The 476,714-nt window shown below is 41.0% G+C and overlaps 2 protein-coding genes and 4 pseudogenes across 5 annotated transcripts; 3 read left to right on the top strand and 3 right to left on the bottom strand.

The window, feature by feature from the left end:
* The first annotated feature begins 10,815 nt into the window (after positions 1-10,815).
* Positions 10,816-83,380, top strand: EDEM3 (ER degradation enhancing alpha-mannosidase like protein 3). 2 transcript variants are annotated; one of them, XM_061160923.1, is made up of 20 exons: positions 10,816-11,189; positions 19,277-19,322; positions 36,537-36,637; positions 37,176-37,215; positions 41,472-41,584; positions 42,682-42,835; positions 46,204-46,338; positions 48,606-48,711; positions 54,242-54,339; positions 55,555-55,680; positions 55,888-55,971; positions 57,010-57,093; positions 57,634-57,758; positions 62,221-62,386; positions 62,630-62,784; positions 63,674-63,830; positions 65,978-66,169; positions 67,467-67,632; positions 72,466-72,651; positions 79,322-83,380. In XM_061160923.1, exons 1-20 carry the CDS (start codon positions 11,029-11,031, stop codon positions 79,720-79,722), a joined length of 2,796 nt encoding a protein of 931 aa, XP_061016906.1. In that variant the 5' UTR covers positions 10,816-11,028; the 3' UTR covers positions 79,723-83,380. The 2 variants fall into 2 exon arrangements, with proteins under 2 accessions (XP_061016906.1, XP_061016907.1); XM_061160924.1 differs by having other exon boundaries at positions 10,817-11,189; positions 63,677-63,830.
* Positions 83,381-94,313: 10,933 nt separating this feature from the next.
* Positions 94,314-94,407, bottom strand: LOC133069764 (small nucleolar RNA U3; annotated as a pseudogene).
* A 12,693-nt stretch (positions 94,408-107,100) lies between these two features.
* On the top strand, positions 107,101-125,389 carry LOC133068885 (serine/threonine-protein kinase PLK1-like; annotated as a pseudogene).
* Positions 125,390-142,365: 16,976 nt separating this feature from the next.
* Positions 142,366-376,632, bottom strand: C14H1orf21 (chromosome 14 C1orf21 homolog). 3 transcript variants are annotated; one of them, XM_061160913.1, is made up of 7 exons: positions 376,289-376,632; positions 368,254-368,330; positions 291,004-291,222; positions 252,562-252,656; positions 171,636-171,712; positions 163,924-163,984; positions 142,366-143,157 (listed from the first exon to the last, which is right to left on the bottom strand). In XM_061160913.1, the coding sequence occupies exons 3-7, from the start codon at positions 291,095-291,097 to the stop codon at positions 143,119-143,121; spliced, it is 366 nt and encodes a 121-aa protein (XP_061016896.1). In that variant the 5' UTR covers positions 291,098-291,222; positions 368,254-368,330; positions 376,289-376,632; the 3' UTR covers positions 142,366-143,118. The 3 variants fall into 3 exon arrangements, with proteins under 3 accessions (XP_061016896.1, XP_061016895.1, XP_061016897.1); XM_061160912.1 differs by lacking the exon at positions 368,254-368,330; XM_061160914.1 differs by lacking the exons at positions 368,254-368,330; positions 376,289-376,632 and adding an exon at positions 358,800-358,932.
* Positions 365,377-365,506, top strand: LOC133069755 (small nucleolar RNA U13; annotated as a pseudogene).
* Positions 376,633-439,274: 62,642 nt separating the features above from the next.
* LOC133069665 (cyclin-dependent kinase 4-like) lies at positions 439,275-440,132 on the bottom strand (annotated as a pseudogene).
* Positions 440,133-476,714: the final 36,582 nt, after the last annotated feature.

Raw genomic sequence — 476,714 nt, 5'->3', positions numbered from 1 at the left:
TTAGGTTTTTCCTCTCACTCCCAGCCCCTCCCAAAGACTGTACATACTCAATTGTGTGCCTTATATCTGAAAGCGGAACATTAATTTTTTTTTTTAACTTTTTAAGCTGTATTGGGGTATAGCCAATTAATAATGTTGTGATAGCTTCAGGTAAAGAACAGTAAATATTTTATATCTGGAAGGGGAACAGTAAATATTGTCAATGAATGTTTTTCAATATCAACAATCCCATTTAAAGATAGTATCAAATGTCCTATAAATCAAGGAAATTGTTACAACAATTGGTTATATTTATAGAGTTTGTCATGTTTCCCAATATGAAAGCTGCATACCAAACAATTAAGCAAGTTACAGATGTTTTAGTACTTCAAGGCAGCAAGGAACATGCTAACCCATTTTAGAAAGTCATTCATGAGGCAAGGTATTGGCTGGTTAAATGCTGCCTCCGGGGGCAGACTGTGTGTTGGTTGGCAGGTTGAGGGACTCTTGGTGTCTCACTCTCCTCATCTGGAAAATGAGAATTGTAATAATACTCCACAGAATTGTTAAAAGGATAAAAAATAATGTATACACACAATGCACACAGAATGGTGGTTGAATTCATTGGACACTAGCCATCATTTTCTTATAATCCCAACAAGAAGAAGGGGGGGGGTGTGATCATGATCATTTATTAAATTAGGAAAGAATGAGATTTTCTTCTTCAGAAAATACGATGTGGACAACATCTCTCCTATCTTCCCAGCTCAAAACATTCCCAGGACCCCCAACTTAACCATGACATCACAAATGCCTAGACGGTATGTTGCAGGGAAGAGTCAACTCTGACTCCACCTTGGATCTGTTTTTTTGACTTTAACCTTTGCTTTTCATTTCTTTGTTATTATAATTATACATAAAGACCTGTCTTCGGGAGCCCTGGCCCTCTGCCCGAAGAGATTAACACATCCCCTCCCTGATGTTGGCCATTCCAGGAGATATTTGCAAGATAATGGTCTTTACTTCCCCAGCTCCTCCCCTTCTCTGTCCTATAAAAGAACCCAGCATCCCAGACCCCTTAAGAAGATGGTTATTTTGAGATATTAGTCTGTCATCTTCTCAGTCTTCTGGCTTTCTGAATAAAGTTGTATTCCTTGCCTCAACACCTCCTCCCTTGGTTAAGTGGCCTGTCATGCGGTGAGAAGACAGAGTTTGGACTTGGTAACAGGTATTTTTAAGATGTAGGTAAGAGTTGAAACACATTGTATTTTAAATTAAATAGGTATAGATTCCACACAAACCATGTTCTATCCTTTTTAGCATTCCCTACTCAAACAACGTATTTCCCTTCCCAAACCAAGATAACAGATTTTACTGTGTGGTTGTTCTCGTCTCTAATCCTCCCCACTCTTCACCCAAAAAAGCTTCCAAGAATTTAAAGAAAGGCACTGTATCTAACCAAATCTAGGGCACTATGTAAAGAATTAATCAGGGAATTCCAGGCTGGCTAGTTGACCTTGCTGGCCTCCTGCGACGTTCTCAATCTGCCATTACTGTCAGCCCACTATTGGCAAGGCTTCAGGCAAGGTCAGAAGAGGTGAGCAGAGGGTGTGGCCCCAGCTTAAAATTGCAGAAGAAGCTACAAAGAATAGTACACTTCAGAGAGGGGACCGTGAGACACAATGAAACAATAGCCTCTGATAGTCAACCCAGTCATGGGATGATGAGTGACAGAGGGCTGCCTCTGCCTCATACAAGAGCACTTCTTATAAGGTTCTGGAGGCTTCACAGGGAGATGTGTCTGCCATGGGGAACCCACAGATAAGCAAAGGCCAGCATTCCTCAACCCATATACATCCACAGACACTATATTTAACATTGTTTAAAAAGGTCATGGCAGGGTAAAGGATTTTAGCACTGCTTAGAGAAGGAATGTTTTCTGAGCAAATTTTCAAAGAACCCTAGAGAACTGCTTTATAATTCCTACAATTGACTGGTAAATCTAACATCTAATTCTCTACCAAAGACACGTGTGTTGAGGGGTGGGGTTGAGGTACAATTGACACATGGCATTATACTAGTTTCAGGTGATAACATAATGCTTCAATATTTGTGTGTATTACAAAATGATTACCACAATAAATCTAGTTAACATCCATTACCACACGGTTAAAAAAATTTTTCCCTGTGTTGAAAACTTTTAAGATCTACTCTCTTAGTAACTTTCAAATATGAAATAGTGTTATTAACTATGGTCTCCATGTTGAACATTATATCCCCATGACATTTATTTTATAGCTTGTAACCAAAAGTGTGATTTTTATATTACACCTAAAGTGGTAAAAATTGGGTGCAATTTTTTTCTCTCTTTGTAAGGACAAATGGAAACAGACAAAAAAAAAAAAAAAAAAAGACACCAAATTTATCAATATGAATGTTTCTGGGCAAACACTGTTGAAAATACAGCTTAACTTAAAAAATTCTTCTTCCCATAATTTTTACCGTGTTTTACAATCAGTTACCGCAGTCTGCCCAATTTCTTGGTGACTCATTATTACATCTTTCTTAGCAAAGGAGAAGACCTGTATTTCCTGTTAGCAGGATTTTCCTTTCCTGAATTTGTGCAATTTAATTATACTGTTTTTTTTTTTTCTCCATTTTATTCAAAATAACATGATGGGGAAAGAAAAAGCCAGGCCAGGAGCACTAACTGTTGTGTGTTCATATGATCTGAGACAATCTTATAGAGCTGGGGGAAGGAGATCCCTGGACTTCAGAGACCATGTAATAGAGTTTGTGTGATTACATAAGTTTTTATTTAAATTGGGACAGTTTTGAAAATGAAAGAGGACACTAATCAGATAAGATAATAGGACAATGCTGTAAATCAAGAGGCAAATGAGAATTTATGGTCATCCTAATATGGTGGAAATGGTCTGGACTTATAACCAAATCACGACCATACCATTTCCTTGCTTTTGACCAGTGCAAAGTGATAAAACCTCTGTGAACTTCATCTTCTACATTAGTAAAACAGGGATAATAATTCTCACATGTTAAGAGAGGGGAGAGGGACCTGGCATAGTATATATCCTTTGTAAGTATTATCCTGATGATGTCTGCATGTGTATCTAAAGTTCTTCACCATAGACAGCACGATATTATGAATGGATTAGGTTAAACTGCATTTGAGGTGCAATCAGTTGCCTCATCACAAATCCCTACTCCAGGATGGCAGCTGGAGAGGTCATCAGGAAGATTCCTATAGAGGTAGAGACTCCCTATTAGAGGTAGGTATAGATTTCCCTGGTGGCTCAGTCTGTAAAGAATCTGTCTGCAATGCAGGAGACCCAGGTTCCATCCCTGGGTCAGGAAGATCTCCTGGAGAAGTCAATGGTGACCCACTCCAGTATTCTTGCCTGGAGAATCACATGGACAGAGGAGCCTGATGGGCTACAGATCATGGGATTGCAGAGTCGGATATGACTGAGTGACTAACACACACTACAAGTACATTTCTAAAGATCATTCTATTTAACATTTGTAGTTCAGTTTCTAAGGCATGTCTGACTCTTTGTAACCCCATGGACTGCAGCACACCAGACTTCCCTGTCCTCCACTACCTCCTGGAGTTTGCTCAAGTTGTTTAATTTAACAAGTGTCAAAAGTGAATTTTCATTGTTTAAATTAGTGGTTAGTCATCATAATGGATGTTAGAAATAGTTCTCATTGGTAGAAATTGTGATTTCCTGTTGGGGTGCTTTAATGGACCGGAACCTGGGTGGTCCAGAGTCAACGATGAGAAAGTGAAAGAAGGAAAGAGGCTAATGTTCCCTGGGTTATGCAGCCGGCCTTCGCGCTCCAGGGAATCAGTCAGAAATAGAGAGAGAGAGAAAAAGAAAGACACGGGGACCCAAGCTCTGATGGAACAAGGGTGCTTTATTGAATTCTGTAAGAGTAAATATACTTGTAGCTTCTTCAGATAAAGATCAAGAGACTAGACTTTACAAGTTACCAAGGAAGCAAGGAGCAATAAAGACCATAAGGCCAAAAGGCGATCCACATCAAAAGAGGGTCGAAAGTAGTTACTTTTCACCATACTTTTAGTGTGGAAAAACTAACGAAGGAAATGCATGCATTCCTCACTCCCGGGAGAGGCTTGCCTCTCCTCTTAATTCCTGAATATCCAGGAATTAATAAGGAACAGAGGATTCATGACAGATCCAAAACAGCACACAGGAAGCCTCCTGTTAAATGCTTCCTGACAATTTCCAAGATAGATGGACTAGCTGAAACATATTAAAGGCACTCCACTCCAGCATGAACAAGTTGTAAAAAGCTGAACCATCAGAAATGGTGTGTGGGAAGGAGGGCTTCCAGTGGGTTAATGCTTACTAAAAGGGTGATAGAATCCTGGCTCTGGAATATTGTTCATATGTCTCCAGCAAATCTTCCATGTAAGGTCATGACTGCAGAATCCAAAAGGACCAAGACCTGGTACTTCATCAGACTCCCAGAACAGGTGCTATATGTTACTGTGTCTGCTTGCTAAACAAATGTTTGTTTAACAAATATCTGTATGACAGAAACTGGTCTAAGACTTGGTTTAATTATAAACTGGTTATGAGGTTGTTGGAGAATAGTCAATTTTCATCCCAATTCCTAAAGTTTGGCCGCTATCACTACAAAAATAAGCCAGCAGTCTTGCATAATTAAATTATTTGCAAGTTAGCTGCTGCTTCTTAACCACTGATCAGTAATGTAATTCCACATCTAGAACTTCAGCCCATCTTTGGGGGCCATATGGGATGAAAAAAAAAAAATGAAAAACTGAGGCTTAAATAAAGTGACTTGCATAGAATGGTAAATGGTAGATCCAGGTTGAGAGCTCAAGACATGTGATTTGAAGCTCAATGCTTGGCAGTGGGCACAAATCAAATGTGTGTGTATGCGTGCGTGTGTGTGCATGCGTGCACACACACATCCACGTCAGATGGAGAGGAGGAATGGGAAGAAAAGGGAAGCAATGTGAGGGGACATGGAGAAAAACCAGATAAAAGTTAGACATTAGAATACAGTGCCCTGGGAACCTAAAGAAGTACTAAAATTAAGTGTAGACCCCTAAAGAAGGAATAAAAAAGCTCGGAAGATATTTGCTCAAGAGCTAGCTCTAGTTCTGAAAATAATAGTAAAATAATAGTTCTATAAATAACAACAAAGTCTGTTAGAAAACAAACTTATGGTAACCAAAAGGGTGGGGGAGGGCTAAATTGGGAGTTTGGGATTAACATATACACACTACTACACATAAAAAAGATAATCAGTAAGGATCTGCTGTATGGCACAGGGAACTCTACTCAATACTCTGTGATAACCTGTAATGGGAAAGAATCTGAAAAAGAATAGATACATGTATATGTACACCTGAATCACTTTGTTGTACACCTGAAACTAACAATACTGTATATCAACTATACTGCAATATAAAATAAAAATTAAAAAAATAACAAAGTCCATTAATCTTTAGCAGTGGACTAAGAATAGTACATTTGTACCCTTGAATCCTACTCTCAAAAAGGGGAAATTTTCTCTTCTGCTCTTCATAATAATATCAATGGCTATTATTTACTGAGCTCTTTTAGGTAGTGCTAAATATCTTACACACATCATCTTATCACCTTCACAACACCTCTATAATGAAGGTATTACAACAATTAAACAATTTGACCCTCCAAAAAAAAAAAAACAAAACACTGGGATAGGTCCTATCGGTTGACCAAAGAGTTCCTTCGGGTCTTTTCCATATGATGTTACAGAAAAACCTCACACAAATGAGCAAACTTTTTGGCCAACTCAATATTATTCCCATTTTACAAATGAGAAAACGAAGGCACACAAACGTTCTGTAATTTCCCTAAGATCACATGGCTAATAAGCAGCACCGTTGGCTCAGAGTCACTGTTCTTGGCCATTAAGCTACCTACGCAAGCTGTGCAGAATGTTGTTGAACGGTGCTGACTTCAACCCTTGTGGCCAGCCTAACATGTGAAGTAGAAGCTATGTTGGTAGTACAAAATGTGGCTTTAGGAGAGAGGGGCCAGAGGCAAGATGCACTCAATTGTGAAGAGCCATGTGACTTGGAGTAGTTGCTGATACATAAAGCAAATGACAAATGGCAAGTGAACTCGAGACCCAACCACAAGGGTGAGCTCAACATGAAACATGACAGGAGCAAAGCCTCTTCCCTGACAGCGCTGGTGCGGGTGCCGCAGAGAGAAGTGAGATTATAATCTGAAGTTGAAGTGATATTTAAGATCTCAACTCTGACTGAGAGGTGGAAAAAGCCCTGGGGACATCTCTGCGGGGTACTGAATCATTCAAATTTCCCATTCTCTTTCTTGGAATTTGGAAACCTCAGTTCGAGAGCCAAGCACGGAGTCAGTCCACACCATTCACCAAGTAACGTTTCCATGAAGTATTCTTTGTAGGGCCCTCAAAGTCCCTACCTGTAAACGTAGAATAAGTACTGTCTTTATTTATTTAATGTTTGCAAGATTGGGTTCTCAGGAAGAAAAATGCTCTGCAAATTCCACACATTCTCAAACAATAGGAAAAGTGATCTGAAGAATGACAAAATCACTACTCCCAAATTCTACACTACGGTTTGAGGAGAAATTAGATCTGTCATACTCAAGAATTCAAGTCATTTAGAGGCAACTGCTGCTGTAGGTCAGTCTCACACAGCTGGTCACAGCCTCCTGGGACAAGTTCTGAGCCCTCATATTAAAGTGGAGACTCTCCTTTATGTTTGTGACTCCATATGATTCCAACCAGGGCTCCAACCCCTCCCTACTTTCTGATTCATCCACGTAAGCAAGTAAGAACACCGGGTGAGCATACATATTTATTTACATAAGCTGCAAGGCTGTGCAAACAAACCCTCACCTGGGTAAAGGGCAGTATATCAATGGCTCTTCTTACCATTTTTAATGGGCTTTACACATCTAAAATCTCTTCCTTAGTCTTTTAAAAGTCCTTATCCCTGTTCTCTTCGCACCAGTGTTTTTCCTCCTGTACAACAGAAAAGGTCCCTCTCATTTAACTCTTGGTGGTGGTGGTTTAGTTGCTAAGTTGCATCTGACTCCTGCAACCCCATGGACTGTAGCCTGCTAGGCTCCTCTGTCATGGAATTCTCCAAGAAAGAATATTGGAGTGGGTTGCCATTTCTTTCTCCAGGGGATCTTCCTAAGCCAGGAACTGAACCCTGGTCTCCTGCACTGCAGGCAAATTCTTTACCGACTGGGCTATGAGAGAAGCCCTATTTAACTCATATCCTTTTTATTACTAAGTATATAAGTTCTAAAATAATGTGTGTGGGTTTTGAAATAATGAATATCAAAATTTCCGTGTGTTCACAAATTGCTAATTAGCTAAGAATTTCTATTATTTCCAGTACGGGGTTGAAATGGGTTCTTTTTTGTGAATATATTTTTCTTTCACTTCCATGGGCTCCACTTTAGATCTGTTAGGTTACATTGCTTTTCAGGCCACAGCTTTTAGCCTTATGGTTTTGCAGAGATTAGAGAAAAATGGACTCAACGATTGGCTAGAAATGGAATTTCAGTAAGGGAGAAAAAGTTGCTTACTATTTAGCAAGTCAACAAAGATATGTTCTATGTTCTCATTATACACTTTTAAAATGCAATGTTAGCTTAAGAATAAATAAGCCAAGGGGAAAAAACAAACAAACAGAAAACGCTACACGTTAAAAGCCGGTACTTCTCCTTCCTGAGGACACCGCTCTCAGTGGTCAGTCAGTTCAGTCGCTCAGTCGTGTCTGACTGATTGCGACCCCATGGGCAGAGCACGCCAGGCTTTCCTGTCCATCACCAACTCCTGGAGCTTGCTCAAATTCATGTCCATGGAATCGGTGATGCCATCCAACCATCTCGTCCTCTGTTGTCCCCTTCTCCTCCCGCCTTCAATCTTTCCCAGCATCAGGGTCTTTTCTAATGAGTCAGTTCTCAGTGACAGTTTTGACTTCTTATAAATGCTTGGAACATCAGGAAGGCAAAGAAAACTGAGTTACTTCCAATAATTCACTACAAATAACTGACCTGACCACATTTCAAAATAACTGAAGGTCACTGACTATTTTTCCATTTCCTTTGTTCTAGTTTTCAAATTCTGAATGATTGGTCTTGACCTTTAGCTTGCCATGTTCTCTGTGTCAGAGCCAAGAACAATTCCCAGGTATTATTTACTCAGCTAACTTCATCACTAAAGCTGCCAAAGAGGATCCAGGATGGAACTAACATAGGGGTTGCAGGTCTGTACAAAGGATAAAATTAAATATTGCACAGAAATGACCTCATGTGTTTTCACAGCCTCCAAGTAAGTAGATAAAAACTGTATTATTACCACTTGATAGATACGGAAACTAAAGGGATAAGGAAACAAATAAAGACATCCGACATTTACTGAGAATCTGTAATAGGAGAGGCACAGTGTTGAGTTCTGGAACATACACATGAATAAGCTGAAGTCAACACCCTCCAAGTAGTCACAATCTAGTGGACATGGCTGACTGTGAAAAAACAACAATGATACAGACACAGAATACAATGGGAGGATGACATCTGATAGCTGGAAGGTTTTGGAAGGATTTTGTGGTGATGAAATCTGAGCTGAGACTTAATGGTTAGGCAGTATTCTACAGACAAAGATGGTGGGACGGCAGAGGGGCCAGTTAAGATCAAAGGCATAGAAAGGATATAACACGAGACTCTCAGTTATCTCACAGGACTTGAGTGCAGGGCAGGGACAGAAGGGAGATAATGTGTTCAGAGGGTTTGTAGATATCCTTGAATGCCAACTCTGGTAGCAACATAGAGAAAAGTTAGGGTGGCAAGGAAATAATTTAGTCTGCCACTGTGATGGTCCAGGAAAGAAGTAATGGAGGCTTGAACTGAGCAGAAGTAGCACTATAAAGAAAAGTAGTGATAGCAAAAGTAGACTCTATATAGTTAGCAAGTGATTGGACACAGATTGTGAAGGAGGACGATGAGTTGAAGATGATTCTGACAGATTAATTTGAATCACTGAACACATTACATTTGAGTTTACCCTTGGACTAGACAGAAGGGGATTTCTATTAGGGAGGTCTAGAGATCAGGATGGGCTTCCCTGGTGGCTCAGATGGTAAAGAATCTGCCTGCACTGTGGGAGACCTGGGTTCGATCCTTGGGTTGGGAAGATGCCCTGGAGGAGGGCATGGCAACCCACTCCAATATTCTTGCCTGAAGGATCCCCATGGACAGAGGAGCCTGCGGGCTACAGTCCATGGGTTGGCAAAGAGTCAGACACGACTGACTAAACACACACATACACAGATCAGGACAGCTAGTGAGTTACAAATCAACCACAGCGATATGATGGCTGAATTCACAAGAGGGGAAGAAATCACCAAGGAATAGAGTACAAAGAGAAAACCGACAGAGTTTTATAGAATACAAAATAGAGTACAAAAAGAAAACCTTAAGATGCAGGAAACACCTGCATTTTAAGACAGAGATTAAAAAAAAAAAAAAAAAAAAAAGACAGAGATGGACAGTGAAAGCGGAAGAGTCATGAGTGTCACCTGAACAGACGGTCTGAGAGGGAAGCTGATGATGCAAGGGATAGAAATCAAGGACGAAGGGTTGAGCTGCTGAGGGTAGGACTAACTGATTTCTTGTGGTCACACAGGTCATGCCCTTCCTCCTAAGCTCCGCACCTACCTACTGATTATCACACAAGAAAAACAATGGGGTTTATCAAGAGGAACTTTCTCCTCTCATTTTGCCAATGGTTAACCTGGGACTTGGTCATCAAAATAAATTGCAAGTTCTAATCTTCATTAAACTTTTTTCGCAGCTCACACTAGTTTCCTGACGTTGAGCTTTTCAGATGACTATTATTAATCAAGTACCAGGCCTCCCGTGCCCTCCTTCACTCTGGTTACACATTAAGGCTTCCGAGTCACAGAGGCTGGTTGGAATCTAACTAAGCAGCCTGGAGAGACTTGTAGCCTAATTTCTCCGAGCTCGGTTTCCTGGGGGCGGTGGTACTTACCTCGTCAAGCTGAGAAGAGTGCCTGAGAGAATGCAAGTAAAAACTCTCAGCACATTGCCGTCAAAGGCTCAATTCATTTTTGCTCTTAACGGTATTGAAATTTCCCTGAAGAAGAGGCCTGGTCTCCTGCATTGCAGGCAGATTCTTGACCATCTGAGCTACCAGGGAAGCCCCCAAAGAGACTATCATTCCCTAAGGCGTGCAGCACTGACCTGAGGCCGTGTGAGCCTCATTCCTGCCAGCCCGCAGCGAAACGTATTCGCAGGAAGATGGATAAAGAGCTGACGGGTTTTCCCGTGGACTCTGCAGACCACGGAGAGGGCCGCTGGCTGCCTGGCACCTGGGCAAGCGGGATAGCAGGAAGCACTCCAGCCCCTCGGAGGACCACACGTCCCAGGGTGCAGCGCGCCCACCAAGGGTGGCAATTTGGCCCGGGTGGGGTCGGACTGCGAGCGAGCCGGGGAGGAAGCGGTGCACGCTGGGACCGGTAGTTTTCGGGTCTCAAGTGCACCGGTCGGAGGACGGCCGAGCGGAGAGGTCCCTCCCCAGTCCCGCCTTTTGTCCACGTCTCACTTCTGCCGACCAACGTTCTCTCCGGTTCCCGGGAGCCAGCCCTTCTCCGATCCAGTCCCCATTGGTCCTGAGGCGCAGCGTGCCCGGGCTCTACCCGGAAGTAGCGTTTGGGAAGGCGGTTTCCTAGACTACGACACCGGAAAGCTGGGGGAGGTGCTCCGGGCTGCTGAGGGCTGAGGGCGGTGGCAGCGCTGGCGCTGGGGACCGGCTTGGTGCCTTCGGGAAACTGCTCGGCGACGGCGGCCGCTCGCGTCCCTCCGCATCCCGCCCTCAGCACGGCTCGCAGCCCCTTCGCCACCGGCGTCCGGCAATGTGTCCCACCGGCAGGGCGTAGCAGCTGCGCGTGCGCGGAACCGCGGGGCCATGAGCGAAGCCGGCGGCGGCCGGGGCTCTGGGTCCTCGGTCCCCCAGCGAGCGCCATGGAGCCTGGTGGCGGCGACGGCCGCGCTGTGCCTGGTGTCGGCCACGTCCGTGTGGACGGCGGGGGCCGCGCCCATGAGTCGCGAGGAGAAGCAGAAGCTTGGGTAAGGGTGCTTGACAGCCTGGGGGTGGGTTGCCTCGTGAGGCTGACCACCGGCAAGGGTGCTTGTCATTGCGACCCGGGCGCGCAGTGGCCTCTCCTGTCGCGATTGGGGACGGCTGTTTCCTCGAGAGGACCCTGGCGGGGTGGACAGGGTGCGGGAAGACGGGGGCCCGCCGGCCCGCGAGGCGACCTCGGGGGCCTGTCTCGGGCTGTCGCCCGGGCTGTTTGTGACCTGTGCAGGTTCCTCAAGACCAGCCGCGGTGTGTCAACGCAGCTGCCATGTCAGTGGCCCGGGAAGGGGGCTCCGGCCGGGGTCCCTGCGCGCCAGAGTTATGCGGTCGCGCTCCATTCAGAGACGTGGTTAGATTTCTCGCAGCAGTGAGCTCCCAGGTGGGAATAATGCGGCTGATCTCCCTAGTTAAGGAAATCATGTTTACACCTGTTACGGAATGGGGGCGTTCATTGGAACTTGAACTTGACGCATTTTACCATTTCCTTTGCAGTGTTTTCTTGCACTCATCTTCATAGTCGAACAATATTGGATGGTAGTGTTTCGTAGCCCAGATTAAGTATACCTATTCACTTTACTCAGAGTAGTTTTATCAGTCTTGAAAGGCATAAAATCATCAAGCTGTATGTATAGCATTTCATTTGGAGTGAGTATTCCTAATATAGGCCAGGTCCCACAGATGAATAAAGGAAAAGCCAGGAACCGGTAGAAAATGGGCAAAGGGCGTGAAGAGTTAATTCACACAAGAGGAAATGCAAATGCTTAATAAACATGAAGCTACTCAACCTCCTAAATGTGAGAGATGCAGATTAAAACAATGAAATAGCCGGTTTTTTGCCATCGGGTTAGTAAATACAAAGCAGAGTGCGTGAATAGAGTACTGCCTGGATAGTTGAGGTGTGAGAAGAAACTTTCTGGGAGTGTAAATTGCTGCACTTTACTTACAGTCTCCAGAAATTTAAATTGTCTGCGTTCGCTGATTCATTAATCCCATCTCAGGGAATCTATCCTACAGACATAAAAGCACTGTTAAAGTAGAGATAGGTGTACAAGGATGTGCATTGTGAAATAGCAGAGCTGTCCCTCGGACCATTCATATTATGGAATAAAACTCAGTTGTCAAAGAAGAGTTAGGCCATCAGAAGGCTGCCCAGAATATATTCTGAAGACAAAAAAGGTGTAAGTTATAGAATAATATCTGTGATACTATCCCCCCCACCTTTTTTTAAAGAATAAATTGTCTAAGCTCAGAAAAACATGGAAAGATGATTACCTCCTGGAGTTATGATGGAGATGACGTGAAACCATCAGGATTTGTTTTAGATACAGACTTCCACTGTACTGAAATTGTTGCTAAGTCTTGTATTAGTTTTTAATAAAAATAGCAGGAAAAGACACTTGTTGGAAAAAAAGTATCAGCTATCCAAACAAAATTGACTAATAAACTCTAATAAGGGTCTTAAATTTTCTCTTTATAGATTTAATGTAACACTGATAACTGCTTTACTGAATACTCAGTGTTCAGTGCCAGGTACTTTACATATACTGTCTCTGTAATCCTGTTTTTTAATGAGGTGAATGCAATCCCCGTATTGCAGATGAGGAAATTGAAACTCAAGGTTGATGTGTTCGAAGTTACAGAGCTAAGTAAACGGTGGAGCCAGTATTCAAACCAAGTGCTCCCACATGCTTCAGAGCCTGTGCTCCCCGCACTTTGCTGTAGTTAGTTCCATAAGCCTTGGAAAGAGATGCTTCAAGTCTGTTAAGGAGAGCAAGTATTTTTATTTGACCATCGCTCCCTTCCACCCACCCCCCTTTTTAAAAAAATTTCTATTCTCTTATTTATTTCTTTCTTTTGCCACACTGCACAACATGGGGGATCTTAGTTTCTAGACCAAGGACGGAATTTGTGCCCCTTACAGTGGAGGTGCAGATACTTAACCACTGGACTGCTAGGGAAATTCCTTCCCTTTTTTATTAAAAATTTGTGTTAAGAAAAGTCATTTGAATAACTTATTTTTGACCAAGACAAAGTTTTAACTAGAACGGGCCAACCAAGTTGCATTGAGATTTCAGCTCAGGTTTTGAGATCGTTTATGAAAGTGGTTACAATTATTTAGGCTTGTTAATTTAGATTGCCTTATGCTAGGATAAGATTATAATAAGAGTCTATAGCTACAAATCACAAATACACATTGCTTGACTGTTTTCCCTCTGGGAGTTTTCAGGAGACTGAACTTTGATTTGTTAGGTTTACCTGTACAATTTTTTTCAAAAATCCAAATAATGATTTATGATAAAAAGCAGAAAATGCCCCATCCCTCACCCTCTCCCCCAGACTAAACTGATGATAAAAACTGAAATGGAAAAAAAAACAAAAAAAAAAAACTGAAATGATTAAGATTAGTAAAAAACTGCTTGGTTACTTGCAGTTTATAGTTTTTGGAATAATTTAGCTTGTAGTCTTATACTTTATGGAAATCATTTATTGTTTTTGTGTTTTAAATGTTGCAGCAGTTGTTAATGTTTTTACTTTAAAAATGAAGTGTAAAACAGTTCAATGTCTGTAGCATATTGGCAAGCAATGTAACTTTAGAAAAAGCTGACTTACAGACATTATTTACAGTGAAGAAAGAGTGGACCTGATTTCCAATACATTTTTATTCTGTTAAAGATATAAAACACAATAGAAAATTGTGTTTCTGTATAATACAGTAGTTATTCTACCATTCTTTATTTAAATATGATTGTTAGGACTTATATGTGTAATTAAGAAAGTGAGAGAGCTCAACTGGGTGGTAAATACCTCCAGTATGAAGTATGATTGGTGAAATTTGGTGATCATGGCATGGTCATATGCTTCATAAATGTAAGAATTGGAAAATAATGTGTCATTTGCAAACATGATTTATTCATCATCTTGAAGCTAGAAGGCAAAATTGGGTTAACAAGTTAATGCTAATGTTATCTGTGGTATATATGTCTAGGCACTACTATTACCAGTTACAGGAATTTGTCTTAACAGTAATTTTTTATTAATTCTATTTCAGGGGAAGGAAAAAGGAATTTCCATATTCCATTTATCGATATCAGTGCTTAAAGGGAAAATTGAGCTCTTTTTTATGTTTTGTTTATTAGCTAATTTGAGAGCTCTTTGTCACCTACAATATAATAAAAAAAATGTCCATAATTTTCTGAGATAACTTGATCCATATTCTATCATACATATAAACATATAAGGAATTAGTGTTTTAGCAAAGTGGCTTATCACCTTGTTTTCCCTGAGCTACCAGGGAAGCCCCTTTTAATGATTAGGTGTTTTTAAATAATCATTATTTATAAAAAGTTGGTAGGACTTAGCTTGTTCAGCTCATAAGGTTGCGTGTACTTGATTTTGCTGATTATTATAGCAGGTTCTGGAAATTAGTCCTTTTGTGTCTTCTGGCTTTACTGTTACCAGTATTTCATCATCCATGATTACAGCTTTTACAATGCCAGTTGCAATACAACAGGAGGTAAAAGAAAAATAGATCCAGCCATTTTCTTTAAGACTCTTAATTCTTGACATTAATGATTGAATATTTGGGAATAATAGTAAGGATTAATACAAGACTGTTACTGATAAAATGTTTTTCTTTTGTTAATTATCGGGAGACTTGGCCTTGCCTCGTCATAACATTGACTTTTGTAGTTTTTCCTATAAGCCTCACTCCCGCAAATTTAAGAGTGTTTAATTGAAAGACTGATTTCTTGGTCTCAATCTTGCAGATTTTGACTTAGTAAGTCTGGTGTTTGTTGTTGTTTGTTTTAGTTGCTAAGTCCTGTCCAACTGTTTTGCGACCCCACGGACTGTAGCCTGCTAGGCTCCTCTGTCCAAGGGATCTCCCAGGCAAGAATACTGAAGTGGGTTGCCATTTCCTTCTCTAGAAGATCCTCCCTACCCAGGGATGGAACCTGCATATCCAGTGTTGGCAGATGGATTCCTTGCCACTGAGCCACTTCAGTACTTACTCTTAAAAAATGGAGACCTTGTTACTTATCTGATGCTTTCATGGATTATTTTGGGTAATCCTTTCAACTGAAGTAGATGCATTAATCTCATTTTTCAGTTGATGAGACAGGATTTTAGAGTTAGGATGTGCCCTGAGGACACAGGATTCAGTTCAGTGCCTCAGGCTCTGCTTACTCTGGGTAAGAACTCTAGGTAGAAAAGGAGCCTTGCTATAGGGATTCAATCTGATAGAGTGCCTGAAGAACTATGGAGAGGTTCCTAACAATGTACAGGAGGCAGTGATCAAAACCATCCCCAAGAAAAGAAATGCAAAAAGGCAAAATGGTTATCTAAGGAGGCCTTACAAATAGCTGAGAAAAGAAGAGAAGGGAAAGGCAAGGAGAAAAGGAGAGAGGTACCCATCTGAATGCAGAGTTCCAAATAGTAGGGAGAGATAAGAAAGCCTTCCTAAGTGAACAGTGCAGAGAAGCAGAGGAAAACAATAGAATGGGAGAGACTAGAGATCTCTTCAAGAAAATTAGAGATACAAAGGGAACATTTCATACAAAGATGGGCACAGTAAAGGGCAGAAATAGTATGGACCTAACAGAAGCAGAAGCTATTAGGAAGAGGTGGCAAAGAGACACATGCATCCCAATGTTCATCACAGCACTGTTTATAATAGCCAGGACATGGAAGCAACCTAGATGCCCATCAGCAGACGAATGGATAAGGAAGCTATGGTACATATACACAATGGAATATTACTCAGCCATTAAAAAGAATTCATTTGAAGCAGTTCTAATGAGATGGATGAAACTGGAGCCCATTATACAGAGTGAAGTAAGCCAGAAAGATAAAAGACCAATACAGTATACTAACGCATATATATGGAATTTAAAAAGATGGTAACGATAACCCTATATGCAAAACAGAAAAAGAAACACAGATGTACAGAACAGACTTTGGGACTCTGTGGGAGAAGGCGAGGGTGGGATGCTCTGAGAGAATGGCATTGAAACTATCAAGGTATACTATCAAGGGTGAAACAGATCACCAGCCCAGGTTGGACGCATGAGACAAGTGCTCAGGGCTGGTGCACTGGGAAGACCCAGAGGGATGGGATGGGGAGGGAGGTGGGAGGGGGGTTCAGGACGAGGAACACATGTAAATCCATGGCTGATTCATGTCAATGTATGGCAAAACCCACCACAATATTGTAAAGTAATTAGCCTCCAACTAATAAAAATAAATGGAAAAATAAATAAAAAAATAAACTATACCCCAATAAAAATTAAAAACAGATAAAAAAAAAAGGAGGTGGCTAGAAAAAAAAAGAGGTAGCAAGAATACACAGAAGAAAAAAAAAGAATTTGAAATATATAATAATATAAAAATATCTTAATGACCCAGATAGCCACAATGGTGTAATCACTCACTTAGAGCCAGACATTTTGGAGTGCGAAGTCAAGTGGGCCTTAGGAAGCATCACTACGGGCAAAGCTAGTGTAGGTAATGGAGTTACTCCTGAACTCTTTCAAATCCTAAAAGATGATGCTGTGAAAGTGCTGCACTCAGTATGTCAGCAAATTTGGAAAACTCAGCAGTGGCCACAGGACTGAAAAAGGTCAATTTTCATTCCAGTCCCAACAAAGGGCAAAGCCAAAGAATGTTCAAGCTACTGCCCAATTACACTCACTTCATATAGTAGCAAAATAATGTCCAAAATTCTCCAAGCTAGACTTCAACAGCATGTGAATCGAAAACTCCCAGATGTTCAAGCTGGATTTAGAAAGGCAGAGGAACCACAGTCAAATTGCCAACATCCTGTTGGATCATAGAAAAAGCAAGAGAATTCCAGAAAAAATTTTCTTCTGTTTCATTGATTATGCTAAAACCTTTGACTGTGTGGATGACAACAAGCTGTGGAAAATTCTTCAGGAGATGGGAATACGAGACCACCTTACCTGCCTCCTGAGAAATCTGTATGCAGGTCAAGAAACAACAGTTAGAACTGGACATGAAACAGTGGACTTGTTTCCATGTTCCAGATTGGGAAAGGAGTACGTCAAGGCTGTATATTGTCACCCTGCTTATTTAACTTCTATGCAGAGTACATCATGGGAAATGCTGGGCTGGATGAGGCACAGGTTGGAATGAAGATTGCTGGGAGAAATGGCAAATACCTCAGATATGCAGATGACACCATGCTTATGGCAGAAAGGGAAGAGGAATTAAAGAGCCTCTTGATGAAGATGAAAGAGGAAAGTAGAAAAGGTGGGTTAAAGCTCAATATTCAAAAAACAGAGATCATGGCATGCGGTCCCATCACTTCATGGCAAATAGATGGGGAAACAATGGAAACAGTGACAGACTTTATTTTGTTGGGCTCCAAAATCACTGCAGACCATGACTGCAGCCATGAAGTTAAAAGATGTTTTCTCCTTGGAAGAAAAGTTATGACCAATCTAGACAGTGTATTAAAAAGCTGAGACATTACTTTGCCAACAAAGGTCCATCTAGTCAAGGCTATGGTTTTTCCAGTAATCATGTATGGATGTGAGAGTTGAACTAAAAGAAGGCTGAACGCCGAAGAATTGATGCTTTTGAACTGTGGTGTTGGAGAAGACTCTTGAGAGTCCCTTGGACTGCACGGGACCAACCAGTTCATCCTAAAGGAGATCAGTCCTGAATATTCATTGGAAGGACTGATCCTGAAGCTGAAGCTCCAATACTTGGGCCACCTGATGTGAAGAACTGACTCATTGGAAAAGACCCTGATGCTGGGAAAGATTGAAGGCAGGAGGGGAAGGGGACAGACAGAGGATGAGATGGTTGGATAGTATCACTGACTCAATGGACTTGAGTTTGAGCAAATCCTGGGAGATGGTGAAGGACAGGGAAGCCTGGCGTGCTGCAGTCCATGGGGTTGCAGAGTTGGACATGACTGAGTGACTGAACAAACAACACAGGGAGTTGACTCCTGGCCTTGCCATTTTCAGTCAAGGCAGGATGACCTTGTCTAAGTCACTTAACTTCTTGGTTTCTCATGTTCCACATCTGTAATATAGTAATACCATTACATAAGGATTGTTGTAATAATTAAATGAGTTAATATATGGAAGGCGTTTAAAACAGTGACCAGCATATATTAAATATTACAAAGTAAATATCATTATTGCTTATCCAATATTCTGACAGTGCCGTGGTTTGTCCTGTTATATGTCAGTGAAATGAGTTTCTGAGCAGTTCTGTCATGCTCTGAGAGCCAAAACTGCCAGTGTATTTCCTGCTTATTAGGGGACAGCCTACATAATTAACCAGGTTGTGAATGACAAAGGCAAAATCTGGTGTGGGGGTCGGAAATCTCCACCTTAAACAGTCATTTTGGAGTTTTGAGAAACAGAGTTCGCCAAATACACAAATCTCTTTTTAAGGATTAGTTTTCTTACTTCAGGAATGAATACTGTTTATTGACTTTTGACAGTTTTTTAAAGGAACAAAAGGGACACAGTAGAATCATAAAATATAGCTTTTGGAAATGTGACCAACATATTAACAATTATATGTTAAACTAGGCACTAGTGATCTTATTTAAGGGGAAAGGCAGAGGCTTGATAGGGTATTGTTATTTTATAGTAATACACGTTCCCACCTCTTTTTTTTTTTTGGTCGAATGTTTAGTATAAGCAATAAATGTTAACAATAATTATTTCTTTGGGGGCTCTTTATTGTTTTCCCCTTTCGAGACATTTATATTAAGTAATTTTGTTACAAGGTAACTGTTTTTCATGGTCAGATTTTCTTCTCTCTGCATGGCATGCATCCTTCAACAGTTTTTTTAGGAAAGAGGATAAGATGAATTTTATATGAATTTCTGGAATAGTGAAAGTTTGGCCTAGCTATGTGTGATTCATGAAAGCTTGTCTGCTAACACTGGTCTATTTCCTGATTATCTTTATGTTCCTTCCTAACTAAATATTTCTTTTGTTTTTTTGTTTGTATATGTTTATGAAGGAGCATTAACTTTTTGAAAGACATTAAGTAGAATATATTTAACTTTTTCCCATTTCTGCTCTTTTAATAGGAATCAAGTACTGGAAATGTTTGATCATGCTTATGGCAACTATATGGTAAGTAGAAAACTTACCTTTATATACCATTTATGTCAGCTGATTATTATGTGAGCACAGTCAACTGGGAATTTTACAACTTGAATTAATAAATTTAATTTCCTTTAAAAATTCATTTTTAAAGGAAGTTTTAAAAAATAGTGTGAACATAGGGTAACAGGGTGTTCCTGATAGTGGTTCTTAGAAAACCAATATATTGAATAGGTAAGAATAAATTTAATTAGATTATGAAACTGTATTTAAATAGTTTCTTTTGATGCTATCAATGGTGTGTATTAAATAGTTTGTATAGTTAGATATGGTAAATATAAACATGAGTAAAATGTTATCTTTGCCTTAAGGGAAATGCTTCTCTTAACAAAAAAGTATTTACAAAATTACTTTATTCACTTTATGAAGAAAACCATTGCTTTAAGAGCATCACACCGTCACCTACTTTCTGTCCAAATGATATCCTCACAGTGGGCCTTGATTTGAATATATTTTGCTTTCTAGATATGCTGGTCCATATTATTTTAAAATGCCTTAGTGCTCACTTGAGATGAAATAACAAGTTTAGTTTTGCAAAGCAAAACATGTTCTGGAGACCTATTGCACAATAGTGAATATACTTAATGTTGCTAAACTTACACTTAAAAATGGTAAAGTTTATGTTCCATGATTTCTACCACAATTGAAATTTTAATTTTAATTAAATAGTACAGAGCTAGGAGATGGGGAAGGGCATTTGTAGCTGCCCCCCCACCCCAGTGACCTCTTGCCCCCCGCCAGTAAAATGATCTTAATATGCAAAAAAAAAAGAATCATAATTTTAAAAGATAACTAGCCAGCAAATTTTAGAGGTCGAAAGATAATTTTACCAGTAAATTTGTGTAATTTTGATAAGGTTAGTCAGATTATTCTGAGAATTACTTCTTATGAAGTAATTGTTATGTCAACATATCTTCTATGATTAAGGCCTGTAAATGTAGTTGGGGAAAGTTCGGCAAAGAACTAAGTTTAATTGATTCTGCTGTGTTTTTCAACTGATTCTGAATCCATTTTTCTGTTACCCAAATATCTTCATTTGTTTACATTATCTTTATGAACATGTAAGTACATACGCTTTTATACATTAAAAAAATTTTTTAAGCTTGTCTTACATTTGATAATTCTTATTCCCTTCTGTATTGTACAGCTTTTAAGAGTACATACTGAGTTCTTAAATGTTTTTAGGATATAATGGTGATGAAGTTCTGTGTGTTTTTAACCATGTTGAAAACACAGTTTTGAATTCATTTCTCAAGACTCGGCCATTCCCTTAACATTTCTTTCAAAATCATTTATCCCTGGTTAATTCAGTTTGGGCAAAGCATAATTTTCTCTAAGCTAATAGTTTTGGGGTGGCCAAGTGGATCTAGGTTACACCTTCAAACCAAAGCCATGTCGTAAAGGCATGCTTTTGGTTCCAAAGTTGAATAAGATGTTATACAGCTGGATTAATTCAATACATCTCACTGTGAATAGGGTCTTCTTTTGTGAAGCACAGTATCTTTAACATTTTGTTCCTTATTAGGTAAACAGCTGAAAGTTGTATCAGTACATTTTTTCCTACTGTAGAAATGAGTTTCTGACAGAGCAGCTACCAATGGCAGCCCTCAGAAGACTTCCTGGTCCAGTTCTTATTTATGGACCCTAACTGGGTAACTTTTATTACAGTCATCTGCCTGCAAGATCTAAAGGAGAGGGATTTCATTTCCAAAGACCAGAAACTCTTGGAATTAACACCCCCTGCCCTCCATTTTTCCAGTGGCGTCACACCCATCTGCAGTCCGCTGCAATATGTATTTTAAAACGTTCAACTCTTTTACGACATGAGTGACTCTGGCAGTGTACTTGTGCTGGGCTCAAACTGTGTGACGTTTGTAACCCAAGGTTTAGTCTAGAATTCACACTTCCCCTTTTCAGGTTCTCAGCTAACGTGAAACAGTTCTAGAATGTTAAACAGAGACCAGGTACCCTGGACTTGTTATATGAAGTCAGTTGCAATTTTTTTCTAGTTCCTATACTCAGAAACACTACTAGCTTGTTATAGAGTAAAAGTATATATAGATATTGGAGTTAGATGGCTTTGAGTTCAAATCCTATGTCAGTTATTTAGCTTGGACCTTAAACAGCTCATTTAACCCCCTTGAGCAGTGTCTTCCTGTGAAAAATGGGGATGAGTACAAAGGATTATTGTAGAGTATAAGATTTTTGAGATCACAGGGCCATTTTCTTTACTTTTTAATAAATTCATCTTCTATATGTCCTATATTTAACTAGCATCATGAAAAAATGAAGTGAAAATGTTAGTCGCTTAGTTGTGTCTGACTCTTTGCGACCCTATGGACTGTAGCACGCCAGCCTCCTCTGTCTGTGGAATTCTCCAGGCAGAAATACTTGAGTGGGTAGCCATTCTCTTCTCTAAGGATTTTCCCAACCCAGGGATCAAACTCAGGTCTGTTGCATTGCAGGCAGGGCTACCAGGGAAGCCCAGCTAGCATCATACCTGCTACATTAATGGTTTTTTTGTTCTTGAAAGCACTGACTTGAATTCTTATGAAGGTATAATCAAGTGATTTTTTTTTGCATTTGATTATTGTGATATATCTTTACCTTTTAAAATCAGAAATTGTGTAATAAATGTTATCAAAAGTATACGTTAATGGTAAATTTGGGGGTGTACAAATCTGTTTGCTGTAGTCAGTTGCCTTCTGTGCTAAGTGAAGTTGCTCAGTCATGTCTGACTCTTTGTGACCCCATGGACTGTAGCCTACGAGGCTCCTCCATCCATGGAATTTTCCAAGCAAGAGTACTGGAGTGGGTTGCCATTTCCTTCTCCAGGGGATCTTCCCAACTCAGAGATTGAACCCAGATCTCCCTTATTGCAGGCAGACGCTTTACCCTCTGAGCCACCAGGGAAGCCCTTTCTGTGCTAAAATGGCTTTTAATAAATGTTGAAAACTTTTCATTTCTTACTAGATTTTAAAAATATTACTCTCCAGTCTAGTACACAATTACAGCAATTCTTTTAACTTTCTTGGTTCTGGGAAAACAATGTTATTTTCCAAAGACAAGCAAAATAATATTGAAAGCAAAAACTCTGGAAATGGAGGAGGACACCCTGCGGTAGCTCTGCCACCTACCAGCTGGGTTACAAGGGAAAGTTACCTCATCTCCCTGAACCTATTTCTTCATCTCTCTAAAATGGTTTGCCTGCCTCACAGTGTTTTAAAGATTAAGCAAGTTAACATTATTAAAGTACTTGGAATTTGTGTCCAGCAGATAGGAAGCACTGTGTGTTTACTGCTGCCAGCTACTGCTGCTATCATCACGGCTGCTAGCCGAGTCATTGTCTACCTGAGACTGAAATGGCCCTCCTAAAATTTATCTAGGCTTTAACTCAGAACTCCTTCCCTAGATGGTACACAGAGCTTTCTTCAGACACACTCATTCTGTCCTGTTTGAGGCATGCCGTCTTTGAACTTTGTTTTTCTTTATGATTCCCCAGGTTCTAGTAATGCTATTTTTCAATAACAATGCCCTGCCAGCCTTAGGTAGATTACTAAATCTTTGCCATCTCTTGGTGTTACATCCAAGAATTTTCTGATTTTATCAATTGGTAGCTCAGCTGGTAAAGAATCTTCTGCAACGCAGAAGACCCTGGTTCAGTTTCCTGACTCAGGACGATCCCTTGGAGCAGGGATAGGCTACCTACTCCAGTATTCTTGGACTTCCCTGGTGACCCAGATGGTAAAGAATCCACAATGCAGGACACCTGGGTTTGATCCCTCGGTTGAGAAGATCCTGTGAAGGAGGGCATGGCAGCCCATTCCAGTATTCTTGCCTTGAGAATCCTGTGGACAGAGAGGAGCCTGGCAGGCTACAGTCCATAAGGTCAAAAAGAGACACGACTCGAGAGGCTTAGAACATGTGCATTCTCTCAACTAAGAATATTATTTGGGGCTGTCTGGAAAAGGAAGTGGCAACCCCCTCCAGTATTCTTGGCTGGAGAATTCCATGGACAGAGAAGCCTGGTGGGCTGCAGTCCGTGTGGTCACAAAGTAGGACACAACTGAGCGACTAAGCACACAATAGCATAAATACCAACAACTATAACTAAAAAGCCTCTTGATGAAGGTGAAAGAGGAGAGTGACAAAGTTGGCTTAAAGCTCAACATTCAGAAAACTGAGATCATGGCATCCAGTCCTACCACTTCATGGGAAATAGATGGGGAAACAGTGTCAGATTTTATTTTTCTGGACTCCAGAACCCCTGCAGGTGGTGATTACAGCCATGAAATTAAAAGACGCTTAATCCTTGGAAGGAAAATTATGACCAACCTAGATAGGATATTAAAAAGCAGAGACATTACTTTGCCAACAAAGGTTTGTCTCATCAAGGCTATGGTTTTTCCAGTGGTCATGCATGGATGTGAGAGTTGGACTGTGAAGAAAGCGGAGCACCAAAGAATTGATGCTTTTGAACTGTGGTGTTGGAGAAGACTCTTGAGAGTCCCTTGGACTGCAAGGAGATCCAACTAGTCCATCCTAAAGGAGATCAGTCCTGGGTGTTCATTGGAAGGACTGATGATGAAGCTGAAACTCCCAATACTTTGGCCACTTCATGCGAAGAGTTGACTCATTGGAAAAGACCCTGATGCTGGGAGGGATTGGGGGCAGGAGGAGAAGGGGACGACAGAGGATGAGATGGCTGGATGGCATCACCAACTCGATGGACATGGTTTGAGTAAACTCCGGGAGTTGGTGATGGACAGGGAGGCCTGGCATGCTGCAGTTCATGGGGTCGCAAAGAGTCGGACACGACTGAGCAACTGAACTGAACTGATAACGAATGTACTTGACATCTCTAGTCTCAATCAGACTGGTTTATCCACAGTGAATTGCACAGATGACTTTCTTTTTTCCCCAAATAAAATGAAATTAGATGTGTTATTTGGCAGTTTTTGCGTGACCTTATTTAACCTTAGACCACAGCCACTTTAGGGCTTCTGTTAGCTTGTTTTTAGTATCTGTCCTGAGGCCAGTCTGCAGACTAAATTAGATGACAAAATACATGTATTTATTTAGGCCACCAAATACAGAATTGTTTTGGATCTGAGCTCCCTGATCTGATGATCTCTGTCTTCTAATGTTTTTCCTGTTGACTATAGATAACTCCGTTATCAATTATTGTAAGTAGAAACTACCTTGGTAGAGACCTAAACATTATAAATAAATTCTGAAAGAGTTGGTAAGCACAGTAGCACAGTTTCCTTTAGCTAGAAGCATCATACCTATTCACTTTTAAGCTTGCTTTCGTGAGTGCACAGGCTGCCCTGATGACTCAGACGGTAAAGCATCTGCCTACAATGCGGGAGACCCAGGTTCAGTCCCTAGGTTAGGAAGATCTTCTGGAGAAGGAAATAGCATCCCACTCCAGTACTCTTGACTGGAATATCCCATGGATGGAGGAGCCTGGTAGGCTACAGTCCATGGGATCGCAAAGAGTCAGACATGACTAAGCGACTTCACTTTACTTCATCTTCCTGAGTGCACAGTTCAAAGAAAAATCTGTATTTATCCTTTAAACAAAAGGAACTTTTAAAATGTAACTTTTGTGTGGATTTCCAGATTTGTGTAAGTTTTCTTAGAATTATTTTTTCCTGATTTTTAAAAAACATTTTTCGTTGTGGTAAAATTATACATAAAATTTTACCATTTAAACCCTTTTTAAGTGTATGGCATTAATTATGTTCACATTGTTGTGCAAATGTCACCATCCATCTTTAGAACTTTTTCATATTTTCATTTGAAACTGTACTTAATGTTTCTTTTTGATAGTTTCTTAATCAAAAAGTAATTCTATAAATAAATAAGTTTAAAAGTGGTATTAAGGATCAGGAGTAGGGAAGATACAAATACATGTGTATGTGCAATTTTTATGTGTAAACGATTGTAGGACTACCTTTTATTAATCATTGTTCCTTGACCTCTACTTTTAGAACATTCTAAAAAACTGCCAAAGTGACTTAAATTCTGTAGTGTCTTCTCGTCGGTTTTTTTGTTTGTTTTGTTTCTTAAATCATACTGTGATACTCTGTGTAGGATTTTGACTCAGTAGAACCACATCTTCCTATATATTTAGGTAGAATTTACAGAGAAAAGAATTTCCGATTTCAAATGCATGGTTCTGTGTTGTACAGTTGTACCCAGTTGTTTAATTACCACCACGTTTATGACACAGAACATTTCCATTTCCCCCTAGAAGCTTTCCCATGCTCCTGTGCAGTCAGTTCCTTTTCTCCACCTCTGACCTCTAGCAACCATTGTGATCTGGTCTTTGCCACTAGTTTTCCCTTTTCTAGAACTCCGTATTAGTGGCATCTTAGAATATGTATGTAGTATTTTGGTTCACGTAGTGTGATGCTTTTGAGATTTGTCCATGTTGTTGGAGATATTATAGTTCCTACTTATTGCTCAGTAGTATTTGTTGATTTGGTAAAACACCATTCACCAGTTGATAAATATTTCCAATGTTTCTAGTCTTTGGATCTTATTAAAAGACTGCTGTGAATTTGAGAAGGCAGATTTTTATGTGGACATTCATTTTCATACTTAGGAATGGGATTGCTGGATCATATGGGAAGGGTAAATTTAACTTTTTATAAGAAACTGCCAGACTTTTCTAAAGTGGCTGTAACATATTGCATTCCTCATGAGCAATTTAAGAGTTTTAGTTACTCCACATCTTCTCCAACACTTGATATTTTCAGTCTTTTTAATTTTAGCTATTTTAGTGGGTGTGTAGTGGTATTTTGTTGTGATTTTAGTTTTATTTTTCCTGATGACTAATGATGTTGAAAATCTTTCCATGTGCTTAGTATATCTTTTTTTGGTGAAACATCTGTTCAAATCTCTTGCTATTTTAAAATCAGGTCATTTGTCCTGTTATAACTGAGTCATAAGAGATATATTATATTCTGGATATTAGTCCTTTATCATATGTATGTTTTACAGATATTTTCTTCCTGTCTGTACTTTGCCTTTTAATTTTCTTAATGTCTTTTGAAGTATAAATGTTTTAACTTGTGACCAAGTCCAATTTATTCTTTTTCTTTTATGACTTATGTCTTTTATACCCTACCTAAAAAATTATTTGCCTAGCCCAGAGTTACAAAGATTTTCCTGTTTTCTTCTAGGTGTTTTAATGATTTTAGCTTTTTCAGTGAGATCTATTATAACTCATTCTGAGTTAATGTTTGTATATATGGTATGAGGTAAAGCTTTGTTTATATTTTTTTCTTTGTGGATATCCAATTATTCTAGCATGGTTTGTTGAAAGGAGTATCCTTGTCCCATGGAATTACTTTAGCACCTTTGTAAAATCAGTTAACTGTATATGATTGGGTCCATTCTAGACTCTGTATCTTTTTTCCCACTGATCTAAATATCTATTAGTCCATCCGTATCAGTCTTGAATTAAGTGATATTAAGTCCTGAAGTCAGGCAGTATAAGTCTTTCAGCTTTGTTCTTTTTCAAAATTGTTTTGAATATTTTAGATATTTTGCATTTCCATGTGAATTTCAGAATCATGTTGTCAATTTCTAAAAAAAAAAATAGCCTATGGAGATACTGATTGGGATTATGTTGAAATCTATACATCAGTTTGGAGAGTTTGACTTCTTAATAGTATCAAGTCTTTTAATCCATCAAGATTGTGTCTCTGTACATTTATTTAGTTCTTAATGTTAGCAGTGTTTTGTACTTGGCAGTGTACAAGTCTTGCACATTTCTTGTTAAATTTATTCATAAGTATTTCATATTTTTAATGCTCTTGTAAATTATAGTCTTTCAAATTTTAATTCCCAGTTGTCCATTAATGTCATACAGAAATACAGCTTTTTCTGATAACTTGAGATCCTTGCTAAATTCACATATGATTTCTAGTAGCTTTTTTGGTAAATTCTGTAAGGTTTCCTACATGGTCGGTCATGTGATCTGCAAAAAAAGATTTTTCCTTCTTCCTCCAAACTATGTACCTTTTATTTTTTCTGAGAGCAGTAGCTAGGACTTCTTGTATGATGTTGAAAAGAAGTGTGAGATCCTTGTCTCACTCCTAATCTTGTGACAAAAGCAGTTAGCCTTTCCCTGTTAAGTATGATATTAGCTGTGGGTTTTTAATAGATGCTCTATATTCAGTTCCTTTCTATTTTTAGCTTGCTGAGAATTTTCATCATCACAGGGTATTTATTAAATTTTGTCAAATACTTTTCCTGCATTATTGATAATAATCTTGCTAAAAATATCTGTTGGTAGCAGGACTTTATTACATTATTATTTATTATCATTTATTCCATGTAATATTATTTCATAAGTTCATTTTATCATTGATCAAACCAAATTGATTAACATATTGACGAATTTGGAAACTTTTGTTCTTGAGTACAGACTTCTAAAGCTTGCCAGCATTCTGCTGTGTGCTTAATTTAAAATCTTATCAGATAATTGCAGTTTTGTTACTTTTTTCTCCTCAGTGCTGAGAAACATTTCATAAAATATAGTAGTCAAAGGACTATATGTTAAGGGTAGAAGTATTAATAATTTAATAGTTTAGATAAATGGAATCCTAAACATCTGAAACATGGCTTAATGTAAGTAGTGAACAAAAGGGAAAAGGAATATTTGATTTGGGGTGAAAAGAGAACTGAAAAATTATGTAAGTTCAGTCAGTAACTAGCATGTGCTATCTGTATATAATAGTTTATTAGATATCATTTAGTTTTTGTTTTAGGAAGGAATATCTTACCTGCTTCAAGAAGGGAGGTGAGGTGTTTAACACTAAGGATCTGTAATAAAACATTTAAAATGTATATAATTTTATGGGGAATTAAATAGATTTGGTGTCTTCAGTAGCTCACTATTATAAGTAAACAGTACTTCTGTCTTATTGTTGGTTTTAGTAGAATAAAGTCTCTTCCCTTTGGCTAGTTTTTGGAATGGGCTTTATGGAAAAGTCAGTTTTGGATGCTGCTTTGATTTGAGGGGTTTTTTTTTAAATTATGTATTTATTTATGGCTGTGCGGGGTCTTTGTTGCTGTGCAGGCTGTCTCTGGTTGCAGTGAGTGGGGCTAGTCTTCATTTCAGTCTGAGGGCTTCTCATTCTGGTGGCTTCTCTTGTTGCAGAGCACAGGCTCTAGGGCACGGGCTCCGTAGTTGCAGCACATGGGCTTAGTAGTTGTGGCGCATGGCCTTAGTTGTCCTGAGGCATGTGGAATCTCCCCAGAGCAGGGATCGAACCCACGTCCCCTGCATTGGCAGGCAGATTCTCAACCACTCGACCAGCAGAGAAGTCCTGATTTGAGTGTGTTAAAATTTTGTGTTTGTTTATTTTTTCACTGCACTGGGTCTTTGTTGCTGCTCGGGCGTCTCTAGTTGTGAAGAGCAGGGGCTACACTCTCGTTGTGGTGCTCAGGCTTCTCACTGCAGCGGCTGCTCTTGTTGTGGAGCACAGGCTCTAGGGCTCGAGGGCTTCAGTAGTTGTCATTTCCGGGCTCTAGCTCGATAGTGGTGGCCTACAGGCTGAATTGCTCTGTGGGATGTGGGATCTTTCCCAGATCAGGGATTGAACACATGCCTCCTGCGTTGACAGGTGGATTCTTTACCACTGAGCCACAAAGGAAGTCCCTGATTGAGGTGTTTTGAAGCTGTTGTATCAAAATGCTAGTAAATTTAGAATTTGATGTGGAGAGTCTACTGTGTTTTGTTTTATGCTTTTGCTCTTGCTTTTAGCTAAGCACATGTTCTATCAATACTTAATTGATATAGGACTTTTATCGCCTGAGTTTTATTTTTAGTGATAATTTTTAAAGTTTTCTTTTTTCTGGCTGTTTTTGAAAGTATGAGAATTCTTATCCTTTGTTCTGGCAATACTTTGAAGAGAAAGAATTACGGTAACCTCAGTTAGCCAGAATGTTTGATGTGTAATGCATGTATGCTGTTTATTTGCCATGTATGCACTGCTGTGAAATTATGCAAATCAACTGTAGTTTGCTTTATGATTCCCTGGTGGCTCAGGTGGTAAAGAATCCGCCTGCAATTGGGGAGACCTGGGTTTGATCCCTGGGTTGGGAAGATCCCCTGGCGGAGGGCATAGCAGCCCACTCCAGTGTTCTTGCCTGGAGAGTCCTCTGGACAGAGGAGCCCGGCAGGGTGGCAAAGAGCCGGACATGACTGGGTGTCTGAGCGCGCATGTGTGTTGCTCTGAAATTATGCAAACCAACTGTAGTTTGCGTTGTGGTTAACCGAAAGAAAAGGTTGTGGTTTCGTTTCTGTCCTTAATGTTGAAACAGGGGGACATAAAGTAGTTTTACACCTGGTTCAAAGCTCTCTTATTTGATTATTCTGGTTTTCAGTTGCTAATAATATTTTTCTTACCTGGATAAGCTTAGGGTTTGAGTTTCATATTTAATTTCAGATAAAGGTGATTGTGTAGGTGTTTTGCAAAACCCTAAAAATAGTATTATTAAGCTTTCTAAGCAACCATTTACGAAGAGCTCTTTACAATCAAGTTAACATTTGAATGATATATAGTATCTTTCAAAATACATAAGCAAGTTTTAAAAAATGTTACTTGAGTTACTTCTAAGTGTTTTTTATACGTGTTAAATATAAAACTTTATAGTTTTATATTTAAATGCTTTATAGCATTAAAAATATTGTGCATTCTGGTAAATCATGGTTCTGTTGAAATGAACTGAAAAAGTAGTTAGAGAAACTTGACATCTCAAAGCCACATGCAAAAGTAATTAGGAATTTTACTAAAATATATATATAATATTAAAATTATAAAATGTTGAATTTAGAATTTGGTAGCTGCATGTGGATTCTAATTATATCAAAGCATTTGTTACCTGGAATCCTTTCCTCAGGAAATGAATCATTGTAGAACACTGAAGTTTTTAAAATAACCTGAAGGATTGCAGGCTGCAAGTCTTTTTGTATTTAGTCTAATTTTTTTGTTTTGGTCTTTCCTTTTGTGTGACCATCTGTGTAGTGTTCCTGACCCCCCCCCCCCTTTTTTTTTTTTTTTTGCTGTAAACATGGTAATGAGTTTGGAATCTAGATAACTGAGTTAAGTGAGAGGCAGGAGGATAGAGTTGGACATTGGGAGTCAGGAATATTTTTGCTGAATTTTTAGAATGAAGAATCATATGGGCATACAGGTATACGAGGAACAAGTCATATTCAAGGTACAAAGGATCAGAGTAGTCTTAGAAACTTTGCCATGGTGATATTTCATGAATGCAAGAAGAGCGGAATAGTATTTTCAAACTTCTAAAGGAGAGAAAATATGTTTCAGGCATTTTATAATCATTCAGATTGTTCTTGAAGTGTAAGACAAGAGCCAGCCTAACCCAGAAATAACAGTACTGATGACGCTATTTTAAAGTAAACGAAAATAACTTACCTGAGGACAAAGTCCAGGCACTCAAGAGATAAAACTCAGGAATGGAGACGCCAAAGAAAAGTGGTGTGCGTTGACTCCAGTTAAGTAGAATTCTAACACTAGCAACTGGGGAAATTATGATTCCAGACCAGACTATAAATGTTATGAACCTTTAAAAAAATCTTTGTCAAAGCATTTAAAACTTTCTGATAGTTATAAATGTACAGAGAAATTTTTGAAATAGCTAAAACTAATATTTAGTGTACTGTTATTCAAAATATTAGAGATTTTGGAATTGAAGTATTATTTCTTTGTAAAAACCTCACTAAGGGAAGTTAGAATAGGACTAGCCTTGCTTGCCTTCTTCTTGTTGTATGACTTAAGATACGACATAAATCTGTGCTATACCTGGTGTGATAGATACAGAAATTTAAAGTTTGGACCCACTTCAAAAATTTTATCCTTTTCCCTCTGTGTCATGAAATTTCTGCAGGCATTATTATGCCACAACCACTTTTTTCATCTACGTGGATAATTTGGTCTTTACTGAATTCCTCTGACTGCATATCTAGATAATGCTTCAGTGACAGCAGTATCAACATTCCATGGTCAGCTGTTTCTTCTGTTATATCTTTTATGTTCAATGTGAATTTCACTTTCAGTGTTTCCACTTTTCATTTCTTTGTGAGCTTTCATCCTCATTGGTTAATTTCCTCTTCTGATTATTTCTATAAACTGTCAAACTGTCATGTAGGATTGTCACTAGGTGACAAGGAGACATGTAACTTCATGCTTGCTGTCTGAACTAAAAAATACACAGTGATCAATCACTAGTTCCACCTTGAAAGAAGTGATGTGATTGATCGCTGATCACAGGAAGCATCTGGTATTTACCTAGTGATTTGTGGATGGAAGAACTGGGCACTTCAGTTTGCATTCTGTGCGATTATTTAAAAATACAGTGGTACTTGGAATTTGAACCATGTTGCTGAAAGTTTAAATTGTGAATCTCAATTTGTGTGTGTTTAGTGAAAACAGGCAAAGTGAAAACTATTTGTAACAATATAATTGACAAAAATCCCAAGTTGAATTAGGGAAAAGGGTGAGTATATTAATCCTGCTATCCTTGTCAGGTAGTCAGTAAGTATTATCTAATATTGAAATATGTAATACAGTGATTCTAGCTTCTAAATGTTCTTATAGTCACATTTTATTAATTTTGGGGGACTCTTTTAGGGACAGTCCCCTGGTTAAAGAGAATATAAAGTTTAGCAGGCTTTTCTTGTTTCTCTCCTTTTCTAAGATGTACAGCCAAGTAATTGGAGATGTTCTAGTCCAATTTCATTAACGCAGCTATTCAACTTAAAGAACCTACTTCATTGGCTATGGCCATGCATGGAGGGCCAACAACATCTCCCGACACTTTGGGTGTTAACATTTTTCCCTTTAAAGCCTGTCTTTATTCCTAATGCCCATGTTGTGGTCAATGCAGCTTCATCTTCTCACTCCACTGTTCAGTTTTGGTATTGGAAAATTTCTTATTTTCAAGCTTAGCTATGTATTAAAAATAATTTTAAAAAATTATACAACATTTCACTGTGTAGTAGACAAGAGGGAGGATTCTTGTGTGTGCTTCATTATCATTTAGACTAGACATACGCTGTCATGGTTGTTTATCAAAAAAACAATCTACTCAAGCTATAAATATGCCAAGCTATAAAATGCCTATTAGTTGAGTCATTGTGTTGTACACCCGAAACTAACATAATTTGTACATCAACCTATTTCAGTAAAAAGTACCTATTAATATTAAGAAATATATGAGACCTGTGGTGGAAACTGAATTCATAAAAGAAGATTTGAGCTAGTATATTGATAAAGTAGTCCTAGATGAGAAGATTCAGTTGGTCAAAAAATATCAATTCTCCCCAATTTAGACTCTTTCAATTAAAATTTCAATGGAATTTTAAGGAAATTTTAAAGTTATCCAGAAGAGTAAACTTGAAAAACTTATTAAGAAAATTTAGAACAAAATAATGAGGGGAGTGAATTGCTTAACCAAGTAGCAAGGCGTGTTGCAAAGACTGATTGATTAACACAATGGTTTTGAAGCAGGAAGTAGGTTTGTAAAACAAATAGGTCTGTAGGGCAATAGGAGTAGGAACTAGGTCTGTAGAACAAAGTAGAGGCTATACAAACGTGTGTTCATGTAGACACTTTATAAGCTATATTTCAAGCAGTTAGGGAAAGGATGAATTGTTTAAAAAGTGGTATTTAGGAAATTGGCTGCTTGGGAGAGAAAATACAAGTACATTCCCACTTCACATCATAAGCAAAATTAGATTCCAGATGGAGTAAATATCTAGACGTATAAAAAATAAAATTATAAGAGTGCAGTTTTCAGAGACCCAAGATAGCCTTGTTAACCATGCCCCAAATTTAGAAACCATGAAGAGACTAATAGATTTAACTACGTATTTAAAGATTAAAGTAAAAGGTACTGTAAACAAAGTTGAAAGCCAAAGGAAAGATAGGAGAAAAAATGTTTACATAACAATGTATAAGGAGTCAGACAACCAATGGAAAATAAACAAAGGGTATAAATAGACATTTCTAAAAAGAAATAGCAGTGGCTAATGCAAAAATGGGAAAGAATGGGAAATGCAAGAATGAGAAAGACTAGAGATCTCTGCAAGAAAATTAGAGATACCAAAGGAACATTTCATGCAAAGGTGGGTTCGATAAAGGACAGAAATGGTATGGACCTAACAGAAGCAGAAGATATTAAGAAGAGGTGGCAAGAATACACAGAAGAACTGTACAAAAAAGATCTTCACGACCCAGATAATCACAGTGGTGTGATCACTCACCTAGAGCCAGACATCCTGGAATGTGAAGTCAAGTGGGCCTTAGGAAGCATCACTGCAAACACAGCTAGTGGAGGTGATGGAATTCCAGTGGAACTATTTCAAATCCTATAAGATGATGCTGTGAATGTGCGGCACTCAGTATGCCAGCAAATTTGGAAAACTCAGCAGTGGCCACAGGACTGGAAAAGCTCAGTTTTCATTCCAATCCCAAAGAAAGGCAATGCCAAAGAATGCTCAAACTACTGCACAATTGCACTCATCTCACATGCTAGTAAAGTAATGCTCAAAATTCTCCAAGCCAGGCTTCAGCAGTACGAGAACCGTGAACTTCCAAATGTTGAAGCTGGTTTTAGAAAAGGCAGAAGAACCAGAGATCAAATTGCCAACATCCGCTGGATCATCGAAAAGCAAGAGAGTTCCAGAAAAACATCTACTTCTGCTTTATTGACTATGTCAAAGCCTTTGACTGTGTGGGTCACAATAAACTGTGGAAAATTCTGAAAGAGATGGGAATACCAGACCACCTGACCTGCCTCTTGAGAAACCTGTATGCAGGTCAGGAAGCAACAGTTAGAACTGGATATGGAACAACAGACTGGTTCCAAATAGGAAAAGGAGTACGTCAAGGCTGTATATTGTCACCCTACTTACTTAACTTACACGCACATTGTGAGAAACGCTGGGCTGGATGAAGCACGAGCTGGAATCAAGATTGCCGGGAAAAATATTGATAACCTCAGATATGCAGATGATACCACTCTTATGGCAGAAAGTGAAGAGGAACTAAAGAGCCTCTTGATGAAGGTGAAAGAGGAGAGTGACAAAGTTGGCTTAAAACTCAACATTCAGAAAACTAAGATCATGGCATCTGGTCCCATCACTTCATGGGAAATAGATGGGGCAACAGTGTCAGAATTTATTTTTTGGGGCTCCAAAATCACTGCAGATGGTGACTGCAGCCATGAAATTAAAAGACACTTACTCCTTGGAAGGAAAGTTATGACCAACCTAGACAGCATATTAAAAAGCAGAGACATTACTTTGCCAACAAAGGTCCGTCTCATCAAGGCTATGGTTTTTCCAGTGGTCATGTATGGATGTGAGAGTTGGACTGTGAAGAAAGCTGAGCGCTGAAGAATTGATGCTTTTGAACTGTGGTGTTGGAGAAGACTCTTGAGAGTCCCTTGGACTGCAAGGAGATCCAACCAATCCATCCTAAAGGAGATCAGTCCTGGGTGTTCATTGGAAGGACTGATGCTGAAGCTGAAACTCCCAATACTTTGGCCACCTCATGCGAAGAGTTGACTCATTGGAAAAGACCCTGATGCTGGGAGGGATTGGGGGCAGGAGGAGAAGGGGACGACAGAGGATGAGATGGCTGGATGGCATCACCAACTCGATGGACATGAGTTTGAGTAATCTCCGGGAGTTTGTGATACACAGGGAGGCCTGGCATGCTGAGATTCATGGGGTCACAAAGAATCGGACACGACTGAGTGACTGAACTGAATGCAAAAAGATATTTATCCTCGTTTGTAATGAAACTTGAGATACCATTTTTTATCCAGGACATTGGCAAAATGTGAACTGTTCACCATTGCCTGAGAGTGTTGTTAAGATTGTATATCTTTGTCTTCAGTTTGATATAGTAGCTAGCATATATGAAGGGGCTTCCCTGGTACCTCAGCTGATAAAGAATCTGCCTGCAATGCAGGAGACCCCAGTATGGTTTCCTGGGTTGGGAAGATCCCCCGGAAGAGGGAGAGGCTACCCACTCTGTTGTTCTTTGCCTTCCCTGGTGGCTCAGACGGTAAAGAATCTGCCTGCAGTGTGGGTGCCCTGGTTCAGTCCCTGGGTTGGGAAGAGCCCATGGAGGAGGGCATGGCAACGCACTCCAGTATTCTTGCCTGGAGAATCCCCACGGACAGAGGAGCCTGGTGGGCTACAGTCCATGGGGTCGAAAAGAGTTGGATATGACTGATCAGTTGGATAAACACAGCACAGAAAAAATGAAATACCCATATCTTTGACCCAGTGGGTCTGGTTTTAGAGATTTAATCCATAGAATACAAGCATATGTACAAGAGATATGGACATATAGCTGTTTATTGAAGCATTGTTTATACAGCAAAAAATTGAGTTCAACCTACATGTCCATCAGTACCCATACTTTGAAATAACGTAAGGAGCAGGTCCTATGAAGTGTGTGGGCTCTGGAATCAGGTTGCCACGTTTGCATTTTTGGATCCATCATTTACTGGTTGCATGACATAGGCTTACTTAATTTCTCTGGCCCTCAGTTTTCTCATCTATAAAACAGAAATAATGGAATTTGTTTAATGTGATAAATAAACTAAAATATATAGAACAGTGCTTAGAACATAAGTACTCAATAATATTAGTTAATATTAAACTATCACTATGCAGTTATTAAAAAGAATAAAATACATCTGTAGAATTGCAGCATGAAAAACCCCACAGTGATTTAAGTGAACACATTTTAGGACAGTGTGTGCATATGGTATGAGTACCTATTTGTAAATGAAATGTTTAAATGATGTATGTGCATGTATTTCTATGTGTGTGGATAGGTCTGGAATGATAAATGCCAGTTCTAACAGCAGTTATCTCTCTGGGAAGTGAAATTGGGTGGAGGGGAAACGGATTGTTATTAGAGTTTTAAGGAAATATTGTCTTGTATTTTACAAGTACATATTTGTAGCTAAAAAGTTTTCTTTTAAGGTTTCATGGACTGTAAGAATAGTAAAACTTTTGATTAATTTTTGTTAAAAAAACTGAAAAGTTATGTTCTCTAAAAGATGTGCACTTTCCTCTTACTTTCCTTAGTGACTCACTAAAGACTTTCCTTGCAGGAACATGCTTACCCAGCGGATGAACTCATGCCTTTGACCTGCAGAGGTCGGGTTAGAGGCCAGGAGCCAAGTCGGGGTGATGTTGATGATGCCTTGGGAAAGTGAGTATTAAAGGGTATAACATGGCATCTCAAAGTTCTCAAGTCTTAAGGCATCTTAGAGGCAGTGTGTAATTGTGTATCTGGGAATTGGTTAAATTTCAAAGACTGCTTTAAGTATTACATTAAATTCCTTTATTCCTTTCTGTTATCTTTTGTGCAATATTAATCAGTTTACCTCTTAGATCAGTGAAAAGTTGAGTCGTTAAGATGAATGTGACTTTTAGAATGTATATAGTTGTTGACACTTAAAAGGTGTTGATGCGTTGGTATTTTTTATTTGCTTTTAAAAGAGCTAATGAATATTTCTGTTCACTTTGAAAGATTTGTAGTTATGCCTAATGTAAATGTGGTGTTAAGGCTTTTCAGGTTCTTTTAGTGTTTTATAGGTTACATGGTGCTGTAGATGCATGAAAGTGCTAGTTAATGAAATAATGGAAACTGCCAGTCAGTCAGTAGGATGCAGATAATGTCTTATATGTTCATGGATACAAATATTCAGAATTCTAATGTTTTGCATCTCACTATTCTTGTTTCATAGGTTTTCCCTGACACTGATTGATTCTTTGGACACTCTTGTGGTAGGTTTGATTCTTCTTAAATTATTTTATAAATTTTATGTGTGCTTAAGTACTATGAATATAATTGTAGTACTGTAAGTCTGAAATAGAAGCTTTCAGAATTTAAGATAATTTGATTCTTTGCTTCAAAATAAATCTTTCATACTGTTGAGTTGATAATGTCATGTGAATGTCAAGTGAAATTATGTAGAATCATGGAGATACTTAAAATTTATAGGTATGTTAGCTTACATGATGGCCCCTTAATCAGAAAAGTTGTTTCCTTTTGGACAAGTAGGTTGAAGCTATTGGAAGAAAGTAATTCTAAAAAATGCTCTTGATATTCTTGTTCCAGAAAGACATGCTGCAATGATACTGAAATTGTTAAATTGAAATTTTTATATATTAGGTCCATTAAAAATTTACTTCTTTCTCAAAAGTGATTTTTAATACCAAGTGATCACTACTTGCACTCCTTTTAAACCTGATGGGAGGCAAAGTTATTTAAATTAATTCTCGTTGGGTGTGGTTTGTGATGGCAGAGGGGAATGGCTCAGTTCCAGCTGTCATGATTTCTGAATGTAGTATCTTTCTAGCTTTTTACTCTCAGATCATTTATGGTTTAAAAATAGGCTTGTTTCAGAATTTTCCTTAAGGCATAATTCTCAAAGTTGAGTTAATGTCTAAAGTATTGATTAATATTTTAAAAAACACAACAAAAAATCTTTGTGGTGGCAGAAACTTTTCAGAGCCTGGCTTTTCTTCCCAGTACTGTTTCTACATTTTTATTTCACTGGGTGATTCTTTTCTCTTTTTCTTTTCTTTTTTAATCAGAGACTCTCAACTATATCAGCACCTTAGGAATATTACTTACAAAGTTTAAAAAAATATCCTTCTCTCCCAAGTTATTCTGATTTAATTTTCCTGAAGTGGGACCCAGCATTATTATGTATTTCTCTAAAACTTCTTTTTGTTTATAAAATTTAGCCATAGTTGAGATATTTTTTGTTGAGAAGTCCATGATTGTTCAGACCTTTTTAGCTGTATCAGAGTTTTGAAAGTTGTGATTTCATTTTTCAGAAATAAAAGGAATGTGTGAACCACATTATAATGACTGTAAGAGACTATTGTGTACCTTATTTTTGGTTTAGTAGTCCTATGTGTTCTGCTATGATAGGAGAAGAGAAAAAGATAAATAGGTATCCCAGGAGACACAAATTGCCACCCTGGAAGAAGCTAAGTGGTGTTATTTATTTATAAGTATAGCTGGATGATACACCTCATGTATCTTGAGGTGTCTTGATACGGGGGAGTGAGTGAGGGGCAGAAGCTGTGTATTAGGAAAGACCATAGGTGGATGTACATTTGTTTCTCATTCTGTCATCTTGGCTTTATCCTTATATAGTGGAAGCTCTCCATCATCTCTCTCTAAGCTCTTAGTGATTTTTATGAACCTCGACCTCAGATATTCTATGTGTTTTAAAATTTTTTTTATCGGAAATGAAGGAGAAAATGTATTTCTAGGCTGCATAACTTCCCTATATTTAGAAATCTACTGGTCTCTCATTGAGCAGCCATTATTATGAATAGGTTCTATTCCGCTTTGAAATTAAACCACTTTGGCATTGGTTCTCAAAGTATGATTCCAGCACCACCAGCATCAGCATCACCTGGCAACTCGTTAGAGATGCAGATTGTAGCGCCTCATCCCAGGCCTGTTGAATCAGAAAGTCTGGGAATAATGCCCAGGAGTGTTTTTTTTTTTTTTTTTAATAAGCTTCCAGATGATTCTAATATATGCTAAAGTTTGAGAACCACGTGTAATGATGCAGTGCTTTTTAAACTTGTTTGCTACATATCACCTGGGGATCTCGCTAAAATAAAATGCAGATTGTGATGGAGTAGACTGAAGGCAGGCCCAAAGCGATGTTTTTCTAGCAAACTGCCACTTGGTGGTGCTGTTGGTCAGCAGACCACACTTAAGAGTACTGGTGTAACCTGAGTTCTTGCTCCTTGTGGCAGGGAGTACCAGGAAGTGATCGTATAATATTAATATGTGATGTTGGCCAAATTATTTAGCTTCTCTGGATCCCTGTTTTCACTTCAGAAGGGCTTAGATTGGATATCTAAGGTACCTATTAATATCTATTTAAACAGAAGAATTAAAAGAAATTAGTTTGAAAGTTTTTCCTACATTTAGAAGGAATGTTGTACATTTTATCAATACAAGTATTTAATATTTCTAATTTACTCTGTGATCATTTTTTGATTTGTGGTTTCTTTATTTGAAAATATTAGAGGACATATCACTTGGGACAGGATGCAACCTTGTTGTTTTTATTTTGGTCTTACCATAATATGTTAAGTAGAACTTCTGTTGTCAGAGTTTGATCTTTCAATTTAAACTCTTGTTCATAATTCTAGACGTCTAGTTTCTATTGATTGTAATGAAATCAAACACTAAAACTTTAAATTTACACTAAAGTCAACATTACCATGAAATCTACAGCGAGAAAGATACTGAACAAATTAAAGGGGGAAAGGAAGAGACCTGAATTTGTTCTTTGTTATCAGTTAGGAGCTTAAGAAACCCGTCAACTAATGGAGCTGTTAGAATGAATTTTTAGCTAATTATGGACAAAACTCTTCTCAATTTTATTCTTCTTTGAAACAGATAGTGTAGGTACTATTCTTGGGAGCAATTCTCAGGAGATAGACTTTGAAAGAATAATTATATTAAAAAGATGTGTGTGTGCGCGGAGTGAGTAGAACAGTTGTGTCTCCCAGAAGTGATACAGGTCTTTGTGCATTCGCATTTGTGGCTTCAGAATTTACATGGACTTTGAGACTGAGAAAGAAAAGCGCTCAATTTAAAATCAGGTTTTATATTGTACTATACTCAAGGCTTACCCTAAATTTTACTTAAATTTTAGTCAGACTCTTATGTTTTATGCCTAAATTAGAATTTTTAAAATTTTTATTCCCTTTTGGCTGTGCTAGGTCTTCATTGCTGTGCATGAGTTTTCTCTACTTTAGTTGCGGCGAGTCAGGGCTACTCTTTGTTACGGGGCACAGACTTCTCATTGCCGTGCCTTCTCTTACTGCAGAGTGCAGACTTTTAAGCGCTTGGGCTTCAGTAGTTACGGGGAAAACAGCTCATTAGTTGCGGCTCCTGGACACTAGAGCATTGGCTTAGTAGTTGGGGGTGCATCGATTTAGTTGTTCCTTGCCATGTGGGATCTTCCCAGACCAAGGAGCAACCCTACATTCGCAGGCAGATTCTTAACCTCTGGACCACCAGGGAAGTCCCCAAATTAGAATTTTTAGTGAAGTATCAGATCAGATGAGAAAGCACTATAAAATATTATCAAACAAAAAGATTAAACAGCCAGGTAAAGGAAGACTTACTTTTAATGGACCTGAGATCTAAATAACATCTACTTGTGCAACCTTGATTTAGACTGAAAAATGGACACAACCTGTGTAATGACAGTGACCCTCTTCTGGAGCTCATTGCAGGCATCCCGAGTTCTTAGCTTGTCAGGATTGTAGACCCTCATGGTAGTAACGGTCATAATAGATAGTAATGGTGTCAAACACTTACTAAGTCAGGTGCTTCAGGTGCTCTACTAAAAGTAGGTTGCATGCATTACCTCATTTAGGAAAACAGACCTCTGAGGATAGGTATCTCCTCTTTTTGTAGATGAAAGAACAGGCTCAGAGATGAGACTAAGGAACCAGAATTCAAATCAGAGCTTGTTCTTTAGCCCAACATTGCACTGCCTCCTCAGTTAGGGGCCATGATGTCCATGGGGTGAAGATGGCAAGCGTTGTATGGTTTAGGATCAATTGATCATTCCCTGGAGGATGTGCTTTCTTTGGAGACTAAGCAAGTTTTAAAATGATACTTGACGAATAGGGTGGGTTTTGTTTTGTTTGACTTGGGAACCAAATCCCAGTAGAGTTCACCTCTTGGAGCTCTAGGTCATGGGTTATACACACCAGCTGACAGTTCTGATGATGATTGTTTTAAAGTCCTAATGATTTTTCAGTGTGCCTAAAAAAAGGTATATAAAGATTCCTTGGAATATAAATAGGCATTTAATCTTTTTCAGTTTTAGATAGTATCACATTTTTATAATATGCTTAAGGGAAACATTTTTTTTCTGTGTTATTTTTTATAATCTTAAGGTATTAACTTGCTATTAGTAGCTCATTCTGAGGATATTTTTCTGTGTCTTGGTTGAAAATTACTTTCAATAATTTTCTTCTCCTAGGTATTAAATAAAACTAAAGAATTTGAAGATGCAGTGAGAAAAGTTTTAAGAGATGTTAACTTAGATAATGATGTAGTTGTATCAGTCTTTGAAACAAACATCAGAGTTCTTGGGTAAGTATGTGAGATACTAAACTCTAATTTTAATAACAGAGGAATAAGGGTATGCTCTTTATTTCTTGGTGGTAGTAAAGCAAGAAATTTCTTATGTTTAAAAAATAAAAGGTGGGATACTGTAAAACAGAGACTGCGGAATGACCCTGCTATATGTGAGGCACAGTCAGCAACAAGCTTTGGAAATAGTTGCAGACTCAAATCAAAGGTTATCTTGTATGTTGTTAAAAAAGGACTGACAACAGGTCAAGTATTTGCATATTAGCTACATCCCAGTTTTTTTTGCCAGCTTATCTATTTTACTAACCTTAGCACTTCTTCAAGCCAAACTGAATTTATAGGATTACCTTTGAACTAACAGTTTGAAATATTCTTGGAACACAGGAAGTGCAGGATTTATTAATTCACATTTCAACATTATTACATTTTTATATTTAATGGTTATTTTTGTGTTACTGTAACCCATTTCCTTTTGTCGCACAAAGTAAGTCTATTAATCAGTTAAATTAAAAAAATAGTTTTTTAGCTTTTCACAGAGTTTATTAATCTATTACATTTAATAAAGAGTGGGGAATTTTTGTTAATGTTATACTAGAAGTCAAGAGATTTCATGGTGCTATAATTAAATTTAAAATTTGTTAAAATCAAATGTGTTAGAATAGGTTGTTTTTTATTTTAAGAAAATGTAAGGTATTTAAGAATGCCAAACCCTTTTGTTGTTGTTGTTTAGTTGCTCAGACGTGTCTTGACTGTTTTGCTACTTCCATGGACTGTAGCCCACCAGGCTCCTTTCTCCATGGGATTTTCCAGGCAAGAATACTGGAGTGGGTTGCCATTGTCTTCTCCAGGGGCCAAACCTTTTACAACAGTTAAAACATTTTATTCTTTTTTTTTTTTTTTCATACTGGCCATGGTTTAATAATGGTTTTTATAATGGTTTGCCACAAACTGAGTAGCCAGAGTTAGGTAGGAAATTATGTTCTGTGATTGTTCCTTATGTACTCTAAATTGTTGGTAGCAAGATACCCACATCTGTTTAGGTGATGATGTGTAGGTATGTGTACAATGTGACTAATGTTTCATCTCTCTGGTTGTAGGGGTCTTTTGGGTGGACACTCACTGGCAATCATGTTGAAAGAAAAAGGCGAGTACATGCAGTGGTACAATGATGAACTTCTCCAAATGGCAAAGCAATTGGGTTACAAACTTTTACCAGCTTTCAATACTACCAGTGGCCTTCCTTATCCAAGAGTAAGTAATTCTGAAAAATGTGGCAGCCTTTGTATACTTTGCTGTTTTGAAAGAATCAATTTTTGTGATCCAGTCATCATTCCTTACCTGCTTAAGGCTGGAAAAAAATTGCTTCAAGCTCTATAACAAATTTATATGACCATTTTGGTTAATTTGCATCTGAATGGTTTGGTAATTTAGATTTGTTAAAACTTTTTGTGTCATTGCATAAGGTTATGCTGCAGAAGGAAGAAACAAAATGCCAGACTAGAACTTGGGCCCAGAATTATTTGTGCAGACGATGTGGTGGAAGCAGTAGAGTAGGTGTTCATTCTCCAGAGGAGAGAATATTGAGGGAATACAGGACAGAGGGGAATGAGGAAGAAGTACAGCAGTGAAAAGGAGATTGTTCGGAGACTTAGGAGGAGAACCACAACGTGGTGTATGGTATTAAAAATACTAAAAAAAGAGTTTGAGAAGGAGATGTTCCAGCAAACATTAGGATAATTAGGGGTAAACAGAGCCTTGAAGGATGTAATGTGGCAGAATAAAGGGGAAGAAGGATTCAACGTAGGTGAAAGTATAGGGACATTCATTGTAAGATTTCCTCTGTTAGTAGTTAAGAAGAGTTGGCAGCACAAGCACAGTCAGTTGAGGGAGTTTTTATTGTTATTATTATTTATTTGGCTGCGTTGGGTCTTTCATTGCTGTTCACGGGCTCTTCGGCGTGGCAGGTCGGCTTCTCTGTAGTTGTGGCAGGTGGACTCAGTAGTTACAGCTTGCAGGCTTAGTTGCCCCGCAGCATGGGTTCCTCAGCCACGGACTGAACTCTTGTTCCCTGCATTGCAATTGCAATTCTTAACCACTGGACTACCAGGCAAGTCCTAGGAGTTATCCCCGCCTCCCCACCTGCCCAAGAAAATTTTATATTTAAGGTAGAGGGAAAGGAGCTATTGAAGATGGGAAGAACTCTCTACTGATATATTTCATTATTAGTAACAGTATTACTCTTTCCTTCTTACCTGGGCCAGATACCTCAACCTATTAAATGCTTTATTTGTTTCTTTGTTTTCTTTATTGTTGAAACTAATATAATTGTATTCATAAACTATTACAAATGTGTATTTTACTCTTTTCTCTCTAGTTTTTGCTTCAGAGACTTAAAAATTAATCTTACTAAAGCATGGTTTTTATCAAATTGCCCTCAGAAATTTACTGACTCTGCCTTTTGCAGTGAATGTCCTTTAACTTCCAGGTTTCTTTCTGGTTTGGCAATCGACTTCCATTCTGAGGTTCTCTCATACCCCTACCCCAATGAAATGCATGTTCTGTTTCAGACAAAATAATCTGTTTGTGTTTTTCAAAACACCTAGGGAGTTTTTGGTTTTGTTTTTCATTTCCAAACCTTTAGGCTTGCCATAATAACTTCTCTGCCAAGATAAATAAGACTTATTTCCTCCATCAAGAAATCTCTGACTGGAGATCCAGCGCAATATTATATGCTTTTCAAACTGGAGGTCGCAGCCCATTCGTTTACCCTTTGATTTAGTGGATCATGAAAACATCTTTTTTGTTGTTGTTGTTTAAGAAACAGACTAGTATTAAATTCTTATTTAAATTTCTATCTATTCTATGATATTTTTAAATAGCTTGTCTGTGAATATCTTTCTACACATCTTTTTTACTTATTTCTTCCTTAGGATAAATTACTAGCAGGGAAAAAAGCCGTAAAATAGGGAATGCTTTTTAAGGCTTTGTGTGCTTATTGACCAGTTGCTCTTCAGAAAGGTTCTACTTTATACTTCTATGTTATGTAAAAGTGCATGGGTCATACTGCTGCCCACACTGTGTATTATCTCTCTTCAGCCAATTTGGGCTTCCCTGATAGCTCAGCTGGTAAAGAATCCTCCTGCAATGCAGGAGATCCCAGTTGGATTCCTGGGTCAGGAAGATCCGCTGGAGAAAGGATAGGCTACCCACTCCAGTATTCTTAGGCTTCCCTTGTGGCTCAGCTGGTAAAGAATCCGCCTGCAATGTGGGAGACGGGGTTCAATCGCTGGGTTGGGAAGATCCCCTGGAGGAGGGAATGGCATGGCAACCCACTCCAGTATTCTTGACTGAAGAATTTCATGGACTGTATAGTCCATGGTGTTGGAAAGAGTTGGATGTGACTTTCACTTTTAGCCAATTTAATGAGGAAAAAATGGAAACATGTTCTTTCTAATTTGAAATTTCTTTTGCTTGTGTGGTTTAAAATTTGAAATCTCTTTGCTTATTAGTGTGGCTTAAACTTTCTTGTTACTCTTTTTGTTTCCTTAGCATATTAAAATTGAAATCAAAATTATTTTAAACCATCTAAATGTTTAGTTAATTGAATTTACTTTTAGTAAATATTTTTAGTTTTTATTATAAATGGAGGTCCTGAATTTTGAAGAATCTAGCAGTTCTTCACTTTTGTCATAACATGAGAAGCAGATAAGAAATTGAAACAGAAGCTACTAAGGTCATTATCGTAAAACAAAGTCATATTACTTACTTATCCTCAGAAGTATCAATATAATTTTTAAAATTATTTTTTTAGAAGAGGACTACAGGTAGAAAATAACTACCTCCCCATCCTTCTTAAATATACTTAGTAAATACTGCTTTTGCTCATGAAAATTGGTACAATCAACCTCCCTTGGATATGAGTACATAATTGATAATATTTGCAATAATGGTTTTAACACAGAAGTATTTGCTGGACAGAAATGCTATTGAACAGTTAATGGTTATTTTTTTATGCCCACATAAAACCCTAGAGCTCATTTCTGGTCAGCTTGGTTCAAGTTTATATTGTGGTGTTATTTGGCTCATTGAAACATTTTTCTTTGTGTTATTTGTTAGTCTGTCAGCAGGTAACATACTCTATATTTCAGAATTTTAAAACCTGTGAATAAAATTTTAATCTTCTTTTAAATATATACTGTAATTAATTTTTTCTCTATGAAAAACTAATACAGTACTGCTTTTTCACAGATTCTTAGTTAAACCTCAGTTTGTTTTAGGACTGGTATAGTTTCCTATTTTGGTACTGACTAGTTCAAACTGTCCAGAGAACACGATTATTATAGCAGGTATTTGTTTTGTATAATTATTATATTGATACTGAATTTTGATATCCTTGAAGAAGAAGCTAAATGAAAACTTACTCATCCCATGAATAGTATGTGCTTAGAATGTACTTTCCTAGATGCTAATCGGAAAGTCACAAAGGTCAGCAGATAAAATTTCAGTGTTATTTTATCAGTTGTTTTCATGATTTGATTAGTCTCAATTGAAAAATAATTCTTATCCAGAAATCACTGTCTCTTGATAATCACCAAGGATGATCTTCTGGTTTTATTTAGATCAATTTGAAGTTTGGTATCAGAAAACCAGAAGCCCGGACAGGCACTGAGACTGACACCTGTACGGCTTGTGCGGGCACCTTGATCCTCGAGTTTGCTGCCCTAAGTCGGTTCACAGGAGCAACGATATTTGAGGTTTGCTTTTCATAGTTTGGTCTCCTGGGTATTGGGCATAAATAACTACTTTATAGCTTCTCTTCATTGATCAAGTATTAAGAGAATCAATTGGATTTCTGTTATCTTAGTGAACATTTTGTCTAAATTTCAGCATATAGTTTTTAATTGTCAAAAGCATAGTATATTAAGTACAACTTTGCATTTTGTTCACAAATTGTAACTTTTTAGTTTTATTCTTAGAAAATGCTGTAGCTGTATTACTTATATGAAATTTGATGTCACAGATGTCTTGTATGAAATACTGTGTCGCTTTGTTTTATTGTTAGACTTCTGTGTGGTCTATTGCATTTCTGAAAACTTCACTAATCTTCTAAAATATAGTGAAATTTTTGCACTTCCTTCAGTGAGAGTCTTATCTGTAAGTTTGTTTACTCCAGGGGTAATATCATTCGTTATCCAAAGACTTAATATCCTCCAAATAGTTTGTTGTTAACTAGCTATGTCTCACACTTTTTTATTTTAGCTACTTGTTTAACCATGTCATTGTAGTGCAATAGTAACAGTCTATGTTCAAACGTATGACTTAGAATTGTTTCAGATTCAGCAAATGGTGCACATAGAATGAGCAGAAATAGAGACTGTATAATACTAGCATTTAGAGACATTGGGGCTGAGTATACATAAAACAAGTTTAATGGTCTTTGGGTGGGTGTATGTTCAAAGTATCTTAAGAATGGGTTAATCTTATTTTGTTTAATTTTTATTCTTTAACTTGCTGGCTAATATTTTTCCTTCATTTAAAAAAAATGTCATTCTTTACATCCTTTCTAATTTAATTTGACCTATAAACTCTGAGGTGCATTTGCACTTGAGGAAAGTGAGGCTCAGAGATGCTTGACTAGTGGGTGAAGGAGTGGAACCAGAGTTAGAATCCACGACTTTCTGAATTCAAAGCCCAGCCTCTTTCCACTGGGTTATTTTATATTTTAAAACCATGCTTTTTCTTTAACTTGTTGAATGTGATTTATTATGGAAGAAGCAACCTCATACAGTTGACAGAGACTCAAACTAATACACGACTGGTAAACTACAGTCGAAGGCCAAATCAAGACACTGACTGTTTTTCTAAACAAAGTTTTATTGTAACACAGCCAGCTCATTTATTGATTTTTGTCTATGGCTATATTTGTGCTGCAGTGACTGAGTTGAGTAATTGTGACAATGATTGTCTAACCCATAATGCCTAAAATACTGATTGTCTGGCCCCTGTCAGAAAAAGTTTGTTGACCTTTGGTCTGGTATATATGAAGAGATCTGAATTCTCATATCATTAATAGCTGTCCTGTAGTCTGGTTTTAAACTTTGGTTAAATTGTTGATTTCCCTGGTCCTGTTTCTTTAGCTTTAAGATAGGAACAGGGAAATGTAATCTTTATGAAATTTTTTCAGATCTGAAATTACACGATTAAGTAAAGTTGCAATCTGTTTTGTTTTATAAATTCAGCATAAATAGATTGAGTCAAGAATGAAAACTATTTTATACCCTGTTCTTAAATCTGCAGAGTGACAAATTGGTTTAATGATTTCTTTTATAGAAGTACTTCTGCAATGCTGAGTAGATTCATGCTCTGAAATTAATTTTAACTTAATTATTTTGTACATGTCCTTTGCTTTTGTTTTTTTAACATCTTTTCATTCAAAGCCAAGAATTTAATCAGAAAATTTAATGTCCAAGGGATAAAAATAAATGAAAAAAGAAGAGAAAAATGTTATTATAAGGTTATAATTTTGGTACTGTTAAATGAATGCTAGTTGCTTTACTTACTCTTCACTAACGAAGTTGCCTGCTATTTAAAATGTAGGATTTGAAATGCCTGTACTGTTTCAGAGATGGCCTGCTAACTTTGAAATTCTCTCTCAGTTGTGTGAATGAGCGTATCTAAGGAGATTTTCACTTTGCATGAAAAGATAGAAATTATTTTAATATATGCCAACTGTTTTTATTTCAATAATTCCTGTGTGTAAATGTGGACCTATACTACAAGAGTAGATGGGCAAGGATGGTCTCAAAGTGAGATCATTGGCACTAAATGGCATTTTTAGAGTCATTCTTTCTAACTGGACTCATTTGGCTGAAAGAGCCAGTATTTTTTACTTGTAAGGAAATTTAATGTATAAGTGATCATCTATGGAATTTTACTTAATCCTAAAAGTATACTATGGGCCCGTGACTTTTGTTTGGCAAAGATATGCAGTTCCTCAGTATGCTTTTCTTTTTTATTACAGGAATATGCAAGAAAAGCTCTTGATTTCCTCTGGGAGAAAAGACAGAGAAGCAGTAACTTGGTGGGCGTGACCATAAACATCCACACCGGGGACTGGGTGCGGAAAGGTGCGCAAGTTGGGCTTTTCAAATTAAGCCTTCACATTCTAAAACTGGTTGGGAGATACAGGGTTTTTATTTGTTGAAATAGTCTCTATGACAGTATAAAGCATAATTTCTCACAAGATTGCTAAAATTTTAACAAATGTAGCCAGATTTTCTTCCTTGGTGCCTAATAATAGCACCCTTATTCCAGATGGCTTAATATCCTATTTCATACCTTATAGCATTATAGATGAAACAATAGAACTAATTTCTTTGAGAACCAGAGGAACAGAATACCTTAACCATCTCACATTAAAGTGTGATTAAGTGGAAATCTATATTTAATAGTACTATCACCAATCTTTTTTTTTTTTTCCTACCACCAGAAATTGTGTATAGCATGGTAACTAAGAGCATAGACCCCAGAGCCATATTTTTGGAATTCAAGTCGTGTGATCTTGGGCAAAATATTAAACCTTTGTGTGCCTCTGTATCTGTGAAAATGAGAATAATAGTACTTACTTCATAGAGTTATTATGACTTTGTTGTGTTGATTTTTGTTTTTTGTGTTTTTTTATAATTTTTATTGGAGCAAAATTTTTATCATATAGTTGATTTACAGTGTTGTGTTTCTGCAGTGCAGCAGTCAGTCAGAGTTATTATGATTAAATGAGTTAAAATCTCGGGAAGATCCCCTGGAGTAGGAGTAGCAGCCCACTTCAGTGTTCTTGCCTGGTAAATCCCATGGACAGAGGAGCCTGCCGGGCTGCAGGCCATAGGGTCGCAGAGTCGGTCACAACTGAGTGCAGACACACACACGCGGCACAAGCACTCGGAACAGTGCCTGGCGTGTGCGATGCTTGCTGTGAAATAAATGCTCACCAATGTGACTTTAATTCCTTTAATCAAAAATTTCACTTTTGGGAATCTAGCCTGAAGAAACAGTATAAAAGGTAGAAAATCATTTGTTCCCAAAGATGTTTATCACACAAAATTATTTGTGGTGGTGGAAAACTTGGAAACAGTCCAAGTGATCATCAGTAAAGAGTAACATCAATGTTTGAGAATTATTTTACATCAGTGTTGGAGTAGTAAGTTATTAAATTGAATTGGATCAGGGGACAAAACATATAACAATGTTTTATGAATAAACAGGATGTAGAATCATATAAAAATGTGATCTTTATAAGACAACCCTATAAAACAGGCATAAACAAATGGAAATACACTAGACTATTACTAATGAGATTTGTTTATCTTATTTATACATTTCTCTGTTTCTAAAGGCTTATGTATAAAATAAAAAATAACTGCCCATATTTAAATAAATGAAATTATGTAAATATTAATTTGAACATATTAAAATTATTGCCTCTATTCACTACTGTCTGAAAATTTTCAAAGTGTTATCTAAATGGTCCTTTCCTGAAGCTGATCTGAATCCTGGCTTCAGAATTTTGCAGTTTCTTTTCTTAATTCACTCTCATCATTGGTCCATGCATGGCTCATTTTATTTAGTTCATTTTTAATAATATATTAAGTACTCACAGACCGACCATCCATTACAAAAACAGCTAACTTGACAATATACTACTTCTGCTTATGGTCCTGATTCTCCATACCTCTGTAATCTCATGCTTCTGTAATCCCATATCTCTGTAATCCCATACGTCTGCCTCTAACTGAAATACCCATCATTCTGATCTGTATTGGTCAATCCCTTGCTTTCCTTTTATAAATTTTTATGCATCCATATGTATTCCTTAATGTACATATTTTTATTTTTAACTTACAAAAGGATATCATGTCATATGAGACCTTTTGAGACTTTTCACCTAAAATTATATTACTAAAATTCTTGCACTTTGTTGTATGATGTAGTTCATTCTGTTTTGACTGCTGCATAATACTTTATTGTGTGAATAAACCATGAATTTATAAGCATTTAGGTTGTTTCTAGGATTTTACTCTTGTGAACCCTAGTGCTGTGAGTATTTTTGTGTTTCTTCTGTAGTACATATATAAAAGTTTCTCTTGTCTATATATCTAGGTAGAATTTTTAGATCATAGGCTAACTTAAAGTTCAATGATAGGAGATATGTCAGATTGTTTGCTAAAGTTGTTGTCACTTTATACCACTTTATACTTTCACCAGCAACATAGAAGAGAGCCTGTGGATCAGCATCCTCTCTAGCACTTTATATTGTCACACTCAGATTTGCCAATCAAATGAGTGTATAGATGATTTCCCATGGTGACTCAATTTGTATTTCTTTGAGCACTGATGATTTGAACACATCTTCACATATATTGGCTATGTGTTTCTTTTTTTCAAAAAAAAGGGGAAATTCTTACATTTTTGTCCATTTTCTACTGAGTTACTTGTTCTTTTAAAGAATTAATATTGATACTTATATGATACTTATGATCTGTGTGGTACCTGCTGCTGCTAAGTCACTTCAGTCGTGTCTGACTCTGTGCGACCCCATAGACGGCAGCCCAGCAGGCTCCCGCGTCCCTGGGATTCTCCAGGCAAGAACACTGGAGTCGGTTGCCATTTCCTTCCCCAGTGCATGAAAGTGAAAAGTGAAAGTGAAGTCGTTCAGTCGTGTTCGACTCTTCACGACCCCACGGACTGCAGCCTACCAGGCTCCTCCGTCCATGGGATTTTCCAGGCAAGAGTACTAGAATGGGTTGCCATCGCCTTCTCCGGTGTGGTACCTATCCTTTGAAATTTATTAAGGTTTTCTTTTGGCCTAGAACATGGTCAGCTTTCACTTGTGCTTAAGAAAAAATGTGTATTTTCTAATTGTTGGATATAGAGTTCTATATGTGTCAATTTCTCAGTGAATAATGTTGTGCAGTTCCTTGCTAATTTTTTTTCGCTTGGTGTATTAAGGAAGGTTGATAAAATTTCTGACAATGATTGTGCACCTATTAGTATCTCCCTGTAGTTGTATTTTTGCTTTATATATTTTGTTGGCTGCATTAATTTGAAATTGCTATCTCTTCATAGTTGAACGTGTCATCATTATGTAGTGATCATCACTAATAATACTCTGTTAAAGTCTATTTAGTCTGTTAGTAATACAGCTAAGTCAGCTTTATTTTGCTTAGTATTTCCTTGATAGGTCTTTTTCTGCTCTTGCAGATGCTCATGCTATTTCCTGTAAAATTTATAGATTTAAAAAATCCTTTTGTCAGTCTTTGTCTTTTAATTAGTGACTTTATTTATTGGCATTTTTAATATATTGGATTTATTTATACTATCTTAATTATTATTTCAGTGTGTCTCACCTTTTTTGTTTCCTTTTAATCCTTTTGTTTTTAATTGAAACCTGTATTTACCTTCTAGTGAGACATGAGCTTCAGCCTGCTCTGCCATTTTCTCCCCCTCTGTTCCAACCCTCATCCACTGTTAGTATCCTATAGATATTTAGTTCTTTTTAGTTATGAACGTTTTCTCTTTTTTCTTTTGATTTTAGTGCTGCCCCTCCTCCCTCTTTCATTAAAAGTATTCAACTCTAAAGAGGTATTTTGTCACCTGTACTTTGTATATTTCTTGCAATATCTCTTAGTTTTGCCTTTCTTCTTGTATAAATATTTATCGCAACCGATTTTCAGTAGCTTTTAATAGCTTCTGAGGCCGTAGATGCCCAACAATAATTTTATTATGCTTTCATATTTGAGAAAGTTTGGCTGTAAATAATCTTCTGTTCAAGTTCTTTCTTTTCAAATCTTTGAAAGTACAACTCTGTTGTCTTCTTGTTGTTTAGTCGCTAAGTCTTGTCGAGCTCTCTTTCAACCCCCTGGACTGTAGCCTACCCGGCTGCTCTGTCCGTAGGATTTCCCAGGCAAGAACACTGAGTGGGTTGCCATACCCTTCCCCAGTGGGTTTCCTTGGCCCGGGGATCAGATGCGTGCCTCCTGCATTGGCAAGCCGGTTCCCTGAGCCGCCAGGGAAGCCATTGTCTTGTTAAATTTCTTTTTAAAAACCTGCTGTTCTGATTTTTATGTTCTTATTTGTGATCTGCTTTTTCTCCAGAAAAGAATGTCAAAGCAGAGAAGTTTCTGAAAATGTGACAATAATTTTAGGTGTTGAATTTTCTTTATTTCTCCTTTTGGTATTCTGTGGGTCCTTTCAATTTAAAATCTGTGTTTTTCATTGCTGAAAGTTGATTTTTTTTTTTTTTAAGATATTTTATCTCTTTCATTTTTATCTCTTTTTGCAATTCCTGCTATTACATGTAGTCTTCTGGGTTTGCTGATTTGTTCCTCAGCTATATCTTAGATGCTGTGTATCCTATCCATTATGGGATTTTCTTATGTTTTTATTCCATAATTTCTTCTCGGTTAAAAATTTCTTCTTTTGTATTGCTAATCTCTTTTTTGTCTCTTTAGTGTGTTTATTAGACTAATTTTAAATCTTGGTTTGCTTGTTGTAATATTTTGTACCTCAGATAAACTCTTACTCCAGTACTTTCTTATTTTTAAAAAGTCATGCATCTTAAATGTTTTTGTTCTATAAGTTCATGTTGACTTGTCACCTACTTTGTGGGAAAGATTCCAATTCCTGTCAGCCCCAGTTATCATAGGGATGGATTCTAAGAAGTTTTTAAAAATACTAGTGCCTGGACTCCTAGAGATAATGATTTGACTGGCCTGGAGTATACCCTGGATATAGGGATTTCTAAGATTGTAATTATAGCTTAGATTGTCATTCATTAGCTTTAAGAGTTTGAAGGAGAAAAGGTTGGGAAGAGAGTATCTAAAATTAGTTCCCATCTCTTTTTGATTTCAGTTCCTTACATAGGACTTCTGTGCTGCTCTGATTTTATTCCTGAGGCTGCCTAGAACGTATGTCTGAGTTGTAGCAGGGGTGGGAGGAGACGTGGTTATCTTAAGGCAGTGGTAGGAGAGAAACCAGAGCAAAATTCCAGCAGGTTTTCTGCTGTTTGATCCTTCCATAGCTATGCTTGGCTGCCTTCTGCTCCAGAACTAAATCCCTCCCCTCCCCATCCCCCACCAAGTTCATACAGTTTTCTTGTTATTTTCCTTCTTTGGTCTTCTGTGATGATCTTGGAGGAAAAAGCCAGCCGTTATGCTAGCTTCAGCAATGGAACTGTCACCTCTAAATAGCAGCAGTGTTGTTTCCATATCTGTTATAACTGAAGATTGATGGCTAACTGATAAAGGATCCAGTAATTACATAATAATTGCATAATAATAACCTCTAGTGCTTCTGCTTTGAAGTTCCTCATTAGAAAAGCAGCTTTAAAAAAATTCTTAAAACTAGTATCTCTGGCTTTTAAATAAGACTTCTGTAGCCAGTTTTACAAAGCAAGAATTTTTTTTAAACATATAAACTATTATCAGTAAAGGAACCTATTGGTCATATAGTAGGGTTAATGTTTCTATAAATGTATAATTTTTACTTTTGACAGTTTCATATTTAGACTAATTTTTCATTCTTAGTGTGTTAGTACCTTATACTCTGTAAAGAATTTTTAAGACTTGTTTAATAAAAAATCACATTTATATGTATTTTCCATAGATAGTGGAGTTGGAGCAGGGATTGATTCGTATTATGAATATCTATTGAAAGCCTATGTCTTGCTTGGAGATGACAGCTTTCTGGAAAGATTTAATACAGTAAGTTGTTCCAATTTTGTATTAATTTTAGAGCCAATTCATAATTTGCCAGATTTTGGTAGAAATTCAGTCATTTGAGTGATATTTTGAAAAATTATTTAAAAATATATAGTAGTTTTTTGATCAGTATTCTCTGATGTTGGACAGGGACAGGGTAAAAAGCTACATACATTTCAAAAACTAGTTTGCAAAGTAGTTTTTATTTTCTTCTATCATCAGAAGTTTTCAAGATTTTCCAGTAAGTAATAAAATATGTAGATACGAGTTTTACCTAATCTTTTATACAAGGAAGAGAATTTATTGAAATTAGTTACTAGTTAGCTTTCTCCTTTGTATTCTAATTCTTTTTGGAATAGTTAGGAAGTTTGACTTGGTCCTTGACCATACCAAGTATCGGGGCTTTAGAGACTTGAACAAACTAGTGAGTATTTGTTTCAAAAGCAGGTCTGTACATCTTTAGGTCTGGATCAGACTCATAGGCATATTTTTAGGAGTGAAGGAGGAGATTATTGAACCTAATTGGATTGCCTTTGTCTGTAATTAAATCAAACTGAAATTAATTAGAATAAACTCATCAACTGTGTCACCACATTCTTTTCAAAATAATTTACCATTTCTTTGCCCTCTCATGAGTTTACTCACGTTATTGTGGCATAGTGCAATATAGTGGTTGAAAGTATGGGAGCTGTCCTGTCTGGGTTTAAATCCTGGTTGTACCACTGGTTTTGTGATTTTGGGCAAGTAACTTAGATATTTTCCTCTATTCCTTATCCACAGAATGAGAATTATTTATTAGTAAAAGTCTTAATAAGTCATCAGTTGAATACTTTTAGAAACACTATTACATATATCATTTATTAGATTATAACAAGATTTTCTTGAGGTACATGGGGACAGATACTATTTTTTTTGTTGGTTTGTTATCATTCATTGACTCTGACAGCTCAACCTATTGTTGTCAAGGCTGAGAAATGTCTCGGAGAAGATGAAAGAAGGGGAGAAAAAATTTTAAGAACATAAAAGACAGAGGTAGTGGACCATAAGAGTGATAGCACTGATGAGATGCGTTAGTTTAGGTAACAATTCCTTAGTAAATTTATTCATATGTAAATTCAGGTTTCATTTCTTCACAGTGCTATTTAATGATATGCTGTATTTAGAACAGTACATCTTTTCTCATCGACTTTCATGAACACATATTGTGACCTTTTTTAGCACTATGATGCCATAATGAGGTACATAAGCCAGCCACCTCTTCTACTTGATGTTCATATCCACAAGCCAATGCTGAATGCTCGGACTTGGATGGATGCTTTGCTTGCCTTTTTTCCAGGTTTGCAGGTAAAAAAAAAAAAACAACAAAACCTCATAATTCTCTTAATACTGAAGTAGAATGATTAAGTGTATTTGTGATCTCCAAAATTGAATTATCAAAACAGAGTCACACTCAAATTTCTGTTAACCTGGATTTTTCTGTGTATATAATGATTGCAAATAACATCAACTCATGCTTTACTAGGTTATTTTGTTGTTATTGTTGGTTTTTAGGTCTTAAAGGGAGATATTAGACCTGCTATTGAAACTCATGAAATGTTATATCAGGTGATTAAAAAACACAATTTTCTACCAGAGGTAAGCAGATCATCTTTAGAATTCTACTTCAATCTATAGATTAATAATTTAAAGGTAGAAAAATGTCATTTTCAAGATTGGTTCTTCTTTATTTTTCCTGGTTAAATAGTTTATTCAATTAATATATTTTGGGCTTACACAGTATATGTTTTTCCTTTTCCTTATGTATTAAGAGAAGTCTAGTTTAGGATAATGCTGACAGTTTATTAATTTAATATTAAAAAATATTCCAGATTGGTATTTCTCAACCTTTTCTAATCCATACCATTGCATGTTGTCTCATTCTAGCTTTGACACATACCTGCCAGCTAGGGAGACTTTTGTACTTTTCATTTTCTAAAGTGTATTTTATGAAAACTACATACATTGAATATGCTTTGCTGATCACATGTGCTCCCTGGATATTTGGAAATGTTAGCTCTTCATGCTGTTTAAAAATTATGCTCCCTGGTTTTTACATGTTAGTAACAAACATTCTTGCTAGCTTGATGCTGCAGGATTTTAATAGCATGCCTTTTGGCTTTCCAGAAATGTACCATAAAAATTTTCCAAATTTGTATATGACCATACTCTTTGTGAGATATCTAAGCATCTCACCAATACAGAAGGCTTCCTGAAGTATTTGTTTCAAGCCACAGAGGATTTGAGATTCTTATTTAAAAAAGGAAAAAGAGTGCATATGCTAAAATAGAAATAGGAGGGTGAGGGACTTAATAATTATGAGAAAAAAGTGGCAATAAGGAAAAAGGAAAGAAAACACAATGATGTAGGCCATCAGGACGTGTAGTGGCATTACTGAGTCATAATTTTTCCTAAGCTTCCTAATAGCCAAAGTGATCATTTAAAGAAGCAATCCCATTTAATTGATAAAAATAACAGCCTCACAAAAGTGAATTGTGATTTTAAGCAATGCAATTTTCATTTCATAGATTGTTATCAATATTTTAACTATTTTTACTTGTCTGTGATCTGATTTACATATTACAGAACTATTTGTTTAAAGCACTTTTGTGAATATTTGTATGTTGTTTTGTCTAGGCATTTACCACAGATTTCAGGGTACATTGGGCTCAACATCCTTTAAGGCCAGAATTTGCAGAAAGTACCTACTTCTTGTATAAAGTAAGCTAATTTAACTCTCTTTTTGCTATTTAGCCTTCATTCTCTGTTGGATAACTCACTATCTTATAATAATTAATATTGGGTTTTCAAAGTCCTTGTTTAATGTTATAATGGTTGGATATATCATGATTCTTATTCATCTAGTTCATAGAGTATTGAAAGATGCAAGAATTGACATCTAAGCTTTATGCCTTTTCAAAACATTTGTTAAGCATTGCATTAAAGAGAAATTTTATATTCTAGAACTGCTTTCTAAAGCATGTCTCTTGCCTTTTTTCAGTCAGGCATCCCTTCTGGGCATTAGAAATTTCATTTAAAGCCTAAGATGTACAGTTGTGCTGCTTTGCAGTTGTGTATTCAAGAAATTCATAAAGCAGATTCATGGCTTATTTGCAGAACTAGGTTCCATGTAACATGTGTTCCAGTGCCTGATACAATGCCTGGCACCCTGTAGGTGCTCAATAAATATTTGATAAATGAATGGTTTTATGGTACTATATAAGCTATGTATATGTATACATATATTCTCCTTTTTAATAGGCTACAGGAGATCCTTACTACCTTGAAGTAGGGAAAACACTTATTGAAAATTTAAATAAATATGCTAGAGTGCCTTGCGGATTTGCTGCCATGAAGGATGTTCGTACTGGAAGTCATGAGGACAGGTAAAACAATTCCTAACCTCCGCTTTCCTCAGGGTAACTCTGAAACAACACAAAATACGATTCTTAGTCAGCTTTCAGATATGCTAAATGCTTTTACAAGGGTATTTGAAGATGTAAATCTTAGTTCATTGTGCTTTTTTTGTTTTTTAACTCTTAAATAGGCTTATTTTAAATTGTTTGAAAGTTTGTATTTTTGCCATAGTGACTGGCATATAGTAAGTGCTCAAATGATTTTTAAACAGATGAATAAATGATTGTTAAACATCAGAAGCTTGGTCTTTGGAGTATTAGGAAAGTTGGAATTTTCTTCTTTGTTAGTAGTTTTTTCTGCTATGTAAAATGTTAGAAATCATCAAGGTGATGATAAATGATCTGGATAATAATTCCTGTTCAGTCAAAAACAGTGTGGTGGTTACTGTGTATATTCTTATTCTGTTATTGATTTGGAGGGCTATGGAGGATTGTTGGCAAGTTATATTTTGGATACTGGATAGATGTAGATGACATGGAGCATTCAAGATACAAAAAGCATGCTTTGGTTAATGTGAAAGTCAGTAAAATTCCAGTTGTTCCAGGATCATTCGATTTGGTTGTTTTAACTGTTCAGAACATAGCAACACATGTCTAAATGAACATTAAAATTTGTTCATTTGGTTAGCAAGTGTTCATTCCACAAATATTTACTAAAATGTCTTACGTGCCAGAGTTACACTAGTTTTTGAAGATTACAGATATAAAGACCTGTCCTTTCTATCTTTGAATCACTGGGGTAGGCAGATAAACAGGCTTGAAAGTATTGTATTCGTGCTATGGATCATATTAAAGGGATGTGAAATGCAGAGTGGGATGTGATATTCACTTAAAGGTTTCTAGAGCATCTTGTGTCCTGAAGGATCAGGACTAGAAAAACGAAAGTGGTAAAAGGAGTTTCCAGCAGAGGAACTAGAGACAGGGGAAACACAACACTCACAGAGCTGTCCCTCAGTCCTTCTCTCAGAGTATTCAGGTAATAGTTGATTAGACTTGAGATCTTCTTCCTTGACTATAACTGATAAGAAATGGATAGGTTTCTGGAAGCAGGCATACAGAAAACACCAAGAAATGAAAGCAGATGGCTTGTGTATTTATCTGTAACATTTATTGGCTGCTTCCTACATTCCATGCACTCTTCTAATTAAACACTTTCTATGTTTAATTCCTTTGATCCTTACAACAGCCCTCTGAAGTATAATTTCTGTTATGATCTTCATTTTACAGATGAAGAAACCAAGGCACAGAGAGATTAGGGAACTTGTCCGAGGTCACAGAATTAGTTAGATTAATTCTAAATCAAGGCAGATAGGCTTTTGACTATATGCTATGCTGGCAACTCATTGAAGGAACAGTAATTAACTGCCTACAGTATACCAGATGCTACTCTTAGGTAAGAGGATGAGAAGATCAATTAGAATTAGTCCCTGCCCTCCTGTGACTTGTAGTAAGTGAGGAAGGTGGGTATAAAAGAATCCCAAGTCACTCAGTTGTGTCCAGCTTTATGTGAACCTGTGTAGCCTACCAGGCTCCTCTCCATAGGGTTTCGCAGGCAACAATACTGAAGTGGGTTGCCATTTCCTCCTCCAGGGAATCTTCCTGGCCCAGAGATCAAACCCACATCTCCTGCAAGTCTCCTGTGTTGCAGGCAGATTCTTTACTGTTGAGCCCTAGGAAGCCTGATGTGTGCTAGAGTAGAAAGAAAAGTAGCAGGTGGAGGAATTACAGAGGGGAAAACATGATTTACTATGCCTGGAGAGTTCCATTTTTTCTGAATTTAGCATCCTTTTTTTCCTCCTGCTGAATATTCTTTACATTACATTTCTGGATCTCTTATTGTTGCCTTTGTCCCATTCTGATTGTATTCCAGTATATAGAGTGTCTCTTAAAATGTCGTGTCCAGAAGGAGCGGTACTTGAGGTGTGCTTGGCCGCGCAGCACTATTACCATCTGGGCTCAGCCACAGGATGGGTCATTTTCTGAGGGGCTGATGGGCTTGCTCCCTCTGTCCACTGTTCCTTATGGTAGCATTGTATCTCTTGGATGCATTTGGTCCAACTACTAATCTTCGTCATGCCATGTTATTAGATGTGCTTTAGATTTTCTCAGCAGCTTTGCTATGTTCAACACACAGTGAACTTGGGACCAGTTGACCTCAGATACTTAACAATGACTTGCTTACAAATGGGTGTTCTCTATTCTGCTCTTAAGCTGACTTTTTTTTTTTTTTTTGAAGTGTAAACTTGAGACTTAATACTTATTCCAGCAAAATTTCATTTTGTTGGGGGTTTTTTTTGTGTGTGTATCTAGACCAAAAAGAAGGCTTAAATATCATCTCAGTCATCTAAAAATATATTAGCTAAACAACTACTTTCAGTGATTTTGGGTTTAGATAAGTATGCTATAAAAATTTCCATCTAATACTCTGCATTTGGTTGCTTATTCCCCTACAGATCTACCTTATTGTCTAGCTCACCTATGTCTCCCCTCCCTGCCCTCCCTCCCAGTTTTCAAAGTAGAAATATCTGCATCTTTCTAATAACGATCACTTAAAGAATTTAAGTGACAAAAAAGAATATGAAAAATTTCCTGCAATACTTTCCCTACTTGCCATCCTAAGATTATCACTGTTGGCAGTATTATAAACAGTCTTCCAGACAATTTTAATGGCTGTGTGTTTGCATTTATGTATATAGTTAACGGTTTTTAAGTACAAAATAGATTATGTGATATAATACTCAAACTCGATAGCTTTACCTAACTCATCCTGCAGTGATCTTATCATGTCTATTCTTTTCTGAGTGTTTACAAATCATCTGTTCCATAATCATCTGTGGAATTTGCCAAAAATCAACATCTTGCCATATATACACTGTCATGTGTAAAATAGATAGTGTAAAATAGATAGTGGGAAGTTGCTAAATAACCTAGGGAGCCTAGCCCTGTGCTCTGTGATGACCTAGAGGGATGAGATGGGAGGTGGGGATGGAAAGGAGATATATATATATATATATATATATATATGTATATATATATATATATATAGTTATGACTGATTCACATTGTTTTATGGCAGAAACCAACACAAAATTGTAATTTCCCACCAATTAAAAAATAAATAAAAATTTTAAAAATCAACATCTTGCACATTAGTTTACAGTTCTCAAACTAGCATTTGCTCATGATAGTAACGATCAGCCCTCCAGAAAAACTTAAATTACTGTAAGTGTATTGCAGGTTGACAGGAAAGTATTTTATCTATTCTATAATGATTAACATCCAAAATGTTCAAAAAAGTTTTGAAACATTATAGGTGAGTTCTAAAATAAAACATCATTTATGTATGGGAAAAATTATGATAGTTCTGTTTTTGAGCTCATGTGCATGCCAAGTGCTATGCTAAATAGTTGATATTATTGAATCTCATTTAGTTTTTACACCACTATAAGCATATATTATGTCCTTTCAGAATAAACTGGAGCTCATGGTCCTTATGTAGTATCCCCTTGGTGTCATAGCTAGCCTTTAGAAGGTATTTTCTATTCCGAAAGCCTCAGATCCTTACCACTCCGTCCAGCTTCCTCTCCATTTCATTCTTTTGTAATGCTGTTTAAACTTGCATTTGAAAACATTTATTGAGTGCCTACTGTATGCCAGGAATTGTGCTTGCCCAGATTTATGAAACTGTGCAGCTTGTCTAGCAACTGCTAAAAGCTCAAATGCTTTGGAATGTAGCACATTTACTTAAATTCCTTGTTACTGTAACTCCATATAACTATGCTCTTTTTTCTACCACTTTTTACTAAAGCTTTTCTTTAAAATGTTTATTTAAACATTATAACATTAAATCATTTGTAAAGTCACATGTTTTTAATTTCCTGTATTCATATTCCCTTCTTGAGAACTATTTCGATATTTACAAAGTTATGATCATAGTCCATATGATTTTGTGTTGTACTTTTCTCATGTAACTTTTCATAAATGATTACTTTTAAAGCCTTCTTGTTTATCACTTAAATGGCTGTGTAATGAGCTGCATCAAAATTGCATTACTTTATCCAGTTCAATGAATATTAATTGAAGATTCCTATAAGGTTCTCAGTAGTAAAGTTCATCTGCATTACCTCCCTGATGTTGGTTCTCTGTAGAAGAAATGCCAAACTCTTTTCTCAGAAGGCCCATAGGAAAATATTGTCTGCATTATTGACAAGATTTAGTGTACTTGTGTGGTAGGCAGCCCCTGGTCTTTTTTACTTCCTTGGAATATGCTTGGAGTCAAGGCCGTTACCACTGGGGAGTAGATACGTTCTGTAGTTCTTTGGATGTCTGTACTGGTGTAGACACGCTTATTGACCTTGATTCTGCAGCTTTCAGATAGCTGGCATTTGGATATTTTTACGTACTTAGATTTGTCTGTAACCTTTTATTTTAGAATGGATTCCTTCTTCTTGGCGGAAATGTTTAAATATCTTTACCTGTTATTCGCGGATAAAGAAGACATTATTTTTGACATAGAAGATTACATTTTTACAACAGAAGCTCACCTGTTACCTCTTTGGCTCTCCACTACAAATCAAAGAGTCTCTAAGAAGAACACAGTAGGTTATGTTTTTGAATTAAATATCTTGTTCTTTTTTACTCCTGTTTGTTTTGTTTTTCTAAGTGAAAAGTAATCCATGACTACAATTCAATAAATATAGTGTGGTTGAAGAATACCTTTGACGTTTTCTTATATTGCGTCCTGTGTATACTTACATTCCACTTAATATTTCCTTTGCACAAACTATAGTATTAAGTAAAATAATTATTTGTACTTACATAACATTCTTTTCTCTTTTTAGACTTCAGAATATACAGAACTGGATGACAGTAACTTTGACTGGACTTGTCCAAACACTCAGATACTCTTCCCTAATGATCCACTATATGCCCAGAGCATCCGTGAACCCTTGAAAAATGTGGTGGACAAGAGCTGTCCTAGAGGCATCATCAGAGTGTAAGATGTCTTATTTTATATTTATTAGTACCAAAATTAATTCTTAGTAAATGATAGAGAATGTAAGGAGTAGCCAAGAATACATTCACTAGGAACCAAAATATTGAGAAGGTATGTATGTTAATGGATTAAAATTAAAATTATTGGTGAATAAAGTTAGATAGCAAAGTTTATTCAGCAGTAATATATTTATTATTATGGAAATTTCTGTATATCTTTTGATTAATGAACCAAGTAATTTTGGCAGCATATAATAGTTTGTAACTTCCACAGCACATTTTTACACAGGATAGTTTCCTCAAATATTTCCACATCTTGTTTATGTAGAAAATGTTTTTCCTTTTATCTGTAGTTTCTGTATAAGAAAAATAGCAGTGTTTTGATTTGATTTTTTGATGAGATACTTATTCTTGGTTACTGAATAAAAATTTTTACCTTAATGAGTTCGTTTTCGTCTAAATAGTTAATTAGAAAAGCTATCACTAGAAAATTAAAAGAAAATTTAAGTGAATGTTATTCAGTGATATAATCATTGTTCTGCTTTTCAAATATTGAGAGAAATGTCTGGATTTTTTTTGAGGGAGAAATAAATAGTAATAAATCCCCAAGCCAAGCTGTTCTGTACCTTCAGATGGTTATAATGCTGTTAATACTGCCTTACAGATAATATACAAGCTTTTGATAACTGTATAACTGTAAAATACATTTGAAAGCTATAACACTTACTAAAAACCTAAGTTGTATGTAGGTAAATAACAGTTTCTATTCCATTTTTCACTAGTTTAAAACTAGCAATTCTGCAAATATCTAACATTATTTTTATTTTGCCTTATGTTTTTTCCCAATTCTGATTTGTAGTTTTTTAAGCCTTGCCTATAATTACTTTTAGCAGAGAGGAGAGTTTGAGGAGTGGAGCTAAACCCCCTCTGAGAGCCAGAGATTTCATGGCCACTAACCCTGAGCATTTAGAAATCTTGAAGAAGATGGGGGTGAGTTTGATTCACCTCAAAGATGGGAGAGTCCAGTTGGTTCAACATGCAATCCAAGTAAGACATTGCTGCACTAATTAGCTATGGTCTCTATCCTGTTTGGTCTCATTAGCTTTAATAATATAATGACACTTGGCTTTTTAAAAACCTCAAATGTATGGCTTAAAGTAAGAGGATCAGAATTTTAGTACTTGGAAGTATCTTGGAAAGCCATCTTAATTCAACCTGATTTATAGTATAGATCTGTTAAATCACAAATAGGTTGCTGGTTTGCCTGTGTTGATAAGGTCAAACACCGACTCAAATCTAAGTTTTCTGTTTCTCATTCTCTTGTCTTTCCACTATTTAGGACATAGTCTTAAAAGCTAATAATTAGTTTTACTATTTATATCTCTATTTTACACTGTTTTAGTTTCCAAGGAGTATTAAATATTTCATTCATTAATCAAAATTTGCATTTATTTACCTATGCCTAGGCAACATAACATGTGTCTTTGGGAAATTTTTGTAGATTTTTGATTTAAAAGTTTTCATAATCTGAGATCTTTAAATTATCCACCTTATTCCTACCTTAATTCTGAGAGAAGTACAATTTGAGAAATAATTTCAACGAAGTAGAATCATACTCAGATATCCCTTAATCTCTAATTCAACCTTCTCACTACCTCATCTTCCCCTTGGGTTTCTGTCTCATCTCTATTCTTGCCACATCCGTCCGTCCTTAAAGAATCTTCTGTCTGCTTCCTTATGTTTCACTCGTCCCAGCAGAGGGAGTGACATCTCTAATGACACTGCTTTCACTTGGGTCACCAGTGACATAGTTGCCAGCTAGTGGCCCCTTCATCCTCATATGATTGAACTTTTTTGTAACTATTGACTGGCCTCTTTTTAGAACATACCCCTTTCTTGTCTTCCAGGGCATCCCAACATCTTTGCAAACACTCTGTTCAATATTTTGTAGATTCCTTTGCAACTCTGCTTTCTTGGCACAGCCACTCAGTGTAGGCACTGTCAAAGAATCTGCACCATATTTTTTTTCTTTCTGTACTCTTCTTCAATAGTATCATCTATTTCTACAAGCTCCACCATCATCTTTGTACGTGTGATTTCTTAGATATATGTGTATGCGTGCATGCTCAGTCATGTCCAACTCTTTGCAACCCCGTGAACTGTAGCCCGCCAGGCTCCTCTGTCCATGGGATTTCTCAGGCACGAATACTGGAGTGGGCTGCTACTTCTTTCTCCAATGGGTCATCTGTATGTAATCCTGATTGTGAACTTTACTTCTTAAACCCAGCTTTAATCTACCTGTCATACATTTTTGCATCTCAGATCTCAGTCTGTCCAAATCTGAATTAATTCTCTCTCCCTGCTTCCACCACAGTCTGTCTCTCTCTTCATTTTTGTTCTCTATCTTAGTCAGCCCTGACGTTATCCTGTAAGTCACCAAAACTAGAAATCTCAGGATAGGCTTGAATTTCTGCCTGCCAGCTCCTCTCTGTTCTCCTTTATCTCCTACCAAGTTCCATTGACTTTTTCTGTAAAGTGTTAGAAATTCATCTTTTTCCTACTATAGTCAGGCACTCTTCAACTTTTCCTCTGTTAAGATGCAGTTTGAGTCATTCCAAATACTTCCCAGATACACACTGACAAAATCAGTCATTCATTCCCTTGTCTATGTTCCTAGTCTACTTTCCCTCTTGAGAAATTTTATTGTAGCTAATTTTACATCTCTTCTCTAGATACACACTTTTTTTAAAGTAAAAGACTATGTCCCCAGTGCCTAGTCAAGGTCTAGGATGTAATAGGTGACTGATACTTATGCCTTGAATATAATCTGGTTGTTGGTTCATAATTTCAAAGAAGGGGAGTATAGGTCAGGTATGAGGTTTTATTTCTTAAAAGGGCAACCAGGGGAGAAAACAAGCAAAGTGAGCATTTGAGCCTTTGGTTGGAAGTCCAGTTCTCAATTTGTATCAAAAGTAGTTTATAGAACAGTGAAAGAGACATTAATAAAAATTTCAGATGTTATATTCAGAAAATATTTCCAGAAGCAATATTTATGAGAAGAAATAAGACCATAAATATTTGGTAGAGACCAAAACTGAAAGGAGAAATTTTGGAATAAATTTGCAGAAGTATTTAAGAAATAAAAAAGTTGAAAGTTTCCAGAAAGGATAAAATTAATCTTGTTTCTTTCCTAGGCTGCTAGTTCGATTGATGCAGAAGATGGATTGAGGTTTATGCAGGAGATGATTGAATTGTCAAGTCAACAACAAAAAGAACAGCAGCTCCCTCCACGAGCTGTACAGATTATTTCCCACCCATTTTTTGGCCGGGTAGTATTAACTGCTGGTCCAGCACAGTTTGGGCCAGACCTGTCTAAACATAAAGAGGTGTGTGCACTTATAATATTGTCGAGGTTGAACTTGGATAGTACTTAAGTGTTGTTAATTTCTTAATCTCTTTTCTATTTTAGTACTTTTAACTTACTTAAAACACCTAAATATTTAGTCTCCTAGATTAAAAGAGATTAAATTTAAAAGCATATCTTGAAAATATTGTCATAATGTATGTTTGCAATATGTCTGTAGAATTTTACTTAAAATGTTGTTCAGATACTGTTCTCTTAATTCAAAGCCTTTAGCTTATCTAAAAATGGTTTTCAAGCTTTTAAACTACTGGAACCCTTCTTTGAACAAAAATCTAACTCAGAGGCTTGATGTAGAGAACAGCTAAAGCCAAAGTGCTCTGGACAAGTGGCTGTGAAGAGCCTCAGATGCTGAGGTTCCACTGAGCAAACTTGGAAGGTCACTAAGCTAGTTTACCCTGTTAGTTTAGTTTAACATAGGAAACGGAGCTCACGAGTTCAGCTATCTGACTGACTGGTAGCAAAGCTAGCGAGCTACTAGACCGGAACCTAAGTATCCTGATCATCTAAAACCAGAGTCTTTGAACTCTATTACCACTAATTTAAACTTTTTCTAGTATATACTTTAAAGCTATTTAGGTTTATAATTGATTGACTTGTTCAACAACTCTTACTCTAGGCACTATTTTAGATTTTTACTGTATGTCATGTTTATAAAAACCAGTGAAGGTTCATGAAGTTTACATTCTAGGAGCGAGAAGGATCTTAAAACATCTTTACACTCACACCTTTAAAATCAGTTCTCTGGTGGATTTAATTTTTCTAGGAAGAAGAATTGCTTGCCGATTTATGTACACTAAATCCATTTTTTTCCCCTCTTTCAAAAATTTTTCTGGTTACCAGTGATGGTTTAAAAATGGTTCCCAGCTGTTGAAGTATGGGTTTGGATATATAGTAAGTCTGCCAACAGGCTCCAACTTTACCACTTTCTAACATTGTGACCTTGAGCAAATTATGAAAGCTGAATCTCAGTTCCCCATATGTAAAATGTATATGTTATCTGTATTTAACTCAGAGCCATTATAAAGATCAGGTTTAGTAATTTATGTAAAAATGCTTTTATAAACTGCAAAGTACAGTAGAAATATTGGTTGGGGACTACGATATGCAAAATGTCGAAAGCAAAAATTTATGCTAAATGTGTATTGGATGTGTTATTGTTAGAAAAGAAAGATCTCCTTAAAGCTCTAGATAGTGAATTTTAATGACATGGTAGTGATTTGAGAAGATAAGTTATTCAAATAACTTTTTATTTCTGACAGACAAGAGGATTTGTTGCAAGCAGTAAACCATACAATGGTTGTTCAGAACTTACTAACCCTGAAGCAGTGATGGGAAAAATTGCTTTGATACAAAGAGGGCAGTGCATGTTTGCAGAAAAGGCACGCAACATACAGAATGCTGGAGCCATTGGTGGCATCGTTATTGGTAAGTAATCCTCCATGTCATTGTATTAATAACTAAAACATAATTTTTAAGGTTTTTCCTTTCATTTTCCAAAATTTTATCAGAGTTTGTCATATTGTTTTTACTTCACTAGCCAGCATATTGGATAGGTAATCCAATGATTCTGTTAATAATTTGTATATGTCTCATACCTTGTTTGAACATCTAAATCTGAGTTTCTGTATATTAATGCCAATAAATGTACTTGAGTCAGATGTGAAGGTGCAGCAGGAGTGATGGTTAAAAACACCTGATATCATGGATCAGAAAATGTGCCCATGAGATCCCAAACCCCTAGGGGCAAGAATTATACCTGCCACCTCCAGTGGAAAGTCACTGAAAATAGCCATTCCTCCACACAGATGCAGTCTTTGGAGTCAGATACATGGGGGTGCAGTTCCTGGCTCTTCCACAAAATCATGCTGTAACCTTTAGATTGTTTACCTGTTTTTTCAGTAGAATTTTTTTTAGCTCCAGTGAAAATGGTAATAAACATCTTTTAGGTGGTTGTGAGGTTTGAAGATAATGGAAATAAAATTTCCTAAAATTACTGACATGGGTAAAAATAGTAGGATTTATTTCATTGAAAAAATATTTACTATTCCTTTTGCTTATCCTGTATGGGCACTACATTGTTGATTTAATGAATGCATGAACTTCATAGTTAAATATTAACATTAGGAGAAGTTCTGCTTAATAACTTAAATTAGTGGTTAGCGAACTATAGCCTGCAAGCCAAGTTTGGCTCACTGCTTTTTTGTAAGTAAAAGTTTTATTAGAACACAGCTCGTCAGTTTGTTTACCTATCTTCTATAACTGCTTTCAAGAACAGTGCTGGAGCTGAGTGGTGGTAACAGTAACAAAGCCTAAACTATTCTCTATCTGACCAGTTACAGAGGGTTTGCTGATGCCAGACTTAAATCACCTCTTAATCCTTGGTTTTTTTCCACTCTGAGATTACTTTTATTAAAGAATTTAATAGCTTGCCACTACTGTTATTTTAGACTTCTCACTGAGTTTTAAAAAATATGAAAAAATAAAGTTGGGAACATATGTGGAGTATTTTAGATTTTCCCCATTTTTTTGGTAAAGTCTAATTTTCATGGCATTCTGTACTCTGCAAGGTTTGTCAAATCAAATGCTTTCATTAGTAGCTATTAGTTATAGAATGCTATCTTGAGATCTGTAAGTAAATAATTAAAAGAAATGGTCCTTAATTTTTAAAAAAATTAATGTCTAAGTGGAAACTTTCTTAGGTTGTAACTCCTTTCCCTGAAGTTATTTTTTTGTTTCTGGTGAAGCATTTTGTTTAGTTTCTAATAGTTTTCAGTTCAGTTCAGTTTGCTCAGTTATGTCCGACTCTTTGCAACCCCATGGACTGCAGCACACCAGGCTTCCCTGTCCTTAACCATTTCCCGGAGCTTGCTCAAATTCATGTCCATCCAGTCGGTGATGCCATCCAACCATCTCATCTTCTGTTGTCTCCTCCTCCACCTACCTTCAATCTTTCCCAGCATCAGGCTCTTTTCCAATGAGTCAGTTCTTTGCATCTGGTGGCCAAAGTATTGGAGTTTGAGCTTCAGCATCAGCCCTTCATATGAATAAAGTGAAGTCGCTCAGTCATGTTCGACTCTTTGCGTCCCCATGAACGGTAGCCTACCAGGCTCCTCCCTCCGTGGGAGTCTCCAGGAAATATGAATATTCAGGACAAATTTTCTTTAGGATTGACTTCTTTGATCTCCTTGCTGTCCAAGGAACTCTCAAGAGTTTTCTCCAACACCACAGTTGAAAAGCATCAATTCTTTCTTTCTTGTCCAACTCTCACATGACTACTGAAAAAACCAAGTCCCATACATGACTACTGGAAAAACCATAGCTTTGACTATACGGACCTTTGTCAGCAAAGTAATGTCTCTGCTTTTTAATATGTTGTCTAGATTTGTCATAGCTTTCCTTCCAAGGAGCAAGTGTCTTTTAATTTCCTGGCTGCAGTCACCATCTACAGTGGTTTTCAGTTCAGTTCAGTCACTCAGTCGTGTCCAACTCTTTGCGACCCCGTGAACCTCAGCACGCCAGGCCTCCCTGTCCATCATCAACTCCCGGAGTTTACGCAAACTCATGTCCATTGAGTCAGTGATGCCATCCAATCATCTCATCCTTTTTGTCCCCTTCTCCTCCTGCCTTCAATCTTTCCAACATCAAGGTCTTTTCAAATGAGTCAGCTCTTCGCATCAGGTGGCCAAAACATTGGAGTTTCAGCTTCAACATCAGTCATGCCAATGAACACCCAGGACTGATTTCCTTTAGGATGGACTGGTTGGATCTCCTTGTAGTCCAAGGGACTCTCAAGAGTCTTCTCCAACACCACAGTTCAAAGGCATCAACTCTTCTGTGCTCAGCTTTCTTTATAGTCCAACTCTCACATCCATCCATGACTAGTGGAAAAACCATAGCCTTGACTAGACAGACCTTTGTTGGCAAAGTAATGTCTCTGCTATTTAATACGCTGTCTAGGTTGGTCATAACTTTCATTCCAAGGAGTAAGCATTTTTTAATTTCATGGCTGCAGTCACCATCTGCAGTAATTTTGGAACCCCCAAAAATAAAGTCAGCCATTGTTTCCACTGTTTCCCCATCTGTTTGCCATGAAATGATGGGGCCGGATGCCATGATCTTAGTTTTCTGAATGTTGAGCTTTAAGCCAACTTTTTCAGTCTCATCTTTCACCTTCATCAAGAGGCTCTTTAGTTTTTCTTCACTTTCTGCCATAAGGGTGGTGTCATCTGCATATCTGAGGTTATTGATATTTTTCCCGGCAATCTTGATTCCAGCTTCATCCAGTCCAGCATTTCTCATGATGGACATATAAATTAAATAAGTAGGGTGACAATATATAGCCTTGACGTACTCCTTTTCCTATTTGGAACCAGTCTGTTGTTCCATGTCCAGTTCTAACTGTTGCTTCCTGACCTGCATACAGGTTTCTCAAGAGGCAGGTCAGGTGGTCTGGTATTCCCATCTCTTTCAGAATTTTCCACAGTTTATTGTGATCCACACAGTCAAAGGCTTTGGCATAGTCAGTAAAGCAGAAATAGACATTTTTCTGGAACTCTCTTGCTTTTTCGATGATCCAGCGGATGTTGGCAATTTGATCTCTGGTTCTTCTGCCTTTTCTAAAACCAGCTTGAACATCTGAAAGTTCACGGTTCACGTATTGCTAAAGCCTGGCTTGGAGGATTTTTAGCATTGCTTTACTAGCATGTGAGATGAGTGCAATTGTGCAGTAGTTTGAGCATTCTTTGGCATTGCCTTTCTTTGGGATTGGAATGAAAACTGACCTTTTCCAGTCCTGTGGCCACTGCTGAGTTTTCCAATTTGCTGATATATTGAGTGCAACTCTTTCACAGCATCATCTTTTAGGATTTGAAATACCTCAACTGGAATTCCATCACCTCCACTAGCTTTGTTCGTAGTGATATTTCCTAAGGCTCACTTGACTTCACATTCCAGGATGTCTGGCTCTAGGTGAGTGATCACACCATCATGATTATCTGGGTCATGAGTGGTTTTAATTGTATATAAATGAGCAAATTAGGACTTGGTTGTTTTTTATCCCAAATACCAGAAGTATAGATTATCTTAAAAATCATTTGCCTGGAAGAGACAGTTTATTTAGTGTAAGGGAGGTTTGTTTACTATATGCAAATGGATTATTTTTGTTGAACCCAAGAGTAAGAAATACAACTGAGTGCTCTAAGGAATTAGAAGTGGAAACTAAAAATCATCAGGAACCATGATGGCTAGCATTTTTCTTGTCTCTAACTGTGGGTCCTCCTGGACTCTTCTCTGCAGCTCTTTGCTATTCTGCTTCATTCTGCAGTTTCTCACCAGCCTGCTCTCTTTTTACCTAGCAGTTCCAAAATGGCCTTTTCCAAAATTACAACCTAAGCCATCAGTCTGTGTCACTTAACTGGACTTCTGCCCACTGCTAACCGAAAGTCTTTCTTTTTTGAAAGTGTGCCACTTCAAATATCCCAGAGACACTGGGGGTCAGGTAGCCATCCTTTGTCTGGTCAGTTATTGTTGAAGGGGGTGATTCTGCATGGTATTCTCCACTTAGCAGGGCCTGTCTGTGCAAGCTCTCTGAGAGGTGACAGACAGGTTCTCCAGGGAGACTGGCATGTGAGATTAGGACTGGACATAACTGACATCCCCAGTAGAGTAGTAATTAGCAGCCCTACTATTATTTTTTAACCACTGTAAAGTCAGATTAGTGTTTCATTCAACTTACAGAGGAAAACAACAGTCTAGTTGTAATTATTCCTTGTGAAGAGTGTTTTTAAAATATAATGCCACTAGAGGAAATTGTAAATAACAATAAAATTTTCATTATTCTATCATTGTAATTCAAGTCTCTGAATTTTTCCCTTTTTAGGCTTTTTCATAAGCATCTGAAATTTTTATAGTCACAATCATAGAACTTTGAACTTTTACTTTTTTATGTAATAATAACATTTTGTTTTTCTGTGTGTTCCCTCAGGTAGTTCATTATAATTTACTTACAGTTTACAGTTGTTGACAAGTATAAAGCACTCCAGTAAACTTTTTCAGGCATTGATCATTTCGCTTCTTTTGAATTATTTCCTCAGGATAAATTTCTAGGAGTAGAATTAGCGGGCCCCACAGGTATGAGTGTTTTTGTGGTTCTTAATGCAGGAAATTAATGTCAACAGGTGAAAAACAGTAAAGATTGGTAGCTGGACCTTTCTCATGGACAAACATTTTGATGTTTGCTTTTATTCATTCTCTGGCTAGATGACAATGAGGGGAGCAGTAGTGATACTGCCCCTCTGTTCCAGATGGCGGGGGATGGAAAGGACACAGATGACATTAAGATCCCCATGCTGTTTCTATTCAGTAAAGAAGGAAGCATCATACTGGATGCCATCCGGGAGTATGAGGAGGTAGAGGTGCTCCTTTCTGACAAAGCAAAAGATCGAGGTAAGGGTGAAAAATCCTTTGTTTTCTGCTTCACATTAATTTTTCTAACTTGACAAAAATGAGTTACAAAATGATTATTTATGGTTCACTGGTAAAAGAAGTAAAAATTTTTAGGAGGTGATTTCAAAATATGTTTTTCTTTTGGAAAGTTGAATAATGAAATGTTTATTTTGCTTTGTTTGCTGATTTAGGATGTCATTAGAATTACATTTTTATATGTAATTTATAATTTTTGCTATGATTCTGCAAGTGATAAAAACACAAGAGATTACATTAAGAGTCATTTTTAACATTCACAGAGTCATTTTAACATCCACCATTCAATTTCACAGATACTGTATCCTCTGGGTTTTTTTTAGAATAAGAAGTAAAAAGAGATTATATGGAACGGTGTTATATACGATATAATAGTAATTGGGTTTCACCAGGCCACCTGTAATAAAATAACCTGTGTCTTGGTGAAGGCGGTAGAGATCTAGCAGCTTCTCTTCACTGAGATCTAATTTCATCATATAGATACTTACAAGTTACAAGAGTTACACATGACTAGCTAGTGCCTGAATAACAAGATGGCATGCTTTAATTCATGAGAGTATATATATATATATATCCCTCTCTGGGCCAAGATTTTTGTTAGTAAATTGAAAGCTCTTTGGAACCCAAATTACTGTATAAATGCAAGGTCTCACTAGTATTCTTTTACAATTTCACATCTAGGGATAGAGAGCAAATGAGGGAAAGTGAACCATCAGATGTAGTCTGTAATCCTGCTTTTAATAGCCGCTTTCTTAGCCACTGGAGACTCCTATAGGGAGAGCACTAGTCCTCCTGCCTCGCCTTCAACAGATAAAGTTGTGTAATTGTACACGGTTGTTGATGTTTGGGATATTTGTTTGGCAGATATGTAGGAAACTTACTCAATTCAGTATAACCTCCAAGTGGACCAATTAAAAAAAAAAGTTTAGCAATAATCTAGTGCTAGCCAAATCAGTGTTTTGTGTTGTCTTCTTGTATTGCTTTATTCTTTGAGGTTCATTCAGTTGTTAACTATTTAAGCAGTATGGAGTGAGTAGGGTGTATGTACTTAAGGATGTACAAATAGAACAGAATAGAGAGGATTCCTAATCTTCTTAAATCCTCCTATGTGCCTGTTTTTTTTTTTTCTTCTTGAGCCCTTTTTTCAGTTAGATCTTTATATGCATTTTGGCACATCAAACACAGGCAAATTATTATTCCATGTAACTCTTTAATGCCTTTGCTTTTTCCCCCCTATTTTGTGCTACCATTGGAATTTCAGCAGCAATATTAAAAGGTAAAATGATTCCAAGCTACATTATTAATAGTAGTAAGTATCTTTAATAAGCCTTAAATTATATATATGTATATGCATGTGTATATATGTATATACATGTATATACACACATGCGTGTGCATATGTATATTGTTTCAGTGGCTACCATGATAATACATCATTTAAAGTAATTAGATTATTTTCATGTCTAGTCAGCTGTCCCATGATGACGATTCTTTATTGATCCTGTCATAACAAATTCTATAAATTAAATAATAGGTGAATTCACTAGTCCATATCCATGCAAGAGTTACTCTTAATGAAGACATTGTTGTATAGCATGTATTACTTTTGATCACTTTTTATTGGAATGCAGTATAAACTATTTAAAGTATCAACTTATTTTTAAAACCCATATATCTGTAGGAAATGTGTGAGGGTTAGGACTATGAGATTGTGGTGTAGAGCATGTGCTTCCTATACCAGAGAAAGCATATGCAAAGAGATCAGTTATGCTATTTAAAAAAAAAAAAGTCTGAACAGCATAGTAGTATTCCCTTAAGGACCTTGCAGTGAAAGGGCTTTATTTAAATTATATGTTTTTTAAAGTTTTGATAGTCTGTCCATTTTTTGACCGAGATTCTGTTGTAGTGTGATATTTTGACAAAAAGCCTTGAAAAATTCCTTTTTGTATAGCTTTTTGAAGAACTATAGGGCATTATTAACTGTCAGCAATGAGTTATAGTATAATTGTTAATATTTATCGGTGTAACAAAAGTCAGTGATAATAGTTTTATTAAATCAACTGCTTTATTTACTTAGGAAAACATTCTAAGTTAACATCTGTAGTGGGTACCATTAATCTGTCTTGTGCTGTTGCTGCATGCATTGTTTCTCTTCTGCTTCAGAATTAGCTGATGTAGTAGTTAAAAGTGTAGATTCCTAAGACCTACTCCAGAGTATTGAATCAGACTCTCTGAAAGCAGGGGATCAGAATCTGAAATTTTAAACAAGTATTCCAGTTCATTGTACTCAGCTATACTTTGAGAAGCACTGAATAAGGCCACGAAGGCACCCCTCCTTTAAAAAAAAAAAAATCTCCCAGCTCTGTATCTGGCCTTATTGTGCCATCAAGGGTACTCAGACATGACTGAGGCAACTTAGCACACAACACACATATGGGTACTAGGTAAGATTCTATAAGTACACCAAATAATAGCAGCCATAAAATCTGAATGATTTAAAATGTCCTCCAGATTGTTTTCTCTAAAGATCTCATTCCGCAGATACATATTTCCCTTAAAAAGTCAGTTTTGATGGAGCCAGTCTTCCCACATATCAATACAGAAAATAGAGACTCCAGAACAAGCCCCCACTCCCACCTTCTAATTCTGATAAACTCCAGCCATTGATAAGAGAAATATCTGCAACAGTCCTATATCCTAGCAAAAATGTCCAGATAATTATTATACATTCTTTTTCAGAATAAAGCATTAGTAATTTATCAAATAGAAATGCTGTTTTCTCAGGTTAAACCAGTCACACTTCTAAAAGTTAAGTTATCCACAGAAGTGTTAATATTGTGCCCGTCATGTATCCGGTTCCAGAATTTCTAGAATTTGTAAAGGTGCTGAATAATAATTCCCACCCTGTGCCTGCAAACAAAAGACACTGTTACCTCAAGATGCAAATTGAAACAATTTACAGTTAAGATTCAGTTGACTTTTCTCAGTAATATTTCTCAAGAGGGGGGAAAAAAATCAGCATTTAAAAGTTTGAATATACGTTATCATTTTGTAGTTTATAGTGTAGGCTTCTAGTGCATTAAGAGCTGTGCTCATTTAGTTTTGGCTGTGCTGGGTCTTTGTTGCTCTGCACAGGCATTCTCTCGGGAGGACAGACAGGGTCTACTCTGCTCGTGGTGCTGTGAGCTTCTCATTGTCATGGCTTCTCTTCTTACAGAGCACAGCGTTTGGAGCGTGGAGTTAGTGGTTGTGGCACACAGGCTTAGTTGCTAGATCTTCCTAGACCAGCGATTGAATCTGTGTCCCCTGCATTGGCAAGTAGATTCTTAACCACTGGACCACCAGGGAAAATCCCAACATCTTAATATAGTTGTACTTTTGACATTTGTATTACATTGTACTTCTTTACCTGCATCTCAGCTCTGTATTTCTTCCTGTCAGCAAATGCTGGTTGCATGGGTGAATGAATGATTGTAGAACATCCAGTCTCTTTGCCAAGTTTCTTCGTCCTTTCATTATTAAAACTTTTTTCTTTTCTTTCTCTCTTTCTCTTATTTTGTTTTTGTATTTTGAGATTTTCTTCATTCTTTTTTGCTTCCGCAAGTCTGATTGACCATCCCTGAATTTAATGATGTAGTCATTAGTACTATGATACTCCATACGATGACAACAGGCCCCTTAGAATGAAGGTTTTATAGTGGTGTGGTAGATTCTTTCTTCCTTTTTGTACTTCTCCAACTGTCATTTTTATTTAACTGATTGTTGCCACTTTGCTATGTATCACATATTCTCATATATTTGATCTGTTTTTGGGTGACTTGCTCTTCTTTTACATTAATCTATTTGCTCATTCCAGTGCCAATAATAGAATAGTTTGCTATTTTGAATACATTTTAATATCTCTCAAGGCAGCTCCCCTCTCACTAATTCTTTTCAGAATTTCTTGACTTCTCTATGATGTACATTCTTCCATAGGAATTTAAAAATAATCCTATCCAGTCCGAAAAGTAAAGCAGTAGAATTGGGATTCATTTTGGAATTGTATAACTGCGTGTGTTACATATAAACAGGAAAATTTTGTTAAATATTGACTTTCCATCCAGGTACATACAGGTACTTACCTGTAAATTGAATCAGATCTTATTTTTTCATTGGGATTTTATAATATTAAGCAATAATATTTCATAATAAATTTAATTCTATGTCTTGTAGATTCTGTTTTTAATTATAAAAAGGATACTTAGTTTATTTCTAACCAGTTTTTGCTACTACACAGGGGTTATTTGTATTTGCCTACTTACCTTATTTTTACCCTCTGTCAAATTCTTTTATCATCTTGATAGTGCTGTTAAAAGTTGAGCTACTTTGAGTTTAAGTGTAAAACAGAATCTGAAAATACAGACAACTTGATCTTTCCTTTTTCTGTATTTACACTATTCATTTTAGTTGAAGAACAGTTGATGTACAGTGTTGTATAAATGTCTGTTGTACCGAAAAGTGATTCAGTTATATTCCTTTCCATTATGGTTTATCACGGCATACTGAATATAGTTCCCCGTCTTAAACAGTAGGACCTTGTTTATCCATCCTGTGTATACTGGTTTGCATTTGTTAAGCCACCGAGGCAGTGACTGAGGTGTGCTATCCTGGAGCCTGCATAGGCAGAGGCTGGCAGTGGAGAAAGGGGCTCCCTTTGTGCCACTTAACAATGGCGCTTGACTTCTGTGGTGGCCTGGGTGCTTCTGCAGGCACCCCCAGTTGCGGCCATAGCACACTGCAGCCCCCTTCAGGCCTTGTCCACACAGCCAGCAGCAGTCCTCTTCTGGGACTGCGCGCTCAGCCCTGCGTTTCAGGCCCTGCCGTACCAGCGGACACGTCTCAGGCCGGGGCGCGCAGGGTAGCAGCACTCCAGTCTGTGCAGGGGTCTTCTGCCTGCCACAGATGGGGGTTGTGCTCTCCTCCGAGCCTCTGAAGCTCCCTTTCTGTCCCCGCTGATCTGAGGGGGCTTCCCAGGATGCGGGAACCCCTCCTCTTTTTAGTTCCCTCCCAGGGGCGCACGTCCCGTCCCTCCATCCTCTTTTTTTTCCTTCAGCCTACCTAATGACTTAGAGATTTTTCTTGTCCTCTCAGCTGTTTGATGTCTCCTGCTCGTGTTCAGTAGGTGTTCTGTGAGGTTCGTTCTGTTTGTAGATGTATCTTTCCTGTTATTTGTGGGAGGCGGGGAGTTCCTCGTCCTTCTACTCCACATCTTAATTGGAGACTACAGCATTCTGTTTCCTTATCCTTAGCTAGGTTTCCAAAATATTATGATGTAACATGTAACCCTAGAGTGATTCTTTGTCAAAAGCACAGTCTTTATTACTCAATAAAATAGCCCCACACCTTTTCCTAAGCTAGATTAATGCAGTCTAGAAACGAAGGTTCTTTTTGTTTTCGCTCGAACGTAGGGTAGCCTAGCATAAATGAGCTCCAAGCTGCCAGACTGCTTTCTGTTCTTTAGTTTCCCTAAATGTCAAATTAAAATGTACCTTTTCTACAACTGAGAGAATGTGTGGGAACTCCTCCCCCTTGCCCACCTTCCCCCTGACACACCCCCACCATGAGCTATCTTAAGCTTCCCATGTCAGGTAATCCTGCCAGGTCAGGGTGTATGCATAGTATCCTTCTGTCCCTCCCTGTGTGCCTTTATTTCCTTCCATTTTTCTGGTTTTATAATAAGTTCATCTTCTCTTTCTTCTTTGACTAATTCTGCTTATCTTTGAATTCTCAGTTCAAGTGTCACATTCTGAAAGAAGTCCTCAAATCTCATTATTCTTTCCTAACACCATCGCATGCATCACAGAGTTTTCTGTTTATTTGTGTGATGATTATAGCTGGACTATAAGATTCAGAAGGGCAGGTTAGGTGTTTGTTTTCACCTAGTTTTATCCCTAGCACCTTGCACGGTGCCTGCCACACAGTAAGACGCTCAGGAGATCTTTACCGACTGATTGCAGAATCTGAGAATTGTGCGGCCCGTGATTATAGATGTTGCTACCTAAGCACTTTCTTGTAGGAACCCTAAATAAAATGCCTCTAGTGGTTTTACTGTATATTCATTACCAGAGGTTTAGCCTGCTTTTCAGCCTTCCAGTGGATTTTATGATTATATCTTATAATTCATAGACTTCCAATAATGCAGTTTTATAAATAATCTGTTTCTGTATTTATGGAGATATTTAATCAATCACATTGATATCCATGAATCATTTAATTTTGTATTATCTGCATTTTCATGGTTTACTGAGTGGGAATTTCACTTTTCAAAGAATATTAAAATTACAGCAGTGGCATGCACTGTTTAAATTTTATTTGGTTTAATATGTTCTCATGTATGGGCTTTCCTGAATTTAGATGTTTAATAAATTTGAGACATAAATTTAAATGCATTTTAATAGTATTATTGTTTAGTGTATTTCTTGGCATTTATTGACACCCGTTGATGGCAGTCTTATTAGAATCATCCTGCATTAACATGGTTTTCTTTCAACTCTCAGTTTTTTGCTTTAATACTAAAACCAGTATGGTTTTGAGAATATGATAGTACATGTTTTGAGGAGGAAAGTAGCATGAAGTTTGTTTCTTTTATGTACAGATCCTGAGATGGAAAATGAAGAACAACCATCCTCCGAAAATGACTCTCAGAGTGCTGCACAGATTGCATCAAGGTCTCAGGAGATTGATCTGGTTGATCAAGAGTCTCCTGAGGAGAGTTCTGTGAACTCTCAGCCAGAATCTTTATCTCCAGTAGATACAGACAGTGCTGCAAGCGTTTCTTCTTCTGAACAGGATTCTAACCCCACGGAAAACCATGAGACTACAAGTCTTGATGGTGAATGTACAGATTTAGATAACCAGCTTCAAGAACAGTCTGAAACTGAGGAGGATTCCAATCCTAATGTTTGGGATAAAAAGGTCCAGCCTATAGACTCCATATTAGCAGACTGGAATGAAGACATAGAAGCATTTGAAATGATGGATAAGGATGAGCTCTGACTCACGAAAGTCTACCTGGTGGTAGGTATTTCAAAAGAAAAGGTAAACTGTGGTTAATAGACACCCTGATACTAAGCAGGCTCTCTTCATGGGAGGCTTTAAGTATGGTGATAAGCAACCACGTTCTGACTGGGAGAGTTAGTTATCATAGGAATCTGGAACATGCTGTGTTAGAACTGACCTTGTTTAAAACTGTCCCATCAAAAATGCAAACTCACAGTCCTCCCCCGCCCCCCAGGTGACAGGATTGTACTAGCCTGCTGCATACTTTGGGCCAGGAAAAGATTACTGGGCATTCCTTGGAACCAGATTTCTGCAGTCTCTGGATAGTAGCTAAGAAACATTCAGTTAACTATGAGGTGGGGAATACAGATTTGTACAGCTTTCTAATTAAAGGAAGCTCAGTTTTCTTGGTTTGGGGGTTAGAGGTTCTTTGGGGAAAACACATAGGAGTTTTGTGGACATTCTGGTTATGCTGCCTTCACGGAAACACTCAAAGTGACCTAAGTGGTTGTGAAGCAAATGCATTCATGGTGAAAACAGTCTTTGCTCATCATTTTCACTTGCTTCATTGTGTAACATGATCAAAATGACTTGAGTTTTTTCCCTCTTAACGATGTCCTTTTCATTTAAACCAAAGGTGAAGCCAGTGTACTTTCTCAGTGAGTTCTTTGCATAAAGACTAATCATTGGGACCAGGTAAAAAGGTCATATAATGTGGAAATTGGTTACTTAATAGTCTTGAAAAATGGAGCAAGGGAGAAACTATAATGTTGCAATATGAACTTGCCATTGGGCCTTCCATAGGGAAAGCTGTGACTACTCTGAAATGGAACTTAAGGTTATATCTTTGTAGGGTAAATTATAAATCTTTTCCAGTTCATTTCTTTGGAGGTGATTACCTCTAGCCATCAGCCTTACTTCATCCCATGTGTAGTATGCATTTTGAGCCACAAGACCTGTGTCGCCAATAGCTGAATACATTTTGTTCCATTTTTCTGTCTTAGCCATGATAAAACTGTGGTAGTGATCTAAAAATTCTGGAGTAACTACTATTTTTTCCTCCTTTGAAACTGTAGTTGCTAAAGTTGCACCTAAGGAATCTGTCACATTTTCTGTTGAATCATGGTTTTTAAATTGTTGGGTTTTTTTTTTAATGAGTATTCCTTCCAATATGGACTTGAAAATTAGTCTATGGTAGCCTGTGTAAAAAAACACAGTAGCAACTAACATATAGCCATATAGCTTAATGGAACCTTTTTCCCTATTTGTGTGTGTGTGTGTGTGTGTGTGTGGCAGTCTGGTGCTGGCCACATTTAAGTTTTTAAAACTTTTTTGTTGATATCTGTAGACAGCCCTGTAATTGAAATCATGGTGTTACTCTATTTATTTTTTTAAACATACGTGAATCAGTTCTAAAGGAATATTTGAGAATTTTCTTTTTCTTTACCATGTCATTATATAATAACTTTTTTTTTTTTCTTAAAACACAGTTTTGGAGGTACCGATGAACTTAAACTGTATATGGAGCTGTTAAAAGAACAGCAGTGCTGTATTGTAGTTATGTATATTCATGTACAGTGTGTCTTAGATCCCAGGTAAACGTATTCTAAGTGGATAAATAGCTGCTTTCAAAAATTCCAGCTAAAGTTAATTGGGTCAGTGAGTAATAAATCTAATAGAGAATTCACTTTGAGGGGGGAAAGAAAGAGTAGCATACAAGACTTTTATTGGCCCTTAATTAAACCTGACACCAAAATGGATATTTTTAGTTTCTCTGCATGTGAAATTTGGTGTAAGAAGATAGAACTATAATACATATAGTATATGGAAAGATAGACATAGTGCTTTGTTCATTTTGATTGCAAAGCTGCCAAAATAGCTGAAGCGTAATTACTTGACTTGCCTTGATTTAATAGGACTGGGGCTTGGAGAAAAGGAGCAGATGTTCCTTTAAGACTTGGATTACAGAAGCCTTATATACGTTGATTTGGTTTTCTTTTTGTAGCTCAAAGCCATTGTTGTCTAAATCTAGCTTTTCTAATTTATCAAAACATAATTTTGTTTCCAGCAGAGATCTTGTGGCATACACAGAAAAGCCAGCTTACTGCCACTTACCCTTTCTTTGGCCATTAGAGGGAGTTGTTGCCATTCATTGAGGTCTAGAAGCAATTTGTTGGAGAAGGAAATGGCAACCCACTCCAGTATTCTTGCCTGGAGAATCCCATGGACAGAGGAGCCTGGCAGGCTAGAGTCTATGAGGTCACAAGAGTCAGACACAACTTAGTGACTAAACCACCAGCTTGTTTAGAAAAATGAATCCTTTAAAAAAAGAAAAAAATTCAACTATAAAATTAGCAAACTATAAAAATTAATAGCAGAAGGTATTATAGTTGATGTTTCCCTAGCTAAGAAAAGAAAGTATAATGTTCAGCTTCAAAACTCCAACATTGTCACTGACTCTCCATTCTTAATTGACATACTGCCATGAAGTTGTTTTTGAGTTCATTGAAAAGTTTCAACAGCATTAGGCATTTTTTAAAATGTTTTGTTTTTTAAGTACCTTTTATAGCATTTTATTTACTTCCTAAAGATTCAGGGGTTTCTGTGTGACCCTGAAATTTAGAAACATCTGGTCTACCTCAGTTAGATGTTGACTGCATAGAGATAGAGCTGAAGTGATCACCACAGCCATAAAATTGATTGACTAAGAAGGATTTATACAATGTTTACAAACCTGGAATCAAGTATGGGTTTTATCTGAAAGTTAAAAGATATTAGAGAAAGTATTTAATTCAGGTATTTTCAAGTTTTAAAACTTCACTTGTTTACCTACTAAAAATAGTTCTAGTTTTTTCTGCTTAGGAAAGTCCATTAAAATGATATACCCTAATTTGCAGTGCTTTTCTCATAAAGTTTTAGGTGTGAAAGAATTGTAACTTACTAGATATGTTTGGGATGGGATGTTTTGTTGGGTAGGTTTTCTTTTTTCTTTTTAACTTTTAATAGGCTTCCAACAAGAATACAGTTGTTTCAGAACAAATTTTTTTTTAACATTATACTTTACCCTTTTTCTTCACGTGTTTAGAGAGTAAAATGAAAAACTGTGCACTCTGTGATTTTAACTTCTCTAATATACTCTTGAAATTTTTATTTTAATTTAAATTACCATCACACGGCCCTTTCAATAGTAAAACCAGCATTTGTTCCCTCACCAAACCCCATGCCAAATTCATCATAAAGAAAGCTCAGCATCCATAATTCCAATAGTGCTTATCAATTTAGAGGAGGGGGCATTTAGTAAATATTCCAACTGGTCGTTTTATGCACAAGGCTTCAGTCAGAACATAGAAAAAAAAAACATTCTGTGAATGAAATATTGTATGTTCAGATTTTATAAAAGACATTTTTAAAAGCCCAATTTACAGCCGTATATTTTCTTATGATGTAATTTATGAAAAAGATGTCTGTACTAACAGGTGCTGTAACACTACTGTTGTTGGATTTTATTGTTTGGTGATAAATGTATACAATAATTCTAAGGGAAACTACGTACTGTGATGTAAAAGTCTGGGCAAAATGTATATAATCCTTGTATATAGTTGTGTATTTGATTATAATTACTGATTGTAAAGATTTAATAAAATATGTAAATATCCTGGTCTAGTTTTATTTTTTTTTTTTTCTTTTTTCATTTTTATTGGTATATAGTTTACAGTATTGCATTAGCTTCAGGTGTAAAGTGCATCAGTTATATACATATGTATCTCCATTGTTTTTCAGATTCTTTTCCCATATAGGCCATTACAGTTTGAGTAGAGTTCCCTGTGCTATACCATAGATCCTTTTAGTTATCTATTTTGTATATAGGAATGTGTGTATCAGTCCCAGTCTTCCAATTTATCCCTCCCACTGCTTTCCCCTGGTCACCAAACATTTGTTTTCCACATCTGTGACTCTATTTCTGTTTTGGAAGTAAGCGCATTTGTACCATTTTTTAAATTCCACATAAAAGTAATATCAAACAGCATTTGTCTCTTCCTTCACTATGACAATCTCCAGGTCCACCCATGTTGCTGCAAATACTGTTATTTCATCCTTTTTATGGCTGAATAATATTCCATTGTATATATGTACCATATCTTCTTTATCCATTCCTCTGTTGATGGACATTTACATTCTATCCATGTCCTGGCTATTGTAAATAGTGCTGCAATAAATGCTGGGGAGCACATTATCTTTTCAAATTATGGTTTTCTCTGGACATATGCCCAGAGTGGGATTGTTGGATCACATGGTAGCTCTATTTTTAGTTTTTAAAGAACTTCCGTACTCCATACTGGCCGTACCAGTTTATATTCCCACAGTAGTGTAAGAGGGTTTCCTTTTCTCCACACCCTCTCCAGCATTTCTTATTTGTAGATTTTTTTGACGATGGCCATTCTGACCAGGGTGAGGTGATACCTCGTGGTAGTTTTGATTTGCATCTAATTACTGATGTTGAGAATCTTTTCATGTGCTTTTTGACCATCTGTATGTCTTTGGAGAAATGGCTACTTAGATCTTCTGCCCATTTTTTCATTGGGTTGTGTGCCTTTTTGATACTGAGCTGCATGTGCCATTTATATAGAGATTAATCCTTTGTAGATTGCTTTGTTTGCAAATATTTTCTCCCATTCTGAGGGTTTTCTTTATGGTTTCCTTTGCTCTGCAAATGCTTTTAAGTTTAATTAGATCCCATTTACTTATTTTTGCTTTTATTCACCAGCCCTGTTCTGCCAGGTCCTTCTAAACCGCCGAATCTCCATCTGCCATGGTGGCCTGCCCTGACAGCATCCTGGTCTAATTTTAATTTTTAGCATACTTTGCATACCTTTATACTTTGATATCTCTAAATTTTTTTTCACCACTGTCTTCCCTTTCATTTTACCCTAGAAGAGTAGATTTGGGGGATGGCTTAGAATATAGACATGCAAACATACATTGAACAGTTCCCACAACTCAACTAGTATCCTCAGGGTAGAGCTAGAGTTATTAATTTACAATGTCAATATTGGTAGCATGTGTGTTTTGAGTTTCGTTATGTGGTTGTTTTGTCATTAAGTCGTGTCTGACTCTTTTGAGACCCCATGAACTGTAGCCCACCAGGCTCCTCTCCCTAAGGAATTTCCCAGGGCATGAATATTGGAGTGGATTGCCATTCCCTTCTGTAGGTGATCTTCCTGATTCAGGGGTTGAACTGGCATCTCCTGCATTGGCAGGAGGGTCCTTTAACAATGAGCCACCAGGGAAGCCCATATGTTTTGAGTTTCCTAATATTTAATAAAATCAGTTGTCCTTTTAATATTGTCATAAAAGGTAATACTGACCTCTCCTGTTAATTCCATTGAGACCATTTGTTTAACAGCCACTCTCAGATACTGTGATACTATGCTTTTCATCCTTAGTGTTCTAGGGTTTCTGAACACAAGATACCTTGAAAGATCTGATAATATCACTATTTGTTGATATTAATAATCACTTTCTTTAAAGATAAGCAAACTCAAAGTTGAACAAGTTCTAAGCATCTTATGCTTTGATGCCTGGTTCATAGAATGGGAGCCTTGGTTTATTTCCAGAGCTTATGAATTCATAAGAGAATGGACTCATCATCCCAGATGACTGTGGGAGAAATAGGTTAGAAGTCCTGTGGTGTGTTAGAGCACATTTCTACCCTTGTTTCAGCCCCAGCTGTCTAAGAAGTGGTGCTGTCTTGAGACATAGCAGCTACAGGTAATACTGAAAAAATACTTTAGATGTAACAGTGGGATGGAATTTCATAGAGATTGAAAACCTTCCTCCGAGGGTTAAGGAGAGAACCAAAGTCCTTAAATAGACTCGTCAGAGACAGAGGAACCTCACACCAGGGGCCTGGCTGCTCCCCTCCTACCACCGTCACCACCACCCTACTGCTGGAGTTGCAGCAATTGGAGGCAGAGCTTACACAGCAAACCCCTGCTTTATCTTTTCCAAATTTCTGGGAAAAGCCGTTGATCTTGGGTCAAGAGGTGGTCTGAGTCTGACAAACACTGCAAGCTAGCTTGTCCTAAACACCCGTTCCCCCATCTCCCATCCAGCTTTCTCCTTGTAGAGTAGGTGGAGTTCTCAAGGCAATCCCAGAGAGCTGCTATCTTTAGAAGAACTGATCTATTTAGTCAGCCACTCTCTTGTCTTACCTGAGGTCTTATGCCAACTGAAGCCCAGCTTTAATTGCCTTATTATATTAAAAAAATATGTAAATATTTTTAAAGCCCTATTATTTCAGTCTCCAATCATTACTTTTAACTCACTCTTGTCCATTCACTTGGGTAATTCTTCAGGACCTCCAATCCATTGGTCCTTCTACTTTCTCAGAATCCATCACCCCTCCCCATGGCCTCACTTCCAATTTACCCACCATTAGTCTCTTGCTCTTTTGAGCAAACTTGGCAAAACTTTAAATCTTATTAAGCCCTAGAACTACTCATTGATTTAGCACCTAAGTGTAAGTAGTTATTGGAACGGGGTGAAATCACACCACCAGTGCTGACTGGCACTTTAAATCCCTTCTCCTAGGAAGGGAGAAAATGGAGAGAAGAGCCTGGAACTGGGCTATGGCGGATTCTGAGGATTCAAAGATGAGGATTGTGTGTCTTTTCAAAGACTCACAGCTTGCAGGATTTAGTAAGGATTTTAGACTTTGTTCTAAGGATAATGAGAAATCACTGCTGCTGCTAAGTCGCTTCAGTCGTGTCTGACTCTATGTGACCCTATAGACGGCAGAGCCTGGTGGGCTCTGGGTTCGTCCCTGGGATTCTCCAGGCAAGAACACTGGAATGGGTTGCCATTTCCTTCTCCAATGCATGAAAGTGAAAAGTCAAGGTGAAGTCGCTCAGTCAAGTCCGATTCTTAGTGACCCCATGGACTGCAGCCTACCAGGCTCCTCCGTCCATGGGATTTTCCAGGCAAGAGTACTGGAGTGGGGTGCCATTGCCTTCTCCGGCCTATAACCCTAACAGGCCCCTAACCCAGCTCCCCTCCTGACTACCTGAAGCCATAACAAACCCACCTCCTTGCCCAACCCTGGCCAAGTTCTCCAGCATGACTCCGAGTCAGGAGGCCCCCTTCTGAAGGTGAGAGACAGGACCCTCAGAATAGGCCACTGAGGAAGGCAAGGGGAGGGGTCCTTCCACTAAAGGGTTTTAAATTAGCATAATGAAATGTAATGCTAAATGAATAAAGATCTAGAACTGTATATGAAGTATGACCTCAGCCCTATTCTATAATAATAATAATAAAAAAAAAACACTCATTTATTCAACACAAACTTACTGAGCATCTCCTGTGTGCCAGGCATTATAGGGCCTGGAGGTTGCAACACTGGGTCAAACATAAGTAAAGAAGATAGAAAATAAAACAGAATTAATAAATACAATAATAAGCTTATGAAGGAAAAGAACTTATAATGAGAGGAAAGTGATGGATATCAACAGAGAATTCTACTTTAAGTAACCAAACATTAACAATCATTATCTCTGGATTACAGGCAATTTCTATTTATTTGTGTTTGGGTACATTTCCAAAATGGACATTATGATTTTAAAAATAAAAACAGCCTAGGTCAAAGGAGGTGAAAGACATGCTGAAAACTATAGAACATTAATAAAGGAAATGATGAGTCAAAGAAATGGAAAGATAGCCTCTTAGATTGAAAAGAGTAATATTGTTAAAATGGCAATACCACCCAAAGCAATCTACATATTTCATGCAGTCCTTATCAAATTACCCATGGCATTTTTTTCACAGAACTAGAACAAATAGTCCTGAAATTTATATGGAATTGTAAAAGACCCAGAATTGCCAGTGCAATCTTGAGGAAAAAGAACAAAGCAGGAGGTATATCCCTCCCAGACTTCAGACAATACTAGAAAGCTACAATTATCAAAACAGCATGGTAAATAAACATATGGACCAATGGAGCAGAATAAAGAGCCCAGAAATAAACCACTCATGTATGGTCAATTAATCTTCCACAAAGGAGGCAAGGAGATACAATGGAGAAAAGACAGTGCACCAGCAGCAAGTGGTGTGAGGAAACGTAGACAGCCACACGTAAATCAATGTCAGAGCACACTCTCATGCCACAGGCAAAAATAACTCAAAATGGCTTAAGACATAACAGCATAAAACTCCTTGAAGAGAATATTCAAAAAGCATAAATTGGCATAAATCATACCAATATTTTAAGTCGATTTCCCAAGGCAATAGAAATAAAAGCAAAAATAAATGAGATCTAATCAAACATACGAGGTTTTGTTCAGCAAAGGAAACCACAGCAAAAAGAAATGACAGCTAACAGAATGGGAGAAAATATTGGCAAATGAAGCAACTACAAGGAATCAATTTCCAAAATGTACAAACAACTCATACAACTCAATAACAACAATAAACAACCCAATCAAAAATGGGCAGAAGACATAAATAGATCTACCTCCAAAGAAGACATACAGATGACTGATAGGCACATGAAAAGATGCTCATCATCACTATTAGAGAAATGAAAACCAAAACTATAATGAGGTGGAAGATATTAAGAAGAGGTGATAAGAATACACAGAACTATACAAAAAGACCTCAATGACCCAGGTAACCACGACAGTGTGATCACTAACCTAGAGCCAGACATCCTGGAATGTAAAGTCAAGTGGGCCTTAAAAAGTGAAAGAGGAGAGTAAAAAAGTTGGCTTAAAACTCAACATTCAGAAAACTAAGATCATGGCATCTGGTCCCATCACTTCATGGCAAATAGATGGGGTAACAGTGGAAACAGTGAGAGACTTTATCTTGGAGGGCTCCAAAATCACTGCAGATGGTGACTGCAGCCATGAAATTAAAAGACACTTGCTCCTTGGAAGAAAAGATATGACCAACCTAGACAGCATACTGAAAAGCAGAGACATTACTTTGCCAACAAAGGTCTATCTAGTCAAAGCTATGGTTTTTCCAGTAGTCATGTATGGATGTGAGAGTTGGACTATAAAGAAAGCCGAGCACCAAAGAATTGATGCTTTAGAACTGTGGTGTTGGAGAAGACTCTTGAGAGTCCCTCGGACTGCAAGATCCAACCAGTCCATCCTAAATAAGATCAGTCCTGTATTTTCACTGGAAGGACTGATGTTGAAGCTGAAACTCCAATACTTTGGCCACCTGATTTGAAGAACTGACTCACTGGAAAAGACCCTGATGCTGGGAGGGATTGGGGGCAGGAGGAGAAGGGGATGACAGAGGATGAGATGGTTGGATGGCATCACTGACTCGATGGGCATGAGTTTGAGTAATCTCTGGGAGTTGGTGAAGGACAGGGAGGCCTGGCATGCTACAGTCCATGGGGTTGCAAAGATTCGGACACGACTGAGTGACTGAACTGAAATGAACTGGACTATATTGTCCATGGAATTCTCCAGGCCAAAATACTGGAGTGGGTAGCCTTTCCTTTCTCCAGGGAATCTTCCCAACCCAGGGATCAAACTCAGGTCTCCCACATTGCAGGCAGATTCTTTACCAGCTGAGCCACAAGGGATGCCCATATTTTAAGCGAAAGTCACTCAGAAAATTGCCTGGACATATATCCAGAATCCAGACAAAACTATAGTTTAAAAAGATACATGTACTCCTATGTTCATAGCTGCACTATTCATAATAGCCAAGAAGACACGAAAGTGAAAGTGAAGTCGCTCAGTCACGTCTGACTCTTTGTGACCCCGTGAACTGTACTTGCCAGGCTCCTCCATCCATGGGATTTTCCAGGCAAGATTACTAGAGTGGGTTGCCATTTCCTTCTCCAAGTGATCTTCCCAACCCAGGGATCAAACCCTGGTCTCCTGCATTGTAGGCAGACTCTTTACCATCTGAGCCACAAGGGGGCTTCACAAGACATGGACACAACCTAAATGATACACACACACACACACACACACACACACACAATGAATTCCAGTCAGTCATAAAAATGAATAAAATAATGCCATTTGCAGCAACATGGATGGACCTAGAGATTATCATACTAAGTATGTCTGAAAGACAAAGACAAATGCCGTATGTTACTTATATGTGGATTCTAAAATGCAACACAGATTACCATCAAAACAGAAACAGGTTCACAGACACAGAGAACAGACTTATTGCCAAAGGGGAGGAGGGGTGAGAAAGAGTTGGATTAGAAATTTGGTATTAGCAGATGTAAACTATTACATATAGAATGGATAAACAACAACGTTCTCCTATTGTATGGCCCAGGAAACGATATTAAATATCTTGTGATAAACCATAATGGAAAGGAACACAAAAAAGAATGTACATGTATATATAACTGAATCACCTTGCTATACGGCAGAAATTAAATACAACATTGTAAATCAACTATAATTCAATAATTTTTTTTAAAAAACAATCTAGGTCAATTAAACGATGAAAGGGAAAAAGAAGACAACATACCGGAATCCTCCTATCGTGTGCTTCTGCACAATTCAACAAGTCCTCTGTGCGCCACACTTTACCACGACCATCAACAGTGAAGGGGAACAAAATATGCCACCCCCAAACAGGCTGCACATTGATTATTTTGAATTAAAGTTACTTAAGATACAGTCAGGACTTCCCTGGTGGTCTAGTGGATTAGAATCCACCTGCCAATGCCTGGGACACAGGTTCGATCCCTGGTTGGGGAAGATTCCACATGCCACGGAGCAACTAAGCCTAAACCACGACCAGTGAGCCCGCATGCTACAACTCCTGGAGCCCGTGGACCTAGAGCCTATGCCCCACAACCAGAGAAACCACGGCAATGAGAAGCCTGTGCACTGCAATGAAGAGCAGGCCCTGCTCCCCGCAACTCAAGAAAGACTGCACGCAGCAGTGAAGACCTAGTGCAACCAAGAATAAATTAATTAACTTAAAAAAAAGTCAGTGCAAGAACACCCTGACTCTCCTTTGTCCTCCTGAAAGTAGGAAATCAATCTCCCATGTCAAAGGTACCCTCCCTGTACCAGGAGGCTACAGGGCATCCTTATCACCAGAGACAGGCAATTTAGGGACATGAAAGGCTATATAAACAAACCTTGTTACTTCGCCACCAATTTGTTAACCCCAAGCGCAAACTCCTTTGTCTTGTCAATTCTTCACAAATTTGTTGTTTCCTTGTCTAAAGGTATAAAAGCTGTCTACTTTGGTAACTCTTTTGAGTCTCACATTTTTATGAGTTCCTGTCCATATGAAATTAAATTTGTTTTCTTTCCTGTTAATTTTTCTTGTGTCAATTTAATTAATAGACTAGCTAAAGAATCTAGAAGGGAAGAAGGGACAAGTTTTCCTTGCCTGTAGCATCATATAGCTGGATTCAAAACCTTGGGAGGAGATGAGGTTTATTAAGAAAAGCATGTGGGGTACTTCCCTGGTGGTCCAGTGGTTAACACTCTGTGCTTCCTCAGCAGGGGGTGACGGGTTTGATCCCTGGTCCGGGAACTAAGATCCCACAAGACACGTGGCATAGCCAAAAAATTTTAAAAAGAAAGAAAGAAAGAAAAGAACAGGGACTGGGGAAAAGAGAAGAGGATGGAAAACAGAGCCCTGAGTTTACTGACATGTGAGGGTTGGCAGAGGAGGAAGGGACTGATGGAATGGAAAAGCAGTTGAAGAGGACAGAGGAAGATGAGGACTGAGCAGTGTTATAAAAACAACAAGAAATATCATTTCAAGGAAGGAGTTGTGAATAACCCGAAATCCCTAAAGAGCTGGTGTCAGCGTACCATTTTATATCAGAATGCAGGTTAGGTATTTCTAACATTTGAGAAAAGTCAGAAATTCTGGTGAAATCTCATTTTAAACATGGTTCAAGTCAAAAAAGGATCAGTCCTGGGTGTTCATTGGAAGGACTGATGATGAAGCTGGAACTCCAGTACTTTGGCCACCTCATGCGAAGAGTTGACTCATTGGAAAAGACCTTGATGCTGGGAGAGATTGGGGGCAGGAGGAGAAGGGGACAACAGAGGATGAAATGGCTGGATGGCATCACCGACTTGATGGGCATGAGTTTGAGTAAACTCCGGGAGTTGGTGATGGACAGGGAGGCCTGGTGTGCTGCGATTCATGGGGTCGCAAAGAGTCGGACACAACTGAGTGACTGAACTGAACTGAAGTCAAAAAAGATATGACAACAAAAGTTTCCAGTTTGCAGCCTCAGAGCTGGCGGACTGTCACCTCCACATGTGGAGGTGGAAAGAAGACCCCTTCATTTTCAAGGGACCATTTGCCAGTATTCAAGACCTATTACAGGCACCTAAGGCAGTTGGTAATGAATAGGGAGGCCTGGCGTGCTGCAATTCACGGGGTCACAAAGAGTCGGACATGACTGAGCGACTGAACTGAAGGCCTCCTCCAACTGTTGAGATTTTCTGATGGCTTAACACCTCAGATGGTGATTATGTGGCTTTCCAAATAAATATCCTTGGCTTAATCAAGTAGGTCAATGGAAAAACATGCCTCATCCATTCACCTTCCTACAGTTCTAATGTCACCAGGAGACACCAGGTCAGACCTTGCCTCCGTCAACTGCTTTGGTCAGACTGCTGACTCAGTTCCACAACGTCTTCCTTCTGTGGTTCCTGGCAACTTGCTCTCTCCAAGAAGCCCTATCAGAGCCACACACCACTTAGGATACATTTATAAGCCTCTGCTCAGCTCAGTGGTGATTCCTTCAAGTTTTAGCAACCCTCCAAGAGGACTAGTCCAGGTCAGTTTTCCTCTCATAGGTAGTGTGATAACTCATGCCCTCTTTGCAGTGAAAGTGTGAAGTCAGTCAGTCATGTCCAACTCTTTGCAACCTCATGGACTGTAGCCCGCCAGGCTCCTCTGTCCATGAGTTCCTCCAGGCAAGAATACTGGAGGGGGTTGCCATTTCCTTCTCCAGAGGTCTTCCCGACCCAGAGATTGAACCTGGATCTCCCATACTTCAGGCAGACTCTTTACCATCTGGGGCTCCTCTTTGCAGACCTGCTAATAAAAAGAACTGCCACTTTTTGAATCATCACTGGGTATTAACATATACTGGGAACTCTATATAGGTGATTCCTTATCCATTTGGCAAAATTGTGAAATGTCTGTAATTTCATTTTATAGATAAGGAAATATATATTTCAACAAAGTTGAGGGACTTGCCCGAAGTCCCAAAGCCAGTTAGATGGATCTGGGACTTGGGCCTAAATGAATCAGATTTCTACTACACAAGCAGCCTTTCCTGTCTACGTAGTTATCAGTTTAGGCCAAGTGTAATATGGCTGCCAAACAAAGCTGATTTAGAGATCCTAGTAAATAAGGTTTTACTGCCAACTGGCCAGCCACCAAAGGGATCTGGGAATTGAAGGTAATTTGCACACAGTCTGCTTATAGATTCAGGCCTTATGGCCTCTGAGCTAGAGGATATTTATCAGAAACCTAAAAAATGGTAGACATGTGTCAGAGAAATAGGTCTCCCTCTTTCTAGGGCAACTACTAGTTTTTCTAATCACTGGGTCAAACATTTTATCTTCTCCAGCTAGAATGGCCAGAACTAGGTGACATCTATGAAGCACAAAAGAAGTTCATACAAGTATGTTTTACCAGCTCAAGGGACTGAGAGCCCCTTGAGAAAACAGAAAAGTTTGGCCTATTCATCTTTGTCTCCCCTACACCAGTACCTGACTCTTGAAAGGCACTCACTAAACACTTATGGAGAACTAAATGAAATACCTTGTCAATGAAAAACTAATTAGCTGATCTAAGAAAGAAATGGAATTTTTTTTTTCAGCCAAATTGAAGATCATCTAAGCCAGGAACAGCATCTCAGAAAGCTTGGAGAATTGTTCTGCCCATTAGAAGTCAAGCACAGTCACCCAAGTTTTTTGAGACAGAGGGCTATACCTTACGTGATGTATTATTGACAGCTTACACAATCCAGCAGGCAGTGGGTCAGGGGTCATTGTGGCTCCTTACAAGATTAAGAAGGAATGTTACCTTTTAAGGAGTTGTCTTGCTGATGCTGGGAAAATTTTGCTCTCTATAGTTGAGCAGGTATTTCTGCCAGTGAGGAGGTTTGGTTGATGCACAAAAACAGTACCCAGTGCACAGTGTGGGGAGAGAGGAGGCCAAGGGCAGAGAAATTTTTTAAAAAATATTTATTTATTTGGCTTCTCTGGATCTTAGTCATGGGCATGGGAGATATAGTTCCCTGACCAGGGCTTGAACCCAGGCCCCCTGCATTGGGAGCCCAGTCTTATCCACTGGACTACCAGGGAAGTCCCCAGAGAAATTTTTTTTTTCTCTTTTTTTTTCATTTATTTTTATTAGTTGGGGGCTAATTACTTTACAATATTGTAGTGGGTTTTGCCCAGAGAAATTTTTTATGTTTAATTTTTTCTTGCTATAAAATATGAATTTCATTTCACAATCTGGATCTGAGCTAGGGGATGTTTTTGTTTGTTCACTTTTGTTTTTGTTAGGTCCAAAAATCACATTTATCTAGAGAGAGTTACGATGTGCAATCACTGAGAAACATCAAAGAAATGATGAAACTGAAGCCGTATAAAGATAATTCTAGTAACAAACTATAGAAATGATCCCTGAAAGTATAGTCTTTAAAACTATCTTCTGTTTAAAGTTGTCATTGAAGAGAACAAGAGGTGGTCTCAGAGCTTTAGAGCTGAAAGATTTTTGTGATCATCACAGCCCTGAATCTTCTCACTGGACAGAACAGAAGCCAGAAATGGGAAGTGACTTAACCAAGGTCACACATGTCTGGTATCGATTATGCCCTGGGGATGCAGGAAGGTTCTGTTTCTTCTATTTCAAAGACATTCCACCCACTTTATGGCCTCAGTATATTCATTCCTTTGCAAGTTAACATTCAGCTGTTAAGATAATTACTAACTCCAGCACTGCCCCTGAGGTGCATTTACAAAACTCCAGGGCTCCACTGAACACAGTTTGAAAACTACCGACTTAGATAATTTATTGCTTGTTATTTAAACTTTCAGCACATTCAAGCAAAAATGTCTTTTAATTCCCTGAAAACTGGCTATTCTCATCGGCAGCATTTATTCTCCTCTTCTTTTCCTGATGAATAAACCCATTAATGAAAGAATGTGCTGTGTACTTTCCTTGGTGATTTTATTCATCTGAATGAACATGTGCGTGGGCAGAGCTCAAGTGGTGAGACTGAGATCTGTGCTGGGCGGGCCCTCTTCTGGGTCTCAAACCCAAGGGTGCCCAAGCTTGCTTTGTGATTATGGTAGGAATGGTGCTCTTAAGAGCTGAAATTGCTGAAACGGAAGTTTCTAAGTGTGAAATTCTGAGTAAGATAGGGAACTGCAGAAAAGAATGATAAACAACCTGCTTACTCTATACTGGTAGAGCAATGATGGAGAATTCTAGAATAAGGAGGCCAGATGCATCTCATTTTAAGCCAGTACTTTCTAAACCTCTGTAAAACTTCCTAATAGCTTGTAATAATAAGGATCATTTATTGGGTATTTACCCCTTGCTTAGAACATACATAATCATATGAGACAACTACCATCATTATTCCCATTTTACTGATGAGAAAACTGAGGCTTAGCCGTAGGGGTTCTTAACTGAAAGAAACACCCTCTGGCCAAATAAAGCAGAGTTGGGATGGGCAGATACTGTAGAGGAGAGATCTCTTAAAGGGTTTTAGTGGAGACGCCAAGGGGAGCTGAGGGAGGGAAGATTTTCTCAATCTTTATTATGTAGGATGTGGAAGTTGAGTACCGACTCTGGAACCAGGCTGCTGAGATTAGAATTCTGGCTCCACCCCTTCTCTAAGTGACCTTGCACTGGGTCTCTTGGTTTGCCCATCTTTAAAGTGGGGATATTAATAGAACCTATCTCAAAGAACAGCTGTGTTTAAAAACAGCTCAGTGCCATAATCAAGGTGGGATCTCAGTACAATATCTATCATTAGCTAACGTATAAAGGGGTATATGTGGCACTAGTGGTAAAGAATCCACCTGCCAATGCAGGAGACATAAGAGATGTGGGTTTGATCCCCGAGTCAGGAAGATCCTCTGAAGGAGGAAATGGCAACCTAATCCAGCTTTCTTGCCTGAAGAATCCCATGGACAGAGGAGCTTGGCAGGCTCTAGTCCATTAGGGTCGCAAAGAGTCAGACACAACTGAACCGACTTAGCGTACACACGTGGATGTGGATGGCTGATTGATTTTGCTGTACAGTAGAAATGAACACAGCATTGTAAAGCAACTATATGCCAATAAAAGTTAATTTTTAAGAAAGATCATTAAATAAAGTGCTATGTAGATGTGCTTTCAAGTCCTCTCCTTGTGTGCCTCTCTTTCATCAAATTGGTGTCTTTGATTTTCACCTAGAAACTCTAACTGAATGAATCAGTTCTGGTCATCATTAGTGCCAGCTATGGTTCAGTTATATGCCCTTCAACCTCTTACTGGTCCAGTCTGAGATGCAGGGAGAGTATCCCACCAATGGAGACGGACCTAATCATTTCAATCTCTCAAAAAACAGCAGAAAAGATCCCATGAAATCATAAGGAGTTTTCAAAAGCCAAGTATTGGAGGAGAAACAATAAGGAATGACCTGGATTGTTTTAAAAGATCTTGTGTGACTGGAGACCAGGGTGGGTAATAAACTGAATCCCAGAATGAAAGTACGCAACAGGGAGGGCTTTTGTTCTCTGGGGCTTCCCAGGTGGCACAGTGGTAAAGAATCCACCTGCCAATGCAGGAGATGCAAGAGATGTGGGTTCAGTCCCTGGGTCAAGAAGATCCCCTGGAGGAGGAAATGGCAACCCACTCCAGTATTCCTGTCTGAAAAATCCCATGGACAGAGGAGCCTGACAGAGTATAGTCCGTAGGGTCACAAAGAATCCGACACGACTGAACAACCTAGCGTGTAGTTACTACACCCAGAATCCCCAGGAGCAGGCCTGTCCAATGGGGATACTCACTACCTCTCGAATGCATTCCCTAAAGCTGCCTCCCGATAAGGCTGGCAGAGAGAAACAGGGTGACAGACCCAGACACACACATTGTAGGCAAGAACCTCCACCACGGGTGCTATGCCCACTGCCAGAGGGTCTGTGCTACGGAGTGCCAGCCTCTTTACACAGATTCTAAAACCAGAGAAAGAGCCCAGATTTGTCAGAGAGCTACACGGGAACAGAGGAAGAAGAGATTTTTTAAAAATAGGTCATTGTTCCAAAAAAGCATAAGCTTTATAAGGGAAGAAAACAAAAATACTTTCCTGGGAATTCTAATCTCACCATCAAATAAGGATTTTGCACAATTCATATTTCTGGAAAAGGTGGGGGAAGTCATTTCCCTGGCGTAGCCTCAGGCCTTACAGACTCAGACTGGGACATCACTTTTCCTTGATTCATGAGAACTGCCTTTTTGCTTTTGCTCCTTTTAATAAAAAAAAATCTTATTTATTTGGTCGCGCTGGGTCTTCGTTGCTGCACTCAGATTTCTCTCTCATGAGAAGGGGTTATTTTCTAGCTGGGGCCAGCAGGGGTTACTCTCTATTGGGATGCACAGGTTTCTTATTGTGGTGGCGTCTGTTGTGAATCATGGGCTCGAGGGCACGTGGGCTTAGCTGCTCCACGGAATGTGGGATCTTCCTGAACCAGGGATCAAATCCATGTCCCGTGCATTGGTAGGTAGACTCCTAACCACTGAACCACCAGGGAAGTCCTATTTTTGTTCCTTTTGTGCTTCCACCACCAATATTTCATCATTACATGTGATGTTAGCTATATGTTTTTAAGAGAGGCCCTTTTTCAGGTTGAGTAATTTCTCTCTATTCCTAATTTGCTGAGAATTGTGAATAGCTGTTGAATTTTGTCAAATGCTTGTAATGCCCTTGAAATGATCACATGGATTTTTTTTCATATATTATTAATGGTGAATTACATTAATTGGTTTTCCAATATTAAACCAATCTTGTATACCTGGGTTAAACCTGATATGATAAAGATGTATTATTCTTTTTCAATTTGACTTACTAATATTTTGGTAAGAATTTTTGTGTCACTATTCATGAGAGATATGTTTTATTCTCTTTTTTGTATTTATCAAGCTTTTGTATTAGGATATTTTGGGCCTCAGAAAAGTTAGGAATATTTTCCCTCTTCTATTTTTGGAAAGAGTTGAAGATTAGTGTTATGTCTTCCTTAAATATTTGATAGAATTTACTAGTGAAATCATTTGGACCTGGAATCCTTTTTGTGGAAAAGTTTTGATAACAAATTCAGTTAAAATAACAGATACATGGATATTCAGTTTCCATTTTTTTCTCTTTTCATTTTTGGTGAGATGTTTTTCAATGAATTTGTGCATTTTAAGTTGTTGAGTTTATTGACAGTTGTTCACAATAATCCCCAGAGAAGGCAATGGCAACCCACTCTAGTACTTTTGCCTGGAAAATCCCACGGATGGAGGAACCTGGTGGGCTGCAGTCCACGGGGTCGCTAAGAGTTGGACATGACTGAGTGATTTCACTTTCACTTTTCAGTTTCATGCATTGGAGAAGGAAATGGCAACCCACTCCAGTGTTCTTGCCTGGAGAATCCCAGGGACGGGGAAGCCTGGTGGACTGCCGCCTATGGGATTGCAGAGTTAGACACGACTGAAGCGACTTGGCAGTAGCACAATAATCCCTTCTTTCTTCTTGTCTGTAAGATCTGTAATGATGCTCCCTCTTTCACTCCCAGTATGAAAAATTGCTTTTTTCCCCTTATTAGTCTAGCTAGGGGCTTAGCCATTTTATTTTTTCAATAAAACAAATTTTGGGTTTTGTTAAATTTTTCTACAGCCTGTTTTCTGTTCCACTGATTTCTGTTCTTATTTTGGTCTCCTCTCTTCTACATCTCGTGAGTTTAATTTATTTTTCTAGTTCCTTAAGGTGGAAACTTAGGTTATTGGTTTTAACCATTTCCCTTTCAGTTTCTGCCTGCTTTTAGTTTTTCTCTGGAACCTTTAAAACAGCTATTGTCCATCGTTTATAAGTGTTATCTGCAGGACAATCATTTAGTATAAGCCCTTCCACCACTGCTGAGACTAGGACTCAGTTTTAAGTTTCAGAATCTCGGGTAAGTATAGTAACCCAAGTGTCAACTTCCGTATCTGTAAAGTAGAGGTAATTTAACGTATCTTAGAAGACTGTAATGGAAAGCAAATGAGATTATGCATATGAAAACATTTTTGAAAGAACAAGCATGGCATATAAATTATATTTAGTATCATTAATGCAACATAAAGTTAATATAATTATATACTCCTATGTCATGTACTTGTACTGATATTTCCACCAAAACTTAAGATGCAATTCTAAGTCATCTAATTATCATAGCCTGGTAGATGAGAAAGATATTCCTTTATCCTTTTCCAATGTATTCTAGCTAACCTTATAATTATATGCGACTTCATAGTCAACTGATACTGAATGTCTATCATGTATATATTAGGCATTTTTATGTGCAGTATTTTATTCACTTCATTTCTCACATGATAGTGCCCTCCAATTTAGCAATACGTAACAATAACTAAAATAATTTTCCCACCTTGATTCTCTTAAAAATCTTAATGAAATCAGAGAAAGCACCCAGATATGTGCTAATTGTTTATTTCAGTCTAACCCACAACAAAAAAAAGTGAAACCAAAATAAATGTGTATAAAGGATTTGTTAAATTATGATGCATACATATAATGTAATACTATTCAGCTGCTAAAAACATTCAGACTGTTTAAACATCATGATTACAATTTTGTTCAAAATAGGAATCAGAAAAAGTAGCTGTCAGGAAATACACCTGAATGATCATCTCTAGAGTGATACAGTTAGGGATGGTTGTTTCTTCACATACTTTGTCTGAAGCTCTAAATTGTTCACAATGAATGCATGATTTTTGCTTTCAGTTTCTTGTTTGGATCCAGAGACACTCTGAACTGGGTTGATCTTAATTAAGTAAATAGTCACTTTATTAGTCCATGCATAGCCATTATTTATTAATCTGTTTATTAGAATGTAGTAAGTACTCATACACCCAAGGCTCAATATAAAAGCTCAGATTAAAATAAAAATTTGCATTTAGGCATGAATCCTCTCCTGTCCCACTGACCACTTTTCTTTACTCAAGATAACCACCTTCCCAAATCTCATAAATCCCTTCTTCTCCTTTTAATAACGTTGTATGTAATTGATATGTGCTTTCATAAAGCTATTTGAACTATATATTTTTATCTTGGTGGCTTCAAATTTGTTAAGAAGGTAGTATGCTATAAATTGTCTTCTAGGACTTCATTCACTTAATATTGCTTAGATTCATCTCTATTGATGCGTAGGCCATGGGATCTTATTTTTATTACTATATAATATTCTATTGTGTGACCATATTACTGTTCATTCTGTATTTTAGGCTATTTCCAGACATTTCCTGTTAAGAACAGTACTATAAATATTCTGGTACATGAATTCCCATTGTCCCTATATACCAATTTGGATATAAACCTGGGAGTGGAAATGCTTGTCATAGGGTGAGTGAAAGTTTAAACAGCAGTGCGGAACTGTTTTTCCAAACTGTTTTTACCGCAGTCTATACATATTCCCACCAGCAGTGTATGAGATTCTGTGAATCTGTATCTGTACTAGCATTTGGTATTGCCAGATATATTGCTCTTTTCTTTTTAAATAATTTTATTTATTTATTTTGGTTTGGCTGAGTCTTCAGGGCTGCATGGGCATGTCTCTAATTGCAGTGAGCAGGGGTTACTCTTCGTTGCAGTGTGGGGGCTTCTCCCTGCAGTGACTTCTTATTGCGGAGCAGGGGCTCTAGAACGTGTGGGCTTCGGGAGCTGCAGTTTGGGGGTTCAGCAGTTGTGGCTCCCAGGCTCTAGCGCACAGCCTCAGTGGTTGTGGAGCATGGCCTTAGTTGCTCCACCACATGTGGGATCTTCCTGACCCAAGGACTGAACCCAGGCCTCCTGCATTAGCAGGCAAATACTTTACCACTGAGCCACCAGGGAAGCCTGATGTATCGCTTTGATACTCGGGGAAAAGAAGAATGTTTGTAAAACAAACCAAGAACAGAAACAAAACTTCCTTGCCCTCCTTTCCCCCAGACTCCAGGAAAGATTCAGGGCACAGGTGGTGATACATAAAACTATTCCTCCCCCAGCAGCTTTTCAAAATCTTCTAGCTCTAGAAACCCTCTTCCAGCAATGAATTGGGAACAGTGCGGGGGTGTGAGAAGAAGGAACCTGCTGAATTGTGTGTCATGGGGACTCTTTCCAGCAGATGGTGAAATTATTCTGTAGGTTTGAACTAGAAATCTCGTATTCTTTTTCTCTCTGTCTCTTCCTGCCTCTTCTCTCTCTCCTGAGATACAAACACTGGACCAGATACATCATTTTTTTATTCTCTGCACTATGTTCCTAAAATACTTTCCTTGACATTCTCTTTGCAAATATCAGAGAACTGACCTGCTTATTGAGTGCTTTCTTTTTTCTTGACTTGAGTAAGAACCTGCCAGTTATACTCAGTGGGGTGAGGGGTTCCCTCAAGAAGCAATGCAGAGAATGAGAAATTCAAAACCATAACAATTGGAGGGTGTGACTGGAGGGTGGGAGGGAGGCTCAAGAGGGAGGGGATACACACACACACACACACACACACACACACAGAGTTATGGCTGATTCGTGTTGTTATACACCAGAAACCAACACAACTTTGTAAAGCAATTATCCTCCAATTATAAAAAAAAGAATTGGACAGCCTGTTTCAACAGTGGCACCCTGGTTGCCTCTCCTTTCAAAACCGAGTCCTAGTTTCTATCACTGTCACTTTGCAGTAACCTGTGTCATGATACAGAACACCAGACAGATGTGAGAATCTGTGATTTTGCACCTACAATAAATTAGCTTCTTCTCACTTACGGGTTCAAGGCTATACTCAGAGCACTTATCCAAAATGCAACTCAGAGAACTTTTTAGAGATAGCTGAAATATCCCCCATTTTTTAAGAGACAGAAACGCAAACAAGACTCAGTGCACACAAATACCAGTATCCAAAGAAATGAACGAGTTCACAAATCAGGTGAAAGTCCAATAGCTCTTTCCTCTCTCCAACAGAGTACCTCACTCAAATACAAAACAAACTGGCTTATTCTGAAGCAAAAGCCCCAAACAGAGAGAAAATAAAGTTTCCAGCCGTACACGCTGGAGTGACTTACCCTTCTGTGTGGAGCACGTTGGTTCCCAAATGTTGGTTCTTTGATCCAACTGCCAAGTACTGGGGCAGGGGGTGCCACTTTGGGGAAATTTGAACGGTAGGTCCTCAGGACAAGTGGTCCTGACAGCTGCTGAAAAGTTACCCGAAAATTCTCCAAGTGGGGTCACATTTTGGGGTCACCAAAAATTGTTACTGAGTCCAAGCTCATACTGCTCACCATACTACGTGCCAATAAATCGAGAGGCAGCTTGTTGGGGCAAGGAATAGCCAGCAGACCAAAAAGATGATGACCTCATGTCCCAGAGAACCATCTTGCCTGAGTCAGAACTCAAGTTTCTTTAATACAAAATGGGAGGGAGTAAAGTCAAACACTTCCTGGTTCCCAGCAGCCTTTGGGGAGGATGTGTTAATTTCTTTCTGCCTGCAGTCATTCACAGGTGGGCCTTGTCAGGATGTTTTCTGTGAGCTAAATGGAGGTATTTCAGCTTAATGTTCATTACCTGGGAGGTAGAGTTCCCAGAGATGGGCCATTTATGCATGACTTAAACTTACAGGCAACATCACTTTAGTGAGTAACTTGTAATAGAGTTGAAAGATTTTTCCCTATGACAAAACAAACCTGCAAGAAATTGAATGAACTCACCTGATATCTGGAATTGTAAATAGATAAATCGTGTTTCTAAGAACATATGCCAAAAAATGATTTGGACTAAGCAGTGATTGATACTAAGCCATTCTTTCTTTTAAAAATTAATTAATTAACTTTTGGCTGTGCTGGGTCTACGTTGCTGCCCAGGTTTTCTCTAGTTGCGGCGAGCAGGGGCTATTCTTCATCGTGCTATGCAGGCATTTCATCGTGCTGGCTCCTCTTGTGGGACACAGGGTCTAGGGTGTGTGGGCATCAGTGGTTGTGGCACGGGGGCTCTGTAGCTGCACTGTCCAGGCTCTAGAGCACAATAGTTGTGGTGCACAGGCCCAATTGCTCCTTGGCATGTGGGATCCTCCCAGACCAGGAATTGAACCTGTGTCTCCTGCATTGGCAGGCGGATTCTTTTACCACTGAGCCACCAGGGAAGCCCGATGCTAAGCCATTCTATCAGAAAATAGAGAAGTAGAAGCTGCAGTTGGTTCCTGACCATTATCTGAAATCACCAGTGCACAAAGCAGTATTCTCGTTTCTGCTCTCAACAGCAGGTGGGAATGCAGGGATCCTTTGCCAGGATCAAAAAGGGGCCATAAATCACATATTTTTAACAAAGGGCATAAAACAAAATGTTGCTCTATTTGGCAATGCTCTTTGACTAAAAAAAGAAAATTGTGTGTATTTTCCAGAAACCACACTTAACTGACTCCAACTCTGAAGGCGGTATAACATGCTGCTTCTTTATAAGGATCAGTTATCAAGCTTCTATTTTGAGTTCAAAAAAGTAAAGCCCAAAATTGATTTCACGCTACAGAATGAAAGGTTGAGAAAAGTTCAACTTGGAGACAACAGACCGTCCTACTATTGTTCACTGAGAGATTCCTGCACAAGTTGGTCAAGAAGGTATCAATTCTCCATGGACCTGGCATCAGGCCAAGCAGCCTTGGAAATTCCAGCTGACTCTCACCAGGAAGGAAACAAGCACAGCGTTTGGGTAACATGTTCAGCCAACTGATAGGGCACTAATTAGGTGGCAATAAACTCCCTTTGTTGTACCAGCCATGGGTTCAGATCTGTAAGGAGGTGGCCTTGAACCCTACCCATCTGAGAAGACCACAGTCTCAGGGGAAAATCTTTGATTTTCTTTCTTTTTTTTTTTTTTTTTTGAGGCTTTAAATAAACTAAATTCTATGAGAAGACATGCTCAAAATTCAACCAGAGAGGTGCCTGTAATCCACAAATTTTCAGACATTTGTGCTGAGGTCGAAATGCTGCAAAAAAGAAAGGTGTCAGTCTCGATTTGAGCTTCCGTGTTTGTAAACTCAGCCAGTTCACGCCTGGTTGGTAATGTCCTCAGGTCTTCCCTCATTCGTGGTGGTAACTGCCAAATCCTGGGCATCCCACAAAGATGTGAGGCTTCTGGAGGCCGTAATACATTTATATAAGATTTGAAGTTGATAAATCCTTACGTGACCTCTTCTAAATTCTCTTCATCCACAATCTCAGCAGTTTAGCCAAAGTTTTGCTGTCGTTTCCCTCATGCCAACAAACCAGGAATATGTAGGCACAAACTGCATCCCTTACCTACTTGAAACAGAACTTCTCATTCACTTCATACCTAATGATCAGTCCCTAGTCTGTCTCAGGTCTCTTCTAGGTCCTGGGGAAGCAACAGTGAACAAACTGAGGCTTTAACCCCCATGGAGCTTCCCTTCGAGTTTTAGTCAACAATTCACTATGGAGACCAGAGAGAAGCAGAACATGTATTGAGGGACTAGACATAGTTTTAAAACACCAGAGATGACGTTTAAATGACCTTCCTTCAGCAAAAAGTCACCTAGAAGATAAGATCTTTCTCTAAGGACTTTCAGAAAGCCTCTTTCTGCATCTTGTTCTTCTTAACAAGTTCAATTATTGGCCCAGATAGGTCCCAGTGCAGCTTGCAAAGGCAAACCAGAGGAAGACATTATATTTATTCTGACCCCAAATCTTCATTCTTAAGTTAAATAAGTAGAGATGGATTCATGATAATATAATGCTCAGACCAACTGTGTGATTAAAATTTTCCCTCAGAGAACCCCCATTTTCAGGTTCTCTTCATTAATAGATTTTCTACAGAGGAGGAATTTTAGCTGCAGAAGTTGCCAATAAGCAAGACATTTCCCAGGGAGAGTTTTACATGCTCCTTATAAACACCAGGACTTGTTGACGGGTAGGTCATGAGAAATCAGAATCGGAGTATCAACAGGCCAGAGAAAAGTTTCCAGCTAGTTAGTGCCTATCCATGCGAGTGGAGGAGAGAGATCAGATAAGATAAAACATGGAAAACACTTATTGGACTTTGCCCAGAAGTTCACTTATGACATAGGGAAGAACAGTTTCAGCCAAGAGGTGGAGAAAAGGCCTAGATGCCGTGAGTGGAGGGGGAAACTGATAATGTGGCAGCCGGAGTGGGAGTAGATTCCACAAAGCATGATGGCATTCACCTCCTAATTTACTTCCTTGCTTCTCCTCCATCCTGCGCACCTACACACTTGCTTCTAAAATGTACACAGTCAGGCCCATAATCCTTCAATAGCACCCTTCTAACCTGCACAATAAATGTCAAACTTAGCATAGTCACCCCATCCTAGCCTAAACCTGTCTTACAGTTATTTACATAACTGCCGATCTTTGTCACTGGGTTATTCTCTAACAGACTTGCCCCTTAAAGGAATGCACCATCTCTTATTTGGCATTTTATGTCTCCCTGCCTCTACCCGTTATGAAACAGCACTAAACTCACATGGTTGAATGAATGGAAAAATAACTAAGAGATGGAATGAATGAATGAATGATAGCAGCCCTGACTGTAAGAGGGTCTGTGTGTCCCAGTATGGCAGGTGAAGATAATCTTTGTGAAATGATTGTCTTCCCCTTGGAGAACGTCTTGATGAGCTGGAAATAAAAATCTCTATAAATCCAACATCCTGCTGTTGCTCAGTCATTGTCAGAGTGTTTTAATTGGGTGATTGGAGTTACCTTGATGTCTCCTTATTATAACTAGACAAGTTCAACTGACATGAAGATCTCTGATTGGAATAGGATTCTCTCGGCAATACGACAAGTGTGTCTGGAAGCCCTACCATTTAGCCTGACACCGAGACGCAGCACATGCCCGGTTCTGTCAGACCTCCAAGTCGTGCATGTGGAATCAATGGAATCACCGGGATGATAATCGACTTTGCTCTGTGATTCCCCTGTTGGCACATTTATTTTAGCTCCGCCGGCAGAGAGGGAGACTCGCTCTACTAATTCACCGTGACGTTGTTTTCTAATTAGGTGTCTTGACACAGCAGGTATTCCACTCTTGAACATTTCTTTTGTTTCTTTAATGTGCCAGCAAGCTGTCTGACTTTTAGCTGCCTGATCTTTCAGAAAGGTTACCTGCAGTGTAAAATGAGACACCAGACGTAAGGCACCTTGCCCAGTGTTTGGCACCCGAGGGGTCTCTGAGAAAGTTCATTACGTCTCCCTGTTCATCTTTGCCTTCTGTCCTTCTGCTGCTTTTAGTTAACCTCGGAGATGAAATGTTAGCTGGGTAAGGCTTAAACAATTTTCTCCATCCCAGAAGAGAGTCCAGTAAATCTATAAACCGAGACCTCATGGATTCTGTAAATAAAATGGCCACAATTTATTGAGTGCTTCTATGTGACAAGTGTTGCACATTTCATTACTTTTCATCCTCACAGTAACGCTAAGGGGGTGGACATTTTTCTTCTGTCTGCTTTTTAGGGGGAAGAAACCTTAACAGAGAAGCCAAGTAGCTGAGGTTCCAGGGAGGGTCAGTGAGGGAGGTGGGAGGACAGCGCCCGTCTGCCTCCCTCCCCGTCTTCGTCCTCAACCACTGCACACGCGGCCCTCCACCTTCGTGACCTGAGTGGTCAGGACAATCTCGAGGACTCTGCAGGACACAGAGATGGAGAAGCCACAGCCCTGGAGGGTCTTACAGGCCTTCTTCCTGGCTGAACAGATACGTGACCGCCCCGGGTGTGAGTGTTAACACCCCTCCCCTTCCCCTTGGAGCCCCCCAGTGGGATGGGAGGAAGAACTTCCTGACCCCCCCTCCCCACAACTTTTCCCCCTTCGACCCCACCCCCCGCACCAGCCCTGAGTGGAGAGAATAGCAGGTGCTCTTACCGCCCGCCCTCAGGTGTCCTGGGAGCCCTTGTCTGGTTTGGTTCAGCCTGGCGCACTTCCCTTCCAGCCCCTGGCGTGTGGGCAGAGTACAAGCTAATTGGCAAGGGCCGCTCCAGAGACTACAGAACTCGGGAGCTGCCGGCTCGCCAGCGGGAGGGCCGTGTTCCCAGCCAGCGCGCTGACATTTTCTGGTGCCCAGCAGCGGCCACCTGCCTGAGGAAGGTGTAAATGGGGAAGGGTAAACACGGAAACTCAGGTCCTGACGACTCTGCAGAGACTCCCCCAGAGAAAGAGACGCAGCTGAAGCCAGCTGCTCAAGATGCTTGGTCAGCAAGGAGGAGACTCAGCCTGGGGAGCGAACACAGTTCCTACCAGGAGAGAGAAAGATGGTCCTCACCTCCATGCACCTGTCAGAGTGAGAGAGCCTGGGAACCAGCTTCCTGGGAGACCACTGGGCTGAAGAGAAGGCAGCTCCTTGCCCCCAGGCCCCCCGTTCCCAGCCCCCAGTCCTCAGCTCCTGGCCCCTGACCCCAGCTTCCCAGCTCCAAGCCCCCAGCTCCCAGCTCTCAAACCCTAGCCCCCAGCCCCAGTCCCCCAGTCTCTCAGCTCCCCCGCCCCAAGCTCCCCAGCAACACCTTACCTTACACAGACAAAATTGGAGCCTGGTGACCGTTGGGGGCGCTGCCCTGGAACTGAAGGCAGAGTTCCTTGAGCTGAAAGGAATAAAGGAAACCCTCACAGAGGAGTGGGCTTCCCTAGTGGCTCAGCTGGTAAAGAATCCGCCTGGTAATGTGGGAGATGTGGGTTCAATTCCTGGGTTGGGAAGATCCCCTGGAGAAGGGAAAGGCTACCCACTCCAGTACTCTGGCCTGGAGAATTCCATGCACTATACAGTTGCAAAGAGTTGGACACAACTGAGCGACTTTCCCTCACTCGCAGAGGAGTCCTGGTGGAGAAAAGAAGTTTTGCAGAGTAGAGACAGTGTGAACTTTGTGACCAGATAGATCTGTGTTTCAACCTCAGCGCTGCGGCAGCCTGTAGCTAACCTAGCTAAGCATCACGTAAGGGCTTTGAACGGTAGGCATTTAATACTCACAACAACCCTTTAAGGGAAATTGTCTTTTTATTTTATGAGAAATAGAACCTTAGATCAACTCCTTGCCCTAGGAGATGTACCCGAGAGGACCACAGCTGTGCTTATAACTTGATGCTGCCCAGAGGGAGGCCACGCTCTTCACCATGCTCTTAGACTCCCACACAAAGATGCTTTCCATGGGGACATGATATTTGAGACACCTGCCCTCATCGGGAATTAGTTTTTTAGTTTCATCTCCTCTAACTTGGAATTAACAATATGCATTTTTCAGGGTTTTTGTGAAAAGTAGAGATACTATAAAAAGGCACATGGTAGGGTTCCTTGAAGATTATATCTCCCTGGACAGAGAACTGCAGAGCCCATGTTTATTACTGATATTGCTTTTAAATTCAATCTCTTTAAAAAAAAAAAAATCACCTCAAATCAGAATGGAACACTTTTCAAGTCAGAATAGAACAACTGTGGAGTCTGAATTCATTCCATTTTTATATTTTCCCAAATTAAAATCACACGTATTATAGTTTTCTCATTAAAGCTGTAATACATGTTATGCATTAATTATGGGAAAACAGAAACAGTAAAAAAAAGTAGAAATATCTTTATTTCCCACTGCTCAGAGATGACTACTGTTAAAGCACTTTTTCTTTTTTTCCATTATTTCCAGTATTTCCTTAATATATATATATATTTATTTTTTTTTAAATAGAGTTGGTGTCATATTGCATGTTACTGTACTATATACCACATTTAAAACACAATGTATCGTGGACACTTTGCTGCTTCTCAAAGTGGTGGAGTCCTGCAGAAAATGCTTCTGACGTCTTGTGTAGCCTTCGTCGATTCTGCAAAAATGGAAACTGATGAGCAGGGGCTGAGATCCTGGTCTGATTTCTCCTGCTTTAACTGGAAAAAGGAATAGGGAAATAGAAGCAATGCAGAACCAAAGGGGCAAACAAGAGTTTTATTTGTGCTCCTAAAACAGAAATAACTGGATTAGAGTGCAGGAGATGGGGACACTTGTCACCTGGAGTGACTAGGACCTTTTAGTGGAAGTGGATAAGAAATGCACAGTTGGAGAGAAATCCTTGCTCAAGGAGAAGGCTGTGGGAAGGAGTTGAAGAATGGATGCACACAGCAGGCTCGCTTCCAACATGTCACCAGGATCAGAGGCATAGGGTCTGGGTGCTGCAAGGGTTCACAGACTACTGGCTCCCCTCTAACCTCCTCGAGGAGACAGGGGCTGGGAATTGAATTAATCACTAATGGCCAATGATGTAATCAAGTGTGCATAAGTAATAAAACTTCCATAAAAATTCTAAACAATGGAGTCCAGGGGAATTCCCTGGCAGTCCAGTGATTAGGATTAGATTTTCACTACAGGGGTCATGGGTTCAATCTATGGTTGGGGAACTAAGATCCCACAAACTGCATGGCACAGCAAAAACAAAAAACTGGGATTCAGAGAGCTTCTGGGTTGGAGACTGCATCCATATGTCAGGAGGGTGGTATACTGCAAACTCCATGGGGTCAGAAGCTCCTGTATTCTGGACACTTCCAGAACTTGCCTTCTATATCTCTTCATTTGGATGTTCATTTGTATCCTTTATAGTAAACAGGTAATAGTAAGTAAAACATTCCGCTGAATTCTGAGAACCATTTATTGATGGTAAATTTTCAAACCTGAGAAGGAAGGGGTCATGGGAACCTGTGATTTGTAGTCAAGTCAGACAGAAGTGTGGGTAACCTGGGGACATACTAGTTGTGAGGCATTTAAGTGGGGGTACGGGGAGTCCTGGGGGACTGAGCCCTTAAACTCTGGGGTCTGTACTCACTCCAGGTAGTTAGTGTCAGAATTGAAGTAGATTGCAGGATACCTGTTTGGTTTCCACAGAGAACTGGAGAATTGCCTGGTGGGGAAAACCCTCACGTTTGGTGTCAGAGTGTTATGTACGGAAACAGATCCTCGTAGCATGAATGCTATTATTCACATATTAATATATGTGTACATATGTACATATATGTGTGTATTATACATGTATATTACATAATATGATAAAGCTAGTTTCATTTGGGAAGGGAAATCCCAGCAAAAGCTCACACTGAATGTTTGTTGTGCCAGAAAAGTTCTGACAGAAAAATCAGAAGTTGCTGAGAAGTGATAGCTGTTATTACCTAAATAATAATATGAATTTGAATAAATTTGAATAAATAAATATATAATTTGAATAAATCTATTTCATGTCTCTGGGCTCCAATTTCTCACATAAAGTAGTGTTCTCTGCAAATGATCTCTGGGTTTCCTTTCTGTTCCAGAATTCAGTGTTCCTGAATTGTTAGCCATGAGAGTCAGCATGAGGTACGGAGGGAGGACACAGGTCCTAGAATCAGACAGCTCTGGGCTCAATACCAAGGCTGTTGTTACCATACAGCTTTGGGCTAAAGAGTTAAACTCTCTAAAAACGAGGTTCCTCATTTGAGAAATGGGAAAATAAAAATGATATAAGAAAAACATAAGAATTGATTGGAAAATAGACTAAAGGACTAAGCATACATACTAGCATATTTTTTTGATCTGATACTAATTAAGAGACAAGCTCTTTTAATACACAAAATAACATACTCCACATTAATTTCAAAGCTCTGCTTCGTCATCTTAAGGTGAAACTGTTTAAAAATAGGATATGAAACTCAATGGGGTAAAATTAGCAGATGATGAAACAACAGACTCTTTGCAGTTTTTTTTTTTTTTTTTTTTTCAGAGCTCATTTTTGAACAGTTTACTATGGGAACTATTTTATTTTGGAGAGATTTGTCTAAGTTCTTGCAAACAGCTTCTGCTGAATGAAATATTTCTGGGTTCAGCAAAACTGAGAGGTTATATTTTCTCCCCTATGCTAATGCATCACATTTTTCATAAAATGGAAAAAAAAATTTGTGAGCAGAATTTTATCAACCAGAACATTTTAGAAATGCAGAATCTGGGCTTTTGATTTTATACCATAAATCGAGTAAAATGTAGGAAACCATCTTTTCTAAATGCTCCTGCCATCATTTTCTACCTGCAAGTACACATCTTGGCCTGGGAGGAGTGTGTGTGCGCTAAGTCACTTCAATCGTGTCTGACTCTTTGCGACCCCATGGACTGCAGTCCGCCAGGCTCTTCTGTTCATGGGGATTCTCCAGGCAGGAGTACTGGAGTGGGTTGTCATGCCCTCCTCCAGGGGATCTTTCTGACCCAGGGATCAAATCCTCGTCAATTTTGTCTCCTGCATTGGCAGGTGGGTTCTTTACCACTAATGTCACCTGGGAAACCCCTGGGAGGAGAGCTACTTCATTTCCTAACAATCATAACGATTTCTCTGAGGAATCCCAGCTGCTGCTGAGAACCAGCCTGTCTGAGAATATCCTTCAATGTGAAGTCAGTGACTCAGTCAGAACCTGAAATATTCTTACAGAAAAAAATCAGTTAGAAAGTTGCATTGTGCAGACTCGATATTGGATCTTCAGCTTCATTGTATCATTAAAGAGACAATTTAAAAAAAACTAAAAACAGGGTACAAATAGAAGGTACTATTTTAAATTGGCCAAAAGTCAACGTCTGAGTAAAGACCAAGAAGGAAAATAAACAAACAAGGTAGAAGGATTTGGGATGTGATTATTTTCATGGCATAACTGTATATTATTTATTATGTGCAGAAAACAGTGTTGTTTGGACCAGGAAGACTTTTTCACCAAGCACCAGCATGAGGTGTGAAAAAGCAACATTCTTTCTAACTGGGAAGAGATGTTCAGGAAGGCAGGATGATTTTTTTTCCCCCTGAAGAATTGTGTCTTAGAGCGGTCTGTACGGGATTTGCTGTGGTGGAATTTGGCTCTCTGCAGTGAATTTCTTCACCATCAGAGTCTCCCTTGTCTTGCACTGTTTTTAATTTGACCACCAGCCTTTGGTACTGAATGAAAGCCAAACTCATTCAGCCAGAGGCTCGCTGCGTAGAAAAAAATCATGTGTTTGTTTTTAATGTATTTCCTTTCCCAGTCCAAATACTAAATTGAAATGACACTGAAAGTATCGATCTGAAAGAGAAAGAAGTCAAGGGATTTGCGTTATTTAAAAAATGTGTCTATAGAGCAGGCAGGGCTGTGGGAAACCAGTTCCCAGCAAATGACTAGGAGATAAAAGATTTTTCAGGTTCAAATTATAATTTTGTTTTGTTCTTAATTTATACTAGTAATAGCTAATATGAGTATACCATGTCCAGTTTATAAATTGCTTTAGTGTACATTGGTTTCCTAATTTGATCCTCAAAGCAGCATAATGATACAGATGCTATTATCATCCCCATTTCACAGATAAGGACTGAGGCTCTGAGACACTGACTTCATCTAGCTTTTTCAGTTAACGAGAGGCAATGTTTGAAACTAAGCTTACCTGTTCTGACTTCAAATTCCTTGTTCCTGCCATGGCCTTTTGAAGATCTAAAACCATGGGATTCTCGAGCTGAAAGGGAACTTAGAGATCTGCTGGGCCAGCTTTTGCCTGATTCTGAAGGATGTTAACGGATTTCCACAAAACAACATTTAGGAAGTGCCAAATTAAAGGTTATGTGGATTTCTTGACCACAGAATGTCCCATAGCTTTTATTTTGCTAACTAATCTTGATGCTTTTTCTGACTTATTTGGCGATGAATTTATCTTGGGGTCCATCTACCTAAGAACTGTATCATGTCAGATGATCTGGTATGAGCTGCCCTCTCTGCTTCTTTATAGAAATAAATCCTCACTTGTTCTGGACTTTTCTTGGAGTCACTCCTATTCCACCTCAAGTTGACCTGGAAGGAAGTGGAAGAATTGAACTTTTAATTGTTATTCAACTGATTTACCATTGGAAACAGGAAGTAGTAATGAAGTGGCAGATTTCTGCCCTCCTGATTCTTTGCGCAAACATTTATTAGCTGTGCTCCAGATTCCGGGGACTGGCTGGGGATCTGTGTGGAAAGACGTCTTAAGAGGGCAGTTCCTGCCCTCAGTGTGTTGTTCCCTCATTCTCCAGTGTGTGTTAGTCGCTCAGTCGTGTCTGACTCTGCGACCCCATGAGCTGTAGCCAGTCAGGCTCCTCTGTCCGTGGGATTCTTCAGGCAAGAATACTGGAGTGGGTTGCCATTCCCTTCTCTCATGCTCTAGAACAAGGTGCAAACTAATCTAGCAAATAATGGCAAACATCTGATGAAAGGGGGAACTCAATGGAAGCCCAGAGAGGGGGCAGCTCATCCTGGTGAAGATGGATGCAGGGGGCAGGTTTGTGCTCAGGTGCCTGCTCTTCCTCTTGGAGGGACAAAGGTCATATCAGCCCCTTCAGCTGCCCCAGGCGAGGAGGGTGGAGACTGTGTACCCAGCTGACAGAAGGTGTGGATGCCTCCTGGGACCCACCCCAGCCCCAGGGCATTGGCGTCTGGACTCCACAGCTTTCCTGACAGAAAAAAAAAAAAAGATTGAAAACGTCTGAGTTCCACATGTCCTATTTTTAATTGATTTTTGCACAGACTCTTCAATCAGGGTATGAATATTTAATTGTCCTGTCAGGTCAGATCCCTCCTGGTCAGACAGTTAAAAATGACTTTGGACAGGGGAGGAAATGAGGTGGTGGAATGGCATGAAATGAGGAAAGGGCGGCATTTGCCACAGGGGATCAGATCTAAGGACCAAGGAAGGTCCTGAGAGGAAGGGCACCTTGCGCTCTTTGTCTCTGTCCCTCCTCGGCACACACGTCGGTAGCACTGCAGCCTTTGTGCAGAGGCCACAGGGAGTCTTGTAAGAGCTTAGACAACACTGAGGCCTGAGGAGAAAGTAGGCGGTTTTCTTCAATGAGGAGAAGACAAGAGGGTGGTCCCTGGGGAAGGGTCCAGAGGACCAAGCGTTCATGCCCCTGGTTTTCTAAGTTTGTGAGGAGCTGATTGGGTTTTGACTCCAGGCTTCGCCCCAACCCGGGTGGAACCTGGCCACACACACCTTTCTTTGAGAGATGGTGTCTCTCTTGGCTGCCCAGCGTCACAGAAGCTGAGAAAAATGGCCCAGGAACTATTTCAGGTGAACACACTCTCACAGGCAATGAATAAACGTCTCAATGTGACTTGTTCCAAGAGACTATTAATAGGCAGGAGATGAGAGGGATGGGAGAACTGAATTTCATTCAGTTTTGGACTCTCGCTTTATGCATACCTCTTTTTCAAACACAGAAGTGAAGTCCAGAGGCAGAAGGTGGCCACCTCCCTCTCCCCTCCCAGCGGCGCACTCACCGAGGGTCCCATCACAGTCCTTTCTGACCACCACTCAGGCCTTTGCTGAACACAAGCCTCCCAGGTCCAGACAGTCACAGAACAGCAAGAGGAGGCGACGCCTTGAGTCATATTCCTATTCGCTTCGACATCGCCATTGCCTCTCTGTGCATCTGCGTGGTTTGAAGAAGGGATTCTCATGCAGGAAACACCTGCTGAAAGGAAGGCTTTGGAAATGCCCAGGTGTGTTTGATTGTCTTAGCAGTGGGCTGGGCGTGATCTCAGAGTTTATTGGGGAAAGGACAGAGATGCTAAACAGATTGAAATTCTCTGGCTGGTGTCCCCAACCAAGAACTGCCCCTGAGCTGCATGACTGCTGGGGGCCCTCTGTGTATTCTCTATGGAGGACGTATTTGGAATGGTCTCAGAGTACATCTGAACTCCATTTTTCTCATCAGCATAAAGTATTTGTTTCAAGTTTTCAAACTTGAAGCATGACGTTTTCCAGGAAAACTTGATTTTTTAAAAATAAGGCTTTTTATATTTACTCAGATGTCTTTTATATTTACCATTTCCAATGCTCTTTAAAAAATTTATTTGGCTGTGTCGGGTCTTAATTGCTGCTCATGTGATCTTTAGTTGCGGCAGGTGGGATCTAGTTCTCTGATCAGGGATTGAATCCAGGCCTCCTGTATTAGGAGCACAGAGTCCTAGCCACTGGATCACCAGGGGAGTCCCCAGGAAAACTTGATTTTAACAGTTGTGGAAAATCAAGGAAAGAGAGAATTTTGTTTTGTTTGGGGCTTTACCAAGAATTGTTCACCTTTACCAAGAGTTGTTCACCTCGTTTTGGAATCAGATCCCTGATGGCAGTCACACTTGTGGTATTTGTTACCAAAACCACATACTTGTGTCTGTCTGCATCTGCAGCTGTCAGATTTCCCCCACCAGAGGATCTGAGTACTTCCTGTTGGCTCCTAATGGAGTTGCACCAAACCTCTAAGTACTAAAACACATATGATGTTATTCTAAGCGACTTTGGTTTTGTTTTCCTTTATATTCCATTAGGGCATTATACTGATTTTTAAAATGGTGTGTAGTATTAGTTTAATTAATATCAAATTTGATTATTAGTTTTTATTTATCACTTATTAATTAGTTGATTACTATTTAATTTAATATTAGTTTAATTCCAGGAATGTAGAGGGGATATTGTAGAATATTTGTTGTGGGGAAGACATTGGGTCTGCTCCAGGTCCTAAACCTGGGGTAAAATGTCTGATTTAGGCTTTAAAACTGGACAGACTTCTGAGAGACGAGCCAGGCAGATGGATCATCAGCCATGGGACTTCCTGAATCTTGTGTTCTGTTTGGAGGCTAAAATGTTTCTGCAGACGAAAGTGCCTGCAAGGATCAGGCAGTTCTGGGAAAGAGTAAAGAAGCAGAAAAGCAAGAGTTGGAGGGCTTTGGCAGGGGCATTTGCTCCTGGCCTTGCTGGTCACTGGGGGTCTGTGCCTACTGACTGTGGCTCCACAGGGTTGCAGGCATAGCGTTGCTCGATTTTCCATGTTTGCAGTGGAAGCTAGAAATCTGACGTGCTGGCCATCATATTAAGGCTATTGGAAGGACTGATACTGAAGCTGAAACTCCAATACTTTGGCCACCTCATGCGAAGAGTTGACTTACTGGAAAAAACCCTGATGCTGGGAAAGATTGAGGGCAGGAGAAGGAGATGACAGAGGATGAGATGGCTGGATGGCATCACCGACTCGATGGACATGAGTTTGAGTAAACCCCAGGAGTTGGTGATGGGCATGGAGGCCTGGCGTGCTGCGATTCATGGGGTTGCAAAGAGTCGGACACGACTGAGTGACTGAACTGAGCTGAACTGAAGGATGGGTTGCTCTAACAAAGAGAGCCAACAACACAATGGCTTAAGGGACCTGGATGTGGATTTCTTCCACAGGTCATGATCAAAGCAGAGCGACAGCCTCATGTGGCCAGGAGCAGAGGTACAAGGGTGTGGAGGAGAGTATGAGCAGCAACATGAAGGCCCAGATCTGGAAGGCCCAACGCCTCCTTTGTTCCACATTTATGTGACCTTTGCTTGGTGGGGAAATGTCATTTTTAGCTGGGCAGCGATTGCATTGCTGTTCCACTGATCATCTCTGCCAGCATAATTGCCCCAGACACTTAAAGTACGACACATAGATCAGTCCCCTGCAGACCAGGATGCTGAACTTGACTCGAAGATTGCCAGTCCAGCCCTGCTGGAATTCACTGTTTAGTTGTAGATTTAAGTTAAACAGCTGGAGAAACCATTCAGACTAGAGGAGGAAGGAGGAAGACAGGTGGGCCAAAGTGTTGAAGTTGGTGGAGAAGTGGCATCCTCAGAGCAGACACGCATAGTAGGGACAGCTTCGAGGACAGAAGCCCACAGACCTTGAATGCAGGCAAGGGAGGTTTCATTCAGGTTATCTGTCTTACCTCCACTTGCCTGACAAATGCCTCTCAGGCCAGCCTAAGTGTTCCTCTTCTACGTGCCTGGCACAACACCGATCGCATGCATTATTTTCCTTGTCTATTTTTGTCTTCCCATCTAGACTGCAATTCTGTTTTGCTCACTTTTATATCCCCAGTGTCTTGCAGACTAATTATTAATAGTAGAGTAGGTGCTTAACAAATCCTTGATAAAAGACTGAAAAAAATCCTGTGATCAGTGGATAATTGATGCATCCTTCCGAGTCAGTGCTAGGAACCGTCATGGTGCTTTGATAAGAAGATTAATCTGGCCCTGGAGGAAGGTATGGCAACCCACTCCAGTATCCTTGCCTGGAAAATTCCAGGAACAGAGGAGCCTGGTGGGCTAGAGTTCACAGGTTCGCAAAGGAGTCAGACATGACTTAGGGACTAAACAACAACAACAACAAGAGGACTAATCTGGGACTTCCCTGGCGGTTCAGTGGTTAAGACTTCATTCCTCCACTCCAGAGGGGCACAGGTTTGATCCCTGGTCCCCCAGTTGGAGATGTTCCCCATGCTGCCCTGCAGTGCAGCCAAAGAGAAAAAGCAGACTAATCTTGTTACCATGTTCAGAAGGCCAGAAACAGCAGGCCAAAGAGAGCCTGGGTTTCATGGGGAAGTACTCTGTGATGGAGGGCAGAGATGTTCTGTGGGAAGGGATGGGCTTCAGAAGGCTGATGGGTTGGAGGTGCCTGCCCGGGGAGTGGAGAATTGGAAACTCTGCTGCCAGATTTCTCTTATGTCCTAGTCTAGTGTTAACAGGCTTAGCTGAGGTGCCAGTCACTAAGGCAGGGCCTGAGCGGAGGAGACAGCAGTGAGCAGCAAACCCTTCAAGGTTCCGTGTCCTATGAAATTGAATTAAAATAGAAATTCTAGGGGAGGCTTCCTGGATGAGGGAGCATTTAAGATGGGCTTTGAGATATGCAGAAAATGAAGGTTCTGAAAATGCATGTGAGCTTTGTTAATTTGCCAGGAACCTGGCAAGAGTCTAATAAATATTTTTATGAACGAAGAAAATAAATGGGCAGATAGCAATGGCTTGTACTAGTCTTTTCTGGAAGAATGACTGGGGGTTCCTCTCAAGTTGGGAAGCTTTTGTTGCTGTATCAGGCCTTGGCCACTCAAGCCCATTGAAGAAAGCCCATTGATCTTTGAGGAATAAGGTTCTGTTGTGTCGTGTAGTCTGTGCATGGGCTGGAAACGAATTTCCAGACATGAAGCAGAACGAGAGGAGAATAGAGTTTATTAGAGTGGGAGACACTGCTAGAATGCTGGGCCAGCTCAAAGGAGAGCCTTCCCCTCTTGAGGCCTAGTAGCCAATTTTTATAGCCTCATGACAGAAAATTCCTACTGGAAAGGTGGCATTAGGTGATTGGTAAGGATGCTATAGGGTGGGTAATAGGGCAGGTATTTTACTTAATATAGGGTGGGGGAACAGGCTGGTTTAGATCAGGAAGTTCATGGTAATAGTTGCTATGGGGCTTGGTTAGTTCCAGAGATTTTTGTCCTGTGACCTTGTTGTAAGTTTCCACACCTGTGACCTTGGTGTAAGGCTCCACACCTGTGACCTGGTTCTAAGGCTCCACACCTGTGACCTTGGTACAGGGCTCTACATGCTGGATATGAGGGGTGGGGGTTCCAGGAGAAGTCAAGTCACCCCTTCCCTGGACCAGTGATCAAGAAAACACCAAGCAGGTGGCGCCCCGTGGCCCAGGAATGACCTGGCTGCTGACCTTGCCAGTGACCCTGGCCAGCCTGGGGAGGCTCCCGCATCCGCTGACACATCCCCAGGGCTGGGAAAGAAAGACAGGTCTTCCACTGTGTGCAGGGGAGCAGGGCTGTGGGCGGGGAGCCTCAGATAGAGCATGTTGCGGGGGGTGGTAGGCTCCCCAAGGAAACAAAGGCTCGGCTGTTAGAGCATCCCTCGAGGAGTCAGGCATTTGGATTGTGAGGCTTGGGTTAAGGAAAGGGCTTTCTCTGCAAACACAACAGATGCCTGGAAGTGAGGAGCCCGCTCCAGATGCTTGTGGGAGGCAAGACTGAAAGGCCCAGCGTGGCTGGTGGTCAGGGTCACGGCACTACCAAGCAGGTCTTGGGCGCTGGGGGTGAGGAAGGGTTGGGCTTGGTTTCAGGGCTTAGAGAAGGAGGCTCTGAAGGTGGCTGGAGGTGAAGGAGACACAGTGGAAGACCATGTTGAAGGAGAACTAGAGGGGAGCTCAGCTCTGTCCTCTGTGATGACCTGGGGGTGAGATGGTAGGAGTGGGAGGGAGGGTTCTATGTATACATACAGCTGATTCACGTTGTCGTACAACAGAAATGAATACAACGTTGTAAAGCAATTATTCTCCAATTTAAAAAAAATGCAAGTTTTACCATCTAGTCCTTAACCTAGCCTAAGACATTTCCTTCTTTGTGCCCTCTTTTCTGCACCTGTGCTGCCCTGGCCCAGGGTGGGTGGGGGTGGGGGTGGGACAGCTGGCCGTGCTTCAAGAGGCACAGAGTCCCACACCCCCTGAATGGCTAAGGTGTCAGTGATTCTGATTTCCTTGCACCTCATAAGTATATCATGGACACTCAACAAACACAGCACAGTAACAATTTCTGGCTCAGAGATTCTCCCCTTCTGGAATACTATTCTCTACTGAGGTCAGGGGGTCCCCAAATAACCTAAGGGAGCAATGATTTTCCTTCCCACAGCTTCTAGGATCAATTAGAAATAATAAAAGTCTTGGGCCTAAGAATTAAAAATTGGGATGGATCTAAAATACTTTGCTCCCAAATATCTTATTCTTTCAAATATACGGTTCCAGTAATTCAGATTTTAAATGAGACTGAAAAATGCTCAATGGGAAGAATACAAGATTTCTTTGCAGAACAATAGATTAAGTGTTTTTAAAATGAATAACAGCCAAAAAGTTAAAAATTCCAAAACTACCTCCTGAATTAATCAACCAAGGAAGCTGACATTTTCATTATTCTGATGTTAGCAAGACTTTTAAGCGTGAATATCTCATAAATACTAGAATATCATATTTTCAAGGAACTTTTTTCCTTTTTTGGTCAAGACATAAGCCTTGTGGGATCTTAGTTCCCTGACCAGAGATTGAACCCATGCCCTCAGCAGTGAAAAGGCAGAGTTCTGACCACTGGACTACCAGGGAATTCACACAAGATACTTTTAAAGGTGAACTTAGCCCAACATACACACTTGACAGGTGAAGAAACCAAATCCCAGATGAGAGGCTACAGTAAGACACGAAAAATGTGTATTCAAAGTATACCTTCTCCTGTGCTCATTGAAAATGTGATGTCACCATGTCCATACCTGGCATCTGACTGCCTGGGACACCTGCAAGGCTGCCGTGGGGGTAATGTGTGGTTTGATTTTCCTCTGCATCTCTTTCTTTGGGAGGACACTCCTCTTCTTCTAGATCTGGCAGTCAAGGTGCTGTTCATCATGCGAGGGCTCTTGACTCAGGCTAGTCAGTAGTGACAGAGTTTGTGCTGGAGTGGGCATGTGATCCAAAGCAGAACTCATAAAAGTCTTTTCTTGGGATTTTTATATGGATGGACCCAAAGCTGCAGAGGCCATGTAAGCGTGCTTCCCTGACTGCAAAGAGGAGGTATATGAAGTAGGAGAGAACAAGGTTACCCTGGGAAGAAGAAAACCTAAAATTAGATAGACAGATGATTGACAGATGATAGATACATACATTTGTGTATATATACACACACACAGAAACCTAGAAAGAACTAGTTCCTGCACTTGATAGTTCTTTTGCTTGAGCTAGTGTGTTATTATTGTTGTTATTTATTTTGGCCGTGCTACCTGGTTTGCAGGACCTTAGTTCCCAGACCAGGGACAGAACCTGTACCCCCTGTAGTGAAAGCACAGAGTCCTAACCACTGGACCACAGGGGAATTCCCTACTTGAGCTAGTTTCCATTAAGCTTCTGTCACATGCAAACAAAAAAACCTTGTAATCAATACAACACACAGCCCTGTGACTTTTTGAAAAAATTTATTTTTTAATTGAAGGATAATTTTACAGAATTTACAGAATAATACAGAATTTTGTTTTTTCTGTCAAACATCAGCATGAATCAGCTGGCCCTGTGACTCCATCTCCTCCTCTGTCATCCCCTTCTCCTCCTACCTTCAGTCTTTCCCAGCATTAGGGCCTTTTCCAATGAGTTGGCCCTTCACATCAGGTGGCTAAAGTATTGGAGCGTCAGTTTCAGCATCAGTCCTTCCAGTGAATATTCAGGGCTAATTTCCTTTAGGATTGACTGGTTTGATCTCCTTGTGGATTAAGGGACTCTCAAGAGTCTTCTCCAACACCACAGTTCGAAAGCATCAGTTCTTCAGTACTCAACCTTCTTTGTCCAACTCTCACATTCATACATGACTTTGACTAGATGGACCTTTGTTGGCAAAGTAATGTCTCTGCTTTTTAACACGCTACCCAGGTTTGTCATAGTTTTTCTTCCAAGGAGCAAGTGTCTTTTAATTTTATGGCTACAGTCACCATCCACAGTGATTTTGAAGCCCAAGAAAATAAAGAAATGTAAATAGAATCCCTTTCCTTACCTACAATATCTTCCCTGGAACTTGGCACTAGGAGAAGACTGGGGGCCTTTACTGTTGACCACATCCTTCTTTTGTCTATTTAAAAACATTGACAAGACAATCTATTAAAAATATATAAGCATTTTGAAAAGTTACAGCATCCAGCAGCCAAATGCAACTGTTGATTTGGCCACAAGACAGTGATGACGCACAGGCTTTATTGAGTTCTGCAGCTCACTTTATGCATTATTTAGAAACACACAAAAAATGGCCATCTTCATTGTGGTAATGGCTGTATAACACTCCTCCATGTTATATGGCAGTTTATTAAATGTTCAACATTAAAAAAAAAGAATACCTAGGTGGTCTTCTGCTTTTTTGTTGTTTAGTTGCTAAGTAGTGTCGACTCTTTGAGACATTGTGGACAGTAGCCTTCCAGGCTCCTCTGTCCATGAGATTCTCCATGGCAAGTATATTGGAGTGGGTTGCCATTTCCTTTTCCAGGGGATCTTCCCGACCCAAGGATCAAAGCTGCATCTCCTCCACTGGTAGGTGGATTCTTTACCACTGAGCCACAAGCGAAGCCATCTTCTGCTACTTTTCTGCAAAATTTTGTTTAAATTTATTTTCAGGTAAAATGTTGGGCTACTTCCAACAAGTTCCCTGAAAACTGCACAACTGTGCTTGCCTTTGTAAATGTCATCCTTTCTGCCCTTGGAATCTTCTGCCCCTTTCCTTTTCAGTCCTTTTTTGGTCAACTCGTTTATACTTTAAAGCCCTGCTCTGACACCCTCTTACTCATCTGTTCTTTTATCAAGAATTTACTGAACCAAGTGCTATGCTGGGAGCTGGGGCTATGACAAGGAAGATGACATTCATTCATTCATTCACCCAACAGGTATTTCTTGAAGGTCTAGGATCTGCCAGTGGCAGTGTTAGGTACAGGAAACCCAGTGGTGAGTAAGACGAGGTCCCTGCCCTTGTGGAGCTTAGATCCTATTGGGAGATAAAAGGCAGAACTCATTAAGGAGTGGGAAGTGTTCTCCAGTCATTTATTTCCATCCTTCTCAATAGCTCTTTCTTACCTGTGTTTCCGACTAGACTGAGGAATGTGAGGAGAGAGGTTGTGTCCTTCTGGGACAGCTGGGCAGTGCTGTGCTACTCTGGGCACCTCTGGTGACAAAAAAAACCCCAAAGTGTGTTTTGTCCTTTAGAGGAAACGCAGTTTCCTCCTTCAGGAGAACCGTGTCTGTGTCTGTGAGAGCTAAAAACCTCACAACTCAAACCCAAGAGAAGCTGTTTCAGGTATTCCCAAATAGTCACTTTTCTGTCCTTCGTCAAGAGCAAAGCTCATCTGATTTAGGAAAAGTGGTCTCATTCACAGCCCAAGCACCCCACAGGCCCCAGGAGGAGCATGTTTGGGGAAGGGCCCAGAAAAAGCCAGGGGGAGGCTTTCTGGAAGCACTGCCCCCACTCGTAGGGGGTCTTCTAGACGGAATATCCAGAGCGGGGGCCACCGCTGCCGGGCAGCCAGCTTCCCTGGACCACCCTTAGAACACCAGCCCAACAGCAGTCAATTTGTGGCCTTTTCTTTACACTGTGAATTGTTAGCAGTTTCTAAATAGGCCGTTCATTTTTCCTTTTAGCACAGAAGGGTCTCAGAACTCCGAATACCATGAGGGGCCTGAATGTTTCAACTCAAAACATTCCCCAAACCGCAGCCCTCGGGTGAGATGCGGAGCTGGCGAAGGGTTTGGAGGAAAAACAACCTCCCACCAGCCTGGAAACCAGTGGGTACACACACAGCTGGGTCGGCTTGCTCACAGAGACTGGAAGACAGCGTTTTTACTGGTCAGAGTTAATCTGATAAAACCACCTTTCCTTGACTTCCCCTCTGCTGGAGGAAATAAACCCAGTCTGGGGGCTGGATGCTGAGTGTGTGGGGCGTGGGGCGTGGGACCAGGCTGCCCAGGGTACCTGGAAAACCCAAGCCACTGCTACCTCACTTCTTCCTCCCCGATTGTGGGAGGAAAAAAAAAAAGGAGAGAGAGAAAGAGTGAGAAGAGATTTTGTAACATTCTCACAGCAGCATTTGATTCAGGGAGAAGCCTAATAGCACCAAACCGCAGCTCAGACCCTGCGTGGTCGGAGGAGCAGCTCCCAAGAACACGAGAGAGGTGGCCCTGTAGCGAGGCTGGCTCCCCACCCGGGAAAGATCAGATCCTTGGAGTTGAGGCTCCCAAGGCCCCTACGGACATCCAGCGGGCAGAAGAGATCCCAGAAGGCCTAGTGGACCCATGCAGTGGGCCGCGCGGTCTCCCAGGCCGCTTTCTGGGGGAAGAACGGCTTCGCCAGGGGCTTTAACATCTCTGTCTTGATGAAGACCCTAAGGAGGCATTTGCAAGCAAGGTCTACCTAAGTCGCTGCAACTCAGGCCACACCAGAGGGTGACGAAGACCTGGGAGAGGTCTATTCACTGCCCCTTTGCCTGCCAGCATGTAGCCTGAGGCTTCCACAGCTTTTTCGAGGATGTGAACTTCATGTTGGTCGTGTGGGGGCTCTGCTGCTGGAGATCTCTCTTGGAGCCGCATCACGGGAGGAAATTCATGAGCCAGAACGAGACCCGCTGCTACCTGCTGGCAGATGGCCCTTGGCTGCATCCAAACCGGCTTGCTCACCAGGACCTCAAGCTGGGCAGAGTCTTCCTGAATGAGGATCTAGAGGTGAAAATAGGAGATTTGGACTGGCAACCAAAGATGAATATGTTGGGGAGCAGAAGACCCTATCTAAATACAAAATGCTTCCCAGGTGGCTCAGTGGTAAAGAATTTGCCTGCCAATGCAGGAGACCGGGGTTTGATCCCCGGGTTGGGCAGATCCCCAAGAAGAAAATGGAAACCCACTCCAGTATTCTTCCCTGGGAAACCCAATGGACAGAGGAGCCGAAGAGTCAGATGCTACTTAGCGACTAAACAACAACAAACCATTCCTGAAGTGTTAAGCAAGAAAAGGCAGCATTTCCAGGTGGTCGTGGGGTCCACTGGGTGCATCATGTTAGTAAGGGCAGCTCACCTTTGAGATCTCTTGCCTAAACCTTACTGACTTCTGGATCAAGAAGAATGAATGCAGTGTTCCCAAGCACATAACTGCCTCTTCCAGGAGATGCTGTAGACAGACCCCACTGCCCACCTGGCCGTTCATGAGCAGCTCAAGACCAGTTCTTCTGGCTACATCCCAGCCCATTCCCCATTACCTGCCCCACCATTCCACCAAGATTTTCTTTCAATCGCTCCCATAAGACTGGACCCCAGGAACAGGAAGCCTCTTACAGTCCTCAATAAAGGCCTGGAGAACCCTATGCCCAAGACTCCCTGGGAGAAAGAGGAACCAGTGGTCCAAGAGACCAGAGAAGTGGTCAAGTGCCACCTTGGTGACATGTTGTATTGGCCGCGTAGCGTGAAGTCCTCCGAGCCCTCTGAGAGGGGGATGGTGAGGCAGGAGGAGGCTGAGGATTCTGCCAGCATCTCCATCTTCTGAGTCATCAAAGCGGGGGGAACTACTTGGACAAGTGCAGCCTTGGGAATCAGCCGTGTGACCGAGTGTGGGGGTGCTCTCCATTGACTGGACTCATCTCGTTCTCTAGCCTGTTGGTGTCTGTCTGCGATACATAGAGTGTGATGGCACAGTGTTCCACCTCACTGTGAGTTCCCATCCCAACTGCTCCATGAAGATCACACTCCACGTATTTCCAAAACTCCATGAGTGGACACTTGCTGACGGTGGGCACCTGTGGGAAGGTGTTGGACTAGCCCAGCAACCCATGTACCTGATTTTGCACACGCAGCACCGTCATCCTGCACTCAGTAATGGCTGGGTGCAGATTGGTATCTCCCAGGACTGTAGCAAACTCATCCTGTGTCCAGCGTGGCAGCTGTCACTACGGCAACTAGAAGCTGGGTTTCCCAAGAACTGCCAGAACCTTCTGGAGGAGCGCAGCTGCTCCAAGGGTCTGACCGGTCAGCCCCACCATGTCCTTCCGTGGTGGACAAGCTGCTGAGCCCTAGCTTGGCCTCTAACCACCTCAGGACCGCCTCACAGCTCCTCCCCTGGGACTCGTGCCCCTCCTCGCCCCCACCTGCACCTTGGGCCCCTATGGGTTAGCTCCCATTATGCTGGTTGTGTGTGTGTACGTGATATTCCCCCAGTCCCCAAACCTGGCAGCTACAAAGAGGGCTATGTCATCCTTATAAGTGGGGTTTGCTATATAGATCATTTTTGTACATGTTGAGATGTAGGTTCTATGGCTAGATGAATTGTACAGAATACTGCTATAGAATTCAGGACTGTTTTTCTTTGGCTTTATACATGTTAAACACATGTGAATCTTTCCAAAAAGCTATGGGGAGTGCTGATTGGCTACTAGCTTTCACGTGCGCACAGCAGTGGCCTGGCTCAGCCAATCGGCAGCAAGGATTGAATACTCCTGAGATGCCCCGTGGAGGTGGCTGTGTGGGTAGATGGGATGGCCCCCTTCGCTGGGTCTCAGCCCAGTATGTCAAGTAACAGTGGTAAACAAATTCAGTGACAACACATTATTAACAAGTCCTTTGTAAAGTGCCTTTGACAAAAGGCAGTCTTCTGCTGAGAGCGGTGGGGCCCCCTCTGCTGGTAGGGCCCTGAGAATGCTGAGCTGACCCTGTCATGAGGACAGGTCTCTCAGGACTGGTCTTGAGGGAAGATTATGGAACTTCTGCAACCTCCTTTGAATGATCTGCTGACTCCAGATGATCTAGCTGGCATGCAGAAAAGCTGGGAAGGTAAGCGGAAACCTTGGGAAGGCAGAGAGGGGGAGAGGGAGACAGGGAGAGAGAGGGAGGGGGAGAGAAGAAAGGAGGAAGGAGAGAAGAAAAGTAAGGAACCCCAGGGGTAAGTGCTGTGCGGGAAGGGCTGCCTGGGGTTCCTTCCACGTGCTCACAGCGGCCTGTGTTCACTGTGAGGAGTACTTGGTGGGTTTGGTTGAGGAGGGACACATTTAGGGGAAGTGTTTCAACTGGAGGAAGGGAAGGGGAGAAGGAAGGAAGGAAGGATGAGAATACTGGAGGGAAGCTGGAGAAGGTGGCTCAGTGGTGGCCCAGGCAAAGAATGTGATCAAGCAGAGACGACGTGGCGTGCTGACCCAAGGCACATGTGTGAGTGGCAGTAAGGCTGAGTGGTTACAAGCTAGGTCTCTGGGTCAGATGACCTGATGCTAGTTCTCCCATGTATGCAGTTTGGGCAAGTTACTCAATTTCTCTGCGGCTCAGTTTCCCCAACTATAAAGCTTCCTAGGGATTATGTGAGAGAACATTTAGTCTCTGTTCGGTATGTGGCAGTGACTGTTATGAGGATGGATCAGTTGGGGACCAGTTGATGGCCTTGATGTCACACTGCCCCCCAGTGATGTGGATTTTGTCAGTGTTTGGTAGACTCGGCTTCTGCTAAGAAGTCCATTTCACCTGGGACCTGAGGATGGGAATCAGCTCTGACCATGACCAAGTTTCAGTGTGTGAAGAGACTTCACTTTACCTGAATCTTCCTACTTAAAAGCAATGACCCCATTTACTTATAGTTTGGAAAAGCCTCAAGCTTTTTCCTTCCAATTTTGTGTGGGGGAGGAGGGGTGGGAATGAGGAGATGTTTGTGGCCCCTGGCAGCAGTCAGAGGGGGCCCCAGGGCAGCAGAATTCCACTGAGTCCCTAGGAGCACAAATCTTGAAGATTATGTCAAGGATAAAAGAGGGTTTAGGGTGACGATTTAAAGCTTCCCTTTCTCTTTTTTCAGGCAAGGGCCTGGGAAGGGGTGGGAGCTGAAAACAGACAGAGCCTTGTTAGTGACTTGAATTTTCACATGTAGAATGACGGAGTTTCGGAAGGGAGTTTCTGCTCCGCGTGGCCCGCTCATCCCACGCCATCTAACCTGATCTTTAAATCGGCAACTCCATTTGTATTCCAGTCTGATCATGGGAGACTCATATCCCTGTGGGCCCCAGCCTTGGTTTGTAGCTGATGAGAAGTGTTCAGGGGAGGCTTCAGCCAACACAAAAGGGCTGTGGGGAAACCAGCCAGCCCCAGGCTCACCCCACAGCTGGGGCCCTGGGAAGCAGGGAGGTGGCAGACCAGTCTTTACAACTGCTTTTTATAGGATCCTGTCTGTGTTGGTTGTATTCAAGGCTCTCAGTCCCAGATAGGAGAGCAAACCATGAGAACCCAGTGTCAGGTCAATGACCAAGTGCCGAGCATACCAATGACCACAACTCCGGGAACAATTGCAGCAAGTGCTTGAAATTCCAGCCGTGAGCCTGGCTGCCCCACGTCGGGGGATGCTTATGTCTCGGGTAACATCCCAGCTGACAATTCCCAAACTCACCAGGATTTCAACCACGGCAGCCCCAATTATAACCACTATAACCCCACCCCACACTTCGGCTCTGCCCCACACAAGGTCCTGTTCTGAGTGTTTACTTGAGAGATGCTGCAGAGAAGATGAGCAGCCACTGCTCCCAGCCCCCTTGCAAAGGGGACCCGGCTCTCCTGGGGGTGGGAGCTGCCTTCCCTGAGGTTTGTCAATTTGAGGGGAAGGGCCTTCTTCCCGAGATTCTGTGTATTAGCCTGAACACATCTCCCAGAGCCAGGGGCGTCCTGAGAGCTGAGGAGCAGTGGGGTGAGGAACACTGCTGGCAGGAGCAGACTTAGGCTGCAGCTTGAGGTCAGAAATAACCTGGGGTCAGTGATGAGGGGTAAGTCTCCCATCCAGCATGGGGGAGTTCACGAAATTCTCTTCCTTCAGAATGGCTTAAGCAAAATCCTGCCTGGACACCCGATGAACCCTTGAGACCTTTCCCTAGCCTGAGCTCTTCATCTTCTGGAGGTCGATTCATTCTTTTGTCCACCACCAAGAGGGACTTGCCTTTGTGTGTCCCCTGGAGTCCTCCTCATTCCTCACCTTTCCCGGGTCATTCTCATCATCATGATAGGTAGCAGAGTTGGGTGCTTCCTTTTCCAGGCTCTCACAGCCCCTTGGAGTGTGTGGATGGACCAGCACACACTACAATTCCATAGCTCCCTGGGGGCAGGGTTCATTCTGTCCATCTTTGTTTGCTGGTGACCATCTCAGTGGCATACTGGGTGTACAAGTGGCCTGGGGACCCTTCCTGTGCCTCACAGTGGCCTGGGGAGATACCTAAAAATACCCAGCCCTCCTCCCAGAAATCCTGACTTGAGTGACCTGAGGTCTGGACATTGGTTGTGGTCTGAAAACCTCCCCAGGTGACCTAACCTGCAGCCATGCTTGAGAACCATTCCCCCAGAGTAGACCGTTAATGAAAGCTTGTCTTAGGATGAACGAACAATCTTTGCCCAAGTGACACCTTCTCTTTTTTTGTGTGTTTGTATGTGTGTGATTCTCAAGCCCTACTCACCCCTAGCATTTATTCACTGTTAATGACATTAGTTTGAGCCATAGAACTCTTGGCATTGGTGTGTTTATACAGTGCTGTGTGTAGAATGGATGACTAGTGGGAAGCTGCTGTATAGCACAGGGAGCCCAGCTCAGGGCTCTGAGATGACCTAGAGGTGGTGGGAGGGAAGCTCAAGAGGGAGGGGTATGTTTCTACATAAACTGATTCATTTCATTGCGTAGCAGAAACTAACACAATATTGTGAAGCAATTGTGCTCCAATTAAAAAAAAAAAAAAGTTCTGGAAGGAGAGCTCCTGGCAGGCATTTCAACTCTGATGTTTGAAACAGCACTGAGCAGCTCACAGTCTTAGGAAATTCCTGCTCTAGCATGAGGAATTCTCTCTCATTCTCCAGCATCGCTCCACATCTGCCAAGCCTCTTCCTCACTGCTCTCTAGACAGGAGACCACGTTTCTGAGCCTTGTGGGAAGTAGTCGCGGGCAGGTCTGAGGGGCCGCGTGTGAGCCCCCAAGTGGGTTGAGCAGCCTGCAGGGAGCTGCATGTGGACAGGGTGTGTTATGCCAAATGGGAATACACATGAGGTGATTGTATGAGTTTCACTCACAGCAAAAATGAGAGAAGTCAGATCACAAAACATTTGCTGAAATACCATGTGATATTGCTTACATGTGGAATCTAAAAGACCACACAAATGAGCCTATCTATGCAAGAGAATCAGACTCACAGACTTAGAGAATAGACTTGTGTTTGTCAAGGGGTGGGGGGTGGGGGAGGGAAGGATTGGGCATTTGGGGTTAGCAGATGCAAACTATTACATACAGGATGGATAAACAACAAAGTCCTACTGTATATAACAGGGAACTAAATCCAATATCCTGTGATAAGCCCTAATGGAAAAGAATATGAAAAAGAATGCATATACATATAACTGAATCATTTTGCTGTAACAGCAGATATTAACACAACATTCACTAAATGAAAAAAAAAGTTTGCTGAGTCTAGTTCTGTGCAGCTCACTGCTAAGGGCTGTGGGACTTCAGAGTACCTGTCCGTTGCGTGGGAAAGCTAGAGAAGAGGCCCTCAAAATATGAGACAAAGCACAGATTTCCAAAGCTCCAAGAGGAGTGACGGCCATTCCCTGTCAGAGCTTTGGTGTCTCAGCTGTGGCTGACGGCAGCCCCTGAGCCTAAATCAGCTGCAGCTGGTCCCTGGCACGAGGTTTCTTTTTGGATACACAAAAAAGAATAGAGGGGATATTTTCCAAATTCACAGGTACCATGTTTCTCATATTTGCTCCAGTTACTTTAAAAATTTTTTTTTTTTTTTTACTATGTGTCAGATCTTGGTTGCAGCACGCAGGCTCTCTAGTTGTGGGGCGCAGGCTTAGTTGCTCTGCAGAGGCAATGTGGGATCTTAGTTCCCTGACCAGGAATTGAACTGCGTTCCCCCCTGCATTGAAAGTGTGAGTCTTAACCACTGGACTGCCAGGGACGTCCCTGCTCCAGTTAATTTTTTTAAACACTGAAACATTGTTAACTCACCCCTGTGCCATTTCCTCTCCCCCTCTCCTTACTTAAGAATGAGCTTCTATAATTTCCATCTTATGTATGCCTAATCATTTTTTAAAATTCACTCTTAATATTTAGTTTTATTTATTTGGCTGCACAGGATCTTAGTTGCAGCATGCAAATTCTTAGTTACAGCATGTGGAATCTAGTTCCCCGATCAGAACTGAACCTGGGGTGCCCTGCATTGGGAGTGCATCGTCTCCACCACTGTACCACCAGGGAAGTCCCCCTCCCTCCTTTCTTGAATTTGGTATTTGTCTTTCTCATGTATGTTTTCCTATGCATATTACTACATACATGGGCATCCACCCACAATATATGATATGGTATTACCAGCTTTCAAACTTTATATAAATGGCATCATACTGCATCTTCTGCACATTTTTCACTCACTTCCCTGTTTTTGAGGTTTATCCATGCTGACCCAGGATTAAGGAAACTATTTATTCATCCATTCTCTTTTTGATGGGCTTTAAGAGTGATTTCCATTTTTCCTGGTTAGAAATAATGCTACAACCTTGCTTGTAATGTGTATTTTGGCACACATCCGTTTCTTTCTTTCTTCTTCCCTACCTTCCTTCCTTCTCTTCCTTTTGAAGTATAGTTGATTCACAATATTATATTAGTTTCAGGTGTATAGCATAGTGATTCCGTATTTTTGCAGATTATACTCCATTGTAGGTTATCACAAGATAATGGGCATAATTCCCCATGCTGCACACTGTCTTCTTGTTGCTTATTTATCTCACGCCTCTCCTTGCACATAGATGCTTCGCTCTCTCCTTAAATGCTGCCTCCATGACCATCACAGCTTTCAGACCTGCGAGCAGCCTGCACAGGGCTGTGCCGTGGGCTCAGTCTTCTTCAGTACCAGCAACTTGGCCCTTAGACTCTGAACTTGACCTGGTTTCTGGCCTCCACCTTGCACTTGGAGACCTAGACTTGACACTGGACTCTGTGCCTCAAGCCTCTCAGGGCTTCTGCCCCCTACCTGGCCCCTGCTGAAAGGGATGTTCTTTGGCAGGAAAGCTTGGCATATCTTGGGTCTTAAGAGGAGATCTCACACACGTGGTCAGTTTTAACTGGACCTTAAAGGAAGTGCAATTTTCTGTAATAAGAAGAAAAGGGAGCATCTTCCTGAGGGCAATCAGGAGCCGGAGAAGGAAAATAAACATGGCAGAGTAGTACAGGGTGTGCGTGCATGCATGCTCAGACCCTTCAGTTATGTCCGACTCTTTGTGACCCTGTGGACTGTGGCCCTCTAGGCTCCTCCGTCCATGGGATTCTCCAGGCAAGAATACTGGAGTGGGTTGTTGTGTCCTCCTCCAGGGGATCTTCCTGACTCAGGGGTCGAACCCATGTCTCTTATGTCTCCTGTACTGGCAGGTGGGTTCTTGACCACTAGGGCCACCTGGGAAGTATAGGGTGAAGCCTGGGCTAAGAGCAGTGGCTGATGGAAGCTGGGTTCTGTCAGAGAGTGGGTAACATGACATGAATCTAGAAAGTTAAAGCTTCATGCTCCCCACCAGTTGACTTCGAGCTTTAGGGATGGGAAGGGTGAGTGGGCAGTGGCAGGTGACTGTGGCCGGGAGACCACATCATGAGGAGGAACTTTATCCCCTAGGGCCATCCCCGGGCCAGGCTGAGGGCGCAGTGCTCACAGCTGGGACCCGTGGTCTCATTTCCCTCCAATTTGCTGAGCGCTGAGATGCTATCAAATCAGTCTTCCTCTTCCCTCCACCACTCACGTGGCACTTCCCTCCACTCCTGCTTCCAAGTAGGAGAACTCTAGGCAAACCACGCACAGGCTTCAGTCCCGCTGTGATGGGTGGGCCGGACCCTGATGTCACCCACAAGAGCTCAGGGGAGCAGACACGAGCGGTGGTCTAGCATCTTCTCTGCAGCTTGACGCCTCTGTGACTCGAGCTTATGGGAAGCTCCCAAAGTTCCCTATCGGGGGTACCGGGAACCAGCGGGTGTATGTGTATGGGGCGCAGTGGGGACTGGGATGAGGTTAGGAAGCCCCTCAAGCTTGGAAAAGACCTTGATGCTGGGAAAGATTGAGGGCAGGAGGAAAAGGGGGGTGACAGAGGATGAGACGGTTGAGATGGGAGAGAAAGGCTGATTGTTTTTGAAAGAACAAGCTTGGGTCCCAGGCTTACTCTGGGCAGACACTTGGGCTTTTGTGGTGTCTGACAGCCCATAAAACTCAGCAGTGAATGTGAGCTCCCAGCCCCACTTGCTGTCAGGAGAAAGTCTGGTATGGTTATCAACTCCTTCCCCTGGGCTGGCAGACCCCCGCTCCCTCTCCCTTCACCATTCCCACCCTTATTCTCACCACAAAACCATCAGGAAATCATGAAGAAAATGTTTTCTAGAGCCAGGGAGAAGCGTGGAGAGAGGCTGGTGGGGCTGGCTGACCAGATCAATGCTTGTCAGGGGTGAACAGGTTGATGCCACAGGGAGGACAGAGCCAAGAAAATTTGCTTGTGGCTTCACACTCTGAGATTGTGTGTACATGTGCACTTCTCTCTGGTAGATCCTGGAAGGTGAGCGTGTGGGAGAGTCAATTGTTTTTGGCCTCCAGAATGTGTTAGATAGTCATGGAGTTTGAGAGTGGGGCATGAGAGAGACTCACACCTCATGAGGTACATACCTCATTTTCATACTGTTCCTTAAATCTTCCCACCCCTGTTCCTCTTCTTGGGAGACCCCAGAGCCTGGCATCCATCATGTAAATAGCAGATGTCAACTGAATGGAGTACCTTGGGAAAGTGAGTGGTTGTTTACTAAGCATTTACTATGGGATCTTCTCAGATCAAACCTTTGAGAAAAGTGTAAGGTAAGCAGGTTCAGGAAGGTTAAGTAACTTGTCCAAGGTCTCACATCTAGGAGTGTGTGTGTGTGTGGTGGAGGGGGAGGGATGCACAAAAGATTTGAAAGGCTCAGGGCATCATTTTTTATCATTGTTCATTTTTTCAGCTTCATCAAATCTATGACATTCTGAATTTGCAGAGGGGACAGCAAGGCTCTGAATTTGTAGACGCTGACTGTCCCTGAAAGCTGAAAGCGATGGAAACAAGGTTGGGGGCTTTCCAAGTGGGTGCTCGGCATGGCACATTCCCTGTAAACACAGAAGGACCTGAACGTCTGTACATACAATCGGGAAGAGGACAAAAGAGTGGAGGGACAGGAAGACCCCAAGATCTTTTGTAGACCACAGCCTCATCCCTGAGACCCAGGAAAACAGAAAGGCACAGAAAAGAACCGAGTCAGGTCAACTGTTAAAAATTATTTAATAGAAAGTCCAATGTCAAAATGTAACAATAAACAAAAATACACATGTATAAATATGTATATATAATTAGACCTGTACACTTTCTCAGACCCTTTTCAAATGAAACAGAAGCATCATCACATCTGGGTGGTCAAATAAAAAATAATATTCAAGCGACGTGGACCCACTGGTGCTGTGGGGAATCATAGTACTGCTGAAGCACTTGGAGGGGTCAAAGAATGTCAGTCGAGCGAGTTGGGGATATTGCCAAATGTCCTTTTCTGGAGGCCCAGAGAGGGAAGATGAGCAACCCCACTGCTCTGTACAGTGTATCTGATCTTCTCTTAGCACCTACAGCCACTACTGTCTAGGAACAGTTCTCCTATTGGATGGGATTTTGAACTCTCGAAGCTTCTGTGGTTTGAGAGCTTGCTTGCCCTATCTCCCAGACTAGAAGCTCCTGGGCGGGTTTGCTTCAAGACCTTCCTATTCTGCAGGTCTGTGAGTGCCAACACAGGGTTTGGGAAAGCGTGCCATCAAGGTGTGCTGATTTGCTCTTAAAATAGTGGTGTCCACAGTGGCTGTGCACCCAGGAGGGGGCACCCAAACCCTCAGGGGTTCAGAGAGAAAAGACTAGAACCTCTTGTCTATAATATTTTTTATCTTATTCTTTAAAAATTTCTATGCTGTGTACTTAAAAAAATGTGCCTAATATATTAGTAGAGGAGTATATGAATATATACTTTAAATAAATTAATAAACATACGGGGGGGGGTGCATCTTGCAAGGTTTTTGCTGATAGGCATGTGTGGTCCAAAGAGATGGGCACCCACTGCTTTACAGAATCCGTGTGCACGGGGAGCCTGGGGAGGCTGCCCTGCTGGGCGCTCATGCCCCTCTGAGAAGCTTTTGCAGGTGCCCACAAAAGCAAAGCCTCAAGATTATCTCCCAGACCTGAATAAGAGCTGAGGTCTCCTGGTCCCGCTGCTCGATTTTCCTTAAATGTTAAGGCCTTATCCTCAAGAAAACGCACACGCCCCTGGGAAGGGCACAGACAGAGCCTTTGACCCTGGCAAGGAAGCCTTTTGATCTCTGCCCGGTGATGGAGAGGGCACTGGACCAGGGCAGACAATGGGCAGAGGATGCCCGAAGGCAGACCTGGCCAGATTCCATGACCACACCCCCGCTCAGGGGACCTTCTAGGCCTTCACTTTAAAGCAGGTGTATTTGAGGCCAAACGCTCTGTCAGTTTCCAGCATCGTGATGACCACAGGCTGAATTCTCATCAAAATGCCTAGGCGGCTGTGAAATTTGCGTGGGAACCACAAGACACAGAATTAGAAAATTCCTCTGCAAGGAGCCAGAGGAATATCTGGGAAAAGAGTAGGTGTGTGAGCTACAGTCTCTCTGAGAGTCCAGAAGGCTGGTGAACATGCCAGCCTGCAGCCAGGACAGCAGCTGTGGGGTTTGTGCTAAGAAGGTGAGTCCCAAGCAGCCCTCGGGGCTCTTGGGGATCCCCGGGTAGAAGACCTAAGCCACTTAGCTAGGAAAACTGCCTTCAGCCCCCAACACCTTCAGCTTCTCAAGGAAATGATGCTACCTGCTGTGGCCTTTTCTTGAGTTTCTAGAAACCATGCTCTCCCACAGCTAGTGTTTTGATGCATCTACTTCTTTTTCTTCTTCTAACAATTTGTCTGGGGGGCAAGGGGAAGAGAAATCCAATGCTCTGAGCTCTGAAGAGGTTCTTTGGAAAGCCTAAAAGGCACCTGCAGTTGTCTGCACAGAGAGATCCTGCTGTCTCCGAGCCCCCGGGGGGGCCTCTCTGCCCCCACGAGGCTCACGGCTGCTGTTCGGGCTGGCAGGTATTTTCCACGTGCATACAGTCCATCTGTGCTCTTGTGTCTTGTTTGAATTTCCCTTTCTTTGGCAGGACACAGGTGCGCACCGCAGACACAGCGGAGGCCTGGCCACCAGGTGGGACCCAACCCAGGGAAAGGCTGTCCCAGGGAGCCTGCCTGCGGGTAGAATGAATGAAGGCCTCATGCCCAGGGTGGGGAAATCCTTGGCGGCTTCCCACGTATTTATCTTTGGGTGTACCCTCATCCTGAGCTCTAGGCCAGCCAGTTCCCAGGAGGTATTTTTAGTCTGGGTGGCTCTACAAGACAGGTCAGGATGACCTAGAGCTGTCCCCTGTATGTCTCTAAATCCAGCCCGGGGTAAAGCCCTTGAGAGCAAACAGCTCTGGGGGAGAGGACCAGGAGCTGGGGCAGGGATGGAGGATACACGGGAATAAATCGTCTCAGGAAGCATCTGTGCCCTTCCATGCTGAGGACGGGACTCCTGGTCCTGATCGGGACCACACTTACCTCTCTGGTGGCCTCAGAAGTGGGCTTCAGAGAGCCAAGCACCACCCACAGCCGCCTTATGCCCCCAAGGCGGGGTCCCTGGCTGCCTTGCCTGCGTCTCTTCTCCGTCCTCAGCTCCCACTCCAGCTGCTTCTGTGCCTGTGGCCCTGACCACCCACGCTGGCCGGTCTTTCGCCTGTGTCCCATGCTGTCCCCTCAGCCTGAAGGCCCTCTGCGGTGCTTTCCCTCAGGCCTCTGACACACTCAGGCTTTGAAGTCCCTTCTTTTGGGACGCCCCCGGCTTGCAAAGCTGGGCGGATGCCCCTCTGAGATGCTCCCTCGGCACCCCGTAGGAATTTCCTGCAGCACCGCCTCCCACACTGTCTTCCCCACTAATGATGGGCTCCTCGCGGGCGGGAGCTGGGTTTGGGTCATCCGTGTACTGCTGGCGATTAGCTCAGTGCCTGGAGCTAATAATGAGATGCTCCAAATGATCTGTTAAATAACTGAGTCCTCGACACTGGGGAGTGAGTGAGTGAAAGTCGCTTAGTCGTGTCCGACTCTTTGCGACCCCACGGACTATACAGTCCATGGAATTCTCTAGGCCAGAATACTGGAGTGGGCAGCCTTTCCCTTCTCCAGAGGATCTTCCTAACCCAGGGATCGAACCCAGGTCTCCCACATTACAGGAGGATTCTTTACCAGTTGAGCCACCAGGGAAACTCACCAGGGAAGGCAATGCCAAAAATGCTACATCTGGGCCAACCTGGATGAAGGGGCCCAACCCCACTCCCCGTGCTGTCGTGTCCCAGTAGAGCTGGTGACATGCTGCAGTTGGGGCCACGCTGGCTGAGTGGGAGAGTGGGAGAAGCGCTGGGGGATTCTCCTGGGCCTGGCCCGTGTGCCGTATTGCCCAAAGTTGGAAAGACTGCTAATCAGAGTCCAGGTGGGGGAGCCCAGGTGAGTGAAAGATGCTAATGGCAGGCGTCAGGGCACAGAGGGGGCGCAAGGCCAGACACCAGCAGACTTCCATCCTCCTATTTGGGTCTCACTCAGACTTTGGAGAGTGTGATCCCTAGCTTTTCCTAGTTTGGTATTATTATAATTATACTCATGATTTCTTAGACGTTATCTTACAGATTATACAAAGCCAAATGCAGCTCTTCTTGAAGTACTTAAATGATAAAGTATGTATTTTTTCTCCATGTATCTTTCTGTGGCGTGTATATGAGTATGTGAGGAAATTGATCCAAATTTAGAGTCCTAATAAAGCAGCTGCCTGATTCTGGTCCAGGAAAATCGATACAAAAATTCAAAAATGAATTTGCGTCTCGTTCTGGATCGAAAAGCTGGCTTGTAATCAAAACTTCCCTTGCTCATTTGACTGTCAAGGGAGAAGGCTGTCTGAAGATCTGGACTGAAAAGGCAGAAATCAGGGGCTGTTCAATCACTTCTGGGTCCAAGCCCAGCGGTCTCCAACGTTCTAGAGCTATTTTTCAACCCGAGGGACCCTAAGGCAGTTTCGGCCGAGTTCGAGTTTGTGGTGTTCATGTTTACTGCCTCTAAGTCTTACTCAATCAGATGCATAAGCCTTGGGCTAAAAATAACCCCTGAAAAGGAAAGAAGGGAGCGTTCAGAGAAGATAGGGAAGACAGTATTAGAATAGGGCCTTTGGTTTAGGGGTGAGTCTTGCTAAATTAAAGCGATTTTTCTCTGGCTTCCAAGAGATAAGAGTCAGTTCCGACACCATCTTAAAGGATTTTGACAGCTACCATGTTAGAAAGAGGCAGGAATCTTGGGGACAGTTTTCATGAGAAAACAGGACATAGCATCCCCTTGACATAAGGAAACTCTTTTGATTCTTTCAAGCTAAGAAAGTGAGGGTGGAGGCAGGTCCCCTCTAGGCAGCACCTTTAACAGTTGCTATGGAGACATGAATCATCTTCTTCAGAGGTTGTTGTGCCTTTAGAAGCAAGGAGAGGAACTCCAGGGAATTCTCAGACTCTCCTGACCTTGGAACAAATTATTTAAATGCCTATCCAAGTCACTACATGACCATCTAAAACATTTAAGGTCTTGAAAGAGATTCACATCTAGTTTCAATGCTTACACCAGCCTGGGAAACACAGAGCTCCTAGTCCAAAGATCAAAAAGAGACGTCAAACCCTAGCCCACAAGAAAGAATTTCAAGTTAATGGTCTAGGCATTGCCCTTCCTCCACCTTTGGAGATCAGTTTCTCTTAAACTTCTCAGAAGGTTAAGGCTTTTTACTTTCTTCAAAGGACGCATTCTGGGATGAAACAAGACTTGGGACCCAGGAAAGAAATCAGAGCACTCAAAAGCCTGTTCTGGCCACATCGGATGCCTAACTGTAGACAACAGCCTTCTTTTCCAGATGCTGAAAGTATTCCAAGGAGAGAGAGAGATGTGTCTAAAACCCCAAAGCCTTTTCCTTCCAGGCACAAACACCCTGCTAGCCTCTCCTGGTTTGTTGTCGCTCATCAGATATGGGAAGGCCGAGAAAACACTCCCCCAGGGGAAACCATGCTGGTGATGAGCCCAGGAAAGACTCTGGAAGAGGGAGATGCCCCCAAAGGGTTGTTTTCACAGTGTTACGTTGCAAAGGGCATAATAATAATAAAATTTTTGGAAAAGCACTTGAATGACATCTTTCCTTCTTTCAACATGGGCATTTATGTTGGATAGATGCATTCCACACTTAAGATACACTACTCAGAACATGGGGGTAACTGATTCACTTCCCAGGATTATTGTGACAAGACAGTTATAAAAATGCCTAGCACAGTATCTGGCACAGAGTGAATTTAAATAATAAATGTTAGTTCCTTTTCCTCTTTCCCTAAGATTAGATTAGATCCCAGGTAAGGTACAAGAGTCTTCTGAAAAGCATGGCATAAGTAGTGAGCCCATCCTAAGGTTTCTCACAAAAGTAAATCTATTTACCCACAAACCTCATGTTCTTCCATGGCATTTCACTCTCTTCCAGAGACAAACAAAAAAGTGACTGAAGTCAAGGCCATTTTCTCCCCTTGGAAAAACATGTCCATTCATTGGCAAAGGCAATTCATAGAACTTATCCATGAAATTCCAAAGGTCGATGGCAGGGACCTGGGCTGTGTGGAAGCTGACTGCCTCACCCGGCTTCACACAAGCGCCTGGGGTGGAGAGAGGGGCAGGGAGGGGTGTCCAGTGATCCCCCTGTGTCACTGAGAAGCCGCCTTCCAGCTTCGAGCCACCTTTTCATTATCTCCTCTCTCCCTGACCAGGTCTTATTCTTCTACTAGGGTTTTAAGCAACTTAGCAAAAAGTTTAATTTCTGAGAGGTACAAAGAAATAAAGCTCTGAGCACATCTTCCAGGGGAAAACAGATTTTATGTAAAATTATACAGTGTAATCTGATATTTGTTTTTTTTTTTTTTTTTTTAAATGATGGAGTTGGGAGGAAGGAGAGAGCCAATTGTTTTGCCTGTCATAAAAAATACATGAGTCCCAGAGTCCAAGAATCAGAGTCAGTATTTTCCTAGATTAAGAATTTGATAATTTTTCTTCCCATCAAACTGACATATTTAACTGAGTTTCTTTTCTAAAACCAGTAGACATGGAAACGCTCTTTTAAATTCTTGCCGATGTCTAAGCAGGGCTTGTCATCAATATGCCAAGGGGCCTCATAGGCTACTGAGGTAAACTGCATAAGAGGTATAATTTCTGCTCTTAGCAGGCTTAGGGGAGAAGCTGGCCCTTAAGAGAGAAGTCTCAATGAAACTGGGAGGACACAGTTGTACGTCAAACTGGGACCGAGAGGGGGCGCCATCATCCCTGGGCCCGCTCCTGGGGGCTGGGCTTGTGAGCCTGCGGGAGCCCCGACACGGAGGTGGAGGAGGCTGGCACGCACAGAGGCTAAAGAACCGAGGTTGCTCCTCAGTCTGGGCATCAGAGCCCGCCTCAGACCCTGGGCGCTGCAGACTCGGAGAGGGAGACCTGTCTCCCAGCAGGCCGGGGGGGCGGCCGCTGCTGTGTCTGAGGGCTGACCTAGTTTTCTGTCCCCAGACTTTGTACCTTCTTTGTCCCTAAATAGACCATAACACCGCCCTGTGCTCCAGCCCGGGGCTCGCAGGCATCACTGAGGTTTAAAAGCCTCTTTTTAAGCTCCTCAGCCAGTAACAAACACGCATTCAATTATGACAGCAGTACTCCGTGATCCCGAATCTCCGCCAACCAAAAGAAAGCTACACACAGACTCCTGAACTTTTACAATTGGACAGCTCAGAGCACAGAGGGCGTGAGTAATCCCGCAGTAAATCTTGCCGACAGTCCGCCCTGCCCACTGGCCGCTAAACAGCTGGATCCTGCGTCGCGCCCGGCCCACGCCATTCCCTCGACCTGCTCTGTCCTAAATGCTCCTGGGTCCATCTCTCATCCTTTTTCTACCTCCCTCCCTCCCAGAGGCCTCAGAGATAACAGCCAGCAGAAGCACTAGCTTTCAGATTATTCTTTCATTGTATCTGAGACAATGTGCTTAACAGGTTCAGATACACAGGGGGGTGTGGGGGGCGGGGGGAAGAAAGGCAACAGGTTTTTGCGTTAGACCTTTTCAGAAGGCATTAAAAAATCAAATACAAACACAGATCACTTGACAATTTTATGATTAAAACCGACAAATGGAAAACAGACAGTTTTGAGTGTTGCTAACATAATCAAGCATTTCATGCCAACCGGCTCAGCTGCCCCGTTTCTCAGATCTAATTGCACCACGCGTGTCTGCAGGTGAAATCACTTTTGCACATCAGCGAGGTAGCCAGTGTTAAACCTGGAGGACAGAACCCAGGTGAAAAACCACTGGTTCACGGAAACAACACTTGAAACCCTCAAAAATTAGATTCCAAGGGACACGTGGTTCTGTGTATGTGTGTATCATGTCAAAATGTTAAACGTGACCAGAAGAAAAATGATGTGAGCATGTTTTATCTCGGTTGAAGGTGGTGGTTTTCTGGGAAGACGCTATCCGAGACACCAAATGGAAGGCGTTCAGTGTCTGCTTCACTCTTGCTTGATAAGAGCAAGGGATCTCGGGGAAAAGGTCATTCTCGGAATAGTGAGCAAGTCTCCGGTGCACAAGTTTGAGGTGGGGCTCAGCAGTTCCTTTACAGTTGAGGAAAACTATTTTAGTCACTTGGCCAAAAAAACCATACAAAGGGAGGGGATGCAAAACCCTAGGCGACTTGAACTCTCCCTGCATTTTTTTCTGCTTGAAGCAGGATAAAAAGCCTGAAATTTTGGCTGCGTCTCTATTTATGTAACAACCACAGCTGCTCCCCAAAATAGCTGCCGCTGCCGGCGGAAAGAAGGAAGGGCTTTTGTTGCTAACGTTTCAGTCCGTTTTCTCTAGTGCCTGACTGAGTTTCCTTCCCCTCATGTTTGGTGTGTGCTGCTGGGTCCAAAAGGAGATAAGGAATTTCTCCCTGGACACATTAGTGGTGCCATCAGCGATATGGATGGATTTTCAAGTCAAGGCTCATCTTTGCAGCGAGATGACACTAAGCTTCCTAGTCTACTAGGTGGCAGGTAATCTCTTGACCACCCAGAACGTATTAACTACCCAGCTTCGGAGGGCAGTACAGTGGCTGATAGTGAGGCCTTCTGTGTTCATAACTCCACAAAGAGAAACATACAGTGCTTTTTCTGTGTTTTATTTGTGTGTGTGTGTGTGTGTGTGGGTGGAACAAATCCAAACCTGGACTGCTGGCGTGGCATTGAACAGGGTGCCCTCCCCCAAAAGTAACAAAGAGAACTCTCGTCAAAGCTATCGGACATGTTAAAAAAATACAAAAGTTATTTTCTCCTTTTGATTGCTATTTACTTGTGACAACATGTGTTAAAAATATTACTTCTGTCTTTGAGAAGAGATCATTCTCTTCATAGAATATGGAAAAATAAACTCTACCAAACCCACAGTTCATGTTCCCCACTACGGCCCGGGGCTTTGGCTTTCGCATCTCTGAAAATCATCACCAGTGTCAATGGGATACTACGTTTTCCAGGCGGCAAAGGCTTTTCACTGCACCATCCAGCGCTGCCAACAAGAGAATAGCAGTGGCAAGGCCCACGTGACATCTCGAAGGGAGAGGATTAGGAAGTAGGGTGGTCTATTTGCTGACAAAGTGAAAGGTAACGGGGTGGTTTCAGGCCCTCCTAACAAGCCGCGGGGTGTCCCCTCATCACCTCTGACCACTGCCAGCACTGCGCTCGCGTGGTGGGTGGTACATGGGATGGTAGGGAGCCATCAAGGGGCCATTGCTAGGAGGACTCAGCTTCCGCACCCAGGATCATCATAAAACATTGAGCTGGATGAATGGGAGAAGACAAGGATACATAAAAACAGTAAAATGTTTATTTTCTTAGAAAAAAAAGTGGGCAAGAGGGATTCAAAATGATTGTGATCACACTTCCGTCTGCATCTGAGCAAAACTGATGTTGCAAGCTTGATCTTTGATTAAGAGACCCAGGAAATGAAACCACCTGCTGCCCGCTCCTATGTCACTTCCAGGAGTCATGTCACGACATGCTTTGAATTGATAATAGCGTCTCTACTTCTTAGCAGAGAAACTAGGCTTGCCATAGCAACCATCCCATCTCCAAAGCGCAACAATGCCAGTGAGAAGCAAGGCTCTGGACTGCTGGGGGAGGCAGGGAGGAGGGAGGGGGGAAGGAGGTGCTTGTCTTAGAAGCAGAACCAGTCTAGAACAGAAGTTGGATATCTGAGTTCACCACTACCTCATCTTTTAGAAAATAGGTTGGAGAGCATCTGTAAAACCAACAGTATCTTTAAGGTGAAATTGCAGAATTTTGCTGCAGACCTGGACACTGAGAGAAGTGAAAAGTTGCAACAAGTTTTAACTAGCAGCAACAAAGAAAGTTCGATAACAGTTTTTGTTTGTTTTTAGCAATATTCCTTTGCAAGTTCATTAAGAAACACTGTAATTTAATGGGGCATACGATACGGAACGATCTTCTTTTGCTATAGTGCTGTTCGCTGAAGAGAACCGACCTTTGCAAAGATTTCAACTGGGGTGTAACCTATTTACACAGTAGTAGCTCCCGGTTTGAGTGGTAGGATTGGTGCTATGTGATATCTTCTTCTTCCGAACAGTAATCTCGACCCTTGAGAGGAAAAGAAAAGAATAAGATGTGAATGAGAAGTTCAAAGCAGAGCTTGAGATAGTTACCTGCAATTCATCTTCTCAGTTTATGTCTCTCTGCAGTGAAACCCAGGCTTCTTCAGTGACTGCTGGGCACCAGGTAACTACACCAGGTAAATACACAAAAGTCATAAATACACATTGGCTAACTTGTAAACTGTATATACCTCATTGCTTTCAAGTTTTAGTAAGCTTCTAATAAGCCTTTGTTTTGTATTGGTAGGGCTTCCCTGATAGCTCGGTTGGTAAAGAATCCACCTGCAATGCAGGAGACCCTGGTTCTTGATTCCTGGGTTGGGAAGATCCCCCAGAGAAGGGATAGGCTACCCACTCCAGTATTCCTGGGCTTCCCTTGTGGCTCAGCTGGTAAAGAATCTGTCTGCAATGCAGATTCGATCCCTGGGTTGGGAAGATCCCCTGGAGAAGGGAAAGGCTACCCACTCTGGTATTCTGGCCTAGAGAATTCCACAGACTATATAAGTCCATGGTCGCAAAGAGTCAGACACGACTGAGTGACTTTCACTTTCACTCTTCACTTTGTATTGGTAAGGATTTATATTACACTAGGCACAGCCAAGACTCGCCTTTCACCACATAATCACCAAATGGATGATCCATTCAGGAGACCAGTTTGCCATGAACAGGAGAAAACAAAATGAACAGTGAACAAGACCCTTTCTCCTAGGGCCAGGGCTGCTAGCATTCCACAGCTGCATCTCCAGGCCCAGAACTTAGACAAAACAGGTTACTTGAAGGCTTAAGAACTACATCCAGTTGTTACTTTTGAACACATATTGTCACCTCCCCAGCATGGTATATACTCTACGAAGGCACAGTTAGGTCTGGGATTTAAGTTCCACATGTCCCGTCACTGACTGTCTTGGTCAAAGCACACAGGTCTGTGATCTGTAATCCCTCACAGAGCATGGGAACAAGTCTCTGCCCTGCCTGTCTCACAGATAAGGATTTTGTATAAAGTCACGTATCTATACTATTTATATCTTTGACCACTTCCTTTCTTTCTTTTAAGGGAAAAAAAAAAGAGGAATGTATTGGAAAGATACAAGGGTAGCCCAAAGAACAAGAGGCTCAGTAACCAAGGTTGGGAGGGATACATGTGGGATGACATGGACGTTGCCTCCTGAGAGAGGCTATTAATGTGACCGAGTTCCAGTTACTTTCAGCCTGTGTCTCTGTTTGTTGTTTCCGATTTCCTGGAGTGACAATCATACTGACTCAACAGGACTTAGCCCTTGACCCCTGGATCACAGCGGTGTAAACAGCTAACATCATGCGATGCTCAAATTTGGTGAGTACATGTTGGGTACCATATTTAGCACTTTTCAAGTACCAATGTGGTGGCTTATTCTGCCACCACAGCCCTAGGTCTTATGTACCGTCCCCCCTCCCATTTCTCAGATGAGAACAACAAAGCCCAGAGATGCCCAGAAGTTTTCCAAAGTCATAAAGCTTTTACCCAACATCCAGTCTCTGGCAGGTCATGCATACATCTTTAACTTTCTTATAGGTGGTAGTTGGGGTTTGATCTCTGCAAACATCCTGTGCTAATATCTTAGGGTTTTGTATAAGTGATCATAGGCCACGTCTTCTTTTCAACAGAAGTGGGAGCCATGTCCTGACTGTCTAAAGTGCTTCTCATCCAAGCCTCCCCGTGACCTAGACAAGGATGGGAGAAACATGTGGGGAGGGTCTTGACCATGGCTAGGGGCTAGGGCTTAGCAGCAGTGGGGAGAGACGGAGCTCTTTCATTTAATTAAATTATTAGTATTATTTTGGCTGTACTGTGTGGTATATAGGATCTTAGTTCCCTAACTAGGGATCGAACCCATGCCCCCTGCATTGGGAACTCAGAATCTTAACCACTGGACCACCAGGGAAGTCCCAACCTCTTTCTTTTAAAATACATTTTTCAATTTGTGAGGGAAACAAGTTCCTTTAAAAATGAAACTTTCTAAATACCTACAAAATAAAAATTTCTAAATTATCTAATAATTAGAAAAATTTCTAGATTTTCTAAATGATTATTTCTAAATAAGTCTAAATAAATAGACTTATTCCTAAACATATCTCAAACATAAAGAAAATAATAAGTTTGCATACAACTATTTCTCAAATGCATGGTTTGTTTCTTGTCACAACATCTGTTTGGAAGTAGCTCACATTCTCTTAATATTTCAGCATCATCATAGTGCACAACTGTACCACTTGGCTGGGTGGTCATCCTGGCTTTGTGACACTAGCTCTGGGATCCTGATCACATTATCTCCCCACATCTCACTTTCCTCCTTTGTGAAACAAAGATAACAACGGTACCAACTTCACCTGGCTTCTGAAGATTAAATGAGTTAATAATAGAGTGATTCGGTCCTGCCTGGTACATAATTTTATACATGTGGTATGTGTCGCACACAAATACACGCGTGTTTGATAAATAAGGAAGTGTTCCCACATGACGAAGTCTTCAGGGCCCATGAATGCATGAGGGTGGCCTGTCCCCATGCTAACTGGCCCCAGATGGCTTATTCTCTTTGGATGATTCACCAGTGAGCAGATTTTTGGTTTCTTCTATTACACTACCAATTCTCACCCTTGCTCCTGGCAGAGTTTTTGAACCTGGTGTCATCTCTAGGCTTGTTCTACTCGCTGTATAAAAACGTCTCCTGGGCAAGGGGACCAATCCCAACAAAAGAAGTGTGCACTCGGCAGTCTTCTTCCCGACCCCTCCCTGGTGACACTGTCCCAGCAGATGCCAGCTGCTGTCTTGGCCCCAACCACCCTGGAGACACTCCCTGAGACACACGATGGGGAGCTACGGAGTCCTCATGGACCCTGAACGTGGGGGGTTTATTCTCCATTGTGGGAAGTGGGACACACCCACATCAATCAGAAACAACTCACCGGGCTCAAAGAGTAGACCTGTGGGTGGGTGCTGGGTGGGTGGAGGGGAAATGTGGGCTTGTGGCGTTTCCATGGAGGTTTTATTAGGGAAGGAAAGATGACTTTCCCTGTGTATATGTGGACACATACACTGCTATGTGACACTGGGCACATCACTGGGCTTCGACACCCTGGGGATAATCATGGTCTCTGTCTCACTGGGTTGTGATCAGGATCAAATGGGAAAAATATAGTACCTAGCAGGTGGTCAGTAACTGTCAGCTGCTTCTATTACTACTACTGTGGCTGCTGAACCCCGTGTTTGTTCAGGCCATGGCAGGATATCAGGGACCACCTTCCTTGTGACTGATGGGGGGTGTGAACTGTTGTCACAAATGGTAATCTGCCAGGTGTCGGGGAACCCTTCCTCCCACCTCAGTCTTATACCCCAGATGGACCAGAACTCCAATAAAGCTTCTATGGCAGACACCTAGGTCCCGTCCCTTCTTACAAAGCCTTAGAGCAAAGGCCCAGCCGGCCAATGTGGGGTTCAGAGGGCACCTCATCCACAAGGAAGGACTTGGATGCAATGATAGACAGACAGACAGACAGACATACAGACACACACACACACACACACACACACATGAACTAGTGTACTCAACGATAAAGCAGTCTCCAACTCTGTAGAGTTACAGGGTTATGCAGAGGGAATGTTTCAGACCCTCCAGGATTACTGTTACCATAAGAAAGTGCCCTCTTTTAAGGGGTAGGAGGAAAAAAGGATTATTATACGATTACATGAAATCATATATGTGAAATTTTGAAAATTGTAAAGCACTTGAGAATTGAAAGAATCTAACATTCTATACTTAGGTTGGCTTAAAGCTTAACATTCAGAAAACTAAGATCATGGCATCTGGTCCCATCACCTCATGGGAAATAGATGGGGAAACAGTGGAAACAGTGTCAGACTTTATTTTTTTGGGCTCCAAAATCACTGCAGATGGTGACTGCAACCATGAAATTAAAAGACACTTACTTCTTGGAAGGAAAGTTATGACCAACCTAGATAGCATATTAAAAAGCAGAGACATTACTTTGCCAACAAAGGTCCATCTGGTCAAGGCTATGGTTTTTACAGTGGTCATGTATGGATGTGAGAGTTGGACTGTGAAGAAAGTTGAGCGCCGAAAAATTAATGCTTTTGAACTGTGGTGTTGGAGAAGACTCTTGAGAGTCCCTTGGCCTGCAAGGAGATCCAACCAGTCCATCCTAAAGGAGATCAGTCCTGGGTGTTCATTGGAAGGACTGATGCTGAAGCTGAAACTCCAATACTTTGGCCACCTCATGTGAAGAGTTGACTCATTGAAAAAGACCCTGATGCTGGGAGGGATTGGGGGCAGGAGGAGAAGGGGACGACAGAGGATGAGATGGTTGGATGGTGTCACCAACGCGATGGGCATGAGTTTGAGTAAACTCCGGGAGTTGGTGATGGACAGGGAGGCCTGGCGTGCTGTGATTCATGGGGTCGCAAAGAGTTGGACATGACTGAGTGACTGAACTGAACTGAACATTCTATACAAAAAAGAATGTGCCCCCTTTTGAGGGACAAATCTCTGTAAACCCTCTGTGTCAACCCCGAACAGCAACTTTCATTTTCCAAGCATTTGCTTCTCTGAAATTATTATTATGACTGTGAGAAGGAGAAAAAAAATTGCATCAGCCGCCTTACAGACACTATTTCATTGGTGATTCACACCAACCCTGCAAAGTAGGTAGGAGTCCCATGCCTGTTACTTGTGGGAAAATCTCAGCGAAGACCAGAACAGGGCTAATCCTTGCCTCTTTTGTTAATGATTATAGTGAACGGATGATTAAATTCAAATCAGCTTTATTTTTGTTATTTTCACCTGTCAGCAGTTCTGAGAACCAATTATTTTATGAATAGAAAACTTGAAAATCAAAAATGTGGAGAGTAAGCGTTCCCATATGGCCAAGTGTCATTTTAAGGGGAACCTGAGAAAACTTATGGAGGCAGCCCCATCTCAGCATCACGTGGGACCCCACCTACCCACTGGCTCTACCGGGCAAAATAGGGAGGCTTGTTACTGTAACGTGACTTCACGTCTCACTTGAAGTTTGAAGTTTTAAAGAACTGTGCTAAAGCGGGAACCTTAAAACCTTCAGCCGTGGAAGGCAGGAAGCAGGAGTGAGCTGGGTGTGGGAGCTTCACAGCAATTCTCTCAGCCTGAAGCATGCCCTTTCCCCTCAAAGGGACGACAAAATGGAAGTCTTTGTAGAGATGCTTTATGCAGCCAGAATTAGGGGCTGTTAGACACAATTCCTCCCTTGTGCAAAGGACACACAGAAAGCTACAGAGAGCCAGGTCCCCACGAGGCCCCCACAAGCGTGAAGAATGGAAACTCACGATGATGCTGACAGGGAGGGGCTGTTTGAAGAAGCAGAGGGGCACTGTGGTGCAGACTCAAAAAAATCTTAGGAGGTTTTGCCTACCGTGGCTCAGATGGTAAAGAATCTGCCTTCAGTGCAGGAGACCCAGGTTCGATCCCTGGGTCGGGAGGACCCTGTGGAGAAGGGAATGGCTACCCACTCCAGTATTCTTGCCTGGAGAATTCCATGGACAGAGGAGCCTGGTGGGCTACAGTCCATGGGGTTGCAAAGAGTCAGACACGGCTGAGCGACTAACACTTTCCCTGACCACACCCTTACTCCGTGTAGTTTCCATGTCCTCTTCAATTGTATGCATGATTTTCTTGGAAACTGGAAGTTTATGTCAACTCCTACATTTCTAAGGTTCTAGGATAAGGATTTTCTACTTGTTGAAAGGTCTAGACTTACAATTAACAATACTGCAGTGCAGTGAAGGAAAGGGCATTGCCATGATGTTATATTCTGCTAGTTTAAAGAGGACCAGCTCAGAGAGCAACTTCAAATAAAGGAATTATTCCTCCTAAGTGCCTACTGTACTTTTTCTCTTCAAGTTAAGTAGGCAAATAGGCTAGGGCTGGCAGTCAAGTTTCCGGTGTGAGTTTATCACAGAAGTCTCTAGTGCTTCTCTATAGACATGTGCGCATTGGCCTAATCTGTATGCACTGAGCATGTAACAGACAGCTGTGAACTGAGTATTTCCCCAGTGGGGCAGTCTGGACCGAGATGAACGTTCCTGAGAAGAAGCAGTGAGCGTGTTTTCCCATCTGTAAAATGGGGACAGGAGGACCTAGCTTGCAGTGCTGTTGTGAGACTTAGTAGTCATTACACACAGGTGATCAGCAAAGCTTGGCACATGGGAATTAATAAATTATAGCTCTTATGATGATACTGAAAAATGAGATCAACAGATCCAACTGTTAATAAACTGACTATGTGAGAAATTGGGCTCACCGCTGGATCACTTCTCTGCATTCAGGGCCTCACACAAGTGATGCCTCTGGGCCTGGGTGCTTGTCCTTCCTTCCCCTTCCTGGCTGACTCCTCCTGCCCTCAGCCCTCACCCCATCCATTACTTTGCATTGTCTAGACCTCTGCTCAAATGTCACCTCATTGTCTTCACTGAGCTTGTAATATAAAACAGCTCTTCTTACTCTGCTTCATTTTTACTTACCAGTTCAGTTCAGTCGCTCAGTTGTGTCCGACTCTTTGAGACCCCATGGACCACAGCACTCCAGGCCTCCCTATCCATCACTAACTCCTGGAGTCTACTCAAACTCATCTCCATTGAGTCAGCGATGCCATCCAACCATCTCATCCTCTGTCATCCCCTTCTCCTCCTGCCCTCAATCTTTCCCAGCATCAGGGTCTTTTCAAATGAGTCAGCTCTTCGCATCACGTGCCCAGAGTATTGGAGTTTCAGCTTCAACATCAGTCCTTCCAATGAACACCCAGGACTGATCTCCTTTAGGATGGACTGGTTGGATCTCCTTGCAGTCCAAGGGACCCTCAAGAGTCTTCTCCAACACCACAGTTCAAAAGCATCAATTGATGAATTGATTTTTACTTATATTACCTATCTTTACCTGACATTATAAATATATGAATTTGTTTCTTTACTGACTGTCTTCCCCTTGAATAGAAGTATACAGTGGCAGAAACTGTTTTCTGCACTGCTGCATCCCCAGAGCTTAGACGAGCGCCACTGACATATTAAATGCTCAATAAAATTTGTTGAATAAATGAAAGCAAGCACAGTATCTAGAGAGATCTGAGATTCTGGAGTTGGAAGGGGACCTGGAGGTCTTCCTCTCTGAACTGGCACCTAACACGGAACAGACCTCCAGTGACCATATTATGGGCGGGGAGCCTCCTCTTTTTCACTAGAATATGTCAGATACTTTCCGAAGCTGCCCATGAAAGTGCTCAAGAGCTGAGTCCAAACGCTGCCTCCCTGTAACTCCCACAGAAAGGCGTACTCGGGGCCTTAGCAACAGGAGGCTAGGTCCACCCAGACTGAGAGCATCCCCTGGTCCATTACCTGCGAGTAACAAGGTTTCCTCCCAGGTCTCCCTCTCTTGCATATGTGTCAGTTTCCTCATTCTCTAAGTGCACCCATCAAAAAAATCACTGGCACAGAACCAGATAACCTTGTAATATGGCCTAAAATAGGTAAGAATTAAGTATTTGACAAAGGAGGTCACCAGAAGTGACAGATTCCAAGAGAAATGATGTGTTAATTCTTAGCAAGACAAAACAGAACATAAAACTGAACTTCTGTCAAAGCTCTTGAGAGGGAAATAACTCTTAGCCTCAAAGGCATGGACAAAGATCACAAAGAAAAATAAAAAGATGGACATATTTGATCATGTAAAAATGAACCTTTGCATATATCAAAAAAAGAATAAAATAAAAAGGCAAACCTCAGTGGGGAAAATACCAGCAGCATATAATATGTAAATGACAAGTTATATGAGAAGCTCATACCAATAAAAAATTAACTTAAGAGGATCTCAGTAAGAGGGAAGAACACAAAGTGGAAATTCATTCAGAACAAATAAAATCTGTAAACACACAAATAAAAAAATGGTCTGTTTCAGTCATCAAAAAATACAAAGGAAAACAATTAGATATTATTTAAAAATTCTTGAGAGTGCACAATGAAATGCAACTCTACAGCCTTGTAAAATGGTATGGCTGCTTTGGAAAATAGTTTGTAATATGTATAATGAGTCATAAAATTGTTCACACTCTTATTACAGCAATCATTGCTATTGTTAATTAATAGCAATGATAAAATCCTAGATACATGTTTTTAAAAATATACAGATTGGTTTCCCTGGGGCTGGAGGTCAGAAAGGGGACTGGCTGTAAGCAGGCAGGAGGGATCTTACTGATGTGATGGAAATGTTCTAAAAGTGAGTTGTACTGATAGTCATACAGTTTGGTAAACTTACTAAAAATCAAAGGGCTTCCCTGGCGGCTCAGACTGTAAAGAGTCTGCCTGCAGTTTGGGAGACCCGGGTTTGATCCCTCGGTTGGGAAGATCCCCTGGAAGAGGGCATGGCAACCCACTCCAGTATTCTTGTCTCGAGAATCCCCATGGACGGAGAAGCCTGATGGGCTACAGTCCATGTGGTCGCAGAGTCGGACACGGCTGAGCAACTAAACACAGCCCAGCAAGAGAAGGCGGAGGAGGAGGGAGTCTGAGAGCGGAGCCCCCGCCTTCACTTAGGAGCTACTGAGTCTTACGATCATGTTCCGACATCACCAAGAGCTTTAAGGAGACTTGGTCTTTTCCCCTCTCGGTGGTCCTTCCATCCCACCACCATGCCTTATAGAAACTGTAGCCCAAATGTTTGTTTCCCTTACTACAGGGTGCAGAACAGAGCATGTCTCTTATTCATCTTTGGTTTTTGTCTTGCTGATAAAGTGAAAGACTTTACTGGGAAGGGACACCTGGGGAGAGCAGCAGAGTAAGGGAACCTAGGAGGACTGCACTCTCATCTTTGTCTTTTTGAACAGTTAATGGAATCCTTGCGCAGGTCAGAGAAGTTTGCTTTAACAAGACTAATTTTTGTATGGAAGCACACATTGTTAGGGCTTCCCTGGTAGCTCCTATGGTAAAGAATCTGCCTGCAGAGCAGGACACCCTGGTTTGATTCTTGGGTTGGGAAGACCCTCTGGAGGAGGGCATGGCAACCCACTCCAGTATTCTTGCCTGGAGAATCCCATGGACAGAGAAGCCTGGCGGGCTACAGTCCAAGGGGTCACAGAGAGTTGGATGTGATTGTAGCGACTTGGCATAGCATAGCCCATGCGTTGTTAAGCTCATCATAAAGCAGGCTACCTGACAAATGAAGAATTCCTCATCCTCTCCCCATACCTCTCTGAAGGACACTGGGAACCTCTGTAGGTTTCCAGCCTGTGCATTATGTTAACTCTCTTACCTCCTGCCTGCTTCCTTTACATGATTCATCTTCCTCCTCTCTCTTCCTAATCGTGGGCTTACTGAGTTTCTGTTTCTTGACTCAGTCATCCTTCTTAAGAAGCCTTCTACCCTGCACGGGGGGATGGTCTGGCTTTCTGGGCACTAAAGAACGTCTTGATTAACGAAACACAATTGCCCCAGCTGTATACTGGTGCAGAATTTAATGGGCCATCCTGATTCTCTGTCCATCAAACACCTCTTCCCACCAACATTTTCCCATGTATCACCATCTAGCAGCAACTTTGATTCTAAGTTTCTATGGGAATCTTGACATTTAAGCTCCGTCCTTGAACCAAGAATACAGGGCCATGAAAGCTGCATTCCACAGCTTGAGCATCTGTGAACTACCAGCCAGAATCCAGAACAAAGATGATGCAGAGGAGACGGGAAAACGGCGGAAAAGTGAAATGAAGGACACCTCCAGGGGCTGCTGTTCCCTCCTCCTCCTATAGGGCTGTGGGCCAGGAGTAAATGCCTCACCCCCATCTCTTCCTTGGGGCTGCAAGTGTCAGAGCCTCTTCAACCAGGGAGTGTTTCAGCAGCATTTTCGTTTACAGCCTAACAGCAATTTATAACAAGTTTTGAGGTAATGCTGGAGAAAAGCAGACATAATTAGCTGCGCTGTTGAGGTCTCCTCCCCCGGCTTATTTCATTAGAAAAATCAATCGAGGCATTAATGGCCATGCCTGTTTCTAATGAGCTTTATTCTAATTAGACTCACGCATTGTTGTTATTTCAGTTGGAAAAAGATCTCGTTAGTAATGAATGGGAGGAGTATGACAGCCTCTGACTGTTTCTTTGACCATATATAGGAATGATTACCATGATAACAAGCACAGTGACAAGAATCCTAGTAGACTGACCTTTTCATTTCCAAGAGAGAATGTATTAACTAAACAGCTTTAAAACCCCCATAAAGTATTTATTGGGCTTCCCAGGAGGCTCAGTGGTAAAGCAACCACCTGCCAATGCAGAAGACTCAGAGACTCGGGTTTGATCCCTGGGTCAGGAAGATCCCCTGAAATGGCAACGCACTCCAGTATTCCTGTCTGGGAAATCCTAAGATCAGAGGAGCCTGGTGGGTTACAGTCCATGGGTCACAAAGAGTTGGACATGACTCTTTGGAGCGATTGAGCAAGCACGCATGAAGTGTTTCTTAAACCCGGATCTTCATTCTACTGGCAAAAAGAAGATTTTAGAAGCTGTAAGGGACCTATTTCTCAAGTTTTGTTGGATGTTGGCACTCAGGTGACTTCAATGATGTTCCTTTCCCCATGAGGAGGTGAGCGGGACTAAGGACAGAAAAGCAAGGATACAGAACTTGGGATGCCATGTCCCTGGGCCATGTCTTAAACCAGGGTTTCTGTGAAGGGCCAAACAGTAAATACTCTAGGCTTTGCATTCCAAAGGGTCTCTGATGCAACTCTACTGCAGCTATAAGCATGAAGGCAGCCATAAATGTAAAAGAAGATAAAAGTAAAAGAAAGAGCATGGTTGTGTTCCAATAAAACTTTATTTGTTAGACACTGAAGTTGAAATTTCACATAATGTTTCACATATTGGAAAATATTATTCTGCATTTTGTTTCCCTCAACCATTTAAACACATAAAAACCATGCTTGTCTGGCAGGCTAGATTTGGCTCATGGGCTGCATTCTGCCCACTCTTGTCACAGAAAATACAATTATCATCAGTGGGTTCAGAGGCCCTCTTCCTAAGAGCTCAAACAGCAGATATGATTTTCATGCTCTGGCCTGGTGCACTGGGAAGACCCAGAGGAATCGGGTGGAGAGGGAGGTGGGAGGGGGGATCGGGATTGGGAATACATGTAAATCCATGGCTGATTCATATCAATGTATGACAAAACCCACTGGGAAAAAAAAAAAAATAATAATAAGAATGATTTCTCTCCAGATGGGGCCAGACTTCTCCAAAAGGCCATTTTATAAAATTGTTCTTATTTTATAAGTAAGAAAACCATCAATCAAAATTGAAATTGAAATTAAAAAAATTTCTTGGAACCTCATCTTCCTAATAAATCAGAACGCTTTCAAGTTTCACTTAAATCTCTGACCATATGTGTGCCATTTTTATATAGTTTCAGTCCTATGATAGACACAATTAAAAATTTTTTTCACTTAATATTATAAAAATTTCCCCTGTTATACCTGATTCCTCACAATGATAAAATAAAACACTATAAAAGTTTGTGGTATTTTTGCAGAAGATTTCCAGGTGACTTGATGGATTTAATTCAAAGAGATGTCTTCAATTAGTCTATTCTCAGGTAATAAAAAAAGTTAAGATTTCAATACCACCCCCTTGCCCCTCGCCAGGAGAATGTACTTGGTGGACTGGAGCCTCATGGGTTCCCCCTGGGATTCACTTCCTGTAGGACACTTAAGACTCACTTCCTTCAGGACAATGGCTTTAGTAAGTCTGGGATTTCAACCCATATGCCTTAAAATTTTTTGTTTTATTTATTTATTTATTTGACTGTACTGGGTCTTAGCTGCAGCACACGGGGTCTTTTATCTCTGTTGAGGCATGCAGAATCTTTAGTTGTGGTATGGCACGTGGAATCTAGTTCCTGACCAGGGATAGAACCTCCCTGCATTGGGAGCAGAGCCTTAGCCATTGGGCCCCTATATGCCTCTTGAAAAAGATGTGCCTTCCAGACAAACTTTAGAGCTCTTTGTTCTGAAAAAATTGCTCATAGCCTAGAATTTGTTTTGAATATGGCTAGAGGTTTGGGGAGCTACGCACACACCTCCTTTCCTTACAGTTTTTAACTGAGAGCAGCTGGTCAATGAGAATCAGAGTTCTTGATGGATTAGAGGACCCAGCAACCTCTCCTCATCCCCTCGCCTACCTCTGGTTCCCCACCGAGGCCTAACGGATGGTGACTGGCCCACCCAGTCACAGATGGAGAGAGTGGACAATGTGGGGTTTGCCCCTCTTCCTGCTCCATGGGCTAGCCAACCAGAGACAGGAGAGTGGGACAAGCTGGTTCCTTTCCTTCCTCCTGATAAAGGTGAGGAAAGGCATAGGAGGCAGAATTGCTTTCAGAATAGGAAGCACATGCATTTGGCCAGGAAAAGGGCTGCAGCTACGGATGGGCGGTCCCCACCCGCAGAAGGCACCGGGCAGTGAATGAGCCAGCTGTGAAGAAAGAAGGCCCGGAGCGCAGTGAGGAGCGGGTGTCCCGGGCCCGCGGCTGGGGAGAACATGTTCTAACCCAGGCCTTCTGCTAGGTTCGAGGGAAACAAACACGAACAAGATCCAGTGTTCATCCTTAGGGTGCCGTCTATGTAATGCTTCAAGTCCTTTTCGAGATTCTTAAATAAAACATGAGCAGTTACAGAGGTTGGCACTCTCCTCTCTGTGTCCCCGAGTGTTCTCTGCAAGGCTAAAGCAATGTCCCTGGCTGCTAAAGGCGAAGAGTGGAAAAGCCATGGGGAGGAAGGGAAACGGACAGCCGAGGAAGAGGATGGGAAGGAGAAGCCAGAAGGGAACAAGGCAAGAAAGTGACTTGAGCCTGAGTCACTGTCTCCCTGCTGAGTGGCTTCTCGGGCTGTCTTCCCTTGCACGCCCAGCAAAATGGCACCGTTCACCAGCTGTGCCCCATGTTGCCACTGAGTTCAGAGCACTGTCAGCCTCCCCGCATTCATAAAAACAGCATGGTTTTGTCTGCATTCTTGTATTCCCTTGTTTTGGAACCTGCACTCTTCGCTCCTTTGCTACTCCCTCAGGTGCCAGGCCGATAGAACCTCGAGAATTCTCTGAAAATCAAGCCCTCCAGAGAAAAAGAAAGTGAGCGGAGACTGGTTGTGCTGTATTTCTTCTAAGCTTGCCGCCTGCTTTATTTTCCTTGGCTGCATCCCCCATGACTAGTAGCTACCTGGGATGCTGGGGGACGCGGGGATCCTCAAAGCCCACGGTGTGCATACACATCACCAGTGGTTCCTGCATGATGTTACCATCGCTACTAAGCAGGTGGCGCTAGTGGTAAAGAACCCGCTTGCCAATGCAGGAGATGTAAGAGATGCAGGTTCGATCCCTGGGTGGGGAAGATCCCCTGGAGAAGGAAATGGCAACCCACTCCTGCACACTTGTCTGGAGAATCCCACGGACAGAGGAGTCTGATGGGCTACAGTCCATGGGGTTGCAAAGAGTTGGACATAACTGAAGTGACAGCTTGCATGCACGTACGCAGTACATTTCAACGTGAATTCAATTAAGAAGTCACCTGCATAAAGCCATGCAGTAGGGAGAGAAACAAACAGGGCTGAGTCACGTCCTTACCATTGTGATTACAGCTTTAATTTGGCTGATGAATGAGGCAAGATGCATACAGGGGAGAGAGTAGGCGAGGCGGGGGATGAGGGGGAAGGAGACACGGGAAAGGTTTGGTTATTAGCAAAAGCAGGTCCCTGTGGTGTTTCCTGTGGAGCAAGGAATAATGCAATGAGATTGGCAGCCCAGCCCACTTCCAAAATACTCAGGCCGCCAAGAGCATCTCCTCGTCAGTGCTGCAGGTCCGAGTTGTTACCAAGATTGGCAAGCTGGGTGGGAGGGACAAGCTATGACTTCATCTGTACACATGGGCAGGCTGGGTGACATTGTTCAGGATTTGATAAAACAGTCCCATGTTTCTCATCACTGGTGGGCACTGAGGAAACCTTTAAATGCACCACCTGAAAGTAAAACCTATCATCACCTGCAGGTGCCAAACATTATCTTCAATTCTATAGCAGCTCTGAGGTCAAACTCTCTCCTACAGGAAGAGTTTATACAGAGAACCCCAAATCACAGTTCATAATTACACACAAGTCAGTCTCTTCACCAGATGGAAAGCAAACACCTTTTGATATGTGACATACTGATTCATAACGGAGTTCTGACATAATATTAAGAAAAGGAGCCCTTGAAATAAATTTAGGAATGCAGACTTATCATGATCTTTCTCACCAACTACTTCTGGGGCCAAGGAACTCCGGCCATTTCAGGAACCCAAACGTTTTCTGAGTGTAAATGATTTTGCAATAGATGTAGAGGTCTACAGATAAGCATCTTTAAAAATCAGCTGATTTAAAATCCACACGCTGCTCTTTCTCAGACATTTCCTCAAAATGTCACATTGAATAATTCCGGTCAACAGAGGCAGACTCTTAAAACTGTACAGAATATGTGAAGTACAGCGGCATGCTGATGGCTCAGCCATGGGCGGGGGTGGTGAAGTACTATGAGCTATTTTCAAAGAGGAGAAGGGAGATGAGAAAGCAAGCAGACAGGGTTGTGTTGGAATTAATCTGTGCTTGGTTTCCAAATTTTCTTTTAAGTCAGAGATACACATGAATAAGACGAGACGCTGGTGAGACTCGTGTGTGCTCGTGGGTGTCATCGGGCCCTGGATCTGAGCAAAGCATACCAGTGAAATGCACAGGTTCTTTGCCTGGGGATCAAGGACGGGCTCTGCAGAGTTATAAACTCTGAAGTTTTACTTCAGAATGTTGTCTATATGATAGCATGTGCCTTTTTATAGGGAGTGTTTTTATAACTTTAACAAAATTCCAAAAAGATGCCCATGATGCAAAGCTTAAGATGCCTTGCATGAGGAGAACTAACGAGATGCAAATAGCTCTGTGCCGAGACATTCTTTATTTAATATTCAGGGTTCTCTTTGAGAAGGCAAAAGATTTCCCAGTCATTGGCTGTTCTTAAATCTTCCTAAAGCAAACTATAAATCCCTGTGTTTGCCTGGAAAAGATACTCTTAAGGCAGATACTTTAAAAATGTATTTACTTTTTCTTTTTCTTACAAGTAAATTTAAATGTATTGTAGAAAGCGTATATTAAAATCTGATGTAATCTGTCTTTGGTATCATATTCAAAAACTCCTCCACAGGGCCACGTTTTAATAATCTAGATCTCTTCTTTCTCTTCTGATTATACTGAAAGACAAGTTTAAAATCATTATCTTCCTCTGCAGTGAACTGTCATTTTCTTTAAGATGCAAAACTAGGCAAATGTCATCACTTTACATAACATTCAAGAGCCTGTGAATTGTCAGGCACAACTACAGACTGTCATAGAATAACAGGTAGGTACTTGAGTAAAAAATAATGAGGTAAAGATAAATGAGGTGCTCTCATCGTTTCACAGGATTTTTACTTTCTGAAAGGAAAAGGAAATGTAGATCAGAGGTTATAATGCTCTTTTGAACTCTCATTGCTCTCCTGATAAAACTCTCTCCCATGGTCATCTTCAGATGCAGCTCACTGTCTTCGCTTTCCTCATGCCAGCACAGTGAAATGGTGTCAAGTGGCCAGATGTCCCAACTGCCTGGTTCATAGACCTCAAGTTTCAGCACTTGACTCCTGAAACATCTGTATTCAATAAAGGAACACCTGACTCATGGTGATAATGGAGGTAGGGGTGCTGGATGAAGGACTCCTCCATGGTTAAAATAATTACCTTTTCAAAGAAGTCTGCTTTTAGAACTGAGCTCCTCAAGGCAAGGGACTGTTTCCTACTTATTTTGTATCCCCCATTTTCTGTTTTTCTATCCTGAGTCATCGCATAATGCCTGGTTCTCATAAATGCTAAATAATTAATTCATTTTTGCTACTTGCTTTTCTTTGCCACCGATAACTCCTTACAACACTGCTTGCCCAGTTGTGGGCAAAAGTAAACTGCTGCTCGACACCATGATTATTTCTGAAGTAGCATGTGTGTGTGCGACCCCACATAGCCCGCCAGGGTCCTCGTCCACGGGATTTTCCAGGCAAGAATACTGGCGTGGGTTGCCATTTCCTCCTCCAGGGGATCTTCCTGATCCGTGTCTCTTGCGTCTCCTGCATTGGCGGGTGGATTCTTTACCACTATGCCACTTGGGAAGTAGAGTTGTCCATACTAAATTTCACAATAAATATTAAATAATCCAGTCATCTTTGTTTCCTTGTATCAATGGTACTTTTGCACATACCTTGAGGAGACAGACCAGAGATTTCTTTTGGTATGGAGAGGACAGCTGAAAGGTATCATGCCCTGGAGACATTCACTAAATACAAAGGATGAATCAAGGAAGGGCAGGTTTAAATCACTACAGATTCACTTGGCTTTGCTTCTTAACAATTTAAGGAAGAAAAAAGGAATCCAGAGAAAAATTAAATCTCAAAAATCAAGCCTTTTCAGAAAGACTCCAATTTTCAGCATGAAGCTCTGAGTTTAATTTTTTAAGTCAACCCTGTAAAACAAACAAATGTAGTGCTAGTGCAAATGATGGAATTCCAGGTGAACTATTTAAAATCCTAAAAGATGATGTGGTTAAAGTGCTACACTCAATATGTCAGCAAATTTGGAAAACTCAGCAGGGACCACAGGACTGGAAAAGGTCAGTTTTCATTCCAATCTCAAAGAAGGGCAATGCCAAAGAATGTTTAGACTATTGGACAATTGCACTCATTTCTCATGCTAGTAAGGTTATGCTCAAAATCCTTCAAGCTAGGCTTCAATAGTATGTGAACTGAGAACTCCCAGAGCACAAGCTGGATTTAGAAAAGGCAGAGGAACCAAACATCAAATTGCCAACATTTATTGGATCATAGAGAAAGCAAGGGAATTCCAGAAATACATTTACTTCTGCTTCATTGACTACGCTAAAGTCTTTGACTATGTAGATCACAACAAACTGTGGAAAATTCTTAAAGTGATGGGAATACTAGACCACCTTACCTGTCTCCTGAGAAACCTGTATGTGCATCAAGAAGCAACAGTTAGAGCTGGACATGGAACAACTGACTGGTTCAAAACTGGGAAAGGAGTACGTCAAGTTGGTATATTGTCACCCTGCTTATTTAACTTCTATGCAGAGTACATCATGTGAAATGCTAGGCTGGATGAATCACAAGCTGGAATCAAGATTGCTGGGAGAAATATCAACAACCTCAGATATGCAGATGACACCACTCTAATCACAGAAAGTGAAGAGGAACTGAAGAACACCTTGATGAGGGTGAAAGAGGCGAGTGAAAAAGCCAGCTAGAAACTCAACATTCAAAAAACTAAGATCATGGCATTTGGTCCCACCACTTCTGGGCAAATAAATTTGGAAAAAGTGGAAGCAATGACAAGTTGTATTTTCTTGGGCTCCAAAATCACCATGGATGGAGACTGCAGACTTCAAATTAAAAGACACTTGCTCCTTGGAAGAAAAGCCATGACAAACCTAGATAATGTGTTAAAAAGCAGAGACATTACTTTGCTGATAAAGGTCCATCTAGTCAAAGCTATGGTTTTTCCACTAGTCATGTATGGATGTGAGAGTTGTACCATAAAGAAGACTGAGTGTGGAAGAGTTGATACTTTTGAACTGTGGTGCTGGAGAAGAGTCTTTTTTTTTTTTTCCATTTATTTTTATTAGTTGGAGGCTAATTACTTTACAATATTGTAGTGGTTTTTGTCATACATTGACATGAATCAGCCATGGATTTACATGTGTTCCCCATCCCGATCCCCCCTCCCACCTCCCTCTCTACCCGATCCCTCTGGGTCTTCCCAGTGCACCAGGCCCGAGCACTTGTCTCATGCATCCAACCTGGGCTGGTGATCTGTTTCACCCTAGATAATATACATGTTTCGATGCTGTTCTCACGAAACATCCCACCCTCGCCTTCTCCCACAGAGTCCAAAAGTCTGTTCTGTACATCTGTGTCTCTTTTTCTGTTTTGCATATAGGGTTATCGTTACCATCTTTCTAAATTCCATATATATGCATTAGTATACTGTATTGGTCTTTATCTTTCTGGCTTACTTCACTCTGTATAATAGGCTCCAGTTTAATCCATCTCATTAGAACTGATTCAATGGAGAAGACTCTTTAGTGTCCCTTGGACTGCAAGGAGATCAAACCAGTCAATCCTAAAGGAAATCAACCCTGGATATTTATTAGAAGGACTGTGGCTACAGCTAGCCGAAGCTCCAATACTTTGGCCATCTCATGAGAGGAGCTGACTTATTGAAAAAGAGCCTGATGCTGGGAAAGATTCAAGGCAAAAGGAGAAGGGAGTGACAGAGGATGAGATGGTTGGATGGCATCACCGACTCAATGGACATGAGTCTGAGCAAATGCTGGGAGATAGTGAAGGACAGGGAAGCAGAAGTTCATGGGGTCGCAAAGAACTGAATACAACTTAGCGACTGAACAACAACACAAAACCTAAAGAATAGTTTTGATTGCATTTATGGTTGTCCACATGCTAGTTTGAGCAAAGAAATATTCAGCAATGGTAAAAAGTCAGGAAAATAGTTCACAAGAATCCAACTTCCAATTTTGGTTATATAAACCATTGTGAAGATTATATTAAGCCAAACATATACATTACGATGAAATATTTTAATTTGAGGGAGGCTTAATGTTTAGATGATACAAAGGATAGCATATTCACAAAATTCAGAAGGATGAACTTTAGGTAAGGGAGGAGAAACAGGAAAGTTGGCTCAGAGTTGATAGAAAATTCCCTTAGAGACCTGTAACTGGGCAATTATCACAGATTATATAACTGCTCCTTTTTTGACTATGAATGTGTTCAATATATAGTGGGAACACTGTTTATATTGAATCTACAAATGCTCCTTTGTCCAAGGAAAGTTCCACCAAACAAATGATCAAGTTATAAACTTCGCTTTTGTTGCACTACACACATTGTCTACACTTTAGATGCAAAGTAAGACAGGAAACTGAATTCCAGATGAGGACAATGAATTTCAGTTTTGAGTAACAAGAGGTAGAATTTCAATTATGGAAACACTGGAAAGAGATTATATCATTTTAAACACCTTGTCAGGGTTTGTAAATGTTGCTTAAAAAGATAACTCACAATTCAGGTTTCAATTTTTGCTGATTATTTCTAACTAATAAGTATATATTTTTATTGCCAAAATGTTAGTGCAGGAGAAATAATCCAAACAGAGAAAAAAAATCTTCACTATTAGAGTGGGAACAAAATATTTCTATTTAGGTTTCTCTTTACTGAAAAAAAAATGTTATTGGCAAGTTAGTCAGCTTTTGAATCAATATGTGAAAATTGCTAATTATTCTTAGATGATGTTTTCAATCTAAAAAGTCATGCATAAGCTAAAAAATTTCACTGAAAGTAAAAAAGAAAAATATATATTCAAATGAGTATGTGAGCACAGCCGATGAACACTATAGATTAAATTATTATTTTAATTCATTACCCATTTCTATTTTTTACATTGGTAATATATGCTGGTCTTTTAATGGTGCATTAGAAAATTTTGTAATGATCCTTTTGGGACAGGGGTCTACCTCAGAGTGGAGTCTGCTACTGAAATACAGATGAATTTAAGACCTTCTTCACTATCTTCCACTGATTGATACATACATAACCTAGGAATTCACGAAGAAATACTCAAGGACCACAAACCATAAAAGAGAAATAAAAATTAAAATGGAAAACATTTCAAGGGTAAACTTGGTCTGTGATGCCTTGACCATAGTTGCGATATGTTCTGAATTTAGAATTTAACTCTTCTTTAGAATAAGGCTTCAAATTACAGCTCTCAGATGTATAACTTTAGCATTTAAAATTCACTCCCTGCTGTAATAAATTGAAATTCTATGAGCATGCAAATCTCTAATGATTACCATATTCTACTCTTCCTTCAATTGATTTGCATGTGGCATTCTGAGAGCATAAATATGGGTTAAATTTCCACATGGATCAACTTTGAATCTTCCCGTCATTATAAAATTCACACCCGTATGGAGAAGTGACTTGGAGGTTCTGCTTTGGAGTCAGAGAGACATGGGCTGGAATTTTAACTCTACTGCTATTAGCTTTGCAAACCTGGCTAAGTTATACTCAGGCATTCTAAGCCTCACTTTCTTTGTAAAATGCACATGTTACCTGTCTCATGGCCAGCTCCCTTAAGCAGGTATTGACTGCCACATGTTTGTGATGTTTGTAAAGAAGTCAGAGAAGCACTGGGCGGGTACTAAGTAAGTACCTGGGCAGGTACTAAGTAAGCAGGTACTAAGGACCTCCTTGCCTGCAGCCTGAGAGCGGAGCAGGGGATCAGGTGTGGACAACACACAATGATAGCAACACTTTTTAGGCAAAGGCTCTCACCAGTCTCACTCTGAGTTTCCAGGCTTCAGTGAAAGATCAGCCCAGGATCCTGGGAAGCTCAGTCATACGTTAAACCTCACAGCCACCTTCTGAATTGTGTGTGGCGGGTAACTGCTGTTAATTCTAACCACCCCCTTGCAAGAACAGCTTTGTACCACAGATACCAGAATATTGTTACTCTTAACGCATGAGGCAACATTCCCCTTGAAATATGCAGTTACTTTACTTCTTACCTTTTCAATTTTTTCATCCAGCATTCTGAAGAATTCTTGTTGGCTTTCAGAGATGTGCATGCTGAAAAACAAAGAGTAGTTAAATGCATATTTTCAATGTTTCCCAGTTCCCTCAGGTGAAAAATGCTGAGGGTCTAAACTTTGAGGCTGTCCTTTATTTCTTGCAGACTTTTCCACTGAAGTGCTCTGAAGTCATACTAAGGCTGAATGTCATGAGAGTAATCCTACAAGTGTGTTTCATAATAGCCTATCAGTTTCTACAACTTAAGGAACACGATTTCCTTTCAATGTACATATTATTTATGTTGGTGTTACTGGGAGGTATGTGCCCATTTTTTTCTTCAGATACACATCTATAATTAAAACAAAAAGCACAGATAAGCAGCACATGGCGTATTTCAACGCTGTGTGTAAGTATAACAAGAAAATATATCCTGGGACTTCACTGGCATTCCAGTGGTTAAGAATCCACCTTCCAATGCCATAGACGCAGGTTCAATCCCTGGTCGGGGAACAAAGATCCCATATGCCATGGGGCAACTAAGTCTGTGCTCCGCAATGAAGAGCCCACGTGCCACAACTAAGACCCAGTGCAGCAAAAAATAAAATAAATAAATATTTTTTAAAAAAGATTCGTTAAAAAACATATCCTAATTATGATATTAAAACGTGTATTTTACCAGAGGCGTGAGCACGGTATTCAGCTGACCGTATGGCTGTGTGCTGGCTGCAGACAAGCCAAGAACTTGACCTTGCCCCTAAACATTTTTGATACTGGTGACAGCAAATGTGCCTCTTTGGAACTGAAATTCTGCTGTAATGGGGAGTAAGTGAGGAGGCATGTCTGAGCAGCCCTCGCCCTGATTCCCTGTTCTTTGCTATGTAACAGCATCCTCAATGAGATGGGCGTGGTTGGTGGGGACAAAACCAAGAAGGTAAGGAGAGCAGAGATCACAGATGGGAGGGGAAGGGCCTTGGGGGCAATGAGGTCTTAATGACAGCAGTTTCTACCTGGCAGAGAGTTGTGGGTGTTCCAAGGCGGTTCAGGATGCTGGGGTAAGAGACACATGGTCCAGTATTTCTTTCACTTGCCATTAATGCCTACTGGTTTAGCGGCTGGGGGCGTGGGGAGGAGAGGCTCTGGAAGAGCCTCTTCCCCTCCTGTCTAGGTGTGGCAGGCAACCTACTTGACATCCCCTGCAGCGGCCACGTAGAGGGGCACGAGTGACTGGAAACCCTTCAGGCCTCCCATGACAGATAATAAGGCTTAAAGGAGGCTTCCCCTGTGTGTCAGATCTAGATCTGATATAAAAGAAAAAGAATGAAGGTATCTGATACCAGCATCAACTTTCACAGTTCTAAAGCACTTTCATGTATATAATCTAATTTTTGCCATCCTTTCCAGTAGTCATGTATGGATGTGAGAGTTGGACCATAAAGTAGGCTGAACGGCGAATTGATGCTTTTGAACTGTGGTGTTAGAGAAGATACTTGAGAGTTCCTCGGAACTGCAAGGAGATCCAACCAGTCCATCTTAAAGGAAATCAGTCCTCAATATTCATTGGAAGGGCTGATGCTGAAGCTGAAGCTCCAATACTTTGGCCACCTGATATGCAGAGCTGACTCACTAGAAAAGACTGATGCTGGGAAAAATTGAAGGCAGGAAGAGAAGGGGATGATCGAGGATGAGATGGTTGGATGGCATCACCGATTCAATGGACATGAGTTTGAGCAAGCTCCAGGAGATGGTGAAAGACAGGGAAGTATGGCGTGCTGCAGCCCATGGAGTTGCAGGGAGTCGGACACTACTGAATAACAACAAATATGATCATTCAAATAAGGTAGACGTCCTGTTTCAGAAACAGGTCCTCTTTCACTGCATTTTACACAGGCAGGACAGAATCTTGGATGATGAGAGCGATTAAACAGTCTCCTCTCTTTCTCTGGCTGGACAGAAAAGCCATTTTGCAAAGTTGAGTTTCCCCAGATTTCCTTCTTTAAGTGCCAAAACGTTGTTCATTTGAGCCACTCTGGATGCAAGTCTTCTAAACTGTATACTCTTGAATAGCCATCTATCTCAAACATTACTTAGCTTTCACTTGACGACTGGCAGCCACCCTCCTCAACCTTAAATCACAACGCTCTTCTGTAATACTGGGATAGCCCTGAAGCCTCTAAGATGGCTCAAGCTGGCTCTCTTTAAGCAAAAGGACCTTAGACTCCAGGCTTTTGTTCTCTGCCTGCTTTTGAGCTTTTCCTTTCATCGCTCCTTGTCAGAGAAGGTATCGGTCCTCTTTCCATTTTCTTCTCAGTTTCTGCTTTGACTCCATGCTTAGAAGCAGTGCAGGCAAACTTGTTCGAGTTGTATCTAAAGTTAGCATAAACAGGCACCAAAGGAGAGCCTGGGGGAATTCTTGTTAGTGGGAAACATGAATATTCTGGTACCCACTGTGGCTGCTCAGACACTTTTGGGGGCATCCTTCCTATTCTTAGCCAAGCTCTCAGCAGATGACTTTGTTGACCAGCTCTGGGTCCCAGACAGGAAAGGCATGAAGATATTTATATATAAATCTTAGACCCAGGTTTGATCCTTGGGTTGGGAAGATCCCCTGGAGAAAGGAAAGGCTATTCACTCCAGTATTCTTGCCTGGATGATCTCATGGACAGAGGAGCCTGGTGGGCTACAACCCAGAGTCACACAGAGGGTCATAGGGGTCACACAGAGTCGGACATGACTGAGCGACCAATACATTTATGTATCTTAATATAAATGCCTGCCTGCTTGCTAAGTCACTTTAGTTGTGTCTGACTCTTTGTGACCCTACGGACTGTAGCCCACCAGTCTCCTCTGTCCATTGGATTCTCCAGGGAAGAATACTGGAGTGGGTTGCCATTTCCTCCTCCAGGGGATCTTCCCGACCCAGGGATGGAACCCCTATCTCTTATGTCTCCTGCATTGGTAGGTGGGTTCTTTATAATCAGCGCCATTAGTTTCCCTAGGAAACGCCAAGATGCTTCATAAAGATGGCGCTTTTAGGGTTCTGTGTTCCCTGTGGAAATTTTTGGGTTAGAGTTTTTAGTATTTATCGCCTTGGATACAACAGCAGGGTAATGACTATTTAACTAGTTAATTGAGTGGTCTCTATTTAAATTCATGTGATTTGCGATCCTCACAGAGACAGCACCATTTGTTAGCATGGGTGAGGCGCAGGCCTCAGATTCCTCATTTTAAAACAGCGAACAGGTCTCTGAGGTCCTTTTGGCACTAATGTTCTGTGATGTTACTAACTTCCATTAACTCCATTATTGTAAATATCAAAGCATGGAAATGGGGATGTCTGGTTAGTACTCAGACATATGCACATTGCACGGACAAGGGAAGAGTTCTCTAGTAAAAGCGACTCTGCAAATATGTCTGCCATCCCTGAGAAGGGCACACAGGCTCAGGGGTCCTATCATGTGCTTGAGATCAGAGGTGAAGGACCTCAGACTGTCTATATGTAAAGCAAGCACGAAACCTCAGGGAACTGGGGCAATCCCAGCCCTCACAGCAGGACACACCGTTGCTAGTAGTTCATGGCTTGCATTTCTTCAGTTGATTATTTTTTTAAAAAAATAGTATAATAAGTACCCATGAAACCAAAACAAAGAAAACAAAGCTAGGATCTTAACAACAACCTAGAGCTTACTCACTCCCCACTCATGCATGCGTTTCTCCACCTCAACCCTCATGTCCCCGCTTTCCTATACTCCATCTCTCCATGTGCTTAAAAAGCAGATAATTTATTTTAGATTTTTAAAAAACATTTATTTATCTATTTGGCTGTGTCAGGCCTCAGCTGCAGCACGTGGGCTGTGATGCACAGGTTCTAGAGCATGTGCACTCAGTAGTTGCGGCGTGCAGGATCTCAGTTCCCCGACTAGGGATCGAACCTGTGTCCCTTGCATTGGAAGGCAGATTCTTAACCATGGGACCCCCAGAGAAGTCCCTATTTTGTTTGTTGTTAACTTTATAGTGTGTATCATGCTCCATGTGATGTTTCAGGACTTACTCTTTGCTCTAGCTGCTAGAACTAGCTATGCTGCCAGGGGGCATCCAGCATGGTGTATTGCTGCAGTGCATTTGTTTTGACTGCTCATACGCCACTGTGTGAATACAGTGCAGTTCATTTACCCAATTTCTTGTCAAAGGGCATTTTTGGGGTTGTTTCTAATTGCTAAGGCGTTCTTACCAAGTGTCAGATATCATGATAAGCACCAGGCATACATTATTTCATTTAAACCCCAGTCCTATAAGATAGGATTTTTCACCTCTATTTTTCTTGGAGAAAACTAAAGCTCCAAGACATTAGTTCACTGGACTGAGATTACAAAGGCAATAAGGATACACTCTATGTGGCGCATCAAACGAAGGTATGAGCACTATTCACCTTCATTCTTAATAAATCTGCTGTTAGCAGGTATGGGATTGTCCCTCCACTCAAGGGGGAAACAAACTCATTTTATACAACTGCATGTGCTGTGCTTCAGCGCTTAGTAGTGTCCAACTCTTTGTGACCCCATGGACTGCAGCCCACCAGGATCCTCTGTCCATAAGGATTCTCTAGGCAAGAATACTGGAGTGGGTTGCTATATCTTCCTCCAGGGGATCTTCCCAACCCAGGGATCGAACCCAGGTCCCCAACATTGCAGGTGGATTCTTTACTCTTTGAGCCACCAGGGAAGCCCATACAACTGCATAATAAATGATAATTTCCTGAATCCTATGTAGGGAAAGTAAATCCTTCTCTCAGACCTCCAGAAAGATTTCTTAGTTGAATTCTGGAAACCCAATGATCTGACTCAGTTTAAAACACACACACACACACACACACACACAGGCATTATGCTGTGTGAAAAACAGGGGATTCTCTTCATAATTTTAGTGTAAACACATGAGCCAATTTAATCAACTTCTCTGAAAGCTTTAGCATACGCCAGACTGCAAAGCATGCTACTTCAGTGTGTGAAAATTAAGTAAATAAGTCTTTACTCTAAAGGAAAAAAGAAACTCTCCTTAGTTCTCCTTAATAGAGTATTTCCTTTAGAACTCAGAGATAAGAGAAGCATTTAAAAATAGCACACATATAACAGCTTGATGAAAAGATGATTCGATAGTGTCTTCAGATACCTGTTGTCCCCAGAGGCAGATAAAATTAGTGTAGATAAAAGTGGTTACTAGTGAAGTTGATTAGGGAGGTTGTGATTATAGCATAACTCTTACCTGAGGGTGAAAAAATTGGCTCTCCCATTATTGGGAAAAAAAATGGCTGACATTGTAAATGATAAATGAATTTTAAAATGTCCAGTTTTCATTGGAAGTAAGAAATGAAGTCCCTGAGCTGATGGACTGCCCCCTGAGTCCTAACCACCACCTCACAGTGGCCATCGCTGCAGCAGCTCTACAGACACCCAGGTTAAAGGGATGATGTTACTTTTGTCTCACCTTCCCAGGAAGAATCAGAGAACTTTTTCCACTTATGATGTTTATACATATATGTCCTCATTAAATTTATTGGGGGTGGGAGTGACTGTATCAGATTCATTCGTGTGATCAGCACCCTTATGGAATTTGTTCATAGTTAGGCAGAACAGCACAAAAGAGATTTGCAGCCTTTGGGATAATAGCCTTTTTGAAGAAAGGACAGGCAGCTTCCAAGTCACACAAAGTGCATTTTATCACCAGTGACAGACTCAGCTTCAGAATAATATAGAAAACTACTCATTATTCTCTAACATTTTAATTGTGAAATACTTAACACACGGAAAAGGAAACATAATGCTATTTGGACATTTTTAAATAATAATAATTAAAGGAACATGCATGTAACCACAACTTGGATTAAGAGATAGAACCTCTGGTTCCACTGTCTTCTATCCAGGAGAAAGGAGCACTATCCTGAATTTAATGCATTTTCATTTCCTTGCTTGTTTTTATTGTTTTATCATATGTGCTTAATCGCTCATCATGTCCGACTCTTTGTGACCCCATGGACTGCAGCCCGCCAGGCTCCTCTGTCCATGGGGATTCTCCAGGCAAGAATACTGGAGTGGGTTGCCATGCCCTCCTCCAGGGGATATTCCAGCTCAGGGATTGAACCCAGATCTCCCGCATTGAAGGCAGATGATTCTTTACCAACTGAGCCACTCTTTCTTTACTGACTGAGCAATATGTGTATATATAGATGTATAATATATGTATATACAAATATTTCTTAGTTCTGCCTGTTTTTGAATTTTTATATGCATGAAACTGTACATAGGCAGGTACTGCTACTTACTTTACTGGCACAGTCTGACATTTCATAGATCCCTCTATCTTGATCTATGTAGCTAAAGGTCATTTATTTTCACTGATATGTAGTATTTCCATCATAAGACTATACCACAATTTTGTTATTCATTATACGTTTGATGGACATTTGGGTTTTATCTCTAAGGTTCTTTTTTTTGGGGGGGGCTGTGCTGCATGGCATGTGGGATCTTAATTCCTCCACCAGGGATCAAACCTATGTCTGCTGCAGTGGACATGCAAAGTCTTAACCACTGGGACACCAGGAAGTCCCATCCTTTCAAGAACTTTAAGAGTTCATATAAACAGTGCTGCTATGGATATTTCAAAATATGCCTACTGGCACACCTTCATCAGAGTTTCTTTAGGGTATACACCTGAGGGTGGAGGCGCTAGGCAGCCAGGTATGCCCAGGTACAATTTTACTAGATAAGGAGAAGTGTTTTCCAAAGTAATTATACCAGTTTATATTCCCACCTCCAGGAGTTAGGCGTGCTGGTTGTCCCACATCCTGGTGAACTTTGTCTATCAGCAGACTACTATATTTTTGCCATTCTTGTGGTATGACATGGTAGTTTTTCCTGACACATCAGCTATTCATTTCCCTCTTCAGTCAAGTGGTTGTTTATGTCTTTAGCCTATTTTTCTGTAAGTTCTATCTTTTACTTATTGATTAGTTAATTTACATATCCTGGAAATCTAACTGGGCTTCCCTGATAGCTCAGTTGGTAAAGAATCCGCTTGCAATGCAGGAGACCCTGGTTTGATTCCTGGGTGGGGAAGATCTGCTGGAGAAGGGATAGGCTACCAACTCTAGTATTCTTGGGCTTTCCTGGTGGTTCAGTCAGTAAAGAACTGGCCTGCAATGCAGGAGACCTGGGTTCAATCCCTGAGTTGGGAAGATCTCCTGGAGGAGGGCATGACAACCCACTCCAGTACTCCTGGGCTTCCCTTGTGGCTCAGCTGGAAAAGAATCCACTATTGCTAATTATATGTATTATAAATATAGTCCAACATTTTGTGGCCTTTTACTCTCCTATGCTATATTTTGAGAAGTAGAAGTTCTTAATTTTACCATAGTCATAAAAATTAATCATTTTTCTTACAATTTGTATCCTTTGTGACTTATTCAAAGTTCTTCACTACCCCATGGTCATGAAGACACTGCCCGTCATTGTCTCCTACCTGATGGGAAGTGTCAGCTCGGTCATATACTGCGGGTCTGCCTTGGGTCTCTGTTATGTTCCATTAGACTAAATCATGTGTCTCAATCACTGAGGCTGTTTCTTAAGTCTTGGTTATCCAGTAGGCAAAATGGAGCTCACACTAAAAACGTTTTTATCTCTCAAAACAAAATAGGCAAACAGGAACTGGAACTTACTTTGCTCTGGGTTGATGAACTAATCCTGGAATCTCTTTATTGGTTTTAAGTCTTACATTTGAACTGGCACTTTTTTCCTGAAACACATAAACACACATGGAAAAGACAAGGTAAGAATCAGCAATCAAACAGGAGCATGAATTTTCATTACCAAAATGCGAAATTTGTTTGGGAACCTTTACAGCTGGTTACCTCATACAGACAAAAGTCCTTAAAGATGTCACATAGAACAGGTGAAACTGCCAGATATTTTAACAGGGAACACTATTGTGAAAAGAAGAATGAACTTTTATAACAGCTATAAAATGGCTCCTTTTAGAAAATTACATGTGAGTAGTATTTGATTTTTAGGTGGAGTTGCTAAAAATAGTAAGAGAATCAAAGATCAGAAGACCCTAGTGTGGAAAAAAGCAACGGTACGGTAGTATAATCACAGTCAGTGGTTGCTTGCTCAGGATAAGTAATTTTGTGCATTTTGTTTGTGAAAGACAACTGAAGTTACTGAGTTTGCACAAGGCCCTTGCAGCGACAGGGATATGACTAAAAATAGCGAATATTTTCCATGAACGATGAATATTGAGACTGAATTCAATTAAATTAATAAAACCCAATCTAGCCTGTATTCTGGAAGTACTTTGACTTTTAGCCTGATCTGAACTCTTATTCCCCATCAACCAGCCACATAGGAAAGGAATACTTTCAAATCTGAAAATACAGATATTATCAGCAAGCACACTATCTCAATAATACTACTGCTCTGCAGCGATGTGGACGAACCTCAAGCCTGTTGTACAGAGTGAAGTAAGCTAGAAAGAGGAAAACAAATGTTGTGTACACTGCCATGAGTAAAACGGATAGCTAGTGGGAGCTGCTATATACACAGCAAGCTCGGCTGGGGGCTCTGTGAGGACTGAGATGAGTGAGATGGTGGGGCTGGGAGGGAGACTCAGGAGGGAGGGGAGAGATACATACATATAAGGCTGATTCACATTGTTATACACAGCATTGTAAAGCAGTTATCGTCCAGTAAAAATTTTTTAAGGCTTTAAAATTTGCTCTCTAAATATACCTACCAAAATGAAATGCTAAACCCATTTAACGGGTGACTACACACACTCAAGCAACCTGAGGTGTGGCAATAATTAAAAGACCTGGGCTAGGGCAAGAAGTAAAAAGTTCTGTGGGCCAACCCAACATTCTCACCAGAGGCAGAGTGATGTGGGAGGACACGCAGAACAGATGGTCCTCAAATGAGCTCTTTCAAGAGTTCATACTTCCCCTAGGATAGCAGAAGTCATGCAAGAAAAACTACATGTGACATGCAGAATCAGAGAAACTACAGTGACTTGCATGCTAGGTTGTTTGCTATTTTCCATCAAACACGAGCATATTGTATAATGTCAGTCCTCCAAAATATAGGGTAATTCTGTCTGTGATCCTCCAGGAGAAGAAAAAATCATTACAATCCTTTTGCAGTCTAGCTTACCTTCTCTACCTCACATTAAACTTGAAACTGTTTTCATGAACATTTGAAAAGTATAAAATATATACTATTCCCTTTGCTGATACAGTCAGAGAACAACAAATGAACTATCTTATTTTTTAACAGAGAAGGTGGGAGAACAATTAGGAAACTTGAATGCACTACCTCCAGGAGGGCGGGACCCACAACTCTTCTTTATGGGCCTGGTTAGGAGACTGGCACTTCATAGGAGGCATTCATCAAATATTGGTAGAACAAATGAATGATGTCAGCACATAATCAACTTTTTTAAACAGTTAAGAGATAAAAATAGCTCAACTGTAGTCTCTCTGCAGGACTGAAGATGGAAGTTCCCTCCAAATGAGTCATTTTCTCCCTAAACTTTATGTCTGCTTGGATTAAGCATTGAAAATGGATTTTTTCTGTTTGAAAAAATATCTACTTGATATGACAGAACCTTATACTTTTTCTCTATTCATATAATCTCCTAAAGTCTTTGAACTTAAATGAGGCATCATAATTTTTTTTTTTTTTGATGCATCATAATTTTAAACACTGCTAAGGCAGGAAAGAGACTTCTAAGAATGACATATACTTGTATCCTATTTCTATTCAGTTTATTAGACTACCCTCCATAATTATACTGTCTCACCAAATCTTCCTTGAAAATGTATTGTGTAGTTGCTAAAAAGAAGGATCCCCCATCAAATATAACAGAGACTTAATAGATGGGAAAGATACTTTAGGATATCAGGTACAGACATGCCTTCCCAGGAAGTGAGAGGACCAAAGGTGAGGCAGAAGCAAGGGCGAGGGGCAAAGCAGCTGGAGATTTCCCAGTTAACAAATATATATATATAATTACATACAGATTTATATCTATTTTGTATTTATAATGTATTCGTTTTTTTTACAAGTTACCACTCACCAAGAAATCAATAACAAATCATGGAGCATCTACTGTAAGTCAGGTCCTAACTGGTTCGCATGCATCAACTCATTTTGATGTTCATAAGTATACACATATTAATTCATTTGTATGCCCACACACCTCTCTGAGATATGTACTGTTATTATCTCCATTTTTTAGATGAGGAAGCTGAGATATGGAGGGGTGAAGCACTTACTGGGATTCTTTAAGTAACAAGTAATAGCACTGGGATTTGAATCTATGCAGAATGGGCCCAGGGTTTACGCTATTAGTCACTAGGTTGGTAGTCCTCAACCTTTTGGGTACCGAGACCCCTTACCTATATTCTCCAAATTTTGATACATTTCATTATACAACATGAAAAAAAAAATCACATTTGTTAAAATCAGCATCAATCTCACAAGAAAATTCTTGACAAAAGCTGTCAGGCTTATGGTGGTGGACACAAGTTCTCCAAACTTCTAGTTCTGGTTTAACATTTGAATTTTATAAGCAGCAATGATAACTGACAATTGTTTTCTTTGGAGAAATAGGCTCTCTTCATTCGTTTCTGAGAAAACATTTGCCAAATACCCAAGTCTGAATATACGGTATTCTACAGTAGAGATGGTGACTCAAAAAAACAACTGCTAGTCCAGCTTGCAGCTCAGTCAACTGCAGAAGTGCTTTTCCTGAGATAACCATCTTATTTATTAAAAAATAGAAAGATTTATTAAAAAAATAGAAAGATACGCATCTAAGGCATAATAGTAAATAAAATTAATTTCTACTGAGTCATTTCTAAAAGAAATGAAATATGGTCATTTGGAGAGATATGGATGGACCTAGGGGACGACAGAGGATGAGATGGCTGGATGGCATCACCGACTCGATAGACATGTGTTTGAGTAAACTCCGGGAGTTTGTGATGGACAGGGAAGCCTGGTGTGCTGCGATTCATGGGGTCACAAAGAGTAGGACACAACTGAGCGACTGAACTGAACTGAACTGAGAGTCTGTCATACAGAGTGAAGTCAGTCAGCAACAGAAAAACAAATATCACATTTTAACATATACATGTGGAATCTGAGAAAAATAGTACAGATGAACCTACTTGCAGGGCATGACAGAAATGCAAATGCAGAGAATGGACATGTGGATGTAGGAGGGGAAGGGGGTGGGATGAATGGGGAGATGAGGACTGACATATATACTCCACCATGTAAAACAGATAGGGGAAGCTGCTCTATGTATAGCACAGGGAGCCCAGCTCTGTGCTCTGTGCTGACCTAAAGGGGCGGCAGGGAGGGTGGCGAGAGGGAGGTTCAAGAGAGAGGGGATATATGTATGCATATAGCTAATTCACTTCATTGTACAGCAGAAACCAACACAACAGTATAAAGCAATTATACCCATAATAATAGCACTACTATGATTACTAATAAGATGTGCCTGGATTTGTGCTAAAGCACAAGCAGTTTTGCCCATCACTGCTTTTGCCCCATCAGTGCAAATGTCAACAGAGTGGAAAATGGCAAATAGCTTCTTTATAATTAGGAAAACGACCTTGAAGTCTCCCTGAGAATGTCTCAGGAACCTCCAGGGGCCTGCAGGCCACACTTGAACTATAGGGTCTTTTTACTTCTTTTGTATAGCAAAGAATTGTCGATTATTTAATTGTGGTATATACTTTAAGAAAAAAAACATTTACCTGCCTTATTGAGATAAAATCTATAGTCAATAAAATTTCCCCGTTATAAAAGTATGATTAAATGATTTAGTGGGGGCCTCCCTGGTGGCTGAGATGGTAAAGAATCTGCCTGCAATGCAGGAGACCTGGGTTCAATCCCTGTGTCAGGAAGATTCCCTGGAGAATGGAACGGCTACCTACTCCAGTATTCTTGCCTGGAGAATTCCATGGACAAAGAAGCTTGGTTGGCTATAGCCCATGGGGTTGCAAAGAGTCGGACACGACTGAGTGATTAACATCTTCACTTTAAATAATTTAGTAAATTTATAGAGGTGTGTAATTATCACCACAATTCCGTTTTAGAACAGTTCTATCAGCCCCCAAAGTTTCATCATACATCTATGCTCTCAGCAACCCCAGATCTGCTTTCTATCTCTACAAATTTGCTTTGTCTAGATTCATATAAAAGGAATCATATAATATATAGGCTTTTGCATGTGGCATTATCACTTAATGTAATGTTTGAGGTTCATTTATACTTTAGCATATTTCAGTATATCATTTACTTTAATTGCTAAGTAATATTCCAACATATGGATATACTGTGTTTTGTTTAAGCATGCAAAATTAATGAACATATGGATTGGTTCCAGTTTGTGGCTATTATGAGTAATGCTGCTATGAACATTCATATACAAGTCTTTGTGTGGACATATATTTTCATTTCTCTTGGGTAGATTTCAAGGAGTGGAATTGCTAGATTATACGGTAAGTTTATATTTGATAATTTAAGATATCAGCAAACTGTTTTCCAAAATGACTGCACCGTTTTTACATTTCCACAGTACATGATGGTTCCAGTTTCTCCACCTCCCCACCAACACTTGGTATTGCCTTTGATTATAGTCATTCAAGTGGGTGTTTCATTGTGGGCTTTATTTATTTTACAAATGTGACTTATTTGGATTTGTTCTTGGTTTCTTTGTATCTATCAGAACACCTACACCTTGCTACATTTATGGGCTTACAAGTTCGCTGTTATTTACATCAAAAATCTGTTTTAGGGCTTCCCTGGTAGTCTAGGAGTGAAGAATCTGCCTGCCAATGCAGGAGACACCGGTTCCACTCCTGGTCCGGGAGGATCTCATACGCGTCAGAGCAGCGGAGCCTGTGTAAAGCAGCTACTGAAGCCTGTGTGCCTAGAGCCCATTCTCCGCAAGAAGAGAAACGACCGCAGTGAGAAGCCTGCGCACCACAACTAGAAAGTAGCCCCTGCTTGCCACAAAGACAGAAAGCCCACAGATGGCAATGGAGACCCAGGACAGCCAAAACATAAATAAATACAGCTTTTAAAAAGTCCATTTTATATTTGCACTTACCTTCTACTTCGGGTTTGTTTGTTGGAGGAGAAGTTTAAAGGGATCTGCTTTGAGAAAAGAAACAAGCAAACAAAACCAAGAACGGCTGGAGGAAGGCTGAGGCTCAGAGAGTCTCAGGTGGACCAGATCCGACAGGGAGGGCTGAGAGCCAGGCCACCTCGGGGCTGCTCCAGGAATAAGGACAGTTAAACTGGGAGATGACGGAAGAGGTAACTAAGATATTACTTCCCGTGGCAAGAATTTTAATGGCATTTTAATGGCATTTGACATTCATAAACTAAGTACCTAAAATAAACTGGGACCAAGTGGGATTAAGATGAAGCCATTAAAGGGGCCCTCGGCTGGCAAGTCGCTCAGTCGTGTCCGACTCTTGGCGACCCCAGGGACCGTAGCCCACCGGGCTCCTCCATCCATGGGATTTTCCAGGCAAGAGTACTGGAGCGGGTTGCCATTTCCTTCTCCAGGGGAATCTTCCCGACCCAGGGATCGAACCCGGGTCTCCCACATTGCGGGCAGACGCTTTACCGTCTGAGCCACCAGGGAATCCCTTTCTTTTCTTTCTTTCCTTTCAGCAGGCAGTTGGTAGAGCTGTGTTTTTATGATCTATTGATTCTGGTATCAGAATCATCTGGGATGCTTGTTAAAGTACAGATTGCCAGGCCCTATGCACTACCTCCTGAGTGTGCCTCTCTGGGATTGTACCCAGGAATTTGCATTTTAAACAAGAATCCTAGATAATTGTTAGCTCAAAAAGTTGGAGGACTTGTATTTCAGAGAAAAGAAACTTCTGAGCTTAGAATTCCCCCTCTTGGTCTTCCACAGAGCAGTTGTCAAACTGGGCCTTGGGTTTCTGCAGGGTTGCCTCAGGGGTCAATAGCAAGGCCTCCCAGAGCAACAATCCTTTGAACTCTACATTTGGGGGCTTTTGACTGATGTTGCAAAAAAGCATCCATTTCTCAAAAATGCTTGCAAACTAACATCAGGTAGTGACAGGTTTATTTAAACAGCAAATCAAACAACTTCTCCTTTGCTTTGAATAATTTTACTTCTTTATGAACAGAACACACTTGTCAGTGTCTAGGTAAACTTATCATTCTCTTCTTAGCTTCTCACATTGTATGCAGGCATGCTCATCTATGTCTGACTCTGTGACTCTATGGGCTATAGCCCTCCAGGCTCCTCTGTCCGTGGAATTCTCCAGCGAGAATACTGGAGTGGGTTGCCATTTCCTTCTCCAAGGGACCTTTTTGACCCAGGAATCGAACTCATGTGTCCTGCATCTCCTGCATTGGCAGATTCTTTACCACTGTGCCACCTAGGAAGCCCTACTTGGAGACCGTCAAACAGAAATATGGACTGCAAAGAGATCCAACCAGTCCATCCTAAAGGAGATCAGTCCTGAGTGTTCTTTGGAAGGACTGATGTTGAAGCTGAAACTCCAATACTTTGGCTACCTGATGCGAAGAGCTGACTCATCTGAAAAGACCCTGATGCTGGTAAAGACTGAAGGCAGGAGGAGAAAGGGACGACAGAGGATGAGATGGTTTGATGGCATCACCGAATCAATGGACATGAGTTTGAGTAAACTCCGGGAGTTGGTGGTGGACAGGGAGGCCTGGCCTGCTTTGGTCCATGGGGTTGCAAAGAGTTGGACACAACTGAGTGACTGAACTGAACTGAACCGAAACCGAAATATATTTATCCTGTTGCTCCCAACCCCTGGGGGGTATCTCCCAAAGGGAAAGCCAGAATACCGAGAGAAACGGACAGCTTCTTTATAAAATCCTCTCGACCTTTAGCTCCTTAATTCTAAAGAAGGCAGCACAGTGCCTTTGGGCAGTGGAAGACAGCACCCCGCTTCCTGCTGGTGAGGGAAGGAGCTTCTTTTCTTTTGTCACTTCTTTGCCTGAGTCATCCCTCTGAGTCTGAGCGCAGGGATGTTTCCAGAGTTGGTCTGGGTTGGAAGTGTGAGGAGGGATTTCATTTTCTTTTTTCTGGGCCCAACAGCAGGAAATTCTGTCTTATAAAGAAATCCCAGGGGCCTGATAGATGGAGGAAGCTGAAGGGCCGGAGAAAAATAATGGGAGGTTGGAGTACTAGCTTCTGGGACTGCTAATGAGGGACCGCTACAGAGAAAAGATACAAAAGCACTATATATGAACTCTCAGTGGGTTTCTCTCTCTACACAGACTCAGTATGTGAATACATTTCAACCACTGCATTTCGGAAAGTACCTGAAAACTAGAAAAGGTAAATATTGGGTTAGCCAAAAAGCTCGTTCGGGTTTGTCCATAGGACGGTACAGAAAACTATGGATGAACTTTTTGGCCAACCCAACACATTAACAAGAATTCAGAGGGTTGTTTTTGTTTTTTTTTTTTTTTTGGAGGGGGAACACACCTACATTTTAAAAATGAGAACATGTTCAACTGTGAATAATGAAGAATCATCCCAGCTTTGGGGGAGTATCCTGTAGGATATATTCTTTGAGGAAAGGACCTCATTTGACGTTTTATGTGTGATTTCTTCAGTGATATTAGCATGAGACAGGACACCACCTCCTTCAACTACAGAGGAATTTTATCTTCCGTCTTAGTGATGGTGATCAGCTGAGCCACACTGATTCCAATAGAATTTCTGGATGTGAGCAAACGACAAGGCCCAGGTGAACCAATGCAACTGTTGGCATGGGCCCACCTGTATCATAATTACGTGAGGCGTTGGAGAAGGAAATGGCAACCCACTCCAGTGCTCTTGCCTGGAGAATCCCAGGGATGGGGTCGCACAGAGTCGGACACGACTGAAGTGACTTAGCAGCAGTAGCAGCAATGTAATAGATTATCTGTCCATGGAGATTATTGGAGTTATTAGTATTTTGTTAGAATTACTTAGTACTGATAAAATTGGCATGGCCAAGTCTCAGCTTTATGGAAATTCTTTTTCTATAAATAAAAATATTACCATGGACTTCATTTTATATCAAATAAATGTTAAGTGCAGCAAATCAGTTTTAAAGCACTTAATATGTTTCATGTAGTTGCTTTACAAGGTATATGGAAGCATTTAAAATAATCTTTAAAAAGTAAACAGAGTTGAAAGAAATTGTTTCGATTTCATTGTTTACCAACAAACCTAGAATCAAGTCACTAAATTACTATTTTGTTGTTCATTCACTAAGTCTTGTCTTACTCTTTGTGAAACCATGGATGGCAGCATGCAAGGCTTCCCTGTCCTTCATTATCTTCCAGAGTTTGCTCAAACTCATGTCCATTGAGTTGGTGATGCTATCCAACCATCTTATCCTCTGCCACCCCCTTTTCCTTGTGCCTTCAATCTTTCCCAGCATGAGGGTATTTTCCAATGAGTTGACTCTTCACATCAGTTACTATGTCAGGAATTAAAAGAAACAAGCTATAATGTTGTTATAAATCACACTGAGAATTATAAGTTAAGGATGTTTTCAACAAGATGATGTATCTCCAGGTTTTTCTAATTTGGGGGGGAACCATATTTAGTTTTTGACCTAGATGCTTGTTTCAGTTAGGACAGGGTAGCTTTTGCTGCAATAAAAAAAAAAACACCTCCTTGTATCAGTAGTTTAATAATATTACAGGTTTATGAATTACACTTGCTGCACATCCAGTGCAAGCTGCCAGAGGGGCTCAGCTCATTCTAATCACTCAGGGACTCAGGCTAGGGGAGGCCCCATGTCAACATGTGCTCTCATAATCCACACGACGGGGGAGGGGAGAACAAAGGTGAACAACAGGTAAGTGTTCATATTTACTCCACCAAAGCATGTCACAGGACCACACTGAAATTCCAGAGACTGGAGAATGTACAATCCTGCCATGTGCTTGGAGGGAGAAGAAGCGGGATGTTGTGAAGTCAGAGAAGCAAATAGCGTATATTAATGCACGTATATCTAGAATCTAGAAAAATGGTACTGATGAACCGATCAGCAGGGCAGGAATACAGACACAGACACAGGGAATAGGCAAGTGGACACGGAGGGGAGTGGAGGGTGAGATGAACTGCGAGAGGAGCGTTGACATAAATACACTACCATGTGTAAAATAGAGAGCTAGCGGGAAGCTGCTGTAGCACACGGAAGCTCAGCGTGGCGCTCTGTAAAGACCTAGAGGGGTGGGATGGGGGCGGGAGGGAGGTCCAGGAGAGATGGGATATACAGCAGAAACTAACACAACATTGTAAAGCAATTATATTCCAATAAAATTAAAAAAAAAATAGCCCTAATGATGACCATAATGCTAATTTTTTTAAAAAGTTACTTTGTTGTTTTTTTTAATCAAGAACTACCTAACATTAATCACTGTGATCTTCCTTTCCAGACAGTCTGATGGGTGAATCCATCAAATATCTTATTTTTATTAAACATGAAAAAAAAGTTATTGGAAGTTTAAATTGGTCCAAAATGCTGGAGTTTAGATTTCAAAACAAAGCTGAAACTATTTGGTTAGCTGACATTAGTATATTATGTTAAATTAGTATATTATGCCACTTGGACACAGTAAGACAGAATAAAGGCAAAAATATGTGGTTTATTCCCCACTCGGAAAACTGCACCCACATCCATACCTACACACCCCTTAATTTTTCTATTTTCACTTCTCCTTTCCAATCATCAAATACAACAAAACACATAGGGATATGAATCATAGCCATTGTGATCCATAATAAAAAGACCAAAGATTTTAAGAATCCAACTATTAATGAACTATGGTCCCTAAAAGATGATACTTAGCTGAGTAGCCACAAATAAACATCTTTTTTTCTAGATTTTTGTGGTGGGTAAAAAAGCAGGCAAAAAATTCAAAGTATATTTCATCAAAGTTAATAAAATATTAGAACAAAGAAACATATCATCCGTCACATCTTTAATATTTTAACAAATAAAAAACCACCATTTGTGCAGAATTGCTAAACTTTGCCTGTGATGAACCAAAATCTTGACAGGTTTTCCTCACTAAGTTAAGAAACTGTAAATGTCAAAGCTAAAAACAAAAACTTAAATGATCTAGTTTTTCTTAGAGGCATGATCTTTTTTCTCGCATTCACTGTGGTGTATAAGCCAGCCAAAAATCAGACTCCAGCATTCCTGATCTAGCTGACATACCCACAGCTCTCTTTAATTCCAAATTTGTCAGTGTCCAGAAAATCTGGTGCATTAATTCCCTATTGCTGCTATAGCAAATGAACACAAATTAGTGACTTAAAAGAACACAAATTTATTATCTTACATTTCTGGAGGGCAGAAGTCTAAAAACAGTCTAGAGGGCTGCCTTCCTTCCTCGGCTCTAGGATAGAACCTGTTCCCTTTGCTTTTCCAGCTTCTAGATTTCACCTACATTCCTTGGTTCATGGTCACTCCCTCCATCTTCAAAGCAGCAGTCTAGCATCTTCTCTCCTCTCCCACCTCCACTTCTTAAACCTTCTTTTTCTAACTCAGATTCTCCTTCCTCACCCTTACAAGGATCCTTGTAATTATATCATACCCACTCACACAATTCAAGATAATTTTTCCAGGTCAAGATTCTTAATTCAATCCTCTTTCCCATGAAGGCAACATATTTACAGGTTCCATGGATTAGGATGTAGACATCTTTGTAGGGAGCCTTTCTTTAGCCTACCACAGTGTCCCTCTGGCCCCCAAAGATTTACACCTATCCCACATGCAAAATACCTGCACTTCATCCCTTGGTGCCTAAATCTCAACTCTCTACAGTATCAATTCAAGTCTCAAGTCTTATTTAAATTTCATCAGCTTCAAAGTTCCATTATGTAATTATCTTACTACCTAAATGATCTAAATTACATCTGAATGAGGCTCTGGGTATAATCTATGCTATGGCAGAATTCCTTTCCATCTGTGAACCTCTGGAACTAGAAACAAGTTATATAAAATACATGATAGTATAGACAGAAAATAACAGCTATAGGTGATCCCATTTGAAAAAGGAGAAAATGGAAGGGAAAAGGGAGTTATCAGTCCCAAGCAATTTCAAAATCTAACTGTGCAAACTTCATTAGGTTTTAAGGTACTGGAATCATCCTCTGTGGTTTAAGACTTTGCCCTCTGGGCCTGTGGCTCCAAGCTTGTAGTCTTCCTTCCTTTTTTCTTGAAGGGAGCACAGAGTTGCAGCTGAGTTTTTCTTATCAGATTGTTTCCTGCCTAATAGAAGGTTGGGAGTGCAACAGCCTTCTTTCAGTTCACTCTCTGTTCATTTTAGTTCAAAGAAGCAGTATTTCTGTTGGTATAACTTCCTTGAGAGCCTCATGGGTCTCCTGTGTATATCATGGTATTCACTCCATAATGCAGGATGTCCCTGCACAGATCTTTCCTGGATAATCTCACCTCTATTCCTGGCTTCGGCTGAGATGGCTGAGGGGATTCATGTCTAAATCACATGCCAAGTCTATGCAAAGAGACATCTGTGTGATTAAATACTCTGACTTTTTAATCCCTTCCAGAAACGAGCACAATATTGTTCAGTTACATTCTTGGCTTTCTTTCCAGAGCATGCTTTCCTGGTGGTGAGTCTCCAAGTTTTAGTATCTTTGGCAATATGGATAGGCTGAGAATTTCCCAAATCATCAAATCTTGGTTCCTTTTTGATTAAGGAACAGCTTTCCCCTCAATTTATCTCTTTTCTTTTGCATTTTACTATAAGCAGCAAGAATAAAGCAGGCTGTGACTTCAACACTCTGCTTGGAAGTCTTCTCAGCTAAATAATCAAGTTCACTGTTTACAAATTCTGCTTGCCACATTCCTGTAGGACACAATTCAGCTAAGCCTTTTGCTACTATATAACAGTGGTTTCCTTTTCTCCAGTTTCAAATAACATGTACCTTATTTCCTTCTGAACTCTCACTAGCGGTCTTTATTTATTTATTTATTTATTTTATTAGTTGGAGGCTAATTACTTCACAACATTTCAGTGGGTTTTGTCATACATTGATATGAATCAGCCATAGATTTACACGTATTCCCCATCCCGATCCCCCCTCCCACCTCCCTCTCCACCCGATTCCCCTGGGTCTTCCCAGTGCACCAGGCCGGAGCACTTGTCTCATGCATCCCACCTGGGCTGGTGATCTGTTTCACCATAGATAGTATACATGCTGTTCTTTTGAAATATCCCACCCTCACCTTCTCCCACAGAGTTCAAAAGTCTGTTCTGTATTTCTGTGTCTCTTTTTCTGTTTTGCATATAGGGTTATCGTTGCCATCTTTCTAAATTCCATATATATGTGTTAGTATGCTGTAATGTTCTTTATCTTTCTGGCTTACTTCACTCTGTATAAGGGGCTCCAGTTTCATCCATCTCATTAAGACTGATTCAAATGAATTCTTTTTAACGGCTGAGTAATATTCCATGGTGTATATGTACCACAGCTTCCTTATCCATTCATCTGCTGATGGGCATCTAGGTTGCTTCCGTGTCCTGGCTATTATAAACAGTGCCGTGATGAACATTGGGGTGCACGTGTCTCAATACCATTCACCATTGCAACAAAAAGAATAAAATACTTAGGAGTATATCTACCTAAAGAAACAAAAGACCTATACATAGAAAACTATAAAACACTGATGAAAGAAATCAAAGAGGGCACAAACAGATGGAGAAACATACCGTGTTCATGGATTGGAAGAATCAATATTGTCAAAATGGCTATTCTACCCAAAGCAGTCTATAGATTCAATGCAATCCCTATCAAGCTACCAACAGTATTTTTCACAGAACTAGACCAAAGAATTTCACAATTTGTATGGAAATACAAAAAACCTCGAATAGCCAAAGTAATCTTGAGAAAGAAGAATGGAACTGGAGGAATCAACCTGCCTGACTTCAGACTCTACTACAAAGCCACAGTCATCAAGACAGTATGGTACTGGCACAAAGACAGAAATATAGATCAATGGAACAGAACGGAAAGCCCAGAGATAAATCCACGAACCTATGGACACCTTATCTTTGACAAAGGAGGCAAGGATATACAATGGAAAAAAGACAACCTCTTTAACAAGTGGTGCTGGGAAAACTGGTCAACCACTTGTAAAAGAATGAAACTAGAACACTTTCTAACTCCATACACAAAAATAAACTCAAAATGGATTAAAGATCTAAATGTAAGACCAGAAACTATAAAACTCCTAGAGGAGAACATAGGCAAAACACTCTCCGACATAAATCACAGCAAGATCCTCTATGACCCACCTCCCAGAATATTGGAAATAAAAGCAAAACTAAACAAATGGGACCTAATGAAACTTAAAAGCTTTTGCACTACAAAGGAAACTATAAGTAAGGTGAAAAGACAGCCCTCAGATTGGGAGAAAATAATAGCAAATGAAGAAACAGACAAAGGATTAATCTCAAAAATACACAAGCAACTCCTGCAGCTCAATTCCAGAAAAATAAATGACCCAATCAAAAAATGGGCCAAAGAACTAAACTAGCAGTCTTTAATATCCATACTTCTGCTAGCTGTTCAAGGCAATGTAGGCTTTTTCTATTATGCTCTTCAAAATTCTTCTAGTCGCTGTCCACTTCCCAACTTCAAAGTTACTTCCACATTTTTAGGTATTTATTACAGCCCTGCCATGTTTCAAGGTACCAAAATATATATAGATTTCCTACCACTGCTTAACAAATTACCACAGACCTATTCAATAAAATATAAATTTGGAGGTCAAAGTCTAAAATTGGTGTTTGAGTCTTTTTTCCTTCTGGAGGGTACAGGAGAGAATTTGCTTTCCAGCTTCTGGAGGCTGCTTTTGTTGACTCATGCCCCCTTTATCCATTTTCAAAGTCAGCCCCTTAGCATCTCTCTTTTCTGACCTCTGCTTCCTTCTTTATATCTTCTTTTTCTAATTCTTATCCTCCTGCATCCCTTTTGTAAGGATCCTTGTGATCATCCAGAATAATCTCTCCATGTCAAGATCCTTAATTTAATCAAAGTTACTTCCTTTTTTCCATGTAAAGGAACATATTCACAGGTTCTAGGAATTAGGATGTAGACAAACTGGGAGGTGGGGGGGTCCATTACTCAACATATCACATGTGTAAAACTCCATCAACTGAGGTCAAACCAATATCAAAACGCAGATACACGGCTCATCATGAATAGTCACATAGGGAGAGAAACATGAACTAAAAAGTACTAGTAGAAAACCATCGCAGAGAAACCCAATGGCCCATTCTTCACTAAATCGCTATTTCATGGTACTTCTGTGGCAGGCTGTGCTAGGGAATCAAAGATATGATTCCTATCCACCAACAACAAAAAGAAGAGACTTAAAAAAAAAAAGATAGATGTATGTGTGGTTCAAGCACCTGCAATGACACAATTCCGAGGAGGGATCAGGGAAGTTTCCTGGAGAAGGAAAGGCAAAGTTGGGTCTTGAAGGGGAAGAATGTATACCTAGTAGGGAAAGAAGAGAACCAGGTGTGGAGAGCTATATGGAGCCTGGCAGATCCAGAAAGAGCATGGTGTACCGGGAGGGGGTGCGAAAGATAAGGCGGTGAGGTGGGCAAGGGCTGGCCTATGAAGGGATCATGTTGGGCATTTAGATTTTGAAACAAGATGGAACTACTGAAGGGGTTTATGAAGCTTCTGTCATGTCTGAATTGTGTTTCAAAGATGGAATCAGAGAAGCTGGGTGCGGGGGGGCGACGGTGGCAAAACAGGGGAAGTGGATTAAGAGGTACAAATGACTAGGTATAAAATAAATAAGATATAAGGGTGTAAGGTACAGCACAGGGAATATAGCCAATATTTTTATAAATGTTTTACATGGAGTATAACCTATAAAAATATTGAATCACTATGTCATATACCTGAAACTAATATAACATAGTAAAACAGTAATACTCCAATTAAAAAAAAAAGATGGGATCAGAGAGCTGGTCAGGAAGCTGTACCAGCAAATTAGAAGAGATTCTCTGAGAAGCTAACAAGACAAGAGGGGACAGCCCAGCAGATAACAAGAGTACGGGTTCTGGAGTCTTACTGCCTCTCCACTTTCTACTTGGGTCACCTTGAACAGATTATGTAACCACCATGCTTCAGCTTCCTAACTTATGAAATGGGGGTAAAAGTTGCACCTACTTCCCTGGGTTGCCTGTTGTACAGGAAGTACGTAGCACATGCCAGCTTGTATTGATAAGATAACAAATTACTCTGGGAGTTAGAGACAAGGGAACAGATTTGAAAGTTGTCAAGAAAATCACTAAGCGTCTACTAGGTACTAGGCACCTTGCTAGGCTTTGAGAGTAACAGTAAGAAAAGATCATTGAGATTCCTGGCCTCAGGGAGCAACTGCAAATATGTGAGGAAAAACTCCAAATGCAAAATGATAATATAAGAATAGAAAAGATGTGAGGTCAACTGAGTGCATACAGGAGATGGAAAAGTATTGTGAAGGATGACAGCCAGATCTTTGGCTTAGCTGACAGTAGGAAATGGTGGTGACTAAATGGAAAATAAAGGAGGTTTAGGGTTACTAATTAAAAGGATGGAATATGGGTATAAATAAGTGCTTTTACTTTCTTGCTACAAATAATGGATGGGTTGACATTCCAAATAAAACTATCTTTCTCCGCAAGCAAAGGAAAGCTGACATGGCTAGTAATGCAGAAATGGGGTAGGCAGTGGTGCACTTTTCTTGAAGGGAATGAAACTGAAACTTGAGAGCTTGGACCGTGATGTCCTAAAGAATCATAATAAATTAGGAGAAAATGTGTTTCTGAATGGATATAGTAGAATGCAATTATTTTTTAGACATATCCTTTACTTATTACACAGTCTAAACATGGATTTTAAAAAGTGCTTGCTCCTTGGAAGAAATGACAAGCCTAGACAGCATATTAAAAAGCAGAGACAGCACTTTGCTGACAAAAGGTCCGTCTAGTCAAAGCTATGGTTTTTCCAGTAGTCAGGTATGGATGCGAGAGTTGGACCATAAAGAAGGCTAAGCACCAAAGAATTGATGCTTTTGAACTGTGGTGCTGGAGGTGACTCTTGAGAGTCCCCTGGACTGCAAAAAGATCAAACCAGTCAATCCTAAAGGAAATCAACCCTGAATATTCATTGGAAGGACTGATGCTGAAGCTGAAGCTCAATACTTTGGCCATCTGATGCAAAGAGCCATCTCATTGGAAAAGACCCTGATGCTGGGAAAAATTGAGGACAGGAGGAGAAGGGGATGACAGAGGATGAGATGGTTGGATGGCCTCATCGACTCAATGGACATGAGTTTAAGCAAATTTCGGGAGATAGTGAAGGACAGGGAAGCCTGGTGTGCTGCAGTCCACGGGGTCGCAAAGAGTCGGACACGACTGAGTGACTGAACAACAATCCGTGTGAAGCCCAACCAACGTTCATGCAGGAGCGAGGCAGTGAGACGGAGGTCCCTTGTGTCAGAAGGATGGCAGGACCGCAATACCGATAGAGAGAACAGCTGTCTGAAGGCCCAGCATTTACTGGCTTACCTCACAGGAGTGAATCAGATCTTGGGCCAAAGGGATTGAGGTGGTCAAGCAATGGCCCCTCTCTCCCTGGCTCTCATATATGCTTATCATCTTGATTTCATTTTTCAAGACCCTGTGGCACTCTGTAATGACCTATATGGGAAAAGAATCTAAAAAGAGTGGATATATGCATAACTGATTCACTTTGCACTACAGCAGAAACTAACACAACATTGAAAATCAGGGAGCTTGCTGGTGGAAGAGAAGTAAGAGCGACCACAACATCTTTTATTCTCCTGCCTATGAACTCCTCATATGAAAAAATTTTCTATCACTATACATATTTTTATAAAAAAAAATTCTATTGCATTTATTATAAAATTTTAAAGTGTGCTTAAAAATCTCTTTATGTTTTCCCATATAGGAGCTTTTAAGTTGATGACTGGTGGAAAAGAAGTGACTTTTTTTTTTATTTATTATCTCTTCCTTCATTTCTACAATGAATCCTAGCTAATTCTAAATTTAGCTCCCAACCCTTATGCTCTCTCCTATACTCTTCTGTAACCTCTTCCCACCAGAAGTCAGAGTAAATCAGGGGAAGCTGCTGTTTTAATAGTTAACCCCCAGGCTGTCTAGTTAATACAAGCATTAGTTTTGTCATGGTACAATTATTTTTCAATGTGGACTCAGTCACTAGATTTTTATACACAGACTTGACAGTCAATAATCAAATCTGGTGTTGTTCCATTATTGATGTCCTTTTCGCCCAGGGCGAGGAAAGTTGGTTTGTTGCAGCTAGCATTCAGGTTGAACAATCTCTTTAAAATTGAAATATGGCACTTAGGGCAATAGAGTAAGCACATCTTTTTTTTTTATCCCCTCCTTTTGGAGAAATGTGCTGCTAGAAATATCTTCATTCTAAACGTCACACATAGAATGGACCCTGAAATGTTTTAAAGGGGTGTGTTTGACCACGACTGTCTTTCTTTATCTCCTCAGTCTTTTGGAAGCTTTCTAGAAAAGCCTTCTTTCTGATCTTTCTGTCCACTGTGACCCTCAACTTGGGTGTCCATTCAATCCAAGAGACATGCAAGCTGAGCACTTGCTGATGTGGGACCATGATGGGACTGGACTGGGCCCCCTTCGGCAGTGTCACCAAGCTGGGGAGAAAAGGTAAGAACAAGTGAACTATGTCCCCAGCTCTTGTCATTTCTTATCTATTCAAGTTTCCTTTATAAGGGGGCTTCCTGTGTCGCTCAGTTGGTAAAGCATCTGCCTGCAGTGTGGGAGAGACCTGGGTTCAATACCTGGGTCAGGAAGTTCCCCTGGAGAAGGAAATGGCAACCCACTTCAGTATTCTTGACTGGAGAATCCCAAGGACAGAGGAGCCTGGTAGGCTACAGTTCATGAGATTCCAAGAGTCAAACACGACTTATCTTTGGAGGCTTTCAGATTAGGGGCTTCCCAGGTGGCTTAGTGGTAAAGAATCCACTTGCCAATGTAGGAGACGTGGGTTCAGTCCCTGGGTTGGGAAGATCCTAGGGAGGCGGAAATGGCAACCTGTTCCAGTATTCCTGCCTGGGAAATCCCATGGACAAAGGAGCCTGGTGGGCTACAATCCATGGGGTCGCAACAAGTTGGACAGGACTTAGTGACTAAACAGCAGCAAACAACAGCAGTGGTGTAATAAGCTTTAGTGCACAGAGTCACTAACTTTTGGAGTGTTCTTATGTTTCCATCTTCACTTCTAATTTGTTTGAAACAGAATGCATTTTGAATTTTTGTATGTAGTTGTCTTGGTGGCTCAGATGGTAAAGAATCTGCCTGCGATGTGGGAGACCTGGGTTTGATCGCTGGGTCAGGAAGATCCTCTGGAGAAGGGAATGACTACCCACTCCAGTATTCTTGCCTGGAGAATTCCATGGACAGAGGAGTCTGGCAGGCTATAGTCCATGGGGTTGCAAAGAGTCGGACACAACTGAATGACTAATATTCACATGTATGCTGCGCAAATAATGCACATATCCAGTGATATGCTGAAGCTGGCTCTTACTAGGGTGAGTCAATTGTTATTCAGGAATTCTGTGAGTGAACTGCTGGAGACTTAAAATCAGTTTTTGTGGGAGTAGTTACACTATGGAAATTGGCAAATGGTATAAATCAGGACTTTTCACCCCAGAGACCTGGTTTATTAACCCTCTGTGTGTATGTACGTATGTATGCATGTGCGTGTACATGATTCTGTGTGTGTATCCTCCCTCAAAAAAAATACTCTTTATATGTGGTCGAGAAGAAACCACAGTCCAAGAAAATACTTTGGATGAACCAGACTGGAGTATCATCATGATACTTACAAAATTTGGGTTAAGGGGACCTAGATTCTTGGCTTTCCTCTTCTTCGGTCCTTGGACGATGCTGAGGACCTAAGCTATGCCTCTCCACAGCATAGCAACCTCTTTCTGTACCGATGCCAGTGAGATCCTTCTCCATCCTTAACTCACTGTTCTGTCCCCTTGGGTCCCCATCTTCAGATTACCACCTAGCCAAGACCCATTTCTAGCATCCTTATGTCTTGTAGAAAGCTCTAGTTTTCCTCCTCTAAATCCGGCGGCTGTCTATTTAGGAATGTTCTTTGAAAGAACACTGTAACCTGGATACGAATGTGTTTCCTTGTTTAGCCTTCAGAAGAAAAGTTAAACCTCCAACAAAATGTGAGGCCAATAACAACTTAGCTAGTGTGTGTACAACAGGACTTTCAACTCTGCTCTGGAAAATTCTTACACTTCCATTCAGTGACTGGAAGATGGAAATGTGAGACAAGTGGCAATGGGAACTGCTGCTTCCCTGTCCAAATGAATGAACCGCCAGCTGCTCTTTAGCGTCCGTGTCTTCCTGCACTGGGAAAAACTACACATCCTATTAACAGTCTAGCTATGCGGGAACTTTTACACTGTCTTATGTCACACAGGCAGAATACATTAAATGCCCTTGGACTTTGGGAACTCAGTACAAACTAACTTTGTGAAAAGCCAGTAGGTCTTGGTTTGCTTATGACTCCAATGCCAATCAGCTTTACAGGGAAAAATATAATTTTCCAGTGGAAGGATATAAAGCCAGACTGAAAACTGACAGCAGCTGAGAGGAAACTAGAATGAGTATAATGATTTTACTGGGGAACAACCAGAGTTCAGAAAAGAGGTGCGTGGTGAGGTCTAGAGAACTGGGGCTCTAGACATGGCCAGATCTTCAAAAATCAGACTCTGCCATTTAGTGTCCATAAATTTTGCACACGAAAATTCTCAGAGTCTCAGCTACTTTCTCTACAAAATGATGGTAACAGAATGTCTTTCATAAAGTACTAGATAAATTTTGCACATGAAAATTCTCAGAGCCTCAGTTACTTTCTCTACAAAATGATGGTAACAGAATGTCTTTCATAAGGTACTAGTAGCTCATGAAATGAGATTAAATATGATGATGCAAGCATCTGAAAGATGGTAGACATTTAATCATTCTTAGATATTATTATTACTTATCTTCATGATATGAGTTATTTGTTACTATGATTACATTTTTCATGATTATAGTAGTATGTATGTACACTTCTGAAAAGTAACCAGGTCAACCTCAAAGACTTGGTCTTTTTTTTTTTTTTACATACTATACCATACAATTTACTCATTTAAAGTATGCAACTCAGTGATTTTTAGTATTTTCACAGATATGTGCAAACATCCCAATAATCAACCTTAGAACATTTTCTATTATCCCCAAATAAACCTCTGTACTCATTAGCACTTACTCCTATTCTCCCCTAAACCTTCCTGCCCCTTGGCAACCAGTAATCTATTCTCCATCTCTGTGGATTTGCCCGTTATGGGCATTTTATTCACATGAAATCTTCCAACATGCAGCCTCAAAGACTTATTCAGAAACACTTTCTGTTGGGATGTTTTGGGGTATTCTGGAGCAAGGAAGCCATCTCTAAAGACAGTCTAGTTTCTCCCCTTGACATCAGTATTAACTACTGTCTAGAGAGATCAGAGGATGTGGTGAATGTCACACTGTAAGAGGCATAATTAAAAACCTATCCTTGTTGAGGTTTGACAGAAAACAACGAAGTTCTGTAAAGCAATTATCCTTCAATAAATTTTAAAAACATTAAAAAAAACAAAACAAAACAAAACTAGCCTTTAATCCAGGGCTTCCTCCTCTCTGCTGTAGAACTTTCACAAGTGGCAGAGTTATAAAAGCAGCTGAATGTTTAAACTGCATTTTCTACTTCCGGAAGTAGGTGAACCATGGAGAAGGTGACTTGCTCTGTCCTGAGATGGTTGAATGAGTGATGATGCCAGCACCTAGAGTGCCAGCTAGGTGCCAGATATGTTGTTGTTGTTGTTCAGTCGCCCAGTCACGTCCAACTCTTTGCGACCCCATGGACTGCAGCACACTAGGCCTCCCTGTCCCTCACCATCTCCTGAAGCTTGCCCAAGTTCATGTTCACTGTACTGGTAATGCCATCCAACCATCTCATCCTCTGATGCCCTCTTCTCCTTCTGTCCCCAGTCTTTCTCAGACTGAGGGACGTTTCCAATGAGCTGGCTGTTCGCATCAGATGACCAAAATACTGGAGATTCAGCATCACTCCTTCCAATGAGGATTCAGGATTGATTTCCCTTAAGGTTGACTGGTTTGATCTATACCTGAGGACAAATCCAGGGGTATGTTTGGAACATGCTAGCATTGAATTGGGCTTTCCTGATAGCTCAGTTGGTAAAGAATCCACCTGCAATGCAGGAGACCCAACGAATGGATCCCAAACTTTAACAAACGGACCTAAGAGGCCTGAAGAGCACGAGCAAATGATCTGGTTCATGTGCACCCCACTGTGATACGCCCTCAGGGAACCACGGTCTGGGATCCCTGGCTGTCTGTCCTAATGAAGCGTGGGACACTAGGCACCCGACTGGAAGCTCCGTGCACACAGGATGGGTGTGTGGACCGCGGGCTTCAGGGATGCAACAGGGCTTTTTAGTTCAATAACTTTCAAGGGCAGCACACTTGGATCTGTTTACTTGGGCTAGTAGGGATCCCAGAGAAAGGCGCATGTCATCTCATCTTGAGAGTTCAATCCTCCTTGTCAGCACTCTGGGAGCCAGACAGGGAAAAGCAACAATGCCAGGGACCTTGGCATTCAGGATGCAGACTTTCACTTAAAAGCCCTGAGTTCATCTTGGCATGCTAGCCCTCAACAGTGCCCAGCTGGAAAGAGCGTAGAAGGAGGCCTAAGAGTCTGATTTTCACACCGACTTGCAATGAATCCTCTTGTTTTCAGCTCCACTTTTTCCTCCATTTCCAGAGACATCTGTGCTAGCAATTCCTGTTGCTCATTCTGCAGTGTAACTGGCTTTCTTGGGTTTGCTAAGTCAATGTCCACTATCCTTTTCTGTTCTTAGTCATAGAGGATTATTATTACTGCTCTGCAGAGTCTTTAACTGTTTTTTTAAATCAGTGTTTCAGAAGAAATAAAAGATAACAGCTATGATCCACCTGTCCTACCCTGTCTAATCTAAGCATCTTGCATACATTGTCTAATTAGACAATGCTATGCAGTAGTCCTTATTGTTATTCCCATTTAAAGAGTTTCAGCAAGTTGCCCATGGTTTCTCAGAGGATTTGAACTCAGGAATTTCTGATGTCAGATCCCAAACTATAGAACATGACCACATCCAAGCAATCACAGTGAAATAATGATAACGATGAACATCGATCATCACTGGGCATTCATTATGTGCTGTTTCCAAGATGCTTGCATTAACTGTGACAGTTCCCTGACACAGATGCTATAACTTAACCAGTTTTACAGAAAAGAAGACTAAGTCACAGGGCGGTTAAGGGCCTGCCCAAGATCACAAAGCTCATAGAGTCTGGCTTCAGAGGCTGTGTTCTTAACATGTACCAAAGGCAGTTAAACATACTATGTCCACTTTGTGGATTTCTACAACCCCCAGCTGTGCTTTTCCTCTTTCCTAGATGACTTACTCTAAAAGAAAACAAAAATCCCTTTAAACTAGCCAACTAAAGCATAGACAATGAATAGAAGACAGCCACAGTTAGAGTAAAATCATTTCAAAAATATTTGCACAAGAAATTATTCCGCTAGAATAACCTGTGTGCTTGCCTGTGCTTAGACATTCAGTCGTGTCTGACTCTTTGCGACCCCGTGGACTGTAGCCCACCAGTCTCCTCTGTCCATAGGATGGTTTTTTTCAGGCAAGAATACCGGAGTGGGTTGCCGTTTCCTCCTCCAGGGGATCTTCCTGACCCAGGGATCGAACACAAGTCTCTAGTGTCTCCTGCATTGCAGGAGGATTCTTTACCCACTGAGCCATCAGGAAAGCCCACTAGATTATCCTATCCCCTGTTTATAGTTACCTTCAGACATTCAAGTCAGGAATAACATGATGAATGTGCCAATATAACTAGACATGTGAAAAACATATACTTTTTAGACAGGAAATGAGAACTAGAATTTGCTTCCTAGTCTGAAAGCCTAAAGTTATGTATGCTAGGGGGTGCTATTGAACAATTTTAGGGTTTGCTTCATTTTGGTGTTAGATTTGCACGTGGCAATGCTATGGGCTTGTAGTTTTCAATTAAAGTCTGTTTAACCTCAGTCTGGTAACTGTTAACCAACACAATATTTCACTGCAGAAGAAACTGAAGAATAAGTTATATTCATTATAGGTACAGTTAGTTCTTACTCATGACGGAAGCATTAATCACCCATTATTTTCTTTTCCACTTGCATGTCCGAGAACTCAGTTAAAAGATAATGAGGTGTAGGTGTTAAACCCAAAGAAGGTGGAAATGTCTCTAGAGCATTATTGATGGTGTAAAGACTTGTGTCCTGGGGTAGTGAATGGAAATTGTGTGCTAAAGTACAAAATCAAATTAGTGGAACCAAAATATTAGCAATCAGGAAATCTTAGTTCTAACTCCCTAGCTCCACAATTAAGCTAAATTAGCTAAATACTTGTTAAATAAATCATGATGCAGGAAATACATAAGATTAGGATGGTGAGAAAGCATAGCAGTGCTTATGCTGAACTGACACAATTTTGGCCACATGAGCTCAGTCCAAAATAGAAAGTGTGATATACTTAAAACACATGAAAGGCCAAACAACATGCAGAACCACCCCTAGAGGCCACCCAATCAGGAATTAAGCATTTGTATAAACAGATATCCTTCTCTGAACTTTCAATGGTCGTCTAAAACATTATTTATTCTGAAACTGTTCCTAGTTCTACATAAAATAATTTTAGTAGTGGATGTTTAAATTTTTTTAAATGAATAAAAATTATCTTTTAACTTCAGCATTTATAAGTTTGTGGCATTTTAATATTTGCTTTTTAAAAGGAAATGAAGAAAAATCGCCTGTGTATGCCAAAAGCTACAATGTGATGAATGACAATTTAACCAATTTATGACCATGTGACCTTGATTATTCTCTTATTGCTTCAGCTACTGCTCTCCCACATAGACTTGCTCTGATATTTTATGCAGCTGATAGTGCAGTGCTAGGCAAACACTTGCTGCTGGACAAAGTGAATGGACAGCAGTGTGCGCTCGTTCCTATGGAGCTTATCCGGGTTGATGGGCCCATTCTTAGAGTTCGGGGAGAGCCATTAGTCTATCCCTGCAGTTTAAAGGTGGCAGTGAACAGCCGAACACCACTCTGCTAAAAGAACCACCTATTTACCTTCTTGGAAATGACTAAATCAAATATAATTTTTCTCCTTTCAGTTCGCAAGTCCAAGGAAATGACTGCTCACAATCAGAACACCTGACAGCTTCTAAGGACTGAGGTCAAATGGCTTTTCCTGCTAAATCCACGTGACATACTCCGTGTACCAGTTTTCTAAACCTATTTAGTGTGTGCTTGGAAATAGCTTGCAGCAACATACACAACAAACATGTAGGTCCTTTTTCAGTTGGCAACTCTGAAGCTACTATTCTGAGATACAGACTAAAAAAAGAAAACTCTAAAAGCCTTGCAGTGGGTGAAAACTGATTCTAAGATCATTCTTTTAAAAAAGAAACTGGGTGAAAATTCCCAAAGTGTATTATCTAAAAACATCCTAAAAATATATCTATTAATTGGCAATGTCAGACTTTTGGAACCCAAAGTTACTTTTTCAGGGAGCAATTTCAAGGATTTAGGAGAGAACACACTTTGAATATGATATCGGAGCTGAGGCAAGTAATCAGCTTATGTCCTGTAACTAACACATCTGTTGATCCCAACATGCCAAACTGTGGTTTCATCTTGTCACTGAATGCATGATGTTACCTGGGTAATATCTACCTGATTTTATCAAGCCAAGGGCCTCTAGCCCCACTCAAGGTGGTCTGCCAAGGCTCACCAGGTGTCTGCACCCCCAATACCTGCTGCCATGGAAATTGGGGGGCATACTTGTGTATCACTGAAGAGGGCAGAGGGTTGGGTGAGGGAACCAGCTCTGAATTTCATGAAAATGCCTTCATGTTCTGCACTGGTAAATTCTCCTTGGACTAGGCAAACCCACTGCCCTGCAATTTATTCTAAATATGGTAAATGCTCTTGTCAAGATGATCTCCACTAAAACTGAATTAGTCTACAAAGGCTGGAAATGATCTCTACTTAAAAGATTTCTCATAGAGAACACAAATAGCATTGCAAACAAGTGATGTTTAACAAAATTAAGAAAATAATCACTTTGCAAAAGACCCTTAAGCACATCAGTGGGCATCGTTTACATATAGACAACTGAAGCACTAATTAAAAATAAGTCCCATCTAGTCATTAAACTGGCAATGTAAAAACTGCTATTAGTCACCATCTCTTTAATCTGTAATCAAAGATCATTCAAGGTAAAGAGAAGAATTAATGTCATGGAGGTCTCTGCCAGGAACTGGCTCCTTTCAGAGGTGGTGAGCCAGGGATCATCCTGTTTATAGTTGAGGATTCTGGAGAGTCTGCCCCTGGGGGTCATGACTTGCTGGTCTGGGACGTCTGGAGTTGATGGGGGAGGAGACTTGGGAGGGTTGGAAAAGAGGCTGGTAGCCCCAGCTTTGTGTGTGTGTATTAGTCGCTCAGTCATATCTGACTCTGCGACCCCATGGACTGTAGTCCACTAGGCTCCTCTGTCCATGGGATTCCCCAGGCGAGAATACTGGAGTGGGCTGTCATGTCCTTCTCCAGGAGATCTTCCCGACCCCGGGATCGAACCCAGGTCTCCTGCATTGCAGGCAGATTCTTTACTGTCTAAGCCAGCAGGGAAGCCTGGTAGCCTCCGTTAGGAGCTCCTTTCCTGCAGAAAAGACACCTAACAAAGACTCTTGCAGCTTGAGTCTCCATGAAATGGCTCAGATGAACCAGGATAGTTTTGCTAGCATTGAAGAGAAACCTTACTAGAAATTCTGAGTTTATACACATCAGAGAACGTTATACACTCTAGTATGTTAATGTAAAAGGCTTTTCATTTCTAGGTTTGCAAATATCTATCATGCCTTTTCTTTGGTGCTTAGAAGCTCCAAAGCTGAATTTCTCTTCAATTTCATCTTTACTCCCCTTTGAGTAAAATAACCCAATATCTAGTAGGCACTAATGTGACAAGCACAGTGCTATATTGTCTCCTAAGGCAAGGCAAACAGAACGTTCTCTTTTGACCTCTTCAGCCAAGCAGGAAATGTGATTAATCATGATTGTTTAATGCATGTCTACTCTGTATCGGGCGACTTACATGAATTCTCACTAACCCTTTAAATCACTTGGCATTTTACTGACTGCCTGCAACAGCAAGTACATACAGGCGACTCCTTATCCAAATGTTACACAGAAGGAAATGGAAGCTCAGAATGTATCAAGCACGTTCACAGAGCTAGGTGCTGGCAGAGTCTGAACTCTGACCAGTCAGCCTGAATCTCATCCATCCTCTCTCTGCTCCTCCCGGGTTCCAGCTACAGAGGCGGCATTACCCAGGAGCAGTGAGTCCCCCTCCACTTAGCTCTTGCCAGGCATTGTCCATAATTTTTATGTGTATCAGGGCCTTCTCTGATGGCTCAGTGGGTAAAGAAACTGCCTGCAAGGCAGGAGATGTAAGTTTGATCCCCGGGTCGGGAAGATCCCCTGGAGGAGGGCATGGCAACCCAGGCCAGTATTCTTGTCTGAAAAATCCCACGGACTGAGAAGCCTGACGGGCTACAGTCCAGGGGGTCGCAAAGAGTCAGACACGACTGAGCACAAGCACCTTTGGGTGTATTAACTGATCTGACACTCTCAACAATTCTATGAGGAAGTACTGCTATTACCACAGTCACCATTTCCCATGAAGAAACAAGAGAGCATAAGACTCTGACCTCCGCTCACAAAAAGCGTCTGCCAAGCCAACAACCAGGGGCGGTGGTGGGGGGTGGCATCCTGGTGACTGGGACTTTCCTCCCCTCACCAGGGGTGGCAGCTGGCTGCCAAGGACACTGAGTTGGAGGTACTGGAAAGACGTCCCTATACTGGAGTAGATGGTTGCCCTTGACCTCAGACCCTCTTCTAGCTAGAAATTCCTAGATGCTTTTGCTTACAATCTAATGGTTTATGTATAGTTTGACTTTGGAATTCCTGGCATAGAAAATGGATGTTAAAAAAAAGAAATCCTAACGATTATCCCAGGAAATAAATGAAAAAAGAAAACGCACAATTTGTCACCTTGCCAAGATTGAGAGAGCCCGAGTGAAATTAACAGTCATCACTCACAAGTCAGGCCCACAGAAGTCAACTACAAATGACCATTAAAGATAGTATGTTCGGTGATACAGGTGCTGGAAGCTTCTTATTAGTGAGTGTTGGGGAAGATGTGAAAAGTGGTAGCTGAAGAGGAAAGCAGAAAGCTAAGGGAAAACAGTAACTAAGTTTCCCCTTTAATGGCTGCTCATGAATTAGTGAGAAGGGAAGGAAGAGGAGACCAAAAATGGGCTGCAGTGACCAGTCCTGAGAGAGTTGTATCCGGGCACTGTAGCCAGCAGCCCTAAACTCTTTGCATTCTGAAAACCAAGCAGGTAAAGCAGGACACATATTAGGCTTTGTATATAGACTTGAGCCTGAATTCACTTAACAAATGGACTTATCCTGATGTCCTTTAGGGCAACTGCATGCTGGTGAAGTCCCACTGGAATCCCCACTTCGTGAGTGAATGGCTGTGCCCAGATCACAGTGGGGTTATTGAACACATAAGGGCCCATCAGCTACAGTCTGTGGTAGTACTACCAAGCTACTGGTGGTGGTTTTTTAAAGTTGAAACAAAATTACTTAAAAACAATCCAAACTAACATATAATCAAAGAGCACCTTAATGATGTGTAATCAAAGAGAACCAGAATGACTCTAAATGCTTCCTAAATGGAAATTAAAACTGTATGGGAATGATGTTGTCAATGGGGCATCTCAGGCTAACTCAATACTACAAGAACAATGTTGGATCAATTCATGACCCCCACACTGGTATTCTTGAGAATCAGGAGGCCACGGCATATACAGTTAAGAATTCCAATTGGATAGTGCAAAAGTCAAACCAGTCAATCCTAAAGGAAATCAACCTTGAATATTCATTGGAAGAATTGATGCTGAAGCTGAAGCTCCAATTCTCTGGCCACCTGATAAGAAGAGCTGACTCACTGGAAAAGCTGATGCTGGGAAAGATTGAGGGCAAAAGGAGAAGGGGGGTGGCAGAGGATGAGATGGTTGGATGGCATCACTGACTCAATGGACATGAGTTTGAGCAAACTCCGGGAGACAGGGAAGCCTGGTGTGCTGCAGTCCATAGGGTTGCAAAGAGTCAACACGACTGAGCGACTGAACAACAAGGTACAAAGACAGGAGCAGAGGGCAGATCATGTGCATGCAAAAAAGAAAAAAAAATCAGTGACAATTCATAAATAGATGGAACGTTTGCCAACAAAGAAAAACTCTTTACTGTTTGAAGCAAGAGAAAAGCTGATAGAACAAAAACACGAGCATTTTTGGGAACAGAGTGGGAGGGGAGATGACATAAAGGTTACAAGTCTTGTGACGCTCAGGCCACTTTTATCACAGTGACTCAGTTGGACAAAAAATAGAAATGGATTTCCTAAGCCAAGACAGTCCTCCATTCATCTTCTCCTCTCTAATATTACAGCCAGCCTTCCTAACAGGAAGGACCATGTTTTGCAAAGCGTGGAGTATGGCTCTCCCCCACAGGAAAGGGTGACCGTGCCCTGTCACTAAGCAGACATCACTTGCCCAGGATTTCTGAGGCGGGTTCTGTTTTCCCTTCCTTTGTCTTCTTCAACATACTAGATTGTTTCAAAATAAAACACACTATCCTTTTCTGGTTAAGAACATTAGGAAGCAAAGCAAGTGAAAGTGTTAGTGGCTCAGTCATGTCTGATACTTTACAACCCCATGGACTGTAGCCTGAGAGGTTTCTCTGTCCGTGGAATTCTCCAGGCAAGAATACTGGGAGTGGGTTGCCATTTCCTTTTCCTTGGGACCTTTCTGGCTCAGGGATTGAACCTGAGTCTCCTGCATCGCAGGCAGGTTCTTTACCAGCTGAGCCACTGGGGAAGCCCAGAAACATTATATGAGTACACGAACCTGAAAAAATAGTGAGCAATGGTCACAGTGGTAGTGGTGATGGAAGGTTCCTTCCTTCTTGTTTTTTTTTTTTTTATAGATCAATAGGGGGCAGCCCCACGATTCCCTGTCTTTGGGTTGGCCTGACCTCTGGCAGAAGCCCCTTGCCCCTCTTCTCTGACCAGACCCATGAGAGGCATGGGCCTTCTTAGGACAAGGCCTCTGTTAGCAGCAGAGGCTCTGTGACTGCCCTGGAAGCCAGAACAGGTTTCTGGATGTGCTTCGTTAAGTTGCATGAAGCGTACACGGTACAAGGCCCCGCATGTCAACAGGCACTGCTCATTCCTTTTCTCAGGCTGACATACCCCACGGCTCACCCAGCTCTCATCTGCCTCGGTTTATTTGTCCAAGAAGCCAAATAAAACTCTGTCAGAATATAGACTGTGCTGGTGAACACTGTGAATCCTCTTTTGTGTGTGTGTGTGGTGTGTGTGTGTGTGTGTGTGTGTGTGTATGTGTGTGTGTGTGTGTGGAGTGAGCCATTACTAATTAGGATACCATTTCTTACAGATATCTTTTTAGAATACAGTCCAATACAAAGCAGAAAGGAAACAGCTAAGCTTTATCTCCGGCTAGCAGCCATCCCAGCCTGGGGCTAAAGTGAGTTCATCTTAGGGGTCCATGGTATCCAGATGGCCTGGAGGGCCAGCAGGGTGCTCCCCACCGTGACCGTGACCGTCTGCAGGAGGTACCAGGTTGCCCGCAGGGAAGTTATTCTTCCTGGAGGAAGCATTGTTAGCTAATGATTCAGTGCTGACATGGAGCTGTGATGCATTTTTCTTCACTCTGAACGTCTGATTTACCCAACCCTCCCACCCCACCTCACAACCATCCCTTAGTCAATCCCTGATTTAGGGGTAAAAATAGAAAGGAGGGTTCCCCCCAAAACCCGAGAAGAATGTGAGAGCGCAAGGCAGCCCTGGCCCAGAAAGGTGACAGGTGTCTCTGCACGTGGGCGGGAGAGCCTGTGTGTTCATCCCGCATGGGCAGAGAGGACTCGGAGACGCGGAGCACAGGTCCATGAAATGGTGGACTCCAGTAGGATTCTTCCATAACTAAAACAGCAGGCTCTGGCCATGGACATCAGCGCCCTCGGCTTGGGCTTGGAGGGGCTGTGTACGTGCGGCAGCGGCAGCAGCAGCAGCTCGTGGGGGCTCTGCCTGGCACCAAGGACTTTCTGGGTGTAGGGCTGCAATGGCAGGAAGTCAGAGCTGGGTGAGGCGTCAGGGGAATGTGCCGCTTGGTAGGTTTGGGACAAGTCATGCATCAGGTATCTCCTGGAAAGCCCAGGAATAGCTTAGGAACCTCAAAAATGGTGGGGGGGGGGGTGGTCTCTGCTCCCACATAGCAGATAGAGGTACAGAAACATATTCAACCATCAGTTCATTCATTCTGCATAAATGGAACTGAGGAGTAGTTCTGAGGAGGGGGAAAAAATAGACAAAAAAACCATGTGGCCTAATAGAGCTTTTGAGAGTCCTTTGGAGAGCAATGAGACCAAACCAGTCAATCCTAAAGGAAATCAACTCTGAATATTATTTGGAAGGACTGATGCTGAAATTGAAGATCCAATACTTTGGTCACCTGATGTGAATAAATGACTCATTGAAAAAGACCCTGATGCTGGGAGAGATTGAGGGCGGGAGAAGGGGGTGACAGAGGATGAGATGGTTGGATGGCATCATTGACGCAATGGACATGAGCTCGAGCAAGCTCCGGGAGACGGTGAAGGACAGGGAAACCTGGCGTGCTGCAGTCCATGGGGTCACAAAGAGTTGGACACGACTGAATGACTGAACAACAATAGAACTTTCATTGTAAAGCAAAGAGCAATAAAAACAAGCAAATACACTGATAATATCAAGTCAGGTAGTGAGAAGCAGTAAGAAGACAATTTTAATACAACTGGATAATAGAGAGTGGGGGCGGGTGGAAAAGACTACTCTATAGCTAGAGGTCAAGGTCTGCAGAATTAGAAAAATGTTTATGTTGTTGCTAGACACACAGGCCTATCTATATTTTTGAAATTTACAGTAAACAATAAAAAAGCTTCTTTTTGTTTCCATTTCCAAAGATCACAATTAAAAGAAACCTATTATAGGCCAATTTAGGTTACAAGGAATTTTTAAGGGACTGCTCACAGTTTTTTATTGTCCTTAGATTTTATTTTATAAATTGATACAAAGGAAGTGGATCATAAATTTTACAAAATCTTTGCTGTACATAGACTTCCTTAAGTTGATGTGTTTTACCCATTGAATGAGTGAATAAATGAATGAATGAATGAGGCATGATAGCTTGGTTAAGCAGATTTAAAGTCATCGCTTATTAACTTGATTTTGAAGCTTTTATTTCTGTAAAATGGGAGTAAAAACCATAAGCATAGACTTGTGAGGATAAGACAGTGATTTCAGAGTGTGTAGTACAGAGCTAGGCAAAGAGTAAACAGGCATTGACATTTTTTGGTTTAAGAATAAACAGCAAGATGTAATTTTTGTGAATTCTGAGCTAGAAATTTAAATAAAAAGGCTTCCCAGGTGGCACAGTGCTAAAGAGTCTGCCTGACAATGAAGAAGATGAAAGAAACGTCAGGTTCGATCCTTGGGTCAGGAAGATCCCTTGGAGTAGAAAACATCAACCCATTCCAGTATTCTTGCCTGGAAAATTCCATGGATAGAGGAGCCTGCTGGGCAAAAGTCCAAGGGTCGCAAAGAATTGGATGTGACTAAGTACGCACACACACCAAAAGACAGATGGTGAAAAAACTACTGAGTCTAGGATTATTGATAGAAATCCAGCAGATACTCTCAAAAAAAAAAAAAAAAAAAAGGAATTAGTTTATTTCTCCTGGATTTATTAATAGAGTTTAAATCTGTTTTTTCCCAATCTAAAATAATAAAATACATCTTCTTTCATCCTGGTACCTGTAAAAAGTGACAACCAGACTGCATGAAGAATCAAGGATATATACACAGTAGGGTTTAAATCCTCTGCACACGTACAAATAGAGATTTGAGATCTGAATGTACAGTGGACGTTTACTAGGTACTATGATGAGCAGCAGGTATGAACCAAGATCCTTAGAGATGGATTTCTGAATTTAATCCTTTTAAACAATATGCAGAAATATATGGAAACAGCTCTCCTGGACAAGTATGTCCCTTCTCTAGATAAAAATGTCTATTTTACTTTGATACAGATATCAAATATGTCACTGCTGTTGTTTTTCTGATAACCAAAGTAATATTTTCATTGTAGAAAATAAATATATTGTCCTACCAAGTGCCATTAACAGTTTAGAATATTTTTTGTTAGTTTTACATATCTTTGTTTCTCTCTTTTTTCTCTCTCTCTCTGCTGTTTACTTACAAAACTGGAATTATGTAAATAAATATTCTTGGAACAAATGATTCTTAATGGCTTGCACTATTTCATTTATTTCATATATAGATAAATATTAAGTAACAATTAGGTAATATTGGAGATTTAGGTTATTTTCAGATTTCTACCATTACACATAATGCTCCAAAGCTATCTTTATACTTATCTTTGACTGCTTTGTTCTTAGAAAAATTACTTGATCAATTTGAACATGAGCATCTATCTTCATGGCTCAAAATATTTTCATCCAGAAAGGTTGTAACAATTTGAACGTCAGCAGAAGGATATGGTTGTCTAACCCACTCTACCCTTGCCAGAAATGACAGTATGATTTTGAAAACACACAAAAAAGGCAATAAATGTCAGTTTCTTAGACCAAAAAATGTATCTTATTGTTTTCTCAAATTTGTCCCCGCTTTTGCTACTAATAAGGTTAATCTTCTTTTTCTGTTTTTGCAAACTGTCTATTCATGTCCTCCGTCTATTTGAAAAACTGGGTTGTTCGGGATATCCTTATTATCTGACAAACCCTTTTCCATGTTAAGGATATTAAATCTTTTGGAGTAATATTTGTTGCAATTTTTTTTAACTGGGTGGTATTTACCTTTTAAATGTTTACTGTCTTTTTGTTCTAAGGAGTTTCAAATTTGCATATATTAGTCATGAATCATGCCTGCCCTGCCCTTTTCTGTCCAACTCATCTCCTCTTCTCAGAGAACTTGCTTCTGTCCAGAGAAATTGGCCTTCCTGGTGGTGTGGTAAAGAATCCACCTGCAATGCAGATGTGGAGATGCAGGTTCAATCCCTGGGTTGGGAAGATCCCTTGTAGAAGAAAATGGCAACCCGCTCTAGTATCCTTGCCTGGAGAATTCCTTGGACTGAGGAGCCTGGCGGGCTACAATCCATGGGGTTGCAAAGAGTTGGATAGGACTTATCAACTAAACACAAAAAAAATAAGAGATGGCAGTGGGTCCTCTCTCCTACTAATCAAGGCCAGCTGGTTCAGGGTGAAACAACTTGACAGAAAGAAGCAATGGCAATAGGTTGTGTAACAGAACTCAGGTCCAGTGCTCAGATCCCTGGTCCTTTCAGAAGCTAAAGTAGCTTCTCTATCTTAGCCTCAGGAAGGCCCATCCCAATTACAATCCTTGGGGGTTGTGGATTAATCCAAGATCCCTTTCCAGTAAACCCTCCATTTATTTGTGATATTTTAAGTTGGTTTAGTTCCTCACTATCCTATCTTTAATAAAACAATGGTGAAGTAAAGTAATTCTTTCCTTTGTGGTTTCTTACACTGCTTTTAAATTTCAAAATCCTTTCTCATTCCAGTATTGGTTAGTCACCTACTTTTTTCTCCTAGATTAAAAAAAAATTTTTTTTAAATCCCACGTAATTCCCTGGTTCCCTAGAGTATATTTTGGTATGTGGTTTTCTGAATAATCCATTTCTTCCCCTACTGGTTTGCTGTGTTCCACGTGATCATAAATGCATGTGAGTGTGTGTGTGTGTGTGTGTGTGTGTGTATTTCAGGGCTATTCATTTTGTTGCATTAATTCTTATGCCTGCAAAACATTGTTTTATTTATCATAGACTTATTAAATGTTTTGATACTTGAGATACTAAATTCTTCTTCATCACTTTTTAAAATTTTTTTATAGCAACCATATCCTAAACTATTTTGTTACCAGAAGATATTTTGAGAGGAGGGGCTGTAGGATGGGGAGGGTGGGGAGATGTTGGTCAAGGGGACGAATTCTAGTTATAAGATGAATAAGTTCTGGGAATCTACTGTTCAGCATGGTGACTACAGTGAATAATACTGTATTGTATACTTGAAATTTGCTAAGAGAAAAGTTCCTAAGTGCTCCCACTACAAAAATAAGGTAACTGTGAAGTGATGGATGTGTTAATTAACTTGACTGTGGTATTTCACAATGTATACATACATGAGGGCTTCCCAGGTGGCACAGTGGTAAAGAATCTGTCTGCCAATGCAGGAGACTCAAGAGACTGGGGTTTAATCCCTGGGTTGGGAAGATCCCCCTGGAAGAGGAAATGGGAACCCACTCCAGTATTCTTGCCTGGGAAATCCCATGAACAGAAGAGCTTGGTAGGCTACAGTCCATGGGGTCACAAAGAGTTGGACACAACTGAGAGATTGAGCACATACATCTATCAAATCAGTTTGTATACTTGAGTATAGACACATTTTATCAAATACACCTCAATAGAGCTGAAAAGACCTATTAAAAATAGATGTTCTTGTCTTTCATCATGTCACTAACTGGACTATCTCAAGCTCTCAACAGCCAGTTATGTTTTCACCAAGTCCATCTTCACAAAACTAGAAGACACCTGACTTCTGAGTGACCTGATTTACTGCCACGAATTCTGTTCATCAGCCCTTCTGCAAATCCAGAAGGTAGCTAAGGGAAATTCAGCAAACATGCTGTGGGTGGCATGATAATTTGCCTCTTTCTAAAAAACTGAGTGAAGAAAATTGGGTGGTCCACACAATTAAAACAAATTAATATGAAGGGAAAATGTTAGCCACTCAATCATGTCTGAATCTTTGTGACCCAAGGACTGCAGCCCGCCAGGCTCCCCTGTCCATGGGATTCTCCAGGCAAGAATACTGGAGTGGGTTGCCATTCCCTTCTCCAGGGGATCTTCTTGACCCAGGGATGGAACCCAGGTCTCCCGCACTGCAGGCAGATTTCTTCACCATCTGAGCCACCAGGGAAGCCTGCACAGTTAAAACAAATTAATGTACTTTCTCTCAAATGGCTTTTAAAAATAGACATTAACAAGTCTTACAATCTGATCTAGCACTGTATGCTCTCCTTGATATTAAATCTTTTTAATATTTAAACATCTATTTATATTATTTATTTTTACATAACAATATACAATTGGTACTAGAACCTTAGGGAAAAATAACCATTAACATCTCTAATCACCTAATAGATTTTGTTTTTTAACCATCATTCTAAAAGCACTCTCTCTATATATTAATAATTAGCTTTCTCAATGCAGTATAGGAATACAGAAAAATAAATAGAATAATATGGAGACTTCACTGATTAATTTTTCATTAGAAAGGAAAATGATGGACTAGGGAAAAAAACACCTGCCAGGAATGTCCCAGAACTGCCTCATTGGCAGTACTTTCCCTACAGCTCCTCAACTGAATCTTTATACATCACAAAAGCAACCAAACAAAAAGGCCAACAAAGATTATCTCACATGCAGAGAATGGGTGGGGAACGCAATGCTATTCCCTTAACAGAGAGACAACCTAAAATATTTTACAATGCAACAACTAAAAAGGTAAAAATGTTAGGGTATATAATACTTTCCCTGACTGTATATATTTAACACTGTACTTAAACATATTTATCATATTTTAAAAGGCTGTTGTTAACAAGAAACAAAAAGCAAAGAAGACAAAGTTGAGGGTTGTATAAGTGATTTCTTAATGATTCTACGTTTTATCAATTTACAAGCACTCTAAAGAAGACCTCACATTTGTTAGTATAACAAGAGGGAAAAGAAAAAGTCTTTTCCTTAACTAAGATGTTCATCTGCTTCATCACTATCATTAAACCATTTTGCAGATGATGAAACAGAGGCTCAGAAGTTACTATTCTAAGGTTGTGCAGCCAGGGGACTGAGCAGGATTTGAGCCTAGAGCTCAAGTGCTTTCCAGCCCAAGGAGTTCAGAATCTTTTTGTGTCGGGAACCCCACTAGTAGTCTGGAAAAGCCAATGTACCTTTTCTCAGAACTGTGTTTTAACATTCTTAAATAAACACATGGAGTTATAAAGCACAAAAATTATAACAAAACAAGTTATCAAAATATTTTTAGGAAAAAAATGTGTGATATAGCAATGTATATTCTCTATTAAGTACTAAATAAGGAGATATACTATAGGTTCTGATAACTATAGTAATTTTGAAGCAGTGAAGAGCACTAATATTTCAACAACTTTAACAAAACATCTACAATGACTTAGCCATACTATAAAAACATCTGATTTCTACTGTTGGAAAGTCACAGGTACCACTACTGGTTTGTATGCCACATTCATAATTATTGTATTCTTTTCCTAGACACCTTATTTCCTTCTCTGAAGGAAAGTATCCTACATACTTGTCTTGTTCAGAAGTCTGAATTTTAGTTCAAGTTTAGTGAAAATAAAGGTGTTAATTTTTTTTCTTGGTCAAGTTCATAGACACCCTGAACTCTGTCTGCAGTTGTTGTCATTCAGTCACTAAGTTGTGTTTGATTCTTTGCCGACGCCACGGACTACAGCACACCAGGCTTCCCTGTCCTTCACTATCTCTCAGAGTTGCTCAAACTCATGCCCATTGAGTCGATGACGCCATCCAACCATCTCATCCTCTGTCACCCATTTCTCCTCTTGCCCTCAATCTATCCCAGCGTCAGGGTCTTTTCCAATGAGTGAACTCTTGGCATTAGGTGGCCAAAGTATCGGCGCTTCAGAATTCTGTCTATAGACCCCTCAGGGACTGGTTAAGTACTGACCTGGTAGATTCCATGCATACACTGAGTAGACTCCTACAGTGAAACTGTGATGAAGGTGAGTCAAACAAATGAACAAATGGAAGTTCACTGAGCAGAGTCAGGTACTATAGGTTGATGGTTTACTTCTTCCAGACCCATTTTAACCAGCCTCCCCTTGCCAAATAGTGTGGGCTTGTGCATGTACATGTGTGTCTATGTGTATATGTATGTGCGCATGCCTGCCTATATGTTTGTGTGTATGTGTGTTGGAGCATTGAAAATGGGAAATGTGAATGGCCACACTTGCGAAAGGCACTTTCATTATCCTACCTGGCCAATATCTGATACCTGCTGACTCTCCTTCAGAGCATGCAGCTAAGGTACCACTAGGAGGGGTCAGCAGGTCTTTGGGAAACACACCTGGAGGAGGAGAAGAAGAAGGAGAAGGAGGCGAGACTCAGCAGAGAGTACCAGCCTTCACAGGGCTGCAGCAACCTCCCAGCCGTGACAGCTGGTTATGAGGGGCAGGAGCCAGCAGACTGGGTGCTGACGAGGCAGCAGGGGGCAGGTGTGTTTCTAACCACCTGACTTGCCTATCCTGCATCTGCACGATCTGATGCCCTAGGTCAACATCTCACATGGTTGTGAAAGTCAAACAATGTCTGATATTCATCCACACCATCTTCCCAGAGAACAGCATATTCATTTTGATTGTTCTCCTCATCACTGATGGGATATGTTCACTTCATGTATTCAAGTTTAATTAAGATGTTAGCTAAAAACTTAAATATGTGAAATGCTGCCAGAGTGAAACACTTGGCTTCCTTTTCTTGACGTGATACGTGATAGAGAACATTCCTGTGGTTGTGTGCAAGTGTGTATATGTGTGTGGGTGCTGGTGACAGGGAAGGGCACAGAGTTTTCTTATGATTTCCTTTGATTTCCTCCATGTGGTTCTCAGAAACCATGTACCCAGAAGCAAGCCCAAGAACTTGCCTTGAACATGCCTGCCATTTGCAGTTCTTTAAGAGAGGGAGAAATAAGTACTTATGTACCTTCCAGTGGCAAGGAAAGAAGATGATAAACAAACTTAAACCAGAAAAGAATGATTATACTTAAAGACAAAAGGGAAGCAGAATAATTCAGACCCTCCATAAATAAAAGAATCATGCTCCAGTTCAAACTCCTTAGCTCAGCATTTGAGGCCACCCTCAACTGGGACCTGCTGACTGGTCTAGGAAGACCCTGACCTGTGTGGTCTGGCCTTTTCTGGTTGTTTCGGCTTCATCTCAGTCTACCTGCCGGTCCACTCTTCTTCTCTAGTTTCTGTTCCTGGAATATCCTAGACTGTTTCGTACTTTGGGGACCTCAGCATGCAATTCTCTCTGCCTGGAAGGCTCTTGATCATCTTCCTCATCATCCTCTCCCCACCCCCACCCCACCTCCATCATCTGGTTAACTTAGCCTTTAGGTTTATCCAGTCCTCCAGATCAGCCAGCTCCCCTTGGGTTGGGCAGACTGTGCTTGAAACAGGGGCTCTAATCAAGGTGGGCAGGGGGAAGGCTGCTGCACTGGCCAAGTCACACACCCTGACGCTGGGCTCTACCTGCCTGGAAAAGGTGATCCCTTTCTGTGAACTAAAAAAAAGGCTCCATCTGTTGCCAAACTCTGTGCCTACAGGTTTGCATATCCCTGGAGGGGTTGCCTTTTAATTTGTCCACAGAGAGGGGATGGCTGTTTCTAACTTGCACAGACACAATGTATATCCTATCATTGGCCCTGCAAGCCTGCCTGCTTGACATATGCATCTGGGTTTCTCATTTGTAGCACTTGTTGGTCTATAGGCAATTATTCGTACACTTAGTTAGGTATAATAGTATCAGTCATTCGAACTAGACAGTAAGGTCTGTAAGGGGAGGGGCCGAGGGGCCGTGACTTTCTGTTTACAGTTCTCTCTCCAGCCCCTAACACTGTGTCTGGCGTCGAGTCGAGGTTAACTGCATACTCATGGAATGAATTAATAAACAGGAGGGTCATGGAGATGGGTAGTGGAAGAAATAACCAGACCCAGGACAGGATGGAAGTATCTAGCAAATTTACTTCTTCTTACTGAGTAAAAGAGGATTCGAAAGACAGCAAGAAGCAGAAGCTGGCAGACCAAGAGACTCATTTCATAACTTCACAACTGAAAGCAGAATTTTCACTGAAGCATTTCACCCCAGGGCTAGAAAGGAACAAGCTACTTCTAGAAGAAAGCAGAGTCAGGCTAGTTGTGCCTCAAGAGACCGCCACGGAAGAAAAGGAGTTTTAAGACAAGACAGCCAGCTGGGAGGAAACCTCAGTGAGACAGAAATCTAATGATTCATGAGATTCCAGGTAGACCAGGCATCTTGGAACTTGCAAAACTTGTTCAAACAATAATTCTTGCCCAGCTGGCTGAAGACACTGAAGCAGAAAGCATCTACGTGTCACCCAGTCCGTGCACCACAGTAAAGCGGGCTGCAGATGAACAGCTGAGGCCAGTGTAGGAACAGTCACAGCCCAGCAGCTCCCGCAGTCCTCGGGCACTTGGAAAAGAAAGATCAGAGCGGGGAGGGCTGCGGAGCTGATGGTGAACGGGCAGGACAACAGGAGCGTCAGTGCAGGCATCCGTGCCCCGATTCCAAATTTTAAAAAATTACTCATTGGGGAAATGGAGAGAAGGGAAAAGATGAAAAATCCATCACTGGCAACAGGTTTTCATTCTAGAAAAAAAAAAAAGGATGCTCTACCAAAGGGATCCCCACGCCTTGTTAGGAATTGGGCTGCACAGGAGGTGGTGAGCAGTGGGTGAACTCCCCATCACTCTCATTACTGAGCTTCACCTCCTGTCAGATCGGCGGTGGCCTTAGATTCTCATAGGAGCATGATCCCTAACCCTAAAGTCAAGGTGGAGTAGCCTGAGATTGCCATGAAACAGAAATCAACAGAAATAAAGTGCGCAATAAACATAGTGCACTTAAATCGTCTCTAAACCATCCACCCTTCTCCCCTACCCTGGTCTGGGAAAAGTTATCTTCCATGAAACTGGTCCCTGGTGCCAAAAAGGTTGGGGATTACATGTATACTTTGAAAATATTTATAGAAAACATATCATCCTACACAGCCTTCTCTACTAGAATTCCTTATTTACCTAATAGAGTATTTTAAAGGTTTTTATATCTACACATCTTTTTCCTACAGATCTTTTTCCTTTGTTAACAGCTGCAACACATTCCACAGTACGATGTATACTGTAATTTATATAACATAGAGGTGGGCATTCAGGCTGGTGTTATAGTTCAGGTTTTTGTCTGTTTTAAAGTAGCCACATGTGCTTGGCAGCTTCCAAGGAAAGGGGCAAGAATCTCCCCTTCCTGCTTTTCATACCTTGGGCTTTCCCCTCCCACATGGTACCAGTGTTGGTCTATGTGACCCAGTGTCTATGGCAGAAATGACAATCTGTCACTTCCAAGGCTAGGTTTAAAAAAATGGTGGCCTTCCTCTTGGGTTTCTCTCACATGCTCACCCTGTCTCTCTTGGTTCATATGTTCTGGAGGAAGCCAGCAGCTATGGTATGAAGACACTCAGGCAGCCTGTAGGGAGGCGGCCCATGTGGTGAGGAACCAAGGCCTCCAACACCCTGGGAAGTGAACGTGGAGAGGAACTCTCCAGCCCAGGGGACCCCTGCTGACAGTTTGATGGAAGCCTCACAAGAGACCCTGAGCCATAACCACACAACTAAATTGTCCTCAGTTCCTGAACTCTGAAACTATGTGAGGTATTTGTTTTAACCTGCTAGATTTTGAGGTAATTTGTTATGCAGTAACCTGGGCTTCTCAGGTGGCTCAGTGGTAAAGAATCTGCCTGCCAATGCAGGAGACCCAGGTTTGATCCCTGGGTCAGGAAGATCCCCTGGAGAAGGAAACGGCAATCCACTCCAGTACTCTTGCCTGGAGAATCCCATGGACAGGAGCCTGGAGGGCTACAGTCCACGTGGTCTCAGAGGGGTGGGCATGACTGAGTGACTAAACAACAATAGATGACTAATACACCACATACAGTAAAGTCCTAGCCATGGACTATTTAGAACAAAGGTAAATGCTTTCAAAAACTTGAAAGCTATTGCCAAACTGTCTCCCAAAGAGTGGTGGCAATTTGTAATCATGCCAACAAAGCACAAGAGTGTTGGTTTCTTCACACCTCGACAGCTCCAGGTATGATCAAACTCAAAACAATTTTACTAAATTAATGGGCAGCACATGGCATCTGGTTGCTTTGATTTGTTTCTTGAATTTCAATTTTTTCTGGACACATGCCATGCATCATCAGAAATGAAAAGCAAAAGATGTATTGCAGAGTTCTAAATGATTTAAAAAATGACAGAGTGAGCTGCCATGCCTCAAGCTCTAAGCCACTACCTTATCATGTAAAGTTTCTATTAAATTATTGATTTTTTAAAATAACCACTGAAATTTGAGTCTGGCAGGATAAGTCAACATCTTGTTTTGACTGTTTTCTAAAAAATGCTCAGAACATTAAGTGATTTCAATAAGAGGCATCACTTTGAACTTTAAAGCTATCATCCCTAAATTAGAAGTGATGTAAATTTAAATATTAATTCCTTTTAATGTTGCTGAACCTGAACCAGAAGCTTATAAACAAGAATAGAGTGAGTGATTGGGATCAGATGGGAACTAAATGTCTATATTTTCCAAAACTACGTAAAAGAAACATCATAATTGTCTCAAAACAAATATGAACTCAACTAATTCCTTATTAGGCTTCAATTCCTGGGGAGAATAAATGGTTCTGGAAAAAACTTCTTATCTTTTATAAAAACCTATAAAGAGGACTGGAACTCAGTGATGTTTGAGATAAGTAAAAATAATGTTTCTTACCAGGGAAAAAAGCATCTGAAATCACTACAGGTCTCCCACCACCAGAACACTTTGAGTTTCAAGAAAATGTAACGAATGTGTATATTTAGTTATCTTTTAAAATAAATATTATTCTTGATGACATTTCATCAAATTATTAAATACATCTATCTGTTTCTACCACCAGAAATCATAAAAAACAGTTTTAGAAAAAAAAAAATCTGCTGGTCAACAATACAGTAGACATACTGTACAAGGGAAACTCCTGAAAGCCTTCCTAAATATTCAGGTGTCTAAGAGTGGAAAACCAAGATAAACCGGCTGCAGATCAAACGATCTCTTTAAATGTGCAACTCAGAAGGTCCTGAATGGTTATTAAACCAACCAGTTGACTCCTCACCTAGTACATGACAAATACGTGACAACAGAATTTAATTATCATTGCTACTTCTCAGGCTACACTGCTCTGAAGAAGCAAAACCAAAGCATGGGGGCAAAACATGGTTTCGTCTCAGGAGAGGCTCTGGGGCCTGCAGGACTCCCCCCAGTTCTCCTGGTAGGGAAACCCAGGGTGGGTATTAGGGTGCCAAGGATGTCTTGCTGCCCTGCCCTGCCCCAGAGTCACCTGTAATGGGCAGCCACCTTCCCAGTTGGCCCTGACTTGGGTCAGCTTAGCTGTGCCTGACATGGTCCTGGGCTCCTATGACAGGCTCCAGCCCTCTCTCCATACACAACCTCCTCTGTCAGCACTCAAGTATGTTCTTCCTGAGGCAAGTGGGGGCTCCCTCCCCAGCAGCAGGCCACTGCCCGATGGGACCTTGCTCTTTCAGTGACCCTCCGCTCTCCTCTTTGGCTCCCATACCAAGGCAGATACCATGCTCTCAGCCCTCCATAGTTTGGGTGGGAGAACATTCTAGTCATAATACAGTGTCATCCTTAAAGCATTCCTCCCTGATCACAGTCTAAGAGAGTTTCAAATAAGACTACAGAACTGCAGCTCTTTCTTCTCTCTCAGGAAATTGAAGCCATGGAGCTAGCAGTCTGAGCTCTTCAGGCACTCGGGGTCCATCTCAGCAGACTTGACTCCTTCTCCCCAAAGCTCTGCTGGATCCTCGGGCAAACACGAAGAACTATCACTCCTGTCCTGTCATTGCTACGTGATCCACAGACATGTACTCTGTAGAGATTTTCTAATGGCCTCTCTCTGTATAAGCACTATCTGTTACTATACCACAAACTCCATGACTCTGCATGGAGAGCAGATAAAAGCTTCTCCTATGTGAAATGATCTTATCCAATAGCAGTTCAGAATCCTGACCTGCTTTTCAGGTAATCATTTACAACTTTTTGCTGATTAAAAGCTACATGTTTTGCTAAAATACTTCCTTCCTCTGCATTACTATCTATCTATCATTTACGGTTGTACTGGGCCTTCATTTTTTAGTTTGAGCTTTCTCTAGTTGCAGCTAGCGGGAGCTCCTCTTCGTGGTGCACAGGTCTCTCATTGCAGTGGCTTCTCTTGTTGTGGAGCGTGAGCTTCAGTAGCTGAGGCATGTGGGCTCAATAGCTGCAGTTCCCGGGCTTTAGAGCACAGGCTCAATTGTTGTGGCCCATGGGCTTAGATGCCCTGCAGCACGTGGGATCTTCCTAGACTGGGGATCGAACCCATGTCCCCTGCGTTGGTAGGCAGATTCTTAACCACTGGACCATGAGGGAAGTCCCCCTCTGCATCACTATTGATCCAGTACTTTCCCATTGTCTAGTGAATGCTTCTGTGAGCTGTGATTGGGTCATTTCAGCTACTAGAGCCAGACTTTCTGGGTTTGAATCCAGGTCTGAATTTTACTGGTTACCCGACCCAAGGCAAGTTACCTAAGTGCTTAAAATCCTCTTATTTGTAAAGAAGAGCTATTAAAAGACTCTTCTCCATAGTTTGTTGTTGCTAAAAAATGAGTGAAGGCATGTCAAGTGTCTAGAACTGGGCCTGGCACACAGTGTTTGCTCTTGGCATTACTATATGAATCACCCTGTCCTGTACACACTTCAGCATCCCCACATCTGGGGAGATCTGCAGGTGAGATCCTGCAGAAGGGCTGGGGTTCTCACTCTATCACTTGCCTAGCTCTAAGTGGCTAAGCGGATGAGCCTCCCAACATGTTGTGACAATAACATGCTGACAGACTAAGGATGACTGCACCCGGTATGGAGAAGGAATTTGCCTGAAAGCAAAAACAAGAGCACAGTTCAGGCAATTAATCACCCTCATTCCTTTTCCCCCAGAACATTCAACTTCAGCAAATTCAGCAATTTCTGCAATTAAGAAACTGTAAAGATAGCTGGCCATGCAGACACGCCATGCCTGATAGTCGCCACGTGGAGTGCTGTTACCTTCCTGCTTGAGCTCTGACGGTTCTGACTTAGTAGCTCTGCACACCACCTGTGACCCCTCCCTGGCTTCCAGATCATTAAACGGAGACGCTCTCCTTGACACACCTTTCTCAAAGAGCTCAACCAAGATCATGCACTTCTCATCTGGACTGCCAAGTCTGCTCTGCTTACCACACAAAAGAAGGAAGCGAGGCCCCTGCTTTTAAAGTTTTAACTGGAGAATGCCGTGAGTGGTTTAGGCTCCCTGCATCTGCAGCATCATCAGAGGACCATGATGAGATCTCGAAGTAAAATAAAAAGGATCTGATATTTTCTTTCTATTATTTCTGCTAGGGTCTGAAAATAAGATCCTTCTTAAAAAATAATTTATTTTTGCTTATGTTCTTCGTTTCTGCTCACAGGCTTTCCTTAGTTGCGGTGAGCGAGGGCTACCCTTCGTCCTGGCGCACGGGCTTCTCGTTGGTTTCTCTTGTTGCAGAGCACTGGCTTTAGGTGCAAGGGCTCAGTAGTTGTGGGGTAAGGGCTCAGCTTCTCCGTGGCATGTGGAATCTTCCCAGACGAGGGGTCGAACCTGTGTCGTCTGCATTGGCAGGTGGATTCTTATTCACTGTACCACCAGGTAAATCCTGAACATAAGATTGACATCCTTACTGTCACCTGATGATATCCAGGCAGGCCACCTGTAAATGTCCTAGTCCAGGGCCTAAGGGAGTGAAGTCATGATTCTATCTGCTGGGATGGGAAGAGTTGGCCATGTGGACAGTAGATCACCAGGTCAGGGCTTATTCCAGGGATGATGCAAGCATGTTCACTTAGGATGCTGCTGCAAGCCAGCCCTTTAGAGAGCTATATTTAAGTAAACAAAAGCCAAACAAATAAAACTAGTATTTCTGGGAGGTGGGGGGTGGAGATCATATACTAGTTGCAACTGGAAAATGAGGAAAGAGGTGTAATCTTTCATCTGCCCTGCTTCTTACACAGGTGGGCAAAGTCAACAATAGACAGGAGGGCTTGGGGACCCCCAACACCCCACCCCCAAGGAGGCAGGATGGGACCAGGATATAAATAGAGTTTCAGGAGGGCAAACAACATGGGTTTAAACCAATTCTTTCACTCACAACTACTCACAACATGGGCTTCAGTAAATCTCTTAGGTTTTCTGTGCCTCAATTTTCTCCTGTGCAAGAGGACTGTTACAAAGATTTAATGACATAATTTATGGATCACTTAGCATACCTGGTGAATAGTAAGCATACAATGAATGTTAGCTATTACTGTTTTTGGAGTTGGTTTTCAAATAAACGAAGTCCTCTTTTTAAAGTTACTTGAAAACTTACAAGTTTACTTTGATACTTCTTTTAAATGGTTAAAAAATGATAAATATTTGGGGAGGAAACTGGTATGATGGCATTTACATTGTTCGTGGCAACACCATTCACAATTTATGGATCAAAAAGTCACTATTTCTTCTCCAAATTATAGGACTTCAGAACTACAAAACATAACTTTATAGCATAATAAATTTTTTCCAAGACTAGATTATGAGTTTTTATAACTTATAATACTGAAAACTGCCAGACACAAGGATATGCTATAAGTTTGTCAATTTCTTTTAAAACTGTGGTATATGTTATACCCTGAAAATTATATTAAGATGAGAGTTTAGGAACTGGAATTTACTTAAAATATTCTTATTATTATGAAAAGACAACTAAGTTAACAATACTTTGAGCACTACTTATGAGTATTTGGGTAAAAGCTTTTATAAGAAACAAAAAGATGTGTGCATTATATACTGAATTTCTTTGGCACTTATTAACAATGAGGCATTTCTGTTTAATGACTTTCATGAATAGAGCTGTAACTGACCCCCACTCCCATTGCTTGTCATCCATAGGCGGGGCATTTTTATTTCTGTTTGTATTAGTCAAGAGGCTGTGTTGTAGTAACAAACATCCCCTAAACTCAGCGGCTTTTAAACAAAGTTTCTTTCCTGCTCATGCTACATGCCCATCACAGGTCACCTGGGAAGCTGTTCCATGTTACCACGTCAGGTCTTCACTCAGGGATACAAAGAGATCAGCATCAAGAGATCAGGATCAAGAACCTTCCTGGTCACCATGGCAGGCAGAATGAAATATGTAGAATTCTACACTGGATTTTAAGGTAGTCCCTTAAACATGATACAAGGCTTATCTATTCATATTCCATCAGGAAAAGCAAGTCACATTATCTCATGGGCAAAGAAGTGCCCCATGGACTCAGAGTGGGTAGATTTAGTGAACATCCTCAGTGTTAAATATACACACTGTGAAATGGAGCTTTGCAGGATCCTTCCACTTTTAAAGGTTAAGCACGCAGTTGGGGCTAATTCAAACATCAGTCATAACATATGTCAGCTTTTTTGCAATGCCACCTTGCTCTACAGAGCCATATCCTGGGCTGTGCAGGGGAGGGAATTAATAATTTGTATCCAACAAAAACTAACTTGATTCTGCCTTCTAAATGGAAACAAAACTTGGATATGAAAACAGTAAGAAGAAATTAAGATCTTGGTTAATTTGCTCCTTGTTAAGTGATAAGGTAAGTATTAGTTGTTTAATCACTAAGTTGTGTCCAATTCTTTTGCAATCCCATGGACTGTATCCCACCAGGCTCCTCTGTCCATGGGACTTCCCAGGCAAGCATACTGGAGTGGGTTGCCATTTCCTTCCCCAGGACATCTTCCTGACCCAGGGATTGGACCAAGGTCTCTTGCATTGGCAGGCAGATTCTTTACCACTGAGCAACCACGGGAGCCCAAGGTAAGTATAGAGAGGAACAAATATATGTCTTACTGCTTTCCATTTTGAGGGAAAGTAATTTTTTTTCCACACAAAGAATGTGCTCCATCAGGCTACTCTCCAAGGGCTTTACACTGTCACCCTATGCTGGGCTCTTTTCTACCTGCCTCCTCTGTCACCCGCACTTTCTTTTTTTTTTTTTTTTAATTTTTTTATTAGTTGGAGGCTAATTACTTCACAACATTTCAGTGGGTTTTGTCATACATTGATATGAATCAGCCATGGATTTACACGTCTTCCCCATCCCAATCCCCGCTCCCACCTCCCTCTCCACCCGATTCCTCTCGAAACATCCCACCCTCGCCTTCTCCCACAGAGTTCAAAAGTCTGTTCTGTATTTCTGTGTCTCTTTTTCTGTTTTGCATATAGGGTTATCGTTACCATCTTTCTAAATTCCATATATATGTGTTAGTATGCTGTAATGTTCTTTGTCTTTCTGGCTTACTTCACTCTGTATAAGGGGCTCCAGCTTCATCCATCTCATTAGGACTGGTTCAAATGAATTCTTTTTAATGGCGGAGTAATATTCCATGGTGTATATGTACCACAGCTTCCTTATCCATTCATCTGCTGATGGGCATCTAGGTTGCTTCCATGTCCTGGCTATTATAAACAGTGCTGCAATGAACATTGGTCACCCGCACTTTCAAACAGGCACATGCTGGAGACAGATATGGTCTGAATTTTTTTCACATGCAGATGAGTAATTAGACCTGGAATCTGCACTGGTTATCATGTATTTTAAAACTGGAAAGGATCTCAGATGTCATGACAGGAGACCTCTAGTTGTCCTCAGACATCTGCATCTCCTCCTCCTGCCCGAACAGTGGAGATGACAACTATATGATCTGACAGCCACCTCACACCTCTCACAGCTAGCTGTGACCACATGACTAGCTGGCTGTCTGAATGGAAGTTGTGTGTTACTTTTAGATCATGCCTTTTAAGGAATGGATGCGTCTTTCCCTTGACCCTTTCCTGTCTCTCATTGGCTGGTATGTGGGCAAGATGCCAGGCTCTAAGGCAGCATTTTTAAGCACCAAATGGAAGCTTTGTGTTGAACAGAGGACAGCAACAGGATAGAGGGAATCTGGGTTCCTGAAACTAAGAAGCTTCCATGGCAGCCCTGGAGGGCTTTTGCAAGGACTGTGTGTAAGGGAAATACATGTTTATAATACAAGCTCATACAGTTAAAAACCAAGTTTAAAAAAAAAAAAAGTGTCAACTATTTTCATGTCAACTGGTTCAAATCTCAACTTCTGATGAGCAAACTAAGGCCAGAGAGACTAAAAGATGTGTCTGTCCATGATCATATAGCTACCTGCTCTGTAGACTGTACATTAAAATGATGGAAAATTACTCATCTTTCATGTTAATGGGCACGAGAGTAAAGTTTCTTACAACTTCTTTCTTATGATTTAATGTCATACTCAGCTGAAGGAACAATAGAACTCAATGCTAACAACTACATCACTCCAAGTTTCCTAGGATAATCAACATGTCCTATTAATAGAAATTATTTCACTTAATGCAGATTGCCAGGGTTCCAATCCAATGGCAAATTCTGAAGGTTTTGATTGAGGAAGCAGTCAAACTCTTGGAAGATATTCTTGAAATACATTTCCCAGAATCTACATGGAGACAATCAGTGGGTTGTATTGTATTTGTATTTCTTTCTCAGAAGGAACAGTAAGCCTTCAGATGCGACTGAAATTTGGCCCTGATGGGGTAAGCACCCAACTTCCAGTACACATGTAAGAAACCACAAGCTTAAATAAGTAAAATGAAGTCCACCCATTGAACCACACATGCTTTCAGTTAACTTTTTCATAGGAAAGGAGGAAAGAAACAATTCTCAATTCTCCACTTTCTTGACATCCTCATTTGCTGTGTTCATGTGCCATTCAACAGGAATTAAACTGTTTGACGTGGTTTGAGCATCTGATGCTGTAAAGAGTTGTGAAATGGCTGGGAACTGTTTCAAAGAGCAAAAACATCTGACCTTGTTGGTTTAAGCTTTGGGTAGTTTATGGAAAACGAGAATTCTTTCTCTCCTTTGGAATATGCTTTGGAAACATTTATTTTAGTTGTCCTTGTGTTTGGATGGCTGATAGCAAGGCCTAACATCAGAACCAAGACCTCAGGGGACCAGCCGTCAGAATGCAAGGCCACTATTTTATCCACCCCTCTTTCCGATTCCCCCCCACAGCTGTCCTGAGTCGTTTTCACTGTCAGCAGAAATGACAGGTTGTGTCAGTGGGGCTCACTTGTCCACAACAAATTATTGCTTTACTTCACTTCTAGCTTTCAAAATCTCTAATTTGGAACTCAGAATTGCTAGAAGGGAGCACATTAATATCAGTGTCACCCTATGCTGGGCTTAAAGTTATATTTTTAAATCTGATGTCACATACCTGCTTCAGGTAATCCCTGTTGCCTAGAGAGTGCCCGAGCTTTACCATCAAAAGACATTCAAGTCTACCCATCTTGCCTCTCAAGCCCTATCTTCTCCTATTGCTCCTCTTTGTGACAATTATCTTGGACTATTCTCCACATTAAGAACCCATCCTTCTGCACTTTCTGCCTGGGGTAATCTCTTCTGCCCCCACCCCCTCCATTTTTTTTTTTTTTAAGTTATTTTTTTTGCTTGGCCTCTCTCCTAGTTTTTCCTACCTCTACAATATCACTGGTTTAACTCTATTTTAATTATTTATGTATCCACAACCCCTGCTAAGTTGTGAGAATCTCAAAGAGAGGAATCATATCCTAAGTTTTTTTTTTTCCCCATATCCTAAGTTTACTCTGAACATCTGGTACAGTTCTTAGCACACAGAAGATATTCAATATATGCTTGCTGAATCAATAGATCAATAGTGGCAATCAATAGTGGCAATAAAAGAAAAAAGAAAGGATCCTAAACTGTAGAGTCTAAGTCATTAAAATAAAAACTAATTGTGTAAAAGAAATTATAAATTATAATTTATAATAGTGTCTCTTTATCCCATCTTTTATGTTTAGATAGAAAGAGGCAAAACATTTATGGAGCAGAAAAGCTGCATGAGAGGCAATGGATATCTTTATCCTAGGAATTAGAAGACCCAGATTTGAATTTCAGCTTTGAGCTTTCTGCCTCCTTAACTCTAGGCAGTTTACATTCATAAAATTAAAATCTAAATCCCACCTCACTCCAAAGTAAGTCTCAGGCAATTGTTGGCAAGGAATACTCCTCTGAGGTTTTCTTTTCCTTTTAAAAATCAGTTTAGAATGGAGATGAAAATACCTGCTGTACCTTCCATGTAGTGAGATTCCAATGAGTTGGGTGGCCATGAAAGTGTTCTATAAACTACAGAATGACATGTAAATGAAAGGTGAGAAATGGAGTATTTCCTGTCATGTCAGTAAACAATGGTGTCACAGTCATCAGTGAGTCTAGCCCTCCTGGACTCTCAGGAAGGAGAAAAAGACTTGAGGGATCTGGTAGCCATCAGGCTGCAGCCACTCCCTATGGTGAGCACTGAGGAACTCAGGATGTGAGAAATCACAGGACAGTGGTCCCAGGTAGCTGAGATGCATATGAAAGGAATGATTTCAGTGAGCCCAGACTCTTGCCATCTCCCCATACATAGAAAAACATTAAATTCCTTAACTTGGGATACATGGTTTTCTCTAATACACAAAATACTTTTGATGCTCAGACTACCTGCCTTTTGTTGAAAACTTCTATATACAGGGACTCAGGACTGCTCTGGCAGGTAATCCCCCAGAGCACTGCTCTCAGATGGACTCACTCTGCAACCAGTTCAGTTCCCATGGGTCTGAGTATCATGGTCTGAGGGCAGGTCTGGATATAGCAAAGCAACAGATGCACTTCCAAGGCCAAGACAGACTCCAAATACAGAAGAAAAGGCTCAACCATTAACCACCACCAAGCATCCTCCCTTCCCAATGTGACTGGATATAGCAGAGCTGCTCGCTTCTTACTGGAAACGACTGCAACAGAATTTAATTTTGCATCTTTCTTATGTGAAAGAACAAACAGCTGTAAATATCCTGCTAGAACATTTATTTTTAAAATTGTTTCAGAAGCAGTCATTCTTCCTGTGCATCCAACGTAAAAAATCAAAGCCTGTACCTCTTTTATCATTATGTTCAAGATGATGTTCATTCATTTATTCATTCACTCATCCTACCAATCTTTATTTAGCTCTGTGACATGGTAGGCAGTAAGTCAGGTACTGGGGAAACAGCCATGAACAAGCAGAGGTGACCTGCAGCAAATATTACACAAGTAACTTTAATTGCCATTGTGATAAGGGAGACAAAGGAGCAGAAGAGGGTTTCAAGCTACAGTGAAAACTGTATGGAGCAAGGAAGGATGGTGGAGGGGTGAGAGAATGCGTTGCTGAGGCAAGGACCTCAGGACTGATAGAAGGGTAGGTGGAGCTGGTCAAGGGGAAGAGGAGGGAGAGAAAGCAGTCAAGGGGGTGGTGGGGGGAAGTGGAACTGAAGGAATGCAGGTTCCATGCAGGAAGGACCTGGGCCAGGCTATACAGGTTGGTGGGTGGGAAGGAGCCCAGAAAGGCAGTGGTGAGGGGGGATCAACCCCTCCTTGGGTCAAAACCCAAGAGCAACACAAAGTCATCGTAGGAAGAGCTTTTAAACAGAGGAGTAATATGATCAGATATGCAGTAAAAAGCAAAAATAAAAGGCAACTTTAATGCTTCGGACAGTGGTAAGAAGCACAGAGAATTTGGACAGAGGCGGGAGTGGGGAGCCATCATGGTCGCAGGATTCCTTCATTTTATGGATAAAGACAACGCCTCAAACGTGAAGTCACTTGATCAAGAACACAGACAGAGTGATAGTGGTAGAACCTCCTTTTCATGACTCTTGGTCCAGTGGGGTTTTTCTTTGTTTTGGTCTATAAGAGCAACCTCCACCCTTTACCTGTGAATCTGGAGTCACAGCTTTCCCACCTTAAGATTCACAACTATGTAATGACAGAACTGACTGTTTTCTCGCCTTTAAACTTCAACTACTACTACTAACAGCAACAGTTGTTTATTAGAAACCTGCCACGTGCCAGGCAACCTGTTAGGCACTTCCCATATTTAATCTTCACAACAATCTTGCAAGGTAGGTATGACTTTTTACTGCTTCACCTGAAAAAAACTAAACTTGAGGCTCAGAAATATTTTTTAAATTGCCAAGGTCACACAGGTAGTTAAGTGTGATGATGACCCATGTCTATTTTTCTCTGGCTTGCCAGAGATGCCACATGGGCTCTAGACTTTATCATTATCAAATGCCCAATTCTGGTCTTCTGGGAAAAATCGGAATGGGAAGGAAAAGCTTTCCTGCTATAAATTAAAAAAAAACACTATATAAAATATTCTGCAAAGTTAACTAAATAAATGCATAAATAAATCAAATCTATACAGCCACAAGGAGTAGTAAGAACTGAAAAACTTCGGAAGAAAAATTTTAATTTACCACATCAATGGCACAACGTTTTTAAAATGCTCCACCAGCCTGTTTCAGGAGATACTTATTGGTCATAACCATTTGGGATGGAACAAGATGAAACCAGACCCTTCAAATGGTCAGATCTACAACCTCAACTAGAAGAACTGCAGCGCTGCTTACTGAAAGGGTGGGATAGTGGAGGAAAAAAGAGCATCGCTGATGGGCTTGATTCCAACCTCCCAACAGGTAGAAATAGAATTTAAAGTCAATTTCCTTAAACACTCCAAAAATCAAAGAGGAAGTATAAGAAAACAGAAAAAAAGTCTGGCCCTAACAAGAAAGTTATGTACCCAGAAGAAAAATGAAAAACTAGGAAAGTCTTAGAAGCAATTATCACCCCTCCTGAAATAAGATCTGCACACCACGTTAGACATTTTTGGGAAACAGCTGTTATTGGTTCTCAGGGAAAGAAAAAGAAATATCCTCATAAAGAAACAGGAACAGCAGGATCCACTCACTTATGGCAGAAGCAATAAGGTCGTCATTACATAGAGTAAATATTAAAATCAATGCTGCAGAAAATTGGGTTAGTCCATTAGAAACTGACACAAGAGACATATATGGAGGGTTGAAAAATAATTAGATGTTGAAAAATAAGGGAAGAGAAGAGGGCATAAAAGAGGGCATTCCATTAGGTGACAATTCATTTCAAAAAAATATAAATAATCAAAACATGCAAAAGGATAAAATGGCCGTGGGGTATCATTTTTTATTCTTAATTAAATTTGCAAGAGTTTAAAAATATTAAACACTCATTGCTAGAGAGGCTATCAATTCTGCCCCTTTATCGTGGTATTAAAATTGGCAGTCTCCACACACTGCTAGTGGAAGATACCAGGCCATGTATGTCAAAAACAAGAAAACTATGAATAACAGTCAACTCAATATTCCTGGAAACGGATGTAAGGAAATAAAGCAACAGAAGAAAATGGCTGTATTTGGGGATATGCTTACAGTGCCATCAAGTACCACTTAATAATGAAAAACAGGAAATAGACTAATACCCAACATCAGGATTAAAGCTAAGGAAAATCAATCTAAAGTACTTCTGTGTGTCCTTAGTCACTCAGTCATGTCTGACTCTTTGTGATCTCATGGACTGTAGCCTTCCAGGCTCCTTGTCTGTGGGAATTCTCCAGGAAAGAATACTGGAGTGGGTTGCCATGCCCTCCTTCAGGGGATCTTCCCAACCCAGGGATTGAATACAGGTCTCCTAACCCAGGGATCGAACACAGGTCTCCTGCATTGGAGGCAGATTCTTTACTGTCTGAGCCACCAGGAAGCCCATGAATACTGGAGTGGATACCCAACCCCTTCTCCAGGGGATCTTCCCAACTCAAGAATTGAACTGGGGTCTCCTGCATTGCAGGCAGATTCTTTACCAACTGAGGTACCAGGGAAGCCCAAAGTACTTTTACACATCCATTAAAATTTAACATGATGACTACAAAGAAAAATGGAAAATGATATGATGCTAAGAAAAAATTGGAATGCAAAGTTACACGTGGCTATGACTCCTGCTCTGTAAAAAACTGTTACTTGTACCTGAGCAAAGACAGAAGGCATCTGACAAGAATTCACAAAAATAAAAAATGTGTTGTGACGGTTGGACTTTATATCTTTTTCAATCAAATTATAAGATGCAACCACTATAACATGAAACAAAACATGGGTTGAATATGAAATGAAACACAGCTTCCCCACTCTATCAGCTGTACTACCTTAGGCAAGAAACTGAACTTCCCTGAAATTAGCTTACTCATCTATAAAATGAGAAAACCATCTTTCTATCCCTTAGGAGATTAAATTAAATTACGTGATAAACACTTAAATAGCACTCACTATGTATCTGGCACTCTTCTAACCACTTTACAAAAACTACCTTGTTTAATCATCAAAATATTTAAAGATGAAGGAAAAAAAGAGGTTCTGTAATCTACAGTGACGACAGCAAGTAACAATAATTTTCAATAACTTTCCAATGTCCACAGGATCAAATCTAGCACTAAAAGCCACTGCTAACATTTATTGTTTGCCAACATGGCAGGCACTGTGCTAACTGCTTTCCTTGCTTAATCTTCTGTAGCCCTTACAACAATCCTTTGTGTGTGTGCTCGGTTGCTTTAGTTGGGTCCAACCGCCAGGTTCCTCTGCCCATGGGATTCTCCAGGCAATACTGGAGAGGGTTGCCATGTCCTCCTCCAGGGGATCTTCCTGACCCAGGGATCTAACTGCATCTCCTACATTGCAGGTGAATTCTTTACCACTGAGCGACCTAGGAAGCCCACAACAATCCCTTAGGTAGGTACTATAATTGTGGCCTTAGGATATGCAGGCTCAGAGAGGCTGTGTAACATGCTTGTGAGGGAGACAGTCAAGATTTGAACATGGGTCTGTCAGAGTTCAGAGCCAGGGGCTCTGTTACCACAGGACAGTTTGTCCCATTTTGTTAGGATGGTGCACACAGCCTTTCAAACCTTGAACCCTGACATACTCGCCTCACTCCAGATCTGGGAGAATTCTGAGTTGACACCAAGACCTTCTAAGCCACAGGCCTCTGCCCCTGCCGTTCCTCAAATGGTCCTCCTCACAACTCACTCATCCCTCCAGGCTCCACCTTCCCATACCTCCAGAGGCACAATTAATTGTTCCCATATCTGCTGCTCTTTTAGTTAGGAATTTGTGCTTATAAGTCACCGTGTACCATATTGTTTTTACATGTCTTTACCAGCTTGTTTCTCACAAATAATGTTTCACAACAACAAAGACCATGTTTTATACAGTTTTGTATATGGTGTATTCCTGGCTCTTAGAACAATTTCCAGGACATGACAAGGATCGAATAACCACTTGCTAACACACACTTGCAGCAAGAGGATATTCCCAAGAATCACTTGTTACATCAAAGCATCATTTGCTAGGTACAAAGGATGGAGACTCAAGAGCCCATATTTCTCTTTTTCACAGAACTTTGACATTAAAGGTAGTTTAGTTAAATGGGAACATACAAGGGATCACTCTATGAGGAAAACTTCCTGGATGCAGTGAGTTTGGGTTAAGTGTGTCTAGAACCATGTGTTTATCCATTAGGCCTGTGAGCCTACACATTGGAAATTTCTGCTCACTGGCTTACTGAATCCTTCTAAACAGTAAGCTCCTTGAGCATAGAAATTCAGGTATGCCTCATAAACTTCAAAACCAAGGGCAGTAAGTGTCATGTAACTGATTAAGGAATATTTGTTGAGTGATTGATTGAATGAATGGGGTTGAGACATTTTCTTTCCTTACAGTCTTGACAAGATATTTCAACTTGTAGCATGCTCTAATATAGTGCAAGACAAAAAAGAAACTTTCAATTTCATGGCACTTCTAGAATTTTATGAAAAACAAATGAGCAACTAAAAAGGATAAATTCCTTGTCCATCTATGTTGAATTTTTTCCGTACTCTCTTCAATAATCACTGTGAGTGCTAACTCTATAAAGGATTTATTTTTTCTCTGAAAACAGAATCTTCTGAGAAAGTAAAAATGCTCCCACTTAAGTCTTCTTTAAAAACACACAAAATAAAAAGATTCATTTCATGGACATGTTCACTCCTTATCCTGAGATCAGTTCAGTGCTGAGGAGCTATTATTAGAAAGCTCCCAGTTGCAGAAGAGGCCTTCAAGAAGGGAAATAAGATGTGGGATACTCTGTGTTCAAAGCTAATTTTAATTAGACTGGCTACTAGGGTTACTGAGATATGCCAAACATTTAGCTAATTAGCAGGCTCTTGAGACAAGAGAGCTGCCTAGAGATAGACAGTTTTTCCTCATTATGAGTGAGGACAAATTCTAGTTAAACACCCATTATAAATTTGCTTTTTTTGTCCTTTTCTAAATTCCAATAACATGAGCTAATTTAAACTTGAAAATCAGACATGAAGACTAAAATGGAGACCTTTCACTTTAAACACAATGATCTAACATCAGCCGCTACATTGGAAACACTTTTAGGAAAGTAAAAAATTATTAATGTCGATTTTGATACTATGAAAAAACATGAAATTTAAGTTAGAAAACTCCATTAAAAATTCTATGGATGACGTTCAACAAAATAGTGAAACCTAAGTTAGTAAACACAGAAGCACCTGGAACTCTCTAGTAGCTGGCTTTGGCATATGAGACAGATAGAAATTAAGAAAATAAAGAGGAAAACAAACTATCTTTCACTAAGTACTAAGTATGTGCTGCAGTACACTAGGTGTTTTATAAAAATCATCTAATTCCTCAAATTAGGGGAAGTAGAATTATTATTATTATTCCTACTTTATAGAGGAGAGATCAAGGCCATGGTCTATGACCAAGAGTAAGGTGATCCAGTTAGAAAGTAGTTCAGCTAGGTTTAATGCCAAAGACAGCTTTTTGTAGGCTCATTTAGATGTCATCCTATCTGAGAAGACTTATGAATAACATAATTAGAGCCATTGAGCCTTCTGGGTATCTGGTACTTACAGAAGTGTTTTGTTCAGGATATAAGCATGAGGTAGTTGTGTTTCTCTGTCCATTTTTCTTTTAAAATTGAAAATTAGATCCCAGGACACAATCTAGGTTTCCGAAGTCAGCAGGATTGCCCACAAAGCTTTTCACGTAAAGTGGTCCCTACCCGCCCTAACATTTGAACAGGCTGGTTGCAGAAGCAGGCTGTGGTCCCCAAAGATGGTCGTGCTGGTATCTCCCATCCCCTGAGCTGTGTGAGTAACCTTGCTGCTCCCCCATCAAGAGGAAGAGCCTATATTTTCATGCCCTCAAATCTGGGCATGATATTTTCATGCCCTTGAATCTGTGACTGCCCTGACAAACAGAATTAGAAGAAAATCTCTTTCTCTAGGAAGCCAGCTGTCAGGTGAGAGGCTGACTACCCTCAGACCTCCATGCTGTGAGAAGCCCAAGCCCTGTGGAAGAGTCAGACGTAGGTACTTGTGGATAGTCCCAGCTGACCTCATGGCCAAAACTGCCAGCCATCAACTATTTAGCTAAACCCAGTTGATCCACAGAACCATGAGAGAATAATAACTTGCTATTGTACAGTGCTACATTTTGCCCCAGAGTTTATTATACAACATCAACAGATAATCAGAATAGTGGTGGTGGTGGTTTTCTTCAGTGGGGTGAAGCAACTATTTCTTTCAAGCAACTGGGAGTAGATAGTTTGGGGGGATACATTGAAATACTATATATCCCTGACATGGCAGTAAGCAAATTTACTTTTGCAGGGTTATTCCTTTAAAGAACTGAGAGACTATGAAAATGTACCTATATAAACATTCTAAAATATCTATACTATAAACATTGAAAATATCTGATACCAGCACCAACTTTCACAGTTCTAAGGCACTTTCACATATATCATATAATTTTTGCCATCCTTTCCAGTAGTCATGTATGGATGTGAGAGTTGGACCATAAAGAAAGCTGAGTGCTGAAAATTGATGCTTTTCAACTGTGGTGTTGGAGAAGACTCTTGGGAGTCCCTAGGACTGCAAGATCAAACCATCAATCCTAAAAGAAATCAGTCCTGAATATTCATTGAAAGGACTGATGCTGAAGCTGAAACTACAATACTTTGGCCACCTGATGTGAAGAACTGACTTCTTAGAAAAGACCCTGCTGCTGGGAAAGATTGAAGGCAGGAAGAGAAGGGGATGACAGAGGATGAGATGGTTGGATGGCATCACTGACTCAATGGACATGAGTTTGAGCAAGCTCCAGGAGCTGATGATGGACAGGGAAGACTGATGTGCTGCAGTCCATGGGGTTGCAAAGAGTCGGACACAACTGAGTGACTGAACTGACTGAAACATTCTAAAATAGAGTGGGTTCTCAGCAGAATGATTAGATATATTTGGAGCTAGTTTGTCATAAGGCTGTCAAACAATTTTTATTTTTAAAAATATTTATTCACTTATTTGGCTATGCAAGCTCTTAGTTGCGGCACTTGCAATCTTCCATCTTCACTGCAGCATGTGGGATCTTCTTAGTTGCAGCAATGTGGGATCTAATTCCCTGATCCAGGGCTGAACTCGGGCCCCCTACATTGGGAGCATGGAGTCTTGGCCACTGGACCACCAGGGTATCTCCAATTCTCATTTTCTAAAGCAGTAACCAAACACAATTTAGTTTCTGCACAGCTTCAGAATGCTGATAAACTGATTCATGTTTGCATTACCTGCCAGACTCCACCTGAGCAAAGAGAGAATTCAGCACCAACAATCCTAAAGTAAAAAAAAATAAAATGTTGGAAACTGAAGGATACTCCAAAAGTACTTGTAGGTTAAGTACAGGAGAAAATAATGTTTAGATAAAAAATAAACTTTTCTAGGAGATGTCAGAAGGCTAGCCCAGATTTCAGCCAAACCCCTCAGCTTTTGGATCTTTTGTTTAGTTTTCAGTGTTTTGAACAATGACCTCAAGGCCAGGCAAGACAGTGAATCACATAAGAAAAATTTACTAATGCTCAAAATCTTGTACTTAGTAACAAAAAGAGGGCAAATAAAATATATTTCAAAAACCTTTCAATAACAAGGCAAGAATAAAAGAACGACGGTGCTTGATCAATATATTCCATATCCTGGGCAATTTGGTTAACTCAGATTTTCTGTCATTAACTCCAATAATAAGAATTTTAAATTACTGCCACTTTGCTAAATAATGGGAATAGTTTCACAACAGTACCTTCATTGTATCTTTTAAAGAACTCCTAAAAAGCAAGGCAATCTGTCCACATGGCGAATGTTTTTATTTTCCTAGTTTACAAAGCCCTGAAAAGTAACTGGGCTGCATTCATTCATTTACCTCACTGCCTACAGCAGAATGAAGTTTCCCCTGGTTCTCAACTGAGATGGACATTCAGGGAATAGTCCTTTTCCCTCCTCTCGGAGATGTGCATTTCCTGAAAAAAAGCAACTAATATTTGGGGTAGCACTGATATTGCTGTTTAAAACACATAAAGCCTTGTGTTTTAAATACTTTTTGTAGAATCTCCTTTCCCCAAAAATATTCATTAAGGAGGAAAACACGTTAAATGCAGAAAGGAATTTTTAAGAAAGAATAATAATCTTCTGTAACCCTGCAACACAGAGATACCCTGCCACCATAACTCTTTTTTGGGAGGGAGGGAGGTTCAGTTAACACTAGCAGATTTCTCTTGTGGATTTTTTAAATGCATTTCATGATCTGATCACAAAATTCCTGTGTATGTCACAGCATTGATATGACTTCTGCTTACACAATCAGGACCCTACGCCCATCTTTCTTAATGCTGATATGATTTTTTGGTTTACAAAAATCCACAAAACCAATGATAGAATAGAAAGATGCCATGAAACAAAGGGATAAAATTAAAACGAATAGCTAAAACTGGAAGCTTATGATTCAGTCATACTGAAATAAAGTAGGAAGAGTACAGTGTATACATTTTATGATAATTTGATGACAAATTAAGATGTTACAACTGAAAGTTAATTTTCCATGGAAACCAATGATATGAAAATAATTATTATAATAACCATAATTTATACAAAAATAAGACCAAGGAGGTGTTAATAGCTAATGTTAAGTTTAATAAAAGCTATTTTTTTTTCCATTTATCCTGGTAGGTCTGTTTATCTTTGCCTTAATATAAAGCAAAATATCACTGTACTACAGAAATGTAGATGCAGAAGAGTCTAACTATTTAAGGAGTAAAAAATGTTCACCATGGTTCCAACTCAGAAAATACTGGTTTTGTTAGTAGGTAATCTTAATGCACTCCCCAGATTGATAGATACTTTAAGAAGTAACTTCTGAGAACACTTCCTATGACAAAAAAGTGGGACCAGTAATATCAACTTCAAAGCGTTTCATCTCAGTTCAGTTATCTCATCATCCTGAGATTAAAGCAGGAATCACGAAAGTTTGGATGTTCTCAGTCCACAACACAGGGTTAAGAGTGTTCTTCTCCAGGAGTCTGAAACCTATTAAATGACCTAAATCTCCCAGCAGCCAGTGAAGAGATGCTGCTCAACCATATTTATATCTTTAATTGAGCACTGTTGGAAGAACCGATGAATACTTCAAAACTGTTTAAAAAATATTGCTATCCCAATTCTTTATCCTAATTAACTGGAAAGAGGCACAGATGGATGGGTGGGTGACTGACTAGTAATCTGGGATTAATTTCACCTAATGTTCTGATTCCTCAAAGGTCACAATTCTTCCCATCTTATGCAATGTTCTTGTGGGCCAATACCTTGGGTCAAATTCAAATCTGGTGTAATAAAGGATGGGCCAACTTATCTGACTAAGATCCAAGGAGGCCATTACTTAGGAATTCCTCATGAAGATATCCAGTTTTATAGTCTTATATTCATGCATGAGAATAAAATTAACAAATTCTTTTGTCCTGCTTTTTCTCCCGCTAGGATCCAAGGAAAAGTGAAAGTGAAAGTCGCTCAGTCATGTCCAACTCTTTGTGACCTCATGGACTATACAGTCCAGACTATACTCCAGGCCAGAATACTGGAGTGAGCAGCCTTTCCCTTCTCCAGGGGATCTTCCCAACCCAGGCATCGAACATAGGTCTCCCGCATTGCAGGCAGATTCTTCACCCGCTGAGCCACAAGGGAAGCCCACAAATACTGGAGTGGGTAGCCTATCCCTTCTCTGGGGGATCTTCCCAACCCAGGAATAGAACTGGGGTCTCCTGCATTGCAGGTGGATTCTTTACCAACTGAGCTATGAGGGAAGCCCCAAGAGAAGGAGAATATCAAATTCTGGGAAAAATGAAGCATATTAAATATGATTTATTCATTAAATATTTATTAGTATTATTAGTGTTAGGTCCTGAATAAAACAAACAGGATCTCGTCTTGTGGACCTTACATTCTAAGGTATAAACACATTTTTAAAAGTGTAAACTCATTAGTACTAATAACAAAAACAAAAGATACACAGTAGCAGCAACTAAAACTTATAAAGCTCCCCATGTGGTAAAGGGTCAAGAGAAATGGACAACCATACTTTGGTGGTGAGAGGGTAAGTTGGCGAAAGATCTTTTTCTGGAGATAGGGTAATTTGGTGTACATATATATTTAAAAAAAAAAATCTCTCTCAGTAATCCAACACATAGGATTATGTGTAGAAAATGATTAGAGATACCAAGTATTAGGAAAAATTATTCACTAAAGTATTAGTTAAATTATGGCATATTCAAATGGTACATTCACAGTGTGTCTAGGACAGGTTCAGTTTTCATACTTAAATTTGATGATGGAGAATGCTGTAACACTTACAGACAAGTGCTGAGAACAGTTAAGTGTTCCCTTATGCCCTACATTTGGTTTCCTCTATCAGTAACATCTTACATTAGGACAATTCATTTTTCACAATTAATGACCCAACACTGACATGATATTCAGATTTCCGTTTTTACTTCGTATCCTTTTCCTGTTCCAGGAGTGCAGCCAGGACACTACATTTAGTTGTCACGTCTCCTTAGGCTCCTCTTGGCTGTTTCTCTTTGGTTTTGATGACCCTGAGCCTTTTGAGGAGTACTGGTAATTTGTAGACTGTCCCTCCACTGGGATTTGTTTGATTTTTTTTCTCATGCTAATACTGAGGTTGTGGGTTTTGAGGAAGAAGACCACAGAGGTCATTTTCATCACATCATATCAAGGGTAAATGTTACGAACATAAACTTAAAACTGTGGATGTTAATTTTGATCACCTGGCTAGGGCAGTGCTTGTCAGTTTTCTCCAGAGTAATGTTACCTTTCTTCCTCCATATCCATAATGTATTCTCTCTAAAGAAGTCACTAAGCCCACACTTAGGAAGTAGGAAGTTATGCTCTGCCTCCTTAAGGGCAGAGTAATACATAAATGATTTGGAATTATTCGGCATATGAGATTTATCAACTCTTCTCCATTTATTTATTCAATTACTTATATATGTTAGTATGAACTCATGGATATTTATTTTTATAATTTGTATACAGTAAATGCATTGAGGACTACTCCAGATTAATAGCACAGTCTAAAACTACATGATTAATTTTGTTGCTTAAATTGCTTCAGCTTTGGCCATTGGGAACTCTTTTAGTTGGCTCCTGTGTCCCTTTGACACACCCACCATCATGTGTATATATTGTTAGCACTTCCGGATTTGGGTACTACAAAATGCTCCAGGATCATCTTACACATTGCCCAGCCCTATAATCAAACATTTGTTCAAAAAGTCTTGGTTTCTTTTTCTGGAGAACGGTGCTCGAAATAAGATCAGGACACTGGCTGTGATTGTTGCAAATGGATTGTCATTGTCTTTGTCTCCTCAGCTAAGAGAGCAAGAAAATTGTGTGTGTGTGTGTGTGTGTGTGTGTGTACACATGCATATCTATACCTGCACATACATATATATCAATAATACATGTATATACATAATGTATACAAATACATGCATATCCATACAATGTATGTGTATGTTTTTAAGTGAGTATACACATATCTTGGAGGAGGGCATGGCAACCCACTCCAATGTTCTTGCCTGGAGAATCCCATGGACAGAGAAGCTTGGTAGGCTACAGTCCATGGGGTTGCAAAGAGCTGGACACGACTGAAGCAAAGTAGCATGCACGCATACACATATCTCTTAATATTTCCACATGCATCAATCTAAATCTATATTTGGCTAAATGTTAATTCACACTGATGTCTCCAGTTCTAATCCAGGGCCATTGGATGCTTCTAGCCACCTCCCTTCTAGCACCTCTCACTCCAATAGTGAGAAACCTGTCTCTACCACCCAGCATCCATGGATTCACTAATAACGGTGTTTGCAGAATTGTTAGTTCTTTGCTCCACTACAAAAAAAAAAAAAAAGAGTACTGTGCTTACATAAAGTTTCTTTTACTTTTAGTCCTACAGTCTCCGTCCATCTTTCCCACAGTTACTTAGGTCAGCCCATCCTTTCCACCCTTCAGTGAGGTTATTTCATATACTTAGGATACTGTTAGACTCTTTTGTCAATCTATATTCCATCGTGGGGTCCCCTGACAACTTAAAATTTTTTTTTTTTAATTTGCAAACATTAAAAGTTCACTTTTTTTGTTGTAAAGTTCTATGAGTTTTAATAAAGGCACAATGTCATGTATCTATTACCATTACATTATCACACAGCATAGTTTCACTCCCCTTAAAACCCCCTTGTGTTTCACCTACCCAGCCCTCCTTTTCCCTCAAACCCATGGAAACCACTGATTTAATGCTTTAGCCTTTTTCAGATGTCATATAAATAGAATGATATCATATGTATTGTACCTTTTGGACTATATTCTTTCACTGAGCAATGTATACTTAAGACTCATGTATGTTTTTCATGGCGTAGTAGCTCATTTCTTTTTCTCACTAAATAATACCTTATTGTGTAGATGTACTATGGGTTGTTCACTCACCAGTGAAGGGCATCTTACATGCTTCCAGTTTTTTGGTGATTCTGAACAAAGCTACTATCAACACTCACATGAAGATTTTTGTGGGATCATAGTTTTTCAAATATCCTAGAAGCATGGGTGTTGCACATATGGTAAGACTATGTATAGCTTTGTAAGAAATTCAGGTCCATTTTTGTTCAGAAGACTATACTTCTACGTATTTAGCATAAAACAAACAGTTGTGATAGGATTTATGACCAATTTTATTTATGTTTTTAGTCATTTTTATATTTTTTCCAAGATGTTTTGAAGTAATTCAAGCGAGCAATACATTTCTAATCAGGGAAAAATTCATTTAAAAAGTACAATTAAGTAAGAGAGTAACAGGAGGGAACCAAATGCAATGGCTCCATGTTGTTTCATCTTGTTTCACGAGACCCCCAGCTCCTGGCCAGCGGGGATGCTCTGATGTGAGCGTACATACTGTGAGTGTTAAGGCACCACACGGACTGTAAGGCATTTCACTGTAATGAGATTCTCTATTCTTTGCCTACAGCTGGTGTTTCCTGCCTTTCATTTCAGGCTCTACGTAACTCAGACTCTGGAGAAGGAAAGGAACCCTGGTAAGCATTTGGGAGACTTAGATTCCCAGCACTGTGCCTGCACTCCACTTCTAATAAGGAACTTTCTGTCTTGTTTCTATTTTTATTTATTTACTTATTTTTAATTTTTTAAAATTGAAATGTAGTTGATTTATAATGTTTTGTTAGTTTTAGTATATGGCAAAGTTATTCAGATATATTAATATATATGTGTACATATAAATTTAAAGTTCACTTTTTTTGTTGTAAAGTTCTATGAGTTTTAATAAATGCATAGTGTCAGGTATCTATTACCATTACATTATCACACAGCATAGTTTCACTCCCCTTAAAACTCCCTTGTGTTTCACCTACCCAGCCCTCCTTTTCCCTCAAACCCGTGGAAACCACTGATTTAATGCTTTAACCTTTTTCAGATGTCATATAAATAGACTGATATCATATGTATTGTACCTTTTGTACATATTATGTGCACATATATATGAGAAGTGAAGTTACTCAGTCATGTATAACTCTTTGCAATCCCATTGACTGTAGCCTACCAGGCTCCTCTGTCCATGGCATTTTCCAGGCAAGAATATTAGAGTGGGTTGCCATTTCCTTCTCCAGGGGACCTTCCCAACCTGGGGATCGAATCCAGGTCTCCCACATTGCGGGCAGACGCTTGACCCTCTGAGCCACCAGGGAAGCCCCCGCCCCCCATAAATATATACCTTTTTAGATTCTTTTCCTTTATGGTTGTTCTGAGACACTGAATATAGTTCTCTGTGCTATGCAGTAGGCCCTTGTTTCTTATCTATTTTGCATATAGTAGTGTGTATATTTTAATCCCAAATCCTAATTTATCCCCCCCCACTCCCCCCTTTAGTAACTGTAGGTTTGTTTTCTATGTCTGTGAGTCTGTGTTTCCATTTTGTAAATAAGCTCATTTGTATCATGTTTTTAGATTCCACACATAGGCGATGTTGAGTGATATTTGTCTTTCTTCTGCCTTGTTTCTGAGACCAACCTTTAAACCTCATCTTCCAGTTTTAGTCACCAGATTCCTGTCTTGTTTCTGGTTGAAGTGCCCTCAACTACACAAATCCAAAACGTATTACAAAAAAAAAGGTTTGCCTCCAATCAAGCATGCCCTCAAATGATCTAGTTATGAGCAGAAGTTTGTCAGTAAATGGAAATCTGCACTATAACATCACACTCTGACATGAACAAAAAAAAAATGAAGCCAGCTCATTGAGTTTTAGAAAATATATCTGTCATTACCAGTTGTTTTAATTTTCAAAGGAGGAGGAAATTTGGCATCCATTATCATACAGAGTAAATAAATTAGATGCATTGTGAACATGAAGCAGGCAGTAACAATGGCATCGTCATATATCTATTATAATGTTGACAAGCTAAACAATGCATTCTCTCCTTTCCAAAGAAGGTGCATGAATTTTTTATTTCTGGTTGTTTATTTCTATCTTTTCTGAACGACAGGTATAGAATCCACTGTCAAAATACCAAGAAAGAACCTTTTAGAAACAAATCTAAAGGCCGGTGAGTCCTCCATCTCTGTTAATATTAAGCATTAATTACAAAGTCTATCAGAAGAGACACTACTCAAAGCCCAGGCTCCTGGAGACATTATCACAGTTTCTTTTGATACTCTCACCTCTAGGGCATAAATTATTAATTTTGGGTGAAGTTATCTCACTGAGTTTGCCAACCGAGGAGTGAAACTTATATGCTTTGGTTTTATTTTTAGCATCACAGGGGAGATAAGAAAGAAATACAAATAACCTGCAGAAAAGACACATGCCTGTGTTATTATTGTTCCAGATACTGTCATTGGTGTCAGCTGGAGGGAGTCCTCTCACCTGTCACTCATTTCCTCCTACCCCACTATTGTATCTGGACCCTTTGAGTAAAAAATGCCCATTCTAAAACAGTGAGACAAATAAATCCAATGTCTAAAAATGACCATGTGGATTCAACAGAATCAGGGTTTGAAGAGGGCATCTTTCCATTCTGTATTTAAATATCATGGTATGGTTCTTGGAAAAGAGGCCCAAATTTTAAATAGAAAAGTACAGTATGTTGTACTTCCCAAAGTTAAACAAGGAAGGTTTTAAAGGATAAATCAGAAGCTATGCTTTACTGGGCAGAGAAGGTCAAGACAACATTTTGCATCTAAGGAAGGCATATTTAAAAACGATCACACTTTGCAACAATGCTGGGAAAAGGGAAGTTATTATCAACAACCTCAATCTTCAAATCAGGTGAGCAGAGGTCTGTTTTATTTATTCTGTAGCTGCAAACTGGCTAAAGAATGTGGCTATCTGTAAACCAGAAATTAAGGTGCTGGTTTATTTAAAAAACAGCTAACGCACATTAACCACCCAATAAACACTTCACACTGTGCTCCATCAGCCTCCTAATCCACTCACTAATCAGGTCACGTCCCTCTGCTTGGCTCATACGATTCCTTCTGCTCGAAGTCCCTTTCCCCTCCTCATATACCAATGAAAACTGCTTTCATTCAAGACCCTGCTGCAATGCCAGCTCTCTGTGAATCTCCTCAGATCTCCCAATCAGGGTCCACTGTTCCACTCCCATTTCCCCAAAAGACTTCATTAGGGCCTCTATTAGAGACAGACAAGGTGTCTGTCGCCCCTTGAGCTTCCCAAGTTATATCAGTACCTCATTAATTCTTTTTTCCATCAGTGCCCAGATAATATATAGCTGACAGTAAGAACTGAGTACACTGAAATAGGAATTTATTCAAGAGATATGCTGTAAAAAACTAAAAATAGAGTTAACTAAAAATAGTTAAGATCCTATAATCCCACTCCTGGGCATATACCCGAACAAAACTATAATTCAAAAAGATACATGCATGCCAATGTTTTTAGCAGCACTATTCACAATAGCCAGGTCATGGAAGTAACCTAAATGTCCAATGACAGATGAATGGGTAAAGATGTGGCACATATATACAGTGGAATATGACTGAGCCATAAAAAGGAATGAAATGATGCCATTTGCAGCAATGTGGATGGACCCAGAGAAAATAATACTAAGTGAAGAAAACCAGAGAGAGACAAAGATCATATGATATCACTTCCATGTGAATTAAAAAAAAACATGATACAAATGAACTTATTTACAGAACGAAAATAGACTTACAGGCATAGAAAACAATTGTATGGGGTGCCAAAGGAAAGGGAAGGAGGGGAATAAATCTGATGTCTGGGATTAATGTATACACACTACTATTTATAAAACAGATAAACAATAAGGGCCTACTGTACATACAGTACAGGGAGATATATTCAATATCTTATAATAACTTATAATGCAATAAAGTCTGAAAAAAATATACGTCTGTATAACTGAATCACTTTTCTGTACACTTGAAATTAACACAACATTGTAAATGAACTATATTTCAATTTAAAAACTGGTTATAAAAAAAACAATATGTTGTACCAGACCCCTAACACCATCTTCACCTGCCTATGGTCAGGTCAGTGTATTAGTATGGAAAGAAGAAAAGCTATTTGAAAGAGGGTTTCAGCCATGCTCTGCTATGCTTAGCTGTTGGAATGACAATAGTAGGTGCTCCAGAATCCACCTTCAATTCATGGGTTTCTACATCTCATGGGTACAGGGATCCCTTGCTTTCTCAAAGTTTGCTTTATACCACTTTGCCTTTACAAAAGAACTATGTTAGTATCTGTTTTGGATGCTGAAAGAAATCTAAAGAGGATTTTTGTTGTTCGGGGAAAAGGCGAAAATAGGAAAAGAATATTCAGCATTTGTTGCGCTCGAGCCGTGAGAAAGGCAGTGGGTGCCCCGCACAGGGAGAGTGGCGCCACCAGGCTCCTTTCCCGGGGACCACGCTCAGCATCTCAGAATGAAGCTGCTGTGGTTCTCAACTGTGTTTGTGAGCATCTGTGCTGTATCTCAATTTATTGTGTGCCTCCATTAGCAAGATGTGTCCTAAGGTAACTGCTTTTTCACTTTACACCATTCCAGCTTACAGGCTTCATAGCAGCACTACTTTCAGATAGCAGGGGAAACTGTACACTTGAACACTGTCCTTTCTCTGTGAGAGAACAAAGTCTGCTATGATGATATAGGGCTTCCCTGGTGGCTCAGACGGTAAAAAATCCGCCTGCAATGCAGGAGACCCAGCTTCAGTCCCTGGGTAGGGAAGATCCCCTGAAGAAGGGAGTGGCTACCACCCCAGTATTCTTGCCTGGAGAATTCCTTGGACAGAGGAGCCTAGCGGGCTACAGTCCATGGGGTCACAAGCAGTCAGACACTACTGAGCAACCAACACACACACACACACAGACACACAGACACACACACACACACACACTCGATAATATGTCTTTCTTCAAGGGGAATAGGTATTAACTCTTACTTGGACCCAGAAGAATGCTGTTTGTTAACTTTGTTTCCACCTGAAGTAGCAACTAATCTCAGAAACAAATCCAGGTGTCCTTTTAAGTAGGGACAACAATAATCACTATAATTTGTGTTGGACTTTATGTTTACAAAGCACTTTGTGGGCCTTTCTTTGTTCTCATAATATTCTGTTCCTGAATCAGGAACTTTGCTTCTGTTCAACACTTAAATCTTAGAAGGCCTATTCAACAAATCCCTCATCCTTTCTACTCCCATTCTACTCTAAAGTAAATTAACCACAGGGCCAGGAGAATCTTTAAGACCCTGTATGTGCCTGGCTCAAGTAACACAAAAATACTAGTTGGACGAAGGATGATTTCCAAGATCAGCGAAGAGACAGCATTCTTCCTTCCTGTTCCCTCTGTGTCACAACACATTTAAGAGGATGGAATCCCCAAAACTAAAGCTCACGTGGAGGTTATTCCCTTCAGATACTGAAAGGCTCTGGTTAAGGTAGATCCCGTCTGAGGTCCCGATGCTGTCTCTTGTTATCTGGAGGAACATGAGGCTGGTGTCAATGTCACAGGCATGAGAGAACAGGAAGGGAGAATGAGACCACTCACTGAGCTAGAAGCTGGGACTCTCTGGGGATGAGTCTTGTGCTAAAGTGACACTTATGAAGCTGCTCGAGGGTGAGGTCTCTCTCGTCTAAATCAGATGCTCTTAGGACCACCCCTATCTTCACTCTGGTTTGGGAACCAGGACTCCTTCAAGTTCAATGCCCCACCTTCACAATTCATTCCAGCCCCAGACTAGCGCAAATCCGATCGGCACCCTGAAGGAAGGAGAGGGGAGGGGAGGGAGGGGAGGGGAAGACAGGTGCCTTGTCAAGCTTGACTCTATGTAATACTAGCTTGACTCTTGTCAGTTTACTTTGCCTTATTCTCAAGAGTGCTAGGAATGTTTAAAGGACTTGGGAGATTGGTTCAATTCAAAGTCATGGTCTTTAGCATTATTTGGTTTCCAAAAATAATTACTTGACCTTCCATTTGAGACAGCACTCAAAAGATAAACAGTTATTCCTACGATCACCAAGAAAAACCTTTAAACAGAAAAGTCAGTTTGCTATTATATTAGCTGCTCTACAGTCATGGGCTAAGTAAACATGGTTGTATTTGTTTAAAAGACGACTTTAAATCAACTCTTTGAGGGTTCCTAATTATGAGAGTGTCTAGATGAGAATTATATATTTTATTTGGCTTCTCAGGTGGCTCAGTGGTAAAGAATTTGCCTGCCAATGCAGGAGATGCAAGACACACGTGGGTTCGATCCCCTGGTTGGGAAGATCCCCTGGAGAAGGAAATGGCAACACACTCCAGCATTCTTGCCTGGAAAATGCCATGGACAGAGGAGCCTGGTGGGCTACCATCCATGGGGTCACAAAATGAGCATAGCACAGCACATGTATCTTATTAGAATAAACATCCTTGAGTCAAAGTTTACAATGTTCATTCACATGCCTTTTGTTCCTCATAGGCTTATGGTGATGGTGGTCTTGAGCACTTAAGTTTTCCTGTTGACCTACAGGTACTGAAGAAACTGCAGGCTGCTCTGGTTTGTTTCAGCACTGTCAATCAATCCAATGCTTTGGAGAACACCAGTCCTCCAGGGGACTGCTTCAACCATGGCATATTCTGTGGGTCAGCGCCACTTCCCAATGCTCACCAGCTGAATGCCACTGCTCCAAAGAAAGCTCTGGTAGGTTTAGAACATATCCTCTCATCAAAGATGTCTCCTAACCTCTAGGTCTTCATTCCTGCCACCGGATGTCCTGACGTTTACTGGAAATGTAATGCACTGGAGACAGGTACAGAAGCTCTAACAAACTCAACAGGGAGGAAGAGGGCACGCCTAAAACTTGATTCCATTCTCCTTTTCCACTAAAGCCTATTAGAATGCTCTGTTTCTTATCTTGTCACTTGATTGCACTCAGGAATTGGTGACTTAGAAAAGCATGTTTCAACTCAGTCTTTAATTCTATAGATAAGACTGAAATCAAAAGTTTACCCACTGATGACATGTGTCACTTGATAGAAAAGTCTTCTTATTTATACAAAGATATCTGGAAATAGTGAGTCCAAAGCTGTTATACATATAAATCTAGGAAATACATACCAAGACTCCAAACCCAACCTCCGCACCCCCAAAAAACCCCCCAAAACCAGCATCAAATGATTGAATGCAGAGTTCAAAAGAATAGCAAGGAGAGATAAGAAAGCCTTCCTCAAAGATCAATGCAAAGAAATAGAGGAAAACAATACAATGGGAAAGACTACAGATATTTTCAAGAAAATTAGAGATACCAGTGGAACATTTCATGCAAAGATGAGCACGATAAAGGACTGAAATGGTATGGACCTAACAGAAGCAGAAGATACTAAGAAGAAGTGGAAAGAATAAACAGAAGAACTATACAAAAAAGATCTTCATGACCCAGATAACCACGATGGTGTGATCCTTCACCTAGAGCCAGACATTCTAAAGTGCGAAGTCAAGTGGGCCTTAGGAAGTGTCACTACGAACAAAGCTAGAGAAAGTGATGGAATTCCAGTTGAGCTATTGCAAATCCTAAAAGATGATGCTGTGAAAGTGCTGCATGCAATATGCTAGCACATTTGGGAAACTCAGCAGTTGCCATAGGACTGGAAAAGGTCAGTTTTCATTTCAATCCTAAAGAAAGGCTATGACAAAGAATGTTCAAACTACTGCACAACTGCACTCATTTCACATGCTAGCAAAGTAACACTCAAAATTCTCCAAGCCAGGTTTCAATAGTATGTGAACTGTGAACTTCCAGATATTCAAGCTGGTTTTAGAAAAGGCAGAGGAACCAGAGATCAAATTGCCGATATCCGTTGGATCACTGAAAAAGCAAAAGAGTTCCAGAAAAACATCTACTTCTGCTTTATTGACTATGCCAAAGCCTTTGACTGTGTGGATCACAATAAACTGTGGAAAATTCTGAAACAGATGGGAATACAAGACCACCTAACCTGCATCCTGAGAAATCTGTATGCAGGTCCGGAAGCAACAGTTAGAACTGGACATGGAACAATGGACTGGTTCCAAATCAGGAAAGGAGTACATCAAGGCTGTATATTATCATCCTGCTTATTTAACTTATATGTGAAATGCCAGGATGGATGAAGCACAAGCTGGAATCAAGATTGCCAGAAGAAATGTCAATAACCTCAGATATGCAGATGACACCACCTATATGCCAGAAAGTGAAGAGGAAGTAAAGAGCCTCTTGATGAAAGTGAAAGAGGAGAGTGAAAAAGTTGGCTTAAAACTCAACATTCAGAAAACTAAGATCATGGCATCTGGTCCCATCACTTTAGGGCAAATAAATGGGTAAACAATGGAAACAGTGACAGACTTCATTTTTGGGGCTCCAAAATCCCTGCAGATGGTTACTGCAGCTATGAAATTAAAAGACACTTGCTCCTTGGGAGAAAAGTCATGACCAACCTAGGCAGCATATTAAAAAGCAAAGACATTACTTTGCCAACAAAGGTCAGTCTAGTCAAAGCTACGGTTTTTCCAGTAGTCATGTATGGATGTGAGAGTTGTACTATAAAGAAACCTGAGCACCAAAGAACTGATGCTTTCAAACCATGGTGTTGGAGAAGACTCTTGAGAGTCCCTTGGACTGCAAGGAGATCCAACCAGTCCATCCTAAAGGAAATCAGTCCTGAATATTCACTGAAAAGACTGATGCTGAAGTTGAAACTCCAATACTTTGGCCACCTGATGCAAAGAACTGACCCATTTAAAAAGACCCTGATGCTGGGAAAGATTGAAGGCTGGAGGAGAAAGGGACGACAGAGGATGAGATAGTTGGATGGCATCACCAACTCAATGGACATGAGTTTGAGTAAGCTCTGGGAGTTGGTGATGGACCGGGAAGCCTAGCATGCTGCAGTCCATGGGGTCGCAAAGAGTCGGACACGACTGAGCAACTGAATTGAACTGAAGGGAGAACAGCTCAAGAATGACAAATGTTAATCAAGGAAAATATGAGCATGTTTTAGTATACAGTGAGAGAGAAATCCTCAAAACCATAACTAGAATGTCTTTTGTCTTTAGAGATGCAAGGGGACTGAATACTGTCAAGACTGGCATAATTTACTCTTAAATTATTTATATGCAAAACTATTAACCTACATAAAAGGAAACTGGATAGTCCTTGAGTTTCCTTGAGCTCTTTGAGCTTATCTGCTATTAATCAGATATGGTAAAAAATTGAGGATATTTAAGATAGTGAGAAAATGACATAATCCTACTTACATTACAGATTCCCAAGTATCCAAATAGTTACTGAAGTTTTGTTATTATTATCCCCTTTAAAATAAATTTCAAATCACACAAATAATATACTCATATTTTCTTTTATGAGCTGAAACTGAAGCTCCAATACTTTGGATGTGAAAAGCCCACTCATTAGAAAAGACCCTGATGCTGGGAAAGATTGGAGGCAGGAGGAGAAGGGGACAATAGAGGATGAGATGGTTGGATGGCATCACTAACTCAATGGACATGAGTTTGAGCAAGCTCCAGGAGATGGTGAAGGACAGGGAAGCTTGGTGTGCTGCAGTCCTTGGGGTGACAGAGTCAGACATGACTGAGTGACTGAACAACAACAACAATCTTCTTTTAAAAATTAAAATATTAAATAGAAAAATTTAAAAAACCCCTTTTCCAACATGCCCAATCCTTTCTTATTCTTCCCACCTAATCCAACTCCACTGTTGATAACAACCAACAATGGTGTTTTCTATGCCAGAAACTGCACTAAGAGATTAATGGAATATCTTACTTAATTTTAACAACTTCCTGCTCAAGTGGGTTCATTTATTATCCCCATTTTGCAGAGGAGAAAACTGAGCCTGGCCATACTTATGTCCCCTATTAACTCAGGGGCCTACTAATAGTAAGGGACATATCCATGCAGGTTTTTCTATGAATCCCTATACATTTATGAGCACTTACAGAAAATGTAGAGTGTTGCTATTGTACTTCACTTAAAAAAAAAAGTGAACGGTACCATATTATACATATCCAAATTACCATTTTTATTTCTCCCTGACAGTTCATAAGTTCTAACTCATTCTTTTAAATTGCTGTCTAATGTACTACAGCTTTGGGCTTCCCAGGTGGCACAGTGGTAAAGAATCTACCTTTTAATACAGGAGATGCAATAGACGCAGGTTCGATCCCTGGGTTGGGAAGATCCCCTGGAGAAGGAAATGGCAACCCATTCCAGTATTCTTGCCTGGAAAATCTCATGGACAGAGGAGCCTGGTGGGCTACAGTCCATGGGGTCACAAAGAGTAGGACATGACTAAGCACGAGTGAACATGTACTACGACTGCAGTGTTCTTCTAGTGATAGCATGAAAGTTATTTTCAATTTTCCACTAATAACAATGATGCAGTGAAAGTCTTGTGCAAGCTTTCTCATTCACAAGGGCAGCTTGGGTGGATATCAAGATATGGAAGTGCTGGGTGATGCTGAGTGCATGTTTAAGTTTGAATAGGTACTGCTAAATGATCTTCTAAGATGTTTACCACTAGTATGTGAATAAATATTTTCCTACAGCCATGCCAAAATCTGATATTATCAATCTCAAAGTTTTTCCAAGCTAAGGAATCATGTTTTAGTATGCATTCCTCTCATTACAATACAAATTGTATTAGGCAATACCATCTGGACTGGTAATTAAATGATAAAGTGAGCTAAAGTAGGGCAATATAAAAAAATGTATATATATATACATGTGTGTATATATATATATATATTAGGCATACTCTTTGTTTTAAAATACACAGTTGTGCATTTCTCCTTCCAACTTCTGATAAAGGAACAATGCTTCTCAGATAAGGGATCACTGTCAGGGGCTATACATAAACTTTCTGCATTAGCCACACCCTTAGAATGTACATCAAAGACTCCATGGTTTGGTTTCTTAAGTGAAGTGAGAATGTAAAAGCCTTGTGAAATACTCTGAGTGCAGAATTTTTAATTTAGCCACAAGTTTTTAGTAATGTACCTTCATTAAGATTTTCTAAAGCATTTAGTTTTTACAAAAAGAGTTTTCTTTCCACACTTGTGTTTCATTGGTTTACATATTACTTAACTGAATAACATAATTACAATGACTTTCAACCAGTATAAACAGTTTTGGGAAGCATCACATTGGCTCTTGGAAAGCACATATTTAACTCAGAGAACAAAAGCACAGAGGTGTCCTAGAGAGTAGCCAACCAGCCATCCAGTGAGCCCACTCTGGATTGAAGTCAGCATTTTTCAGAATCTTCTAAGGCAGCAAGTTGGGTAAGGACGTAAGTAGTCTCTCTACTAGTGATGTGGAACATCTTTTCATATGTTATTATTGCCCAATATCCACTACTGTGAACCATCTGTTCATTTCATTTACCTATTTTTCTAGTGGATTATCTTTTTCTTAATTATTTACAAGTGTTCTTTACTTAATTTTGATCTAATGAAATAAACTATTTTTCTTTCTTCATAGCTTTTACTTTCTATGTTTTAAGAAAGCCCCCTATTCTAAACATATACTCCTATGTTCTCTTCTAATACTTCAATAATTTCATAACTCCCAGATTCCAGATGAGGAACTTGAAGTTCAGAAGACTCAGATATTTGACCAAAATTCTAAAGCTAGAAATAAGCTAAGATCCATATTGATATATGTTTATACATAATCTCCAAAGCCAATGTTACTACTTTATACCACCTTCCTGAAGAAGGAATTAAAATCTGAGAGAACTAAAGTGAAATACATGGGTGCTCAACAATGGTGAAAATTGCATGAATGCACATCTTTGTACCGATTACATAAATGACTGAGAAATAAATGATTCATCATCAGCTACAGAAAACTTGCATGATCTCTGCCATCCATAGAAAATGTGGTCAAAGTGCCCGAGTGACCTGGAAATCTAAATACTATTGAGCAACTACTAGGTACAAACTAATAGTTGGACCTAGAGGTCCAATGACTCTTATTCATATATTCCTCCACCCACTGAAGCAAACAAAAACATACTGAACATGTCCCTGGCGACAAGCTGCACACACTCATGGGTGTGGACTTTGCTAGACTCGCTTGCATGGATATTCCGAAAGTTCCTAAATCTTTGCTAGCTCAAAACCAACCTCTACATTTGCAATGTACCTTGAGTTGTGGTCACTGAGGTCACAGGCCTTCTATCTGCTACCAGAAAGTGAGTTCCTCAGGGTGAGATTCACATCGTGGTGCCTCTGCAGCCCCCAAAGCACACAGCTGGTAAGACCCTGGTAGCAGGTACAGGTGCTCTGTGACTGCACTTATTACGGTGTCCTGTGTGTGGAGGCTTCACTTTCTGCCTTGTGGACCACATCTGATCTTCCAAGGCTGAGCAAGAATGAGTAATGAATAATGAAAGAATGAACACTTGGTATTTTCATCGAACACAGTCTTCCTAGTAATTTTATCACTTCCTGGAGGTCACTGTCGTTTCCTTGAGGTGGTTATTCTCACCACCACTGGTCATCTTTCCAGACGTCACAGTCTTGTTATTATCATTATCTCCTGACTCTTCTGCCTTCTTTTAATGCTGGCAATGAGCTGTCAAATCCTGTTGCTTCTATTACAACCTTGTTAAATCTTTTCTATCCTCCCTGCCACCACCTTGGTTCAGGCACATTATCTCTTGCAAAAACTATTACGAATGATCTCCCACCCAGGCTCCACACACTGATCCATATTATACCTGCTAAAGTCACATAACTTTCCTGAATCATAATCTCATGTGGCCAATCTCTTTCTTCAAACCTTCAAAGGCTCCCATGAATCCACTGAATTATTCTGGATCTCTTCACTGGACATCAAAGCTTTATGTATGACCACATCTACATTTTGATTCTAATTTACCATTGCTCATCTACTGATGCCTTCTCCTGCCTCTTCCCACTCCACAGTCAAATAGGACGATGTACTTTGTATTAAATACATCTTGCATTTTCCATCTCTGTTACTTCCACCTGAGGCATTCTTTCTCATTCTATCCTTTGAGGCCCATTTTAAAGGCCAGCTCTTTCATTAAGTAGGTCCTGACACCACACAGACAAGATAGCTGCCTTCTTTGATATCAGCAGGTCTTTGTGTTGCCGTTTTGGAGCCAGTCTTGTTTTTATTTATCTAACCCTGCTTTATTTATACTGATTTGGTACTTACCTTGTTTATTGCAGTACAAGGTCCTTGTGGTGAGGGTCAGTGGTTTCCCTATTTCTGTGATTGTTTGCAGAGTTTGGTACAGAGCATTGTACACAGAGGCACTCAATAAGCTACTGGTTGACCTAAACATCCCTCTCAACTTCACTGTAATCTCCTTAAGAACAAAGACCTTAAGGACACAATGTCTCTCAATACATGTAAGGGCCTTATGCATAACAGATACTCAAAACTTAATTCATTTAAGTAATTTCATAGTTCCAGATTAAGAGATTTCAAAACACACAGAACACTAGCATTAACCTAAAATATTCACTAAATCACCTCTTACCTGTCCCAGACACTGCACTCAAAGTTTTATAACAATCATCTTGTGTAATTCTGCCAAGAACACCGTGAAGCACTGTCTTTTCCCTCAATGGATGGGCAGAGATTTACAGAAGTGAAGTGACTGGATTCTGCAACGAGTCAGTGGCAGAGCTGAAATTTGAACCCAAGCAATTTCTGCTTCCAGAGCCCACAGTTGTCACCATCATGCCATATGCCTTGGTTATGTTTGCCAACTCCCCTTAGTTTCAACAGTTTGGGTAAACAAAAAATCTTAAAAAAAAACTTCAAGCTACATCTTAAAATCATTCTTTGAAACATAAGAACATCTTGACTTTCAGATTATTTTAATGGGTGTAAAAATAAAGAATTGCTAAGTCTTTCTTATTCACTTTCCAATGTAAGCTTCAAATTTAGGAGGCTATTTGTTTTCTCAAATGATACGCATGGTTAGTACTTAATTATGGATCCCCCAACATGGAGGTGATAAGGGTAATATACCTCCAGATAACTGAAAATCATCTAATTTTGTGAAGCAGTCTAGAAATCTCAGAATTAAAAACAACCATTTAGTTCCCCATTTCCTTCTAAATCTTTAGATACCTGAAAACTCCTCTTATTGGCCTGGACTCTGATTGAAGGGCAGAGTAAAAAGGTGTGGGGTTGACATAGATAATCCATGAATAAATAAGACCAGAGATTTCTCTTTGTCTGAACCTCCCCATTCAGTCTGCATGAGAAGCACTAGCACCAACTTTGGTCATGGTGCTGAAAAAGAATACTAGCCTCAAGGAGTCTATAGATTATGGAACTGGGAGAAAAAGGAAGAAAGTTGTATTGGCCCTAACAACACTGAGGAAGAACTCACAAGCTGTAAGATAAAAGTCATTGCTTTCTTTAGGATTTCAGAGATACAAACACGGAAAGTAGACAGTTACATCTAAGAAACAGTTACTGGCTAACTGGTCACCAGTGTCTCTTTAGCATTCAACGTAAATATTATTACCCAAGATGAGATTTATAACTTAAGATGAAATTATATCAAGCAAGGACAAACTCTGACTTTCAGTAAAACAGAGTAGAAAAATGACCATTGATGCTTCAACTACTCAAATATTCTATGTATCTATTCAAAGCACAACAATTTCTATATAAAAAGCCTGATAATATTAATTTTACTGTTCAGTCATAGTTACTTTTTTCTGGATTTAAGTTCAGTTCAGTTCGGCTCAGTCGCTCAGTCACGTCCGACTCTTTGCGACCCCGTGAACCACAGCACGCCATGCCTCCCTGTGCATCACCAACTGCCGGAGTCCACCCAAACCCATGTCCATTGAGTTGGTGATGGCATCCAACCATCTCATCCTCTGTCGTCCCCTTCTCCTCCTGCCCTCAATCTTTTCCAGCATCAGGGTCTTTTCAAATGAGTCCGCTCTTTGTATCAGGTGTCCAAAGTACTGGAGTTTCAGCTTCAACATCAGTCCTTCCAATGAACACCCAGGACTCATTTAAGTGTTGATGTTAAAACATAAGGTATGATGAACCTCTGTGACTTGAAGGATACCTTAAAATCCAAATCCCATTTATGAAGTAAAATTTTATTAAAGTATGTTGGCTCCTTTAAAATGACCTAAAATATTCAGTTGTTGATACTTGAGTACTGCAAGTCATAGGTTATATATTGAGAAAAGAATAGAGGAAAAAGAATGAGCCTGTTACATTCATTAGTGTATCATGGAAAATGACAGCCTTAAATACTCATGAGCACTGGTTAACTTTCTGCCAACTCCCTTTGCTGTAGCAGAAATCATAAAAACAAAAACAAAGCACAACATGGAAAGGAGTTTAAGTCAAGTGAAAATATTTATGACATTGCAAGCTTCTTAAAAATGTATTCACTGAAACATGAAAAAATAGCAGTAATTAATCCCAAAATAAAAGAGAAGAACAATGTTGCTCTAACACAACTGAATAAATGAATATTCTTAACAATCTGTAATCTCTTAAGAAGTCAGCTAATCTGATAATTTACTAAATGTTTTTCAGAGATAAAATATTAAGGTGGAACATGTTGATTGATTTGTTTTAGAGGAAGAAAGAGGTTTCTAACTATCAGATCATTAGAATTCTCACATTAACTCAAAACCCGCAATACCTCAACACTGTGAATGTGAAGGACTATTTGATAAAGACCTACCTTCTAAGTACCTTATTTTCCTTTGAAAGGCAACTTTCTTAAAACACTACATATCAATAATAACTAAACTTAGCCATTCACTCTGATCAGCATTAAGAGATAAAGGATGAAAAGAAAAAAAAAGGTCCTCCCCCCATAAAAGTCAATCCTACTTCATGATTTTTCCTTTAAATTTAATCATTTTGAAACATTAAAAATTTTGCTGTTTCTCCTGGAGAAATCTCTATCAAAATTAAAGAAGGGTTCGTCTGAAAACAAACAGGATCCAGAAGTAAATGGTGCAGCTTCCAGGCAAGCTATAAATAGCAACGGCATTTTCAAGAAAATCTTGCGCTGGTGTGTTAAGTTGCAGTTTAAACATGCAGTGCAGATTTTATTATAAAGTTGTCACCAAAATTCATTGTTATACAAGAAATGCAGTTCTTACCAAGTTTTCTTGGTTCCTGGCTGCTATTTTCTGCTCCTCTTCTGCCCCATTTTTCATGTATTTGACCTCTTCCACTGGTTTGATCCTATACTCATCTGAGTGCCAAAAAAAGAAAAGACATTTTATAACTTTTTTTATAATGGTAGAAAGTGTCAGTGAGAAAAGCCCAACAGCACAATTTGTTAGAGCCTTTTTCCCTGTGGCTTTTATATATGGTTCATTTGAAACAATCTGGAAGACGCTTAACTAGCCTTTTTATGAAGTGCTCTCCTCTGTCCACTGGGAAAAGTTCAGCATCATGAAGGCAGCTAACGAAAGTGCCACTGCCTGGTCCTTTTACAGACAGCAGATGGTGTCAGTGGAAACGGAGGTTGTTCCATCTCCAAAGACTATTTGGAATTTATACGTAATAGGGCATATCACATAATGATCCAAGGAGATTTTCCTCCATGAGAATATTAGTTCACAATACCTGTGGCAGCAGTGTTATACAGTACATTCACACCTAAATTTTTCTCTTTTGAAAAAACAAAGTAAAAGCAATGAGCTTGACTAATCAATAAATAGATGTAAACAATTGGAAGTTGAAATTTTCCTATTGATGATTCACATATTAAATGTGCAACAATCTGCAACAATTTCATATGGTATATACAGACTTTTTCTTAAGCTCTCTGTAAAGTCATGCACGAGAGGAACATGGCTCTAACTGGTAGGTGTATCACTCAGGGATAGACAGTAGACCAGGCCATGGACAGGACCTGGACTTTGCCACAGCCAGAGGAAGACAGTACAACAAATTCCAACATCGAAGCACAGCAAAGGTCAAACTTGGGAAAACTTGCAATAAAAGTCCTTCTCCAGGATAGAGGTTTGGTGATGACAATGCTGACACTTTCACCAGATTTCTGTCACCAGGAAATGACTTGGGTACACTAAGGTCAAAAACAGGCGTGACTTTGAGTCATCTTTAGCATGGGGGGAGAAAAATCACAGACATTATGGAACTAGAAAATTTCATCAACCAATGATGATTGCCTAGCAAAGGGCATGGAATAATGTATATAACAGACTACCTAATAGATATCTATCACTAGGAAGTTGCAATATAGTTTCTTATTGTCTGCAGTTAATTTGCTACAATGTCTATATCCTTACATAATTTCTTATCTTATTATTTATAATACCATTTCCAAAATAGTTTCAGGCTTCCTCATACTATCCCTCAATATGCTACACCCCAAAGATGTTTGTTATGGTAGTATTTCTTTAGTAATTATGCTGTTCTGATGTTTCTCAAATTTATCCTCCTTATGAAAGTAACATATTTGCATATTTCTGAATCAAGACTCCCTATTCAGAGGCCAATTGTTTTTTCCTTCTGACAATTCAAGGTAGTTATTGATCCTCCTTCTTTCTAAAGAAATTAGAAAGAGTGGTACAAGTTTACACTAATGAGTCCTTTAGGAATATCACATCCTAAATGTATCAACAAGTTAATCAGTAGGTTCTGATCCACAATTACAATGTGTAAGAATTTCACATTTCAATTTGGTATGCAGAAGAGAAAAAAAATGAAAATAAATCAATAAAATTGGTGCATTTAATTAGGAATTATTTACTCAGAGTTGGAAAAGCACTTGTTAACTGAAAAGACACTGACTAATTATGCCTCCAGTACAATTATATAGAGATAAAAATAAAAGGAAAAAAATAGCTAAAGAGGGATTCCCTAACTTCAGTTTGGAACATTAATATTTATAAATGATAGTTCCCTGGGATAATTACTAACACTTAACTAAATTATGATGTTAATGACTTACGGTGAGTCTCTGATTACTTAAATTACACATACATACCTAGTTTTTTAAAACACAGTTCCAGCAGACTCTATGATTTTGTCTAGAGGACACACAACCTCATGTGATAAGATGGGGAAAGCACGTTTTAGGTCCTAAGCAGAACCTTCTGAAAGAGCCTTCCAAAAGATGGCCCTTTGCCGGCAGCACAGAAAAAGGTCTCTCCTAGAGCGAACCTGCCCTGGCCTTGCCAGCTGTCCCTTCCTATACCAAGCAATAGCTCATAGCAGACACTCTCTAAACAGGGGAGTGGTATTCAATCTTCATTCTCTTTTTATCCATCCAAGAAACAAAACTGAATTGAAAGTAGTAGACAAACTATTAATATTTTTCTACTTCTTTTCAATGAAGAAAAGCTGCTGGCTACATGACTTTCAAGGCAGCATTATCCCACATACAGACTTTCTATAACATCACCAGTTTAGAAAGAGGATAGGTTTTAGTGTGTTATTAACAAACACAGCTAGCCAATGCCAATTTCATGGAACACGCTATGACTGGCTAAAAAGAAAGAAAAAAACAAACAGCCACGTCTGCAAAGCCAGACCTATCATTATTACTTACACAACACACTGCACAAAATCCATCACAGTGTGAAAGAAAAAAGCCAGCAAGGCCCTTAGATAAACCACAGTCTGTACAAAGCCAAGACTTAAAAATGGTCTGTCAAATCTCTCAAAGGCTCATGCTGGGAATGAAGATGCCCATCTGGAAATAGACAACTTGTCAACCAACGTGTCACACATTTCCATGGTAATGCCGCCTTCACAAATGACACTCTGGGTGGATGAACAGAGTGTTTCAGGCTATGGCCGTGACATGACCACCACAGAAATCCACTTTTCCTTTTATTAGGGCACAGGGGAATCCGTGGGGGATTTTAGGCCCCCTTCATCAGATCCCACACTGGAGGGAATTAGCAGAGCCACTGTTAACAGCCAGAGAGTCCTGGTGAAAGAACAATGTGCCAACTTGATTAAGAGGAGTGAAAAGCAGACTGTCTTCCTCCAGCTCCCTCACACCTGTTCACGATTTTTCTTTTCTTCTTGTTGATCTTGTCAGGTGGCTTATTAAAATGCACGTCAGGAACAGTAGGCTAACACCCCATTTCAAACCCACTCCCCCTTCTCTCTGTGTAAATAGTTGCAGGCTGTGCCAGTCAAAATATATCTGGGATAGAAGCACTGCTGTGGTGATAGTATCTTATTCCTCAGATCACAGCAGAGAGGGGCAGCTCCATCAAACTAAAGACAACTGTTTCCCACCAAATCTTTGGACCTCACTTTTGACATAAAATGCAAGGAGATCAAATCAATTAATCCTTAAGGAAATCAACCCTGAATATTCACTGGAAGGACTAAAGCTGAAGCTGAAGCTCCAGTATTTTGGCCACCTGATGCGAAGAGCTGACTCACTGGAAAAGACCCTAATGCTGGGGAAGATTGAAGGCAGGGGAAGGGGACGACAGAAGATGAGATGGTTGGATGGCATCATCAATTCAATGGACATGAATCTGAACAAACTCTGGGAGACAGTGAAGGATGGGGAAGCCTGGGGTGCTGCAGTCCATGGGGTCACAAAGAGTCAGACACAACTTAGCGACTGAACAACAACAAATATACATATAGAACCAAGTTTTTAGAGCTAGAAGGGAATAAAATGGTTTGACTTGGTTTTAGATGGTACGGAATCATCACCACTTTCTAGATCCTATCAATTCTTCCATTGTTAACAACTCACCGGCCCCTAACTGGTTCTCTCAAGCTTTGCAGACAAAGATCTGCTACAAATTTACATTTATAATCAAGGGAACTGACTTTAACATGAGGCACTTAGATGGAGGTGAGTGCTGGAGTGAGTTTATAATGCCAAAATCATTCAACAGTTAACATTTCTCTTAAAAGTACATATTAGGTAAGAAAGAAGAAAGGCAAGAGTTCTAGAAATTCTGCTCTTTGAGGTATAAGAGTGGATCTTCCAGCTGTTTCCTAGAATGGTGAAATTTGCATCTACTTTCACACCTTCTTACTCCGTCTTCTCAGCAATGACATATGTACCAAAATAAACCACATCTTTTCCAGGACTGTTTCAATTTCAAAAACTCTGTGCTAAAGTCCTCATATCAAAATCTAACATTTGTCTGGGCATCTTCTCTGAATGCTCTGGACTGCTTCTTCATTCAGAATTTGCCTGAAGATTCTCTAGTATACTAATTATTATTATATGCTCAGGAAACCATGAGGACTTAGGAAAAGAGGTAAAAGAAATATTTATAAAAATAAACAAACCAATTAAAAGACTAAACTGTTCTGCTTTTTAATATAAACTCACTCCCCCTAGGTTTCTCCCACTGAGCATCCTGTCTACCAAACTAAGTTCAAGTTGCCAAATCCTGGCACAACTTCAGATTCTTCCCTAAGATCTTTTTCAAAAAACTTAAAAAAATAGTTCCTTTTTCCAGCTTACACTTCTTGATATCTATAGGCCCCTTCTGGTGTAGTCGAAAAACTGGTCAACCACTTGTAAAAGAATGAAACTAGAACACTTTCTAACACCATACACAAAAATAAACTCAAAATGGATTAAAGATCTAAATGTAAGACCAGAAACTATAAAACTCCTAGAGGAGAATATAGGCAAAACACTCTCCCACATAAATCACAGCAAGATCCTCTATGACCCACCTCCCAGAATAGTAGAAATAAAAGCAAAACTAAACAAATGGGACCTAATTAAACTTAAAAGCTTTTGCACAACAAAGGAAACTATAAGCAAGGTGAAAAGACAGCCTTAAGAATGGGAGAAAATAATAGCAAATGAAGAAAAAGGCAAAGGATTAATCTCAAAAATATACAAGCAACTCCTGCAGCTCAATTCCAGAAAAACAAATCACCCAATCAAAAAATGGGCCAAAGATCTAAACAGACATTTCTCCAAAGAAGACATACAGATGGCTAACAAACACATGAAAAGATGCTCAACATCACTCATTATCAGAGAAATGCAAATCAAAACCTCAGTGAGGTACCATTACACGCCAGTCAGGACATGGAAGCAACCTAGATGCCCATCAGCAGACGAATGGATAAGAAAGCTGTGGTAGAATACACAATGGAATATTACTCAGCCATTAAAAAAATACATTTGAATCAGTTCTAATGAGATGGATAAAACTGGAGTCCATTATACAGAGTGAAGTAAGCCAGAAAGATAAATACCAATACAGTATACTAACGCATATATATGGAATTTAGAAAGATGGTAATGATAACCCTATATGCAAGACAGAAAAAGAGACACAGATGTATAGAACAGACTTTTGGACTCTATGGGAGAAGGCGAGGGTGGGATGATCTGAGAGAACAGCATCAAAACATGTATATTATCAACAGATCGCCAGTCCAGGTTGGATGTATGAGACAAGTGCTTGGGGCTGGTGCACTGGGATGACCCAGAGGGATGGGATGGGGAGGGAGGTGGGAGGGGGGATCGGGATGGGGAACACATGTAAATCCATGGCTGATTCATGTCAATGTATGGCAAAAACCACTACAACACTGTAAAGTAATTAGCCTCCAACTAATAAAAATAAATGGAAAAAAAAAAAACTTAAAAAAAATTTTTATTGGAGTATAACTGCTTTGCAATGTTGTGTTAATTTCTGCTGTACAATGAAGTGAATCGGCTGTATTTACATATATCCCCTCCCCCTTGAGCCTCCTTCCCACTCCCGCCCCATCCCCCTCATTCTACCCATCTGGGTCATCATAGAGCATCATTTCAGAGGCCAGAATGACTGGCCATATCATCTTGGGCAACTTCCTCATGCTTTCTGTGCTTTGGTTTTTTCATCGGTTTTTTCACTTGTGAAATGGGAATATTTACAGTATGTAATCTCACACATGGAGTCACGTGAATTAACACATGAATACACTTAAAACAGTGCCTAGCCCATAACAAGTGCTCAAAAAATATTGGCTGCTGCTTTAGAAAAACTCAGCTGGTTCTGCAGGGAATACTATTTCTAATGCACAAAATCCATCAGAGACGGCAACCCACTCCAGTATCCTTGCCTGGAGAATCCCATGGACAAAGGAGTCTGGTGTGTTACAGTCCATAGCATCACAAAGAGTCAGACACAACCAAAGCAACTTAGCACACAGCACATAAAAACAAAAAGCATCATGTAAACATTAATAATTTATTTAATAAAAATGGTGACTTAACTATGTTGACAAATAAGAGAGGAAGTGATAAGGGGGTATAATTGTCCATGATAAGCCTTCAGTATTTTCTTTAACTATGTACATATGGTGCTTTAATTAAAATACAACATGATTTTCAAAGAACAATAACTTTCATGATAGGAAAAAGAAGAGTGATGATTATTTGAGTGAAATCCAGGTTACAATAAAATAATGCTCCTCTATCTTTCTGTATATCCTAACTCAATTATTGCCATTGGCACAGCTCCTCGTCTCAGCCTTCCTCAAGGGAACAAGAGGGAACGGGTGAGGTTCCAATTCAGAACAGGCAGGATGATTGTTTTTTAAAGAAAGAAAGACAGAGGTTGCTTTAAAAAAAAAAGCCACTCTGGAAGGAAAACCCTTTTCTGGAAGGACAAGAAGGCAGAAGTCTATGGCACTAAAGCCATAGAAAGATGGATGGTGAGCTGGGTCAATTACACCAGGAAATGTGGCCTCCTACTTTGGAGGACTCCACCCATCAACTGTTCATGCCTCCATCTGCATATTCATTCCACACTCACCTAATGTCTGCTGTGTCTAAGCGGTGGTCTTTCTCAGGGGCTCACTGGATGCTGTCTGGGTGGATGAGGTATCTGTTTTTTTCACTCAAAGTGTCTGGCACACTGGTGTTTAATAAAACCTTTTTTTTTTTTTTTTAAAGAGATAAAACCTAGAGACCTGACTTCAGTTCACAGATGAATAAAATTTCCCCCAATCCGTGCTTCAATCCTTTTGTTTGTTTCCCCTTGCTGGATTCTCCAATGAAGAAAAAAAACATCTAATGAAAAAAAAAAACAAACCCAATGCCATTCTTTACATTTTTGCAAACAAGTGCAATGGGTGTGAAACTGCTATTTCACCTTGACCTTTTCGCTGTGATGTCCTCAGTGTGGAAGTCTTGGCTGACTTATATGTAGGCTTTTGAGCTAAAACTTGTATTATTCCCCTATCTAGAATTTCTTTCCTAGTCTCTCAGTTGATTCAAAGACCATTTGAGTCCAAGTTTCATTATCTTTATGAAATCTTCAATCTCTTTGGACTACAACTATCTCTTTTGACTTCAAATTTCTAAGTTCTTACTTTTCACTTTTAAAACTTGCCCCAAATACCCTTAGTGTTATTTCCTTCACATGTGAAGTGATTTCATGTAATTGTAAACTTCTCCAAGCGAAGAGATGATTTCATTTCCAGGCTACTCCATGGAAAACCCAGTTAATTTCATGTAGCTGAACCATTCATTATAGGCACCAGCAACCTCAGTAGTAAGGTCTTGGAAGAAGGTGGTCATGTGGTCCAAGGAGGTGAAGAAGGAGAAAGGAAACACTTTCTTTTCTTTGATGTAAAGCTTGACTTGAACCAAAGCTTTAAATGGGCAGTTTGTCTTTGATGTCAAAGAACCTCCTCTTCTGAACCCAACTTGCATCCCCATGTAAACCTCTCCCCAAGCCTCCCCATTCTGCAGTTTTCTCAGTCCTACTGCCTGTCCCCACTTCTCCTGTAGTATTCCACTAAGGCATGTATTAAAGCCTATTTTTCAAACTTACACCTTAGCCTTTTTTTTTTTTTGGTGCCCCAATAAAGATGATTTGTGTTAAATCAGGAATCACTAATTGGTGTACTTCTAAGACATTCAACATAAAGGAAAAAATTCGAGGCTTGACACGTGTTCTGGCTGGGAGTCGGGTGAGGGGCCATAGTTTCATAATAGAGTAGGAAAGTCACTGCTGGCAATCCAGTCTCATCCATCCTTTATCTTTTTTGGAGCTGCTGAGCTTTTGAATCTGTGGGTTGCTGCTGTTGATCATATTTGGGAATTTTTCAGCTAATATTCTCCATGCCTCCCTTCCTGTCTTTACACAGCTTGTAAATGGGGAGCTGCCTGACTTCGGAACCCACTGTTCACTATGATATCATTGGGATATGCTTTGGAACTTATCTCACCTCTCCCACCATCCTAATCTCCAAGATATAGCTTTGCGGTTCTTAGTTTTGCAACAACAGGTCAGTGCCCAATAGCTGTTGGATCGAAGAGAATTTTGTCTCAGAAGCATTAAAGGCTTTGATGCCCACAGTATATCTAACCCTGATTCACTTCTAAACCCTCCTCACCTGGAAAGCTCTTATTCAGGACAGTCTGAAAACTTACTCTGGGCTGGCTCTGAGCTGAGCGATGGCAGGCGGTGTTGAAGGGAGGGAACAGAAGAGGCTAGGAAACAGTGTCCAAGAGAAACCACTGTCCTGGGAGAAGGCTTGTGCTCTGGGAAACTTTCTACTACCTAGAGCGTATTCCTCAGGTTAGACTGACCCTAGACTGACCACATAACTAGGCTGACCATATTCCACTTGGCTACAGTCCACCAGGATGGACTAAATCTGGAAAACCTTGTACACAAAGCAGAGACTCAACTGAAGGACCTCACAGATCACTAGCAATTCTGAGTCAGGCAGTCCCTTCACGATCATTACTATACCCTCACTTGCAGAAAATGCTTTTGCCTTTTCTAATGTAATAGTTATCATTCAGCAATTTCTAGGATAATTATGAAGTACCCACTCTAAACGTTTTGAACATTTCTAAAATAAGGTTTTGGTGCATTTAATACTAAATGCTCTTGGTTCTTTTCAAAGTGTGTCTCAAATCAACCTAATAAAGGAAAATTAACTTCAAAATAAGATTGTTTGATACATTAAGTGCTCACGGTCTAAGAATATAAGCTGTTAAAAAATTACAAACAGGGAAATTATGTTTTCAGACTTCATATTTATGGAAGATTAAACCCTGGCCATTGGGTTTCCACTAGGGGAATTAGGCAGATTGTATATATTTGTACCCCATGGACCGTAGCCTTCCAGGCTCCTCTGTCCATGGGATTCTCCAAGCAAGGATACTGGAGTGGATTGCCATTTCCTTATCCAGGGTATCTTCCCGACCCAGGATTGAACCTGGGTCTCCTGAATTGCAGGCAGATTCTTTACCAATTGAGCTACAAAGGAAGCCCATATATTTGTACACATCCCCCTTTATGATATCTCATAATTGAAAACTGTTAATGTCACTCAGAGAGCAAGTCTTACATGCCTACTGTATTCTTACTCACTAGTGAAACCTAACACTGAGACATGTTTGAAACCCAGAGATAGATAAAAGATATAGTCTTGCTTCAGTCTTATAAAACTCATTTCAGCACACCCTCACGAATAAAGGGTGCTATCCTTTTTAAAAAATATGCAATCAATTGAGGGGTGAAAACAGTATCTAGTTTTCATTTTAGTTTGATGTTTCAAAATTTACAAGTGATACTGAATACTTTTTCCCTGTTTGGATCATTCAGTTCATGCGTACGCCCTTCTTTCTGATATCCTTTTCCCTTTTTCTCTAGTTGGAGTTGTAGCATTTTTCTTATTGACTGCTATGAGTTCTCTGAACACTATAACAATTTATGGATATACTTCTGGCCCCAAAAGTTCTGTGCAAAGGCACCTTTTGAGTTTCATTCAGACATGAGGAGGCAGAAGGAACTAACCGCTTTCCGTTCTTCAGTCAAATGCTGGGTATCACCTACACTATCTTTCTTTACGTCAGTGACATTCACTGATCACCTACTACATGCTAGAGAATGGAGTACTCAGTCCTGGGGGTAGACGCTGTTCTCAAGGAGCTCACAGCCAGTGAGAGAAGATTTAAGAAAATGAGCAAATGAGAGGGCAGACCATCTGCAGCCATAAAGCACAAGTGTGGGGCTTCCCCAGTGGCTCAGCAATGCAGGAGTGACAGGAGACATAGGTTTGATCCCTGGGTCAGGAAAATCCCCTGGAGACGGGCATAGCAACACACTCCAGTATTCCTGCCTGGAGAACCCCATGGACAGAGGAGCTTGGCGGGCTATCGTCCACCAGGTAGCAAAGAGTTGCAGACAACTGAAGAGGCTTAGTATGAACACAGAGTGGTTGTAATAGGAACAGAAAGGAGGGACCCCTTCAGAAAGGTTGAGCAGAGTCTTGGGGGAGGTGACAAAACTCAGAGGAGTACTCAGGAACACTAAGGTGTGTGGGAAGGACAGGTCTAGGTAAGGGGGCAGTGAGTTCAACAGCCACAGAGAACATGGCCAACAGGAACAACAGCAAGAGTTCTAGTAGAGCCAACAAGCAGAATTCAGGGAGGGGGCAGGAGGGGGTTGCTGCCTAGAGAGATGTACAGAAAAGAGGCTGTAGGGCAAATGCACGAAGAATTGGGATGCAAATCCCACTAGAGTCAGGCTCCATGCCAAGGGTGTATTGATTCCCCCACCAGGTACCAGACTGAAGCTGCCATTACAGCCTAAGCTTCTGTCCTCAGCCATCTCCTCTCGAGAGACCCCAACCATTGTAATCCAAGGCTTTCTGCCTCTCTGAAAGAAGACTCAGTGAAGGTGGAACACACTCGGACCAGTGGAGGTGGACAAGTCAGATGAGGAAGGTGAGGAAGAACAATACCTGGAGGAGAAGACTGGCCAAGAGCCAGAGAGTGTGGCCACGAGGAATCTCAGGAGGGTGGAGTCTTTACCTGGAGTCAGCTGGTCGGGCTGGAGCTTAAGTACAACATCTGCCAGGACCTGTCTCCTGCTTCCTGGAGAGTTATGCCTTCACCTGGGGATGGGGAGGGATCAAAGCTTGCAGAACAGGGAGTGCTTGGGATGGGTTGTGATCTATCCTGGGGCAAAGGAGCTGCCAGTGGACCTGGCCGCAGCTGCTTTCCCTTTGGCGGGACAGCAGTGAATCAGAAGGGACAGAGCACCAGCTCAAAGTGCCCTTCTCTTCTGGACCTGGTGTGGTGACTTCCCAGCTGTGTGTCGTGGAGGCAGGGGACAGAGTGAGCTGAGTGTGTTGAGATGTGTGTGCATGGGTGCTATGGCCTCTCAGCATTCTTAGGGTCTTGTTCACATCTTTGAAGGTGCCCACAGCTGCAAGGATGCAAGAGTGGTAAAGCTTCCTCCACTATAACGCCTTTAATAATTAAGACTGGTCCTGAAGGTCCCATTCCTGAATCATTTCATCATTTCAGAGGCCAGACAGCACATCTCCTCCATTCATTTGGGGCTTGTTATTCAGTGATGGAGCTTCCCAGGTAGTGCTAGTGGTAAAATATCTGCCTGCCAATTCAGGAGATGCAAGAGACTGGTATTCAATCCCTGCATTGGGAAGATCCCCTGGGGAAGGGAATGTCAATCTACTCCAGTATCCTTGCCTGTAAAATCCTATGGACAGAGGAGCCTGGCTGGCTACTGTCCATGGGGTCACAAAGAGTCAGACATGACTGAGCAACTGAGCACACATTCAATGACCAGGGAATTATTAACCAGTCATTAAAGGTTCCAGAACATTCATCTTGTGACATACTCTGACTAAAGACATACAACAGGTCCAAATCCAGCCTGGGTTCCTTTAGGAAAGCATAAGCAAACCAAGGCTTTCCAATGGAGAGGGGGTTTAATTTAATAACATATGATAATAATTCCCAACCAAGAAAGAGTGGCGAGTCCCTCGCAGAGAGGAAAGGCAGGCATGGGGGTTCTGAGAGACATTCACTCAGCTTCTCAAGAGCCCTAGGGCTCTGTCTCTTCAGGAGTGCTGGGTCTCCACCGACCACGGAAAAGCTGGAGACCAGCTAAGTCCTCTCTGCTCTTCTTGGCAGGGTTCCTGTTATTCTTGATAACCATTCAAGAGAATGCCTGTCCAGTCATCTCTCCTCTTCCCTAATCCTCATGCCAGTCTGATGAGGCTGGTTACTATAAGCCCATTTCCACAGTTGCAGAGATAAGTCCTTGATTGGCTGGTGAAGTCGCTATGCTGGTTCTAACCCAGGTTGGTTGGAATATATATATGGGCCAGACTCCTAACCACTAAGCCAGTTCTTTTTTTAAAACCACAAAGCACAGCAAACAATCACTTTGGGAAATGATACAGGCATAAAGTATGAATGGACTCAGAAAGGATCTGAACACATCTGTAAATCACAGTGATATAAACAAAAGCTATACAGATATCTAACTAAAAGTTCATGGGTAACATCAGGGAAACTAGCAGAGCCTCCCTCATCAGGTGTCGGGAGTCTTTGTCGGTGGAAGATATTATCCCTGTGTTCCTTAAGTTAAGAATCAACATGCCATCCAAAGTAAGGGTTGTGAGACCTTACATTACAATGGCGATTTGACCGCCACTGCATCCAGTGGATGAAAACCGAAGCTCTTCTCCAATACGCAGTAAATACTGCAGTGTCTTTGCAAAAAACATTGTATTTTGAAAGATAACTTCATTTTAAGGCTTCTGTTATACACTATGACTATGATATATGATCTTAGCAATAAGATCAAGCAAGGATCTCTTCCTTCATTGGAGTGAGGAGGAGGAGAAGGGACTGAAGACAGAAGAGGTGGGGAGGAAGAGGAGTGAGAGAAGAAGGATGAGAGCTATCGTTTACCGAGTCCCAGATGGAGTTTGGAAAATCTGTTCTATCACAACCCATTTAATACTCCCAGGGCTCTAAGAAAGAGAACCATGTCTCCATCACAAGGAAATGTTCACTCATCCAGCTGTACCATCGAATATGTGGTGGGACTGGAGCCAGCCCTTGAACCCAGGCAGTCTGACTCAGACACCCCATGTTCTTATTCAACTTTCCCACAAATGTGTCGTAAAGTGAATTTCTGATAAAAATGAAAATTCTCTTTGCTGGTCTCTGTTCCAGAACGATTACAACATGTTATCACAATGTGCATCCTCTTTCTGAGTGCAAATCATCTTTAAGATAAACTTTTTCAAGTCAGACATTAAAATATATATTATGATAAAATAAGACCTAAAATAAATGCAAACAATGATTTTCTTTTTAGGTAACAGCAAATGCTGGTGGCTCAGTGGTAAAGAATTCACTTGCCAAGGCAGGAGACAGGGGTTCCATCCCTGGGCTGAGAAGATCCCCTGGAGAGAGTAATGGCAACCCACTCCAGTGTTCTTGCCTCGGAAATCACATGGACGGAGGAGCTTGGCAGGCTACAGTCCATGAGGTCTCAAAAGAGTTGGACATGACTTAGCAACTAAATAACAACAACAAATACAAACAAATACTAACAGAATGGCTCATATGCCTCCCTTTGGACACAGAGTTCATAAAATTCCACTGTCATCAAGAGTTGCTTTTCTAAAACTGGTAATAAATTTCTGCTGATCATCCATAGTAAGTCCTTCACTATTGTCCAGGGTCAATGGTTGTGAACTTGCTGGATAGCTGGTCAGACTGAGGAAATTCATGACCATTCCAGGAATTCTTCCCCATTTAGTGTGGCTGCCATAGAGTCATCTGAAACACGGAAGTTTGACCAATGGCACACTCGTGCACCTGTGTGTGTTTGTGTGTGTTAGAAGAAGGACATCCTAATGTTGATTGGATTTAATTCCTTTAATTGGGCTCTGACTTAAGTGGATTTCTATTAAAGAAAAGATTCTTAGATTATAATCCAGAATCTTAAGCATCCCAGTCCCCTCCTTCTCTCTCCAGCAGGCCTGGCTTGTGCTCTTTGTGATGCAGTCTGGCAGTGGGGAAACTGCAGCAACCTGAATTTACACCAGAAAGAGCAGGGCTGAAGAGATGAATTGGGCTGGAAAGGAAAGTTTTGCAGAAGATTAGAGAGACACAGCGGGTAGATTTTTCAGGTAGTCCAAAGAAAGGCAGACAGAAAGTCACCAGAGTGGCAGAGAGCTCTATTCATGGGAACAGATTTCAGTACATGGTGAAGTAGGTTTAATAATGAGATGCTCCTTTGGGAGTTTTCGAGGTTATTCAGTAAAAATTTAAATCGCTTTTCAGTGATCTTTGGTGATTCTTTTACTATGCCTCTGGACTGAAGCTAGCTTCTGTGTTCTACAACCATTAGAAATAATTTAGTGGCTGTGAAATCATTAGCAAGAATAGGAAAGAACTAGATAGAGCTGTTTTCATTTGAAGCAATTCCCAAAGCTACAAGCACTGCCACTGAATTTTTTAAATGGAAAAACACAGCTAAAATACAATTTGTAATAAAAGAGTACAGCTTCCCCACTTATGAAAAATATTCATGACTTGACTTTCACTGCGGATGTCATGAAGAAAGGTCCTGGAAAGGGAGGCGAGAGAGCTCACTCACATGTGTATGTGAGGGGTGAAGAGGGCTCTCACACATTCTCTCTCCTTCTGACAAGTCTGTACCTCTTCTCACAAGAGCTTCTTTCACATAAAGCAAAAGATCATTTCTACTTGCAATGAATCACCAAGTCATCTTCCCCTGAGAGACTAAAGTGTGCTCTGAGAGCGACAACGAATAGCTCTTTAGGAATAAAGTGTCTGGGTGAGTTGAGGCAACAGCATGTTCGATGACAGTTTAATGTTCGATGACAGTTGTTCGGTGAGCAGCATGGTAAGTAAGAACACATCATCCTCCACAACCTGGTCAGTCTGAATGAGCCTATTTTAGTAACACATTTTGTTCAATTTGTTTGCAAGAGATGGGAGCTTTTTGGCATTATCATCTTTTGGGGGAGGATTCATAAGGGCGATTGAATGGCTTGATTAGATTCAAATTGAGTGGTATAGCAATTGTGAGATAGGCTCAGTAGTGAGAGCCTGAGGGAGGACACAGATGATGGGAAAGTGGTCCTCAGTGACTCTCACCCCACATCCCTGCAGATGGTAAGTGCAGCCATGAAATTAAAAGATGCCTGCCCCTTGGGAGAAAAGTTATAATCAACCTAGACAGCATATTAAAAAGCAGAGACATTACTTTGCCAACAAAGGTCCATCTAGTCAAAGCTATGTTTTTTCCAGCAGTCATGTATGGATGTGAGAGTTGGACTATAAAGAAAGTTGAGAGCCAAAGAATTGATGCTTTTGAACTGTGGTGTTGGAGAAGACTTTTGAGAGTCCCTTGAACTACAAGGAGATCCAACCAGTCCATCCCAAAGGAAGTCAGTCCTGAATATTCATTGGAAGGACTGATGCTGAAGTTGAAACTCCAATACTTTGGCTACCTGATGTGAAGAACTGACTCACTAGAAAAGACCCTGATGCTGGGAAAGATTGAAGGCAGGAAAAGAAGGGGATGACAGAGGACGAGATGGTTGGATGGCATCACCGACTTGATGGACATGAGTTTGAGTAAGCTCTGGGAGTTGGTGATGGACAGGGAAGCCTGGCGTGCTGCAGTCCATGGGGTCACAGTCAGACACAACTGAGCGACTGAACTGAACTGAAAGACAGTGAATGTTCTTAAGGGTCCATTTTGCTTCCTCAAGAGAGATGTACAGGGGCTTCCTTGGTGGCTGAGACTATTGACTCTGTACTACCAGTGCAGGTGGCCTGGGTTCAATCCCTGGTCAGGGAACTAGATCCCACATGCCGCAACCAAGAGTTTGAAGGCTGCAACTAAAGATCCTGCATGCTGCAACTAAGACCTGATGCAGCCAAAGAAGTAAATATCTTAAAAGAGGGATGTATAGTAGAAAAAAGTACTGCTAAATCATTTCACACCTGTTAGAATGGCTATCACCAAAAAGACAAGAGATTAGACGTGCACAAAGATGTAGAGCAAAGGGGACCCTCCTGCACTGTTGGTGGGACTGTAAATTAACACAGTCACTATGGAAAACAGGATGGTGGGTCCTCAAAAAATTAAAAACAGAACTACCATATATATGATCCAGCAATCCCACTTCTGGGTATACACCCGAAAAAAATGCTATTAGGATCTCAAAGATTTATTTGCACTCCCACACTCTCACTAATTCAGAAGAGCCAAAGTACAGAAATGACCTAACTGTCCATTGATGGAGTTATGAATAAAGAAAATGTGATATATATACCCAATGGAATAGTATTTCGCCATGAGAAAGAAGGAATTCTGCCATTTGTGACAGTGTGGATGGATTTTGAGGGCTCTGTGATTTAAGTGAAATAAGTCAGAGAAAGAGAAACAATGTATATTACTTATATACAGAATCTAAGAAAGTTAAATTCACAGAAAGAGTGTAGAATGGTGGTTGCCAGCAGCTGTAGGGTGAGAGACTATGAGGAGATGCTGGTCAAAGACTAGAAACTTCCAGCTATGACTTAAGTTCTGGGGATGTAATGTACAGCATAGTGACTACAGATAACACTACTGTATTATGTACTTGAAAGTTGCTAACAGAGTAAATCTTAAATGTTCTCAACACACACATATACACACACACATATACATGGTCATTATGTGCAGTGATGTGTTAGCTGATCTTATTCTTATTGTGATAATCATTTTGCAATGTATATCAAATCACCATACGGTACGCCTTAAATTTATACCTTATATAAAAAAGAGCTGCTGTAATTTCTGAGATTTTGAATGAGTTAAATCAGACATTTTCAACATACAGCAAAGTATGAACAGCCCACACAATTCTATACACACAGACCAAAGGAGAATTTGGGAGGATGGTTCATACAGAGACACAGAACAGCCATAATTCCTTGGCACATCTTTTGTACTGTTTTCTCTTAGTTCCTTTTCAGAGATGCTGCTTGCACTCAAAGGCCCGAGTTATATAAAATATCAAGAGTTCAAAAATCTTCAAGTATAATGCATGACCTGGACATGTTCCAAAGTTTTTTTCACATGGTGTAAAGATGCCTTTCACCTGATCAAGGTCATGGGTGATAAGGTTCCAAACTGCTCCTGCAGGGTCTGGCAGAGGTACACCCAAGGTCTGGGGTCTTGGCAGTGCATATCCAGAGAAATATCTGCCAAACCAGAAGGGCACGAATTGCAGGCTCACCCCTCTTATACCACCACCATGTCGGTTTCCAGAAACAGCCACCATCACCTGTTCCCCACGTAGTAAGCCACGTCACCCACTCCAAGGTGTGGGTTTCAGATCTCAAAGTCCTTCGGACCACTCCTTAACTGGGGAGGGCATAGAGATGACTCACCCGACTCCTTTGGGACGCTCTGTGGGTGGACCTGGCCTTGGCTTACCAAACCCCACTCTGCTCACCCCGCTACCTGTTCCCTTTTCTATCTCTTTCAGCCATTTGACTCTCTTTATAACTTCATCTTCCATATTGTCAATTTCTCTTCTCACCACCATCTCTGGAGGCAAATCAAACCTGCCGAAGCCCAACTGTCTACAAAACGCAAAGGTACCTGTCAAAAAGGTTACACATTTACCGTAACTTTTCACAGATGATTTCTTCCTCTGTAAGAGTCTACTGAGCACAAAAGAAACTCATTGGGGCAGCATCCTGGAGAATACCTACGCGTTCACACGGTGGAGGAGGGAGTGAGGGGAGGGCAGGAAGGTGAGTAAGCGTGACGCTATTTTTTCCTTAAAAGTTAACAATGAAAACTGGAATAGAAATTCATCATGGGAAATTTTCTGGGACTGCCCCCACAGAAATCTGGGTCTGCCCCCACAGAAATCTGGGTTTTATTTGTGTATCGGTTGTTGCATCTCATAGCACATGGCTCCTATTCTGGGAAGATGTAAAAGGTAACTGAAGTGGGGTGGTGGTAAGGTCTGAAGCAGAGGGCCCAAAGCTCAGAGAAGGTCAGGGAAAGAAAAAACGAGCCCAGAGCTCTATGAGGAACAAAGAGTGCTGGAATGAGAAGAGTCTGGGTTGGGGGAAGGGAAGAGCCTCGTGAAAGGGGAGCTGTGGTTATCAGGGGAAGGGAGAGGGGGGACCAGAAATGTGCCTTCAGGCCCCCCAGCCTTCCACCAACGTGCTACAAAATGAAAACAAGTCATGTCTGAAGATCCCTTTTTACTCAGGTTGAGTGAAATGAAACAGTGGTTTCTATTTGAGCAGAGGAAATGCTGAACTGATGCACTTCAGCCCAGAAGGTTCTGGAGCCCTGAAGTGACTCCTTTCACAGGGGCCACGCCCCATGAACTGCAAGCTAGAGTCAGAACACTGCTCCCTGCATCCCAGCTTGCATCAATGAATATGCCACTAGGAGGTTAAAACAAAGAAAACAACAACAACAACAAGGTAAAACTCGTTACTGTAAAATTTGAACCCTGTTAATCCCTACATCGCCATCTGAGAAAGTCTTTACTTTCACAATACTTGTTTCTCTTTCCACCCCACGGTGCTAAGCCTCAAAGCACGGTCTGGTTTCAGAACCTGAAAACCACTAACAAGGAGAAGCCTCTGTTGGTATAAAATTCCACTCACTTCACCGCTCCCAGTGCCTCACTAAGAAGCTCGAGGATAAGATGTGCTCTCAGGAAGCTCACATTTAACCACCCCCTGAACCTGACCACATCTCTCTTTACTGCTAGCCCCTCAGTCCAGGCCCCTGTCATCTCCTGTCTCCACCAGCTTCTAACTGGCCACCTGCTTCTACTCTTGCGTCTTAGAGCCTATTCCCTATGTAGCAGCCAGCGTCGGCCTTTAAATTAAAACCAAAATCAGTCTGGTTTTTAATCACTCCCCAAGTCCTCTTCTGGCTTCTGTTACATTTAGAACAGAATCCAGAGTCTATGCTTGAGCTACAGGACAACATGCAGTCTAAGCCCAGGCTGCCTCTGAGTTCATCACCCACCACTCTCCCAACCTAAGGGTCTTTTCCGGGGAATTCGGGCCCGGTGTTCCTCTGCCTGAAAGACTGTTACTGGTTGTTCTCTTGGCCTGCTCCTTCTTTCAGGTCTCTGCTCCAAAAGGTCAACTGCTCAGGCAGACCTTCTCTGACCTGCGAGTCTAAAATAGCCACTGCGTCACTCTCTCTCCTGTTGGTTACTTTTCTCACTGTGCTCATTGCCACCTGACAATGTATTACATGTCTCTCGGTTAACTTGGGTCCCTCCCTAGGATGTAAACAAAACAAGGGTGATCATTGTCTTTTTACCTGTTGCATCCTCTAGTAAAAGCCAGTTTCTTGCAATTGCTCAATAAATACTTCTTGAAAGAATAATTGTGATTTTCAGAGTTCTGTCTGAGCTAAAAGCATATTGTTTTTCATTTTAACATTTGGCAAGTGAACAACTGCATTAGCGGAAACAAGACAAGAACAAAGGAGGAAATTCAGGGTCAAAATTCAAAATCTAAATATTTCTATTTTTTTTTAACTTTGTATTTTGTATTGGGGTAAAGCCAATTAACAAACAATGTTGTCATAGTTTCAGGTGGACAGTGAAGGGACTCAGCCATACATATACACATACCATTCTCCCCAGACTCCCCTCCCATCCGGGCTGCTACGTAACATTGAGCAGAGCTCCCTGTGCTATCCAGGAGGTCCTCGTTGATTATCCATTTTAAACATAGAGACATTTTTGGAGTGAAAGAAGGCAATGGGAATAAAAGATTAATGAAAAAATATTGTGTTCAACAATATTGCTGACACAATACAGACCAAAACGCTGGGTGCAACATTAAAAATAAAATCTTATTTCATATATAATTTGATCACTTTATGTCTTCTTTGGTTATAGATCAAAATCAACAGTGACATTTATACAGTGAAGCATGGGTGCTTGTAGCTAGGAGGAAATTTAAACGCAATTTAGCTTGTCTTGAGTGTGGTGTTCAAAATGGAAATGAAACATAATCTAAATAGAGATTTGTACCAGTTTGGCTTTGTTTTACAATCTGAAAGAATTCATTAGTTTCACAGATAGGTATTTTAGCACCATGCTTTTTCACTTCACCCCAATCATTTACTTTCAATTCTTAATAGCCATGCACATAGCTTTTGAAAATACATTTTAAGTGAAAATATAAAATCTATTTACATTAAGACTTAAGCGTGGACTATTACTTTTAAGGAGGTGAACTGCATACCTTTGTCCCTCCTGGACTTCTCTCTCTACCAACTACCTTTCCCAGCAATGGCCTGTTTTTTCTTAAAAAAAATTTAATTAGTATGTTCTAAAAACCATTAATAGAGAAAGAATCTGAAAATATTTATATGTTATCTGAATCACCATGCTATACACCTGAAACTAACACAATATTGTAAATCACCTGTACTTCAATAAAAAATTTAATTATTCAATCTTTCTAAACCAAAGGCCATTTTCATTCACTATTTAAAACTGTATTGTTAATTATATGTTAGTAGAATAGTATTTACATATAGATTTAATACAACAGCCATGAGATGCTTATCTCTCTGTTATTCCTCAGAATCTGACTTTAAGTTGTGACTTTTTCTTGCTCTTTTAGAATTTGGCAGGGCCAACACATTATAGCTACCAGAAGTCAATCAAAAAAAAAAAAAAAATCACACTCTGAAAGTGACCAGGTTAGAGTATAGTACAGTATAAAGTCACCAATCTGGACAATTAAATGTTTCCTTTTTGTCTAAATTTTGTTTAAAACTATGTCTTATCATGCATTTTATTATCCTTTTCAAATAACAGAACTAACATATCCGACTACCACTTCTAACAAAACTTTAAAACAGAAAGTCAGCAACACAAATCTCACACTTTCAGCAACTAAACTGCACCAATTCAAGCACTGATACATGAAAGATAAACTGAAAAGCAGCCAGCCGAGATGGAATGAGGGGTGGTAACCCCCACACTTCCACCTGTCTTGTCTTCTACTCCTGTAATCCTGGAGAAGGAAATGGCTACCCACTCCAATATTCTAGCCTGGAGAATCCCCACGGACAGAGGAGCCTGAAGGCCACAGTCCATGGGGTCGCCAAGAGTCAGACACGACTGAGCGACTCAGCACACTCCCGTAATGCTTTGAAGCGACAGAAGATGTTGGGGATACTTTTAACTTTTTAGAAGAAAAAAAGTATAAAGCAATTAACACTTGTTGACCACTACCACCACCATCATTTTTCTTAAAAAAAAAAAAAAAAAATCCTCAAATACTATTATGTATAATCTTTCCAATGGCCCCGTGGCGAGAGAAACCACGGTCTCTCTGGAGATCAGAGAGTCATGTGAACTGTCCACAGGCTGGGAAACAGGTAAAGGAGAACCTTTGAACATGAGTGTTCAATACTCTCCAACAGGGATCACCTAAGTTCAACCCACTTGCTCCCAAGATGTGGAACTGAGGATGACAGCGATGGCCTTGTAGCAGCTGCTCTGCAACAAAACCCAAACACACCCAGGATCTCCAGCCAGTGAGGCTTCTCTATACACTGGGCTTTCTGGGCCACAGTCATTTGTTTAATAAAACCTTATGAGGTATGTAGCCCCCGGCTAAGAGAGTAACTTCTGCAAATAATTACTTAGAGTAGAAAATGTGAGAGGAAGTGAGACTGAGACTCAAATCACAAAGGATGAAGATGGCTCGAATTCGCATTAGTGATCTGTCAACCCCCACACGATGTCTCCTCTTTATGTTTTGAAATGAAGAGCAAGACAAGGCCCATTAGCTAAAAATAGACTTCAGGGAGGGAATGATATCATAGTTCGCTGCAGTGGAAGCGTGGAGTTGTAACCACTGACCGCCAGGGAAGTCTGTCATCATAGTGTGCTTTGAAAAAAAATTTTATTTAATTTTTTAAAAAACTTCTTTTAGAAGAAAAGAAGATGTAGATATTCGGAAATACAACAGCAATACAAAGCACCACCTAGAGGTCCTTATTCACCCTTCCTGGTAAATACCCAGAGGCTTGTTTTCAGTCCACGCACATTACATATTTCGTCATCTGATAAATGGCATTCTATATATACAAGTGTCACAACCAGTTTTTTTTCCCCCATTTAATATCAGAGCATCTTAACACAATGAAACAAACAAATAGAAATATCCAAACAAGGAAGTGTGACATCAACTATCATAAACTCTGTAGTCTTCCTATCCCCAAATTAGAGAGTTGAGGACTATTTGATACACTTAGGTTTTCATTTGGTTCAAGGAACGGCAGAGTCAGCCATGCAGATGAGTTCTCAGCCTCTAAAACAGAGGTGCCCTTGACTGTCCTTTGGCTCAGACGTGTTTCCCAGACCCTAGTCAACAGGCGCTGGCTCAGGAGCAGGGTGCAGTAGGAGGGGCTGTTTCCTAAACTCAGTGATTGTTTGCCAACAACAACGAAGAGAAACTCAGTGCACAACGCGGCCCATCGCATCTGTGGGCTCTTCCTACGGAAGCCCAAACTTCACTGTCACGGGAAGATCATGGAGGTGAAGACGGCCCTGAGAGGACTGGGCCAGAGGACTGCCATCAGATCACAGGGTGGGGGCAGGACCAAAGGGCCCCAAGTGTGTGAGGGCTCCATCAACCAGTGCCTGATGGATGAACAGCCCGGCTGAGAAAGGAAGAGGCAGGTGATTTACGGCTTTGTTCTTCCATTAGACTGAACGTTCCTGGAACAGAGGCACTGTATTTTGTACACTTAAAAAAATCCCTTTGTATGCCTAACAGAGTGCCTCCCTTGCTTCCCCTTCCTAAAGCACACATTTGTTCCCTTAAGTTCTGAAACCAGACACAGCCAAGTTCCCTAAGATAACCTGTGTAAACTTAGGGAAATTGCTTAACGTCTCATGCTGGTCTCCAACCCCTCACCTATAAAAGGGCATAACAGCCTCTGATAAATGACAGCTATCATTAATATCAGTTCATTATTATTGAATAACTTACATATTGGACACTATGTTATGTTAGGCAAGTGTGTTGTATAACTAAATGATAAGCATAATCTTCAAGGAGCTCAAAGTCAAAGATCGTAAAATAATAACGATTTACTGGAGTGACTAGACTCTTCTCCAAGAGGGAAAGGGGGAAAAGTCTTCATTTTCCCATCTCATTTCACTCTTCTCTCTACCCCTAATGCTGGCCTACATTAATTTTTCCCATTACCCATGGTATTGCGAATACCAGGGCATTCTCTGCCAACAGACACTCAGGGTAGCACTTTGCTACACATTTTCAAGTTTCTTTTTCTTGCTGAATTTTTCCCATACATAAATGGTGTCCTTTCTAAAATAAGGTAAACTCTTTGATGGCAAGGTCACCTGATTTTGTTTCTTGTGTCTCCATCACCCAGGAGTACACAGGGCCTGTTTATAAACATTGATTTGACTGGAACCATTCTGACCTTGGAACTGCCTATCAACAACCACTGAATGAGGATTACTACCTTGTGAGTACTTAATAGGATGAAGCAATTTTCCTCACTGTTTAGAATGTGTTATCAGAAACACAATTAAACTGTGACACTGATTTGTGATCACAAACTACTCAACTGGAAATATTTCACAGCTGAATGCTTAGGAAGATCTGGTGGCTGAACAAATGGTACACCTAATTCTGCTCTGTCTCATGGGGATGGACCTGCCATTGCTACTTACCACCATGTCCCAATCTTCTTCTCTAATAAAATCTGGGGCAAAGACTCAGGACTCATGTGCCACAATGACATCCTACATGTCTCTCAAGGCAGTAACTATCGCCATCATTTTGTCTTTCTTATTTCCCCAGATATGAAGTTCAATTTACACAAGACATATGATGCCTATATATGCATATATGTTGGGCTTCTTGGGTAGCTCATATGGTAAAGAAACTGCCTGCAAAGCGGGAGCCCTGGGTTTGATCCCTGGGTCAGGAAGATCCCCTGGAGAAGGAAATGGCAGCCCACTCTAATACTCTTGCCTGGAGAATCCCATGGACAGAGGAGCGGTGGACTACAGTCCATGGGGTCACAAAGAGTCAGAAGGACTGAGAGACTAACACTTTCACTTTTCACTTATGATGCATATAAAATCAACTTTTGGAGACATCACCAGTGCAACAACAAATAACTATCATGTTCTGATCCCCATATGGGACAAAGACTATACCATCATACTATGTTTTGGCCAGTTCTATGATGCTTTAATGATAATACAGTCTTAACATGTATGCAAGGCCACATACTAGCATTAGTATCTCAAGGCCTATAATTATCTAACCTGAGGTGAGGCTGACCATTTCAGCAGCTTAAGGAATTTCTGTCAAGTCTGCTGCACTATCTGTCCAGTGTTTTCTAAACATTCAGTCAATTTCCAGGTAACATAATGATGACTCCTATACTGCCTGTGTGAGCATTTTGTTGTTTCGAAAAAAAATTACAGTTAAAATATTTCCAGTATTCAAGATACTTGCCCTAATATGATATTTTATAAAGTAATTTCCCCACTGGTTTGGTAAAGCAGTCCAGTCTCCCCTTGACATGCCTAATGCATCATGTATCTCTGAGCCTTTTCGCTGTCTCTCAGCCTGAAACTCCTGCCACATCTTTGTCTGTCTTTCATCTCGTAAGACTCAGCTGATGCCTTAATCGTCTTATTTATGAGTCTCTTCCTACTCCTAGGATAAGAATGTTCTGCATTATCATCATAGGATACTAATACTTTTGCTGAGATGCTCATCTGTCACATCAGTATCAGTTCCTAAAAGGCAGGGACCACGATTAATCCATCTTTATAGACTCAGTGCCTAGCACGGTGCCTAAGCCACGTGAGATAGTGCACACTTAGTAGACTGAACGAACTGCTAGGTTTTAAATGAAACCAAATAGAACCACTGATCAGACTCCATCTGTTTACCTGGACAAACAAGTCTATCAGACGAATCCCTGTTGCCCTGGGTCTATTTCCAGTGACAGAACTTTCTCCTCTGGGACAGATTTCACATTACCCTTAAAGCACAACTGAAGGCCTTCAGAAGATGGAAACATAAAATTCTATTTATCAAAATAAATGGTTGTATTGAATGATAAATGTTAACCAATAAAAGATTTAAGTCATACAGGAAAAAAGAAAAAAAGTAACTACTAATCACCTGAAATTCCACAATAGAGAGTCTGCCATTGTTAAGGCTTTGGTGAATAGTCATTCAAAGATTCTTTTATGTACTTGCACAGAATTTTACATATATTTTAAACATGCAAAATTTATAAATAAGGTATGCTGTATAAAACCCTTTATCAATATGTTGTGAACTTCCTTCCATCTCAATAAATATAGAGTGCCATGACCAACCTAGAGAGCATATTAAAAAGCAGAGACATTACTTTGCCAACAAAGGTCCATCTAGTCAAGGCTATGGTTTTTCCAGTGGTCATGTATGGATGTGAGAGTTGGACTATAGAGAAAGCTGAGTGCCAAAGAATTGATGCTTTTGAACCGTGGTGTTGGAGAAGACTCTTGAAAGTCCCTTGGACTGCAAGGAGATCCAACCAGTCCATCCTAAAGGAAACCAGTCCTGGGTGTTCATTGGAAGGACTGATGTTGAAACTGAAACTCCAATACTCTGCCACCTGATGTGAAGAGCTGACTCATTTGAAAAGACCCTGATGCTGGGAGGGATTGGGGGCAGAAGGAGAAGGGGACGACAGAGGATGAGATGGCTGGATGGCATCACCGACTCAACGGACATGAGTTTGGGTAAACTCCGGGAGTTGGTGATGGACAGGGAGGCCTGGCGTGCTGCGGTTCATGGGGTCACAAAGAGTGGGACACAACTGAGGGACTGAACTGAACTGAACTGATATTACCACTTGGTGCCCCAGAAAAATTGTTCTGGCTTGACATTCCCAGTTGTGGCATAAGACAGATGCCTGTTCCTGCCAATTTGAGTGGTGACAAACGTCTTGTTTTGTTTTAGGTTTTTGGTGTGGTTTATTTGATTTCTAAGTTGAATATCTTTCTGCATGTTTATTGGCCTTTTGAATTTTTGCCTTTTCAGTTGCCTGGTCACAAGCATCATCCATTTTTCAATTGGAGTATTAGTTCTTTCTTTATAGATTTTAAGAAAAATTTTTAAATAAGTTTTAGTCTATTTATACTAGTCATTTTAACCCTATTTGTATTGCAAATATTAGTCTCACTCACTTTGTCACTTGTCTTTTAACTTAGTTCACGGCAGTTGGTGTGTTTGTTGCAAAGCTCAGAGATTTAAAATTTTTATGTAGTCAACTTTTTCTTTTAGGGCGCTGATTGTGTGCCATTACAAAGAAGACATTTTACAACCTAAGATTATAAAAATATCCATATTTTCTATAATACTTCTATGGTTTCATATTTCACAGTTTGCTCTTTAGATTCATGTGGAAAACTCTAGTATGAAGGGATGAGTTAGAAATTCAATGTAATATTATACTTATGAATATAATTTCATATAAATTCCATAAAACGATTCATATTTTAAAGAATAAAATAGAATTGAATATGGATAAAGAATAAAATATGAATTGAAATAGTATCTAGTTTGTGCATTTTTTTAGTTCTGTCAGCTCTGGATGCGTATGTCCAATTATAATCTGTGTTTTTTGCCTCTTGGCTTCTCTATAGTGCTTCACAAAGAAATGTCCTTCCTTCTGTAAACATCCTCACTGTATGTGATAAATCCAAGAGTCGGAAAATGCTGGATTACATCACACACACAAACATAACACACACAGATTTATGTTTAATAAATGAAAATATATTTGCTAACAATCCTGAATATTCATTAGAAGGACTGACGCTGAAACTGAAGCTCCAATACTCTAGTCACCTGATGCAAAGAGATGACGGATTAGAAAAGACCCTGATGCTCGGAAAAATTGGAGGCAGGAGGAGAAGGGGATGATAGAGGACGAGATGGTTGGATGGCATCACTGACTCGATGGACATGAGTTTGAGCAAGCTCTGGGAGATGGTGAAGGACAGGGAAGCCTGGTGTGCTGCAAACCATGGGGTCACAAAGAGTCAGACACAACTGAGCGACTGAACAACAACAACAACTTATAGCAATAGTCATAACATTATATTCACGACTCTTAAATCATACAGTCTTTTGATGTAAAGACACACTCTCATATGTTATACAGAGCAGAAGCTAGTCTAGGTCAAAACAGAGAAAGAACAAATCATAGGAATACAAATATCCTAAAATACAAGGTAAAGAGCTAAGTATCGTGTAGAAAATCATGATTAATTGATCTGCACTAAACTCATTCTTCTTTCCCCCAGCATAGTCAAGGGAAACAAAGACTGCTCAGATGATGATGGTAATAAACGGGCTTCCCTCAGAGCATATCACGTGGCAAGCCCTAATCTAAGGGTTTCCATACTTTGATACATTTAAGCCCTCTGAAGGCAGGTAAGTACTAGCACTGTATTCTCTATACTATGCAGGTGGAGAAACTGAGGCAAGGAGAGCCTCAGTGATTTGCTAAGGCTACATGTTAGTGAGTAACTGAGCCAGGCTTTGAAACCAATTAGCCAGGTTTCAAGCCTGTGCACGGTGAACTTCAAGTCCATTGAAAATAGCCTTAATAACGACCACAGACTCTCCTGATATCCTCTTGTGAAAAAAAAAAACAACAAAAACCCACGGAGACTGAGCTCAGGCAGCCAGTTAACAATCACTTCACAAAGACTCTTGAGCAAAAGTGGGTTCAGATTTAAGGACAAAGACGATACACTGTTCCTGAGAGGGAATCACCCTTTGTCAAGAGCCGGCATCCTCAATTCTAAGCCACAGTCCTACTTCTTTACTTAAGTGAACTGGCTGGGCTCTTCAGTTTTCCTTTTGTATCAGGTAGGGATTACAATAATAACTGCTGCGAAAAGGTCTTCTAAACTGTAAAGTGTGAGTCGGTGCTTTGATGCCAAGTAACAATTCAGGGGCAAAGGAAACAGCCACCTGTAAGACTCCAGGTGCAGAAGTAGGTACCATGCGGCTCCGTAAGTGAGGGCTAAGCCCCAGACAGGGATGGCCAGGCGTGCCCTGCAGGTAGCCGCTGCCGGGCAGGTGCTGCTAGGTAAGTGCTACCTGGCAGATGCTGATGGCAAAACAGGTCCTTTCTGCCACATCAGCCAGGATTCCAGGAAGAGGCTATTGTTTTGAATTTCTGAATTCCGTGATGTCATTCGGGAGAAAATAACTTCGAGAAGTGCTATGGGTACAGAAAGCCTCCCACCTTCTCTCTGTGGCTGAGTCACTGTTTTAGAACTTCCCCCGGCAGAGAACAAGCCTCGCCGACAGCTCTGGTCCTCTGTGCTTCCGCTGGATGGTACCAGGAGGCCGAGAGGCACCGGGCAGCGTGTCCACATCCAGGGACACATCCAGGGGCCACATCCAGTCTTATTTCCACCCCGAGGAAGGGCTCCCGGCAGTTACAGACAAGACCAGGACGGGCAAGCGAGCAACTGAAGGAAACCCTCCAGACGCTAAACTGAAGGGACGCCTCCAAGGGCCCTGCCAGCACGTCCCTGCTGAAGGCACCTGAGAACTCAGAGGCTCCCTCATCTTGCAATCAGGCTGCTTCGTAGCAATAAGTGACAAACGGTCCGACTTGTCCGCTTACCTCTATTTCTAATATTACAAGAACGGGCTCATGATGTGGTTGGCAAGGGAAGGAAAAATAGCACTTGGATTTTTCTTTTTTTAAATATAGAAAGTATAAGCACATTTCGAGACTTTCTGTCACAAAAATTTTTTTCCAAGCAGAAATTCAGACTGTTCTTCAGCTAGATTAAATTCTGCATCATGTGGCATTCCAGTGCGGTCTGTTCCGAGGTGGGCGAGGGGCCAAAGTGAAGAGGCTGGATCAGTCTACTCCTGTGTACAACCAAGGCTGGACTGCTAATGATGCCTGGCGTCTTTCTAAGAGCTTCCCGTCGTTAACTCGGTAGCTCCTCCACACAACTCCGAGTGGAGGACACCACTGCCACCTCTACACTGTAGACGAGGAAACTCAGACACTGAGGGGGCTCCTTGTCAAAGACAACACTTTGGAAGTGGGGTAGCTGGAAGAAACCCGGCTGGCAGGCGGGAACTCACAATCCTTTACATGTTCAAGGTTTGGGCTTGTCTCCTCTCTCCTGTCAAAGTGATAAACACCTATCAGAAGGGCCCAGAAACAGCAGAAAATGAAACTAAGCTACTTTGAGACCTTCTCTGAGTCAGACACTGGCCTAAGCTCTTTCCCTTTGGAAGTGTGAGGTGGAAACTCCCGGCTGAGGTGGGCTGACTTCTAGCATTTCACAAGTCGCCAGGTGCACTGAACGCCTTTAGGACCTTTCTGAGGCTCAGCACAAGACATTCTGGAATCTTCAACGGCTAAAGCCAGGATCAGGTTCCTTGCTTTCCTGACTTAAATTTTTTTCTTTTTTTTTTTTTTAGCTTTTATGACTGTGACCTAGCTCTAGCATACATTCATCAAACACTTTTGTTTTTAAGGTTCTTTACCCATTCACTGAAAAAAAAAAAAAGTGAGTGTGTGTTGAGGGGAAGATGTCCTGTATGATCTTTGAGAAATAACTTCAGAAGGCAAAAGAAGCTTCTGTAGGCCAGCAGCAAAGTGTCAGGGGATGCAGCTAAAGATGACCACAACTGAGCATTGAGAGATGAGCAAGTTTGAATTTGCTCTTCTTCATCTGCCAGGCTGGTTCCCAGTCCTGTCTCTCTGATTTTCCTGGGCCCTCACCTGTGTGTATCTCCCATCTGGAGAGTCAAAGCAGAAAATGAGTGCTGCTTCCTCAGTCGAACCCCTTTCCTCTTCGATTCAATGATAAATCAACTCCAAAACTGAAACTTGAATGGGAAGGAAACTGTAAACACCAACACTACCTTCTAGTGACTTAAACTAGCACTATCCAATAGAAATAATGTGAGTCATGTCAGTGAGTTAAACATTGCCAGCAGCCACATTAAATAAGTAAAAAGAAAACAGTGGCATTAATTTTAATAATAAATTTTGTTTAACTCTGTATATTATCATTTCAACATGTAATCCAAGGAAAATTGGTGAGCTATTTTATCCTTTTTTTTCGTACTAAGTCCTCAAAATCTCATGTGTAATTCATATTTATCAGTTCAGTTCAGTTGCTCAGTTGTGTCCAACTCTTTGTGACTCCATTGACTGCAGCACGCCAGGCTTCCCAGTCCATCACCAACTCCCAATTCATACTTATAGTATATCTCAATTAGGACTAACCTTATTTAACATGCTTAATTATCACATGTGGCCAGTGGCTATTATATTAGATGGCACAGACTTAAAACATGATTTTTTCCATTTCTGTCTCACAAACAAACACAGATCAATTAATCCTTAATTAATTTTCACTTCATGCAACCAGAAATTATTACAGGAAGAAACACTGAATTATTATCTGCTTCAAACTGCTTTGAATTTCTACAAAAATCTATTTCCTCATTTAATCTTCACCATAACCTGTGAAGTTGGACCCAATAGTATTTTAGATAGGAAACAGATTGGCATAACAGGGTTGCCCTTTCTCTCTCTCTCTCGCACATACAGATACACATATGCACACACACATACACCTGTTATATGTTCTCAATTTATGTGGCCAAAGACCAGACCAGAACTGAGGCCACACAGCAGTATAGAGACCATGTGAAAGAAAACAGCTAGATTCTTGCTTTATTGATGCTCTTTTATATACCACCATTCCAGAATAATTTACTCTTATAATCTAAGCACTTTCACTTAAGGGAACATATATAATAATCAGGACCATCTTGGCCCTTAATCAGTTAAGGCCACCTTATCATAAGGAGGGAGCTGGCACGGTCAGGGCCCACCCAGTTCCTGAACAGTCTCTCTGCCTCCAGCTTCTGGCATTCTGGAACCCCACATCCTCTCAAGGTCAAACAGTCCTTGCCTCCAGGGGCTCATAAGAGAGAAGCTTATAAGAGAGAAGACACATATACACAAATAATGAGATTAGACATATAAACAAGTAAACCACATACATAAGCAAATAAAATGTATTCTGGGATGGCAGGAAAGGGATTCTTTCCGAAGGTACCAGAAAAGCTTCATGGAAGTTTGGAAAAAGAGCAGGATTTAAACAGATGAAAGTGGGCAAAGGGCTCATGCCAAGCAGAGATCACAGCGTACTTGACCTGGGGCACAGAGGTATGCAAAGTGGTTACAGGGTGAGCTGTCCCCTCTGGCTGTAGAACATGAGGGACAAAGTATGGAACAAGTTTGCCAAAGTGAGTGAGAGGGTAAAGGCCATCTTCAGAGGTCTTGAATGTTCACTAAGGTTTTAGGATTTTACAGTCTAAGAACTTAGTGCAACAGAAAGTTCTAGAGTGGGAGAGTTAAACAAGGACAAAGGACTACTTTAGAAAAATCTGGTACAGTCAGACAATTTACAGGTGCAAAAAAAAAAAAAAAAAAAATGGAGAGTTAAAAACAAAGCAAAGAAGCAGGCAAACAAAGAGGGCTAATGGAGCATAAGTTCAGAGAACCTTGCACTATTCTGGGTTATGGATTACAACAACCTAAATGATGCTGGTGGTAGGAAAAGTGCTGTTAGGAGAATGAGATTTACAGATCTGGAACTGGAAGAGACAAGGGCCTCAAGTTTAAAGCCTTTTCAAGATTAAAGCCTACATTACTGGAAGAATGATGGCAACCTTCACGCAAATAGGAAAGTCAATATAACTAAACAGCTTTCCCCATGGAGGGTGGGCTTTGGAAGAGATAATGATCTCAAGTTTAACATGTAAACTTCCCTAATAAGGCCTGAATCTTTTCTGTGCACCTACTTTAATAGTTTAAGTGAATGACGGTTGAAAGAAATCCAATAAGCACTTGGCTTTCCTCAGAACTTGCTTAACTAGTTTCTGATAACTTGAGCCTGCTGGTCACTTGCTTTCTGCAAGCTGGTCTTGGCAATATGCTCAGCTGTCCTCTGAATGACCTCAGAAGATCTGCTGACCATTCTTCATATCTGACCCAACCACTGAGGGAAGGAAATTTCCGATCTGGACATGGAACTTCCTGGTCTGGATGTTACTTCTGAAAGGGCCATGGTGCTGAGATACAACTTTAGATTTAAAACTTGGTGGAACAGTGGTTAAGAATCACCTGCCAATGCAGAAGATGCAAGACATGGGTTTGATCCCTGGGTCAGGAAGATCCCCTGGAACAGGAAATGGCAACCCACTCTCTAGTATTCTTGCCTGGAAAATTCCATGGACAGAGGAGCCTGACAGGCTACAGTCCATGGGGTCACAAAAAGTTGGACACTACTTAGCATGGATGCAAGCACATACCTCTATATTTAAAGTGAAGGAAAGTCTATAGGTATATGTCAGTAATAAAGTTCTTTGTCAACAAACTCCTATGAAATCTACAAGGCAAGATGCCCATTCATCACTTGATCCTCGATGGTGGAATATTCTATAGCTATTCTGTCCCATACATTTGGAGTGGTCGATCTCCTAATAACCAAAATATCACAGAGAGCAAAGAGCTTCACATAAATGGAAATTACAAAGTTGGCTTAAAACTCAACAATCAGACAACTAAGATCATGGCATCCAGTCCCATCATTTCATGGCAAATAGATGGGGAAACAGTGGAAACAGTGACAGACTTTACTTTTGGGGGCTCCAAAATCACTGCAGATGGTGACTGCAGCCATGAAATTAAAAGACACTTACTCCTTGGAAGAAAAGTTATGACCAACCTAGACAGCATATTAAAAAGCAGAGACATTACTTTGCCAACAAAGGTCCATCTAGTCAAAGCTATGGCTTTTCCAGTAGTCATGTATGGATGTGAGAGTCATGTATAAAGAAAGCTGAGCACCAAAGAACTGATGCTTTTGAAGTGTGGTGTTGGAGAAGACTCTTGAGAGTCCCTTGGACTGCAAGGAGGTCCAACCAGTCCATACTAAAGGAAATCAGTCCTGAATATTCATTGGAAGGGCTGATGCTGAAGTTGAAACTCCAATATTTTGGCCACCTCATGTGAAGAATTGACTCATTTGAAAAGATCATGATGCTGGGAAAGACTGAAGGCGGGAGGAGAAGGGGAGGAGAAGGGGGCAACAGAGGATGAGATGGTTTGATGGCTGACTCAGTGGACATGAGTTTGAGTAAACTCCAGGAGTTGGTGGCGGACAGGGAGGCCTGACGTGCTGCAGTCCATGGGATCACAAAGAGTCAGACACGACTGAGCGACTGAACTGAATCATATGTAAAAAACACATGGCTTATCAATGCTCCCCAGTATGTCCTTAGAGGCTATAAAATTCAATTAACACTTTTAGGAAAAGGATCGAATGTGTGTGTGTACACATACTTCAGAGCCATCCCCAAATATGCCACCTTTCACAGACTTTGTCAAATCTCCCACAACATGTGGTAATAATATTTTCAAACATTTTAAAACATTAAGCTTTTAAAAAGTGGATGAGGCCTCTTTATTCAGTGGAAAATAGAGGCATGATTTAGAAAGCAGAATGTAACTGTCCAGGATGGAATACAGCCCAGTCATGAGTTCTCATGGCCTCTGGTAATGGGTGTGGTATCTGGTCTCCAAAGATGGCTCTCAACAGTTCTTCCCTTGCCTATAGGGTCAGACTCAAGAAATGGAGAGCCTTTGTGCTCCCTTGATTGAGTCTGGGTTGGTCTTGTGACTTGCTTTTGCTCAACAGAACACAGCACAATCAACATTCTTGGACTTTCAAGCCCAGGCCTTAAGAGAGCTAGCAGCTTCTACTTCTTCTCCGGGCAGTTAGCCACCTCATGAAAATGTGACTACCTGATGGAAAGAGAAATCTGAAGCCATCATGGTCAGCTGAGCCCAGCTGAGCTCCCAGCTGAATGCAACTGCATGACTGAAAGTGTTAGTCGCTCAGTCGTGTCTGACTCTTTGTGAGCCCGTGGACTGTAGACTGCCAGACTCCTCTGTCCATGAGATTTTCCAGGCAAGAATACTGGAGTGGGCAGCCACTCCCTTCTCCACGGGATCTTCCCAACCCAGGGATTGAACCTGGGTCTCCTGCATTGCAGGCAGATTCTTTACCACCTGGGGCACAAGGGAAGCATGATTGGAGCCCTGGCAGAAAAACAGCAGATGAACCCCAGCCACCCCACAGAATCAGGAGAAATAATAAATCAGTGCTGCTAAGTTTGGGGTCCTTTGTAGGTGATAGCAGATTACTAAAACAATGGGTGACAAAAGATATCAAGTGGCTGAAAGTGAGTCTGATCTACCATTCACCTGTGACCATCTGTGATTCTACTGGGATTCTGTAGACTTCTGCTTGCAAGCTAATTCAAGTGGAGAAACAGATAGGACCTTCTCTTGTCATATTCAGACTCTAGCATTCAGTAACATCTAAGATACCGGTACTGATGTTCACACTGGATTCTGACAATTCTACTCCCAGAACCCGGAAGGACTAGGAAAACCGTTTCCCTTGACTGGAACACAAAGCTCTCTCTCTCCTTGTGTTCTTTTTTTTATGTAACACCATGCCACAAACTTACAAATGTTGACATCAAAAAGAGTAATAAGATGATGAATGCTGGAGTGAATAAAACATCACTGTGAGTACTGGGGGGATAAAGAGAAGCTGGCATAGACCTTAAATGCACTTGGTGGTGTGGACTGTGTGGAGTCACACAGACAGCAATGACTAGGCAGGCATGGGGTAGACTGAATTACTAGCCCCAATTCTTGACCCTTTTCTACAACCATACCCTTACTATCAATGTGCTATGGTCAGATGAACTTCTTTGCCCTCTGTCTTTGAACCCTCTTATGTGACTCAATTTGGCTAATAAAACGTGGGTGCAAACAACAGTGTGCCAAGTCCAAGTTCAAGCTTAAGAGGCATCATGTGTATTGCTTGCACGTCTACCCTTCTGAAAACGAAGAGCACGTTCCCCTCGGCTCCTGGATCCCAGGAGGAAGTTGAGACATGGAGCAGAGCCACCCCAGCTGACCAACTGCCTTGTAATCAAGAAAGATACGCTTATTGTTGAATGCTACTGAGATCCTGAGGCGGTCTATGACCCAGCAATAGTTGACTAATACAAGGCTCCTTTATTAGAGGCCAATATTTGCAAACTACACACGATACTTTAGAACAACAGAAAGTCTTCTTGGTTATAAAAGTTGTAACCATATTAGCAAATGAATGGTCAGATGGTTTCACTGCCAAGCAAAATAAAATACAATATATTGAGTGTCACCAAATGAACTTACAAAACAGAAAGAGACTCACAGGCTGAGAGAACAAACTTATGGCTGCTGGGAGGAGGGGTAAAGGATAGTTAGGGAGTTTGGAACTGACATGTACACACTGCTCTATTTAAAATGGAAAAGCAACAAAGACCTACTGTATAGCACATGGAACTCTGCTCAATGTCATGCGGCAGCCTGGATGGGAGGGGAATTGGGGGGAGAATGGATACACATAGATGTATGGCTGCGTCCCTTTGCTGATCACCTGAAGCTACACAACCTTGTTTGTTAATTGGTTATGCCCCAATACAAAATAAAAAGGTTTATATATATATATATATATATATATATATATATATAGACTATGGTTAAATTATATTATTAAATCTTAAATAAGTCCAAGATTATCTTTCTATAGGTTGTGATTTGGTATTCAAAGTTCTCCATAATATAATCCTAACTTAGTTTTCTAGTCAATTTCCTCTCACTTATATTTTATATTCCATTCAAACTGTATCACTTGAGGGGGTGGGGGGAGGCTCAAGAGGGAGGGGATATACACATACACACATACGGCTGATGCATTTTGCTCTACAGCAGAAACATACAATCGTGTAAAGCAATTATACTTCAATTAAAAAAAAAACTAGATTACTTGATTTTGTAATTTTTGGGGGATTACTTGTAATTTTTGAATATGTCACATCACCTTTAGCCTTTCCTCATCCAGTTTCTCCCTACACTCTTTATCCAACAGATTTAGGTTCTCCATCCTTTAAGGCCAGTTTCAGCTGTCACCTCTGTAAGAAATCTGTTCTGATTCCATCTTTTAAGGTAGTCTCTCCATCCCTCTGACTCTTATCATGATATGTATGTCTTTTCCTCTTCTGGTATTTGGCTTATTCTGCCTCATAACACTTCCTCACCCTCTTATAAAGTCCTAGAAAGCAAGGTTTATCTCTGTATCCTCCATGGCATTTAGCAAAGGGCCTGACACATCATGTACCAGCTAGCCAATAAATTTTCACATTAAACAATGGAAGATGGATAGGAAGTAGCCACGACACTGAGAAGGGTTCGTGGACTTTGGAGTCAGAGACATCTGATTGTATTACTTAGTAGCTGAGCAGCTTTGGACCGGTTAGTCTCACTGTGCTCCAGCTCCCAAATCTCTAAAATTGGGATGGCACAGATTTCACAGGATTGTTGTGAAAATTCAACATGAAACTGAATGCAAATGCTTCTCACTGTCTGACATATGGTGGAGGCTCCATAAGTGGTAGCTCTAATTACAAAAATGACAATGACACAGAATCTCACATAGAAGTTGGTTTAAACAAATCCCTGATACTCAATTATTTCCTCTTAAAAGTTCAATTTTGAGAGTGACAGTAGTAACTCTAATTCCTATTAGCTGTTTTCCCAGAAGGTGTGGTTTCAAAGATCTGGATTCTAGTTTTACTAACTCATTATTGACCAGGAGATTTTTGCAGAAACTAACACTGCAGCTGGCGTGTTTTTTTTGGGGGGGGTGGGGAGCGATGGTCGAAATTTTTTCTCACTAACACTTCACAGGTTATTTCATTCAATAGTTAGAACGGACACACCTGTAAAGTCTTCTAATTTTTGTGAAATGTTGTCTTCACTCCACTCTTCTGTAGATGCAAAGGAACATTCTCTAGCACCATGGGTTTCATTTTTCACTTTCTGTATCAGAATGAATCACCAAGTATTTTTTGTCGTTTTGTTGGCCTAATATTTACATCATTTGAATCAGAACCATATTCTGAAAACCATGATCTTCTGAGACACTTAGTATATATGTCACTCAGATAATCAGAGAAAGTATCTGCATAAAATTCACCGAAAAATCCTCTTCACTCAAAATTTTTCAATGTGTCATTTTTGAAAATTCTATGTTTATGATATACACAAGGTTGGAACAAAAACGTAATGGAGCAATATGTGAATGATAATGACAGTCAAGTTGTATAAAGAACACTTGGTCAATTTTAAGCTCTAACAGTTTTGCACAGTGATGTTTATTTTATCATCGTCTAAAAATGCAGTGATGTCTCCAGTCAATAATGTGTTAAGATGCTCATATATCACTCCACAGTTCTCGGTTCTATAGGTAGGGACCACTAGAAGCAAGTTTGTTCTAGGCAACAAATATATCTCCTTAAAACAAACCAAAGGGAATCTGTCTTCCTCCATATACACGAGTTTACTTGTAGTAGAGCATTATCCCTTCCACAGTGTTCCCAATTCTTCCCCAGGGAACTGAAGCAACCGTTGCAATGGATCAAAAGCTAGAGACTAAAATGCCATAGAAGCTCTTGACAGAGACTGAATAGTGCAACTTGAGTTGTTTACATGTAAACATTATTTCAATAAGATTCTTTAACGAATAAGAGATGAAGAAGTGCTCTTATGAATAAAAGTGCCATACAAATGTCAATGGGTATTATTGTTATAGTAATTCAGCAAAAATGGTTTCATCTTCTTTGACTAACTGGAACCTGGTACAAACACATAGCTACTCTTCATCAGGGTAATCACTGATCTTGACAAACTTAAGATTAGGCAAACTCAAAACCTGTGAATGGCAAGGCATGGAACATCGGCGAGTGAACAGGGCTTGCTGTGCGTTCACAGGGAAAGCTTAGTGGTTTACTGGAGACATTGTCTGACTGAGTGGGCAACTTCTACCCCACCCCGCCAACTGTTGCCTCAGGAAATGGAAAATCTGTGTTGCCAAATCTTCTCAAGAAATCTGGGGTTCTGTGTGAAACATCCTGATTTTTAAAGGCTGTCTTTCTTTTTATTTTAAAAATTCTCTGGGGGCCAAAGAAAATCCAGATGTGGCCATGGGTTGGCACTTTGTGATCTTTGCACTGCATAGTCTCACTCACTATGAATCATCAGAGATGGTTAAAAGATGATTTCTAAATTCACTGCAATTGTATTTTTGGATCCGAGGATTTAAAATTCACATAAACTTACAATAAACTTCAAGAAACACCACTTTCGCTCAGTTTTAAATCTTCACCCATTTTTGGACCTTCACATTTCAGTCCCACAATTCTGGACCAGAACACCTGTGGCCACTGTCCAATGCACCTAAGTCCTACGAGTTCTGCAAAGCTTGATTTAAATGTGAGCTCTGTATAAAACCTCCATGGTCCTCCTCAAAGTCTTCCAGGTATAAATTATGATGAAACCGTCCAGTGTAAAAAGATCTGCATCAATTTTTATCATATCGCATCGGCCCTTTACCCGCTCCCCCATCACATGGAACAACACCGTGACACTGCAGTTACTCACTCCTGCGAACACAAAAGGCCTAGATCGAGGGGGCCGAGAATGAAGCTCAGTGGCACTTACCGCCAAACACATCTCCGTTCTGGTAGTTCTTCCCTTTCTGGGCTTCCTCTTCATTTTGAACAGTGGCAACATGCTTGGCGGAGGCACAGCCCATAGTCTCATTCGGTCAGCTTCAGCCGGGCTGAACTGCAAATCATCTCTACAGACACGGGGACATGTTTTTTTCTTTAGACACAGGGAAAATCCACCTTCTTGCTGAGTCGGTCAAGATGGGTGCACCTGGAAGAAGAGAGCGCTAGGTCAGAGGGCATAACATGAAGCCCGTGTCTCCATGTCCCCAGTGTTTCTTGCCTGAGTCCACTGGATGGGGTGTGATCAGGCACCGAAGAAGAAACACGACGTGGGTCATTCTCATCTCACCCTTTGCTCGGAAAGCAGGGTTGAAAGGCCTGTGCCCTGCACAACACGTGGTTGGACATTTTGAGCACATAAAACATTTCTCTTTATTTATTCTAATAAATACTTGAGCGCTCCTACTTGCCGCATACAAACGTGAAGGGCCATCTAGGTTTGCTAATGTTCTGGAATCTCAGAAACCTTCAGAGGAAGGTGAGCGCATGGATGCAATCCACCGAGTTCGGAAGGCTGGGGAAAGTCCTCCATCTTTCTCATCTGGCCCTGTAGCCAGCTCTTTCCAGCAACTCCAGTTTTGCTGGGAGGGACTGAGCTGGAACATGGGCTAGTTTATGCATTTCTGGTAGGTTCTATAAAATGATTCAATATTTTGTCACCGAGGCGACACTGTTTGGGAAGGAAGGAGATGGGAGAGATGTACTGACATTTTAAAAAACTCCTATACAGTACAGTGTATTAAGTACCATGATAAACATATCACAGGAATCTATGGCAATGCAGATTTCAAAAAAATAGATTAAATTGTGATTGGGCAAAGGCAGGAATTAAAAGAGGAAGTGATATTTTGTAGTGTCTTAAAGTTTGGTAGAAACTTGCCAGGCTTGAAAGGGTAGTAACATCATCCAAATGTGAATAACTGCCTGAGCTAAGACACCGGAATGTGGAAGAGCACAGAGTGTGTGTGTGGGGGGGTGTGTGTGCGCGCACATGTGTGTTCAGAGGGGTCTAGTGGGGGTGGGGCAGGGAAGAGGACTGCACTGCTGAGGCTTGTGAAGGGCCTGGAGGAAGCCTTCCTAACTTTACCCAACTTAATAAACTATAAGATGTCGCAAGATAGAGGAAGTCCATTTGATCCAAATCTGAGAAGACTTTGAGAGATACTGAATTAGTAGCATTCGAATCCACTCTGTCAACCTACTTCAGTTTAAAGAAACAGTACTGAAATACAAGACAAGAAGAAGCGGAGACAGGACTCGGCTCCACAGGCAGAAGGGAGAAGACTCCTTCCAAGCAGGCGGCGGCCAAGGGCTGCGGCTTTGCCCTACCCGGCAGCACTTTTCAGGGTCCACCTCCCCCTCACTCTGCATCATCAGGTAAGGCGACAGGGTGGGTTCCCAGAATGAATTCCTTACTTTCCAAAGCGGAATGTGGGAAAACAACTTCACACATACACAGGAGAGCAACCTGAAGTGGAGAGGAAACCTCATCTGTTGCCGCCTCCTGGTAACAAAGTGAAAACAGGAAGCAGAGTGGGAAACCCTAGCGAAATCCTGAAGGACAATAGGAATTCAGAGACAGTTTACAAAAACCCTCCTCTCTGGGAGTCCTCTTGCTTTTCTTTTCCTCATTCCTATTTTGTGTGGACAGTTTCACAAGCTACCCAAGAAATTAATGTAAGAATCTGAGATGTGAATTATTCTTTGCTTCTCCCCAAAAGCATTGTGCGCTATTTCTTCTGTCTTAAAAGCTATGTTTGTAGCGACAAATCTTACTTGAATTTGAAACATTGAAGTCACATGAAAATCACATTGCAGAGGGCAAACAAAAATAAAACCTGTTTAAAAACTTGTCAAAGGACTTCTCTGTTACTCAGGCATGGAAGCGAGGGGCATGTTAACAAGCAGATTAGATATGATTCTAATTAGACACTTAAAATTCAAGTGATGACTTGGGAAGTCTTCATTTAATTGTATTTTTTAAAAAGCACGATCAGTCAAAATGAGTTCTCTCCAAATCACAGTTAGGTGCAGATTTGTTTTTGAAACACACACACTAGGTATTTTATTTGCAGTAATTTAATTTTAAGAGTGAAGTTTTCCAATTTTACAACTTCATCAGGAATATGTTTTAATATTTTGTCCATTTCAAAGGAGATAATTATGAAATTATCTGAGAGGCAGAAGAACTACAATTCTCAAAATGAATCATGGAGTACTGGGGAAAGTTTTTTACTATGTCATCAGGACTCCGCACAAAACCATTGTGCATTCATTCATTCAATAGATATTTACTGAAAAATACTAAGTGACAGACACGTTTTTGGAAGACCCTGTGTGTAGAAACATAAACAGGACCAGTCTCCTCCCTGTCCCTATAGGAACATGAACACTCAGAGAAAGCAGATCATGAGAAAGACCAGTTTCACAATGTGGTACAGTCAACTGCCAGTCATATAGGATGACAGGGGAATTCACCCCACAGGTACCTGATTCAGCCTTGAAATCAGGAATGTCAAGAAAAGTTGGATTTGAGATCTGACCACAGCTGAATAAACATCACTAAACCGACCCCCCTCCCCTACAAACGACATTTCTTTCATAGTCTGATGTAATGTTCAAGGTTTCATTTCTACTGAAAATTCTCTTACTTATGTGAATCCAACTGCAACCTTAAATTGAGGAGACCTTCAGAAATGAACCCCTACCGATTGCCACCATCGTCTGCTCAAAGTTTCCCTGGGGCTTCCCTTGTGGTCCAGGGATAAGAATCCACCTGTGCATGCAGGAGACGTGGGTTCCATCCCTGGTCTGGGCAGATCCCATGTGCCATGGAGCAGCCACGGCTGTATGCCACAACCACCCAGCCTGTGCTCAAGAGCCCAGGAATTGCAACTACTGAAGCCCGCGCACCCTACAGCCTGTGCTCGGTCACAAGAGGAGCCACTGCAAAGAGAAGCCCGTGAACCGCAACTGGAGAGCAAAACGAGAGCAGCCCCCAGTCACCTGAACTAGAGAAAGCCGGCGGGCAGCAAACAAGACCCGGTGCAACCAAAACTAAATAAATAAATTTTTTTTTAAATAAAAGAAAGCTTCCCTTCAGTTTGTACTTACTACCTTTCACATAAATCCAAGCATATTTTTTTAGTTTCCACTTTTCCATGCGTTTTCTTCATCCCAGCTCCCATATCATCTATGCATTCACGCCCCTGAAATTACCCCACTTAGGGAAGGCTTAGGGTGCAAATGAGCGTGGAGAGACCCGAGCACCGAGCAGACAGTCTCGTTCTCACATATTGTCATTAACAGCATGTTATTTACTTCTGAAGTCACAGATCATAGGCTGAGAATTCAACTGAAGCATCTCTTTGATGGGGTCTTCTAATACCAAGTCTCACTGAGGATGGTTTTTTAAAAACTAAATAATCTGTTTGTAAGATCAACAAAGGTCCGTCTGGTGAAGGCTATGGTTTTTCCAGTGATCATGTATGGATGTGAGAGTTGGACTGTGAAGAAAGCTGAGTGCCGAAAAATTGATGCTTTTGAACTATGGTGTTGGAGAAGACTCTTGAGAGTCCCTTGGACTGCAAGGAGATCCAACCAGTCCATCCTAAAGGAGATGAGTCCTGGGTGTTCATTGGAAGGACTGATGCTGAAGCTGAAACTCCAATACTTTGGCCACCTCATGCAAAGAGTTGACTCATTGGAAAAGACCATGATGCTGGGAGGGATCGGGGGCAGGAGGAGAAGGGGACGACAGAGGATGAGATGGCTGGATGGCATCACCGACTCAATGGGCATGAGTTTGAGTAAACTCCGGGAGTTGGTGATGGACAAGGAGGCCTGGTGTGCTGTGATTCATGGGGTCGCAAAGAGTCGGACACAACAGAGCGACTGAACTGAAGATCATCAGTTCAGTTCAGTTCAGTCGCTCAGTCATGTCTGACTCTTTGTGACCCCATCGACTGCAGCCTGCCAGGCCTCCCTGTCCATCACCAACTCCCGGAGCTTAGTCAAACTTGTGTCCATCGAGTCGGTGATGCCATCCAACCATCTCATCCTCTGTTGTCCCCTTCTCCTCCTGCCTTTCAGGAGATGTAGATCATCAGGCAGCTCAAATACATGGGGTTCAATTAATAGCACACATGTGTGTGTGTTAGTTGCTCAGTTGTGAATGACTCTTTGTAACCTCATGGACTGTAGCCCACCAGGCCCCTCTGTCCATGGAATTCTCTAGGCAAAAGCTTTGTGTAAACATCTCCCCAAGTGGCTGAGTGGCTATATTATCCTATATCATGAAATTAGAAGCTGCAAATCCCTATCCACTATGTTATGTACTAAATTAATATCACACCATCTTTTTATTTATTTTTCTTTATTTTTTGGCTGTGCTGGGTCTTCCTTGCTGCACGGGCTTTTCTCTAGTTGCAGTGAGCAGGGGCTACTCTTTAGACATGATGTGAGGGCTTCTGATTGTGGTGGCTTCTCTTATTTCCAAGCACAGGCTCTAGAGCTCGTGGGTTTCAGTAGTTGCGGTGCCTGGGCTCTGTAATTGCGGTTCAGTGGATCCAGAAAACAGGCTCAATAGTTGTGGCACATAGGATTAGCTGCTCCTTGGCACGTGGGATCTTCCCAGACCAGGGATTGAACCTGTGCCTCCAGCTTTGGCAGGCAGATTCTTTACCACCGAGCCACCACGGAAGCCCTCTCACCATCTTCACAGGATATTTTTCATGCTTTGATAAAACACATTGACAAATTTGTAAATCCAATTCAGAATTTTTCAAAAGAACTCACAAATCTGTATTCATGCATGTTTACCCCCCTCCTCCTTACACCATGCCTCAAGGCTCCTCAGGTGCTATTTTACATATCCACAAGGGAATTATTGTTCCAGGACACTTCACATTGTAACATGAGGAAGTTCTTTCCTGTACATAAGTCCTTACTTTTTTATGCACTTTTTTAATGTGATACATTTGCCCTTTTATAAGAAAAGATTATGGATTTATGATAACTTTTTTCTTTTTTTCAATGCAGATGATATCTCTATTTTAAAAAATTTTTTCCAGCTTTATGGCAGAACAACTGACAAAACTACAATTTACCGAAAGCATTCAAGGGAATACTTCAATATACTATATACACTGTGAAGGGATTCCCACCAAGTTAATTAACACGTTTATCACTTCATATATTTACTCTTTTAAAATGAGAACACAGTTCTACTCTCTCAGCAACTTCCAATCATACAATATGGTGTTATCAACTACGGTCACCATGTTATACCCTAGACCTTATTCATCTTATGACTGAAAGTTTGTACCCTTTTACCAGTCTCAACGTATTTCTCCCAGCCTCTGGCAACCACAATTTTACCCTCTGTATGAGTTTGACTTTTTAAATTTTAAGATTCTATGCAGGCTTCCCTGGCTCAGTGGTAAAGAATCTGCCTGCCAGTGCAGGAGACACGGGTTCAATCCCTGGTCTGGGAAGATCCCATAAGCCGCGGAGCAACTAAGCCTGTCCACCACAACTATTGAGACTGTGCTCTAGAGCTTGGGAGCCACAGCTACCGAGCCTATGAGCCACAATTACTGGAGCCTGCATTCCCTAGAGCTCATGATCTGTGACAAGAGAAGCCACCACAGTGAGAAGCCTGCACACCGCAATAAACAGCGGCCCCTGCTCACCACAACTCGAGAAAAACCTGCACAGCAAGGAGGATCCAGCACAGCCAAAATAAATAGATTAAAAAAAAAAAGATCCTACGCAAAAGCAATACCATGCAGTATCTGTCTTTCTCTGTCTGGCTTACTTCACTTAACATAATTTCTTCCAGGTTCATCCATATAGTTGCAAATGGTAGGATTTCCTTCATAATCAGGCTGAATCATATTCCTCTGTGTGTGTGTGTGTGTTGTGTGTGTGACATTTTCTTGATTCATTCACTGAAGGACACTTAGGTTGTTTCCACACCTTGATTATTGTGAATAATGCTGCAATAAGTGGAAGTGCAGATATCCCTTCAAGACAATAATTTCACTTCCTTTGAACATATATATCCAGAATTGTGACTGTGGATGGCTTTTTTCTTTACCTTAACTTTATCAACTGGAAGCATAACTTTATCAGAAAAAAACCTACTTCCATAAAATTGGGAAGGAATAAAATATGCAAAATTTGTTTTAAGAAAAATCAAAGAAACATCTGACCTTTTTTTAAACAAAGGTTATGCAAAATATTTCTGCTTACATAATATTATGGATCATTTCACTTTTTACCAATTAATCATGGATTTTTTTCATTTTGGAGGGAAAAGTCAAAAATATTGCAGACAGTTCTCTTGTTAAAAGAGACACTTCTAAAAAATGAATTAAAAAATTATAAAACTCCATAAAGAAATCCTAGGCCAGAAAGAACGCGAAGGCACCACATGGAGCTTGGAGGATTGGAGAAAAATTGAATTCTGATTGCAATGGGCACGCAGAGAGCTATAAAGCCAGCAGTTAAGAGAAAGATAATAGGCACATTATTAATAGATCAGGAGCAACGTATCCCCCCTTTCTTCCTTTGATTAAAAAGGGAAATCAAGACAAAGCCACATCTAAAAACTCCTTTCTTTTATTGAAGAAAGAGCCAACATCCAAGCTCCACAAAGAAAAAAATATATATATAAATAACTAATCAGTCTGCGTGCCCATCTGTTCTGCTTCGCGGTAATGAGTGTTAATACAGCAACCCACTGGGGGGAAGAAGAAAGACTGCTAAAAGGGATTTCTCATTTTGAAGCTCTGGTATCCTTGGGCTACTGTTAACACCATTTCACATTTCATTGTGCATGTTAAAGATAATACACAAAGAGATGCCACATTTGACATGCGGATAGTCTGGAAAAGTCAAACCTCCCTATTACCCAGGGTTTGCTGGCATCACAAAAGATATTCATTCCTTGCCTCACACTCATTTGGTGACATGGCAATTGACAACGTGCTATTAATGCCAAAGAAATAGGAATATCTGCTTCTGTTTTCTCTATGGGAAAACTCTCATTTTTTCAAATAATAATTGTACAGAGATATCTCTCAAAAACACAACAATGGTAAGTTCTATGTAAGATGATACATTTCTGACGGATTTCTGCAGTGGGGGATTGGGACAAGGAGGCAAGGTGACAAGTGGAAAGAGAATTAGAGGGGGAGTGAGGATGCTGAGCTCTGGTCTCAGGCATCACACACCTGTCTCAGTACCAAGGCTCGGCTTCCTCTCTCTGAGTCTTTTCCTTTGATTCTATGATCTACCTGAACATATATCCAAGTGATGCAGAAGAATGAAATTACCACTTATAAAAAGGCCACTTCTTACCTAGAATCAATATTCACAAACTTTGTTTCAACACTTACCCAGTTAAGATATACTTACAATTTTTTTTCCCCAAATATTTCAGAAAGCCCTTTGAGGTCTAAATATTATTGCCAATTATGTTTTGGCCCAAGGGTGTTGATTTCAATTGCGTATCCAGTGAAAAAATGAACAAGGCTTGGCCACCTTATTTTCTCTTTTCTATTCTGCCTTTCATAGGTAAAAATAATTTTTTAAAACGTTTCTTACAGAGAGTTGAATGGAAAAAGCTTGTGGTATCACTGTTCTTCAGCTAAGGAATTTAGAGTTTGGTGCCTTTACCCTGTAGCTAAAAACTCTATTCCTGATTGACTATATGTGTTCACACAAGTTCATGCATGGCTGACACTATTTCTGGGAAGGCATGAGAGGAACACACCTGATCCTGATAAAGGCTCCCCATCCACACCAGGGTGAACCTATGCAGAAGAATCACGCTGTTCCTAGATTTGTTCCTCTGTGATCAAGGCCAATGACAGATATTCCTGGACTTTGAATTCTACTTTTTCCCTCTTCTTTGTGTGTGCTCAGTTGTGTCTGACCCTTTGCAACCCCATGGATTGCAGCCCATCAGGCTCCTCTGTCCGTGGAATTTTCCAGGCAAGAACACCAGAGCAGGATGCCATGTTCTACTCCAAGGGATCTTCCCGACCCAGGGATCGAACCCACGTCTCTTGAGTCTCCTGTATTGGCAGGCAGGTTCTTTACCACTGTGCCATCTGGGAAGCCCTTTCCCACTTTCAGGACTTGGAATACCAAAGGGATTTCCAGGAAGTTGACAACCTGTGTCAGTGAGGAACGCTCTATACCAAGACACCCATGAATGGCATCTTTCGCCAGCTGTGCTCCGGCTCATCATGTCACTTGGGACAAATCTATGTGACTTCTTTGTCAGTATCTTAATAATATCAGATGTTCTCCCTCTTTTATGGATTTTTTTGGAAATCTAGGTAGATTATAACATGCTTTGCAAGGCACTTATAAATGCAAGGTAATCTTCTGTTGTGTGCACTCTGCTCTGCCACGTGCCTGCCATTACTTCTCAGCCTCATGGCTTTTCAGGAGCTTTGGGGGCAGTCAGTTTGCCCAGAGGGATCCCAGATGTGGCCCTGGAGAAACTGAGAGAAAAACAGATGGAAAGGAAAGAATAAAGATCAAAAAATGACTAGAACATGTAAGTTCTAAGTACAAAGTACTAAAAGGGCAAATCTGATTTTAATCTAAGCACAAAAAAATCATGATTCTTCCCAAATGGCCAGTGAAGGACGAACTGGGTGACCTGTGTGTTGAGACATATTGTAGAAGAACAGACATGATTCCTGCCTTTGAAGGGCTAGCATTCAGACAGGGCTAACAGATCATAAACATAATAAAGTAAAATAAAATTCCAACTACTAATGTACACTGCAGGGGAAGAAATGATGGGCGATATTCTTTGAAGTCATAGCATATTTCAAGCTAATTAAATTAGTGCTTGTCTCAGCTATTTATCTATTTTTGGCTGCGCTGGGTCTTTGTTACTGGGTGTGGGCTTTCTCTAGTGGCAGCCAGCAGGGGCTACTCTCTAGTTGTGGTGTGTGGGCTTCTCATCGCAGTGGCTTCTCTTGTTGTGGAGCATGGGCTCTAGGCCATGTGGGCTTGGTAGCTGAGGCTCTCTCACGCTTATTTGCACTCCAGCATGTGGGATCTTCCCAGACTACAGATTGAACCCAGGGTCTCCTGGACCACCAGTGAAGTTCTCAGCTTTGTTTAATGCAACAAGAGATGTAGAAACACCCAACATAATGTGCTGCCCTTAGCAGACCCTGGGTGAGAGACCCTCATTTACTGATGAAGAGGACAGTGAAACACATGTTGTGAGCTGCTGATCCTCTAACACCAAAAGCTACAACAGAGCTGCAGCTGGATTGTGTAATAGTCGCTCAGTCGTGTCCTACTCTTTGTGATGCCATGGACTGCAGCCGGCCAGACTCCTCTGTCCATGGAATTCTTCAGGCAAGGATACTGGAGTGGGTTGCTGTTCCCTTCTCCAGGGGATCTTCCCGACCTAGGGATTGAACCTGGGTCTTCCACATTGCAAGCAGATCCTTTACCAGCTGAGCCACTAGGGAAACATTCCTTGGAAATCTCAGTCTTACTTCTGTGGTGCTGAAGACAAGAGTTGAATGCCACTGTTCTTTGATGCACATACTGGGAAAGCACACAGGGTGTTTTCCACACTGAGTTACAAAGACAACTTTTATACAAGGCTAGTGTGTTCTACGTTTCTGATTCAATTTAATCTCCAAACGTCAGCCTTAAACACATTACTGTGGTAGATGAAAAAGAAATATGACCAACCAACACATAAGATATGAATTACCTAAACTAACCATTAGCAGAAAATGTGAGAATCATTTAAAAATAAAAAAGCCAGCTGATATTTCATTTGTGGATTTTGGTTCTAATATTTGAGTATGTGTATGTTTCATATCCTCAGAACTATAAAAACTTTCAGCAAAGTAATGTAACAACACTTTGATAAGATCTGAACGCTAGAAATGGAAAAAGTATTTCTCTCAAAATCTAAAGGCACATCCCTCTTTCCTCCCACAACAACCTTTTCCCTCCCTGCCACAATAAGTGAACCCATCCATCAGAGACCACTACAAACTCTGGCCTACGATCTCTTTCCTTGTGCTTTGCCTCAGGCCACACAATCCCAGGTCTGAGAAGAAGCCAGCAATGATCTAGTGATTGAGTAAATCCATCACTTTCCTGCTGGGCAGACGGCTATTCACTGAAATAAGTGTCCCTAAGAGAAAGCTTTGGCTGCCTGCTAGAACCTTCAAGTTCTATCCAGAATAGCTCCATTTCTGGATATGCCCTGAAAACCTAGAGAAGGCAAATAGATAAAAACTTTTTGTTGGTGAAGGGCTCAATTTCTCTCTTATACATGCACAATAAAAATTCTAGTGGGGAACACGTGTAAATCTATGGCTGATTCATATCAATGTATGACAAATCCCACTGAAATGTTGTGAAGTAATTAGCCTCCAACTAATGAAAAAAAAAAAAAAATTCTAGTGATGCAAAGATCACCTCCAGTAGTTTGTGATTTTGTAAAGGAAAGGAGTAAGGGTGGCTTGGGGCAAGTTATTGACTTCAGAGGGCCTTGAGATCTCATTTATAAGATGGATAAGACCACATAAATTTTGAGGGGGTAGATGAGATGATATAAGTAAACTGCTCAGCACAGCATCTGGCAATCAGTAAGTAATCAATACATGAGAGTCACTGTCACTCTCACCGCCATCACCGTGACTGTGATGGTGACGAACTTTGCAAAGAACGGGGTAGGGGCAAAAGAGACTAGAAAGAAGAGAGATGAGAAGTCAGCTGCGGCAGCTTAGCTCTTCTTAGGAACAAAAGCAAAGATAAGCAGGCAGACAGAATACAGACGGAAACCAAGGGACAGCGGCTCTGCAGCAGGAGAGGCTCGTGGTCTCCCTGCAGCTCCGTGTCTCTGCAGCGCTGGGGGTGGGCAGGCCAGCCCCCGTGGGGACATCCCGGGGCTCTGAAGGCAGAGGCCGCTGTATGCGGACGAGCTGAAGGTCAGTGAGCTTCCCTAAGCCTGGCCACAGCTGGCTGCCTGCCACTCCCATCTTCCCTTCTTATATGTTTATATGCCTCTCTCCTTCACCAGCCAGGCTTCCAAGGTCACGACCATGTCCTAATTATTCCTCTCTGTATTCCTTCCAGCACAGGTCAGGCACACAGTCTGCAATAGATGTTGAGCAGACGAATTCTCTTGGAAATCTCTTTTCACAAAGAGACACGGGGGACTTTTAAGGAAGGGAGCTCTCCTCCGCCCCAGGTCCTAGGTCACCTGCATGGACAGTGACGTCCTTAGCATGTATTGCCAATAGCTAGAGTTAAAAGTGTTCATCTGAGCTATTATAGACCACTTAAAATTATGTTCAGTATCTGCTCTCTAAAAAGACAGAGACTTATATATAACACTTACTAGTAGAATGGGATTCTGGAAGCATTTGGTGTTTGTATAGTTGTTCCTGGGCTTCCCTGGTAGCTCAGCTGGTAAAGACTCCTTCTGCAAAGCAGGAGATCCCAGTTTGATTCCTGGGTTGGGAGGAGGGCATGGCAGCCACTCCAGTATTCTTGTCTGGAGAATCCCCAAGGACAGAGGGGCCTGGTGGGCTACAGTCCATGGGGTCACAAAGAGTCAGACATGACTGAGTGACTAAGCACACACACCCACAGTTGTCCCTAATCCACCCCAGAAAATTGGGCTGCTTATTTATTTCAACAATCTTTTTTTTTTTTTTTTTGTAACTTGTTTAGTTCTCAACATTTCACTAGGGACCGGAGATTCCAAAATGGATAAGTCAGCCAGACCTTGATGTGCATTTCTTGACTGTCAATTAGAATCCAAAGATGTTGAGCAGCGCTTCTAAAACTCAACCATCTGAAAAATCAGAGGTTTGTTTTTGCTTTTGCCGTAATTTAAATCTCTGCTGAGCTTTCCATGACAAAGAACTATTTACAGAAGATGTCCTCAGAGGGCCAAACAAATTGAAAGTATAAATACCATTTCAGGTAGCACAAATCAATGCCCCTTTAGCCTACTGAGTTAAAAAACAAACAAGCAAAAAAAAGCACTTCAGTTCTCATGCTGCTCTCAAGAAAGGCACAAGACTTTGGGAACTTCATCAATTGTGTAGAGCTTGGCGAAAAAATACGTTCCGTGTGATCATCTACTTAAAGAAAACAAAAGGTAAGAAGCTGAGAGAACAGACCCAGGAGGACAAAAAGTCATGGGAGAAACAGCCACTGCTTCCTGATGTACCAGCGGATGCCATTCTCTGGCTCCTGACTCTGCACTGGGGGGTCTTTCTATGCACCTCCCATCATTTCAGTGATGGTTAGGGGGTCTGAGACCACGAACACATAAACAGAGGACAAGGAGCTCTTCCCTAGCCTAGACACTCATCTTCAGTCACTGAGAAGCTATTAAGGAACATCTAGGGTTACAGGTTACAAGCTATGATGACCTTGCAAATGTTACCCAAATTTGCAGTCTACTTAAAAAATTATTTGACATCAGCCCATTTGAAGTAGCATAATTAGTGAACATGATGTTCCTTCCCACTTATCTGGAAAAATGAACTTAAAAAAAGAGACCAGAGCTACAAGCTCAGTAGGACCAGACAACACAGGAGCCACCAAACTGGGGCCTGCCCACAGGAGACCAAGGCTCAGCATCCAGTTGCCCCAGCCAGCACCTCTGGGCACTAACGCTCTCCAGAGATCCACCTCCGGTTCCAGCCTGACACATGAGGGTTTCAAGTCTTCATCTGAATAAAAAACTAAATGCGTGGTTTGATGATAAACACTTCTACTGGAGAGAGATATGGCAGAAAGATTAATTTAGAACCTGACTACATTCTATTCTAACAAGGCCTTTACTCAGCTGTCATCTCTAGGGATGGTCAGGCTGGGATCTCTAGGGGGGTCCAGGCTGAGGGGGTTTTGGTCCTGGATATGACAAAGGCATATCAGATAGGCTGTCTGATATCCCTGTGTCGGGGAAGATGTCACCCCCACATCACCTATATTACATCACTGCCATTACCACCCCAGGAACGGTGCTACAAAAATGTGTGTGCATGCTAAGTCGCTTCAGTGGTGTCCGGCTCCTTGTGACGCTATGGACTATAGCCCGCCAGGCTCCTCTGTCCATGGGATTCTGTAGGCAAAAATACTGACGTGTGTAAAAGACATCAATTTTCTCATTCCAAGATTTCCCGGAAATTTTCAAGAATTTTTAGGATTCAAACTCAAATTTGTATTTGTAAACCATGTTCTGGACTCAGCTTCTCACTACCCACCAGCATTTTCGAGGCCCTAGTTTTTGTTTGTGTCTTTGCTGCTCAAGGGCATCCCTGTGGCTCAGCTGGTAAAGAAGCCGCCTGCAATGAGGGAGACCTGGGTTTGATCCCTGGGCTGGGAAGATCCCCTGGAGAAGGGAAAGGCTACCCCCTCCAGTATTCTGGCCTAGAGAATCCCATGGACTACATAGTTGCAGAGTCGGACACGACTGAGCGACTTGCACTTCACTTCACTTGCTGTTCTGAGAAAGGAAAAAATTTAAAAAGCCATGTCCAAGGGACATTAGGATGGTCCTATTGGCAGTTTTAAAAACATCAGAACATGATTAAAAATTTAAGTAAAAAAACTTATACTTCTCATAAGTTAGTAATTATCCATTAATTAGTTTTCTACAACAAAGACAAATTAAGATTCTTAGTGCACTGAGTCCATCGAGTCCTTCCCCTGGCCCCAAACCCTCCAAGACTCATTAATGCCTCTGGGGTAAAGCCTGAGATACTTGGACTTTCAAGCTAGATACTGAGGTCAAGGTTCTGAACTTTGCAGATGAGAGGACTGGAGACTGAGGAGTTTAGGTGACTAACCCAGGGTCCCTTGGGACCCAGATGCATTGACTGTTTCCTCTTCCTGCTGCTCCAAGGTGACATCCTCTTCATCACATCAGGTGGGTCTCACAGACCACCCTTCTCCTTCAACACTCTGCTCCCAAGCCCGCCTCTCTACTTCTGCTTAAGCCTTTACTTTTCCAGGAAGAAGCTTCATACCATCACACACCTTCCATCAATTTTCTCTTTCCTAAACTCTTACTCATAGAGTCAACTATTCCGCATTTCTCAGGCCTCTCTCTCTAAATAGACACTAAGTGCTTTGAGGCAGAAACCACCTTCTGTATTTGTCTCCCCTGTTATGTTGAAAGCCCGGCTAGACACAGAGTCGGAACTCAATAAACCCTCTTCAAAACAGTGACCAGCAGGCTGGCTTCGTCTCCCCATCTCTGTGCTGGCTATCCTCTGCCTAGAAGGTTCTCTCTGCTCACCTTTGTCTGGCTAAATTCTGGTTTGCATGAGCTGTCACTCCCCAGAGGTCTCAGAAGACCTGATAGCCCCCTTCATAGCTGTCATAAAGGGCAGAATATTCTTAATTCCTAACTGTCTGTCTATTGGTCCCATAAGTCTAGAGCATAAACTCCTTGGGGGATACAGATGATGGGTTTCTTGCTTCCTACTGTATCCCTAGCTTCCAACAGCGCTTAGCTGAGGATATGTGCTCAGGCAATAAATAAGGAATGGAGCTGTCCTCCAGAAGAAAGTTTGAACTCCTCATGGAAATCAAGGCTTTCCATCCACATCTCCAATCTCATCCAGCCACCTTCCTAGCCAATCTAGTCTCTAGCTACTAAGCCCTGAACATATTTTCATATTCTAACCCGAAATGCCTCTGCTCATAGGCTCACCTTAGATAGAAAGCTCTCCTGTTATTCATCTCCACCTGTTATTCAAATTCTACCCATCCTTCAAGGTCCAGAAAAAGTCTTACCGCCTCTAAGAAACCTTGCTCCAGGCCACACAGATCTGCTCTAAATTCCTCAGCAAGTGTCCACATGGCCTATTCATCACCTGTCTATGTTCCTACGAGTCCACAGTTATCTTTCCATCCTAGTGTAACCCGGCCTCGGGGAATCCCCTTTCTTCCAAAGTCAGCACTTACCTCTCCTCTTAGGACATAATTACGTACATGGTCTTGGGACATCTCCTGCGCTGCTATTTTATATTGCTAACTTTTGTGCATTTTTGTCTTGGCATCCTATCCCACTTATAAATTTTTCAAGGCAAGTCATGCTTTCCGTGTCAATGATCCAATGCAATTATTTACACAAAGTAGGAGATTAATAAATATTTGTTACTTGACGTGTTAGCTAAGAAGCAAAAGTATATAGAAGGAGAGAATTACAGGAATTACAAAAAACAACTTTTGCCAAAAGTGCAGTTGAAATTTCTGAATATTAGAGGCTGTTTAAAAAGGTCAAATGGTGATAGTATAATTACACCATAATTTGGTAAAATTACTCTCTGAATAAAGGTTATTTTTAAATAGAAACTTTTGCCCAAAAGATTAAAAAAAAAAGTATGAATAGGAGGGAAAACTTAACAGAAAAGGAATAAAAAAGCAAAGAAAGAAAAACATATAACCAAGATTGACGTCCCCCATCCCCACCCCTAGATCAGGAGGGCTGGCTGCAGCTTCCACAATGGCATCCGTTGATGTTTATTACAAGGTCTAGTTCATGACTGAGTTATCATCACGGCCTTCTATAAGTGCTTACCCAGAAACTCCCTGACATGAACAAAATAGCTCTTCCAGTGTTGCAGGGGGAGGAGGGAGGAGTAGCAATCTCTCTTCTCTAGTTTGCCACAAATATTTCCTCACAGTAATTATTTTTTGATGGACTGTGTCTAACTATTCATTTTATCTCACTCTGGCCCACCCCACCTCCCCCACCAGTGTGTACAGCTGCTCCTTCAACCACAAACAGCAATTTCAGAACACAGACACTGTGTTGAGGGATCAGTAATTCAGGGTTCAGTAACCTAGCAACAGGATGTCAAGACCTCCTAATCTGTACCCTCAACTGCTAAATATCCACACACCCTCAAGAGAGGGTCTGCAAACCCACTGTCCAAACCAGGTCTGGCTGAACACAGATAGTGGCCAGCAATGGAAATATCACAAAACAGAGGCACCTTTTTGTGGGGCTCCAAAAGCCAGAGAATAAAGGAATAAAAGGGCTTCCCAGGTGGCACTAGTGGGAAAGAACCTGCCTGCCAATGCAGGAGACCTAAGAGACACGGGTTCACTCCTGGCTCCGGAAGATCCCCTGGAGGAGGACACGGCAACCCACTCCAGTATTCTTGCCTGGAGAATCCCATGGACAGAGGGGCCTGGCAGGCTACAGTCTATGGGGTCACAAAGAGTCAGACAAGACTGCAGTAACGTAGCACACATGCAAAGGAATATAAACAGAAAACAAACACACTACTAGGAAACAGAGGCCACAGAATTGCCAGTTAGTACTGGTTCTGGGAAAAATCCAAGTTAGTCAGCATCTAGAACCCTCTAAGAACCCACACCTCCCATGTGTTTTATATGCCAAAGACTGAACCACATCAAGACAATGAATTTTAGTTCCATTACCAGGAATGTTTTCCTAGATGAAGACAAGAAGAAGAGAAAGAGATACTTTAATTTTTTTCAATAAATTAATGAAAACTGAATCCTCATCTCTGAGACATATTACCAGAAAGAAAATGAAGACTCATGCCCTCCTCACTGCTGTTTAGTTTGGTTTTGTCATCACCTCACCTCTCTCGCTTTTATGGACCTGGATTTATAAGGGCATCTGTAGTGAATTGTCCTCCATTTCTTAAAAAAATATACATATTTTGTTGGTTTCCTTTTCCTATCCAGTAGTGAAGGTCATGATACAGAAAAGTGGCATAACAACATGGCTTTTTTTTTTTTAATCAACCATTCCAGCAGTGGCAAAAATAAATGAAACGTGGGAGGCTGTTTATTTGTATGTCAAAGAGAAAGCGAAATTCTCCATAGGGTGACATGATCATTTGTTTTCCCCAATGAAGCAAACAAATCAAACAGGAATAAAACAGGAGCCTACCCTTCATCATTCATGGTGTAATGAGTTCTTGCTAGATTAACCATTCTCCTTCCTTGTTACACTCACTCCCAAACAAACAGATGTACAATGACATCAGCAAAATAGCCAAAGAACATCAATCCAAAGAGACAGGAAATGCAGCAGCCAGACTTGTATCCTTTTTAAACATTAGCTGACGGGGCCTCTGGGTCTGCTGTGCAGGAAACGGGCTCACGGGTAAGACACGTCTCTGGGTAGTAGCAATAATCAGGAGGATTTAATGGCACCAGGGGCCGAGGACAGGGAGACCCAAACCTGCCAAGGTTCTCGACACCAGGTGGCTGCCCGTGCTGTGTTGTTGCTCTTGTTTCGTTGCTAAGTCACGTCTGACTCTCTGCGACTCCATGGACTGTAGCCTGCCGGACTCCTCTGTCCATGGGATTTCCCAGGCAAGAATACTGGTGTGGGTTGCCATTTCTTTCTCCAGGGCATCTCCTTGTCCCAAGGACAGAACCTACATCTCCTGTGGCTCCTGCCTTGGCAAGTGGGTTCTTTACCACAGAGCCATCTGGGAAGCCTGCCTGTGCTGTGTGCTTAAGGCCAAAAATCTGAGACTCACTGGATCCAAGAAGGAGTACTCAGTGGGGGCTTTTCTCCCCTCCAACTCTACCACCTGTTACTAGAAGGTGGACACCAAGAACATTCTGTCAAGAAGACCAGAGTATGTTAGCCACGGGGGAGACCTGTCCACTAGCATTCTGACAGCTGGTTAGATGAACAAGGCCATCACGGCGGCATACAAAGAACACCAATTCAAGCCTTGATTAACTGAGAGCTCTGAGGTCCTAAGCAAGAGGTCTGGTCAACAGAATGGGTGATGTGAGTGCTCCTGGGTCATGGGAGTAGGGTGATGTGCCAATGTTGAAAATGCTACCTCTAGCAGTGATGCTCAGATGACAGCAGGCATGCAAGCATCAACATTTTCTGGGGAGAAAATGAAGACAAAGAAGACAAGTACAGTGGTCCAGCAGTTAAGACTCTGTCCTCCCAATGAAGAGGACCTGGGGTCGATCCCTGGGCAGGGAACTAGACCCCACATGCTGCAGAGACCCTGTGCAATGCAACCAAAGATCCCATGTGTTGCAATAAAGAATTGGTACAGTCAAATAAATAATTTTCTTTCTTTTTTTTTTTTTTTTCAGAAAAGACAAGGAAAATGTAGATAAGCTGGCGACAGGAAGGAAACTCCTCTTCAATGTCAAACAGTGACGGAGAACTACGGAATTCAGGGCCTTTCCTGGCATCACAGATGCAAAAACAACTGATGCTCATATACCTCGTCACCATTTGTGAAGCCTTTCACACACTGACTGGGCTCTGTCAATCTGCCAGGGTCTTCGGTAGATGATTTGGAAGACTCTGACAACACACCTCAAGATGTCAGTAAGGTGAATCCAGGTTTGGGCACATCTGGAGAGGTGAAGAAGGGGGCATGCTCCTTCAGACAAAGTGATAGTCACCCCACTTTTATTTCCTCTGCTTAAGAGTAATAGGGTTTTAGTGAAGAAAAAAAAAATCAATAAGGGCATCAGAGCATATCCAATGGCATTTATAGCATCACTGACCTTATTACCACTTGCTGGCACCTCCACAACTCAATTTCTATTGAATGTCTACTGAAGCTGTGTTTTACTGGGGATGTAAACACCCAGAAAGGAGCCTGCTTCTCCTGACAATGGTATCAGCCTCCTGAAGGAGTAGAGTGAACACTGGGATTGGGGGGGTCACACTGAGTGACTTCCCTCCACGGCTTGCCAGTTCCCCACCCCTAATCTATTTTTATCACTACCTTACCAAGATGATCTGGAATGAAAGGTGTGGCTAAGACATCTAGAGAAAAGCAGTGACAGCTTTCAGCATCACAAGAGAGGAAACGCGTGGTCCTCTCCTGCGCCCTCGCGCGTTCTGCTCTCCCTGTTGTGGACGGAGCTGCTTGGGGAGTCCCAGTGTGGAAAAGTCCTGAAGAATTGCCAAAAGAGCTGGAGAGAAATGGGGTACAAGGAACAGACAGGCTGAGCAGCTGTGGGGGTGGAGGAGACTGGCGGCGGCCAGAGGAGAAGGGAAAAGTAAAAAGGAAAGAGAAGGGGAAGGATGCGAAAGTTTTAATGACCGCTTTTCTTGCAAGAGCCACTCAATCTCTGGACTCCGCCGGGGTGTCCAGTTCCTAGGGAGCCTCTGTGATCCCTGCCCACATGCTCTCTCAGCAGTTCCGGTGCTTCCCATATCATGCCGGCGCTGCCTGCTATGTTGGTCTCCCCAGCTATCCACAAGGGACTCATTCACTAAGAAGGAAACCTCTCCTCAGGTCCCAGCCCAGGAACTAAGGCATAGAAGGTGTCCCACACATGTTTGCCAAGTAGCAAGAACCTTAAAAATGGAGAAGATGTAAATAATGGCTGTAACAATCCTAGAGCAGCTTTGGGACCTTAGACCTACACAGAGCACAACGAACAGTAATAAAACCCTCTGATGAGAAAGGAAAGTCATTCAGCTGCTGGGAAATAAACAAGGAAAGCTATGTGCAGTTTCTCTAGTATTCCACAGTCCAAATGAGGCATTTTTATAACTGGCATCAATTCTCTACGGGTACAGGTTTCACGTGTTGTACTCTTTGACCTAAAAGTGTTAAGGCAAACCTTGAAAGAGTCTGACTTGCCCTTCACTTGCTCCAGGAACAACTCATTTGTTGAAAAAATATGGCCCATTCTGTTAAGGGAATGAATTTCTTAAATGTCAAGCTATGCACTAAAACAAATTACTCCCCAGTCCACTTCCTGATCTACCCTTCTAATGAAGATGGTCTAAGCTGGCAGGAAAAATTTAGGACCCTGGAAAAGTCTATCATGTCAACATTCCCCTAAAAGGTATCCAGATACTGAAACAGAAGTATTTCATAACAACCAACACAATGTAACAGCTATAGAATGCTGTCAAATAATGTTTAAGTAGATATGATTATTAATAAGATCCCCTGGGTTTTTTTCAAACATATACTTAACTTTATTTAAGGAATGGCAAAATCTTTGATAGAATTCTCCTCTAAAACAGAGAAACTTAATAAAAATACAAATACTACTCTAACACTTTTTTAAAGATTTCTTTTTTTGGTGTGGACTATTTTTCAAGTATTTATTGAATCTGTTACAATATTTCTCCTGTTTTAAGTTTTGGTTTTTTTGGCGAGGCCTATGGGGTCTTAGCTCCCCAACCATGGATCAGACTCATACCTCCTGCACTGGAAGGCAAAGTCTTAACCACTGAAGCACTAGCGAAGTCTGGCCTCTTATTTATTTAAATTTGATGCAGACTCATTTATGCAAGAGTTAATTTCTCACTCTTTCTGAAGTTCCAAAATTCTATCATCATTTTGTTTCCTGACACAAACTTTAAGGCCCTTTAAATTCTGAATTAGTCTAATTTGGGTTCTTTTAAAATTCTCTTCATGGCATATATTTAGTCATGAATTAAAATTAATTCTGCTATGAGAAATTTCCAATCTCTTGTGATAACTGGCAACAAGCCAGATTGTTGTAAAAGCCAGAGTTGGTGTAAATAAATGAAGATGTTAAACTGGAATACTTGGAGTTGTTTCAAATTACAGCAGAGTCAAACCATATCCATTTAGTATTCAGTGTACACGTGCAAAGCATACTATATAGTTTTTTATTGCTTCAAACAATCTAGATCTAGCAGTATATATGTTAACTCCTTGAGAGAAAATTCCTTTTGTCTCTTTGCCCGGTGGGACCAAAGCAGATGAATGAGTGATTAGAAGGTTGTAACAAACCCTTTTCCCCTATCAATCTTTGGGTAAATTCCCAAAGAGAAGCAAATATTAGCAGAAGACGGACAAAAGGACAAACACCACTGGAACAATCTGATTTGTAAATGGATATGGTTTTGACTCTGCTGTAATTACCACAAAATAGTAATAGTTCCTCTGCTGGGATCAGTTATCTAGGCTTCAAATACTTTGAAAATGAAAGTATTAGTTGCTTAGTCGAGTCTGACTATTTGTGACCCCACTGACTGTAGTCCTTCAGGCTCCTCTATGCATGGAATTCTCCAGGCACGAATACTGGAATGGGTTGTCATTCCCTGCCCTCTGGGATCTTCCCAACCCAGATATCGAACGTGGGTCTCCTGCATTGCAGGCAAATTCTTAACCATATGAATCACCATACTTTGGTCCCCAGTCAAAGCTCCATGAGGGCAGATCCCTGAGTCTCCAACTATTCCCCTCACCTAGCACAGGACACTCAATTCCACCAGAGGCAGGATGGAGCAGTTAAAAGAACCTATGCTTTGGAGTCAGACAGATTAGGAAACAAAGAGGATCTGCTATTTACCAGCTATGGGACCCAGGGAAAGTTAATTAACCTCTTAAATTTCAGTCTCCTCTTCTATAAAATGAATATAAACACCATCTACCTTGTAGGGTAGCTCTGAACATTCAAAGCAATGTCTGCAAAGCAACCACCATGTTACCAATCACTCACTAGAAGATAACTCTCATTATAAATAAGGGAATACGTATCAGGAAGTATACATGCCATTTTAATAAACATGGCTATGACTGCCTAAAGAATATTTACACTAAGCTTCACTCCCATAAAATTGCTTCAGGACACTCAAAACTGATGCAATCCCACTTTCCCTTTATCTGTTATAGCCCACAACAAATCAGACTGAAGATGGGGAAGTAAGTACACTGACAGTTGGCACGATTCCCATCCAAGAGGCACAAAAGAACTATGAGCAGATGCAAGAGTCCAGAAGAGTCTGAGCAACGCAGAACAGGGACAGCAGCTTTCAGGTGACTGAGCCCCCGAATCAGTGTTCACGTGGACGATCAGAGAGAGGCCAGACTGCCTGTGCCGTATCGATCCCACCTCAGAAAGCAAGAGAGATGGAATCGAAGTCAAAACATATCTCTGTTCTACTGTTGGCCTCTGCTCCCTGCAGCTGGAATCCATGTCTTTTTTTGGGTTCTTGCAGCATTTTGCTTGCTTCTCCAACACAGAGCCCCTTACAGCCTATTTGGTGTTAGTCTCCACGGCACGAGAGCATAAGCTTCTCAAAAGCAGGTAAGCAGTGTTATTCACCTTTGCTCAGTAAGTGTTTGCTGAATGTGCCAATTTTCCTCTCCAGATGACAGATACAATTTTAGTCACTTCTGTGTCCCCAACAGGTTTTTTCCTATGAGTAAGAATTAAATTCAGAACACACTGTAAATATCTGCAGCTTACTGATTTATACAGCAACCCCATTTTCTTGTGGAGTATTTACTTAACAACTCTAACATACTGGCAGCAATGTTATCATAACAATAAGGAAAGGGATAGCATTAAACCAAATGATCATCATCACCTTCTACAGAAAGTTGTCCCAGACAGTTTCTGCTTGGTTTAGTCTTCTCTCTCTTTCCGAACACTGTGACCATTCATTCAATTTTTCAATCAACATTTACTGCTGCTGTGGGCTAGCACCAGATTGGGCACATCTGGATAAAAGTATTTGTCTCCAATGGAGTGACTGTTAGAGAATAATAGATGCATAAGAAACTGCGATACTATAAGCTGGTTGATATGGCTAGCATTAAACCAACTTACAAAGGAAGTCTGTTTGGGTTCAAGGAAGACTATGCAGAAGGTGGGATCTGAGTGCATACTTGAAGAATTTTAACATAAAAAAAATCAAATCTGGGACTTGTGTTATCATCATCATTTCTAAAGGAGAAGAGTGGGAATATTTTACCATGGTGGTGATGACTAGTTTAGTCACTCAGTCATGTCTGACTGACTGCAACCCCATGCAGTCTGGTAGCCTGCCAGACTCCTCTGTCCATGGGATTCCCAGGCAAGAATACTGGAGTGGGTTACCATTTCCTTCTCTGGGGCATCTTCCTGACCCAGGGATTGAACCTCTGTCTCCTGCATTGTACGCAGCCTCCTGAGTTACAGGCAGATTCTTTACTGACTGAACCACTGGGGAAGCCCCATATTTTATTATGAAAAAGTATAAACATATCATAACCTTTCTGAAGATCATCAAGTTTCTATTGCAGAAGTAAACTCCTGATATTGCCTTCAAGTTGTTAGCTATGATAATGAAATTACCTGTGTTAACAAAAGAGGAAGTTAATTTAAGCAGGAAGCTATGAAAAGAGATCAGGTGTCAACTTGACAACTCACTGCAAGTAAGAACCAAGTTCCAGTGTATGTACACACACACACACACACACACACACACACACACACCCTCTAGCATATACACACAGAATTATGTAGCTGCTTTTTTTTGGTTATCACCAGAAAGTTTATTGGAAACTCAGCATAAAGGGTTTCTTATGCTCTGACCTCATCGTGTACAAGCCATAGTACTGTCGTATTTGTGACATGGTATTATCAGTTCCACTGATCAAAATACAAATGATATGATGAACGTATAAACAGAGAAAAAACAGAACAAAATGAAAAGGCTCAGAGTTTTGGGAAGGTTGATAAAATAAGTCTTCTTCAATCTGTAAGGATAAAGAGCCAAAGAGGACAGAAGGTTGTAAAAGAGGGAAAGAGAACTTGAGTGACTAAACACACTACACACATCAGAGAATGACACAGCTTCTTGATGTGTTCCCAGGGTCTAGTGAAAATCTGACAGTGAAAATCCAAAACGAAGAGTATTCATAATATCCCCAAATCTGATTGTTATGCATTCAATGAATGATGACTTCATTCAGTGGATATTTATTCAAGGCCCATCTTTTGGGTCAGGAGTCATTCTAGGTGCTTAAGATCTGATGGGAACAAGAATGGCATGGAGCTTTAAGTGGTCACCGTGAAAAAGAGTTTATGGTAAATCTTAATATTAGCAATCCCAAACGGTAACCATTTATAGTTGTATTTTCATTGCCTTCTCCAAAGAGGGAAAATATAGGAGCCAACAAAACATCATAGGCAGAATGCATAAAAGAATATATATATATATGTAACCAAATCACTTTGCTATACATCTGAAACTAACACAATATTGTAAACCAACTATACTTCAATATAAATAAATAAATAAAGTTTTCAATTTGGGGGTTGGGGAGGGAAGCTGGCCACCTCACAGCTACTTTCTAAGACTTTGTTTCTCAAAATGTGATCTAGGGACCAACAGGACTGGGATCCACTGGGGATCTTTTCAGGAAAACAGAATCTCAGGCTCCACTCTGGATCTCAGTATGTGCAGTTCTAACAAGATCCCTAGTGACTCCTATGCACATAGAAGTTTCAGAAGTGCTAGTCTAACACATATTACTTAGAAGCTGAATTACAAGACAGGTCGCCTTGTATTTGTGGCTGAATGTTACTTACAGGTTGTTCTTTCCAAATTTTGAGACAATACAACGACACTGACATCAAGGAGAGGGCTCTCTTGGTCTTTTAAAATGTCAGCTTAAAAAAAAAAATGTCAACTTAGGGGCAAACCTACAAATACTCATATGAACTTTAACAATGGAACTTTGAGGAATTCAAAATTCAGATCACAGGACAGAGTAATAGACATACACAATATATCACACTCCATTAAATTATAATTCCCACTTTTAGATGCTAGACTGTTTTGAAATAAGGATGTAACTAACTAATTAAAAAGAGCCTATATAAAAGAAATATATTTGGCACCCCATAATTCCTTCAAAGAATGCAAGTTTCTGAAGACAGTTTGCACCTGCTTGGGATCAGTAATTTATAATTCTAAGGAACTTAGAGAAAACACACCATGATACCAGACCACTTTGAGAAATCCTGTCTCTTTCACATGGGTTATGCTGCCCACTGCTGTTGGACTTACCATTAAATTGACCTCTAAGTATCTGTGACTGTAGTTACTGATTAGATTTACATCAACTCTGATAATAGATTATCTCACTGGAAGGACTGATACTGAAGCTGAAGCTCCAATACTTTGGCCACCTGATGCAAAGAGCTGGCTCATTGGAAAAGACCCTAATGCTGGGAAAGAATGAAGGCAGGAGGAGAAGGGGGTGACAGAGGATGAGATGGTTGGATGGCATCATCGACTCAATGGACATGCGTTTCAGCAAACTTTGGGAGATAGTGAAGGACAGGGGAGTCTGGCGTGCTACAGTCCATGGGGTCACAATGAGTCACACATGACTTAGCGACTGAACAACAACAATACAAAACTGAAAGCTTCTAATCTACTCAAGCATATCTTACTGAATGAAGAGTATCAAATACATCAAAACTTGAAGTATTCCTAGTCTTTTCTTTGATTCTCAGCTTCAATGACTGGATAAGGATTGAGTTTTAAATACTTGCTATTCCCCACTTACTGTCTTTCCAAGCATAACTAAAATGAAAGAAACTCACCCTATACACAATTTTTAGAGTTTTCCTCATGGATCTGCTGCTCATGGTATATTATTTAGTTTAAAGCACTTGGAGTACTGACATGATGCATCTTAACCTTCTATCCATACAACACTGTTTCTTGTTTTCAAGTTTCAAAAGAAATTCAGTCCTTCTCCAACTGCCAGAAAGAAAGACTAAATATAATCTCTCTTCTCTTTCAGAGTTGAGACTTTTCAAAATTGCAATTTAAAAGCACATTCTGGGGAAACTAGGAGAGCGGCTTCCTTAAAGTCTAACTTAGGTAGACAAAAACTGTAGAATACCTGGCACTCGCTGTCCCTTAATCCCTGAAGTTTTACACATAAAACGAACAGCTATTTCTTGAAGAGCAAGTCAAACACTGCAGTTACGAACAAATAACCTAATAAAAAACCAGTTTGGGCTGAGATTTCTTCAGAGATTAAAAACTAAACTAGGTGGCAATGTCAAGAAATGTCAAGACTTTGGAACAAAAGGGGATATTAACAAAGGTTCAGCAAACGAAGGAAAAGACAAAAACACTGGAAGGCGGACCCATGTTTACCCTGGGTTGTTTCCTTTAGGAAAACGAAACACTAGCTTTCTGAAAAAGGCAGATCTAGCAAAAATGTGTTACTGAACTATAAGTCAATACTTTAAAATCTTACGGAAAGCAAAGAAAGAATCGCACAACCAAAGCAAAACACAGGCAGAAGCGTGGCTTCTACCTGCACTCCAGACAATGCTGTGTTTACCTGGGGCTCCACAAGCGCAAATGTCAGTTAATACAAAGTTCTCACCTCTGCTAGTAGAATTGCTGGAAGCCTGAATGGGGCTCAGTTCTTCTAGATGAATTTGGCTACAACACAACTCGGGCTTCTTCGCCCCAAAGTGATGTGGGCTGTGGTCCTCACCACTTAAGAAACATTTCAGAGTACATTTCCCAGTGCTAAGATTTTTCTAGAAACAGGCTGTGGCTCCTAATGCAGCTGATTTACCATTGAGGAGGGAAATGATCCTAGCTGAGTAGGGACCAGTGGCCCCTGGAACACAGCAATCCTCTCAGCAAAGGGCTCTATGCTTCCTTTTAACTGAAAGTTTTCCACTCATGAGGTCGTGGAAAGCTTTTAAGGCACAAACAATAGAGGTGAGGCAAAGCTACTAAATGTTTTAAAGGCCTGCAAAATTGCTCATCAGCTAGAGCAGTTTGTAATAAAACTGTTCTGGGTCACAAGAAAGACAGAGAGAGCTCAAGAAAGGACAGGCAGAATCAAAAAGCAAGATACAGATTTTGCTCCTACCTTGTATAACTTGAGTAATCCCACCGATCCTGTGTGACACCATAAATAAAGTGACTCACAGAACTTCTCATGTATTATTTAGCTACAAAAAGGCCAACCAAAGTTTGTTCTGAGCCATCAGCTATACCACAGACGTGACCATGAAAAGGTACACAAATCACAGCCTGCCTATGTGCCAACAACACATGTGGTGGGCACACCCTCTCCTGCCACCTGGCTATGCTGGGGTCAGACTAAGAATACACAAGGCAAATATGATCTGATTTCACAAGCAGAAAACCACAGAACTTACTTTGGGGGCAACCCTTAATTTTGCTGCTTGGACAAATACAATGTTATCTAATGACCCACACCTGACGGTGACCTCACCAATGACGTGAGAAGTGCGTTCTCCCTTTGAACTGCTAAGACAGCTGGTCTCACTCCCACAATTGCAAAGAGGGGGAATTTTGCTCTGCACTAGGCTTTGGGGAGTCCAGAAACTAAAATCTTTTCAGAGGGAAAGAGCCTTTCATAGGAGATAGTGTCAGGAAGCTCGCCTTGAGGAGGGCATGGCAACCTACTCCAGTGTTCTTGCCTGGAGAATCCCATGGATAGAGGATCCTGGCAGGCTACAGTCCACGGGGTCACAAAGAGTTGGACACGCCTGAAGCAACTAAGCACGCACGCATGGAGACATAGTGGTGATACCATCACTCTTGCCAACCAAACCGTCTATCTTGTTATTGAGAAATAAGCTCCATCCAAGAAGCATTCCATAACATTTTCATCAGGAACACTTGCATCACACACACACATTTAGGAGTTTAAGATGTATTCTGTGCACTAACCAGAGGGAAATTTCATATAAGGAGTTGGCTTCAACTTCTGATGTCAATGTCACAAAATATTTCACCTTCTGAGGACAGCCAAAGATCACGTGGGGATTGGTTGGTGCTTTTATTCATCTCCAATAACAGACTAACATTAACATTTATTTATAAAACCAAAATTATTTATAAAGCATGAAATCACTCAATAGAGCATTTTGCTCATAAAGTTTATAATCATGGAAAACTTTAGCTTTCAGATGCTTATCATCTGCTAATGCCCTTTTGGTGAACTTGGAGCAGAATAGGCCTCCAGTGTGCAAGAACTTGAAGGTAAATACAGCTGCTAACTTTTAATTCATTTGTTTCTGAATATACTGTGTATCCATGCCTAAGTTTTTTTTGTGCATGTATAGAGTTTTTAGAGCCACAGAGCACAATATTACAACTCTGGATGAGCAGATTGAGATGAAAACCAGAGTTCCAAAATTGGGTAAAAATATACAATTTTAAAAAGAAAAGGGCATAGTGATTATTTTTGTGTAATTCTTTTTTTTCAAATAAGAGCTTTAACAAGCAATTCTTATGCTGGTGAATTCAGATATCAACTGACACTTCTTTTCTCTTCATCCTCAATTCTCATTTTAAAGAATAAAAGAACTCATTAGCACAGAAAACTCAGTTAGGTTTTCTTCCTGACCTTTATAAAGCCTTTCATCCAGATGAAATTTAATTAAGTTTAATATTGATATGGACATAGCAGAGGACAGGAAAGTTAAAGCAAAAGGACAGGCAATTTGGTTGTATGTTTATTTTGGTAACCTTTATCTAGCTCTGTGTGTCTGTGTGTGTCTATACACCTTTTGAGCATATCCCAAAATACAAGGTGGGTACCTCACTGGGAATATCACCTCTGCTGCTTATCACCATTAAACCCCAGATTTCTCATCCATTGCATTAAAGCATTGTTTTGTTTTAATCTTTTTAAGTTAATTAATCTATTTGGCTACACTGGGCCTCAGTTGCAGCATGTGGGATTTAGTTCCCTAACCAGGGATCAAACCTGGGACCCCTGCATTGGTAATGCAGGGTCTGAGTCACTGAACCACCAGGGAAGGCCCTAAAGCACTGCTGACAACCACTAAATGCACATATTCTTCTGGACAAACAACATACTCTACCATTATTAATACCCTTCCCTGATTTAGTGTTCCATGTTACCTGGCTAGAGGAGACCTAGCAAGTTCTGTTTGGGATCAGGGGGAACCCAGGAAAGGGCAGTGATGAGCACCCTGCCTGGAGGAGCACTGGTCTTGGAGGGCGCCGGAGAGGCCTGCACGCGGTGTAGACTGTGCTCTCCATTTCACTGACCCCAGGGAATCGAGTAAAGGGGTGCTTCTCTGATGGAACCCTGAGTGATACGCCTTCCATGAAACCTCTCTGCACTATCTTCTCCAGGACTGTACCTGGTACCCACCTACAGCCTCACTGCACAATTGACTCACACGCCTGGAATGAAGCCCCCACACACCCCAATTCCACCATAAAGATGATCTCCCTCCATCTTGTGTTCTCCCTTTCCCTACGCCCTGCACACCAGACAGGAAGATTTTTCTGTGATGCCGCAAATCCCACGGAAGCCTTGCTTTCCTGTTTTCATGTCTAAGGGCTAGAAGACCCTGCCTTTTCCACCATGGACCTGGCAGGATGAGGTTACTAAACACTGGAGGAAGACTGTATGGAGAGTCACAGTTAGATACAAACTCACAGCAGCTAAAACGTGGGTTTATAAATACATTAGCAATAGAAATCTTAATTTTGAGATGATGCTGTGGTCACTGCAAATTTTTCTGACTAAAACTGTTTTCAGAAGATTCAAATAATAATTTTCTCTGAAAAAGGCTCCATTATCAGGCTTCCCTGCTGGCTCAGATGATAAATAATCTGCCTGCAATCCAGGGGACTTGGGTTCAATCTCTGGGTCAGGAAGATCCCCTGGAGAAGGGAATGGCAATCCACTCCAGTATTCTTGCCTGGAGAATTCCATGGACAGAGGAGCCTGGTGGGCTACAGTCATGGGGTCTCAAAGAGTCAAACACGACTGAGCGACTCACACTGACACACACATACACCCCAATATTGAGTTCAGTGGCTCCTGGTAGTAAGAGAATTAAACCCTAAAAACACTACCAAATAGGTTAAAAGTAAAATTCAATCACCTTAATTCATTTAAAAAATACATACACATAGGTAAGAAGTTTAGGAAGAGGGTAGTCTTATTTTGGAGAAGGCAATGGCACCCCACTCCAGTACTCTTGCCTGGAAAATCCCATGGATGGATGAGCCTGGTAGGCTGCAGTCCATGGGGTGGCGAAGAGTCAGACACGACTGAGCGACTTCACTTTCACTTTTCACTTTCCTGCATTGGAGAAGGAAATGGCAACCCACTCCAGTGTTCTTGCCTGGAGAATCCCAGGGATGGGGGAGCCTGGTGGCTGCCGTCTATGGGGTCACACAGAGTCGGACACGACTGAAGTGACTTAGCAGCAGCGGCAGCAGCAGTCTTATTTCAGACCCAATGGTCACATATTTTAAAGGGGTCACTAAGAAATGGGAAAGAACAGAAGTAGGGCCAATATATTACAACAACTATTACTGGAGCATAACTTTAAGAACTGTCAATCATTACATGGTACATCTACAACATGTAATGTTGTCCATCAACTACACTTCAGTTTTGTTTTGTTTTTTTCTTTTAAAAAGGAGACAAGAAGTGGGAGGGAACAGAATAACCTACAAAGAGAGAGAAATAATCAAGTCACCAAAGAAAAACTTCTCCTTGTAAAGTTTACCCCTCCCAGTGGCTACTCAGGACACCTCTCTCTTCAGGAAATGGGATCCAAGAGGAAAGGAGCCCTGAGCTTTCCCTGTCGAAGTCTCAAAAGAGCTCGAGGTGGTAGCATGTGAGTGGAAGGTCGTCTCTGGAGACCCGGGTCAGCACATATTCAGCAAGCACTTCTTCAACACTCATGCCCAGGATTGGGCAAAAGCTATAGGGTATCTAATACAGAGTGAGGTTAAGTCAGAAAGAGAAAAACAAACATGGTATTTTAACATGTGTATGTGGAATCTAGAAAAATGGTATGGATCAACCTATTTCCAAGGCAGAAATAGAGACACAGATGCAGGAGACGGACATGTGGACATAGCGGAGGTGGGGTGGGGGCTGGAAGAATTGGGAGATGGGGCGTCACATACACACCATACCGTGTGTTATCAGAGAGCGAGTGGAAGCTACTGCAGAGTGCTGGGCGCTCAGCTCAGGGCCCTGTGATGACCTAGAGGGTGCGGTGGGGGAGGAGGGAGGTCCAGGAGAGATGGGCTATATGTACACAGACAGCTGATTCACCTCATTATACAGCGGAAAGGAACACAGCATTGTAAACCAATCGTATTCCTAAAAATAGATGCTATGAAGGTACTAAAAGCTTAGCTTATACCCTGTAAGCAATTAAAAAGCAACTAAAAACAACACCACTTAATGGCAGTTTGTGCAAACGGCAGAGTGAGCATTTGAGACGAAGGTCCCGAGTACTCTAAGAGGACCATCCAGGACACCTCTCAGAGACGAGTCCCTCTAAGGACTTGAAGGGTAAAGCAGCATTTCTCATGTTGACAAGATGAACAAGGTAAGGTGGTGGAAGGCGTGCTGACCTCCACGCAGAGTGAAGATATGAGCAAAGTTTAGGAGATTTGACAAGGATGTCATGCTCTAAATAAATAGGTCTGAGGAGGGAGTGTCAGGAAATGAGACTGCTTAGGGAGACAGGGGCTGGATAATGAAGGGCCTTGCCAAGACTCTGTAAACCACTGATGTCAACACAGGGGTGAAATGATCAGATTTTTGTGTTGGTAATGTCATTTCTGGGAACAGAAGGGGCTGGGCTAAGGGCAAGGAGGTTGGTATGAAGGATTCCAGTGGTAGTCTAATAGCTAGATGAGAGATGGTGAGCATCCCCATCCAAACACTGAACCAAGTAAGAAAAGGACACAAAAAATATCATTTAGGAGGCAAAATAATAGGAGCTTGATGACTATTTATGTGCAGATGTTCATTCAGGAAGAAAGTGAAATCTAGGCTAATTGAGAGGTATTTGGCATGAAGAGCAACTGGGCGAATGGTAAAACCATCACCCAAATGTTATCTTTGAGGTTAGTGGAGAAAAAGAGGAGACAAATGAATGGACAGGACTGAAGCACAGGACAGCTTCAGAGAACAGACACAAGCCAGGAAATATGCAAGTAGAAGAAACTGCCATGAATGTGACTATTGAGCAAAGCAGACAGTGTTTGACCTTCTACAATCATGGACCCTTAAAATGCTGATCAATGCCATGAACCTAATCCCTAAAAAGGCACATTTGCAAATACAGAAAAGGCATGATTTAGAGGACGTTCATCTGTGAACTCACAAATTAAGTGTTCCTAGTATAAAGTAAGAAGAGAAGAGGGCTTAGGAAGGAAATAATTACCAAATAGGGTCCAAAAGAAACTGCAAGAGCTGCCAAGAAAAACTATGCCTCCACAGTGACTGCATATCACTTCTTCTATAAATGTATATGAAATAGTGAGTAGTATAGATCGATAGCACTGGGCTACAAAGCAGAGTTCTAGTTTGGTGGCTTTTTTTTTTTTTTAATTTTATGGACAATTTCTAACATATTCAAAGTAGAGGGAACAGTAGAGTCCCTTGTATCCTGTGTCTAAACCTCAAGAATTGTCAACTCATATAATTTCACTTCACTCCTAAATATCAGTGTCTACCCATGAAAGGACCATACTAAAAAAAACATAGCCATGACAGCATCATCACATCTTAAAAAATAATAATATTTTATTTATATTTATAAATATTTATAAAAAATATCCTTAAAATCATCAAGTATCCAGTTAATATTCAACCTGCCCCAATTGCCTCACATTTTTTCATTTTATTTTCAGTCCAGTTAAATCAGGATCCAAACAAGGTGCACACATTGTCCTGGCTGGTGAGCCTCTACAGTCTCTTAATCTACAGGTTCCCCTTGCATGTCTGTCTTTTTTCTTTTTTAAACTCCCTTACTTATTTATTCTGTAAAATTGTTTCATTTTGTTTAATTTTGCTGACTGCATCCTTGAAGTATCATTTAAAAGTTATTTTATTCCTCTGCATCCTGTATCTTGGTACTTGGATGTAGAGATTCGATTAGATTCAGGGTCAATATTTTAGAAAGAATACTTCCTAGGGAGTGTTGATTCCATCAGTAGACATACAGTAGAGTTTTGTAAAAGATGGGGCTGACAAATCATGCTTATGTGCTGTGGAAAAGAAGTCAGTGGAAAAAGGCAAGGTTGAGGAACAGGAAAAAAAGCATGGCATAAAAGACACTGGATGATGAAAAATGAAACAGAAAAATATAAAAACCAACCATTTCCTCTACTCATAAACCACCACACTCTTGGACCATTTCAAGTAACCCTGAGCATCTCTCCAGAGCATTCGAGGTAGTAACTGACACCCATCACAATAATCCTAAAGGCATCAAGAAGAAAAGACTAAATTATTTTGCATTTACTTTGATCAAAAGTGTGAAGCATTTCCTGATTTTTGAAGTGTCTATTATTAGAATGTTCAGAATTAGAAGCTTCTGTGCTTAAAGAATTAATCTCCCAAGAAAATTCATTGCAGAGGGGTCTCTATCACATAACTCATGAGTAACTATTTTGTCTATAAACACAAAGTCTATATAATCATATCCTTCAACCCTACAAGGGAAATATTTAGCCAATAGTATAACATTGACATAAAACAGTAATAAAAAGGGAGATCTAAGGTTATGTATGCCCTTTGAATTAATTTTTGCCATTTTCCTGACATGACATTTTTTCTAAGGACCAGAACATTTTACAAAATGCAACTGTAAGAAAGAGAGTCCATTAACCAATGCCCCCTAAGGGACACATTCCTTCTGTCAACCTGCCCTCTGGAAAAATCTGTCTCATTGTCTGTGACTTTTCTCCTGTCCCTGCCTCAAAAGAACAAATTCTATTTCAACATCTACAGCAAGTATGTTCCGATTCACTGAGTGTTCCCGTGTACTATAATTACCCTGCCATTAGGAATAAACGCCAGCCCTAAAAACAAAGCAGGGCTTAATTTAAAGTGCTGTAGTATCAGGTTTTTCAAAAAGGGCTCAGATAAATTAGAAGGCTTTTCATTATAAAATTTTATATTCTGAAAACCCTCATCTAAAAACAAGCCTGCTAAAAAACATCTATAAACACACTAGTGAGGTGAGTTTATGAGGATGAATGAACAAGTTAAAAATCAAAGAGTGTTTCTCAGATGCCAGTCTGTCGACCAGGGACAGCCCACTGTGAAATGCAAAAAAAAAAAAAAAAGAAAAACAAACGCAGGCAACATATTAAATTTTTCATAAAACTTTACTCATCCATTATGGTCCAACTCAAACATTATCTCTGTAAGGAGGTCTTTCCGCATTTATTATAGATGTACTCATCCACCATCTTTCTACTGTCGCCTATGGAGTCACATATAACGTTACACACAAAACTCACTACACGTGACCACTGAACAAATACTGTATCCACACTAGGTATCCACACATATCAAATACTGTATCCACACATAACAAATACTGTATCCGCACATATCAAATACTGTATCCACACATATCAAATACTGTATCCGCACATATCAAATACTGTATCCGCACATAACAAATACTGTATCCGCACATATCAAATACTGTATCCGCACATATCAAATACTGTATCCGCACATAACAAATACTGTATCCGCACATATCAAATACTGTATCCGCACATATCAAATACTGTATCCGCACATATCAAATACTGTATCCGCACATATCAAATACTGTATCCGCACATAACAAATACTGTATCCGCACATAACAAATACTGTATCCGCACATATCAAATACTGTATCCACACATAACAAATACTGTATCCATACATATCCACACACTGAGATTACGACAGGTGAGACAGAATCTTCTTTGCTTGGAAGACTGCTTTCTTGATCTTCCTAGGATAGGGGACCACATCGTGTCTTTGTCCTAGCATAAGTCCTTCTTGGGGTTTGTTCTGTGTTTGTCAAATGCTTAGAAGAAGCACTAGTCTCAATTTCCTCATAACGACCTGGCGAGGTGGATAGTAGGAATACTACATATTCATTTTCATGTGAGGAAACCAGGTTCAAAGTGCTGTGACTTCCCTAAAGTCTCACAGCTAGTAAGTGGATACCTGGAACCCAGTCCATTTTGAGAGTAGGTAAGTAAGCAGACATATGGGTGGAGGTGAAAGATATAGAATCCTCCTTTGCAGAGATTGTGACAACTGGGCGCTGGCATCTCTTTCTAGGGCTCTCCTCATTGAGAGGCAGAGCCCTCCAAAGAGACACAAGTTAAACAAAGTGGGATAGTAGGCTGTACACTCCAAACTGTTGGAGGCTGTAATTCCCTGCACCCACCTCAGAGCAGTAGCCATTTTTTTTTAATTTTGACAATGTTGTGTTGGTTTCTGCCATACACTTTCAGAGCAGCACCATTTACAATAGCTAGGACATGGAAAGAACCTAGATGACCATTGACAGATGAATGGATAAAGATGTGGCACACACACATACAATGGAGTATTACTCAGCCATAAAAAAGAATGAATTTGAGTCAGTTCTAGTGAGATGAATGAACCTAGAGCCTGTTAGACAGAATGAAGTAAGTCAGAAAGAGAAAAGCAGTATTTTTATAATTGAAAGAATTTTTGATTACCAGCTCATCCGAGAAGGCTGTGACTTATATCTGATCACTATGGGAAATGCTGCCTACTTCTCAGGACTGAGCCTTGTCCCCTCCTACCCAAAGCCTCTGAACACAGTGGAACCCTGGCCCTTCAGGTTCTAACTGGATTTCTGGGCCTGATACCCTTGTTTCAGGGACTCCAGACCAATGGGAACCCACCCCTGCCTTACCATCCCTTCTGCAGCTCTGGAAAAGGGGGCCAGTTAAAGGGACTGAATGGAATAATAATCAAGTAGCAGGGACTTAAGTACTGCTCCTCCACAGAAACATGGGGTTTGGCAAGGAGAGATGTGGACCCCAGAGGAGTCAACTGTGTCATTAGCCGAGAAAAGAACTCAAGGTAAAACGCTTTCCCAATGCTCCTGAAAGAACACCAGGCAGGCAAACTCTCTTTAACAGGCACAGTGTTTATAAAGGAAATCTTGTTTCGAGGGCTCCAGGAGTCCACCCTTGGGCATATGCCCATGGTGATCACTACTGGAGACGAAGTCTCCTTCTGAGAGAGAGGGAAGGAAAGTTAATGTGGTATTTATAGACTTGTAAGCTGGTGGAATATAAAATCTGGCATCCAGTGGCGAACACAACTTTGGATGTTAAAACCAGGTGACTATTCACATCAGAACAGCTACTGCACTCTCAGTTCCAAAACACTGAAAAGCAGGTTAGGTAAGATCTAGCATTACATGTAATAATCTCACCCAGAGCTATTTATGCAGGGCACACAGGAACGGCCCACAGAAATCAAATAACTCTGCATGTAAGGAGTATAGAAACGCTAAGTATATGATTAAGGGATTTTGCACCTAAACCGCAGGGAAGACCCTGCAGGAAGGGGCCCTCCCTTCAGGAACATGCTTTATTCAGCTGCTTTATTCATGTTGTCTTCACATTTAAAGCCCACCATAATACTACTGTTATTTACTGACTTCGAACTGTAGTGTTTCACAGGAAGGTAGACAGAAAGGGGGAATGGAGGAGAGACCAAATCAATTAAGATGTCACACTTAGCATTAAATTCTTTAAAACGCTGATCTCTATATTAAATTCCGAATCACTGGCAACACGCACACAGAGCACTGACCCATCCAATCCACTGACAAGGCTGCCTGTCACATTCCTCTGGTTTAGAACTTTTTTTTCATGTACACAAATATTTTTGTTCAGCACAGAATGTATCCAGGAAGATGGAGATAAAGATCAACTGCAGAAGAATAAGAATTTTAATCTTAACAATCAAGCAAGTAGGCTAGGGTCCTAACAATATTTCTAGATCTAATCAAAATCATGACCCTGAGAGCAAAATTAACTTTCCCAATCAGGTCATGGGATTAGAGCCAAACTGGCAAATGTCATAGGGAAACTAAGGTTCAGTGACTAAGCAAAGCTGTAACAATTCTAACTAGAGCTACCCTGTCCCCTCATGTTGTCAGCACAAAGGGAGGGGGTCATCACCATTTATGAGGGTTAATTAGCTCCAGGCATTTTACAGATGTCACATTTCATATAATCTTTATCATAATCTCCTGTTAAATATTATCTCCGTTGTGCACATGAGGAAATAGAAACTCAGAGAGGCTGATGACTCGGCTAATGCCACTGCTCGTAGAATCAGAACTGGTACTCAGTTCATCTGACCCTAAGATCTTTCTCTACTCAGAGATTCTGTGATTACAACTGTTAATTCACACCTGCCATTCTACTGAATATTGTGTGTAAGGCGCTAAGCAATTTACAAACATTTTCTCATTTAATTTAATCATTACCATAGCAATATGAGGTGTTAATGTTCCCATTTACACATGAATATATTGAGGTTAGAAGGGTTAAGCAGCTTGCAAGGTCATGCAAGAGTAGGGGAAAAGTTGGGATTCAAATCAAGTTCTCTTTGACCTGAAAATCCATGGTGCCCTCTACTAGGACTGTTCCATCCACTGACCACAATACAACTGGATGGAGTCCAAGGGTTTGGCTGTGTCATTTGCTGATACCCACTCATAAGATGAGTATCTATCCCAATGAACACCTGCTGGACATGAAGCATTGCACAATGCACCCTATCCATTTCTTTTATCATCAAATTCTTTAACGTCTTCTAAACCACGACAAAAGATTGAATGTTATCTTGGATTTACAGCAGCTTTAACTCCACAAATAAATTTCCAACTAGCTCAGAATTGTACTTTTACTAGACAGTGTTGCTCATGCGTGCTTAGTTGTGTCCGAATCTTTGCTACCCTATGAACTGTAGCCCACCAGGCTCCTCTGTCCATGGGATTTTTCCAGCAAGAATACTGGAGTGGATGGCCATTTCCTTCTCCAGGGGAGCTTCTGGACCCAGGGATCAAACCCGCATCTCTGGTGTCTCCTGCATCACAGGTGGTTTCTTTACCACTGAGCCACCTGGGAAGCCCAAACAGTATTACCAGGCAGTATAAGCAGGGTGGTTAACATGACTAGCTCTGCCTACTCATCTATAAAATGGGGATGACATCACTTATCATAAATCTGTACAGCACTGACATATAACCGGCATACAACATTGCTACTGCCCTCTTCTTTTGGAATTGGATCTTTCAGGTCAAGTAAGAATAAAAATCTAAGAAACTAATGCACTAATTAAAATTGTGTCATAAGACACAGAAATAGAAGCCTGGAATCAAACATCTGATTTTGGGCAGGTCTGATACCTGATTTCTAGACAAACCAGATATATCCCCAGGTGGCGCTAGTGGTATAAGAACCTGCCCGCCAATGCAGGAGACATAAGAGACGTGGGTTTGATCCCTAGGTCAGGAAGATCCTCTGGAGGAGGGCACAGCAACACACTCCAGTATTCTTGCCTGGAGAATCCCATGGACAGAGGAGCCTGGCAGGCTGCAGTCCATGGGGTCGCAGAGTCGGACATGACTTTTTTTTTTAATTCACGCATGCATAAAAAAATTAAAATATTCCTCAGTGTATGAAGGAAGAATTTAAGAAAAGCACTGTGGGAATTAATTAATGGAGAAAGAAAAGTAAAAGATGCAGCATAGTTAACCAGGGAATGAGGAAAAGCATGGTAACTCACTAAAAATAACTCAATCACAAAACCAAGAGGAAGCTGCATTGAGGTAAAAATGAATATGTATCCTGGGAATGGAAATTTCCACCAACCGAAAGAGGAAGCTTTCTTCTATTAGAAGACTTAGAATTTTAAGGAGGTACATCTCCCCTGACACCACTCCAAAAGGAGTGGGTGGAATTTCAGTTTACCCAGGGTGTTGGGTCCAACAATAACAACAATAGCAAAAAAGTCATCAAATAGGACCCTTCAGTTCAAATTATAGGGAGAACTTGGTAAGATTTTCCCCTGGTATTTCTGATATATCTCTGCCATCAACATTCAAAAGGAAATGCAACATTTCTAGGACTTGATTTTCTTGGACAATGTAGAATCTGGCTGGCCTCTCAGACAGGTTCCTTTAATTGGGAAAGGTAATTTTTTTTAACATAAATGCTTAATGCATAACTTAATACATACTTTTAAGGGATGTACACTTCACAAACTTTATAAAGCACTCCTCACTCCTTCATATATAGATATTTGTCATTCATGGGATAGCCTTTAAAGTGTCAGAAATGTTTTCCCAAACTAATTATATTAGAATATGTTTGTTCAACTTCTTAGTAAACTTCTTTCAAAGAAGCTTTTTGAATCTATCAGATTTCCTCAAAGCAAATATTCGGACAGTTTCCTCTAATACTAAAAAAAAGAAAAGAATGAAATTGACATATTTTCTGGGTGCTAATCATCTTAAGGCAAGTCTTAATTATGCTAATTTCTACCAAGGCAAACAATATCCACTGTGGAGAAATTAGTGATCACTTCCCCTCCCAACAATCATTTTAAAAATCCAACATAGTAGACCCTCCCTCTTATGAGACTCAGCCCCAATCAGAAGTAAAAAACAAGTTTAACATTACTTGGGAGGGGTAGTGGTTTCTTGAGACAAATTGATTTGTAACCAAGTTGAATTCATTTTTTTAAAATTAATTTTTATTGGCATATAGTTGCTTTACAACACTGTGTTAGTTTCCACTGCATAGCAAAATGAATCAGCCATACACATACGGATACCCTCTCCCTTTTGGACTTCATTCCCATTCAGGTCCCCACAGAGCAACAACTAGAGGTCCCCGTACCCTACAGAATGTTCTCAGTCACCTACTTCATACCTTCCCAGGTGGCGCTAGTGATAAAGAACCTGCCTGCCAGTGCAGGAGATGTAAGAGATCCCTGGTTTGATCCCTGGGTCAGGAAAATCCCCTGGAGGAAGGCATGGCAAACCACTCCAGTATTCTTGCCTGGAGAATCTCATGGACAGAGAAGCCGGGCAGGTTATAGTCCATGGGGTTGCAAAGAGTTGGATACAACTGAGGAGACTTAGCAAGCATGCAGCACCAGTAGTGTATGTGTGTCAATTCCAACCTTCTAATCCATTCTACCCCTTCTTCCCTTGATATCCATATATTTGTTCTTTATGTCTGTATTTCTATTTCTGCTCTGCAAATAAGATCATCTATACTATTTTTCTACATTCCACGCATACATGTTAATATACTTCATTTAAATTTCTGCTAAGTTAACAACCACATAAACCTTAAGAAATCATCAGGCTCACTTCTTCTCCTACTTTTTCATACCATATTTATTTTGATCACCTTTGTAACTCTTAAGCCCAATAACGTACTGATATGAGGAATCTCAAACACTTAAAAAATCTAGGCATTATTGGCCAACATCTATTTTAACTAAATCACAAGATCTTTCCTCCAAAAATTCAACCTCTGACTTTTCCACTGTCTTATAAATGTGTTTGTGTTAATAAAAGGCTTCCACACAGAGATTTCAATGGAGTGACGTAGAAAAAGGCTTTTGAAGTCAGATAGCTCTGGGGTAGGGTCTGGACTCTGTCACATACCAAATAGTGTTATCCTCACGGCCAAGATGAGGAAATGCCCTCAAGAGATGCAGCAAATTGCTTAGGATGATGGAACAGCCAATGAGAACTCAAACCTGATCAGTGTGACTCCAGGCAGCCCAAAGATGTAACTGATCAATGAAGCTTAGCAAGAATTCTCTGCAGCTGTTGAACATTCCTCACTGAAGACATCCTTGTTGCACTGAAAGCAACCATATTCCCTAGGCTCTCTCCCAGTTGTAAAGAACTTTTTAAGGGCCTAAAGTATTCAAGAACAACCAAACACAGCCTACCCACTCTCAAGGGGCCCACATAAAGGAGTACAGCCTATCAGGAGTGCTTCCCAACCAGAGACTACCAATGGGTTCTACATGCGCCAAGATACAAACCCCCTACTCTGCATCTGCACCAACCCAAGCTCCCCTGCCATCGCGAGTCTTCAGCAAGTCTGTCTATGAACCCCAATGTGCCTAGCCAAGGTGATCATTTTCTACGGGTCCTGTGAAGTGAGCAAAGGCTGGGAAGCAGTGCACTACGGTAACGGAGGGGCTGCCGGCAAGAGGGGCTGGTCTGCTCTGCCCACACCAAGTCATCCAGACAAAGCACTGCCAAGGAGAACCGAGGGACTTCTCTGGGTGACCTAGACAAGTCCCGAGATCCCTTCTGGCCCCCAAAGCCCTGAAGGTGAAATATAATTGATGGATGAAATTTTTATCAGGATGGTACCTGCTCAGAACTCCCAGGGTAACCCAGAGTTTGGAACTAAAGCTAAGTTCTATGTGACACGCATCAGCAATGAGGAAGAGAGTCTATTTTTGAGAGCACCTATGAATGTGACCTTTTTTAGCCTTCCTAGCTTGTTTTTTTCCCCCCCTCTACTATGAAAAGCCCATAAAATGGTATTATAGCTGCAAATTAAACCTAAGTTCCTCTGGGCTCCACCCAACAAGCACACAGACAATCTGATACCTCCAGCCCTCCAACCCACCTTCACCCACAGCCGTTGTCTGTCTTTACATTCGGGGTGTGACACCAGGAGGAAAAAATGAAAAAGATCCTCAGGCATGATAGGAACCAACATACCAAGTTAAGAGAGGAGGGAAAACAAGAGCCAGGAGAAGGTTTGGGTGAAACTTCTTAGTTGAGAAAGTAGTTCCCTATTGTTGTTGTTTAATTTTTTTTTTACCCTATTGTGGCTGTTTGTTTGTGTTGCTGAAACAAGAGCCTTGGTTGGGTGTCACTGGTCCACTTTCTGAGTTCAGCCCGGAGTGGGCTTGATCCAAAGACCAAACCCCTTTTTGTGCTACCCGGGTGATTTTTCTTCCTGAAATGAATATTTGTTGAAGTGTAGCAGAGGGAGGGAAAGAGAGGAGGGAGAAGAGAGAGATTCCTTCCGGGATGAGACCGACACATTTTTTTAAGTGTTTTTTTTTTTTTAATTTTACTTATTTATTTTTTTATTTCTGGCTGTGCTGGGTCTTCGCTGCTGTCTCAGGATGTCTCTAGTTGTGAGCGGGGGCTACTCTCTAGTTGCAGTGCGTGGGGCCTCTCATTCTGGTGTCTTCTCTTGTTGCGGAGTCTGGGCTCTAGGAGCATGGGCTTCAGTAGTTGTGGCTCCCGGGTTCAGGTGCCTTGAGGCACGTGGTATCGTCCAGGACCAGAGATCGAACCCGTGTCCCCTGTACTGGCAGTCAGATTCTTAGCCACTAGACCACCAGGGAAGTCTTGAAACAGTTTAATATTTTATTCGCCTGAACAAAAACAGGGAGAGGATTTCTTCAGCCTGTGCTAACACCCATCCCACGGGACTGCTCTTTCATCTCGTCTCCTCTTCCCCACAGAGGACAGATGCCCCATGGCCGGCTTTTTCCTACCCTTCGGGTCTCAACTCGGAGGGCCTGTCCTGGGCCTGACCTTCTGAGATTCCTTCGCCTTCCACACCCCAGTCACTCAACCTCACTGCCTCAGTTTCTTGACTTCACAGCACTTCGTATCTTGTGGGCAGTTTCTTTTTCCTTGATTACGGCTGCTGCCCCTTCTTCGAACAGATGTTCCGGGATCCTCATCTGCCTTGTCACAGCTGCATTCCCAGCACACAGACCAGTGCCTGCCATTGTTGAATGATCAATAAATGACCAAGGGAGAGAGACTGCTAGAGGGGTAAGGGAGCGGGACGAGGCCCAGGAAGGCAGAGGGGAGGCAAAGTCAAAGAGCGGCTCACAACGAACCAGTCAACAGGGCAGCGGGGCAGGGCGGCACAGGTCAGGTTGATTTCTCAACCTTCACCGAAGCCTGTTGCTAAGTCATGGGCTCCGAGGGGATGGGCAGGGCTGGGTTCGAAGCCGCTCTGCCTTAGACCACACAAGTGATGACTTCTCTTTATGCTCACACACTCCCCATGTGTGTGCACCTTTCAAATCTCCACGCTGACCACTCCCATTTCCTCACATCTCAGATTCAACCTTTACTCTCAACCGATAGCTATTACCTACATAATAAAGAAAAGAGATGCCAGGATGAAAGATTTACCCTGTGTTTACAACAATAACTCCACCAACTTAGCTGCATCTATTCCACATACCCTGCCTTCCAGCTGGTTACAATGCCAACAGTATTCCTTCTGCTAAGGCCAACCTCCCCAACCCTTCTCATCTACCAGCACTGTCTCTCCTGCATCGTTCTCTTTTTCCTGCATCATCGGCACCTCCCTTTCTGTTGGATCATTCTCATCTTCACATCCTATTTTTTTTTCCCTTGTAGCCCTCTTGGGCTTGGCTCCCACCACGCTGCTATCCTTAGATTTTTCGAATTCTTCCCATAGGTTATGGGGATCATTGGGAGCAAACTTTGTAGGCAAGCAGTACGTTCAGATCCGCACCTTACAAAGACAAGGGACACCACGTATGCACTACATGTTTTAAACTAGTCCTTCCTCAGTCCCTTGCAAAGACAGAACCGGAAAAGAAAGTCCTCTGCATACCTACTTTCTCTCTGCCAGCCCACTAGAAAGCAATGAGCACTACTCTTGGCAGCCTGACCAGGGGAAAAGGGTTTTCCTTGGCTATGGTTTTGGACCGGAGCAGGGGCTTCCCTAGTGGCTCAGATGGCAAAGAATCTGCCTGCATTGCTCCCTGGGTTGGGAAGATCCCCTGGAGAAGGGACTAGCTACCCACTCCAGTGTTCTTGCCTGGAGAATTCCATGGACACAGGAGCCTGGCAGAGGTCCATGGGGTCGCAAAGAGTCAGACACCACTGAAGCGACAGACATATAGGGATGATCCAGGGCAAAGAGGACTACCGGGCACACACCTCCCACCCCATCCCACCTCCCCCTGCAAGCAGAAGGGCTGCCACCTCTGCCATTCCTCTAGAGGCCAAGAGGAGACGGCCAGGCACTGCTGTCGTGGGCTGCGGCAGACAGCTACCGGCCTAAGGAATGGCCAGAGCAAGGGTGAATCCAGGGCTGTGGAAAAAGTTCACCCACTATGTCTGGGGACAGTTCAGAAATAGAGCATTGCATATGGTTCCTCACTCTACAGACTGGAGCAAACAAAAGCATGTGCCTCTTGGGTCTGACTTGGATACTACTGATGCTGAGCTTTAGTGCCAAAATTCCATGACTGAATTAAGGTGTAAAAAAATATTCTGAGATTTGTCTTTTGATATCAAATACAATCATGAAAACCAGCAATTTCATTATTCCATATTCTATTTTCCTTCATGAAAACCAGGAAAAGCAATGCAGAAGAGTTCCTAATAATCTTAAAGATTTTGCAAAACTCTCATGTTATCCCTTTATCTTCACCAAATATCTTAACTCACCAAAAGCCTATAAATTTTGCAAGAATGTAGGGCTGTATTTTCCCTTCTTCCTCGCAGATGCACCAGCTCCCAAAAGAAAGAATGATGAATGGGTATAGTTATAAATATTCCAAGGCTAATGAGAACTGAAGATGAACTGTAGAAAAATCTGGTATTTGGGGAGAGTTGCTGCCATGTGCTGGAGTTAACAGGTCCTGACCTCATGTAAATTCCAGAGCTATTTTATCAGATAAGAAAAAGAAAGCCACAAAATACTCATAAATTACTGTACATTCAAACTTCACCAAATATTTCTTAGTCAAAAGAAGCCTGTTTTTCAAAATATAATTGAAATATAAATTACATTTATGGACATTTTAAAGATTTTAATAGAATGGTTGTTCGTCACTTCATTAGCTGTGCAGGAAAGAGAAACATTAATCAAAGTTCCACAGACAGTAAAATGCAAAGAGGAACTCAGAGTGGGGAACATTCAGTGGAACAGGAGGCAGACTTGATTGACTGGAAACTTTCTTATTTTCTTTCTTTTTTTTTTCTTTTCTGATAGACACTTTTGTGCAGTATTACCTGTACCAAAATGTTCCCAAGATCACAGATTACAGGTAGATGCTGCCAGATTTAGCACCCCCTCCCCCCAAAAATCACCAGTTAAATATGCATTTCAGATAAACAACAGATCATTTTTTAGTATAAGTGCATCCCATTACACATGATGTACTTACTACACTAAAAAAAATCATTCATATTTTTAATATACTGTATTGTATTATATCTGGCAGGTGGTCTGCTAAGTCACTAGGACCTTTCAACCGAATACTGGAAGAATAGCAAATCCCTCTGGGTACCTTGAGTTGCCCTCAGACCAAAATCCAGAAACTCTTTCATGCCAGATGGCACCAAATATGACTAAGCAGACACCTCAACCCAACATCCACAGTGTCCATGGCAACACGTTCAGAAACTGTCTGCCTGCTTTCCTAATTTAAGTTGGAATCATACAATCACAGAATTTTAGAATTGGAGACTTGCATAGATTCTTTCTTTCTTTTTTTTTTAAGAAAAAAAATTATGTCATCCCCAGCGCAAAGAACTTTCCTACAACCAATTACCAATGTGGGAGTGAGAAGAGTGATGCAGGCACCACATTTAACCACAGAAGAGCCAAGAAGATTCCAGGGCCCCCCCAGTCCCAGAATTTATTTATTTTCTCAGTGTTAGCAACTTGTTCAGGGCCCTTTTCACAAGTGGTGATATAAGCAAAGGAGACCTGGACTGTGAGCTCCTTGAGGATAGAATGGGTATTAAATTCATCTGTGTAACCCAAGAGTTTGGCATTTGGTGGGCACTCAATGAATGTTTGATGAATGAATGAGTGATGGTGTGTATAGTCTTAAGTCACTGATACCAAATGTGTGTTGGCTGGGGAGAGAGAGAGAGGGAAAAGCAAAAGGCAGGGATGCCTGAGGGCAGGGGGATGGGAGAGGGCAGGATCATCACAGCTCCTGACGCAGGTCCCCCTTCCTTTTGTGTGTCTGGTCCCCCAATAGTGGTGTGAAGATCTCCACACTCCCTGACTGTGGGTTTTCAAGAAGGCAACCTGATCTCAGCCCAGTGTCTGCTCAGCCCCAGCTGCTTGCCTTCTCTAGGTTCTCCTTACCCATCACAGGCATGGTAGTAGGCCATAGGTCTCACTGGCCTACAGAAACAACTGCAAACTGAGGGGGATGGGTGGGAAGTGAACAGAATACAGAAAGAAAGGAGAACTACCAAATTAACAAATGTTTGCTTAAATGTCTACAAAATATTACTTTAAGTCAATAAAAAATGCAGCTCAGTGCTCACATAGTTAAATATAAATCAGGTTGAATATAAGATAAGGGTGCATGCATACATGTGTGCTAAGTCACTTCAGTTGTGTTCAACTCTTTGTGACCCAATGAACTGCAGCCCACCAGGCTTCTCTGTCCATGGGACTGTCCAAGCAAGAATGATGGAATGGGTTGCCACGCCCTCCTCCAGGGGATCTTCCTGACCCAGGGATTGAACCCGCGTCTCTTACATCTGCCTGCATTGGCAGGCAGGATTTTTACACCAGTGCCACCTGGGATAAGATAAGGGTGCTGTGTTAGTCACTCAGTAGTGATCAATTCTTTGCAAAGATAAGGGTACATTTTGTTAATTACCATACACCAAGAAGTACGACCAGGCTTCCCTGGTGGCTCAGATGGTAAAGAATCTGCCTGCAATGCAGGAGACCTGGGTGTGATCTCTGGGTTGGAAAGATCTCCTGGAGAAGGGAATGGCTACCCACTCCAGTATTCTTGCCTGGAGAATTCCTTGGACAGAGAAGCCTGACGAAATATAGTCCACAGGGTCGCAAAGAGTCAGATACAACTGAGTGACTAACGCTTCATTTCACTTCACTTCACGAAGTATGAGCAGCCCTGTCCATGTTCTCTCCTCCTTCCCATCTGAAGCTATTCTAATGTAACTTATCTGGTCGATCATCTCCCACAGCATTTAGAAAAAGAATCATTTCTCCCGGACCCTTTTAACCTCCTATCCTCTTCCTTCTCAACGCTACTCATTGCATTAAAGCCCTGATTTTAAATGCTGCTTCATGCAGCAAATTTGTAGGATTTTATACAGTCTTCTACAGCGATATACCATATGGGACAGCTAGAGAATTCAGTGTAAGTTTGTTGGGGGAAATTCTAATGACTAAAGCACAAAAAGAGTCACAAATACTAAAAACAGCTTTTAAGGCATGCTCATCACTTGTAAATTACTGTGTTCAATGGGGGTACTGACACCTCACAACACCCACTGAAGTGGGTGGGATCCATTATCATCCTCATTTTACAGACTGGGAAACTAAGAGGAGGCGAAGTATCTTGCCAGAGGTCACACACTGAGCCAGGATTTAAACATGGACAACCCGGTCCTATTTTGAGGGGTGGAGGAGGGCAGGGAAGAGGTATTTCTGGGAGGGGGGAAAAACCTGAGTAAGGTTAGAACAGAGAGGAGCAAGCTTGCTAGAGCTCCGGGGCAAGGCAGGCCCCAATTCATATTTTAAAAGATCAGGATTAGCATTAATTTGCCTGTTTACAATGCCCTTCCTCATATATTGTACTATTTAATCTCACATCCACAGTGAGGTCAGTAGGACTGATCAGGATTGACATCTGAGAACATGTGACCCAATCACATGGGATGGAGCCAGCAGTCACAGTCAAGTGTTCAGAACATATGCATGAGCCTTGTTCCACTCAATGAGACCAGATAAAAACAACAGTGCAACATTTAGTAGAAAAAAAAATAAAGACTATGATACTTTTTTTTTTTAATTTTAGAAATGCGAGATGACCATAAGTCCAACACGTGCTCACAAATACTATGCTTCAGCCAGTGCTTCTTTAAGATACAGATTTAGTTAAAACACATACAGACAGCCAAGGGGCACATGAAAAGTTGTTCAACACTACTACTGAAGAAATACAAATCAAAGTTGCAATGAGATATTACCTCACATTAGCCAGAATAGCTCTCATCAAAAAATCCACAAATAATAAATGCTGGAGAGGATGTGGGGAGAAGGGATTCCTACACTGTTGGTGGGAAGGTAAATTGGTACAGCCACTATGGAGAATAGTATGGAGGGTCCTTAAAAAAACTAAAGATAGAGCTACCATATGACCCTGCATTCCCACTTCTAGGTATATATTCAGAGAAAAACATGACCCAAAAAAGAAACACAAACCCCAATGTTCATTGCAGCACTGTTTACAACAGCCAAGACACGGAAGCAACCCAAGTGTCCATGGACAGAGGAATGGATAAAGATGTGGTACATATATACAACGGAATATTATTCAGCCATTAAAAAGAATGAAATAACGCCATCAGCAGCAACACAGATGGACATAATGGATTGTTATACTGAATGAAGTAAGTCAAAGATAGAGAAGGAGAAATATTGTATGACATTCCCTATATGTAGAATCTAAAAAGAAACGATACTGATGAACTTACAAAACAGAAAGAGACTCACAGACTTAGAGAATGAATTTAAGCTTGCTGGTGGGAGGGATGGGGAGAAGGGATAGTGAGGGAGTTTGGGATGGATATGTATACCCTGCTATACTTAAAATGGATAGCCAACAAGGACCTACTGTATAGCACAGGGAACTCTACTCAATGTCATGTGGCAGCCTGGATCGGAGGGGAGATTGTGGGAGAATGGATATATTTATAGTATGGCTGAGTCCCTTCATTGTTCACCTGAAACTATCACAACATTGTTAATTGGCTATACCCCAATACAAAATAAAAAGTTAAAAAAAGATGAATATATAATTAAGAAACTATGGTCAATAATGGCCCTTCTATGACTGTGAAGTCAGAAAGACCTCAGTTTCATTTCTAGCACATCTACTTACTAGCTGCATGGCCATAGACTGGAAATTACTTCCCTTTCAAGTGCAGTTTCCCCATCTTCCAACTGCAGCAGTAAACGCATCCTGGAAGGACTGCTGGGAGACTGAATGGGAAAATGCAGGTACTGAGGCTGGCACAAAGCCTGGCACACTCTGTTAATGCTGGGCTTTATTAACTCTAATTAGAGCTCTCACCCAAGATCAGGACACAGTTATTCTAGACACCACACTCAACTTCTGGTTCCACATTTTATGAGAGATAGGGAAAATTTATAAAATGTTTGGGAAGGGTTATTTGTAGACAAGGTTTGAGAAGGCAGTAGTTTTGTGAGTATGGACACCTAAAGTCTGAGTCCTCCCAGTTTTGCCACTGCCTAGCTCTGTGATCTTAGGCAAGGCACAACTTACCTGTGGTTTAGATCCTACCTGTAAAGTGATGAGGGTTAAGATACAAATTCTAATTGACTTCTAAAGTACCATTCATCTCCAAAAGTCTTTAAATATTATGAATCCTACCTTATGAGAAACTTTTAAAGGAAGTAGATTTTCCAAAGAAAGAGAGAATTCAGAAGCTCCATGATACAATTTTTAAAATAATAAAAGCAGTCACATAAAAGAAGAGTACACTTAATGTGTTTTAGAAGAAACAATGAGAAAAGTAGGCCCAGTAGGAGAGAAGCTCAAAAGGAAGCAGATTTTGGCTTAAGCTGAGGAAAAAGGAATTTTCCAAGAACAAAAATTATTCAATAATGGACATGTGATCATTCAAGATTCTGAGATCCTCAAGGGCAGGACAATATTGTATTCGCCTTGTACTCCTGTTAAGTCCAGGAAGTGGCACAAAGGAAACATTTAAGAAATGATGGAGAGATGGATGGGTGGCTCCATGGGTGGGTAGCTGGGTGGGTGTATGGGTGGGTAGCTGGGAGGGTGGGTGGGTGGATGGATGGGAGAGTAGATGAGTGAATAGATGAGTGGACAGATAGATGGAAGGTGAATATTGGGTGGATAAGTGGATGAAGGCATGGAGGGAGAGGAAGGAAGAAGGGGATAAAAAAGGAAAGAAGGAGCTGCCTTAAGAGATAGTGAACCAAAGACAAATAAATAAATAAAATTTTTTAAAAAAAGAGGCAGTAAACCTCCCCTTGCTGGGTGTGTTCAAACATAGATAGCTAGATGACCACCTCTAAGGGGTGCTGCAGAATGGATTTCTATCCCATGTAGGAGGTCTATGTGATATTTATTTCCTCATATTCTCCCCACTAACTCATCCTACATAATTTTGTCAGAATAATCTTGCTAAAGGACAGTTCTTTTGATGTCACCCTCTTACTCAAAAAATTTACTGGTTCCCCATTGCCTATTCAATTAAGTCCATGATTCTGATGTCTGAGGGCCTTATTTGGCTTTGCCTTAAGGGCTTTTATTCATTTTTCAAAACCCAACCTGGATATATCACCATCAAGAAAATGACCACTCTTCTCCTTTTTCCCATGGTTTATCTGAACGTGTCACTGTTGTATTTTAATACACCCCATTATAATGCATCTGGTGGAAGTTCTTCTCTTCTATGAAGCTATGAAGCCCTTGCATGGGGGAGGAATCTTTACCTCTGTGCTTCCAACGAATAGCAGAGCACCTGCCTTTCAGCAGTTATTCAATAGTAATACAATAGGAATTACTTCTTCTTTATCTGAAACCAGGCATTCCATTAAATTCCTGATATGAACTATCTGCCTGAATCTTTATAACTACTCTGTGGTCTCTATTAAATAAAGAGGGAAATGGAGACTGAAGGGAAGATAAATAATTTGCACAAGACACAAAGCCAAGTAGACGGTAGGGGCTGGATTCAAATCTCATACTGCACACTAAAGTCTAGGATAGGAACTGCTCTACAGTGCCGCTTTCTGGGCAGCAAGACCACCCATGACAGTCCAAACATGTTATCCATTCACTCGTTCAGCAAGCATTTATTGAGCCATTAGTGGACAGGTCTCTGTACACAGAGATCCCACCTTCAAGAAGCTTACAGTTCAATGTGCGAAACAGACAAATCTGCAATGATAGTGCAGTGCAAGCAGGCTCTAAGAGAGGTACGCAAGTGCATGCTAAGTCAGTCGTGTCGAACTCTTTGTGACCCTATGGACTGTAGCCCGCCTGGCTCCTCTGTCCATGGGATTCTCCAGGCAAGAATACTGGAGTGAGTTGCCATGCCCTTCTCCAGAGGATCTTCCCAACCCAGGGATTGAACCCATGTCTCTCATGTCTCCTGCATTGGCAGATGGGTTCTTTACCACTGAGACACATGGGAAGTCCATAAGAGAGGTAGGTATCAATCAAATTAAGGAGACAGGAACTATTAATTATAGCAATGATTTCCAATTCGCAAGTGCCCACTGCATGCTAAAGAAATGTGCTGAAAATCCAATCACAAGGCTTTACAAATAAGCTGTGATCAAGGTTACAAATTAGGCTGATCAAGGTTACAGTGCAGTTGATGGTTCAGATAATACTTTCTTATGTCCAAGTTTTGCTCTTCTACCCTCAGTACTGCTACTTTCTAGCTGTGAGCCCTTGAGCAAGTTACTCACACTTTTTGCCCCTTAATTTCCCCACCTGTAAAACAAGAATAATAGTAGTTCCTACCTCAAAGAGATGCTGTCATTTTTAAAGACTAAACCTATGCAAGGCATTAAAAATGCTGTCTGGTATACAGTGTTACATAAATTTCACTTATTATTCAGTAACTTGACCAAGAGCATTGCAAGTCAATGTCTGATTCCAGTACCTACATCCATCCACAAGAGCCTTCCTTCTGAACACACCTAAGACATGGTGATGCTTGAGCTGGACTTTGAAAGGCCACTGAAGGGATAAGAACAAGGAGGGAATGATCAGTTATGGGAACAACCAATATTCCACACGCCTTACTGTTGCACTTCTGCTCATTCTTTCCTCTGCCTGACGTTCCTTCTCCCGCAATTTTGACCCCCTGAGATCCTACCCATCAGCCAACGAAGCCATGCTATTCGACTTCTTCCATGAACATGCCTCTGATCTCCTCCCCCTGTACTTGGTTGATACCTCTCTGGTCAGGGTCAGTCTTGGGTATGTGGTTGTTAGCTACACACTTTCGTCCATACAAGTATGCACACGCATGCATGTATAGGAATAGACACCTTCCAGGCTTCCAGAATGCCTCACACTCATGGAGCAGATACTTTCTAAAGCCCCACAGATAATGCTCATCAGCTCAAGTTCAGAGATATTTGTTATACTAATTACCATTCCGGAGCTGAATTTAGAAACCATCCTCAAACTTCAGACAGCTCCACTGTAAACAATATTGCCTACTCATCCAAACTTGTCATGAATATCTCACTGATGGGGGAGGCAAATTTGGATTTATTATTTAAAACTGCTACTTCATCTAAATAGTTAAAAAACGGACAAGAAGAACTTGAAACTAAAGAAACTTCTATTCTCTCCAATACACATTTATCTGAAATTGTCATATTTACTTTCTTGGGTTCCTTGTAAGCTGAGGTGGAAAAAAACCAGGAAGGAATTTTATATTAAAAATTATCAGAAGCATAATAAAAATTTCCTAATGACAGCCTATGTCAAATATTGCTTTATTTTAAAGACTGAAGGGATTCTATTTTTCTCATGGCCAACTTTTGATCAAACACCTCAAGAATGCAATCAAGCTAAAATGTAATAGCCAGTCAGAGGGAAAATGCACCCAAAATGGTGAAACTGTATTAATGGATGAAATGGGCAAACATAAATCCCATCTCTTTCCTTCTTTCAGTCTAATTATAGAAGGGGCAGGCAGATTTGTGGTCACAATGTAGTCAAATGACAGAAAAGAAGTAGAAAGATCAAGAAGATCCAAAATTAGATAATCAGCCCTCCTTCAAAGAATTAACTTGGCCTCTGAGCACTGATTAATCTTTATTTATTACAGTTCTCCTTATTTAAAAAAATCATGGGCTTATTAGAGAAATAATAAGAGAAATTTTTTTTCTCTGTAGGAGAAATTTTTTTTTTTTTTTTTGGCTTTTGGGTTTTTTTTTAAAAAAGACATTAGCTTATTTTTAACAATGTATGTTAATGTTTTAATGTTAAGCAAAAGAGAAGACAAAAGTACATCTTGATGCAAAATAAGACATTCTGGGGTTCTCCAAAGCAGAAAGACTGAGGGGATGGAATATTGACCAAGGTTAAAAATAGCAAGGCTTAACAGGAAGGCAAATCTACAGACTAAGTTATTTTTTCCTAACAGTCTAAAATTAGATACTTTAGCAAGGTTTTCTTTCTTTAGGTAAAAATGATATATTATCACAAACTTCCCTTTTTAACACCACTGAAGTATTTTGATTCCACAACTTCTTGACAGCTAACTTCACAGCTAACTAGACCTAGAGCATTTAGGTCTAATAAAATGTTGCAGCCAACCTAATGAAATTTCATCTCTTATTTGAAATATCCATCAACCCAAAGCTCTATGGACCAATGCCCCCAAAGTAATTTTAGGTTACAAAAATTTCCTCAGCTTTCTAACCCCAAAGATACATTGTGAGTAAAATAAATGAAATCAGCATTTTTTTTTTTTTTTTTTACCCTTCTTGCAAAGCCTTAATCCTGGCTCTCAAAGAATAATAGGATATGTGGAAGATTTCCTTACCTGGGGGATCTCTGATACCCATGAGATGGGCACAGCAGCAGACCCAGATTCAAAGCCTGAGTCCAAAGTCTCTTCTAACATGAAGGGGTTAAAGGTGATAATTTCCAAGATCTATGCTCTCTTTTCATCTCTGCTGTTCTCTAAGCATCTGCCAGAGTGATTTATTAAAACTAAGTCGGATGCTGTAAGTCCTGTTCTCAAAACTCTCCTTTCACCTTCCCCTATCAGAGTAAAACCTTGGACAGCTAGGAGATCCAACCAGTTCATCCTAAAGGAAATCAATCCTGAATACTCATTGAAAGGACTGGTGCTCAAGCTGAACTTCCAAAACTTTGGCCACCTGCTGCGAAGAACTGACTCATTGGAAAAGACCCTGATACTGGGAAAGATTGAGGGCAGGAGGAGAAGGGGACGACAGAGGATGAGACCGTTTGATAGCATCACCTACTCAATGGACATGAGTTTGAGCAAACTCTGGAAAACAGTGAAGGACAGGAAAGCCAGGCATGCTGCTGTCCATGGGGTTGCAAAGAGTCAGACACGACTTAGCGACCAAACAGCAACAACCACGGCTCCCAGGCAGCTACATATTGGGGCCCCTGTGTCGTCACCTCCTGCTCCTCCCTTCACTCACCTCCTCTAGACACGCTGGTCTCTCTCTGCACTGGTTGTTCCCCCTCCCCCAACCTGGAATGCTCTTCCCCCAAATATCTGTATGGCTAACCATACATATTTATTCAAGTATTTGAATAAGTGAAAGTGAAGTCGCTCAGTTGTGTCCGACTCTTTGTGACTCCATGGACTGTAGCCCACCAGCCTTCTCCGTCCATGGAATATTTGAATAAATGTTTTCAATTAGATATAAAGTCACATGTCCTTTAAACTCTATTTTTTTTTTTTTCTTTTCTTGATAGCACAACACTTTCCAACAAATGACATAATTGACTTATTTACTAAAGTGTTTCTTACTTATTATCTGTTTCCCTCCGCTGGAGTAAATAACTTGTTGAGGGTGAGAATTTATCTGTATTCTTCACTGACGTATCTCATGAGCCTAGTATGTAGCAGATCTTCAACAGATAACTGCAGAATGAATAAGATCTTTTCTTGCTCTAACTTCGTGGATTCTATGAATATTCAGTACTTCCTGCTTGGTAAGCTGGTAAACAGTTATTTCCCCCACAGAGATCAACCCAAGAAACTGATTTAACAAAGTCTAAATTTAAACACTGGATTAATTGTACCATGTATTGAGAATCTGCCACATGCCAGATACTGTTTTTCTCATTTTATCTTCTCATTTTCTTCATTTTAATCTTTTTTCTCATTTTAATCTTCACCAAAAGCCAGTTAGTAAGGCATTCCATTCCTCCCTATTGTCTTAGAGTGCCTAAGGAAATTCAGATTCAAAAAGATTAAGTAATCCAAGACCAAACTGCTATGAGTGCCTGCGCTGCCCTTTCTGCAGACCCAGGACTGACTGTTCCATTCTGCCGCCTTCGTTTTAAAATGGATTCACCCGGGCTTCCCTGCTGGCTTAGTGGTAAAGACTCCGCCTGCCAGTGCAGAGGACATGGTTTTGGTCCCTGGTCCAGAAAAATCACACATGCTGTGGAGCAACTAAGCCTGCACACCACAAGTACTGAGCCTGTGCTCTAGAACCTGGGAGCAGCAACTACAAAGCTCACACTCCCCAACTACTGAAGCCTGTGTGCCTAGAGCCCGTGCTCCACAACAAGAGAAGCCCACACACCACACCTAGGGAGTAGCCCCCACTTGCGGCAACTAGAGAAAAGTCTGCATAGCAACAAAGACCCAGCACAGACAAAATAAATAAAATGTAGCTTTTTCAATTACGGTTTCCTCAGGGTATATGCCCAGTAGGAGGATTGTTGGGTCATATATTAGTTTTATTCCTAGTTTTTTTAAGGAATCCCCATACTGTTCTCCATAGTGGTTCTACCAGTTTGCATTCCCACCCACAGTGCAAGAGGATTCCCTTTTCACCACACTCTCTCCAACATTTATGGTTTGTAGATTTTTTGTTGATGGCCATTCATACCAGAGTGAGGTGATACCTCATTGTAGTTTTGATTTGCATTTCTCTAATAATGAGTGACACCTAAGCATCTTTCCATGTTTATTATCTGTGTGTCTTCTTTGGAGAAATGTCTGTTTAGGCCTTCTGCCTATTTTTGATCGGGTTATTCATTTTTCTGGTATTATGCTGAATGACTGTATATTTTGGAGATTAATCCTTTGTCAATTGTTTTGTGTGCTATTATTTTTTTCCCATTCTGAGGGCTGTCTTTCAAACTTGTTTAGTGTCCTTTATTCCAGTGTTCATTGCAGCACTATTTACAATAGCTAGGACATGGAAGTAACCAAGATGTTCATTGAGAGATGAATGGATAAAGAAATTGTGGCACATACACACAATGGAATGTTACTTAGCCATAAAAAGGATTGCACTTGACCCAGTTCTAATGAGGTGGATGAACCTAGAGCCTATTATACAGAGTAAAGTAAGTCAGAAAGAGAATGACAAACATCGTATATGAATGCATATATATGGAATCTAGAAAGATAGTACTGATGAACCTATTTGCAGGGTAGTAATGGAGACACAGACATAGGGAATAGACTTGTGGACACGGCGGGAAGGAGAGAGAGGTATGAATTGAGAGAGTAGCACTGAAATATATACATCACCATCTGTAAAATTAGATAGCCAGTGGAAATTTATTTTATGATGCAGGGAGCTCAAATCCGGTGCTCTGTGATAAACTAGAGGGGTGGGATGGGGTGGATGGTGGGAGAGAGGTTCCAGAGGGAGGGGACATAGGTATGCCTGTAGCTGATTCAGGTTGATGAATGGCAGAAACCAACACAATATCGATCCTCCAATTATAATAAATAAGTAAATTTTAAAATAAATAAATAAATAATATTTAAAATGGATTCACCTCTTTGATGGCACCAGATAACAAAGAGGCCCCCATGGAAGTGTTATGGAAAGAATCCACAGTGCAGTTAATTATAGAGAGAAAACTTGGCCTATTAAAAAAAACACACACACAATAAAATAAAAGCAGCTGTAGTTTTACAATAAAACAGAGTCATTCGAATGAACTCATTCTCTTGCTGTTACAATCAAACCAGCAATAACAGAACAAGAAAGGGAGATGGCATGACCAAATAACCTCACCACTCGTCTCCCTGAAGACTAGCTATGCAACCAGGATGACCTTCTGATCACCATTTCTGAGGTGGGTAGGAGTAGTCTGAGGGCCATTACCCAAACCCAACAGAGCAAAACCTACGTGAAACTCAGACAGCTAAGTCCAGCAGGCCCCAGAGAGTGGCAGTGAAACAGTTACTCCAATGGAGGCTGTTTTCCCTGAATCATCTCAGTGGTGGACCAAAGTCTCAGTTGCCACCACACCAGAGAGACAGGGTCTGTGAGCAAAAGTTTCTGGAAGGGTCAGCTTCTCTTCAGACCATGGGGGAACAGTCCAAACCCACTGCTATGGCTCAGAATAGGCTGTGTGGTTAGGCAAGGCCCAAAGCTACTGTCACCACCTTAATCAACTCCTGAACTACAGACTCTGGGAGGGATGGGGAGAAACACCAACTGAGGTCTCCCATACAGAGCACGACAATGTTTTGTCCCCGGTCAGACTTGGCCTTATTCTAACACAGTTCATTAGACCTTCTACCCAAATTCAGATATTGCCTAACAAAATATCTTCTTTCATCCTTCCTAGATGGGAGGTGGCAACGTCAGGGGCTAGGGGCAGAGGTAAATGAGGATCTAGCAGATGCTGACATTGGAAATGGCCTCTCTCACAAGAAATGTCTGCTGAAACTTCAGTGTATCCCATGGATAACTGAAGTTTTTCTTTTACTTGATCATTCTAAATTGTGAGCTCAAATATCTAAAATCAGATCACACATATAAATGCCAAGAATCCCTTTAGTGAATTGTTGAAAATCCCCAATTTAAAATCCCTGCTTAAACTGTTTCAATTAAGATGGCAATCCTCTAAGTTTTATTTTTTTTTAAATTAACTTTTATTGGAGTATAGCTGATTTACAATGCTCTGTTCGTTTCTGCTATGCAGCAAAGTGTATCAGTTATACATATATATATATGTATGTATATATATATATATACACACACATACATTTTTTAGATTCTTTTCTCATCTAAGTCAATATGGAGTACTGTTATACAGCAGGTCCTTATTTGTTTTATATATAGTAGGGTATATATGTCAATCTCAGGCTCCCAATTTATCCTTCCCTTGCAACCCTCCTCCCACCCCCCTACCCCCACTGCTTTTCCCCCTGGTAACCATAAGTTTGGTTTCTACACCTGTGACTCTATTTCTGTTTTGTAAATAAGTTCATTTGTACGGCTTTGTTTTATTTTTTTTTCTAGATTCCACATACAAGTGATATCCTAAAGCCTTAATTTTTGAGACCTCTTATTTGCAGACATCTTTACTTTATTAATAATGTAAATCAAACAGCCTATCTCTAGGGAAACTTTTTAATTAAAAACCTTCACAAGTATTCCATAACTACTCTGAAAGGTGTCTCGACACATGGATGTCTTTGGGGAAGGGTGTACTTAGGATCTAACAATACTTGAAAAATAGCACTGTCGCTATGGAAGCAGCTATGAATTTTGACTGTTTTTTCTTATGCCATATTCATTATATGCACCTTTTCTGTTCACTGGAAAGGGCTTTGATGGCAATCTATCTAGTTTGTGAGCAAGTCCTGTCTTGCCTAGGCAGTCCCCCTTCCCTCTTACTGTTCAGGTACCATGCTTTTAGCTGAGCCACAAACATGCAGCTAGGGAATAGATCAGCCTGTATACCAGCATTCACCAGCAAAAGAAAAAGGTGATTTTTATTCACCAAGCATTCATGCCTTGGAGGAATCACAGACAAACCCTGTTCGGATTTCTGTCACTGGTGAAACTGGCCTAAATTTCAACCATTTCTTGGGTCTTTTTTGGACCATTGTTGGCAACTTGTCAGTCAAAATGGAGTAAGTGTGACCAAGTTTTGTTTTAAAACAAATTCTTCAGAAATGTTATATTTAAGAGTACCAGCCTTTTGGAATGGTCATCTTTAGAAACTTGTACTTCTTCCAGCAACACAATGAAGAGGGTTGCTCATGTACATTTGAAACTCCTCTTTCTGAACTCCTATTTCAATAGCTTGGTGATAATACACTGTCATTCTTTGAAGCTGTCTTTGATTCCAGGATGCAATCAACAGACATTCAGAGCCACGCTTGCCAAGTAAAGCAGGTAATCATGTTGAGTAATACTGTTTTTCATAAAAATGAGGTGTGACCATAAAAGTAATGAAACTGGTTTTCTTAGGAGGCTCATATACTAGACTCTGCAGGCAAAAAAAAAAGAGTTCAAATAGTGTTTGGCTATAGACACTCTGGTTTTTAAGCCACGACAAGATCTCTGGAATGGGTACAAAATCAGCAAAGTTACTTTGAAGACAGTGTTTCCCATTTGGACACATATATGAGTATCTATAATAAATTAAATGACTGATTTCTGCCAATTGCCTCCGAATCTAACATCTTATTGTCACAAAACTTTACCTTCTTCCTATTATCATTCTCATCAGTTAAAAACATTCACTGATGGGAAAAAATTAAAAATTAAAGGCTATGATTCCTTCAAGGAATAAGTGATCAAATGAATGAAAGAAAGGTCTTACTTAGCATCTTAGACTTGAAGTGGTCCAATAGAACATTCACCCAAAAGACACACACTGGGCAAATACTAGCAAAGAGAGATGTTCAGTTTTCCAGAATAATTATCTACAGCTCCTTTCAACAAATACTTTCTTTAGGAAGAAGATCTTGTGGCTGTGAGTTTGCCTCTGGTGTTATTTTTGGCCTGAGACTGTAATTTCCATGTTATCCAAGTCATTTTCAACAAGTGGAAGGGAGCAGGGCTTCTTCTTATATTCATGAGGACAAGTCTTAGGAAGGACCTTCTTACTCAATGTTATGATACTGAGAAGTTTCCCCTGCAAGGATGAGATCAGCTCTTCTATCCAAGGGCAGGTCAGGTGGCACTGTGCATATTAAAACCCAGATAAATTCATCTTCTTGAAATATTTAGTGCTCCAGGAATGAGATGAATTCCAGATCTATTTGCACATTCAAATCAATCAGCAGAGAATAGGCTGAATAGTTTTCTAGATTCCTGGAATTGGGTTCTGCTGTAACAAACTGTTCAAAATGTAGATAATGGCTTTCTAATTTTATTTATCTTTGCTCCATGAAAGTGTTAGTTGATCAGCCCTGTCCGATTCTTTGCGACCCCCCTAGACTGTAGCCTGCCAAGCTCCTCTGTCCGTGGGATTCTCCAGGCAAGAATACTGGAGTGGGTTGCCATCCCCTTCTCCAAGGGATCTTCCCCACCCAAGGAGTGAACCCAGGTCTCCTGCATTGCAGGCAGATTCCTTACCATCTGAGCCACCAAGGAAGCTATCTTTAATTTCTCTACTCTTGTATTTCATTTTTAAAGGCATTTCAAAATTTAGTAAATTGATTACATGACTCATTAGTGGGACACCTCCCATGGTTTGAAAATCACTGACCTATACCAGGTGTTTTTGACAGTGTGACCCAGAGACCACTTCCATCAGAACAAAACATGCAAAAAAAAAAAAAAAATTCTGGGCTCTGTCCCAGACCTACTGCAACAGATCATCTGTTGGTAAAGCCCAGAAACTGTCATTTAAATAAATTTTCTAGCTGATTCTGACATGCACTAAAGTTTGGAAACTTATCTAGACCCCAATCCAGTCATGAGTCACGAGGCAAACAAATCCAAAGAGGCTTCGTGTTTCCAAGATCACATTGCTAATTAGTAGTGGAGCCAACAGTGTGGAGCCTCGCCTTCTGTATTCCTGGGTGTGTTAGTCACTCAGTCATGTCTGACTCTTTGCGACCCCATGGACTGTAGCCCATCAGGCTCCTCTGTCCATGGAATTCTCCAGGCAAGAATACTGGAGTGGGTAACCATTCCCTTCTCCAGGGTATTCCTGGGTAGTGTTCTTTAAATACACAAAGACCACTTGTACACATCTGTGACCCAGTATCCCACAACTTTGGGCTTCCCTGGTGGCTCAGAGGTAAAGAATCCGCCTGCAATGCAGGAGACACAGGAGTCTCGGTTTCAATCCCTGGATTGGGAGGGCTCTCTAGAGGGGGAAACGGCAACCCACTCCAGGATTCTTGCCATAAAAACTGCATGGATGGAGGAACCTGGCGGGCTGCAGTCCATAGGGCAGCAAAGAGTCAGACATGACTGGGTGACTGCGCATGCATGCATGCATCCCACAACTGAACTCAATGTCACGCTCACTGCTGTACTTCCAATGCCCAGCACAGCACCACGTCTGGGTGGGAATAAGGAAGAAATGTATGTCTTACCATTCTGAAAAGTAAGGTTCCAAGAACACAAGAGTGCAAAATCACACATATGGCCAATCCAACAACCAGCACATTGTTTAATAAGTACTGATCTTCATCAAATGCATCTGAACTAGTAATGAGAAGCATCCGTTTTCCCTCCTAAACCAGAAAACTTACAAATGATCTTCTCAGATTTTAATCAAATATCAACAAACAATAGCAAGAAAAAGCAAATCAATCTAGCATACTAAGTAAGTGAAACTGAAAGTGTTCGTCGCTCAGTCATGTCCAACTCTTTGCGACCCCATGGACTGTAATCCACCAGGCTCCTCTGTCTGTGGAAGTCTCCAGGCCAGAATACTGGAATGGGTAGCCACTGCCTTCTCCAGGGAATCTTCCCAATCCAGGGATTGAATTTGGGTCTTATGTAAGATAATAAAAACTAGACTATTTAATTAGTATGTTTACTGCCAGATCCACGGTTTGGTTAGGTTTTCTGATTTCATTTTACTAAAACCAAATTGTCCATCTGTAGGGTATTCTTGCCTGGAGAATCCCAGGGACAGAGGAACCTGGTGAGCTGCCGTCTATGGGGTCGCACAGAGTCGGACACGACTGAAGCGACTTAGCAGCAGCAGCAGCAGGACTCCTCCTGTTAGTTCAGGTTCACATGTGTCAACCTTAGTCACAGCCACTGGAATACCTAGGCATGACCAGCACTCTCTGAGGATTCCACTCAGTGATGTTTGCCCCCTCTTCCAAAAACAGCCCAAGGACTGTTTTCCCAGTGTCTAAAGTCAAATCAATCCAATATGCATTTACTGAGCAACTATTAAGTTCTGGGTCTAGTGTTAGGTTACTGGGGAGTGGGAGGAGATACAACCAGACTCTGTCGTTCTCAGGTCATTTATTCCACTGCAAAGATTTCCCCGTGTCTGTGTAAGTGGAAGTTATTATTAATAATCACACAAGCAACTCCAGAGGGGCCAATGGATTTACCTGAGGGGAAGGAGGAAGCAGCTGTGATATGTACACAAGGGGACCTTTTTTTATCCATGGAAATGTTCAAATGTGAGGCAGAGTGACTTTCCCTTGCCACTCCTCTCTGACTTTGAGGCTCCTCTTTCCTTTCGACTTCTCTGTCAAAGTATATAGATGAAAAAAGAGGTTTGAAGTTGTCCTCACCACACGTACGCTCATACACACAGGCCATACGCCAAGGGCAGACAGAATTCTTTACAAGGCTCTGGGAGTCAGGGGCAGACTGACTCCCATTTCCTACACCCCTCTCCAAGATTCTCTGCAGTCTTCTCTGGAAACTAGTGGTTGGTGAGACAGCCAACCCTGGCTACAGATTCAATGCCTCAGGTCACTGGGCGTTTTTCAGAAACATACTCCTCTGGTAACTCAGGTCTGACCAGAGCTCCTTCAGAGATTGACTGGCAAGCTCTGCAGCTGACCAAAACCAGAAAAAATCCAAAAACATCCTACAGATTGCAAATGCTTTTATGAACCTAAAAAGAAAATCAACTCTGGCATCATTAAGATGTTCAGACAGGACATCTATCCTGACCCAAAGCAGCAACTCTCTCCCTTACCTTGGTCATCATTAACACTGTGAGATTTAGTTCAGATAAATTCAATAACTGCCTACAGAGACTGTATAATTTTTATCAGGATGTGAAGATGAGCTTCACCTCTGGAGTTTGATGATCAATATTAGGGTCTTAAGAATTTCTCCTACATAGATTTTGTCATACCTGTACATCTCAACATGCACAAAGCCACAATCATTCCTTCTTTAAAAAACAAAAAACTTTTTCCCCATTTGTTTATTTATTTTTGGCTTCACCAGGTCTTCGCTGCTACACCTGGGTTTCCTCTAGTTGTGGTGAGTAGGGGCTTCACATTTTGGTAGCTTCTCTTGTTGCAGAGCACAGGCGGTGCTAGGTGCAGCCCACATGCTTGCGGGCTTCAGTAGCTGTGGCTCACGGGCTCAGTTGCCCCAAGGAATGTGGGATCTTAGCTGAAAACCAGAGATCAACCCTGTGTCCCCTACATTAGCAGGCAGATTCTTAACCATGGGACAACCAAGGAAGTCTCTCATTCTTTTCCTTAAAGAATTTAAGAAATGACTCATGGTGGACACTGCAGGGTCACCCAGCAACACAAACCCACCAAAGGGATAACAGGCAAACAGCAGAGATTATGCTTCTTTCACTTGCTCTTGGGATTTTAGACAACTGACTCCCAGGAGGAAGGCCAGGAAATCCCTCTAGATGTGTAAAGTGTGATGTCTTACAATGCTCCCCACCTTCAATAATCAACAGAACTATTTCTAGAAAAGGCTCAGGAAGAAATCTGGCTTTTCCAAAGTAAAGTTAAACTGTCATCACCCAGCTGACCCTTCATGAGAAGGAATTTCTTCCGTATGAGTAGCTGCAACAATTGTGCTTGTGCAAAGAAATGACATATTTCTATTTTACAACTGAATCTTGTAACTGATCATGTTTCCTCTCCTGTGACTACAGGGAAACTCAGGGCTAAATCTGCAGACTACCTGTAATGTAATTAGGCAGAGCCTTCCAGAATGCATTTCTGGACTTTTAACTCTGGTCTAGCTTCATCAGTTTGATCCCTTTGCCATTTTCATTCTGATTTCTTTGTTTTTACTAACGTGTTTCTTTAAGAAGTAGAAAAATGAGTACCTGAGCATTATTTACCCCTGCATGAGGCTTCTTCTAAGTGTTCACCAACCATGAGGATGTTTGCAAGCATCCCTCCAATGGAGATGTGTTCACGTTACCCAAAGTCTATAATTTATACTGTATCTTCAAGCATACATTCCTCATGCAGGACAACCCACGGCTGGCCTGCTGACAATCCCCAGGGCGATACTCTCGCCTCAACTGTGGGTTGTGTGCTGTCTCCATTTGAGTGGCAATCAAACCTGGCTGCATTATTTCCTAAGAAAACCCTTGCTTTTTCTGACAGGGACTGAAAAACAGGGGTTAGGGAAGTAAAATAACTAAACCAAAAACAAAGAAATATAAAAAGTACCCAATGACATTATCTTTGCCACAGAATCCATCCCACTAAAAAGCCATCTCTACTTGTGCAATAGGAACAAGAGGAACACTTGGACATCCCAGTTCTCTGGGAAATTTAATTAAATGATGATCAGCCATATCAAATAGTCTCTAAATAGTCATCTCTGCATAATTTTAGGTATCTTCTCGACGATATGATTAGCACCAGGAGGGCATCAAATAAGTTTTGAATCCTGCAACCAGGTCTGGCACAGTGAGGCAAGCTTTGTGGACCGAAAACAAATTTTAGCTTATGACAGAAATAACACAGAACCTCCTAATGTCTCATAATAAACTCAGTATAAGTCATTTCAAAAGAAACTCACGTAGCCAATAACTTTTAGCTATGTTGGCTTTAAGAAAAAGATAACATTGAACTCTCCACCCCCTAGTTTGTAAGTAGCTTGCCCAATAGCCACAATTTACTGCACGCACACACACACAAAACTGAAAAATATAATTCATTTGTAATCATGAGTAAGGGAGTAACAGACTCTCGTTCATTTGCAGAAAAGATCTCTGAAGATCAGAGAAGCCAGCAGTTTGTCTAAGCCTGCTTAACACCAACCCTGAAAACTACATAGGACCCCACTGATTGTGTATTTGATCATAAACTTCCCCAGAAGCCACGTATATTCATGTTTAAGCCTTCATATATTTTGAAATTTTATTAATGGAAATAAAATTAGAAAATTAATAAGGCACTTTCTCCAATTGGAAATATTTCATTTATATTTTTTCTGTAGGATTTTAGAATTACCTGAGAAAAGCAACTCTAGTTGATGAAGGGACTTAAGGGAAAAAAACAGTTTTGGTAAATTAAGCTTTCATAATCTCTGATGAAATTAATCCAAAATGTATATTAGAAGACTGGAAAACTGACCACACCTTCTCATTCAATATGGACATATACCACTAGCCACCTTATCCACTTAAAGTACACTGTAATTCACTTTAATTCACAGAAATATGTTCATTTGGAAATGGACTGGCTTTTATTGGTTGTTTAAATACTGCACATCAAACCGCAGGATTGAATCTAAGAAACTTATTGTGCTATTACAAATTTGGTCAAAATTATTCAACATGTTCAAGAGTTATGACTAAAGTATGAAATTCAATATATCCACCTGAAAAACCTCCTTGATCTTAGTATAACTCTTCCTCCCAAGACAAATTCTAATGGCCTGAAACATCTTTACCTATTCAGGTACAGACATAATTATCTGAACATTGCTTCCAAAGCCATGTTTCCTATGTAAACACAGTATTCACAGACCTTTTAACTATTACAGTTCTTTTTTTTCTTTTCCTGACCAGAACAATACATTATTTAAAAAGAAGTCTCCTGCAGCATATTTATTAGATATTATTTTAAGACTTATGAACAGATGCTTTGTTTCCATTATATTGAAAAAAATAAATTTCCTACTGTCCCTACACTTTCTTCTCCATAGTCTTATCATTTTATGTTTCATAAGTTTGCCAATTTGTATACTTTATTCCTATTCTGCTATGTGTCTCTGCCTGCCATTATACAAGTAAATTTATACAGATGTCTTGATGCTCCTCTGTTGAAAGGTACTCTTCAGTGCTGCTTGAGAAAGGGCATAAATAAAAGGAAAGCCAACTGAGAGGACAGTTTAGAACGGTAAGATATTACTCAGAAACCCACAGAGAAGGGAAATAAAACAATGAATATCCAGAGGCCCTGGAGTCACCATAACATTTAATTCAATTTTTCTGAGGCCTGAGGTGAACCAGGCAGTGTGCTAGGAAGACAGTCAGCTTCAACATTGAGGTAGGCCAGGTGGACTCAAATCCTCACTCTGCAAAGTGGTGGCTCAGCAGTAAAGAATCTGGCCTGCCAATGCAGGAGATGCAGGTTCGATCCCTGGGTCAAGATGATCCCCTGGAGGAGGAAATAGCAACCCACTCCAGTATTCTTGCCTGGGGAATCCCATGAACAGAGGAGCCTGGCAGGCTACGATCCATGCGGTCACAAAGAGTCGGATACGACTTAGCAACTAAACAACAAAAGAGCTATTCATTCATGATTAAGAGGGTTATTTTACTTTGGTATAGATGACTTTCTTGCTCTTTCTGTTTTAATTCACCAAAATCCACTATGAATTCCTTTATTCCATTAGCGGGGCTCCCCCGGTGGCTCAGTCGGTAAAGGATCTGCCTGCGATCCAGGAGATGCAAGAGACACGGGTTCAATCCCTGGGTCGAGGAGATACCCTGGAGGAGGGCATGGCAACCCACTCCAGTATTCTTGCCTAGAGAATCCTGTGGACAGATGACTCCAGTCCATGGGGTCGCAAAGAATCAGACATGGCTGAAGCGACTGAGCAAAGAGACCTGAAAAAGGTGTTGTGTTAAAAACCCACCTGCAGGTCATTTCCTGCAGTCCTCCTAGCCCCCAGCTCAAGGCCATGTTCCATAGCCCACAGACATTCCACCACTACCCCATTCCATTTACTTTTCCCCAATACTGTGAGATAATTCTTTCTACAAAGGCTGAAGGTCAGGAGGTTAGTGTATTCCAACACAAGAGCCCACTCACTGAAAAATACAGACAGCAGATTCCTGGCCCCCCAGCTGGGACTCACCTGGCCCAAGGCAAAACTACAGTTAGCCAACTGCTGGCCTCGGGTCATCCCAACACTACAAACACCAAAGGAAACTTTCTTTGAAAGTTGTGTAAGAATGAAAAAAAAAGAGTGCTGAATAGATGGAAACTACCCATATTTCACCTTCTCAGCTGAAATAACTCTTAGTAGTCTAGCACTGAAAGAGCACTGACATTCAAACCCTTAGGTCACTGCAAGAATAGCCCTGTGGCTAAGGAACAGACTTAGTTCTACAATTTTCTAGTGGGCATTGTCAGAGTTAAATAAAAGGACCCTAATGTGCCATTTTTGTTATGCATGAGACTTCATCATATTGGGATGCTAGAGAAAAGGTGGTGAAATCTGACCACTAAATCTTTTTCAAAGGTCAGACTATCCCCAAAGGATGGGTAAAGCCTTCAGGGGGATGTGCCTTCTCATTCTCTCTCTTTAGCAGCTGAGTGACTATTCCTATTTCTCAGCCCTTATCAGGGATTTCTCATTCCTCACAAATACCTAACATAGACAAAATTTCCTCTTTGATGATAAACATTTTAACCTATAGCTCAACTTAGTAAAGCTCCAGGCCCTAGCAAAGGACCCAAATAATAACCCTTTGTTGAACTGGATTCAGAATAAGGAATGATGAATTTAAAATTTCAAGTTAATAAAAATCCCAGTAGAGTGGACCCACCAATAGAGTGGGTCCCGCTGTTGAGACACTGAAGTCTCTCTGAAGTCTCTTTGGCAGCAGAGTTTGCCAACAAGCACAAAGCCTTCATACCCAGGGCTTTGACGGCTGTAGAATAAATTCAGTTACCTTCTCTGTTCATTCAGCTGTCTGTCCAGTAAATGACAAGTAATGTTTCAGTTCAGGCTTTATGTTTGATTTGGAAATAAACTACCAGCAACAAAAATAAACCATTCCTGACTGCGACGGTACAATATTAAGACACATTTTCCAGTTTTAATAGAGCAATTCTAATGTATTATACCAAGTGCATTGAGTCATCTACCCACTCAGCAAGGAAATACTGAACTGTTACAAGTTCGATTTAGGACACGTTTCTCCTTCTTAGCTGCCCTGTCGCAGTATTAATAATGATCATTGAGTTATTAATTCTCCAGCTGCTCTCTCTTATGTTGACCATAGGTAACAAAGGGAGAGCCAGTCTAGTGAAAAGTGAAAATGAGAATTCCAACTCCCCGTGGCCCACTCCATGGTTTCTAAACCCGTCTTGTAAGGTCATGGCTCTTTTCCTCACCTGACACCCATCAGCGCATCTGCTATGGAATCCGCGTGCCTATGCAGCACAAACAAGGCCGAGTCCTCTTCATCTTGACTTTCTCACAGCCTCAGCAAGACTTACCAATGCCAGGACAAGACATAACTTTTTATTTTAGACTTCTTCACACTTGATAAAAAAAAAATAAATAGCCATGTCAAATACAATGTTCATCTGGCATCATGAATGATTTGCGAGAGGCCTGGCACGTTTCCCTAAGTGCTCCAGTCCCACCACCTGCCCTAAAAAAGGCAAGATACTTCAAAGGTAAGCAGGTAAGAGACTGCTTAGAGCTATCAAAATAACCCAAGATTGACGCACTGGGGTGGCCAAAATGTTTGTTCGGGTTTTCAGTTCCCAAACGTCCCTTTTGGCCAACACAGTGTTTTATTTACTCAGGGAGAGAAAACAGCATTTGTGGATTTCTGAACTACTGTGCACGCATTTGTTTAATAGATGCATTTATGGTGCTAAGTGGAGATGGCAGGACACAGGCTGTGACCTGGGGAAAGTTCTGTTTAGCTTAGAGAGAAAATCTTAACCTGAGAGATTCTCAGAGTTTTTCATATTAATGTTACTAAATGGAGCTGTAGTTCATTCAATTATGGGAAATACCACTTAAGCATGTTTTTTATTTTTTTTCCCACTCATTTTAAACGTATAAAACGTTATAGCCACGTGTGTTGGTTCCACATGGAAAATTCAACTACATAGAGACAGGGGAAGGAGGGCAGTGTAGAAAGGAGGAAAAAACCCACTCAGTCTCAAAGAAGCATCCAAAAGACGACAGCCTCTCCAAGTTTCCCTTACTGCTTTCACATGCACGCAGCTGGCCCATTAAAGCACAAAGTAACAGAGAGAGAGGCTCAAGTCCTTCCGGAATAGGCCTTTAAAGGAGCAATCAGGACGATACAGTCTGAATGCGCTGCTGTAAATTACAAGGTTATCTTCAGGCTGCGTGCAGAGGATAAGCAGTGCTATCAGAACTGAATTTCCCTCAGAATTCGGATCCTCTCTGCCACTTAACAAATAACTTGCTACAAGTTCGAAAATAAATGTGATTTTCCAAAGAACAACACCTGATCGTAAATACCACTGCTTTTTTTAATTTCCTTTCAAGGCCATTACTCCCTCACCCTTACCCTGATCCCACCTTTGTGGCTGACAACATCTAAGATCCAAGGAAGAGCCCTCAAAACATGATTATAGGATCTAATCAAGTAGTAGAAAACCAGTATAAATCTCACATGCATTTCATTTTCTGGACATCCTCACTTTACTTCCTTGCAAATCATAGGAGCTTATTTAACTCTATTTGGTTCCTTTTAAATTTTGTTAATCTTAGATATTATGCTTTTTAAAAAGTGAAATATCTAAACACATGCAAGCTATTTTATCTTCACACAGAAAACCATATAACTCTCATTGGAGATTACACAAAGGACAAGTATATCTCTTGACACTAGAACCTAAAGCAAACTTGGCGGAAACTCAAATATAATGAAGACAGAAGGAATATACAAGGCTGGCTTCAGTATCACTATGAAAACTATCTTCCCAGGGCTTGGAAAGGCACTCACACATCCACAGATCACAGGATGTGATGGGGATTCACCATCTTCACTTGTACACTGACCTCATTTTTATTTATATAAAAAAAAGTGTGGGTTTTTTTTTTTTTTTTTGCCATATTCACTCCCTTGAAAGAGTAAGTCTAATACCTCCTAGAGAAAGAGGCTGTGTAGATTTAGAAGCTACTGTCAACTCTGAAGTGAATGCACACTAATCTAAAGAGGAATGTGCCATTGGACAGAGATTCCAAATCGCTCTGCAGTTAATTTCTACATAACTTTAGGAAGTCACAAATCCTGAGTAAGCCAGGTTACCTAGCAACCAAATGCTTATTTGAATACTCCTTCCCACCCTGTCGCCTTCCTCAGCTGTGTTCTCTCCAGAAAATACCAATGGAAAGAAGGGGTAAGAATGGGGGACCTCTGAAGCCAAACATGATGTAACTTCAAAGCATAATAACAATTATCAGTGCTGGGTCTGATAATAATATGCCAAATAACAACTCAGATAAAAGATCAGAAAAAGTTTCACTTGCTGAAAGCACAATTTGGGATACATAAGGTAATTCTTGAAGAACCAAGGGGGAAAAAAAAAAACGGTTTTAAAATTTTGACAAGTTGGAGAAAGAGATACATGTAATCTTAATGCCAGAAGGTGCAATAGGCTGCAAAAGCTTTGCACAGGCATGGTGAAGAGAGGTTTCCGGGTTTGGGCTAATCCTGGGAATGCAAAATTAAGAAAGAGTTCACATCAGAAAACCAGCAGAAACCCTGGCAGGTCTTCCACTGCCCAGTCAATCAAATTCTTTAAGGCCACCAAGCCTACGAAAGGACCATCAAAGAGAGGGGTAAAGAGCAGCTGCTTGATGCTACTGAAGACAGAAAACTTAAACAGATGAAAATGCAAAGACATTCTGAAGACCTGCACTTCCTTCTCTGAAATGTTAAGGCTAGAAATACTTCTTCTAGAATGAGTTAGGATGCCCTGCACTGAGTAAAGGATGTATTAGTTCTTGAAGCTCTTAAAAAGCTGTTTTGGAATATGGGATTTGGGGGCAGACAAGCTTTCATGAAAATCTCATCATGTATTTCCTGTGTTGACCCTCTGGCAATATGTATAACCTGTATGGCTTAATAGGAGACTGTTATCTGGATTAAATGACTTAATGGACACCTTGCATCTGGTGTATAGCATGTACTTGATAAACACTCAGTGGATTGCCATTTCCTTCTCCAGGGGATCTTCCCAACCCAGCGATCGAACCCAGGTCTCCCACACTGCAGGTGGATTTTTGCCATCTGAGCCACCAGGGAAGCCTATATGATAGGGGTACATCTCAAATTAGTGGGGAAAAGATGAATTTTTTAATAAACAAGTGGTTTGTGATTTCCAAATAAACATGTTAAAAAAAAAAGAAAATTGGATCCATTCCCCATACCATACACCAACATAAATTCCAGTGGTCACAGATTTAAATGTTAATGATTAAACCACACAAATACGAAAAGAAAATATAGGTGACTAGCCTATAACTGTGCTGTCCAAGATGGTAGTCATTATCCACACATGGCTACCAAGCACCTGAAACATGCTAAGAACTGAATTTGCAGTTTTAATTTCTTTTAAATAATTTAAATTGAAATTTAAAAACTGACATTCAACACAGCTATTGAAAGACTTTTATGTATATTTGGAACAACTCTGTTAAGTGAACTTACTTTTAAACTTTAAATTTTATGAAATCTACATACAGATTAAGTATTTACAATGAAAATTTAGTGATCATGTTGAGATGTGCTATAGTATAAAATACACATGAGTTCTGAAAAATTCAGCATGAAAAAATTGTAAAATATCTCATTACTAATTTTAAAATGCTGATTACTTGTTGAAATAACAATATTTTTGACATATTAGATTAAATGAAATACATTATTAAATTAATTACACCTTTATCTTTATTTGCTTTATTGTGGCTGCTAAAATTTCCATATGTGGTTTCTACTATGTTTTTATTGAACAGTGCCGCTCTACAGTCTAGAAGTTTTTTTACATCATGATTCAAATCCAAGAGGGAATAAAGAAAGACTTATATAACTGAGTAAGTCAAGGGAAAAAATTACATTAGAAAAACCATAATCAGAGGAAAAAGACAAATGATAAACTGGGGAAAACTGTCAAATATTAGGGATGATATGCCTAGTATATAATGTCCTAATGTATAAAAAGTTTCATAAAAAAAGGGGGAAAAGACCTAAAATCCTATAACAATGGCCGAAAAATATGAAGAGACAGTGCACAGAAAAAGAAATGCAAATAGCCCCAAAACATAAGAAAAGGAACTCAAGCTAGCTCATAATAAGAGATGCAAATTAAAATTACACTAGAGTATCATCTCTCACCATTTGAATGGCAAAGACCCAAAGGTTTTTTACGACAAGTCTACTGGTGAGACTGTGGGGTAAGAGGGGACTCTCATCACCTGCTGGTGGGAATGCAGAATTGTACAGTACCCACAGAAAGGACCTTTGGTGATATCAAACAAAACTGTAAATCCATTTATCCTTTGACCCAGCAATCCCACTTCACTTCTAGGAAGATAAACTGGCAAGAATACATACATAAATATTCACAAGGCTATTCACTGCAGCACTGTTCATTCAGCTGTCCATTTAGTTAAGGAAAAACGTAACCATTCAGGCTTTATGTTTGATTTGCAAATAAACCCCACCACCAAAAACAAACTATTCCCATTACAATGTAAAAGCAAAAGACTGAAAATAGCCATGTAGTCAAACAAATAAAGTTTGGTATATTTACACAATGGAGTCTCTGCAGTTGTAAAAGGTACTGAAAAATGTTTATATTAATATATGGCTTCGGAGTGATCTCTGAAAAATACCAGTAAGTGCAAAAAGCAAGGTGGATAACTACAGTATGCTACCTGTTAGAAAAAAAGGGAGAAAATAGATACATTTGCTTACATTGTGTGCTCAGTCACTTCAATCACGTCTGACTCTTTGCAACCCTATGGACTGTAGCCCACCAGGCTCCTCCGTCCATGGAATTCTCCAGGCATGAATACTGGAGTGGGTTGCCATGCCCTGCTCCAAGGGATCTCCCAAACCCAGTGATCTAACCTGTGTCTCCTGCATCTCCTGCACTGGCAGGCAGGTTCTTTTCTGCGGAGCCACTGGGGAAGCCTTTGCTTATATTAAACAGAAACAATATGCATACACACATACACACACATGTCATACATACACACATTTTTACAAAAACATATCCATACACAAACATATATATATATATATATATATATATATATATATATATCCATGTCTCAGTAGCTAGGTATATATACATATCTATATTTTTTAACTTTAACAGACCTAGGAACAATGACCAGTCCAAAGGCAACGAGAACTCCTAACACTTGTATTGTGGTCTCTAAATATCAGTTAGAAATAAAAAGATCTGGGACAGGAAATGTACTAGAGAATTCTGAAATATCTTTGTCATACCACAAAGTAAGGACATCCTCAAACACCAGTATAGTCATGTCAAAAGGAATCAGAAGCCAATGTAAAGATTCTCCTTTGGGCCAAAGATAACTTGAACTTCAAAAGAAATAACTGCAAAGGACTATAAACACATGAATTGTGCTAAAATCCATGAGTTCATAATGATACTCTCATTGGTCTTCTTTGAAAGATGTTAGAAAATTAACTCATAATTCTGAACATTATTTAAAATAGAGGGAATAAAACTGAGCATTAATTGTCCTAGATGGTCTATACCCTGAAGTGACCAAATAACTGATGTGGTAAATCTCTTCTTGATAGAAAAACTCCAGCTAACCAAATGCAGAAGAGATGACAGAATATTATCATTTCTCAACCATTTCTGAAAGAAAATATCTAAGCAATAACCAAAGTGGTTTTTGAAGAGCCAGTCGGGAAGCTTTCCAATGGAAAGATCAGGCTGACAACACTAAATCCACCAGTTAGTCTTTCTTTAAAAAAATATTTATTTATTTATTTATTTTGTGCTGGGTCTTCACCGCTGCATGGGCTTCTCTCTACTTGTGCCATGTGGGGGCCACTCTCTAGTTACAGGGCCCAAGTTTCTCATCACTGCAGCTTCTCTTGTTGCAGAGCATGGGCTCCACAGTGCAGCCTCTAGCTGTGGCTCATGGGTTTAGTTGCTCTGGGGCATGTGGGATTTTCCTGGATCAGGAACTGAACCCATGTCTCCTGCATTGGCAGGTGGATTCTCATCCACTGCGCCACCAGGGAAGCCCCCATCACCACCCAGTTAGTCCAGTGAGTCTAAACCTCACAAATAAAGAAACAAAAAGGCATGTATGCCTCCTGCAGAGCACTTTCTATGAGATACTCCTACCAAACCATCTGATCAAGCTCCCAATCTCAATCAAACTACAGGAAATGCTGGAAACTGAAGAATATAGTGAAGAATACTAAAAAAGAAGATGAAAACTACAGACTGCAGAGAATCCCACAGGATAAATCCCTGTTTCTTTAGCAAATAAACTGCTAGGGAAGAATAAAAAGAGGGAAAGTAGAGAAAGTGAAAGTCGCTCAGTCGTGTCCACCTCTTTGCGACCCCGTGGACTATACAGTCCATGGAATTCTCCAGGCCAGAATACTGGAGTGGGTAGCCTTTCCCTTCTCCAGGGGATCTTCCCAACCCAGGGATCAAACCCAGGTCTCCCACGTTGCAGGTGGATTCTTTACCAGTTGAGCCACAAGGGAAGACCTAAATAGAGAAAGGAAGTCTAAAAGAAAGATGGATGTATCTCTCAAGTGTGAATATTGTTTGGATTCTGAATAAAATACATTAATCATTAAGAAATATACGGGCCCACCAGGAAAATTTGATTACTGACTAGATAATAAGAAATTATTGTTAATATTTTTAAGGAATGATAATACTTGGCTATATTAAAAGAAAAAAAACTGTTATCATTTAGAAATATAATCTAGTATGTACAGGCAAGATGACATAATGTCTGCGATTTGCTTCAAAAAAAACCAGTGACATGTGCCTCCCTCCAAACCTTGTTATGACATCGGCACATTACCTGTCTGACGTGGGAAAAAAAAAAAAAAAACCAGTAGGTGAGGAGAAGGGAATGTGTATGTGTAGTGGGAAAGGCAGAAAACAGAACTGCCCAGGAGTTGATCAGTGAAAGCTTGACTCTTGCCCAGGAGTCAGAGAGCCTGGATTCCAGTCTCAGCACCACCACTTATTGGCTATAAGACCTTGGTCAAGGTCCTCAACACCCCTAAACCTTAGTTCTGCCTTATCTATAGAGGTAATAGTCATAGGTTCTTCGTAAGGTTGTTGCAAGCATTAAAGACAATGCATGTAACGTACTTAGCACAGCACCTGGATGCAGAGTAAGCACTCAATATATGTGAGCTTTTATTATTACTATTGTCAATTATTACCATAATTTTTCGAGACCAGGAAGCTAGAGTTAGGAAGTGGTGAAAATGGGATAATTTTTGCTGAATCCAAAGCCCAAGTTCCCTCCAATATGTTATAATGCCACCCCCCACCTCCACCCGGGGTCTCTCAGTAGAGACTGAGGACAAGTAACAATCTATTCTGTGACAATTGTCTCTTATTTTTACCACAAACCTTCAGTGACACTGCTACTCAGCCTGGCTCCTATAACTAGCCATCCTTTGTAAAAATGCTGTAACTTAATGTGTCCCTCCCCCATGGATGGCTCCACATCCAGTAGAAAGTAAACACTCGTGTATTTTAACCCCTTTATATATCACTATGCACATTTGTAAATTCACAATGATTAAACATTGTGTAATTCCATCATCCTCCAAGAACATGGCCTCAGACTTTTACTACACCCAGTACCGGCATAAACTGTATAAGGTAAACCTCAGGATCCCAGTGTGTAAAACTAACAATCATAAAACTTCAAACCTTGCATGCAGCATGAATATAGTAATTCTATAATGCTAAGTAATGGGCTGGCCAAAAAGTTCATTTGGGTTTTCCCATAATAGCTTACAGAAAAATCCAAATGAACTTTTTGGCCAACCAATTACCTATGTCTTGATATCTGCCATAATGTAACTATTTCCACTTCTATTTTTACAACAGAATTATAAATTCTGAGAAAAACTCTTCAATGTTATTTTACTCCTTCGTGTGACAATGTGAAGCACACACCCATCCTCTCTTCCTGACACCACTTGCCTGGTTTTCTTGCTACGATGAGAGCCTGAAGTTTTAGTATCCACTGTCCTTTCCACCCACAGCTCATCAAAGTTGGTGTTTCCTGGAACTCAGGGTCCACTGTTTTTCTTCTATTAACTTTCCCCCAAGCAATCTCACATAAAGCTATGTAGCATATTCAAAAAGCTACCACATATTCAAAAACTCTCTCTCATTCATTTATTCAACAAAAATGTGCTGGGCCCCAATTGTGTGGTAGGTGTCCTGGGGTCACCCTCTCAGTTCCCCTCCAGTCTTTTACCCGCACTCACAAAGGAACCAACTATCATGCAAATTATGTCTCTCCCCCTGCTTACAATCTCTCATTGCCTCTCAATGCATCTTATTTTGGGCAATGAGTCCAAACTCTTGCATAGTTCATCAGTCTCATCTTCCATGTGCTCCAAGCCACAGCGACTTACATCTGCCTGTCTCCACGTTGGTGTGTGGACTCTGCTGGAATGCCCTACTTCAGCTTCCTTGCATGCACGTTCAGTCTCGCAGTCCTACCTGACTCTTTGCGACCCCATGGACTGTAGCCCCCCAGGCTCCTCTGTCCCTGGGATTTTCTAGGCAAGAATACTGGAGTGGGTTGCCATTTCCTTCTCCCGGGAATCTTTCTGACCCAGGGATCAAACCCACATGTCCTACTAGGCAGGTGGATTCTTTATCACTGTGCCACCTGGGAAGCCACTTCACCTTCCATCGACCTTCAAATCCCTTTATCCCCAAATGTCAGTCTCTGAACTAGTCTGCAAATCCACAGTAAAATGAGGAAAAATGGTTAGCAAACCAATGCTGGTCCTCCAATACTTTAAGAAATGTAAACAATACCCTAGGGGACACTTGTGTGGCTTTTCAGTGTCATCCCAAATACCTCCTTCTCTGTGAACTCCTCTGTGACTTCTCTATGTTGGGGGATCTTATATCAATATTTATTGTCCAAACCGGGAGACTTCTGAGGGCAAAGGGTGTTCATTAATAACTATGTTGAACAATGGGCACAGACCTGGAATGTCCCAGGGAGACAGGGTGCCCAGTCAGCCTACCTCTAGACAGAGTCGGCTGCTTTCTCCCCCAGCTTCCAAAGCACCCTGATTCTTCCCCACATACCATGTGCTTGACTGACACTTCCCATGCGTTTCTGAGAAGTCCACAAAGTCAGGGCCAGGCCTTTCTATCTGTATCTCCAGCATCTCTCCTGTGCCAGGCACAGAGATGACACAAAGTATCATCAACAAATGTTTGTTTAGTACATTATCTTCATGAGTAAGACAGATTAGACACCCTAACCTTGGCCAACAAAGGAATCAAAAAATTCCCACTATCTTTTCTCATCCCTGAGAAACTCCACTTCCTCATTTGGTTAAAAAGTTTTAAATGGGAGCAAGGTCTTCACAGAGGAAAATTCTAAGCCTCAGACCAATGACCAGCTGTCAATCAACCAACAGCTATTTACGCAGCATGTTATACCCTTAAGGCCCAGTGGGCATGACAGAGCTGATGATTCGGTGGGGTGACCAAAAAAACATAAATCAAGATCAAAACCAATAATGAAAGAAATAAACATCAAATAAGTGTTGCAGGACCTTACCCCTGGTGGCTCAGTGGTTAAGAATCCGTCTGCTAAGGCAGGAGACATCAGTTCTATCCCTGGGTCGGGAAGACCCCCTGGAGAAGGAAATGGCTAATCAATCCAGTATTCTTGCCTGGAAAATCCTATGGAAAGAGGAGCCTGGCAGACTACACCATGGGGTCGCAAAAGAGTCAGACACAACTGAAGTGACTTAGCAAGTGCTGCAGGAGTTCATGGATGCTAAGGGACACACCACTCAGAAAGTCAGAGAAGAAGCTCTTTGGAGGAGAAGGGATTGGACCTGAAAAGAAGTGGCAGAGGGAGGGAAGCCCAGGGCCAGGTGGGGGTGCGTGTTGGGGCAGCCACCAAGGGTAAGCAGAAACTTTGTTTTGGGAGTTGTCCCTAGACTGTCATGGATTCCTGGCAATAAAGACCAGAACATCTGAATTTTCAGTAAATACAAAACAAAGAGGTTCCTGGATTCTTACCTCCTTCCTCAAAATAGTAATAGTGTCTGCCTGAGACACAGAGATATGTGTGGCTGGCTCCTTTATAACCTTTTAATTGGAAGAACTGTTACAAAATTATCTTAGGAAAATTGCTGTTGGCAGAACTTTCAGATAGAACTGCTGAAGTCACCCCTTGGCATGTATTAATTATCTATGTCTTTGAAAAGTTCTCTGCAAATCTCAGCAGGGCAGCCTCGCAACATCTCCTTACTTCACATCTGGCCTTTCAACCCTCTCCTGAAAGAAATCACAGGGTTAACACAGGGGTACCCCTATACTGTAAACAACCAATACAAGCCTCCTTGCCAACTCTGGGGTTCAGGGATAAGCTTTTTGGAGTGCCTGTGATGATAAATACTGCATCTCTTGGATTGCTGAGTGGGTCTCGCCTGTGTGTGTGCTCAGTCGCTTAAGTTGTCACCGACTCTTTGCGACCCTGTGGATTATAGCCCACCAGGCTCCTCTCTCCATGGGATTCTCCAGGCAAGAATACTGGAGTGGGTTGCCATTCCTTTCTCCAGGGGATCTTCCGGACTCAGGGATCGAACCCTACTCCACCAGAAACTGTGATGATGGGTATGAAAAATGTCCCCTCACTCCAGCAAAGACTACCAATCCCTCATTCTCCTTCCTTACCCTACTCTGGCAGGGAAAATTGTATGTCATCAAGGAAGGTGGAAAATGTCCTAATATATGGTTAAAACAATGAACTGAAACTACTGTAATGTCCACGGCACTCAAATATAAAACACAGATCCATTTAAGAATGGGAGGAATTCTTACTTAAAAACCATTCTCCCTGCTCTGCTCTAAAGCACCTTCTTCCAAAAGCCCTGGAGCCCTCAGGATATTGCGTAACTAGTGCTGGATCTACTTTTGAAGTAGTTTTATAAAAAGACCAATCCAAGTTCGTCATATGCAATGAGTCAATAGGCTGTGTTTTTCCAGTAGTAGTCCTCAGTTTAATCTCCCAGTGACCCTACTAATAGGGCCACACAGGTGATAAATTGATATGGGAAAGCAAAAATGTTAGGTCTTAGCTAAAGAATCCTTGCTTAGTATAAATGTATCTGTGTGTTCAGTCACTGAGTCGTGTCTGACTCTTTGCAACCCCACAGACTGTAGCCCGCCAGGCTCCATGGGATTCTCCAGACAAGGATACTGGAGTGGGTTGCCCTTCCCTATTCCAGGGGGTCTTCCTAACCCAGGGATCGAACCCACATCTCCTGTATCGTAGGTGGATTCTTTACCACTGAGCCACCAGGGAAGCCCAGAAAGAAGATTTTGGTATATAGGAGAGCCTTTCAATGGTGTCATTGTGAAAATTTCTAAAATGCTCCTCAAGGTATGTTCATCCAATCTTTAAAAATAACAAGAATCGCCTAGATATTCCTTTATCTATGATCTAACATAAGATGTAAAAGCTAAGTGAAATGATGAGGTAAAGTGCCTCAGCTATTATTAAAGGGCTTTCAGTTCAGTTCAGTTCAGTTGCTCAGTCATGTCTGACTCTTTGCGACCCCATGAATTGCAGTACGCCAGGCCTCCCTGTCCATCACCAACTCCTGGAGTTTACTCAAACTCATGTCCATCGAGTCGATGATGCCATCCAACCATCTCATCCTTTGTCGTCCCCTTCTCCTCCTGCCCCCAATCCTTCCCAGCATCAGGGTCTTTTCCAATGAGTCAACTCTTTGCATGAGGTGGCCCAAGTATTGGAGTTTTAGCTTCAACATCAGTCCTTCCAATGAACACCCATTAAAGGGCTTTAAGAGTCTTGAAAAGTCAAAAACATTGTGGAATCAAAAGTGAAAACGTGGACTTCCCTGGTAGCCCAGAGAGTAAGACTCTGCCTTTCAACGCAGGGGGTGTGGGTTCGATCCCTGGCCAGGGAACTAAGATCCCACATGCCTTGTAGCCAAAAACCCAAAACATAAAACAGAAGCAATACTGTAACAGAGTTAATAAAGACTTTAAAAATGGTCCACATCAGTATATATATATATATATATATGCAGTGATGGGATAGGCATATGATAATAGTTATAGACATTCCTATTCCAGAAGGAAGAAAATGGAACAGACGTAGAAAGGAGTTCCTTGTCCTGATGGGTTTCAGAATTTGGCCCAGCAGAACCCCTTTTCCTGGTGACTCAAATGATAAGTGCGGGAGACCTGGGTTGGGAAAGTTGATCCCTGGGTTAGGAAGACCTTTTGGAGGAGAGCATGGCAACCCACTCCAGTATTCTTGCCTGGAGAATCCCATGGACAGAGGAGCCTGGAGGCCTACAGTCCATGGGGTCACCAAGAGTCGGACACGACTGAGTGACTAAACACAGCACACATATATATATTTGGGGAAAAAGTGAAAACAAAGGCAGAAAGATTCCCAAACTTGAGAGTGTGCTAACTCCATTTTTCTACAAGGTACAGAGCATGTGGACTTCAACTCATGAATGTTGTAAACACGTCTGCTGATATGCTGTGAGCCTGTGAAACAGGCAGAGGCAGGCATGGGCTGGGAGATCTGACGGCTTGATGGAGAGAAGTGGGTGGAGGTAATAAGGGAGGCATGTGGGGCAAAGCAGGACAACGAAGAGGGGCCCTGAGGGCAGACAGGAGAAGTGGCTGGAAGCAGAAAGTCTACCCTTGTGCAGAGAGGTGGGAGCCGTCAGAGGGAAAGTGGGCCTGGAGACACAGTTAAAGGACTGGAAAATATCACTGCGACACACACAAGCCAAGTCTTGCAGGCAAAAGTAAGGTGGTGGGAGAAGCAGCAGGAGGCCTCTGGATGAACATCTATGGGACAGAAACGCTTTAGAAAAGAGATGTAGGTAAAAGGGACGTCTGGCGAAGCAACATAAAAGGCAGCCTAGGGAGAGCGAACAGATGCTGGGGCAGAGGCGCAGAATGAATGCTGGCAGGCTGAGTGTGCCCGCTGCATGAGGCAGGTCTCACCTTCGCTTGTTTTACATTATTTTAGAGGGAACAGCGGTGAATATCCATGATGGCCTCCCTTGGGAAAATCCAGTAAGCCAAGAGGTGGGGGGCTACCTGAGCTTTGCCAGGACCTCTCTCTACTCTTTGATGCAGGCACATTCTGGGAGCGATCCCAGGAGGAAAACCTTGCGTGCTATGACCACAGCACGGTGTCAAGTAAAACAAGGGTACATGAAAGAATTTTGAAAACTATAAAGCACCCTTTAAATACAAAGCGTTGTTATTCAATGAACGCCTGGGACAAAAAAAAGATGAAGACCAGAATCACAATCAGGAGTGAAGAAATATTTTTCAAATACGGATACTATACATATTCCAAATGAAGATGATCCTAAATAGAAATTCCAGTAATTTGAGAAGACACTATGCTTGATATGTTTACTTTTCTGTCCAACATGTTTCCACATTGAAAAATCCTACCTGCGGCATAATATGGAGCTCTTGATAAACTACCGTACTGATTTATGAAAATGGAAATCTGCATCTAATGTATTTCCAAGGAGGTTTTTGACACATTACAGATCTTAACTAATTAGGTGAATTCCATTCAGTCCAATCACTCACTGAGTGACTTGCAAGTAAATGTAATGTAATCCATCAGCTGCCAAGGAGGCTGGAGAGACGAACAACGCCTCTAACTACCTAGTTTGGTCAGTTAATCTTAGTTTCCATTCAGATTGGGGCAGCTGCATCTCCTTTCATCAGTATAGAGAGAAAGTAATCTTTGACATTATGTGACTAGCCTGCAACCAAGGAAGTGCATTTTCCAGGAACACCCTGAATTAAAAAAATAATGATAATAATAAAGGAGGGGAAGGCCCTTACTACCTGGTGACTGCAGACACTGTTGTGTGTTCATTTCCAGGTTCATCCTCGCCCAGTTTACGTGCAACCACTCTTGTCCTGATTGCATAACCACAGCACGTCAAGTTGTTTCTTGTTGCCAGTGTAAGTTGTAAAATCAAACTTCAGAACTGAGGGAGTCAAGCTAAATAATTGCCTACTTTAAAAATATGTATGTATATAATTTACGTGTCACTTCAGATAAGCTCTTGAATTATGATCTTTTAAAGTCACAACTGTCACCAATTTTAATATACAGTTTCAGGGTAGCAGTTCTCCCTGCATGCACACCTTCTCCCTGAGACCATCTCTCCTCTTCTCAGTTTTCCAAGTATTTTACATTGATTTATTGCAATCTGCTTTTCATGTTTTAATGAGAACCTAATTAATCACAACTTTTACTTCTCTCAAGCTCTGAGACTTCCATAATTCGAAAGAAGGAATCTAAGATAGCCCAAAATGCACTTGCTGGTGTCTCTCAGGGCTCCAGGTTCTACTGCTAAGTTCCCATGAAGTTGGTGACACCACACTTAGGACCCTCGGTGAATGATACCCTGCCCACTCCTGTTCCAAAGGGAGATGCCAAACCTCTCCTTCTCCAACCTGGGGTGTTTCATTCCCTGAAAGAAAACAGCTACTAGAAAGGGTCCAGGACTTCCCTGGAGGACCAGTGGATAAGAATCTGCCTGCCAATGCTGGGGACACGGGTTCAATTCCTGGTGCAGGAAGATTCCACATGCCATGGGGCACCTAAGCCTGTGAGTCACAAGTACTTAGCCTGCGAACCGCAACTACTGAACCCTCTCACCCTAGAACCTGTGCTCCCAACAAGAGAAGCCAACACAATGAGAAGCCCGTGTGCAATGAACAGTAGGAAGAGCAGCCCCTGCTTGCCGCAACCAGAAAAACTCCACTTGAAGCAGTGAAGACCCAGTGCAACCAAAAATAAAATTAATTAATTAAAAAAAAAGAAGGACGACTTTCCCTTTAAAAAGTGGGGGGAGGGGGCACTAGGAGCCTGGAGTAAGCCACTCAGTAAGTGATAGCCAAGTCTTGCCTGGTCAAAAATCAACACAGCACTGAGGCACCATCAACCTGGAAACAATACTCACAATGGGACACATCACCTTCCTACTGGGTAGAGTAGAGTCACAGAAAATAGTACCAATTAATGAAAAGGCTTTTGATTTATATCCTGTGATTCTTCAAAAAGCTCAAACCACTTCAGACAGTGGCCTATTAATTCCCAGAAATCCATGTATGCGTGCATACTAAGTCGCTTCAGTCTTGTCCGTCCACCAGGCTCCTCTGTCCAGGGGATTCTCCAGGCAAGAATACTGGAGTGGGTTGTCATGCTCTCCTCCAGAAGATCTTCCTGACCGAGGGATCGAACCCGCGTCTCATTATGTTTCCTACACTGGCAGGCAGGTTCTTTACCAGTAGGGCACCTGGGAAGCACCCCAGAAACCCATTCTAAATGATAAAGTGAGATCAGGGGTGAGAGGATAAAGGGTAAATTACTAGCCAAGAACACCAAATGATTAGCTCCCTTGATCAGTGAAACTGAGTCAGCTGAAGAGGGAACCTAGAATCTTAAAGTCCTTCTCGGATGAAATGTTAACATTGGATATCAGACCACCCTACCAACCAGGGCCAACTTTTCTTGGGAAAAATGTCCTAAGGAGATAAACTTGACAACAGAAGCACCCCACTCCTTCTTGAAGCCCTCTGTTCATCCAAGTGCTGAGTTTGCTTGTCTTTAATGCTTTTCCGAACAGCCATCCTGAGCTGTTGTCAGAACCAAGTCTGCACAGCAGGAAACACTAGGGGTGGATTTCCACACTGCATTTCTGATCTATGAAGTGCTAGTCCCAGAACTGGCTTAATGTGGAGACAAATACACTCAGCTGTCCCATCACCAGCATTTCTTACTTTGCAGGCAGCAAAAGAAAAATAACCAAGTCTAAATTAATTTCCACATCGGATCAATTGCATTTCCAAACAGCCAACACAGAACATGTTCTATTGATCCTACAATCCAGCTCTAGAAGTATAAAAAGGAGAGAAATCCCCCAACTTGAGCACCTTGGACTTAAAGACCCTTAAGAAACATTACCTTCTCGCCCCTAGGAAATCTATAGTGTCTAGGGCTATACCGCCCTGAATGCGCCCAATCTTGTCTGATCTTGGAAGCTAAGCAGGGTTGGGCCTGGTTAGTACTTGGATGGAAGAAAGCTAGAGCACCCCAGAAAAAACTCTACCCATAATTTTTTTTTTTTCTATCCTGGTACATCCCAATTCTACCAACAGAAAGATTATTCTCATTAGATAGAAGGTGAGCTCAGCCCATGAAGTAAGGAAGTGTTCATAATATCTGTCTGTGTAATGAACGTGTCACTTCCCCTAACAGCCCAACTGTTTCCTTAAAATTAAAAAAAAAAAAAAAAAAAAGTACTACATGGAATCTCTGGTGTGTCTGTCCCCCTCCCAAAGTCTGAGTCAGAGCATGTGGGTCTTTCCTGAAGTTCTGGGTGACCAAGCTGGCTCCCTTTCAGACTTGCTCCGATAGCTGAACTTAAGGCTGTCTTCCAGCCACAACACAAGCAACTATCTATTTTAAAACAATTTTCCTAACCCACACGCGACGGGAGCTACCTTATACATAGATCGCCAACGTCCTACCGGAAACCGAACACTTCTATCCCCAACGGGGCCTGTCATCTCCCAGGATTAATGCGTGTTTATGTGGATATATTTTTACCTTTGACCGTGCAACTCTTGGAACGGAGAAAAGCCACCCCAATTTTTATTATCGTCCCTGAGCCAATCCAGAGCCTTAGAAAGAGAGATGAATGGGAGATGAGAGGGCTTCTCTCACACAAACAGTAAGCGAGGGGAGGAAAAAAAAAAAATCCCTCGGAGGAGGGGGGAGGCGGGCAGGGTGGAAGGCAGGAGAAGGACACCCAGTAGCCGACCAGAGGCAGCTGCAGGCGGCCGCACTTCGCGAACTGCCCGCAGAGGGGAGTGAAATCTTCCCCCCGTGCAATAACGGAGCGCCCCACTCCCCGGCTGCCTCGCCTGGGCACGAATAATAAATACAGCGAGGTGGACAAACCGCTGCACCGAGACTAGTCAGACCTCCTCCCCGAAAGGTCAAAACTTCAGAAATTCGGGGGATCACAGCACCCACACAAACACATAGATCTGTCGGTGCGGAGAGACTCGGAGATTGAGCAAAGGTTCTGCATTTTGGTTTTTGCTTTCAAGCTCTGGCTTGCAAAAGTACGGCGGCTACGGGCAAAGCTCGAGACGAGCAGGAAAGGCTGAGGGCGGCGGTGGTGGGGTGGGGGGGGTGCGGGTGGGAAAGGAGGGGTGTCGAACCCCAACCACCCAGGCCTCAATGTGACGAAAGTCGTCAGCAGCCCCAACCGCATCCCAGCTCCTGCGTCCCGGCCAGAAGACGCCCCCAGCGGCTCCCCCACCCCAGCTTCCGTCCCCGCCAGCCCCCAGCAGCAGCAGCAGCAGCAGCCCCGGCTCGGGCCGCGAGCCGGCAGCGCCACGACCGCGGCTCCATCCCCGCCGCGCGGCAGGCACCCGCAGGCCTGCCTCCCAGCCCACCCGGGCGCGCCCCGGAGCGGAGCCCAGCCGAGCCGCGCCGCCAACTCCCCCCTCCCCCGGGCCAGCGGGGGGCTCCCGCTTACCTTGGGCGCTCGCGGGGGGGCTGAAGGTGGCAAGCCTCCCGCCCCCCGCCCTGGTCCTCCTCGCGGGTTTTCTTCCTCCCTCCTACTTGTCTTCCTCCTCCTCCCCACGGTGAGTCCCGGTCTCCCCCTCCTCCCAGAGGCCGGGGATAAGAGCCCCGAAGCCCCCGAAGCCCGGCCCGGGTGCGTGCGTGCTGGAGGCGGCGGCGCGCGGCCAGCTCTCTCCAGTAACTGAGCGCGGCGCGCGGCTCCCAACTAAAGTGTGAAAGAAGCGGCGGCCGCGGCACGGAACGTCCCCCCCGGGAGTGGGCAGGGAGCGAGCCGGGGCTGGCGGCGAGCGAGCGAGGGAGGGGACCGGGAAGGAGGGAGGAGGATGGAGGGAGGGGACCTCCTCGCCCAGTCACTCACTCGAGGGGCGGGGGCAGCCAGACACTCCCCCAGCGCCGGCCCCTCCCCGCGCCCGGCTCCCGCGCGCGTCCTGCCCCCCGCCTCGCCCCCGGGAGGGGCCTGCGGGGGCCGCGCTCCCCGGAGGAAGGGACCGGGGTTGCGCGACCGCCAGGGCTGCAGAGAGGAATCGAGGGCGTGGACGGGCGTATGTGTGTGTGTGTGTGTGTGTGTGTGTGTGTGTGTTTGTGCGCGCGCGCGCACCCCGCGGCAGGAGGGGAGACCCCGGCGGGAAAGCTGCGTCCTGGGCCTGACACCCGGGCGACGGCCGGGGAGGAGCCGCTGGACCGCGCAGAGACCCGAACGGCCCAGCTCTGCAGGAGACCCAAGCCAGTCTTCGGGTCCAGCCGCAGGGCTGCGCCTGCTGGAAGCAGAGGAAGGCGAGGCCCGGCATCCGCGCCGCGCGGCCCCTCCCTTCGCTGGACCGGTGGGCGCTGCCCAGCTTCCCCGGCCCGGCGCGGCCACCAACCCGCCTCCACCCTGCCCCGGAGCCGCGCAGCCTGCAAGATGAATGAAGCGTCGGCCACTGGGCAGAAGCTGCCCTGGGGAGGGAAGGAGACACCGCCTGAGACTTCGTGCCCGGCGCCCCCTCTTTGCCCCTCCCGGCCTCTTGGGACTAAAGGGCGGAGGCCGCGCCTCTTGGCGCGTTTGGGATGATTGGGGAATCTACAAAGATCGCCGCCCACCTCTTTACCTGCTGGGGGTTTTTTGTGGACACCCACATGAGGTCAGCCAATTTCTCACCCTCTGGGAAAAGGTAGTTTTCGCCTTTTCCTGGTCATATTGGGTGTTTCGTGTGCGCACTGAATCGATCTTTCAACATTGATAGCGGTCTTTTGTGTGGCTTCCCCGCGCTTCGCTGCTCTTGCATTGCCCTAGACGCGTGAGGAATGCCAGGCCTCCGGAGTGAGGACACCCAAGAAAACAAAAGGGGCAAAAAGATCCTCCCCGGGCCCCGTGGATTACACACACACACACAACGGAATCATTTCTCTCTTTGGGCCAAGATGAAGTTGAAAAACGGAAAAGGACACATCAGAGCTGTGACAGTGATGAGACACCTAACTGAAAAGCAAATTCATAATTTAATGACATGAGTTAATAACCCACCCATAATAGCTAGGAAGTCAGTCTTTTGGGGAAGGAAAAAAAAAGGTTTCCCAGTGTTCTCACTTTTCCAATTTAAAAGGCTGGTATCATATTGTTTTTGAAACCCCTTTGTATTCCATTTTTTAAAATTATCTGTATTTTCTCTTTGGAAACAAAACTCTTTCTAGTCTAGCCTCCTAAAGAGGAGTAGTTTAGAAGGGGTGGTAGGCTAACTAGGATTCCAAGAAAGCACTGCCAGTCATCATCTGTTACCTTAAATGACTTGTTTCATTTCTTTCAGCCTTCCTTCCCTCATCTGTAAAATGGGATTGATGATAGGAGTTTCTATCTCATAGGCATGTTGTCAAAATAAAAGAAAAATAAAATGAGGTGGCAGTGTACATAAAAAACTTAGTGTGATGCCTGACACATGGTATGAGCTGTTCTTTCAAATGTATAGTTACATCTCAAATTTGGTCGGCATTTTTTTTTCCTCTTTGCATTCCTTCTTAAAGTTGGGAGTGCAAATCCATCTGCTGGTTTTATCCAAATGCAGTCAACCTTTCTCTGGGATTTTTAGGTCATTCCTGAAAGCTTCATCCCATGGACAGAGGAGCCTAGTAGGTTATGGTAAGATGAAAGAAGTATATAACTAAGATGTGCATGAGTCTATTTACATAGAATTCTGTATAAAAGGATCCTTGAGGATAACAAGATTTTGTTTTCCCCTACTTCTCTCCTTCCCTCACTAAGCTACCCTGAATAGACCAGGCTCTATAAATGTTGGCCTGTGTGGTCATCTATCCTTTCATGGGTCAGAACAGTGACTGGCAATGCAAACTTCTTGAGAGCAAAGCAATGAGGGTCTCCTCTGAACTGATAGCCTCAGAAGTAACAGAAGGTCACAGAGCAAGCACTTCAGACATGTATGAGTTTTAAAAATCCACACTATGAACTTTTAAAGCAAGTTTTTAATTATTCAAAATAAATACATATTCCTTGTAGAAACTCAGCCAAGTATGAAGGAAATGAAAATCACCATAATCCTGCCCTCCAGAGAGAAGAACTCAGTAAGTGCTTCAAGTATACCCATTTACCCTTCATTTATTTCATGATTATTCAATCAGCAAATGTTTGTTAAGAACCCAGTATAGGGGCTGGACAACTTCCCAGGGCTGAGAATACCTTGTATGTTGTTAGTGGTATTTGTTCTCTCTAGAAACTACTCCTGAGAGGCAACACTTTATATGGTAGTAAGGTTCTCAGGATAGTCTACCAAAAGTCTGTGAAAAGAATCCTATAATGAAACTACAGTGCTGGCCAGAAACAATCCAGGTTTTGTAGGGCTTGAATCACTTACAATTTGGGGAGCCACCTTCCAGATAAAGAAGATAAAAGTGCAAAAGCCCCTGGGAAGGGCTCATATGAATAAGGTGTCATGGGAAGTAAGCCGCTTTTGCCTTTTAGCAAACCCTAGGGCTTCCTAGGTGGCACAGTGGTATAAAGTAAAGAATCTCCCTGCTACTGTAGGAGACACAGGAGATGCAGGTTCCATCCCTGGGTTGGGAAGATCCTCTGGAGGAGGAAATGGCAAGTCACTCCAGTATTCTTGCCTGGGAAATCCCATGGACAGAGGAGCCTGGTGGGCCACAGTCCACGGGGTCACAAAAGAGTCTGCCACGATTGAGCATGCACTCACGCAGTAAACCCTCTTCGGCACTGGAATTTCTGTAGAAATTAACTGCTTCGATAAACATTGGTTTTGGGGTTTTCTTTTCTTTGCCATACCACACAACTTTATGAGATCTTAGTTCCCCAACCAGGAATTGAATCCACGCCCTTGGCAGTGAAAGTGCAGAGTCCTAACTACTGGACTGCCAGGAAATTCCTGATAACACTGTTTTAATGTGAATATTCGTATCTCATTTACTTGGGATTCCTGGGGTACCTCTCCTTTTCCCCCCAAATCTGGATGAGATGGGAATGGAGATGCCCATCACCACCACAATCACCGTGCACACACACTTACTTAACATAGCCACATCAGGGGCAGTAGGACCATGGGGTCGTGGGTAAGGGCTGCAGAAGACAGAGTAGGTAGGGTCCAATGAGAGGGGAGGGGCAGACAGGATGGGGCACTGAGGTGCTAGTGGGGCTCCTTGGGTATAATAGCACACAGCAAACCACACAGCACGAGTTGCCTGCACATCTGTTTGGTCGGCACAAGCTAAATCTACTACAAATTTAAAAACAGAATTATAGCTCTTGCTGTTGCATGCTTAGTCACATTCGACTCTTTTGTGACCCCATGAACTGTAGCCCACCTGGCTCTTTCATACATGGAATTTCCCAGGCAAGAATACTGGAGTGGATTGCCATTTCCTTCTCCAGGGAATCTTCCTGACCCAGGGATTGAACTGGCACCTCCTGCAATGGCAGGCAGATTCTTTACCACTGAGCCACCCGGGAAGCCTCCTTGCTATTAAGATGACTATTAACTATTAAGATGGCTTATAAGCATACTTTTTGAAAATGAAGAACATGAATCACATCCCCATCACAACTAATAAAACCATCCTGTCTTTGCCAGTCCACCACCAGAATCTCTGAGTGTTCCGTACCTTCAAACACTCATAAGTATAATTTTTTTTTAAAAAAAGATATCTTTATTACCCAGAATAGTTATGGTTTAACCTTCAAAGTCACTTCTGTGAAAATTGATTTTCTTTTTTATTCCTAAAGCCTTAACTTATAAAGTTTGGCTCTATAGAACCATTTATAACATGTTTGAATTTTTTGTTTCTTACATTTCTTTTGAGTAGATGTTGTATATTGAATGTGTTTGTATCTCCAAATTCACATGTTGAAGGCTTAATCCCTAATGCTGATGGTATTAGGAGGAGGTAGGCCTTTGAGAGATGAGGTCATGAGTTGGGTGGGGGGGGGGGGGGGTAGAGTCCTCATGATGAGATGAGTGCCCTTATAAGAGAGACCAGAGAGTTCTCCTCTAGTCCATCTCTCCCTACCCAGGACAAAAAGTGGCCATGAAAAGGGCCCTTTTCAAGAACTTGACCATCCTGGCACTTTGATCTCAGACTTCCAGACTCCAGAAGAGTGAGAAATAAATATACATTGAGAAACGGAGTATTTCCTGCCACATCAGTAAACAGGCAGTCATCAGTGATTCCTGCCCTCTGGGGCACTCAGGAAGGAGAAGAATACCTGCGTGGTCTGGTAGCCATTAGGATGCAGCCACTCCCTATGGTGAGCACTGAGGAACTCAGGATGTAAACCAACACAGGATAGTGGCGTCAAGATAGCTGAGATGCACACAAAAGGGAAGAGTTCAGTGACCCCAGACACTTGCATCTTCCCATATATAGACAAGTGTTAAATTTCTTAACTTGGGACTTTGGGTTTTCTTTAATTCACAAAAAAATACTTTTGATTTCAGACTACCTGCTCTTTGTTCCAAACTTCTATATAACCTGACTGCTTCCGCCTCCCTCCCTCCCTCTCCTCGGGGCAGTTCTCTCAGTGCTACATGAGATGCTGCCTCCCAGGCTTAAGGCTTAAAAATTTCCACCAAATAAAACATAACTCTCAACTTTTAGGTTGTGACTATTTTTCAAGTCAACTATATATATATATAGGTTTAAGTTACCCAGCCTGTGGTATTTTGTTACAGCAGCCCAGACCCACTATGACATATAGGTTCTCTTTACCATTGACTGTAAAAAAGAAACCAATGGAAGTGCAGATTGATTGAATACAAGATAGTAAAAACTGCACACTGCTGCTGCTGCTGCTGCTAAGTCACTTTAGTCGTGTCCGACTCTGTGCGACCCCATAGACGGCAGCCCACTGTGCTGCCACCTATTAATTTCTCATATGAACCAAAATGAATTCATTTTATGTGATTTACTTTTAAAAAGCTTCCAATCAGGTTAATTTTTCCAGATAATCTAGTCAAAAGTAGCCTTGGCAGGATTATTCAGAAACCAGTGATCCTAAAATGAGTCCTACTCTGAAGAATGCTTTCTTTGTTATTTGCTCCAAGGAAGAACAGCTAACACCGATTGTCCTCTGTATGGTAAGCACAGCATTATGTCACTCATAAGGTACGTGAGCTCACTCACTTCATCTTCCCAGCAATGCAATCAGATAGATACTATCACCATTCCGATGCAGATGTGGAAATGGAAACACAGAGGGGTGAAATAATTAGTACAAGGCCAAAATCAGTTCTCACTAGTCACATGTCAGAGCCTACATTCTTAACTGTTGGAAGTATATTTTCTCTTCAACGTTCCTACCTCAGTCTGACTCTTACAGTGAAGCTTTTCTGAGCAACCCCAGCCTCTGAGTTTCTCAATTTTTGGAGACTCCATAGTTTCCCTCACTTGCTGAAATTTTACAGCCTTACACTATTGGGGGTCCCTCCATGTATTTGTGGTGCCATCAAGATCAGTAGCTCTTGGTCTGAGACTAGACAATTGTGTGCATGTGTGTGTTTAAGTCTTATTTGGGGTACCACAATGCATACACGAGTAACACACCCAATAAGTACTTGTGGATTGAGTGTTGTTTTTACTATTTGTTCATAGTGGTTAATATTAGTCACATTACCCAGCTCATTCTTAATGGTTGGGGCTACCTCAGAGAAGAGAGTTTAAAGTCAGTGCTAACAACCTGCTAATTGTTCTAATCAGTCTCTCAACTATATGTGAATTACTCTGATAACCTGCTTTTCTAGATGCACAATTCTTACATCTATTTTTTTTTTTTTCCTTCCTCAGATCTCCACTTAGGCTATGTATTTCCTTTATTTCATTTTCAAAATTGGGGTAGATGGAAGATGAAAACGTGGAACATAGTCACATGGAGGAAAAAGTGTTAGGAATCCATAACCAAGGAGTGACATTCAGCCACAGGTCAGAGAAGAGTGGAGCAGAGGGAGAGGAATTCCAGGGACCCTGGAGGGAGGGGTCAGCCAAGCCCCCCAGGCTTTCTCTCCTTCTTGTTTCATGGCCTCTCCAGAGAGTAGAAGTTAGCTTTCCAGCCTGGACCCTCTTTTTCCAGGTCACACAACAGCTCCACCCCTATGGGTGTAACAGATGGATCTCCAGATGCTGAAGTCATTGGTTCTCACTGGTATCTGCTTAGAATCTGATCTTCCTTCCAACTTACATGTGCTAATAGCGTTGTTGTTCACATGTTTGTTGGTCTCTTGAGTCAACTGTAAGGTCTATGAGAACTGAAGACCTTGTTATTCCTATCACAATGGAGCCAAACAGTGGGAATTCTATACAGCCTTAGAAGTAAGAGTTGCAATTAATTAAGTAGCTATTAAGTCACTATGTGGCTTCCTCATAGTCAGTGAAGAGTTGACTCATTTTGCAAAGAGCTGACTCATTTGAAAAGATCCTGATGCTGGGAAAGATTGAGGGCAGGAGAAGGGGATGACAGAGGATGAGATGGTTGGACGGCATCACTGACTCAATGGACATGAGTCTGGGTAAACTCTGGGAGTTGGTGATAGACAGGGAGGCCTGGCATGCTGCGGTTCATGGAGTCGCAAAAAGTCAGACACAACTGAGGAACTGAACTGAATTGAACTGAACTTAGTGATAATGGAAAGCAAATATTGACATCCAGAAACTTCAGAAACTGTGATATAACCAGAGGAATGTAGTGAAGGAAATTGTGAGTGTGTGTGTGTGTGTGTGTGTGTGTGTGAGAGAGAGAGAGAGAGAGAAAGAGAGAGAGAGAGAAAGAAAGAAACAGAACAAACAAGAAAAGTTTTCATCTCTATCACAGCTTTACCTCTTTGAAAACCCCCTCTCTTTCCTTACTCTCTTTCATAAAGTGAAACAACATTGAGAAGGTGAACATAAAAAGTTGCAGCTTCCTTCACCATAATTAAGCAAGAACCCCTAAAATAGCTAATAAGTCACTATCTCTCATTATACTACAGTTCAAAAGTTGTATTGTTTCTATGTTATGGACTGACTTCAGATACAATTACTGAGAGCTGAAGTTTTTAAAAACTAATGGAAAATATTATTGCCATTGAGATGTAAACAACCTGTTTTAGATCATATTCTTAAAAGGCCAAAATGAGTGTTTGAAGAGGTTTTGGGGTGTTAGCATACATCAAGCAGTGTTCTAACCTCCCCTGCATGTTTTAACTGTTTTAAGTCCCCCTGCAATGCTATGAAGGAATTGTTATGAATATCGCCATTTTCTAGAGGCGAGATCTGAGGTACAAGGAGCTTAAGTAACACAACCAACACCAAGGTTGTCCAGTAAGTGACAGAGCTGGGATTTGCTGTTATACCTGGTGCTTAGACTATGCCAAGCACATTGATGGTGGCCATGGGCCCAGAAAAGAACAGTTTTATCTTCTGGAATCTGCTAAATGATAGGGCGTCTCAGTACACTTTCCATCTTCTCCAGAGTGGTCTTTATCACTTGTGAGGAGCCACAACGAGAAAAAAAGGGTTAGCACTGTCAGACATGACACCTGCTGGCTAATCAGATGCTTCCAGTAGTTCTTCTGGCCAGGAGACTGTTGATGGAGGTAGGCGATTACAGAGCAAAGGTGGCTAGAAGGCTTGAAACATGATGACATTTCCATGCTTCAGCACTCGGTTTAATTAAATCAGGTCCAAAATAACTGCCAGTTAACAGCTTTGCCTTATTCAGAATGCTCAGTGGCGATGGAAGGTAAGCATTAGCATGAACATTTAAAATGCTTTCACCAGTTTGAAATGGTGGCTTTATTCATCTCTTCCTCTCCTCCTTGCTTAGTTCTGAACCCCAGTCTAGGCCTCAGTCCTTCTCTGCTGGACTCTGAGTCAGTCACCTTGACTTCTGTCTCTCTGGTTGAGCACTGTCCTTGTGGTTGTAGAATCCCTTCTCTAAAGCACAGATCCATTTACCATACATGCTTCCAGCTCTTTGATGAGTCCAGAATGAATTCTAAACTTCTCCATCATGACACAAACCTTCCATAATTTGGCTTCTGCTCACTTTTTCAGATTGATTCCCAGTTCTAGTTGCAAACTGTACAGATGAAGGCCCAACTACCTGGCTGATTTGCTGTTTCCCATTCATTTCTGCCATTTTCAACCCCTGTAACCTTGCACCTGTCCCTCTGTGTAGACTACTCAAACCCCTACACATCTCAAGAGCTTGTCTCTCAGCTGACCCCAGTTTTCTCTACCACTCACTAGCTCTGTCTTTGTGGGCAAACCATTTGACCATTGGTCGAGCCTCGGGTTCTTCATCTGCAGCAGAGGGACCATATTGTATATATAGAGAAGATGTGTAATCTAGAAAAATGGTAGCAATGAACCTATTTGCAGGGCAGGAATAGAGACGCAGACATAGAGAATGGACTTGTGAACACAGCGGAGGAAGGAAAGAGTGGGACGAATTGTGAAATATACACCACCATGTGTAAAGTTGACATATGCACAGGACCATGTGTAAAACTGACATATATATATATTACCATATGTAAAATAGCTAGTGGGAAGCTGCCGTATAGCACAGGAAGCTAAGCCTGGTGCTCTGTGATGACCTAGATGGGTGGGATTGGGAGTAGGTGGGAGGGAGGCTCATGAAGGAGGGGATATATGTATACAGAGAACTGATCCACTTTATTGAACAGCATAAACTAATACAACATTGTAAAACAATTATCCTCCAATTAAAATACATACATACATAAATAAACAAATAACTAGAAATAGAAGCCTAGTGTTCGGCACCCTTAGAGATCAGATATGGATGTGTTATAAGTAGCTATTATATTATCACTTGTGCTTTGTGGTCTGGCTTAGATGTCCTTTGCTCTGAGAAGCTTTCCACAGTCCCCCTTATCAGAATTGAGCTCTTCCTATTGCAGGTTTGGGGTTGCTTTAAAAGCCTTTGAGATTAGGTTTATTTGTTAGTTAACTGAGTCTCACTAATATTGGGTTGGCCAAAAAGTTCATTCAGGTTTTCCCCGCAAGCTGTATTAAAAAAAGAAATAGACCTGTGTGCACATGGTGATTTTAAGGTGACACTTAAAAATCACCACCGAAAAGTTAGCTCATCCAGTAAATGGTATTAAGACAACTGGGAAAAGTACCAAGGAAAAAGCATAGGTTATTATCTTTACCTTACAATGCATAGCGTCTAAATCTAACTGATTCAAAATTTCATGGTTTAAAGGGCTTCACCAATAAAGCAACAGTAAAGACTCCGCCTGCCAATACAAGAGATGTGGCAGGAGCTGCGGGTTCGATCCCTGGGTCAAGAAGATCCCTTGACGAAGGAAATGGCAACCCACTCCAGTATTCTTGCCTGGGAAATCTCACAGAGGAGGCTGGTGGGCTACCCTCCATGGGGTTGGAAAGAGTCAGACACGACTTAGTGACCACACACATTAAAGCATTAGAAATAAAAAAGATGTCATGCAAATATATACTTTGCAAATTGTACAATTCAGTCAGTTTTAGAATATTTACATGACTGGGCAACCATCACCACCCTATAATTCTGGAACATTTTTATCACCTCAAGGAAGAGGAGGGTTCCAATCTGACCACATCTTCACAGACACTTGTTATTGCCTATCTTTTTTGTTCTAGCTGTCCTACCGGGTGTGAAGTGGTATCTCATTGGAGGCTTGATTTACATTTCCCTACTGACCAATCATGTTGAACATCTTTTTGTGTGTTCTTCTCTTGAAGTTTGCTTATAATTTTATGATGGCAGTTGCTATAGCCAGCACCTGTTTACTCTTTACACTTCCTATAACCCTTTGCTCAAAAGTTTGTAAACTGTGGGGCTTGAAATGTGTTTCATGAATGAGCTATTTATTCCTAATATCACCCAGGAGGTATCCTGATATGAACTATGGAGAGAAGAGAGAGAATGTTTGGACAAAAGAATAGAGCTAAAACCCCCAAAGAATACAGTGTCTATTACTCTGAGAGTATCCAAATTATATGCTGAATAATGTTTTATAGCTGTTTAAGATGTCCTGATATTTCTACCAGGTGATCCACTTTCATCACATTTTTCCCTTGATTACTGGGATAGATTCAGTAAGGAAGTATTATGTCAAAATTAAGACTTTTTGGTTTTAGATGAGAGGGGGAAGAAAAAGAATTAAACTGGAAAATGTCATTTTCAACTCCTGATAATAATTGAGCCCAACTTAACTCCTTCATACTCCTCCAAAGCAATTTTTTTTTTTAAATAGAAAGAGATCTGTAACTATCTGAGAAATTCAATGAAGATGCTACCACAATTCAGAAAATCTACAAACTATTTGTTAGATACCTTCCTTAAATGAAGTGAGATTCATCTGAAAGAAAATAAAGGCAACCCTCAATTCACTAAATGCAAAAGCAAGCCCCAAGGAACTAGGAGAAGGAGCTTGTGATGGGATCTCTCTGTCACCTACGCAGGGAGGCAGGAGCTGGAGTTGCCAGGGAGGAGTGAGTCATCCCTACGAACCGCCTGGAAGTGCTCCAGACAGCAAAGTGCAGAGTCAGAGCCCACTGCAGTGCTCAACCCAGCTGCTAAGGGAGACTGTGGGGGAGACAGCCTAGCCAGGCAATGGAGGGGGGTACCCCACAACGGGTAACCCTCTGCAGAAGCTCCCACTCACCAGGGTTGCCTGCCTTCCTTAGCCATCCGTGTTCCACCATGTCAGGCTACTGCTCTGATTGATGTAAACGGGTCCCTTCTTCTGTGCTGAAGAATGTGGTGGTGTTTTAGTTAGCTTGTTTTCATCCTAAGGAGTGGAAGTTAATTATACTAGCTTGAGTTGGAAGGACCAGGGAGAATTACTGTAAGACTCCTGAAAGCATCAGAGGAAGCAGAGCCCCTCTGGAAATTCAAGAATGGGGACCCTACAATGATGGGGCCTCATGGACATGAATGTAAGGACTCATAGCAGTGACCTAGTATTGACAGGTTCCCATGTTGCCCCCAGCTGTCTGTCCCACCGTGAAGAATTGTAATGTCTCCTAGGAGTTCTTATCATAAGGAAAAATTTTTTTTTCTTTTTTTGGATTAGACAGTGGATGTTAACTAAAATTTTTGAGGACATTTGACAAAATAGGTAGTCAAGTCATTACAGTGTAACAAACTTATACACTGTTGTATCTCAATAAAATTGGGGAAAAACAAATTGTAATGCTAGTGAATTAGAATGGTATTACTATTGGTGATATATCAAATAGATTCTAATTCATATGTATGTGCATGTGTATGTGCTCAGTCATGTCTAACTCTGCTACCCCATAGACTATAGCCCACAAGGTTCCTCTGTCCATGGAATTTTCCAGGTAAGAATTCTGGAGCGGGTTGCCATTTTCTTCTCCAGGGGATCTCCAAGACCCAGGGGTCAAACCAGCATTTCTTGTGTCTCCTGCATTGGCAGGCAGATTCTTTACCACTGAGCCACCTGGGAAGCCCCAATTTGTATGTATACCAGTCACAAATTTAAATATTTTATGAGTAGTAGCAATTTACTTTGCAAAATACCACACAGTAGTTCACATGGCTGAAATCCCTTGTGATCGGCAAAAGAGAAAGATGGATATTTTCCCCAAAGTAGAGAAATGTATAGGCCACATTCTTTGATGGCAGTACAATAAAATTGAAAATGAATCAAAAGGAGATTTTAAAAACTCACAGAAAAATTAAAAAATACTATCCTTGTGTGTAGAAAAGTTGAAAATTCAAATAAATGGGAAAGAATAGATCATGCTATAAATAGTGCTGGAACACACTGTTAGCAATTTGCAATGACAAAATTAGATTCCCTACCTTGAGAAATATACAAAAATAAATATCAGATGGTTGACATTTTTAAATATGAAAGGTAAAGCCACTTTCATTTTCTTTTCAGTAGAAAAATAAATAAATCATAGGTAAAACTGTATGTAATCTTGAAATAGGCAAGGCTTATCTAAGCAGAAATCATAAATAAAAAGATTACTAGTTTTGAATGCATAAAACAATTGCACATCAGAAAAACATCATAAACAAAATAAAAAGTAAATAACACACTGGGGTAATATTTGTATTCTATTTGATAGATGACTAGTTAGGTCATTAATATGTAAAGAGTCCTGTAAACCAATAACAAAAAGACAAAAATTCAATAAAAAACTAGTGAAGAATGTGAAGAAATAATTCATCAAAGATGAACTATAAATTATTAAAAAATGAATAATAAGTTAAATGTTACTAGTGTTTAAAGAAAATAAAAAAATATGATGCCATTTTCTCCCTAATTGGCAAAGGATGTTTTAAAAAATTACTGTCTATAGAGTTAAGGAAGTTTTAGGGAAACAGGCACCCTTATATGCTACTGATAAAGTAATTTAATCAGTACATATCAAATCATTAGAAGGTTATATGTCCTGTGCCTTAACAATTACTAGCCCTTTATCATAAGGAAATATTCAGAGATGTATGCTAATATACACCATATCAAAGAATTTTTAATCAAATGGGGAAATATTTATGATACCTCATACTATAAAAGAAGATATCAAAATTGTATGCTATATGAACATAAACTAGTTGAAAGATATACACAGGTGTTTTGAAAAATATTAAAGTGTTAGTGGAAATTTCTATATATTTTCTCCATTTTTCAAAAAGCACAGTTTACTTTTATAGTAAGAGAAAAAGAGTATTGAAAATGGAGTCTACTCCTTTAAGAATATTTTCCTGAGAACAATTAAAGAAGTACAGCTATTGGGACTGAAAGTGACCTTTAAAGATTTTTAGTTCAAACTCCCATTCTGCTCACTGGAAGCTCATTCAGCACTTCTACTTATAGTATAATTAATATGCTTTGAGATTGCTCTTATATATATAACTATATATAACTTACTTATATATATAGCTATTTTCCTAGTGTTTCCAGAGGAGGGTCACACAAATATAAGGCCTATCTGGACAGGTAAAGACACAGTGTTCTAAGGATGAGAGAAAAGAGCGGCTGGCTATTTTAAGTCTTTGCTCTCTGGCAGCGAATTCTGGCCATGCTTTTTTAGGTTGATTAACAGCCTGTTAAACATCCTCTACCGGGAGATGGCTTCTCTGGCAGCCATGAGAATTCCCTTGCAGACTTACAACTAGAGAGAACTCAGTGGCCCAAGTCCCCAGCTGCTGCAGTCTGAAACCCATGACTGTGTTTATACAGAGGTCATACTTCCCAGAGCTGCGCCCAGTCAATGGCTGAGTGCAGCAAGGTGACTGGCGATCCTTTCCTGGGAGACACAGGGCTCTTCTGCTCCTCTGACGGCAAGTTTTGTCCCCAGGACTCTCTGCTCTTTGCTGAATCTTCCTCAAACTGTTCGGCAACCTAGAACCCCTCTGTTTTTTATTTTTTAGCAGCCCTGTGTGGCATGTGGGACCCTAGTTCCCCAACTGGGGATCAAACCTGTGCTCCCTGCATCGGGAGTTGTGGAGTCTTAACCACTGGATCCCCCCAGGGAAGTCCTCAGTTTAGAACACTTCCACCCAATCTTCTCTCCCTCCCTCCTTCACTGCTGCTCAGACTTGCCCTCCCAGCCTCCTCTGGCTTTCTCCCTACTTTTTCCTCACACAAGCATTCTCCCTAATAAAATTTTGCATATTTAATCCCATCTTGGCATTTGCTTGCTCAGAGGACTCAAGCAAACATAACTTTTGAAATCCTAAATCTTGCTGCCCGCTTCAACTTTTAATGTCAGCAACTAATTCAGATTTAAAACATGTACAGGTCGGTGTTAGTTTGTGGAATATACGTTTGTAAATAGCACTCTCCACTGTATTTAACTCCTTTACAGGCAGACAAAATACAGTGACAAGCTAATTAGCATTAGTAAGAGAGTTAAACAATAAAATCATAAAAGCTTCCATGTTGTCTTTTTTTTTTTTGATAAGGGGAGGGGTGGTGTCATATGTTCTTCAAAGCTTAGGTCAGCCTGTTTTAGAAATGCTAAAACCATGTGGTTGCAGACCATGGTTTCTTCATGTCTCTCTCTTTGAGCACTTATAGTTGCATTGTTCCTTCACATTTTCCTGAGGAACTAGAGCTAGATAGGGCACAACACCTTTAAAGGCTTGACATCGCCGTTGCTAACAGAATCCATGGGACAGAAAATGCTTATTTAAATGTGGTCACGTCAAAGTCCTTCTCACTCTCAGCTACAATAGAGCTTCAACCTTTTGTTGCAGAGACAGCCTGTCAGGAAATCACCTTGCAATGCGCTGTTACAGTTAGACGGCTGTAACCCCCACCCCTGAGGCTCAGAAGTGGCCAACAAGCTGGGGATGAGCCCTCCGCAGTGTCACTTCCTGTGAGGCTAGAGGGAGATGCCTCTTGTGGGTGACTGTGATCAGCCGGCTCTGACACCCATGACATGCTAGCTCCCTTACCAGCACCGTGAACATTCTGGAGTGTGGTCCTGTGTGTCACCCAGGTTGACCACCATACTGCTACAGGTAGAGATCCAGTGCTGACCCTGTAGATCTGGGCTCCACGTGAGAGGAGCTACCATTGCCACTGGAGGTCACGCCTCTGAAGACAGACACAACACAGTGGCAACCTTCCATGAGAAGCCCCCGTGTTCCCTCCACCACTGGGATTGACCTGCTGTCACCCTCTCTCAGGTCCTAAGCAGAAGAAGCCATAAAGCTGATCAACAGAAGATTCAAGATTTCGAGCCAGGGTTTTCTTTTCTTTTTTAAAAAAATTTTGGCCGTGCTAGGACTTTGTTGTGGCACATGGAATTCTCTAGTTGAAGCATGGGCTTAGTTGCATGCCCACATGAAACTTAGTTCCCTAACCAGGCATTGAACCTGCATCCCGTGCATTGAAAGGCAGAGTCTTAATCACTGGACCACCAGGGAATTCCCTAACCCAAGATTTTCTGATTCTAGGGCTATACCACAGTGTTCACTGGATGAGGAGCCAGAGGTTGTGCTTAGTCGCTCAGTCATGTCCAACTCTTTGTGACCCCATGGACTGTAGCCCACCAGGCTCCTCTGTCCATGGGCTTTCCCAGGTGAGAATACTGGAGTGGGTTGTCATTCCCTTCTCCAGAGGATCTTCCCGACCCAGGGATCGAACCTGGGTCTCCTGCATTGCAAGTAGATTCTTTACTATATGAGCTACAGAGAAATTCCTGGCCTGCAAAGATTGCCTATGATGCTCACTGCTCTGCCACCTGTTTCCCCATAGCCTTCAAGCTGATTCAGATTCAACCAGACTTGGCCATTGGTATGGAGGTTGAATAGCAAAGACTGCCACAGCTTGCATGTATTGAGGCTTCCTGGGTCCAGGCCCAGTTCTGAGGGTTTGATCTGAATTATTTCCATTTGATCCTCACTGCATCTCCATGGGAGGGTGCCATTACATTATACTCACTTAACAAATAGGGAAGCACATGGAAGCTCATGAAGTTTAGGTCCTTATTCAAAGTCACAAAGCTCCAGATTTCAACTTGGGCTTAAGTTATTTTACATTTTTTTATTATCCCATATTCTTCCAGATGGGATTGGAGGTTGGTATTGTCAACAGTGATAAATCATAGAGGATACTTTTATAAGGAGAAATGATGCTAGCGAAGGAAGGGTGATTCAGGCTCCACTAAACCCTGTCACCACAGGAGCCAATACATCTAGGGCTAGTCTTGTGCTGGAGGCTAATTTAATTTAGATTGTTAACTATAAATTAGGGTAATATTTTACTGGATTACCCCTGCTTGGGTCATTCATCACTCCTCCCTTTCTCACACCTGTCCAATAAGAACTTAGTCTCCTCAAATTTGTCCTCCTCCTCTGCTCTCATCGCTGTTCCTCTCTTCAGGTCCTCATCATCTCTTGCTGGATGCGGAAGTAGGGTATTGAGTAAGGATATGGGAAACTAGAATTCTGTGCATTGCTAGTGAGAATGTAAAATGGTATAGCTGCAGCGAAAAAATAGCCTGATGATTCCTGAAGAAGTTAAAATTAGAATTACCATTTGATTCAGCAATTTTACTTCTAGGTATATACCCCCCAGGCATCCCCCAGTGGCTCCACTGACTCAACACTTCTTCCTCTGTCTGTCGGTTTTTTCTCTACACTGTCAGCAGAATCCTGTTGCTTTCACTTCCTAAATGTCTTCTTTTCAGTTTCTTCTCTCTTTCAGCTCAGACCCTACCACGGAGAGTGTGGCCATCTAGCCTGTCTCCCTGTCTCTTGACCTTTCTCGACTTCAACCCACCCTCCACATACCAATTGAAAGATATCAATTCTCTGCATAAAATTATTTACTGCCTTTCAGCGCATCAAAGGATATTATCAAAAATGTGAAAAGGCAACTCACAGAATGAAGGAAAATATTTGTAAACCACATATCTGACAAGCAATTAACATTGCATATAGACAACATTGCATAGATTCTATATGCAATTGCATATGGAATTCATAAAGAGCTCCTATAATTCTACAACAAAAAAGAAAACAACTCATTTAAAAAATAGGCAAAGGATTTGAATGACATTTCTATAAAGATTATATGCAAATAGCCCACTAGCACATGAAAAGATGCTCAACATCACCAATCCTTAGGGAAGAGCAACTCAAAATTGCAGTGAGATGCTTCACACCCCTTAGGATGGCTATTATCAAAAAACAAAAACAAAGGGGAAGATATGGAGATGCTCAAATTGCTGTTGAGAATGTAAATTGTATAGCTGCTGTGAAAAATAGTCTGATGAGTCCTGAATAAGTTCAACATAGAATTACCATGTGATCCAGAAATTTGGGTCTTCCCAGGTGGTGCTAGTGGTAAAGAATCCACCTGCCAATGCAGGAGACGCAAAAGATATGGATCTCTTCTTCCCTGGGTCAGAAAGACCCCCTGGAAAAGGAAATAGCAATCCACTCCAGTATTCTTGCCTGGGAAATCCCATGGATAGAGGAGCCTGGCAGGCTACAGTCCATAGAGTTGCAAAAGTCAGACACAACACAGCAACTACAGAACAGCAACACATCCCACAGATTGAAAGCAGGAACTGAAACAAACACTTGCGCATCGATGTTTAGAGTAGCCTTCTTCACAATAGTCAAAAGTGGAAAGGGCAGTGCAAGTCACTCGGTCGTGTCCGACTCTTTGCGACCCCATAGACTATACGGTCCATGGAATTCTCCAGGCCAGAATACTGGAGTGGGTAGCCTTTCCCTTTTCCAGGGGATCTTCCCAACCCAGGGATTGAACCCGGGGCTCTTGTATTGCAGGCGGATTCTTTACCAGCTGGACCACAAAGGAAGCCCAAGAATACTGGAGTAGGTAGCCTATCCATTCTCCAGGGGATCTTCCTGACCCAGGAATTAAACCAGGGTCTCCTGCATTGCAGGCAGATTCTTTACCAACTGAGCTATCAGGGAAGCCCCCCAAACAACCCATTTGTCATCAACAGATGAATGCATTAAAAAGAGTATCTGTGTGTATGTGTAGAGAGATATACAGATACAGACATGTAAAATTCAACCTTAAAAATGAAATTCTGATACATGCCAGAAATGAATGAACCTTAAAAATATTATGCTGTGTGAACTAGCACAAAAGGACAAATAGTGCATGATTCCACCTATATGAGTTTCTTAGAATAGGTAAATTCATAGAGATTGAAAAAAGAGTAGTGGTTGAAAGTAGAACAGAGGCTGGTGGTGGGCAGGGGAAGTGGCGGAATGTATGCTTAATGAGAAGAGTTTCTGTTTGGGATGATGAAAAGTTCTGTAAATGGATAGTGGTGATGCACATACAACATTGTGAATGTACTTAATGCCACTGAATTGCACACTTAAAAATAATATAATGTCAAATTTTATGCTATGTATATTTTACTACAATGAAAATATTATTTACTGTCAACAGGATAAAGTCTAAACTCCTTTGCATGGCCAATAAGACCTTCCATGTCCTCACCTCCATTAATACTTTCAGGTTCATCTGCCACATATCTCCCTGACTATGATAAGGCATTTGAACTACCTTCCTGTCACCATGGACTTCCATGCCATCCTCCTTCCTTCAAATCTCAGCTCAGGCTTTCTCTTCCAGAAGTCCCTCCAACTTGACTCCTCAAGCTTAACTCGGCTCCCTCTATCTGTTCTCTCCATATTACTTAAACAGATAAACTCACACTCATCCCTCAAGGTGGAAATTCTCTGTAGTCCCTCTGTGAAGCTCTCCTTTCCTTTCTCAGGCAGGGTTGCTTCTCCCAGGATCATGTTCCTGAATCTCTCAATGCTCTTTTCCCCTCATGGAAATTATTTCTTTGTCTGTCTTCTCTCTCACTAGCTTGAGAGTTTCTCAAGGGAGGCGACTCCAGGACCTCAACATGCCCCAGTGTAGTGGAGTGAAAGGCCCATTCAGAAAGCCTTGCTGGATGAACGTTTATTTCTGAATGGCTACATCTCAAGTCCACTGCTTTTGATTTTGGACTTAGGGAGAAAAAGCATTTGTTCTCTAGGGAAATAGAGGAAAGATTTTCTGTACTTTTCCCATCAAAGACACAGAAAGTCTTATTTTCAACCTATAAGAATGTACACTCTTTAAGACATCCTGGCTTTGTTTGATTTTGGTTTTGGTTGGTTGAGTCTCTTTAGCCCTAAGGATATACCGTGAAGACTGGAAGTTATCATTACTTCTAGCTTTACAAATAAGAAAATACTAGGGAAATAAAAAAAAAAGGAAAGACAACTTTTAATAACTTCCAGAAAATGTGGTTATTTAAAGAGGGATATTTTGGGGCTTCCCTGGTGATCCAGTCGTTGGGACTCTGCACATCCCCTGAAGGGGATGCCTGTTCGATTCTTGGTTGAACAACTAAGATCCCACATACCAAGTCTCACTTCCAAATAATAAAATAAAAACTATAATTTGTTATTAAAAAGTGAAGGGGGATATTTTGCTCAAACCATGTAATATAGGCCTACATAATGCCATTTTTCACATTTTTATGCTGACTTCTATTAGCCCATCTCTGCCTTCCTAATATAAATTGTTATGTCATCACTCACTACTGTTTTCAGTTGTCCCTACCAGAATCAAACATTTACCTTTAGCCAAAGTCATTTTTAAATAGAGACTTCCATGAAGGTCTAATATAGAGAGAATAATAAGTAAATAAGATTCTGCATACCTATCACACCAGGCACTGCCCTCTACACTACTTTATCCACCCGTATTAGTCTGTGAGGGCTGCTGAAAACAAAGGTCTACCACTAGAGTAGCCTAAGCAACAAAACTGTGTTATCTTACAGTTGTGGAGGCTAAGAAGTCCAGGATCGAGGTGTTGACTGGGTTGTCTCCTCCTGAGAGCTGTGAGAAGAATCTCCTCCGTCGTCTGGTGGTTTCCTGGCATTCTTCGGTATTTCTCAGCATCTCAAACCTTTGCCCTGACTGTTGTCTTCATCTTCACATGGTGTGTGTCTGTCTTCGGACATCCCCTTTTTATCTACTTATTTTTTTAAAAATCCTTTTATTTATTTGTTTAATTTTGGCCACACCATGCAACTTGAGGGCTCTTATCCCCAACCAGAGATCGAACTCAGATCCCGGGCAGTCTAAGTGCAGAGTCCTAACCAGCAGACCACCAAAGAATTCCCAAATTTCCCCTTTTTATTATAACACCAGTCATGTTGCTTTAGGGGCCCACCCTACTTTAGTACAAACTAACCATAACTAATAATATCTGTAAGAACCCTAATTCCAAATCAGGTCACATTCTGAGGCGCTGTGGGTTAGGACTTCAAATATGAATTTCGGGGTCACAATTCAACCCAAAATACCACTTCCTTTAACCTTCCCAATAACTCATTTAAAAATTTGTTAAGACTTCTCTGCCACCAGCCCAGGTTGGATGCATGAGACAAGTGCTCAGGGCTGGTACATTGGGAAGACCCAGAGGGATGGGATGGGGAGGGAGGCGGGAGGGGGGATCGGGATGGGGAACACATGTAAATCCATGGCTGATTCATGTCAATGTATGGCAAAAACCACTACAATATTGTAAAGTAATTAGCCTCCAACTAATAAAAATGAATGGAAAAAAAAAAAAAAAAAAAGACTTTTCTGGTGGTCCCCTGGTTAAGGATCCATCTTCCAGTGCAGGGGACTTGGGTTCGACCCCTGGTGAGGGAACTAAGATCCCACATGGTAATGGGCAACGGAGCCCACGTGCTGCAACTAACACTCAAATCAACCAAATAAATAAATACATTTTTTTTAAATTGTCATTTCACAGATGAAACTGAGGGTTGGGGAGTTAAGTAACAAACTCAAAGTAGGACAACCAGTGGGTTTGCAAAGCTGAGATTCAAAACATGGTCTGTTTGATTCCAAACTCCAGTCCTTTCTCATCATATAAGCGAAAGACCTCTATTTACAAGTCTCTATCTTATTTCTTTTAGGCTCGGTAAATACTTGTCAGCTTATTGAGCCTGGGCCTTTTCACTGTTACATAATAAGTTAGTTCCATTTCCAAATATTTACTGAGTACCTACTACTGTAAGTATTACAGGCACTGGGTTCAAAGATGACTTGAAACATAGACCAGGGCTCAAGGCACTTAAAATTTAATGGGAGAGACAGATATATAAGCAAGTCACTATTTCATAGGGAAATGTCAAGTATTAGGTAGAGATTCAAGCAACTCTGCTGTGGGGGGATTAGTACTAATCATGGGATTCAGCTAATAATTTTGGTATCGTTGCACAGGTGACAAGCGACTGTAGGAAGCACATTTAACCCACAGCTTTTCTTTGCTTCAGCACGTTCTCCTCCTTCACGGGACTATTGGAGAAGTGTTATCCACTGAGGAATTAACTTCTAAAGCAACATGAACTTCAGAGAAGACTTATCCTAGCATGATGCTCTTCTTTCTCCATTGAGGTCATTCAGTCTCTCTCAGGGGGGAGGATCTGGTTCTGGAGAGATTGAATCATTTTATTTTATTTTATTTTGGCTTGCTAGGTCTTTGTTGTTGCTTTTCTCTGGTTTCTGGGAGCGGGGGTTACTCTCAAGTTGTGGTGTGCAGGCTTCTCATTGCTGTGGTTTCTCTTGAGGAGCACAAGTTCTAGGGCACGTGGGCTTCAGTAGCCGTGGCTCCCGGGCTCTAGAGCACAGGTTCAAAAGTTGTGGTGCTCGGGGTTAGTTGCTCCGTGGCGTGTGGGATCTTCCTGGACCAGAGACCAAACCCATGCCTTCTGCCTTGGCAGGCAGGTTCTTTACCTCTGAGCCACCAGGGAAGCCCCTGGAGACATTTCATTTTAGCATGAAGTGACCCCCTTCTTTGAGACAGATGATAACATTTCCACAAGGATTTAGGAGGACTCTTTCTGCCCAGGCTCACCCTGAATGTCACAAATATGCCCTTCCCTGGGGGAAAGTACACTGGATGTTGAACAAAGTCCATCTTTACCCCAGATCCCAAAGTCAGTCTGCCAAATGCAACATTTCCAGCAAAGGCTCTTCTTCAAAGCACTGTTATATACAGTCCCTTGCCTTTGAAGTTATCCAATAAACTAATTACTGCAGAACTGACAGGACTGCAGAGCCCTCTTAAAATGCACACACACACAGCCCTATGTGTCAGAAACTCTTAATGAGTAATGATGGAGTTCTTTGGACTTCAAAGAAAGATGTGCTTGCAGACAAGAAAATATCTGCTTTTTAAAATATATTCACAGGATCTGACCACTTAAACTCTGAAATTTCCAGGGAGAACAAGCATGAGAATCTGAGCAAGAAAGAAGGATAGAGGAGGCACCTCATTCTTAAAAAGGGAGCTACACTACTTACACTCTCTGGTTTTAAATAGATGTGGCAGAAAAAGGCTTGTTAGGACTTGAGTTTCTATCTCAAAAATGGAGCCTCAAATATCTTCAAGTCTCGAAATGCTCCATGACATGCCATTGGCAAATAATTAGAGTTTATTCATGCATTTATCCAACAAACATATATTGAAAGTCTGCTATGTGTAGAGATATAGAGAAGGTTTTGAGGAGCTCAAACTGGTGGTTATGGTAATGCCCAGTGTCAATGTTAACAACAACTTAAAAATTTCCAGCAGTGATTTATTAAGGACCATCTTTCCTTGTATCTGTGTCTGATGTGAACGGCACTATCATTCTTCGTTAGGCTGATGAAATATCAAAGTTAATGGCTCACTCATGTCTTCATGAATGAGTGGCAAATTTCTTAGGGAGACATAGCCTGGTGTTGGAGATAGCTACATCTGTAAGGGAAGAAACTATGAAAGGAATGAGTAAAAAAATTTTCCTCCCAACAGAAAAATCCCCAGTACTAAGATGCGTGTTTTTGGAGTAAGCAAGTACTTAGTATAAGATTCTTTCACATCTGATTATATGGCTAACACAGATGTATTTCTTGGGATCTTTTTGGCTGTAAGAACAGATAATCCACCCAAAGTGGTTTTTGTAACAAGGATGTTCATAATCTCATGTAACAATGAAATATGGAAGTCAGGTGGTACCCAGGTCTTCAATTCAGCAACTCAAGGAGTTCATGGGGGGATACAGATTCTTCCCTTCTTCCTATCATGCCCTTTTCACTGTTTTGGCGTTTGGCTCCAGACATACTCTCTCACGGTTCCAAGATGGTAACAGTAGCTCTAAGCTTCATAGCCTCATAAATCACCACCCAGTGGCCTAACAAGAAGCATCAACCCTTTTGAACAACAAGATCTTCCCAAAAGCTCCTTCTACTCTCATAATTGGCCAGCATTTTAAATCACATGCTTGTTCCTAAACCAATCATTGGCAAAGGAAACTGAATTACCACAGTTTATCTAAGCCATCAAGATTGAACCCCAGGGGCTGGAGAGGAAGCCAGCATCCTCTGAAAAATATGACTCTCTGATTCCTGAGCAAAATGGAAATACCTACAGCAAAGAAGACAAGGCAGTAGTTGGTGGTAGGATGGAATGGATATAAGGTAAGCAACTGGAAGGACCAATACAGCAGAGTTTCAAAGCAGAAGTACCTCCAGGCAAGGAGGAATTCCATCAAGGACCTTCTCTGATGAGCAACTGGGCTCGACCTTGCTTCACAGATGAGCTTCTCTTACAGGAATGAGTTTTGCTGATCTTGAGGAGAGCTGCTAAGGACACCCTGTGCTGTATATTTTGCTGGTTCATATTACACCACCTTGACCTGAAGCCAAATTATGCATGAGAGTTCTAAAATGGTTTATGGCTAGGGTAGGCTAGCTGATGTCATTTGTCAAATGTGGCACTCTAGAATTATCTTACCAATATAAAACCAGGCAAAAGCTTTCCCACAGAATATTTATAGGAAAATGTGCTTTTCGAAATAAGGATGAAACACCCTAGAACTTACTCCATGTGGAATAGTGGAATAACAGACCCAGTTCCTTGCAGTTATGATGAGGGGAGTGACCAGGTTTAAACTCAGGGAAAAAGGAAATATGAAAGGTGCTTCTTGAGCTGCTCCTTCCTTTTAAAACTGAAATAATGAGCTTCTTAATGGACAAATTTGCTTTTTATATGCAAAGGTAGATAAATTAATACACTTTAAAAAATACGCTTAGTGTCCCAAACTTACTGCTTCATGCATTATATGAATAACTATATTTTGATCAGTGGATTACTGTGAGTTTCCTCTGTGAAGTTATCAAAGAGATCTGAGTACTGGCTACCTTGGTGATAACATTAGCATTAAAACTTACTTTCCAGATACAAAAGCTATCCCTCAAGTTTATACCAGGGGTTCCCAGCTCTGGTTACACACCGAATCACCTGCAGCGCTTTCAACACTTATGCCTCAGTCCCATTCCCAGAGGTTTTGATTTGACAGGAAGCCCAGGTACTGACTTTTTAATATTTTAAAGCTCTCCAAGTGATTCTAATGTGCAGCCAAGTTTAAACTACTACATCAAAATCACCTGGAGGGTTTTTTTATTTTCTATTTTTTGCTGTGACTTGAAACACTTTAATATGATAACTAGAATTATAACTGACAGCATTTTACCAGGACATATCAGATTTTCATGGATATCACATAATTTCTAGGATACGTATATTAGTAACTGAAGGAGTCTTTGGGCCTAGAAAAGAAAACAACAGTCTTAAAGGCCGTTGCTGAATCATCTAACTTCGGAGAAAACAAAACCGGACTTCAGGTCCCGCCCTGAGGCTCCAGGCCGGTTGTATCTAGCTGGGACTTATCACCCCCTGCCCAACTACAAATGCCATCTCTCTCCTTTTCTGCCTGGGCCCGAACTATACCTTACAGTAACATCCAACATATGATATAACTTGGGACGATTCATCACTCCTTCTGACAGCACTTCCTGTGTAGTTAACATGTCAAATCAACTCAGGTTGTTTAATATCTCTCTTTGGGAGGTCTCAGGGGCCCTCTGAAGCATCCCAAAGTTGCTGCTGCTGCTGCTGCTAAGTCACTTCAGTCGTGTCCGACTCTGTGTGACCCCATAGACGGCAGCCCACCCGGCTCCCCCGTTCCTGGGATTCTCCAGGCAAGAACACTGGAGTGGGTTGCTATTTCCTTCTCCAATGCATGAAAGTGAAAAGTGAAAGTGAAGTCGCTCAGTCCGACTCTTAGCGACCCCATGGACTGCAGCCTACCAGACCCCTCCGTCCATGGGATTTTCCAGGCAAGAGTACTGGACTGGGTTGCTATTGCCTTCTCCATGGAGGGTTTTTTTTTTTTTTTTTTTTTTAAAAAAAACACAGATTGCTTGAGCAAACTTCAGAGTTTCTGATCCAGCAGGTTTGGGGTGGGACCCCAAAATTTGTTTTAATAAGTTCCCAGAAAATGCTGACATCTCTGCTTGGAGGGGCACACTTTAAGAACCCTCACTCTAGAGCACTACTCAGCAAACCCGTAAACTCATATAGGTCATAAGTCCATTTAGATGATCTGGCTGGAAGTTTGTTTTTGTGTGACCCATGAGCTAAGAATGGTTTTACATTTTTAAAAGAGTTGTAAAGAAGCAAAAACAAAATAGCAACAATAAAAACAAAAAGGAATATGCCACAAAGACAGTTGTGGCCTGCAGAGCCTAAAATATTCAATATTTGGCCTTTCACAGAAAATGTTTGCTGTCTCCTACTTAGAGGATCTTGGAGTCTGATGGAAAAAACCAAGACTCCTAAAAGACAAGAGAAACACTTTGATGGGAGAAATGGTTCCAGAGGCATGGGGGAAACTCTGAACAGCTGAAAGACTATTAACCCCCTACTGTGCCAGGAGAATGTGAGAATTTCATTTATCCAAACAACAATGCTATTATCACTCTTGTTTCATAGATCAGGAAATTGAAGCTCAAGAGATACTAACTTACTAGTATACAAAGTTAGTAGATGATAGAAATATGAATCAAAGATTTCTGTCAACTACATTATGTCCTAGAAAAAGCTTAGGATTCTGATTAGAAATGGATGTTTCCCAGAGTGACTCTAAAAACATTTTTTTGTTGTTGTTTAATTGCTAAGTTGTGTCCTACTCTTTGAGACCCCATGGACTGCAGCCTGCCAGGCTCCTCTGTCCATAGAATTTCCCAGGCAAGAATATTGGAGTGGGTTACCTTCTATTTTTCCAGATCTTCCCAACCCAAGGAGTGAAACCACATCTCTTACATTGGCAGGTGGGTTCTTTACCACTGAGCCACCAGGGAAGCCTCTAAAAATATAATAAGCACCAAAAACATCTATTCTTTCCTCAGCAGGTCAGTTCAATTGTTACTGTGTTTTAGGCACTGTGTTACAAAAATACATGCTCTATTATCTCTGCCCTCAAGGAACTTACAGTCTAGTGGGAAAAACAGACATGGGATGAAACCCCATGAAAAGTTGGAAAAGGATTTAAAGAACAGAGCTGTCAAGCCAGCTTCGCAGGGTGGAGGTCATTTAAGTATGCTTGTGCCCCAGATGGACAAAGCCCGGGAAGGTTTCCGAGCAGAGCAAACAGCATTGATCTTCCAGTATAGGCAAGTCCCAGATGGAAGGATTTTACTAGCTTGCAGAATCTTCCTGCAGACCACAGAGCTTACTGTTGCCTTAGCCTCTGGCTGTGTGAACAAGACAACTGGGCAACTACCAGAGAAGAGGCCCCCGGCTCAACAGGCTAGGAACAGCCACTGACCACAGTGGTTAGTGTGTGACAGGAAATATTGGTCCAATTTCAGCGAAACGAGAAACTTTCAACTCTATTTCATGGTTTTAGGCAGTCATTTCCAAGCAAAGTTATTAAAAGAAGGGTTTTTTTAAAAATTAATGATTAGTCTGTTGGATGAGGAGATTTGTAAGTGAACATGTGGTAATGATCCAAGGATTGGGTTTCCTGCAGCCACTTTTGGCCAGAACATTCTGAAACCACCCATTTTATTACATGTGTGATTTGTCATGCCGAGTTGAAGAAGCAAGCAGGATTCAGCTTTGTTCCTTGATCTCAGTTTCAAGAGACTAATAGTTTCATTTCTCATTTGAATTTGTTTGTAAGGGTCAAGGGGCAGATGGAAGCACTAGGCAAGAAACGCTTTTCTAATTGACCACTACTGTGTTCTGAGGTTTTCTCATGTGTGTGTGCTCTTGTCATGTACAATTCTTTGGGACCCCATGGGCTGTCGCTGCCAGGCTCCTCTGTCCATGGGATTTCCCAGGCAGGAATACTGGAGTGGGTTGCCATTTCCTCCTCCAGGGGATTGTCCTGACCCAAGGATCAAACCCACATCTCTTGCATCACAGACGTGAATTCTTTACCACTGAGCCACCTGAGGCTACAGAGATGAATAACATAGAGATTTGTGCAAAAGGAATTCACAGCCTTGGGAGGGAGGGGAGAAGGGTACATGAAGAGATTATTTCAGTACAGGAGTGTGAATGCTGATGTCAAGGAAGGAGAAGCTAGAAAAGGAACCCCTAACCATCTGTCAGGATTTAAAAAGGCTCCTAGGTGGGACTGTACTGGGCAGAAAGTTTGCCTCTAAAGTCTGTGGAGGATCCCTTTGATTATTTCTTTGGGACAGACTGTCTACTTTTCTTACTGCAAACAACACATCTGACTAATGAGATCTGACCTGACCTTTAGTAACTTAGGTATATAGTCTTGGAGAAATTTTATCATCCATCACTGAAGTGCACCTACCCCTGGGGAAATAAGTTGAGAACAACGTCAGAGCCTGAAACATAAGAACGCAGAGCTAAGGGAATGTACTGGAAGATAACTTATCTAGAAGGAGGTGAGGGGTTATATGAAAGCATTCTAGAATTTTCCATTTAGATCAAGCATTCCATTTTCTACTCCACATGGTACCTTTTAAAACTTGGGAGAACAATACATGTTCATTCTCAAAAATTTTGGAAAATAAAGAAGTACAAAGAAGAAAAAATCAGTTATATTAGTACCACAGAGAATTAATCTTTTGGTATATTTGCTTCTGAACTTTTTCTGTGCATATACAGATATATGCTGTGCTTAGTCACTCAGTCGTGTCTGACTCTTTGAGACCCCATGGACTGTAGCCCGCCAGGCTCCTCTGTCCTTGGGGATTCTCCAGGCAAGAATACTAGAGTGGGTTGCCACGACCTCCTCCAGAAGATCTTTCCAACCCATGGATTGAACCCAGGTCCCCGTCATTGCAGGCAGATTCTTTACCCCCTGAGCCACCAGGGAAGCCCAAGAATACTGGAGTGGGTAGCCTATCCCTTCTCCGGGGGATCTTCCCGATTCAGGAATCAAACGGGGTTCTCCTGCATTGCAGGCTGCTTCTTTACCAGCTGAGCTTCCAGGGAAGCACTATACATACAGATATACAGGTTCAGATCATTGAAATGACACTATATACACCTATGCACAGTTTATTTCTGATCATTTCATATTATTTCACACTAATTTTTTCATGATTTCACAATTTCATCACGACAATTTTATCCATGACAAGGTTTAGTTACATTAACCATACCCTTCCTTTTAGACATCTAAATTTTTTCCTAGTTTTTGGCCATTGTAAATAGCATGATAAAAAATAATATTATACATACAACCTTGTCCTGGTTTGCCTGGAAACTTTAAAGTTTTTTTGGCACATATTGCCAAAATGCTTTCCAGAAAATTGATACCTTTGCCAGTATTAAGTATTATAATTCTTGAAATATGTACAAAAGTAACAGGTCAGATTATCTCATTTTAATTTCCATTTATTACTGTAGTACTGACCATTATAAAATATTTTTCATAGCTATGTTTACTTTTTATTCTTAAAAGTGCCAGTGTCTTTTGCCAATCTTTCTGTTGAGAAATCACTTTTCTCATTGATTGTATAAATACCTTACAAATGAAGGCTATTAAATCTTTCCATATTAATTAAAATAGTCTCGCTTTTTGGGTTTAGATTGTTTCATGTGAAGAACTTTTACACAATAAAATAACTTTCACACAATAAAACCTATAATTTTTTCTTAATGTTTTTATGTTTAGATTCCTTTCTTAAATGTGGGCAAGATAAATACTATTAATCTAAATTTTATTTTAGTTTAAAAAATTATTTTTCATTTTCTACACTTACCTCTTAAATACCTTTGGAATTTAGTTTGGTTTATGGTTTGCGGTAAGGATCATGCACATATTATTGAGAAAAGATTCAAAGAGAAGGCAGTGTTCCAAGCTCGGGAAGTGTTGTTCACTCTCTGTGAGCAAAATTCAGATTGTCGGGTCCCACCCACAAGAAAGAATCAAACAGCACAAAAAAATCAGAATTAACAGCCAAAGTTACACTGATCTGAAAATGCGAATTCATTATTAGTCAAGTCCAAATTGTTTACTAGATAAACTCTTTCAAAACCTAGAGCATGTGGAAAAAAATAATATAAGAGGGCCCTTGATATTTATTTATTCAATGCAAATTTATTGATCACCTCCATGAACCAGGGAACTGTTCTTGATTGGGAAGTGACTGGAATTACAACTGCTATGCCTGAAGACATTGCATCCGTATATGCTACACTATGGAGTAGAAAAACATTGTCAACTTAATATGTTTCATATGTTTGCAAGATGAAATTCTTCTAAAATATAACTAATTCAGAAATGCCTTATTATAGAACATAGCAATGTTATGAGAGAATGCAATGACTGAAGTTTCTGGCAAACTCAAAAAATTACTTAAAAGAGAGAGGAGAAGAATAATATTTTATCAGGGCTTACCCAAGGATGACACTAGATTTTGGTATTATGGTCACTAGAAAGTGATACTATGTAGTGAGTTGGCAAAGTTGTATTATATAGTAGCTTGGCGGTAATTTCCCAAATGTAGAAAATATTCTGCAAAACCATCAAATTCTCTTTGGGACTATCTACCCACACTTCTCAGTTGTTGAGGTTCTTTTTTTGGTATCAAATTAGAAACACATTATCTTGACCCACTGTGAAACAGCCCTCATTGAATTATGCCTGAGGCCTGTGCCCTTGGCATTTACTGAGGGATAGCCTTATGAAGTTCATTGCTGCATGTGTCACAGAAGTAAGGACATTGTCTAACAACTCACTCATCCCTCATGTGACATTCCATCCAAAAACTTCCTCCCTCCCTTACTCCCTTCCCTCCTCCCTTCTTTCATTTTGTTTAAGCTTCTGAATCCAGTTAATTTACATTAAGTTCTAATGACACTAATCACAGAAAGCCAGGCCCTTCTCCTGGTCTGGGCTTCCTATTCTTTTTATAATTCCTTAGTTTTAATTTATTTTCACTTGTGTTGTTTTATTTCTTATTTGTATTTCTTTTGGTAATAGGTCATTCATTCTGATTCTATTCTTACAAAATAATATTCTGATAAATGACTACTTCCTAGGTATTTTTTAAAATTTTTGATTTTATTTATTTTTACTGGTGTATAGTTGGTTTACAATATTACAGGAGTTTAAGGTGTACAACATAGTGGTTCAATTTTTAAAGGTCATACTCCATTTATGGTTATTATGAAGTATTGGCTATATTTCCTTGTGGTGTATTCATTTTATGCATAGTAGTTCTGAGGCCTTAGTCTTCCTCTTATCTAGCCCTTCCTCCTTTCTCTCTTTCCACTGGTAATCACTATTTTGTCCTCTGTATCTGTGAGTCTGTTTCTTTTGTGTTATATTCACAGGTTTGTTTTATGTCTTATATTCCACATCTCCCTAGGTGTTCTGATATTAAGAAGAAAAGCAACGGCAGGAAAGTTTTACCTTGCATGCCAGCACACAGGGATGGCAATGGTTGCCTGGAGCACTGTGTTAAGAGGGAAAAGAGATAGCTTAATTAGCAATGTCTGTCCTGAGCATGGTAGGAGAAACTGTTGGCCCTTCTATCAGGTATTCGATATCTATGTCTTAAACAGAGTACATGCCTATTCTGATAACAAGCAAGCATAAACAAGATAATAAATGGCTTTCTGATTTATAAATCAGTGATTTGTAAGTTTCATTAGCCCACACCCTTTCCCCAAAGCATGACCATACCTATGTAAAATGAAAAAAATTGAGTTCTAAGCTTCATGTAGAAATGGGCTCCTTTTCATAAATCTGACTAGCACTGGCCTCAAGAATAGGTAAAATGGGATTCTTCCTCGATCTAAAGAAGCTGGACCCTAAATCTCTTTCCCACTGGCTTTTCAATATATGAAAGTGTACAATTAGAGATACATTTCTTCAGATTCTAAAAGCTAGCTGTTATTGACTCCTAAACTAAAAGACAAGTAGTCCTATACAGCATGGGTCCCAGTCTCTGGGATCTAATGCCTACTGATTTGAGTTAGAGCTGATGTAATAATCATAGAAATAAAGTGCACAATAAATGTAACGCACTTGAATCATCCCCAAACCATCCCCCCACCTCTGATCTCTGGACAAATTGTCTTCCACAAAAACCGATCCCTGGTGCCAAAAAGGCTGCGTACTGCTGCTACAGAAGAGTAACACTTGAGCTTTTACCAGAGAATTAGTTGGTTGATTGGGAGTTAAGAAGAAACTGGAGAGTGGGGATAAGTGGGATACTAGGAGGGTTTGGGATACTAGATATTCCCATTTGAATGCAGAGTTCCAAAGAATAGCAAGGAGAGATTTAAAAGAAAAGCCTTCCTCAGTGATCAATGCAAAGAAATAGAGGAAAACAACAGAATGGGAAAGACTAGAGATCTCTTCAAGAAAACTAGAGATACCAAGGGAACATTTCATGCAAAGATGGGCTCAATAAAGGACAGAAATGGTATGGACCTAATAGAAGCAGAAGATATTAAGAGGTGGCAAGAATGCACAGAAGAACTGTACAAAAAAGATCTTCATGACCCGGATAATCATGATGGTGTGATCACTCACCTAGAGCCAGACATCCTGGAACGTGAAGTCAAGTGGGCCTTAGGAAGCATCACCACAAACAAAGCTAGTGGAGGTGATGGAATTCCAGTTGAGCCATTTCAAATCCTGAAAGATGATGCTGTGAAAGTGCTGCACTCAACATGCCAGCAAATTTGGAAAACTCAGCAGTGGACACGGGACTGGGAAAGGTCAGTTTTCATTCCAATCCCAAAGAAAGGCAATGCCAAAGAATGCTCAAACTACTGCACAATTGCACTCATCTCACACGCTAGTAAAGTAATGCTCAAAATTCTCCAAGCCAGGCTTCAGCAATACGAGAACCGTGAACTTCCAGATGTTCAAGCTGGTTTTAGAAAAGGCAGAGGAACCAGAGATCAAATTGCCAACATCCACTGGATCATTGAAAAAGCAAGAGAGTTCCAGAAAAACGTCTATTTCTGCTTTCTATGCCAAAGCCTTTGACTGTGTGGATCACAATAAACTGTGGAAAATTCTGAAAGAGATGGGAATACTAGACCACCTGACCTGCCTCTTGAGAAACCTGTAGGCAGGTCAGGAAGCAACAGTTAGAACTGGACATGGAACAACAGACTGGTTCCAAATAGGAAAAGGAGTACGTGAAGGCTGCATATTGTCACCCTGCTTATTTAACTTATATGCAGAGTACATCATGAGAAATGCTGGGCTGAAAGAAGCACAAGCTGGAATCAAGATTGCCGGAAGAAATATCAATAACCTCAGATACGCAGATGACACCACCCTTATGGCAGAAAGTGAAGAGGAACAAAAAAACCTCTTGATGAAAGTGAAAGAAGAGAGTGAAAAAGTTGGCTTAAAACTCAACATTCAGAAAACTAAGATCATGGCATCTGGTCCCATCACTTCATGGCAAATAGATGGGGAAACAGTGGAAACAGTGGCTGACTATTTTTCTGGACTCCAAAATCTCTGCAGATGGTGACTGCAGCCATTAAATTAAAAGATGCTTACTCCTTGGAAGGAAAGTTATGACCAACCTAGATAGCATATTAAAAAGCAGAGACATTACTTTGCCAACAAAGGTCTGTCTAGTCAAGGCTATGGTTTTTCCAGTGTTCATGTATGGATGTGAGAGTTGGACTGTGAAGAAAGCTGACTGCTGAAGAATTGATGCTTCTGAACTGTGGTGTTGGAGAAGACTCTTGAGAGTCCCTGGGACTGCAAGGAGATCCAACCAGTCCATCCTAGAGGAGATCAGTCCTGGGTGTTCATTGGAAGGACTGATGCTGAAGCTGAAACTCCAATACTTTGGCCACCTCATGTAAAGAGTTGACTCATTGGAAAAGACCCTGATTCTGGGAGGGACTGGGGGCAGGAGGAGAAGGGGATGACAGAGGATGAGATGGCTGGATATTATCACCGACTCTAACGGACATGAGTTTGAGTAAACTTCGGGAGTTGGTGATGGACAGGGAGGCCTGGCGTGCTGCGATTCATGGGGTCGCAAAGAGTCAGACACGACTGAGAGACTGAACTGAACTGAACTGAGGAGGGTATGAGAAGCCAGAAGAAGCGGGTGATGGAAGGAGCTAGATTTTGCTTATTTCACAGTCTTGCCTGGCTTATTCCAGCAGCTCACTTGAAATAAGCAAAGAGTAAGCTTATAGACACATCATTATTAGCCCTAAATAATGAGGAATGCAATAATTCTCTAAGAAGGAGTTAAAAGGAATATACAGGCAACCCTTAATGATCAAATACCAACTTATATATGGATAGAGAATTCTTAAATTTCTAGTAGATAATTTGTTATTCAACTTCTCTCAAATCCAACAGACATATTTCTGAGAGGAGCTGATTTTTTAATTGGCATAATAGGAAAAAATGGACAGTATACTGCTCATGTATTTCTTTATTCACTGCATTCTGTGAATAAATTGTTCCATATTCCTTCTGTGCTTACATGGGTCTGGTACAGGGCAATGCTATTCAGGATGCAAAAGCAATGGAAGACACAGTTCCTGCCTCTGACAAGGTTACATCTGGGTTGGGAGATGAGTGATTGGTACATGAAACAACTGGGGGAAAAAACTGGGGGGATAAAATCAAGTGTTAGGGTCCTAGGTTCAGCTTGCAAGCACTATAGAAATTCAGAAGCAAGAAAGATCACAGGAGGAAAGAAATCAAACAGCAGTCCCTTTGAAAGGGATTGTAAGAAGCCACTCTGCCTGTCTCAGATGTCAGCAGGAAACTCTGGCTCTTACCACCCTGGGAAAGACTGAAAGCAACACTATGTGATATTCTACACCTACCCTGGACCATTCCAGCACAGCACACTCTGAGAACAGCATACTCGCCACCCAGAGAAGGAAATCAAGCATGGACTCTTGAAAGTCCTAAAATAGTTTAAAACTGAAAAAGCAAACAATTTCTATTCATGCTGTGTAAGTTCTTTGTGATGAATTATGAAATTCACTCTACTAGTCTGTGGATCGAGATTTATACCTGCCATACCCATAGACAAAGACATGTTCATTCTTGTTCAAACTTAGGAAACTGTAGCTACCATTCCATAATCTAAAATGCAGTACGTAATTTGAATGTATGAGCCAGCTGTTAGGTAGAAGGTCCCTCAGTGTGAGTTTCACCAATTGTTTTCCTCATAATTTGTCATTTTAGAAGTCAATTTCTATTTTATGCCTCCATCAGGCCATTGTCTTGGGTAGGGGAACTGAGGCAGTCATTTCAAGTCCAAGCTTGAAGGTTTTATCATTAGGCACTGTACTTTACCCCTGTTGACGAAGTATCATTGGGATGAAATTTCAAACTCTCTATCGTTAAGAGTATCTCAGAGAGCCTATGAAAGATTCTAATATTATGGACCCTTTCAAATATACTGTCTTGGTTGTACTCCCCTGAACTTCACCTTTTCAGGGATGGCTGTGGCCCTATTCCTATATGGTGATGAAAACAATCTAAGTCCACTTGGAAATCTCACCACTTTTCCTCAGTTCACGAATGAGTTCTGGAGGGTCCTGGAGGTACTAAGTTGTCACGGTCTGAGTTGGGGGTTCTACTCTGCAAACTCATCTCTCCTGGTAGGTATCTACTGACCTGTCACCACCATGGTTGGTCCTTGAAACTTGGTTCATGAAGCCACTTTGAAAATTGTCTTCCTGGTCCTTTCTGGATTGCTGGCTCTTTCTATGACATTCCTACCTCTCTCATGCTTGGACAGCAGGAAACTTGGTGAATGAAACTGTACCCCTGACTTCCTAGGCCTCGCTGCTTCCCCAGAGCCCAAATCTTGCAGAGCCTTTCTCTGTGTAAATCACTGACTCATGCTTGCAGTCATCGCTCCTTCCCTCCCCCACTGGCTCCCAACTCCTCAGACTAGAAAACGTTTTTCTAACCTGGAGCCAAGGAAGCCCTGCATTTATTCATATTTTTAAAATGTAGACCAGTGGTTCTCAAAGCGTGGTCCCTGCACCGGCAGCATCAATATTACCTAGGAACTTGTTAGCATGCAAAGCATCTTCCCCTCTACCCAGCGCTACTTAATCAGAAACTCTTAGAGTAAGGTTTACTGATCCTTGTTTTAATAAGCTCTCCAGATGACTCTGATGCTAGATAAACTTTGAAAAATACTGATCTATACCATGATTTCTGTTTCTTCCCCTAGTGCATTGGTTCTCAGATTTTAACATACATCAGTATCTCTGGATGGCTCGTTAAAACAGATTGCCGGGTCCACCTGCAAAATTTCTGATTCATTAGGCCTGAAGAGAGTCCTGAGACTTTGCATTTCTAACAGATTTCCAGGTGATGCTGATGCTGTTGGTCTGGGAACCACATTTCAGAGAACCCTTGCTCCATGAAGAAGTTTTAGCTCCATAATTGTCAATTCTCTTCCCAGTCTCTCCCAGTAAAATCCATCTAGTTAGTATTGCTAAAGTAACCAAATATATTCTCTAGGAATCTACTTACATGTGGTTATTTCCAATCCAAAACCATCTCTCACAGATTTTCAAGGGCATATGCTAATGTTTTTGAAAGCCAAGAGCTGATGTTAGGCCAGCAGGGCTTAATCTTTTTCATCCCAAATTCCTCTCCAATTCAAGGGCTCCCAGAGCTAGTCCATCTGTAGGATATCCTACAAGATTCAGAAGGAGAAAAAGAGTCCATTGTTTATCTCATAAGATCTGGCTTACAAACAGCAGACCAGAGTTTGTTTGGCTCCTTACCAGAATTCAGAGGTTGAGAAAAATATGATTGTTGAGGAATACAGAAGAGTTAGAGAAAATGGGATGAACAAGAAGGTCAGGGGAGTCAGAGGAATGAGCAAATGCTTTGAGAGTCATTGAGGTGAAAGCTTTTTGTCATGATTTGGGGCAGAAGGGAGAAAAAATTTAACCTCATGAAATCTTGCAGTTTAATTTTTGGTTTCAATATCCCCAGATTTAAGGAGAATAAAAAGTGGCCACCAACTCCCATCCCTGCTTTGTTGTATTTAAATTCACTTCCTTGCCTGCAGCATCATCAGGGTCCCCAAAGCCCTTGATCCCATTTATTTTTTACCTGGCCTCCTAAGCAACAAAGTCTTTTTTGGCTTAATTACCACAGAACAATTACTTTAAGTCTACAGGGCACAGCCACACTCCCAGCTAGGCAAGGAGCCACTTCAGAGAAATCTTTATCCTAAATTTGATCTTTTTTCCCTAAAATTCCATTTTGTTAAGTGGCTCAAAGGATTCTGAAAGTACCGCCCAAAAAACATACTGGATATTAGTTACCATAATTATTGGAATGGTTCAGCATCATTTATTAATAATGCCAAGGACTGTTATTATTAATCTAGTCCCAAGGGTTCCCAGAACTTAAATAGGACTATTCCACTTGAGGCAAAGTGGCAAAGACTTTTTTGCTGAAATAGCACTCCTATTGCCACGATAGTGATAGATATGGATTCCTCTCCTTATACTTGTGTTCCAAAGAATGAGATTACTTGTGTTTTTTCAGATACTTGCTATGATTTTCTGCCTCTGTCTTTTTACTCTTCCTGTCATTAAACACAGTCCTTTATTCCTTGTGTCATGCAATAAATATTTATTGAGTTGAATTGAATTAAAATAAACTCTTGAGACTTCCAATTATAGACTGGAATCAAAGCTTCTCTTTCACTGTACTCTGTGAAACCAACATTGCCAACAAGAGCGGCCACAGAGAAGAATATGAAATAAGAAAGAAGCAAAGCTAGGGAACAACAGTCTATGATGAACAGTTGTCAAGTATAGTAATTTGCTGACCAAATACAAGGACACAGCCAAGGATGGGCACATGCCTTGACAGACTTGAGAAGCAAAAGCATTTCTTTAAAGTAGCTGGCCACACTAAGAACCAAACCAGTGTTTAATTGTTGTATCTGTAGATTTGGCAGGGTGCAGGTGTGGTTGTGGGAGTATCCCAAACCTGGTTTAACACCACAGAGAGAAAGGAGAAGAGGAACTGGATGATAATCTGAATGGACCTGCCATTTCAACAAGAAAAGGCTGTCAAATTAATGGGGGAGACAAGTGAACAAACATGTGACAACCAGTTCAGTTGCTGCTGCTGATAAAAAATAATGAGCAATATTTTACATTCACAGGTAGGTATTCTCTTTAGCAAATCCAGATAAGGAAGTAGTCTAGGTAATGTAGTCTATTGCAAGTTTTCCGAAGAATGCTTTGTTATGTCGCTAAGTTGATATATTACTAAACATTTAAGTGACATGCTCTGAAAGATATATAGAATATATAATAAGATAAATTGTGTCCAAATCCAAATGCAATGTAGAAATCTATCTTTAATAAAGCTATCTTTAATAAAAACTTTAATCAGAAAGTAATGAGGAATAATAATTACCAAATCACCATTAAGAAAGAAACAGTGCATACTAGAGACAAGTTAACTTTCTACTTACCCCAAAAGTGATTCCAGAACATTAGACTTTGAGAACATGCAGTGTAGACATGTACATGGTAGGAAAGTGTGAGAAAGCCCTAAGCCCAAGCTGCCTTCTGTCTCTACTCAGTTCATGAATCCTTCCTGCACAACCTTTTGTAAATAATTGATCCACAAGGAACTGGTCTCATTCAAAGTTGGGTAATAATCAAAAAGCTGTCATGTAGATAAAAGGTACATGGCAAACAGAAATCAGGTAAATGATAGTCAACAGATGAAGACTTATACCCCAGAATGTTTTCCCCTGATCACAATTAATTAAAAAATGTGGCCCCTAGAAGTAGGAAACTAAGAGGAGATAAAAGTATTCAAATATATGGTGAAAGGAGGTGAAGAGTGAGTAGTCAAAACTTTGGAAAGGATTGAATTATAGCCACAGAATCCTCAAGAGACTCAGCAAAATCAATGAGAGAAAAGAAGACAGGAGAGAGACAAATGTAACAAAAATTAAAAAATTAAATAGATCTGAGACAAGAAGAAACATACAGAAGATAATGGAAAACTATGGAAAACTATCCTTACTCTATTAGAAGAAAAGAACAGGTTAAATAGGAAAAGGTGCAAAAGGTATAATAGAAAAAGTTTTGGAGGATAATGAAGACTTGAATCTCCTGACCTCATCATCTTCAGGACTTTGCTCAAATTTCACTTCATCAGTAAGGTTTTCCCTGATGTCCATATTTAAAATATCTACCTGGATTCTATCTCCCTTCCCTACTTTATTTGCCTCCAGGCAATACTTGAAATTTACACTGTATGGAATTATCAGTATCTTAGACATCACAGGAAAGAGATATAAGTTCAGATAAAATGCATAAAGTGAAAAAATCTGAGGACAACTTGAGCAAAACACCACTGTAGTGAGACAATTCCAAGCAATCTAAAACATATGTGGTTGGAATCCTGGAATGGGGAAGGAGACAAAAAAAATATTTGAAGTAGTAATAGCTGGAAAATGTCTAAATTTGATGAATACTCTAAACCTGAAAATACAAGAAGCCCAAGGAGCCACAGATGAAAGACAAAGAAAGTCACACCTGGATACATCATAATCAAATTGTTGAAAAGTACTAGTGATAAGTAGAAAATTAATTGTAAAGGCAGCAAGGACTAGGGGGAGAGGGGACCACAGTATAGAGGGAAGAGCAAAGATAAGGAAGACAGCAGACTTTATCAGAGTCAGAGCACAGTAAAGGGGTATCTTCAAAGTATCAAAAGAAAAGTGTCAACCAAGAATTCTATAAACTACAAATATTTCTTTCAAATATGAAAGCTGAATGTCAATTTTTATTTTCTATTAAAATTCTTTTTCACAGATTTTAAAAAGGTGAATAAAATCTGAGAATGTTTATTTCCAGCAGGCTTATGCTACAAATAATGTTGAAAGAAGTTCTTCAGATAGAAGAATATGATACTGGAAGAAATTAGGATCTACACAAAAGAATAAAGAGCACTGAAAAATGTAAACATGTGGTTAAACAAAGATATATGTTTTTTTCACTTTTAAAGTCTCTTTAGAAGATAATTGACTATTTAAAGAACATAAGCATGTATGTAGAGGTTTGTAACATGTAGAACTAGAATATATGACAACAATGTGTTTGTTTGAGGGGAGAAGAAGTAGGAGTACGCTGTTGTAAGGTCCTCAAAATATGTAGGAAGTGTTAGAAAATTATTTGAAGGTAGATGACAATAAGATAAACGTATATGCTATGAACTGTAGGGCAACTGCCACAAAAAAAAAAAAAACAGGTATACCAATAAGTCAGTCTCACTGATAAAATAGAATACTAATTTTTTTAAACTTTAAAAAGTAGGAAATGGAGAAAAAAGAAGCAAAGGATAGATGGGACAGATAGAAAACAAATAGCAAAAGGATATGTTTAAACCCAACCATATTACTAATTGCATTCTATGTAAAGGACATAAGAGATTTCTATAAGAAGTCCACATTATATATATAGGATAAAAATAGGAAAGCTCAAAACACTGATTTGAAGAGTGCTGGAACGGCGGAGCCTGGTGGGCTGCCGTCTATGGGGTCGCACAGAGTCTGACACGACTGAAGTGACTTAGCAGCAGCAGCAGCAGAGTGATTATATTAACATCAGACAAGAGAGCTTTCACAACAAGGGATGTAACTAGGAGTTAGTAATAGTTTTAAATTTGTTTAATACTTTGGTTAATTCTCGAGTTTGAAATGACTGTTTCTGACAATTTTGTTAAGTTTTATCATTGCTTTGGGGGCATATCTTCTGAGCTCCTCATTCAGGCCTTATGGAAATTCCACACTTCCCTCCCCCCTACCTGGAGTGCTATAGGAATGATTACTGAATTTATTAAATGCCTTTTTAGCATCTTTGATATGATAAAAAATTTCCCTTTTTGCTCCAACAAATTACTCTGATAAGACTTCCTATGTACATTCCTTGAATAAATCCTATTCATGTTGCTTATTCTTTAGTTATCCAGCTAGATTCTATTTGCTTTTTTAAGAAGTTTTTTTTTTTTTCCAATTGAACACATAAGTGAGATTAGAGTCATTTATTTCTTATTCACAAAGTTTTGGTATAAAAATTGTTCAGGCTTTGTAAAATGAATCAGGAACTTCTGTGTTTTTTTCTATGGCTTAGAATCATTTAAATTACATAGGAACCAGCTGTTCTTTAAAGGTTAGATAGATTTCAGCTATGAAACCAGTAGGTAACATTTTCAGCAGAAAATCTTTTTGACCTTTCCATTGTCTTCTCTGGTAATTGGTCTATTCAAAAATTTTCATGTCCTCTTCTTAATTTTGGTCATTTATATTTACCTGAGAAATTGTCCATGTCCTCTAGATTTGCAAATTTGTTGCCATTGAGTTTCATATAATTGTCTTATACATTTTAAAAAACTCTTTTACATTGTAATTTGTCTCTTTTCATCCCCAGTTTTTCATATTTTTGCTTTCTCTTATTTTCTTAATCAAGTTTGTAGTAGGTTATGTATTTTATTGGTTCTTTTGAAATATCAGCATTTGGATTCATTAAGCATTCTACTAAATTTTCTCATTTTGTTAGATTCAATTTTTATCTCTATAAATTCTCTTTTCTTAAATTGCAAAAAAAAAGTTTCCTAATATTTTAAAATTTCCTATACAGGCAGCAAATTTCTTCTTTTTTATCTTTCTTAATTAAAATAATAAAGGCGTTATGACCATGTATTATTATCTTTTAACTCTAAGGACATCTTTGTGTGCTGTAAGTTCATTTATGAAGTGTTTTCCTTTTCCATTGGTTTTTATAGAGTTTATCATGTTAGTTTTGAGATCTCCTAATCTAGTGGCTATTTAGAAGTATGTATTTTTACTTTCCAAGTAGTTAATATTTTCTACTTTGGGTCAATATTTTATTATTTATTCTTAATTTTATTAGGTTATTAATAATCTTAATTTGTACTGTTTTCTTTTTGGACATGTATATTAATGATTTCTATAAATATCTGATGGTATATGAAGACTGCATATTTTCCACTAGAGGTTTCCAAAATTATCCTAAAGATTTATTAATTTGAATTTGTTGATATACTACTCAGTCTCTCCTTTTATGTTGAAGTATCAGATTCTCCAATTCTGAAAGAAGTGAACTGACTTCTCCCTCTCTGATTGCACTTTAAGTACATTCTAGGAGGTTTGCTCTGTGTATTAAGCTCTTGTTTTATTAGGTGAAGAAAGCATATGGCGGCTATTCTAGCTTCATAAATATTGTGCTTTTTAATAATCACATTATATTCATCTGTACATGTATCATTGTGTTACATTTATCAGTACTTTTAACCTTACTTTCCTCTTTGCTTAATTTTAATATTACCACTCCTTTTGTTTGTTTGCATATATTAGTTTTGTAACTGTCAATGTCTTTATTTTGTGTGTGTGGGGGGGAGCAAATAGTTTATTTAGCAAAACAGAAATACAATTAGATTTCACCAAGTTTACAGTTATTCAGCCTTCTTGGTTTAGCTTTCCTGAGTGGGTAGCCATTCCCTTCTCCAGGGCATCTTCCCAACCCAGGGATGGAACCCAAGTCTCCTGCATTGCTGGATTCTTTACCAACTCAGCCACTAGGGAACCACCCTGAGAGACCTAAGATTCATTCTAATAACACATTTTAAATTTGCCCTAAAAGGCTCAATAAATAGAAATTAAAACTACTTGTTTTCTGTGAAATCTTTAGAAAAATGGTACAGGTAACCCTATTTGCAGGGCAAGAATAAAAACACAGATGTGGAAAATGGACCCAAGGACCCTGGTGGGGAAGAGAGAAAGGTGAGACTAACCGGGAGATAGGATCAACATATCACACACTGTCACGTGTGAAATGGCTCGTGGGAACCTGCCGTATAGCACAGGGAGCCCAGCCTGGTGCCCTGGGGTGACCTGCATGCTCATCGCGTTCAGCTCTTTGCAACCCTATGGACTGTAGCTCGTCAGGCTCCTCTGTCCGTATGATTTTCCAGGCAAGGATAGTGCTGCTGCTGCTGCTGCTAAGTCACTTCAGTCCTGTCCAACTCTGTGTGACCCCATAGAAGGCAGCCCACCAGGCTCCTCTGTCCCTGGGATTCTCCAGGCAAAAATACTGGAGTGGGTCCAGGTAAGGATACTGGAGTGGTCTGCCGTTTCCTCCTCCAGGGGATCTTCCTGACCCAGGGATTAAACCTGCACTTCTTGCATCTCCTACATTGGCAGGTGGATTCTTTACCTCTGAGCCACCTGGGATGCCCCTGTGATGACCAAATGGGTGGAAAGGATTAGGGGTAAAAGGAATGTCTAAGAGGGAGGGGACAATCATATATATAGCTGATTCACCCTGCTGTAGAGCAGAAATTAACACAACATTGCAGTTACACTCTGATAAAAAGAGTGCTTTAAAATATATCATTTTCTTAAAAAGCAAAGAAAAGAACTTTCTATTTTTCCATTAACTATTCTTATCTAATTATTCAGTTAAGGGTGGTTTATAAAAAAAAAAGTTAGCTTAATTATAAAACTTTTGCTTTCTTCTAGATAAAGTTATGTTTAGGGTTGACCGTCATGCCAAACTTTTTACTTATATACTCACATTAAATTCTAGCAAGCACTCTTCTTATGGATTGTAATTTTAAGTATGTTATACACATAGAAAAGTGCATAAATCATAAGTGCATATAGTTCACAGAATTTTTACAAAATGAACACATCCGTGACTACTACCCAAATCAAGATAGAGAACAATATCAGCACCTCAGAACCCTCCCTGAAGCCGCTTGCTGTTCCTGACCCCCCAAAGTTAACCACTCTTCTGACCCCCATAAGCATAATTTAAAAGATGTTATACAGTGTGTGTGTGTGTGTGTGTGTGTGTGTGCTAAGTTGCTTCAGTCATGTCTGACTCTTTGTGATGCTATGGACTGTAGCCCTCCAGGCTCCTTTGTCCATGGGGTTCTCCAGGCAAGAATACTGAGGTGGGTTGCCGTTCCCTTTTCCAAGGGATCCTCCCAACCCAGGAGTTGGACCTGTGTCCCGTGTGTCTCCGGCACTGGCAGGTGGGGTCTTTATCACTCCTGCCTCCTGGGAAGCCCATGTCACACGGTATACCCCCACTTTGGGTGTCATCTCTTTTGCCAAGGTTATGTTTGTGCATTTTTTCCATGTTCTTGTGTGTGGTAGTAGATTATATTTTTATTGCTGCATAGTATTCCATGATATAAACATACCAATGTTTCTTTATCTAGCCTATCACTGATGAATATTTAAGTTATTTTCACTTATGGCAATTACAAATTGTATTACTATAACATTTTTTGTTCATGTACTTTTGTGTATGTTTGCTTGATCCATAATTTCTGTTCCTAGATACACACCTCACAAAAATTCATAGAGCTATACATCTATGATTTCTAATTTTTTGTATGTATGTTACACTTCAGTTACATATTTACTTAATAAAAGGTAAAAGAGAATGCAAATAAGAACCAAAATTAAAAAGAAATAAGGTCAGTCTCAAGAAAGATTTTAAAAAATAATAAAAGAATGTTATAGCTTTTGAAAACCTGTATATAACAGACAAACACCAAGAAATTACAAGATGTCAAAACTGACACAAAATGATATAGATAGCTTAGATATACCAGTTAAATACAGAGTACTTAAATAACAATGATTGCTAGCTGAAAGGGTGTCTAAAACACAAACCATCCCCTCAGATCTCAAGTACAGATGGTTTTTTGCATTAGTGTTACTAACATTTCAAGGAAGGATCAATTTCTGTTTTATAAAAGTACTTACAGAACATAGGAAATGAATCACTCAGATTATTCTGTGAGGCCAGTGTAATGACTTCAGAAGGAGATAGGAATAATACAAAAAAATACACAGTAGAAAATGATAGGTCTGTTTCACTTATGATCATAAATGCCAAACTACGTAAAAAATTAATTATCCCTTTAACCCTGGAATGAAGGGATGGTTTAACAAGAGAAAAGTTTATCAACATAATTCACCAATGAGTAGACTAACATATAACTTATATTTATTAAAATATTATTAATCTCAATTGATGTAGAAAAATTATTTGATAAAACATAAATAAGTCAATATCAGTCTCTATTTATAAGTCTATCAGGAAATAAGGGACTGCAGGGACTCACTTTAATTGAAAACCCACAACAAAACTATCTTATGGAAAAACTGAAGATGCAATTCCTTTCTAATTGGGAACAAGAAAAAATTACTATCATTGCTACTATGTAACATAAGCTGGAAGTCTTTTTCAAGCAATAAGAGATGGGGGAAAAGAGCTGTAAGCATAGGAAGGGAAAAACAAAAAGCCCTATTACCTGCCCCTTGGTAGTGATAAATGACTTCCTAAAAAACTCAGAAGCATAAATCAGAAAGAAAAAAACTGAATTCAATTTTGTCAAGGTAAAAATTGCTGTTCAACAAGATATAACATTGATAAAGTTAACAGACAGATGATAACTTGGGAGAAAATATTTTCATTGTCTAACATGAATCAAGCAACTATATCCAGCATTAGAAGGGAGCTTTTGCAAAAATCAGCAAGTGGAATAATCATCATGGAAAAAATAGGCAAATGCCGTGAGCAGGTAATTTCCAGAAGGGGAGACCTTAAGTGCTATGACAAATAAAACATGCTCAAAGCCATTAGCTACTTTCTACTATTTGAGTGATGAAATTCAGAAAGCAGGATGTGCCTGTATCAGCAGGGACACTGTGACTGGAAAGCAGTGAAGGGAAGGACAACACAGGTGAAAGAGGTTGGCACTGAAGATCATGATTGAAGATCACGCCAGAATTTTTCAGCTGTGGTAAGTTACTTTTTGCGACCTCATGGACTGCAGCACACTGGGCCTCTCTGTTCATTACCAGTTCCTGGAGTTTACTCAAACTCATGTCCATTGATTCGGTGATGCCATCAAACCATCTCATCCTCTGTCGTCCCTTTCTCCTCCTGCCTTCAATCTTTCCCAGCGTCAGGGTCTTTTCAAATGAGTCAGCTCTTCCCATCAGGTGGCCAAAGTATTGGAGTTTCAGCTTCAGCATCAGTCCTTCCAGTGAACACCCAGGACTGATCTCCTTTAGGATGGACTGGTTGCATCTCCTTGCAGTCCAAGGGACTCTCAAGAGTCTTCTCCAATACCACAGTTCAAAAGTATCAATTCTTTGGTGCTCAGCTTTCTTTATAGTTCAACTCTCACATCCATACATGACTACTGGAAAAACCATAGCTTTGACTAGATGGACCTTTGTTGCAAAGCAATGTCTCTGCTTTTTAATAAGCTGTCTAGGTTGGTCATACTTTTTCTTCCAAGAAGCAAGTGTCTTTTAATTTCATGGCTGCAATCACCATCTGCAGTGATTTTGGAGCCCAACAAAATAAAGTCAGCCACTGTTTCCCCATCTATTTGCCATGAAGTGATGGGACAAGATGTCATGATCTTAGTTTTCTGAATGTTGAGTTGTAAGCCAACTTTTTCACTCTCCTTTCACTTTCATCAAGAGGCTCTTTAGTTTTTCTTCGCTTTCTGCCATAAGGGTGGTATCATCTGCATATCTGAGGTTATTGATATTTCTCCCAGTAATCTTGATTCCAGCTTGTGCTTCATCTAGTCCAACATTTCTCATGATGTACTCTGCATACAAGTTAAATAAGCAGGGTGACAATATACAGCCTTGACGTACTCCTTTTCCTATTTGGAACCAGTCTGTTGTTCCATGTCCAGTTCTAACTGTTGCTTCTTGACCTACATAGAAATTTCTCAGGAGGCAGGTGGTCTGGTATTCCCATCTCTTTCAGAATTTCCACAATTTGTTATGATCCACACAGTCAAAGGCTTTAGCATAGTCAATAAAGCAGAAGTAGATGTTTTTCCAGAACTCTCTTGCCTTTTCTATGATCCAACGGATGTTGGCAGTTTGATCTCTGGTTCCTTTGCCTTTTCTAATCCAGCTTAAATATGACTAGCTTTCAGTTAAATATGAATATTTATTTCAGGTAAATATTAGTAGGTTTCAGTTAGTGGCTCTTAGGGACTTTTATGCCAGGAGGGATGTGACCTGGCATTACTAATAGTATTGGCAGATCATTTAAGCATTAGCATTCAAGATTGTTTTTTTCAGACTGTAGATAGAGTCTGAGATGTTGTAAAGACACATACACACACACATAAGACCCAATAAACTAATGTAAAACTTTGATTCTATGAGAATATGCTCAGAAATCAAAAGAAGTGGAAGCATTTTTAGCTGAATGGCATTAGGATAGTCCTGATGATTCTTGAGTCTGCAGTATTGTCAAGGCTTTCTCTGCCAATTTGGGCATAGTCTTTTCTGTACTTTGACTGTTCTTGAGCAGTAAGCGATTGGAGCCTAGGGACAGCTGGCATTTGGTAGCAAAGCCCATAGAGGGATGCCTCAGTGCTTTATATTTATCAGACTACATTAACACAGATGCTGAAGCCACATGTTGCTTAATATTTCAGAAAATAATCTTCATTCTGCTGCATTCAGTGGTGTCTCTGTATCCAGTAGATGACGGAGTGTTCCAGAAAAGTTTACCTTTCTTAGAAGAATTATGTAAATTTCTAGTTACTGAGCAAAAGCTTGAGGTTGTTTAATTTTGGGGTTTGGAGTGCTATGGATCACCTATTGTTGTTTAATTGCCAAGTTGTATCCAACTATTTACGACCCCACAGACAGCAGCCCTGTCAAGCTCCTTTGTCCATGTGATTCTCCAGGCAAGAATACTGGAGTGGGTTGCCATTTCCTTCTCCAGGGGATCTTCCCAGCCCAGGGATTGAACCTGTGTCTCCTGAATTTGTAGGCAGATTCTTTACCAATGCACCACGTGGGAAGTCTATGGATCACTTATACCTCACTGTGAATACAATGAAGAACCACCAGCAGCCCAGCTGTGAAAGATAAGGAGGGGATCCTGGTGGTTCTAATTTCACATTTCTCTTTATTTATAAACTTGCTGTAACAAGTGATGATGGGCCTCCATAATTCTTTCAGCCAAATGTTCCTTTTAAGCCCATGAGTGGGACAATTATAGCATCACATCTGCAATACTGGAGAGAGAAGTTTCCATGAAGCACAGAAAAACCTTTGTAGCAACAGAAATGGGAATAATTCCTTTGATCAGTTTTCCAGTTAACCACTGCACAACAGACTACCCCAAAACTGAGTGTTGAACTTTCAGCTTCTACATTAAATCTCATGACTTTGTGAGTCAGGAATGCAGGGAGAGCTCAGCTGGGCAATTCCACTACACCATACGGTGTCATGTGGGGTCATTCAACAGGACTCGAGCAGGGGTTGTCTGGTCTGGAGGGTCTAAGGCATTTTCACTGTCATCTTGGTGTCTTCTGGAAAATGGCAGGAAGCTGGACTCTGTTGGATTCCTCTTCCCCTCTCTGAAGTCTCAGGGCTTCTCCCTGTGGTCTCTCAAGCAGTGTACTTTAGCCTCTTGTAAGGCATCCCAGGACCCCAAGAGACCAATGGAGGAGTTGCCAGCCTCTCAAAGAATATCCCAGAACTGGAGTAATGCCATTTCTGCTTTATTCTGTTGGTCAAGGTACTCACAGGCCAGCCCAAAATCACAGGCGGTAGGGGAATTAGACTCTATCTCCTAGTGGGAGGAGTGTCAAGGAATTTTAACCCACACGAGAGGGGACAATTATTTGTGCTGTTACAATACCCTAATAGCACTGATGGACAGTATTCTCTAGTAGTGAGAACATAGATTCCACAGTTGTACTGCCTGGGTTCAAATCCAAGCCTTATGATTTCAGCTATGTGACTTTTGTAAGTTTTTTAACAATCAGATTTATTGAGATATAATTCATACACAGTGAAATGTACTCACTTTAAGTGTGAATTTCTATAAATTTTGTCAAATTTATATACCCGTATAACTACCAATACTAGCAAGATAAAGAGCATTTCCATCACCCTAAAATGCTTCCTCATACTGCTTTTCAGCTAACCTGAAACCTCTAATCCAAGCAATCACTCATCTACTTTCTATCACTATAGATTAGATTTGTCTCTTCTAGAGTTTTATGTAAATGGAATCATATAGTATGTACTCTTGTATCTAACTTCTTTCACTTGGCATGGTTTTGAGATTCATGCATTTCTTTTTTTTGCACATTTAGCTATTCCTTTTCATTTTCCAGACATATTCCGTTATATAGATATACCAGAATTTGTTCATTCATCTATTGATGGATTGATGGAGTTATTTCTAATTTAGGTTATTGTAAAAAAAACCTGCTAGGAACTTTTGTGTATAAGTATTTGTGTAGGCATATGTTTTTACTTCTCTTCAGCAAATTCCTGTGAGTGGGAATGCTGGGTGTCACTAAATATAGGCTTACTTTAAAAGAAATTGTGAAAATGTTTTCATAGTGATTTTTATCATGCTGTACCCCATACCAATATGAGAGCACCGGTTGCTCAATAACCTTATCAACACTTAATATTGTCTTTAACCATTCAAATGCATATGTGGGTACCTCATTATTATTCTAATTTGCACTTCCCTATGAGCAGTGATGCTGAGGATCTTTTTATATGTCACTAACATTTTAATCTTCTGTAAAGAGTCTATTCAAGTTTTTTGGACATGTTTTTTAATTCTTTCCATGCTTCAGTCTGCTCATCAGAAAAATAATTGGAAAAAAAAAGGAAAATGAGATAATTATACATACCACGTGGCATCTTTATAAGGATTAAATAAACTCATATATGTTAAAGCAGCTGAAGAAATCCTGAAATGTAGTCTATTAGTTTATTACTGCAGCTATAACAAATTATCAGAAATTTAAATGCATAAACAGTAAAATCTATTATCTTACAGTTCTGTAGGACAACTATTTGACACAGGTCTCACTGGGTTAAAACTAAATTGCTGTTGAGGCTGTGTTCTCTTCTGGAGACTCTGAGTGGAGGGAATTTTTCTAGCTTCTAAAGGACATTGGCATTTCTTGGCTTGTGGGCCCCCTTCCCCTATCTTCAAAGCCAAAAACAATGTATCTCTCTGTGTCTTTCTGTTGCTGTCAGGTCTCTCCTTGACACTCTCCCCTTGTGTATCCTTCTCTTCCACTTTTAAGGAATCCTGTGATTACATTGGGCCCACCCAAACAACCTGAAATAATCTCCCTAGATGATTATATGATTATCAAACTTAATTCCGTCTGCAGTCTTAATTCTTCTCCATGTATCATAACATATTCACACCTTCCAGGGATTAGGACATGAGCATCTTTGAAGGCCATTATTCTGCCTACCACACATAGTTATAGAAAATTAGCCTTTCTTTGTATTATTATTACTAAGACTTGAGTTAAAGAGTTAAAGACTTGCAGAGTTAAAAGGCTTGCATTCAAATCCTGGTTTGTCACAGCCATGTGGTATTGTTGCAGGAAGGGGGGCCCCTTCCAGGGCCTGAAACTGGGCTCTTGTCTAACACTCGGAGATGAATTGTCTGAGGAGACACATGTGCTGACAAAGCAAGAGATTTTATTGGGAAAGGGCGCCTGGGTGGAGAGCAGGAGGGTAAGGGAACCCAGGAGAACTTTCTGCCACATGGCTTGCAGTCTCGGTTTTATGGTGATGGGATTAGTTTCTGGTCGCCTTTAGTCTGACTCAGAGTCCTTCCTGGTGGTGCACGCCTTGTTCAGCCAAGATGGATGCCAGAGAGAGGGATTCTGGGAGGTGATCATACAGGTGGTGTCTCCTTTTGACCTTTCCTGAACTCTTCTGTTTGGTGGAGGCTTATTAGTTCCCTGTTCCTTACCAGGACCTCCTGTAGTAAAACAACTCATGCAAATAGTTAACTATGGTGCCTGGCCAGGGTGGGCGGTTTCAATCAGTGTGGTGCCCCTAACAGTATTGGGCAAGTTAATTTCCTTATTGGATTTCCATTTGCTTAGCTACAGAATTACCGACAATCACATGACCCACCTTTACAGAATTTTTGTGAGGAACGCACAAGACAAGATAAGTGAAAGTGCTATACATTCCACCTGAAGCAAACACAGCTGATTTCCAGTTAAAATGCTGAATTAAATTTATAAAGTTATCTTACCTTGCTAGAGAAACTCCACTAAAGTAAAAGAATAAAAATGTGAGCAAAAAAAAAAAAAAAAGCCAGCAAATTGCTGGTAGATAGAGGATAAAGGAAACAATGAAGTGGAGACTTAAGTTCTAGCAGAGGGAATGTCACTGAGAAAGACACTCGGTTGCCTGCAGACCTCCAGGAAGGGGAAGGCTGAGAGGCACCAGGGGCTGGGGAGGTGGGGACAGAGCTCTAGGCTGGAATTAGGGACTGGGGGAAAACGTGTTAAATTCCTGGCCCTGCTCAGGCCTGGGAGCAGCCAGGTGTCTACAGGAGGCCAGCAGTTCACTATTTGGAGAAACTGAACCAAAAAAGGTGCACAGTTGAGGGCAAAGGAAATAATTCATGGTGGAACACTGGAAGCTCAGCAAGTAGATACATTACCCTACTCCTTCCACACATAGGGATATAAACCAGGTTGGAATTGAAAGAATTTTTCCCAGCAGAAAGCAAGTGTTCCCAGAGAAAAGATTTAACATATGAGTTTCCATAATAAAAGTTTCATGTGGCCTTTTACTCTGCAATGATATCAACAGTCAACCAACTTTTTAGTGCCTCACTCCTAAACGTGATTAGTCAGTTCAGGATCACAGACATTTGAAGAAAGTCTTCAATATAAAGGACAGAGAAGAAAACAAATAAACAAGAAGAAAGAACTTGAATGACAATGGCAAAGCAAGGGGGCAGAATAGAAGTTAAAATAATTATAATGTACATTCTCAGAGAGAGAGAGAGAAGAAAGATATTGCACTGATTAAGAACAGTGTACTATAAAGACACAAAATCAGAGAATAAGAGCTCTTAGATGTTAAATATATAATTGCTGAAAATAGAGCTAAATACTCATCCACTATAGTTGGAAGTCAGTAGATAATATCAAAATGTATAAATCAATAGGGGCAGTGTACAATAAGCATGTTATTTGGAAATGGGTAGCAAATATCCAAATAATTAGTTACCCCCAAACCAAATAGTTTAAACTAGAAGGCTCTGGACTGAAGAACTAGAAGTTAGAAATCAGTGGGGCATGGATCTGGAAGCTTATTCCACTTTGATTTAAATTTTATTTAGTTCAATTTGTCTCTTTGTGAAAAAAAAATATTGGAGTAAAATACATGCAGCATAAAACTTACCATTAAAGACATTCCGTTTGTTCACAAGGTTCTGCAACCCTCACCACTATTTCAGTCTCTGAATGTTTTCTTTGATCCAAAGGAAATCTTCTGCCTATTAAAAAGTCACCCCATCTCCCCTCCTTCCATTGCCTGGCAACCATCGATCTGCTTCCTGTCTTCATGAATTTGCTGATTCTGGATATTTTCTATAAATGGAATCAAATAATATACAGCCTTTGGAAAGTGTCTTCTTTCATTTAGCATGTTTTTAAGGTCCACTCACCCTGTGGCAAGTCCTGGTACTTCACTTCTTCCTGTGACTGAATAATATTCCATTGGTGAATAGACCACATTTTGTTTTTCCACTCATCAGTTGATGAACATTTGACTTGTTGCCACTTTTTAGCTGTTGTGAATAGCCCTGCTATAAACATCTGTGTGAAGCTTTTGTTGGCTACCTGTTTTCAGTTGTTTGAGGTGTGTACCCAGGAGTACAATTCCTGGGTCATGGGCAACTCCATTTTTAACAATGCAAACCCACCAAACTGTTTTCCACAGTGGTTACACCATTTTATATTCCAATCAGCAGTGTGCAAGTGTTCCAACGGCTCCACATTCTCATCCACACTTGTCCATTTGTCTTTTGATAAAACTAAAAATTTACAGAGCTCTCAGGAGAACTGTGCAGCTCTCAGTAGCACTGTGATAGATCAACAGTATTAAAATAAAACCACAAGGTGATATCATTAATAATAGACACAAGGACTAGAGAAAAGTTAGGGGACTGTCAGAGCCTTACCAGGTATATTCATTTCCTTGCTGCTGTAACAAACTACTACAAACCTAATGGCTTCACCCAACTGAAAATTGTTCTCTGGATGTCAGAGTACAAAATGGGTCCCACCTTGCTAAAATCAAGATGTTGATAAGGTTGCGTTCCACTCTGGAGGCTCCAGGGAGAATCTGCTTTCTTGTCCTTACTTCCTTCTCTTCTTCAGCTTCTAGAAATTGTCAGCATTCCTAGACTCTTCTCCATATTCAAAGCTAGCAGGGTAGCATTTCCTCTCCTCTCTGACCCTCTCCATTTTAACATCTCCTTCCTCTGACTCTGATCCTCCTGCTTTTCTCTTACAAGGACGCTGTGATTACACTGGGCTCACGTGGGTCATCCAAGATCATTTCCCCATCCCCAAATGCTAAACTTAATTCCAGCTACGAAACTCTTTTGGGATGTATGTTAAGGTGTTCACAGGTTCTGGGGGTTGGGATGTGGATGTTTTTAGAAGGCTATTATTCAGCCTGCCACACCAGGGAAACCATTGTAAATGAAACTCTCACAGGGAGAAGCAGTCAGAAAGGGCCTTGTCAAGTAGAAAGTGGGAAAGTGATCTGGAGAATTTCTAAACCTCCCAAGCCTTAATTGTCTAAGCTAAGTTTAGTTTGGTAAAAGGATAAACATGTTATCTACTGTACATTTGTGCAGCTTCAAAAAATGTCAGTTTCTCTATCCAGAGTACTGCTTTCTTTTAAAAAAAAAAAAAAGTATTTTTTGGTGGGGGGCTGTGCTGCATGGCATGCAAGGTCTTAGTTCCCTGACCAGGGATGGAACCCATGTCCCCTACATTGGAAGTCTGGAGTCAACCACCAGACCACCAGGGAAGTCCCCAGACCACCACTCTAGGAATTCCAGTGCCATCATTTTTAAATCAATAAGACCAGTATTCACAACGGCACCATGAAAGGAGAATCAAGGCTCCCTAAGACTCCTGAGTAATGGCAAAGAACTAGATGATTCGGAATGCTGGAAGCCCTTTTGGAGATTTGTAGAGGACCTGTATTGTGTTTCCTTTGCTCAACTCTTTTTTTTTAAATTAATTAATTAATTTTAATTGGAGGCTATTTACAATATTGTAGTGGTTTTCACTACACATTGACATGAATCAGCCATGGGTGTACATGTGTTCCCAATCCTGAACCCCCTCCCACCTCCCTCCCCATCCCATCCCTCAGGGTCGTCCCAGTGCACCAGCCCTGAGCACCCTGTCTCATGCATTGAACCTGGACTGGCGATCTGTTTCACATATGATAATATACATGTTTCAGTGCTATTCTCTCAAATCATTCCACCCTTGCCTTCTCCCACAGAGTCCAAAAGTTTGTTCTTTACATCTGTGTCTCTTTTGCTGTCTCACATATAGGGGGCATCGTTACCATCTTTCTAAATTCCATATATATGCATTAATATACTGTATTGGTGTTTTTCTTTCTGACTTACTTCATTCTGTATAATAGGCTCCATTTTCATCCACCTCATTAGAACTGATTCAAATGCATTCTTTTTAATAGATGAGTAATATTCCATTAAAGTGGTCTTAGACCTATTGACCCTTCTAGCCAGGAAAGCAAATGAAAAAAAAAGCAGATTTTTATCAGGGACCCAGAATTCATTTCCATAACTAACACCTCTAGAAGAATATCCCATCCACTTACAACTTCTCATCTCATTTATTTCTGTTAGAGAGTGTAATACAGACTTGGCACATGGCTCCTTCTCAAGAAATCCTTAAAGAAAATAACACTCCTCCCGCCCAATAATCTTATAAATGCATGCTAATATTGTCATTAGAAGAATATTGTTTTAACATGTATAAACGGTAGAGATATGTCACAACAATCAGATCTTTTATTGAAAAAGTTACCGTATAATTTTGACAAATAGATGAGCTAGATAATATTCTAAAATGTGTAGTCAGGGTTTAAATGGCTGAAAAACTGATGTCTAATGAAGATTTGTTATTGAAGGAAAGGAGAAGCCCAGAGAGTGCACACAGAATTGCTAACAGGACAGTGTCAAAACAAGCATTCATGAGGGCTGATTGAGAATCTACAGAATGAAACAAGCAGACACAGGCTTTTGTGGGTGCCTGTGATTTAAAAGCGATAGGGGAATTGGGTCTGGCGTAAGAGACAAAGACTGCTTCAGAAGGTAAAAATGAATAGTTCAAATCAGGAATTAAAAAATAATATTCCTGCCAGAGAACCCTATGGTGATTTTTCAAAATAAGAAAAATGTAACATGTTTGTATTCATGCCATCTGAGAAATTAAGTCCCAATTCGTTTGTCTTCTATTTTCTGCCAAGTAATCCGTTTGCTTTTGTTTCCTTTTGGTAGAATGAACAAGTCTTCAAATGCTGTGAACGCCGTCCTGTTGCAAACTCTATTTTCAAATGAAAGAAACTCACTCTTTGTCCTCCAATAACCTGACCCATCTACTATTTTTTACCTCTTAGCCCTGATAAGACTTCGACTCTTGATTTGAATTTTCTTCACCTCATACATGTTCTAAGTAAACTCAGAGAGGTCTGTGTTTGGTTTGCTATTCACAGTCCGATTCTGGTGACCCTGCTGAGCCTCACCTCAAATTTCCATTTATTCATACATCAGATTGCTTCTAGGGGTATGACATTTTGGATGTGATTGGAACGCCAAGTGAAAAATACTTAACAATGTCACATGACAAGGCCACTTGGACAAAAGGACTTTGTGTGTGTGACTTCACACAATGGGAAATCATGAACTTTTTCTCACCCTTTAAGTGGCATCAAGCCAGAATAAACTTAGAAACTACCCTCTGGCATGGTTCTGGAAATCTTTCTAGTTCTGACATCTGGAGTTTATATACTAAAATATAAATTAACATTGGGAATAATTCATTATTTTTCACGGATTAAAACAAAATCTTGCAGGACACTATTCTCTTATGCACTATAAATCTCATTTACTACTAACAATTTCTTTGTTTATGCAATATTTTGTCACATATGGGAATATATATAAAATATAAGAGCATACCAGAGTAATAAGAATGGAAAAAACAAGAGATCTAGATTTAAATTCATTGTTCATTTAAGTGAATATTGTTCTTTCAGAAAAAAGTCTTAAAAAAAAAAAACTTTAAAAAGTATTTCTGAAACCCCCACTATATGTTCCAAATTGTGCTGGCCTTATGGGGAATATGGGCACTGACACAGCATAGAACCTACTTTCAAGGAGATTGGTCTTGTAGAAAGAGGCAGCATAATAAAATCAAAAAAGAATGGAACCCTGAAATTTAATTTATGATGTCAGGTATTTTATGCACTTTATCTCTTACCTTCACAACAATCTTGCAAAGAAGATATTGTCCTCCCCAATGTATTGGGCTGACCAAAAGTTTGTTTGGGTTTTTCCATAGGAGCTTCTGGAAAAACCTGCACTTTTTGGCGAACCCAATATATGTAAGGAAACAGTGGTTCAGGAAGGTGAAGTAATTTGCCTGGGGTCACTCAGCCAGTAAATTGCCAAAGCAGGATTCACAGTCAGATGTTTCTAACTTTAGAGAACCAAGTGATTTCCACTGTGCTCCACCACCTCGTATTTCTAGTGTATTAATCTGTTTCCTAGAATAAGTCACTCAGTCATCCCATGCTTTAGTTTCTTAGATTATAAAATGCAGAGGTTTCTTTCCTGGACTTTCATTCTATATCATCTTTACACCAACCCATGAGGCACTGAAAGAGCAATCCCAGACAGATGTCCACGTGGGGTTGCCAACCTCCACACTTAGGCCATCAGAGTGTCCTGTGTTCAAGGGGAGACGCACTGATCAGAGCAGTTGGGCCCTGAAGAAAAGTAGGATTTGGATGGGTACAGAGGATGCGGAGGGTTTTGCAGACTGAGAGCGTACCAGGGTAAGAGTAAGGAGCCAGAGCCAGGAGGCACGCTGGCCCGTTTGCTGGATAGTGATGGGATGGAGAGATTGGCCTGTGAGGGGCCTATTGTGCAGTTTGTGTTGGGGAGGAGATTTGTTGGGTCAAGATGAAGAAGGCCCTTGAATACCAGCTGTTGTTCTCCCCTGGAAAGACCCAGAGAACTGTTTCAAGACTTTGGCAAATCCCTGTGCCACTACTTACTGCTTCAGATCTTGAACATGATAAGTCAGTTGGCTGAGGAGTTCAGATCCTGTAATGGAAAAGAGAACTCGGATTCAGAAGTACTAATTATTTGCTAGTGCCTAGCAAGTAATAGGGCTTGCAAATTCATGGTAAATGAATGAATTATGTCTGAGAGGCAGGCAGATTTATTTCATTTTCCTGGAGGGTTAATCCAGAGCTACCTATATCACCTGGTTCTCTTAGGCAAACTCTCTGAGACCCCTACATGTGAGAGAGGGGCCTGGATGAGGCACTTTGTGTGACTGTGGATATCTTTCCTCTGTGTTAAGTGACTGGCCATTTAGAGGCTCAGTCTGGGGCAGGCCTGATGACAACCAGGCCCTAGCCAGCCTGGCCAAAGGATCTGTAGGTGGACATAACTGCTCAGTAGCATTAAGTGCCAGTGTTTAAGAATGACAGGAACCATGGTTACCCAGTCAGAAGGCAGTGGAGGAGAACTAAATGTGGACCAGTTTGTTCTTTGGGATAACCACAATGTGAGGGGATGTTTAAGACTAGAAGCCACAAAGATTCAAAAGCAAAAACAAAATATTTATGTTGATGTAACTGAACAAAGGTTATCTGGGGCAACATTGAAATACAACTGTGAAGTAAACAGATTAAGTCCCTGGCCTCATGGAGCTTCCTTTGTAGTGGAAAAAGACAGATAATAAATAGAAATGATTTTTCAAAGTACAAGGTCAGTTATCTTAGCATATTATATCATTTGCCAATGGTTTTGAAAGCCTCCTCTGTCATATATTAACTTTCCAAGTATCTGTAGTTCCACAAACAATATATTCTATTTCCTATTTCTATTTGCCTAGTTTTGCCTACATTCTTGATTACTATAATTTTATTATTTTAAATTAATTTTTATGGAGTACAGTTGCTTTACAATGTTGTGTTAGTTTCTATGTGCAGCAAAGTGAATCAGTTATATGTACACGTATATCCATTCTTTCTGAGATCTCCTTCCCATTTAGGTCACCACAGGGCATTGAGTAGAGTTCACCGTGCTATATGGTACATTCCCATTAGTCATCTGTGTTATACACAGTAGTGTATATATGTCAATCCCAATCTCCCAATTCATTCCACTCCCCCTTCCCCCCGTGGTATCCATATGTATGGTCTCTACATCTGTATCTCTATTTCTGCTTTGCAAATAAGTTCATCTGTACCATTTTTCTAGATTCCACATATAAGTGTTAATACATTATATTTGTTTTTCTCTTTCTGACTTACTTCATTCTGTATGACATTTCTAGGTCTAGCCACATCTCTGCAAATGGCACTATTTCATTCCTTTTCATGGTTGAATAATATTCCATTATATATATATATATATATATATATATATATGCATGTATGTATAGGTACATACATACATGTGTGTGTGTGTGTGTGTGTGTGTGTGTGTATTTCAGGTTTTTTTCTAATGGAAAAACCTAAACCAATTTTTTGGCCAACACAAAATGTACCACATCTTCTTTATCCATTCCTCTGTTGTTGAACATTTAGGCTGCTTCCACATCCTGGTTATTGTAAATAGTGCTGCAATGAACACTGGGATGCATGTATCTTTTTGAATTATGGTTTTCTCCAGGTATATGCCCAGGAATTGGATTATTGGGTCATGTGGTAGTTCTACTTTTAGTTTTTTGAGGAACCTCCATACTGTTCTTCATAGTGGCTGTAGCAATTTACATTCCCACCAACAGTGTAAGAAGATTCCCCTTTCTCCATATCCTCTCCAGAATTTATTTATTGTAGATTTTTTGGTTACAGCCATTCTGATCAATGTGAGGTCACCATACCTAACTGTAGTTGATTTGCATTTCTCCAAAAATCAGCAATCTTTTCACGTGTTTTCTGGCCACTGTATCTTTAGAGTAAACTTCAATACATGATACAGCAAGCCTCCCAAATTAATTTTCTGCAAAAGTGCCTTAGTTAGCTTTATTCCATATTCCCCAGTATAAATTTTTGAATCAATTTGTCAAATCCTATGAAAACTCCCTATTGGCTTTTGATGGGAATTGCGTTGCATTTATAGATCAGTTTCGGAAGAAAAAAAAAAAGTGATTCTTGTAAATTTCTCTGTTCTTATGTCTTTAGTATCTTTCATTATATTTTATAATATTCTTCCTGAGGCTCTTGCACACCTTTTATTAGATTCAGTCTTTTAATTTGTATTGCTATCATTGATGATACTGACTTTAAAACTATATTCTCTAAAGGTTTATTGCTGCTATACTATAGGAATGTAATTTATATTAATATTGACTTTTTTAATCTATCAACCAACTTTGCTGAATCCAAATATTAATTTTGATACTTTTTAAGCAGATTCTCTCAGATTTTCTATGTAGATAACTTTATCATCTTATAATAGTGGTTCACCTGGTGATTTTGTTCACACGGGACAGCTGGCCATGTCTGGAGACATTTTTGTTGGTCCAAACTGAGAGCATGAAATTTTTGTAGTCATTTACTAAAAATTATTTAGTGAACTGCTACTGTGTATCAGGCCCTGTTTGAGAAGCTGTGTATTTAGAGGTAATCAAAACAAATATGTTCCTACCCACTGCAAAATTTAGAGTTTAGTTTATACCTTGCAAACAGAAAATAGAATCCCTTTCAAAGTCTTTATGAAAATTCAAAAAACACAGAAAGTCATCACATAAGAGAACAAAATAAAAACTGACAAAGTTCAAAAAGGCAAAATTTATATAACATATATTCTTTTAACACTATGCTATGAACACAGAAATCAATATAAAAATATTTAAACATTTAAAGAAACAAACAACTCCTTGCGAACTGGAGATCATTATCCTTAAATGATTTATGTATTTTTAAAAAAAGAATACAAATAAGTCAACCTAAGACTTAAGAAATTAGAAAAAGAATATAAAAGGAACCACAAGCATGACAGATGTAATTAACATAAAGGAGACATTACTTACTTATAAAACAAAAACATAGTGGAACCACAAATTTTAAAAGTTCCTTATTTGAAAAACACTAGACATCACCAAGTCAATGGGCATGAGTTTGAGCAAGCTCTGGAAGTTGTTGATGTACAGGGAAGCCTGGCATGCAGTAGTCCATGGGGTCGCAAACAGTTGGACATGACTGAGCGACTGAATTGAACTGAACTGAATTGAGACAAAGGAAGGGGAAAGAGTAATTTTATGGGAGAGAAACTGACAAACACTGCCTAAGCCAGGTGATCAAGGTCAACAGTAACACTGATGTCATGTTGACAACATATAACCGTGAATGATGTGATGAGAATGGCACTTTATCTCTGTGGTCCTCATCACCCAAACTCATCATCTCAGCCTGGAGAAAAACAGCGGTCAAATCCCAACTGAGGGGCATGTGAAATACTATCTGAGCTGTATTCTTCAGACCGTCAAGGTCGTCCAAAATATGGTCTGAGGAACTGTCACAGCCAAGAGGAGCCAAAGGAGACAGGACAACAAAATGTGATATGGGAAACTGGAGGCCCTCCTGGAACAGAAACAGAGCACTCAGTAAAAAACTAAGGAAATATAAAAAAAATAGTATGGGCTTTAGATAATAATAAGGTGTCATATAGGTTCATTAATTGTGACAAATATACTGTCCTAATGTAAGATAGTAACAATGGGGGAAACTGGATGGGGCATATAGAAATTCTATAGTATCTTTGCCACTTTTCTGTCATTCTAAAACTATGCTTGTATCCTATTGCTGCTGTAACAAATTATCACAGATCTATTGGCTTGAAATAATGCAAATTTTAAAAGTTTTGTAGGTCAGAAGTCCAAAGTGAGACTTGCTGTTTAGTTGGTAGGTTGTGTCTGACTCTTTGTGACTCCATGGACTGTAGCCCACAAGGTTCCTCTGTCCATGGAATTCTCCGGGCAAGAATACTGGAGTGGGTTACCGTTTCCTTCTCCAGAGGATCTTCCCAACCTAGGGATCAAATCCATGTCTCCCTCATTGGCAGGTGAATTCTTTATCACTGAGACACCAAGGAATCTTAGAGGGGTGAAAATCAAGGATCTGGCAGGGCTGGTTTCTCCTGGAGACTCCAGAGGCAATTCCATTCCTTGTCTTCTCCAGCTTCTAGAGATTGCCAGCATTCATTGACGTGTGGCCACATCACTTCAATCTCTGCTTATATTGTCAAATCACCTTCTCCTCTGTCTGACTTTCTTGGACCCCTCTTATAAGGACCCTGTGATTATACAGGGCTCACTGGGATAATCCAGAATAATCTCCCCATCATAAAAATCCTTAATTTAACCACACTTGCGAAGTACCTATGACCATATAACATTCACAGGTTCTGGAGGTTAGGGCATTGATATTTTGTGGGGCTATTATTCAGCTTACTCTGCTACTTATCTAAGGGTTTCCCAGGTGGCACTAGTGGTAAAGAACCTGCCTGCCAATGCAGGGAACATAAGAGACATGGGTTCAATCGCTGGGTTGGAAAGAGCCTCTGGAGGAGGGCACGGCAACCTGCTCCGGTATTTTTTCCTGGAGAATCCCGTGTGCAGAGGAGCTGGTGGGCTACAGTTTATAAGGTTGCAGAGTCAGACATGACTGAAGTGACTTAGCACACATACATGCACACTACTCTAAAATTAAAACCTTATTTTAAAAAAACAACAAACAAATATTTAGAAACAAAAGTGAGCACACAATTAAATACCAAAGACTAATAGGAAATATAACAAAAGATATAAAATATCTTTATATGGTGATTTTAAAATATAAGAGAGTGTCGGCCTTGGTTGCCTAATAGATAAGGCATTGGCCTCCTAAGATATAAGAGAGTAGTGCATATGACTATGAAATAATATACTTCATTATCTAGAAGATATACATGATTTCCTGGGGCAACAAGGTGTTATGGAAAAAAATATCAGAAAAAGACCCAGGCACAACTGGAAAATATTGTCACAGAAGTCTTCAGGACAAGATTTTTTTATAATGACCATCATTTCTACTTATTCAGGGTTACTAAGTAATGGACAGAGCTGGAATTCAAACCAGCATTTGTCTGGCTTTAAACCCCATGTACTTTCACAGTATCATTTTGTCTCCTGTGTATACATGAATCAGTCTTTTTATTCTTTCAAGAAACAGATTTTTTCTATTCTATATAATCTATTCCAGAACATGGAAAGCTACTTAACTCATTTTTAACTCTTTAAAACTATGTAGCAGAGCCTAGTGAGACAGGCTCCTCCCTCAAGCTGTATAATCTTAGCCTCAGTTCCTTATCTGCAAAATATATGTAATGCTGTATTTCATTTGTAAATGTTGTAAGAAGATGCAGGAGAAAATGTGGCATTTGAAACATTGTATGAGTGTACAAAATGATCACAACTGCTATTATTATTAGTAATAAAACCTAACAAAGATAGGATAAGAAGAAAAGGACCCATGTATTTCAAAACTCTAAATAATGTAATAGCCAATGGGACTCAGAAAATTATTTGGAAAGAATAATCTACCACAACCAAGTAGAAGCTATCAGTTTTTGGTTTTTTTTTTAAATAATCTTATTTATTTATGGCCGTGCTGGGTCTTGGTTGCTGCGAGTACTTTTCTCTAGTTGCAGCAAGCACAGGCTACTCTCTAGCTACAGGGTGCAGGCTTCTCAATGCGGTAGCTTCTCTTGTTGAAGACCATGTGCTCTAGAGTGTGTGGGCTTCAGTACGTGTGGCTCCCAGTCTCTAGAGCACAGGCTCGACAGTGGTGGCAAGGGCTAGTTGCTCCGAGGCATGTGGGGTCTTCCCAGATCAGGGATCGAACTCGTGTCTCCTGCATTGGCAGGTGGATTCTTCACCACTGAGCCACCAGAGAAGCCCCAGTTTGGTTTAATATTAGAAAAGTCTTATGTTATATCATACTGAGAGGTCAAATTAAAAAAACAACTCATAAGATCATTAGTTTTTGAAAAGCGCTAGTAAAATATTGCAATCATATCATTTTTTGTTGTTTTTCCTATATGAAAAAGGATCCCAAAATCCAGGCATAGTGAAGAGCAGAACAAGGGACGTACCCCTGTGTGTAAGGACACAGCAGGGCAGGAGAAGGATAAGCCTCAAAAGGAGGGGTGGGAGGGGAATGGCATTAAGGCAGCAAAATATTCTCTGTAAAAAGTTGGAGGAGGAGTCTCCACAGCCTCGGAGATGAAGACAGAGGTCACCTTCTCAGGGGAGGTCTCTCCACTCAAGTATTCAAGGAAGGGAAACGTTGGCGATGTCTCTACTCTTGGCTCTGTTGCAGCCATTTTGTTGTTCACTTGGGGTCGCCTTCTGCCTCATGTAGATAAGGGTGCTGCGAGGCTCGGAAGGCGGAGTTCCTTGTGAGGGTTAAAAGCCAGCATTTCCAGCAGCAGCTGTGCTCCAGACTCCTCTGTCTCAGGTACAACTGGGCGGGGTCCTTGCGGAGGGTAAGGCTCCTGGGGATAGAGACACGTTTCGGGGCCAGTTATCCTCTGGGGGCCGTTCAATCAGGTCAAAGTTTCTGCCTATCTGGTCAACTTCAGAGCGTCTCTGTGAAGACACAGCCAACGCGCCACATGTCTACAGGCGTTGCATAGGTAGACGGCAAAAGAACTTTTGGAGTTCACGGTACCAGAGTGTTAACAACCACAGGTGTATTGCTGTCTGGTAGCTGTCGATTCTGGCCAGGCCAAAGTCAGCCAGCTTGACTGTCCCACCACTTGTCACCTGAATGTTCTCTAGCTTCAGTTCTCAGTGAATGATGCTGTTGGCAGGAAGGAAATCCAGGCCTCTTAGAAACCAGCCCATCAGATCCTTGATGGTCTCCACTGGCAAGCCTGGTGGGGTGCCTTGTCCGGATATATCCTTAGGTCTTGGTTCACATGCTCACACACCAGGGTCACTTGGGCCTCCTGGTCATTTTAGGCGGTGGCACTTACATCCATCAGCCAGACAACACTGGGATGCTCAAGAGCCTCCAGACATGGCAGTAAGTCCACCTTACCAACTGTGCTGATGGGCAGGCCTCCTCCAGCACTCCTTATGCTCTTGAGGGCCACAGAATGGCCACTGTGGGGATCACGGGCCTTGTACACTGTCCCATAGGTGCTGACACCAATTCAGCCATTGGCTCATATGGAGGGGTAGCCATTCTCAGACCAGAGGAGACTCTTGCAGGTCTCTGGAGGTCAGGAGCTACTTGGGTGGCAGGTTATCCGGATCCTGGGGCTGGTTCCAGCAGCACCATACATTTCAGGTCTGCTGGATGGTAGCAGCCCAGTCATAGACAGAGGCCACAGGCTAGAGCGGCCCCCTTTACCCCCACCCTCACCGTGTGACCAGCTGCCCTACAATCATTTCTAATGAGAAAAACCTTTTTGTTACCTATGTAAGAATAATTCCTTAACACATTAAGGAACATTTTCATATTGACAGCTCATTTAATTTATTAGGAAAATACAAATGGAGACATTGCCATTAACATCGGGAACAAACCAAGAATGTCTGCTTTCTTCCCTACAGTTAGTTATTATTTTATAAGTTTTGGTTGCAGCAGAGAACAAAAATAAGAAGTGTGATTACCAGAAAAAGAAAAACAAAGTTATCATTGTTTGCAGATGATATCATCATATATCTAGAAAACCCTAGAGAACCAGCTAAAAACTAATTATAACTGAGCTTGGCAAGATGAATAAATACATGTGTCAGTGGATTTCAAACACACCAGGCACAATCTGAAAGTATAGTGAGGAACGAAACTCTTTCACAATAGTAACAGGAATATAAAACACCTAGAAATGCAAGCTTAATAAAAAATATGTCAGACCTTTGTGAAAAATGCCATAGAATTATACCAAGAAACATAAAGTAAGGCTTAAATAAATAGGAAGCCTTGCAGTGTATCTGTGGGGACTGTTATAAGTATATCCATTTTATCCACATTAATTTTTAGGTTTAATGTAACCCAACACATTCTCAGTGGGATTTTTTCTTCAGTGGTTTTTCTGGAGGAGGAGGTATGTAAGAATTTGTTGCTGTTGCTGTTTAGTAGCTCGGTCAAGACCGACTCCGCCTCCCGGCAGACTGCAGCACGCCAGGCTTCCCTGTCCTTCACCATCTCCTGGAGTTTGCTCAGACTCAAGTCCATTGAGTTGGAGATGCTATCCAACCATCTTGTCTCTGTCTTCCCCTTCTCTTCTTGCCTTCAGTCTTTCCCAGCATCAGGGTCTTTTCTAAAGAGTCAGTTCTTCACATCAGGTGGCCAAAGTATTGGAACTTCAGCTTCAGCACCACTTAAGAATAGCAAAAGAAAATTTGGAAAGTTAGTGAGGAAGGGTGAACTTGTTCTGCCAGGTAGAAGATATATTGCCAAGCTACAGTAGTGGTGCTTGCACAAGTATGAATCAATAAAAGAGACTAACCCTCAAAAAAGAAAGCACCCTTTGATGTACAATGGCTTGAGATGCTATAAAGGTGACATCAGAACAAAGTAAGGGACAGATTACTCAATAAATGACATATGGAAGACATTGGACTAGGTCCTTACCTTATCCCATATGTCACACAACAGTAATCAATTCTAGAGATGTCTGTATAAAGCAATATATATATAGTAAATCAAACAACACAAATAATAGAAGCAAATAAAAATGACTCACAGGAGAAGAAATCTTTCAGCAAGAGCAATAGAATTGGTGACATAAAGTCTTAAACACTGTATATTAAAACTATCATTTCTTAAACAAAAAAGAAAATACCATGGGACACAATGCTGGAAAAATGTTTACCACTGATGATAGGCAAAGAGGTAACATTTTTTTCTAAGTTTTTATAAATCTGCAAAATACAAACACATCTATATAAAAAAACCTGGATTAAAAGACACAGGTACGAGGAATTATAGATGTTCAACAAAGATGGGGGAAAGTTCAACATTCCTGATAATCTCACAAATCTAAATATCATTTTATCTTATTAAAAATTTTATTGTAGTATAGTTGATTTATAATGTATTAGTTTCAGGTCTATAGCAAAGTGAATCAATTATACATATACACATATCCATTTTTTTCTAGAGTCTTTTCCCACATAAGTAATTGCAGAGTATTGGGTTAAGTTCCCTGTGCTATACAGTAGGTTTTTATTAGTTATCTATTTTATTAAACATCATTTTAAACCTATTTAATTGCCAATTCAGGGTGAGAGATGGTCAGATGATGGATGCTGTCAAGTAACCTGGAAGGAATGTTTAGCATTACCATCTTCCTGGGAGGTATAGATTTCAGAAGCCTAAAAACCTCTGGTCATTTGCCCCAGGGATTCTTCTTCTTGAATTCTGTCATTAGAAATGAGAAAGAGATGTGGACAACACTTTTTGCACAGGGATGCTCTTTACTTTCTATTTATGATATAAAAAACTGGAACAAAGTTAAATGAAAAATTGTATTGGAATGGTGGATTATCATACATTGAGGGTTCTGAAAAATTCTGATTTTTGAAGAACTTTAATGATATGCAAATGTTCATAACATAATTTTAAAATAAAAGTATAGAAATCAAAAGTGCATCCTCGAGAACTTAGCTATAGAATTTAGGGTAGGGTATTTCAACCGGAATTTTTATTTGCATTTTTAATACTTCCTTTTGTCTATAATAAAATGCATCACTTTCATAATAAAAGACTAGTGTGTGTGGGTCTATGTATTTAAGGTACAAAATATGTAGTCATTCAAAATGCTTTTTAAGGCATTAATCACACTTTGGAAATTAGAAGTGGATTTTTTGATATTTCCACAAGTTTTTTTCTTCTATTTTGAAACATATACTCTTCTGTCTCTTTCCAAACTCATTCTGCTCTCTCCAAGAAACACAGCCATATATGCAGTTCTTTACACTTATCTCTACTCCCCATTTTTTTTCTTTAACAGGGAGAGGAATATATTTAAGTTTGGCTTTGATTTCTACAAATTTGTTAGAAGAGTTTAAGATTTCACTTTGCTAAAAATGAAAAGATGTTAGTGACAGAACCATGCTTTGTTGCCTAGGTAGCAGAAATGCTAACAACTCTATCAGATAGAAGATTTCTAAATAAACCTGTGCCTAAATTAAAGTGATATTTCCAAATGGTTAAAGAGTTAAAAGAACGTGGGGAAAACTGAAGAGAAGAATCAGGTGGTAACTTAGGATGAAGAGGAAGTCCTGAATAGATATTCACATGAACAATTCACATCATACAGAAATCAGATAATCCTCCTTAGAGCATCTTGTATATATATTATGTTGATTTTTGTTAATTTCTCTAACACATAGAAAAAACTGAAAGATTTTGGAAAATACAGATGTAAAAATGATCTTCAATAGTCCTACCATCTATTAAGTGGAATTATTTCTGATTTCTATTCTCTTTCTCTCTCTGCAGTCTCCATCCTTATTAAAAATATCTGTTTAATACTCCAGATAAAATATTGTATCACAATTACTTTTCAGAATTAAGTCTCTGGAAAGAACTTGGGTGTTTACACCCCAGTATAAATTCCTCTCCAGTCTCTTCCCTGAGAGTTCCTAGTGCAATGGCTGGCTCTCCTGGTGGACAGCTGCCCATACACTCAGTCTAAAGCGAAGTCTGCCTGTTAACAAGACCGACATGGGCAGATGCAACTTTCATTGCTTCTTTCTTAAATACAAAACAAAGATTGATTTAACAAGTATTTATTAAATACCCATGAGATGCTGGGCACAGTTCTTGATGCAAGAGTGATAAAAAAAAAAAAGACCAAAATTTCTTGATACTTACATTTCTAGTGATAAAAGAGGAAAAAAAGGTAAGGGAATTATCCCATATTTTGGAGATTGATATGTGCTATTGACAAAAAGAGTTGGGTGGTCAGATGGTGACGTTTGAGACCCTAGAGAATCATAAATTTCCTATTTAAAAAGAGTCTACTAGATGCCAAGAAAGGTTAGTGGATGATTACATACCTAGACATACCTGTGTGAAATTCTGGACGTGAGATCATGAAGTTTCCAGCCAGTGGGGGCAAGACTACAGGGGTAGGAGAGTGATCACATACAAATGGATAGATCCAGACTGACATCAAACTTTTTAAACAATAACAGTGATGCTAAGAGAATATCTCTGAAGTATGAGGGAAATTATTTTCAATCAAGAGCAGATTGTTCAACCAAATGGTCATTCCAACAATAAAACATATTCAAATATATCAGTACATTGAACATCTACATCCCATTCACCCTTCTTAGGAAGTTACTTGAAGATGTGCTCCTCAACAGATTGAGGATATAAACTAAGAAAGGGTACTGATGGAAAAATAAGTTTAAATGTATCCAGTAGAAGAAATAAAAATAAGTACTGTACTAGGGTTCCCCAGAGAAACAGAATGAACAGGATATATATATCCTAGAGAGAGATTTATTATGAGGTATTGGCTCATGTGGTTATGGACACTGAGACATCCCATGAGCTGCTGTCTGTGAGTGGAAGACCCAGGAAAGCTGATGATATAATCTGAAGGCCTGAGAACCAGGCCTTCTCCTGAAAGCAGGAGAAAATCAATGCCTTAACTCACGCCCTCAGGTAGGTGGAGGTGGGGGAGGGGAGGGTGGCAATCCAACCTTCCTCTGCCTTTTTGTTCTGTTTAGGCCCTCAACAAATCGACTGATGGCCACCCACATTGTGGACGACCATCCGCTTTACTGAAGCCACCATCTCAAATGCTAATATCTTCCAGAAACACCCTCAGAGACAAACCCAGAAACAATGTTTAATCAGATATCTGGATGTCCCATGGCCCACTCAAGTTGACATGTGAAATTAATGATCACAAGTATGCAGCAAAAAGGAGGGACAAAAGATACATCGTAGGCCTACTTCAGCAGAGAGCCAATAGCTGACCTATTGCTAATGTTGATCGATCAAGAAATAACAGTATAAATCAAAGAATCATGTTAACCATCTCCATCTTCACTGTTTACGATCTTGTCATAAACAAGATAAACTGGAAACTGTAGAGCAGGATCATCCCTGGAAGTTCAGTGGTTAAGACTTGGCCCTCCATTGCAGAGGGTGAGGGTTCAATCCCTGGTCAGGGAGCTAAGATAGGTCAAAAAACTAAAACAGAGGTAATACCGTAACAAATTCAATAAAGACTTTAAAATGGTCTACATTACCAAAAAGTCTTAAAAAAATGCAAACTCTAAAAAACTAACGAGCAAGTGAAAAAACTGTAGAGCAACGCTTCACCATCCAAGTGGCTGTCAATAGTGAGGTGACAGGTGAAGAAGGAGGACGCAGGACAGGGATGAAGCAGAAACTCTGGACATCCTATGGTTTAAAGTTAAGAAGATCAGAGAGAATTTCCAGGTTTCTGAACTAGAAGTGAGAGTAATTACAAGAAAATTTTATAGAGAGGGTGGGGTTCAGGAAAGGAAAGAGTGCCTAGAGGGCATTTTTCCTGCCCGCCCACCACGCTGATGCAAATAGAGAAAAGATAAAACACAGACTTTTTTTTGCTTGTATTTTAAATTTACACAATACTGTGAAAGCTAATTTATTAATGTTTCATTCAGTCAGTCAATATTTTTTATGTGCTTATTCTGTCTCAAGTACAACTGAACCAATGGAACAGTAAAGATAAGAAAATTCTCTTCCAATGAGGATAAAAGTAATCGGCTTAGTGACTCACAGGTAGAATCTGATAAGAAGAGATGGGCATGTAGTGATTAAATTCGATAAAATGCTACAGGTGCTGTGACAGAAATATGTTCAGCGTCCAGAAAGGAAATCAAGGAAGAGGTGGTCCATTTGGTTTGTGGTAAGTTAAATTCAAGAGCTATCGGATAGAGTGAGATTTCTGCTGCCTTGAAGAGGAGTTGACCTTTGTACCTTTGAAAATACAATTATTCTCTTGTGAGGCTAGCCTGAGGAAGTAATCTTAAATAAAGAAAAAGAATTAAGCAAAATAAACAAGGCAAAGCAAACAAACAGAAATCTGTTTTGACAGGTCAACTTTGAAAACATTCTACAGCACTTCTGCAGCAACCTTAAATTAATCACTAATAAAGGATAACTCTTGAGCGAATGTAATTTCTTCATCATTATATTGCAGGTAATAATGCCTATTTTAAGGATTTTACAGTGAGAATCAGAAATAGAAATAATTCTTAGCATACTCCGTGAAGGTTACTGGGATGACAATGGTGGTGATGAAAATTTGTGTTTAAGTATTTCCACTGGTACAGAATATTCAAGAGTGAATCCAATACTCTGTACACAGACAACACTCCATGCACAGGTGCCCAGAAAGCCGGAGCTGGCATGTACCTTGGAGACCAGCCTCCCTTTCTTGTTTTATTGTGGAGGAAACTGAGATGTACAGAAGTTAAATGATTTGCCAGAGAAATCTGCCTGAAGCCTTACAGCATTACATTTAAGACACTGAAAAGAGATTTGTGTACCTTGAGAACAGAGTCACTGGTGAATTTGAGAGCCCTATACTTTCCCTAAATTATTTAAGTAATGTGTCAGCAAAGGCCTGCTTACAAATCAGATGCAGTGCACTTCAAGGGTCTTCTCTCTACTCCTGAAATGAGTTATTAGCCCAGTTGGTTGTTGCACCCTTTGTTCTAGAAGCTGAAATCAGAATAATCAAAACCCACATCTTGGGGTACAAACTGCTTGGATCAAAGTGATATTTTCCTCCTTTTTAGCATTACATTGGTATTAGGCCATTTCTATATGTTCTCCTAGGTTTTAGGTATTTGTTTTAGGTTCTTCTAGGTTTTCACTTTCATGCATTGGAGAAGAAAATGGCAACCCACTCCAGTGATCTTGCCTGGAGAATCCCAGGGACGGCGGAGCCTGGTGGGCTGCCGTCTGAGGGCTCGTACAGAGTCGGACACGACTGAAGCGACTTAGCAGCAGCAGCAGCAGCAGCAGGTTTTAGGTATACGTTCTCCTAGGTATTGGGCCATTTCTATATGTTCTCCTAGGTTTCTATAATGTACTGTGCACTACAAGTGGGCATCCCAGGTGGCACAGTGATAAAGAATCTGCCTGCCAATGCAGGATACAAAAGAGCCTTGGGTTCAATCCCTGGGTCAGGAAGATCCCCTGGAGTAGGAAATGGCAACCCACTCCAGTATTCTTGCCTGGAGAATCCCATGGACAGAGGAACCTGGTGGGCTATAGTCCATGGGGTCACAAAGAGTTGGACATGACTGAGCAACTGAACACCCATGCGTACACTGCAGTTGGTGAGAGGTTCATGGAGACGTTAGTGGTGTACTAGATCTTGAAGAAAGGAGAACATTGCAAATCCTACTGTCACCTTTTCTTTGGTCATGTCTGACACAGAAGGAGGAGAATAATTACTGTCAATATTAATTCAGGGTCTATGTAACTCATGGGCATGGCCACAGTCTCTTCATTACAGTATTATTTCATAAGTATGGATTTATGGGAAGCATTTAAGGGAAGCATAAGGAGGCATTTCATAGGTGTGGGTCTACCACACACATCTCTGTCTTTCTCTCACCCTGTGTCCCCTTCAAGAGGAATTCTGCCTCTTTCATCAATGCCTCCTTTCTGCAATGTGCTAGAAGTATCTGAGTTTACATTCTTTGAACTTAAACTTCTTCAACACTAAATGTGGGATATTAATATCTGTGTTAGTGGTTTGCTGAGATAATTCAATTAGTTAATCTAAACAGTAAAAGCTCTAGGCCAAAAATTATATATATATGTATATATATTTATAAATATTTTTATATATTTATAAATATTTATATATTTATATATATAATTTTTATATGTACATAAAATACATGTGTGTAATATATATATATGTATATGTGTGTGTAATAAATACTATTTTCTACTGACCCTCCTGTCTTTCTTTCTCTGCTTCCTTCCTCCCTGACTTGCTTTCTCTGTTTTTATCCTCCTTCCTCCCTCTCTCTCCTTTTTTCCTCCACTTTCATGTTGCACAAATACACAGATCCTACTTCCAGCATTCTACAGTGATCACAGGTCACAGAAGCCATAGTCCCTACTTTTATGGTGCTGTCTCTTCCACTTTGTGAACTAGAAAAGAAGCATCCATTTAGAGATTAGGCCCAAGATACTTTCAACTCTAAAATTCTACAGTTCTTTTTGTGGCATCAAACCATCCAGTGTTTGTGGAAGATGTGTTTCTAGAGGTGGTTTGATTTAAAAAATTTTTGCTTTGCAAGTTGGTCTTTAAAGAGCTTCTGATCAAAATCACTCTTTCCCTTTATTAAAGAGAGAATTAGAGAGCTGCAGAGGTTGGGAAGAGCACACATTTCCCACAGTGATTTTTCACAGTGTTCTGAAGGCAAGAAACTAAGATTGATTTATATTTCTTCATTTTCTAAAGAGAAAGATGATGTTCCATGTGCTCTTTTTACTCACAGAGGGTTTGAGGTAGAAACAATTCTTTTAAAAGTTATATGTCTTGAGGACAAACCTGGAAGTTTGATATAGTAAATTGTATTTGTACCAGATTTTCCTTTATTTTATATTCCCATTAAACCACTCAATATCGTGCTATGGTATTTAGCATTTCACTATTCTCTTCCTCCTGTGATTTGGGGGTCCAGAGATACAAAATGAAATGAACAAAAGAGGGAGAATTTCTTGGAATTTTTGAACTAGACAAATATTTAATTAGGCTAGTACTATGTTTCTTTGCAGCCATTTCAGGGAAAGAACATAGACTCAAATGTATCACAAAAGCAAAAGAAATATCTTGAAGGTAGGAAATGAAAGAGGGTTCAAGGAGAGAAAGATAAAGAGGGAGGAGAGAAGGGGGACAGAGAAAGAGATGCTTGAAAACAGATTATTTGTTAATCTCTCAGCCATAAAAATCCCAAGTCATAGATATACAAGCTTTGTTCTGGGAGATTTTCAAACTCAAAGAAAATATTATTCACCTTGTCCTCACAATGGGTGGCTTCTTAATTTATTGTTGAAACGACAGTATGGGTTTAGGGCTTGGATTAGACCATTGCTTTTTAAAAAAAAATTGAAGTATGGTTGGCTTACAATGTCATGCTAGTTTCAGATGTACAGTACAGTGATTCAGTATATATATATGTATATATATACATACACACACACGTATATATGTACACATACACACATATATTTGTATATTCTTTTTTCAGACTCTTTTCCCATATGGATTATTATAAAATATTGAGTAGAGTTTTTGTGCTATACAGTAGGTCCTTGTTGGTTATCTATTTTATATTTAGTAGTGTGTGTATGTTAATCTCATCCTCCTAATTTAGGCTATTGCTATTTAAATGATGCAACAAATACAGAGGCAGGGAAGGATAATAAGCAAAAAGTGCTGAATAATAAGAGGAGAAAGGGAGGGGGAGGTGCTGAGGACAATCCACCTCACACTAGTCTTTCTGGAGTGTCCTTTCCTTCTCATATTCTCCAACCCCAGAATGAGCTACACATCCTTTCTGAAAGAAGATGGTCTCAGTCACATTTCTGTCCAGGCATCCATGCTATCGAAATTATCGGTCCAGATGAATGTGTCTGGAGAATGTGGTCTATACATACAATGGAATATTATTTAACCCTAAGAAAGAAAGAAATCCTCACACATGCTACAACATGAACGAAGCTTGACGACACTGCTGAGAGAAATAAGGACAAATATTGTGACATTCCACTTACCTGAGGTACCTAGAGTAGTCAGACTCGTAGAGACAGAAAGTATTGATAGAATGATGGCCGCCAGTGGCTGAGGGGAGGAAGAAATGGGGAGTTACCGGTAACTGGGTACAGAGGTTTAGTGTGGGAGGACAAAAAAGTTCTGGAGGTGGATGGCGGTAATGACTGCACAACAGTGTGAATGTACTTAATACCACGGAACTGTAGACTGAAAGACTTAAAACTAATTTTGTTTTTGGCCATGCTGCATGGCATGTGGGATCTTAGGTCCCCAACCAGGGATTGAACCCCCACCCCCTGCAGTGGAAGCAAAGGGTCTTAACCACTGGACTACCAGGGAAGTCCCAGTAGTAAATCTTATGTTATGTGTGTTTTACCACCACCACCAACTCCACAACGATAATAATGAAATTACCTGTTCTAGCTAGAAAGAGCTGCAATGGAGAAAATGGCTTTATAAAAAATAAGCCCCCTTAGATAAACTAACACAGGGAAATGGAGTAATTTTTATAGTAAAGGGTTCCTGCTATGTCAGATATTAAGTTAATGTTATCTCATCCCACAAAAACTCTGTAGGTCAAATAACATCAGGAAACGAAGGCTCAGTGGTCACTAGCTTGCCTATTCTAACAGTCTATTCTTCATCATAACATAAAGAATTTGATGCCAAGTCTGTCTGTGACAGACTGTTTTTAAAGGGCCAGTTTTCACTGAGTTTGAAATACTCATAACTCCAGACAGAGGAACATCTAAGAAAAAGCATATACTACTCAGCTGTGGGGAGAGAAGGCAGGAAGAAATGGTCCCTAAAACAAAACAAGAGAGATGGATGATCTGGGGCAGGATAAGAAAGTGACGTGTTAATCACTCAGTCATGTCTGACTCTTTGCGACCCCGTGGACTTTAGCTCACCAGGCTCCTCTGGTAAGGAGGCGCCTCCATAGAATTCTCCAGGCAAGAATACTGGAGTGGGTAGCCATTCCCTTCTCAAGGGTATCTTCGCAACCCAGGGAACAGACCCAGACCTCCCATGCTGCAGGCATATTCTTTACTGTCTAAGCCACCAGGGAAGCCAAGGATAAGAAAGTTTCTGGGTAGTCAAAGGATAAGAAAGATCTTCCACAGGTCATTTTGGATTTCTTACTTTGACTTCTGAATTTGAAAGCTCAGTAGCAGATATGTCTAATTTATTCCTAAACTGGCAAAAGGTGAAGCAGAAGACTAAGCCAGCCTTTTCTGGATGTTCTAATGATAATGGAGCATTTGGCATTAGTTCTGAGTTTTATTAGAAAAGCAATCTAATTGAAAAACAGATAGGATAGCTCAAAATTGTGCTAAAAACTTAGGGATAAGGGCATCATCTTAATAGCATCAACTATCTTTCTGATTATCTTCATGAAATGAGCCAAATGTTCTAAGATAGATGAAGCCCTGGAATGAAGTTTGATTTGTCGTTAGCTGCTTTCAATTGTGTCACTTTGAACTCCTCTCTCAACATTTTTGAGCCTCAGTTTCCTAACACATAAAATGGGAATGCTGCCGCTGCTGCTGCTAAGTCTCTTCAGTCGTGTCTGACTCTGTGTGACCGCATAGATGGCAGCCCACCAGGCTCCTTAGTCTGTGGGATTTTCCAGGCAAGAGTACTGGAGTGGGTTGCCATTTCCTTCTCCATAAAATGGGAATAATAATGCCTAATTTATAAGATTATTGAAGAACTGAATTACATTAAAGAAGAAGATGTATATTAGAGTGCCTGGCACACTTTAATTTAATATGAAATTGTTGGTAACACACTACAAAAAAAGATGCTTTTTTATTTTGGCCACCTCTTCATTTTGGCACACAGGTTTTCTCTAGTTGGCATGAGGGCTCTAGTGGGTGCAGGCTTAGTTGCCCCGTGGCATGTGGAGAGATCTTAGTTCCCTGACCAGGGGTTGAATGCACACCCCCTGCATTGCAAAGCAAATTCTTAACCACTGGACCACTGGGAAGTCCCAAGATGCTTTATTTTTCATGTAACTGGTTTCCTGTGAGACAAGAAGGGCAAGCAAGTTCAGAGCTATCTAGATCTCAGATAAAGTTACTGATAAGGCAGGGGAATGTTAAATTAAAAAAAATCAAACCTTTCCATGTTTTGGGGTGAAAAGGTAACAGGAATCATGCTAATACTAAATGGAGAGCCAGTGAATGAAATAAGATGGTGCCCCTGTCATCATATCACACTTGAGGCTTTTTTTTTTTTTTTTAATCTTCCTACCTCACATCTTTAGGAAAACTAATGGATCTTAGCTAATCATATTTATAAGAGAAATACTTCATAGTACCAATATTTTATTTACTAGCATTCTGTACGCATAAAACGGGAAATAATTCACTTGGCTGAAGCCAGCAGGTTAGGTGGCCAGATTTAGAACACATCTGCTGAAAGTGAGATTAATAATTAAAGTATAAAGCCACCACTTCTTTTTAAGCTACAGTTATTGCCTTCAGTGGTGTGAAAATTCTCTGAGTAACTGGCCTTTACGGTCTCTCATCAGTTGCTTGTCAGTAAATGAGGGTGGTTTAAAAAACTAGTTTTGAACTCCTGGTCAGAGCTCATCCATCAGTGTCACTTGGCTGGAGTGAGCTGGGGAGTGGAAAAATTGATGCCTTTTTCCTTTCTGTTAAAATGTTCTATATTGGTATTCCTAACTGGTACATGACCATTGAGATAGGCAGAATCACAGATTCTGCCCAGTACTGACAGGCACTCTCCCAAATCACTAATTATCCATCCTATTTCACGGAGTTGGAATCATGGCTGGGTAGCAAAATGATACGAAACTTGCAGAGGTATGGGAGAATGGATGTCTAGATCCATAAACGCATAGTCATTCGCATGCTTACAATTATAGAAATCATTAACTGAAAATACACTTTATTTTGTGGGCCTCCTGGAAAAAGAAAAAAATGCTGCAGAGTATTGAAATTGTGAGGCAAAGCCAGCATTTTTAAGAAAGAAAAAGCAGCCAATAGCCCTGCTTCTCAATACAAAAGTTTAGACACTTTGGACCTGTGTTAGAAAGTACATTAACATTCCTAAAAGATAAAACAGAAGAATAATTTATTTTTTCTCCTTCTTCAATGAAAATTTAGTATTGGTGCCAGTTATGGGGATGACTATAGAAGAGGCAAATGTCTGTCTCTATGGATTATTGGTGAAACTGTGATTTGTTTGTTGATAACATAGCACTGGCTATCTCTTATGAAATATCTAGTTGCTTTCAGTTTTGACTTTCATACTATGCTCTAGCAGTTATATGGAGGGAACAAAACAAGCAAGAAGTAAAAAAAACTGTGGGTATTTTTTTTCTGACACCTAATTTTAACATGTCAAAGTGGTTCCTGACAAAACCAGCCCCTCTCTTTTCCTCTCACTCTCTAACTGCTTCATGTCCAGAGGCTGATGGTAACAGTTCAGGACCTGAGTTGAGTGTGACATCTTAATTTGATCATCAAGTCATTTGGAATCTGCTCTCGGCCAAAATTCCAGTGATAATTTGGCTTGTGTTTAAAAGCCACTTAATAAGGAAATAATTTTATCTACTTTTTATCCTCCCCCTTGGCTTAACTGGGGTTTGCTCATCTGTTCCATTCTAAGACCCAAGAGCTACACCTTAAACCCACCTCTGTGAGATCTCCCCTTCCCTTTCTAGTTTTTTACATTTAAACAGACTTCAGTGACACCCCTTTTAGTCTCTGAAAGAATTTGTGCTTTTAACTTGATGCCAAATGATGAAACTTAATGTCACCAGCTTTTTTTTTCAATGTTAACTGCTCATTTCTTATTGTAGTTTGATATTGTTATTCAACTACTGTAAATAAATGCTAATTAACAAAATGTCAATTGACTTTCAAAGCAGCTGCAGATGGCTTTTACTTTTCAAAAAACAGTTTCATCTTTATCAGCAACAGATGAAAAACCACCATATCTGACAACAACACAATGATCCATTGTGGTTCCAACATATGCATTTGAAATGAGGCTCAATACAATGTCTACTGAATGATATATTTTAATTGGTTTAATAATGACTAATGGGATTGTAATAAATGAGCCTCACTGGATGGATTCTAAATATAGTTAAAAGATATTTTTAAAAGAGAGTCACAAAAGAAATGGAAGAATAGCAATGGGCATATGAACAGACTTACATAGAATTGTCTCATATTTTCCTCCTTTAGAGGCATTTTGTAATGAATGTATAGGCTCAACAAGCAAAGGATCAAGAAGTTATCAGGGCCAAGTAAATTTTTGCAGAACAAATAAGGAAATCCCATCTCTAGACAATAAGGAGAACCTCACTAAATTACAGAAATTTGGAAGTTAGCAGAGATTAGCCTAAAGCTTGAAAACAAAGATTAGGGAATTATGACTGCCCTGACATTGAACTAGAAGCAACAAGTGATAGATAAAGTCTCTTATTTGAAGGTCTGGGTATATTCAGAATCATGAACCAGGTAGGCTTAGCGCTAAAGTAATGAGGCCATAAGACATTTAAGTGGTGTTGGAAGAAGATTCTAATATATCTGAAAAGGGATCTAGAGCCTAATTTTCTTGTACCTGATATAAGCAGGAAGATGAAACAGAGAGAGGAAAATTTTATGTTTCTGTTATAGGAAGCTTATCCTACTTCTGACTATAATGGAGTATTTCACAGCTGATCAAGTCTCCTGTTGAGAAGACCTAGAAAATCCATATAAAAACACAAAGTACACATTTTTTTATAAGACATCAAAAGCGACCAAAACATCCAGGACTTGAGGAGTCAAGATCCCAGAAGAAGAGAAATTATTAAGATAAATCCAATATTTTCTGGGCTTCCCTGGTAACTCAGCTGGTAAAGAATCCACCTGCAATGCAGGAGACCTGGGTTTGATCCCTGGGTCAGGAAGGTCTCCTGGAGAATGAAATGGCAGCCCACTCAGTATTCTTGCCTGGAAAATCCCATGGATGGAGGAGCCTGGTGGGCTACAGTCCATGGGGTTGCAAAGAGTCAGGCACGACTGAGCGACTAACATGCACAATATTCTCTGGCCACATTCAGGTAATCTGCCAATTTTGGGCATAGAAGGAAAAGCTGAGAATTGGGCAGAAGGTAGATACTAAGAGGCAGAGAATCCATCAGAGCTTCCAGCAGTCTCACACAGCTAGGGAGACAAAAATTGGAGTTCAGGACTGCCTAGGAAGATAGGACCTGAGGCCAAGGTCTCCTGAGATAAGAGAGATGTAGAGGGTACTCTGGTATTCATCTAGAGGCATTTGTTAAATTCTTAAGATGTACTGGCAAGAGACTGAAAAGTCAAGCAGAAAGCAGGTTAAGAGCAAAAGGGAGTTTGGAGCAGTTTGGGGAGGGTAAGAAGATAAAACCTGGAGGTCAAGGTCTGCTTGGGAGGACTTCCTGTGTTCCAGAACCAGGCTCATTTGCCAGGCGTCCTGCACACCAAATGCTGAGAGCCTGAGGTTTGCGGCAGAGAAAAGGTTTATTCAGGCAGCGTCCCAGTGAGGAGACAGGAGAACCAACCTCGAATCTACCTCCCTGTAGGTGAGGGGCTTGGGATATTTCTGGGATAAAGAAGCAGGGTGGTCTGAGGCGTGGCGGGGAAAAGTGACTGGCGGTGAGAGAAAGATGAGGCAATCGTTCCGTGCAGACACAGCTAAGATACATGCTTCCTCGTGGGATGCATATTCAGAAAATGGTAGTGTTAGCATGTCTTGAGGATGGAGTTTTGGGCCCTCAACACCAAAAGGTCATGAATCAGACACTCACACATGCCCACATGCTAGGTTAGTGGTTCCAGCCAGTTTTATAGGCTGGAGCTTGACCTGGACACTGCTGACTCCAAGTTCCTGAAAAATAATAGGCAAACATCTTATTGTTTACACTATATGACACTTGGAGGATATGTATTTTTGCAAAAACACCTGCAGTGAGCTTGATCATTGAAGGCAGGTTACAGTTTATTATTTATTAATAACAACATAGTTATTGTTAATAGTTTAATGGATCCAACTGATGACTACCATCGGTTTCACTAGTAAATATTCCAGATTCTCAATTTACATGCCAGAGGTATATAAAGACTTATAGAGACAACAAGCTGTGTGAATCAGCCCAGTTTCTTGTTTACTGTGGCTGTCTGCCAAAGGATAGGATAAATCACCTTTGGAGAAAGATAACATCATCCTAAAATCTGCAATTTTGCATAAACAACATTGTACAGTCAATAAAATATTACTAGACATACAAAGAAACAGAATGCTAAGTAAAATCTCAATATCGAAACAGATCCATAGTTAACCTAGGTATCAGGATGATGAGACGTGTATTTTTTTCAAAATTAATGTATTAATCAGGCTCCTCTGTCCATGGAATTCTCCAGGCAAGAATACTGGAATGGGTTGCCATTCCCTTCTCCAGGGGATCTTCCTGACCCAGGGGTCCAACCCAGGTCTCCTGCATTGTAGGCAGATTCTTTACCATCTGAGCCACCAGGGAAGCCCCTAGATATCAGGATTATGAGACATGGATTTTTTAAAAACTTGATTAATATATTTGAGAAAAATAGATGTCAAAGGGAGAATTTCACTAGAGGACTAAAGTCTATAAAAACATCAAATGGAATGTCTACAACTGAAAAAAGTAGTAACTGAAATTAGGATGAAAATAGAAGTTTTAATCTTATTTGAACATGAAAAAGAGTACTTGTTAACTGGATGATAAATCAATATTTATCAGATAATTTAGTGTTTAATCAGATGATAAAGTATTCAGTTTGAAGGACAGAGAGCAAAAGGTTTAAGAATGTGCAAAATCACATAAGAGATACATAGAACATGGAGAAAAGATCTGAGGTACATAAAGTTGGAGTCACAGAAGAAATAAAAGAGATGATAATGCAGAAGCAATATATGAAACAAATAAGAGCTAAGATTTCCCCCTCCCCCCAAACTGATGAAATATATCAAAGAAGTGTTACAAACTCCAAGGTGGATAAGAACAAAAGAAGTCACAATCGATTAGGCTTGTGATTGTAAAATTTCTGCAAACCGAAGTCTTAAGAGCATCCAGAAAAAACTGACTCATTACCTTTAAAGAAGCATCAATCAGACTGATAGTTATTTTCTCAAAAGAGAAATAAAGCCAGAAGACAACCCAATCATGCCTCCAAAGTGCAAAAGAAAAAACAAAGATATCAACCAGGAATTGATTACCCAGTGAAAATACTTTTCAAATATGAAAGTGAAATAAGTGTTTTTCTAGACAAATAAAAACATGGAATTCACCACCAGAAGACCTACACTAAGAGAAATGCTAAAGGGAACTCTTTGGACAGGGGGAAATTTATCCCAGAAATCCCAAAAGGAATGAAGAGCCATAGAAAGAGTGGACGATAAATACAATGCATATTGTTAGTTTAGTGGGGCTTAAAATTCATGAAAACTATAACACAAAATTAGGGCAGGGATATTGTTTGGACTATCATCTGTTGAAGTGAAGTGAAGTCATTCAGTCGTGTCTGACTCTTTGCGACCCCATGGACTGTAGCCTGCCAGGCTCCTCCATCCATTGGATTTTCCAGGCAAGAATCCTGGAGTGGGTTGCCATTTCCTTCTCCAGGGGATCTTCCCGACCCAGGAATCGAACCCAGGTCTCCCACATTTCAGGCAGATGCTTTACCCTCTGAGCCACCAGGGAAGCCATCATCTGTTATTGGAGGCCAAAAAAACCTCAATCCTATTGATTTGGCCAAGACTTTGTGATCACTGTGAAGTCATCTGGGCAGAGTTCAGTCACAGTAAAGTTAGTTACAAAAGAGGTCAAGGGACCTTTGGAGCATCAGGCTAAGGGCAGTGTCAAGGACTGTTTGACTACAAGATTCCAAAGCCCTCTCTCTCGGCCTGGGAATACGAGTAGATCTAATACTCTCATTGATAGAATTTTAAATAATTTTAAATGAAGAAACAATTTATTAACATTTCTTTCACTGCTTTTTCTTCAATTCCCAACTTTTAAATATTTGGTAATTAAACACAAGCGGAGTTCCCAGGTGGCTCAGTGGTAAAGAATCTGCCTGCCAATGCAGGAGCCGCAGGAGATGCAGGTTTGATCCCTGGGTCAAGAAGATCCCCTGGAGAAAGAAATGACAACCCAATCCAGTATTCTTGCTTGGGAAATCCCATGGACAGAGGAGACTGATGGGTCACAAAGAGTCAGACACAACTGAGCATGCATACTATTAAACACAAGGGCCCTCTGATGAGAAGCAGGCTGTTCTTTTTTAATTTCATTATTTAGAACAAATTAAAACTAAAGGTAAGAACTTGAATTCCATTGTGGCAGATCAAGTGAATTTGCTCTCAAGACCAAAATTCCTAGATAGGACAAAAGGATCAATGTCTTGGTGACCCAACGGAGAGTTTGTTGTTAGGGGACAGAATGGGGCTCCAAAGTTGGATTGAAAATTATCAGCTTAAGGTGGCAAGAGAAGAAGGTAAGTTTTTCTCTCTCACTTAGCAATATAAACACATATAATGACAAAGTTGGCACCATATTGGAAAGCCAGTGGGACTTCTGATCCAAAGAAATAAACATCACTTTTGAGCATTTGCTAATTGTGGGATATTGGGGTACCTCTCCTTCAAATATGAGGCTACTAACATCTGATTTTCTTTCTTAGTATGTCTAATCTGCTATTAAAAACTTGTATTAAGTTTCATTTTGCTCTCCCTTTTTAGATGTTCGATTGGTTTTTTAAAGGAAAATGTATGCTGTCATTTTTATAGTTTTCTGCTATCAAGCCTGCCTTTTTTTTTTCCCCTTTAAGAATAGTAAACATTCCTGCTCTCTAAATTGTCTCTGGTAACTCTCATAGCTGAAGTATTGGCAAATCTATTTTAGGCTGATGTGCTGATGCTTTAACTGTTAGCTAATTTTCTTGATGTATGCTAGATCCTTGTACTTAGAAAATTGTTGGAGTAATTTGAGGCCCAGGATAAATTATATGTGTCTTCTTCCAGATATGATTTACATTTGCTTTGGAAAGATGGCTGGAGGAAGTATCACCTTAAACCCAGTTTAAGGCTTCAGGGTCTTTGATCTACCTGGGGATTCGAAATCTGTGAATTTTTAGGAAGGGTGCTTCACTTCTGGGTCTCTTACCCCAGGGATTATTCCTTTGAGGTTCGCGTTTACTATAGCGGTGATTTCTCAGTAGATTTTCTAGCTTTTATGGGACCTACGCTTTGATTTCTATCCTGATCCTCTGATAAAGTCACCAAAAGGAAAGCTCAACTTTGCCAGGATCAGCAAATACTATTAGGGCCAAAGTTGCTTTTGCACTAGTTTAATATTTTGTCTATTTAATATTAGGCCTGGTAGTTGCTTCCTATCTTGTTGGCTCTTGGATACTTTTAGATTGATGCTTTTTGTATTATAGTCAGCATTTCCATAGTTTTTTTTCCATAGGATAATTGGTTTGGCTAACATACCTGCTAGTCCCAGAAACCGGAAGTCCAAGACAATAACCAATCTGCATTACGATGATACTACTACTATCTCATGATGATACTACTAATATCTCACAGAAATTGCATTTCAAGTAGAAAATATGTACTTTCTAAGCTGAAAACAGCTGCTAAATTGTCAGTTATTATTATTGTTAGAAAGTAGAAGGAAGAAATCCAGTTTTTTGTTGTGTGCTGGCTACCATCTCATGTACGGATGTGTTATCCCCTCAGAATGGTTTTGATTTTGCAAGCTCCCACTCATTGTTTAGCCAAAGAAGAAAATATATTAGGGCCTCGTTATGAAGCAGAGGTTGGTGAACAATGACCTAGGAGCTAAATCTGGTCTGTGGTTTGTTTTTATACAAGTTTTATTGCAACACAGACACATTCAATCATTCATGTATTGGGTATTGCTGCTTCTGTAATAACAAGGACAGAGTGGAACAGCTGAAATAGAACCTGCATGGCCCATGAAACATACAATATTTACTCTCTGGCCCTCTATACAGAAAAAGTCTGCCAACTCCTGCCATGAGGGATTAGTCCACCAGTCTTGCCTGACTAGCTTATGAGCTGGGAACAAGTAGATTATTATCTACTTGCATTATTATCATGCAATTTTTAAATATTGGAAGCTTGGGCTTGGTATGATAGACTCCTCAGTCAAGTTGAAAAATTTAAATAGGAAATGGCAATAATGAGCAAAAGATGAATATCTTGAAGTAGCAACACGGTCATTAAATCATTACTCTTAAACAATTCAGACAAACTTTTCTTTTTCCACTATAGATATTTGTTCTCTTTGTTTCTGCTTTTTTAGAGAATGTTTCATTTATAAAGTAAAGCTCTTCATTTTTTCATTAACCTGTGCTTCTTGGGTTAATGTGATAGAGAGAAGGCTTAGAGTGAAAATTCACAAGCAGCAAAGAAAGACGAGTTCAGGCACCAATCATTTGCCATGAAGTGGAATTTAGCCAAAACGCAACTCTCTCCCTCACCTCTGGACTAGCAGGGTTTGTGGGGCACAGTGAGCCAGGAGGAGTTTATGCCAAACAGCAGTATACTTTCTGGGTAATTCTGAGATTCCTTCTTCTTAGGAGTGATGATAGAGACCTTAGCACAAAAATCAAAGAAAAAGAAACTGTAAGAGAAGTTATGTTCAAAGCTCAGGACGTGTCTTTTTTGTTCAGCACCAGCTCTAATTAACAGATCCCCTGTTTCTGTGTATGATGTCAATTAAACTACTGTTTTGGCTCCCAACTGCGCACACGGCTTTCTATACGCAAATTGTGGTGATGCCATTCATGCTATCTATTAGGACTGCATCAGTGTCTCTACGCAGAATTTTGGTTCAACAGCGAAATACCACTGAGTCTACAAGGTGATCAGGTAGAAATGCATCTTTCTGAGATGAGTCAGGAGTCGTGAAAAGCGCCCTAAATCCCGTGGTGACAGTGTGTTGCTAAATTAGAAACAAGGAGCACAGTAATTTCCTCTGACCTGGAGCCTTGCTGGACAGATGCCGTCCACGATGTGGAGGAGAGCATATAATAAGCACGGGGTCCCGGAGTGAGGCATAAAGAAATAATGAAATCATTTCTTTATAGAGGATCAGATGCCTTACATGCATGCCACTTTGCTTATTAATCCATCTGAAATTCCCTGGGGATTTGGAGCTGGCTCTTTGCCTGCCGATGAATCTGTAGCTCGGTGACAATTAACTGTAATGACTTGGAGAAATACCCTTCTAAATCACTGCTGGATCCTAGGCTGCCAAAAGCTGCCTGCACCTGGGTGGCTGGGTAACAGCACCCCCATTTTATTCCGTTTTTCATGTGGAATCTACTGTTCTCTGTGGCTTTGCCGGAGAGCCAAGACAGCTCTAAATCCCCTTCTGTGATGTGGCGTGGTCAGAAAGGAGAAGCCGCAGCCACGGAAGGGAGATACATGGGAAAAGCTAAGGCGCTCTCTTCTCTAAGACCAGGACACAAAAAGCCCCTCTGTTCCCGACCACCTGGGCTCACCACGCTGGTTATGTGGGAACGCGAGGGTTGACCAGACAGTCAGAGGACCCAGGAGTGTCAGAGAAGGGAGTTCCTCTGTGGCCAGTTCCCGGTGGCCCGGTGGGAACTGCGTAAGGCCGCTGGTAATTTTCCGGGCTCTCAGCAAGCTCAGCGGTGCCCCTCACACAGGCACAATGGCCACGTGGCCAGGGAGCCAGATGGGCTCTATTCTAGGCATGGGCAGGAAAGGGACGACCCTGGAGTCTGGCTTAGCCCCCTTAGCCTTGCTGCTGGCCCTCTGTCTTCCAGCACCAGATTTACCTTGCAACGGTCCCCAAAGGGAGGGTGCATCCCAGCTGGGTCCCCTGGAAGCTGTAGATTTGCTGATTTGCACCTTTCTTGTGCATATTTTTATGTGGGCTGGGAAAACAGATGGCTCCATCCAAGTTGCTGAAAACCCAGCTGGTTATTGCTGCACTAGAATGACCTGGGTTTGGGGAGCCGAGTTTTCCCTGCCAGAGCCTTGGGCAAGTTAGGAAATGTGTCAGTCTTTGAATCTGAGCATAGACGGATGAGGCCTGAAGCACCATAGCCCACCCTCTCCTGTGTGCTGCGGGGAATACAGGCACAGAGACACGAGGCACAATGCATGATACCTGGCACCCCTGCTCCCTTGCCTCTTTTTTTCTTTTTTAACTAGGCAGGTTAAAAATTATTTCAAACAAACCAACAACAGAGTCATCCTTTATTCTCTTCCACTTTTTAAATCAAGCCTTCACCCCCACCCTCCATTCTAAGTAATGATGAAATAGACTTTCACAGAGAAGGTTCAGAAATCATTTCAAGCCAACATTTATTGAGCACCTATTTTATTTCAACTAGATGCTGAAAATACAACATTGGCTAATATATGGCTTTTTTGATCAGAGAGCTCCTAGTCCATCTGGAAGAGATACATGTAAAAAGAAGGTATCTGGCCAATAGGAAACCACTGTAGGAACTCAAACTGGGGCTTGGGAACAACCTAGAGGGGTGGGGTGGGGAGGGAAGTTGGAGGTACGCTCAAGTGGGAGGGGACATGGGTGAACCTATGGCTGATTCATGTTGCTGTTTGGTAGAAACTAATACAATACTGTACCACAATTATCCTTCAATTAAAAATAAATAAATTTAAAAAAATGAATGAGTGGAAAAAAAGAAGGTATCTGTAAAAAAGAAGAAGAAGATGTAAGTGCTGTGATAGAGGTGGGTACAGTGAAAGTGAAAGTTGCTCGGTCTTGTCCAACTCTTTGCGACCTCATGGCCTATACAGTCCATGGAATTCTCCAGGCCAGAATACTAGAGTGGGTAGCCTTTCCCTTCTGCAGGGGATCTTCCCAACCCAGGCTTCAAACCCAGGTCTCCCACACTGCAGGTGGATTCTTTACCAGCTGAGCCAGGAGGAAAACCCACGAAGGTACAGAGTGGCATTTAAATATACAGGGACAGATTTCTGTTCCTTAAAAACAGTGGGAACATGGTTTTCTCAGGGGATATGCCCAGTACGGGGATTGCTGGATCATATGATAATTCTATTCTTAGTCTTTTCAGGAATCTCCCTACAGTACAGTTCTGTATAGGAGCTGTACCAATTTACATTCCCACCAATAGTGCAAGACAGTTGCCTTTTCCCCACGACCTCTCCAGCATTTATTGTTTGTAGATTTTTTTGATGACGGTCATTTTGACCTGTGTGAGGTGATACCTCACTGTGGTTTTGATTTGCATTTCTTTAACAATTACAGGTGTTGAGCGTCTTTTCATGTGTTTGTTGGCTTCCCTCTGGGAGCTGGTGATGGGCAGGGAGGCCTGGTGTGCTGCGATTCATGGGGTCGCAAAGAGTCGGACACAACTGAGTGACTGAACTGAACTGAACTGATGTGTATATACACGTAACTGATTCACTTTCTAACACAGCATTGTAAAGTGATTATGCTTCAGTGAAAAAACAGAATAGCAAGACCCAGTTCTGGAGTGGTGATACTTGAAGGAACGTAAGACTTTGTCTGGGGCAGAGGTGGGAAGGACAGTTCCAGGTGTGAAATATGGAGGCCTGTGTAGGACACAGGTGGCCACTACACAGGGTCTCGTTCCTTTGTCTCTCCCTTCCCAGCCTCCACTTACTGTGGTGTTTACCTCTGCTCACATGACTCTGGAGACGTCACCCCTATCCTCAGCTCATTGGTAGATCCCAATGAGTCTAAGATAATCACATTCCTGTGAAGGCTGGATTTAGAAATAGGTCATGATAAATTCTGATCAATGGGACAGGAAGTCTGCTATGAAATATCCAGGAAATTTCCTCCCTCCTAAGAAAAACAACACGTGAAGAAATGTTCCCCTTTCTCCCACAGATGTTGCTACGTCTCCTCTAATCTAAGGGAGGGTATTCAGCAGGGAAGAGATACGGTTTGATTGTGGGGTTAAGTGTAGCCAAAGCAGGAAGCGTCACTGGGAGGTGGCCGGAAATGTCTGCTGAAGGACCTTGGATGCCTCAGAGGTTCTGCTTCCCAAAGTAGGTGATGGGGTCATTCCTGCAGTCATGGCTGTGGCCCTACAATGAAGCATCTTGACTCAAGGTGACCTTTGGCTGGGGTCTAGAAGACAGAGCAGGCAGGTGAGGTGGTGGAGCTCTAAAACAGAGCTGGCTCCTTCTGAGCAAAGATTGTGCCAAAAACATACCCTCTGTAGAAACCCTTGCATTTCACATTTGGCTTTTCAGCCACTTTCTTTACAATCCGTCACCACTGAAATGATATGTTCAAGGTGCTAAGTAGAGCATCAGAAACATGGCGAGTGCTCAGTACATGTTAGTTCCAGCATGATCACAGATAGCAAAAGATGTTTTCTGGATGCCAAGGATAGCGGAGTAATCTGTAAAAATAATCCCGGGTGGGGGGATGTGTTTCCCCCTCTCTGCCGGAGGTTGGTTCGTGTTGCTGTATTGTTACTTCATTTATGACACCTTCTGCAAGTTTTTGCTCGTACTGTTGGGTGCATTGCAATGGTGATGCCGGCAAGGTCCTGGCTGCAGGCTGCATCTGGCCTTACGAGTCCAAATCCTCAAATTTAGGTTGCTGATCCCACAAGTGCGAACTTCTTGGCTCCAAGTCTGGGTCTCTCTGCTTTCAGTTAGACAGGAAACCAAGGCTGGGCAAACCTCCAAGGTTTCAGATAGGCCTTCTGTTCAGATAAGCTTCCAAGGATGTTTCTGCTTGGGAACAGTAACGGCTCAAGTTCTTTCCTGGGTTTTAACTTGCGCCTCTGTGACATGCCAACAGATTTAGAACTGACGTTATAATTGGAGTCAAAATGCCCACATGTGACTTGAATTAAACAGACCTCCATGGATCAGAGATGCAAGGCTAACTAATCTCAGGGTGTTAAGCTGAAATTTTCTGAGAGGCAGTGAACAATCTACCCTGGGAGAGATAAGTCTTCGGTCTGTGTGCTTATTTTTAACTGAGTTCACTTTCTGTTGGGCTACAGAACGGTGTACTCGTGTTTTAGGGAAGCAGCCCAGTAGGGTAGGGCTTTAGCTTCATTTTGCCTTGAGTTCAGATCCCTTCTCCATCCGTTAGTAGATGTGACCAAATCATTTAATTTTTCTGATCCTCAGTTTCTGGCACGTTTCTCATAGGATTATTGTAAAGGTCAAATTAGGTCTGTGTTGAGTGACCAGAACATAATGAATGCTCCATAAATGGTGGATATTATTTCTAGAGCCCCAAGGAGAAGAGACGACTATGGCACACATTTATTTTAGAAGTTCAAAAAAATCATGTTAGTAAAAATAATGAAATTATTAGAAATAGGCTAGTTTGCTCAAGAGACCAAATTCTTTCAAACATTCTCATTATTCTTGATTCTTTCCAGATCTTTCATAGTGGTTACCCTGGCTTAAGAATTTCCCAGTGTCTCCTAGAAACAATATATTAGGGAGAAGTTCTTTCAAGGGTTGGTAAAACTAATAATAGTGTTTTCCAGCTCAGTTGGGAAGAATGAATATAGCCCTGGGGAAAGGAAGTTCTTATCTTACCCTTGCAATCAATTCAGGTTTATAAAAAACACAGGAAAACAAACATTCAAAAAACAGATAATGACTATGAACAAATCAACAGAGAGAGAAATTCACCCTTTGTGCCCTTTGAAAATAGGGCAGGGACCCTAAGCAGACAGGGAGATCTCTTCACTCAGGTTCAGTTCAGTTCAGTCGCTCAGTCAAGTCCCACTTTTTGGGACCCCAAGGACTGCAGCACCCCAGACTTCCCTGTCCATCACCAACTTCCGGAGCTTGCTCAAACTCATGTCCAGTCCATAAAGTCGGTGATTCCATCCAACCATCTCATCCTCTGTCGTCCCCTTCTTCTCCTGCCTTCAGTCAGATTCACTTAAATGTGTGAGGTTGAAGAGTCTGTGGGGATTGGTTCAGCAAAGGATCCTTGAGCACATGCTATGTGCACGGCCTTGAAGGGTTCAGTGATCACACAGAAAGACGATATGTCTCAGCATCTAAAGCCCAGAATCTGAAAGTCAAGGTAAGCAGTGCTCCATTCCAAGAAGCACCGAGTGCCCAGACTCTGGGTTTATTCTCTCCAAAATGAGCCCATGGGTCATCTCTCACCAATCTTTTCACCTCTCCTTGACTTATTAGAGTTCTCCAATTTGGTTTTCGTTTATCAGTTACGTGAGAAATGGCTCTCACAATGCAATTCGTGGGGCTCTGATTGGTGACAGCAGTTCCCTGTTTAAAGTGTTCATGCTTAAACTTGGACAATAACTATACATTTTCTGTTTGCTTATTTGATCCTATGCTTTCAAATCTCATGTCATTTGCTCCTTGAGTCATGACATTATTAATCTACTCCACCATTTTCTGCATTCCCCGATACTCCACAGCATCCTACCTCTTTCCTCAAAATTTTGTGTCTTGTCCCAAAGGCTCTGATCTTTATTATGGGGTATTTCCATAAACAATAGCTAAAATGCAAATTTTAAACATTTACCATGATTAAACTATTACTGTATTCTGCTTATCAGCCTAGCAGAGATTTTGAAATGCTTTTGAGGGAGAACAGTTTACGGCTGCACCCTTTCCTGGTCAACTCTGTCTGAAGGTGGAAACTACTTGTCTCAACCCCTCCACCTGCCAAGACTGCGTTTAGTAACTGTAGTCAAATGAGCCTCTGAAATACACAGGAGAGCTGTGAGGCAATTATCACTAATCGAGTTGTTCTAGTTGATATCTGGGCACGGTTGGGTTTGTTTATGGCTCAGATGAGCACATTTTAACAATCCAGAGAAAATGAGCACAAGTTTCCACTTCCAGCAAATATTAATTCTGAACAAATGAATCCAAACAAAATTGCTGGTGAAAATGAAGTCCTTTTGACTTCAGCTTCCCTGATGTACTTTTCCATTAGTGGGGCCCTCTTGCTAAAGATTGAAAGAATGGTTCATGTTGGAGATGGTGGCTGCCTTTCAACTCAATCACTTCAACTCTGGAAGGTACAAGTCCACCCCAGTTTGGGCTCCAGATATCCAACCCTCCAAGTGAAAGTACATCCTGTCTGAGCCAGGAAACACCACAGGAGACCTACGTTCTCAAAAATATGCCATTTGCTTCTATGACAACCCTGGAAACATGCAAATATTATACATTTAGCAAAATCCCACACATTAGAGAGCAAACTCCTGGCTGTCTGAGATGTTTGACAGTTTCCAGCTTCATATGACATATTTCTCTCAAGTCTAGCATTTCAAGTAAAAAGGAAATGCATTGCCTTAGGCCAAGCTTTTACTTCTCCAACATCCTAAAGGGACTATGCCGCAGAATTCTGTAAGAATTTGCAATCAGGACTTTGCTCAAAATCTTTCAGTGGCTTCTTTTTTCTTACACAAAAAGTCCAAACCCTTGAAGCCCATGCATCCTGGTACCAATGAACATTTTTACTCTTCAAATTTTCTGCCACTCTATCTCTTTTCCAATACCCTATATATTCCAACTAAATGGCATTTAACCAACGATTTTCTAAAAGCATCCTGAAATCTCAAATTCTATGCAGTTTGCTCCTCCCTCAGTCCCCACTATGTTACCCTCTTCCCTTAAAATTCCTACATCCTATATCCATGCCCTAAGTCCTTGAATTTTTCCATAAACTATAAGCCAAAATATGTTTAAACTTTTATTTACCCCTATTATAATTTTACCCATAGTTTACCCAGTGTTCTTGTTATCTGCTTACAGTTTATTCATTTGGGGATCCTCTAGCTCTACCCCACCACAAGGCTGGCAACATGGTATATTCTCATTAAATGCTGTTATGTGTGTTCAATTAAATTGAAATAATGGTTACAGCTTACTCAGTTCACTCGCTCAGTCGTGTCCAACTCTTTGTGAAGCCGTGGACTGAAGCATGCCAGGCTTCCTTGTCTATCACCAACTCTCAGAGCTTACGCAAACTCATGTCTGTAAAGTCGGTGATGCCATCCAACCATCTCATCCTCTGTCGTCCCCTTCTCCTCCCACCTTCAATCTTTCCCAACATCAGGGTCTTTTCCAAAGAGTCAGTTCTTCGTATCAGGTGGCCAAAGTATTGGAACTTCAGCTTCTAGGATGATGATTAGCACCATCAAAATAATTGCCCTAATAAGTATCTTCAGTTCAGTTCAGTTCAGTCACTCAGTCATGTCCGACTCTTTGAGACCCCATGAACCGCAGCACGCAAAAATAATCTACATGGACCAATTTCATTTTCCCCACACAAATTTAGAGTTTGTTTCTTGGTGTTTGATACCTTTTCAGCTTGACCCCTCCTAAAATTCTCATCGATCACACTAACCAAGAGATGATAAGCATCAACAAGTTTGCTGGATCCACTGTGATAGGCAAAGTGAAGAACACAAAAGAAATGTTATACATGATCTCAGAAGTTTACAATGCAGTGGAGGGAAAGATACTAAAACCTGTGTAATATTTAGGGAACCCTAAATAGCCATGGTACCACCTAATAATGCAAAAGGAAACCAGGGGAAGAGGAAATGAGTGGAGACTGGAATGGTGAGGGTAGGTGTCCTGTAAGAGATGGACTTTGGGATAAGCCTTAAGGGTAGGTGGGCTCTCAGGCACACAGCGGAGGTGAGGCCATGGCATGTTGAGGGAGGAACTGAACACAGCTTCACAGGATGCAGGTCAGAGTGAGTGGAGGGTCTGCGGACAGGAAGGGACAGAAGACAACCCACTGAACGGGAGTGGACAGTGGATGGTCTGTGTTGGGTGGGAGAAGCAAGGGGGAGAGGAGCACACAGATTTAGAATAAGTGGTTTGAACAAAATCAGACAATGAATAAAAGAAGAATTTTATAGAAAAACAAACACAAACTGGGAGCCATTCTAGGTTCTTGTGCAAGCGCGAAGCAAAAGGAACAAGCCTTTTCCTTTGTGAAGATTAGCTGAAAGCTGGTTGCAAAATTGGGTGATAAGAGAGACTACTAACAGTGAAGGCAAGTGAGGAAGTTAATCCTTAACAGAGCTGTAAGAGAAAGGTGAGGCTAGGCTTGTGGGGAATCGTGTGGTGAGTTGGGGACATTCCAAAAGAAGGATGGACTCACTATGGGAAGAGAAGGGAGTCAGAGAGGAACCACCATTTCAGCCTGGGGACTTTAATAGCAAAGAATAGTGACTTGTTTCTATGTTTAGGAGATAGAAAATTTTTTTTCTCAGAAGATAGTATTTCTGCACAATGGCTGAACAATTATTTATGGGGTGCACATCTTAACCAAACACTTTTCAGATGTCTAAAATCTGCTAAGTCCTGTGAATTTAGCAGTGAATAAGTGCAATTTCTGTCCTCGATTAGTTCAAATTCAGTGGTAGGTTGGTCCTAGGGAGCAACAGCGCATGTTACCAGGATAAAACCTCCTAAGGAAGGCTTTCTGAAAGGAGGTACCAAGATGAATGATCAGGAGATGTTGGGGCAAAGAGGGTGGTTGTGAATGAAGCCTTTCAAGAGACAGAAGCTTGAACGAAGATGAATAGAGCTGAGAAACAGGGGTTCCAAGTGGGTACCGATGACGGGTGTAATAGGTTTTGCAATCTGTATGCCAGCAGGATGCTTTGATAGATGGTACTTTGGCTCCATCCATCATCTAGCACCTATAGGAGAGGTGAAAACAACAACAGCAAAAAACAGGTTTAAGTGGAATCAAAGACTGCAGCTCTGAAATTTGCCATAAACAGCGAGAAAGATTGCTATTTACCTCTTTTGCAATTGATCTTGAACTATTTAATGATGCATATACAGACAAGGTGAAAACATCCTGCAGTGAGAATACAAATGCAAGCCCTTTGTCTGATAGATGAGATGGGGCAGGAGAACTGTAGATGGAAATGAAATTCTGTAAATCTACACTACCGCCAGTAGCCCCTATGGATATGAAATATTGATTTAGTGCTACTGCCGTTCTAAGTTCTGAATAAATTACCCTAACAGCATCTAAGCGTCTAGAGAGCTGAGATTTTCAGGGGCGAAATCAAGAACTGCTCATCAGTTATCCAGATCATACTGAGATCCTACTAAGTGCCAGGCTCTATGACAAAATCACATTCGTTGGGAGAACACAACAGAGTTAGTGGCTATCAAGACTGGTCTGAAAAAAAAAAGACTGGTCTGCAACCAATTATTTTTGCAGACTATTCGTTGAGACCGTGTGTTCCTCAGGTACATCAGATAATCAAAGCCAATAAAAGGATACTGTGTAAAAGCATACGTGTCATAGGCATAACAAATGTAGCATCTCCACAAGAAGAGGCTTTTTAATTGGAGGATAATTGTTTTATACTCTTGTATTCATTTCTGCTATACAGCAATGTGAATCAAGTATATGTATACATATGTCCCCTCCCTCCCACCCCCTACCCCATCCCACCCTTCTAGGTTATCACAGAGCACTGAGCTGGGCTCCCTGCATTATGCAGCAGCTTCCCACTGGCTATCTATTTCACACACGGCATGTATATCCACTGTCTCAATTCCCCTCCTCTCCATTCTACTCTGTGTCCAAAAGTCTGTTCTGTACATTTGCATCATCTGTCCTGCAGACAGATTCATCAGCACCATTTTTCTAGATTCCATATATATATGCATTAATATGTGATATTTGTTTTTCTCTTTCTGACTTACTTCACTCTGTATGATCGACTCTAGGTCCATCCGCATCACTACAAACCATCCAATTTCATTCCTTCATATGACTGAGTAATACACCAGTGTATATATGTACCACATCTTCTTTGATGGACATTTAGGTTGCTTCCCTGTCCTAGCTATTGTAAATAGTGCTGCATTGAACACTGAAATACATGTGTCATTTAAAATTATGGTTTTCCCAGAGTATATGCCCAGTAGTGGGATTGCTGTGTCCTCTGGTAGTTTTGTTCCTAGTTTTTTAAGGAATCTCTGTTCTCCACTGTTCTCCATAGTGGCTGTATCAATTTACATTCCCATCAACAGTGTAAGAAAGTTCCCTTTTCACCATAACCTCTCCGGAAGAGGATTTTTTAAAGGAGTGTTACATATATGTTAGGAACAGGATATTATAAACTGGGGATTTTCTATTCCTTTGTGATTCTTCTGATGTTTTGTGTGTTTTAAGTTCATTTGCCACTGGAAGCATATAGTGGTTCATGGTCCTGTCTATAGTGTAAGGCAATTCCTCCTGGAATCCAAGAGATCCTGATTTGATTCATCTCCGAATAGACCTGGGCATCAGCATTTTTCAAAAGCTCCTTAGCTGATTGCAGAATGCAGCCAAGGTTGAACACTGTTCTGGCATAGAGCACGACCAGTAGGTGGACAGTGGGACCCAGGGTGTTGGCCCCAATCAGCATGGCCTGGGCTCCATCCCCCAGGCAACATGACCCTGGGCCTTCGCATCAGGTTGAGTCACTCACACCCAAGGCAGTGGTGAGCAGAACCATAGGCCCTAGAGTTTAGTTTTCCATTGAGTCTCAGATTTTTCCTCATGTCTCCTGCTCTCCCTCCCAATCCACGGCTCCTCCAGAGAGAAGGAGAGATTAGGGGTAGAGATTGGGGGTAGAATTCTAAGGCTAGCGCCATAAGGCATGCTGACTGCAGGGAGCAGGCAGCCTCTGACTGTGGGAGCACCATTAAAGGAAGGGCAAGGCTTTCCCGTGGGAGCTTTTCCCCTCTCGCTTTTACACGGATTTCCTGCCCTAAGGTGTCCTGTGGTCTCTGCCTGTGGGCACAGAAGACTGGCATCTGAGAATAAATAAAAGATCAATTCGTGTCTCACCTGACCCACGCAGAGGCAACTGGAAGCTCTCATGGCAGCATGGTTAGGGTAAGGGGAAAGGGCGCCATGTAAGAAAATTGGCTTATAATTTCTGAAGGCGTGAGAACGGAAAGGTTATCTTAAACAAAAACTTCAAAGGTTAGCTCCATTCATTTTTCTGAATGCTGCTATGTTTGGGAAAAGCCCTCTACTGCATAGCTTTTGTTTCAACAAAGTATCTTTTAAAAATATTCACTTATTTAATTGGAGTACAATTGCTTTATAATGTTGTATTAATTTCTGCTCTACCACAACATGAACCAGCTATATGTATACATATATGCCCTTCCTCTTAAGCCTCCCTCTCACCCCTCTAGGTCAACACAGAGCACCAAGCTGAGTTCCCTCTGCTATATACGGCAGCTTCCCACTGGCCGTCTGTCTGATGCACGGTAATGCATATATGTCAATGCCACTTTTTCAACTTGTCTCACCCCCTGCTTCCTGCCCTGCATCCACAAGTTTGTTCCCTATGTTTGCATCTCTCTTCCTGCCCACCCAGACTTTGTTCTCTTATTCGATTTCTGTAAGGAAGACAGAGATGTGTAACAGGTCGCACACAATTCAAATGAATGGTAAAGTTACTGCCTCCTAGCTCTTTCTCTCTCCTCTGGACTCCAAAACTATTGTGAAACCTAGGAGGTCCTGAGCGCTCAGCCAGTCCACCGCCCTCATTTCACAGAAGAGGGAATGGAGCTCCTCCAACTGAAGTGACTTTGAAGTGGCACAGCTAGTTGGTACCAGATCTAACTCCTTTAACCTTTCTGGTAGGTCTTCTTTTCCAGCCCTTCAATCATCTTGACAACTTTGCTCTGAAGCCCATCCAATTTCTGCTGCCCTTTCTCTGAAGCTCCTGGGATTAGACACATGACCCCAGAGGGGCCCGATGTTATCTGAGCATAAACAGAAGATTGCTTTAGCGTTCCCACAATTCTAAGTATCCATTCCAGTGCTCTGCTTGCTCCAGGGGTTTATTTCTGAGGATGACCTTCTGGTCTGTTTCTGACATGCTGGAACCCGCTTTCCTGACTCACGTGTCTCAGGTCTGATTTTCTTCCCCAAGTGTAATGCTGCCTTTAGTGAGCACACCTTGCAGAGGATAACACCTCAGATTCTCAAACCATCTTTCTTTCTGGAAACGCAAAGCACCTTTCTAAGAACCATTCTAAGCCTCCTTGATGATTCTGGAGGGGAGAGGAGGCCGCCAAATTCCAACTCTGTGGTTAGAGAGATTAAAATCCAAGGTTAAATTGATTTAGCCTGAATCATCTATGAAGATGGATGAAAATTATTCTGGAGGGCAGAGAGGGCATTTTATCCCTAGTTGGTGCTGAGCCAATCACTCCACACTTAGGGTACCCCTTCCCTGCTCTGCTTACAACTGCCAGCCAATGCCTCTTTATTCACTGTCGAGGCAATTCCTCCATGTTCATTGCTCACATGCTTTCAACTCCACAGCAGATAAGATATGAAGCAAATTCAAGATGCTTGAGCCTTGCCCTTGCAGGAGTTTGTGAGTCGGCGATTTTTAAATCAATGGGGGAACCTGTTTATTTTCTAGAGCCTATCAAGTTACCTTCCCATAAGGTCCTCCACTGTGTTCCCTGAGCATCTTTTATCATCACTGTATATATCTCATTGTCTTGTACCCAGTTACCTGTCTCACCCGGCGTGCTCCTCCTCCCCACTCCAGGCTAGAAGTTCCATAGCTTGCAGGAAATGGGGATAGTCCATTTTATGCTTGTTTGTGGAATGCATGCATACTCCAGAGAGCCCCCTCCGTGGGTTCCCACCCCCACCCCTGGGTGCCTCGACTCTGCTTTCCTGAGGGTGCATCCTAGGGAAGACAGAAAGCACTCCCTGTATGGAGCTTGAGGGTTCTGCTGAGGAGTTTGGATTCTGCTTCATCCTCAAGTCCATGAATCAGTGATTGATTCTTCCAGGGAGCAGTCATCACAGACACTTGGGGTTGACGTCTGTCTCTGCTGTCTCATGCCAAAGGGATGCTGTCTAAGCAACTGTTACCGCAGAATGGAGCAGGGAATAAGTAGACACTAAGCTGACTCCAAGGACTGGATGATTTTGGCCCCCAGTAAACTGACACAGAGAAAGGACACGTTCAGTCAGTGTGTGTCAGTGATTGTGGCCGTGGTCTCCTCACACCCTCCCTAGAAACTCTCCAAGGAAGTCTCCCATCCACTGCACAGTTCTCTTGCCTCGTAATGTCTGAGCTCTACAGCATTCTAGACACTGAGCTCTCTTGGGATGGTGTCTAGAACGAGGTTCCGGGAACGCAAAAATATCTCCACAATCCCTGGGGTGAAGCTACTGATGGAAGCAGCTGAGGTGAAACCTCAGCAGGGGGCTTGTGTTTCCTCCACCTTCTACCCACTCCCTTCCGGCAGGGAGATAAGTCAAGCCAGTGGCCAGCCCTCTGGAAGTCCTGCACAGGGGGATGGCTTATTATTATTGTCAGCCAAGGCTATGTATGATCCAGTGCTCAGAACTGCCGCCAGTTCATACGTGAGAAGACATTGTCCCTGAAATGATCCTACAGCTAGCTAACACTCATCGAGCCAGGCCCACTGCGTGGGTTATCTTATTTAAAACAACCCTCTGAAGTAGGTATTTTCATGTCTGAATTACAGATGAGAAGGGTACATGGGTTTCCCTGTCACGAAGTTTAATAAATTTCACAATTGGAAATTCCATGCCAGCATAGACCTGGGGTCCACAAGCCATCCTGCTTCCATTTCATGGTGCTGTCTTGGCTGGGAATCTTGGAAGAATTATGTCCGAAAGCATCACCAAGGCAGCAGGATGGAAAAGTAGTGGAGAGTCAAGAATTCACTTGGAGGTACTCGGAAAGGTAACATGAATGCTTTACCCAACAGAGCACCAGCTCCAACATGGTGATGTAACACCAATTAAGCTTCTTAAACCAAAAAATTTCCTCAGGGAGACCCATGGATGGACTGCTCAGCCCTGGCAGACTCTCTAAGAATCTGAGATGTATGTGCACACACACACACACCGTGAAACAGACATGCAGACACACACCATGAAATAGAGTTCACTGACATCAAAGGCTCAGACAGCCTTCTGTTCCCTTCTGTTTTCTCAATTTCCAGCAGTCTGCAATGTATCCCAGACAGAAGAATTCAACAGATTGAAATTGAAAACCTAGTAAGTGGAAGCACCCAGAGAGGAAGCTTTAAATGAGAAAATCTCCACTTTTTTTCCTGGAAAGTCCCCCAAAGGAAAAGAAAAAAATCTTTCTTCTCAAGCTATTCAAACCAAACTCAGAGCCAGTGGACAATGAGACAATACAAAATATTAAATATGAGAAAGGGTTTTGACAACTGCCAAGAGCCACACACTATGCCTACCCACTTAGTCTTCCACCTAGGTCTCAACTGAAGCTTATAGATTCTTTTTAAATGATTCCTCTAATTTTTTTTTTTTTTTTCTGTATTTGTTAATGTCCATCTCTCCCCCTTCAGACCGAAATCTACCTAAGGGCTAAGTCTGTGTCTCCAATCCTTCACATGGTGACTAAAACATAGGAACTCAGTAGTCATTTGCTAAAATAATACATATTTTTTTTTTTTTTTTTTGCCTTCAGTCTACCAGGCCAGATAGATCAGACAGCCTCTTCCTATACCTGAAACCTGTATTTCAGTCATCATGAACTTGAACTGACATGAACCTAGAAGCTCTTCTTTCAGGGTGGTCCTAAACTGAGCCCCAGTCTGGAAGACAGCCAATGCTTGGTTTGGATTTGATCCTTGGCTCTATCACTCACTTAAAGGTTACTTGATTTTTCCACTTCTCAACTTAGCATTTGTAAAGTGGGGATTCTAGAAACCTCAGAGAACTATTGTAAAGTAAAGTATTCTCAGCATGACAACTTTAACGATTCTGCCAAAATTTATATTTGGCCACGTCACTTGTCTGCTCAGATATTTCCAGTGATATATCAGTTCATTCATAGTAAAAGTCAAATTCCTCCTGCTGGCTGCAAGACCCTATAGGATCTAACCTATGGGACTGCTCTCCTTTGCCCAGACAGACTAGCCTCCTTGCAGCTCACTGGACATTCCAAACACCCTTTCCATCTGCTGTTCCTCTGCATGGAGTCCTCTTTTACTCACGGGGCTAGCCTCTTCAGGTGCTTCAAGTGTCATGGTCTGAGTAAGCCTACCACCACAACCAACATCTGATTTAAAATTGTACCTTGAACCCCACACTCACAATCTCGGCCTACTGCACTCTGATCTATTATTTTTCCAAAGCACTTTCCCCTTCTAACATATCCTCTACTTCCCTCTGCATATGTGTCTTGCCTGGACATCTGCAGTGTCACTCTTACTCCCAAGTAGACCTTCATGATGGGCAGGACTTTTGTGTGTTTTGTACATTGATATATCTCAAGTGCCTAAAGCAGTGCCTGGCCCACAATGTGGGCACTGAATAAATGAGTATCAGTCCAGTGAAGATAGTTCAGTGCCTGTCACAAAGAGTCTTAATAACTGTCTCCATCATTACCACCATGGTCATTGGCATCACTTTCATCATCATTGGGACACTAGGGCTCATCTTATAAGGCCCTGAGAAGAATAAGAGTCAAGGTATATAATACATCTAGCACAGGGCTGGTATATATAAGTACTTTGTAAATGTTATTTCCTTTCATCTTTTCTTTTGTGGCTTTTTCTATCGCTCCTTGGAGGACCCTTAAGACATAGCTGACGCAAAATAAATTACCCAGTCCAGGTATAAGAGTAACATAGGGCCATTTACAGGGCATTTCAAAACTGTTGATTAATTATTACTACGATCATTAGCTGAGTATCAAAACTGAATTTGTGTGACTTTGTATTCTCTTGATCTTGATTCTCTATATTAAGCACACTTTCTACTGATTTTTCTACAACTCATTAGGAAGAAGGAGGAGGAGGAAAAGAAATTAAAATGCTGATTGCTTTTGTAGTATATGGGTTTACATATATTCCAGGGGGAAACATACTTGTAAGAAAAGAACATTACATTACCAGTCTAA

This window comes from Dama dama, chromosome 14 (genome assembly GCF_033118175.1).
Source record: "Dama dama isolate Ldn47 chromosome 14, ASM3311817v1, whole genome shotgun sequence".
In the NCBI taxonomy this organism is placed as follows: Eukaryota; Metazoa; Chordata; class Mammalia; order Artiodactyla; family Cervidae; genus Dama; species Dama dama.
This window is presented reverse-complemented; position numbering and strand designations above follow the sequence as displayed.

What these genes read in the sequence shown, in the direction of transcription:
- EDEM3 (XM_061160923.1), top strand. Translation starts at nt 11,029, where the DNA reads ATGAGCGAAGCCGGCGGCGGCCGGGGCTCTGGGTCCTCGGTCCCCCAG. An exon ending in TTCTGGAAAGATTTAATACA is followed by an intron (nt 54,340 to 55,554) that starts GTAAGTTGTTCC and finishes GACCTTTTTTAG; the next exon opens with CACTATGATGCCATAATGAG. An exon ending in TGGTTCAACATGCAATCCAA is followed by an intron (nt 63,831 to 65,977) that starts GTAAGACATTGC and finishes TTTCTTTCCTAG; the next exon opens with GCTGCTAGTTCGATTGATGC.
- C14H1orf21 (XM_061160913.1), bottom strand. Translation starts at nt 291,097, where the DNA reads ATGGGCTGTGCCTCCGCCAAGCATGTTGCCACTGTTCAAAATGAAGAG. An exon ending in CCAGGAACCAAGAAAACTTG is followed by an intron (nt 171,713 to 252,561) that starts GTAAGAACTGCA and finishes TATGTGTTTCAG; the next exon opens with GAAAAAAGTGCCAGTTCAAA. An exon ending in TGGATGAAAAAATTGAAAAG is followed by an intron (nt 143,158 to 163,923) that starts GTAAGAAGTAAA and finishes TTTCCTCTCAAG; the next exon opens with GGTCGAGATTACTGTTCGGA.